The 524,978-nt window shown below is 42.7% G+C and overlaps 3 protein-coding genes and 2 long non-coding RNA genes across 5 annotated transcripts; 3 read left to right on the top strand and 2 right to left on the bottom strand.

The window, feature by feature from the left end:
• The first annotated feature begins 51,332 nt into the window (after positions 1 to 51,332).
• MOGAT2 (monoacylglycerol O-acyltransferase 2) lies at positions 51,333 to 68,751 on the top strand. Its single transcript, XM_030829498.1, has 6 exons — positions 51,333 to 51,423; positions 53,475 to 53,653; positions 64,900 to 65,104; positions 65,434 to 65,608; positions 66,254 to 66,453; positions 68,597 to 68,751. The coding sequence occupies exons 1-6, from the start codon at positions 51,333 to 51,335 to the stop codon at positions 68,749 to 68,751; spliced, it is 1,005 nt and encodes a 334-aa protein (XP_030685358.1).
• A 24,265-nt stretch (positions 68,752 to 93,016) lies between these two features.
• LOC115838547 lies at positions 93,017 to 104,418 on the bottom strand. Its single transcript, XR_004033563.1, has 4 exons — positions 104,267 to 104,418; positions 100,047 to 100,798; positions 97,305 to 97,714; positions 93,017 to 93,205 (listed from the first exon to the last, which is right to left on the bottom strand). It is a non-coding gene; the product is annotated as an uncharacterized LOC115838547 (long non-coding RNA).
• An 86-nt stretch (positions 104,419 to 104,504) lies between these two features.
• DGAT2 (diacylglycerol O-acyltransferase 2) lies at positions 104,505 to 137,012 on the top strand. Its single transcript, XM_030828685.1, has 8 exons — positions 104,505 to 104,884; positions 120,084 to 120,212; positions 125,651 to 125,758; positions 126,128 to 126,198; positions 131,788 to 131,992; positions 132,615 to 132,789; positions 133,690 to 133,892; positions 135,826 to 137,012. Exons 1-8 carry the CDS (start codon positions 104,764 to 104,766, stop codon positions 135,978 to 135,980), a joined length of 1,167 nt encoding a protein of 388 aa, XP_030684545.1. The 5' UTR covers positions 104,505 to 104,763; the 3' UTR covers positions 135,981 to 137,012.
• On the bottom strand, positions 136,354 to 138,879 carry LOC105739515. The gene is made up of 3 exons (XR_001115444.2): positions 138,751 to 138,879; positions 137,148 to 137,353; positions 136,354 to 136,775 (listed from the first exon to the last, which is right to left on the bottom strand). It is a non-coding gene; the product is annotated as an uncharacterized LOC105739515 (long non-coding RNA).
• A 13,024-nt stretch (positions 138,880 to 151,903) lies between these two features.
• On the top strand, positions 151,904 to 485,536 carry UVRAG (UV radiation resistance associated). The gene is made up of 15 exons (XM_030828684.1): positions 151,904 to 152,252; positions 188,257 to 188,374; positions 195,601 to 195,635; positions 215,870 to 216,031; positions 221,226 to 221,300; positions 249,152 to 249,237; positions 304,415 to 304,520; positions 327,448 to 327,574; positions 342,347 to 342,431; positions 345,908 to 345,995; positions 347,164 to 347,224; positions 355,144 to 355,309; positions 406,115 to 406,193; positions 459,266 to 459,357; positions 483,595 to 485,536. Exons 1-15 carry the CDS (start codon positions 152,136 to 152,138, stop codon positions 484,295 to 484,297), a joined length of 2,100 nt encoding a protein of 699 aa, XP_030684544.1. The 5' UTR covers positions 151,904 to 152,135; the 3' UTR covers positions 484,298 to 485,536.
• The last annotated feature ends 39,442 nt before the right edge of the window (positions 485,537 to 524,978 follow it).

Raw genomic sequence — 524,978 nt, 5'->3', positions numbered from 1 at the left:
GGAAGCGACCCCACCCTTTTCTGCAGCTCTCCGTCTCCGCCGCTGCCCGCGAATGATGCTGCAGCCGCTGCCGCCGCCGCCTCTGCCTCTGCTGCAGGGAAGCGGCCCCACCCTTTTATGCCGCTCAGCAGGGAGAAAAAAATCCAGGAACGATGCTGACTGAAAGAGTGCTGCAGAAAAAAACAAAACAAAACAAAACAAAACAAAAACACCTGCTGTCGTCAGCTCGCGCTGCTGGGAGCGTGCCTTCTCTCCCCACCTCCCTCCGCCCTGGCAGCTCCTCCCTTCTCTGCTCCGGGGCAACAGCAGAATCTGGGGCCATAGTGGGTTCAAGTCCCAAACTCGTGAGGACTTTCTGTCCTTGTGCTTGTCGCTTCATCCCCAGGAGTCGGAGGCTCCTCTTTTGTAAAATAGGGCCAATCATTGGGGGAGGGGGTGGGGGCTATTAAATTTTAAAACATGGAGGAAACTCCTAGTGAAATGTCTGTCCCAGAATAGATGCTTTGAAAAGGGGAGCTGCTGGTATTGGTCAAAACCGGCGGGCTGTGTTTGAGCCCAGTTTGGTTGCCTCCTGGTTCAAGCACTTGCCAGTCTTATGCGCAGGCCTTGCTCAGATGTGTGGGAATGGGAGCACCAGGGCTGGTGGTGCCCTGGATGTTCCTTTCCTAGGGAATATTTGCGAAGGTATGTTTTAGACTCCTCCAAGAACCACCCAGTCCCTGTTCAGTTCAGGTGCCACACTGGGGCAGAGGTAGAGAAAAGAAAATTCTGGAAAGTGGCTTAATTATGGAGGTTGGGGGTAGGTAGGAGCTGTGCCCTAGGAAAGGGCAGTGCCTGGCCTGCAGGGGCCTTCTGGCACGTTCTCACTCCTCGCCGTTGCTCTTCTATCTTCAAAGCAGAAGAGATTTTGAATTCCGAAAGACCTGGTCTGGCTCTGCTACTCTCTGTGTCACTTGGGCAAGTTGAGTTACCCTGGGTTTCAGTCTCCTCATCTGTAGAATGGAGGAAATACTAGCTGCCTCAAAAATGGTTTTGTGGGCCGGGCGTCGTGGCTCACACTTGTAATCCCAGCACTTTGGGAAACTGAGGCCAGTGGATCACCTGAGGTCGGGAGTTCAAGACCACCCTGGCCAACATGGTGAAACCCTGTCTCTACTAAAAATACAAAAATTAGCTGGGCGTGGTGGTGCGTGCCTGTAATCCCAGCTACTCAGGAGGCTGAGGCAGGAGAATCGCTTGAACCTAGGAGGTGGAGGTTGCAGTGAGCTGAGATAGTGCCATTGCACTCCAGCCTGGGTGACAAGAGCAAAACTCCATCTCAAAAAGAGAAAAAAAAGTGGTTTTGTGAGGATAGTTAAGGACCCAGGGCAGAAGCTTTGAGTCAAATCTAATCTGCAGAGATTCAAATCCTGGCTTTTGTAGCTCTTAACTGTATGGCAATGGGCAAATCACTGCAATCTCCTGACCTTCAGTTTCATCTATGAATGGGGATTCCAGTACTGAACTTGCCAGGTTGTTCTGAGAATTAAAATGAGATAATGCACTAAAAATGCTTACCACAACATCTGGCATATGGCAATGGCTCAATAAATGGTAGCTATTCGTATCCAAAAGGCCCACCCAGAAGACCCATAAGTGGAGTGTCCTAAGAAGCCACTTGGACACCTTCTCCAGGAGATCTCTCGTTCCTCCAAGTAACTTTTGTTCTGTCTTTGCTATCTCTCCATTTATGTCTCCTGCACTCCTCCACTAGCTACATCCACTGGACTTCAGCTATTTTCCCCTCCAATATAGGCAGAGTTTTCAGTATCAGTTAAGCTGGGAGCATTGGTGTTTTGGGGGGAGAAAGTCATGTATGTGTTTAGATTATAAATGGATTGCACAACACAGATTTTCTTTAACCCTAGAATCAAATAGGATGAGAAGACAGCTCTGATTAGTCAATTATCTGCTGAACTTCCTCCTACTTAGGTCTTTGCCTCTTGGTGATTTGATTTGAGTTCCATAAATAAAATAATGCCTGGTGCTGTTTTCCAGTCGTTAGGAGATATACTTCTATAAACAACATAATCTGGTCGTACATTTCCTCCCCTCACCCCTGCAGAACTCCCTGGGATTTGGCTGATGCATTTCCAATAATGATTTCCAAAGGTTTAAAAAAGGCTAAAAATTGGAGGGAGGATGTCTATTCTGAGAATCACTGATAGTTTATCCTTCTTTCATTTAACAAGTCTAGTCTCTTGATGCCTACTTTGTACCTTGAGGACTATAGGACACATATGGATTATAGCTCTGGAGGAGCCCTCACTTGAAGGAATGTGTTATTGGAGAACTGAGAGACAGACACGTAAGTAAATAATTATCAAAGAGTATGGTCAACATAACAGAGGTTAACACTGGTGCTGAATGAATGACTAGTAAGAGATGAGAAGGAGTTCTCCCAGCATGAGAAGTGTAAGGAAAATTTTATCATGAACATCACCTTCCACATTTATTTACTTGGATTTGAAAAACACATTCAACCTCCCTGGACCATCCAATGACCCTGTGGGACAGACAAGTCTAGTGGTCATCTGTTATGTGGCTTATTTAGCAATCATTCGGGTGGTCACAGCACCTCATCATTTGACTTTTGAGGGCCACTCTTCTACTTTCAGGCCATGTGGTTCAGGTGGGGGTAATCCTGCCCCACCTACCTTCCAGGGGTGACCATGTGACTCACACCTGTTTGCCAGGGGGAGGCATCTTCCTGGTCAAAGTGACTAGTTTAGTGATGGGGGTGTGATCCACGTTAGACCAGTTAAAGAAACCCCAGACTTTAGCTGAAACTATCCTAAAGACCCACTCTCCTTTTTTTTTTCTAGAATTGCTAAAATGGGAGAATATGAAGCTATTGTTAGTGGTCATCTTTGCCATCACTGGTGGGGAGGCTTCCTAAGGTTGAAGCAAACACAGAGAAAATCAGAAGGGGGCACAGGATTCTGATGATATCTACACCCCAGAGCCCATTCTTCTCTTCTTCCCTATAGTAACAAAAGCCCCCAAGTTTTAGTTGAGCACTGGGCCACCCAACCAGAAACCACATTTCCCAACCATCCTTGCAGCAAAGAACAACCATCTGCACTTCCATGTCACTTCCTTAAAAGAAGTTGCTTGTGTTCAACTTTATCTTTCTCCCCATTGGGTAGGATGTGGACATGGTAGAGGTGAGTTATCATTTGGGTAGTTAAGACAGCTCTGAAGGTTTTGGTGTTGTGGTTAAGAACATTCTAGTGCCAAGATTCAACCTTGGGGAAGGAAGGGGAGAGGAACAGCACGGAAGAAACCTGTCTTGGATGATCCCATGGAGCAGAGCAGCCTAGCAGCCTTGGGCTACCTGCTTACTGCTAGACTGCATGTGAGAAAGAAATACAGTTCTCTCTTGTTTGAACCAATGTTTGGAGTTCTGTTAGTATTTTAGTCATTTGAGCATGTAGATCTGGCCATGCCTGAACAAATTTGAGGTATATAAAAACAGTAGAGTACCAAAATACTGGGAAATACTATGATGTTAAGATACGAAGGAATAATCAGAGTTAAAATATTCTAAAGTCCTTATTTGTTTGTGAGGAGAGTAGAAATCTTAACTTATTGTATTAGTCTGCTCTTGGACTGCTATAAAGAACTACCTGAGACTGGGTAATTTATGAAAAAAAGAGGTTTAATTGACTCACAGTTATGCATAGCTGGGGAGGCCTCCGGAAACTTACAATCATGGCAGAAGGCAAAGGAGAAGCAAGGCACCTTCCTCACATGGCCAAAGTAGGAGGAAGAGAGAGGAGGGGTAAGTGCTACACACTTTTAAACAACCAGATCTCATGAGAACTCAGTCACTATCATGAGAACAGCAATGGGAAATCCACCCCCATGATCCAATCACCTTGCACCAGGTCCCTCCCCCAACACTGAGAATTACAATTCAACATGAGATTTGGGTGGGGACACAGAGCCAAGCCATATCACGTATTAACCTAAAACGTTTATGAACCTAAAAATTCACATTTAAAGAAAGAAAGAAAAGGGACTATAGAAAACTTTATTAAGGCCAGAAATAAGTACAGAGAAAACATGGCAAATAGCAAATCCATAATAGGATGTTAGAAATATTTCCAAATATATGAGTGATGGGGTAAATGTAAATGATCAGAACTTTCCTGTTAAAAGACAGATAATCTCAGATTAGAGAAGAACATAAAACAAAACAAAATGTACCTATACATTATTTTCTTATGAATTTTTAATGATGCTTTTTGAGACAGGGTCTCATTCTATTGCCCAGGCTAGAGTGCAGTGGTGCAATCATAGCTCACTGCAGCCTCAACCTCCCCATACTCAGGTGATCCTCCCTCCTTAGCCTCCCAAGTGGCTGGGACTACAGGTGCACACCACCATGCCTGGCTAATTTTTGATTTTTTTTTTTTTTTTTTTGCAGTGATGGGGCTTTGCTCTGTTGCTTAGGCTGGTCTCAAACTCTTGGGCTCAAGTGATCTGCCCACCTTGGCCTCCCAAAGTGTTGGGATTATAGGTGTGAGTCACCACACCTGGCCAGATTATTTCTGAGTGCCATATTTAAAATGCAAAGATGGCCGGGCGCGGTGGCTCATGCCTGTAATCCCAGCATTTTGGGAAGCCGAGGTAGGCGGATCATGAGGTCAGGAGTTCAAGATCAGCCTGGGCAACATGGCAAAGCCATGTCTGTCTTTTAACAGGAAAGTTTTGATCATTTACATTTACCCCATCGCTAATTTATTTGGAAATATTTCTACCATCCATGGTGAAATACCGTATCTACTAAAAATACAAAAATTGGCTGGGCATGGTGGTGCACCTTTGTAATCCCAGCTACTCGGGAGGCAGAGGTTGCAGTGAGCTGAGATTGCGCCACTGTGTTCCAGCCTGGGCATCAGAGCAAAACCCCATCTCAAAAAAAAAAAAATGCAATGACACATAAATATTGAAACAAATGATAGAAAAAGATGTAGTAGACAAGGCAGGAGAATACAGTCTGGAGGCAGGGAACTTAAGGCTGATTCATGCTGACTCCCTAGAACTGAAAAGGAAAACCCCACCTCTCCATGCCCAAGTAACAAAAAGACCAGAGGCTACTACCTTTGCAACCTCCCGCCATCACCTCTTTTCTGCATTGCAGATGAAAAATGAAAGTACCTCTGATTGGTTCCCTCCTGTAGCCAATCAGACTGGCTGCAGGCCACGTCTTCATGAGTAACTTTGTAACTTCACTTCAGCCTCTGATTGGTCACCGTCCACAACCAATCAAACTTTGTGGGCAACTACTTCATTTACATAGGGTGTGACCAATGGAAACATTTAGAGGGTATTTAAACTCCAGAAAATTCTGTAACTGGCTCTCTTGAGCTGCTTTCTCTAGCCCACTCCCACTCTGTGGAGTGTACTTTTATTTCTTTTGTTGCTTTGTTTGTGCATTTCTTCCAATTCCTTCTTCAAAATGCCAAGAACCTGGACACCCTCCACTGGTAACAGTAGATAAATACTAATGAAAATGAAAAGCTGTTGCTGTTTTATTAATAACAGATAAATTTGGTTTTAAAACAAAAAGCACTAGTATGGATAAAGAGGATCTTCATATAAAAATAGAAGAAACAATTCCCCAGAAGTATATAATGTGGTTTTCCTCTAACAATATAGCCTCAAAATATAGAAAGCAAAACTTGTAGAATTTTAAGAAGAAATGCAAAAATCCATAATCATCATCATCATAGAGCTTTTAAAAAATACATATAAGTAACTCACAAATGCAATACATAAAATGTTGTTAGGGATGTAGAAGATTTAAGTAATTAATAAGCTTGATCTAATGGGCCCCTCATTCAACAATTAGTGAATGTGTATTATTCTTAAATTTATATGGAATATGTAAAATTTGACCATAGACCTAGGCCACAAAACAAATATGAACAAGAAGCAAGGACACATACATACCACATTTATGATGCCAGTACAATGATGTTAGAAATCAATAACAAAAAATAATCACAAGCCTACACATATTTAGAAATTAAACTAAGAAAAACAAAAAACATATTTCTGAATTCATTTATAACTTTAAAATATATTATAATAGGTATTAGAAAATATTTAGAACTAAAAGGAAATGAAAACATTGCATACCAAAGTTTGTAGGATGCAGCTAAATACAGTATTAATAAGGAAACTTATAACCTAAATACATAAGTTAGAAACTAAGAAAGACTAAAAATACGCTCATGATTAGACTCAAGAAGTTAAAAATCAGTGGCATGCACTTGTAGTCCCAATAACTCAGGAAGTTGAGGCAGGAGGATCACTTGAGCCCAGGAGTTTGAGGTTGTAGCATGCTGTGATTGCACCTGTGAATAGCCACTGCATTGCAGCCTGGGCAACATAGCAAGACTCCATCTCTAAAAAAAAAAACCATAGTACAGAGCAAACTCATAAGAAAACAAAAGGGGAAAAATAAAGAAAACAGCAAGGTGATTAAATATAAAATAACCATGCATTAGCTACTATTAAGAAATCTAAAAGTTGCTTCTTTGAGATAGACAAATCTCTAACAAGTTCATCCAGAAACAGAGAGAGAGAGAGAGAGAGTATCACACATCAAAAACTTTTGGATTGTAAAGAGGGATGATTGTTGATATGGCAGACTGAAAGAATCATAGATAAATACCAAGAACTACTTTCTTCTGATAAATATGAAAAACTTTGCATGGTAGCCAGCCTCCAAGAAGGCCCACAGTGACCCTAACTTCCCAGTGTTCACAGCCTTGTGTAGTCCTCTGCCCTGAATCAAATCACTTAGAAATATGCATTTAAATTTCCTCCATGTCTTTTCATGGCTTATTAACTCATTTCTTTTTAGAGCTGGATAATATTTCATTATCTGGATGTACCACAGTTTATTCATTCACCTACTGAAGGATATCTTGGTTGCTTCCAAGGGTTGGTAATTATGAATAAAGCCACTAGAAACATCCGTGTGCAGGTTTCTGTAGGGACATAAGCTTTCAACTCCTTTGGGTAAATACCAAGGAGTACAATTGCTAGATGACACAGTTAGAGCATGCTTAGTTTAGTAAGAAACTGCCCAAATGTCTTCCACAGTAGCTGTACCATTTTGTGCTCCTACCAGCAACAAACGAGAGTTCTCATTGTCCCACGTCCTCTCAGGTATTTGGTTTTATCAGTGTTTTGGATTTTTCACATTCTAACAGGTGTATAGTAGTATCTCATTGTTTTAATTGGTAAATCTCGAATAATATACAATGCGAAGCATCTTTTCACATGCTTATTTGCCGTCAGTACATCTTCTTTGGTGAGATGTATGTTCCAGTGTTTTGTCCATTACATTTATTTTTATTTATTTATTTTTTTAAGAGATGGGGTCTTGCTCTGTCACCCAGGCTGGAGTGCATGATCATAGCTCACTGTAGACTCAAGCTTCTGGGCTCAAGTGATTGTCCCACCTCAGCCGCCCAAATAGCTGGGACTACAGGTATGAGCCACCATGCCTGGCTTTTGTCCATTTTTTAATTTGGTTGTTCATTTTCTTACTGTTGAGTTTTAGAAGTTGTTTGTATATTTTGGATGATAGCTTGATATCCTTCATCCTAAATCTTTTGCAAATATTTTCTCAATCTGGTTTGTCTTTTCATTCTCTTCACACTGTCTTTTGAAGAACAGAAGTATTTAGTTTTAACAAAGTCCCATTCATAAATTATTTCATAAAAGGGTCATGCCTTTGGTGTTGGATCTAAAAAGTCATTGCCATGGCTGTTTGTGGTAGCTCATGCCTGTAATCCCACCACTTTGGGAGGCTGAAGCAGGAGGATCACTTGAGCCGAGGAGTTTGAGACTAGCCTGGGCAACATAGCAAGACCCCATCTCTCTAAAAAACACAATTTTTTAAACTTAAAATAAATAAATAGTTATCAGCAAACCCAAGACTATATGTTTTCTCCTATGTTATCTTCTGAGAGTTTTACACCTTTGTATTCTACATTTATGTCTATGAGCCATTTCAAGTTAATTTTTGTGAAGGGTGTAAGGTCTGGGTCAAGATTCATTTTTTTGGCATGTAGATTTCCAGTTTTTCTAGTCCCATTTGTTGAAAAGACTACCTCTGCTCCATTGTATTGCCTTTGCTCCTTTCTCAAACATCAGTTGACTATACAGATGCTTCTTGACTCATGATGGAGTTAAACCCATTGTAAATTGAAAATACTGTATGTCAAAAATGCATTTATTACATCTAACCTACCAAACATCATAGCTTAGCCCAGCGTACCTTAAACGTGCTCAGAACACTTTCATTAGCCTATGGTTGAGCAAAATCATTTTTTTAAAAAAAGCCCATTTCATATAATGAAGTCTTGAGTATCTCTTGTAATTTACTGAATAGTTTATTGAAAGTGAAAAACTGAATGTTTGCACAGCAATCGCCCTTGATCTGTGCTGTCGCTTTCTGTGGTTTCAGTTACCAAGATGTTTTGAGAGAGGGGGAAAAAGAGAGAGACCATATTCATATAACTTTTATTGTAGTGTATTGTTATAATTGTTCTATTTTATTATTAGTTATTGTTGTTTATCTCTTACCGTGCCTAACTTATAAATTAAACTTTATTATAGACCTGTATGTATATGAAGAAACAGAGTATATATAGGGTTTTACTAGCCTTGGTTTCAAGTAACCACCGGAGGTCTTGGAATGTCTTCCCTGCAGATAAAGGGAGACTGCTGTATGCTACTACTGCATGTCACTTTTGCATCATCGCAAAATTTAAAAATCATAGATTGAACCATCATTAGTCAGGGACCCTCTGTATGTATGTGGGTCTATTTCTGGACTCTCTATTCTATTCAATTTATCTATTTCTCTCTTTTTTCACTAATATCACACTCTGTTGATCATTAAGCTTTATAATATGCCTTGAAGCCAAATACTATCAGTTCTCTTGTCATGGGATCCTTTGGGTGCGCTTCGCCAGCTGGAAACCTCTGTGGCCGGAGGCACCTTCTGCCTAAGTATTGCTTGCGCTGCTGGGCTCATTCCGCCCACTTGGCCCTCTCAGCTCGAGCTACCGCCAGGATCCCACACCTGCCAAGGGCGAGCCAGGCGTGGAACAGCAAGGGGTGTGTGGGCAAATGAGTGTGGGTCTGGTCACTGTGCACATCTGACTGTGGCTGTACCAGATGTATAGAATGCAGCTTCTACAGTGGGCACCTGCATCTGGACAAGGGGAGCATGGTGGCACCTAGAAGCTTGGAACTGCAGAGCCCCAAAGAGGGTCTCACAGCCCTGGCTTGGGAAGCCCCTACGTCTGGGTTCCCTGAAGGCTGCAGCTCTTCTCTCCTTCTCGTCACCCACAACGTGGTAAGCTGGGGGGGGGGGGGGGCGTGTTTCAGCCCTGTTTGTGTTACAGCTCTTTCAGTCCCTCCATCTGGTGGGTCCCAAGTTCCTGTCCTGCGTCTGGAAGAATGAGGCATGTGGACAACTGGAGGGTGCGCAAGGCAGAGAGGGGCTTCACTGAGCAACAGAACAGCTCTCAGGAGACCTGCAGTGGGTAGCTCCTCTCTGCAGGCAGGGCTTCCCGACAAGTGTCCAGCTCTCAGCAGAGAAGAGACCAGCAGTGGGTGGCTCCTTTCCACAGGCAGGTCATCCTGACGAATGGAGGAGACCTGAAGCGGGTAGCTTATTCCCATAGCTGGTAGTCCCGAGGTCTTTCACAGTCTGGCTAAGACTGGGGATTTTTATAGGCTCAAAAGGGAAGAAGTGCATACTGATTGGTCCATGGGTGGCCATGGGCGGCCCAGAAAAAGCACCACAAGTTCTCACTCTGGGAGGTGGACTCCTCCCGGAATTGGCAGCCCAGCTCCCAAGCTTCAGGCATCCATGGCTTGAAGGTGGGGTTTCACCGGGGACCCGCCACTTTCTGCCCAGAAGCCTGTCTGCTGCCTCCTGCTGCCATCAACATGCCCTCCATGGTGCCCAGGCTGTTTGTGCAGAGGGGCTCCTGCAGGCTCGCAATAAGCTGCCCTTAGCCCCCTGCCTCCCTCCCATGCTCACTGGCATCCGAAGTCTGGAGGGGGCCAAGGCAGCAGGGGGCTGGCATGTCAGCACTGTCTCAAGCATGCATACACCTGGTCGTGTTGCAATAGCACCTGAGCTCAGCTACAGCTTTGTTCCGCACTGAAGTGGGTGTGCTGGGAGATGGGAGAGGCCAGAAGGTGAGAGAAGGCACTTCCTTTTGTTTTGTTTGCTTTATTTTGTTTTGTTTTGTTTTGAGACAGAGTGTCCCTCTGTCGCCCAGGCTGGAGTGCAGTGGCGCAGTCTCGGCTCACTGCAACCTCCCTCTCCAGGGTTCAAGCGATTCTCCTGCCTCAGCCTCCAGGGTAGCTGGGATTACAGGCGTGCGTCACCATGCCTGGCTAATTTTTTATTTTTGGTAGAGACAGGGTTTCGCCACATTGGCCAGGCTGATCTCGGACTTCTGACCTCAAGTGATCTGTCTGCCTCACCCTTCCAAAGTGCTGGGATTACAGGCATTACAGGCATGAGCCACCACCCCAGGCCTGGAGAAGGCACTTTCCAGCCTGTGGGGGCAAGGGGCTTCCTGGGCCCCTGAGAGTGCGGGGATGCTGAGGTCTGGAGCTGTGGCTAGGCGGCTGCGGCTGCACTTGGGAGTGTGAGTTCCTGCCCCACCAACCTGCCAGCCCCGCGGAGTGCGCAACCCCAGCTGCGTCTCCCCCACTGCAGCTGGTGTCTTCACAGCGGTCGATTCAGACAGGCCACAGCTGCCGTCATTCTGACTTTCTTCTCCTCCTTCAATAGTGTGTTGGCTATCTGGTTCTTTTGCCTCTCCATATAAACTTTAGAATCAGTTTGTCAATATCCACAAAATAACTTGCTGGGATTTTTATAGGGATCGCATTGAAGCTTTGGGGCAACTTTTAATGCACCAATCGATGACTAATATACCTAGGGGAAATAGACTGTTATTCTAGAAAATAATATATATCTTACTAAAACTGATTTAAGAAGGAGTGGAAAACCTGAATAGCTCAATAAATTGAATCAATAGCTAAAAATCTGCCCACAAAAGAAAACAAAATTAGATAAAATACCTGATCCGCTTGACTTTACAGGTGAGTTCCACAAAACTTTCATGGTATGAAAAATCTCTATATTATATAAATTATTCCACAGAACAGAAAAACTTCCCATCTCAGTTTAGGAAGCTGATATAATAGTGGTACCAAAACTAGACAAAGATGATATAAGGAAGAAAATTTATAGGTTAATCGTAGATATAAAAAGCCTAAATGAAATCTCAGCAAACAGAATTCATAATTATACATAAAATAATAATTTATCAACATTCGGTAGTGTATATACAAAGAATAAGCACAGGTTTAATAACAGAAAATCTATAGGTGTAATTCCACAAACTAACAGATTAAAGAGAAACATCATACAATCATCTCAAATAGACATATTTTGAAAAACATGATAAAAGTTGACACTCATTAATTGATTTATAAAAATCTTAGCAAACTAGAACTTCCCTAATATATCAAAGGGTATCTACCAAAAACCTATTGGAAATAGTACGTTTTATGGTGAAAAGCTTGAGGCTTTCCCTGTGTTGTTAGGAATGCAACCAGGGGAGAGTTTGATCCTACTCACAAGACTGGGTCCAGGGAATTTGGATTTTTAGTTACGAAACTATGTGAGAACTAGTGCCAAATACCTCAGTGCTTTTGCTATGGCTGGGGTGACCACAGAAGTAGGCATTATAGCAAAATCGTGAAAAATCTAGGAATCAAAATAATAAATAGAACATAGAATCAGAAAATATTTATTTGGAGTCCTAGAATATCAGAATAACTGAATTATATAGCCCTAGAATCCTAAAATAAATGAATGTTAAAAATCCTAGAATCTAGGAATCAGAATATTTTTCTTAATTTGGGGGGAGTTGATTGTTTTTGCAGACTGCTCTGCACTGCATGTTTGTGTCCCCCTAAAATTCATATGTTGAAACTCTAAACCCCAATGGGATGGTATTAGGAGGTGGGGCTTTGGGGCGGTAATTAGGTGTAGTGTACATGAGTTCACAAGGGTGGAGCCTCTGTGATGGGAATCGTTTCCTTATAAGAAGGGAAAGAGACCAGAGCTTGCTCTGTCCACCATGTGAGGGTATCATGAGAAGACAGCATATGCCCAGACCAGAAAGTGGGTCCTCATCAGACATCAGATCTGCCAGCACCTTGATTTTGGACTTCCCAGACTCCTGAAGTGTAACAAATAAATGTTTGTTGTGTAAGCACTCTATCTATGGTATTCTGGGATAGCAGCCCAAGCTGACTAAGACACAGGCTAACAAATTCCTCCTTCTCTTGAACCAAAATAATAATTATTATAATTTTCATCTTTCCTTGAGACCACCATATGACAGCATTGTAAAGATACATTTGAAAACAACTGTTACTTCTCCTGATCTCTTCTCGAGCTAAATATTCCAAATTTTTTCATTTAGTGTAATATCCATATGTGCTACTAAAGCAAGATACTTCGAGACTGTATATCTCCTGTTACTCATCAAACATTCACCTACTAGTTTTACTAATTATTAGTGGCTCTTGCCTGAAACAATTATTACTACAGTATTTGCCAAATAGGGATTTTTCTAACTCCATCATTCCTTCTACATTTACTACTTGTTATCTTTCTTTGTTTATAGCAGTATGGATTCACAAATTCTTATTTATTTTGATGGGTTTAATCCATTACTCCCATTTTTATTTTCTATTATTTATTTATTTATTTATTTATTTATTTATTTATTTTGAGATGGAGTCTCGCTCTGTCTCCCAGGCTGGAATGCACTGGCACAATCTCGGCTCACTGCAAGCTCCGCCTCCCAGTTTCATGCCATTCTCCTGCCTCAGCCTCCTGAGTAGCTGGGACTACAGGCACCTGCCACTATGCCCGGCTAATTATTTTGTATTTTTAGTAGAGACGGTGTTTCACCGTGTTAGCCAGGATGGTCTCGATCTCCTGACCTCGTGATCCGCCCACCTCCGCCTCCCAAAGTGCCCATTTTTATTTTTTTATTTTTATTTTTTATTTTAAGATCTGGGGTACACGTGCAGGCTGTGCAGGTTTGTTACGTATGTAAACATGTGCCATGGTGGTTTGCTGCACCTATTAACCCATCAGCTAGGTATTAAGCCCAGCATGCATTAGCTCTTTTTCCTAATGCTCTCCCCCACCGCCCTCCCTTGACAGGCCCCAGTGTGTGTTGTTCCCTTCCCTGTTGTCCATGTGTTCTCATTGTTCAGCTCCCATTTATAAGTGAGGACATGTGGTGGTTGGTTTTCTGTAACTGTGTTAGTTTGCTGAGGATAATGGCTTTCAGCTTCATCCATGTCCCTGCAAAGGACATGACCTCTTTCCTTTTTATGGCCGCATAGTATTCTATGGTATATATGTACCACATTTTCTTTATCCAGTATTTGGGTTAATTCCATGTCTTTGCTATTGTGAATAGTGCTTCAATGAACATATGTGTGCATGTATCTTTATAATAGAATGATTTATATTCCTTTGGGTATATACCCAGTAATGGGATTGCTGGATCAAATGGTATTTCCAGTTCTAAACCTTTGAGGAATCCCCACACTTTCTTCCACAATAGTTGAACTAATTTACATTCCCACCAGCAATGTAAAAGCGTTCCTATTCCTCTGCAACTTCGCCAGCATCTGTTGTTTCTTGACTTTTTAATAATGGCTATTCTGACTGGCATGAGATGGCATCTCATTGTGGTTTTGATTTGCATTTCTCTAATGATAGCGATGTTAAGCTTTTTTTCATATGTTTATTGGCCACATGTATGCTTCCTTCGAAAATTGTCTGTTCATGTCCTTTGCCGACTTTCTAATGGGATTGTTTTTTTCTTGTAAGTTTGCTTAAGTTCCTTGTAGATGGCCAGGCGCGGTGGCTCACGCCTGTAATCCCAGCACTTTGGGAGGCCGAGGCGGGCGGATCACGAGGTCAGGAGATCGAGACCATCCTGGCTAACACAGTGAAACCTCGTCTCTACCAAAAATACAAAAAAAAAAAATTAGCCGGGTGAGATGGCGGGCACCTGTAGTCCCAGCTACTCGGGAGGCTGAGGCAGGAGAATGGTGTGAACCCTGGGGGGCAGAGCCTGCAGTGAGCCGAGATCGTGCCACTGCACTCCAGCCTGGGCAACAGAGCAAGACTCCGTCTCAAAAAAAAAAAAAAAAAAAGTTCTTTGTAGATTATGGGTATTAGATCTTTGTCAGATGGATAGATTGCAAAACTTTTCTCCCGTTCTGTGTGTTGTCCATTCACTCTGATGATAGTTTCTTTTGCTGTGCAAAAGCTCTTTAGTTGAATTAGAACCCATTTGTCAATTTTTGCTTTTGTTGCAATTGCTTTTGGCAATTTCATCATAAAATCTTTGCTCATGCCTAGGTCCTAAATAGTCTTGCCTAGATTTTTGTCTAGGGTTTTTATAATTTTAGGTTTTACATTTAAGCCTCTAATCCATCTTGAGTTAATTTTTGTATAAGGTGTAAGGAAGGGGTCCAGTTTCAATTTTCTGCATATGGCCATCCAGTTCTTACAGCACCATTTGTTAAATAGGGAATCCTTTCCCATTGCTTGTTTTGGTCAGGTTTGTCAAAGATCAGATGGTTGAAGATACGCAGTTTTATTTCTGAGTTATCTATTCTGTTCCATTGTTCTGTGTGCCTGTTTTTCTACAAGTACCATGCTTTTTTAGTTACTGTAACCTTGTCGTATAGTTTGAAGTCAGGTAGTGTGATGCCTCCAGCTTTGTTCTTTTTGCTTAGGATTGTCCTGGCTATATGAGCTCTTTTTTAGTTCCTTATGATTTTTTAAATAGATTTTTCCAATTCTGTGAAGAATGTAAATGGTAGTTTAATGGGAATGACATTGAATCTATAAATTGCTTTGGGCAGTATGGTCATTTTTGTGACATTGATTCTTCCTATTCATGAGCATGGAATGATTTTCCATCTGCTTGTGTCCTCTCTGATTTCCTTGAGCAGTGGTTTGTAGCTCTTCTTGAAGAGGTTCTTCACCTCCCTTGTTAGCTGTATTCCTAGGTATTTTATTCTCTTTGTGGCAACTGTGAAAGGGAGTTCATTTATGATTTGGCTCTCAGCTTGTCTGTTATTGGTGTATAGGAATGCTAGTGATTTCTGCACATTGATTTTGTATCTTGAGACTTTATTGAAGTTGGTTATCAGCTTAAGAAGCTTTTGGGCTGAGTCCATGGGGTTTTCTAGATATAGGATCATGTCATCTGCAAACAAAGACAAGTTGACTTCCTCTTTTCCTATTTGAATACCCTTTATTTCTTTCTCTTGCCTGATTGCCCTGGCTAGAACTTCCAATATTATGTTGAATAAGAGTAGCAAGAGAGGACATCCTTGTCTTGTGCCAGTTTTCAAGGGGAATGCTTCCAGCTTTTGCCCATTCAGTATGATATTGGCTGTGGGTTTGTCATAAATGGCTCTTATCATTTTGAGGTATGTTCCTTCAATACCTAGTTTATTGAGACTTTTTAACATGAAGCAGTGTTGAATTTTATCAAAGGCCTTTTCTGTGTCTATTGAGATAAGCATGTAGTTTTTGTCTTTAGTTCTGTTTATGTGATGAATTACATTTATTGATTTGCATATGTTGAACCAACGTTGCATCCAGGGACTTGATCATGATGGATAAGCTTTTTGATGTGCTGCTGGATTTGGTTTGCCAGTATTTTATTGAAGATTTTTGCATCAGTGTTCATCAGGAATATTGGCCTGAAGTTTTCTTCTTCTTTTTTTTTTTTTTTATCTCTGCCAGGTTTTGGTATCAGGATGATACTGGCCTCATAAAATGAGTTAGGGAGGAGTCCCTCCATTTCAATTATTTGAAATTGTTTCAGACGAAATGGTACCAGCTCCTCTTTGTGCCTCTGGTAGAATTCAGCTGTAAATCCATCTGTTCCTGGGTTTTTTGGTTGGTAGGCTATTTATTACTGCCTCAATTTCAAGCTTGTTATTGGTCTGTTCAGGGATTCAACTTCTTCCTGGTTCAGTCTTGGGAGGGTTTATGTGCCCAGGAATTTATCCATTTTTTCTAGATTTTCCAGTTTATTTCCATAGAAGTGTTTATAGTATTCTTTGATGGTTGTTTGTATTTCTGTGGGGTCAGTGGTGTTATCCCCCTTATCATTTCTGATTGTGTTTATTTGAATCTTCTATCTTTTCTTCTTTATTAGTCTAGCTAGCAGTCCATCTATTTTATTAATTTTTTTCAAAAAACCAGCTCCTGGATTCATTGATTTTTTGAACTTTTTTTTTTTTTTTTTTTTTGAACCATGTCGTCTGTACCACTGGTCAGTCATCTGCTCTGAGCTCTCTCCGGTTCAGATTCTTGCTCGCTCTCGAGTGCTGGCTAGGCCGAGGGCTTTTTTTTTGTTTTTTAGTTTCATGTTCATTCTGTCTATGCCTCGGTGAGTGCTGGATTACGTGCCAGGTTTTTGTTTTCTGTTTTTTTTTTCTTTTTTTTTTTTTTTCTGCTCTGGGTTTGTCTGCCATTGGTTTTCTAGTTATTTTAGTTATGATGTTAGGGTGTCAGTTTGAGATCTTTCTGGCTTTTTGATGTGGGCATTTAGTGTTATAAATTTTCCTCTTAACACTGCTTTAGCTGCATCCCAGAGATTCTGGTACATTGTCTCTTTGTTCTCTTTAGTTTCAAGAACTTCTTGATTTCTGCCTTAATTTCATTATTTGCCCAGAAGTCATCCAGGAGCAGGTTGTTCAGTTTCCATGTAGTTGTGTGGTTTTGAGTGGGTTTCTTAATCTTGAGTTGTAATTTGATTGCGCTGTGATCTGAGAGACTGTTTGTTAAAATTTCAGTTTTTTTGCATCTGTTGAGGAGTGTTTTACTTCTAATTATGTGATCAATTTTAGAGTAAGTGCCATGTGGCACTGAGAAAAATGTATATTCTGTTATTTTGGGGTGAAGAGTTGTGTAGATAACTATCAGGTCCACTTGGTCCAGAGCTGAGTTCAAGTCCTGAATATCTTTGTTAATTTTCTGTCTTAATGATCTGTCTAATACTGACAGCAGAGTATTAATGTCTCCCACTATTATTGTGTCGGGGCCCAAGTCTCTTTGAGGTCTTTAAGAACTTGCTTTATGAATCTGGGTGCTCCCGTATTGGGTGCATATACATTTAGGATAGTTAGCTCTTATTGAATTGAACCCTTTACCATTATGTAATGTCCTTGTTTGTCTTTTTTGACCTTTGTTGGCTTAAAGTCTATTTTGTCGGAAACTAGGATTGCAACCCCTGCTTTTTTCTGCTTTCCATTTGCTTGGTAAATTTTTCTCCATCCCTTTATTTTAAGCTTATGTGTGTTTTTGTACTTGAGACGTGTCTCTTGAATACAGCACACTGATGGGTCTTGTCTTTTTATCCAGCTTGCCATTCTGTGTCTTTTAATTGGGGCATTTAGCCCATTTACATTTGAGGTTAATATGGTTATGTGTGAATTTGATCCTGTCATCAAGATGCTGCTTGGTTTATTTTGCAAACTTGTTAATGTAGTTGTTTCATAGTGTCATTGGTCTGTGTGCTTCAGTTTTTGTAGTGGCTGGTAATGGTTTTCCCTTTCCATGTTTAGTGGTCAATGCTTCCTTCAGGAGCTCTTGCAAGGCAGGCCTGGTGATGAAATCTCTCAGCATTTGCTTGTCTGAAAAGGATTTTATATCTCCGTCGCTTATGAAGCTTAGTTTGGCTGGATATGAAATTCTAGGTTGGAAATTCTTTTCTTTAACAATGTTGAATACTGGCCCCCAATCTCTTCTGGCTTATAGGGTTTCCACTGAGAGGTCCACTGTTAGTCTGATGGGCTTCCCTTGGTAGGTGACCTGGCCTTTCTCTTTGGCTGCCCTTAACATTTTTCCTCATTTTGACCTTGGAGAATCTAATGATTGTGTGTCTTGGGGTTAATCTTCTCATGGAGTATCTAACTGGGGCTCTCTGGATTTCCTAAATTTGAATGTTGGCCTGTCTTGCTAGGTTGGGGAAGTTCTTCTGGATGATTTCCTGAAGTGTGTTTTCCAACTTGGTTCCATTCTCCCCATCTCTTTCAGGTACTCCAATCAGTCGTAGGTTTGGTCTTTATACATAGTCTCATAGTTCTTGGAGGTTTTGTTCATTCCTTCTCATTCTTTTTTCTCTAATCTTGTCCACCTGCCTCATTTCAGCAAGATAGTCTTCAAGCTCTGATATTCTTTCTTCCACTTGATTGATTTGGCTGTTGACACTTGTGTTTGCATCATGAAGTTCTTGTGCTGTATTTTTAAGCTCCATCAGGTCATTTGTGTTCCTTTCTAAACTGGTTATTCTAGTTAACAGCTCTTGTACACTTTTGTCATGGTTCTCAGCTTCTTTGCATTGGGTTAGAACATAATCCTTTTGCTCAGTGAAGTTCATTATTACCCACTTTCTGAAACCTGCTTCTGTCAGTTAATCCATCTCAGCTTCAGCCCAGTTCTGTGCCCTTGATGGAGAGGTTTTGCAATCATTTGGAGGAAAAGAGGCATTCTGGCTTTTGGAATTTTCAGCATTTTTGCATTGGTTTTTCCTCATCTTTGTGAATTTACCTACCTTTTCTCTTTGAGGCTGTTTACCTTTGGATGGGGTTTTTGTAGGGCCTTTTTTGTTGATGTTGGTGTTGTTGCTTTCTATTTGTTTTTCTTCTAAGAGTCAGGCCCCTCTTCTGCAGGTCTGCAGCAGTTTGCTGGGGGTCCACTCCAGACCCTGTTTGCATTGGTATCCCCAGTGGAGGCTGCAGAACAGCAAAGATTGCTGCCTGCTCCCTCCTCCGGAAGCTTCGTCCAAGAGAGGTACTGACCTGATGCCAGTCAGAATTCTCCTGTATGTGTCTGGCCACCCCTGTTGGGAGGTCTCACCCAGTCAGGAGGCATGGGATCAGGGTCCTGCTTAAGGAAGCAGTCTGGCTGCCCCTTAGCAGAGCTGGTGCACTGTGCTGGGGGAATCCCCCTCATCAGGATTGCCTGGACTCTTCAGAGCCAGCAGGCAGGAAAGATTAAGTCCACTGAACCTGAGACTGTGGCTGCCTGTCCTCCCAGATGCTCTGTCCCAAGGAGATAAGAGTTCTGTCTGTACACCCCTGGCTAGAATTGCTGGAATCCTTCAGGGAGGCCCTGGCTAGTTAGGGGGATGGATCTGGGTCCCACCTAAAGAAGCAGTCTGGCCATGATCTGCCACAGCAGCTGTGCTGCACTGTGGAGAATACTGCTCAGTCCAAACTGCCCAGTCTCCCTAACACTGGCCAGGGAAAACCACTGACTAGAGCTGCAGTAATGGCAATCGTCCCTACCCCTGGGAACTGGTCGTCTTAGGCAGACTCCAGGCTGTTGTGCTGGCCTGTGAGGATTCCAAGCCAATGGGTCTTAGCTTGTGAGGTTCCATGAGAGTGGGACCCCCTGAGGGAGGCTGCTTGCCTCCCTGGCTTCAGCACCCTTTCCATGGGAGTGGATAGTTCTCCTGCCACCCTGGAGTTCTGGGAGCCCCTAGAGTATGTAAAGATCCTGCAGCTCAGTGCCTGCCCCAGTGGCTGCTGACTGGTGCTGCTGTCGTGGGTATGCCCAGTTTTGTGCTTGGGACCCAAGGCCCTGGTGGTGTTGGCACACGAAGGAATCTTCTGATCCACAGATTGCAAAAATCCGTGGGAAAAGTGTAGAACCCCAGGCAGGTAGCACAGTCCCTCACCACCTCCCTTGGCTGGGGGAGGGAAGTCCCTTTGCTCCGTGCAGCTCCTGGGTGAATCGTCACCCCACCCTGCTTTTCCTTCCTCTCCGTGGGTCGTGCCAACTATCTATCCAGTCCCACTAAGAACATCCGTGTCCCTCAGTTGACAGAAATCACTTGCCTTTTGCGTTTGTCTTGGTGGGAGAAACAGAGCTGTTTCTATTTGACCATCTTGGCCCCTCCCCCCATTTTAAACTTTGATGCCCAAATTGTTCCAGATTTTCCAGTGAGAGATCCTTGGTGACAGCTCTGTAGCTCACTTAAATAAAATGACACAGATACATTTTAGGTTCCATACTAAGCATACTCCATCTTCCTTCCTTCCTTACCACCATATGGAAGATGACATGGATGCATGTTTTTGTTTTTGTTTTTTTACACATATGCGTACCTATAATAAATCTGTATTCTTTGTGTATTTAGCATTATTTTTTTTCCTGAATGGTATCATGCTTTGTGAAACTCTTACAATGTGCCTTTTTCACTTATCAATAGGAATGTCAGATTTATCCATACTGACACATCTAAATCTGGTTAGGCCATTTTAACTGCTCTCTAGTAGCCTGTTGTATGATAAACCACTTAAATACACTCCCCGCCAACACACACACACCCACACACACACATATACATCTGCTGAGGAACAGTTAGGTTGTTCCTACTGTTTAGCTATTACAAATAATACAGCGCGTTTTTTCTTATATATGTCTCCATTGCCCATGTGAAAACAATTCTCTAGGGTTGATAATCCAGAAGTAGAGTTTCTGAGTCATAGGGTATATGCTTCTTTGAATATACGAGGAACAAATTCTCTCCAAAATGGTTGTACCAATTTATACTCCCACTTGCACTATGTGGGAGTTTCTATTTCTCAGTCTCCTCACCAATATCTGTTATAAGCAGACTTTAAAACTTTTGCTGTTCGGAAGGGTGTGAAATGTTGTATCATGGTGTTTAAATTTGAATACTAGCAAGGTTGAACATCTTTTTACAAAAACTTGTTTTACAAAAACTTGTGCTTATTGCCTACTGGAGTTTCTGTTTTGCTGCTCATGTTTTGTTCTGTTTTGCCTTGACCCACTTTTCTATCAGGTTGTTTGACTTTGAAAAGTTATTTTATAAAAGTTTCTAATATAGCCTGCATATTAATCACGCATGGTTTATGTGCATTGCAAATATCATCTCCCAGGCTGCGGCTTATCTTTCATTCTTGTTTATAGTATCTTTTGACATACAGAGCCTTCAAATTTTAATGTAGTCAAACTTATCAATCTATTATTGTGAGTTGCACTTTCTGCATGTTTAAGAAAACTTCCTTGCTCTGATGTCATGAAGATATTACCTTATATTATATTTTTTAAGTTTTTTGTCTTTAGATTTTTAGTCTATCTTTTGTGTGTAATGTGAGGTAGTATAGCAGACTATACTTAGAGCACCCCAGGTTATTCCTGTTCAGGTCAGCAGTGTACTTCTCTTTCTGGACTTCCTTGTAGCCAGAAAAGGTCATGTGACATGGATCTGCCCATTGAGGCATAAGAAAAGGGGAAGACTGCTAGGGATTTCTGCAAATGATATGATTTCTTTCTTTCTTGATATGAGTGCATTTCCATCTACCTTTCTTCTTCCTTCTACTTCTTTTCTGAAAAAATGGACATAGGCTAGAGGTGAATCACCCTTTTGCCACCATGAGGTCACAAGCTTTGATACAGGAATAATAGAAGGTGGTCACAAGAGAATAGAAAATTCCAGGCAGCAGTTTTACATGACTAGCAAAAGAAAACTTGAAATAGCTACAGAAGCTAGGGATTGACAAGACTCTGAAAACCAAAGTTTTGGACCAAGCTGGCTAAGACCAACTGGACACACATGGTGTTGGATTTGACCTAGGTTTCACTTAGGACCTCATTATGCATTCATTAACATACACATCACACCCGCACCAGCGCCATGACAGTTTCAGGAACACCCATATTTGGTGTAAAAATGGGTGGCACTACAATTCTGAGAAATCTTCACCTTTTTTCCAGGAATTTTCATGAATATTCCACCCCCTGGTTAAAGAAACCCCATAAAGGTGGAAACCCCAAACTCCACTGTGTGACTCGCTTGAGTACACCCGCACTCCCCTTTCTTGAGTACGTACTATTTGCTTTGCAATACATCTCTGTACTTTCACTATTTTCCTGCTTGTCCTTGAATTCATTCTCTACGGTGTCAAGAACGTGGACGCTGGCTGGGGCTGCAGTCCCACAGGTGTTTGGGGACCTCTCCCCACCCACCGGGATGAACTTGAAGACAGGAACTGCAAACTAAAGATTGTAAATGGACAGACAGAAAGAATATGAAACATTAATGGCATTGTGGAGATGCTACACCACTCTGCCTCTAGGTTCTTTTTAATCTTCATAGTTTTCTTCTTTTGTTCATTTTTGGGTTTCTTTTTATGAGAGAAAATTAATCCATTTTTCGTTAGGCTGCTTTCATGTGGCTTGTAGCTGAATGTAAATCCTAGTGATAAAGATAAGAATCTATTTTTTTCATGTTTCTTTAAGCATGGTTATTTGAATAGTTTACCCTTTCCTCACTGATTAATAATGCTTCCTCTAGTATATAACAAGTTTTTGTATGTATGTGGATCTGTTTCTAAACTCTATATCCTGTTTTATTGGTCTATTTATTTACCCTGTGCTTAAATTATACTCAAGAGTTATTCTAGTTCTTAATACTTGGTAGGGCAAATCTCTCCTCCTTCTTCTCCTCTTCTTCTCCCTTTTCTTTCTTCCTTTTTTTTTTTTTTTTTTTTCTGACACAGAGTCTTGCTCTGTTACCCAGGCTGGAGTGCAGTGGCCTGATCTCGGCTCACTGCAACCTCGCCTTCCTGGGTTCAAGCGATTCTCCTGTCTCAGCCTCCCTAGTAGCTGTGATTACAGGTGCGCGCCACCATGCCTGGTTAATCTCTGTATTTTTGTAGAGGTAGGGTTTCGCCATGTTGGCCAGGCTAGTTTTGAACTCCTGACCTCAGGTGATCCACCCCCCTCCGCCTCCCAAAGTGCTGGGATTACAGGTATGAGCCACCACCCCTGGCCTCCTTTTTCTTTTAAGTTGCCATTCATTTTTTCACAATTTTTTTTGAGCACCTACTATGTACCAGGCACTGTTCCATACTCTGGGATGTAAAATTTATGCACTGTTCCATGCTCTGGGATGTAAAATATTTCTCTCATAGTGCTTACATTGCATTGGAAGCCTTGTCCTTAAGACTTCCCTGTTAATTTTAGAATCAGCTTGAAAAACTCTGAAAATTTTTATGAAAAAGTTTTATGGAATTGCATTGAACTTATTGAATATTTAAGAAGAATTTTCATTTTATGATTTTTGAGACATTCCACTCATAAAGATGGCAAAGTTCTCTATTCACTTCAAGAGTGATTTTTATTGTAATTGGAAATGGCATATCTTTTTAACATTTTATTTTTAAATAATTTTAGACTTGCAGGTTGCAAAAATAGCACAGAGAAGTCCTGGTACCCATCATCCAGGCTTTCCCAGTGGTGACATCTTAATTGCAGCACATTATCAAGACAAGGAAAGGACCACACAATTAACTAGACTACAGACCTTAATTGGAGTTTACCAGTTTTTGCATGACTCATGTTTTGGGTACATTTTTGCATGTAGTTCTGTGACTTTTTTTTTTTTTCTTTTTGAGTTGGAGTCTCGCTCTGTCGCCCAGGCTAGAGAACAGTGGTGCAATCTCGGCTCACTGCAACCTCTGCCTCCTGGGTTCAAGTGATTCTCCTGCCTCAGCCTCCTGAGTAGCTGGGATTACGAGCACGCCCGGCTAATTTTTGTATTTTTAGTAAAGACAGGGTTTCACCATGTTGGTCAGGCTCGTCTCAAACTCCTGACCTCATGATCTGCCTGCCTCGGCCTCCCAAAGTGCTGGGATTACAGGCGTGAGCCACCGCGCCCGGCCAGTTCTATGACATTTTATTCCATCTGTAGATTTATATCACTACCACCACGATCAAGATACACAACTGTTCATCACTAGAAAGGAATTCCTTCCTGCTACCACTTCATAGTCACACCCTCTGCTGATTACCCCGATTTCCACTGGCAAGAACCGATCTATTCTCTATCTCTAAAATTTTACATTTGAGAATGTTACATAGGTGGAATTATATAGCATGCAACCTTTTGAGGTTGGATTTTTCATTCAGTATAATGTCTTAAGATCCATCCAAGTTTTTGCATGTATCCATAGTTTGTTCCTTTTTGTTGTATGTAGTATTCTGTTGTCTGTATAGACCATGTTTTGTTTAAATATTTACCCATGGAAGGACATTTGGGTTGTTTCCATTTGGGGATATTAAGGCATTATACATCTACAAACATTTATGTACAAGCTTTTTTTGTGAACTCATTTTCAATTCTCTAAGATAAATACTTGAGAGTGTGATTTCCAGATTATAAGGTGTCTGTTTACCTTTTTAAGAAACTGCCAAACTGATTTCCAGACTGGCTGTATTATTTCACATTCCCACTAGCAATGGATGAGATATCCAGTTTATCTACATTCTTATCAGCATTTGACACCGTCAGTACTTTTTATTTTAGCCATTGTAACAGGTGTGCAGTGGCATTATATCATGGGTTATTTTATTTTTATAATTTCAACTTTTATTTCAGATTCAGAGGATACATGTGCAGGTTTGTTACATGGGTATATTGTGTTATGCTGAGGTTTGGGGTATGAATGATCCCATCATCCAGGTAGTGAGCAGAGTACCAACAGGTAGTATTTTAGCCCTTGTTTCCCTGTCTCTCCCCACTCTAGTAGTCCCCAGTGCCTATCGTTCCTATCTTTATGTCCATGTGTATCCAATGTTTAGCTCCCACTAACAAGTGAGAACATCTGGAATTTGGTTTACTGTTCCTGTGTTAATTTGCTTAGGATAATAGTTTATAGTTTGAGGTTTTAGATTTACATCTTTAATCCATCTTGAGTTTATTTTTGTATATGGTGAATGGTAGGGGTCTAGTTTCATTCTTCTGCATATGGCTAGCCAGCTATCTATCCCTCCAGTTGAGTTGTTTAAGTTCCTTATAGAACATACATCTTGCTGCAGGCCGGGCGCGGTGGCTCAAGCCTGTAATCCCAGCACTTTGGGAGGCCGAGGCGGGCGGATCACAAGGTCAGGAGATCGAGACCATTCTGGATAACACGGTGAAACCCCGTCTCTACTAAAAATACAAAAAATTAGCCGGGCGAGGTCGTGGGCGCCTGTAGTCCCAGCTATGCGGGAGGCTGAGGCAGGAGAATGGCGTGAACCCTGGGGGGCGGAGCCTGCAGTGAGCCGAGATGGCGCCACTGAACTCTAGCCTGGGCGACAGAGTGAGACTCCGTCTCAAAAAAAAAAAAAAAAAGAACATACATCTTGCTGCAAAATACATTATTTCTTTTTTTTTTTTTTTTTTTTTTTTTGAGACGGAGCTTGCTCTGGTGCCCAAGCTGGAGTGCAGTGGCGCAATCTCGGCTCACTGTAACCTTGACCTCCCGGGCTCAAGTGATCCTCCTACCTCAGCCTCCCAACTAGTTGGGAACACAGGCATGCACCGCCATGCCTGGCTAATTTTTGTATTTTTTGTAGAGACAGCAGTCTCACTATGTTGCCTAGGCTGGTCTGGAACTCCTGGGCTCAAGCAAGCCCCCCACCTCAGCCTCCCAAAGTGCATGAACCACCATGCCTAGCTTGATTTCATTCTTTTTTATGGCTACATAGTATTCCATGATGTATATGTACCACATTTTCTCTATCCAGTCCACCATTGATGGACACTTAGTTTGATTCCATGTCTTTGCTGTTGTGAATAGTGCTGCAATGAACATGTACATGCATGCTTCTTTTTTGTAGAATGATTTCGTTTCGTTTAGAGATATACACAGTAGTGGGATTACTGGGTCAAATGGGAGTTCCATTTTTAGTTCTTTGAGAAATCTCCAAACTACTTTCCACAGTGGCTGAACTAATTTACATTCCCACCAGCAGTGTATAAGCATTCTTTTTCTCCACAGCCTAGCCAGCATCTGTTATTTTTTGTCTTTTTGATAGTAGCCATTCTGACTGGTCTGAGACGGTATCTTATTGTGGTTTTGATTTGTTTCTCTGATGATTAGTGATGTTGAGCATTTTTTCATATGTTTGTTGTATATCTTGAGAAGTGTCTGTTCATGTCCTTTGCCCACTTTTTGATGGGGTTATTTGTTTTTTGCTTGTCGAGTTGTTTAATTTGCTTATAGATTCTGGATATTAGACCTTTGTCAGATGCATAGTTTGCAAATATTTTCTCCCATTCTGTAGGTTGCCTGTTTACGATGCTGATAATTTTTTTTTTTGCTGTGTGGAAGCTCTATAGTTTAATTAGGTCTTACTCATCAATTTTTTTTTTTGCAATTGCTTTTGAGGGCTTAGTCATAAATTCTTTGCCAAGGCCGATGTCCAAAATGGTATTTCCTAGGTTTTCTTCTAGGATGTTTATAGTTTGAGATCTTAGATTTACATCCTTAATCCATCTTGAATTAATTTTTGTACATGGTGAGAGGCAGGGGTCCAGTTTCACGCTTCTGCATATGGCTAGCCAACTATCCCAGCACCATTTATTGAATAGAAAGTCCTTTCTTCATTGCTTATTTTTGTCAACTTTGTCAAAAATCAGATGATGGTAGGTGTGCAGCTTTGTTTCTGAGTTCTCTATTCTGTTTCATTGGTCTATGTGTCTGTTTTTGTACCAATACCATGCTGTTTTGGTAACTGTAGCCTTATAATATAGTTTAAAGTTGGGTAATGTGATATATTCAGCTTTGTTCTTTTTGCTTAGGATTGCTTTTGCTATTTGGGCTCTTTTTTGGTTCCATATGAATTTTAGAAAAGTTTTTTCTAATTCTGGGAAAAGTGACATTGGTAGTTTGATAGAAATAGCATTGAATCTGCAGATTGCTTTGGAAAGTGCAGCCATTTTAAATTATGTTAATTCTTCCAATTCATGAGCATGGAATATTTTCCATTGCTCTGTCATCTCTGATTTATTTCAGCAATGTTTTGTAGTTCTTCTTGTAGAGATCTTTTACCTCCTTGGTTAGATGTATTTCTAACTATTTTACTTTTTGTGTGATGATTGTATATAGGATTGCATTCTTTATTTGGCTCTCAGCTTGAACACTATTGGTGTATATAAATGCTACTGACTTTCATACATTGATTTTGTATCCTGAAATTTTACTAAAGTCATTTATCAGGTCTAGGAGCCTCTTGGTAGAGTTTTTAGGGTTTTTTAGGTATAGAATCACATCATCAGTGAAGAGAGAATTTGATTTCTTCTTTTCCTATTTGGATGCCCTTTATTTCCTTCTCTTGCCTAATTGTTCTGGCTAGGATTTCCAGTACTATGTTGAACAGGAGTGGTGAGAGTGGGTATGCTTGACTTGTTCTTGTTCTTTAGGGGGAGTGCTTCCAGCTTTTGCCTGTTCAGTGTGATGTTGGCTGTGGGTTTATCATGGATGGCTCTTATTACCTTATTTTGAGATATGTTCCTTCAGTGCCTAGTTTGTTGAGGGTTTTTATCATGAAGGAATGTTGGATTTTATTGAAAGCTTTTGCTGTCCATTGAGATGATCATATGGCTTTTGTTTTTAATTCTGTTTGTCTGATGGATTACATTTGTTGATTTAAGTATTTGAGCCAATCTTGCATCCCATGGACAAAGCCTACTTGATCATGATGAATTAACTTTTTTTTTTTTTTTGAGATGGAGTTTTGCTCTTGTTGCCCAGCCTGGAGTACAATAGTGCAATCTCGGCTCACTGAAACCTCTGCCTCCTGGGTTCCGGTGGTTCTCCTGCCTCAACCTCCTGAATAGCTGGGATTATAGGCACCCTCCACCATGCCTAATTTTTGTATTTTGGCCAGGCTGGTCTCGAACTCCTGACCTCAGGTGATCTGCCTGCCTTGGCCTCCCAAAGTGCGGGGATTACAGGCGTGAGCCACTGTGCCCGGCCTGAATTAACTTTTTGATGTGCTGCTGGATTTGGTTTGCTGGTATTTTGTTGAAGATGTTTGCATCTATGTTTATTAGGGATATTGGCCTGTAGTTTCCTTTTTTCACCATGTCTTTGCCAAGTTTTTGTATCAGGGTGATGCTGGCTTTGTAGAATTAGTTATGGAGGAGTCTTCCTCTTCCTTGATGTTTTGGAATAGTTTCAGTAGAATTAGTACCAGCTCTTTTCTGTAGGTCTGGTAGAATTCAGCTGTGAATCCACCTGAGTCAGGGCTTTTTTGTTGGTGGTGGTGGTAGGTCTTTATCGACTGATTCAATTTTAGGACTTGATATTGGTCTGTTCAGGGTTTCAATTTCTTCCCGATTCAATATTGTGAGGTTGTGTGTTTCCGGGAATTTATTCATCCCTCTATGCGTGCAGAGAGGTGTTCTTAATAGTCTTTGAGGATCTTTTGTATTTCTGTGGGATTGGTTGTAATGTGACCTTTGTTGTTTCTGATTGTGCTTATTTGGATCTTCTCTCTTTTTTCCTTTGTTAACCTAGCTAGTGGTCTATTGATCTTGTGTATCCTTTCACAATATTAAAACTATATTATGGCTTTAACTTGTATTTCCCTAATGTCTAGTGATGTTAATATATTTTCAGTGCTTCTTTTATTTTACTTTTTTTGTTTTTTTTTTAAATTTATTATTTTCATAAAGATGGGGTCTTGCCATGTTGGCCAGGCTGGTCTTGAACTCCTGGTCTCAAGCAATCCTCCTGCCTTAGCCTCCCAAAGCTGTGGGATTACAGGCGTTTGCCACCATGCCCAGCCTCAACACTTCTTTTACATATTTAAAAAATTACATTTATCATTTTAATTGTAATTATAAACAACACGGTTATTAAAATTTTTGCATGGGGCTGGGCACAGTGGCTCAAGCCTGTAATCCCAGCACTTTGGGAGGCTGAGGCGGGCGGATCACGAGGTCAGGAGATCGAGACCATCCTGGCTAACATGGTGAAACCCCGTCTCTACTAAAAATACAAAAAATTAGCCGGGCGTGTTGGCAGGCGCCTGTAGTCCGAGCTACTCAGGAGGCTGAGGCAGGAGAATGGCGTGAACCTGGGAGGCGGAGCTTGCAGGGAGCCGAGATCACGCCACTGCACTCCAGCCTGGGGGACAGAGCAAGACTCCGTCTCAAAAAAAAAAAAAAAAATTTTTGCATGTATTGATCTCCATTCAGCAACTATACTAAACTTCCTAGTTTTAATAGTTCATAGGTTATCTTGAATGTATTGTTCACATAATGACAATTTTGCCTCCTTTCGCATTTTTATACCTCTCATTTCTTTCTCTTATTCAATTGTTCCTCCTGTACCTCTAGAATAATTTTTCTGACTTTAATAGAAGTGTTTCCAATATCTCACCATTAAGCATAATGTTGACTTTTGGCATAAAATATTTAGAAACTGTACATCTACTGTTATTTGACTAATAAAATGTTTTAAAAATCAAGAATTGATGAATTTATCAAATGCCTTTCAGTCTTTTTAGAGATGATCATGCCTTTTCCACTTTAATATTAAATCGTTCTTGCCTTTTTGGTATAATATCAATTTGGTTGTGATGTGTTGTTCTTTCAATGTGCTTCAGAATTCTACTTACTAAAATGTTAAAGATTTTTTGGGTTAATTTCATAAATAAGCTTGGTCTGCCCATTTCTTTTTGCTGCACCTTGTTAGAATGGCCAACAGTATCACAATGGCTTTATATTTATTCATTTATTAGAGACAAGGTCTCGCTCTGCCACCTAACCTGGAGTGTAGTGGCACAATCATGGCTCACTGCAGCCTCGACCTCTTGGACTCAAGCCATCTTCCCACCTCAGCCTTCCAAGTGGCTGGGACTACTGGCATGCACCATCACACCCAGCATTTTTTTTTTTACTTTTTGTAGAGTCAGGGACTCATCATGTTCCCCAGGCTGGTCTCAAACTCTTGGCCTCAAGGAATCCCCCCACCTTGCCTTTCCAAAGTGTTGGGATTACAGGCGTGAGCCACCATGCCTAGCCATGATGACTTCATAAAAAGCACGCGGATGCTTACATTCTCTGTGCTCTGTAACGGTGCAAATGGAATTGCAGTTATCTCTTTACTACTGCCTTGACATAACTCACCTATGAATCATCTGCACCTGGGGCTTTTGGGGAGTAGCTTGTTGCCTACTTGCCAGAGGGATCATGTCATTCCCATTTTAAGACTCTTCAGTAGCTTCCCACTGCTCCTAGAATAAAATCTATACTCCTTCCCAGGGCCTTCAAGGCCCTGCATAACCTTGCACGGGTCTATGAAAAACCTCCTCCCCTGTAGTCTCCCACTGTTCACTGCCCTCCAGTCATACAGCTGCCTTTCTGGTTCTGAAACACATCAGGCACTTCCCAGCCCACGGACCTTTGAACTTGCTGGTTCTTCTGCCTGGAGTGCACTACTTTCAGCTCTTTACTTGACTGGTGTATTCTGTCCTTCAGGTCTTGCTTCATATAAGTTTTCAAACCAGCCCTGCTTAGCCTTCTTATCTGGTATGAGATCTGTTCTCTTTCATCACCCTCTTTCCTTAATGTATCACTCATTATGCTCTATAATTATCTTGTTAATTTTTTACTTGCTTATTGTTTGATATCCCACTTTCCAACCCACTGTTGACTGCAAAATCCTTTGGGGGAATCCCCCAGGATTTTGCCTGTCTTACTTACTCGTTTTTTTATTCCCCAGAACTGTGTTTGGCACATAGCAGATAGCAAAAAAAGAAAAGAAAAAGAAAAACAAACTAAAAACGTTGAGTGAATGAATCAATCAAAGAACCCATGCAGGAGGGCACTGGGAGGAATAACAGTACTGTACCATTGGCAGAAAAGAGGTAAGCAGAAATTAGCTAGGTTGGGGTTCAGGTTTGCACAGGTTTAGTTTCAGATGACAGCAAAGGAGCCAAGTAGAAGCTTCTGATAGACATTTGGAGATATAGGGATGGAGGGAAATGAAGAGGGTTAGGAATGTAGATTTTAGAGCGATCCTTAATCATCAATTAATGTCTTATTCACCCCTCCACTCTTCCATCAATGCATCTGTCTTTTCATCCACCTATGCATGCATTTGTTCACCGATTCATCGTATAAACTTTTGAGTAAATCATGAGCCAAGCCCTGGACATCAGGGATGCAGTGACCAATAGACAGTCTCAGCCGTCAAAGACTGTACATCTGGAAGGAATGGGAGGGGAGCAGTGGACGTAAATTTAAACAGATTGTAGTAAGTAGTGCTATGGGGGAGCCACAAGTGCATCACAGAGATTATAGTTGAAAACATGTATGTGAAAACAGAAGACTTAATCTGGAGGGCATGCCAGAAATTAGGCAGCATTGGACAGGAGAAATTGACAAGTGCTGACAAGCAAACGAAAAAGTAGATCATGATGATAAAAGGAAAAACAAAAGAAATTATCTTTTTTTTTTTTTTTTTGAGACAGAGTCTCGCTCTGTCACCCATGATGGAGTGCAGTGGTGCAATCTCAGCTCACTGCAACCTCTGTCTCCCAGGTTCAAGCGATTCTCCTGCCTCAGCCTCCTGAGTAGCTGGGATTACAGGTGCATGCCACCACGCCCGGCTAATTTTTGTATTTTTATTAGAGATAGGGTTTCACCATGTTGGTCAGGCTGGTCTCAAATGCCTGACCTTGTGATCCGCCTGCCTCGGCCTCCCAAAGTTTACAGATGTGAGCTACCTTGTCCGGCCAGAAATTATCTTACAGTAGGAAAAACCTGGGCTTTAGAGTCAGAGTGACCATGTGGTGAATCTTAGCCCTGTTTCTTACCAGCTCGGTAATTTTGGAGAAATGATTTATTCTCTCTGAGCCTTGGTCATCTTCTCCGGAAAACAGAGATTACAGCACAAACCTCATAGCAACGTTATGGGGCTGGGTCTTGCCTGATGCACAGGAGGTGCTCACAGATGATGGATGGATGGTGGGGATGCTGCTGATGGCGATGGTGGTCATGATGATGATCAGTCAGGATGGTGGTGACTGGGAGGCACTTTAGAGCTCCTGGTCCCTGCTTGTTGAGCAGTATATTCAACCCTGGGATGTCTTGAGATGTGGATGTGAGAACACCACAGTAAGTTTTGGTGGAGAGAAGAGTGGGCCAAGACTGTGCCTCCATCTTTTGCAGGGTGACTGCAGTTTGGATGGAAACTGGATACCAGCCATCCACTTTCTGGAAGAAAAATGCATTACCTGCAATCTATTACACTGATTTGCTAACTCAAAATCTTTCATGATGAGTGCTGAAATTAAGTGATTACATTTTTTTCTATTTAAAAAAATATGCCTTCCCCCTGGACTTAAATAGTAAAATAGTAGGTAGGGTCAAATGCAATGGTCAGGGGAAGTAGTTTTTAGTTAGAATCAATTTTGATTTTGATGCATATGGGGGACTGTGGCTTGGAACTTGGCCAAGAGGATCCGCATTCTGCCTTCTGCACCTCTGCAGAGTGGCGGCACGCTGGAAGTACTAGCAGTAGGAGTGAGGGAGCGGAGCCTATTGGAAATAGATCAACACATCTGTCAGGCAGGTGAAGAGTGATAATGCTACCTGCTTAGGCATCCAGCACTGTTCCTGGCACGCATCAGCTATAAAGCAAACAGACCTCCCAGCCCTTTCTCACATAGGTACCCTATGGGTACCTAACATAGGCATCCCAGGTACCCTGGTGGCAAGGACTCTTGAAAAAGGAAAGGAAGCCAGGACAGGGTTGGTCAGACGCTATGACTGATGAGATTGTGGGCCAAAACTTGCAAGGGAGGAAACTCCTCTTTATCAAGTGCCTACACAGACTGCCAAGCATGGTGCTAGTGGTTTCATATTTGATCCTATCACCCATAAGTTGGTATTACTTACCTCATTTTGCAGATGACGAAACTGGGGCTCAGACCGGGGAAGGGACTTATCCCAAATCATGGAACTCATTCATATTGAACCAGCATGTGAATCGAGGCTTTTCTGACCCCATAGCCTCCATTCATTCCCCAAAGCCCTGAGATGTTGGAGTGCTGGGGAAATGGTGTATTGAAAATAAGACTGAGATATGAGAGAGCCAGTGGCTCTGACTTCTCTCCACTTAGCTCAGAGCCATAAATTCTTGGAGAAGCCAAGCTTCAAGAGAGCTGGGTCTGAACCAGCATCACTAGGGCAGGGAGAGGGGGTGGTGTCAGGGCTGGCAGGAGAGGACACCAGAAGTATACCAGAGGGGGTTTGGGTACTCAGGATTTCCTGGATCCCGCTGGAGACGGATCCCCAGGCTCAAACCTCTTTCCCTCTTTTTCTCATCCCTAGGCCCTCTGTGACACAGCAGGTGTGGCCTGGATACCCATGGATGTGAGGAGCCTGCCACTCTCCCCCCTCCAGCCACCCAGCCCTGGTGCGACTCAGCCCTAAGTTCTTTGGGAGGCCTGGCCTCTTTGCAGAGACCCAGGGACCTTTTATAGCTTCATGGCTTTGGGCCCATAAATTTTTCAAGAACTTACACAAATATTCAAGCCCTGATTTAAAAAAAAATTGATGCCAAAATGTGAGCAGAAAACAACAACATTAAAATTAATACATGTTTAATTAAATGTCTACAGATGTGGTATTATACCAGCTAGCCAAGCATAGCCCAGATCAATTCTTACTTAGGTATAATGAATAAATTCAGGTTAAAAAACAAAATGAATAATTTACTCTTCACAAAATTCAAAATTATAACGAACTTAAAAAAAAAAACTTCTGCTGCAGTAAATAGTATTTAATGCAAGAGCTGTGTTATTATACGTGTCATGACCAGGGTGGACACTGGGCCTGTGAAGGCCTCAGAAGGGCTCCACTGGCCTTCCAGGACAAGGTCCCTCTGGGTCACAGCAGTGGCGGTGGATGAAGGAGGCTGCAGCTGCCCTCTGGGTGGAGCTGGGTCTCTCAATGCAGGAGGCTGGGGCATGGCTGGGGCTGGGGGCATTTGCCATCAGCAGCTGTGGCTGTGGTCTCAGGAACTACTGGAGATGGCAAAGGGCAAGGCAGTCCCTCTGGCTACACACAGGAGACCAAAACCTCATCTGTCCTCTTCTCTGCCTGAGCAAGGAGAACAACGCATTCAGCCATGGGCTCTAGAAACTGCCCCTGGCTGCTGCTGTGTGGAGAAGGGGCTGCATGGAGCGAGCCCAGGGGCAGAAAGATCAGGGAGGTGGCCGTAGCAGGGTCCAGTGAGAGGTGATGGTGGTCTGGCCTGCAGCACAGGTAGTGGAGACACAGAAAAGAAGATGGATTTGAGAGATGTGTCCAAGGCGGAAATAATGGGACTTTGTAAAGAACAGAGAATGTGAGGTGAAGGAGAAGGAAGAGGCTTGAATGATGTCAGAGTCCTGGGTTGGGGTAGGGGCAGGTGGTGGTGCCCTCAGGAGCCAGGGAATGAGGAGGGGCACGTGTTTGGTATATGCTGATGTCAGTTTGGAATGTGGCAGGCCTGAAGGGCTTGTGAGACATCCAGGGGAAATGGTCCAGGAGGCAAAGTGGTGTGTTGGCTTCACAAGGTGGACCCAAGGTGAGGGCACAGATGAGGACACTCCCCAGGTCGGACAGAGCACAGGCCTAATTCACTGGAGGCCCAGAGGGCAGAGCCCTTTCCACCCTGGCCTTCATCTTCTACACCTTCCATTTACATCATCCACAAACCTCCCTGAATGTTCAGTTTGGTGGGGAATGAGGCTTGAATGTGGCACCGGTGGGAAGGGTTCCCCACTTTGAGTACTGTGGGTTTCTACTTTTACCTGGTGGGTGTGGTGGGGTCATAGCAAGCCTCATGAAGAAAGTGGGGTTTGAGGTCAGGAGTTCGAGACCAGCCTGGTCAGGAAGTGAAGTTTGAATTCTTTCTCAAAGGTGGGCCAGTGGTGCATATGGGAGATGACAATGTTAGGCACAGAGAGAAGAACACAGATGATTGGTCATGGCTGTTGAAGAGACTAAGAGAAAAGACAAACTTTAGAACCAAGATATCATGAGCCCCTGTGAGGTGCTGTCTTCACTTCCCATGGCAGGAGTGAGTGGCTTGAAACAATTCACATTGATTCTCTGAAGGTCTGGAGGTCGAAAGTCTGAAACAGTTTCACAGGGCTAAGGTCAAGGTATCAGCAAGCCTGGTTCTTCTGGAGGCTGTAGGGGGAGCCTTTGTTTTCTTGCCTGTTTTAGTCTCTAGGGGCTGCCATATTCCTTGGCTGAGGCCCCTTCTTCCATGTTCAAAGTACATCCGGTTGGTGAGGACCTTCTCCTATGACCTTGACCCTCCGCATCCCTCTTATAAGGACAGTGTGATTACACTGGGCACATCCAGCTCCTGCAGGCTAATCCACGATGATTTCAAACTTCTTCATGTAGTCACACCTGCAAAATCCCTCTTGCCTTACTAAGTATCATTCCCAGGTCCCGGGGATTCAAACATGAACATCTTTGGGGGCTTTATCCAGCTGACCACAGGCACCAGCACAGTCATCATCACTAGGGCATGGAGAGCCACATTCAGCCCAGGACCGTGTCTAACCCAAGGCCCGGGCTTCATTGCCACTCCAGGCTGACTCCCCTTTTTTTTTTTTGAGACGGAGCCTTGCTATGTCGCCCAGGCTGGAGTGCAGTGGCGGGATCTCAGCTCACTGCAACCTCCACCCTCTCTGGTTCAAATGATTCTCCAGCCTCAGCCTCCCAAGTAGCTGGGATTACAAGTGCAAGCCACCACGCCCAGCTAAGTTTTGCATTTTTTAGTAGAGATGGGGTTTCACCATATTGGCCAAGCTGGTCTCCAACTCCTGACCTTGTGATCTGTCTGCCTCCGCCTCCCACAGTGCTGGGATTACAGGCCTGAGCCACCGCGCCCAGCCTCCAGGCTGACTCTCTAGCAACTGGACAGAATGGCCACAGCTCCTGAGCTGAGGGCTTGTCTAGTTTCCCATTAAATTGTATCCCAGTAGTTAGATAAACAAGGCTGGGAATGTCTGGGTTGAACCCAGCTAAATGGGCTCCTTACAGCAGGACTTCTCAGGGCCTTTACGCCATGCTGGATACTGTGACGCTGTAAACTTCATTCACCATGGAACCTTTACGAGATAACAACATTTCAAACAGAACAGAGTTTGAGCAGTGCTGCATAGGCCAGGCTACTGCATGGGGTGTTCAGCCAGAAGAAAAGAAACCTCAGAAGAGCAGGCACTCCCTTCAGCTCTCAGAAGGGCTATAGTGGGAAGAGACAGCCTTAGTTCCAAGTTCCTTTATTCAACAAGCACACCTGGGTGCTGAGGACAGATTGGTGAATTACATACACCTGTTTCCTGCCCTAAAGGAGTTTACCGTCTATTATAATAGATAAGGGCTGTGGAGGAATAGATAGCATACAAAGAGAAGAAATAGGGTGGTGTTTAGAGAAGGTGTCATTTAAACCAAGACCTGGGCTGGGTGCGCTGGCCCACGCCTGTAATCCCAGCACTTTGGGAAACTGAGGTGGGTGGATCACCTGAGGTCAAGAGTTCAAGACCAGCCTGGCCAACATGGTGAAACGCTGTCTCTACTAAAAATACCAAAAAAAAAAAAAAAAAAAATTAGCTGGGTGTGGTGGCATGCACCTGTAGTCCCAGCTACTCAGGAGGCCAAGGCAGGAGAACTGCTTGAACCCGGGAGGAAGAGGTTGCAGTGAGCCGAGATCGTGCCATTGCACTCCAGCCTGAGTGACGGAGTGAGACTCTGTCTCAAAACAAAACAAAACAAAAAACCAAGACCTGAAGGAGGACTCAGCAGCACACAGAGTGAGGGGAAAGGGCACTCCAGGCCAAAGGAACAGCATGAGCAAAGGCCCTCAGGTGGCTGGCAAGGAATGTGGCCTAGCTGCAGAATCAGAAGGATGAAAGGAAGGCAGTGTGGTTAAAACCTAGTGAACATGGATGGAGAAGAGGAGAGGCTTGGTGGGAGAAGCTGCTGGAAATACCAGGTTACACAGGCACTTTAGGCCACAGTGAAGAGTTAAAAGTCAGCATATAGGTGTTAAGCGAGAAACTGCATAATTAAAACACGCAAACACAGACACACAGAACAGTAAGGAGCCCATTGTTTGGAGAATAGACAGGGAGAGGCTAGAGGGCAATCTTGCATCTGCTGTTTCCACAGTGTCCAGGATAGTTCCTGGTAAGCAGCATGTGTTCATTAATGATTTGTTAAATGAATAAATAAGAGAGGTAGGAGGCTGGGTGCAGTGGCTCAGGCCTGTAATCCCAGCACTTTGGGAGGCTGAGGCAGAAGGATCATTTGAGGTCAAGAGTTCGAGACCAGGCTGGCCAACATGGTGAAAACCCGTCTCTACCAAAAAGACAAATAATTAGCCAGGGTGATGGCCCACACCTGTAGTCCCAGCTACTCAGGAGGCTGAGGCAAGAGAATCGCTTGAACCCGCAAGGTGGAGGTTGCAGTGAGCTGAGATGGAGCCAGTGTACTCCAGCCTGGGTGACAGAGCGAGACCCTATTCCCAAAAAAAAAAAGAAAAAGAGGTAGAAACATTAGCATGAAGACCATTGTAGAAGTCCCTGCAGGTGAGGGTGACTTGGAGATGGAAAATGGTTGGGAAGAAGCGGATGCATTCAAGACATATTTTGGAACCAGAAGCAACAGGACCTGTTCATGGGTTGAAGGTGAAGGTGTAGGTAAGGGAGGAATCTAGAATGTTTCCTGGGTTTCTGCCTTGAGTAACTGGCTGGAGGATGATGTCATTTCCTGTGAAGGGGAAGATTGGGAGAGATTAACGGATATAGTCCTGGGTGACCAGGAAGAGAAGCAAGAGTCCACCCCTGAACATGTTGGGTTTGAGGTGCCTCGGAGCTACCCAAGTGAAGATACCCAGTTGGCAGTCTGGAGCCCAGAGGAGGGTGAGGGGTGGAGATCTAAACTTGGGAGGCATCGTGTGCAGATGGGTTTTAAAACCATGTCATGAACAAGATCACCCGGGGAGAGAGGGCAAATAAAGAGAGAAGAAGGCCAGGAACTAGGTGAGTTCAAAACAGTCTTATTAAAACAAACAAACGAAAACAAAAAGCAGATGAAGAAAGGGGTCGTTACTGTGGTGAGCTGGAGCGATTTGTTTAATACCTCTGAGTTTGTTTCCTCCTCCGTCAAATGAGATAATAACTCCTTCTCTTTGGACACACTCTAAAGCATGCCTGACCACGGACGAGGGCTCAACAACTGATGGAGTCCGGGCAAAGCTCAGAATTCTCCATCTTTGCGAGTCCTGGAGAGGGACAGACTTACCTCTCCTCCAGCCAAAGGCAGCAGGACTACAGCCTTTAGCCACCTCGGTGGGTGATCCCCCTTATAGCTCGGGCCCTTGCCATGCTTCTCCCGAGCCTGAGCCGGCCCCACGCTGGGCACCAAGTCCACCTTGTCCGCAGCTTCTCAGAATGACCACCAGAGGGCGCAGCTCTTCACCGCGGGCGCTTGCCTGCCTCCTCCACTCTTCCTCCTCTCCTCCCTCTCATTCCCCTCCTACTGCGCCTCCGCTGGATCCTTCATCCAAACGTCGCTCCCACCTGCCCTGCGCGAGGCTCTGTGTCTCACATTGAGGACATGGGGTCCCAGAGCCTGAGGATTTCATGGGCTGGGCAACAAAGGAGAACAGTTATAATCGTGGAGGGAGAGTATGATGAAGGGGAAAGCAAGCGCTGGGGTAAAGAGGCCCAAATTAAACCTAAATTCTGCCGCCTATTAACTGCGAGACCTTAGATACGCGGCTTCACTTTCCAGAGCCTGGCGGGACTAACCTATGTTGGATGGTTGTTGTGAGAGGTACATGACATGTCAGTTTGTATACGTGCCGGCTAGTGATTCTAACAGCATCCACCTCAGAAGGCTGCTCTGAGAATTAAATGAAATAATACACACAGGTTGCCTATTTAATAGTAGACACTCAAAAATGCTAGCCCTTTAAGAAGTATTAATATAAAGAGCAACTCACAGTAGGCCCTTAATGCTAGTTCTTTCCCCTATAATTCTATCCCCATCCCTAGTCTGTGGATATGGAAACAGGCCCGGAGAGGGTCTGTGCTTCCTCAAGGTCACCTAAGGATTAAGAAGCAGAACCGGGACCTGTCATTCTTCTGCGCCCGGCCTAAAGCCAGTAGCACAGACAGAAATCCCGGGTCCTTATGGACAAACTGTCAAAGAAAAAAAAAGTCCTCTTCATTCTTTGCTAAGGGCAAGAGGCCACCAGGGCAGGCCAGGCCTTGCCAGCAGAGGTGGGCACTCAGCACCCAGTGGCTAATGGGGTCCTCTGTATGGCACCCACCAGCAGCACTTGGCTTTGGTCGCAGGTTCATTTGGCTATTTCTTGTTAGATGAATCAGCCTGTTGGCTGAGAGCTCTGAGGCATTCAAGACCTTTAAAAACTGGGCCTAGTGAGGAGCACCTCTGCCCGGCCGCCCCACCATCTGGGAAGTGAGGAGCGCCTCTGCCCGTTCACCATGCAACCCTCCAGGTTCCCCTGAACCCAGCATGTTCAGGGGTGGACTCTTGCTTCTCTTCCTGGTCACCCAGGACTATATCCCTTAATCTCTCCCAATCTTCCCCTTCACAGGAAATGACTTCTGTGTGATCTTTCTGCCCTCCCCAAGTTTGCATTTTCGACATTAAAGTTTACTTTTAAATTAAAAAATAAAAAATAAAAAGTAAAAACTGGGCCTAATTTAATTCCTAATTTTTAGTTCCATGCTTCTCTTCTCCCACTCCTCCACCACTTTATGTTCCAGATACTTTCATTCATCCATTCATTCATGCATGCATGCATGCATTCATTCATTCAATACATTCTCTAATATATGCCAGACCAGGGGGTCTTGCCAGGTCTACAAATAATCTATAGTTAACATCATGCTTAATGATGAGAAACTGGATCCTTTCCCCTTAAGCTTGGGAACCAGGCGAGGATGTTGTCTCTTACCATCTAGTGCAATAAAACAAACAAATAAAAAGAAATAAACGTTTTACAGATTGGGAAGGAAGAAATAAAACTGTCTTTACTCACAGGTGACATCGCTGTCTATGTAAAAAAATAACCCCAAAGAATCTACAAAAAGTCTCCTGGAACTAGGAAGTTGCCGAGACCAGGCTCAGTGGGGGAGACCCTAACCCTGCGGTGCTAGAGGAATTAAAGACACACACACAGAAATATAGAGGTGTGGAGTGGGAAATCAGGGGTCTCACAGCCTTCAGAGCTGACAGCCTCGAACAGAGATTTATCCATGTATTTATTAACAGCAAGCCAGTGATAAGCATTGTTTCTATAGATTATAGATTAACTAAAAGTATTCCTTAGGGAAACAAAGGGATGGGCCAAAATAAAGGGATGGGTTTGGCTAGTTATCTGCAGCAGGAGCATGCCCTTAAGGCACAGATCGCTCATGCTATTGTTTGTGATTTAAGAACGCCTTTAAGCGGTTTTCCGCCCTGTGTGGGCCAGGTGTTCCTTGCTCTCATTCTGGTAAACCCACAACCTTTGTCACTGCCATCACGAACATGTCACAGTGCTGCAGAGATTTTGTTTATGGCCAGTTTTGGGGCCAGTTTATGGCCAGATTTTGGGGTCCTATTCCCAACAGAAGTAAAATGGCAAGGTCCCAGGACACAAGATCAATATATACAAAAGTTAATTCCTCTTTATTATGTACATTTAATGCAACCCCAACAAAAACACCAATAAACTTTTTTTTCTGTGGAACTAGACAAGTTGATACTGAGCCTCATATGGAAGATGCTGTCTTTAATGCTTTCCTGGCTAATCCTTCATACCTATTTTTCCATATAATGCTTAGTATCAACTTGTTTAGTTCCATTAAAAAGTTTATTAGTGGCCAGACAAGGTGGCTCATGCCTGTAATCCCAGCACTTTGGGAGGCTGAGGCGGGCAGATCATGAGGTCAGGAGTTCGAGACCAGCCTGGCCAATATGGTGAAACCCCCGTCTCTACTAAAAAATATAAAAATTAGCTGGGTGTGGTGCTGCGTGCCTGTATTCCCAGCCACTCAGGAGACTGAGGCAGGAGAATTGCTGGAACCCAGGAGGTGGAGGTTGCGGTGAGCCAAGATCGCGCCACTGCACTCCAGCCTGGGCGACAGAGTGAGACTCCATCTCAAAAGAAAAATTTATTGGTGTTCTTACTGGGATTGCATTAAATTTATAAATTAAATAAGAAGGAACTTATATTTTTATGATGTTGAGACATCCTAAACAGGAACATGTGATGTCTTTTCGTTTATTTTACTTCTACTTGAGCATCTTCCAGGAGTGTTGTAAAGTTCTTATATAGGTTTTGCATATTTCTTATTACATTTATTCCTAAGTAGTTCACCTTCTTTGTTGCTATATAAATAGAGTTTTCTCAGGCCGGGTGCGGTGGCTCACGCTTGTAATCCCAGCACTTTGGGAGGCCGAGGCAGGCGGATCACGAGGTCAGGTGATGGAGACCACGGTGAAACCCCGTCTCTACTAAAAATACAAAAAAAAATTAGCCGGGCGTGGTGGCGGGCGCCTGTAGTCCCAGCTACTCAGAGAGGCTGAGGCAGGAGAATGGCGTGAACCCGGGAGGCGGAGCTTGCAGTGAGCCGAGGTTGCGCCACTGCACTCCAGCCTGGGCAACAGAGTGAGACTCCGTCTCAAAAAAAAAAAAAAAAATAGAGTTTTCTCCTTCATTATATTCTCTAACTAGACATTGCTTGTGTATACTGAGGTTGTTAATTTTTGTATGTTAATTTTATATCCTGCTATTTCACTGAATTTTCCGTTATCTGGGTTAATTTTATCATTCATTCTCTAGGGTTTTCCAGGTATGCAATCATATCATCTGCAAGGGATAAATTTACTCCTTTTCCCCCAAACTCTTATTTCTTATTGACTTCTCTGGCTGCTTTGCCTAATATCTCCAGTACGACGTAGAATAGTAGAGGGCCTCTTTGTTTTTTCCTGTACTTAGCAGAAACACTTCTAGTATTTCCCCATTCAAATTATAGCTTTAACAGGAGTTTGAGACACACCTGGCCAACATGGTGAAACCCCGTCTCTACTAAAAATACAAAAATTAGCCGGGTGTGGTGGCACATGCCTGTAATCCCAGCGACTTGGGGGGCTGAGGCAGGAGAATCCCTTGAATCCAGGAGGCAGAGGTTGCAATGAGCTGAGATCATGCCACTGCACTCCAGCCTGGTGACAGAGCGAGACTCCATCTCAAAAAAAAAAAAAAAAAAATCTAGCTTTAGGAACAAGGTTTGTGTATTTTATTATATTGAGAAAACACCCATTAATTTCACTCTGTGTTGAGTTTTGTCAACAGCTTCTCCAGCATCTATGGAGATACTAATATGATTTTCTCCTTAAATTGATGAATGCTTTGTATTATATTAATGGCTTCCTTAATCCTACCTGTTCATGATGTATGGTAACATGATGTTGGATTCCGTCTTCTAATATTTTCTAATATAAGATTTCTAATATTTTATTTAAATATTTTGCATCAATTCTCATAAATTATTTGATAAATATGTACTCTTCTTTTTTGCTCTGCTTTTTTTAATTGAATATAAATATCAATGTTATACTTGCTATGTAAGAAAGAAATTGGAAATTTTTCTTGAATGTAAGACCATTGAATCAATTTATGGAGCACTGGGGCTATCTAATCTTTCCAGATTTGCTGAAATTCACCTGTAAAACTGTCTGTGCCTGGTGCTTTTTTTGTGGGATAATTCCTTGATAACTTTCTCTGAGTCTATTATGGAAGTTAACCTGTTTAAGTATTTCTCTTTATTTTTTTTTATTTTTATTTTATTTTTTTTGAGACGGAGTCTCGCTCTGTCGCCCAGGCTGGAGTGCAGTGGCGCGATCTCGGCTCACTGCAAGCTCCGCCTCCTGGGTTCACGCCATTCTCCTGCCTCAGCCTCTCCAAGTAGCTGGGACTACAGGCGCCCGCCACCACGCCCGGCTAATTTTTTGTATTTTTAGTAGAGACAGGGTTTCTCCGTGGTCTCGATCTCCTGACCTCGTGATCCGCCCGCCTCGGCCTCCCAAAGTGCTGGGATTACAAGCGTGAGCCACCGCGCCCGGCCAAGTATTTCTCTTTAATTGGTTCAGTTTAGTTTACAACTTGTTTGTATAGAAGTTTACAAAGTAGTTCTAGTTTCTTATGCTTTTTAGAAATTTCTTTTGTTTCAATATTTCATTCAGTCTTTTTTATTTTTTGTACATGTGTGATTTATCTCTTTTTGTGATAACATTAGCTAGTAGTTTGTGTATTTTTTAATGTAATCTATTAATTATATCTTTGTTTTCTCATCTCTATCATTAATTTCTGCTTTTGTATTTATTACTTTCTTCCTTGGGCTTTCTTTTGAGTTTATTTGTTGTTCTTTTTCTAGATTTTATAACCTAGGAATTAAATTCATTCATTCTTAATCTTTCATTTTTATTTATATATGTGTTTCCTTGAAATGAGTTCCATTCAGTGAATTCCAATATTCCAAGAAAAATGTTTTTGAAATTTAAGATGACTATATAATGTATATATAATGTAATAATGTAATGTGTGTATAATGTATATAGAAGAATTTATATGTATTCATGGAACATATATGTATTATATGTGTGTGTGTGTATATATATATATATATAATGTATATGTAATGTATATCAATGTAGCCTGGACACTTACACTAAACCTCCACTCCAGTAACACCCATAGATTGCCTCTCCTAAGACACATGTGACACCTAAAACATAAGAGCACTTTATGATGGATGACTATAATCTTAACACCCTGGTCCCATCTGTCACGGCCTCCTTAATATTATTTAAGTTGCTGATTCTATTCAATCAACAAGTGATAAATACTTTGCTCTTATATATTTGGCTTACCTGTCTGTTTAGTGCCTATTCCAACAGCCTCTCAGCTGCAGTTTGCCTCCACTGCTGAGGGGACACAATACACTTTTCCACGGTACCCATGGGGGACCTCCACAGCTTTGTCACCACACACAATCTTTGTAGACAAGATGTTAATGACAACCGCCTTCTCCAGGGGCACAGATATGACATTGCATTGAGGACGTCCTCCTCCAAAGAAATGCATTTGATACACACATTCAAGACATTTAAGCCCAATATTTCTTTTTTTTTTTTTTTTTTTTTTTTGAGACGGAGTCTTGCTCTGTCGCCCAGGCTGGAGTGCAGTGGCACAATCTCGGCTCACTGCAAGCTCCGCCTCCCGGGTTCACGCCATTCTCCTGCCTCAGCCTCTCCGTGTAGCTGGGACTACAGGCGCCCGCCACCACGCCCGGCTAATTTTTTGTATTTTTAGTAGAGACGGGGTTTCACCGTGGTCTCGATCTCCTGACCTCGTGATCCGCCCGCCTTGGCCTCCCAAAGTGCTGGGATTACAAGCGTGAGCCACCGCGCCCGGCCCCAATATTTCTTTTTTTGTTTGTTTTTTTGTTGTTGTTGTTGAGACGGAGTCTCGCTCTGTCGCCCAGGCTGGAGTGGAGTGGCGCAATCTCGGCTCACTGCAAGCTCCGCCTCCTGGGTTCACGCCATTCTCCTGCCTCAGCCTCTCCGAGTAGCTGGGACTACAGGCACCCGCCACCGTGCCCAGCTAATTTTTTTGTATTTTTAGTAGAGACGGGGCTTCACCGTGGTCTCGATCTCCTGACCTCGTGATCCGCCCGCCTCGGCCTCCCAAAGTGCTGGGATTACAAGCGTGAGCCACCGCGCCCGGCCCCAATATTTCTTTTTTTGTTTGTTTTTTTGTTGTTGTTGTTGAGACGGAGTCTCGCTCTGTCGCCCAGGCTGGAGTGGAGTGGCGCAATCTCGGCTCACTGCAAGCTCCGCCTCCTGGGTTCACGCCATTCTCCTGCCTCAGCCTCTCCGAGTAGCTGGGACTACAGGCACCCGCCACCGTGCCCAGCTAATTTTTTTGTATTTTTAGTAGAGACGGGGCTTCACCGTGGTCTCGATCTCCTGACCTCGTGATCCGCCCGCCTCGGCCTCCCAAAGTGCTGGGATTACAAGCGTGAGCCACCGCGCCCGGCCAGAGCCCAATATTTCTTAATACTTTTGGGCTCTGGTGGCAACATATTTCTCATTGACAAATTTTATTGCTAAATTAAAATCAACAGGTACTCCTGTGTGTGACCTCAAAAAACTCCTTCACTGTAAACCTTTGGCAAGCTCCCGTAATGCCTCCTGGAGTCTCTAGATCACTTATGATGGTCATTAGTTGCTTCAGGGCTTCTGATGCAAGATATTGTCCCTCCTGGCCTCAGGCTATATACCATTAAAACAGCAAATGACTGGCTACCTATGAGCTGTCTTGGACATAGAGGCTCTCACAGACCCTGAACCCGTGACCCTCCATACCCAGTTGTCCATTATGCTTTGAGTCATGGGAACATCACCCCACAAGCTCAGCTTGGCTACCAAGGCCTCCCTAAGACAGGATGGAGCCAACCCTGGGCCCTCTGGGATATTCCACCTGCAGGAGGGGGTGGCCTTCTCATTCTCTCGGTCCCTTGCCAGATGCCAGGGTACCGGAAGAGGTCACCCCTCCCCAGGCCCCTTGGCTACCTGGGAAGCCCTTTGGTGTTAACTGAGTGAACAGGAATGGGAGTTCATGGACTGTGGGAACGGCATTATTAGCCACCACATGTGATGCCGCTTAGTGGAGAGCTGTTGCTTTCCATCCCTTAGCCAGCATGATGAAGGACAGGACCCAAGAAAAAACACACTTGGTCAAACTTCAGGAAGTCATCCCAGCCCTGGCTGTCCTGGCCAAGAAATGGTCTCATCTTCACATTCATTATTAATTATTGGGCCATTACCTAAAAATTGTTCCCATCAAGGTAAAAAACAAATAAACCCGGGAATCTCTTATTTCACAGACATCCAAATTATAAATCAAAATCACAGAACTCCATGTTGCAAGGCCTTGCTAGTTCACTGCTTGTTCCTTTCAGAGTTAGAGACATTACTAATAGTTATGAAGGCACACATTTCACTCCTTAGAATACACTGTGCTGGGCTTCCAGAGGAGGCATCCAATATAACCTTCACGTCCCTGATAGGTCCCAATGGTTGCTTTAATGATGTCCTCAAACAACTTCTTTTCAAATTCCAATACAATAAATAAACTAAAGATCTCGAGTTTACCCCAGGTCTTAACCTGTTCTGTATAAATTTCAATCTCGCCCCCATCCCTCAAGGGTTAGTGGTGAGATTAAAGATGCATATACTCCTGGGACTCATAACCATAGATTGTCCCTTAGACCAGGCAGCTGCCCCTCTGATAGGGGACCCATTTGAACCCAAACTTCCACCCAAAACAAACCCTGTCAGGTGCAGCCGCACACTGTCCTGTTGCTGGTTGGTCTTATCACTACTGCCTTGGCTGCTTTCATTGGTTACAATCAGAGGCCCAAAACCTTCAGCAGACCACTGTTTTAACCAATTATGACAAGTGCTGAGGCCCACATTAACTCGAGTTAGGTCCCCATGAAAAGGACACACCTGTCCCACATCTCAGATGACATTACGTTTGCCCTATAATTCACCACTGAAGGTGACACTGCCTCAGATGACACGCCTGAACCCAAGACCTTGATGTTGGAGATAGCTTTGCCCCTGGTGCCAGAGATGGCTTCACTCCTTGCACTAAACCTGCACTCCAGTGATGCCCATGGGCTGGCTCTGCTAAGACACAAATGGACGGTGGGTATTTTTGCTTTTCTTTCTGTACTGACTGCCTGCTTAGCTCCTGATCTTGGTATTCTCCTTGCTCTCTGCTCAAAGCTACACTGCCACACAGCTCTATACCTCAACAAAACTCTAGCCTGGTGAAAGCCAATCTAGAAGCAATGGCGCAGCAAATAACAGGCATTTTGTAACCTTACCCGGGTTCACAACAACGTTCCTACTCTGCCCTAGGTGAAGGGTTGCTCTGTTCACTTGGCTCAACCCCCACACAGTGGAGTGGATGCCTGTGCGTGGGGTTTCACGTCACAGTGATGCCTCCACATCGTTTGTGTGTTCAATGATGCTCATCAAATGCCTTGTTCCATGCCTGGCCCACATTTCTCCAGTAGCCTTCAATGTCTCCACTATTTAAACAGTACTCATCACCAAACACAAGGCATCACAGGGTCAGCTGTAACAGGAAAACACAGAAGAGGTTGCTGTCTAGTCATAGAAATAGACTGGCACACCCAAATGTCTCAAACCGGGGCCAGAGTTAAGAACTTAGAGGCATCTCTCCAGCCCAGCCCAATGGGCTTTCTGCTTTGCCACTGATTCCTTTAAAGGGACAATTCAGGTATTTGCCTGCAAACTTTAAGTGACTCATGCCCCATTCCCTTATATCTACCACTAGTTGTGGGGTTTCTCTGTCTCTTTCTCTCTCTCTGTCTGACTTTGCATTCATGACCCCAGGATGGAGCACTGCCTTCCTGACTCACAGCACCCTCCCTGTCCAGGATTCATAAGTAATAAGTTAGTGAACATATTTTTTACTGTGGGGTGTATTAAATTTGCACCCTCTATCTGAAGAACCAGAGACTACCCCGATGGCTCCCAGAGTCCAAGTAATGGTCAGGCAGACATAAATTGGACACAGATCTGATAAGAAGCATCAGGGCATCTGCCAATATATTTTCCTTTTCTTTTTAACTTTTTTTACACAACTTTTCTGAATCCAGAGCATCTGCCACTATAAACAAGCTTCCTGTGTGAGGGACTCCCTGGTTGTGGGTTGGACAACTAGGCATTAGGCTGTCCCCCAGGTAAAGGGAGTATCCTGTGGAAAATATACTGTAAAACCCCACCCCGCTCGGGCAGTGTTGCTGGCTGCTCGGTACTGGAACTCTAATTTAGCTGAGGGCTCTTAAAAACAGTGTGATGCTGGCAGAGATAGATAAGAGGACTAACAGGAGAGAATAAAAGCCCAGACACAGACCACACATCCGTAGAACTGTCTCACATGACAGAGGTGGCATAACATATCATGAGGAATGGAGGGAGTGTTCAACAAAGAGACTGAAAAAAAAAGCTTACCCACATGTCAAACGCTAAGATTGGAACCTAACTCATACTATCTAAACATCCAGATGAATTAGGACTTACATATAAAAAACAAAACTTCAAAAATTTTAATGAAATGTATAAGTAAGATAAGATTTCCTAAATCCGACCAAACAATGTGTATTTTATAAAAGACTGGAAAATATGACTATATTGAAAAAATGTTTGTTCATCAAAGGATGTCTTAAAAGACAAGCTAGGGCTGAGCGCGGTGGCTCACGCCTGTAATCCCAGCACTTTGGGAGGCCAAGGAGGGCGAATCACCTGAAGTCAGGAGATCGAGACCAGCCTGGCCAACATGGAGAAACCCCATCTCTACTAAAAATTCAAAAATTAGCTGGGCATAGTGGCGGGTGCCTGTAATGCCAGCCACTTGAGTGGCTGAGACAGGAGAATTGCTTGAACTTGGGAGGTGGAGGCTGCAGTGAGCCAGGATCGCGCCACTTCACTCCAGCCTGGCAACAGAGTGAGACTCTGTCTCAAAAAAAAAAAAAAAAAAAAAAAAAAGACAAGCTAGAAACTGGGAGAAGATTTACAATAGATATGCCACCCCAAAGGGTTAATATCCTGAGTACATAAAGAAGTACAAATGATTATGAAAAGCACAAACAACACTCCATAGAATTGGGCAAAAATGAAGACCAAGCTTTTCACAGAAGAGGAAATGCCCATAAATAAAAAGATGTTCAACATTAGCGTAGGCCGGGCGCGGTGGCTCACGCCTGTAATCTCAGCACTTTGGGAGGCCAAGGCGGGTGGACCACCTGAGGTCAGGAGTTTGAGAGCGGCCTGACCAATATGGTAAAACCCCATCTCTACTAAAAATACAAAAATTAGCCAGGCGTGGTGGCAGGCACCTATAGTCCGAGCTACTTGGGAGGCTGAGGCAGGAGAATTGCTTGAACCCGGGAGGCGGAGGTTACAGTGAGCCAAGATCGCACCAGTGCACTCCAGCCTGGGCAAGAGGGGAAGACTTGGTTTCAAAAAAAAAAAAGAAATTAGTGATAAGGAAATGCAAATCAAGAGTAAAATTTGGTCTCATTTCATACCCTAGCAAGACAAGAAGAAGTCTGACCACACCAAGGGTCAGAGCAGATCTGTGAGGGTGCAGGGGGGGTCTCTCGATTCCTGGGGAGACTATACCTTGATGTATTATTTTGGAAAAGTTTGGCTCTACTCCCAAACTTGAACATTCACGTATTCATAAACCCAGCAGTTTCTCCTGCTGTGTGGAAATTGTGGAGAGGAGAATGAGGATAGAAAGTAAATGGAGAGGCCAATAAGGAAGACAGAGCCAGTCTATAAAAGAGGCTGGCCGTGGAGGTAGACAGCAGCTGTTCAGTTCAAGAGACTGAAATCAACAAAACACTAGAACAAGAAGGTCATAGAAAATGACATCCAAATGGGCAGTAAGCATATTAAAATGTGCTCATATTTATTAGCTGTTAGGAAAATGCTATAACCACAATGAAGGGCCACTACACACCCACCAAAATTCAGAACTCAGAATTCTTATATAAGGCTGTGGGAGTGTAGATTTGTACAACCACTTTGGAAAACTCTATGGCTATCTACCATGAGACCCATCAATTCCATTTCCAGGCACATACCCAACAGAAATATGTATAGATGTGTACCGAAAGTCATGTACAGGAATGCTCATAGCAGCAATATTCATAATAGCCAGAAACGGGTGACAGCCCAATTGCCCGTCAGCAGCCAAATGGACACTTTGTGGCATATTCACACAATGGAATGCTATACAGCAATGAAAACAAAGGCAATATAGGCACATATGATGTCTCAAAAGAGCATACACTAAATGATTCACTTTTCATAAAGTTCAAGAACAGAGATGAGGATGGTTCTAAGCTACAGGGAGGAGACCAGTGACTGGCAAGGCCAGAAGGGGTGCTAGGTAAGTTCTGTTTGTCGATCAGAGTGGTGATAACTTTCACTTTGTGAAAAGACATTTCTCTGTCCACTTAGGATTTGTGCATTTTTCCGTATGTATGGTATATGTCAATTTGAAGTTCACATTTAAAGGGAGGGATTTAGAAGAACTGATAGGACACGGTGACTGGTAGAGGTGGATGGAGAAGAACAGAAGGGATCTAGTGTGACTCAGGTTTCGGCCTGAGCAACTGGGTAAATGGCATTACCCTTTACTGAGATGGGAAAGAGCAGAGGAGGAGTCAGCGGGGCAGGAGGGAAGTGGGGGAGGGAATCAAGCTCAGCTTTAGACATGCTACGATGGAGATGCCTATCAGGTGTCCGAGTGAAGATGTCAAGGAGCCACGTAGAGATTCAAGTTTAGAGCCCCAGGGAGCAGAGCTGCAGATGCAGATTTGGAAGTCTTTGCTGTGTAAATAGAATGCGAGGTGTGACCCTGGATGAGATCTCAGACAGCAGGAACTGGAGAGAAAAGAGAAGTCCCGGGGATGGAGTGGAGGAGGGGGACTCGAACAGCTGGCCTGGTGAAAGACAAGAGGCACAAAGGGAGCAGCCAGAGAGCTAGGAAGAAAACTGGGAGAGCATAGTGTCCAAAGGCCAAGTGGTTTCAAAGAAACGGGAATGATCAACCGTATCTAATGCTGCCAATAGGTCAGGATGAGATCTGAGAATTGATTACTGGATTTAACAACATGGAGGTCACTAGGGAACTTGCCAAGGGCAGTTTTGTGGAAGAGTGATACCTGAAGGGTGGACCACCAATAGTCATCCTATCCATTGACCTTGGGGCCAGGTCATTGAATAGGTGGGAAGGGGGCAAGATTGCATATGCTTGGGGCTTCACCTGCCTAGTTATAGGAAGGACAAGATTTAAGCAATCAGGGAAAGGTAGCCATGCAGATAAGGCGTTGCCTGAGAAGGCTGATAAAGGCTAAACAACCCCTTCTCTTCCTCCTTCCTTAGCCAGGCTCCAGCAAGTAGATTCAAAGGTTTCTTGTAGGATAGAAGTTCCTGCCTCAGCAGGGGCAAGGAGGCCTTGGGGCTGGGCTGGGCTGGGTGTGGCACTCTCCCTGCCAGCTTCTACAACCTGGGGCAGGAACAAAAACCTGTGGGTGCCTCAGACCACAGCAGAGCTCACAGAACCTGCGGGAGCCAGGCTGACCCGCCAGCATGGTAGAGTTCGCGCCCTTGTTTGTGCCGTGGGAGCGCAGGCTGCAGACACTTGCTGTCCTACAGTTTGTCTTCTCCTTCTTGGCACTGGGTAAGTTGGGCTGCACTGTGGGATGGGAGACCACCACTCAGGTGGGACAGAGCAGCCACACCAGGTGCACACAGCACATTGATGGTGGGAAGACATTTATCCTAAAGGGGGCTTTGTTGTGCTCAGAGCCCCTGCCCAGAGAGAACTCCTGGGCCTGCCCAGAGGCTTCTTGGGGGTGGAATGGGGTAGAAGTCACCGTCTGCCGCTCTGGATTGCACTGTGGGCTCTCCTTTGGCACTTGGATGGAGACCAATCTGCAGGCTGCCAGGTGGTGTGGGAAAGCCTTTGGGCGATGATGGCAGAGTTCTGGGCTCTGCAGCCTTCTCAGAGAGGAGGGATTTCCTTCTGTGCACTCAGGGAGGAGGAAACTGTGGCTGGTAGTAGGGTAAGTGAGAGAAACAGGGAAAGAACAGGAGGGCGGGGAGAAGGTGCAGGCTGAGAGTGGACTGTGGAGTGGGCATGCTGGGTACCAGGAAACCCGGAGTCAGACTCAGCTGGGCAACTGACCAGTTGCATGACTTTAGCCAGCCCATGCCTGACCTCTCCAAGCCTCGACTTCACCATATGCAGAATGGAGACAACAATGCTGGCCTTGCAGGGCTATTGTAAAGGAAATGAAGAAATGTGCTGACCTCTGCTCGGCACAGACCTGGCCTGGACCCTGGGCTGGGCTCACACTGGAGGGCATGAGCATGGCCCCTTACCCACCCCACCACTGATTTGTGGCCAGAGAGATCACCCTTGCCCAAAGAACAGCTCTGCCGAAGGCAATATTTTCTAAGAGGGCCTGGATCTGTGGCTTGGGAAGGGAGAATGACTGGGAGTCCGTGGGATTTTTCCTTTCATCTGCTGGCACCAGACAGGGTAGGAACTGCTGCCTCCAGGGCTGAGGTTCAGCCTGTACACAGATACCACTCTCCTGGTTGTTAAAATGTTGACACACTCTGAACACATTGCTCAGTAGCCATGTCTCTCTCTCTCTCTCTCTCTCTGTTTCTCTCTCTCTTTGTTCTTCTCTCTCTTTCTCTGTCACGCACACACTCACACACACACATGCACACGTACTTCCTCAGAAACTCCCCCACAATTCTGTAGCTAAAAAACTCCCCCTTGGCAAAGCAGGCCCTCCAGGACCCTGCCCTAGCATCCCTTCTGGTTGACCTGCATCTCTGTTCTAAGGGTTTTTAGACATTTTACACATCCCTGTATACCCCCTTTGCACAGATGAGCCAAACAATCAAGGATTTGCCTCCGGTAAGGGCTGAGAAACCATGAGTCAGAGGGGAATTCCACACTAGGCCCGGTCTTAGTCCTGATGCACCCCTGATTACCGGGCAGCCAGGGGCTGGCCTCTTCCTCCCTCCCTCCTTTCAACAACAAATGTCACTGGTCACTGAAGACAAAGGAATCAGAGCTCAGCAGGGTTTGGGAACACTGCGTAGTTCAGAGTGTCCACAGACAAGAGGCAGGAGCGGGAGGGAGAGGGCCAGCTCTGGGGCTCCTGGAGGCCAGGCTGAGCTGCTTGGACTGTCCCCGAAGTTATGGGGAAGTCATGAAGGGCTTGAATAACGGGAGGCACCTGGCTGGATTTATCTCTGGGAAAATGGGGCAGAGGATGAACAGAAAGAGAGCAGGAAAGGGTCTCCCTTTGCTCTGAGATCCCAAAAGATGGAAACTAGAACAGTTTATCCAACCAGTTGTCCCCATTGATTGAGCACTTGGTGAGTACAAACAACTCTCCTGGGGAGAAGGGGGACTGGCAGGGGATGGAGTGAATCAGGCAGCCTGGTGCAGTGGGAGAAAGTGAGCTTTGGAATTAGGCCTACCTAGGCTCAACGCGTGCCCCCAGTGACACTGGGCTGGCCGCAGTCCCTCTCGGGGCCTTCGTCTCCTCCTTGAATGCCCTGGAAGCTGCTGTCTTCCTCCTGGGGCCGAGGATTGGACAGGACAGTGCTGCTAGTGCCAGGCCTATGGGCAGAGTTCAGTCTGAGCAATCTCACCTGCCTTCCTCTCAGACCCTTGTCCCTGACAGCTCCTTCTTCCCTCCCTAGCTGAGATCTGCACTGTGGGCTTCATAGTCCTCCTGTTTACAAGATTCTGGCTCCTCGCTGTCCTGTATGCGGCCTGGTGGTACCTGGACCGAGATAAGCCACGGCAGGGGGGCCGGCACATCCAGGCCATCCGGTGTTGGACTATATGGAAGTACATGAAGGACTATTTCCCCATCTCAGTGAGTATTGAGGCTAGTTGGGGTAGGGGAGGGAGTTGGCTGGGGTGTGGTCAGGGCCAGAGTGCCCATATCTCCATGGGAGAATATGGCCCTGCATGCATTGAGGAGGGTACTGGGCTGGGAGGCAGGAGCTAGGGCTTCTGCTACTATGTGACCTGGAGAAGAGTCCAGCTTCTCTCCGATCCTGGTTTCGCATCTGCAGGGATGCGGGGCCAATATGTGGATTGATGAATGTCCAGCGTTTGAAGGAGTTCTGTGGGGTATATGGTGTGAGGCATGCCTATGTATCTTAAAGGCACAAACCCATCAGCAGCCCAGGCTTGGGAGTGAAGGTAATAAACTTACAGGTTCTAAGGACCATCCAGCCTCACACTTAACATTCACCAGAAGAGGAGGCTGACACCCAGAGAAGGAGGAAATGTCACCAAGGTCACACAGCAAGTTCTTTTACAGATTTCCAAGTGTGTACACTGACTGTGGGCAAAGGGACAGGGGAGAGAGCCCTGAATTGTTCTCAGATCCTACCCTGCTCCTAACTGGCATGTGGTATATCTTTGGGCAAAGCTTTGTCCTGTTCTGAGGCTCAGTTTCCCCATGTATCTAGTAAGTAGACTGATTCCTCCTCCTCTGCATGCCTTCAAATCTCTGGCTTTCCGACTCCTGTTACCTTGTGGTCATTGTGGACACCAGGCCCTGGACTTGAAGGTGTGTCCAGAGCAGAGCAGATCCATGGATTTGAGTGAGCAGATCTTTCGGCTCCTTCAACGGAATCCCAGGCAATTTGAAGCCTTGATCTACGCAGCCAGGCAGTGATGGTTTATTAGCCAGATTGGATAGGATGGGGAAGGCAGTGGGGATGCAGAGAAGGGACAGGCAGGGGCAGTTGGCCCTCCTCTGGAAGCAGGAGAGAAGAAAGGGGTAAGATATGGCCCGTGGAGATAGGCAGACTAGATTCTGATCCCAAGTCTGCCCCATACCATACCAGCTGTATGACCGTAGGTAAGTTGGTCTCTCTGAGCCTCAGTTTCCTCATATGTAAAATGGGGATAATGCCACATGCCTCACTGGGTTGTGTAGATTCAGTGAGACAAAGCAAGTAAAGCACTTTGTAGGTTTTCTTTTCTTTTCTTTTCTTTTTTTTTGAGATGGAGTCTCGCTCTGTTACCCAGGCTGGAGTGTAATGGCGCGATCTCAGCTCATTGCAACCTCCGCCTCCCAGGTTCAAGCAATTCTCCTACCTCAGCCTCCTGTGTAGCTGGGACTACAGGTGCCGGCCACCATGCCTGGCTAATTTTTGTATTTTTAGTAGAGACGGGGTTTCACCATGTTGGTCAGGCTGGTCTCGAACGCCCAACCTTAGGTGATCCGCCCACCTCAGCCTCCCAAAGTGCTGGGATTACAGGCGTGAGCCACTGCGCCCGGCTAGCACTTTGTAGGTTTTCGGTAAACAGGTAGCTAGTATTATTTTACCCTGGCAGTGGGACTCTGAGGAAGTGTGGTAGTGACCTTGAGTCTGGGGAGGACTCTGAGAGCCCGAGCCCTGCTGCTCTGACCTCCACACCTACGTAACTTCTCCCACGCTGCCTGGGAACCCTACCTCTTCCTGTCCCATCAGAAACAAGATCTCCATCTTGCAAAGGGGGAGGGGTAGAGGAAACAAGCCCACGAAAGTTAAGCAAATTGTCTGAATTATGGGAACGCAAGGTGGCTGGGGTTCCTGCCTTGCTCCCTTCTGAGAGTCCAGGGGCCCAAGAAGGACTAGCAAAGTCTGAGCCACAACTGGAATGCAGGAGCCTCTAGCACCGCAGTGAGCAGGGCCACCAAGGCAAAGGGCAACGGGGGTGCTGGGCAGACAGCAGGCAGCGGCTGGCAGAGACTGCCGTGCTCACGAAGGGTGGTAGATGTGGTGAGGCAGAACATGGTCTAGCCTGGGGGGCTCAGGATGGGGGCCCTCCCCTGCCCCTCATATGTGTTTCCTGCAGGGCCCCCTCCTGGGTCTTGTCAGCAAAGAAACTTAGGGCTTGCTGAGTTCTGGGAGCAATCATGGACGTGTCAGAGGCGGAGTCCTCATCCCCACCCCAGGACCTCTGCACTTTGAGATTCACCTCCCTTTCATGCCTCTCCTGTCTCCAGCCTGGGCTTCCTCTTCTGTGCCAGGAAGGTCAGAGTTTCCCCGGGAAAGTGTGCTGTGGCCAGCCTGGGGACGTGTGTGTGACATCAGGGACCAAGCCAAAGAAAACCTGAAGCAGGCTCTGGCCTCCAGGAGAGCTTCAGAGGTTCTGGCTCTGGTCTCACTTCTTACTCTTGAGCTGAATCCCAAGCTCACTGGGGGGGAAAACGCAGCCTGAAAAGGCAAACACACAAGCACAGGCCCAGACACTTGCCGCAGGGTGAGTTTTGAGCCACAGCCTGACATTCAGCATGGCTAAAGCAGAAGGCAGGCCTGCAGAGCAGGCTGGGGAGGCCCTCAGGTCAGAGGGTGGAGGCCACTGGAGGCCATTCCGCAGGACTGGGACTGCTCACCTGAAAGTTCTCCCAGGGTGTCTTCAGCCAGCCCAACGGCCTCAAAGGACAGCATCTGGCCCTTTTTGCACCTGGAGCATTTCCAGTCGCAGGTCTGGCAGAAATGCTGAGGCAGCTCTGTGCCTACCCTATCAACATCCGTCCTTCCTGCTCCTTCCCCAGCCAGGTGGCTCGTGAGGAGGATATCTCAACCTTAGTACTGTTGACACTGGTGGGACACAGGCCTCGATTTGCAGAAATTCTATGTGCATCTTTTTGTTTGTTTATTTTGCTTTTGTTTTTTTTCGAGATGGGGTTTCACTTTTGTTGCCCAGTCTGGAATGCAGTGGCGTGATCTCAGCTCACTGCAACCTCCACCTCCCAGGTTCAAGCGATTCTCCTGCCTCAGCCTCCTGAGTAGCTGGGATTACAGGCACCTGCCACCTCTCCCAGCTGATTTGTATTTTTTTTAGTAGAGACGGGATTTCGCCATGTTGGCCAGGCTGGTCTCGAACTCCTGACCGCCTGTCTTGGCCTCCCAAAGTGCTGGGATTACAGGTGTCAGACACTGCACCCGGCTCTGTGCACTGGTTTTTTTTTTTTTTTCCCCCAGGATCCTTGCTCACCGCAGGCCCTTTGCAGCACCATCTGCCAAGGGTGACAATGCCACTGAGTGGCCAGCAGAGGGCGAGATGATGTTCATTTTGACTATGTCCTAAGCTGGGTCTGTGGGGTGGGGCTGTGGCCTGCAGACTCTCTTTCCATAGACCCTCCCACCCTCCCATATGCCTTTACTGCCCAGGCCCTGCAGGGATCATGGGGTGAGCAGACAGTAGGGAGCCCCAGCTCTGCTGAGCTCCCCTAACATTCACAAACCTCCATGCTCCCCTGCCATATACATGTGGCCGTCCAGTGATTTTAAAGTTTTTTTTTTTTTTTTTTTTTTTTTGAGAGAACTGGCATAGAGCACAGCGGTTCCCTTAGCCCCAAGGCTGCCTTGCAGGGACTGGGGGCCTCCCACCCTATTCTGGTTCACTGCACCCCGCAGTCAGGTAGCTCTCCAGGTAGCTTTGTCCACCTGGGCACCATTGACATTTGGGGCTGTATTATTCTATGTTGTGGGGGCTCTCTGTACCCCTGGCATCTACCCACTCAATGCCAGTAGCACTATCCCTCCCTATTGTGACAACCAAAAACATTTATAGACATTACCAAATGGCATCTGCTGGGTGAGGGGGAGGGGCTGGGGGCACACACTTGCCCCAGTGAAGAACCATTGCTCTAAGGCCTGGGCTCTGCCTCCTAAACTCCTCCAGCCTGACTCGTTTCTCCTCCGCCGGCCCTAAGTCCTGACCACACGTATCTCTTTATCTTGGCTCTACTTCTGCCAATGCCCCCTGCAGTCCATCCACCACACTGCAGCTGGAATAATCCTCATAAAATGAGTGAAACACAACAGTGACAGTGACTCCCATGGCTCTTAAAGTCTATTTTTGCTGCAGCCTTCCAGTTCCTGCACCCCACCCACCCCTCACCTGCCTGTCCTCCCTTTGCCATCCGAGTTTTCTAGGCATGAGCCATGTCACTTGCGCTGGCGCTCTTACTTGGAGTGCACCCTCTTACCCCATGAATCCCCTTTTCTTAGGACTCCTACAGGGTGGCAGAGCCTCCTGGTTACACACACAGAGCCAGACTTCTGGGTTCAAACCCTGGCTTTGAGTCTATACTAGCTGTATGACCTAGAACTAGTTAATGAACCTTGTGTCTCAATCTCCTCATCTGTTAAATGAGGGCAATGATATAACACTCCCCTCACATGGTTGACGGAGGGTGAGGCAAGTTGGTGTACACAAGGTGCCTGGGGCCTGGTAGGTACTGGGAGTGTTTACCACCTCTGGCACTCTTTCCAGCTCTCAGGGCCTGGCACTTAATGTATTTCTTCAACTCTAAGATATCCTCAATGGTAAAATATGCCAGTATTTCATGCACCACTAAGAGAAAAAGTTTTCCAATTAGAATTGAAAGGTGCATCTTAATTTCAAAATGTTTAAAGTGGGCAGGGAGAGTGTGCATGTTAGAATTGAGGGGATGTGTCCGTGGGTATCGATGCTTGTCTGTGAAATGAGTGTGTGACTATGGTGGGTCAAGGAACAGCTGATAACTTATCAACAGAGAGGACTGGGGAGGCCAAAGCCCTACCCAGGGCCACAGGGAGTTACAGCCAGGGCCAAGGAGAATATCTAAGCCTTTCCATCCATCTGAGCTGGGTGGGGGGAGACAGGGAAGCACCCTAGTCCCTACACGTGCATACACACACACACACACACACACACACACACACACACACACTCACACAGCTAACTGCCTGAACCTGAAAGGGGATTTTTGAATTTTGATGTGTAACCAAATCCCCTAGGAAATCTATCACAAATCAGATGCCCAAGGCCAGATCAGACCTACTGAATCAGACCCTGCATGCCCAGCATTTTTAACCTGCCAACTAATCTAAGCACATAAATAGGCCATGAACAGGCTCTCCCCACACCAGGCCCTGGAGCAGTGCAAGGCAGGTTGTTGATGCAGGAGCCGCTTTCTCCTGGGAGAAGGGAATCAAGAGAACCCTGGAACTTCCAAGTCTGACTAGCAAGTGAAAGGTCCCAAAGACAGTCCTGAGTGGCAGGATATTTCCCTGGGTCTGGAACAAAGGCTTTCTGGCTCGCTTTGCTCTCTCTCTTTCTCTCTCTGATGCTTTCTGCAGGAGGTGGCAGAACTCAGAGCCATTTGTGTGGCTTAGGGCAGGTCGCCGCAGCTCGGTTTGCTGGACTGTCAAATGGTGCCTATCATACTCCAGCCAGCCTCCCTAGGGCCAGGTTGAACAATAAACAAGCTAACAGCATGGCTGCTTTGTGAACCATAAAGAATCTGGGTTCTTGAGGCTCTTCACTTGGCCCACGGCTGTGAGGGGGCACAAGATCATTTGTGGAGAAATGGGAATGGACAGACACGGTAGAGACACAGCAGCCCCCCGCTGTCCTCCCTCCCACTCAAGGTCCAGATGCCCTCTCCCGGAGAGCCCTATGTGGTGCTGTGATCATTTAGGCAGGGACTGAAGAGCGTCTTGGGGTTAAAAGTAGCGCCCCTGTACCCGCTGCTGAAGAATTGAAAACATTTTCACACCAAGACTTGTACACAAGTGCTCAAGGCCACATTATCTGTAATGGCTCAAGGGTGAAACCACTCAAATGTCCTTGACTGATGAATGGACAACCAAAATGTAGAATATCCATAAAATGGAATAATATACAGTCACAGCAAGGAATGAAGTACGGATACACACCATAACATAGGTAACCTCCAACCATGCTAAATGAAGGAAACCAGACACAAAAGCCACATATTGTGTGATTCCATTTACGTGAAATGTCTGGAACAGGCAAATCCATAGAGACAGAAAGTAAATTCGTGGTTCCAGGGGCTGGGGAGAGGGGGAGTGACTTCTAATGGGTATCAGTTTATTTTGGAGTGTTGAAAATGCTCTGGAATTAGATAGGTAACACACCTTTTTTTTTTTTTAAAGACGGGATCTTGGCCAGGTGCGATGGCTCATACCTGTGATCCCAGCACTTTGGGAGGCCGAAGGGAATGGATCATTTGAGGTCAAGAGCTCCAGACCAGCCTGGCCAACATGGTGAAACCCCATCTCCATTAAAAATATAAAAATTAGCCTGGCAGTAGTGGCATGCACCTGTAATCCCAGGTACTCAGGAGGCTGAGGCAGGAGGATTGCTTGAGCCCGGGAGGTGGAGGTTGCGGTGAGCCAAGATTGTGCCACTGTACTCCCGTCTGGGTGACAGAGTAAGACCCTATCTAAGAAAGAAAGAAAAAAAGAGAAAGAAAGAAAGAAAGAAAGAAAGAAAGAAAGAAAGAAAGAAAGAAAGAAAGAAAGGTGGGATCTCTCTCTACAATCCAGGCTGGAGTGTAGTGGTTCAATCATAGTTCACTGCAGCCTCATTCCTGGGCTCAAGCAATCCTCCTGCCTCAGCCTCCCAAGTAGCTTGGACTACAGACATGCACCACCACAACTTTTAAAAAAATGTTTGTAGAGATGGAGTCTCACTGTGTTGCCAGGCTTCTTGGCCTCCCAAAATGCTGAGATTAGAGGTGTGAGCCACCACACCTATCCCACACCTTTTAAATATACTGAAACCCTGAATTTCATACTTAAAACGGATACATTTTATGGTATATAAATTATATCAACTAAAAGCAATAGCACCCCCAGAGCCTAGTAACCTGGCTGTGCCCTTCTCCAGGCCCCACTGCCTACTGCACACCCAGCTGGCCAGGGCATGCACCCAGGCAGGATTTTCCCCAGACAGCCAGCTATCTTTGCTTAGTCACACTCCCCTCACCTAACAGAACTGAGGGAGGGAGACAGACCACAGCACTCCACGAACCTCCCCTCTTCTTTGTTTACCCGCTTTGAACCCAGTAGCAACCCTGCCAGGGAGGCGTTATCAGTGTCCTGTGGGACAGAAATAATTGAGCCACGGAGGGGACAGGGGCTTGGCAATGGTCATGTGATGAGCCAGCGGCAGAACCTGGGTCTCCTGACTCAAGGTTCTTTTTCCCACTAGTGGAACCCTGGTGACGTGCCAGGATAGGATTGGGGTCAAGGGAGCTTTCCTTCTGAGGCTGCACCAGCCTCATCCACCGGGCTCATTCCTTCCTTCCTTCATGCCATATCCTTTCCAGAGCATCTCTTCTGTTCCAGGCCTGCACTGGGGACACAGATGCATCAGACACATGGTCTGTAATCTTCACAGGGATGTTGTGGTAGATTTGGGTCCAGGGGACAGATGGAAGAGGTTAGCACAGAAAGATACCACACCTCAGTATCCAAGTGCCTGCACTGTGGGAGGGCCTGTGTCTAGGTCACTGAGCCAGTATTAGCACATGCATCTATGTGCATGTATCCAAGTGCATGCTCTGTGGGACCACAATAGATACGTGCACGTAGATGCTCATTCTAATATTGGCTCAGTGACCTAGACACAGGCCCTTCCACTCACCAGGGTATTTCTCTATGCACAAATGCTTTTTTTTTTTTTTTTTTTGAGACAGAATTTTTTGCTCTTGTTGCCCAGGCTGGAGTGCAATGGCGCGATCTCGGCTCACTGCAACCTCCGCCTCCCAGGTTCAAGCGATTCTCCTGTCTCAGCCTCCTGAGTAGCTGGGATTACAGGCGCCCGCCACTACGACCAGCTAATTTTTGGTATTTTTAGTAGAGGTAGGGTTTCACCATGTTGGCCAGGCTGGTCTCCAACTCCTGACCTCAGGTGATCCACCCACCTTAGCCTCCCAAAGTGCTGGAATTACAGCCGCTGCCACTACGCCCAGCTAATTTTTGGTATTTTTAGTAGAGATGGGGTTTCACCATGTTGGCCAGGCTGGTCTCCAACTCCTGACCTCAGGTGATCTGCCCACCTCGGCCTCCCAAAGTGCTGGGATTATAGGCTTGCATCACCGCGCCCGGCCACAAATGCTTTTTTATTAAGGGCATAATCATTCATGCATACATGAATTTGTTTACTTATTTATTTAAAGTAGGTAATACCTTTTGTTCAAAATTCAAAAAAGGTTGGCCAGGCGTGGTGGCTCACGCCTGTAATCCCAGCACTTTGGGAGGCCGAGGTGGGCAGATCACCTGAGGTCAGGAGTTGGAGACCAGCCTGGCCAACATGGTGAAACCCCGTCTCTACTAAAAAAACAAAAATTAACTGGGCATTGTGGCAGGTGCCTGTCATCCCAGCTACTCAGGAGGCTGAGGCAGGAGAATTGCTTAAACCCAGGAGGCAGAGGTTGCAGTGAGCTGAGATCACACCATTGCACTCCAGCCTGGGCGACAGAATGAGACTGTCTCAAAAAAAAAAAAAAAAAAAAATTCAAAAACAGACCAAAGGGTAGGTGTGAAAAGTCCTCATTCCACATCATGTCCTATCTCCCCAGTTCCTGTCCTCAGAGGCAACGATGACTACCTGTGTTTGGTGTATCCATATAAAGCAAATGTATTTTCCCTTCTCTGCACAGTTGCAATACTCTCCATGCATTGTCCCGCCCCTTGCTTTTTCAGTTAACAAGCTGCCATGGCCCTTTTTCCCTATCAGGACAGAAAAAGCTGCTGTACTTCTCTATGGTGACACAATGGTCCATTGTGTGGATGTTTCACAAATTGTCTAAATAGGCCCTGCTGATGGTCATTATAAGTGGATGACAAATTTTTGATATCACCAAAACCTGATGCTTCCGTGAATAACCTTGTTCAGGTGTCATTTTGCACAAGTGTGAGAAATTCTGTAGGCTAAATTCCTCACCAATGGAGTTGCTGGGTTAAAAGATCAGTTATATTTTTCGGTTTTGGTAGATATTGTCAAATTGCCTTTATGGAGGTGCAAAATTACCCTCCCACTAGCAGCGAATGAAAATTTATAAGCAAGTGTTTCCATGCATTGAGCTAGATAGGTTTTTAAAGAAACACCACCAGGCCAGGCATGGTGGCTCATGCCAATACTTTGAGAGGCTAAGGTGGGCAGATCACATGAGGCCAGGAGTTTGAGACCAGCCTGGGCAACATGGGGAAACACCCTATCTCTACTAGAAAATACAAAAATTAGCCAAGTGTGGTGGCATGTACCTGTAATCTAAGCTGTTCGGGAGGCTGAGGCATAAGAATTGTTTGAACCTGGGAGGCGGAGGTTGCAGTGAGCTGAGATCATGCCACTGCACTCCAGCCTGGGCAACAGAGTGAGACTCTGTCAAATAAATAAATAAATAAATAAATAAATAAATAAATAAATTGCAGAGCCCATGTCCAGGTCAAGGACAGGAGAATGTGGAGCTATTCAGCCTGGATGGGGCAGACAGGCTTCAGGCCCTGTAGACATCTCCAGTCTGCTCTGAGAGAGGGCAGCCAGGCCTCTGCTGCTCCCCAAAGGGAGTAACAAGAACCCTCAGGGAGTCACCAGCTGCATCTTGATGACAGGAAGAATTTTTACACTGGCAAAGCTGTGCCAGAGGGGAAAGGCTGGTGGCCTCTGACCTGAGGGAGTACACATTGCAGGGCCTGGGCAGTCCTATCAGGGAGCCTCCCGATGGGATATGTGGGATTGGGTCAGAGACCCTGGGGACCCTTGGACTCTGATGGCCGGGTCTTCCAGACACAAGGCACTGAAAAGGGTGGCCCCCCCAGTTCCTTACAATCACCACCCACAGCGATAGTCTTTGCAGATTTAGCTGCTTGGCACAGCCCGTCCAGTAACTGGCCAGGAGCAGCATTTGTTAACCGAGTTTGCTCCCCTTTCACCTTCACTCCACTTCACCTAGAAGCTGCTAATGACAGCAGCTCTCTCTCACACAATCTACAACGTCCGTTGGACGCTGCTACACTCTCATGCTGCAGGCCTGGCCAGACCTGTTGATGCGATGGCTGGGGAAAGAGAGTGGCTAAGGGGCAATGAAGGCCTGGCGAGGGGAAGCAGAGAGCCACAGGGTGCCATGCATCATGCATACGGATAAACAGGGCCAGAGCTGCCCCCCATGTATGGGCTTTCCACCCAACAGGACTCGCTCCTCAGATGGCCTACAAAGCCTCATTCCCACATCTGAAGTGCCAATTTTTTGCCCCGAGACATCCATCAGGGATTGGTTCCAGGACCCCCGCAGATACCAAAATCCACTGATGCTCATGTCCCTCATATAAAATGATGTAATATTTGCCTGTAACTTATGCACATCCTCCCATATAGAGTAACCCATCTCTAGAATACCTATGACACCTAATACAATGGAAATGGTATGGAATGCTGTTTAGGGAATACTGATAATGGAAAAAAGTCTTTACGTATTCACTACAGGTGCAACAATCAATTTCTTTCTGAATACTTTATATCTGAGGTTGTTTGAATCCGTAGATGTCTCATGGATATGAGGAACATTGATTTTTTTTTTTTTTTTTGAGTCTTACTCTGTTGCCCAGGCTGGAGTGCAATGGTGTGATCTCGGCCCACTGCAACCTCTGCCACCAGGGTTCAAGCAATTCTCCTGCCTCAGCCTCCCTAGTAGCTGGGATTACAGGCACCCACCACCATGCTCAGCTAACTTTTGTATTTTTAGTAGAGATGGGGTTTCACCATGTTGGCCAGGCTGGTCTCAAACTCCTGACCTCAGGTGACTCACCTGCCTTGGCCTCCCAAAGTGCTGGGATTACAGGCGTGAGCCACCGCACCTGGCCGGAACATCGTTTTTCTTAAAATGGGGCTGTTTCAGCATGGCAGTGCCCCCATGTGGCCTTTTGGTGTCTTCATGTTATATCCTGTCCAGGTGGTGTTGGTATGAATAATTCTAGGCACCATCATACCTGAGTTTCTCAGTAGCCCTAGGAGATAGCAGGGACAGGTCCAAATACTCTATTGCCACTTTACAAATGAGGAGCCTGTAGGAGAGGGGAGCAATTTGTCCCAAGCCAGCATCAAGTCTGTGGCACAGCCAGCACCGTGGTATCTCCAGGTGCTGTCACACACCATATCTGAATCTTCGTAAGAACCCAGGGTGGTCAGACATATGGATGAAGACCTGGAGGCTCAGAGGGGGGCTTCCCAAGGTCACACCAGTGAGTGGCAGAGTCAGGGTTGGCACACAGGCCCCACCCTGGCCTGTGTGTGCTCAGCACGTTGCCGTCCCTGCAGCTGGTCAAGACTGCTGAGCTGGACCCCTCTCGGAACTACATTGCGGGCTTCCACCCCCATGGAGTCCTGGCAGTCGGAGCCTTTGCCAACCTGTGCACTGAGAGCACGGGCTTCTCTTCGATCTTCCCCGGTATCCGCCCCCATCTGATGATGCTGACCTTGTGGTTCCGGGCCCCCTTCTTCAGAGATTACATCATGTCCGCAGGTGAGTCTTTCTACCCCTGAGCAGCTCAGGAAGGTAACAAATTTTCAGAAGGGTTGCCAATAGTTCTGTACTTCTTCCAAGAGCGTGTGCAGTAGGAGAAGGAGGCTAGGCCCAAAGAAGCACTTCCTACAGCACCATGCTGGGCGCTGAGTCCATCAGGGGGTTGGGAAGAGGGAGAGGACTCAGGGAGCTCCTGGCTGGAATGGGGGGCAGTGGGGGAAAACCCCAGGCCTCAGTAGGCATTGCTGGTGATCTCTTTATGAGCTACATGTACTTTCATAGCCCCTGCTCCCTCACTCCATACCTGACCCACTTTTCTCTTTCCCCAGGGTTGGTCACATCAGAAAAGGAGAGCGCTGCTCACATTCTGAACAGGAAGGGTGGCGGAAACTTGCTAGGCATCATTGTAGGGGGTGCCCAGGAGGCCCTGGATGCCAGGCCTGGATCCTTCACGCTGTTACTGCGGAACCGAAAGGGCTTCGTCAGGCTCGCCCTGACACACGGGTATCAAGCCTCTGGGAAGAGCACTCTGGGTTCAGTTGGCAATTGGCAAGGATTTTATTTTGGTGGGAAGACAGCAGAGACGAATGCAGATTCTATTTTGGTAGAGGTTTTCAGTCCATTCACAATGAAGATTATATTTTGGTGTCTCATGCCCAAATACCTAGAAAAGTTTCCACAACGGAGACTCAGTGATCTAAGAAACTAGGTGGCAATGAACATATTCCACAAAGCTGGCGCTTGATCTGAGACCTATGGTATCTAGAAGAGTGATATTTGGGGTACATTTCAGAGCTGTTCTCCCTCCTTGGGGTGAAGCATCCTTGAGAAACATAAGCCAGCTGAGGTGGGAGATATTTTTCTAGGAAAAATAATACAGATTTTTATATCTGGGAGGACTCTCTGAAGCATTCTGGTCTACCTCTCATGGTGCACCTGGGAAGTTGTGGCCCTGCAGGGGACCTGCCCAAGGTCAGAGAATGGGGCTGCGAAGATCTGGGAGATATCCCAGGCCTCCACTTCCAGCCCAGGTGGCTGACCTCTGCTCCATTTCTTGGTCACTGAGTTCCTGCAGGAAGCTAAAGGGCCTTTCAGCTTGTGCCTTCTCTGGGGCCTCCCACATGCCCTCTTTCCTCTATTTGTCTCCAGGGCAGCCCTGGTGCCAATCTTCTCCTTCGGGGAGAATGACCTATTTGACCAGATTCCCAACTCTTCTGGCTCCTGGTTGCGCTGTATCCAGAATCGGTTGCAGAAGATCATGGGCATCTCTCTCCCACTCTTTCATGGCCGTGGTGTCTTCCAGTACAGCTTTGGTTTCATACCCTACCGCCGGCCCATCACCACTGTGGGTAAGTCCAGGACCAGGCTGGGAAGGAGGAGGCTATAGGGACAGGGCAGGTTGTGTGCTGCAAGGGGACGTGGAAATGAGCCAGATTTATTCCTGCCCTAATGGGGCTCACATTCTAGACTGGGAAACATACACACACAAGCAGATAGAATAGAAGACAGTCTGGGATAGGAACTATAGCAGAGGTGCCAAGAGCAATAGTTGCGACCAATTGCTGAGCACCTGCTCTGTGCCAGGCACTACACTAGCTGCCCTACATGAAGCAACTCAGCTTATCCTAACAACCTTCAAGGTAGGATTTTTTTTTTTTTTAAGAGTTTCACTCTTCTTGCTCAGCCTGGAGTGCAATGGCACAATCTCAGCTCACTGCAACCTCCGCCTCCTGGGTTCAAGAGATTCTCATGCCTCAGCCTCCTGAGTAGCTGGGACTACAGTCACTCGCCACAACACTCAGCTAATTTTTGTATTTTTAGTAGAGATGGGGTTTCACCATGTTGGCCAGGCTGGTCTCAAACTCCTGACCTCAAGTGATCCGCCTGCCTCAGCCTCCCAAAGTGCTGGAATTACAGGCATGAGCCACCACACCTGGCCATACCTTCAAGACAGGAGTTACTATCCCCATTTCACTGATGGTAAACTGGGGCTCAGAGAAGTTAAGCAACTTCCAAAATATCGCACTGTTTTTGAATAACAAAGTTGAGGTTTTTATTAAGATCATTCTGACTTTTTACAATGCTAGAGAAGGAGGGTTTAATTCTTTTTTTTTTTTTTTTTTGAGACAGAGTCCTGTTGCCCAGATTGGAGTGCAGTGGCATGAGCTCAGCTCACTGCAACCTCCACCTCCCAAGTTCAAGCGATTCCCCTGCCTCAACCTCCAGAGTAGCTGGGATTACAGGGCAGTGCCACCACGCCTGGGTAATTTTTGTATTTTTAGTAGAGACAGGGTTTCACCATGTTGGCCAGGCTGGTCTCGAACTCCTGACCTCAAGTAATCCCCCAGGCTCAGCCTCCCAAAGTACTGGGATTACAGGCATGAGCCACCACGCCTGGCCTCCGACAGACTTTATAGAGAGAAGTCCATTCATCTCATCTCCATCCATCCACTTGCTAATTGAGCAGACTTGGTAAACCCCTACATCATGACCTCCCCTGTGTTGTGTAGCAATATTTTCATGAATTTTAATACTTCTGCTGCTTCCAGAGCTATTGCCAGAAGAGAGGACAGAGGAACTGCCTTCCCAGCCAGGCAGAACCAGAGAAAGGGATGAGTTAGGCCCTTCCTGATTCTTCCCTGGGATGAGAGAAGCCACTGCAGGTCAGCGTGGAGGGGTAGAGGGGAAAGAAGAGCTGCCTGGGCTATGAACTCACGCCATCTTAGAAATATAGCCGCTTCCATTCATGGCATCTTGGACTCCCCAAATCATATAGCCTGAAGGTAAAGGGCACATCCCTGGGGTCTAAAACCTGGCAGTGGTTCTTCCTGGCTATGTGACCTTGAACAAGTCAGGCAACCTCTCTGAGCCTCATTGACTCATCTGTCAAATAGGAATGACAGGTTTTTATACCCATAGGATAAAAGGGAGTATTTCATGTAAAGCACCTAGTGCATTGCCTGACACATTGAAATCCAGCTGTTGGCTGGGCGTGGTGGCTCACACTTGTAATCCCAGCACTTTGGGAGGCCGAGAAGGGCAGATCACAAGGTCAGGAATTCAAGACCAGCCTGTCCAATGTGGTGAAACCCTGTCTCTACTAAAAATACAAACATTAGCTGGGCATGGTGGCGCATGCCTGTAATCCCAGCTACTCGGAAGGCTGAGGCAGGAGAATTGCTTGAACTGGGACGCAGGAGGCGGAGGTTGCAGTGAGCTGAGATTGAGCCACTGCACTCCAGCCTGGGCTACAGAGCAAGACTCTGCCTCAAAAAAAAAAAAAAAAAAAAGAACGAAAGAAATCCAGCCATTGTTATTATATCAGAATCTTGGAGTTGCCCTAATGTCTTAAAATTCATTCATTACTTGAGATTAGGGTTGGAAGGAATGGCAGTAAGAGCACTTTTCTGCAGGGATGAACCATGGGGGTGGGCACCTGCCCCAAGGGCCCCTTGCCTACCCTAGGCCACTGCACACCTCTATGCCTTGCAGTGGGGAAGCCCATCGAGGTACAGAAGACGCTGCATCCCTCGGAGGAGGAGGTGAACCAGCTGCACCAGCGCTATATCAAAGAGCTGTGCAACCTCTTCGAGGCCCACAAACTTAAGTTCAACATCCCTGCTGACCAACACTTGGAGTTCTGCTGAGCCCAAAGGGCAGGGCCAACATTAGGGAGCCCAGCAGGAGGTGCTGTGCTCTGAGAAGACTTCCTGGAGGTGTTTGTTGAACATATCTGCAGAGCCTTCCCAGACTCCTGCAAATCCAACCCATATCAGGCTGTAAGTCAAAGCAGGCAACGCAGAAGAGGAGACCAGACTCTGGCACAGCAATCTGCACTCCTGCTGCAAGACCTTTGCAGCAATCTGCACTCCTGCTGCAAGACCTCTGCAAGCCTCCTGCTCCTTGGCTTCTGTCTGCTCATCAGTGAAATGGGAGAGAGGGCTGGAGGAGAATGGTTTCTGAGGTCTCTGTTCTCTGTTGTAATGTCACTCAAACATTATAAAAGGAAATGCAGGGAAAAAAAAGAGAACAGCAAGGTTTTTATTCCTCTGACCTTGAGTGACAGCACAAAAAAAGCCACCAGCTCCAGTCCCTTCTCCTACAAGACCCGTCATCTTGCACCCTGGATGTCCCAGGTCCTCCCTCTCCATGCTAGAGAGGAGGGGTGGCCAGTAAACCCCTGCACTCACCCTAGGTAGCTTCAAGCTTCTGGGTTCTCTGGGTGATGGAGCGGCAGCCAGAGGCACACAGAAGGTGGGTAGGGAGGACTGTGCTCTGTTACCGACTGGCTGTATGACTGTGGGCAGGCCTCTTTTCTCTCCTTCTGAGCCTCAGTTTTCCCACTGACTCTGAGTCTCAGCTGTGACATTACATAGGCTGAGAGCTGCATAAGGCGCCTCTTACTCACCCTTTGTAACTTCAGCCCCTTACCTTGCCACAAAAAAAAGGGGGCTCCATAAATGTCAGTTCAATAAATGAGAGAATTATATTTTAGCATGCTTCTCTTTCTTTCTACCCCCAAACAAGAGGGCTGGTCAAAGCCTTACCCTTGACCTCCCAGCCTGGCCCTGGGGCCCTATCTCACCTTCCCAGAAGCTGGATGAGACTGAGTCAGAGAAGACCATGCTGATCACTTCTTCCTGATGCATCAACCCTAAGCTTACCACCTCTGGCCCCATTCTGTTGGGAAAGAAGCGGAGGTCAATTTGTTAAGACACAGGGCAGGCCAGCACAGAGAATGGAAACCAGATGTGAGATGTGTGCATGTGTCTGCAGGGGTGTGGGGGGTGTGGAGGGGTAAGATGGGGACAGACACCCTGACCAGAGTTCTAGATTCCTGGATTAGGGCCGTGCATCAGTAGGGAGGGAACAGAGGGTGGGTGGGTTGGACCAGGGTTTGTGACTCTTCCTCACCCTCTAGTGGGGAAACAGACCCTTCCCTGCCAGGAGCAGATCACACCCATAACCACAACACAGGGCACTTAGAGAAGTGTACATTTGGGTTTCAATCCTGGCTCTGGCTCTGCCCCTTTTCAGTGATCCTGGGCAAGCCACATCTCCAAACCTCGATTTTGTCATTTGAGAAATAAATACCATAGTATCCACCTTCAGTGTTGTGAACAGTTCATGAGATAACAAGATATTCCATGTCCTTTGTGACATGATGTGCAGTATGTGTGAATTAGAAGCCAGGTAACAAAGGTACCCAATGTCTCATGAAAGTGCCTCTTATTATCCTATTAGGCAGAGTGGTATAAGGGTCACAAGAGGAGCAGGAAGAAGAAGCAGTGGAGTTTAGAGAAGGGAGGGATGATTTACAGCCGAAGGGAGGACTTGGAGGAGGTGACACTTGGGCAGGACCTTGAAGGAAGGGGGAGATTTGCAAAGGAGATAAATAACGGCCCATAGTAATTACCTACCGCTGTATAACGAACCACTTCAAAACTTAATGGTTGGCCGGGCATTGTGGCTTATATCTGTAATCCCAGCACTTTGGGGGGCCAAGGTGGGTAGATCACTTGAGCCCAAGAGTTTGAGACCAGCCTGGGAAGCACGGTGAAACCCCGTCTCTATAAAAAGAGAAATACATACAAAAATTAGCCCGGCGTAGCCGGGTGCGGTGGCTCATGCCTGTAATCCCAGCACTTTGGGAGGCTGAGGCGGGTGGATCACGAGGTCAGTAGATCGAGACCATCCTGGCTAACATGGTGAAACCCCGTCTCTACTAAAAATACAAAAAATTAGCCAGGCTTGGTGGCAGGCACCTGTAGTCCCAGCTACTCAGGAGGCTGAAGCGGGAGAATGGCGTGAACCTGGGAGGCGGAGCTTGCAGTGAGCCCAGATGGCGCCACTGCACTCCAGGCTGGGCGAGAGCGAGACTCCGTCTCAAAAAAAAAAAAAATTAGCCAGGCATGGTGGCTTGTGCCTGTAGTCCCAGATACTTAGAAGACTAAGGTGAGAGGATTGTTTGAGCCCAAGTGAGGGAGGTTGCAGTGACCTGAGATTGCACCACCGTACTCCAGCCTGGGCAACAGAATGAAACTCTGTCTCAAAAACAGCAACAACAACAACAACAACCACAACTTAATGGTTGAAGAGCGCGAGGATTTATTACTTCTCACAATTCTGTGGATTCTCTGGGTGGTTCCTCTTGGATCTTGCAGCTGCATCCAGCCAAGGGGTCAGCTGAGCCTGGGACAGCTAGGGCTGCTAGAGGGGCTGGGCCTCTCTTTGCACATGGACACTGGGCCCCTCTCTATACTGAGTGGTCTGTTAGCATTCACTGGTGGCTGATTCCAAAAGATGAGAGCCAAAGCTGCACGGACTCGAGTCCTAGGCTGCACACCTCACAAGCATCACTTCTACTGCATTCTGTTGGTCAAAGCAAGTCACAACCCAGCAGATTCATGGAGTAAGGAATAGGATCCCCCTCTGGATGGGAGGAACAGTAATGTCGTATTACAAAAGGGTGTGGACACATGCAGGGATTCTTACTGCCATCTTTGCAAACAATCCACCAAAACTTAAAAACTAAAAGCCTGAAGCACAAGCACTCTCCACCCCAGGCACACACACCCTGGAATTCCCTGTCTGACCATGGTACCACCACTGTGTATCCCGAGGATCCCAGCTCAGCCTTGCATCTCTGCCCTATCTCCCTCTCGCTCTCCCCTGTTGATCCCTCATGCAAAGCCATAGTGAGCTGTCTAAAACACAAAGCTGACCACGCCATTTCCTTCTCGGCATCCTTCCATGACCCTCCATTGCTCCTAGGGTAGGGTTTGGACTAGTCTGAATCCAGAGAATCAGGATCCAGCAGGAACCAGAGGATAATTTGAGGAGGGTTTAAAAAGGAACCATTTTTTGACGTGTGTGCACTGTTTCCACCCTGAGGCCTGGAAGGATGAATGGAAGCAGCAGTTCCTGAACCAGGAAGACTCATGTGTGGGGGCCATTGCTGGTCAAGGGGCACGAGCAGGTCTGGTGACTCTGCCAGGGAGGAGCCAGGAGCAAGCATTCCCACCTCACCTTCCTCCATTCAGTCTGCTGCCAAGTTCCCCACTGCCTGAGCCCAGCTAGAAGCTGGAGGGAAGGAGGGCCTGTGGCTGCAGTCCAGGCATGTAGGCCTCCTGGGAAAGGGAGAAGGGCAAAGACAGGTAGAGTGGATCTGGAGGGGTCAACGGAAGACGGAACATGTCCACCTCCAAGCCCGAGTTTCTCAGCCTGCCATTTGCCACTCTCCAGCATCTGGCCCAGCCTGTCCATCCTCATCTCTCTTCCTCCTTACTCCATGCTCCCATCACTTGGAACCATTTGCATTTCTTTGTGCCAGCTACATTGTCTCACCTCTGAGTTTTTGCCCATGATGTCGGATGCCATGGAATGCCATCTCCTCCCCATTATCTCCCCCTTGTCTAGATAATTCCTACTCATCCTCCAATACTGATTTTATCTGTGCAAAGAAGTCTTCCCCAGTGCCTCTGGTTGAGAGGGGTTTCCTCTGGCTTCTCCAGACTTTCCGTTCCTCCGCCACAGCCCTTAGCACCCTGGGGAGGAGGTATTGCTGTCCAGGCAAATGCTGTGCCAATGCCCCTGCCTCTAGTGCACTCCCTCCAGCCTACCCACAAACAGGACCTGCATCCTGTCTCACAAATAAAACCGAACTCTCGAAATGGTCTCCAATGCCTCGGGATAATGCCTAAACTCCTCCTCAGCCTGGCATTCAAGGCCTTTATCATCTGCCCTCTAGACCCCACCAGCCTCACCTCTGGACCCTTTCCCCTTGCCACCTGTCACTCCCGCCCCCTTCACTGCTCTCTGGATATACTCTGCTCTTGCACTGGCTTATTTATGGGCACACCATTCCCTTCCTTCTGGAACACTCTTTCTTCTTGTTCTGGTCAGCGTCACTCACTTCCAAAGGTCGCCTCCTTTGTCAAACCTCATCCTACACTTCCACCCTCAAACTCTGCCCTTTGCCCTGAATCAGCCCTCTTTTGCACTATCTTCAGGGATGAAAGGGTCATAGTCATTCATACGTGAGTGTACTTCTCTGTCTCCCAGTGGACTGGAAACCCCTTTAGGCCCTTATCCATGGTGCCTTCAACCCCATTCGACCCAGCTCCACCGCCAGCACAGGACCTCAGCATCCCCAGTGAGTGGGAGTTGGTTGAGTAAATGAATTCTCACATGTATGCTTCCTCTCAATCCCACCCACATGAGGCCTGGGGCAGGGATCAGGGGAAGAAGACTCAGGCCTTGCCTCTGAGGTGATTAAATTACTTCTGCATCACTGCATGACAGATCACTCCAAAATTTGGCTGCTTTAAACAACAAACCCTCATCGACTCTCAGTTTCTGGGGGTCAGGTGTCTGGGAATGGCTTAGTGGAGTGGTTCTGGCTCAGGGTTTCTCATGAGGTTGCAGCCAGGCTGGGGCTGGGCCCGGGGCTGTGATCTCTGAAGGCCTGAGTGGGGCTGCAGGACTAGAGGCTTCCAGGCCTACTTGTGTGGCTGTTGGCAGGAGGCTTCTGTTGTTTGCCATGTGGGCCACTCCACAGCGCTGCCAATGACATGGCTTCTCCCAGAGTGAGCGAGCCAAGAGAAAGAGAGAGGCCACACTGCCTTTTATGACCTGGTCTCTGAGTCTCACACTATCAACTCCACCTTACTTTCTTGGTTAGATGTGAGTTGCTAAGTCCAGCCCACACTCCTTACAAGGGTGTGAATACCCAGGGGTGGAGTCCCTGGGCGCCAGCTTGGACACTGGCTGCTACAGTGATGGTGGATGAGCTTCAGAGGCTAGACTGTACCACACTGATGCTGTTTACTTCTGCACAGGGCAGCTTGCCTTGGAGGACAGAGACTGAGCCAGCCATGTAAAGGGGACCCAGATGGGTGGGAGCAACAGTTTGAGCAAAAGGTGCAGGTAGGAATGATGACTGTGACCCCCCCAGCCTGGGCTAGGATGGAGTACAAGGTGGCCATTAGACAGACGGGTGCCAGGATAGGAGATAGGGGGTGGGGGAGAGGCTTGAGGGGCCAGAGGGGAAAGGTATCTCCTCCTTTCACAGCAACCTTGGAGGCTTCATGTTGAAGACATCAGTAGCACAAGATGCAAGGTGTATAGAGCCCTGACTTCAGAGAAAGGCTGCCCAAGAGAGCCACCCAAGCAGGGATATACATGCTGGACTTTGCATGTGCAAAAACATGCCCTTTTACTGGCTCAAGCCACTGAGATAGGAGTGTGTTTGTTATGGTAATTGGCCTCCCCTACTAATGTGCCAGGAGCTATCCACGTAAGGACTCAATTATTAATTTTGCACCTCCTAACAACTCTCAGGGGCCCTCAGAGCCTGCCTCAGAGGCCTCATCCTTATGTGGGGAAGGCAGCCTTCTCCCCTCCATACATGCACAGATAAAGGCAGCAGAGGATGGCAGGATGTGTCAGGCACAGTAGAGAGGGTCAGAGGCCCTCAAGTAATGGGGACAGCTGGAGTCTCCTCTGGAAACCAACCTGCACTTTGACCTGGGGAGAAGTTCTCAGACATTATTTCCCAAGGGGACAAAGGGCCTGCTGAGGCACAGTCCCTCTGATACTGCTTTATGGTGACTTGGTCAGGGGTTGGCCAGCATAGCACAGCCAGCAGCCACGTGGAAGGGACAAGGCTGCAAGTGCAAGTCAGGTCCACTTGCTGAGTCTCAGCTCCCAAGGGGACTGTGTTTTGTGAGGGTTCAGAAGCAGGAAGGAGGGAGGAGGGCATCCAGATGTAAGCTGTTGAGTGAGCAAACACAGAGGGGAGGGAAAATGTGGGGCACACGTTGGTAATAGCTGCAGGTGTGAATCAGGGTGCAAGGGTGAGTTTCAAAGAAAAGGAGGCTAGAGGTAGGTCTCTTTTCAGAAAACTTTTATTGAGTCCTTGCTATGTGCCAAGTGCTGGGGACAGAGTGGCAACCAAGCTGGATTGGGTCCCTGGCTTTCCCTTGTCTACTGACTGGTGGAAGCCAAATGTCCAGTCAAGGAGTCAGGAATTTCTCCCAAAGGTAGGGAGGAGCCCTGGAAAGTCCTTGAGCTGGTGTTGGTTAAGGGGAAGGCCACATGGGCAAAAAATGCCTTAGGTTGAACCGGGCATTTGTCTTAATGACCTCACAGAAGGGCAGAGTCAGCACCCGGAGCCATTTACTGAGGACCTACTATGTGCTAGGATCTGGATGGGATGCTCTACATGTATTATGTCAAACACACCCACAGTGACCTCTTTATAATAGATAAAGTTCATTTGTCAGAAAGGCTAAAGGACTTTCTGGAATCCTGGCCCCAAGATGTGGACTGCCTGCCCAGACAGCTATCACATGCTCCTCACATTCTGCCGGGTTCTGGCCTCAGACCCAGCAGAATGGCACAATGGAAATGGCAGAGGCTGGAGAGCCAGCCTGGCTGCGTGACCCCGTGCAAGTCAGGTCCAGTTGCTGAGTCTCAGTTTCTTCACTTGTAAATGGTCTTTCCACAAATGGGTGTTCAATAAGTGTCAGTTCTTCCTCCCTCTCCCTCTTTATAAGTTCCAGGAAATGGTTTTTGAAAGACCCGCGAGAGTTTGTGTCTATCACAAATGAGGTTAGGGCATTTCTTAGACTCTAGAGTCCCTTCATCCCCTGCTGGAAAACTAGCCTGAGTGTTTCCCTTTTCAACAATTGAACTGGTGCACATCTGGTCACATCTTTAGCGATAGGGTGAAGAGAAAATGATGACAGGCAGCTCGTTTCTAGCAGCCCCTTTTAGCTTTTTTTTTTTTTTTTGAGACAGAGTCTTGCTCTATTGCCCAGGCTGGAGTGCAGTGGCACAATCTCGCTCACTGCAACTTCCACCTCCCGGGTTCAAGCAATTATCTTGCCTCAGCCTCCCAAGTAGCCAAGATTTCAGGCATGTGCCACCATGGCCGGCTAATTTTTTGTATTTTTAGTAGAGACGGGGTTTCACCATATTGGCCAGGCTGGTCTCGAACTTCTGACCTTGTGATCCGCCCACCTCGGCCTCCCAAAGTGCTGGGATTACAGGCTTGAGCCACTGTGCCCGGCATCAGCCCCTTTTAAAAGGGAACTTAAAAGAACAAAAAACAGCGGTGGCTCACGCTTGTAATTCCAGCATTTTGGGAGGCCGAGGCGGGCGGATCACGAGGTCAGGAGATCGAGACCACGGTGAAACTCCGTCTCTACTAAAAATACAAAAAAAAATTAGCCGGGCATGGTGGAGGGCGCCTGTAGTCCCAGCTACTCGGAGAGGCTGAGGCAGGAGAATGGCGTGAACCCAAGAGGCGGAGCTTGCAGTGAGCTGAGACTGTGCCACTGCACTCCAGCCTGGGCGACAGAGCGAGACTCTGTTTCAAAAAAAAAAAGAACAAAAAACAGCCACAAAACTCTGTCCCTATCAATAACATGTCAATGATTAAAGATCAAAAGAGTCCCTCCTCTTTTTTTTTTTTTTTTTTTTGAGACAGAGTTTCACTCTTGTTGCCCAGGCTGGAGTACAACGGCACGACGTTGGCACACTGCAACATCTGCCTCCTGGGTTCAAGCGATTATCCTGCCTCAGCCTCCTGAATAGCTGGGATTACAGGCATGCGCCACCACTCCCAGCTAATTTTGAATTTTTAGTAGAGACGGGGTTTCTCCGCGTTGGTCAGGGTGGTCTCCAACTCCCAACCTCAGGTGATCCACCTGCCTCAGCTTCCCGAAGTGCTGGGATTACAGGCATGAGCCATTGTGCCCAGCTAAAAGAGCCCCTCCTCTAAAAAAAAAAGTAAAATTGTCAAAAGCCTGCATTTGGGGATGCCCTAGGTCAATGCTTCTTGAAATGTCTGTGGTAAACGACCAGATTTTTGGTTTTTGCTTTTTTTCCCAATCCTTCACGGACCTATCCATTTTATAAGACACAATATAAGTTACTAGAAAAATGAGAAAAGAAAACCAAGACATAGTATAACGTTTTATTATTAGTTTCAACAGACATAAAATTACTGTGCCGTATTGCTCTGAAGTTTATGAACAGTTCCACTCCATTTCTGTAATTATTTTGTCAGGAATAACAAGCTGTTCATGGATGTGCATTGGTCTCCAGACCACACTGGAGTAACCGAGCACTGCCCTGGAACTCTTTGTTGTGACTAACTGCTGGCATTGTAAGTTGTTGCAAGTTAAGAAACACAAAACTAACTGGTGAAGTGTAAAGTGCTATACACTAATTGGTTAGGGATGTCATCTTAGCCACTTTCACCCAGATAAGCTGAGAAGGCTCCTAGAAGGGCAGGGCTTGCCTGAAGTCACATAGCTTGTAAGTGGCAGATGCAGAACTGGCCTCCCAGTTGTCTCCCAGTGCTCTTTCCACTCTGCCTTGGGCAGTGGATACGAGGATGTGTCCCCAGGCGCATTTTCAAGGAAGAACTCCATTCCCAGCTGCAGGAAGTGCAGTCTGCCCCTTCTGAGATCACCTCCACTGCAGAGAGCTCCCTTTGCAAGGGCATACAGCCCATGACTGAGCCAGCCAGGGTAGAAAGGCCGGGCCACGTCAGCCCAGATCAATACAGCTCTGATGGGACATTTCAGTTTGATTTCTCCCTCCATCCAAATTTGCTGCCTTCCTTTCCTTCTTGCAGTATTGATTCCAAAGGTTCTCTAATAAACATCCTGTAGGCTACACACGATCTCAGAATCCACTTCCTGGAGACTCCAATCTGTGACATCATGCGTATTTGAAGAGGTAAATCCCAGTATGAGGCTCGGAGAGATTCACTAATTTGTCTTTGTTTTTTTGTTTTTTTTGTTTTTTTTTGAGACAGAGTCTTCACCCAGGCTGGAGTGCAGTGGCACGATCTCTGCTCACTGCAAACTCTGCCTCCCGGGTTCATGCCATTCTCCTGCCTCAGCCTCCAGAGCAGCTGGGACCACAGGCACCCACCACCATGCCCGGCTAATTTTTTGCATTCCTAGTAGAGATGGGGTTTCACCATGTTAGCCAGGATGGTCTCGATCTCCTGACCTCGTGATCCGCCCGCCTCAGCCTCCCAACGTGCTGGGATTACAGGCGTGAGCCACAGCGCCTGGCCAGTCACACCGTTTTTAAGTGGTGGAATGAGTATTTGAATTCCGATCTGACTGCAAAGGCTGTATTTTTGTCTAATAAAGTGTGACCTGACTGCCAGCTTGGGAAACAAAAGAAAGGATCAGAAAAGTTGGATTTAATCTGTAAAATTAAAAATAACTCTTATTTATTCAAAAAGGCAGGCCGGGTGCGGTGGCTCAAGCCTGTAATCCCAGCGCTTTGGGAGGCCGAGGCAGGCGGATCACGAGGTCAGGAGATCGAGACCATCCTGGCTAACACGGTGAAACCCTGTCTCTACTGAAAATACAAAAAATTAGCCGGACGTGTTGGCAGGCGCCTGTAGTCCCAGCTACTCGGGAGGCTGAGGCAGGAGAATGGCGTGAACCCGGGAGGCAGAGTTTGCAGTGAGCCGAGGTCGCGCCACTGCACTCCAGCCTGGGGGACAGAGCAAGACTCCGTCTCAAAAAAAAAAAAAAAAAAAAAAAAAAAAAATAGGCACAGCCATTTTAGAAGACAGTTTGGCAGATTCTCATAAAGGTAGATATAGGCTTACTACACAACTCAGCAACTGTGCTCTTAGGTATTTACCCTACTGATTGGAAAACAAGTCTATATGAAAATGTGCACATGAATGTTTATGGCCACTTTATTCATAATCACCAAAAACTGGAAGCAACCAAGATGTCCTTCAATAGGTGAATGGATTTTTTTAAAACCTGTGGTTCAATCCATACAATGGAATCCTATTCAGAAATACAGACAACTGAGCTGTAAATTCATACAATAGTATGGATGAATCTTAAGTGCATTTTGCTTAGCGAAAGAAGCCAGACCAAAAAGGCTACATACTGTATGATTTCACTCCTATGACATTCTGGAAAAGGATAACATATAGGGACAAAAAACAGATAAGCTGTAGGGATCCTATGGCTGAGGAAGCACTGGGAACTTTCCAGGGTGGTAGAACTAATTCCTATGGTTTTATAGTGCTGTCTACTTGATACTATGCATTTGTCAAAAACCACAAGGTAGGCCAGGAGCGGTGGCTCATGCCTGTAATCCTGCCACTCTGGGAGGCCGAGGCGGGCTGATCACCTGAGGTCAGGAGTTCGAGACCAGCCTGGCCAACATGGTGAAACCCTGTCTCTACTAAAAATACAAAAATTAGCTGGGCTAGGTGGCAGGCACCTATAATCCTAGCTACTCGGGAGGCTGAGGCAGGAGAATCGCTTGAACCCAGGAAGTGGAGGTTGTGGTGAGCCAAGATCATGCCACTGCACTCCAGCCTGGGTGACAAGAGTGAAACTCCATCTCAAAAAAAAAAAAAAAACCCACAACATAAACTTTAATGTACAGAAATTAAACTTTTAGAATCCCCCAAAAAGTTAAGGTATCCCAGGGTAGAATGCAGACTGTGATGATGAAAGAATCTCAATTGTCTTATAAATGTATGAGAAAACTTTACTGAAGGGAGTGAGAGAACAAAGGGCTGACCTAAGTAACTTTGGGAAAGAATATTTTGACTGGAAACTGCAAGACTGATGTAAAAATACGATGTCCATAAACACAGCACCATAGCTGGTAAAGCTGAATTTCTCATGGGAGTGCAGGGTAACAAGTCTGAAACTGCCATACATGTGTTGCAATTGAACACATAAGTAAATAGATGACAGGGGCCAGTTTTCTCACTGTTGGAGAAGGAGGATGACTAGAATGATCCATGTGGTAAGGAATTAGAAGGAGACATCAGTATGAACTCATGTTTAGTTTAATATAGTCACAGCTCGATAGATGCAATTGTAAATAGGTATGTATACATGGGAAATATACGTCTCCTAGCTTTGTCTTCTGAGAGGGACTAGAAACAGTGGCACACCAGTAGCAACTAGCACACTGGGAGCTCAGATCTTGGTTTCTAATACCTTTCTCTAAAAAAAGGATTCCTGGCCGGACACAGTGGCTCATGCCTGTAATCCCAGCACTTTGGGAGGCCGAGGTGGGAGAATCATGAGGTCAGGAGTTCGAGACCAGCCTGGCTAACATGGTGAAACCCTGTCTCTACTAAAAATACAAAAATTAACTGGGCGTGGTGGCAGGCACCTGTAATCCTAGCTACTCAGGAGGCTGAGACGGGAGAATTGCTTGAATCCAGGAGGCGGAAGTTGTAGAGAGCCAAGATCACACCACTGCACTCCAGCCTGCTAGACAAGAGCAAAACTCCATCTCAAAAATAAAATAAAATAAGTAAAAAATAAAAACAAATATAAAAAGAATTCCTGAGACACCTAAAGAAATGCCTGATTCTAGGGCTGGAGTAGGGAAAATGCAAGATGAGCCTGAAAAACCTTATAGTGCCAGAAAGTAAAGAAGTGCTTAAAAAAACAAAATGATGAGGATATCTCAAGAGTACACAGGAGCCAAACTGAACAAGCTCCCAATGTCCACAGCTGCAACAATTCAAACAATAAAATAAACAGCATAGTACTGGGATTATAATCCAAAGTGTAAAATAAATATCCATGAGTACATACTGATATAAATGATTGAATAATAAATAAATGGGAGAGAAGAGACAAATCTCCCTAAGAGAAGAATCCCAAGTAACTTCTGTAGATATTCCCCCTGAGATGAAGCTCAGCCCTCTCCCAGTTGTACTGGGATGTGCTTAGAGACTTGCTTCCAAGGGTAGCATAGAGAAAGAGCTGGGTGTGGAGGGAGGGACAGGGAGTAACTTTATAGTGAAAACACCTAGAAAACACTACCTCTGCCAGGTGATCAAGGTTAATATCAGTGATGAGTCATGTTGATAGTAAGTACCCTTGATGCGTTGTAATGAGAATGGCACATCACTCCTGTGGCCCTTCTTCCCAAACGCCATAACCCCAGTTTAATCAGGAGAAAAACATCAGATAAATCCATATTGAGGAACAGCCCACAGAACACCTGACCTGTACTTCTCAAAACTAAACATAATCAAATACAAGGAAAATCTGAGAAACTGTCACAGACCAGAGGAGGCTAAGAAGATATGATATCTAAATGAAATATGGTATCCTGGATGGGATCCTCGAACAGATAGAAGTCACTGGGAAAAACCAGTAAAATTGGAATAAAATAAGGAGTTTGATAGTAATGTGTCAATCTTGCCTTTTTAGTTGTGACAAACGTGCAATAGTTCTGCAAAATGTTACAGAGGTAACATTTAAGGTGAAGGGTGTATAGGAATTCTCTTTACTATCTGTGCATCTTTTCTGTAAATCTAAAACTATTCTAAAATTAAAATTTTATTTACATTGAGAAAAATTGCTGTGAGATGTCATATTAGGTTTCCGCAGCTGTTATAGCAAATTACCACAAACTTGGTCAGTTAAAACAACAGAAATGTATCCTCTTACAGTTCTGTAGGCAAGAAGTCTGAAATCAGTGGCAATGGTGTCAGTTTGACAAGGTGCCAGCAGGGCCACTTCCCTCCAGAGGCTCTAGGGGAGAATCTGTTTCCTTAACTTGTCCAGCTTCTAGAGCTACTTTCCTTGGTTCATGGGCCCTTCCTCCATCTCCACAGGTAGCAGCATCTTCAAATCTTTCTCTCTGCTTCCATCATCACATCATCTTCTGCCCTCTGTGTCTCACAGAATCTCTCTCTGCTTCCCTCTTATGAACATGTAATGGCATTCAGAGCCTGTCCACATCATCCAGGGTAAGCTCCCATCTCAAGATCCTCAGCATAAGCACATCTGCAGAGCTCCCTCAAACTTTTTTGCCATGTAAGCTAACGTCCACAGGTTCTAGAGACTAGGATGTAGATATCTTTTGGGGGGCCATTTTTCAGCCTACCACAGATGCTAAGCAAGTTCTTCATTCTCTCTGAGACTCAGATTCCTCATCTGGAAGTGATATATGCAAATTTGAAGTAAATTAGGAGGGCTGATCTGCCACTGGACTGGTAAAAGGGGAAGGCAGGAGCCTGAAGAACCCCTTGTCTTAGGCAAATGAGACCTGACACTACTCCTCTCTTCCCCATGTGTTCCTCCCCTCCACACTGGCCATGTCCTCATGGTAGTATAAGCAAAGAAATCTGGGGTTGGGGATCCTAAGACGTGAGTTCAAGTCCCAGTCCTGTCAGCAACTTGTAGCATGTCCTCAGGTAAGTCACTTTCTGTATCTGGAGTATATAGTGATTCTACAAAACACATATATGTTAATTCTGCCCCGGGAAAGGGCTGGAGAGGGACTACTGAGATCCCTCTTGCGCTGAGAGGTCATAATTATGGGATGTTTATGTTCCTGGTGTCTTCCTTTTGACTAAAGGATCTAGGTCCCTCCTAGTAACTAGAGCCCAATGGAAGCAGCAATGCTTAGTAATGGTAGTAATGGCAAAGGTTTAGGCACTGTGGCTTGTGGGAGGGTGAAGAGGGGAGGGAAGAGCCTCCTGTTTCTTACTCGCTTCTGCCAAGGCCTCATTAGTCTAGACTAGGGGTGAGCAAGCTACAGCCTCTGTTTGAATGACCTGTGGGCTAAGAACAGTTTTTACAGATGAATATTTGAAATCAATTTAATTATAGGAAACACTAACTTTGAGCCCCAGTGACCTAAAATGTCATCTTCCAAAAAAGAATTTCATTGTTCTTATTACAAGACCTATGTTACAAAAAATTATACTCAATTATTTACTTTGGGGTACGGTTAAAATTTTGTAGCCCGGTGTGATGTCATGCACCTTAGTCCCAGCTATTCTGGAGACTGAGGGGGGAGGATCGCTTGAGCCCAGGAGCTCTGGCTGTAGTGTGCTATACTAATTGTGTGTTCACACTCAGTTCAGCATCATTATGGTGACTTCCTGGGAGCAAGGGACCACCAGGTTGCCTAAGGTGGGGTAAACCAGCCCAGGTCAGAAATGGAGCAGGTCAAAACTCCTGTGCTGATTAGTAGTGGGATCACACCTGTGAATAGCGACTGCACTCCAGCCTGGGCAACTTCATGAGACCCCATCTCTTAAAAAAAACAAAAACAAAAACAGGCCGGGCATGGTGGCTCATGCCTGTAATCTTAGCACTTTGGGAGGCCTAGGCGGGCAGATTGCCTGAGCTCAGGAGTTAAAGACCAGCCTGGGCAACACAGTGAAATCCCGCCTCTACTAAAATTCAAAAAAAAAATTAGCTGGTGGGTGCCTGTAGTTCCATCTACTTGGGACACTGAGGCAGGAGAATTGCTGGTGGAACCCAGGAGGCAGAGGTTGCAGTGAGCCGAGATCACGCCACTGCACTCCAGCCTGGGCAACAGAGTGAGACTCCATCTCTAAAAACAACAACAACAACAACAACTATCTTGTAGAAACACATTTCATCGCTTGTTATATGAATACCTGCATAATATCCTGGACTTTGCCTTTTGGCCTGCAAGCCTCTATCAGCCCTCAATTAATGAGTTATCTTATCTTCCACCTCAAATCTGTCTTAAGCTATCCACCCTCCACTTTGCAGCCAGAAGGATCTTTCCAATGTAAGTCTGACCATACCATTCCCCTGATTCAAACTTCCAAGGCATACAGCCTGCACAGTCTGGTTTCTGTCTTCCTTCCCAGCCACTCTCTACCCTCCAGCCATGTTGAGCTTCCAGTTTTCTAGGGCACGTTACTTCCGCCAGGACCAGCATTTTACACAAGCTGTTCCCTCTGCCTAAGATGCTGTTTACTACCCAAGTTCAATTCCTCCTTGGTCTTTTAAGTCATTTTAGACATTAACTCCACCAAAAAGCCATCCCTGATCCAACCTCCCTCCAGGCTGTGAGGTGCCTCCTCTGGGCTTCCACAATTCCCTGCTTCCTTCCAGCCTAGCATTGATCACACTTTTGTTTTTTGGTGGTGGTTTTTTTTTTTTTTTAGATGGAGTTTCGCTCTTGTTGCCCAGGCTGGAGTGTAATGGCGCGATCTTGGCTCACCACAACCTCTGCCTCCTGGGTTCAAGGGATTCTCCTGCCTTAGGCTCCTGAGTAGCTGGGATTATAGGCATGTGCCACCATACCCAGCTAATTTTTGTATTTTTAGTAGAGACTGGGTTTCTCCATGTTGGTCAGACTGGTCTCGAACTCCCAACCTCAGGTGATCTGTCTGCCTCTGCCTCCAGAAGTGCTGGGATTACAGGCGTGAGCCACCGCACCTGGCCTTGATCACACTTTTAAAATGTCTATGGCCTACACCAGACTGGGAGCCCTTCAGAGCCAAGGTTGGTCTGATTAAGCACTGATATCCCCACTTCTCAGTGGCAAGGCTCCTGCTAGCTCCTATACTTTGGGGAGGGAGCAGGAGCTGGGTGTCAGGAGGCCCAGCCCATTTCCTTCCCTGGACTGCAGTCCCTCATCTGTATGTTGGAGACTGAGGGCCCCTGGCTGATCCTCTAAGGACTGGGAGTGAAATTTTGGGGGTAGGGACAGAAGCTGAGCTCCAAGACACCCTTATCAGTCTTCTATAGGCAACCCCAGACGGACATGAGACTGGGCTCTGCAACAGGCGTGATCTGGGCCATTCCAGCCAAAGGTCAATCCTCAGTAGCCAGCTGCAACTGGCCTGGCCCTGGACCCTGCTTGCCCATCCCACTACCCTCTCCTCCCCTGAGAGCCAGGAATAAAAAGGATCTTGGCTGGCCACACTTCTGGCATGGGCTCAGGAACACGTGTGCAGACATGTGTGTATATCTATGGCTATGCTTCTGCAAGAACATCTACATGTGTGTATGGGCTTGTGTGAAAGCATGTACACACATGTGCATGAGTCTGTGGGTGCAAGTCTGTGCACTAGTGTGTGTGCTCCACAAGCATAGTCACGCAAGTATGCTCCTGTGCCCCCATGTGTCTGAGTGTGCGTGGCTATGGGTGTGACTCTGTGCATGTTTATCGGCAGGCATTGAGAGGAGAAAGGAGAGTCAGCCCCCTTCAGCCCTGCCAAACGATGACATCTGATTCTTTGGGATTCCCCTGACCCTGTTCCCTGCCCTCACACTCCAATGCTGTCATTTGAGTGACCAGATTCTGGCATCCAGTCTAGAGTTAACCTCACCTCTTCTCTCATCAATCCCATGCTTTGCAGGGAGATCTAGAATCCTGAAATAATCAGGATGAATTTAAGGGTGGTGAAGGGGACACTGGAATGCCCCACCAGATTCCCTTTTATCATTCTGTGTACACCATTCTATTGGCTTTTCTTGCTAACCACCTGCCTATGCAACTCTCCTGGCTTGCCTTGTACTACCGAAGACACTTTTCCCCATGCGTAGAGAGGATGGTAAATGTCTGGGAGTTACATTACCCCATTCTCCCCTCAGGTGACCCTCAGACTAAATGGCGAAAGGCACCTGCCTTGCTTTCCATTGGAACAAACTCTGGAGCAAAAGTCACCTCTTGGAGCTCCCCTGAGAGATCAGGCTGAGGTTGCACTGAACTCCAGTCACAAGCTTGCTTTGCTTTTCCCCTCCCCCTGCTTCCCCAACTCCCTCTTTAGTTTCTCTCGTGGGCATTTCCTTCACAAACCAATAATCTCAGGGTCGGCTTCCAGGGAACCAACCTAAGACAGAGAAGATGAGCCTAGAAGCCATGAAGCCTGACTATCTCCCTGCACCACCAATGTACAAAGAGGACACTGAGGTTCAGAGAGGAGGTGTCTATCTACAGAGGCCCCCTCTTCGCATGCTCTACTTGCCTCCTTCATCTCCATCACCTACCTTACCACCACCTCCCCTGCAGGCCCCAGGTCCTCTCTGCAATGCCCTCAATATCCTTGGGGTTAGAAAAGTTTCTTGAGCCTGCTAAGATCTCCCAATCCTGGGGGCGCCTGTCCCTTGGGGGGGGGGGGGGGGGGGGGGGGGGATGCACTCCAGAAAAAAAAAAAAAAAAAAAAAAAAAAAAAATCTCCCAATCCTGGGGGTGCCCCCTCATCTCTCCTTGGAGAGTGAAGCACTCAGGATTGAAAAGCAAAACAAAAAAAAAAGAGAGAGAGAGAAATAGAGAGAGAGATCTGAAGATGGGGATCAGCAAGGCAAGAATTCCTCTGCCAACGCCCCCTCACTGTCTCCAAGGGGGTACAACTGGGAGGCAAATGGGGTTCGGGTGTTAAGATCTCACTTCTCATTCTCAGATGTGGCTGTGTATGGTAGAAAACGTACTGTTCTGGAAATTGAGAGACCTGGATTCCAACTTCAACTCTCTCCTCACCTGACTGAATAACTTTAAAGAAGTCAACCCTTCAGAGTTGAAACTTCAAGAGTTTCAAGAGTCAAAACATCTGAGTCAAAGCTTGGAAGAACTCCGTTTCCCCGTCTGTGGAACGGCAGCGGTGGAAGACAGAGAAGTGTAGCATTTCAGAGACAAGATTCCAGCCTCAAATTCACTTCCTAGGCACATGGCAATCTCTTCGAATACACAAATCAGTTACTAGCCCCGTCTGTGCCTTAGTTTCTTCATTTGTCAATGGAGATGATCGCAGGACTGACCTCATGGGTTGTTCTGAGGACTAAATGGGATACCGCATGTAGAGCCCTTTGCGGGTCCCCAGCACATAGCGAGCTTTAGATAGCTGGTGGCTATTTTTGCCCTTGTTATGAATCATTCCAGAGTTGTATAACTGGCTTGGTCCTGTGGCCTCACCAACTTGACACAACTCCTAGGCTCTGTAAAAGTCAAAGGACATTGCACAGAGGAGACAATGTCTGGCGGAAGGAGAGTTTAAAGGGCTTCCCTTCTCTCAATCTCACCTGCCCTGCCTCTAATGCCTTTCCTGGCTTCAGAAACAAGAAACAGATTCCCCAGGGGCTCCGGGCACACAAGTGGGCGCCCAGGTGAGCTAATCCGGGTGGGATGAGTGTGCAGCTCTAATCTGACGTGGTCTGCTGAATAGCACAGCCAAATCCTATTTCCTTTCCATTTAGTGAAGTGGATTGAAATAATGCAGGCGTAACCTTTTCCCACTTTCCCTGCCAGCATTCATTCAGAGAGGGTTTTGTTGTTGTTACTGATGTTGCTGTTTTTGTTTTATTGTGATTCTTCAGGTTAGAATATGTATTCATTTTGTAGTATTCCTTTAAAATTTTTGAAATTATGGTGAAATATAAGGAACATAAAATTTACCATTGGAACCATTTTTAAGTGTACAGTTCAATGGTGTTAAGCACATTCACATTGTTGGGTAACCATCACCACCACCCATCTCCAGAAAGCTCTTCATCTTGTAAAAGCAAAACTCCATTAAACAATAACTCCCCACCCCCTCCAACCCCCTTGTCTTTGCTCTTTTTTGTTGTTGATCTGTGCAAGAATTGGGTTTTGTAGTGTGATCTCTTTAATAAATATTCACCAATGGTTTCCTGACCTGGCACTGTACTAGGCCTGGAATGCAGGGGGTACTTGAGCTTATCATCAGCTCTGAAGGTTTAGGATTCAATAAGACTGAAAAAATGGAGGAAATTTTTTTTTCATGTATTAATTCAACAAAATGTTCTTGACCCTATCAGGCCCAGGAAACAGCAATGGAAGATAAACCCTCTCCCCACCCTGGAGGTACTCATGTCCAATGCCAGAGTAAAGGAGCTGGTGTGACCAGTGGCTATCTGGGCTTCCCCTCCCCATGCCTCTCTGCTTAGCCAAATCCTACCCCCACACTAGCAGAGGGAAGCACAAACTGCTATGGAAATGCAGGGGTGCAAACAACCCATTGCACACCCATAGGTGTGCAGGAACTATGGAAGGCTGAGGGTGGAGAAGAGCTGAGAAAGGATTGATCAAAATTAAAAACATGTATGTTTGAAAGGACACTATCGAGAAATGTTAAAGATAACCCACAGAATGGGATAAAATATTTGTAAAGCATATATCTGATAAGGAACTGGTATCTACAATATATTAAGAAATCTTGCAACTCAAAAATAAAAAGACAACCTAATTAAAAAATGGACAAAGGATCTGACTAGACTCTTCTCCAAAGAAGATACATAAATGCCCAATAAACAAACACATGAAAAAAATGCTAAACATTGGCCAGGCACAGTGGCTCATATCTGTAATCCCAGCACTCTGGGAGACCGAGGTAGGAAGATCACATGAAGCCAGGAGTTTGAGACCACCCTGAGCAACAAAGTGAGACCCCCATCCCTACACACACAAAAAAAGAAAAAAAATTAGCCCAGGGATGGTAGCGCATACCTTTAGTCCCAGCTACCCAGGAGGCTGAGGTGGGAGGATCACTTGAGCCCAGGAAGTCAAGGCTGCAGTGAGCCATGATTATCTCACTGTACTCCAGCCTGGGTGACAAAGTGAGACCCTGTCTTTAAAAAAACCAAAAAAATTGCCCAATGTAATTAGTCATCAGAGAAATATGAATCAAAACTACAGTGAGACACCACTTCATACCCACTAGAATGGCTAGAATAAAAAAGTCAGGTAATAACAAGTGTTGTCGAGATTGTGGAGAAATTAGAACCCTCAAACACTACTGGTGGGAATGTAAAATGGTGCAAGCAATTTGAAAAATAGTCTGGAAGTTCTTCAAAAATTTAAGCATGTGGCCGGGCATGGTGGCTTACGCCTGTAATCCTAGCACTTTGGGAGGCCGAGGTGGGTGGATCACGAGGTCAGGAGATCGAGACCATCCTGGCTAACATGGTGAAACCCCATCTCTACTAAAAATACAAAAAAAAAAAATTAGCCGGGCGTGGTGGCAGGTGCCTGTAGTCCCAGCTACTCGGGAGGCTGAGGCCAGAGAATGGCGTGAACCTAGGAGGCAGAGCTTGCAGTGAGCTGAGATCGTGCCACTGCACTCCAGCCTGGACGACAGAGTGAGACTCCATCTCAAAAAGATAAAAAATAAATAAAAATAAAAAATTTAAGCATCAAATTACCATTGGATTTAGCAATTTCACCCCTAGGTTTATCCCCAGAGAAATGAAAACATATTCACACAAAAATTTGTACACACATGTTCATGGCAGCACTATTCATAACAGCCAAAAGGAGGAAACCACCCATATGTCCATCAACTGATGAACAGATAAACAAAAGGTGTTAAGTTGGTGTGAAAGTCATTGAGGTTTTTGCCATTAGCATCCCTACAATGGACTATTATTTGATCGTAAAAAGTAATGAAATACTGGCTGGGCGTGGTGGCTCACGCCTGTAATCCCAGCACTTTGGGAGGCCGAGGTGGGTGGATCATGAGGTCAAGAGATCGAGACCATCCTGGCTAACACAGTGAAACCCCGTCTCTACTAAAAATACAAAAAAATTAGCCGAGCATGGTGGCGGGCACCTGTAGTCCCAGCTACTCGGGAGGCTGAGGCAGGAAAATGGCGTGAACCTGGGAGGCGGAGCTTGCAGTGAGCCAAGTTTGTGCCACTGCACTCCAGCCTGGGCAACAGAGCGAGACTCCGTCTCAAAAAAAAAAAAAAGTAAAAAAGTAATGAAGTACTGATACAGGGTACAATGAGGATGAACCTTGGAAACATGCTAAGAGAGAAATCAGAAAGAAAAGATCACATTTCGCGATTCAGTTTAACCATTTCAAAATGTATAATTCAGTGGCATTAATTACATTTACAATGTTGCACAAATAATACCATCTCGTTCCAGAATTTTTTTTAATCCCCCCAACCATAAACCTCATACCTATTCTCCCTTCTCTCCAGGCCTTGGCAACTACAGAGTTTTTGGTGTGTTTTTGTTTTGCTTTTTTGAAATGAGGAAATGTTCTAAATTTGATTGTGGTGATGGTTGCACAACTCTGTAAACATACTAAAATCCATTGAATTGTGTACTTTAAATTGCTGAATTGTGTGGTATATGCATTAAATCTCAATAAAGCTGTCACAAAAAAAAGAAAGAAAGAAACATTGAAAAGAATCCTCTGACATTCCAGTCTCTCCCCTCAGCACAAGTTAGCAGTGGTCAACCACTAGAAAAATTTGCAAACATAGCAACAACAAAACCCAAACCTAGCTCAACTCTGACTAGATCAGCTCAAAAGCCACACTGTCTAAGAGAAAAAGAGGCATGCCTCTTTTTCTCTTAGAAATATACATGATATTTGAAATTCCATCAAAAAACAGGTGATACTCACACACACAAAAATATCCATTATCAAGAAATAAAACACACAGAAGAACCAGACTGAAAGAAGAGTGAAACCATAAGATGTTGGGGCCGGGCGCGGTGGCTCACGCCTGTAATCCCAGCACTTTGGGAGGCCGAGGCAGGTGGATCACCTGAGGTCAGGAGTTCGAGACCAGCCTGACCAACATGGTGAAACCCCGACGCTACTAAAAATACAAAATTAGCTGGGCATGGTGGCGTGTGCCTGTAATCCCAGCTACTTGGGAGGCTGAGGCAGGAGAATAGCTTGAACCCAGGAGGTGGAGGTTGCACCATTGCACTCCAGCTTGGGCAACAAGAGCAAAACTCTGACTCAAAAAAAAAAAAAAAAAAAAAAGATGTTAGAAGTGTAACACAGAGGTTTTAAAATAACTATGATTAATAAGTGAAAGGATCCATGGAAAAGACAGACAACCTGAATGAACAGATGGGGAATTTTAGCAGAGAGATGAAAACTATATTTTTAAAAAAGTCAAATGAAGTGCTAGAAATAAAAAACAACAAATCAAAGATCAAGTAGTCCTTCGATGTGCTCAGCAACACAGAGATAAAAAAGTGTGTGTATTGGACACAGGGAGGGGAACAACACACACCAGGGCCTGTTAGGGGTTGGGGATGAAGGGAGGGAAGTTAGAGGACAGGTCAGTAGGTGCAGCAAACCACCATGGCACACGTGTACCTATGTAACAAACCTGCACATTCTGCATATGTATCCCATTTTTTGTTTTTATAATAAATTTTAAAAAAAAAAGCAAAATGGAAAGAGTATGTATGAGTTGGGGGGCATGGCAGGAAACAGAGCATCTAAGACCTGTAGAACAATATCAGTCTAAATATGTATGTAATTGCAGTTCTAGAAGGAAAAAGAGAGAAGAAAAAAGAGAGAAAGTTCAAAGAGACAATGGCCGAGAATTTTCCAAATTTAATAAAAGACAACAAATCACAGATCCAAGAATTCCAGAGAGCCCCAAGCAGGATAAATACAAAATATATACCCACCTAGATATAAAAACCACCAAACAACAAAATCGAAAAATAAAGATTTTTAAGACAAAGCTCAAGAGAATTAATTGCCAGCAGACCCACACAACCAGAAATGTTAAGGAAATTATTTAGGTATAATACCAGATGGAAATTCAGATTTACACAAAGAGATAAAGAGTGCTGGGAACTGCAAAAGAAAACAAAGGTCGGGCGTGGTGGCTCACAACTGTAATCCTAGCACTGCCGAGGCGGGCAGACACCCTGAGGTCAGGAGTTTGAGACAAGCCTGGCCAACAGGGCGAAACCCCGTCTATACTAAAAATACAAAAAAATTAGCTGGGTGTGATGGCGCATGCCTGTAATCCCAGCTACTTAGGAGGCTGAGGCAGGAGAACTGCTTGAACCTGGGAGGCAGAGGTTGCAGTGAGCCAAGATTGTGCCACTGCACTCCAGCATGGGCGGACAGAGCGAGACTCCCTCTCAAAAAAAAAAAAAAAAAAAAAGAAGAAAGAAAGAAAAAGAAAAAATAAAAATAATAAAAAAGGATTCGAATCAATAATCTAAACTTAAGAAAAAGGGCAAAATATAGCCAAAGCAAATGGAAGGTATAAAGATAAAAGCAGAAGTAAATGAAATTGAAAACAGATAAACAGATACATATAGAAAATCATTGAAACCAAAGGGTTTTAATGAAACAGATAAAATGGATAAATCTCTAGTCAGATGGGTCAAGAAAAAAGTAAAGACACAAATTACCAATACCAGGAATGAAAAGGAGATATCACTAAAGCTCCTACATATATTATAAGAAAAACCAGTGACTATTATGAACAACTTTATGCTAATATATTTGATATCTTATGAAATGTCCTAATGGAGGCCCTCAGAAACAGCCAAGTCGTTTCTTCCACATCTGTGCCTGGTCTAACTGTGAGGTTTGGGGCAGCCATGAAGGGAAGGGCTACACAGTGTTCAAACTGCCGTGGGGATCAAGCCTTCAGCCCTAAGTGGATGGGGTTAGCCTGGCAGAGGCCACACTGTGCTAACTGACCAGGTTCAAAATCTCAAGTTTATCTCAGGTCTGAGCCTGTTTCTCAACATCAGGTACACAAGAAATGGTGGCCATGGACTTAATTCTGGAGATTGCCCAATGGCAGTGTTGGAAAACCCCCACATTTAGGCTTTTCTGTCCAAGCCACGTTGGACACCATCTGACACAGGGCTCTCTCTCTCCTCTTCACCCCACCACTCCACCCGTTCTTCCATTCAAGCCCAGGTAAATAGAATAAGAACAAGCAAGGGCTTTGATATCAAAATAACCAAGATTCAAGTCCCTGCTCTTCCTCTAACTAGCTACCACTTCTCTAAGCCTCAGTTTACTCATTTATATTTTAATGTTGTGAACTCACAACTCCAAGATTGCTGTAGAGGTTAAATAACAAGATGCATGTATACTGTTATGAACAAGGTCAGGGCTAAATTCCTATCAGTCTCTGGTCTCTTCCCAACTCCAATGCAGATTACTCCCTCCTCTCAATTTGACCTTGAACTTCAGAAGCTCCAGGAAGCCAGGGACTGGGTCTGTTTTCTTCTCACCATTGTATCTCTAATACCTACACAGGTCTTGCAAGGCAAAGAGCATGTATATAATAACTATGTTAAATGAATGAGTGAATGAATAAATGGACGAATGAACGACAACAGTCATTCTAGGTACCATGAGATTTAATACTGGATGCCACAGTGTATTTTCCAAGTTCCCAGAGTGCACATGATTGCAGAGGCAGGAATGGGCAATAAGATGGATAAGATCCAGTCTTTACCCTTGAGGAACCCATAAATGTTTTCTGGTGACTTCCTTGTGCCAGATCTGCTCAGAATCAGCTTTGTCCCTGCCTACCGTCAGGTGGAGAGGGAGGAATGTAGACAGATACATTATTGGAGGTGGCTCACGCCTATAATCCCAGCATTCCAGGAGGCAAAGGTGGGCAGATAACTTGAGGTCAAGAGTTCGAGACCAGCTTGGCCAACATGGTGAAACCCCATTTTTGTACTAAAAATACGAAAAAAAAATTACCAGGTGTCCCAGCTACTCGGGAGGCTGAGGCACGAGAATCACTTGAACCCGGGGGCAGAGGTTGTAGTGAATTGAGATTGCACCACTGCACTCCAGCCTGGGTGACAGAGCAAGACTCCATCTCAAATATATATATTTAAAACAAACTGTTTGCTTCTCCAAAATGTGGCTTCTCCAAGCTGTGAACTTCTAGCAGGGAAGGACTCTACTCCCAAATTTCTAGCCCAAACCCCAGTGTTAAAGTTTTTGTTTGTTTGTTTGCTTGTTTGTTTTTGTGCAGCAAGCAGCAGAAGTGCTAAAGTTTAAGTGAAAGTTTTAAAAAGGGGTATGTGTGGTTCTAAAGAAGGCTTCTTGGAGGAAGATGCATCAAGACAGGACAGATGGACAGGGTGTAAAAAAGGGGGAGCTTGGGGAACGGCTTGAGTTCAAGAGCACAGTGTGGGCAGGGACCCAGAGGTGGAAAAGCACGTTCAGGGGCACAGCAAGTGACCTGATGGGCCTAGGGAGCTGGACCCACATCAGAGCACGGCGGTGGGAGAGGAGTGGAGGCGGTTGGAGAGAGTGGCAGGAACAGAATGATGTGAGGCCTTGAATGCCAAGTTAAGGAGCTGGGGCCTCATCCTAAGAGCTATGGGGAACCACGAGAAACAATGGTTGGGTTCTGTGTTCCAAAGCTTATTCTGGGAATCTGGAGACAGGGGACCAGTGAAGAGGGTAGTACAGCTGTCTGTGCAAGGTGGCATGGCCCAAGGCAGAAGAGAGAGGGAGAGAACTGTTTCCTGGTTGTTGGGCATGGAGGTATCAGTGTGAATGTTTTTATATGTGTCCATGAGCACAAGCAATCTTTCTCAGAGAGTCAGCCTATTAAAAAAAAACCCAACCCTATTCAATTTCATGACCCAGCATACCCAGCAGCCTGGGGGAGGCCAAAGTTACCAAAGAAAGAGGCTGAGAGACATTCAGTCAAAACCTGACTTTATAGTTCTTCCTCATCAACACCATCCTGCAGATTCACATTCTTCTACAGGCTTTCAGGGTGTTTTAATCCCAGTTATCTCAACCAAAATATTTGCTTTTCCGCCTTTCTTTGTGTTTCCTGTATGCCTCATGTCAGCATCCTTGTTCAGGTCACTTATCAAAAAAAAAAAAAAAAAAAATCCATAAGGCCAGGCTGAGGTGGAGCCTGGAGTGACCAGGAAACTTCACTCTAGAATGAACTCCTACCTGAGGCAGCTCCTCCTCCCTAGTAGGGCCAACACTGGCCTGCTGGTCACCTCCCTGCTCAGGTCTCTGCTGATACAATAGACCTAGTCCTAGGCCAGTTTGGGAATCTAGAGAGGCCACTGGAAAGAAAACTGATACATGGATACCACCCCTCCTCGGTGACTCAATCGTAGCTCCTGATAGCGCAGGGTTTTGTTTTTTTGTTTGTTTGTTTGTTTGTTTTTTCTCTTGAGGGCCACAGAGCATCCTTTATAGAATGCAGTTTATACAACTGACCTCAGAATATGGCCAGGATTTTGCAGCTATTATAGAGCATGGTCTCTGGAGCGAGACCATCTCAGCTTAAATCCTGGCTCTGCCACTTCCTTTTTTTTTTTTTTTTTTGAGACGGAATCTCGCTCTGTCGCCCGGGCTGGAGTGCAGTGGCGCGATCTCGGCTCACTGCAAGCTCCGCCTCCCGGGTTCACGCCATTCTCCTGCCTCAGCCTCTCTGAGTAGCTGGGACTACAGGCGCCCGCCACCGCGCCCGGCTAATTTTTTTGTATTTTTTAGTAGAGACGGGGTTTCACCGTGGTCTCGATCTCCTGACCTCGTGATCCGCCCGCCTCGGCCTCCCAAAGTGCTGGGATTACAAGCGTGAGCCACCGCGCCCGGCCTGGCTCTGCCACTTCCTAAACTGTGTGACCTTGGGCAATTTTTTTTTTTTTTTTTGAAACGGAGTCTTGCTCTGTCGCCCAGGCTGGAGTGCAGTGGCGCAATCTCGGCTCACTGCAAGCTCCGCCTCCCGGGTTCACGCCATTCTCCTGCCTCAGCCTCTCTGAGTAGCCGGGACTACAGGCGCCCGCCACCACGCCCGGCTAATTTTTTTGTGTTTTTAGTAGAGACGGGGTTTCACCGTGGTCTTGATCTCCTGACCTCGTGATCCGCCCGCCTCGGCCTCCCAAAGTGCTGGGATTACAAGCGTGAGCCACCACGCCCGGTCCTGGGGCAATTTTTTTTAACCTCTTTGTGTCTCAATTTCTCCATCTGAAAAATGGACTCTTATAGTATCTACTCCAAAGGGTTGTTGTGAGGCTTAACTAAATCCACCCATGTAAGGAACCTAGAATAGTAACTGGCAGACAGTAAATACTCACTGAAGATTAACACCTGTTATATTGCCTGTTATAGTTCATGAAAACTGTTGCTTCTCCTTTTGGAAAAATCAGGATGGCACTAGCCCACCTCCAGTCTCCCAACGCTTCTCCAGCTGAACAGCATTTCCTCGAGATTACAGATTCTGTAATCTGCAGGTTCTCTGAGATGCAGTTGGAGCAATTTAATACAGCAGAGCAGTCCCATGCTCCACTGTAGTCTCACTGCAAAGCAGTTCAGCAGCGGTTCTCAAAATGTGGGCTTCAAACTAGCAGTATCAGCATGTCCTGGGAACTTGTTAGAAATGCATATTCTCAGCCTCACTCCAGAACCTACTGAATCAGAAACTCTGGGGGTGGAACCCAGAAAGCTATATTTTAACCAGCCCTCTGCTGATGTTTGAAAACTGCCACAACATAGTATAGCACAGTGGTTTATTTATGTAGATATGACGCAGTTCATTGCCCACTCCTTCTCCACAAATTGTGTTCCTGATTCCCCCAGAACCCTCTTTTACTGACATCTCTAACTTCCTCCCTGTATTACTGTTGTCCGTGCTCAAAAGTGCTCAATCCTCCCTGGATTGCAGGTTCCCTGAGAGCAGTGTTGGGTCTTACACATCTCTGCACTGGGCAGCCCAGGGCCTGCCACAGGGACCTTTGCTTAGGAAAGATGCTGAGTCAAGCGTGCAACATTTCCAGTTTCCTCTGACTAAGGCTACTATTACTGAGCCTCTGCTCCTTCCAGGACACTTGCTTATACTGCATTTTCCTTTGTGAATTGTGGTCATCTCCTATGCTAAGATGCCTGGTTCTTTGTCATTTCTAGTGTCCTCCAGTTCCACTGCCTTCTCAGGCATTTTACTCTTCTCCCTCCCTTTATGTTTGTTCAAAGCCCTTTGGAGAAGATGTCAGAGCTCCAGGCAAACCTGTCCTCCTAATCCTTATTTTCAATCATAATACTTCTACTGGTAACAACTTGTCAAGTACTATATGCCAGGCCCTGTCCTGGGCATTTTACATTCATTCATTCATTCACTTAGAGACAGGGTGTTGCTCTGTTGCCCAGGCTGCAGTGCAGTGACACGATCATAGCTCACAGTGGCCTCTAACTCCTGCACTCAAGCAATCCTCCCCTCCCCCCACCTCGGCCTCCTACGTAGCTGGGACTACAGACACACGCCACCATGCCTAGGTAATTTTTTTTTTTTGGTAGAGATGGGGTCTGTCTGTGTTGCCCAGGCTGGTCTTCAACTCCTGGGCTCAACTGATCCTCATGCCTCAGCCTCCCAAAGTACTGAGATTACAGGCATGAGCCACTGTGTCCATATGGCACTTTACATTTATTATTTTAGTCTTTACAACAACCCTAGGAGGAAGATACTTATTCCCATTTGGATGGAGCACAGGGTAACTGAGGCTCAAACACAGCAAGCAACATTAACATGTGGCAATGGGGGCTTATTCAGTCTGGGGCCAAGTCAGGGTCTGGGGTGGATGGACCAGGAGAAGTGCCTTGTCTAGACATATGTATTCATATAAAAATGATCCACCAACAAACCTGTCCAGTGCCCCTGCTCAGGAAGATGGGTCTGACCAGGTGCCAGCCCACCAGGGTGCCTTTCCACAGTGTGCGGGGGGCATCTGCCTGAATGCCTGTCTTCAGTGCGTCCCCCAGCCCCGCACTTGCTATTCTGTGCAGCGGGAGTTTCAAACTGTGTTCCACAGAGCCCTGGGGATAGGGTGTGTGGGCTGGGCAACTGAGAGACAAACCCTGAGGAACTGTGGGACCACCCCAGCAGCCTGTCATCCCTGTCACTTCTTGGGCTCTCAAGGTTGTATTTGAAGAAATGGTTTCAGCCGGGCGCGGTAGCTCATGCCTGTAATCCCAGCACTTTGGGAGGCTGAGATGGGCGGATCATGAGGTCAGGAGCTTGAGACCATCTTGGCTAACATGCCGAAACCCTGTCTCTAAAAATACAAAAAAAATTAGCTGGGTGTGGTGGCGGGCGCCTGTAGTCCCATCTACTTGGGAGGCTGAGGCAGGAGAATGGTGTGAACCCAGGAGGTGGAGCTTGTAGTGAGCCAAGATTGTGCCACTGCACTCCAACCTGGGCGACAGATGGAGACTCTGTCTCAAAAAAAAATAAAAAAAGAAATGGTTTCACTGCTTTTAAAAAGCTAGAAACTACTGCTGAATAATAATTGTCATTTTAGGTGTCTGTTTCTTCCCCCAGAATGCCCCTGAGGAGCAAGAACTGTACCCACAGCACCCAGCACAAGGATGGGGGGTCTCAGGAAAGGTCGGCCAGATAGAAGGGCAGATGAGAAATAAATGTACTGAGAGCTGTCTGTGTAATATCCCCTCCCCCACCCTCACCCCACCCCCCAATTCCTGCAGGGAAAAGGCCTTGAAAGAGTTGAGTAAGAAACGAGCGGGCAGAATGATGCAAGGGGAGCTGTCTGTACACATTGCAACAGAACTTTCTAAAACAAGCCTGGGGCTGCTCCCAAGGGTCTCAGCCCTGCTCTATTCCTCTACTGTCATCCAGACCTGTCATACAAGATAGGGCCAAAGGTCATTACCAAGCTCTGCTAAGGCCTGACCTTAGAGCTGGGAGGTCTGTGCTCTTGGGTTCTGGTTTGAAACCTGGAGCCATCTTCAATCACCCCCTTCCTTCCTTTCAGCCCTACATCCATGCTATCAAGTCCTAGAGACTCTAAAGCTTCAGCATCTCTCAAAACCACCCTTGCTTCTCTTTTGCCTTGCCACCCCTTCAGTTCAGGCTGTGTCGTCATTATCTCTCTCCTTCCTCTCACCTGCCTCCCTCCCTTCCATCCAATATCATCCAGGTCCCTCCTGTAGGCCAGGCCCAGTGTTGGGCCCTGGGACACAGAAAGGACTCTGATTCTGCTTGGCCCTCAAGGATCCTCTCCAGAAAGAATCAGCTGTATAAACATTAAGAGTTTCAGATGCTCTGAAAGAGGGAAGCTGGAAGTCAGATGCTAGCACAGAGGTGGGGAGGGTCATTGTAGGGCCACACACTGTCCACCTTCCATTATGCCCAGCCCCACTCCACCTTTCTCCACTCGCACTCCCCTTAGATATTCTGTGTGACATCTGTAGGCTGCCTTACCCTCTGGTCAATTAGAAGTTCTGGCAGGCCAGGTGCGGTGGCACCTATAATCCCAGCACTTTGGGAGGCCGAGGTGGGTAGATCACCTGAGGTCAGGAGTTCAAGACCAACCTGGCCAACATGGGGAAAATCCACCTCTACTAAAATTACAAAAATTAGCCAGACATGATGGTATGTGCCTGTAGTCCCAGCTACTCAGGAGGCTGAGGCAGGAGAATCGCTTGAACCCAGGAGGTGGAGGTTGCAGTGAGCTGCGATCGCGCCACTGCACTCCAGCCTGGGCAACAGAGCAAGACTCTATCTCAAAAAAAAAAAAAAAAATAGTTCTGGCAGAAGACAAGGACCTGGGTTGGAGATAACCCAGGTCCCTGTGGGTTGTCTGTGCCTTTTCAGCAAAGGCCACAGCTTCCATGTGGCAGCCCTCTCCACTCAGCCCCCATTGCACCTGCAGTGTCCTCCTCTTAGTTCTTCAGGCCAGACCCCCTATGAGGTGACTAGTCCTGGGCTACCGCACCATCCCTTGAGTTTTCTCTATAGCCTGCTTACGTCTTTGCAAACAGTCTTTGTATTAAACTGTCCTCAAATTACCCAGTTTGGGTGGGCTGTTTCCCATAGGGACACTGACTAATATAAGGCAGAGGTAGTTAGGAAGGGTGCCATGGAGATGACAGTTAAAGATGTTCTTGCCTGGACAATGATCTTTCTAAAGCATAAAACTCCTGCTAAAAACCTCTATGGCTCCCCATTGCCCTGAGAATAAAGTCCAGACTCTGTAGCCTGCTACCCAAGACTATATACCATCAGGCCCCTGACCACCAAGCAGCAGCAGCATGTGGGGAAGTCACCAGGAAGAGGGACAGTAGGGGGCTTGGACATGGGAGGCAAAGACTTCCAAGAAGAGTGCAGCCATGCCACACAGCTGCTCTGGCTGGCAAATTCCTGTGAGTAAGGAGGCGGGTGAGTTTCTAGGTTAGAGGGCCATGCCAGGCTGCCTCTGCTTGCCAGAACCCTGCCCGCCTACTCTCCAAGTGAGTTGAGCACTGAAAGGAGTTTAACCCCAATGGGCCCTAGCCTTGAGGCATGAGAACTGGTTACATCCCAACCCCATCTGGCAAGCTATTGGATTCCCTGAGCTTTCATTTTGCCAACTGCAAAATTGGACTAACCTCCCAGGGCTTTGGAGGCAATGGATGCGAATTTGCTTTTATCCAGTAGTTCTGCTGTTACAGGTGCTCCCTCTCCCAGCCTTGGGAGGCAGGAAAAGCATACAGGTTTGAGGCCCCGGAAGACTTGGTGTGAATCTCAGCTTTACTACTTACTCCCTGTGTGATCCAGGACAAGTCACTTTACTTCCCTGCACCCCATGTGCAAAGGGGTGGGGGTGATCACCCCTTGTGTGGTGGCTGTGAGGACTGGGCAAGCTCACACAAGCCAGGGCCTAGCACAGAGCAGAGAGCTTGGTACACGTTTGTTTCTGTCTTTCTACCTGTGCCTCTCTTAGGGCAAGTGTCCTCTCTGCCTTATAGGCTGGCCACTTACCCTCCTCATGTGTGCGATGGAGGAGCTAAGACTGGTATCACTGAAGCATATCTCAGAGGTGCATGCGTCAAACCTCTCACAAGCTACAAAGCTGCACGTGTAATCCCCAATGGCAGTACAACACTGGTGATTGAAGTGGGTGGAGGATGAGCCATCCTTGTGGATGCCTCTCTGCTCACACCCCTCCTTTGGTCCATCCCCCAACAGGATGAAGTCCAAGCTTCTTGGTGGGACCACAAAGCCCACCCTGGTCAAGCCCTTCTTGGAGGCATGACTTGGCCAATCTCTGATTTTCCCAATATACCCATGGGTTGAGAGATGATGAAGGAAAGGTAGCCAGCTCCTAGAACACATTCTCACAGCTTTTTTGCTCACACACCTGCAGGAAGGTCAGGGCTGGTCATTATAGGAGTCTAGGAATGTCAAGAAGCATGGGAGGGGGCCAGGAGAAGTCAGAGTCTGGTGTGAGCCCCCCTTGCCCCACCTCACACAGGGGAAAACAGTCCCAGGACACAGGAAGCTGCCATGAAACTTCCTTTCCGGGCTACTCTAAGTTTGGGTCTGGTTTTCATTCCAAATCCAATTTGGACCAAGCTGTTTAAGCAGTACCCATGGGAATGGCGGCTGGAGGCCAAGGGGAAGGAGTGTTCTAGAAGTTGGGATGCCAGGGGCTGCTTGCTCTGTGAGGTGGCACAGAAGTAAGCAATTGTGCCTCTCAGCCCTTGGACTCACCTCTGCGTCCTCTCACAGATGTTCCCACATGGGAAGGGCCCAAGCTGGGGATCAGATTTTATGGCCCTATTCCCCAAGCACCCACCTCCACACCACCAACCCAGCTTATCTTCCCTTTTTTTTTTTTTTTTTTTTTTTTGAGTCTTGCTCTCTCGTCCAGGCTACCAGGCTGGAGTGCAGTGGCACAATCTCGGCTCACTGAAAGCTCCACCTCCCGGGTTCACACCATTCTCCTGCCTCAGCCTCCTGAGTGGCTGGGACTACAGGCACCCGCCACTACGCCTGGCTAATTTTGTATTTTTAGTAGAGAGGGGGTTTCACCGTGTTAGCCAGGATGGTCTCGATCTACTGACCTCCTGATCTGCCCGCGTCGGCCTCCCAAAGTGCTGGGATTACAGGCGTGAGCCACCGCGCCGGGCCCCAGCTTATCTTTCTAACCTACCAATCCAATCAAGGTGCATCTCTGCTCACACCCCTCCTTTGGTCCATCCCCCCACAGGATGAAGTCCAAGCTTCCTGGCAGGACCCACAAGGCCGTTCAGATCTGGGCCCTGTCAACCTCTCCAGCCTCATTTCCTACCCCTCTTCTGCCCGTATCTTTCTTTCAGCCACACCAGGGTGCTCACAGGGTTCCCATCTCCAGGCCTTTGTCCATGCTGTACCCTCTGCCTGACACCTTTCCCCTTTCCCCCTGCCTCACAGAATCAGACTTCTCATCTTAGGTCCGCGGCAATATAACTTGTTCTTGACCTTCCCAATTTACCATTCCCTCCACTTCCTCTATGACTCTACTGTACTTTTTCAGAGGGCAATCCACCCTGGACTAAGCATCTATGCTGAGCGAGGCCCACACTGGGACATAGAGTGATGAGGTTCCTGCCCTTGGGAAACGCCTCGCCCCGTGGAGAGGCAGGCAGACAGTGACAGCACACGGGGAAAGGCCAAACTTGGCATAGCCTTCCATGTTACCCTGTGCCACAGGCTGGCTGTCTTGGGATCATTGGCTTCAGGACACCATCTCTTGATTGGGTCTTCTCGAAGCCAGGGACTAAGTCCGATTACCCTCTGTGTCCTAACCAGGGCCGGGCCCAGAGAAGGTGCATAGCAGAAATGTGCTGAAGTAGATGAACGTGGGATCTGAATGTTTCAAATAGGCCTTGGTAACCCCAAATCTTGCCATTTAAGACAATGATCTCTTACATTACAGCACAGTGATAACACTCTTTCACATGCTGTGATTTCACTTTATCCTCAAATATTCAAGTGAAGTCAGCAAAACAGAAACTGTCACCTCCATTTCATAATGCAGAAACAGAAACCTAGACAAGATAGCGATACTGACTTGCCCAAGGTGAGTGGGTGGGCCATGAGTTCCAGCCCAGGCCTCCTCCACAGGAGACCCTTCTGGAGCAGGCACAAGCCACAGACTGACCTGGGATCTTCCAGGCCAGCAGGAGTCTTGCCTCCAAGAGCACCCTCTCTGAGGAGAGGATGCCAGGATTTACTGGCACCTTCGGTATCCTCCTGGCTTCACTCCTCTTTGCCCAAAAATAAACCACACCTGTTTCTACCTCCCAGCCTTTGCACATACCAGTCCCCATGTCTCCCCCCATCCCCCACATGTGGCATGCCACTAGCCTACCCTCAGTTTCCTAAAAGGCACTAAGATCTTTCCAGCCTCACGGCCTCACCACATGCTGGGAGCTCTGCCTAGAATGCTTTTCTTTCTACTCTTGGCCAATTCGGGCCTTGGGGCCCAGTGACATGGTTGAGAGATTTACCCCTGTGGCCTTGAGAGGGCTGAACAAATGGAAGCGTCTCTAGGTTGCACCAGAGGCATCTATTACCTGCAGCCCTGTGCCTGTAACTTCTGTCATTCTCCTCTCCCCCTGTGAGAACATGTAAAGACCACAAAGGCAGGGAATTCCTCTCCTCTTAGGCGTGACCCCACAGCTAGCTCGCTTCAGCTATGCCTAAGAAATCTGTCTTATCACTGACATGTTTGTTGTCCCCACTCGTTCCCTGAGCCTCCCATCCAACAAGTCGCTCCACCACATGCTGGTGGATCTCGCTTCCTGTGCTCTTCCCTAGATCAGGCCTTCCCTCCATTCCCTCTACCACTGCCGTGCCTTGAGGCTCACCCTCTCTCACACGGATCCCCTCCTCCCCCCGCCGCACAGCCTCCCCACTGCCCTCTTGGCTTACAGCCTCTCCTGTCCATTTCCCATACCATGGCTAAGGACACTTAAAACCCACCTGACCAGTCATTTCCCTACTAAAGCTCTCCCAAGACCCAGCTCCCCCCCAATATCTCAAGAGTGGCACTCCCAAGACTCTCCCAGTTCAAGCACCCGCGCCTCTCACTTCAGCCTCATTTTCCACAGTTGCCTGGGCTCCAGCCACTCCAGGTCCCCCAGCCCTGCCCCAAACATGCTGGCTTTTCTAACACTTTATGCCTATCTTTCTGGTTTGCCCTCACACCCTCCATCTGCAAAATTCCTATTCATTAACGGGCAAACCATTCTGGAATGCTTTCTATGTGCCAGACACTACCTAGGCTCTTTTTGTACCTTATCTCATTTACTTCTCAAAGTACCTCACAAAAATAATAATTATTATTCCCATTTTACAGATATGGAAACTGAGGCTCAAGAGAGGCAGGGCAAGAACTGGACTCCTAGTCTGATTCCAAACCTGCTGTGCACCAACCTCTCTGGGAAGTGCACCAGCGCCCCCACTCCCCCAGTCCAGGGCAGAGTCTTCTCTACTCTGTGGTTCCATAGCCCCCTGGTTTCTCGCTTGTCCTGGCTCGTTGTCACCAGTGACTGTGTGCGGCTGTCTCTGCTGCCCCCCAGCGTGAGCATCCCAAGGGCAGAACCTGGGCTGATCTGGCTGGGTCCTAAAGAGATGGAAAGCCAGAAGCAGTTTGGGTGGTTGAGATACCCAGCCCTAACCGAACTAATCCTGATACCAGTGACCAAAAGCGGGACCTTCGCATCTTTGCTGCCAAAGGACAGCCCCGCCAAAAGAGTAAAGGTCCGACCCCCTGCACGCCCTCTGCCTGCACCGCACGTGCTTGGTTTTCCCCGCCCAGGTACTGGCCGCCGGGCCGTACCAATCTCCGCGGGGGAGCGCCCGGGGTCGGACTGAGGGAGCGAGGGGAATAACCGGGCGCGCCCCTTGGACGGAGGGCTCAGAGCTGCTCTCCTCTCACGCATTCCCCGGATCCGCGCGGAGCAGGCTGCTGGCCAGCCCCGGGCCAGCGCCGAGCAGAGCCTCAGGTGCGGTTCCCCCACAAGCAAGTGGCGCGGGCGGCGGCTTGGAACGGCCCGCCCCGCCCGCCGCGTCGGCGCCTGCCCCGTTGTGAGGTGATAAAGTGCCGCGCTCCGGGACGCCAGCGCCGCGGCTGCCGCTTCTGCTGGGTTCTAAGCTTTTTCTTTCGCGCCGCCACTGGTCGCCGGCGCAGCTTCAGGTGTCCTAGCCGCCCAGCCTCGACGCCGTCCGGGGACCCCTGTGCTCTGCGCGAAGCCCTGGCCCCGGTGGCCGGGGCATGGGCCAGGGGCGCGGGGTGAGGCGGCTTCCCGCGGGGCCGTGACTGGGCGGGCTTCAGCCATGAAGACCCTCATAGCCGCCTACTCCGGGGTCCTGCGCGGGGAGCGTCAGGCCGAGGCTGACCGGAGCCAGCGCTCTCACGGAGGACCTGCGCTGTCGCGCGAGGGATCTGGGAGATGGGGTGAGTGCCACCGCGCAGGGGTTATGGACCTGCGAGAAGATTTTCTGGAAAGGGCCCTGTGGCAGGCTGGTGGGTGCTGATGAGTGCACGTTCATTCTCCACTCTGGCACTCATCAATTTTTGCGACCTCTGTTACATCGCTTTCCATCCCCCGCCCCCGGCTTGTTTCCCTCATCCGTGAGGTGGGAGTGGTACCACCCACCATTCTTAGTTATTAGGGATATTTGAGAACTCCTCCTCAGCCCCCACTGCGGCTGGTGACCCCTGGCAGTTCCCTCCCCTCTCCCTTCACCAGGTAGAGCGAGCTTTGGCAGTGATAGACTGGATGGGGCAGGATGATATGGGTTTTGCACTCTCCTGAGACAGCCACCAGACGGGGAACATGCCCGACTGGAACAGGTGTGTCTGCCCTGACCTCTGTCCCACACCCATCCTCTCGCCCAGGCTCTGGAGCCCACATAGCAGCAACTCTGAGCCTGGCATGCTTAGAAGGCAGCGGAGAGGACCCTGCATGTCCTCCAAGGTAGAACTGAGGTCCTCAGTGAATCGCGCAGAGTTGAAATCAACCCCCGCCCCCCGTCCCCCGCAGCTTTTCCCAAGCGAGGAAGAGCAGCTCTTCCAACCCCCACCTCCCTTACCTAGAGCTGGAGAAACTGAAGTGGGAGGAAGCATGCCTAAGTTTTCCTTAGCTGATGCCTTGACCCCTGGATTCAAGTACAAATCCGGTAGACCCTGGGAAGTCATCACAGCTGTCCTGGTCTGCGTGCGTGTCTTGCATGAAGCTCCTCTTCCACCTTCTAAGTCTGTATTCTGCTTGCTGAGCCTCTCTGACAGGGATTTTTCTTCAGTAACTAACGGTCGCCTACACCGCCCACCTTTGTTATAAAAATAAAGCTTGCTAATTATGGAATTTTTGAAAATATAGACAAATGAAAAAAAAGTCTGGTAAATCGACTATCCAAAGATAGCTTCCTATTAGCATTTTAGTATATCTCTTGATCATTTTCTTTATACACATTGCATAGATACAGTTGAGGACATGCTGTAGATATAGTTATGAATCTTGTTTTCTCCCCCTTAATGTAACATCGAGGTTTCCCTTCTGTTTATCAGAATCACTCGCAATGTCCTAGTGGTTGCAATAACCCACCCTGCAGCTGTACCACACTTTAACTGTGACCGAGGCATTGGCATTGCTTCTTGTGTGATTATCGCTGTGGTTATCTGCCCCTCTTGGTGTGGGTGCTGCTCGTAGCCCTTAAAGAGGAACCCAGCTGCTGCCCTGTCTCGGGGGCGAGCAGCTTGAGCTGCCCCATGCATCCAGCCAGTAGCCTCTGACAGCCCCTTCTCTCACTTGAGTCCTTTTCTGTTCCCTGTGTCCTTTGATGTCCTTAGGGACATCAGTGGATGAAGGGACTTGCCCTTGTTCATGCTGTTAAAAATGTTTTTGCACTGGGCAGTGGGATAGGGATGTTCTCTGTGGTAGCGCTTCCTGGAGACCCCATTCCCTCGGCTCTGCCATCCACAGGCTGGGAGCTGTGTCTTCCAGGAGGCAGTGACCCTGGCTGTCATGTTTTTGACTTAGAGTTTGTTCCTTAGGAGAACTTGTACTCTAGCGAATGGTTTTAACCAAGCCACTTAATATCATGTCAGGAACATTTCCCCATATTGTTATCAGATCTTGAAAACATTTTTTTTTTTTTTTTTAAACTGGGTGCAAGGATTTACATCATGGAACGTAGGAAGGGCTGGTATGAAATGCAAACCAGTCAGTTCAGCTTTCTGGGATCTACTTTGGTGAAAGATTGGGCGGAGTAGGGGAGGGCACTGAAGCACATTTTGTTATCTGGGCATCTCCATTAGACCTGCCTTCTAGATCCTTGGTCCTTGAAGATACTCCGCAGTGGCCTAGTTTGCCTCTGTGGATAAGGTCCCACTGTTGTGAGCTGGTGAACAGCCTGTCAGTGACGGTATTCAAGTAGAGACCATGGATTCTGTGAAGGGAAGTCCTGTGATGGGTGAGAGATTGAAATAGATATCTTGGCATCTGGTTTCTTGGCCAAAAAAAAAGGCCAGCTGTGGGAGTATGGGTAGGTGGGTGCATGCTGGGGGAAGCGGGAGTCTGTGTTGATATTTCCTAATCTTTGGAGGGCTGTCCTGTGCCAGACGTGGAGTTTGCAGAGTTCATCAGGACAGGAGGGATATACATCCTATTCTTTATCCTTGCCTTTGGATTGGGGGCTCTTCGTTCAGAAGAGCCCTCTGACACCTGCCTGTGTCCTCAGGGTCCAGCACAGGACCTAGCATGAGATGTTGGTGGTCCCAGTAAAATTCTGAGCTGATTTGTTGTGTGTGGCTCCAAAGAGTGAGGCCAGGAACAGGAGTGGGATGATGGGTGCAAGTTTTGATGTAGCAGAGGAGTCCTTTCTGACAGCTGTTGAGGACTGCAACAGGCTGGGGTGGGTGAGGATGGAGTTCCACATCACTGTGGATCTGCTTCAAACTAAGTGGCTAGATTGTTGGGGGTAACTGGGAACTAGGGTTGACAATCACCTAACCTAGTCCTAAGTCAGAATGAGAACATTACTCTCATGCTTCCCTCTCCAATTCCATGTGGCTTCCCCCCTCACCTACATCACTTCCCCAGCTGAATAGAGGCCACTCTGGGGCTGCGTCACCAAGGGCTCATCTAGGCTGAGAAAGGAGGGCCAAGAGTAATGTTGTATTAACAGGCTCGGTGACTCAGTGGCCAGTGTTGAAATCCTGCCCCACCTCCACCCTCCTGCCCTACCTCCACCCTCCTGCCCTCAAATTCAACAGCAAGTACTTGAGTTGTAAAAATTAGTGTTGGATCGGGCCCAACCCTCATGTTACAGATGGGATCACTGGGGTCTCCAGAAAGAAGGGACTTTCCCAGGGTTATCAAAGCCAGGCTAGAACCCAGATCCATCTCCCAGTCTGTGGCCTGACTCCTTAAGCCAAGAGAAGGGTTGCAAGGCCGTGAAGGGCTGAGTGCAGGGCTCTGTGCATTGTAGGTGCTCAGTGGTTTGCTGAATGAGTGAAGGTTGTCTCCATGATGCGGGTGGCAGCTCATCCCTTCTCAAACTTTTTGAGGAAGCTCCCCAAGCCTGCCTTAGTGGATTAGAGACACTAAGATCCCCCAGAGCTTTGGCTGCCAGGTGAATGCCAGTTGCCCCCTACCCACACTCAGTCACACTTCAGACTTTCCAAACTCTTCCTCCTGGCCTATGATGTAAGCCCCAGGTGAACAGCCTCCACTGCCATCACAACTTCCTCTCTAGCATGTCACCCACCATGCTGCAGACACATGGTGGTCTTCCTGTTCCTGCAGCGTTACTCCCAATTCAGTCTTACCTCAGGGCCTTTGCATATGCTGCCTTTCTGCCCAGGTCTTTGCATGGCTGGCTTCAGAACAGTCAATCTCCTTTCAGAGGTCTTCCCTGGCCACCCTATCTAGAGAGCCACCCCCAATCACCACATCTTCTTTTATTTTTATAGCCTTTATCACTACCTAAATTTTCATGTGTGCTTATCTGTTTAAGCAATTGTCTCCCCCATAAGAATATCAGTCCCTTGGCCGGCCGCGTGCCATGGCTTTCACCTGTAATCCCAGCACTTTGGGAGGCCGAAGCGGGAGGATCACTTGAGGTCAGGAGTTTGAGACCAGCCTGGCCGACATGGTAAAACCCCCATCTCTACTAATAATAACAAAAATTAGCCAGGTGTGGTGGTGCGTGCCTGTAATCCCAGCTACTTGGGAGGCTGAGGCAGGAGAGTCGCTTGAACCCAGGAGGAGGAGGTTACAGTGAGCCAAGATTGTGCTACTGCACTCCAGCCTGGGTGACAGAGTGAGACTCCATCTCAAAACAAAAAGAACAAACAGAAAAAGAATATCAGTCCCTTGGAAACAGGAACCTTGTCTGTCTTTCTCAGTGCTGTGACATCTAGCACAGTGCCTGGCACTGGTAATAGGTACTTAGTAAGTATCTGTTAAATGAAGGAATCATTAATGGGACTGCCCCATTCCTCTTGGAGGAAGCCCTGCTTTTAACTTCAGTGTGATTCCTCAAGCCTTCCTTGGGCCTCCTCTGTACCTGTAACCACCTGTGCTAGGGACTGGGTGCTGGGGTTGCAGCTGTTCCCTGCCTTGGAGGTACCCAGTCTGGCAAGGAGCTGGCTCCAAGGCTGAGTGGCAAGTGGGCAGAGCCAGACTCAATGGTCACCCTTACTGCTTCCCGGGGCCTATTAGAAGCCAGAGAGCTGGGGTTCCAGGACTGACTTTTTTCTGGGATGTGGCTGAAGGGTTCACTTCCTCTTTGGGGATATCACTCCTTCTATCTGGAAAATAGGGTCAGAATTCTCAGATTCTCAAGGATGGAGGGTTTGGGTTAACCTGAGTGTGAGTGTTTGTGAACTTGTGACAGTCATGTTAGTCCTTGTCATTTGTCCTGTGTTACACATCCAACAGGCCCCCAACACTGTAGAGAGTGGCAGACCCTGCTCTAGGGCATCCAGGAAGGCTTCACTGAGGAAGGGACTTGGGCTGTGGACCCTTCATTTTATTGATTGAGCACCTTCTGTGTGTCAGCTGCAGTCCCTGCGTTTGAGGAAGTGAGACCAGGGGGATGTATACAAGATGACTGTGCAGAGTGATCTGAGCAATGACAGGAAAGACTGCAAAGAGGTGAGACCGGGGAGCTTGATCACCCTGAGGTCAGGGAAGTCTTCCTGGAAGAGGTGACATTCAGTCTGGATCTGTAAAGATGAATAGACATCAGCAAGACAGGCAAGAACATTCAGGTACAGGAAATAGCATAAATAGAGGCACGACATTTGGATGGGAGAGGCAGACTGACTGCAGGGCCTCTGAGTGACCAACTGAGGCTGAGGTCCTGGTGTACTGAGAGCCAGAGACAAGAGAGACAGAGAGGATGCTGGATCCAGGCCTGTGGTGGCTCACCTATGTCTGCAGCAGGAGGAAGACTTGAGAGGTCATGGGAAAGGAGTCTGGTGCAGTTAGTTTATTGGCCTCCAGCACTTTGAGGGCCTCCTGGTATGGAGCTGCTGGCTGATTTGAGGGCCTCATGGGCAGGGCCCAGGGGTAGGAGTCAGGCCTGGGCTCTGTCCAGCTCCTGCTTGGCGACCGAACTGCTCTGCAGCCTCAGCAAGCCACTACCCTTCCTTACCCTCAGTCTCCTCATCTATGAAATGAGCAAAAGTGTCATAAGAACCTGTGCAGATTATGGTGCAGATGCAGAGAGGCTAAACCTGTGAACCTTTTGGGTAAATCAATAGAAATGGGAAACACAAACTCCTTTTCTTATTAGAGCAGAATTAGCCATTCTAAGCCCTGCCTCTGCTTCCCATGTGACCTTGGGCATAACACTGCCTCTTAGGGCCTCAGCCTTCTCATCTGCACGGTGAGGAGGACTGGTTGAGATGACCTCCTTGGCTTCCTTACATCCCTGCTGGAGAAATGTGATTCCATTCTTGTCCCTTAACTGCTGTGGGACTCTTGAGGTCAGCCACCTACTCATTCTTGGCCTCAGCTTCTCCTTGTGAAAATGGTGCACTCATCCACTTGGGGCCAAGGTAAGTGCCCCAGAAGAACCTGTCACCCCATGCTCGCCCATATATTGTGATGGGGACGTATTTTGGAGATTCCTTGGTGACCTACTCACAAGCTAGTAGTGTTGCCATGGCAACCCCTTCCACTGCAGTAGCTACTTTTTGAATGTGCTTGGTCACAGTGGGTGGGGTGGGGGAAGTGGGCCCCTGGGGTCCTCAGCAATCATGTCCAGGGTCCTGGATGTAGCTCCATGTTCAGTATCAGGAACATGGCATTCTGAGAGTCTCACTTCCTTGGCTTTACCTCTTGGAACTTTGTGAAAGTTCTACTTGATGAAAACGGAATACACAAAAACCCAGGTGTATGGAGTAGCCCGAGGATGGGCTTATATTCCCTTTAGGGAGATCTTCTGTGGATAAAAATTCATTAGTGGATTCTAGCAGAGCACAGGTGCCCCAAGTTAGCAGCACTCAGATTTCAACTAATCCACCCCAGCTTCCTAATTTAGTGCTAATGGGGAAACCTAGAGAGGGGAGGAAGAGGCTTAGGACCCTAGCAAGTCTACAGATCCTCAGGATGCCTGGCTCCCTGCAGCAGGCCCTGAGGACTGACAGTCCCTGCAGGGTCCTGATGGCCCACTTCCCACCTGGCACACCTAGCATAGTTGTGTGCTGGCTTTCCAGTAGTTTGCCTTCCCTTTTGGGCCAGATGTCCCAGTGGGCCCTGCTTTAAGGATACCTCATTTGCAAAACAGAACCCTTAAAGGGGATTGTTAATCTTTTCCGTAAAGAACTCACTGGCGTTTTGGGATCAGTTCGATAGCTAGCTAGCTGCCTTAGGGCTCTTAGGCACCAGTGGAGGGAGTGGGCTCTGACTGGCTGGCTTCTCTGCCTTCAGGGTAGAGGCCAGGACTCCTAGACCTAGCATCCCAGTCCTTCATGCCTCCCTGTTTCTCTACTTTTCCAACTAGACTCACAGTCTCTGTGCGCAGTCTGACTAAACTACTTGCAGTTAATGCCTCAAACTTGTCTTCTCTCTGTTTCGGGCCTTTGCAATGCCTTTTGCAGGACTCTACTACCTGGGGTCCTGCCCCTGTACCTTCCTCCTGGAAAGCATCCCTAAGAACACCCTCCTGTGGGGGTTGGGGGCCTCCCCTGGATTCCTAGTCCTGACTGATCCTTTGTATTACTTGTTCGCAGCTTTGTCTCCCAGCCATATCTTGGGTGGGCAGCACAAGAGCAGAACTCAGCCTCTAGCAGATGCCCAAGAAGCAGAGGAGAGGCAGAGTCTAGAAGCTCCCCTCCTGGTGCGGAGCCTGGGGTGTAAAGGGTACTTAGAAAGCACTGGTATGAATGTTAGTGTTTGGGTTCCACCCTTCTCTCTCCCTCCCTCTGGGGCCTTCCACCATTGCCCCGACATTAACAACCCTCCAGCTGGAGAAGACCTTTCCCTCCTGATTCCCCAGAAAGCTCTGCTTGACCCTCTGTCATGGCACAGGTCAGTCAGCTGTGGGTGGACTTTTTTCTCTCTTTGTCTAGGCCCTGTTTATTCATCACAGTCCTCTCAAGCATTCAGTCATTCAGCAAACGTTGATCGAGCACCTTCTCTGCGCCTGACCCTGTGCTGAGCACCAGGGCCCAGATGAATGAGACATGGTCCCTGCAAATGCAACACATACCTTTCCCCATAATGAGAAAGCGCTGAGTACAGGGGTGAGATGGGACAGGCAGGGATGCGGTCAGTCCCACCCGGGTGGAGGAGAAGGAAGACTTTCCAGAGAAAGAGTCAACAGGTTGGTCTCTGGCAGGCCAGTGCTCAGTGCCTGGTGGATGCCTGGTAAGCATGTGCTAAAAGACTGACCAAACTAGACTTGGAAGCAATAGAATTCTACCTGGAGGCACTGCAGTGAAGTCAGACAGTGTGGGGAGACTTCCTGGAGGGAAGGAGTCTCTGGCTGAGCACATGGTGAGGCACCACCAAGTGGAGACAGCTTCCTGTTTGAGGCTTGTGGGAGCCCAGCCCTGGCCTGGGATTCTAATAGCAGTGGGCATGACCCTCCAGAGATGGCAGCTTTGCCATGACTGGCCTCTCATCATCATGTGTGTGGACTCCCGCTGAAAGGTGTCTGCTTGGAGGAGCCTGGAAGAGAGCTCACCTCCAGCCTTGATGAAGTGACATTCTTTGGCACTTGGCCTGACTTCCTAGACCTCCCTGGGGCTGGAAGAGCCTGCCAGCGGTCAATATGTACTGACCCTCACTCTACTACCTCTCCTCATAATATACAACCTGTTGCTGTGCACCCCTTAAAAAACTGTTTGCTCTCTCTGTCTCCGTGCAACTTGTCCTCAGCTCTTTGGGGGTAACTTGGGGGTGACTTTCTCACTCACCTAGACCCAGGGCAGACATTAGGTCCAGATGGGCCCAGGTGTGGCATCCTTGGGGTTGGGGATGTGGGCAGGGTGACCCCCACCCCCACCTCAAGGAGCCCAAGAGGCTGTTCACACCTCTCTTAGCTGGCATCTTTCTGGCTCTCTTACATTGATGCCAGACATTCTGGCCCTTTTCCATAAGTTATTTAGATTCCTTATGACAATCCTGGATTAAAGCTAAGGAGGACACTGAGTCCCAGGGACGGGGAGTGACTTGCAAGGTCTTATTGCAGGTAAGAATCAGAGCCAGGGTTTGAATCCTAAGTCAGCCTGTTGCCTACGCTTCTGTTCCTAGGCAGGGCAGGCATTATTTTACCCATCAAACAGGAGAGGACACTGAGGCTTACTTGGTAATTAATCAGCATTCATAGAGATCTTTACTTTTTATGAAGCTCTTGGCTATACATTATCTCATTTAATTCCCACAACAATCTGGTGAGGTAGGTATTAGCCCTGCTGTATAGATGAGGAAGCTGAAGCTTATATAGGAAGTGACTCATCCAGGCCACTTCCTACGAGTTAGAGGCCAGGTTCTCCTGACTCTCGGCCCCCATTTTTGGCACCGACTTCAGGTTGGCATGTCCCCTGCCAGATGCCAGTATGGAGGTGAGGTGGGTGGAGGACGCAGTGTGGGCTGTCCAGAGGCGTGAGCTGCCCACATTCTCTGTCTACCACTGCTTCCCCATGTGCGCTTAGGGCCTCCTCTCCATAGGCCAGGGATCCTCCTGCCCCTCTCTCTATCTCATTGCCCCAAATTATTTTTCTTCATTGCTCTCATCGCTGCCTGATGTTACATCATACATTAATACATAGGTGTTTTATCTCTCCCTCAGCAGAAGTTAAGCATCCTAACTTAACTTTAGCCAGTCTAACTTGGGCATCCAGGCCTATAGCTGCCTCTGAGGCAGGACATCATCTGCTGCGCTCACTGCTGTTTCCCCAGGGCTAGTATTAGCACTTAGTACCATATATGTGCTCTATGCTTTGGGTCTTAGCTCTGTCCCTACCCACCTCACCTAGGAAGCCACCTTTGACTACTCATTCCAACTTCTTTATTCTCAGCTTCTATTTCAGGCAGTCACTCACCCCCCTTTCTGGGTTCTTGAGTATTTGGGTCTGCCTCATTAGAACTCCCTGCAAGGCTTTGTTCCAGCAGTTTCCCCCAACCACAGTGCCCACTTTCCTCCTGTTTGACCCCTAGATCTTGTCTTCAGGGCCCTGGCAAAGCCTCATGGCCTCCTTGGAGCCTCCTCTGCGCTACCGTCACTCTGCGACCTCTTCTTGTAACACACACCTATGGCCATGAGCCTCTGGAAAAACTCTGCTTGCTCTTACGTATACCCCTTCCCACTCTGGAGACGGGAGGAGGAATGCCAGTAGCCACCACTTAATCACCTAACAAATGCCACATGTGCCTTATACGTTTTAAAATTTAATGTTCCCAAAAATCCTGTGAGGTGGGGATTATCACCGTCATCCTATAGATAAGAAAACCAAAGCTAGAGTTAGGTGACTTGCCCGAGGTCACAGAGCCAGGCAAGGGCAGAGCCGGCCCAGGGCCCTCTTTCTCAGATTTAGGGGGTTGGGGCTCAGACACAACTGCCCACAGGCATGTGAGAGGAAGCCCAGAAAACTTCGGTTTCATCAACCCTGAGGTGTGGCCTTCCTGGTCACTTTGATATCAGATATTGGGCAAAGAGGTGCTCACAGACACCCTTCAACACCCCAGCCCTGGGCTTGGCCCTGGGTCTGAGAGCTGCTTGAAAGCACATGGGTTGTGGGGGTGGAATCCAGTCTCACTAGAACGTCCACATGAGACTTTGAGCATGATATGGGCAGAGGTGGCAGCTCTCCTTTGCCAGGATATGTCCTGAAGTCTGGGTGTGGGCTGGCTTGTTTAGTGGGGCCAGCCCTCAACAGCGTAGCATTGTAGAGATGATGAGAGACTGGGAGCCTGAATACCTTCTTTAAGTCCTGGCTCCCACACCCTGACCTCAAGCAAGTGATTTTGCCTCTTTGGGCTTCACCTCACCTCAGTTTTGTTCTCTGTGAAACAGGATTGCCAGTTCTCCCCTTGCCTACCTTCCCAGAGAGTGCTGTGGGACGGTGAAGCCCCACATAGGCGCGGGAGGAGGGGATTGCTTTCCGGGTGGTAAAAGAGCTGCTCTGGGCCTCTCTGGCAGCTCTACTCCCTCTGCCTTCCCCAAAGGTAGGAGCAAATGAGCTGTGTGTAAAGCAAGTGCTGCCCGGGAGCAGCCATTTGAGTCTTCTATTGGGAATCTTCCCCTACAGAGTGTCTCATCTGCCCCCCATAAAACAGAGACATCTGTAGGTAGCAGGGTTGTGTTCCCTTTATAGGTGGAGAAACTTGTACCTAGGGAGGGCAAAAGAGGCTCATCCCCCATCTCTGGGGTCAGTCCTCAGTGATGGGGCTGGTTTGGCCTCCTGCCAGGCAGCCCAGTCTAACTTGGGCATCCAGGCCTATAGCTGCCTCTGAGGCTGCTCTGGATTTGCTTACGGATTTGCTCAGCTATGCAGCCCCTCTTACCATAGATGAATCAGGTACCAAGTCCTGGCACCCATGAGTCACTGGCAGTGGGATGGCCAAGTAAAGTGACATTGGTGCTGTGGGAGTGTGCAGAGAGAGTGCAGGTGTGGTGAGGGGGGCAGATAGGAGTAGGGACTTGGCTGGATGCTGAGGCTCCCTGGTGGCCCCACCCAAGAGTCAGGAACAGTCAGGCTGGGTGTGAAGGTGGTGGCATGTGGTGGCATCTGATTGCAGCATCGGCATCCCCACCGGCTTCTGATGGACTCCTCCCAGCCACAGCTGGGGCAGAGGAAGTACAGCTAGGTGGCAAGGACTGGCAGTGTTCTGGGGGTGTCCAACTGAACCCTCACTTCCCATCTGCCTGAGCAACGGTACCAGAACTACTGTAAGGTGGTAAGCTCTAGGTCCCAAATACCCTGCCAGGAGTCCTCAGGAGGGTGGGTGCCAGAGATCACAGACTTCACCCTCCTTACTCCCATTTCATAGATGGGGAAACTGAAGCCCTGAGAGGTGAGGAGACTTAGCATGGGAGTTGGTGGCAGAGCTGGGTCTAGAACCCCAAGTCCTGCTGCCACTTTACCTGCTGTAGAAGATGCCTGCTCCTGACCCACCCCTCTGAAGGAAAACAGATCATTCATTTCTCCCCTTCCCCTTCCAGCTCCCCACCACTGCCCCCTGCTTTGTTGTGGGGAGCAGAGGGAAGGAACTTGGGGACACGCAACATCGGAGCAGATGCAGGCCTGGAGGTTGGGCCTGAATTGAGTTCAGCTCTGCCAGCCTCTGGCTGAGTGACCTTGACCCGGTATCACCATCAAAATAACCCTATTTTAATGTCAAACTCACAGGAGTCCAAGTGCCTGTGCAAGGGCATGGAGGGTCCCAAAGCTTTATGGGCCTTTTGTGCATCATACCTTTCACTCAGCCCTGCATGGAGGGAACTCCGGGGGCCTGAAGAGTGGCCAGAGCACCCCCTTGGGGCTGGCCCTGACAGGGCACTGGGGATCCAGATACGGATCAGACCCAGGCCTGGCCTTCGGGCAGTTTCCAGTGTGATGCAGAATCAGCTTGTAATCAGCAGTTAGTACAAGGCCAGAGGCTGTAGGAGCCCTGAGGAAGATGCTCTTTTGTTTCTCCATTGTGCAGGTCTGACTTTATCTTGAAATAGGTTATCTCCGTGGGTGGCAAGATGGCCCCTGGCAATTCTAGGCCTGCATAGACTTTAGTGTTTATCATCCCAGAGAAGGAAAGGCCTTCTCTTTCCAAAGGCTTCCTGGAAGACTGCTGCCTTATCACCATCTCTGGGTTTTGAAGGATGTATTGCTTTATCTCATTATCAGGGAATCATCAGGTGAGCAAAGCAGGGAAGGGCCTCTGCCTAGAATATTTCTTAGGTGGACTGGGGGCTCCCACTGGCCCGGGGTTCAGCATCCATGGCCAGGCCAGCTCCCAGGCCACGGCCTCCATGGTCAGCCAGGTTGGGATTGCCTGAGAGGGCCTGGGCCTGAGAAAGCAGAGGTGCAGTCCTCCCAGCTTCCATCTCCAGGAGCCTCCCAACTCTAGCCCCCACGGAAGCACTTGCCATTTGGTATTTGGGACTTAGAGCTCACCACCTTGCAGCAGTCCCAGTACAGTTGCCCAGGCAGATGGGAAGTGAGGGTTCACATGGTAGACTGCATTTCCCACTTGTTGGCAGAGCGAGCTGTGGGCGGTAGTTGGGGCTGGATAAGGCAGGGTGAGAACCAAACCAGCAGTGTGGGAAAAACCTGAGCCTGCAGACCCGCCTTGCTGCGGGACTTGGGAGACTCCTGCAGGCTCTCAATTTCCAGTCTGTATAATGGGGTGAGGGTTGAACAAGATGGCGTGCGTTTCCTGCGCTATGACTTTACCTAATTTTAAGACACCTAATAAGCTTAGCAGAGAGATTTGGATTAGGCACGATGAAGAATTTTTAGGTCTTCTCAGTTGTTTCAGTTGGGGAAATGTCATCAGTGAAATTTCTATACTCCTCCTCCAAGCTGCATGGTGGCTGGCCCTGGCGCCAAGGTAGGGAGCTAGATAAGCTGACTCCCAGCATGCCTCTTCCCTACGCACCCCTCAAACCGCTGGCTTCAGGGGCCTGTCTGCAACGGGAAGCAGTCAGCCACGAGAAGGCAGGCTTTGCCTTTTTTTCCTGTCGAATAGAAGGTGGTGTCCCCCGGTGCTGTGTCTCACACTTACCTGAGTGTTTGGACTGAAGCATTTATAGTGGTGTTTCTCAGACTTAATCACCTGGGGATCTTGTTAAAATGCAGATTTTTGATTCAGTAGATCCAGTCTGGAGCCCAAGGTCCTGCATTTCTAACCCGCTCCCAGGTGATGCTGATGCTGCTGTTCCCAGACCACACTTTGAGTAGGAAAGTGCTAGAGTACATTTTGCCTTCTGTCTAGCCAGGGCATCCAGCCTGCCTCAGATGGAACAGGAACTCACCTGCCACTTAACCAGCCTCCGGTGGCCATGACTCCTGCTTCACTTCATCCAGCACAGCTCAGGAGGCAGAGCCAGCTGCTGGAAGAGATGACTTGTCCAGCCCCAGCCCTTGGATCAAGGGTTCAAGCCTGTGCTTGGACTTCACTTCCCTCCCTTATATACTCACCCAGGCCTGTCCCCACTTGTAGGTGAAGGTGAAAGGTTATGAGACCCTCAAGGATAAGCATGTGATGAACTCATCTGTCCAGGGCCCACTGCTGGGCAGGTTGACCAGGCCCTGAGCATGACCCTCCGACTGTGTCCTGTGTACAGAGCCTTTGTACTCAGAGCTGCTCTGGGGAAAGGGGAGGTCCTCTAAGCAGGGTCAGGAATGCTGGGTTTCAGTCCTGGCTCTGCTGCCTACTGCCTGGGTAGCCCTGGGCCAGTCAGTGCCTGTCTCTGGTCCCCAGTCTCCCTGGCTGTCCAATTAGGCTATACTGGATGACCCCAGAGGGCCCTCAGGCTCTAGGATGCATTGCTGGGCAAGTCTGGAGGTGGGAAAGTCCTATGAAGGTAGGATTTTTATAAAGGGGGCGAAGGAGCAATTATGAGGCAGACCTCTGGAATGGCTCTATGGCCCAGCCTCTTTATTTGCTTTTGTGAGTTCGCATCCTGCCACCTCCACCCCAGTTATGCCTGTGGTGTTATTAGATGCTACTGAACACCCAATTTGTGCACCAAGGATATGGCAGTGAACCCTGCAAGCTTGCCTGGGGTCACATAGTGAGTAGAACCTAAGTCTGAACCTAGGTTTGACTCTTCTGCTAAACTAAGCCCCTTCCCTCTGATGCATCACACCAGGGAAAGGGGCCATCTTGAGACCTGGCATTTCCTTCCTTCCTCCTAAAAGTCAAAGCAGTTGTTAACTTTCAGCTGATAAGGGTAGGTATCTTTCTAAACTCTGCTGTGGCTTTGTTGCTTTGCAGATTTTGAAGAAAAGCAGAGGCTTGAGTGTAGGCCCCTAAATCCATCTCTCTCCCTGCTCCCAGCTTGTAGGCTCAGTTGAAAGGTCATGAGACCCTCAAGGACAAGATTGTGACTAACTCATCTGTGCTCTGGGCCTTTCACAGAGCAGATGGTACGAGGGAATGTTTGATGAGCACACAGTAGGTGCTTGGTGAAGATGTGCTGAGCAAAGGGCATGTAGTGGGGGCTCAGCAAAGAGGGGTTTGATGTGGCCCACTTCTTCAGTTGCCGGAAGGAATGGGGTATGGGTAAGGAACCTTCACCCATGCTCTTCCCCAGTGCTGTCTCCTGCAGTCACCAGGCTTCCTGTCCCCACTGCCCATCAGCTGCTGGAGTCCAGGGTGTCATCCTAGGGGCACCAAGCCAATTAAGTGGGAACATCTCATCCTAACTTCCAGGCTTGGCACTTGATGGATAGCGAACATAATTACAGCCCTCAGTGTCCTTCAGGCTGCCTGAAGCTCACTGGCCACTGGACCCTTTGGGAAAGCAAAGGCTCCCACCTTACTCCTTTCTGGGCCCCACGCTTTGGGCACTGAGATGAGGCTGAACATGTACATCTCTCTGAAAGTGGTAGTGGTGTGGAGAATCAGTGGTGTTGGGGGTGGGGGCAAGAGGGTTCAGCTCCTTGGAGAAGGGGTATTAGTCTGGGACATACAGAAGGCAGAGCAGGGACTGGGGATGCTCAAAGTACACTTGGAGAAAAAAAAAAAACATTGCAAATTGGATGTTGAACCTCTGTCCTTGGCCTCACAGACAGATAGCAAAATTAAATATTTGTACTAGATCCAGATAAGGGACAGGAGTTTGACTGGGGTAGAGGGGATGGGAGAGAACTGGCAATTATGAGAGACTTCCCAAGGCCTAGCCCCTGGACTAGCCTCTTTAGATACTTCCTGTGGTCTCCAAAATGACCCCCTGAGTGCGATACCATTCCCATTGTGTATCTATAGGAACCAAGGCAAAGGGGAGCATGCAAACAGCCCAGAGTTACAAAGCCATGGGGTGGAGGGCTAGGATCTGAACCCAGGTCTGTCTGATTCTATAGCTGATGCTCTTCTCACATCTAGAAGGGTACCTGTGGGAGGTGAGGTTTGTACTGGGGACCCCATGACTGGAGAGAAGGGTGACAGTGGACTGACATCTTCCCTCTGCTGTAGGCACTGGATCCAGCATCCTCTCCGCCCTCCAGGACCTCTTCTCCGTCACCTGGCTCAATAGGTCCAAGGTGGAAAAGCAGCTACAGGTCATCTCAGTGCTCCAGTGGGTCCTGTCCTTCCTTGTACTGGGTAAGCTGGGCCTTAGAGGGAGGGCGGGTGGGCAGGCAGGGTCCACTTCCCCAAAAGAGGTTAGAGCAGGAGCCCTGCTCTTCAGGGGTAGGGAATAAGAGTAACTCTTACACATGCTGCCCCCCAGCACCTTTCCACATCTATCTTTTGGGTCCCAGATCAAGTGCTGTACCCCTCAGCATGCATGAAGATTCAGCGAGATTCAGTGGGAGGTGGTGTGATAGTTCCCATTTACAGATGGGAAACCTCAAGTCTTAGAGAAGGTAGGTAACTTGCCCAAGGTCACACAGATTTGAATCCCTGTCTACAGGACCCCCAAAGCCTGTGCCTTTCCCACAGTGCCACCCTGCCCACCAACAGACATTTTCCAGCAGGTATGTTACTTTGCCTTAAGGTGGTTTGGTGCCAGGTTTAAGTCCTGAATCTCCTGCAAACAAGCTCTGTGACCTTACACAGGTTATTTCAGCTCTCTGAGTGTTAGTTTCCTCATTTTGAGTGTGAGGAAAGTGCCTGCTTCACATGGCATTTTTGAGGATTGAAGATAAGAAATAAGAGCACATGGCACAGGGCCTGGTCATGATGGGTCCCCATTACATGGGAATCATCAGGAGGTGCCCTCAGACACCACTCCCAGCCCACACCCATCCTCAGCTGAGCACATTCCCCAGGTGCTTCCCGAGGCCTGCTCCCTGCTATCTCTCAGCACAGCCCATATCGGTGCTTTGGTTGCCTTTTCTGCAGGTCTGGCTAGATACCCTCACTCCTTAGGTTGCCATCCAGGCCAGGGGCAGGACAACACAGATGTCTGCGGGGAGGGAAGAGCCTCTTGTTTTTCCCCAGACCCCTGTGCTCTCAGCATAGCAGGTAGCTTCCTCAGCACATCAAGGCAGATGAACCTGCTCCAGAGCATCACAGAGTGTGTTCCAGCGCCTGTGAGCCAGTCCCTCTGGGCGACCCACTCTTCGGGACTGTATAGGCTGGTAGGGGATCATCAGGATTTACCATGTCAGTCCTGAGCAGCTGTCCTTCAGGCAGGTGCATGGGGCGCTCTGAGACTGAGACCATGTTTGCAGGGCCAAGGGCTAGAACTTCACAGGTGAGAAAATGCAAATTCACAAAGGTTCATCAACTACCTGCTACTGTGAAGCTCATTAAATGGCAGAGTTGGGATTTGAGCAGAAACTCAGTGCAATCCCCAGGGAGCCCACATTCCTGGAAGCCCAGAATTAGTGAATTGGGGCTGAAACAGCCAGTCTTCACCTTTAGGCCCAAGAACGGGCTTTGAGTGGGGGGATCCATGAACCCTTAAAATTAGATGCAAGATTATATATGAGTATGTGCACATTTTTCTAGGGAGAAGGGCCATAGCTGTCCCCAAAGTCTTACAGGGACATGTAGCCTCAAGAAGACAAACACTGGTTGGAAGAACTGAGCAAACTAAACAGGCTCCCTCAGGACTCAGACCCCTAACATGGCTTGCATTCGGCCACTTAACTAGAATCCTAGACTAGCGAGCACAGTGTGACCCCTTCTTATTAAAAAAGGAAGTGGAGGCCTGGCGAGGATGGAGCCTTACTTGGGGTCACGTAAGAAGAAAGTACTGGGACCAGGACAAGAACCCAGGGACTCCAGCCTCCCAAACCCCCTGCCTAGTCTGCTACACCAGCTCTCTTTGTTCCCTGTTGCACCCAAAAGCTACCACTATCCCTGTCTTAATGGGTCTGGGCCTGGCTATTAGGGAGCTGAGCAGCTTGTAGAACACCAGCGCCCGCAGCATGTGATGGGGACTGGCCCCAGGCTGTAGGTTAATAATTGATCAGCCCCAACCACAGCCCAGAAACCGGCCCAGCATCTTCTCAACACCCTCGCCTGGCCTCACCTCGCCTTGCATAGGTGGGGGCCTGGCCTGGTTGGACAGGCAGATCTCCTGAGCTACTGCTAATTACTGCCCTCAGTAGCCCCAGCCACTCCTTCCCTCTGCCTCTCAAACCTGCTGGCAGAAGCTCACCTGGCAAGCAAAGACCATGGTGGCCCTGTTGGTCTCTCCCTGGACCAGAGATTTTTCACCACTTTGTGCCATGGAACCCTCTGGCATTTTGATGAGGCCTATGCCCTTTCTCAGTGTTTTAGAGTATTTAATACAAGGTGCGTTGGATTTCAAAGGAAACCACTGATAATAAAATATAAATATCTACACATTAAAAAAGCTGATTGGACATGTAGTAACAGGTGCCTTTTTATTACAGTAAGTAAAAAGACCTAGCAGCAAGTGTAATAATTACTATAGTTCTTAAGTAGTGATGAGAAGAAATGATTTTTTTAAGGTATCGCAACTGCTACAGTTATATGAAAATACCTTTGTTATTTATTTGTGTCATAAAGTACTGCTGATAATTCTGTGATTTATTACATTGGTAAGTGAAGGAAATGCCAAATTTCCATACGAGATAAGTGAAAATTTAGATGTCATTTGTTTCCCCATCCAAGTCCATGGATATTGTGTGTCAGGCTGAGTAATTTCAAACATCATATTTAATTTTTCCCAATACCCTGTAAGGAAATTTAGGCTTAGGAATGGGGCTTGGCCAGCAAGTGACAGGGCCAAGGCTCCAGGTCTGTTTGGTCCCAGAGTCCACGCTCTTCACCAGGCCACACTGCTACCTTCCCTGCCATTGAGCATCCACAGGCTGCCCTGCACCACAGGCCTCATGGCTCCAGAATTTTGTATCACAAGTGTCTTTGTAGGCCACCATGATGTGCAGGAAGGGGGTGATGTGTGAAAGCAGTCCTGAGCCTTCCATGTGTGGGGCAAGCAGGGCCTTCTAAGCTTCTCATGAGCTCAGCAACAGTGGTTTTTACTGCAGCCCCACGACCTAAGAGCATGGAACCAGAGCCTGTTGTTCAGAGGACAAGGATTAGGCTCTGAGAAAGGAAGGTCATTTGGTGGATTTAGTTCATCCTTTTGCTCTTCCTGTGTTTGGTTTCTGGGGCTGGAGAGATTAATCTGACCTGGTTTCTGCTCCCAAGGAGCTCAGGGGCTGAAGGGCTGTCTGTTAGCAGGAGTCCAATGAGGGAGGCAGATGATGAAAGGGATGGTGAGTGGTTTCAGAGAGGGCTGTGGACACATACGGGAGGGAAGGGAGCCCACAGCTGAGAAAGGCCAGGCTAGAATTCAGTCTCTGGATACCCCATCAGACCTCTTCTTCTCCATCCAGGCTGCCTCAGCAGCAGAGTAAGGACAAGTAGGGATACACCCCTTCCCAGAGAGACCAGCCCTGGAAGCAGTGGGGCCTGGAGCTCAGCCCCCTCTGGTCCTTTTACCCCTCAAGAGAGTTAGAGATTTCTGGAAGCTAGGTTTCCAGGATGCTCAGACCATAGCCTAAACCTCATGGTCCCTGTCTGGCCCACCTGGAGCATCCACCTATAGGATGCCACTTGAGGAGCCTGGATGCCTGTGGAGTCTGGGGGGCTAGAGTCATCCCTTTTCAGGCCTAAGAAAGGGAATCAGGCAGACTGCTGAACAGTAAGTATGACTTTGTAGGCAGCCTTTAGACATAGCTATTCACCAAGCTACCGTAAGTTTTTCACAGTTTGCTTTTAACAGGCTCTTGTAGGCTGCACGTGCTTCCCTAGAAACTTGTCTTCCCTTCTGCGATGTCACACTCCTAAGCTGGTCCTGAAAAATTGGACATCTCGTCACTCTGTATTCACTGCCCCTCCCAATAAGAGAGTTGTACCCTGTTTTTAGCTACCCTGGGGAGAGGCTGGCTCAGGAGTCTAGAACAGGGCTTGATTGGGGGGCAACAAGGGGCTACCATTTCCCTCCCTGTAGGCTCATGGAGAGTCTACATCCAGCCTTATCTTCTCCCATGGGAAACCAGAGGAGGCTCAGCATGGTGAGAAGAGAGCATGACATCCAGAGCCAGGCAGCCCACAGCACCTGGGACCACCAGGGAATGGGCACACAGCAAGGGTTGGCCTTCCTTCTTGGGCAGTGGAAAAAGTCCTAGAAGGAGGCCATGCTTCTCCCACCAAACATGAGTACCTGCTGCCCTTGCCCTTGTGTTGAATGCCAAGGACCAAAGAAGATGCCTCTCTGTCCAGTGTGGGAAATTCACAGGCAAGAGATGATATGTAGATAGTATGATATTGGGGAACACTTCTTGAAGAGCTGAGGTCTGAGATAGGCCTTAAAGGTTGGGTAAAAAATGGAAAGAAGCCCTGCTGAGGGCAGCTAGTGGCGAGCCATGAGATAAAGCAGGCATGGCACAAGCTGTCCTTCCTTTCTGTGCTAGGCTAGGTTAGTCTCTCTTATGGCCTACAGGCCCAGAACATGGTGACCAATGGAAGCCAGCCCCCAGGCAAGTCTTCCAAGTGTGCTGTTAGGGTTTTTTTTTTTTTTTTTTTTTTTTACTTTTGAGACAGGGATTCCCTCTGTTTCCCAGGTTGCAGTGTAGTGGCGCAATCATGGCTCACTGCAGCTTCAAACTCCTGGCTTAAGGAGTCTTCCCATCTCAGCCTCCTGAGTAGCTGGGACTACAGGCACATGCCACCTTGCCCAGCTAATTTTTAAAATTTTTTTGTAGAGATGGAGTCTTGCTATGTTGCCCAGGCTGGTCTTGAATTTCTGAGCTCAAGCAGTCCACCACCTCAGCCTCCCAAAGTGCCGGGATTATGGGTGTGAGCCACTGTGCCTGGCTGCTGAAGTTTTTGAAGACAGGGAGGCTGATGGGCTCTGCGCTTTGGCCTGGGACTTCCTGGATTGCCGTTACGTTGGAAGGGAGCCAGCCCTCCTCCTGGGCAAGCATCCCCTCTCCGGTCCCTCCAGTGATGGTCTGGGACTTTGGTGAATTTCTAAAGCCTAATACAGAGAATGGACTGTAGAGTCAGACCTGTGTTTGAATCCTGGCTCTGTCACTGTCCTGCTTGGTGACCTTGGGCAAGTTATCTCCCCCTTGAGCCTCAGTGTTCCTATCTCTAAAATGGGGCAAAGTCACCCTGCCTCACACTTGAGACAGTGGCTCAGCCCAAGTCTTGAGATGCAGAGACACTGGGTAGGTATTCCCTCCCCTTATCCACAGTGTCTGAGCTGGGTGCTGGCATGGGGGTGCACACAGGTAGGGGACAGTAAGAACAGCTTCACAAGAAGCTGAAGCCTATCTCCTTTGGTGCTCCTGTCCAGATAACATGGAGCCCATGGGCCCCTCGATGCCAGGACAGTCCATCAGAGTCTGGGAGATGAGGCTCCTCTTGTCCCAGGAATCTGCTGCTACCTGGGCTGAGCATTCCTGTAGCTATTTCTCAGGGTTTGTGGGCCCCATGCCCATAGTCCTGGGTGTGCCTAGCTTAGTGCCACAGTAAACATTCACTCCATCCACCATGGCCCAGAGGGGAGATGAAGCCCAGTAGGACATGACCTGTGGCCATCTGCCCCCCAGGAGTGGCCTGCAGTGCCATCCTCATGTACATATTCTGCACCGATTGCTGGCTCATCGCTGTGCTCTACTTCACTTGGCTGGTGTTTGACTGGAACACACCCAAGAAAGGTAAGTGCAAGACCTCCCTTGCCCCACCTCTCATTCTAGGGATGCTCTCCCCCCTGCACAAGCTGAAGGGCCTCATCCTGAGTGCTGTCTCTTTTAACACCCACTTTGTGAAAAGCACTGGACTAGTCCTTTTGGGGGGAGGTTAAAAGCCCCTCAAAAGGCACTGTTCTGGTCCTAACAAGAGTTCACACTCAGTCGAGAGTTTGCATAACGTGAGGGAATGAATGTGGAAAAGGGCCCGATGGGAAGGGGGCAAAGATGCTGCATGGGGTGATGGTCACCTGCTTGGGTTTCACACTGGCCCTGTCCTGTCTGCCTTGCCCAAATGTACCCCCACCCCCACCAACTCTGTATTTTATTCCCTGGAAGGTGGCAGGAGGTCACAGTGGGTCCGAAACTGGGCTGTGTGGCGCTACTTTCGAGACTACTTCCCCATCCAGGTAAAGTGCTGTGAGTGTTACCTTGGGAGGGTGGGAATGGTTGGGAAATCTGAACTCAGGCCTTAACCCACCCACAGGGAAGCAAGTTTAGACCAAGTTGGTCTCTGGGTTTCCTTCCTACTGTGTCACTGGCTGTGCTGGGGACCCCACTGCTCTTTTGAGTATCCATCTTCTCTGGGCCAGTCCTGAGGCCCTGACAGGGAAATGGTGGCTCAGTTTGGCTTTCAGTCTCAGCTCTGTCTGGCCCCTGCGTGGTCTGCAAGCTGGGCTGGTGAGGCACAGCCATCTGGCCCTGATGCATGTGGGCGATGCTGGTGAATTGAGGATAACTCTGGCAGGATTCTGAAGGTTTTCCCCACAGGGGAAAGACCTGTCTGGCCAGCTCACTCAACACCCCAGCCCCAGCACACCCTAGCTGCTGAGTACCCCGCAGAAGGTAGGGGTGCTGAAGAGTGGAGGCAGCACGTGAATGTGAAAGTGTTCTGTGCAGGGTGCAGGGTGGTGTATATTTGCTGTTGTGAGTCAGTGACTGAGATCCTGGTGTGCTGCCTGGGGGCAGTGGCTGAGTAACCCTGAATCCTTCACTGCATTCGGTATTTTGGGGGTGGCAGGGCCAGCTCCTTCTGCTCATCCTTAGCCTAAGCCCAGTCTTCCCGGGACCTTCCTGCTCCTCAGGGTCAGCGTTCCTTCTCCTTTTCCTGACCCCATCTCTCTGACTGCAGAAAATTTGAAGCTGTTTTTGTTGGGAGAAAGTTGCGTCATAGGACCCAACCCTCTCATTTTGGAGGTAAAGAAACTGAGCCTCAGAGATGGGCAGGACTTGTCCAGGCTGCATAGTCTAGTATGATGGCAACATTGCAACCACCATCCAGGCTTATTGAATTCGGGGCCCAGGTTCTTTTCCACTGATTTCCTACTGCCTGTTTCTCTGGGAGAAATTCAATCCCTGGATTTCCCCATTGGATTGATTCCAGCTTCCTGGGTCTCCCTCTCCCCCTTTGCTGCTGGAGATCTCGGCTTAAGTTCCTGCCCTGTCACTCCATTTATTAACCTGCCACCATTGTTCCCTGTCCAGTGCAGGGCTCTGCTGGGCATGGGGACACAAGTCAGCCCTGCCCTTGGGGTATCTAATGCGTCCTGATAGACTTTGTCACTTTCTGCCATGGGGCCATGGGCAGACTTTCTCAAGCCTGCTGAGCCTCATCTGCAAAATGGAGCTGTCTGTATGATTAAAAGTGATCAGTTCTGATTGGGTGTGAGTGATGATAGACTGCTCTCTCTGCTTTCTCTCTCACCTCAGGGGCCAGGCTCCAGTGTTCTCTGTTGCCACTGTGGCCTGGTCCTCTGGAAGCCTCCAGGAGGCCAGTAGCCCCATCCACTTAGAATAGGATGACCTGAGGATTGTTGGTCAGACCTGGGACAGGCAGGTGTCCTTTGCTATCCGATCTCCACCCTTCCAAAAGAACCAAACAAACCCCTGTGTCCTTCTCACATCTCTGTTCCAAGAAGTCAGCTGGGAGTTGGAGCCATAGGGCACATACAACCCGGCCCTGTGAGGGCTCCCTGGGGCACTAGGACAAAAGCCAAACTGAGCCTGAGGCAGGCTGGGGTGTTAAGCCTCAACCTGGGGCTTAGGCTGAGCCTGCCTCTGTCCCTCCGGGCCTCAATCTCCCCTTCACTTGGCCTTGATGATCTGACATCAGGTCTGACACTCTACAGGGGTGTGTGTGACCCTCCTGTCCCACCCCCTTTTCCTGGCCTCTTGACAGTAATCATGTAATGAAGATCTGCCACTACCCAGCCGCCCACCTACTCCCTTCCTGGTGGGACTCTGGTCTTTGTCGCCAGAACAGCTCCTCTGGCCCAGAGTGTATCCCTTCTGTTGGCACAGGTGGGGTTCTTGTGTTAGCAACAGCCACCGAGACCACCAGCCACCTGGAAGAGGAGCAGACAGTGCCCCATGTCACCTCTCCCCAAGGTGTAGGCAGAATCCTTGGAGCGGAGACTAGGAAGGACTCTCTCTAAGCTTAGAATCACCTGTCCATCTGCCTCATTTCACTGATAGGCTTACTGAGGCACAGAGAGGAGGGACTATCCCAAGGTCACAAAGCTTAAGTAGTAGCAGGACTAGTGTAGGAACCAGGGCTGTCTGCTTTGGGGCCCATGGTCTTACTCCTGTGTTACTTTCACCATCACTGTGCCGTGCTGTGTAAACTTAAGCAAGCCTTTGCTCTTCTGTGGGTCTGAATTTTTTCCTCTAGGCACTACTGTGGTGGGACAAGCCTATCTGAGCACCTTTCCTCTCCTGGGAGGCAGGGTATAAAGAGTGACTTGATAGGAATGTGTCCCAGACTGACATTAGCCAGCAGGCCTGGCCTCGGCATCGTGTTGGGCTGGGACTTTGCCACGGGAAACAGGCAGCAAGAGGACACAAGAGCAGGCGTGTCAACAGAGCCTTCATTGGCGGTATCTTTCCCCTCCCTCCAGAACGGACATTCTCTCCAGCCCTGGGGGAGGGGAGTGTGACATGAAAACGCATCAGAGCTGGTCAGATGCCTACATTCTTCTGGGTCCTACAGCAAAGGCATTGATTTGCACTGTGTCCCAAGGGACCTCATTCAACCAATTGTCCCTTCAGAGCCTTGGGGAGGGAGGAAATGATTTAAAGAGCCACCTGGGGCCCACTGGGTGACACATCTTCATCCAGCAGCCCAGGGAAAAGTGCAGCGACTGGCCTGCTCCAGAAGTGCAGGATAATTTGCTGTGACCTCCACAGGGGAAGTGTAGCTCCCTTCTCTAGGCCTCAGCTTCCCCCTGTCATCCAAGGAATGGCTTAGACCTTTCAGGGCTCTGCCAGCCCATGCAGTGCTGTGGGTTCCTGGTTATCAGGGCCCAATGGGAAGGTAGGGGGAGCCATAGGAAGGGGACAAAAAGATGCTGCATGGTGTGATGGTCACCTGCCAGGGTAACTATCCCAGTCCTGGCCATCAGCTCAGGAGTAAGTTTCCAAGTTTCCCGCCCGGTATTGGCTGCCCCAGCAATTCCCTCAATGCCTGCCTGCCTTTTTCATCGAAACTAGCACAAGGAGCTTTTTAATTCCAGCTTCACTGAGAGCTAACTTGGTGGGCAGACCTGCTTGTTAGGCAAAACATTGGAACAGCAATCTTACAGAGCTCATGTAAACAAGATTTTGAGATCTGCTCGCTGCCCCGAGCCCCACTAGCCATGGATTAGACTGTTGCTGTTTCCCATTGATTTGGGGAGTAGCTGAGAGTTTGTTTGGTTTTTGAGCAACTTTAATCTGTTTGCCAAGGGCAAAGCGGGAGAAAGAGCATCAGTGCCCCAAGCAGTGGGGATGAGAGTGAGGGAGTCTTGCTCACATTTGCACAGACTGGCAGCGTCAGAGCTGGGAATGGTGCCAGCCACCCTTTTCCATCCCCTCTGTCACCTGAAGATTTGCATTTCAATTTTCCAAGGCCAGCCACCAGCACCCTCTCCCCCAGAGCTGCACACAAGTCCTTCAACTCTGCCAGAAGGCTCCCAAATCTAGAGTCACAGAAAACCTGGGCTCTTGACATTCTGCTGGTGGCCAGTGACTCTGCTTCTAGCTGGCACCAGTGCAGGGAAGGGGCACTTTGCAGCACTCAGGTGGGAGTGTCATTGATGTCACCTCTTTTGAGGCAGGGCAGCCAAAAAGACCAACGTGTTCATTCCTTGTTCTCCAGGAATTGTATTTCTAGAAGTTTGTTTCACAAAAGCAGTCAGGTATGTGGACAAAGATAAGGTATTTATTGAAGCATTACTTCTAAGCGGGAAATTTTGGAAGCTTTTAAAATGTCCGTCAATCAGGGTTTGAGTCGGTGCTGTTACATGCAGGAGAGCTGTGCTGTAGAATACAAATGCAGCCACGAGAAGACATGGAACTGAGGGATTTTGATAAGGACAGATAGCTGTATGTTTGGTAGAAAATGATATAAAAATGCGTATATAACCCATATAACCTCAATTTTGTGGGTTTTGAAAAAGAGCATGTATATTTTTGAGTAGAAAAAGGACTCAATGCATCAGATTGTTTTATCTGGATGGAAATATTATGGATTTTTTTTCTTTTTGCTTTCCTATATTTTTAAAACTCTCTAGAAGTTTCTTTCTTTTCTTTTCCCTCCCCTCTCCTCTCCTCTCCTCTCCCCTCCCCTCCCTTCCCCTCCCTCCCTTCCCCTCCCTTCCCCTCCCCTCCCCTCTCCTCTCCTCTCCTCTCCTCTCCTCTCCTCTCCTCTCCTCTCCCTTCTCTCCTTTCTTCCTTTCCTTCTTTCCTTTCTTCTCACTCTGTCACTCAGGCTTGACTGCAGTGGCGCAATCTTGGTTTACTGCAGCCTCTGCCTCCTGGGCTTCAGCCATCTTTCCACCTCAGCCTCCCTGAGTAGCTGGGACCACAGGTGCATGCCACCATGCCCAGTTAATTTCTGTATTTGTGTAGAGATAAGGGTTTCACCATGTTGCCCAGGCTGGTCTCAAACCCCTGAGCTGAAGCAATCCTCCCACCTTGGCCTCCCAAAGTGTTGGGATAACAGGCATGAGCCACCATGCCTGGCCCTATTATTTTTCTAATCAGAATAAAAGTGATGTTTTTATGAGCAGAATACCCTTACTCATTGTCACTCTCAGCCTCCTCCACCCCCATCACATTCCTTGTAACACAGGGTAGGTGTCACAGGCTCTGCCTCTCATGGCTCAGGGTTTAGGGACACTGCATCACCCATCCCTTCAAGCACCAGCCCCAGGGCAGGGGGTGGGCCCTGAGGAAGCCAATCATCATTTGGAGGATCCCAATGTCCTTAATACCACAGGTCAGGTCCTCAGCTGCTGCAGCCTTACAATAACCTCTACCCCAGGCTGGCTGGCACAGGGCTGTCGCTTGTCCTGTCTTGTCCTTCCTGCCTTAGAACCTGAACTGAGCTGTGGGAAAGTTTCCATTTGGGCCAGCTGCAGTGTCCCTTTTCCAGGCCAGGGGAGTAGGAGGTGGGCTGCCCGTCTCATTCTGTGAGCTGTGGAGGAGCCCACAGAGCACAGGGCCAAGTAAACCCTACCTCCAAGGAGCTCACAGTTTCGAGAGACTGACAGTGGGGGCAGAGCTTGCAGCCAAGGCCCCGGTTGTCAAACTCAGGAACTTGGACTTTACTCACATGAAGCCAGACACCCTCTCCAGTCTGAGAGTGACAAGGGTTGGATTTGACTTTTAGAATAGTCACTCTGGCTGTGGTGAAGAGGATGGGCCCAGAGGGAGGGAAGGCAGGAGGCTGGCAGAATGCAAAGAAGAAGAGCTGCTATGTGCATGGCTGGGGACTGAGAGGAACAAGGGCAAACATTGCCCACCCCTTCCCAGAGACCCACAGTGCAAATGGTGACTGCCCAACACCAGCACTGTGGCCCTGGGGATGAGAGTCTGAGGTCAGGTGTGGAGATTCATTGCAGCCCTCAGGCCCATGGAGGCCCAGGGGAAATAACATATCCAATCCCTCCCTACCCTCTGGGTATGCCCTGGTATCCCTCTCCCAGCCAGTTTCCTCTGACCCAAGGTCATCCTTGCAGCTGGTGAAGACACACAACCTGCTGACCACCAGGAACTATATCTTTGGATACCACCCCCATGGTATCATGGGCCTGGGTGCCTTCTGCAACTTCAGCACAGAGGCCACAGAAGTGAGCAAGAAGTTCCCAGGCATACGGCCTTACCTGGCTACGCTGGCAGGCAACTTCCGAATGCCTGTGTTGAGGGAGTACCTGATGTCTGGAGGTGAGAATCCACCCCCTCTGCTCCTGCTGGGCACTGTTGTCAAGGCCTGAGCCTCTCCATCAGGCAGGGTGACACAGGGAGCCAACACACCATTCCTTGGTGCTGGGCCTGCATTGGGAGATGCAACCTGCTTCAGACATGGTGGGTCAGGGCTGAGGAGGAGAGCTGTCCATATGGTCTTCAGAATTCAACTTGGATAACATCTTCCCTAGAAGGCCTTCTTTGACCCCCTTTTCTGGAGACCCCCAGCCCTTGTGTTGCCTTCTGTACAACCTGATTGTTGTCCATGGCACTCTAATTGTCCACCTGCCTGAGACCTCCCACCAGACTGATGCATTGGGATCCCCAACACCTCGCACCAACTTGGCAGAATTAGGGCCCAGGGAATGTTTGCCAAATGCATGAGTTCCCAAAACTTTGTATCATTAGCTGCATTTTACAGATGAGGAAACTGAGGCTCAGAAAAATGAATAGCTTACACAGAACCAGACAACTCCAAAGGGGCTGGGCTAGGTCTGGGGCCCAAGTCCAGGGTTCTTTATGTTTTATACCTGACTGTGTGCTGGGGATGGGGAGTGGATCCATGGGCAACCCTGACTGTTGCGTCCTTTCCTCCCCTCAGGTATCTGCCCTGTCAGCCGGGACACCATAGACTATTTGCTTTCAAAGAATGGGAGTGGCAATGCTATCATCATCGTGGTGGGGGGTGCGGCTGAGTCTCTGAGCTCCATGCCTGGCAAGAATGCAGTCACCCTGCGGAACCGCAAGGGCTTTGTGAAACTGGCCCTGCGTCATGGGTGAGTGCCTCCCTACACACACACACACACACACACCCCTCCAGTGCCCCTCAGCCCAAGGCAGCAGACTCCTTGGACCCTGAAGACAGGACCCAGACCCCAGGAAGGCATGGAAGGGAATCAGTCATTCTGTTAGGGAGGGGATGTTGGAGCCCAGACTGCACAGTGTGGGCCAAGTTTGCCCATGTGTGTCTGGGTGGGCACAGATGCAACCTGTAGCCTGTGGGCCCTTGCAGATGGGCTGAGAGTCCAGGCTTATATGCAGGACTGGACCACCTGGGGCCAGAATATATCATTTTGCTGGGAGACCAGGAGGTCAGGAAGGAGGGTGGTGTGGAATGTGGCTGGGGGACAGCAGCTGTTTTCTCTGTCCCCTGGGGACCTTACCTCAGGCTTTGGAAGAAGAGGCTGCCCTGCAGGCTCAGCCCTCGGCCAGCCCCTGGGGACACATTCATATTGGACCCCGTCCCTGCCTTCAGGGAGCACCAACGGTGGGGGAGGGTGGAGGGACGGACAGTGACAACACAATGTGCTGAGACTGTGAAACAATGGTGAGTCCAGGGCTAAGAGAGGCCTGGGTTGGTGGGGGGACCGGGAGAACTTCCTGGCAGAGGCAGGCCCTGCAGGAAGAAGTGGAAAACAGGCATTCCAGAGCAGGGCGCTCAGCCTTCCCTTTGCCTGGGGGACCCAGAGCTCTGATATGCTCCCCAGTCATTAGCAATGGGGCAGAAGGCCCATCAGAACCTGGTAGAGAGGGGTCATGTGAACTTGGGACACCCAGGTGATTCTGGTACACCCAGTTGGGGGAGGGGGACACTTGGCCAGTGTCCAGGGCCTCTAGGCTGACATAGACTGAAGCCAGTAAGTAGGGTATGACAGACCCTGGCCTCTCCCTTCCAGAGCCGACCTGGTTCCCATCTACTCCTTTGGAGAGAATGAAGTGTACAAGCAGGTGATCTTTGAGGAGGGCTCCTGGGGCCGATGGGTCCAGAAGAAGTTCCAGAAATACATTGGTTTCGCCCCATGCATCTTCCATGGTCGAGGCCTCTTCTCCTCCAACACCTGGGGGCTGGTGCCCTACTCCAAGCCCATTACCACTGTTGGTAAGCTCCTAGCCTGCAGACCAAGGGCTGTCCTGAACACAGGGTGCCATACAGCTAATCAGCAGTAGAGACGGGATTGCAGTGCAGGCCATCTGGCTCTGATGGCCATGCCCTTAGCCATGAGGACTTTGAAGTGTTGGGTGCTGATACTGGTCAAGAGGGGTAGCAGTAGGAGTCGGGGAATTGAGCCTATGTGATGAACCAAGCTCTGTGATAGGTGAGGAAAGAAAACCTGCAGTCTCTGGGTTTGTAGTACCCACTAGTCTATCAGGGAAGACTATTACAGCAAAGACTAGTGGGGGAATGTGATGAGGATGCACAGGTGCTCTAGGGAGTCATAGCGGACCCCAGGGAGGAGGTAACTCTTGCACTGCTAACTGGTAGGAATTATCTAGCAAAATAGAGGAGGAAGAGATTTTTGTATCAGAAACAATAGCCTACGTGAAGTTCAGAAGCAAGATTGTGTAGTTTTTTTGAAGAACAGAAAGAAAAACATTAATATGACTGCAGCATAGACCTGTCAGAAGAGTGGAAAACACTGGTTGCACTTGGCCCTCGTCTGTGTTGTTTTGGGTGTATTTGGGACTGTTTAGAGGATTCTGAAGAATTACCTATTGTAGGTGTGTGTGTGCATGTTAATGGATCCCACAGGAGCACATGGGCCCTTGGCAGCAGACTCAAAGGGCCAAAGCTCACACAGGGGATCCTTTGCGTTCCTAGGCCAGGTGTCCTGCCTTGTACTTTTAGGTAGAGATAAAGCAACAGGGAGGCAGCAGGAACATTTCCATGCACAGGTGTGGCTGGGGAGGGGCTGGGTCCTGTGGGTAATGTGAAGGAATTTGCTCTTCACTTTGAGAATGGAGAGCTACCAGACAGTGTTTGGGAGGAGAAGTTCAGATTTGCATTTAAAAATGATCCTTGGAGCTGCTGGATGGAAGATGGGTTAGAAAAGTGGAAGCCACGAGACCAGCCCAGAGGCTGTTTTGGTAGCCAGTGGCTTGGGCCAAGGGAGTAGCAGTGGAGATGGAAGAGATGTGCATGATTTGGGAAAATTTCGGAAATAGCATTGGCAGGACATAGGAATGGATTGGGTATGGAGATGCAGCAGGATAAGAAAATAAAGTAACGCACAGATCATAAATGCTGGTCTTCTCTCTCCTCTCCTGCCCTTAACCACACTTTTTATTTTTTTATTTTTTTATTTTTAAGACAGGGTCTCATTCTGTCATCCAGGCTGGAGTGCAGTGGCGCAATCTCGGCTCACTGTAACCTCCGCCTCCCCGTCTCAAGCGATCCTCCCACCTCAGCCTCCTGAGTAGCTGGGACTACAGGCGTACACCACCACACCCAGCCAATTTTTTGTATTTTTTTTTTTTTGGTAGAGACGATTTTCACCATGTTACCCAGGCTGGTCTTGAACTCATGAGCTCAAGCAATCTGCGGGTCTTTGCCTCCCACAGTGCTGGGATTACAGGTGTGAGCCACCACGCCTGGCCTACACTTTTTAAAGCATGTCACATTCCTCACAGAATCCTTAGAAAAGCCCTATGAGGAAGAATCCCCATGTGACAGATGAGGAAACTGAGGCTTAGAGAGGCAGGAATGGCTTGCCCAGAGCAGAGCAAAAGCAAAGATGTTTACTTGATCCCCTGACTCTCATAGACCCTCCTAGAAGAATGCAGTGGGTTCAACCAGTCTTGAACCCATCTGCAGCTTAGCACCTGTGTGGCCTCGGGTGGGTCCCTTCACATGCCCCTGGGCCTCAGTCTTTTCATCTGTAATAGGGGACAACCAGAGATGCAGCACATAAAGCATTTGGCACAGTTCCTACCACATGGCGGGCCCACAGCCCAGCGTCACCGACTTCAGCATCATGGTGGATGCCCAGGGGAAGGGTGTTGACTAACCAGAAGCCTCTTCCTTGTCCCTGCAGTGGGAGAGCCCATCACCATCCCCAAGCTGGAGCACCCAACCCAGCAAGACATCGACCTGTACCACACCATGTACATGGAGGCCCTGGTGAAGCTCTTCGACAAGCACAAGACCAAGTTCGGCCTCCTGGAGACTGAGGTCCTGGAGGTGAACTGAGCCAGCCTTCGGGGCCAACTCCCTGGAGGAACCAGCTGCAAATCGCTTTTTTGCTCTGTAAATTTGGAAGTGTCATGGGTGTCTGTGGGTTATTTAAAAGAAATTATAATAATTTTGCTAAACCATTACAATGTTAGGTCTTTTTTAAGAAGGAAAAAGGCAGTATTTCAAGTTCTTTCACTTCCAGCTTGCCCTGTTCTAGGTGGTGGCTAAATCTGGGCCTAATCTGGGTGGCTCAGCTAACCTCTCTTCTTCCCGTCCTGAAGTGACAGAGGAAACTCAGTCTTGGCTCACTGGGGAAGAAGGATTGCCATTAGTGACTTGGACCAGTTAGGCGATTCACTTTTTGCCCCTAGGGATGAGAGGCGAAAGCCACTTCTCATACAAGCCCCTCTATTGCCACTACCCCACACTCGTCTAGTCCTGAAACTGCAGGACCAGTTTCTCTGCCAAGGGGAGGAGTTGGAGAGCACAGTTGCCCCGTTGTGTGAGGGCAGTAGTAGGCATTTGGAATGCTCCAGTTTGATCTCCCTTCTGCCACCCCCACCTCACCCCTAGTCACTCACATTGGAGCCTGGACTGGCCTCCAGGATGAGGATAGGGGTGACAATGACACCCTGCAGGGGAAAGGACTGCCCACATGCACCATTGCAGGGAGGATGCCGCCACCATGAGCTAGGTGGAGTAACTGGTTTTTCTTGGGTGGCTGACGACATGGATGCAGCACAGACTCAGCCTTGGCCTGGAGCACATGCTTATTGGTGGCCTCAGTTTACCTTCCCCAGATCCCAGATTCTGGATGTGAGGAAAAGGTCCCTCTTCAGAAGGGGCCTGGCCTTCTGAGCAGAAGATTAGTTCCAAAGCAGGTGGCCCCTGAACCCAAGCCTCACTTTTCTGTGCCTTCCTGAGGGGGTTGGGCCGAGGAGGAAACCCAACCCTCTCCTGTGTGTTCTGTTATCTCTTGATGAGATCATTGCACCATGTCAGACTTTTGTATATGCCTAGAAAATAAATGAAAGTGAGAATCCTCTATGAGTTATTGCTGGGGCTGCATCTGCATCTGCTGCTGACACCTGGGGAAGACTGGGGCCCCAGCTGGCTGCCCTGTGAGCCCTCTAGCCCCTTGCACCTTTGGCCCACATGACCCTGCCGTGGTGTGTAAGTTACCTGTCACTGTGTAACAAACTACTTCAGAGGTCAATGGCTTCCAACAGCATCTGTTGTCTCCCAGTTCCAAGTCATGATTTGAGGCTTGGCTTGGTCCTCCGCTCAGGGTTTCTCACAGGGCTGCAGTTGTCTTGGAGCCGGGCTGAGGAAGGATCCACTCCCAAGGCCGTTCCTGCAGTTGTTCGCAGGATTGACTTCCTCACTGGCTGTTGACAGAGGCCACTCTCAGTTCCTTGCCACATGGGCCTTTCCATGGGGTAGCTCACGGCACAACAGCTGACTTAGCAAGAAGAGCCAGTGAGTGGAGTGAAGTGTGTGAGCAAGACGGAAGTCCCAGGCCCTTATAACCTAACCTGGGAAGTGATATCCTGTCACTTTTGCCATATTCTGTTCATTAAATGAACATTGCTCGGTCCAGCTCCCACTGGAGGGGAGGGGATTACACCAGGGGATGGATGCCGGGGGCAGGGGTCATTGGGAGCCACTTCACATGGTGCCTACCACGTGGTAAAGGGCTCCTGTCCAGTTGGAGGGCCCTTGAGTGGCTGAGCTGGAAGGCTCCTTATGGGTCACTCAAGCCGTGTTCCCTGCCCCTGGCCTCAGCTCTACCAAAAAGGCTGCTGTCACCCTAGTGATTACAAGATGCCACCTCTTTTCTAATTCCTTTCTGTTCACTGAGTACTAAGCACCTGGGAACCCTTCCCAGCTGAGACCAAAGGACCTTGTTCTAACTTCCTTACTGCCAGAACTGTCCTGCCTGTCCTTGCTGTTCATCCCCCTCCGGGCCAATTCCTCTGTGCCAGAAACTGTGAGAGAGCTACTTGGGAGCAGAGACAAACACTGGGAACAGCTGAGAATATGCAGGGCGGTCAGAGCTGTGCCAGAAGCCCCAACCTGCCCAGGGGTGCCTCACTGAGGAAAGAATGCCTGAGATGGGCCTTGAAGGGCAGCTGAGAGTCGCCAGGAAAGGAAGGCAGTGAAGGGCAGAGCCGCAGGGGAAGGATAGGGAGGCCTGATTGGAAAAACATTGCTGCTTTGAAAAATGGAGGAGGCAGAGACAGCAGTGGGGCTTGGCTTGGAAGGGTGGGGAGCTGGTGTCTCCAGAGTTTCTATGTGGGCAGGAAGGCAGAGCAGTGAGAGGAGTGCTGGGACGGGACAACAGAGGCTGGCTTCTAGTGCCAGGCAGGCCTCAGGCTAGAGTGCTCAGGTCAGAGGACAGCCATTTCCTTTCGGATGGGGGAAAGGCCTTTTTTCTGATGAGGGTCTCAGCATCACCCCAGCCCCAGCCTGAGGCTGACCCAAGGCTGGACTGCAACCTCAGTCTCTCGCTTCAAGTCAAGCCCTGGCCTTAACTAAGGCTACTCCACCAAGGTAGTCTGTTATTCTCAAGCACTGCTTTTTGTGAAGAGTGAGCACCTTCTGTGCACTGGGGAACTCCACCATCTGCCTAAGGAGAACAGAGACAATAACCGGGTCCCAAATCCCAGAGGGATGCCCTCAGTGGCCTGATCAGAGCTGAGACCACCCTGGTCTTAAGCTGTGCATGGGGCAGGGGGGACTCTGGTAGGTTCTGTGAACATTGCCTTGGGATGGGAGTTGTTACCTTGGGAGAAGGAACTGGAACCGCCTTTGCCCCGAAGACCTTCTGCCCTTGGGTGTAGTGGTGAGGGCAGCCCTTTGAGACTGAAGATGGTCGGTTCCATGATTCTGTCTGTGGTTCCCAGATACAGCCACAAGGGGTCGCTGAAGATGGCTCTCAGGCATAGGCCACACAGCGGCTTAGGCTTGCTTTCCACATTTTCACATCTCTCCAGCTCCTACCCAGGCTAAAAGCTAGGGTGTTTCACAGATAAAGATATCTATTAGGTCAAATTGGCTTATCACGTTGTTCAAATCTCCTCTTTCTTTGTTGGTCTTCTGCTTAGTTGTTCTATCCATTATTCAGAGCACGGTATTGAATTCTCCAACTGTTGTTATTGATTGATGTCTCCCTCCAGTTCTGTCAGTTCTTGCTTCATGTGTTTTGGGACTCTGCCGTTAGCCGCATGCATGTTTATAACATGTTTATATTATGTCTTCCTGATGAATCCACCCTTTATCATTATAAAATGCTTCTCTTTGTAGTAAGAGTTTCTGTCTCAAAGTTTACTGTGTATAACCTATATTGGTACAGCAACCCCAACTCTCTTTTGTTCCTATTTGCATGGAATGTCTTTTCTATCCTTTCCCTTTCAACTTATTTGTGTCTTTGAATATAAAGTGTGTTGTAGACATAATAGTGTTGGATATTTTTTATATCCACATTTCTATTCTTTGCCATATGATTGTTTTAGTCTCTTTACATGTAATATAATTATAAGGTGGGATTTACATCTGTCATTTTGCTATTAGTTTTCTGTGTGTCTTATTTTTTTATTCCTCTCTTTTTCCATTCCTGCCTTGTGTGTTAGACAACTGTTTTGTAATATACTATTTTAATCATCATCTTGTTTCTGTATGTTTTTGAGTTATTTTCTTAGTGGTTGGTTGACACTTTAGTCCAGATTAATACAAATTAAGATTAACATCTTAATTTCCCCATCATTTGGGCAGGGTAGCTTGAGAGAAAAGAGGGGCAGGCCATATGAGAATGGTGTAGTGGGTTGAATAGTGGCCCACACAATATGTCCACATCCTAATCCCTTGAACCTGTGAATGTAGTCTTATTTGGAAAAAAGGGCCTTTGCAGATAAAATTAAGTTAAAGATTTCAAGATGAGGTAATACTGAATATCTAGATGGGACCCAAATTAAATGATAGGTGTTCTTAGAAGAACAGGCCAGGCGCAGTGGCTCATCGTTACAATCCCAACGCTTTGGGAGGCCGAGGCAGGAGAATTGCTCGATCCCAGGAGTTCGAGACCAGCCTGGGCAATGTAGTGAGACCAGCCTAGCCAACATGACAAAACCCCATCTCTACTAAAAATACAAAAATTAGCCAGGTGTGGTGGTGCACACCTGTAGTCCCAGCTACTTGGGAGGCTGAGGCACAAGAATTGTTTGAACCTGGCTGGGCACAGTGGCTTATGCCTGTAATCCCAGCACTTTGGGAGGCTGAGGCGGGCAGATCACCTGAGGTCGAGAGTTCAAGACTAGCCTGACCAACATGGAGAAACCCCGTCTCTACTAAAAAATACAAAATTAGCTGGGGTGGTGGTGCATGCCTGTAATCCCAGCTACTCGGGAGGCTGAGGCAGGAGAGTCGCTTGAACCCAGGAGGTGGAGGTTGCAGTGAGCCGAGATCACGCCATTGCACTCCAGCCTGGGCAACAAGAGCGAAAGTCCATCTCAAAAAAAAAAAAAAAAAAAAAAAAAAAAGAATCATTTGAACCCGGGAGGTGGAGGTTGCAGTGAGTGGAGATTGTGCCACCGCACTCCAGCCTGGGTGACAGAGCAATACTCTGTCTCAAAAACAAAACAAAACAAAACAAAACAAAAAACGGAGGCAGAGATTGGGAGTTGTGTAGGCACAAGGCAAGGAACACCTGGAACCACTAGAATCTGGAAGGGGCATAGAAGGATTCTCTCCTCGAGCCTTCTAAGAGAGCACAGCCCTTGATTTTGGACTTCTGGACTCCAGAACTGTGAGAGAACAAATTTCTGTTTTAAGCCACCCAGTTTGTGTCTTAAACTAATACTTTAATATATATACTTTAATATATTTAATATATATTTAATATATTTACACCACCTGATAGAGAAGTTGGACCAGAGGATGACAACCTCTAGTCTTCTCACAAATCAAATATTTCACTTTTCTTTCCATGAGGTGGACTACAAGTTTGGAAGGCACTTTTCCCTAGTACTTCGGAGAGGGTGGAATATTTTCCCATTTAAAGAGTTATAATGGGATCATGAGGAGGAGAAAAGTGGGGACTTCCCCCACCCCCTGCTTCCACCACAATTTTTACAGCAAACGCATGCTTCATATATATATTTCAAACTTCTTTTTCATATTCCTGTTTCCCTTCCTTGCAAACTCTTTTTCAAAATACTTTTTACCACTTTCCGTTTAGGGAAAGTGATATATATTTTTTTTTTTTTTTTTTTTTTTTGAGACGAGTCTTGCTCTGTCCCCAGGCTGGAGTGCAGTGGCGCAATCTCGGCTCACTGCAAGCTCCGCCTCCCGGGTTCACGCCATTCTCCTGCCTCAGCCTCCTGAGTAGCTGGACTACAGCGCCCGCCAACACGCCCGCTAATTTTTGTATTTTTAGTAGAGACGAGTTTCACCGTGTTAGCCAGGATGGTCTCGATCTCCTGACCTCGTGATCCGCCCGCCTCGGCCTCCCAAAGTGCTGGGATTACAGGCTTGAGCCACCGCGCCCGGCCTGTTTCATATATTTTCATCTAATTTTTTTTAATCATACATACACATAATTTTATTTCTTATGTTTTTTATGTATCATTGAATCACACTAACATACATCTTAAAAAGTTTATTCTCTGAAGTATCAAATGATTTTTGAGATTTATATTTACTTTTGATGAAAACTAATGTCGAAGTATTTTTCTTCTAATTAAACATGAACAGTATATTTTTTCATTCAATGTATATGATATAAAAATATATTCCAAAAAAGTATGACTTTGCTATATAAATTTATCGAAAATATATTTAGTAACACTATTTCATTAGAGGCAGTAAAATGTAGGATTAACAACACTGGAGTTACACTGCTTTAGAATCCCAGCTCAAAACTCAGAACATGTGACCTTGGGCAAGTAACATGACTGCCTTCGCTTTCTAATCTCATAGCACTGTCGTGCCGATACACAAAAACTGCTTGTAGCAATGCCTGGCACAACCCGAGCACTCAATAAATTATTTTTTAAAATCTAAACTTTAGGGAGTTGAGCCTGATCTCTCTCTCTGGCTACAGAACTCCACTGTGGTAGCCCCTCCTGAATAAAGTCTGCCCTACTGTTTTTTTGTTTGTTTGTTTGTTTGTTTGTTTTTTGAGACAGTTTCGCTCTTATTGCCCGGGCTGGAGTGCAATGGTGTGATCTTGGCTCAGCACAACTTCCACCTCCCAGGTTCAAATGATTCTCCTGCCTCAGCCTCCCAAGTAGCTGGGATTACAGGCATGTGCCACCACACCTGGCCAATTGTTTTTTATTTTTAATGGAGACGACGTCTCTCTCTTTTTTTTTTTTTTGAGACAGGGTCCCACTCCGCCGCCCAGGCTGGAGTGCAGTGGTGCAGTCTCGGCTCACTGCAAGCTCCGCCTCCTGTGTTCATACCATTCTCCTGCCTCAGGCTCCCGAGTAGCTGGGACTACAGGCACCCGCCACTGCGCCTGGCTAATTTTTTGTATTTTTAGTAGAGACAGGGTTTCACTGTGGTCTCTATCTCCTGACCTCGTGATCCACCCGCCTTGGCCTCCCAAAGTGCTGGGATTACAGGCGTGAGCCACCACGCCCAGCCCGACGTCTCTCTCTTTCTAGTGGGTCTTGAACTCCTGAGCTCAAGCAATCCTCCTGCCTTGGCCTCCCAAAGTGCTGAAATTACAGGCATGAGCTACCATGCATGGCCAAGAATGTTACCCTATATAACTACACTGAAACCATGAAGACCACGAAATTAACATAAAAACATTACTACGATCTAATCCTCAGGCCCTATTCAAATTTCACCGTTTGTCTTAATAGTGTCCATTCTGGCAAAAGGATCAAGTTCAGAGTCACACGTTATTTCGATCTTCTTTTATCTGAAACAGATACTCAGTCTTTCCTTGACCATCATGACTTTGACAATCTTGAAGATGATGGGCTGGGTACTCTTAGAATGCCATTCGGTTTTGTTTTGCCTATTGTTTCCTTATGATTGGTTCAGATTATTTATCTTTGGCAGAAATATCACAGATGTGATGATGGGCTCTCCTCATCATATCCTATCAGGAAGCAGATAATTTGAATTTGTCATATTACTGATTGATGATGGTCATGTTGATCACTCTTTTTTTTTTTTTTTTTTTTTTTTTTGAGACGGAGTCTTGCTCTGTCGCCCAGGCTGGAGTGCAGTGGCACAATCTCGGCTCACTGCAAGCTCCGCCTCCTGGGTTCACACCATTCCCCTGCCTCAGCATCCAGAGTAGAGTAACTGGGACTACAGGCTCCCGCCACCACGCCTGGCTAATATTTTTGTATTTTTAGTAGAGACAGGGTTTCACTGTGTTAGCCAAGACGGACACGATCTCCTGACCTCGTGATCCACCCGCCTTGGCCTCCCAAAGTGCTGGGATTACAGGCGTGAGCCACCGTGCCTGGCCTCATTGATCACGTTTAAGATGGTGACTTGCCACACTTTTCCACTGTAAAGTTACTCTTTTTTTGGTATTTTGATATTTGAAAGGAGATAGTTACAAATATCTCCTTTCTTATTAAACATTTATTATAAAGACTCATGGATCCTGTTTTATTCAATGGGTTATAAGCCATTCTAACATTTATTCTGATGCTTAAACTGCCCCAGTTTTGGACAGTGAGAAGCCCCTTTGAACTGGCTTCTGTGTCCCTTTGATGTCATTTGTCCCATCATTTTTCTGAGGACTTCCTTACTTTCTGGCACAACTAGATGCCCCAGGATCATCTTTTGCTTTTTTTCTGGCCCAATCCTGAAATCAGCCACTTCTCCAAAGAGTCTTGATTCCTCCTAGTGGAGGACGGTATCTAGAAACCAAGATCTGGCCAGTTTTAATTTACGGATAACAGGGTTCATCCTAGTTCTCTCCCTTCTCATATTTATAACTAACTAGTCCTAAATAGTGTATTCTAATGAATGCAGAAGCTATGATGTGGGTGACAAAGTCCTGCCCTGAGGACCTGGGTTCACACCATCAATTTGCCCTAAGAACCATGTGATGGGTCATTTTAATTTCTGATCCTTTTTTTAGGCATCTGTAAAACTGAGACAATAATATCCACTTCAGCCAGGCTCGGTGGCTGATGCCTGTAATCTCAGAACTTTGGGAGGCTGAGGTGGGTGGAGCACCTGAGGTGAGGAGTTTGAGACCAGCCTGGCCAACGTGGTAAAACCCCATCTCTACAAAAATTACCTGAGCGTGGTGGCTCACACCTGTAGTCCCAGCTTCTTGGGAAGGAGAATTGCTTGAACTTGGGAGGTGGAGGTTGCAGTGAGCCGAGATCGTGCCACTGCACTCCAGCCTGGGTGAAAGAGTGAGACTCTGTCTCAAAAAATAAAACAAATAAATAATACCTACTTCACAGGATCCTGTGGGGATTGACCAGAGTAATGTATGTAAAACACTTAGCAAATGTTAGTTCCCTCTAGGTCCTAGGGAAACCTGTGGACTCATAAAGGGGAATTGATTTGTCTAAAATCATGCAGTGAATAAGCTAAAGGTTCAGACTGGTCTCCAGATGCTTACCCCTGGCATGGAGTCTTTCAGCCACACCACTTTGCATTCAGGGTGTACCTTCTCAGAAACTCTGTGATGCTATGCCTGCCTGGGGAGTGGCTTATCAGTCAAAGAATCAGCCTAACAGGGAAATCAGACATCCCTTGAGTGCCTTTATTACCAGGAACTCAGCACATTTTTGTCCTAACTGTCTTTAAACTCAATGAAGAAATGTCACAACTTATCATCACCATTTTCACTGCTTTGCCCACCCCCGAATCTACTCAACACAGCAGCCAGAGTGACATTTCTGAAGCATAAATAAGAGCATGTAACTCCCCTGCTTAAACCCCTTAATAGTTGTCCATGAGCCTCAAAGAAATCCAAACTCCACTGTGGCCTATAATGCCCGGCAGGACCTAGCCCTGCCAGCGTCTCTAGCCTCATTCTGCGTCATCAGGGCTGGATTAGGACTTCAGAAGCTCTAAGCACCAAAGGATAGTGCTGCTTCTGCTGTATAAAATTACAAATAAGGGCCAGGTGCAGTGAGGCACACCTGTAATCTCAGCATTTGGGAAGGCCAAGGCAGACAGATCACTTGAGCCCAGGAGTTCGAGACCAACCTGGGTAACATAGCAAAAGCCATCTCTACAAACAATACAAAAATTAGCCAGGTGCGTCAGTGCGCTGTAGTCTCAGCTATTTGGGAGGATCGACTGAGCCTGGAAGGAGGTTGAGGCTGCAGTGAATCATGATCACACCACTGTACTCGAGACTGGGTGACAGAGCAAGACCCTGTCTCAAAAATAAATAAATAAATAAATAAATAAAATTACCAATAAGAACAACACTAAACTGTTAAAGAAACTGAAGGCGGTCTTTGGTTTGGTTTTGGTTTTGAAATACCAATTTCTTTCAAAAGTGTTCTCCTCTTCCTCCTCAGCACCGGCTGGCCTTCTCCTCGAATTGCTGCAATGCTCCATATAGTCCTTCACAGGCTGTTCCTCCTGTTCCTTTATCCAAACAGCTTCCCCTACCCTCACTAGCCTCCTTTGTCCAGTTAACTCCTACTCATCTTTCAGACCTCACTGCAAACATCAGTTCCCAAGGAAAGTTTTCTCTGGACAACTCTCAGTAAATCAGCTCCCTGGGTTAGATGTGCTTATTTCGCATATGTGTTACTTACCCTCACTGGCCCGCACATTCACAAGCTCCTGTGTTCACACTGGCACCTTTACAGTCAGTGGCAGTGGGAAAACCACTGGAACTGAGGAAAGAGTGTTGGTCTTGGGGACAAAAGGCCCAACTCTTTGTCTTAGCTTTGCTACAAACTTTGTGTGACCTTAGGCAAGCTCATTTCCCCTCTCTGGGGGCTGTGTCTAGTCGGGAGGAATGGAGGCCCCCACGTGATCCAAACATTCACTTACTCAAGCATTTGTCCATTCATTCATTGACTTCATTCATTCAGCCATTTGCTCAATGATGCTATGGAGCCTGTTTTCTGTGTCAGGATGCTGGGGACTCAAATCAAAAGCAGAGGTTCACAGCAGAGTGGGAAGGACAAATGTAGATGGCTCAGTATATGACTAGGCACACAGTTACACATACTGAAGAGAGGGCAGACAGCTGCTGTAGGAGCCCAGAGGAGGTAGCAGTTTGTTCAGACCTGGGAGGCAAATTTTGAGAAAATGACCTTGCCGAGTTGGGAAAGGAGAAGGGAAAATGCTGTCTAGGCACCTGCCTTTCAGGGTTCTTGGGTTTGTGTGTTTCTTTGGGGAACTGTCTTTTTCTTTCACAAGTCTCACCTGCTTTCTGCAAGCGTCTCACTCTTCTAGTCCTGCCCCTTCAAAGCTACCCCTCCCCCAAGGCTGCCTGAGCCATCTTTCTAAGTGCTTTCTGTTGCCCACGATGAAACTCATGTTTTTCGGCCTGGTAGTCAGGTTCTTCTCACCCGGCCCTAGCTTCCTCTTCCAATCTTTTTGCCTGTTGCTCTCCCATGCAGCCTTTGTTTCAGCCATGTTAGACTCTGCTGCTGCCACATCCTCTGCCCCTGTGCCTTTGCTCATGCTGTTCCTCTTGCGTAGGGTACTCTCCTCTCCTAGGAAGCCTTCCTGGACAACATGTGACAGTTAGCAACTTTCTCTTAGTGCTTCCACTGTACTTTATACATCATCTTGATTATTGTACTTACCACTTTGTACCGAATGAGCTGCGATCTCCTTTCAGTTAGGGATTCTATGTGCATCATTTTTTGAAACGTAGTGCCCAGGCTGGACACCTGGCAAAGGTCTGATGGGTGTTTGACTAGACAAGTAAGTGAATGGAAGAAAGAGGGCTCTGTTGAAAGGAAGGGGATAGATTTAACTCAATACAGTTTGAGACACTGAAAGACCCATCTGCCCTATCTTGCTCTTGTTTACCCAATGCATCAGGCCCATGTGGTGGGAGGAGGAAGTGGAAGCAAATGGATTGGGGTAGGCTTAGCTTTTTGGCCCTGGAAACTGAATGTTTGATTTAAATACCCAAGATGGTACTAATTAGCTGTTAAAACCCTAGCTATTCCCGAGCCAAACAGGTCTAAACACCTATTGTTCATCTACTAAACTCCCAATCATCCTTTATAACTTTGGTGAAGCCTGCTCTGACCTTGCCCACCAGCTCCTGAAGAGTTGGTCACTCTTACCACTGACCTTGGACCCCTTCTATCATTGCATATATATTGCATTTGGCCACCTTATAATCTATGTTCTCTAAACTTGGATATATGTTTCTCTGGGGGATATATAGCACTATGTAAATATTATAATAATTTAATTCTGTGGTTTTAAATATTTTTATGTTGAAACAAACAGCCATATTATGAAATAGGATCCCAATAATAAAAGAGTTTTTAGGGCTGGGCGCGGTGGCTCACGCCTGTAATCCCAGCACCTTGGGAGGCTAAGGCGGGTGGATCATTTGAGGCCAGGAGTTCGAGACCACCCTGACCAACATGGTGAAATCCTGTCTCTACTAAAAATACAAAAAGACTTAGCTGGGCATGGTGGTGCATGCCTGTAGTCTCAGCTACTTGGGAGGCTGAGGCAGGAGAATCACTTGAACCCGGGAGGCAGAGGTAGCAGTGAGCTGAGATCGCACCACTGCACTCCAGCCTGAGTCACAGAGAGAGACTCTGTCTCAACAACAAGAAAAAAAATTTTTAGAATGAAATAGGACATATGAAAATAATGACAACTAGTATTTATTAAAAATGTACTATCTCCCAGACAGTGTGTTAAATGCTTTACATTATCTTGAATACTTTGCAAGCAGCAGGCTTTTGAGTTCTTCCCAATGCCCCTAGGGATGAGAGTTCTAGTTCTCCTAGTGTTTTCGGCATTTGGGAAAAGTGGGAGAAGGGTTGTTTACTTGAGCTCTGCATTTCCAGCACCCAGTAGCTAGCCTGTGCAAAGGTGAACCTCAGTAAAGGCTTGTGGAAAGAATGGATCCTGCTCTCTGCTGGAATGTCCTTTCTTCCCTCTCTCCTGACTTGGTGAACTCTTATTGGCCCTTCAATACCCTGTTTCAATGTCACCTCCACTGTGAAATCTGACTCTCAACTATTTTCTCTGGCTCTCACTGCCTTTGGGCTTCCCTCAGACTCAGCTGTGAGTAACTGGATGATCACTCTTTGTTTGTTTTTGGTATGGGGTCTCAGTCTGTTGCCCAAGCTGGAGTACAGTGGCATGATCGTGACTCACTGCAGCCTCGACCTCCCCAGGCTCAGGTAATCCTCCCACCTCAGCCTCCTCAGTAGCTGGGACTATAGGTGAAAACTACATGCTGGGCTAATTTTTGTATTTTTGTAGAGACAAAGTTTTGCCATGTTGCCCAGGCTCGTCCCAAATTCTTGGGCTCAAGCAATGTGCCCGCCCCAGCCTCCCAAAGTGCTAGGATTATAGCATGAGCCACTGTGCCTGGCCTACTCTTTGTTTACTGGACTCCCATATAAGGGGTTGGGCAGCTCCTCTAGGGATGAATCTCGGTCTGATTTCCCAGCATCTAGCAGAGCTTGATAAGAGAAGCCCTCAGTGTGCATTTATTGAATGAATGAAGTGATAAAGTTAGCTAATATTCAGAACTGATGCCCAAAGGAGAAAGAAGTGATTCTGTGTTCTTTCTCTAGGTCCATTTTCTTAAGTGAGTTATGGCCCCCTAACAGATATGTCCACGTTCTAACCCCTGGAACCTGTTAATATGACCTTATTTGAAAAAAATCATATTTGCAGATGTAATGAAGAATCTCAAGATGAAACCTAAATTATCTGGGTGGGCCCTAAATCTAAAGACAATGTCTTTTTTTTGAGATGGAGTCTCGCTCTGTCACCCAGGCTGCAGTGCAGTGGCGCAATCTCGGCTCACTGCAAGCTCCGCCTCCTGGGTTCACGCCATTCTCCTGCCTCAGTCTCCCAAGTAGCTGGGACTACAGGCACCCACCACTGCGCCCGGCTAACTTTTTGTATTTTCAGTGGAGATGGGGTTTCACTGTGTTAGCCAGGATGGTCTCGATCTCCTGACCTCATGATCCGCCTGCCTCGGCCTCCCAAAATACTGTGATTACAGGTGTGAGCCATCGCACCCGGCCAAATTTTTGTATTTTTAGTAGAGATGGGTTTTCGCCATGTTGGCCAGGCTGATCTCAAACTCCTGAACTCAAGTGACCCATCCACCTCAGCCTCTCAGAGTGCTGGGATTTTAGGCGTGAGTCATTGCGCCAGGGCCTAAAGACAATGTCTTTATAAAAGAAAGAAGAGAAGGCCAGGTGCAGTGGCTTACGTCTGTAATCCCAGCACTTTGGGAGGCCAAGGTGGGCAGATCACCTGAGGTCAGGAGTTTGAGACCAGCCCGACCAACATGGAGAAATCCCATCTCTGTTAAAAATACAAAATTAGCCGGGCGTGGTGGCACATGCCTATAATCCCAGCTACTCGGGAGGCTGAGGCAGGAGAATCACTTAAACCCATGAGGCGGAGGTTGCGGTGAGCCGAGATCATGCCATTGCACTCTAGCCTGGGCAACAAGAGTGAAACTCCATCACACACACACACACACACACACACACACACACACACACACACAGCAAGAAAGAAGACATAGGAATAAGAGAAGCCCATGCAATGACGAAGGCAGAGATTGGAGTTACGCAACCACTAGCTAAGAAACTAGAGCCACCAGTAGCTGGAATACGTAAGGAAGGATTCTCCCCTAGAGCCTTCCAAGAGAGCACAGCCCTCCTGACACCTTGATTTCAGGATCCTAAACTCCTGAACAATGAGAGAATTTCTGTTGTTTTAAGATACCCAGTTTGTGATGTGTTATGGCAGCCTCAGAAAACTAATACAGCTTAGAAACAGAAATGTGTTTTCTGTGAAACTCCCCCAGATCTTGGCACCACATGAGTTCAGTCAGATAATATTTGGGATTTCCCAGTGACTTCTTTCTCAACAAACACCTGATCAAGCGACTCCTTTCTCAACAAACACCTGACCACACACCTCAGGCTCCAGCCATGAGGAGCCACTCAATGTGTCAGAACAGGAGACACTGTGACATCTTTGTGATCCAGCTCTGAGAAAAGATCCAAGGTGTTTTTCAGGCTTCTGAACACCCTGGAAAGATAGTATGCTTACATTTTGTTTAGAACATTTAAAATGCAACTATTATATGCCAGGTCCTGTGTGGGCACTTTACATATGTTGATTTACTTTAATCCCTACAGCAATCCTATTACTATTTTAAAGCTGAGAGAGGGGAAGTGACTTGCCTTGGGATACATAGCTCAAAGGTGGCAGAGCCAAGATTCCAAAGTGCCTGATTCCTATTGTGTCTGACTCTAAAACACTATGTTCTTTCTGCTATGTTCATCCAGGTGGTGGAAAAATTCAGTCTAGGAGTTAAAAAAGGAAAATCAATATCCTGCAGAATGACTCATGCTATTTATTATAGAAGCAATTGCTGGAGATGCTATCATTGTGGATCACGGAAGTCTTCATGGAAGAGGTGGCATTTGAGCTGGGCCTTCACTGCAAAAAAAACATTTCCTGATTCTCTGTCAGGCACTGGGGATCCAGAGATGAATCAGACAAGGTCCTTTTGCTTGAAGAATTCACAGTATTTTTTTTGTGTGTGGGAAGGAGGGTGGCTGCTTATGTGTGTTAAAAGATAATGTGGCCAGGCCCAGTGGCTCATGCCTGTAATCCCAACACTTTGGGAGCCCGAGACTGGAGGATCGCTTGAGCCTGGGAGTTTGAGACTAGTCTGGGAAATATGGCCAGGACCCCATCTTTACAAAAAATTTTAAAATTAGCTGGGCCTGGTGGCATGTGCCTGTATTCCCAGCTACTTAGGAGGCTGAGGTGGGAGGATCACTTGAGCCCAGGAGGTCGAGGCTGCAATGAGCCGTGATTTTGCCACTGCACTCCAGCCCGGGCGAAAGAATGAGGCACTGTTAAAAAAAAAATTAATAGAATAATCCAGACCCACGGTAGGGTCAAAATTCCTAACTCAAGGTCCCAGAGAGGCTCAGAGAAGCCTTTTGGAAGAAGGGACTCCTGCCCCAGCTAAGACTGATTGGATAAGTAGCAAAGGCTTTCTGGGGACAGCACAAGCAGCACACCTGAAGCGGTGAATCGGCGTCCTGGGTGCCTGGCACACCTTGTAGCTCAGCTTACTAGTTAGTGGAATGCGAGAAGGGGCGTGTACTTGTCGGTTGGAGTTGGTCATGAAAGAGCTGGTGGGACTGCCCGACGGTTCTCAGGTCCCAGTGCATCCTGCGTAGTGGCTCTCTGCTGAACCATAAAGCATTCCTTTTCAATCCCTGCACGCTCACGCCGGGAAAAGACTGCACAAGGGGCCTGCCAAGGCAGACAAGCATCGCCACCCAGCTGGCTTCCGAGGGTCCCCGCCCTCCACCGGAGGCCTGTTACCACGGCAACCAGTGAGGGCGGAAGTGGCTCAGAAGACCGATACTCCCTAATCAGGTGACTCTCCCGCCTCCTGCACGTGACACCGGAGCCCAGAAGCGCGCTCTATCTAATCAATACCCCACCCCTCTTTCCCTTTACTGACAATTGACAGCGACCTCGTGCAATGGCCCTTCCGCCTCCGCCAGGAGACTCTGCCCGTTGGTAGTGAATGAACCAATTAGACTGGGAAAAAAAGAAGCAACGCCCCAGGTTTCACTCCGGCTTGACAGACGCAATTGAGGCCATCCTTGAGTCCCTCCGCCCCCAAGTCCAGTAATGCCAGCGATGGACAGACCTTCTACCCAATAGTACGCCCCTTTTCTGCCGTTGGGTCCCGCCCCCTTGAGGGCTAAGCCAATGAGCGCTCCGGGTCTCGGCGGGGTGGAGGGGTTGCACTGCGGTAATATGGCTCTTCCTTAGCCAGCGGCGGCAGCGGCGGCAGCGGCGGCGGCCACTGTCTGGACGGAGTAGTCGTACCTTTCGGGTGGCGGGTTTCTAGGCTGCAGAGGCTTGGCAGGTCGTGGCTAGGAGGCGGCGGCGGATGCCGGAAGAGCGCCCGCCCCGCCGCTTGGCGGCCCCTGGATCGAGATGAGCGCCTCCGCGTCGGTCGGGGGCCAGGTCCCCCAGCCACCCCCGGGCCCGGCCGCCGCGCTGCCTCCCGGTTCTGCCGCGCGGGCCCTGCATGTGGAGCTGCCGTCTCAGCAGGTAAGCCCGCGCGGGTCGCAGCGCTCGGGAGGGACCTGGGCAGGCCCGCGTGGAGAGCTTGGTGGCTCCGGGCTGACCCCGCGAGCCGGGACACCCAGAGCAGGGACCCCGAGGGCTCGCGGGACTGAGGAAGACTGCCAGGAGGTTTGTGCGGGGAGGGGTCCAGTGATGGCCGAACCTCCGGGAGATCCCAGAGTCCTAGGAGAATCCCGTTACAGGAGATGGGCTTGTTAAGGGACAAGCAGCCAGCCAGTTAAAGTCCCTGGGGCCCCGGCCCGAGGCCGCCTCCCCCAACGCAGGGAGCCGGGGATTCCCCCGCGCAGACCCTCTCCCTCGTTCCCCCCGGGAAGGGACGCGGGGAACCCCCTGTGTCCCACGGGCCATGGCGAAAGCACTTTTCCTTTCTTTCGCCACCTGGCCATCCCCGCTTACGGAGAAACCAGTTTGTACTCTTCGTGCAAGAGCCCTGGAGGAGACTTTAGGGTGTCTACCATTTGCTTTAATCTCCCCTGATTATTAAGTATTCGGCCTCTTTAGGGAAATGTATTCAAGACTTGGGGGTTTCCTTCCTAATTCTCCGAGTCCCAGGGAACGCATCTTAATAATTAGGAGGGCTTTTTCCTTCTTCATTCCCTCCAGTGAGCCTCTGTGGAAGGAGGATTTGATGTATATATTCAAGTGTTCCCCCATCCTTTAGGAAGGGCTTTGAGGACTTGTTGGCTCTGCTTTGTAGGGAGATAAGAAGGGGGAAACACTGACTTTGGAGATCTGACAAAACTCTTTGTTTCACTCACGTATCTGTAGAGTACTTCCCTCCTTATATCGGTTGCCTTCCTTCTGTCCCCCAAGGGGAGATTTTGCAGAAATCTTAGCATTAAAGAAACCTAAAGAAAGTACCTTTCACCCTCTCCCTTTATTCCTCCTTCCGAGAAGAGGATCTAGGAGAAACTGTCATTTATTGAGAACTTACCGTGTTGGATTTGTGCAAAGGGCTCAGTGGCCATTAGTTCACTGAATTTTCACAACTCTGTGAGATAGCTGTTTTTATTACCCCCCTTTGGCAGTTGAGGAAACTGAGGCTTGTCCGGAGCCTTCCAGTTAGTAAGTGGTGGGGCTGGCTTGCAGAATCCAGTGTCTGACTCTGCAGCCATGCACGTGCTTGAGACTTGGGCAGCCTTCCTCCACCACCTTTACACAGGACAGAGTGAGTTCTTTCATACACCCCTCCAACTTTCTATCAGCTACCAGTGGGACTTAGGAAGGATTCATAAAGAGGAAGGGAGAGCTTGTGGGGGAGAGAGTGTTTGAAAAGTGAAATGGATTTGAATGCAGTAAAGGAGGCGGGGGCGAAAGGGAAGAGAAGAGTTGGAGATAATAACCACTGTGGTTGCCATTGAATAGGCAGGCAGAAGAGCTTACAGTAGCAACGGCTTTTTGTGTGACTACTACCGAAGAGGATTGAAAAGATACCATGTGCCCTGGTTTTGTGATGCTGTTGGCAGGGAATTTCTGAATAGTAGGAGTTTGAGGGTAGTGGGGGTTTGGATTGTATTGTGAGATACTGGGAGAGGGTAGAAGTCTGGCTAGGGAGACATGTCTCTGGAGTAAGCATTAATGTGAGTTTTTGTATGTGTGGGAGGTAGAGTGTGAGAGTGGATACTGGGAGAGGGAATAGGGGAGCACCGTTAGAAACAGCCTGGAGAAGTCCTAAGGCGTTCAGGGGCCAAGAAGGTTTTGGTTTGGGGGAGCTTCGAGAGTGTGTGGGATTAGGAAGAGAAAGCATCATTTACTTCATGGAGCCTATTCTGTGATAACAGCTCACAGTTTAACACGGGGAAAACTAAAGCAAACAAACTGTTGATGGAATAATTTCAGCCTCGTTTGTTAGTGTTTGTGAAATTTTTGGATTGGTGCCGAGGGATATATAGTGACTTAAGTGTACAGCTGAATGCTATGTGAGTACCGAGTATGCTATTTACAGCTTTCTGGGGGTGTCATCCTTGAATTCTTGGAAGGCAGCCTATATAACAAAGCACTTTTACTTTTGCAGTTGATATCAATTTATATTTTGGGGTCAAAATGCTCAGATTTTTAGTGTATAAATAATACCAATAAAATTTTGTTGAAGTTTTATCTGTATATAGTAAAGTGCACAGATTATTAGTATTCAGTTGATGAATTGTCACCAAGGGAACAGTTATGTAAGTACTACCCAGATTAAGAAATACAAAATTTTGGCTGGGTGCAGTGGCTCACGCCTGTAATCCTAGCACTTTGGGAGGCTGAGGTGGGGGGATCACTTGAGGCCAGAAGTTCGAGACCAGCCTGGCCAACATGCCGAAACCCTGTCTCTACTAAAACTACAAAAAAAAAAAAAAAAAAAAGCCAGATGTGGTGGCTCACATTTGTAATACCAGCTACTTGGGAGGCTGAGGCAAGAGAATTGCTTGAACCTGGGAGGCGCAGGTTGCAGTAAGCCGAGATTGCCCCACTGCACTCCAGCCTGGGTGACAGAGTGAGACTCTTATCTAAAAACAAACAAACAAACAAACAAAACCCCAAAAAACCCCCAAATTATTAACATCCTGGAAGTCCTCCTATGTTCTCTCCCATTTCTGTTTTTCCTTTTTCTCTAAAGGAACCACTTTTCTGATTTCTAATGTAAAAGATCAGTTTTTGCCTGTTCTTGAGCTTTATATAAATGGAGTTGTGCAAAATGCGTTTTTTTTGTGTCTGGTTTCTTTTACTCAGTATTGTTTGTGAGAGTCATGGAGTATCTGTGTATGTCTAATTTTTTTTTTAAGCATTACTTTGTTGTCTTTTTTTTGCTTTTAGGTTTTCAAAGGTTTAGATAAATTGGAATGTCAGTTGTTAACTTTCCTTTAAATAATACTTTCAAAACCATACATTTTAATACATCCCATACTAGTTGGCAAGGTATCAATTTTTTTTTTTTTTTGAGACGGAGTCTAGCTCTGTAGCCCAGGCTGGAGTGCAGTGGCACGATCTTGGCTTATTGCAACCTCTGCCTCCTGGGTTCAAGCGATTCTCCTGCCTCAGCCTCCCAAGTAGCTGGGATTACAAGCACCTGCCACCACGCCCAGCTAATTTTTGTGTTTTTAGTAGAGATGGGGTTTCATTGTGTTGGCCAGGCTGGTCTGGAACCCCTGACCTTGTGATCCTCCCCCCTCAGCCTCCCAAAGTGCTAGAATTACAAGTGTGAGCCACCACGCCTGGCTGGTATCAATATTTCTAAACAAATAAACAAGCCCGGTTGGTTTAGGATTTCTATGATCAAGTTATCTCAAAACATAGATTCAGTGGCTCCCAGCCTTCCTCTAAGATGGGGCTTGTCAGCCTTGGGACGGTTGACATTTTGCAGTGAAGATGGGCTGTTACATGTTTAGCCACATCCCAAGATAGCAGCAGCACCGCACCAGTCCTGACAATCAAAAATGAGTTCAGACATGGCCAAATGTTTCTTAGGGGGCAAAATTACCCCCAGTTGAGAACCACCTTACTAAGGTGTATTTTCATTTTAGGATAGAGAGTATCCTTGTTATTATTGACTCATTTATTCCAATCTTCATTAAGTCCTGTTGATTCTAGAAGTGGCTGTAATGTTTAAAAAGTTAACACTGCAAACACCTGAACTTTTCCATGTATGAGTACTAACTATAGTCCATATCAGCCCCTTGCCTGTGTCAGATGGGACTACTACTTAATTTTGTCTCCTTTTGCTTCTATGTGATCTTACTTTACTGTAATTTGAGCAAGAACTAGTGACACATTTTTTTTTACATTTTTTTTTTGTTTTGTTTTTGATTTTTGAGACAGTTTTACTCTGGTCACCCAGGCTGGAATGCAGTGGTGCGATCTCCTCTCACTGCAACCTGCCCCTCACGGGTTCAATCGATCCTCCCACCTCAGCCTTCCGCGTAGCTGGGTCCACAGGCTGTGCCACCATGCCCAGCTAATTTTTGTATTTTTGGTAGAGATGGGGTTTCACCATGTTGGCAGGCTAGTCTTGAACTCCTGGCCTCAGGTGATCGATCTGCCTGCCTTGGCCTCCCAAAGTGCTGGGACTACAGGTGTGAACCACCACGCCCGGCCCAAAAACAAACTATTTTTTAGAAAGTTTTATTTCTATTTTTGGCCGAGTGCGGTGGCTCATGCCTATAATACCAGCACTTTGGGAGGCCGAGGCAGGCTGATCACTTGAAGTCAGGAGTTTGAGACCAGCCTGGCCAACATGATGAAACCCTGTCTCTACGAAAAATAGAAAAATTAGCCAGGTGTGGGTGGTGGTGGGTGTCTGTAATCCCAGCTATTCGGGAGGCTGAGGCAGGAGAATTGCTTGAACTCGGGAGGCAGAGGTTGCAGTGAGCTGAGATGGCGCCATTGTACTCCAACCTGGGTGACAAGAATGAAACTGTCTAAAAAAAAAAAATTATTTCTATTTTTTTATTTTTACTTTTTTTAGAGACAACATCTTGCTCTGTCGCCCAGCCTGGAGTGCAGTTGGCTCACTGAGGCCTCAACCTCCTGGGATCAAGTGATTCTTTTGCCTCAGCCTCCCTAGTATCTAGGACTACAGGCATGTGCCACCATACCCAGTTAATTTTTTAAAGTTTTTCACAGAGTTGGGGTCTTGCTGTGTTGCCCAGGCTAGTCTCAAACTCGTGGCCTCAAGAAATCCTCCTGCCTTGGCCTCCCAAAGTGTTGGGATTATAGGCATGAGCCACTACGCCCGGCCAGAAAATTTTATATTTATAGAAAAATTGAGAAGATAGTACAGAAAGTTCCCATATACTCTATACCTAGTTTCACTTATTCTTTTTTTTTTTTTTTTGAGACGGAGTCTCACTCTGTCACCCAGGCTAGAGTGGAGTGGTGCAATCTCTGCTCACCGCAACCTCCGCCTTTCAGGTTCAAGCGATTCTCCTGCCTCAGCCTCCTGAGTAGCTGGGATTACGGGCATGCACCACTGTTCCTGGCTAATTTTTGTATTTTTAGTAGAGTTGAGGTTTTGCCATGTTGGCCAGGCTGGTCTTGAACTCCTGACCTCAGGTGATCCGCCTGCCTTGGCCTCCCAAAGTGCTGGGATTACAGGCATGAGCCACCTCACCTGGCCTCACTTCTTAACATCTGCCTTGACATATGGTACATTTGTTAGAATTAATGAACCAATATTTATATATTATTGACTAAAAAAGTCTATAGTTCATTTAGATTTTCTTAGTTCTGAACAACTGTGGCCAGGCCTGGTGAGTCATGCCTGTAACCCCAGCACTTTGGGAGGGTGAGGCAGGAGGATTGCTTGAGCCTGTGAGGTCAAGGCTGCAGTGAGCCCTGATTGCACCACTGCACTCCAGCCTGGAAGACTGTGATTAAATGTGATTAACTATATATACAACATAAAATTTGCTGTTTAAATAATTTTTAAGTATACAATATAGTGGCATTAAAAACATACTTAATGTTATACAACCATCATCACTGTATAGTTCCAGAATGTTTACATCATCCCAAACAGAAAACAACTCCCCATTCTCGCCTCCTACCAGCCCCTGGTAAATTCTGTTCTACTTTCTGTCTCTATGAATTTGACTATTCTGGGTACCTCATATAAGTGGCATTATACAGTATTTGTCCTTTTATGTTTGGCTTATTTCACTTTGCAATGTTTTCAAGGTTCATCCATGTTGTAGGGTATGTTAGAATTTCATTCCTTTTTTAAGGGGGATGGTATTCCGTTGTATGCATATACTGCATTTTGTTTATTCATTCATCTCTTGATGGGTCCTTTGTTTGCTTGTTTGTTTTGAGACAGGGTCTCACTCTGTTGCCCAGGCTAAAGTGCAGTGGCATGATCATGGCTCACTGCAGCCTTGACTTCCTGGGGTCAAGTGATCCTCCCACCTCAGCACCCCCGCAAGTAGCTGAGACCACAATGGCATGTGCCTCCACGCCCAGCTAATTTGAAAATTTTTTGTAGGAATGAGTCTCACTCTGGTCTCAAACTCTTGGGCTCAAGAGATCCTCCTGCCTTGGCCACGCAAAGCGGTGTTGAGATTACAGCATGAGCCACCACGCCCAGCCAACCCTTGGTTTTTACCTGATGTCCTTCTTCCGTGCCAGGATCCTGTCTGGATACCACATTGTATTTAGTTGTCCTGTCTCTTGCCTCCTCTTAGTTGTGGCAGTTCCTCAGACTTTCCTTGTTTTTGGTGGCCTTGACAGTTTTGAGTACTGGTCAGGTGTTTTGTAGGATGCCACTCTTTTGGAATTAGTCTGATGTTTTTTCTTATGATTAGACTAGGGTGGTGGTGTTTTGGGAGCAAGACTTAAGAGGTAAAGTGCCATTTTCATCATATATTACGTACATATTATTAACATGATTTATCACTTTTTTTTTTTTTTGAGACAGAGTTTTGCTTCACTCTTGTTGCCCAGGCTGGAGTGCAATGGCACAATCTCAGCTCACTGCAACCTCTACCTCTCAGGTTCAAGCAATTCTTCTGCCTCAACCTCCTGAGTAGCTGGGATTACAGGCACCCGCCACCATGCCCAGCTAATTTTTCTATTTTTAGTAGAGACAGGGTTTCACCATGTTGGCCAGGCTGGTCTTGAACTCCTGACCTCAGGTGATCCACCCACCTTGGCCTCCCAAAGTGCTGGTATTACAGGCATGAGCCACCATGCCTGGCTGATTTTTCACTGTTGATTCTAACTTGTATCATCACCAGCTGTGGTAGCATATGATAGGAAAGGCAAACTAGCTGTTTTCTCCTATTACACTGTTATACTATCAGCATAACCCTTCTGACATTAGATGTGTGGAGGTTTTCCCCACACACCAAGCGATCCTCCAGTGAACACCAATATGGTGTCCTATGATTCAATTCAATTCTGCCACAATCTCCTTAGAGTTAGTATCATATTCCACAAGTTAAAGGCTCAGACCCATAAAACTGTCCCCTACTTCACATGCCAGTCGTAAGTCTGGGACTCTGGAACTTCTTACCGACTGGCTATAAATTGGGGGTTCCTATGTTCCCCTCCTCAGGCTCAGTCTTTTACTAGAACAGCTCATGGAACTCAAGAAAGCACCTTGCTTGCACTTACTGTTTTTTTTTTTTTTAAAATAAACAGTATTACACAGGATACAGACGAGCAGCCAGATGGAAGATATGCATAGGGAACAGTATGGGGGAAATGGCCCAGAGCTTTCATGCCCTCTCATGGCAGCTCCACCCTCCACATGTTCAGCAACCCAGAAAGTCTCCCAAACCTGTAGTTCTGTGATTTTTATGGAGGCTTCATCATGTAGGCATGATCAATCATTAAGTCAGTCTTCAGCCCCTCTCTCCTTCCTGGAGGATGAGGAGGGGGGCTGAAAGTTCCAAGCTTCTGATCATGGCTTGGTCTTTCTGGTGACCATTTTCCTTCTAGGAGCTCACCAAGAGTTGTCTCATTAGAACAAAGGATGTTCCTCACCTAGGAAACCCTGAGGGACTAGGCGTTGTGTCTGGAACTGGGGTCAAAGACCAAATATTAAAAGTAAAGATTCTCCTAGTACCCCTATGGCACCCAGGGAATGACAGAGGTTTTAAGAGCTCTGCACCAGGAACTGTGTACAAAGACCAAAGTATATATTTATGATTATAAATTGAAGGGCCACAGGTAGTGTTTGTCAGGTTTCTCTGCTTTAAGGTTACTCTTCCTCCCCTTCCCTCTATACTGTAGTCTTTGGAAGGAAGTCACTATGTGTAGTCCACACTTGAGTGAGATTTGTGCTCCCCCTTCTTGAGGGTAGAGTATCTACATAAATTATTTGGAATTTTTCTGTATGGGAGATTAAATCATGGCTCGCTTCAGCCTCTAACTCCTGGACTCAAGTTATGTGCCTCAGCCTCCCAAGTAGCTGGGACCACGGGTGCACACCACCATGCCTGGTTCATTTTTTAATTTTAATTTTTGTAGAGACAGAGTCTTGCTATATTGCCCAGGCTGGTCTCTAACTCCTTGCTTCAAGCAGTCCTCCTGCCTTGGCCTCCCAAAGCATTGACGTTACAGGCATGAGCCACTGTGCTGGGCCGGTAACTTAAAGTCACACAGAATGTCAACAAAGGGACTACAATCTAGGTGTTTCCTGTTTGCCCTAGACACCCATTCTTTGCAGGGTTCTGGTGAAAAGTTTTAAGTACCTCAGAGTTTGGGACCATCAGGCTTTATATTTTATTTCCTACAGCAATTGTGCCTAACACTGTGCTGATGATTTAGTAGGAACTCATGTACAACTTTTTTGTTCATGAGTCTTTCCCTTGAAGAACTTTACAGCCTAAAGAGAACAAGGAAAGATTGGATTCAGTGGTATTGAAACCCATACAAAAAAACATGATAGAAGCAGAAAAGTAGATCTAAAGCTTGATTTTGCTGCACAGGATAAATATTTTCCCTTTGTGTTTTTATGTTTATTTGGATACCCTACTTTTGTTAATCTAATTTAATCATCTTCCTATTATTAAAAAAAATCAGCTTTATTGGCAAGGCCGTTCATCTTATCAGGAACATGTGCCTCACGCAATGCACTACCATGCCGTGTACATTCATTCCTTCTGCAAATATTTACTAAGCCCCTTGTAACTCGAAGAAAAAATGTAATATATAGTTGAGTATCTACAAAGTAAAATTATGGCAATTTTTGTGCTGGTTTGGCTCTTATAAGTAAAATGATATGAGGAAGCCTCAGAAACTTAAGATATCAGCATCTTGAAATCATTATTTTTATGTGACAAAATGCTATTAGGAATTTATGTTTTTTGTTTGTTTCTCTTTTTCGTGTGAAAATGAGTTTTTTTTTTGAAAGGAAAAGCTGTGTTTATTTAGTGTTTACTTTAAAATGTCTCTACAGGATCACAATTCTTTGTGGTAGAAAATTCAGAAGTGAAACTGACTAGAAATAGAGCACAAGCAGAATTGAAACTAATAAGTTGGGCCTGAAGTGAAACGTATGGTAGAATGAAAAAAAATTAGATTTTCATAGTTTCCAAATGTGTGTTTTTGATAAGCTGTGTATTTTTACCTGTCAGACATGTTACTGCTGGGGAGAAAAAGAAGTTTGTCTTTTTTTTTTTTTTTTGAGGCAGAGTCTCACTCTGTCTCCCAGGCTGGAGTGCAGTGGTGCGATCTTGGCTCACTGCAAGCTCCGCCTCCTGGGTTCACGCCATTCTCCTGCCTCAGCCTCCTGAGTAGCTGGGACTACAGGCGCCTGCCACCACGCCTGGCTAATTTTTTGTATTTTTAGTAGAGATGGGGTTTCACAGTGTTAGCCAGGATGGTCTCGATCTCCTGACCTCGTGATCTGCCTGCCTCAGCCTCCCAAAGTGCTGGGATTACAGGCGTGAGCCACCGTGCCTGGCCAGGTTTGTCATTTTTAACATACTGGAATGTGTACAGCTACAAACTAAAGGTGTTTTAGAAAAAGACATCTCTCTTACGAGAGAGGTTGAAACATTTTAGGTTTATGCTTTGTTTTAGGTTTAATGACATAAGTAATGTCTTTTTTTTTTTGATACGGAGTTACCCTATTATCGCCCAGTATGGAGTGCAATGGCACGATCTCAGCTCACTGCAACCTCTGCCTCCCAGATTCAAGTAATTCTCCTGCCTCAGCCTCCCGAGTAGCTGGGATTATAGGTGCCCACCATCCCACCTGGCTAATTTTTGTATTTTTAGTAGAGACGGGTTTCACCACATTGGCCAGGCTGGTCTCGAACTCCTGACCTCAGGTGATCCATCTGCCTCGGCCTCCCAAAGTGCTGGGATTGCAGGCATGAGCCACTGTGGCTGGCCAGTAAAGTCTTATATTGTTAAATTTTTTCAATGCCTTGTACAGTATTTTAGCAGAACGGAAACTTGACATTGGAATTTTACAATTCATAGTATACCTTCTTGATTTAGTACCACATAACCTTGTTTTCCATCTTATTTTAAGATGGAAACATGAATTTTGAATCATGGAATTTTACAGATGCAAAACCTGAAGCCCTGCGAGGTGAAACCATTTGCCTGGCCACAGACTTGTTCTAGCTGTTTATTCTTGCCCTGGAGTATTTAGTAAAGAGTATTAGTTTAACAGATCTGTGTTGTGTCTTGTTCCTGCTTGTGGCAGAGAAATAAACAGAACCTGGGTCTTGTGAACAGTTCCACTGTTCTTGGCTGGGTGTGTTGAGAAGTTGCTTCTTTTTTTTTTTGAGATGAAGTTTTGCTCTTGTCACCCAGGCTGGAGTTCAGTGGTATGATCTCGGCTCACTGCAACCTCCACCTCCTGGGTTCAAGTGATTCTCCTGCCTCAACCTCCTTAGTAGTTGGGATTACAGGCGCCCGCCAGCACGCTCGGCTAATTTTTGTAATTTTAGTAGAGATGGAGTTTCATCATGTTGGCCAGGCTGGTCTCGAACTCCTGATCTTAGGTGATCCACCCACCTTGGCAGGTGTGAGCCACTGTGCCTGGTCAAGAACTTGTTTCTTTTTCTTTCCTTTTCTTTTTTTTTCTTTTAAGATGGAGTCTTGCTCTGTCGCCAGGCTGGAGTGCAGTGGCATGATCTTGGCTCACTGCATCCTCTGTCTCCCGGGTTCAAGTGATTCTCCTGCCTCAGCCTCCAGAGTAGCTGATATTACAGGTGCCCACCACCACACCCACCTAATTTTTTGTATCTTTAGAGTCGGGGTTTTACCATGTTGGCCAGGCTGGTCTCAAACTCCTGACCTCGTGATCCACCCGCCTCTGCCTCCCAAAGTGCTGGGATTACAGGCGTGAGCCTGGCCAAGAACTTGTTTCTTAAACTTCACTCGATCCTTTGGCACATTAGCCTCACAGCTTTGGGGATTTTAGGCTAGAACTGAAATGGAGGAGAGGCTGTATTTTAACGTTCTCTTTAAGGGCAGAGCACTCAGAGTCCACCCTCCCACGTCCCTTTTATGGTGTGAATTAGAGTGAAACTTTGGAATGTCCCTCTGGAGCTTAAGTGATCAGTCTTCCTGTTTTGTCCCTGGGTACTTACCATGCCTTTTTTTTTTAATATTCTACTTAAGAACTTCTGTTCTCTGCCTCTTTAAGTTTCTGAAAGAGTAACCATCTGGTGATTGTGGGTTTTTTGATGGTTTTATTCTGTGTAATATTTGGTGTTGATTGCTGTAGACCCTATGTGGTAGTAGTGTTATTAGGCATTTTACTTATCCTTTCTTTGTGAAAACTCCAGTATAGTGTGCTTATTGATTAAGAGGCTGAGACTGATAATGCTGAAATTGAGCATCAGAACTTAACACTTTGGAGTCTCACTTTGTTGGTCCATTGAAATAGCTGGCGTTTTTTCCTACTGTGGTTTTTATAATGTCCAAAAGATGCAGTCACACATTTTTGAAAATAATGAGGAACACCAGGAAGCTGAAACTAGCAGCAACCTTTGGCTTTTGTCAGTAGACTCCTGGGAAAGTAAAAAGGGAAGACATAAAAGTAAAAGTGAGAATCAGACTTAATAGATCATAAAAGTAAACATGAGAATCAGGCTTATGATCTGTTTTTTTTTTCTCCAGGAAAAACTTTATACTGTAACAGGAGTGTGCCTTTTGTGATTAAGGGTTTAACAGTGAATACAAGTAATTCGTGTGTTCATATTAGCCCATGTTAAAACTAATTCTGGGCGGGACGCAGTGGCTCATGCCTGTAATCCCAGCACTGGGAGGCTGAGGCAGGTGGATCACCTGAGGTTAGGAGTTTGAGACCAGCCTGCCCAACATGGCGAAACCCCATCTCTACTAAAAATACAAAAAATTAGGTGGGTGTGGTGGTGGGCACCTGTAATATCAGCTGCTCGGGAGGCTGAGGCAGGAGAATCACTTGAACCCGGAAGACAGAGGTTGCAGTGAGCCAAGATCATACCACTGCACTCCAGCCTGGGTGACAAGAGCAAAACTCTTGTCTCAAAAACAAACAAACAAAAAACTAATTCTGAGTGCAGGATAGGAAAAACGAGAGATAGCCATTTATTCAATAGATACTTTTAAAGTGCCTTGTTTGAACAGTTAGGCACAGATTTGGAACTGTACGTCTTGTGTCTGCCAACCTACTTACGTCTTTCAGGGGATATGAACTATTTCCTTCCTCAATTCCAATCATTCTTTTGTATGAGAGCTAATCCAGAAAACTAAACTTCTAAACAATACAAAATAAAAATAATCTTGCTTAGAATTTTGAAAAACCTTTTTTTTTTAACATTGTCTCGTTTTAATGAAAATAAGACTGTCCTCAAGAAAATCAGTATTGCTTTCATCCACTAAGATGTTAATATCTAATACATGAAAAGTAGCAATATGAAGAAAGCTTTCTGTTTTTTTATTCTGAAAATAGATTATGAAGCAAGGTTGGCAGGTAGGCTGTGGGGTGCTCATTACAGGTCTAGGATAATTTACAGGACTATACTCATTACAGGATAGAATTGGTACCATTATAGAATTATATATATATATATAGTAGATATTTCAGACTTGTTTTCATGAATTGACTTATTGGAGTTTATTGTACATGGAATGTGTTTAATATAAATATAAAAATAAAGAGTAGCTGCCCAGGTGCTCTGGAGTGATTGGTTGACTGGTGATAGTCATACACTTCTATCAAAAACATCAGTATAAATTGGGTGCCATGCTGTGCACCTGTAATCCTAGCCTACCTGTGAGGCTGAGGTGGGAGGATTGCTTGAGGCCAGGAGTTTGATTCCAGCCTAGGCAATATAGTGAGACCCCCATCTGTAAAAAAAAAAAAAAGACACCAGTCTGATGATGATGATAATGATAAATTAATTTTCGGAGACGAGGATGCCCAGGCTGGAATGCAGTTGTGCAATCATGGTTCACCCGCAATCTTGACCTTCCTGGGCTTAGGTGATCCTCCCGCCTTAGCCTCCTGAGTAGCCGAGACTACAGGCACGCACCACCATGCCTGGCTAATTTATATAAACATATATATGTTTATATATATGTTTTTTTTGTAGAGACAGGGTTTTGCTGCTGGGACTACAGGTGCGCATGGTGCGCGCCACCATGCCTGACTAATTTTTGTAGTTTTTTTGGTAGAGATAGGGTTTTGCCATGTTGCCCAGGCTGGTCTCAAACTCCTGAGCTCAAGCAATCCGCCCACCTTGGCCTCCCAAAGTGTTGGTGTTACAGGAGTGAGCCACTATGCCCAGCCAGTCTGGTTATTAGATGAGGACACTGTAGAGTTGCAGAATTTCTTTTTGGTTTCTTTTCTTGAGTCACTGGGTCTCATTATATTGCCCAAGGTCAGGCTGAAGTGTAGCGGCTATTCACAGGTAATGCACTACAACCTCGAACTCCTGGGTTCAAATGGATCCTTCTGCCTTAGCCTCTGGAGTAGCTGGGACTATAGATGTGTGCGACTGTACCCGGCTAAATTGCAGAATTTCTTAACGCAAATTAGTGCATTTTTTAACATTATACAACTACCCAAACACTACTAAAAAATTAGAAAGCTGCTTCTCATGTATACCCAGACATGAACATTTTAGCAAATGAAAGCAATACCACTTTTCTCAATGACATTCTTCTCTTCATTAAGGTATCCTGTAAAGATCAGTGTAACTGAAAGACTTAACTATGACCCATTTTGTTTGGCTTGTTAAAGTTCATTTGAGTAATTCCTCACTTATTTAATGTTGCACAAATGTGAATGCTTGTAAATGCCAGGGACTGTCTAGGTGCTGGAAGTAAAACAGCAAGCAAGACAGAGACCACTGCCTTCATGGACCTTACTTTCTAGTGCATGAGAGACAAGGTGGTTAGCAAGCTTTTCTGTGAAGGACCAGATAGTGAACATGTTTCTGTCTCAGCAGGCCTCCTAGGGTCTTAGTAGCAAGTACTCAACTGGTTGCTGTAGTACAGAAACAGCCCTATACTATATGTAAACAACTGAGTGTGGCTGTATTCCAGTAAAACTTTAAGGATACTGAAATTATTAATTTTCATGTGCCATGAAATATTTGTCTTCTTTTTATTTTTATTTTTTTGAGACAAAGTCTCACTCTGTTGCCCAGGCTGGAGTGCAGTGGCACAATCTCGGCTCATTGCAGCCTCCACCTCCTGGGTTTAAGCAATTCTTGTGCCTCAGCCTCCCATGTAGCTGGGACTACAGGTGCGTGCCACCACGCTTGGCTAAGTTTTGTATTTTTATTAGAGACGGGGTTTTGCCATGTTTGCCAGGTTGGTCTTCAGCTCCTAACCTCAAGTGATCCGCCTGCCTCATCCTCCCAAAGTGCTGGGATTACAGATGTTAGCCACTGTGCCTGGCCAATTAATTGGTATTAAATTGCTTCTGAGTATCAGATACTGCATTATACTCTAGTGTACTTCTTTCTCCAACTTCAGTTATTCTTGGAATACCAGAATATCTTTGAATATGGTTTTGAGGCTTCTTACAGCAAGTAAGTATTCTTTTTTTTGATACAGTCTCGCTTTTGGCCAGGCTGGAGTGCAGTGGCGTGATTTCCGCTCACTGCAACCTCTGCCTCTCGGGTTCAAGTGATTCGCCTGCCTCAGCCTCCCGAGTAGCTGGGACTACAGGTGCATGCTGCTGTGCCCGGTTAACTTTTTTTGTATTTTTAGTAGAGACTGGGTTTTACCATGTTAGCCAGGATGGTGTCGATCTCCTGACCTTGTGATCCACCCGCCTCAGCCTCCCAAAGTGTTGGGATTACAGGTGTGAGCCACTGCGCCCGGCCGTAAGTATTCTTTAATATGGTGTCATAGGAAGACTTGTTGTAAGGCTGGTTCTGGGTATAACTAAGGTAACTTTGGAAAAAGCGCTTTGTTCTAGTCCTCAGGTTCTTAAGCTTTACAGTGAGAAGACTAGGTTATCTGTAGCTCTGTGCACATTTTTAACCTCTGTGTGCCTCCATTTCCTCAACTGCCAGATGCTTTTGTCTCGAATACTTTCATTCTACAAATACTGTGTTCAACTCTGTTCTACAACATCATTAATTCAACAGTTAATTTTTGAGTTTCTACCATGTATCCCACAGTGGTTAAGAATATGGACACTAGAGCCTGACTGCTTGTGTTCAAATCCTGGTCCAGCTATTTCCTACGTGCCTAAACTAAGTTAGGTAACCTGGAAGTTATTTAATCTCTGTGTGCCTCAGGGAGACTCAGGTAAAATGGGCATAATAATAGCCTACCTTGTAGGGTTGTTGAGAGGATTAAGTGCGTCATAAATTTCCCTAAAAAGGTGCTTGGTTTATAGTAAGTGTTCAAAAAATGTTAGTTGTTGCTACTGTCATTGCTATTCCCATTTGTCAGGCACTGAAGATACAGGATAAGTGTGTCCTTGCCCTGGAGGGACTCAATCTAGTGGGTGGCCGGGAGCGGTGGCTCACACCTGTAATCCCAGCACTTTGGGAGGCTGAGGCGGGCAGATCACGAGGTCAAGAGAGCGAGACCATCCTGGTCAACATGGTGAAACCCAGTCTCTACTAAAAATACAAAAAATTAGCCGGGTGTGGTGGCAGGCACCTGTAATCCCAGCTACTTGGGAGGCTGAGGCAGGAGAATCACTTGAACCCGGGAGGTGGAGATTGCAGTTAGCCAAGATCGTACCATTGCACTACAGTCTGGGCAAAAAGAGTGAAACTCCTTCTCAAAAAAAAAAAAAAAAAAAAAAAAAAAAAAAATCTAGTGGGTAAGACAAATATGTCACTAGGCCATTTTAGTGTAATATAAGAGATGATTCAAAAAAAGTACTGAGATGGGAAAGATGGGAAATGCATGCTAACAGAGGGACCAGCTTGAGCAAAAAGGTAAGAAGGTGTAAAAAGGAATGGCAGATAATTGAGGCCAGAGTTTAAGGAGCTTAGAGGAGGGCAGTGGAAACAAGGAGCTGGAGAGTACAAATGCCTTTTGATTTACGATGGGGTTATGTCCTGATGAACCCACTGTAAATTGAAAATATCGCTAAGTCGAAAGTGCATTTAATACACCTAACCTCTCGAACATCGTAGCTTAGCCTAGCCTCTGTTCTCAGACACTTTCCATTAGCCTATAGTTGGGCAAAATCATCTGACACAAAGCTGATTTTTAAAAACGTATTGAATATCTCATGTAATTTATTGAATGCTGACCTGAAGGTGAAAAACAGGATGGCTGTATGGGCACTCCATGTACGATTTCTACTGAATGCATGTTACTTTCACATCATCATAAAGTAAAAACATCATTAAGTCAAACTGTCCTAAGTCAGGGACTGTCTGTACCTAGGACAGTCTGTGCTGTTCCACTTACAACATTTCTGACAGCAAATATGTTGGGTTTTCCCCCCAACATCAACCAATTCTTTTACACCAGCTGGGTATCCTTGCATTCAGTTCAATTCTGACGCTATTTACCCAGAGTTATGACCTACAAGTTAAGGGTCCAGTCCCACAAGGCTGCTCCCACAGACATCAGTCACAAGTCCCAGTCGCAGGCCTCCTGTACTTCTCAGCTATCAGCTATAAACTGAAGGTTACCATGACCTTCTCCTTATGTTCAGTAATTTGCTAGAATGGCTCACAGAACTCAAGAAAACATTTTATGTATTATTATAGGTTTATGATAAACGATACAACCTGGGAACAGCCAATGGAAGAGATAGATAGGGCAAGGTACGGGGGAAGGGAGGTGGAACTTCCATGCCCTCTCTGGGTGCACCAGCCTCCTAGCACTTCAATGTGTCCACCATTTCAGAAGCTCTCCAAGCTCTGTTTAGGGTTTCAGGGAGGTCCTATTAGGTATCCATGATTGATTATATCATTGGCTGTTGGTGATTAACACAATCTCTGGCCTGTCTCCCCTCCCTGGAGGTCAGGGGGTCGAGCTAAAAGTTCTAACCCTCTAATCATGCCTCAGTGTTTCTGCCCTGAAGCTCTCTGAGGGACTCCCAGCCACCAGTTATCTCATTAGCATGCAAAAGACACTTATCACTCCAGAGATTCCAAGGGTCTTAGAAGCTCTTGTGTCAGGAACTGGAAACTGCCAATTATTACATTATAACAAAAGATGCTTCTGTCCCCCTATACCAAGGGTTTTAGGAGCTGTGTGCTAGAAACCAGGGCTGATGACATACATTTCTTATCATACCAGTGTCACAGAGAAGTTGTACTAATAGTTTGGAGTTAGATTGTAAAGGGCCACGTATGCCATGATTTAGAATTTGGAATTTGGACATTATCCTGTAGGTAGAGGAGAACAGTCTTTATTTTATTTCTTTTTATTTTTGTTTGGAAAGAATTTCAAGCTTATGGAAAAATGGCAAAACTAAAACATTTTATTTTATAAATTTCTGTTTTTCAGAACACCTGTATACCTGTTACTCAGATTTGTCTGTTAACATTTTGTGTTCAAATCCTGGTCCAGCCATTTCCTACGTGCCTAAACTAAGTTAGGCAATCTGGAAGTTATTTATCTCTGTATGCCTCAGGGAGACTCAGGTAAAATGGGCATAATAATAGCCCATTTTGCTTCATTTGCAAGCTTGCTGTCTTTCTCTCTTTCTGAATATGTATAGATAAAGATACATAATTTTATGTGAATCATTTAAAGTTGTTACATACATCATGACCCTTTACCCTTAAATACTTGAGTATGTATTTCCCAGAATAGGGATATTCTCTTTCATATCCACAGCATAGTTATCTGCTGAGACCAGCTTGGTCAGGGAGACCCTAACCCAGAGGCGCTAGAGGAATTAAGGACACACACACAGAAATATAGAGGTGTGGAGTGGGAAATCAGGGGTCTCACAGCCTTCAGAGCTGAGAGCCTCGGAAGAGAGATTTATGCACGTATTTATTAACAGCAAGCCAATTATAAGCATTGTTTCTATAGATTATAGATTAACTAAAAGTATTCCTTATGGGAAACAGAGATGGGCCAAAATAAAGGGATGGATTGGGCTAGTTATCTGCAGCAGGAGCATGTCCTTAAGGCACAGATCGCTCAGCTCATGCTATTGTTTGGGGTTTAAGAACGCCTTTGAGTGGTTTTCTGCCCTGGGTGGGCCAGGTGTTTCTTGCCTTCATTCCAGTAAACCTACAATCTCCCAGTGTGGGCGTCATGGCCATCACGAACATGTCACAGTGCTGCAGAGATTTTGTTTATGGCCAGTTTTGGGGCCAGTTAATGGCCAGATTTTGGAGGGCCTGTTCCCAACAGTTATCGACATCAGTAAATTTGACATTGATACTTTAATCTAAGGTTCATCAGTTGATTCTATAATGTCCTTTATAGAAATTTTCCTCCTCCAGTTCAGGATATAGTCTAGGATAGGTATTACATTTAGCCATTGTGTCTCTAATGTAGAACATTTCCATAGCTCTTCTTTGTCTTATTTTTAAATGTCACTAGCATAATACAGACCCTGCTCCCTTAAAAAAAAAATAGGACATTCCTCATTTTCTGTTTATCTGATGTTTCCTCATGATTAGATTCAGATTATACATTTTCAGTTGGAATATTTCATGGATGATAGTATGTCCTTCATAAGGTATCACTTCTGGATGTTCATTTGTCCCTCATTGGTAATGTTAATTTTGGTCACCTGGTCAAGGTATTATCTGATTTTTCAACTCTAATTCTTTGTGTGTGTGTACATGCATGCCCTTGCAACTAATAGTCTATAGGGAGACACTTTAAGTCCATGCATGGGGCTGGGTGTGGTGGCTCACACCTGCAATCCCAGCACTTTGGGAGGCCGAGGCGGGTGGATCATGAGGTCAGGAGATTGAGACTGTCCTGGCTAACATGGTGAAACCCTGTCTCTACTAAAAATACAAAAAATTAGCCGGGTGTGGTGGCACGTGCCTGTAGTCCCAGTTACTCCAGAGGCTGAAGCAGGAGAATTGCTTGAACCTGGGAGGTGGAGGTTGCAATGAGCCAGGATCATGCCACTGCATTCCAGCCTGGGCAACAGAGTGAGACTCTGTCTCAGAAAAAAAAAACAAAAAACAAACCAACAAAAAAACCAAAAATACTTTTTGTAGCAAAGAGTCTCACTATGTTGCCCAGGCTGTTCTGGAACTCCTGGCCTCAAGATATCTTCCCTCCTCGGCCTCTCAAATTGCTGGGATTATGTGAGCCACCATGCCCGACTTCATTTGTGTTTAATAGGGAAAAAAAGAATATGTGGTTATTGGAGAGCCATAAACTATAACTGATAACACTGGTTGCCCCAGGGGAAAGGAAATGGGTATTTGGGGCACACAATAGTACGGAGACTGTTCACTATATCCTCTTATATACTGTGCCTTTTGAATTGTGAATCATATGAATCCATTATCTACTGTATTTTTAAAAATAACATTAAGGATACTTTTTACTTCTTATTTTTTAAGACTAGTCAAGTGTAGTAATGAGAAGCGGGAAAGAGTAGAGCAAGTTTGATCTGTAACTGACTGTGAACACTAAATTGAGAAAACTCATTATCTTTGGATCAGCTTAAGTTTATATTTCAAAAAAAACAGAGAGATGGCAACCAACCTTTAAACACAGGTATGCGGATGACAATTTCCAGAAGCAATGTGACACAGTGGGAAGAACTCAAGTTAGAGCTTCAGCTCAACTCTAGGTGGTTCTACCACTCATTAGTGAGCAAGCCACTTACTGTTTCTGAGCCTGTTTCCCCTTCCATAAAATGGAGATATTTCCACCTGCCTACTTCTGTGGGTTACTGCAATGATCAAATGAAATAATGGATATAGAAGCTCTCTAAAAAAGTGTAAAGTACTTTATAATATATATTTAAATATAAAGTATTACAAAAATAGAGATGTCAAGAGAGGGATGTGGTTATCAGTGAAAGATGATGAATTTAGGCCATTCTTATTTGAAGTAAAGAGACACAGATTTAGAATTCATCTCTTTAAATAGAGGTAATTATAAGTCACAAAAGTATAACAGATCTCTGAAGGATAAACACTCAACAAATAGGCCGGGCATGGTGGCTCACGTCTGTAATCCCAGCACTTTGGGAGGTGGAGGTGGGCAGATCACAAAGTCAGAAGATCGAGACCGCCCTGGCCAACATGGTGAAACCCTGTCTCTACTTAAAAAAAATATATACAAAAAATTAGCTGGGCGTGGTGGTGTGCGCCTGTAGTCCCAGCTACTTGGGAGGCTGAGGCAGGAGAATCCCTTGAACCCAGGAGGTGGAGGTTGCAGTGAGCCTAGGTCGTGCCACTGTACTCCAGCCTGGAGACAGTGAGACTCTGTCTCAAAAAACAAAACGAAAAAAAACCCACCTTCAACAAATAGAAGTATAATACTGCAGAACCAGAAAGGACCTTGAAGGTCATCTAAGCCTTTGCTACTCTGCATCACTTGTATTGAAAATGCTGAGAATCTCAGGTCCCACCATAGACCTAGTCAATCAGAATTGTACTTCAACAAGATTCCCTAGGTAATTCATACGGACATTTTAAATTTAAGAAGCACTGATCTAGGCCATCTTCCTTATTTTTCAGATAATAAAACTGAGGCCCTAAGTAAAGGGATTTATCCATGTTCACATTGTTAATAAGTAGCAAAATCAAGATTTGGACACAGGCTTGATCTCCTGGGCTGGGTACACCATGTATTCCCTTCCCAGACACCCTGTTTCAAAACCTTTGAGACATCTTTGCCTTTCAAACTTCCCATGTTCCCACCCCCATTTCTAATTGCCCATCTAGATCCATCAATTCTTCACAATTTCTTTGGCATACGGTGCTTCTTTTCCACCCACTTCATTCACTGCCCTAAAGCTACTGTTCATACCACGAAAAACCAGCTTCCCTCTCCTGTGCATGTATCAACTTCCTCTTCTGCAAACAAGAGTGCACTTTCAAATAGTAAGCTCTATATAATTCCTTAAGAAGGTGCAAGTCATTAAAAAGCATTAAACTTTAACATGCTAACTTCAGGCAGAATTTGTATTTGAAACCCACCAAGATTAGCAGCTATAACTGTAATTCTAACTCAAAATCTTCATGTCTTCACTTCCATTATTTCTTTCCTATTACCTCCTTTTCTTTGCCCTAGAACTAACTTTTATGTAGCAAGGTCCTCCCATTCTAATCAAGCTTTACTAAAATATAGTTCATCATCCTTCAGTATCCTCAGGGGATTCACTCCAGGAACAGCTACCACCCTAATCCACCACCACAGATAAAAAAATCTGCTGGCCGGGCGTGGTGGCTCACGCCCGTAATCCCAGCACTTTGGGAGGCTAAGGCGGGTGGATCCCGAGGTCAGGAGATCCGAGACCATCCTGGCTAACAGGGTGGAACCCCGCCCACTAAAAATACAAAAAATTAGCCGGGCGTGCTGGCGGGCGCCTGTAGTCCCAGCTACTCAGGAGGCTGAGGCAGGAGAATGGTGTGAACCCAGGAGGCAGAGCTTGCAGTGAGCCGAGATCGCGCCACTGCACTCCAGCCTGGGCGACAGAGTGAGACTCTGTCTCAAAAAAAAAAAAAAAAAAAAAAAAAAATTTGCAGATGCTCAAGTCCCTGATATAAAATGGCATAGTATGCATATAACCCATGCAACATCTTTCTGTAGACTTTAAATCATCTCTAGATTACTTATAATATCTAATGCAAGGTAAATGCTAGTAATAGTTGTTATGCTGTATTGAGTTTTTTTGTACTTTTTAAAAATTGTTTTGTTTTGGTTTGTTTTTTTTTCAGACTAGTCAAGTGAGGAACTGGGAGTGGAGAAGGAACAAAGAAATCTCTAACTGGTTCTGATCAACTAGTTGTGAACACAACTGCATTTGGACTAGCCTATTGAGATTTTTTTTTTTTCTGAATATTTTCTATCTGTAATTGGTTGAATCCAGAATCCACAGATGCAGAGGGCCCGCTGTAAATTCAAAGTATCATCTTCTGAATTTATAGCTCTTACCATCTACATTCTCATGCCTTTATAATTCTCTTCTATATATTCCATCCTAAGAAACCAAATTATTTCAACATTTCTTGAGTACCTATTAAAAAGTTTTAAAAAATTAGGCAGTCATGGTGGCATTGGCCTATAGTCCTAGCTACTTTGGAGGCTGAAGTAGGAGGGTTGCTTGAGCCTGAGAATTTGAGGCTGCAGTGGGCTGTGATTGTGCCACCACTCTCCAGCCTGGGTGATAGAGTGAGACCTTGTCTCTATATACCACCACCACCCCAATCCAAGAAAAGCCACAAATGCTAAACACACTGACTGTATCAACTGTACTTTAAAAAAAACCCCACAAACTAATAGTAGATCTTGGAAATTATTCCATATCAGTGATCAAAGAGCTGCCATGTTATCTATTCTGTATGGTCACATAGCATTTCACTATAGGATGTATCATAATTTAGTCCCCTATTGATGTACATTTCAGTTATTTCTAGTTTTTTTTTGCTAATAAGCAACACTATTACATACATCATATTGCTGAATCAAAGAATATATGCATTTGTAATTTTTTTAAATTTTAGGGGTTTTTTTGTTTTTGTTTTTGAGACAGTCTCACCCTGCTGCCCAGGCTGGAGTGCAGTGGCTTGATCATCGCTCACTGAAGCCTCAACCTCCTGGGCTCAATCGATCCTCCCACCTCAGCCTCCCAAGTAGCTGGGTCTACAGGCATGCACCACCACACCCAGCTAATTTCTAAGTTTTTCATAGAGACTCTCTCTCTATATATAGAGTCTCCCTATGTTGCCCAGGCTGGTCTTGAACTCCTGGGCTCAAGTGATCTTCCCACATTGGCCTCCCAAAGTGCTGGGATTACAGGTATGAGCCACTGTACCCAGCCTGCCTTTGTAATTTTGATAGCTGTTGTCAGATTGCCATCTGTTATGGATGTCTGTTTGAATATCTGTTTGAATATTTGTCCTCTCCAAAACTCATGTTGAAATTTAGTCCCCAGTATGGCAGTATTGAGAGGTAGGGCCTTTAAGAGGTGATACCATGATACCATACCTCTGCCCTGATGAGTGGATTAATCCATTTATGTATTAACGGGTTAATGGGTTAGTGGGTTAATGGGTTATCATGGGAGCAGAACTGGTGACTTTATAAGAACAGAGGCCTGAGCTAGCACGTTAGTGTTCAGCTCCTTTGCCATGTGATACCCTGCAAGTCCTTACCAGCAAAAAGGCTCTCACCAGAGGCTGCCCCTCAACCTATGTTATCAGATTTTTTGGTCTGTGCCAATTTTAGTGTAGTTTTAACTTGCATTTCTCTTATGAGTGAGATTGATAATCTTTTCATGTTTAAGAGCTATTTGTGTTTATTTTTCTGTGAATTATCTGTTAATGTTCTTTGCCATTTTTTTCTGTTGGGTTGTTGGACTTTTGATTTCTAGGAATTCTTTATGTTTTAGTGAAATTGTCTTTTTTATATTAATTAAAATTTTTTCTTAGGTTTTTTCCTTTGACTTTGCATAAGGTTGTTTTTGCCATGCCTAATTTTAAAGTGTTTTATGTAGTGATTTTTTTCTTTTATAGCTTCTGAATATCATTTTTAGACCTTTGTGTTTACAAAATAATTGTTCATGGTTTCTTTGGATACTTTTTGCTTTATGTACATTAAATATTTTTAAGCCTTCTGGAATTTAATGTAAGGCATAGGATGTGTGTGTGTGTGTGTGTGTGTGTGTGTGTGTGTGTATTTTTGATGGCTACCCTATTGCCCTGACACCTTTATTGATTAGTTCTCTTTTCCCTAGAGGTTATCTTTGACTTCTTTGTCTCTTTTGTCAATTTTCTCTTCATCCCTAACCACATCCATTATCTAGTTAGTTATCCCGGTAAGCTCAGTTTTTCTTTAGGCTCCTATATGTTCTTATATTTTCTTTCTGTTCCTATTGATAATACTTTAAACCATTTTTATTGTGGAAATTTCAATGTCTATTGAAATGTATATTTTATATATCAATATATTCATCAATATATCAGTGTATATTTAAACGCAAGTAGTGTATGTGTGTGTGTTTTTGTGTGTGTGTATATATATACACACACCCACACACACACACACATATATATATATATATAGAGAGAGAGAGAGAGAGAGAAAGAGATTGAGAGAGGAATATAATGATGAACTCCCAGGTACCTATTACCCCACTTCAAAAACTATTAACTCATGGTGGATCTTGTTTAATCTATATGCCTACCTCCTTGTCCTCCTTTCCTCCCTCCAATTATTTTGAAGCAAATTACAGGCGTGCTATTACTCAACATCTGGACCTCTGACAGCTATTTTCTGTCTTCAATTTTTATCTTCTCTAGATCATTCTGTGTAACTCTGTGTGTTTCTTCATTGGTCTTATATTTCTTTTTTTTTAAATTTTGGTCTTATGTTTCTAAATGCTGAAATTTACCTGAAAATTTACCAGAAATTTGCCCTTTTCATGTGTACAAACTCTAGTCCTTTAGTAAGATCATATACTCTGAAATTAGGTAGTAATTCCTAATAATAGTCTGTAAAGGCAATACTAAGATAGAATAGAAGGAAGAGGGAAACAAGGGGTGGGGGAGAGAGACACTTGGAAAGGGTGGTAGCGGATCTACCTGTTTCTTAGAGTAACACTACCTGGCAGAAAAATGAGGGGGAGAGGCAAGTTTTGGGGCCTTTCACCAAGTTTGGGGGTAAATAGGGTAGAAATAATAAATCAGAGCCAAAATGTATAAGAAATGTAGAAAGTTCAGAGTTGTAGTTTGTTTTTTTCCTGTTGAGAAGCCTGTTTTATAATTTAGTGCTTAGTAAATGACTGCATTAAATTCAGACTGATTTGAACTTGGTGGGAGAGCAGAGTTAATTTCAGAATAAAGGCTTTAGTTCCAAGGTTGTGTAATTTGTGCCAGAGAAAACTCGCAATTAGCGACCAGAACTATGAAGTGTTTCATGAGAGATTAGGGTTGTTGGGTTGTTTCTTTAAATGTGTAACTTGGTTGGCACCATTTGCTTATAGCCAGTAGCCCCAGGCACTAGTTTTAAAGCATTCTTGTGTTTTTTCAAAATTTTCACAGGCTTTCAGGTTGGATCAAAGGATTAGGAAAATATAGGTGATTGAGAGTGCTGTAATATAGAGAGCTCCTTTCTGTTTTGTTTTTTTTTTTTAAACTGACTTGAATTTATCAAGCTTAAATTCTTAGTTCAGTAGCTGAGTATCTTTACCTTCTGTGGAAATGTGGAAAACCAGTTTCCCCCCAGGTTTATATTTGTTAACTCTCAAAAAGTTATAACAAAGTAACAGTAATATAAATTTGCCTGAAATAACCTGGGCCTTAATTCTTGCCTGCCATTGAGCCTGGTCTCAGGCTGAGAGGAAATGTCTGACCTGAGAAAGAAATGGAACCAGGAGTTGAGAGTGGGAATGAAAGAAGGTGTACAGAACAAGTTTGACTGCATTTCCAAAGGCAAATACTATTTTAAGAAATTATCTCATAATATCTGCGTTTATCTAAATCAGGGGTCAGCAAACTGTGACTAACAATGGCCGGTTTTTGTAACAACCAATAAGCTAAGAATGATTATTATATTGTTAAAAGATTGTTAACTAAAAAAGAGGAGTATGTAGACAGGGTGTGCACTGAAAAGCATAAAAGATTTACTCCCTGATCTACATTATTCAAAGTATGTAGTAATATTTCTTCATGTAAACATTAAACATTTCTTGCTCTTTTGTTTGTTTTATATCATCATTTTCAATGACCTTTAAAAAAACTGGTAGTATGGTTTTCCATTGCATTTTTACATTGTACCACAATGTAAGAGTGTTACTCAGTTTTTGCTTTTATAGCAATACTGGAATAAACATATTTGCACACAATTTTATGACTTGTGAAATGCTTGGTAAAATTTTATATGCACTTTAAAATTTGATAATTTTTTGCTAAATTGCCCTTGCTCCAAAGCAGACCAGTTTTATGTTTTCCCCACTTTGTTGTCCTTACCCGTGTCAACCCCAGTAGAGACTAAAATTGTTTGACTCTTTAATCAGATAGGTGCCTTTAATTATCTGTTACTCCCTAACAAACAAAACCTGAGTGGCTTAAAATAACATCATCATCATTAATTTTGCTCAGAAATCTGCAGTTTGGTCTGAGCTTGGTAGGAACAACTTGTCTCTGCTTATTATCTTGATGTCATTTCTGGAGGCTCAGAGCCTCAGGACATGGTCACTTACATGTCTGGCTGCCTGCTGGAATCTCAGCTGGGGCTGTGGAGAACACCTATGAAGTCCATGTGACTGGTTGGCTTCCTCACAATATAGTCACTGGGTTCCAAGGAAGAATATCCCAAAAGGACCAGGTGGAAGCCATGTCACCTTTCATGGTTTAGCCTCAGAAGTCACATAGCTTCATTTCTGCCCACATTTTTTTTTTTTTTTTTGAGACGGAGTCTTGCTTTGTCGCCCAGGCTGGAGTGCAGTGGCACGATCTCGGCTCACTGCAAGCTCCGCCTCCCGGGTTCACGCCATTCTCCTGCCTCAGCCTCCCGCGTAGCTGGGACTACAGGTGCCCGCCATCACGCCCGGCTAATTTTTTGTATTTTTAGTAGAGACGGGGTTTCACCATGTTAGCCAGGATGGTCTCGATCTCCTGACCTCGTGATCCGCCCGCCTCGGCCTCCCAAAGTGCTGGGATTACAGGCTTGAGCCACCGCGCCCGGCCTCTGCCCACATTTAAGGGGGAGGAAACATAGACCCCACTTCTTAATGGATGACAGGGGTGGCAGCATTACATTGTAAGAGAGCATGTCAGATGGGATGTATTGGGGCAACCAAGTTTGGAAACTGCGGTCAGTCACAAGGTGGAATATTTATTTTGATGTGCGTATTTTAAAATTATGGGTGTGATTATACATCTTTTCACATGTTCATTGACTAGTTCCATTACTTTTCCTTTTACTGTGACCTGCCTTTTCTTTTTTCTTTTCTTTTTTTTTTTTGAGACGGAGTCTCACCCTGTCACCCAGGCTGGAGTGCAATGGCGCGATCTCGGCTCACTGCAACCTCCCCCTCCTGGGTTCAAACAATTCTCCTGCCTCAGCCTCCCGAGTACTTGGGATTACAGGTACCCGCCACCATTCCCAGCTAATTTTTGTGTTTTTAGTAGAGACGGGGTTTCACCATGTTGCCCAGGCTGGTGTTGAACTCCTGACCTTGTGATCTGCTCGCCTCAGCCTCCCAAAGTGCTGGGATTACAGGCATGAGCCACCGTACCAGAACTGACCTGCCTTTTCATATCCTTTGCCCCTTTTTCATTGGTCTCTAGGTTATTGATTATTGGTTACATTATTGATGTGTAATAACTTTTATAGATTAAGCAAATCAGACTCAAACTCCATTTAGAAGTTACTTCCTTGTGGCCCTGGGAGTTGTGAAAGTTGTGTGTGGGATGGTTTAGTTTGGTGATGGTGGGGATTTATGGAGTAATTATTTTAAGAACCATACTACTTTTGTTTTTTAAGCAAGTGATCCAGCAAGGGAGGGTGAATGGGAGCCATTTCCTTGTCTTTTGGTTATCAGCCTCTCTGAATCACTCTCCAATGCTTGATGCAGAACAAGATTAAGGGCACATCAGTTCTCTTTGGTCATTAATATACCTCAGAAGCCAGAGAATTTTAGATGCATGCAAGAGAAAGGTAAAATATTTCACTACTGAAAATGGCTTTGAGTTCTGTCAGTTCTGGTGTGTGATCTGACCGGTTTTTTTAAGCCTTGCTTTCCCCTGTATTAAGGTTCAAAACTGTATCACCAAATATAGATTGACCCTACAGAAATGATCATTTTCTAAAATATGGGTATGTTTAACAAAGTGAAACATTTCTTTTATCTTGCCACTAAGTTAGAATGTTACTCTTCATCTACTAACCTGCCATGGGATAAATCCTTAATAAACATTACAGTATAAGTTCTTTCCCTAGTTGTAATCTTTGACAGTTTTAAAGGGATGGGCTGATGTTTGCCATCATAGTACTCATTTTAAGTGTAGTTTGATCCAGGCTTAGATTGTGTCAGCAGGATCTGAATCCCACATCTCTTGACTTCTGCTGTCTTCCTTGTTGGTTTCATTCCCTGGTTTCACTGTGATAGAAAGATGGCTGACAGGATCTCTAGCCCTATGTCCTTCTAGGTTCAGGGCCAGTAGGGGCAAAAAAGAACTCATGGCCAGCTCAGTGGCTCATGCCTGTAATCCCAGCACTTTGGGAGGCCGAGGCAGGTGGATCATTTGAGGTCAGGAGTACGAGACCAGCCTGGCCAAAATGGCAAAACCCCATCTATACAAAAGATACAAAAGTTACCTGGGTGTGGTGGCGGGCACCTGTAATCCCAGTAACTCAGGAGGCTGAGGCAGGAGAATCGCTTGAGCCCAGGAGGCAGAGGTTGCAGTGAGCTGAGACTGCGCCACTGCACTCCAGCCTGGGTGACAGAGCAAGACTCCATCTAAAAAAAAAAAAAAAAGAACTCTCAACAGTTTAATTTCTGGGTCTTTCGTTAGCCTTAATTGGATCATATGTTATGATCAGGGGAATATAATGTGCTGATTGATTGGCCTGAGCTGAATTGTATGAACATCCCTGATGCTGCAGGTAGCGTTAACTCTACTGGACTGTGGATCTAGAAGGCCATAAACAAAACAAACAAAAATATAAAAACAAAACAAAAATGTTGTTTGTATTCTACCATTAAGTTTTAAAGCAGATTTCTTTTTCTTTTTCTTTTCTTTTTTTTTTTTTTGAGGCAGAGTCTCACTCTGTCGCCCAGACTGGAGTGCAGTGGCACTATCGCGGCTCACTGCAAGCTCCGCCTCCAGGGTTCACACCATTCTCCTGCCTCAGCCTCCCAGTAGCTGGGACTACAGGTGCCCGCCACCATGCCTGGCTAATTTTTTGTATTTTTAGTAGAGACGGGGTTTCACTGTGTTAGCCAGGATTGTCTCGATCTCCTGACCTCGTGATCTGCCTGCCTCGGCCTCCCAAAGTGCTGGGATTACAGGTGTAAACCACTATGACCAGCCAGATGTTTCAAATTTACTATGCATACCACTTAAGTCTTGCGTTAGAATTTGTATTTGAAAGATTTATAAAAAGTTAAGGAATTTAGGGTCATATTGCTCTTTTGCCCACTGCCAACATTTCAGGTAGTTGAATTGTGCCCTATAACCTGTCTGTCTCCCAAATGAAAGCTGAATAGGTTTTGCTTTTGTATTTTAGTGAATGTTTTTAACCTTTATATAAGGATGTGATAGGTAGTGTTTCAAATATTTTAAAGCCATGTTAATTTAAAAATTAAAATCCCCTATTCAGCTCTGGGGATGGATATTACTAGAGCACAACTCTGGTATAATGCACTGTAGTATAATGCACAAAGAGCATTTTATAACTGTGAAAGTATAAAGTAGAGCATTTGAGGAAGTTTCTGGAGATTGCTTGACCACATGACTATTCACAATAGCAAAGACATAGAATTAACCTAGATGCCCATCAATGGTGGACTGGTTAAAGAAAATGTGATACATATACACCATGGAATACTACACAGCCAGAAAAAAGAATGAGATCGTGGCCTTTGCAGCAACATGGTTGGAGCTGGATTCTATTATCCTAAGTGAATTAATGCAGGAGCAGAAAACCAAAAACTTCATGTTCTCCCTTATAAGTAGGAGCAGAAAACCAAAAACCTTATGTTCTCCTTTATAAGTACACATGGACACAAAGAAGGGAACAGTAGATACTGGGGCCTATTTGAGGGGTGGAGCATGGGAAGAGGGTGAGGATTTAAAAACTAGCTGTTGGGCATTATGCCGATTACCTGGGTGAGAAAATTATCTGTACCCCAAACCCTGAGACGTGCAGTTTACCCATGTAACAAAACCTGTATATGTACCTCTTGAGCCTAAAAGTTGCCAAAAAAAAAAAAAAAATTTAGCAGATCTTAGGAAGTTACGTCACAGACATGAAAGAAAAAGAAAACTGCATAGAATGTTATCTTAAAGAGTAATTCCAAAGGTTGTGTAAATTTTAATTTTTTTGTGTAAATTTAAATTTTAATTACTCAGAATGTTTTTACTTTCCTGAGATATTTGAATCAATTTAGATCATAAAAAAGTTTGGCTTAAATATCTGTAGCTGGACCATTAATTCTAAACAGGCCAGTAATTCTGTTTAGAAAAGATCAAAGCATTGATATTTATGCTCGATGGTGCCTCTAGGATGTGAAGTACCACTAGACCTTGTACTCGAGAGCAGTTGAAGGATGAGCCTCGAGGATTTCCTATAGGCTAAAAGTGTTATTAAGACTTACCGCGTTTCAGTCATTAGGCAAGTTCTTAGATGTGAAGTGCGCTGTGTTCTCCAACCATCTGGTGGGTGGGCATCAGAATCAGGTAAGGGTTTCAGACCACTTAGAACCATTGCAAGGCCTAAGAAAAACCAAGTTTTAAATTTTAATTAAGTCCTACTTATCAGTTTCATCTTTTTTGAATTATGCCTTTGGTGTTATATCTAGAAAGTCATCACAAACCCAAGATCACCAAAATTTTTTCCTATGTTCTAGGAGTTTTATAGTTTTGCATTTTCACTGAGGTCTCTGATTCATTTTAAGTTAATTTTTGTGAAAAGTATAAATCTGTATCTACATTCTTTTTTTTTTTTTTGCATGTGAATGTCCACTTTCAGTACCATTTGTTGAAAAGACTTGGCTGTTGTCTTTGAATTGTCTTTGAGCCTTTATCAAAGAATAGTTGACTGTATTTGTGTAAGTGTATTTCTAGGCTCTCTATTCTGTTTTCATCTGTTTGTCTCTTTTTTTGCCAATACCATCCTGCCTTGATTACTGTAGCTTTATAGTAATGTCAGTTCTCTTTGTTCTTTCATTTTTTTTTTTTTTTTTGAGACGGAATCTTGCTCTGTCGCATAGGCTACAGTGCAGTGACATGATCTCAGCTCACTGCAAACCTCTGCCTCCCTTGTTGAGGCAATTCTCCTGCCTCAGCCTCCTGAGTAGCTGTGATTACAGGTGTGTGCCACCATGCCCGGCTAATTTTTTGTATTTTTAGTAGAGATGGGGTTTCACCATGTTAGCCAGGCTGGTTTCGAACTCCTGACCTCAGGTGATCCACCCACCTCGGCCTCCCAAAGTGCTGGGATTACAGGTATGAGCCACCGTGCCCAGCCTGTTTTTGTTTTCTTGAGATGGAGTCTCACTCATTCTATTGCCCAGGCTGGAGTGCAGTGGCGTGATCTCGGCTCACTGCAACCTCCAACTCTGGGGTTCAAGTGATTCTCCTGCTTTAGCCTCCCAAGTAGCTGAGATTACAGGTGTGTGCCACCACGCCTGGCTAACTTTTGTATCTTCAGTAGAGACGGGGTTTCACCATATTGGCCAGGCTGGTCTTGAACTCTTGACCTCAAATGATCCACCCACCTCGGCCTCCCAAAGTGCTAGTATTACAGGTATGAGCCACTGTGCCCAGCCTGGCTAATTTATATTTATTTTTGCTAGAGATATGGTCTCACTATGTTGTTGCCTAGGCTGATCTTGAACTCCTGGGCTCAAGTGATCCTCTTGCTTTGGCCTCCCAAAGTGCTGGGATTACAGTTATGAGCCACTGTGCCTGGCTCTGGAATGAATGTTATTAAAAAAGAAGGCAAGACCTAGGGCACAAGAGGGTTTACATGTACACTTACTGCCTTTCACCAAGATTGCATCAGTAATTTACCCATAAAGAGTTTATTAGCAGCTGGGCGGGGTGGCTCACGCCTGTAATTCCAGGACTTTTGGGAGGCTGAGGTGGGCAGATCATGAGGTCAGGAGATCGAGACCATCCTGGCCAACATGATGAAACCCTGTCTCTACTAAAATATAAAAAATTAGCTGGGCGTGGTGGTATGCCCCTGTAGTCCCAGCTACCTGGGAGGCTGAGGCTGGGGAAATGCTTGAACCCGGGAGGCGGAGATTGCAGTGAGCCGAGATCGCACCACTGCACTCCAGCCTGGCGACAGAGTGAGACTCTGTCTCAGAAAAAAAAAAAGAAAAAAGGATTTATTAGCATGGGCAACATAGGGAGACTCTGTCTCTTAAAAAAAAAAAAATTTAGCTGAGCGTGGTGGCATATGCCTGTGGTCCCAGCTACTTGGGAGACTGAGGTGGGAGGATTGCTTGAGCCTGGGAGGTTGAGGCTGCAGTAAGCTATGATCTACCACTGTACTCCAGCCTGGGGGACAGAGACCCTGTCTCAAAAAAAAAAAAAAAAAAAGAAAAAGTTTATTTCCTTTGTCCATTCCAGTTGCTGGAAGTATCTTGGATTTTAATTAATTATGGTATAATGAGAATGCTTACCCTAATGCTTTTGAAATAAGTAAAATAAAGGAAAAGGGCAAAAAGTCATACAGCCCACAGTCAGTGCTTTAATTATAGTTGGTCAGTTTATGGAGTTTGTTTTTTGTAAACTTTCTTATAAAATGATCTGAATGTGGTTAGTTCTGTTTATTTGCATTAATGGATTACACTGCTAATCACCCAGATGAAAATCATAGAGTTTAGAATCAGAAGGTATCTTGGAGGTGGTCGTGCTAATTTCCTACAGTTGCTACATAATGCAGAGATCTCTTTGGTAATAATATCCGTGCATCTATTATAGATTCGATCTCCGTCCAAGCCCTGCACACTGCTTTGTAAGGCAGTCAATTCCATGATAATTACATGTGTCATAAAGTTATTCTTTTGAGTTGAAGAATTGGTTATTTCCTTGTGTTCTGTAGTAATAAAGGAGTATAAAGACCAAATTATATCTTTTAGTTATATGTAGTATTTAGACAGAGATACATATCCACGTATGTAGGATGTAAGCCTTGGCTTTCTTTCTGCATTCTTTCCTTCTTTTGAGATATCTCCTGTCATTTATTATTTTCTTTGTTTTATATTTGGTTACTTAGAAATGTAAGGCTAGGCTAGGGGTGGCTCACAACTGTAATCTCAGCACTTTGGGGAGCTGAGGCAGGTCGATCACCTTAGGTCAGGAGTTCGAGACCAGCCTGGCCAACATGGTGAAACCCTGTCTCTACTAAAAATACAAAATTAGCCAAGTGTGGTGGCACATGCCTGTAGTCCCAGTTACTTGGGAGCCTGAGACAGGAGAATCACTTGAACCCAGGATGCGGAGGCTGCAGTGAGCCGACATCACGCCATTACAGTCCAGCCTGGGCAAGACAGAGCGAGACTCCCTCTCAAAAGAAAAAAAAAATGTTGAGATAAAGAAATGAATAATGATGGACGGGCAGGTGGTGGCTCACACCTGTAATCCCAGCACTTTGGGAGGCCAAGGCGGGCAGATCACGAGGTCAGAAGATTGAGACCATCCTGGCTAACACAGTGAAACCCTATCTCTACTAAAAATACAAAAAAATTAGCCGGGTGCCTGTAGTCCCAGCTACTTGGGAGGCTAAGGCAGGAGAATGGCATGAACCCGGGAGGCGGAGCTTGCAGAGAGCCAAGATTGCGCCACTGCACTCCAGCCTGGGCGACAGAGGGAGACTCCGTCTCAAACAAACAAACAAAAAATGATAATGAGTAATAGTTAACCTTGTAGGGTCGTTATGAGAATTAAATGATCACATCTATGAAGCACATATTTAGCACAGTACACGACGACACACGGTAAACATTTAATAAATGGTAACAGTACAGTGTTGTAGTGGTTTCTATCAAGCCTTTTAATGCTAGATTAATAGGGAAGATAACGGTAAACAACTAACTATAATAAAGGCCGAACAAAATAAGTGCTGTAGTAGAGATAGAAGCAAAGTTCTTATTTGTCCTAATAAGGGAGCAACTAATTTTGTTACTGGTAGCGGGTCTTGACTGAAAGTTCTCCAGGTTCTAGGTGTTTTGAACAGAGAATTGGACAAAATTCACAGCAAAGCAAGGAAAGAGTGAAGCAATGAAAGCAGAGATTTATTGAGAATGAAAGTACACTCAACAAGGTGGGAGCAGGCCTGGGCAGCCCCTCAAGAGCCCCCTTACAGAATCTTGTAGGGCCCAGATACCCCTAGAAGTTTCCCATTGGCCACTTGGTGTTCACACCATGCAAATGAAGTGGTGGCCTGCAATCAGTCTGATTGGTTGCAGAAAGCAACCAATCAGAGGCTGAAGTTACAAAGTTACACTCCTATGCAAGCATCTGATTGGTTATGGAAAGCACCCAGTCAGATTGGGGCGTTTGCAAAGGGCGTAGCCTTTGGTCCTTTAGTTAGTTAGGCATGGAAAGTTGAGGTTTTCCTTTAGATTAAGTTCTAGGGTGGCCTTAGGTCCCTGGAGACCCTATTCTCCTGCCTCAATTTCAGTTGGAAAATCAGGAAGGGCAGGAATCTTCTTTCCTAAACTTTGTAATATGCATAGGCTCTCCTTAAAGAGCGGGATGGCATTGAGGTCTACCATCAGCAAATGCATGGAGCTAGGAAAGTATATGGTCTTTTTGATGGACTTTAAGCAGTCATGTGTGACTGAGGGGTTGGGTATGTGGAAGATCTGGTGGGAAGTAATGATGGTATATAGAGAAGTCAGACTGTAGAGGGCTTTGAACACAATGATGGGATGTTTTTGTACATTATCCTAGATATTCCAGATGTTTTCAGGTTTTTGAACAGAGGAGCAGGATTGTAATCTTATAGCAAAATAGATGTGATTATTGTATGCAGATAATTAGTGGTTCCTGTTTTTAAAGTTTTGACTGAAAGGGCTAATGAAAAGTGTGTAGCAGGAGAAAACTGTTGCTGTAATCCAGGGTGTGAAATGGCAGACTGTGGAAAAATGAGTCTTTTAGAGTAAGCCCAGGAAACTTTTTGTAAATACATCTGAGGCTTTTCATACTTAGAGGATTAAACAAATTTATTAGACAATAACCTTCTCTGTCAAAGAATCTTAATCTCTAGATTGGGAGAAAGGATTGGGTTGGTATGTGCATGGGAAAAAGACCTGGGCTCTTTTGGCTGACTGCGCATGTAATTGAAAGTGGACTTACCTCAGGAGAGTGAACTGGCTTTCAGCCTGAGGGAGAGCTTTAAGCACATTTTAAGTGTGAGCACTTGGTTTCTATTTTTAAGTCTCTGAAGATAATGATCTGACATAGGGAACTAGCTTTTGGGGATGAATCTGCTGTGCCCAGACTTAAGCGGGTTGCCAACATTCTCTTTTTGATATATGAGTTGATTTGGCTATCCCTTAAGTTTATTTTGTATTTTTGTTGATTTCTACTATTGCTTATGAAGCTTTTGCATTTCGAAACTTGTGATTTCAAATCTTTAAAGAGTCTGGTTGGAGAAATTGTTAGGAAGGAGGCCTGATTAGGAAATTGAGACTGGTGAAATGAGAATTGAATGGAAGCTCACAACAGTTGCTTTATTGGCTGGATGGAGTGGATGGAGTGACCAGTGAGTCACTGTTTTTATTTTTTGGCTGTGGCCTCATTTTCCTGCTTGTATAGATTATCTGGCATCTAGACTGAACTAGCATCTGGGGTGAGTGTATGTGTTAACTGGTGATTGTCTGTTGGTATGAGATGGATTTTACATGTCTATCAGAATCCCTCTGTGGAGAAAAGCGAATTACTACTTAGTTTATGTTCCAGGGAATACTAATGGTATTATGCGGGTATATAGCACTTACGTAACATTGGTCCTTTTCAAAAATATTTCATGTCTGTTGTCACTTCATTCTCCAACCACCTTGTAAATGAGATGGGGCAGGTATAATTCCTGTTTGACAGAGGGGATGCTGAGGCATAAATAAGAGACTGGGTTATGGTTTCCGGCTCAGTAAGTAAATGACTGAGACAACCTATTACATTTCATTTTTGAACTGCAACTTCCAGAAAATTTTATAGGAGGAAAAAGCTGAATGTCTTCTCTTTTTGTTGTTATTTTTCAGCGGCGTCTTCGACATCTTCGGAACATTGCTGCCCGGAACATTGTTAATAGAAATGGCCATCAGCTCCTTGATACCTACTTTACACTTCACTTGTGTAGTACTGAAAAGATATATAAAGGTAAGGGGATCTGTGGCCTTACTACCCACAGATTGTTATATTTTTATTTTTTTTGTAACACAAGTGATTCTCAGTGCCTCTTGCTGTTGTGGCTTCTTGGAAACCTAAATTGTTATGTTGTCTGAAAATATCTCATGAGCAGTTGGGATGTATAGTAAAGAAAGATGGCAATTGGATACTTCTTGCAGATAACTTAGCCTTACATTGATAAGTTTATCATTCCTTTATGAATGTTAGCTATTAATGGTCTAGCAGCTAGCATTTCAAGTAGATTGAATCCAGTATCCTGTAGTAATTTTACTTTTATAAAAATGTAATAAATTTCTTTTCTTTAATATTATGGTAAAATAGGGACCTAGTTTAGATCTTCTCGTATCTGTAATTCCCTGTATATATGGGATCTTTTTCAGAAGAATGGTATAGTTTTCTCTAATTCAGTTTTATATATTGTACTGTGGATTCTTCTGTAAGTGAAAATTCCAACAGTAGACCAAATATTTGATTAAAAATCACAACCACCTTCAGAATGCATATTAGATGAGAGGCACTGAGAATAATCAGTTGGCTTAGGTGGGATGGTGTAAGAGAGGAAGCATGGTAAAATGATAGGAATGTTGGATTATGATGGAAAATACTTCCGTACTAGTTCTAGCCCAGCTACTCACTAGCTTCGTGACTTTTCATAAAGATCACGGTTTTTGGAACTTCAGTCTCCCCATTTGTAAAGTAGAGATAATGATGTCTTATGAAGTAGGCAAGACAGATTTTTATGAGATCATAAAAATCTCAATAAGATGTGATTAAAGATCTATTTATGCTAACAAAAGGTGACACCATTTTAACAAAAGGTACTGAGACTTATTTGAATCTTGTCCGGTGGCAAAGATGAAAAATTTGAGTGATATTTATTTATTTATTTATTTATTTATTTTCGAGATAGGATCTCACCCTGTCACCCAGGCTTGAGTGCAGTGGCACAGTCATGGCTCACTGCAGCTTTGATCTCATGGACTCAAATGATCCTCCTGCCTCCATCTCCCAAGTAGCTGGGACTATGGGTGTGAGACGCCACTCCAGGCTAACTTTGAAAAAATTTTGTGTAGAAATGGGGTCCTACTATGTTTCTTGGGCTGGTCTCCAACTCCTGGACTCAAGCTATGCTCCTGCCACAGCCTCCCAGAGTGCTGGGATTATAGGTGTGAGCCACTGTCCCTAACCTCTTTTTAGTTTTAATGATTATTTAAAGCAGTGATTGTTTAACAACTTTTTTTTTAAATGTCAATTCCAGTATCTGCTCATTAAAAAATTCAGTCAAGAAATATACAGTGAAGAAACTCCTTCAGAGTAAATAGCCTTAAAATAATTCCCGCCCGCCCCACCCTGAGACGGAGTTTCGCTGTGTCACCCAGCCAGGCTGGAGTGCAATGGCATGATCTCAGCTCACTGCAACCTCCGCCTCCTTGGATTCAAGCGATTCTCCTGCCTCAGCCTCCCAATTAGCTGAGATTGCAGGCACATGCCACCATGCCTGGCTAACTTCTGTATTTTTAGTAGAGACGGGGTTTCACCATGTTGGCCAGGCTGGTCTCGAACTCCTGACCTTGTCATCTGCCTACCTCGGCCACCCAAAGTGCTGGTATTACAGGTGTGAGCCACTGCGCCTGGCAATAATTTTTAAGGATGGGGAAAGGACTCTAAATTCCACTATCCTCGTGTAATTTTATTTCATTCTCACTTTTCAGTCTAACCATTGCATGGATTTATTTATTTATTCATTTATTTTTTGAGACAGAGTCTCGCTCTGTCGCCCAGGCTGGTGTGCAATGGTGCAATCTTGGCTCATTTCAACCTCTGCCTCCTGGGTTCAAGCAATTCTTCTGCCTCAGCCTCCTGAGTAGCTGGGATTATAGGTGCCTGCCACCACACCCAGCTGATATTTGTATTTTTAGTAGACAGGGTTTCGTCATGTTGGCCAGGCTGGTCTTGAACTCCTGACCTCAGGTGATCCCACACCTGCTTCAGCCTCCCAACGTGCTGGAATTACAGGTGTGAGCTACTGTGCCCAGCCCATTCCATATTTTTAAAACAATTGTATTCACCTGAATGATTAATGCTAGCTACTGTAACGAATACCACAACTCTTAGTGGCTTACCATAATACATTTCTTATACTAAATCCAGTGTAGGTGTTCTTTATCAGGTGCTATCTTGGCAGCTGTCCTTTAAGTGATGACTCATGTATGCAGGTTCCTTCTAGTTTGGGCTGCTGGTGTCCTCAATACATGGCCTCTGGCACGGCCAGAGATAGAAGGATTACTTGTGGGAGATTTTTAAATGGAAATGGTCCATATCAGTTTCATTACATTCTATTGGCCATAAATCAGTTACATTGTCCTTTTTATATTTTATTTTATTTATTTATTTTTGAGATGGAGTCTCAGTCTGTTTGCCCAGGCTGGAGTGCAGTGGTGCCATCTCAGTTCACTGCAACCTCCGCCTCCCATGTTCAAGTGATTCTCCTGCCTCAGCCTCCCAAGAAGGTGGCATTACAGGCATGCGCCACCACACCTAGCTAATTTTTGTATTTTTTGTAGAGATGGGGTTTCACCATGTTGGCCAGGCTGGTCTTGAGCTACTGACCTCAAGTGACCTGCCCATCTTAGTCTCCCAAAATGCTGGGATTATAGACGTGAGCCACTGTGCTTGGCCTGAATTGTCCTTTTTAGATGGAAAGGGGACTGGGAAATGTAGGCTTCCTATGTGTCCAGAAAGAAAATGAAACAGTTTGGCTACTATTTGGTTTAAGGGTTTAAGCATTTTTGTAGGCCTTAAAACATTTAGTCTACTGCTCATGAATTGGTTATATCACTAGCAATATATGACAGTGCCGGAGTATTTTAAATTTTTGATGACTTTCTGTATAATCAATCGTGGTTATCTTAACAAAACTTCTGTGTTCTTTTTTTTTTTTTTGAGGCGGAGTCTCGCTCTGTCGCCCAGGCTGGAGTGCAGTGGCGCAGTCCCAGCTCACTGCAGCCTCTACCTCCCAGGTTCAAACGATTCGTCTGCCTTAGCCTCCCGAGTAGCTAGGACTACAGGCGTACGCCACCACGCCCAGCTAATTTTTGTATTTTTAGTAGAGATGGGGATTCACCATGCTGGCCAATATGGTCTTGATCTCTTGACCTCGTGATCCACCCGTCTTGGCTTCCCTAAGTGCTGGGATTACAGGCCTGAGCCACTGCACCCGGCCTTTTTTTTTTTCCCTTCAATTCTGCTCCTTCTGAATTGCAGGTCTTTATTCCAAATGTTTCTCAGAGAAAGTCTCCTTGATCACTGACTAAACCTTTTATAAATTGTGATTATTCTCCTCTGTCTTCTGTGCTTTATTTTTCTCCGTGGTACTTAAGATCACTTGACATACTATGTGTTTAATTATTTGATTACCGTATGTCTCTTCCCACTAGAATGTAAGCTTTATGAAGTCAGAGATTTTCAGGTCACTTTTGCTCATTGCTCTGTCCCCAATATGCAGAACTGCAGAACCATGCTTGACACATACTAGGCCCTCAAATATTTTTGTCTTTTTAATTTAATTTTTTAATAGGTAAAAAAAACATATATGTATATATATATAAATATATAAAGGTTCATATTAAAGCCTCCCTTTCACCAGCCTTCCATCACCCTAGTTTTCTACCCCACCCTGATAACCACTGTTACTCATTTCTTGTTTGTCTTTCCTGAGATTCTTTATGCAAATACAAGTACAAATACAAATGCAACTATTCTTATTCCTTTCTCTCCTCTTTTTTACACAAAGTGTACCGTACTATTTATGTTTCTGTACCTTGCATTTTTCACTTACTATCTTAGGGTTTTCTTCATATTGGTTCATAGACAGCACCCCTGTTTTTTGTTTTTTTTCTGCATAGTTTTGCATTGAATAGATACACCATAATTTATTTACCTGGCTTGTACTGGTGGACACTTAGGTTGTTCCAGTCTTTTGCTATATACACAGTATTGCATTGAATAACTTTATAATACATTGTTTTGTATGAGTGACAGTATATTGATAGGGTAAATTTCATAAAGTGGAATTGCTAGGACAAAGAGAATGTGTACTTGTAGTTTTGGTAGATATTGTGAAATTGTCCTCCGTGGGAGCTGTTTTATGTGTGAGTGCTTTTCTCCCCACAGCTTCACCACCAAGCCTGTGCAAAATTTTGAATTTTTGCCACCTTGTTAGGTAAAAAATAATTTTTCAGTATAGCTTAAGTTTGTATTTCTCCTATTATGAGTCCACATTCATAGTAGGAGATAGTTTTGCATTGAATAGATACACCATATCCATGAGTATTAGGATGAGGCACTTAAGCATTTGTTGAATGAATGGAATGCTGCAGAACAGCCAAAACATGCCACTGGAACCATGCTCTGCAATCTGTGATTGCTTTGCTTCTTTCCGTCTTAGCATGGCTACATAGAGAAATATTTATATTTAATGGTCTTTTTCATGTAGAAGTAGGTCTTGAATGATATCTTTTTGAAAATTTAGGCTGGGTGCGGTGGCTCACGCCTGTAATCCCAGCACTTTGGGAGGCCAAGGCAGGTGGATCATTTGAGGTCAGGAGTTCAAGACGAGCCTGGCCAACATGGCGAAACCTCTTTTCTACTAAAAATACAAAAATTAGCCGGGTGGTGGTGGTGTGCACCTGCAATCCCAGCTACTCAGGAGGTTGGGGCTGGAGAATCACTTGAACCTGGGAGGCAGAGGTTGTGGTGAGCTGAGATCACACCACTGCACTCCAGCCTGGGCGACAGAATGAGACCCTGTCTCAAAAAAAAAAAAAAAAAAAAAGAAAATTTACTTGTATGATTTTGCTCACATTGAATGGAAAAAACTAAACAATTTTATTAATAAAATTTTATTAATTTCATTTGTTTTAAACAATAAAATTGTTTAAAAACATATATCCTAACAAAATTGTTTAAAAACAATTTTATTAATAAAAATTATAAAGTATTTTAAATACATTATTTTATTTCAGCCTCATAACAACCCTATTATTTTCCAGGTGTCATTCTCCTTTGAAAGATGAAAAAATTGTGGGCCATAAAGGTTAATTGACCTATCCAGGGTCACAAAGATTGAGGTAGATTGAGGACTGGAACTATTTTTTTTAACTCTACATTCACTCATTTTTTTATATTGTGCTATATATTTTATTGATAATATTTTAGATGCAATAGAATGCTACACAGTGTAGGTTCAAGTTTGTCATATTAGAAATAACCTCATACTCAGCAATTTCTTTCCAAATTGTATGGCTCCTTTGTTAAACTCTCTTCATTTACATTGGCACGTTCATTTTGAGGGTCTACAGGAGAAGGCGAATTGTTTTGTTTGATTTATTCAGCCAGGTAACAAAGTTTTATTTATTTATTTATTTTGAGATGGAGTTTTGCTCTCGCTCAGGCTGAAGTGCAATGTGCAATCTCAGTTCACTGCAACCTCCACCTTCTGGGTTCAAGCAATTCTACTGCCTCAGCTTCCTCAGTAGCTGGGATTACAGGCACCCACCACCACACCTGGCTAATTTTTGTATTTTTAGTAGAGACAGGATTTCACCATGTTGGCCAGACTGGTCTTGAACTGCTGACTTCAGGTGATCTGCCCGCCTCAGCCTCCCAAAGTGCTGGGATTACAGCCGTGAGCCACCACACCCAGCCCCCAAGTTAACAAAGGTTTGGAAGAAGGAATGGTACCACTCATCTTAGAGCTGGAAATATATATTGCAAAAACTGTTTAATTTAGACACTTTGCAGATTAAGCTAAGGAATTCGCTTTCTCAAAAGAAAAAGGGATTATCTTTATTGTGTTTTTCACTGACCTAACAGTAACATATACTTTAATTCGAACAACACAAAAATATATACAGTATAATGTAAAAATACCCTGTAATAAAAAACAATAGTTTTAAATCCCTTATGCTTTTGTTTTTTGAAAAAAGTATGGTGCGTGTATGTTAGGATATATGTATATGTATACATAAGTACATACATTTCTAAGTTTGTATTGTCAGTTAATGGTTGGAATAATTGGTTAACCATTTGAGGATAAAATGAAAAGAACAATACTTACGGTTTCATAGTGTTGGAGAAACAGACTTTTTCATAAGTGGTATTGTAAATTAGTATAATATTTGTAGGTAACAATTTGGCAATATCTATCAAAGTCAAATTGTTCTTTGAGCATGCAATTTCTTTTCTTTTTTTTCTTTTTTTTTTTAGATGGAGTCTCACTCTGTCACCCGGGCTGGAGTGCAGTAGCGCAATTCTGCCCACTGCAGCCTCTGTCTCCTGGGTTCAAGCAGTTCTCCTACTTCAGCCTTCCAAGTAGCTGGGATTACAAGCATGTGCCACTGTGCCTAATTTTTGTATTTTTAGTAGAGATGGGGTTTCATCATGTTGGCCATAACAGCAGCATGGAGATGACTTGGGCAGGATTAGCAGAGGGAATATTGGAAGGTTTTCGGGAATGTCTGAACTTCTGACACATTTTGATTGCATCCTTGAGTTTTGTAACCTTTTCCAACATACATGAAGGCTTGTAGAGTTATGAAATTTTAATGCTTACTGAGGACCTTCAATTATCTGTTCAATTCTCTAAGCTGTCTTAGAGCAATAATGAGCCCAAGGGAATTAAAGAGACATAGTGTTAGTGACAGAGGTAGAAGTAGGACTTAAGTCACCTGGTTGCTAGTGTTTTAACCAAAACTGTCAGCCAGTTAACCTAGATTAAAACACTAGCAACCAGGTAACCTACATCAGTATTCACTCCACAGTACTGCAATGGGTAATCATTCGAGATGTTTGAGAAAAACAGAGCGGATGGAGTCAGTTGTGAGGGTGGAAGTAGGGAAGGAAGAAGGTTGGAGCTTTTAAGGGCTCAAATTAGAATTGGAGGAAAAAGGAGTCAAATAATCACTAAAGCAAATCTGAAAGGTTTTATCTTTCTTTACTGAATTTTTTTCCCTTTAAAACACTTTCATTGAATTTTTGCTTTTTTTTAACGCACAAAGATATAGAGAGAATAAATCCCTTGAAAATATTTTAAATGTTGTACTGCAACATATGTTAAAAAATTTAGAGGATTAAGAGTTGGTTAATGGGCTTATTTTCTTTCATATCACTTATTGTTCTTTTTTCTTCTTTTCCAGAATTTTATAGAAGTGAAGTGATTAAGAATTCCTTGGTAAGTTTGCTTTCTGATGGGTACATATGACTAAGTATATACACCTGTTTTCAGAAAATGCAGAAATGTAAAATAAGTTGAGGTTCAGCTCTGGTTTTATGATACTTTAATGGATCTGCTCAATTGTTAAATCATCATTGTTTTGTTCATTGCTGTATCTCTAGTGCTTGTGTAGTAGGTGCTTGATAAATATTTACTGAATGAAATGACGAGTTAATGGCTGCAGCACACCAACATGGCACATGTATACATATGTAACAAACCTGCACGTTGTGCACATGTACCCTAAAACTTAAAGTATAATAATAATAAAATAAAAAAAGAAAAAAATTTACCGAATGAACTGATTTTTCTGTTAAGAACTTTAAATGATAAAAACTCAAATTCTATAGTTTTCTCACTTCCATTTCCTATAAATAAGTTTCTGATTATTTCACTCGCCGTATGTCATAATAAATGATATCTTTGTTTAGATGTAGTTCTTAAGAATTTTATGCCTAGGGCTTTTGTATAGGATACTCCTACTTGTTTCTTGGCAGTGGCATTGCTCAGTTGGAAAGTTGTAAGTATCCTACTTTTGATAATGTATACACTGGATATTTGCATAAATGGCTCAATTTATTAGGCTGTGTTGAAAACAAAGAAGACCTTTATGGTAATGAAAATATCTTAGTAATGGTCCAGTACCATCTTGGATTTGGCCCTTGTCTGCTTTTCCACCTCATCTCCTCCTCTTTTCCGCACTCATTGTGTTCCAGGTGTACCTCTTTCAGTGCTTCAAACACACAAAGCTTATCTTGTTCCTTATGTCTAGAACACTTGTTTCCTCAGCTGTTCGCTTGACTGAAGAGGTCTTCAAGGTCTCGGCTATGTTACTTCAGCAAGACTTTCTATGACTATCTCATCTAGAGCAGTTCCCTTTCCCCTAGTCATGCTTTTTCATGACCCTGTTTTATTTTCTTTAAAGCATTCATCACTGTTGGAAACTCTTGCTCGCTTACTTGTTTGTGTTTATGGACTGCCTCCCACTTGCTAGAACATAAGTTCCATGAAAGCAGGGGCCCTGCCAATCTTGGTGCTCTTGTTACCCTGGAGTCTAGAATAGTATAGATGCTCAGTAACTACTTGTTAAATGAATAAATGGTTATCAATGATGTGTTGTATTTACATGTTATCCCATTTTGATCCTTAGAACAACCTGTAAAGTAGATGGGGTGGATCTTAGGAAGCTGGTACCCAGAGAGTTCCAACAACTTTCGCAGAGTCAGAGGACTGCAGGACCAGAACCCCAGTCTAGACCTTCTGTCTTTGTCTCTATTCTTTCCTCTTCATCAAGCTGTCTTTGAAATGTTTCTAAAATATCAATAGATTTGGATTCTAGGCCAGACAGATTGCTTGAGTCCATCTCTGGGGAGGTCCCATCACCAGTAAAGCTCTGGTTCTACGTATATTATATGATATAAAATAAGTGCCTAGCATCGTGCTTGACATATAACAGCTACTGAGTAAATATTAGTTTTTCCTCCTCTCCTTGCTCAGGTGGAAACAGAAATAGTTTGCAGACAGTTAAGAGCTAGGAGTGATTATGGGGAAGATAGAACAGAATTTTGTGTTTATTTATTCTGTTCTCTTTTCCATAGTCAAATGTTGGGGATGGTTTTCAATATCCATTGCTTTTCCCCCAGATTTGTGTTATAATAGACCCTATGTCATAATGGCACTGTAGTGTATTGTTCTGCATTATTAGTATTGGATTTACTAGATATTCACTTGGCTCTCAAATCCATATTTCTAAAGATCTCTGAATGTTAACTCCTATCTTCAACTCCTTTTGGCCTCCATCTTCAATTGCTTTGGAGCTATCTGAGGTCATGATACCTTCATCCTTAGTGCACTTAGGTGGAGTATTGTCTCCAAAGAATACTGTAGAATGGTTTCAAGACAAGGGGGAGGATTGGACTAAAAGACTTGTAGGTCCCTTTCAACTCAGTTTATACTGTAATTGTTTTCCGAATGTACCTCATACAGTGTTTGCTTGCATTGTGATTTCATGAACATTCTGTTTCACAAGGTAGATCAAATCTCCTGGAGGTCACAGACTGTATGTCTTTCTATCCCCTTAGTTCCCAATGTATTTCTATTGGGTAGTTGTTTGACAAATATTAATTTTTTGATGTTCCTTTTAAAGGTATTCTTTGAGATTTTGGCAAGGATTCTTTTTTTTTCTTTTATATCTTAATAAAGGTTCTATTAACTTAAGTAACTCTTTTTTTTTTCTTTTTTTTGAAACAGGGTCTCTCTGTCACCCAGGCTGGAGTGCAGTAGCATGATCTCAGCTCACTGCAACCTCCACCTCGTGAGCTGAGGCAATCCTCTTACCTCAGCCTCCCAAGAAGCTGGGACTACAGGCATGAACCACCATGTCTGACTAATTTTTGTATTTTTTGTAGAGACAGGGTTTCACCATGTTACCCAGGCTGGCCTCGAACTCCTGACCTAAAGCAGTCCGCCTAACTCAGCCTCCCAAAGTGCTGGGATTACAGGCATGAGCCACTGTGCCCGGCCTAATTAACTCTTTCTTTCTGAGGGAGCTCTTTTTCTTAGCTTTTTGCTAATTCATTGTGATTGGTTCAGATTGGTGGGCATTGGGCAGTACAGGAGTTAACAACCCTCAGAGAATATGCCAGAGATGGCACGTTGTTACTGCCCTTCTTGCTGTCTCCGAAGAAGCACTGCCAGGTCAACAGCAGAATTGTTGGTTTCTTTCCTGTTTAGGATTTTGCAGTTTTTAAGCTATTGTGATATTTGCTGATAGTTAGTCGTTTAAATGCTTTTGTATCTATTTGTTACCATTGTGCTTGGCACATAGAAGATGCTCAGCAAATGTTTCTTGAATAAATGAATTCTTCCCTAAGGATATTTATTGACTTCGAAGTTATATCCTGAAACTGCAAATCTTCAATTAGATACTAAAGGATTAGGCAAAGATTTGAATACTTTATTTCTAATTAAGGCTTTGAATAAATTTTCACGCTGGTGAACTAAGTTGGACTTTGATAAGCTTGTAAGTATCTTTTTCACTCATGTAACTTTGAGATACAGAATGTTGTTCCTTGTTTATATTCTGAGCTTGGTTCTTAGACCAGAGTGGCTTGGTTTCATCACTCTGACGTCAAAGGAGACATGGAAAAATGGACTGAAGATTGAAAAGAGGCTGAGTGGGGTGGCTCACGCCTGTAATCCCAGCACTTTGGGAGGCTGAGGCGGGTGGATCATCTGAGGTCGGAAGTTTGAGACCAGCCTGACCAACATGGAGAAACCCCATCTCTACTAAAAATACAAAATTAGCCGGGTGTGGTGGCACATGCCTGTAATCCCAGCTACTCAGGAGGCTGAGGCAGGAGAATCGCTTGAACCTGAGAGGCGGAGGTTGCGGTGAGCTGAGATCATGCCATTGCACTCCAGCCTGGGCAACAAGAGCGAAACTCCATCTCAAAAAAAAAAAAGATAAAAAAGAGTGTTTTCCCTCAAATATTAGATAAACTGTTCTTATGCCCTTATTCTGTGCTTCTTTCTAACTCCTGAATACTCCAGATCACCTGTCCAATAAAACTTTCTGCAATGATGGTAATGTTCTACGTATTGTTCAATACAGTTGCCACTGGCCACGTGTGGCCACTGAGCACTTGAAATGTGGTTCAGTCCTACTGCAGAACTGAATTTTAAATTTTGTTTAATTTTAATTTAAATAGCCACATGAGGCTAGTAGAGATCATATTAGACAGCACAGTTCTAGATGCTTCTGAAAAGCTTTCTTTGTTTTTTTTTTTTTGAGACGTTGTCTTGCTCTTGTCGCCCAGGCTGGAGCACAGTGGCACGATCTCGGCTCATTTCAACCTCCGCCTCCCAGGTTCAAACGATTCTCTTGCTTCAGCCTCCTGCGTAGCTGGGACTACAGGTGCCCGCCAGCATGCCCGGCTAATTTTTGTATTTTTAGTAGAGACAGGGTTTTGCCATGTTGGCCAGGCTGGTCTTGAACTCCTGACCTCCGGTGATCTGCCCACCTCAGCTTCCCAAAGTGCTGGGATTACAGGCGTGAGCCACCACGCCCGGCCAGGGCTTATAATCATTAATAGGAAGAAATTTCACCTTTTTGTTTTTTTAAAAGTAGTTTGGCCCAGGTGCGGTGGCTCATGCCTATAATCTTAGCACTTTGGGAGACCGAGGTGGGCGGATTGCTTGAGCCTAGGATTCAAGACCAGCCTGGGCAACATGGCAAAACCCCATCTCTACCAAAAAACGCAAAAACGCCTGGGAGGCTGAGGCGAGAGGATTGCTTAAGTCTCAGAGGCGGAGGTTTCAGTCAGCCAAGATTGTGCCACTCCAGCTTGGGTGACAGAGTGAGACCCTGTCTCGAAGGAAAAACAAATTACTTCGAGCTGAGTGTGGTGGCTCACACCTATATCCCAGTACTTTAGGAGGCTGAGGCAGGAGGATCACGTAAGCCCAGGAGCTTGAGATCAGCCTGGGCAAGATGATGAGACTCCCATCTCTACAATAAATAAATAAATAAATAAATAAATAAATAAATAAAATAATTAGCTGGGCATGGTGGTGCATATGTATAGTTCCCTGCTAGTTGGGAGGCTGAGGCAGGGGGATCCCTTGAGCCCAGGAATTTGAGATTGTGGTGAACTATGATTGCACCACTGCACTCCAGCCTGGGCGACACAGTGAGAACCCATCTCAAAACAACAACAACAAAAACTAAATAAAAAACTTTGTGCTTTTTTTTAATACCACTAGTCTCATTTATAAATCCATATAATAGCTTTTTGTATGGTTGTCTTAGCTTCTTTGATATGTAATAATAAACTTCAGAAAGCAGGGACCTCATGTGGTTCATGTTTGTAATCTCCATAGTCATTGTATCGTGATTTGCTTTGACTTGGCAAACAAAATATGTGTAGTATGTCATATATATATGTATCCAAATCTAAGTTTCTGGCTGTAAGACTCACTGTTACTTTACATTTACAAAAAATAGTTAAACATTCTAATTAAACTGAACATAAGACCTGGGCAATAGTCTTATGAGTTGTGATTCAATTTTACTAACCTCTTGTTACGTTGGAGTTTCTTCAATCCATTCCAAGATATTTAGCAGTCTTTCCTTTTTTCATTATTTGACTTATGAGAAGGAATCCTGTTAGCAATAAAATATTTACTTCCTTAAGTCCTTTAAAGAGGTTGGATGAAGTCATTTCTCCAGTGACAGATATTTGCTTCTCTAATACCAAATTCATGCCTCATCGCTCTGTTTCTGTGCTTTCTGCCTACACAAAATCTTAATACTTTTTATTGAAATTTGACATTTATAGAAGAGTTTATAGATCATAAGTATACAGCATGATGAATTATCTCAAACTGAATACACCCGTATAACCAGCATCCAGATCAACAAATAGCATATTTTCAGCTCCTGAAAAGCCCTCTCTCCTGCCCTCTCCAGTCACTGTTACTTTCCTACTTTTAACACCATAAGTTAATTTTACCTGCTTTTGTATGAATGAAATAATATAGTATGCACTCTTTTGTGTCCTATTGCCATGTTTCAACTTTATATAGTAAGATTCATTTATTTTTTGGAACATATTTGTGGTTTGTTTGCCCTATAATATTCCATTGTGTGAAATCACAGAATTGACTCATTTTTTCTGTTGATAGGCATTTGGTTAGGTTCTAGTTTTGAGCTAACATGAATAGTGCTGCTATAAACACTGTCCTATATGTCTTTTGGTAAATGTATGGGTGTATTTCTGTTGAGTGTACATCTAGGAGTGGAATTGCTAGGAATATGCATATGGTCAGCTAAAGCTGCCAAATAGTTTTCCACAATTATTGTTTGATTTATACCCTCACTGCCAGCCTGCGAGAGTTCTGTTTACATGGTTGTGAACACTTGATTTTTAAAAAATCTTTTGAATTTAAATTGTTAAATATTACAAAATTTTTTGTTTCAATATAAATCAAGAGAAATATTTTAAATGGCAATTAAACTTAGCAGCACATGTAGTGCTAACACTGTGCCTAACCTAATATCAAACACGGCTACTTTTAAGGGTGTGCATGTAGATACAATGACACTGGATGACTGCCACCTGGTGGTCAAAGATTGTAGGACTTTATTGATTTTACTATTTCTGAAATCAGAATTCATCTTACATTGTGAAAAAATACTCACGTTAGAACTGGCGAGTGGGACTATGTTGGATGGTAATAAATAGAATGGAGTAAACTGAAGCAGAATAAGGGAGTACTTGCCAGGGGAGATTGCAGTTTTTCTGCAGGAGTCACATGGGAGATGTCACTTGAGCAGATGCCTGACAGAAGTGAGGGAACAAGCTATATAGCTATTTCAGGAATACTGTTCCAGGACAAGAAACAGGAAAGTAGAAAGACAGGAGTGTACTTGAGGTGTTCAAGAAATGGCTAAGAAGTTAGTAAGGCTGGAGTACAGTGAGCAGAGGTGGTTTGAGGTGTTGCTAGGCACGTATGACAGAGAGACAGGTGCAAGAGAATTGAGGATCAGGGCAGCAGAGGGAATGGCCTGGAGCAATAGGAGATGACGGTCAAGGGCTAAGGAGCATGAGAATGAGATTTTGGAAGGCATAGCATTACAATTAATGCAAAATGGGGCACATCTGGTGGACCAGGACCTTCACCTTATTCATGATATATTTAGCATAGAACAATTCATGGTGAATGTATAGTTCAGTGTTAATGTCTCTGACTTCAGCTAGCTGTGCCCTCCATATCATCTCTTCTTGTGTTCAGGGAGAGGTTAGATCCTTGATATTATTGAAGGGTCATTGGGTTAATAAGTAAAATTATTGAAGCAATAACAATGGAAGTGACTAAATTCTCTGAAGTTGGTTTTTCATGTTTATAAAAGAGATTAATTATATTGTGAACCCACATCTGCCTTTAACAGTTATAAAGTTAATTTAATCATTGGTTATTTTTCCAAAAATGAGTTTTTAACTTTTATTAGAATATTAAAAATCTCATGGTGGGAGTATACTGATAGCTAATTTGTGTGTGTTTTGAAATGTCTCTCTACATGGATTTTTTAAATGAAGAAGAGGTATCAATTATAAGTACCCACCTGTGATTGAAGTAGCATGTTGGACATGTCATATACATTATTTCTCATCCTGATAATAGCATTCCAAGCTAAGAGATATGCTTGTTTTACAGCTGAGGAACCAGGTTCAGCAGGCTGAGGAACTTGATCTAGGTCACACCGCTAATAACTGGTAAAACCAGTGTTCCAGAGCCCTGCTGTTTTGCAGCCTCCCTTATATCCCACTTCCTTCCACTGATTAAGTCTGCTAGAGGGCTAACAGAGGTCAGTGATAGGCTTTATCATTGAATAAACAATTTCTAGAGCATGCATTTTAGGGAAAGCATGTGGCATAATTTATCAGAACTATAAAGTTCTGTTGAGATTGTGACTGAGCTGTTTTTAAATCTTTGGGAAAAAAACTGGCTAAACAGTACAGATACTTTTTATGAGTTACTGGTCTGAGTAATTCTCAAACCAACTTTATGTTTCAGTTGAATTATGATTGAATGAATTACCATTGAGTGTGTGTGTGTGTGTGTGTGTGTGTGTGTGTGTAGCTTATGTCAGATTATGTTACTGTCTTTTAAACTGCGTCATCTTCAAGGTTTTCCAACTTCTGTCTGGTTAACTACATGATTTGAAGGGAGACGGAGATAATCAATACATGGAATTGTATGTAGTACCAGGGAAGAACAGGATGCCATGAAAACATGTAAAAGTGTTATTTATGTTAGTTTGGAGGGAGAAGTTAGGAAAGGTTTCTAACAATTAATAATTTCTAAATTGAGATAGGAAGTCTGAATAAAAGTGAATGAGACAGGGAAAGAGCGTTTATTGTGTTAATAATAATGATAAAATCAGTATGCTATTCCAGTGAGATGTGTTGCATGGTTTCAGAAAGTTAGAACACATTTTATGAGTTCTTGGTTGTGTTCTTGTAACCATACATTTGTTATCAAGCAACAGTAATAAATAGTGGTTTTATGTCCTCTTGTGGGTGTGTGGTAGACAGTGAACTTTTCAGAGCTTATAAATATCCTGATATTCTACTATTGTACTTTTCAGTGAATATGGTGGTGTAGGTCCCTGGATGATATTAGTACTTGATTAATTTGTTCCATGTAGAAATTGGGCAGGTATGTATAGGTTAAATATAAATAAAAAATCATCTGGGTCTATATAGTAAAAATAGTAGGCTATAAAATCTTTGAATGTGTGGCAGGCTGTATCTGCCTGTATCCGAATGTACCAACTTAGGAATTATTGCTCATTGTCTGGCAACTATTTTGTAATAGTATAAAGGAGAGTCTTTGTAATCAGAAGATTGACAATAGCTCTACTGTATCAGTGTTGTATTGGCTTAGAAAGAACACCCAGGTCATCTATTCAACCACACGAAATAACTTCAAAAAACTTCCCTGTCCTCCAGAGGCATTTGATTTTGAATGAAGTATTTAAGAATATTTGCTACAACAACCCCCAAGAGTATCTATCCCTCTTTCTTGCCATGCATTATGCCCCTTCAGATACATTCACCAAGTGTCATTTTTTCACTTTGAAAGGAGGTATTATTTTCTGCCTTTTCTGATACTTTATCACTCTAATAGTAATAGGAAATTATGCTACTTCATATTTTAGAATATATTTACTCTTATTGAAAGGCGGTCTTACACAAAGGGGAGTAAATGACTACCTTTTAGAGTGGTATAATTTGAAGACCAGGAAGGTTTAGCTTTAGGACATACATCAGGAAGAGATGACTTCATTTGATTTATTTCAGTGGGGCACCTCTTGTTTTTTCCCTTGTTGGATCTTTAAAAAAAATAGTTTCATTACTTTTTATTGAGATATTGTACACATCTAGTAAATGCACAAATAACAGCCTTATGACTTTTCAAAAGGAACTGATCAATGAAACACGATCATCTTTTGCTTTTCTTTGTTTTATTTATTTATTATTTTGATACGGAGTTTCACTCTTGTTGCCCAGGCTGGAGTGCAATGGCGCGATCCCGGCTCACTGCAACCTCTGCCTCCAAGGTATAAGTGAATCTCCTGTCTCAGCCTCCCAAGTAGCTCAGATTACAGGCATGTGCCACCATGCCTGGCTATTTTTTTATATTTAATAGAGCTGGAGTTTCATCATAACATGTCAGTCAGGCTGGTCATGAACCCTAGACCTCAGGTGATTTGCCCACCTCGGCCTCCCAAAGTGCTGGGATTACAGGCACGAGCCACCGCGCCCGGCCTGCATCTGCTCTTTTGCTCAGCATAATATTTGTGAGATTCGTTCATGTTGTATATAGTAGTTCACTAATTCTAATGAACATATCCTTTGCTGAACATATGTGTGCATTTCTCTGAGGTATGTACTTAGAAGTGGAATTAAGTGCTAGGTTGTAGGTTATGTTCAGCTTTAGTAGATATTGCCAAATAATTTTCCCAAGCATTTGTACTAGTTACATTCTTTTTTTTTTTTTTTTTTTTTTTTTTTTTTTTTTTTTTTTTGAGACGGAGTCTCGCTCTTTCACCCAGGCTGGAGTGCACTGGCGCGACCTAGGCTCACTGCAAGCTCCGCACCCCAGGGTTCACGCCATTCTCCTGCCTCAGCCTCCCGCGTAGCTGGGACTACAGGCGCCCGCCACCTTGCCCGGCTAATTTTTTGTATTTTTAGTGGAGACGGGGTTTCACCGTGTTAGCCAGGATGGTCTCGATCTCCTGACCTCGTGATCCGCCCACCTCGGCCTCCCAAAGTGCTGGGATTACAGGCGTGAGCCACCGCGCCCGGCCTGTACTTTCAGGGATCATTTCTATAGTATGTACTAGTTACATTCTTACCAGCAGTGTGAGATTTTTAGTTGCTCTATTCTTGCCCAAACTTGGTATTATCCATCTTTTAAATTTTAGCCATTCTGGTGGGATTATGGAATTATGTTGTGGTTTTAGTTTAGTTTAATATGGTATTATGATATTTATGTTGTGGAGCACTTGTTCTGGAAAATCATGCCAGTTAATGCCAATTAAGAATAAACAAATCCCGAACAAGTATTGGAGTCTTTTTTAAAAAGTTGATGGGATATATTTGATCTAACTTGATAGTTGAGAAGCTCTTTTTCATCTTCTTTTTGACTATTAAAGGATAAGTGCAGTTGGTGGTCTGTTGAATTTCAGTTTAGTAAAATGTTACCATTTGAGTTTTTCATATCCATATTACCTTTTAGTGGATTTCCTTCCTCTCCCCTTTCTTAAATAAGGGAAGATTATTCAACCTTTTCTCAACAAGTCAAGGTTATCATGAGGAACATTAATGATTATATTATATTCGACCTTCAGGGGCTGCCTGGGACATAAGGCTCCATTATTCTTACTTTAGACAGTCCCCACAACATGGCCTTCCTTGTATACAAAAGTGATCTGATGCTGCCATTTTTTTTTTTTTTTTTTTTTTTTTTTTTTTGAGACAGAGTCTCACTCTGTTGCCTAGGCTGGAGTGCAGTAGTGCGATCTCGGCTCACTGCAACCTCTGCCTCCCAGGTTCAAGTGATTCTCCTGCCTCAGCCTCCTGAATAGCTGAGATACAGGTGCGCCCCACCACGCCCGGCTAATTTTTGTATTTTTTAGTAGAGATGGGGTTTCACCATATTGGCCAGGCTGGTCTCGATCTCCTGACCTTGTGATCCGCCTGCCTCAGCCTCCCAAAGTGCTGGGATTACAGGTGTGAGCCACCGCTCCCAGCCTGCTGCCATGATTTTAGAGTCAGTGTCAGATATTGACTTTGTCTTCCTGTTCCAGATATAACCAACCATATGACCTTAGACAAGTGACTTAATAATTCTTAGCATCAGCTTCTCCTGAAAAATTGGGATAGTGCTGTCTGTTTCACAGGACTCTTGAGTTTCGTGAAGATTAAGTAAGAATATATAGTCAAATTAGTAGTATAGTACCTGGCACACTGAACCTTTGGTAATGGTGCTGGATATTGTAGAGGATAAATACACTGGTAGAAATCCCTGCCTTTGAGGAGCTCACATTCTGGAGGGGAAGACAGGCAAAAAAATCAGTGATGGTGATGTGTCATGCCAGGTGCCATAAGAAAGTTAACCACTCACAGGTTCCTATGGGAGCATAGAGGAGCGGCAGCCAGTCCCAAGGACATCAGTGAACACACAGCTTTCATTGTTCCCCCTCTCTTGTAATAATTATACCAGTAGTAAAAATGAGTAAAATGGTTTTTATTCTGTATTTATAAAGCATGATTCATATTAGGTGAGAAAGCGAATCACTTTTTCCAAATGAATCTTAAGCTATGCTTTCTGGTCTTGGCCTTAAATTTAATATTTTTGACCCCAAAGTGATTAGGTCTTCTTGCAGCAAAGTGCCAGGAATAGGGTTTTTTTTTTTTTTTTTAAATTCTGCAAATATTTGAATACTTACTTTGTCTCCAGGTTACTGTATTATCTACTTCGGAAAACAATAGCAAGAAAAGCCCCATCCTCACAGTGGGTGGCAGGCAGAGAAGGCTGACAGTTAAAGAGAACTGGGAAGGCTTCTGAGGAAGAGATGTTTGAACTGAAACCTAGAGGTCAGAGAAACGTTAACCAGGAAAAGAATGGGTGGGGGTAGAGGCAGGGAGGGGCTCCCACCAGAGGCTCTCAGCTTCCTCATTTCAGAACTTGAGGTGGACTAGGCAAATTCAAAGGTCCCTTTTATTGCTTTCATTCCTAGGATATGTAAGCTAGAAGAAGCCCTCATTTTGTCTCTTTCTATGTTGTACGCAGCTTGCTTGTTTGTCCTGTAGTTCATGTTAACTTAAATCCGGTATAGTGCTCAGCATGTAGTAAATGGCTCACAAATGATTGCCATTACTCATATAAGGTAGAGTTGGTGAAGGGTACTCAGTTCCAGGGGAGCAGGCACATCCTCAGGCTGCAGGCTAGAAGGCTTTTCCCCAGCATTCCTAGCTACAGGTTTCTCAGCGTCCTCGGTGGACAGTTGGGTGAACCAGTGAAGGGCCAGTTCCTTCTTAGCTAATCTGTAATGAATGATTCATTCTTGTAGTAGTGGTCTAGGCTTTGCTATTATGTTTAGTCGTTTGTTTTTTCTCAGCCTTTGTCAGCTGTAGAGTCTGGTGATGGAGCAGCAAGAGCAAGTGTGAGACCTGTGGAGTCTCCTCACTTCCTTTCTCTCAGAGAATAGGGCATAGGCAGAGGGCAGAGTTCTTTCTTCCTTTTCTGCCTCTGGCCGTGAGATATAAAATAAGGAAATTGTTGACATTCTCTTTAGCCCGCCTTTGTTCTAAATTCTGTCTTTTGTAATTTGGTAGAAAGAAAAAAAAAAAAACAACACCCACACACAAAATGAACATGAGACAAATTCTAGAGAACTGGATTCAAATTCTGATACTGTTTTTACTAAGTGACCTTAGGCAAGGAGACTCAGCTTCTGTGTTTTATTGATTTTTAATTTTTCACAATTTAACATTCCTGCACAATCTAGATGCATCTTTAAACCAGTTCTTTTTGGTTGTATATACAATTATGATGCATTTTATGATTGGTGATGTCTTGGATTTGATGAAATATGGTATTTTGTCTTAACTATTGGAATTAACAAATTGTCTTATTTACTTCATGTGGGTTTATTGTTAGGATTAACAAGGTTAATTTATTCAGCAGATTAAATATTTGTATGTGCTAGAATAAGCATTCTCTATGCCCTTTTTATCTATTATTAATACTTTATATAGTGACTGTCACTAGTAAGTATTAAAATAGTAGCTATTGCTATAATTAGTTTTTTATTACTATTCTGTTCAAGCTTCATAAAAACCCTGTGAGGTGATGGTTTTATACTGAAAATTCTGAGACACAGGGAATTATGTAATTCAACAACGTGGCTTCATTATAGCACTTTCCTCTCTACCACTCTGCCTGTCAGCTCTCTTCATTTTTCAGAGAAAAGGCTGAAGCTACGTGATTCTTCAAAGCCATTCCACAAGCCAGTGGTTCTGTTTGGGTGACGGTCTGCTGCTGTTCCCAAGCCCATCCACATTTCTAGTGATTACTCGTATGTCTGCATAGCTTAGTGGTCACCCAGTGATTCGTGACTTTATGCTTAGATACCTCAAGCCAGTAACTTCTGCCAGTGGATTGTGAATTTTGTCCAGTTTTACTGTTGCTTTTTGGGGATAAATTTGCTGAGCTACTCATTTTATCATGTCAGACATCCTACCCCTTCTTTAGATTTACTCTTATAGGTACCATTTATTTGCTATTCATTCATTCTTGCAGCAAAAATGTTCTGAGTTCACTTTGCCTAAAGTACATCCTTTAGGATTTTCTTTTTTATTTATTTATTTATTTTTATTTTTATTTTTATTTATTTTTTTTCCACACAAAAACAATAAACATTTTCTAAAAATACATACAAACAAAAAGATGCGTATCAAACATATTAGGAAGGTTACACATGGGAAGTCGGGGAATAGAAATGGGGGGTGGGAGTTAAAATAAGGTAGAGAGGGACTTTATGTGGATCAGTGATAATAACTCAATCCTCTATTTGACAAAGAAGAGGGAGAAGGAAGAGGAAGAAAAAGAAAGTGGGATAAAGGATCAGAAAGGGAGGAAAATAGAAAAAATTAGAGTATGACTCCAGGGTAGACCTGTTTTGTTGTCACTGAGTTGGTTGGTTGGTTTGTCTGTTGTATTTTTCATGTTTCGCCAAGTTGGCCAGACTGGTCTCGAACTCCTAGCCCGAAGTGATCAACCCGCCTCGCCCCCCAGAGTGCCGGGACCACAGGTGTGAGCCACCACGTCCAGCCCCCACATTGCTTCTGGCCTCCATTGTAGACCTCCCAGACGGAGCGGCCGGGCAGAGGCGCTCCTCATTTCTTCCCAGACACGGGGCGGCCGGGCAGAGGCGCTCCTCACTTCCCAGACGGGGCGGCCAGGCAGAGACGCTCCTCACTTCTTCCCAGACGATAGGTGGCCGGGCAGAGGCGCCCCTCACTTCCCAGACAATGGGTGGCCGGGCAGAGGCGCTCCTCACTTCCCAGACGATGGGTGGCCGGGCAGAGGTGCTCCTCACTTCCCAGACGGGGCGGCCGGGCAGAGGGCTCCTCACTTCCCAGACGGGGCGGCCGGGCCGAGGCGCTCCTCACTTCCCAGACGGGGCGGCCGGGCCGAGGCGCTCCTCACTTCCCAGACGGGGCGGCCGGGCAGAGGCGCTCCTCACTTCTTCCCGGACGGGGCGGCCGGGCAGAGGCGCTCCTCACTTCTTCCCGGACGGGGCGGCCGGGCAGAGGCGCTCCTCACTTCCCGACGGGGCGGCCGGGCAGAGGCGCTCCTCACTTCTTCCCGGACGGGGCGGCCGGGCAGAGGCGCTCCTCACTTCTTCCCGGACGGGGCGGCCGGGCAGAGGCGCTCCTCACTTCTTCCCGGACGGGGCGGCCGGGCAGAGGCGCTCCTCACTTCTTCCCGGACGGGGCGGCCGGGCAGAGGCGCTCCTCACTTCTTCCCGGACGGGGCGGCCGGGCAGAGGCGCTCCTCACTTCTTCCCGGACGGGGCGGCCGGCAGAGGCGCTCCTCACTTCCCGACGGGGCGGCCGGCAGAGGCGCTCCTCACCTCCCAGACGATAGGTGGCCGGGCAGAGGCGCTCCTCATTTCACAGATGGGGCGGCCGGGCAGAGGCGCTCCTCACTTCCCAGACGGTGGGTGGCCGGGCAGAGGCGCTCCTCACTTCCCAGACGGTGGGTGGCCGGGCAGAGGCGCTCCTCACTTCCCAGACGGTGGGTGGCCGGGCAGAGGCGCTCCTCACTTCCCAGACGGTGGGTGGCCGGGCAGAGGCGCTCCTCACTTCCCAGACGGGGCGGCCGGGCAGAGGCGCTCCTCACTTCCCAGACGGGGCGGCCGGGCAGAGGCGCTCCTCACTTCCCAGACGGGGCGGCCGGGCAGAGGCGCTCCTCACTTCTTCCCGGACGGGGCGGCCGGGCAGAGGCGCTCCTCACTTCTTCCGGACGGGGGCGGCGGGCGGGGGGGGGGCAGAGGCGCTCCTCACTTCTTCCCGGACGGGGCGGCCGGGCAGAGGCGCTCCTCACTTCTTCCCGGACGGGGCGGCCGGGCAGAGGCGCTCCTCACTTCTTCCCGGACGGGGCGGCCGGGCAGAGGCGCTCCTCACTTCTTCCCGGACGGGGCGGCCGGGCAGAGGCGCTCCTCACTTCTTCCCGGACGGGGCGGCCGGGCAGAGGCGCTCCTCACTTCTTCCCGGACGGGGCGGCCGGGCAGAGGCGCTCCTCACTTCTTCCCGGACGGGGCGGCCGGGCAGAGGCGCTCCTCACTTCTTCCCGGACGGGGCGGCCGGGCAGAGGCGCTCCTCACTTCTTCCCGGGCGGGCGGCCCCCCCCCGGGGCGGCCGGGCAGAGGCGCTCCTCACCTCCCGACGGGGCGGCCGGGCAGAGGCGCTCCTCACTTCTTCCCGGACGGGGCGGCCGGGCAGAGGCGCTCCTCACTTCTTCCCGGACGGGGCGGCCGGGCAGAGGCGCTCCTCACTTCTTCCCGGACGGGGCGGCCGGCAGAGGCGCTTCTCACTTCCCAGACGGGGCGGCCGGGCAGAGGCGCTCCTCACTTCTTCCCGGACGGGGCGGCCGGGCAGAGGCGCTCCTCACTTCTTCCGGACGGGGCGGCCAGGCAGAGGCGCTCCTCACCTCCCAGACGATAGGTGGCCGGGCAGAGGCGCTCCTCATTTCACAGATGGGGCGGCCGGGCAGAGGCGCTCCTCACTTCCCAGACGGTGGGTGGCCGGGCAGAGGCGCTCCTCACTTCCCAGACGGTGCGTGGCCGGGCAGAGGCGCTCCTCACTTCCCAGACGGTGGGTGGCCGGGCAGAGGCGCTCCTCACTTCTTCCCGGACGGGGCGGCCGGGCAGAGGCGCTCCTCACTTCTTCCCGGACGGGGCGGCCGGGCAGAGGCGCTCCTCACTTCTTCCCGGACGGGGCGGCCGGGCAGAGGCGCTCCTCACTTCCCAGACGGGGCGGCCGGGCAGAGGCGCTCCTCACTTCTTCCCGGAGGGCGCCCGACGGGGCGGCCGGGCAGAGGCGCTCCTCACTTCTTCCCGGACGGGGCGGCCGGGCAGAGGCGCTCCTCACTTCTTCCCGGACGGGGCGGCCGGGCAGAGGCGCTCCTCACTTCTTCCCGGACGGGGCGGCCGGGCAGAGGCGCTCCTCACCTCCCAGACGATAGGTGGCCGGGCAGAGGCGCTCCTCATTTCACAGATGAGGTGGCCGGGCAGAGGCGCTCCTTACTTCCCAGACGGGGTGGCCGGGCAGAGGCGCTCCTCACTTCCCAGACGGTGGGTGGCCGGGCAGAGGCGCTCCTCACTTCCCTGACGGGGGTGGCCGGGCAGAGGCGCTCCTCACTTCCCAGACGGTGGGTGGCCGGGCAGAGGCGCTCCTCACTTCCCAGACGGGGCGGCCGGGCAGAGGCGCTCCTCACTTCCCAGACGATGGGTGGCCGGGCAGAGGCGCTCCTCACTTCCAGACGATGGGTGGCCGGGCAGAGGCTCTCCTCACTTCCCAGACGGGGCGGCCGGGCAGAGGTGCTCCTCACTTCCCAGACGGGGTGGCCGGGCAGAGGCGCTCCTCACTTCCCAGACGGTGGGTGGCCGGGCAGAGGCGCTCCTCACTTCCCAGACGGTGGGTGGCCGGGCAGAGGTGCTCCTCACCTCCCAGACGATGGGTGGCCGGGCAGAGGTTCTCCTCACCTCCCAGACGGGGCAGCCGGGCGGAGGCGCTCCTCACTTCTTCCCGGACGGGGCGGCCGGGCAGAGGCGCTCCTCACTTCTTCCCGGACGGGGGGCGGGCGGGGGGGGGGGGGGGGGCAGAGGCGCTCCTCACTTCCCAGACGGGGCGGCCGGGCAGAGGCGCTCCTCACTTCCCGGACGGGGCGGCCGGGCAGAGGCGCTCCTCACTTCTTCCCGGACGGGGCGGCCGGGCAGAGGCGCTCCTCACTTCCCGGACGGGGCGGCCGGGCGGAGGCGCTCCTCACTTCCCAGACGGGGCGGCCGGGCAGAGGTGCTCCTCACTTCCCAGACGGGGCGGCCGGGCAGAGGTACCCCTCACCTCTTCCCAGACGGGGCGGCCGGGCAGAGGCGCTCCTCACTTCTTCCCGGACGGGGCGGCCGGGCAGAGGCGCTCCTCACTTCTTCCCGGACGGGGCGGCCGGGCAGAGGCGCTCCCCACGTCCCAGACGGGGCGGTGGCTGGGCAGGGGCTCGGGAGGCTGAGGCGGGCAGAGCACTCGGCGTCAGGAGCTGGCGAGCAGCGTGGCCAACATGGCGACCGCGCGCCTGCAGCTAAACGAGAAAAAGCAGGCAGCGGTGGCGTGCGGCGGCAGTCCCAGGCAGTCCGCGGCGTGGGCAGCAGCGAGCTGAGTAGATTGCAGCCTGGGCCACAGAGGGAAAGAAAGAAAGAGAAAGAAAGAAAAGAAAGAAAGGAAAGAGAGAGAAAGAAAGAAAGAGAGAGAGAGAGAGAGAAAGAAAGAAAGAAAGAAAGAAAGAAAGAAAGAAAGAGAAAGAAAGAAAGAAAGAAAGAAAAGAAAAGAAGGAGCAGGATTTTCTTTAGTGAGCATATGTTAGTGTCACACTCCCAAGTTTTTTTGTCTGAAAATGTATTCACTATTACTCTGATTTGTGAAGAGTATTTTCATTGGGTGGATTTCTTGGTTGTCAGTTACTTGGTTTTATGTGTTCTGATATGGTTTTATTTATCTTGCTTAGGACCTGTTAGGTATGTAAACCTGTGAATTAGTTTTTTTTTTTTTTTAATCAGTCTAGGAAATTGCTCCTTATCTCTTTAATTCCTCGCCTTCTTCCTTAATCCATTTTCTCTCTCTGGACTGCTTGCTAAATGCATATCAGATCTTTTTACTCTGTCATCCATGTTTTTAACCTTTTTTTTTTTTCATATTGTTCTTTTTATCTCTGCTGCATTCTGTGTAATTTCTTCTTCCAAGGAAGGTTCTCCTCTCACTCGTTATGGCAACCTTCCCTACAGACATTTGTGTGTAGGGATTTGGTGGATTTAGTTTAGTTTCACTCATACTGTTTAGGGGTATAGCCCTTTTGTGGTCCTCAGTTTGGAGAGGGACATTTTTTAGTCATGGGTGGGACCTGGGCCTGGCTCTTGAATTGTGTCCTTGCTTCCTTTAAGAATGCCAAAACTAGCCACGTGCAGTGGCTTACCCCTGTAATCCTAGCACTTTGGGAGGCTGAGGTGGGAGCATTGCCTGAGCCCAGAAGTTAAGAGACCAGTGTGGGCAACATAGTGAGACCCTGTCTCTACCCCAAAAAGGAAAAAACAAAAAGAAAGAATGTGAAAACCAAAGCCCTGGCTTTGTATAGATCCGTCATGGCTTCACGACAAAGACCTCTAGATCTCCACTTATCTCTCTGGGTTCTTTCTTCCTTGGCTTGGAAATTCTTTGATGTTAATGGTGATTATTATTATTATTTAAAAAATATTTTAGCTGACATTTTAGTTGTTTTCAGTGAGAGGATTGTCTCGTCAGTCATTATCAGAAATGGATGGCTCCCTTCCATTCACCCATTCACCCTTGGGCCATATAGTCTTTTATATTTACCCACATGTTTACAATTGCCAGTGCTCTCCATTCTTTCGCCTAGATCCAAGTCTATATCCAGTGTTGTTTGCCTTTAGCCTGAAGAACTTTAAGCATTTCTTGTAGTGTGGGTCAGCATAGCTACTCCCAGACCTTATTGTTGTCTTCACATTTAATTGAAACTCTGCCCCTATTTAGCAGGGCTGCTAAAACAATTATAGTGAGATACAGACTGGAGGTCATTTAAGAGTGGAATTCTGTTGATCTTAGACTGAAATTCTTGCATGGCTAGCATTTAGTTTTTATACAATCCAGTATAAAACTGACTGCATAAATGTGCGTGCTCGGTTATCATCATGCTATTTGTGGTAGTATTTCAGTGTCCTCTCCCACCTCACACTTTGGTCAGGAAAAAAAAAAACTGCCACAAAGCCAAGAACAGTTAGTTACCCTTATCTGAAGACCCTTTGATTTACTGATTTACATAATATGAAAATTGGTAATTTAATATGTTGATTTTGTTTACATTCAGCAGTGAAAGCCCTTATGTTTAATGTAGGGGAAATAAGTGAAAGTAGTTGACGTATTACATTGTAGTTCATTCCTTTGATGTTATGAAAGCTCCTTAACATTTTCACTTTTCAGAGAGGGTTTCAACTCCCTGGACGATTCTCTTAATGAGAAATAATGTTCTTTCAGAGCATAAAGCTGACCTTGTTATTTTCAACTTGAAAACATTTCAATGGCCCCACTGTTGTACAAAGTATTCCCTCCTAGCAAAAGGCATAAAAGATCCTTCAGTTCAGTTCCTTGTGTGTCTGTCCAGCTTTGTGTCCTGCCACTTTTGTATTGTGTGCTCCAGCAGTAGTCCTGAGTGCCCTGACCACACCTTGGCATTTTACACCTCTGAGCCCTTTTCATATCGTGTTCCTCTTTGCCTGAAATTACTTATTTTAATCTGGTGAAAGCCCACTTACCTGTTAAAAGCCAGGTTTCACAGCCTTTGTGATGTCTTCCCCTGTTAATCAGAGTTTCCTCTCTCTTCTGCTGTGTAGCCTTTTTTTTTTTTGCTGTGTAGCCTTATGCATAATTCTGTTATTGAACTTTGCACAAAACAGTGTAATTATTTAAATGGAGGTTTGAATCCAACAGTAAGTTGGAGCCTCTTTGAGGGCATTGTTTATGTGTTGGCTCTTAATAGTCACGTATTAAGTGTCGAATAAATGAATGAATTACCATATGAAACCATGTAAGTGAGTGATAGGAATATACGCTTCTTCTAATGACTATAATAAGTAAGCAGAGAAATTCAAAAGTACCATTATCACCCCTTTTGTGTTAATTGTAATGTCTTCTTGGCTTACTTAAGTTTTCAATTTAATGTATTTATGAGGTCTTTTGGTTTTGAAAAACAAAATGATTTGTCACCTAACTGAAATAATTGTAAACAAATAGAGTTGTCCTAAAGCATGTTTTCATTTTCATGAGCAGAATCCCACGTGGCGAAGTCTCGATTTTGGAATTATGCCAGACCGTCTTGATACATCTGTGTCTTGTTTCGTGGTGAAGATATGGGGTGGAAAGGAGAACATCTACCAGCTGTTGATTGAATGGAAAGTCTGTTTGGATGGGCTGAAATACTTGGGTCAGCAGGTAATTTTTAGACTGTGGTTCCAAGTAGTTGTCATCTCCAAATTAACCTGTCTAACCTTTCTGTTGATTCTTCTGATTCTGCGTTTCCTATTATAAAGAGAGACTTTTATGACCGTTTACTTATATCACTAAGAGAGACCTTGATGATCATTTACATATGTTATTGTTTACTTATGTTACTTACGTTATGTTTGAATCATTGCCTAGTTTAAAAAACACCTTTGTCTGAAGAAATTTATGAAGACGGATTTGTGTGTGTGTTTAGGAAAGAATGTGCTTTCTCATAGCATTTTGCTTTTTCTGTCTTACTGGATGTCCTCACCTAGAATCTGAAAATTAAGTTGAAATAAGGAATATCATGTTAAATACCTCTCTTTTGACCAGTAGTGTTATTCCAGGAATAAGAAGAGCTACTATTTATTGAGCACAGGATGACATGCTGCCTGGATTATATGCTGCCACTGGTTCTCCACCTTTGCTGTATTCGTGACTGACGTAGCTAATAGATTACAGTTCTCTTTTTTTTGAGACGAAGTTTCACTCTTGTTGCCCAGACTGGAGTGCAATGGCGCACGATCTCGGCTCACCACAGCCTCCGCCTCCCAAGTTCAAGCGATTCTCCTGCCTCAGCCTCCCTAGTAGCTGGGATTACAGGCATGCGCCACCATTTTTTAATGTTGGTAAAGTCCACTATGTCAGTTTTTGCTATTGTGTTACATGCTTTTTGTGTCTTATCTTTGCCTAACCCAAGGTCACAAAGACTTTTTCCTTTGTTTTCTTTTGTAAGTTTTCTTCTAGAAGTTTTATAGTTTTAGGTTTTACATTTACATCAATGATCCATTTTGAATTTTCTATATAAAGTGCAAAGTTCATTGTTTTGCAGATGGATGAACAATTGTTCCTGTACTCTTTGTTGCAAAGGCTATTATTTCTCCATTGAATTACCTTGTCATCTTTGTTGAAAATCAATAGTTGAGAATCATTTATGTGGTTCTGTTTCTGGACTGTCTGTTCTGTTTCATTGATCTGTATTTCTGTCTTAATGCCAATACCAAATTGTCTTGATTACTGTAGTTTTAAAATGTGTCTAGAATTCAGTCAATGAGTTCTCCAACTTTGTTATTTTTTCAAAAATTTTCTGGCTATTCTAGGTCTTTGGCCTTTCCATATACACTTTAGAACAGTTTGTCCATTTCTATAAAAATCCTGGGATTTTGATAGATGTTGAATCTAAGAAAATTTGGGAAGAATTAACTTCTTAATAGTATTGAATCTTTCAGTCTGTACATATGATATGTCTCTCCATTTATAAAAATTTTCTTGTAGTTTTCAGCATACAGATCTTGCACATATTTTGTTAGATTTGTACCTATAGATTTTTATGTTAATTTAAATGGTATTTCTTTTTTAATATTTCTGTTTTCAATTTTTTTGCTAGTATATGTAGAAATATATATCTCTGTACTGAGCTTGTATTCTACACCCTTGCTAAACTCAAAAATCAAATCTGGTACTTTTTTTTGGTAGATTTCTTTTGTAGATTTCTTCCATAGGTCATGTATCATCCTAACTTGTGTGTTATGGAAGAAATTCTTGTGCTTAGTTTAAGTGGTTAGAACTTTGTATTAATAACAACAGCAATTGTATACCTCTTCAGTGTTTGGGTATCTTTTTACATAACATACAATGACCTGGAGCTTTTTGAAGATCATGTGAACAAGTATTGTTTTCTTCCTCAGTATTTAAGAAAACAGAAGCTCAGAAAGATTAAGTGATTTGCCAAAGATCACGCAGTGTTTGGTGGATTTAGGCCATTAGTTGTTTCTTTGCTCAGACTGTGTGTATTATTCATTTCACTAATCCTAGCAGCTGTCTTAAAAAGTATGCTGTTTTTCATAAAGATATCAAAATATGAGGTTGTGGTTAAGTTCTAAGTTCTGTAGTTTCCATATTAGGATTCTAACACAATTATTGTTAGGCCATTAACCTATAATTGATAAGTAAAGGATAGTACACATTACGCTTATTAGCATAATTTAACAGTTCGGAAATGTACACAGTAGTGTGCAATATGATATAGCCAGTTTTGTTAAGCATGTTTATTAGTCAGGAACAAAGGGATCTTTCTGAGTTTTATGGTTGCCTGATTCCTAATACATTATTAGATTTTTTAATCAATGTTTTTTACGTCTAATTTCCAAAAATACTTTCTTATCTTATTATCTCATTCCGTTTTTATGACACTCGTGCAAGATAGGGCAGGAAATGTTTTCTGGTGTTTGGCTGATGAAGGAATTAAAGTATACACCATTAACATTGATAAACTACTGTATGTTGTATAGAGTGCGGGATACCAGGGCTGTAAAACAAGTCAGAGTTCCCTTCTCCGAAGAGTTCCTTAACAAACAGTTAAAATTGGAATTAGAACTCAGGTTACTTACTTTTTAACCCCATATCTTTTCAAGTACTAGTACTATATTGTTTCTTATTTTTCAACAAACTATTTTAATGCCCGTCTTCATGAAGTTTACACTTTGAGAACTTTACCTTCATGTTAGATTTGTTTCTCCCCATACTTTCCCATCCCTTTCTTTAAGTGTATATTTTTATTTTCTTCTAATTTTGTTTGTGGACAATTTGGAAAATTTTGAAAAGCACAGAAAAGAGAATAAAAAATTACACATAATTCTTCTGCCCAGCTGTAACCACTGTTAACATTTTGGTGAATATAATTTTAATCTTTTTTTCCCTGCGTATATATGTGTAAAAATGTTTTATGTTTATTAAATTTCAGGATCCTTCTAATCCTGAGACTACTTTCATAATGTTTTCTCTTTTCTAAGATGAAAAACTCCTTGAGATTCATTTACAGTTTTTATTGTAAGTTTATGATTGCAGACTTATCTTTTGGTATTGTATTCAGTTCAGTAAATGAGGTGGATAAACAGGGAGTATGTGATTAATTTTGCTTTGGTGATAGAGGTAGGAGATAATGGAAGTCACGGAAATGTTTACAGGAATCTTCTGCTGCTGGCTTCGACTACTTTCCATCTCTAGGTAGAGAAAGGAGAGATTCTGTTCTGGTAGTCCTTCTTGTCTTTCCCCCACTTGAACTTTCACTTAAAACCTTCAGGGCAGAAGAATTTTTTTTTTTTTTTTTGCCACAACTCTTTCTGATGAAGTAACTAAATCTATTTATATATTTCATAGTTGGACACTATATACTACTTCGAGGTTTTTTTTTTTTTAATCTGAGTTCCTTAATTTTCTTTTGGAGACGGAGTCTCTCGCTCTGTTGCCCAGGCTGGAGTGCAGTGGCGCCATCTCGGTTCACTGCAACCTCCGCCTCCCGGGTTCAAACAATTCTCCTGCCTCACTCAGGCTCTCTAGTAGCTGGAATTACAGATGTGCACTGCCACGCCCAGCTAATTTCTCTTTCTTTCTTTCTTTCTTTCTTTCTTTCTTTCTTTCTTCTTTTCTTTTCTTTTCTTTTCTTTTCTTTCTTTCTTTCTTTTCTTTTCTTTTCTTTTCTTTTCTTTTTTGAGACAAGGTCTTGCTTGGTCGTCCGGGCTGGAGTCCATTGGCGCGCTCTTGGCTCACTGCAACTTCCGCCTCCAGGGTACAAGCGATTCTCCTGCCTCAGCCTCCCGCGTAGCTGGGATTACAGACGCCCGCCACCATGCCCGGCTAAATTTTATGTTTTTGGTAGGGACGGGGTTTCACCATGTTGGCCAGGCTGGTCACAAACTCCTGACCTCAAGTGATCCGCCGCCTTGACCTCCCGAAGTGCTGGGATTACAGGCTTGAGCCACCGTGCCTGGCCCAAGGTTTTTTTTTTTTTTTTTAATAGACTGAGTCTCGCTCTGTCGTCCAGGCTGGAGTGCAGTGGCACGATCTCGGCTCTTTGCAAGCTCTGCCTCCCGGGTTCACGCCATTCTCCTGCCTCAGCCTCCTGAGTAGCTGGGACTACAGGCGCTCGCTGCCACGCCCAGCTAATTTTTTGTATTTTTAGTAGAGACGGGGTTTCACCATGTTAACCAGGATGGTCTCGATCTCCTGACCTCGTGATCCACCCGCCTTGGCCTCCCAAAGTGCTGGGATTATAGGCGTGAGCCACAGCGCTCGGCCCCAAGTTTTGTATTTTTAGTAGAGACGGGGTTTCGCCATGTCGGCCAGGCTGGTCTCGAATTTCTCACCTCAAGTGATCCACCCACCTCGGCCTCCCAAAGTGCTGGGATTACAGGTGTGAGCTACCGGTGCCTGGCCTCAGTTCCTTAATTTTTAAAGTTTTATTCCTTCCACCTTTTAAATGAAGTTTCAGTTGGGATGCACTGACTGAAGCTCACCTCATCTGAAATAGAGTGGTTTGCAGACAATAATAAAAGAGACTGGTTTGCAGACAATAATAAAGACTTTAGGGATTGGATACTATTGCTTTTTAAAAAATTGTTTTTTTGAAAATAGAATATGTTAATCTTTTATGTTTGTTCTAGGGCTTCATTTTTTTTTCTTATTTTTAAAACGAGGTTGTGCTCCCTCACTCATGCTGGAGTGCAGTGGTGTGATCATGGCTCACTGAAGCCTTGACCGCTCAGGCTCCAGCAGTCCTCCCACCACGGCCTCCCGAGTAGCTGGGACCACAGGTGTGCAACATCATGCCCGGCTAATATTTTGTATTGTTACTGTTATTTGTAGAGAAGAGGTCTCGCTGTGTTGCCCAGGCTGGTCTTGAACTCCTGAGCTTAAGCTATCTGCCCATCTCTGCCTCCCAAAGTGCTGGGAATATAGGTGTGAGCTACTGTGCCAGACCTAGGCTTCATATTTAAAAAAATACTTTCAGACTTAATAAATTGTGTTTTCTTTGGGGTCAGAGAGCGTAGAATATGCCTCTGAATACCCTGTTGTTCAGAAATAGCCATTCCATAACAACCTCAAGAAATGTTTGTGAAAGATACGTGAGTGATGGTGCCTGTGATCGCATGTGATAGTTTTGCAAGGCCTTTGACTAAAGCAGGAAATGCTGAATTGATCACCTGATCTTTTGAATAGTGTTTGGTTTTCTGCTAGTGTGTTTAGATGTAGTCAGCCTGTTTCTCAGTATTGAAGTAGATCCTGTTGTAACTGTCATTCTCTGGTTATATTAAAACATGGTTGGAATAAAAATAATGAATACTGTATTTTCCTCCTCTCTTAGATTCATGCCCGAAACCAAAATGAAATAATTTTTGGGCTGAATGATGGCTACTATGGTGCTCCATTTGAACATAAGGTAAGAAGATCCTTGTAATGTTATGAATTTTGTTTAGTGCAGGTGTGCCTTGCAGGTGTACATGGTAGATATAATCCTGAAAAGCTCTGCGTAAATAGAATCATGCTGTAAATTTGTTGCTTAGTGTGGCTTAAGGTGAATGCTTTTTAATGTGAAAACTCATTCTGTAAGGCACATAACCATTCAGTCCATCTTTTCTAAATCCAGATTATATTAATTTTTCTACAGGAAATCTGGAACTAGCTGTTTTCTCTTATTCTACATAATTCTTTGGGGGTTAAGAAAGGATGGTGAATTTTGATTAAATGCAATACAGTTTTATTAAATGTTTCAGATATCTTTTGTAACTTTCAATACATTTAAGAAAATATGAATCAGGTTGTTTTATAGTCGGCATTATCTCTACATCTAAAAGTTATTAGAGAAAGGAAAGGGAAGCGAATTCATATTTACCAAGTACCTGCTATCTATGGTACTGTGCCAGGTGATTCTTGTCCTTTTCCTCACTTAATACTAGCGAAAACCAATGTGGTTTGTTTTGTTCTCTCCATTTTATAGTTAAGGAAAAAGGTTGTTTGAGATGAGCTTCATAACCAATGTGGTTTGTTTTGTCCTCTCCATTTTATAGTTAAGGAAAAAGGTTGTTTGAGATGAGCTTCATAGGTTCACCCATCTAGAAAGTAGCTGAGCTGAAATCTCAGGTTGCCTGCCTCTAAAGCCTATGCTTTTTCTATTCTACTATGGTGTTCTACCCTGCAACCCTGTGCATTATTTGCTCTTAGTGATCATGTCGCTTCATAGCTCTTGGTTGTCTGAAATGCTGTTGCTTAGAGTACTTCATTTATTCAACAACATTTTATTGAGCGCCTGCTGTATGTCAGCCACTGTACTGTACTCCAAGTGCTAAGAACACAGTGGTGAGCAAATGGATAATTTCCTGCTGTTGTGGAGTATATGGAAGAGGCAAACACTGATACAGTAATCTAACGGATAAACATGTAAACACAAATGGTGGTAAATGCTATATAAACATATAATGAGGGCCTAACCTATTCTAAGGGCTCAAGAAAGGTCTTCTTGGGGACTTGACTTTTAAAGCTACACTCCAGATGATGAATAGAAGTGAACTGTGTAAAGGGAGTAGGGAGTAGGGGCTGAATAGAGAGAGTATTTCAGGCAGAGGAGGTTAACATGTTGGAAGGCCATGAAATAGAAGGGAACATGGTGAGTTTTAGGGACTAAAGGAAGGTCAGAGTGATGACGGGGAGTGATACCCGATGGGGCGGGAGAGCTAGGCAGGGGCCACAGCACACAGAACTTGTAAAGGATTTTACCCTAAGAACAGGGGTCTGTGTGAAAGGATTTTTAGCACAGCAGTGATATTATCAGATTTGCGTTTCAATGATTTCATTCTGGCTGCAGTAGAGACTGATTGTAGAAGAGGCAAGAATATTTGTGGGAGATCAGTATGGAGGATCTTACAGTATATCAGATAAGAGATGTTATTCTTTGAAACAGGGCGACAGTAGAATAGAGAGAAGATAGATCTAAGAAAGTTTTAGTAGATAAAATCATTAGGAGTTGCTGATGCTTTGAATTTAAGGCATAAGAAAAAGGAGGTGTCATGGATGACTTTTGGGTTTCTGGCTTAGATGAAGTAACTGGATGGATAAAGGTATCAGGCACTGAGAAAACTAAGAGACACTGGAGGAAAACCAGGTTTGGTGGAGGCAGATTGTGAGTTGCGATTTGATCCTGTGGAGTTTGAGATGCCTTTGAGATATCCATGTGTAGATAGAAGTAGGCATTTGGATCCATGAGTCTGAAGTTCAGAGGAGAGGACTGGGTTAGAAATATTTATGTGGGGCCAATGACAAACAGTCATTGAAGTCATGAGTGGTGATAAGATGGACTAGGAACAGGCAGTACTGTAGGAAGAAAGGGGGCTAGGTACCCAAGCCTGGAAGACCTCCAGCTTTTAAAGGCCACATAGACAAGGGGGCACCAGAAAAGATGACTGAGAAGAAGTGGTCCAAGGAAAAGAGAGCAAAGTTTTGTGTAGAATCTCAAAGTCCAAAGAAAGAAAGGGTTTTGTTGTTGTTGTTATTGTTGTTTATCTTTTTGCTTGTTTTTTTAAGAGGAGAGAGTGATCAAATAGGAGGACCAAAAATTGCCCATTGGATTTAGCAAAATGGAAGTTATTCAAGTGACTTCTTCAAAATTCAGTTCAAACTCTGATAGACATTTTTCTTTCTTTATTTCAAAGCTCTCCTCTTCTAAGTTCCTATATCAACATGCTATGTATACCTTTGACATAGGATATACCACTTTGCAACTAGGCTTGTCTGTCTTCCTTTCTAGCCTGTAAGCTTTTGAAGGACAGATTTCTATAAATAATATCGAATTCCCAGCATCTGCCACAGTTTTTGGGGTATGCAGTTTGCTTAGTAAAAGTGTTTGTGATTTAATGAAATAATTATGGGACTGCTACTGCTGCTGGTTCATAATATCTCATGTACAGAGTTAGCTGTTCTAATACTGTTGCAACATTAAGTTCCTCCTGCAACTGGTATAACTCACCTTTTAAGACAATATCTGGCACATATAATAATAATATTAATAGCCAAAATATATTGAGCATTACTGTATATCAAACACTGTAAGAGCTTCACATCTCTTGTTGTATTTAATCCCCCAAGAACCTTACAGCCAAATCCTCAGAGCTGTTGAGATTTTGAGTAAGCCAATAACTAATACTCCTTTCTTCTTCTCCTGAGTTTGGAGCAAGTTCAGAAATAGGTGATAGTCTGTAATCCCAGTGGATTTTGGGAGGCTGCGCTGGGAGGATCACTCGAGCTCAGGAGTTCGAGACCAGTCTGGGCAACGTAGCAAGACCTTGTCTGTACTAAAATTCAAACAAAAAATTAGCCAGGTGTGGTGACACGTGTCTGTAGTCCCAGCAACTTGAGGGGCTGAGGTAGGAGGATTGCTTGAGATGAGGAAGTTGATGGTGCAGTGAGCCCTGATGGTGCCACCGCACTGGGTAACGGACAAGACCCTGTCTCGGGGCGGGGGGGGAAGGATAGGTGATAGATAAATGGAGATCAGAACATTGGCTTTATTATTAATAAAACTGATGGACAAATGTGGTTTAAATTCTCTGACTAAAAGAGTTTGCTGTGACTAAGAGGGCTTGTTGATTCCTTCTATATACTTCCTCCTGGACTGAACCTCCCCCACAAAATAACAAAACAAATGAAACCAAGGTCTTCCTCTTATAGGAACAAAGCCTGAGCCTCCAAGCCAGAAGCAAAGTTTGTATGCATGGTTAGACAGGTTGTTTCTGATTGGAGATAACCTGGAAAGAATTAAGCCAGTCTCACACAGGTCCATCTCTGAAGCCCAACCATCAGATCAGTCATCTGCTGGTCCTGGAGAGGAGTGAGTGGAGGACACAGAGAAACTGCAGATGCTCCTTTCATGACCTTTTCTCCTGAGAAATGGAGTGGGGCATTTGTCTCCTGTATGGGAACATGGGAATGCAGAGTAATGTTTCCCTCTAACAGGAATAATAGCTAGTATTTAGTGAGCACTTCGTGCTGGCACTATTCTAAACGCTTTACACATTTTACCTTATTTAAACCTCACACTTGCCTTTCATAGAAGAGGAAGCTGGCACAGAGAACTTAAGTAACTTTCCCCAAATTACACAGCTCCCTAAGTAGCAGAGCTGCGATTCAAAAGCAGATGGTCAGTACATGCTTATTGAATATATGATCGTAATAAGTGGTGTGCTTTCCCCTATTGTCCTTCAGTTAGTGAGCTTTGTTAATTGGACAAGTTCAGCAGATCTTGCCCCCTTCACCAGCTTTCAAATGAATACCTGACATGTAGACTGAACCTTAAAAAACCTTTTTTGTCTTTTTTAACAAAGCTGCAAGCAGAGTTTCCAGTCAAGATGACATTGTAAGTGTACACTTTGAGACCTTCCTCAGCACCAAACAAAAAGCAAGGATTGATGAAATCAGAGAAATGTAAAAGAAATATTCCTGGCCGGGTGCCGTGGCTCACACCTGTAATCTCAGCACTTTGGGAGGCCGAGGCAGGTGGATCATAAGGTCAGGCATTCAAGACCAGCCTAGCCAACATGGTGAAACCCCGTCTCTACTAAAAACACAAAAATTAGCCAGGCATAGTGGCGGGCACCTGTAATCCCAGCTACTCTGAAGCTGAGGCAGGAGAATTGCTTGAACCCAGGAGGTGGAGGTTGCAGTGAGCCACCACACACCAGCCTGGGGACCAGAGCAAGACTCCATCTCAAAAAAAAAAAAAAGAAGAAATATTCCTTCCTAAAACAAACAAGAAATCAAGGCAATAAACATCTCCTAAACAGAAATGGAATAGAAACACAAAGAAGTGGGAAGAAGCAGAAGACTTGGGCCTTCTGGCCACCCTCCCCAGAAGTAGGCAGAAAGATGGGCTCCTCAGGGCAAAATGAGCACTAAATGAGCATGAGAAGCTGAGTGGGGCTCTCCCTATTAAAAAAAAGGCCAAGAAAAGACAGCTTAGAGAAACTGCAGAACTTTAAGAATAATCCTAAAAGGGGAAATTTGAAAAGCTACCAGCGAGAAAGGAAATATTACTTACAAATTAGGCTGATGGCAGACTCCTCATTAGCAGCAGTAGATGCCAGAAGAAATATGTCTTCAATGCACTGTTAATTATTAATTGTTTCTAGTAAACTTTTAGTCAAAAGTGAGGGTAATTTGAGACCAGCTGGGGCAACATAATGAAATACTATCTCTACCAAAAAAAAAAAAAAAAAGCCAGGCATGGCACATGCCTGTAGTCCAAGCTACTTGGGAGGCTGAGGTGGAAGGATTGTTTGAGCCAGGAATTTGAGGTTGCAGTGAACTGTGATCGCACCATTGCACTCTAGCCTGTGTGACAGAAAAAAAAAAAAAGAAAAGCGAGGGTGAGAGAGAGCATTTTATTGATTGATTGAGACAGAGTCTCACTCTGTTGCCCAGTCCCACCTCCGAGTAGCAGGGATTATAGGTGTGAACCACTGCACCTGGCATTGATAGTTTTAAATGCATAAATATTGATAGTTTACTATCCACAGACCCTTTACCCATGCTGAATGATGCAAATAGAAAGTGACACCAAAGGGAGCATATAGTATGTAAGAAAACAGCAAGGGGTATACAAATGGTTAAAACATTAGTGAATTTCTGACTGTAAGCTAACAAACAAAAATAAATATCTGATTATGTGTTTTAAGGTGAAACAAACTAGGCCATTGTTATTCAAAATGTAGTCTGGACCACTGCTCGTCTAAGAACTGTCTGTCACAATCTGTGGTGAGCAACGTGGAAAAAGTGAGGGTAAAAGTTTCAAAACTTCTATAGCAATTTTACGTTATTGTGACTCTTCATTGTATTTTACAAAAGTATCAGCTCACAATGGAATGAAGCAAATAAAAAAATCCAGCCAACTGGTGTTTCCCCACAGAGAGTGAAAAGCATTGCCCTAGACAACAATAATGAGAGTGGGTGTTGAAAGGGTTAAGACTCATTGAGGTCACTGATTTGTTTGGGAGGAGGATAGAGATAGTAACCAACTTTAGAATTTGCTAGAAAAAATTGTGGTCAAGTGTACGTGTTAAAAATTTAAGGATACCTAGTAAAGGCTAAAATCAGAGGGCTGAGTGTGGTGGCTCACACGTGTAATCCCAGCACTTTGGTCTCAAACTCCTGATCCCAAGTAATCCGTCCGCCTCAGCCTCCCAAAGTGTGGGGATTACAGTCGTGAGGCACCGTGCCCAGACTGTATAATCCCAGCACTTTGGGAAGCTGAGGTGGGAGGATCACTTGAAGCCAGGAGCTTGAGACCAGCTTGGGCAACAAAGCGAGACTCCCGTCTCTACCAAAAAAAAAAAAAAAAAAAAAAAGATGGAAAGCAGAGATTATAGATTTCTAATTAGCAGAGGAATAAAGGGAATAGAAAATATAGAAAGCGTTGTCAACTTGGTAGGAAACAGAAAAGAAAACAAAAGGTAAAAAGAAACATGTAGTGTGGGGGTAGCATTATGTCCAAATATATTTGTAATCACAATAATTATAAATGGATATCATACAGGTTTGAAGTATTTCGTTTAAAACTTTAAAAATGCTGAAGCAACAAGGCTTTGAGAACAGGATTAAATTTTAAGAATGAGTGTTTTATACAGAAGAGGAAAAGTTACACTTAGGAAGCAATGACAGAGCACATTTTAAAGCAACTTTCAGTAATGCCTAAAATTTTTGTTGACCAGTTCTTTGGCATTCTTCTTTTTTACATTAGCTGTGACCAGAAACAGTTTTATTATTATTGCTGATGATTATGTCGATGTCAATACTCCCTCTGTCTACATTCTCTTAGTATGTCTTCAGCCACTATGGATCTAAAAGCTGAAATTACTTATCTGTTCATAACTTTTTCCTCTTTGTTTATCTGCATCTCCCAAAGGTTTTCTGTTGAATTTTTAGGAATCAAAATCTCTTAACTATAGAATACAATGGCTAAGTAGTTCATTTTCACTTCCAGGAGTGTGTTGGACACTACTTAATACACTGAAAAATTTTTCACTAAAATAAACACTGGATTTTAATCCTTTGTTCAGTAACCTCTTCTGGCATTATTAGGGAGTGATATATTCTTGTTAGTTGTATGTAGCAAAATGGTCTTTATTTGACATACAAATGTGGCACTCTTTTTTTTTTTTTTTTAAAGGAAAAAAAAAATAGAGATCAGGTCTCACTGTGTTGCCCAGGATGGTCTTGAACTGCTGGGCTCAAATGATCCTTCTACCTCGGCCTCCCAGAGTGTTGGGATTACAGGCGTGAGCCACCACGCCTGGCCAGATACTGCAATCTTAAAGTATTTAATAGCAATTCAGACAAAAGAGAAGTTGAATAAGTGATGATGCAAATTTTTATCTTAGTTGTAAAAGTGATTCATGATTTTTTTTCCTGGTAAAAAATGTCAAGCACCCTACTAGAATATTAAACTAGGTACTGTGGGATACAAAAGTATAAGACATGGATTCACAAATTTATTTTCTTTGTTGAGGAGATAAGACAGCATATATTCCAGAAGACATCCAGTTTACAAATGAGTTTAGTTTGAAAAATTGTTTTTGGTGTCATTTGTTTGCGTCTTGCAGATAATGCTGGTGAGTTACAGCAGAACCTTAAATAATTTGAAGAGCACTTCAGGAAGAGGTTTTAATGTTTGGTGACTATTGGGAAGCAAAGAGGAGCTTTGTTATACCTTGAAGTTGGTATGGAGGTTGGTGAATAAGGCTGGGTGACCTGTAGAGATTTCTACATGGGTTTTCTAGGTGGGTTTAACTGCTGTGATGGTGATTAGGGGAGGATGAGAAATAAAAGGCTGTTGAGTCAGTAAGCTGGAAATCTTCCAGATCCCCATTCAGGATTTTGCCTTTAATGTATACAGGCAAGATTATCTTTGCCTGAATTTCATTTTGGTGGCTACTCATCTTTTGTGGGACTGCTGACAGCTACTTTTTATGAATGCACCGTCCTAGTCATTAGGAATATGGATATTGGAGTCAGATTGATGTAAGTTTAATTATAGGCACTCCTGACAACTATTACTCCAGTAAATGGAAACTTCTACTCACTAGGCTCTAAATCCTATGATAAGAAGAATTACATCTCTAATACTTACCGTTGTATTAACACTATATCTCTAGCATAGTGCCTGGTATGTAGTAGGCTCTCAATAAAATTTTGTTAGTGAATGAAGGTGAATGCTTGCTGTGTTTAGGGCTATCACAGCAATAATTGAGAATAAAAATCTTGAGTAGATGATATTTGTTCTACCCTGGGTTACCTCCAGCCTCAACTTTTGGTATTTATTTTTATGTAACTCATATTGGCATAATTACTCCAACTGTTGTGCTATTGATAAGGTGCAAAAGCATTAGACCAGTTGTTATAAGGCTGGAGTGAAATTACTTATAGACAAATCTCTAAAGATTAAAGAGTTATGAAGGTAAGTATATAGATATATAGAGATATAAGTAAGAATTTCATTTTTCTGACTAGAAGCCACAGCAGTAGTATCTTTAGAGTCCAGTAGATGGCAATACTTTCTCATTTTAATGGAAAAAATTAGAGCAGGCATAGAATCCAAGTCAAAAGGAGCAAATCTTGTGGATGAAAGAAACTCAAGATATTGAAATAGCAATTTGGTGATGAATTTCACAAAAATAACCATATAACTTGATCATCTCGAGTATGTAGGCTGAGATTGAAGATTTAGGTATAACAAGTTTCAGGATCTGTTTTGAAAGCCTGAACAAATGAAAACTCCTTATTTTATATTTTTCAATTTGTTCTGGTATTGTGTTCCTTAGCAAATCACTTAACTTCTCTTAGTTTTAGGCTCCTCATCTCAAAAGTAAGAAAATCCTAATTAGCTGGATAACACCGCAGGGAATATTAGTTATCTAGCCCAACACTCTTATTTTGTAGATGGAAAAACTGACGTTCAGGGGGCTCATAATTTATTGAACTTGACATGGCAAGTTAGCTCCATGCTACAGATGATAACTTAGACATAGCTATAATTTATTTTATTTATTATTATTATTATTATTTTTGAGATGGCATCTCATTCTGTCACCCAGGCTGGAGTGCAGTGGCATGATCTCGGCTCACTGCAACCTCTGCCTCCCGGGTTCAATCGGTTACCCTGCTTCAGCCTCCCGAGTAGCTGGGATTATAGGCACCTGCCACCACACGCAACTAATTTTTGTATTTTTAGTAGAGATGGGGTTTCACCATGTTTTCCAGGCTGGTCTCGAACTCCTGACCTCAAGTGACTGCCCACCTCGGCTTCCCAAAGTGCTGGGATTACAGGCATGAGCTACCAGCTGCTATAATTTATCTATCTCTATATATCTATATGCTTACCTCCATAGCTCTTTAATCTTTTTTTTTTTATTTTTGGATGAGTCTCGCTCTGTCACCCAGGCTGGACTGCAGTTGGGCAATCTCGGCTCACTGCAATCTCCGCCTCCTGGGTTCAAGCAATTCTCTGCCTCAGCCTCCCGAGTGGCTGGGATTACGGGGGCCTGCCACACGCCCAGCTCATTTTTTTGTATTTTTAGTAGAGACAGGGTTTTAGCATCTTGGCCAGGCTGGTCTTGAACTCCTGACCTCGTGATCCACCCACCTCAGCCTCCCAAAGTGCTGGGATTACAGGTGTGAGCCACCGCGCCCGGCCCATAGCTCTTTAATCTTTAGAGATTTGTCTATAAGTAATTCGCTCCAGCCTTATAACAACCTTAGAGGAAGGTAGGGCCAATTTATCATTATTTGCTTAAAAGAAATTGAGTCACAGAGGGGCAAAGTGACTTCCTTTCATTCCGTGACTTAGTAATTTCTATACAATGAATTGCCCCTTTCTCTTTGCTCCTGAAGCCCTTTTGACATACCTCTGTTAGTAGTTGTTGAGTTTATTACAGTTTTTTGAATTGTATATCTGTCACTCTTTCTAGAAGGTACAAACTGTATTTTAACTTTGTATCTGTAATACCAGGCTCAGTAGCAGGCATCTATTAGGTATATAGTAAGTACTTATGGAATAAAAATGAATGGCCAAGATATTAGGATGAGTTGTGGCAGAACCTGGATCAGAACACATCTCTCCCTCTTTATAGACATGCACTTTCTTCATTATACTATGTCACCTGTGAAGAGGTGGTGTGATAGAAGATTTTCATCATTTAATTTTCATTTGAGGTTTCTTCCGTCATTTAATTTCACTGTGATTATATACTGTTAGCGATATCTCCTTTAACTTATAGCATCTTAGGTGGGCAAGTAGTAGTATTTTCATTTTCAGGATGAAGATGCTGACACCCAGAGAAGTTAAGAGATTTCCATGTAGTTTGTAGAACTGAGAAATTAAATAGATGGTTATTTCCTCTTGCTAGTTAGCTAATGGATACTAACTTGTTTCCAAAGCATGTCCCACACAGTACGCAAGCAGAACATCATTCAGAAGTAGGGATTAAGTGTCCCAAGTAAAGCCAATATTTTAATAACAGAGAGCTGGATATAGTATATTTCTTCCCAGGTCTTTTAGTACATTATCAAGGAAAAGTTGGAAAAAAACCATTTAAAAAGTCCATTCCTATGCATATTCTGTTTAGTTTTCCTTTCCCTTGCCTTACAAAATAGAAGAAACAAAGACTGGGAAAATCCTCAGGAACTGTTTATAATAGCTGCTTGCTTTATTATAAAGCATCTAGAGATCTGAGCCCAGATTAAATCCAGGGTAAAATTTTATTTCTGAACTATTTGAGCTGGTGTGATTGTGTACTAACAGTATTATACTAGGTAAGTATAGAGCTTTTATTTATTTTATTTTTAAATATTTCTCCCATTTCTCTTCTCAGGAATACAGAGCTTTAAAAAAACTACCATTGCCAGTTTTCATTTACTGAGTGCCTGCTATGAGACACTATATCAGATAGGTTATGTATTTTTATTTAATTTGTGTATAACAGCCCCATGAGGTAGTTCTCCTTTTATGAGTGAAGTACCTTAGAAGAAAACATTAAACTACTGAACCCAAGCAAGATGGCATAGGTGGTGAATAGCAGATCCATGATTCGAGCCCAGGTCTCATTCATTTGAAGGCTTGTTTTCTTAACCACTATGCTGTATGGCATCTCCACATTTCTTCCCACTTCATATAGTGTGACGGCGTACCAAGTCTCTGTCTTCACATTAACCAGCACAAAGCATAACTAGTTGTGCATTGTGGGAATCAAATGAGAGAGAACACATGCAAACACTTTGAACAGTATCAAAGTGCTTTATTCTACAGACTTTGGGCATTTATTATTGTAGAGTGGGCATGCAATGCCCATGAGACCATCAACCCACTGAAGTCCACAAAAGTTCCACACATTAGTCACTGTATTTGGCTTCCCTCTGAGTCTTTTTTCCCCCTTTTCTCTTGGATCGAATTAGCTTTTGACAGATGTTTGGAAAATCATCTTATCCTGTAATTCATATTTATAAACCCTGCTGCTGCAGTGTGGTCCCCATTCTCTCTCTTCATTGAAGCCAGAGAATAATCTGGGAAAATGCCACGTTTCCTGTTATGAATTTGGAGGATCTTGTCTTCTTAGCACAATTTTTGAGCTTTTGAAAACTTTTAATACTGTAAAATTCAAAGCTAAGTATGGTTCTTCATATAGATGTTTTAGATTTTTGAGAAGTAAACAGAAACAGAGCTCGACTTGTTCTCACCAGGGGATTCAGAGAGTTTAAAATTTTGTTTTGTTTAGTATTTTGAAAACATGTTTTCACCATTCTTTTTTAGATTTGTATAGAGGGCATTTTTGAGCCTCCTCACCCCATCCTGTAAGTCAATTTCTGTTTCAACTGTTGTACAAAGCTGGGAATCTTCTCTCACTCTCTTTTTCTCTCTCCACGAATTCTAGTTAACGTGCTGTCACTGTTGCCTTCTCTTCCTTCTCTCTTCTTTCACAGTTATAGTAATTTGGCCATACATCCTTTCTTCCTATTAGGGCGTATGCTCCTTTAGGGCTGAGGTTATGCCTTACTCAGTTTTAAAGTCTCAGACTTTGCTTACTGAATATTTTTCCATGAGTGAATGAAGTCTACTAGGATCACATTGTTCCCATCTCTGTTTTAAGGTAGACTTTTTGCTTAAGGGACGGCTACTTTAGGAGGGTTACTTTCAGTCCTCATGTCATGGAGTAGCATTGAAGGCACTTATTCCACTTCATACTTGGAGTGTGTGCCTGTGATTGTGATTATTTTCTGAGTATATTTGAAGTATGAACAAAAACATCTTCATCTCTGTTGATTTAAATTTAAAATCATTAATGTTAGTTTCAGGATCTGTATATCTTTGCTTCATGACACTGTTCTTATTTCTCAGTGCTTCTCACTGTTTTAAAGGAGAGGAAAAACATCCTCTGTTGTCTCAAACATTGGGCCAAATCTGAAGGGATGTACGCATTCAGCTCAGGTTAATTGTCCAAGAAGAGGTCTCACCTTTCCTCCTTAACTACTCAGCATCTGGGCTTCATCAGGTCTCAGAGCCAGGGTTGTCTAAGGCTTGGTGATGCTTAACAGAGATACGTGCACAGTTTTATTTGGCTTAAACTTGGCTGACACCTAAAAGTGTTACTAATGGCCAAATGAACGTATACACCTAGGAACACAGGCTGTCTATTGATTCATTAGGTAGTTGTAGTCATACAAACAAACACTGTATTTTAAAAAAAGTATACTCATTACATCTGAAAATGTGCTCAAGTAGTAGGATGAGCCATTGTTTTTTTTTTCCCTTGCCCATCAAGATTTCTTATTTTACCTAGGTTAAGTAGAAGAAGACTATTTTCAAAGCTCACTTATGGTTTTATGAATAAATATAGAACACTGGCAAGTCCTGCTGGGGAGAGATTTCCTCCCAGATAAACACCTTCAGTCTAGATTTCCATGTATCTAGACATGTGTCAAATTTGCCTCGATGTTTCAGAAATACATATGCTCTCCATAGCCCAAACTGAGCTCAGTTCCCTTCCCCTCACAACACTTCCTCCTGCTGTGTTTCTTAGTGAAGTGAATGGTACCACAATCCACCTACTTTCTCAAAGTCAGAACATAGAGTTGTCTTGAGTCCCTTCTTCTGTGTTTCAATCACTACTGATGGTGGCTGCTACTTTTTTCCTGGTTGTTGACATTATAGTCAGATTTATTTTTCTAAAATGCTGATCATATTCTTCCTTTATTCAAATCTTGTCAGCAGTGTTTGTCCTCAATAATTAATGACTTAGGAGGTCTTGCTATTCCTTATTTCTAAGCACTCCATCCTTAACACTTTCTTAGGCTAAGATTTGTTCACATCAGTTTTAGCTAAGGCCCCATTTCCATAGGAAGGTTTTTCTGTGATGTACTTCTTAAGTCCAGTGTGGATAGATTCCTTTTATATGCTGCCGTAGCACCTTGTATTACATTTCCCTCGTCACTGACCCTTATCCTATTATGTTCTGATTGCCCATTTGCTTACCTCTCTTACCTGCTACACTGTAAACTGTGCGAGGGCAAGGACAGTGTCTGTTTTTACCTGTTGATCCCTAGTACTTAGCACTGTGTCTGGCATGTAATAATAATCCAGTACATTCTTGCCAAATGAATGAATGAAGCTTCTGTAGCAGCAGATCATTAGAAATTCTGTTGGAATACACCACTTGGTTGTCTTCAGTAGTATAGCTCAGCAGTCCCCATCCTTTTTGGCACCAGGGATCGGTTTTGTGGAAGACAAGTTTTTCCACAGATGGGAGTGGGGACGGTTTCAGGATGAAACTGCTCCACCTCAGATGATCAGGCATTAGTTAGATTTTCATAAGGAATGCGCAACCTAGATCACTTGCATGTATAGCTTACAGTAGGGTTTGAGCTCTCGAGAATCTAATGCCCTCGCTGATCTGACAGGAGGGGGAGCTCAGGTGGTGATGCTTGCCCTGGGGCTTGGGAACCCCTGGTATAGCTTGTTACTCAAAATTGTAGTTCTCTGTCTTAGTGGTTTCTGACATTTCTGCATAGATACCTGCCAAATTATTATACTTTAAATGGAGCTCTTCATTTTTTCTCTCCAAGGTTGCGTTCTCTTCCAGTTTTCCATGTCTTTATTAACTATTTTTTCATTTATCCTGGCCTCAAATTTTATAGTTAAGTGTTGATTTATTTTATTTTATCCATTCTATTCAGTCAGCCACTAGACTCTTCTGAGTTCTTCTTTGAAGTAGTTCTGGTATCTGTGGCAACTTTTCCATCTCCATTGCCATGATCCAAGCTCAGATCAACATTCGCAAAGGGCTGGGTCACTGCAGTAGTTTCCTGGTGGGCCTATGGACTCTTGTCTCTTTGTATCCACTCTGTCTTACTGCTGCCTGATTAATCTTGCAAAAGGACACTTTCGTTTTTTATTCCTTTGCTTAAAGATTGTATGGAATAAATCTTATTGTCTGTTAGATGTGTCCAACTCTCTGGTCTGATTGCTTTCTCTCCATCAGCCCAAATTCAGTCACTTGTATAGTACTTTGGGTTCTGTCTCCGCTTTTTATCTCTCTTCTTCCTTCTCCTCCTCCTCCCCACCTTCCTTCTCCCCCTGCATCTTCCTCCTTCTCCTCCCCACCTTCCTCCTCTTCCTCTCTCTTTTTCCGTTTCTATTGTTTTTTATTACCATTGCCACTGATGGATTTTGAACCCTCATTATGTCTAATATGTATGGATTTTTATAGTAGCCTCCTATCGGGTAGTTGGACAGTCTTCTTCCTCCAATTTATGAGGTTTGTCAATACCAGAGTAACCTTCCTTAAATGTAGCTCTGGTTATAACCCTAAACTGTTAGAAACCTTCCATGAGTTCTTACTGCCCATGGGTTGTCTTTACATTTTAGCATGGTATTCAAGGCTTGCTGTGTTCTGGCCCTCCTTACTTACTTATTCAGCTGTATCTCCCACTACTTCCCTCTCCAGGGATCCAAATAATTTCCACGTCACTGAAGCTAAACGAATTGGACTACTATTTAATTTTCTCTGAATGCAGCTTGTGTTTTCCTGCTGTCATGCTTTGGCTAAAGGTGTTCAGTCTGTGTGAGACTTTCCTTCACTGCCATTCAGCTTTTCAGTACTACTTAATCCATCCCAAATACTGCCACCCCTGCAGTCTTTGATGTTCCTGTTCTACTAGATGGAATCTTTACTGCAGCAGAACTCCTGTAGCTTTTTTTTTTTTTTTTTTTTTTTGAGACGAGTCTTGCTCTGTCGCCCCAGGCTGGAGTGTAGTGGCGCGATCTCGGCTCACTGCAACCTCCGCCTCCCGGGTTCAAGCAATTCTCTGCCTCAGCCTCCTGAGTGGCTGGGATTACAGGTGCCCACCACCAAGCCCGACTTATTTTTTTGTATTTTTAATAGAGACGAGGTTTCACCATCTTGGCCAGGCTGGTCTTGAACTCCTGACCTTGTGATCCACCCGCCACGGTCTCCCAAAGTGCTGAGATTACAGGCGTGAGCCACCGTGCCCAGCCGACTCCTGTAGCTTTTTAAAAAGCCTTTCTTATGGCACTCTTGCATTATTTGATTCACTTGGAACCTTCACTGGGTTGTGTACTCTATGAGGACAGTAGTAATAATTGCCTAACACCATCTGTGTACTCGGTGTTCAGTAAACACTGAAAGGAATAAGTATATGTATAATGCTATTTGCTTCCTAATCAGTTATCCTACTAACTGGGTTATTTCTGTATACATTTTGTAGTTTTAATGAAGTTAAGGACAGTCTTGTGTTGTTGCGGCTAAAAACTCTCAAAATATATAGTAACATGTTTTATAACATGACTCATCCAATGAACTAGTACAGGGATAAGCAAACTGTAGTCCAGCACATGTTTTTGTATAGCTTGCGACTAAGAATGATTTTACATTTTTAAAGAATTTTAAAGAAAAAAATGAGAATATGTGACAGAAATGACATGTGGCCTGCAAAGCCGAAAACATTTACTATGTGGCCCTTTATGGAAAAAGTTTGCTGACCACTCATCTAGAAATACACCTGACTTGCCTGGAATTACTCCTGCTCATTGGATATGTTAAATTATCTATTTCCCTGAGCAGTTTAATAGGCACTCACCCAGACTTGTTACTATTCCGTTCCTTGAAGAATTGTTAGGCCTGACTTCAGAAGAATTTTGAGTGACATGTAAATCTTTTCTGGGCTCTTTGGCACTTGGCAGTATCTCACACAGATAACCAGATACAAATGAGCCGTTTCTTTCCATTATAATCCTTCATCAGAAGTCTGTCGGGATCGAACATCTGGTGAAGTTAGATGTCATTCAGAACAAGGCTCTTAGCATATTTCAAGAATGTTAATTGCTAAGTGATGGCTGAAACAGGAGGGCTTAATAATGTCCTTAAATTGCCTTAAATGTACATGGACTCAGAATTTTTAGAATTGGAAAAGGTCTTAGAGATCATCAAGTATAGCCTGGTTCTTAAGAACATGGGCTGTGGAGCCAGACTGCATGGCTCTTCTCTTTAATCCTCTTTGTGTCTCAGTTTCCACACCTTTAAAGTGGGGATATTAATAGCACTTATTTCACAGGGGTTTGTGAGTATTAAATGTGTTAACATTTAACATATTAACAGTTAGCTAACGTTGACATATAAAATACAATACTGCCTGCCACACTGTAAATGCATGTAAACATTACTTTTTATATTGCTGTTATTTTTTATTACTGTTTTTATTAGTAGTAGTTGCATCTCATTTTATAATTAAAGAAACTGAGGTCTGGGAGAGTTAAATTATTTTCCTTACTTATGCGATAGGCAGAGTAGATTAAAACCCAGGATTCCAGCTTTCAGTTGAATGTTCTTTCCCTGTTGTAAAGTGTGACTTTTAGTTGTATGTCGGTGGGTGTGGATAAATTTTTTATAGTAAGAAAAAGTATTTGGCAGCTTTTTCCATAAAATAAGAAACGCTAAGTAGAACATCATTAATCATTTTTCCTGAGAATCTTAAATCTACTTCTCAAGTCTTCTATTATTTGGATTTTTTTGCTGATTTATAAGACTGTCTCCTTTGTCCTCTTTTTCCTCATCTGCCCTTAAATGTATGGATTATTTCTTAGCATCTGTTTTTTAAAATTGAGGTGAAATTAATGTAACATAAATGAACTGTTTTGAAGTGTGCAATTCAGTGGCTCTGGGTACATTCACAGTGTTGTGTACCACCATCTCTGTCAAGTTGCAAAACATTTTCATAATCCCCAAATTAAACTTTGTACCTATAAAGTGCTCACTTTCTATTTTGCTATCCTCCAAACCCCTGGCAAACACCAGTTTGCTTTCCATCTCTATGGATTTACCTATTTTGGGTATTTCATACAAATTGAATTATATAGTATATGACCTTTTGTTCTGGCTCTTCTTCATTTAGTGTAATGTTTTGGTGTTGCATCTACATGTAGGAAGGAATGTACTTCATTCCTTTTTAGGGCTGAGTAATATTCTGTTGTATGTGTACACACACACAGACACATATACACATTTTGCTTATCTATTCATCTGTTGATAGACATTTGTGTTGTTTCCTTTTTTTTATTTTTTATTTTTTATTTTTTATTATACTTTAGGGTTTTAGGGTACATGTGCACAATGTGCAGGTTTGTTACATATGTATCCATGTGCCATGTTGATTTCCTGCACCCATTAACTCGTCATTTAGCATTAGGTGTATCTCCTAATGCTGTCCCTCCCCCCTCCCCCCACCCCACAACAGTCCCCGGAGTGTGATGATCCCCTTCCTGTGTCCATGAGTTCTCATTGTTCAATTCCCACCTATGAGTGAGAACATGTGGTGTTTGGTTTTTTGTCCTTGCGATAGTTTACTGAGAATGATGTTTTCCAGTTTCATCCATGTCCCTACAAAGGACACGAACTCATCATTTTTTATGGCTGCATAGTATTCCATGGTGTATATGTGCCACATTTTCTTAATCCAGTCTATCGTTGTTGGACATTTGGGTTGGTTCCAACTCTTTGCTATTGTGAATATTGCCGCAATAAACATACGTGTGCATGTGTCTTTATAGCAGCATGATTTATAGTCCTTTGGGTATATACCCAGTAATGGGATGGCTGGGTCAAATGGTATTTCTAGTTCGAGATCCCTGAGGAATCGCCACACTGACTTCCACAATGGTTGAACTAGTTTACAGTCCCACCAACAGTGTAAAAGTGTTCCTATTTCTCCACATCCTCTCCAGCACCTGTTGTTTCCTGACTTTTTAATGATGGCCATTCTAACTGGTGTGAGATGGTATCTCACTGTGGTTTTGATTTGCGTTTCTCTGATGGCCAGTGATGATGAGCATTTCTTCATGTGTTTTTTGGCTGCATAAATGTCTTCTTTTGAGAAGTGTCTGTTCATGTCCTCTGCCCACTTTTTGATGGGGTTGTTTGTTTTTTTCTTGTAAATTTGTTTGAGTTCATTGTAGATTCTGGATATTAGCCCTCTGTCAGATGAGTAGGTTGCAAAAATTTTCTCCCATTCTGTAGGTTGCCTGTTCACTCTGATGATAGTTTCTTTTGCTGTGCAGAAGCTCTTTAGTTTAATGAGATCCCATTTGTCGATTTTGGCTTTTGTTGCCATTGCTTTTGGTGTTTTAGACATGAAGTCCTTGCCCATGCCTATGTCCTGAATGGTATTGCCTAGGTTTTCTTGTAGGATTTTAATGGTTTTAGGTCTAACATATAAGTCTTTAATCCATCTTGAATTAATTTTTGTATAAGGTGTAAGGAAGGGATCCAGTTTCAGCTTTCTACATATGGCTAGCCAGTTTTCCCAGCACCATTTATTAAATAGGGAATCCTTTCCCCATTTCTTGTTTTTGTCAGGTTTGTCAAGGATCAGATAGTTGTAGCTATGCGGCATCATTTCTGAGGGCTCTGTTCTGTTCCATTGATCTATGTCTCTGTTGTGGTACCAGTACCATGCTGTTTTGGTTACTGTAGCCTTGTAGTATAGTTTAAAGTCAGGTAGCGTGATGCCTCCAGCTTTGTTCTTTTGGCTTAGGATTGACTTGGCGATGCGGGCTCTTTTGTGGTTCCATATGAACTTTAAAGTAGTTTTTTCGAATTCTGTGAAGAAAGTCATTGGTAGCTTGATGGGGATGGCATTGAATCTATAAATTACCTTGGGCAGTATGGCCATTTTCACGATATTGATTCTTCCAACCCATGAGCATGGAATGTTCTTCCATTTGTTTGTATCCTCTTTTATTTCATTGAGCAGTGGTTTGTAGTTCTCCTTGAAGAGGTCCTTCACATCCCTTGTAAGTTGGATTCCTAGGTATTTTATTCTCTTGGAAGCAATTGTGAATGGGAGTTCACTCATGATTTGGCTCTCTGTTTGTCTGTGATTGGTGTACAAGAATGCTTGTGATTTTTGTACATTGATTTTGTATCCTGAGACTTTGCTGAAGTTGCTAATCAGCTTAAGGAGATTTTGGGCTGAGACAATGGGGTTTTCTAGATATACAATCATGTCATCTGCAAACAGGGACAATTTGACTTCCTCTTTTCCTAATTGAATACCCTTTATTTCCTTCTCCTGCCTGATTGCTCTGGCCAGAACTTCCGGCAGTATGTTGAATAGGAGTGGTGAGAGAGGGCATCCCTGTCTTGTGCCAGTTTTCAAAGGGAATGCTTCCAGTTTTTGCCCATTCAGTATGATATTGGCTGTGGGTTTGTCATCGATAGCTCTTATTATTTTGAGATACGTCCCATCAATACCTAATTTATTGAGAGCATTTAGCATGAAGGGTTGTTGAATTTTGTCAAAGGCCTTTTCTGCATCTATTGAGATAATCATGTGGTTTTTGTCTTTGGTTCTGTTTATATGCTGGATTACATTTATTGATTTGCGTATGTTGAACCAGCCTTGCATCCCAGGGATGAAGCCCACTTGATCATGGTGGATAAGCTTTTTGATGTGCTGCTGGATTCGGTTTGCCAGTATTTTATTGAGGATTTTTGCATCAATGTTCATCAAGGATATTGGTCTGAAATTCTCTTTTTTGGTTAAGTCTCTGCCAGGTTTTGGTATCAGGACGATGCTGGCTTCGTAAAATGTGTTAGGGAGGATTCCCTCTTTTTCTATCGATTGGAATAGTTTCAGAAGGAATGGTACCAGTTCCTCCTTGTACCTCTGGTAGAATTCAGCTGTGAATCCATCAGGTCCTGGACTCTTTTTGGTTGGTAAGCTATTGATTATTGCCACAATTTCAGAACCTGTTATTGGTCTATTCAGAGATTCAACTTCTTCCTGGTTTAGTCTTGGGAGGGTGTATTTGTCGAGGAATTTATCCATTTCTTCTAGATTTTCTAGTTTATTTGCATAGAGGTGTTTGTAGTATTCTCTGATGGTAGATTGTATTTCTGTGGGATCGGTGGTGATATCCCCTTTTTCGTTTTTTATTGCATCTATTTGATTCTTCTCTCTTTTCTTCTTCATTAGTCTTGCTAGCGGTCCATCAATTTTGTTGATCTTTTCAAAAAACCAGCTTCTGGATTCATTAATTTTTTGAAGGGTTTTTTGTGTCTCTATTTCCTTCAGTTCTGCTCTGATTTTAGTTATTTCTAGCCTTCTGCTAGCTTTTGAATGTGTTTGCTCTTGCTTTTCTAGTTCTTTTAATTGTGATGTTAGGGTGTCAATTTTGGATCTTTCCTGCTTTCTCTTGTGGGCATTTAGTGCTATAAATTTCCCTCTACACACTGCTTTGAATGTGTCCCAGAGATTCTGGTATGTTGTGTCTTTGTTCTCGTTGGTTTCAAAGAACATCTTTATTTCTGCCTTCATTTCATTCTGTACCCAATAGTCATTCAGGAGCAGGTTGTTCAGTTTCCATGTAGTTGAGCGGTTTTGAGTGAGTTTCTTAATCCTGAGTTCTAGTTTGATTGCACTGTGGTCTGAGAGACAGTTTGTTATAATTTCTGTTCTTTTACATTTGCTGAGGAGAGCTTTACTTCCAACTATGTGGTCAATTTTGGAATAGGTGTGGTGTGGTGCTGAAAAAAATGTATATTCTGTTGACTTGGGGTGGAGAGTTCTGTAGATGTCTATTAGGTCCACTTTATGTAGAGCTGAGTTCAATTCCTGAATATCCTTGTTAACTTTCTGTCTCGTTGATCTGTCTAATGCTGACAGTGGGGTGTTAAAATCTCCCATTATTATTGTGTGGGAGTTTAAGTCCCTTTGTAGGTCACTGAGGACTTGCTTTATGAATCTGGGTGCTCCTGTGTTGGGTGCATATATATTTAGGATAGTTAGCTCTTCTTGTTGAATTGATCCCTTTACCATTATGTAATGGCCTTCTTTGTCTCTTTTGATCTTTGTTGGTTTAAAGTCTATTTTATCAGAGACTAGGATTGCAACCCCTGCCTTTTTTTGATTTCCAGTTGCTTGATAGATCTTCCTCCATCCCTTTATTTTGAGTCTATGTGTGTCTCTGCATGTGAGATGGGTTTCCTGAATACAGCACACTGATGGGTCCTGACTCCTTATCCAGTTTGCCAGTCTGTGTCTTTTGGTTGGAGCATTTAGCCCATTTACATTTAACGTTAATATTGTTATGTGTGAATCTGATCCTGTCATTATGATGTTAGTTGGTTATTTTGCTCGTTAGTTGCTATAGTTTCTTCCTAGCCTCGATGGTCTTTACAGTTTGGCATGTTTTTGCAGTGGCTGGTGCCGGTCGTTCCTTTCCATGTTTAGTGCTTCCTTCAGCAGCTCTTTTAGGGCAGGCCTGGTGGTGACAAAATCACTCAGCGTTTGCTTATCTGTAAAGTATTTTATTTCTCCTTCACTTATGAAGCTTAGTTTGGCGGGATAGGAAATTCTGGGTTGAAAATTCTTTTCTTTAAGAATGGTGAATATCGGCCCCCACTCTCTTCTGTCTTGTAGAGTTTCTGCTGAGAGATCAGCTGTTAGTCTGATGGGCTTCCCTTTGTGGGTAACCCGACCTTTCTCTCTGGCTGCCCTTAACATTTTTTCCTTCATTTCAACTTTGGTGAATCTGACAATTATGTGTCTTGGAGTTGCCCTTGTGTTGTTTCCTTTTTTGACTGTTGTGAATAGTGCTGCTGTGAACATTTGTGTACAGCTGTTTGTTTGAGTGCCTGTTTTCAGTCTTTTGGGTATGTACCTAGGAGTGAAAATGCTGGGTCATATTATAATTCTATGATTACCTTTTTGAGGAACTGCTAAACTTTTTTTTTTACAGTGGCTGACCAATACATTCCTAATAGCAATATGTGAGGGTTCTCATTTCTCCACATCCTCACTAACACTTATCTTCTGTTTGTTATGCTATTCGTATGTCTTTATTTGGACAAATGTCTCTTGCAGTTCTTTGCCCATTTTAAAATTGAGTTGTCTTTTTGCTGTTGAATATATGAGTTCTTTATATCATCTGGAAATTAGACCTCTATCAGATACACAGTTTGTGAATATTTTCTCCCATTCTGTTGGGTTGTTTTTCTGCTTACTTGATTGTGTCCTTTGATGCACAAAAGTTTTTGATTTTAATGAAGTATAATTTACTGATTTATTTGTACTTATGCTTTTTATATCATATCTAAGAATAGATTGGTAAATCCAAGGTTATATAGATTTACCCCTGTGTTTTCTTCTAATAGTTTTATAGTTTTTTAGCTTTATAGTGGGTTTTTTGTTTGTTTGTTTTGTTTTTTTGGAGATAGGGTCTCACTCTGTCACCCAGGCTGGAGTGCAGTGGCGTGATCTCAGCTCACTTCAACCTCTGCCTCCTGGGTTCAAGTGATTCTCCTGCCTCCAACCTCCCGAGTAGCTGGGATTACAAGCGCGTGCCATCATGCCCAGCTAATTTTAGTATTTTTAGTAGAGACCAGGTTTTACCATGTTAGCTAGGCTGGTCTCGAACTCCTGACCTCAAGTGACCTGCCCACCTCAGCCTCTCAAAGTGCCGGGATTTACAGGCTCGAGCCACCGTGCTTGGCCAGCCTTATGGTTTTACAGTTAAGTCTTTGATTCATTTTGAGGTAATTTAAAAATATGGTATTAAGGACAGGTCCAACTTCATTCTTTTACAAGTGGCTATCCAGTTTTTTTAGCACCATTTGATGAAAAGACTTATTTCCCCATTGAGTAGTCTGAACCTTTGTTGAAAATCAGTTGATCATAGATGCATTGATTTATTTCTAGATTCTCAGTTCTATTTTGTTGATTTATATGTCTGTCTTTATGCCAGTGCTATCCTGTTTTGACTATTGTTGCTTGGTATTAAGTTGAAATTGGGATGTGCGAATCTTCTAACTTTGTTCTCTTCAGTATAATTTTGGCTATTGGCCCCTTGCAATTCCAGATGAATTTGAGAATTGGCTTTTCCATTTCTGTAAACAAGGCTGCTGGAATTTTGATAGAGATGGCATTGAATATCTAGATTGCTTTGGGTAATTGTTCCTATATTGATAATATTAAGTCTTTAAATCCATGAACATGGGATGCCATTTGATTTATTTTGGTCCAGTTTGGAATACACTTTATTTATTTTTCTTGCCTAATTGTTCTGGCTAGGACTTAGGGTACAAATGTTGAGTAGAAGTGGTGAGAGCAATCACCTTGTCTTTCTTGTTTTTGGTATTGGGGGAAGATTTTGAGTCTTTCACCATTGAGTGTGGTGTTAGCTGTGGGTTTTTTGTAGATGCCCTTTATCAGGTCTGGGAAATTCCTTTCTATTCCTAGTTTGTTGAATTTTTTTTTTAATCATGGAAAGGTGCTGAATTTTGTCAGATGCATTTTCTGCATCAACTGAGATGACTATGTGTGTTGTGGTGTATTACACTGATCCTTCCTTCCTTCTTTCTATACTTTCTCTTTTTGACAGTGTCTTGCTCTGTCACTTAGGCTGGAATGCAGTGGCACAATCACAGCTCACTGTACCCTCAAACTCCTGGGCTCAAGTGATCCTCCCACCTCAGCCTCCTGAGTAGCTGGGACTGCAGGCATGCATTACCATGCCCAGCCAATTTCTTTATTTAAAAAAATTTTTTTAGAAATGGTGTCTCACTATATTGCCCAGGCTGGTCTCTAACTCCTGGGCTCTAGTGATCCTCCTGCCTGTGCCTCCCAAAGTGCTGGTATTACAGGTGCCCAGCCTGATTGATTTTCATGTATCGAAACTCCCTTGCATACCCTGTATGAATTTCAGCTGTTCATGGTGTATAATCTTTAAAAATTTTTTTTGTGGTAAATTACAAATACACAAAATTTACTATCTTAACCATTCTAAGTATACAGTTTAGTGGCATTAGGTACATTCACACTGTTGTGCAACCATTGCCACCATCCATGTATTTCATCTTGCAAAACTTTTCACCTTGCAAAACTGAAACTCTCTATTAAACAATAATTTCTCATTCTCCCCTCTCCCCGGTCCCTGTCAGCTACCGTTCAACTTTCTGTTTCTATGATTTTGACTACTCTAGGTACCTCATGTGAATGAGTGAATGTTTTTCCTTTGATTGGCTTATTTCACTTAATATAATGTCCTCAAGCTTCATCAATGTTTTAGCATGTGTCAGAATTTCCTTCCTTTTTAATGGTGAATAATATTTCCTTGTATGAATATACCATATTTTGTTTATCCATCACCTGTGGACACTTGGGTTGCTTCCACCCCCTGGCTATTGTAAATAATGCTGCTATGAATATGGATATACAAATGGCACTTCCCATTCTTGCTTTCACTTTTTTGGGGTATATACCCAGAAATAGTTGCCATGTTGTGGGCTATAATTCTTTTAATATGCCACTAGGTCACTTTTAGTAGTATTTTGTTGAAGATTTTTATATCTATATTCATAAAGGATATTGGTCTATAGTTTTCTTGTGACATTTTGTCTGGCTTTGGTATCAGGATAGTATTGGTCTCATAGAACAACTTAAGAAGTGTTTCCTTGCTTTTATGTTTTTTGAAGACTTTGAGAAGGATTGGTGTTAAATAATTGGTTGAATTCACCAGTCAAATAATCTGGTTCTGGGCTTTTTTTTTTTTCTGGTGGGAGTTTTGTGATTACAAATTCTATCTACCTCTTTATCTGTTATAGGTCTGTTCAGATTTTCTGTTTCTTCTTGAGTCATTTTTATTTGTATATCATTTTGTCTGCATTATCTGATTTGCTGGAATACAAATAATTGTTCATTGTATTCTTTTATAAACCTTCTTATTTCTGTAAGATTGGTAATAACGTTCCCACTTCTTTCCTGATTTTAGTGATTTGAGTCTTCTTTCCTTTCCCTTTGGTTAGTTTACCTTAAGATTTGTCAATGAGCCAGGTGCAGTGGCTCATGCCTGTAATCCCAGCACTTTGGGAGGCCAAGGTAGGAGGATAGCTTGAGTCCAGAAGTTAAAGAGCAGCCTTGGCAACATAGTAAGACACCCTTCTCTGTGAAAAATAAAAATAGCTGGGCGTGGTGGTGCATGCCTGTAATCCCAGCTAATTGGGAGGCTGAGGTGGAAATATCTCACGAACCCAGGAGTTCAAGGTCAGTCTGGGCAACATGGAGAAACCCCATCTCTACAAAAAAAATGCAAAAATTAACCGGGCATGGTGGTGCATGCCTGTAATTCCAGCTATTCAGGTGGCTGCGGCAGGAGGATGGCTTCAGCCCAGGAGATTGAGGCTGCAGTGAATTGTGATCGCGCCACTATTCTCCAGCCTGGGTACCAGAATCAGAACTTGTTGAAAAAAAAAAAAAAGATTTGTCAGTGTTGATCTTTTTAAAAAACAAGCTTCTCTAGTTTGAATTAATACCAACTTAGTTTTAATGCCGTAAAAAGCTTTACTTCTATATAGCTCTATTCCCCTACCTTTGTGTCATTGTTTTCACAGATTGCATCTTTATAATGGTGTGCCCATCAAGATAGATTTATAAGGATTTTTTCATGTATTCGTCTAGTTGATTGTTTTTTAAATGGTAGACCAACTAGACATTCTTAGGCTACATCCAGTTAATAATATGTCTTTTTAAATCTTTATAATGTATTGCTGGTTCAATTTGCTGATATTTCACTAAGGATTTTTGTGTTTCTGTTCATGAGGGATATTGGTGTATAATTTCCTTTGTGTGTGTGTGTTGTCTCTGTCTAGTTTTGGCATCAGTAATGCTAGTTTTATAAGTTGGAAATTGTTCCCTTCTCTGCTTTCTGAAGGAGTTTGTGTAAAGTGGATATTCTTTCTTTCTTAAATGTTTGATGAAATTCATCAGTGAGACCATTTGGACAGGATTTGTGTGTGTGTGGGAAGATTTTCAATTGCTTATTCACTAAAAGAGTAGATATGGGGCTATTTAGATGTTTCATAGTATGTCTGTTTGGGCACTTTTGTGTTTCTTTTCAAGGAACTTGTCTAATTAAGTTGTCACAGTTATTAGCATAAAGTTGTTAATAATATTCTTCTAATATCCTTTTAATGTCTGTAGTGACATAACTTTTAATGATTCTACTAGCATTATAGCAAACATGTATATGGTGCTTATTAAATACCTTTCATTTTACAGATATTAACTTTTAATTCCCTCAGTTTGTGAGGCAGTTACTATTATCATCTCCATATTACAGATGAAGCAACCAAGTTAAACTAAGAACACTCTGGTTCCTTGCTTAAGATTATATAGCTGTTGTATTGAAGGCTTGAATTGGGCTCCTGGTGGGTCCAGAGTCTTTTTTTCTAAATTACTGTGTACTCTCCCCACCCACTCCCCGCTTTTTTTTTTTTTTTTTTTTTTTGACAGGGTGTTGCTCTGTCACCCAGGCTGGAGTGCAGTGGTGTGACCGCCAGATTGGTTCACCTTGCCCTCTACCTGGACAGAGCCAATTTATCAAGACAGGGAATTGCAACAGGGAAAGACTAATTCATGTAGAGCCAGCTGTGCAGGAGACCAGAGTTTTATCATTACTCAAATCAGTCTCCTCTGCCTTTCTTAAATGACAGAGATACCTATTCTGTTCTTCTTCTGGAATTGTCCTATATTCCTTTTAGAAAGTATTCTTGCTCCTTTGTACCACAGAGTAGAAATATTTGTTTCTGGTGTTCCTAATCAGAACTTGGAATGCCCTTTTCCCCATAAAAACATTACATATGATGGCTAGGCATAGTTGAAATATTATTGTTAATACTCTTTTTGAGTCACATAATATGTTAAAACGACTTCTGGAGCTTCCTTGGGAGGTTCACCACAATTTATAATGTGAAACATTGTTTCCGTGGGAAACTGTGAGAAGAAATGTATTTTATTTTTTTGACCTAACACCAAATTTATCACTTTTTTAAAACAAGAGATATTCCCCAAAAGTGAAGAAATAAGAAACAAATCCAGTGTTCATGCATTTCCAAACTGCAGCCTTGATTCCAGGACACCTCCTTCTCTCAAATCGAGCTGGCTTCCTGGGAATCCAGTGGTGGTACATGGATCGAGGGTTCCTTTGTGCTGCATTTTTTACTGCCTCTCTCCTGAGTTGTGGGGATAGATTCTGCAGACTCTTGCGCTGGCCTAAAGGTGCCCAGCCTTGACTCCACTTCTGTGTCTGTGATCCCATGTGGGCAGGTTTCCTGGGTCCCTGTGCTCTCAGCAGGTTTCTCAGGCGCCTCTCCTTGCTGCTGTGGCCCCAGGTGATGTTCAGCCATCATCTGGAGCTCTCTCGTTGTGGGTGTGATCCTTGTCATCTTCTGTCGCTGTGGAGACATTACCAAAGTGGGTCGAGGATCCGTGTTCATCTCTCTCTGGGGATGACTGGTCAGCACAAGGATGGCAGCATTGGGCGACACGTCCAAATCTGCTCTGCCCCCTCGGGATCTGGGGGCTGTTGTCTTGCTCCATGGCTGGGGCAGCAACTGCTGGGCCGGCACTGTGGTGGGAGGGAAGGCCGCGGGACTCGGGGCTGGGCTGGGCACGCTCCTTCTCCACTTTTGTCAGGTCCCCCTGCCAAAACTTATTTTACATTCCCTCACCTGAAAGGTTAGACTTCTGTTACATGGCAGATATACTTTACTTTTTGGAATCTCTAAAATTTTAGATTTACTCAGTTGTTAATATGTCATATTTTTAAAAAGACAAGCATCATTAATTTGTGCATGTATTTTATTTTGTTTGGTTTTGATTAATTTGTTGATTAATGTCTTTCAGGGTTATTCAAATGCTCAGAAGACTATTCTTCTACAGGTGGATCAGAACTGTGTTCGCAATTCTTATGATGTCTTCTCTTTGCTACGGTAAGAAACTTCTTAGACTGCCCTGAATTCTAAAGAATCTTTCTCATTTTGAGTTTGTGACATTTCAATGTGAGAAAATTCGCGGAAGCTTTAGAGGCTGTTATTCAAGCTTAGCATTTTTCAGTGCAAGCGTCATAAATTTTGTAGCTACAGTGATTTAAATTTATCTATTTTACAAAGTGTTTGGAAAGCCATTTCCTTTCTCTGGACAGTGGGAGAGAATGTTTGGAAGCCAGTGATCTGAAAACAGACATGAGCTGTTTGCTGGTCTTCTGTACCCTACAGAACAGCAATCAAAGTTGCAAAAGTTAGACTTATCAAAGTCTTAACAACTGCAGCATCACTCGGAAAGCCCTTCAACAGCCCCAAATGTGGCTTTGAGTTTTGACCTGTTCTTTGTCTTAAAAGAATTATGTTTGGCAAGCCAAAAAAGCTTTGCATGTATCTAATGCTCAGAGGCTTAAAGGCCTCAGCTCTATATTTTCATAATGTCTGGGCTTAATTTTGAAAGATTTTAAAATCTGGCTTTAATTTTAAATGTGATAGATCATCAAGGATATTTTTCCAGGGAGCAAGCCACCAAAATAAATGCAATTCCAAATAAAGTTAACAGCAACACTCAACCAATGTTCACCCTACTCAGACAGATTGTTCATTGAAATTTGACTTTGACAGGATTTCTAATGTTTATGTGACACGTAATACATTTCAGAACATTAGACATCCTCTATATATGTACTTGAGGAAGAATCCAGAAGGATGCTCAGAGAAGTGGTTATTTTAGAAACATTACAAAATTGGCCTTTCGTTTGTGAAACTTGAATCTTATTACACATGATAATATAGAGTTTGGTCACATGGACTGTGTCCATTAATCTTAAGAAACATGATTTTGACTAAAGTAACCATATACATTTTCTGAGTTTTGGTACTTGCTTGAGAGATGCCTACACCTTGACTGCTTAGGATATGTAGCAGAACACACAGGGTTTAGAAATTAGAAGGTGGAGATAGTAGGATGTGTCAAAACATAAACATGTTTTAATGCCTGTTCAGTTTGAGACACACGAAGTTTTAAGTATTGAAAAGAAGAAAGTCCAGAAATTATTAGTGAGTAAGCCACTAATATTTCTTGATCTCAGTTTTCCTTAGTAAGTAAAATGAGGTGTAGGGTACAATTATTTTAAAGATAAGTTCTAAATGTGAGATTGTGTGACCTTATTAGAGAAAACAGTATAATTAAAAGAAAAAATACTAAGTCAGGAAGAAGAGGATTTGGGATAGTGTAGTATCATAGATGCTGAAAGAGGATAGTTTCCAGGAGTAGCGAACACTGTGCTAATGTAGGAGAGCAGGAACTGAAGAAAGACTGTTGGATCTTGTGAAGCAGTGTGGTATCATGGAGGATGCTGTGATTAATCCTACCCTGCCTTTGTCTTTGATTTATCCTAATTCATTTAACCTCTGATGCTTCTAAAAATTGGAAGCAGTGATGTTACAAATTTGTGTAATTTACAAGCATTTTCACATTTTTTATCTTACTCTCTTAGAAGTCTTTCACACATCAGGGATGATAGATAGCCCTTGTCTTGATTGTAGAAGCTGAGGCCAAGAGGCATTAAATGTTTTATCTATCTGAGGGCACACAGCAAGTAAGAGCCAGACTGGAGGATGCTTTGAAGGTTTTCTGACAAGCATGCTTTTGTAGATCCTTTTAATAGTCTCACCTTCCTAAACTGGTGGTTACAAGGTACACATGGCATAATGACTGCGGACATTCTTTGGAAAACACAATGCCCTACATAAATGCAAAGTCATCAGGCTAATTTAGTAGTTGCTCAGTTATTGAACTTTGATCTTGCAGTGATTTGGCTCTTGGGGAGTTCATATCTAGAGTATTTTTCAGACTCTTCAGATGTGTCAGTAATTTAAACTGCCTTATTAACAGTGGTCTCCTCATGCCTATTGTACAATTCATGCCTAGCTAATAACACAGATATACTTTTCCTAAACCAGATCAAGTGTCTATTTATCAACCAAATTTACTGAACCCAGGGAGTTGTTCTGGAATTGGAAACTTTAAATTGCACTTATAAGTTGATGAGTCAGATGGGACTTTGGTGATAGTTCTCTCAGACATTAGTAAAGAGTACCCATCATCTGCTCTATTAAATGATCCTCTTTTCCCATAGTGTTTGCCATGATATATGTGAAGTGCTTTCTAGGAAACTTAATTGTGTGCCTATTGCATTAAACTTTAGTTCGTGGTTTCCTCTCTAACATTGTCCTTGGCTGGAGTCATTTTAAAAAATATATCTTTTCTTTTCCTGATGCTTTCTTGGTTTATAAAATTGCTGTTACTTGATCTGTAATTTTGTGTGAAAACACACAGTCTAAATTCTTTAATGCCACTTAACTCGAAAATTCGGCGTGCTGTTTAGAGTCATGATTAGAACCCTGGTCTCCTGATTGTTTTTTTGTTTTTTTTTTTTTTTTTGAGACGGAGTTTCGCTCTGTTGCCCAAGCTGTAGTGCAGTGGCCCTACCTTGGCTCACTTCTGCCTTCATCTCCCAGGTTCAAGTGATTCTCCTGCCTCAGCCTCCCGAGTAGCTGGGATTACAGGCCTGCACCACCACACCCAGCTAATTTTTTTTTTTTTTTTTTTTTGAGACGGAGTCTCGTTCTGTCGCCCAGGCTGGAGTGCAGTGGCGTGATCTCGGCTAACTGCAAACTCCGCCTCCCGGATTCATGCCATTCTCCTGCCTCAGCCTCTCCGAGTAGCTGGGACTACAGGCGCCCACCACCACGCCCGGCTAATTTTTTTTTTTGTATTTTTAGTAGAGACGGGGTTTCACCGTGGTCTTGATCTCCTGACCTCGTGATCTGCCCGCCTCGGCCTCCCAAAGTGCTGGGATTACAAGCGTGAGCCACCGCGCCCGGCCTTAATTTTTATATTTTTAGTAGAGACGGGGTTTCACCATGTTGGTCAGGCTGGTCTCGAACTCCTGACCTCAAATGATCCACCTGCCTTGGCCCCCCAAAGTGCTGGGATTACAGGCATGAGCCACTATGCCTGGCCTGGATTCTGTTTTTTGAGAGTATATTCTAGTTAATTAATTTTCACTGTACTGTTGGGCCACTAAGATACATCTGTTCTCTCTCCTTTTTGTGTGGGAGTGTCACAGAAAAATGGAGAGTGTTGACTAAGGCAAGGACTTTGGAGCACCTAAAACCAGATGCTCCTTCATGCTGGGTGTGGTGGCTCATGCCTGTAATCCCAGCACTTTGAGAGGCCAAGGCGGGCAGATTGCCTGAGGTCAGGAGTTTGAGACCAGCCTGGTCAACATGGTGAAACCTTATCTCTACTAAAAATACAAAAATTAACCAGGCATGGTGACACATGCCTGTAGTCCCAGCTGCTCGGGAGGCTGAGGCAGGAGATTAGCTTGAACCCGGGAGGCAGAGGTTGCAGTGAGCCAAGATTGTGCCACTGCACTCCAGCCTGGGTGACGGAGTAAGACTCCACTGCAGAGAGAAAAAAAAAAAAAAGAAAAAAGCTCCTTCAGATGGATAGGTTGTACTGTTTTATAGGAAAACAATGACCTGAGACCGTATTCAGATACTTTGACCCATAGTTAAGAATTTAGGCTAATTTCAGTGTTGCCAAAGATTAGCAGTTCTTCCAAATTTACATTTAACGTGGGATAGTAATTGAATTATTCCTTCTTAACTCTTGGAAATCTCTGGATTAAGGGTTTGTTTTCAGGTAAAAGTAGACATTTAATTAAGAGCCAGTTTACTCATTGTTATATTTGATATTTTAGGGTGTTCACCACAAGGTGTCAATGTTATTCCTTAACTAGCACTTGAAATTTTATTTATTTTACAATTTTGGGTTGAGAAAGTAGGGACTAAAATGGAATATAAAGCAACGTTGTAAATTATAAATAAGCATTCAGTTTTAGGAGTTAAATAAAAAAATCTCTTAGTATGATTCCTTCTAGGTTAAGGAATACAGGCTTAGTAGATAGCTTTCTAATAGGCTTATTAGGTACCTTTCTCCTTTTGGTTCTGTTTTTTAAAAGTCCTTTTGATAGGGAATTATTGAAAGATTATAAAGAGAGGAGGAGTAAATGACATAGTCAGGTTTGCAATTTAGAATTCTACCCATGGTGTCAGTGTGGAGTAGACCTGAGGGATGAGCCTGGAAGCAGTGATTTCTGTCTAATCTTATCTATTCTCTGACTGAGAGATTATTTTTAGTGTTAAAAACTCATTTTTGGGTTGTTTTTTCTTTTATACTTTTTCAAAGAGATAACTCTGTTATAGTAAGAAAAGTAATAATTCTGGTTTTTTTCTAGTATAGTTTTTATTGTTTTTTTCCCCTTCTCCTTTAGAAATATCCTGCTTTTGCCAGTTTAATAAGTGGAAGTATGGTGGAAAAATAAAGGGCTTTGGTCCTTCACCTCAATTCCAGTCCTAAAACTGCCATGTGTAGGTAGACTGGATGCAAGACTTTGAGCAAGTAACGTCAACTTTTTGTATACCTTAGTCTGCTTTTGTAAAATGGGGCTAATATTTGTCTCTTCTATTAGGAATATTGTTAGAATTAAATAAGGTACAATATTTGAAAGATCTTAGGATAGTTACTGGCATATAGTAGACATTTAATAAATGTTAGTTTTCTTCTTCCTCTTTACTTATCCTGTCTTGGAAATAGCTTTCTTCTCTAAGCCAGTATTCCTTTTCCTTGTTGCCACTAGGTTTTCCACTTTTCAGCATAATTTCCCTTTCTCTCCTCACCATTCTAGTGTTTTCCATATCTGCTTTTATAACTGCATGATGGATTCTTCTTGCTCACTGCCCAGAAAAGTCAATGCATTGAGAACAGGTTTTGCAGCAAAGAAAGAGTTTAATTATTACAGGGCCAGCCAAATGGAAGGATGGGAGATAATTCTCAGATCCGCTTCCTCAGAATTCACAGGCTAGAGTGTTTCAAGGATAGTTTGGTAGGCAGGGGTCTAGGAAATGGGGAATCCTGATTAGTTGGGTTGGGGCCAAAATCATAGGGGGTCTAAGCTGTCTTCTTGTGCCAAGTTAGTTCCTGTGTGGGGGTCATAAGACCAATTAAGCCAGTTTCTTGATATGGGCTACCTATTTGATACCAGTTGGTCCATCAGAATTCAGAGTCTGAAAAATACCTCAAGCACCAGCCTTAGATTTTATGATAGTGATATCTATAGGAGCAATTGGGAAGGTTACAAACCTTGTGACCTCTGGGTGCATGACTCCTGAACCATAATTTTACAATGGTGTTTTCAGTCCCTGAGTAATAAGGAAGAGGTTACTTTCGGGAAGGGACTGTTATCATCTTTATTTTAAAGTTAAGCTATAAACTAAATTCCTCCCATAGTTAGCTTGGCCTGTGCCCAGGAATGTACAAAGACAGCTTGTGAGGCTAGAAGCAAGATGGAGTCAGCTACATGTTGATTGATTTCTGTCACTCATAATTTTTGCAAAGGTGGTTTTACTTTCAAAGTTGCTTTTGTTAATTCTAAACAGTCATAATAAAAAATATTTAACATGTGTATGTCTTTTCTCCTTAATGACATTGAAATCTTCTTGAAGGAAAGGATTATTTCTTATGGCTATATTTCTCCTCTCCTTCTGTCTTACCAATACTTCTTGGTTAATTGTTGGAGTTCCTTTGGCTTGTGAGCTTACTAGGACTCTTCTGTATTACTCTTTTTCCTTAGGTACTCTCTCCTGTTACTAAAGCTACAACCAACACATCTACATGTTAATACCTCTTCAATCTATAACTCTAGCTCTACCTCTCTTTTGGATTTCCAGTCTGCATTTTCCAACGACCATGGATATTTGAACTTTTTTGTCCTTGAGGAACACCTCAACCCCAAAGTGTCTGGAGCCACACTCATCGGTTTAATACTCCTCTTCCTTTTCTTTTCCCTGGTTTGTCTCATGGTATTATCACCATCCTAGTCTCCCAAGCTAGTAATCTTAGTCATTTTTGGTTTCTCTAATTTTTCTTCTCTTAGTGATATAGTTGATGATAAACCATATTGATTCTTTGGCGAGACGTCTCATCTGCCGACCCTTCTTTGTTTTTAATCTACATTTTCCTAGACTATTTCCTGATCTCCTAGATAAAGAAATTAAGGCACAAAGCAGTTAAGTAACTTCACTAAGGTCACACAAACTAGTGTTAGAATTTGTATTCAAACCCAGGCAGTCTAGCTCCAGAGGCTATCATATAAACCAGTGTATCTTAAATCCTTACAATCTTTTACACTGCTGCTAGAGTGATCTTTTAAAAGATACAGGCTGGGCGTGGTGGCTCATGCCTGTAATCCCAGCATTTTGGGAGGCCGAGACGGGTGGATCACGAGGTCAGGAGATCGAGACCGTCCTGGCTAACACAGTGAAACTCCGTCTCTACAAAAAATACAAAAAAAAAAAAAAAAAAGCCAGGCATGGCGGCGGGCACCTGTAGTCCCAGCTACTCCGAAGGCAGAGGCAGGAGAATGGCGTGAACCCAGGAGGCAGAGCTTGCAGTGAGCTGAGATAGCGCCACTGCTCTCCGGCCTGGGTGACAGAGCGAGACTCCGTCTCAGGAAAAAAAAAAAAAACCCACATGAATTTTCTTACTTGCTGGACTTAGAAAACTTTGATATATCATGTACAGGATAAAGTTCACACTTCTTAATGTGATATTCAAGGGACATTTAGCAATACATGCCCTTAGGGACCATGGTCTTTATTTCAAAGTCCTCCCACTCCCTACTTGTATAATCAATAACTATCATTTATGGAGTGCTTGCTGTGTTATAATTAGTTCTTCATTGTCTGATTTTCCCTCCACTCATCTCAACACCCCCAAACTGAGAGCACCTTTAGGCAAGAATCCTTGTTTTATTCATCTTTGTATTAGCCCTATGGCAGTGTGTATCATATATATGTTAAGCAGATAAGAAATGCCATTTCTATTGATCAAATTGAACTATTGTTCGGGTTACTAGAGGACTAAAGTTTTGTTTTTCTTAATGGTTTCCATCTGGTAAAATGAGAGTTGCAAAAAATTTCTAGGCTAATATTTAAAAGGTGTTGAAAATGCAATCAGGTCTGTGAGCCTTCAGCTGCTTCTTTCTTTCAGCCCCTGCTCTCCACACAACATCTGGTGAGATTTTCAGGATTTCGTGACTTTCAATCCAACTCTTTCTATAAGTGTTTTGGGAAGACCTTTATTTGGCTCTCTAGATGCAAATTCCCCTCCCCCCACTTTGCTAGAAAGTACTGTCAACTATAAAATTCAAATTTTAACAGGAAAATGCTCACAACCAATAAATTATCAATAGCATAGTGTTTAGAGAAGAGATGGGATGAGAAGTATAACGTATAACTTTGTTTATCATCTTTAAACTATGGATGTGATAACCAACTTTTAGGCTGCAGGAAGAGTTTTTTGTTTTTCCTCCCTGCCTAATGGACTCTAAGTGGTAATTGCAGTTATACAGAATACAGCTAAGAACCCAACTGTAAGCAGACTTTACAAAGTTTATGTACTAAAACTTGTGTACTTTCTTTTCATAGTAGAGACTAGGCTCTTACCCAGTTTCTGTATGCTTATTTTAAGTAAGTTAGGGGAGGAATTAAGAGGATTACCGTTAAAATAGACACACTGACAGCAAGAAGCGAAAGCTGATAGTTTGCTCTGTTTGTGGTATACTCTTTGATTCTGGAATATAGCTGAGTGATAAATCATATTAGCTACTGTCCTCCCTTTGTAGTCACTGTGTTTGGATTCTTAAACAGCCCTGTCTCACTACTTTATGTAAAAAGAGAGAGGGGGAGAAACAGTTCACTGTAAGGAGAGGCCAACTAAAGAAGAAAACATAGCTAGCCAACTCCTGTGTGTGCTTGGCCCAAGCACATCTCTGTATTGCATTTCATAACTCAAGTTACTCAGGAGAATTATGAGTGCACTGTCTTAGTTTTTAATAATGCTGTCTCCATTTAACAGATGAGGAAGCAGTCTTAAAATGGTGAGATGATTTGCCTGGGCCACAGGCTGGTTAAGTGTGGAAGCAGGTCTGAAGAAAGGACTGCCAGGCTCCCGTGCACGTGCTGTTTTCTATTATGCCACTGTTGGTGCCAAATCATCAGTAAAACAGAAAAGTGTAATTATGAGAGCCTTCATAAGAAAGCAGGCACATAGAAGATTTAGGAAGGTTTTCAATCAAAATTTAAAATAAAATAATAATTATTATTTTTTTTTGAGATGAAGTCTTGCTCTGTTGCCCAGACTGGAGTGCAATGGTGCGATTTTGGCTTGTTGCAACCTCCACCTCTCCAGTTCAAGCGATTCTCCTGCTTGAGCCTCCCAAGTAGCTGGGACTACAGGCGTGTGCCACCACACCTGGCTAATTTTTTGTATTTTTAGTAGAGACGGGGTTTCACCATGGTTAGCCAGAATGGTCTCAATCTCCTGACCTCGTGATCTGCCTGCCCCGGCCTCCCAAAGTGCTGGGATTACAGGTGTGAGCCACCACGCCTGGCTAATTTTGGTATTTAATGTAAGTTTTGGTGGAGCAAAATTTGTATTTATGTGTAGCAGCACATTTTATTCTTCTTTATTTATCCATCTCTACATATACTATAAATATATCTATGTATGTATACATACACATAAAGACACACATATATACACACACACACAGTTTTACAAAAATAGGATTTAAGCAAAATACAGGACTAATTATAGGGTGAAGTCTTCTCCTTCCCCTTTCCTTGTACTTTTTGGCTTATCTTCTTCTTTAAGCCCTTCTCCCCCATTCCGCTGCCAGCAAACCACCCAAACACAGAACACATGTCCACATGACCCCTAGTCACCCTTCACCCATGTTAACAATCTGATGTGTATCCATCTGTACTTTTTCCCATAGTCTCCATATATATGTCATAGATATGATTTATAGATACATTTATATATGTTTTCTATATAATTTATGGTTTATGTATATGGTTTGAATTAATTTATAAAATTAAAATTGTTTTATAAAATTGGAGTTGATACACATACTTGGGTTTCTTGTTCAATATTCTATACATACATTCCTCTAATTCACTTTTTAAATGGCTTAATAATAGTCCATGGTGAGGCTGTATCATATTTATTCAGCCACTACCCTATTGATAGGCATTGAATATAATATTTACTCTGGCTCTGGTTTTTAATGCTTGTTTGTTTTGACAGTATGCACATTACTGAAGGAAATATTTATACACATATATAACCTTGTTTTTATGATGATTTTGTTTCCATGGATTACATTCCCAGCAGTGGGATTTCTGAGTCAAAGGGTGTGTATTGTTTCAATTGTCAGAGATAATCCGGTTGTTTTCCCAAAGGGCACAAAATAAATGGCATTACTCCTTACCCTGATTCCGTGCTGGCAATGGCCATCATCAATTTTTATGATTTTTACTAATTTGATGAGTGTAAATGATACCTCAGTATTACTTCAATTTTTGTCAGCCTGGTGCAAGTACTTCGTTTGAGCTACAAGTGAAATTTAACATGTTTTCTTAAGCTTATTAGCTATTTAGGGTATTATTCCGTGAATTTGCCTATTCATTTACTTTACCTATTTTTTAAAAATTGAGTTGCTTGCATTTTTCTCATGAGTTCCTAAGAGTACTTGGTATTTTTTCCCAAATCTGACAATTACATCTTGACTTATGATACCTTATACAAAAAGTTCATATTTGTTGTATTGTGTAATTCTGTTTTTTGTTTTATATTTTCTGGGCACTCTTGAGTTGAAAAGGACTCTCCTATACCTTGCTTCTATAGATATTTTTTGCTAACTTTGAGATTTATATTATTTTACTTTTTATTTTATTTTTTTTGTAGGAATTATTTTTTTATTTTTATTTTTTATTTTTTATTTTTTTATTATTATACTTTAGGTTTTAGGGTACATGTGCACAATGTGCAGGTTTGTTACATATGTATCCATGTGCCATGTTGTTTTGCTGCACCCATTAACCCGTCATTTAGCATTAGGTATATCTCCTAATGCTGTCCCTCCCCCTTCCCCCACCCCACAACAGTCCCCGGAGTGTGATGTTCCCCTTCCTGTGTCCATGAGTTCTCATTGTTCAATTCCCACCTATGAGTGAGAACATGCGATGTCTGGTTTTTTGTCCTTACGATAGTTTACTGAGAATGATGTTTTCCAGTTTCATCCATGTCCCTACAAAGGATATGAACTCATCATTTTTTATGGCTGCATAGTATTCCATGGTTTATATGTGCCACATTTTCTTAATCCAGTCTATCGTTGTTGGACATTTGGGTTGGTTCCAACTCTTTGCTATTGTGAAGAGTGCCGCAATAAACACACGTGTGCATGTGTTTTTATAGCAGCAGGATTTCTAGTCCTTTGGGTATATACCCAGTAATGGGATGGCTGGGTCAAATGGTATTTCTAGTTCTAGATCCCTGAGGAATCGCCACACTGACTTCCACAGTGGTTGAACTAGTTTGCAGTCCCACCAACAGTGTAAAAGTGTTCCTATTTCTCCACATCCTCTCCAGCACCTGTTGTTTCCTGACTTTTTAATGATGGCCATTCTAACTGGTGTGAGATGGTATCTCACTGTGGTTTTGATTTGCATTTCTCTGATGGCCAGTGATGATGAGCATTTTTTCATATGTTTTTTGGCTGCATTTATTTTACTTTTTAAATTAAATATATAATACAAATTGCAATTGATTCTTTTTTTTTCTTTTAATCCACCCATCTGCACACTGATATCTAATATAGATAGTCCATATCTTGTAAGGTAGAAATTATTTCTTCATAGATGAATTCATTGTGCCAGCACCTTTCTTTTCCCACTGAATTTAAATAATACCTTTGTAATATATTAAAAGTGCATATATACTGGGATCTATTTCTGGATTTGCTCTTTTTTTTTGTTTATCGTATCCTTTCGTGTATTTTGTAACTTTCAGATTGATTTAACTACAGAGGACTTTTTTGTGTGGTCTAATATCAAGTAAGGCATGTCCTCTTGCTACTCTTCTTTTTGATACTATTTTTGGCTATTCTCAGAACTTTATTCTTTTAAGTGAACTTTAAGCTTATTTTATCCTACTTTAAAAGGCCAATCTTATTGGAATTTTAATCGAAATTTTTATATCAGTTGAAGTTTTACAATTATTTTGGGAAAGCTGTCATTTTATACTAGTGTACCCATCCAAGAACATGGTGTCTTTTCTTTTGTTTATATTTTATTTTATTCCTTCAACAAGATTGTAGATCTCTTTATATGGTCTTTTGGCTTTCTGTTACATTTATTCTTAAGTATGTTATAGTTTTTACAGTATTTTGTATAAAATAGGTGTTCCATTCCATTCTTGTGTGCTTATTGCTATTATAAGGAAAAGCTATAATTCTAGGAAAATCTTATTTATATTTAGTAATATATCTAATTGTTTTTATTGCTATTGTTGTTTTTTTAAGGAAAGCTCTCCTTTTTGGCATACACATTATCATCAGTAAAAGGATAGGCTTTTCTTCTCTAATGTTTATACTGATTTTCTAGACTTACTGCATTTGCTAAACCTTCTAGAACTTTCAGAATAATGTTGAAAAGTAATAGGCATTGTGACGATCCCAGTTCCTTGTTCTAATTGAAAAAGTTCAGTAGTCTGCTGTTCAGAATATTTTCTGTTAATTTTGAAAAATATTGGCCGGGCATGGTGGCTCATGCCTGTAATCCCAGCACTTTGGAAGGCCTAGGCAGGTGGATCACCTGAGGTCAGGAGTTCAAGACCAGCCTGGCCAACATGGCGAAACCCCGTCTCTACTAAAATACAAAAATTAGCTGGGTGTGATGGTAGGTGCCTGTAATTCCTGAGGCAGGAGAATCACTTGAACCCAGGCAGCGGAGGTTGCGATGAGCCGAGATTGCACCACTGCACCCCAGTCTGGGCAACAAGAGCAAAACTGCATCTTAAAGGAAAAGAACAAAAAAAGAAAAATGAATATATATATATATAATATATATATAAGAAAAAATACTTATATATATATATATGTTTTTCTTTTTTTTTTTTTTTTTTGAGACGGAGTTTTGCTCTTGTTGCCGTGCTGGAGTGCAGTGGCTCGATCTCAACTCACTGCAACCTCCGCCTCAAAAAGGAAAATATTTTAAATAATTCTTTTTATTCACTTAGTGCTTTTATTAGGAATGGTTGCTGAATTTTTTGAAATGCCTTTCCACATTTATTAATATTATTTTTTCTTCCTTTACAATTGTAATAAGGTATGTGGATTTCCCAATGTTGTATTACTGACTAGTTATAGGTTATTCTTTTGATCATTACTTATAAGCAAGATTAGTTTTTAGCAGTTGTTGTGTTGTTGTTATCAGGGGAGGGTATAAATTACCGTCTCTCCCAAGATCATAAAATTGAATTGTGAATGAATTGTGAAGCTTTCCATCTTATTCTATGATCCTAATCTGTAAAATGATGATGATGATGATAGCATCTGTCTCTGGATTGTTGGGAAGATTAAAGGTATTAATGTGAACTGCTTAGTACAGTGCCTGAATTGTATGTGTCAGCTGTCATTATCATCATTACCATCTGAAACAGATTAAATAATTTTGAAAGTTTTTAGTTCTTTGAAGGTTTGTTAGGACTTAGCTAGTAAATCATCCAGTTCAGGTGCATTTTATAAGGGTAAATCTTTCAATCCCTTTAGTGCTCATCGCTCTGTCCATTTTTTCCTGCTTCTCCTTAGTTTATTTTTGGCAATTTGTTCTTTGGTAGGAAACCATCTATTTCCTCTAGATTTCCAACATTATTGCTGAAATAATGAACATAGTTTTATTTTATAGTTCTTTTAATCATTTCAATAATTTACAGCACATTTTCTAATTAAGACCAGAAATTACTCTAATGTTTTAGTTAGAAATGTTGTTACATTATCACCTCTTCTTGCACAGGATGCTCTCTGATGTTGAAATTGTAATAACTTTTTTCATGTAAACTAAAACAAAATATTTCAGATACTTTTGCCTTAAAAGTGTTTCTCAGAATGAGAATGGAGAATGTGGACTATATATGTTTAGGGAATTTATATCTCTAGTTTACAATGTTGTTCCTAGCATATAGCACCAAGCTGGCTCAGAGTGAATGCTCAGCAAATATTTGTTAAATGAATGAATGAAGAAATGGGTGAAATATAATCCTTTTGGATAATAACTGAACCAGGTAGATTTTTTGAGGAGTTTTTAAAATGGTAGATTTTTAATTACCTTTCCAAAGATGATTAGTACTAACCTTGGATATGTTTTGCCAGAGTTATAGTATATTTTATATATAAAATAACTTAATATTTCATTTTGGATACAGTGCATGCTAATGAAAAATTCATGTTGAAAGCATTGTTTTTAAATTAACTGCAGTTTACTAAATGAGTAAACCAGTAGTCAGGACTTACTGATAAATCTCATAGTCTTTAACTAGGACCTCTTATAGGTAATTCATGCTACTAAGTTCATTTTCTCTAGTTTACTGAATGTTTAATAGAGAATGGAAATGTAATGGGTAAGTTAAATGAGCCCTCCCCATAACAGTGTTCAGAACTCTTGGCTTAGAGCAAAAGTCAGCTTTCAAATGTTGAAAAGGTGAATGAAGAATAAAATAGGAAGAATAAAATCCGCGTAAAGAAGTAAAGCATTCTTTGAGGGCAGTTAAGAAGTAAAGCATTCTTTGAGGGCAGTTAAGTATATGTAGTCTTCTGCCCAAGAGATGTTCTCTGTCTCTGCCCCTGTCCTTTAATTTTGGCTTGAATTCACAGGGTTACTGGACTAAGACTGCTTTGTTTGAGATGTCACTGCGAATTAAGGCTTCACTGTCACATCTCTCATAGCTGCCTTGTAACTTCTACATTCCCACTGGTGCCAGGCATGTTCCAAGGCAGCATTCCAAGGTTTAGTGATTTCACCCTGATGTCTCCGCCAATAAAAATAACCAGTTACCATTAAACACCTACCCCACCCATAACTTGATTTTTACATGCCGTTTTATTAAGAAAACTTATCGACAATTTTAGGAGAATTAATACATTAAGTTTGTTAGGATATCAACTGGCCCTTGGAGTAACTTTTGTTCTAAAAGTGGATGTTTCACCTTGGAAGAGAATCTGAGACTCAGCATGTTTATCTATTGAGAGTGGACTTTGTAATAACCTTATTTCTACAGTAGATTCTTTATGACTGGAAATACTCTGTGAAAATGAGAAGCCAGATTATTACCTTAGGGATTTATATCCTAGTAGGACAGATTAACAGATACAGCAAGGAAAGGGTCTTTCATTCGTTGAGAAACTAATAATAATTTCTAAATATGTTGTGTTCTAAGAATAAGTCAGAATCCCTTCCTTTTCTACAAAGGGCCTACACAGGGGGTGGAGAAGGAAAATAAGATTTGAGTATTAAAAATTTTCACTTAAATACATTAATGCTATTAAGTGAAATAGCATTTCAGTTAAATGCTAAAAATTGGCATACATCTTTTTATTGTGTTCACAATAGCCACACTTCTATTACAATTCCGTTTTACTGGTAAGCAGACTGAAGCTTGCAAAAGTTGAGTAGTGTGGTTCCCAGGTGTTCAGCCAGTAAGTCATGCAGAGTCCGAGTCAGGTTAGTGGTAAAGGCCTTTCCATTATATTTCTCCATCTCATGTGGAGGAATTCCCTGTGACATTCTTTTCTCTTGTTGAGACTGCCTTATAGCACCCTTAGTCTTCCCAGTAAAAGTTTTTTTTTTTTTTTTGGATGATTCACCAACATAAAATGAGCCAGGAATTAGAGTCTTGTGGCACCCACACGATGGAGACTTTGCTAATAGACTTTCCTGGAGCCCTCCAGAGTGCACTTAATATACTCCTCACCTCATGTCTCCCCATGGAGGAGGTCTTAATGGTTTACTATTGAGGAGTGTCTCTGACTCTATGACCACATAGGTCTTTTTACTTCCTTTCCCCCAGTATGTCAAGTGTGAAGTGATTGGACCCAATGATTCTTTCTTAGTTGGCATCCCTGACTGTTCTTAGGCTTCTGTTCCTTAAATTCAGACTCTGCAAGAAATAAACTAATGTCATAGAGGAAAATGACTTTTCCACAGTAGCACTGATTTTTCTATTCCTGAGATTCTTTGATTCTAATGACAGAGTTAAATTTGAACATGGGAGGAAAGCTGACTTTAAACAGTTTATGTGGAGAACATCTGGAGATTTAAACTTATGAAAAATTCAGTGTAAGCCAAGAAATTGACTCAGCAGCATTAAAAAAGGAGCTAAGATGATCTTATATTGCATTAATTAAAATATATTGTCCAGATCAAGAGAAGTAATAGTCTTCCTGGACTTTGTATTCATTAGATCATATTTGGAATATTCTGTTTAATTTGGGTCCCAGTTTACTTTGATGGGAAAGAGCCAGGGGAGATGGCCAGGAAGATGAATGATTTTAAAGCAGTCATGTAAAGACTAGTTGGGAATAGAGGATGTTTAGAGAATATAAATATCCTAGAGAAGAGAGGACTTTGGGGATATAGTTGCCATCTTTAAACAGTTATGTAGTTAATTTGGCAAACAATTTTAGGGTAATAAGAGTAAAAGACACATTTATTGGATATGTACTATCTGCCAGTTAAGTTTTTCACATGCTTTATCTCATTTAATCCTTAAAGCAAGAGTATGGATTGCTGCTAGTCATTGTTATTGCTGTTTTACTCATGAGATCCAGAAAGGGGAATTGATTTGCCTAAGGTTGCATTATGGCAAAGGCATTTTTTTTTGAGATGAAGTCTCGCTCTGTTGCCCAGGCTGGAGCACAGTGGCACAATCTCGGGTCACTGCAACCTCCGCCTCCCAGGTTCAAGCAATTCTCCTGCCTCAGCCTCCCGAGTAGCTGGGACTGCAGGTGTGTGCCACTACGCCCATCTAATTTTTATATTTTTAGTAGAGCTGGGGTTTCGTGATGTTGGCCAGGCTGCTGTCTTAACTTCTGACCTGGTGATCCGTCTGCCTCGGCCTCCCAAAGTGCTGGGATTACAGGTGTGAGCCACCGCACCTGGCCAGGGGTGTAATTTGGAAGTGAAAAAGTATATAGGTTGTTGTTATTCCTGAGAGTAGAATATAATGATAGCTACGTTTATTGAGTGTTGTTATGTTCTAGGCTCTTGTTATATACTGAAAAAGAAAGAAAAAGTCCTATCTTTATGGAGCGTACATTTTAATAAGAAATTCAGGAGTAAATAAATTAATTAGTTATAAATTTGTTGCTAGTGGTAAGTGCTATGAAGAAAAATAAAGTAGGAGGAGGAGAATAGAGGTTGGTAGATACTGAGGATGGTAGGATGATCAGGGAAGACCTCACTGAGAAGAAAATATTTGAACAAAGACTTGAAAAAAATTAGACAGCAAGGTTGGATGGGCATTTGGAGAAAGAACATTCCAGAGAGAAGAGATAGCAGGTAGGAATGAGTTTGGTTTGTTGCAAGAATAGCTAGGTGGTCAGTTTGGGCATGGTGAGCAAAGTTGGCAAGGCCAGATCGTGTAGAGTTTTATTTTTTTTCCAAGCATGGTAAGAAGTTGTTGGAGGGCTTTGAGCAAGGGAGTGATGTGATCTGATTTCTAGTTTTTTAAAAAAATGCCTCTGATTAGCCAGGCTTGGTGGCACGTGCCTGTAGTCCCAGCTACTTGGGAGGATGAGGCTGGAGGATCCCTTGAGCCCAGGAATTTGAGGCTGTAGTGAGCTCTCATCGTGCCACTACCCTCTAGTCTGGCCAACAAAGCTGAGACCCCATCTCTAAAGAGAAAAAAAAATGCCTTTGGTGTGGAGAATAGACTGGGCTTCGGGGTCAACCCACCACAGCTGTGATCCAGCAATCAGAAAACTGCTGCTGGTGAAATAGCCATCCCACACTTACGACACCTAAATAAGGAAACTGTTTACTGCAAAACCTCACTCCTGAGAGAGCTTGTCACTGCTTCAGGAAGAATAGCGTATATCCCTTCTACCTTCCAGATTTCGCTCAAGGCATTCCAACATTTAAGAAGAGGATGATAGAACAGAGGAGAAGGACAGCTAATGAGGTTGGGGAAAATCTAGGACAAAGAGGTGTCCCAGAGGTCAAAGTAAATTAAATATTTCTAAGAGAGTGATTAATTGAATCAAATATTGATGGCTGGGGCATGGTGGCTCACGCCTGTAATCCCAGAAATTTGGGAGGCTGAAGGGGGAGGATTGCTTGAGCCTAGGGGTTTGAGACCAGCCTAGGCAACATAGTGAGACCCTGCCTCAGAAAAAAAAAAAGGTTGCTGATTGGTTGAGTAATGTGCGGGTTAAGAATTGAAAGCTGGGCCGGGCGCGGTGGCTCACGCCTGTAATCCCAGCACTTTCGGAGGCCTAGGTGGGCAGATCATGAGGTCAGGAGATCGAGACCATCCTGGCTAACATGGTGAAACCCCGTCTTTACTAAAAATACAAAAAAAATTTGCTGGGCATGGTGGTGGGCGCCCATAGTCCCAACTACTTGGGAGGCTGAGGCAGGAGAATGACGTGAACCCGGGAAGCAGAGCTTGCAGTGAGCTGAGATCGCACCACTGCACTCCAGCCTGGGCGACAGAGCGAGACTCCGTCTCAAAAAAAAAAAAAAAAAAAAAAAGCTGAATTTAGCAACTTGGAGCTCACTGGTGACATATATAAGAGCAGTTTTCATGTGTGGTGGAAGTGGTACAAAGAAGAGTAGAAGTGTTTTCCAACATTTTAAATGATTGAGCAATTATAATTATGTGATTGTGAGAATATGTATAAAAATAGTAACAATAAAGAATTTTACCATATAGTACCCGTATGAATCATAGAGATTGCTATGTGATAAACTTTGCAGTTGAGAATTTTATGATAAATTCGGTGCAGAGTTTAGTGATCTAGTAATCAAGAAAAAGAATGCTTGTTAATTATTTGAAATAAAATGTCATTAGTGACAAATCTTTATTGAGAATCTGTTGTTAGTAGACCTTGTGTTACTCTGTCAGTCATCCCTCTCCATTCTGTCAGTTTGAATGGGGAGCTATGCATAGAATAAACAGTAGCAGAATGAAAATCAGAGAGTTGTTTTATGAGTAGGTGCCCAAAGGAAGGGTGCAGTCGCTGAAACTCCCTGGAAAAGGACTGGGTTACAATAGGGGGATTTAGGCCCAAGGCAACCTCCTATATTACCCCTAAATCTAAATCTTGGCCTCAGCATGCTCAGTCATATTTTTATTTTGGGGTGTATGTTGGTGAGGGAGAGAAATGAAGCCCCTTGTCATCTTCTATTATAAAATTTTACATGGCAATATAATTCTGTGTTTAATTATTCTGTATCCCTCAATAGATTTGTGGTGGACAAGGACTCTAGTTTATCTTGCTCACGGTAACAGCCACTGGTGCTTAGCTTGTTCCCTCTCATGGGGCGGGTGTTAAATTTATAAGGAATAATTCAGAGTTTATCAGGCAGTATAAGGAACAGAAGATAGCACCTGGGTACCAGCATGTGGAAAGGTGGGTAATGCTTGCCTGACATGTTAAATACATTCTTAGAGATGTAGATCACATTCCTCTGCTCTAGGAAGCATTGTTGGATCTCACTTCATTCCTGTACCCATATTGCACATAGAAAGTATTCTGTGCCCTAGATACTTTGCTTTATTAACCTTACATTATCATATAGGTACCTCCTTATCTCCTCAATACTAGTCACAACTTTTTTTGATTGCCTGTCATTTGCAAATATTGTGCTAGGTGTTGTATATATTTTATTATTCTATTTAATTCTTTCAGCAGCCAGGGACATTAGGCAAATGAATAAATTGAGGCTCAGGAAAGTTTAACAACTTGTCTAAGATTGTGCACTGCTTTCTTAACACCTTCCAAAAGCTTGAGGCTGCTTCTGTTCCATGGTGTTTTTTAACAGGATACATACTTCATAGAATTTGTATGCTTAATGGAAGTCTTTTATACTTTTTTAAGATCTTACCACAATTCCATTCTTTTTTGTTGATTATTTGATCAAAGGGCCATGTAATTCTAACACTTCTTGAAACATTGGAGCTGAAAAGTAAGACTGGTGAAATAGCTGACTTTAAATATTGCGTTTTCAAGGCTAAAAATAAGTGTCTAACTTACAGATTCATTGTATGATAAACTAATATTATAGAACTGTTTTTATATAGAGCAGACAGAAAAAGTTTTATAATTGCTCTGAGAAAAAAATATACTTACTCAAAATGTGCTAAGCATTCCAATTTTGATGCTTCAACATGGAGCTGTCCCCTGTAGCCTTGGAGACCATAACTTCACAGTGCTTGTTTTTAAAGTAAGGTTTTCTTTCGAATGTAAGCAGATTTTGATGGTAGAAAGAAGTTGTCATGTGGAATTATTCTGTGGAGCCATTTGAATAGACTTGAAACATTGTTTATGCATAAATAAATTCACCACTCTGAAAAGTATTCTGACAAGGCACGGCATGTGTTGGCATCTGCATGTCAGCCTGTACTGAGTTTTCACTACCCACAAGAGGTGGTGAAAACGATCTCTGGTATAAAGCAAATGGAAAAGGTAAAGTGTTGGAATTTTCTTTTTCTTTCTTTCTTTCTTTCTTTCTTTCTTTCTTTCTTTCTTTCTTTCTTTCTTTCTTTCTTTCTTTCTTTCTTCTTTCTTTCTTTCTTTCTCTCTCTCTCTCTCTCTTTCTTTCTTTTCATTTTTAATTTCTTTTAACCTTTCCTGGGAATTCATCAAAAGTTTCTTTTCAAAATTAATTTTTTGGTGAGATAACAGTTAGCATGACAGAACTATAAATGTTGATTTTCATTTTATGTTTTTTGGGAGTTTGTTTCTCTCTTCTTTTCCTTTTTTCAATGCTGTTTTCCAAATAATTTGTGTGATCATTTTTTTCACTATGACCATCATTCATGTGTTGTTTTCATTCAGCAGATACTTATTGCTCTTCTAGTTATTATACTGTTATGTGCTGGAGATACAAATGTCACGTTATGACACCAGCCTTCCAGGAGATTTTAGTCTAGTGTGTTAGTCATACAACTATGCACACAGACACAGTACAGTATATTAAATGCTCTGATAGTGTCTCATGCTTGCTTGTTGGGAACACAGGGAAAAGAGACCCCAAGGTAGTCATGGGAAACTTCCTGGAGAAAGTGATACCATCTTTCCTTTTGTCCCCCAAACAAACTTACCCCCCAATTGCACCTGGCATATTTTAAAAAATTAAAGTGAAATCTGCATACAATTTTTAAAAAATCAAATTCTAAAATGAAAAGTAAAAGTTCTCGTTCAACCCTCCCAACCTTGACCCAGTCACAGTCCTTAGTAAAAACCACCTTTCACACTTTCTATTTTCCCATATGATGGTTATCATTCAAACATGAAACGATGTACTTTGTTTCTATTGTTTAATACATAGACATTAAATAGTGATTTGGCTTTGGACAATGAAAGATGAGGAATTTACCACATTTATAATACCTGCCACCTTCTGTCTCTCCCTCTACCTCTGTGTTTTTGTTAGCTATCTCATTTTTACATTATCAAGTTTAAAAAAACTTTACATGTTGCTATGTTGTTATAATCAGCTCCCGTGCTTTGTCTATAGGATGACTTTAGAAGTTGAGCCACAGACAGACACCCTTCATAATATTACTATAGGCAGAAGTAGTGAAATGTGCTAACACTGGAAGAATTTCCCAAGAATCTAGGTCCAGTGGTCCAATGGATGGTTTGTCTTTTTTTTTTCTTTTTACCATAAAGACCTGATTTTTTTCTCATTGGATATGTGAATTCCAACCTTCTTTTTGAATGACATTTAGTATGGTGCTTGAAAATTCAAACAGAATAGTGCCTCATTTATTTGGCAATATCAATTTATAACAGCCAAACAGTAATCCAAAGGTTAGTATTAAAAATCTGCTAAGCAAATTGGGAAGGAAGAACTCAAATTGTCTTTGTTTGCAGATTACATGATCTTTATTTATTTATTTATTGATTTATTTTTTGAGATGGAGTCTCACTCTGTCATCAGGCTGGAGTGTAGTGGCACGATCTTGGCGCACTGCAACCTCTGCCTCCCGACTTCAAGCGATCCTCCTGCCTCAGCCTCCCGAATAGCTGGGACTACAGGCGTGCGTCACCATGCCCAGCTAATTTTTTGTATTTTTAGCAGAGACGGGGTTTCACCATGTTGGCAAGGATGGTCTCGATCTCTTGAGCTCATGATCTGCCCGCCTTGGCCTCCCAAAGTGCTGGGATTACAGGTGTGAACCACTGTGCCTGGCCCAGATTATATGATCTTATGTTTGGAAAATCCTCAAGACTCGACCAAAAAACTGTTAGAACTGATAAACACATTCAGTAAAGTTGCAGGATACAAAATAAACATATACCAAAATCAATTTCTATATGCCAACATGAACAATCTGAAAAAGAAATCAAGAAAGTAATCCCATTCACAATAACTACAAATAAAATTAAATATCTAGGAATTAACTAAAGACGTGAAAGCTCTGCAGTGAAAACTACAAAACATTAATACAAGAAATTGAAGCAGACACACAAAAATTGAAAGATATTCCATGTTCATAGATTTAGAAGAATTAATATTGTTGAAATGTCTGTTCTACCCAAAGCAACCTACAAGTTTAATGCAATTTCTATCAAAATATCAATGACATTGTTCACAGAAATAGAAAAAAGAAAACTCCTAAAATTTATATGGAACCACAAAATACCCAGAATAGCCAAAGCTATCCTGAGCAAAAATAACAAAACTTCAGGAATCACATTATCTGACTTTAGATTATACTACAGAGCTGTAGTAAACAAAACAGTATGGTACTGGCCTAAAAGCAGACACATAGACCAGTGGAACAGAGTAAAGAATGCAGAAATAAATCCATACATCTACAGTTAACTCATTTTTGACAAAGGTGTTAAGAACATACATTGGAGAAAGATCAGTCTCATCAATAAATGATGCTGGGAAAACTAGATATCCAAATGCAGAAGAATGAAACTAGACCACTATCTCTTGCCATATAAAAAATTAAATCAAAATGGGTTAAAGACATAAATCTAAGACCTAAAACCATGAAACTATTAAAAGAAAATATTGGGGAACTCTCCAGGACATTGGAGTGGGCAACAATTTTTTGAGCAATACCCGACAAGCACAGGCAACCAAAGCAAAAATGGACAAATGGGATCACATCAAATTAAGAAGCTTCTGCACAGCAAACAATCAATAAAGTGAAGGCACAACTTAGAGAATGGGAGAAAACATTTGCAAACTACCCATCTGACAGGGGATTAATAACCAGAATATATAAGGAGCTCAAACAACTCTATGAGAATAAAATCTAATAATCCGATTTAAAAAGAGCATAAGATCTGAATAGACATTTCTCAAAGGAAGACATATAAATGGCAAACAGGCCTATGAAAAGGTGCTCAACATCACTGATCATCAGAGAAATGCAGATCAAAACTACAATGAGATATTATCTCACCCTAGTTAAACTGGCTTTTATCCAAAAGATAGGCAATAACAAATACTGGTGAGGAGGTGGAGAAAAGGGAACTCTTGTACACTGTTAGTGGAAATGTAAATTAGTACAACCACTATGGAGAATAGTTTGGAGGTTCCTCAAAAAAACTAAAAACCGAGCTATTACATAATGTAGCAGTCCCACTGCTGGGCATATAGCCAAAAGAAAGGAAATCAGTTTATCAAAGAGATACCTGTACTCCCATGTTTATCACAATAGCCAAGATTTGGGAGCAACCTAAGTGTCCATTAGCAGATGAATGGATAAAGAACATGTGACACATATACACAATGGAATACTATTCCGCCATTAAAAAAATGAGATCCTGTCATCTATAACAACATGGCTGGAACTGGAGGTCATAATGTTACATGAAATAAGTCAAGCACAGCAAGACAAACATCACATGTTCTCACTTATTTGTGGGAGCTAAAAATTAAAACAATTGAAGTCATGGAGATAGAGAGCAAGAAGTATGGTTACTAGAGGCTGGGAAGGGTAGTAAAGTAGGGTGTGGTGGGGAGGAAGTGAGGATGGTTAATGGGTATCAAAAAATAGCAGAAAGAAAGAATAATACCTAATACTTGCTAGTACAAACAAGATGACTATAGTAAAAAATAATTTAATTGTACCTTTAAAAATAACTAAAAGAGTGTAATTGGATTGTTTATAACACAAAGAATAAATACTTGAGGTGATGGATACCCTATTTACCCTGTAATTATTATTACTCATTGTATGCCTGTATCAAAATTTATCATGTAATCTGCAAACATATACACTTACTGTGTGCCCACTAAAATTAAGAATAAAAAATTTAAATAAATAATAACTCCATAGTTACAAAAAAATCCACTGAGCAGCAAAAACATCTCATACCTAAAATGTTCTACATTTTATGCCTAGTAAGAATCCATAGGCCTGGTTCAGAAGCCGTTTACTCTTATTTTGTTTGTCATTCTACAAATCATGATCTAGTCTCCAAGTCCGTAACAGATTAAATGTTATAATTTAGTGATGCTATAGTCAGGCACATTGAAAGCCCCAAGAAATGTCATGTGGGAATCTCATAGAGAAGAAAGGCAGTCTGTGCTTATCACCCTGAAAGTGCCTGATCTTGTCTGATCTCAGAGGCTAAGCAGGGTTGGGCCTGGTTAGTACTTAGATGGGAGAGGAAAGGCAGACAAAATATTAAATGCTGACTATACAATTTAAAAGGTATTATGATGTAGGGCTGTATGATACTGGGCATAATGATGCTCTAATGATCATCAAACTTTACAAAAAGAATCATTATTTTCATTGTACAGTGTCAGAAGACAGGGAAGTAAGTAGTCATTGAGGATATATTCCTATCCAAAATGGTTAAATTTTGAAAAATTATTCATACAATTAAAAAAGATAAGCGTATGATACAGTTATCTGGAAAGTTAATTTGTGTGGGAGCTCTTCTTCGAGGTCAGTGGAATTGTATATTTATTATCACATTTGTGACATGAATGGGAATTGCTTTATTAGTTATTAAAAACTCATTCTCAACAAATTAGCTATTGTGTGAATTATTACTGAGAGGCAGCTGTTGACTTCGTTGTGAAATACGTCAGCTAGGAAAAAAAGGCAATCTCTCTCTGTTTCTCTCTGTCTCTGCTATATCAATGGATTGACCATTATTTCCACAGATTAAAAGATTGGGTAGACTGCCACTGGGGATAAGTGAATATGCTTCCTTGTGGAGGAGTCTTGGTTTCGGATACTGCTACCTTAATACTCCCTGCCTTTATTTCTTGAGTATTTTATGTCTTTTTCCTTGGAAATATTTCCAAACTTAAAGAAACATTACAGAAATAGTGTAAAGAGCTTTCCCCCCACTAACCATTTGAAAGTAAATTAGAAAGATGATCCCTCAGTACTCCCAAATAAATCATGGATATTTTCTACAAGTGCGAACATCCATCTAGATAACCATAGTATGTCCATTAAAACCAGGAAATTAACCTTAACATGTTACTGGCATCTCATTCATCCATCTATTCAAGTTTCTTCAGCTGTCTCAGTGTCCCTTATAACTAAAGGATTCCATCTAAGACCACAAATTACATTTACTTGTCACGTATCTTTATTCTTTGTCAATCTGAAGTAATTTCTCAGTCTTTCCTTAAGATTTTTGAAGAGTTTTAGGCCAGTTAATTTGTAATGTTTCTCAATTTTGGTTTGTCTGATGTTTCCTCATGAAGAGATTCAAGTTATGCATCTTTGGAAGGAGTAATGGGGAAGCAATATTGTATTGTTTTTGCATCCTGTCAGAGGGGACACATTTTGATTTGTCCTATTGCTAGTGATATAAACTTTGAAGCCTTAATTAGTGTCTACCATGTTTCTCCTCTGTGAAATTAACCTTTTAGATTTTGCAATCAGTAAGTATTTGTGGGGAGTTACATTTTTAGATGATAAATGTCTCATTTTTAAATCAAATCTCTGTCCACTAGTTTTAGCACACATTGATGTTTCTTGGCTAAATTAATTTTTTAAAATGATAGTTGCCAAATGGGGCCGGGCGCGGTGGCCCACGCTTGTAATCCCAGCACTTTGGGAGGCCGAGGTGGGCGGATCACGAGGTCAGGAGATCGAGACCATCCTGGCTAACATGGTGAAACCCCATCTCTATTAAAAATACAAAAAATTAGCCGGGCATTGTGGCGGGCGCCTGTAGTCCCAGCTACTTGGAGAGGCTGAGGCAGGAGAATGGCGTGAACCCGGGAGGCGGAGCTTGCAGTGAGCCGAGATCGCGCCACTGCACTCCAGCCTGGGCGACAGTGCAAGACACCGTCTCGAAAAAAAAAAAAAAAAAGATAGTTGCCAAATGGAATGGTTAATTCAGTTCTCTCTTCTACATTTATCAGTGTGACATTGCATTTTAAGGAAAAGCTTTCAGCTCTTTCCATTTATTTGTATCAATATGGACATGTGGATTCCTGTTTTATCCAGTGAATTATTATCTGGTAGTATAAGTATTTATTTTGATGCTCAAATCACTCCAGATTTGGCCATGGGAATCCCTTCAATCTGGCTTCTGTGTTCCTAAGACATATTTCCATCACTCTTTGAGTATGTCCTTACTTTCTGGCATAATATATTACAGGCTCATATTCCCTTTGCCCCTGGATTAGAATTAGTCATTTCTCTGAGCAGTTTTGTTTTGTTTTAGTACAGAATAATAATAATTTAAAAAACCACTGTTGATTGACTTAAACATTTCTGTTTTTTAGAGACAAGGTCTTGCTGTGTCTCCCAGGCTGGAGTGCAATGGCCTGATCACAGCTCCTCAAACTCTTTTGCTCAAGGGATTCTCTCATCTCAGCCTCTTGAGTAGCTGGGACTACAGGCTCAGGCCACCATGCCTGGCTAATTTAAAATTTTTTAGAGATGGGGTCTTGCTATGTTGCCCAGGCTGGTCTCAAAGTCCTGGTCTCAGGTGATCTTCTGTTCTCAGCCTCCTGAGTAGCTGACAGGCCACCAAGCTCCAGTTAATTAACTTTTAAAGCAATTTAAATAATAAGAAAAGTGTTTAGGCTGGGCGCAGTGGCTCACGCCTGTAATCCCAGCACTTTGGGAGGCCGAGGCGGGTGGATCCTGAGGTTAGGAGTTTGAGAACAGCCTGGCCAACATGGTGAAACCCTGTCTCTACTAAAAATACAAAAATTAACTGGGCATGGTGGCGGGCGCCTGTAATCCCAGAGGGCTGAGGCAGGAGAATCACTTGAACCTGGGAGGCAGAGGTTGCAGTGAGCCAAGATCACGCCACTGCACTCCAGCCTCAGCGAAAGAGTGAGACTCTGCCAATATAGTTACCATTTCTGGTGCTCTTCATTTCATTTATTTTCATCTGGTATCATTTTCCTTATGTCTGAAGTATTTCCTTTTGCATTTCTCATGGTGCCTTTCTACTGGTAATTGAACTCTTTCAGTATGTCTGAAAACATCTCAATATCATCTTAGTTTTTGGAAGATGCTTTCATTGGGCTTGGAAATCTAGGTTACGGGTTTTTTATGTCTTTTAATTCTTTAAAGATGTTGCTCCACTGTTTTCTAGCTTGTATTGTTTCCAGTGAGAAATCTGTCATTCTAGTATCCTCTCCTTTATGTAGTGTGTCTTTTTTTCCTTGGGCTGCTTCGTCACTGTTGCAAGGCAATGTGATTCTGTGTACCTTGGCATAGTTTTCTTTGTGTTTTTCATACCTGGTATTTGTTGGTATTTTTGGATCTGTGGGTTTGTAATATTCATCACATTTGGATATTTTGCAACCATTAATTATTCAAGTATTATTTTTGTGTCTCCTCCTTCATTATTTTCCCCTTCATGAACTCCATCTAAATGTATATTGGGCCTCGAGAAGTTGTGCTACCACACACTGATGCCTTTTATTTTGTTTTTGTTTTAGTCTTACTTCCTCTGTTTTTCATTTTAAATAGTTTCTACCCAAATGTCCACTGACATTTAGTATATCGTCAGGTTTACTCTTTTCCTTGTAATAACTAATTCGTTCATCCATCCTTTAAAAATATGTGTGTGTATATATATGTATATGTATACACACGCACACACATATATATATTTTTCTCATTTCAGACATCATGATTTCCTTTTTTTTCCAGTCAGCTTTCTCAGATTAAACAGACATTGTGATTTTCCTCTCTGAAAGTTCAATTTGGGCTTTTCAAAAATTTTCGATGTCACTATACGTTCAGTCTATTTTCTGGCTTTTAAACATATAAATTATAGTTGTAATAACTGTTTTAATGGCCCTATCTACTGATTCTATCATCTCTAACAATTTTGGATCAGTTCTGATTGATTTTGCTGCTCATTTTGGATTGTATTTTCCTGCTTCTCTGCATATATGGTCATTTTTAATTGGATGTCAGGCATTGTGAATTTTACCTTATTGTTTGTTGGATATTTTTGTGTTCCTATAAATATTCTGGAAACACAGTTATGTTATTTGGAAAAATTTTCTTCGTTTCAGTTCTTGCTTTTACGTTTCCTCAGCCTGTACTAGAGCAGCATCGAGTCCAGGATTAATTTTACCTACCCCTGAAGCAAACCTCTTCTGAGTACTTTATTGCGTGGTCCATCAGTTATGGGCCATACTCTGGCTGTCAGGAATAGGCCCTGTTCCTGGTCCTGTGAAATCTCTGCTTATTGTTTCTTCTGTCTAATCCTTTTAGGTTGTCCTTTTCCTGGCCTTGGATCATTTCCTCAGATGATTCGCTGATCACTACTCAGCTGAATATTTGAGTGTGACCCTCTGCAGATCTCTGGAGTTCTCTGTGTGCAGTTCTGTCTTCTTTAGTACTGTGCCCTGAGAACTCTCGCACTCATGGCTTCCCTGGACTCCCAAATCTTTCTTCTCCACTCAGGTAGACCACCTTATTCTGTTGGGATCCCCATCCCTACTCCGAAGCCTGGAAGCCGGGGCGATTGTAGACCTCTCCTCATGTGTTTCTCTACTCTCAGATGTTACTACAAGTTGTCTGGTGGCCAGTCTTAAAATCTGTCCTCTCATATGTTTTCCTAGGGTTTTTGTTTTTTTTTTTTTTTAAGTTATTTCAGGTGGGATTAAATGCAGTCTCTGTCACTCTATTTTGGCCAGATGTGGAATAAATTTTGCTGGTTCTTAACATTTTGATGTCCTGAAGATCATTTTAGTATCTTCAGGGTAAAAAATGAATTTTGTCTACACTGTAGTGTAAGGTGTGGACCATACCTTGCTCCCTCTGTATCATTTTCTTTGTCCTCTTTGTTCTTGTTGAAACTTGAACCAATCTTATGGGAAGCTGACTATGGGCCAGGCAGAGTAGAATGGGAGTTAGATTCATATGATCTGATTCCTTCCCATAGAGAACTCAGAGCTTAGAGTTACATAATATCCTCTAAATCATAGCTCTTGAATTGGTAGAACTGAGTTTTGAACCATATCTTTTGGCCTTCCCGTTGAGTGTCTTTTTCACTATAGCAGTGTTCTTGTATAACCCCCATACATATACGTACATAGACTCACACGTGCATACGTACACACACACGTACACACCCTGTCTGTATAACTCAGGAAGCCTCATGAGCATATAGTCTAAAGTTTTCACCCCCTTCAGATTGCTTTTTGCTTATCAGTGATTAAAAGGCTTGGGAGGCATTTGAGAATGTGTGAGGCTGGTAATGAACTGGAGGTCCAGTGGGATGAAAAGGGAGGAAAAAGGAGAGTGTGGTGTTTTATTTTTTGGAACAGACTTCAGTAATTGTAATTACGAGTATGCTGGTAGAAACTTGCCTTTGGAGACACTATGGTAATTTTGATTTATGTCCAGTTAAAACTGCAACAAAACTGCCAATGCAGAAAGAATTCTGTGTGTGCTCATTTTCTTCAGATAGTAGGCCAAATGGAGAAATTCGTTAAGCCAATCCTGAAACACTATACCAAAAACTTAAATGAGCAAATTTAATCACATGTATTGGCAATAGGGGATTCCATGAAAATGTTTCAACTTCTGGCAGCAACTTTTAAACTTTCTAATTTCAGTAATAAGACTATTTGCATAACTCTAAATGTAGCAGGCAAATGGTACAAAGAAGAAAGAAGACAGTGTGGTGTAGAGAAAGAAGGGAACTGGAAATTAAGAAACTTGGCCTTTAGTCCTAGCTTTCTAAACTGACATAGCTTTGAGACGTTGGACAAGTCGTTGAATCTTAACTGTGGTTTCATTTTCATATTTAAAATGAGAGTGTTGAATTAAAAGACTTCTAAAATAACTCCTAGCACTAACATTATCATGGTCCTTTGACTATAAAGGTGACCTTAATTGACATAAGAGTCAGTTTTCTAGTTATTTCTAAAACTAATAACATTTTTAAAAAATGCTTTACTATACCATCACATTTTCTGTTCTACTTAAAAGGTCATTATCCAGTTTGATTGCCTTGTAATTCACAAAAATTTAGCCCAGATTAATTTTAATGATTCCCAAAATACCAAGTCCTCTAGCAAAGGTGGAGATTTGTCATTATAGAGGATATCCAGTGATGGTACCACAAGTTTTGTGGAGAACTCTCCAAGTGCTTTGGACAGTGGCATTCTTGCTGGAATAAATATGTAGGTTGTAAGGGGATAGTAATAATTAGAATCACTGCTAATATTTGAGTACTTACCAAGTGATAAAACTGTAGATGCTTTTGAAGTATTTAATTATCAGAATAAACCTTTGAAAAATGTGTCATTTTTATCCCCATTTTGCAGATGAAGCACGGGAAAGTCAGGTAACTTTCACAAGTTACCTATGAACGTTTGATTAATGGTTAATAAGCAACTGAGCTGGGATTTGAACCATCACTGGCGCCACAGCCTACCTTCCTAACCAGTACACTGTGCTACCTATTATATTTATAAAATTCAAATGTATCAAATTGCCTTATGTATTTCCACAAGTAGACATCATTAATTGTGAAAATTCTGCCTTCAAAAAAAGTCCTTTGACTTTATTACTAAATCGTCTGTCATTCTGAACTGTTTGTTACCATTCTGCAAAAAAAAATGAGGCAGTCGTGCCAAAATGTTTTCAGCAATATCCTTAATAAACATATTGTTGAGTTCAGCTGACATTTTGTAGCAAGATTTTCTCAGTGAAGGAAGTAGTCATTCATTGACTTAGACTTGAGAGCGAACTGCATAAAAATGCCCTTCTAACTTTGCTTTTATGAGCTACCCAAAGCCTGTGTAAACCCAAGAATATGGTTGAAACCAACTGTTTCTGTTCAGATTTTTTTTGTTGCCTGTACTTCTTCATATCTTTATTATTAATTTCCCTGGAAATTAAAGCTTTTCTGAAACTGTAAGATATTTAAAAATCTCAAAATGTATTTTCCTTTCTATAAAGCCTTCTTTAAAGTTACTCATTACTACAGGTTGTGCATCCCTTAGCCAAAATGCTTGGGACTAGAAGTTTCTCAGGTTTTTTTTTTTTTTTTTTTTTTTTTTTTTTTTTTAATATTTGCATTATATTTACTGGTTGAGCATCTGAAATCCCAAATGCTCCAGTGAGCATTTCCTTTGAAGGCAATGTTGATCCACTTGTTTATGCCCAAAAAGTTTAGAATTTTGGAGCATTTTTGAATTTTGGATTTTCAGGCTAGGGATGTTCAACCTGTATCACGATATCTGACATCCCCCCTCCAACCTGATATTGTTTCCTTTGGTGCAAAGTTTCAGAATCAAATTAAGGAAATGTCATGTTTCCACAGATGAGTTCTCTGAAAAACTTCCTCTTACAGTGAAAGTCATAGTCCAGGAGAACTTTAGATGTGGAACTTCAGGGCCAGGTGGAAAGCCATTATGAACTCTTGCATTGGCTCTCTTATGATCATAAGCCTGAAAGTACAGAATCCTGGAAAAGGAGGCCTGTCTCTGCATGCATGTAATTTTTAAAAAGGAGAGAATGATATGAAGAGTGCTAAAGCTTGATCATAAAATATCAGGGCAATGAAAACAAAGGATAATGAATAACGAGTACTAGAATTAAAATGCAAGGCATTTGAAAGAGATGGGGTGCCAGTTATAATTCAGTTTTGAATACTGCATTGCAAAAGAACTATTTTTGAAAATAGTTAAGGGAAAAAATATCTGAATTGTTGAAAAAGTTCCCCCTATTTATTCCTGGTAAACTTCAGTCCCATCTTACTGCTTCATTCTAAGTTCTTGTGGAGTGTGAATATCAGCAATTTTCTTACCTTCAAAGAGGAACTTGAATAATGTCATTGGATCTCTGTGCATTTTTTGATAGTATGATTCTTTGAGTTTCTTGGGATGTGTTGTCATTTTTACCTTGCAGTGAATCTCACTATTGTCCTATCTAATGACTGAATAAAATATACATTTTTTCTTTCTTGTCCCTGAAGTCCATGGTGGAAGCTTTTGCCTCTTGTTTAGACATGGTGATGGTGGCTTTTCTTTCGGATCTCCACAAACAGCAAATTCACAGTGGGAGAGTCTTTCTCTCTGAGATTTGCAAATCCATGTTTTTTCTTCACAGCTCAACACCATGCTTTCTGTTAAGATGTAAACAAGTCTAATAATTCTTTTTCAAATGCCGTTCTGATGAAACCTGAGTAGTTAAAAAATACTATTTAAATTACAATTTAAAAATTATACAATTGTTAAGTATAAAACACTTGCTAAGTGTACAGCTGTTTATCAGACGCAATACAGGAGGGGATACAAAGGAAGAAGACAAGAAGCAAATTGTCTAGTTGAATAAGATTTAGCTTGTGGAAGAACTAGTGTCAAGATAAATGTATTCAAGTGCTGAAGTTCATGGTACATATGCTTACTGAGTAAAGTAGCATGCAAGGTCCTTTGTGTCCTTAGTTTATGAGCCTTAAAACAGTTTTAGAAAAAGGAAAAGCCAACTGGACACAGGGGCGTGCACCTATAGTCCCAGCTACTCGGGAGGCTGAGACAGGAGGCTCACTTGAGCCCAGGAGTTTGAGGTTACAGTGAGCTGTGATCATACCACTGCACTCCAGTCTGGGTGACAGAGCGAGATCCTGTCTCTAAAAAATAAAAAAGGTCCCACCTCCCAATACTATAGCAATTAATTTCAACATGAGTCTGGGAGGGGACAAATATTTATACTATAGCACCTATAAAATCATCATGGCCTACACCCTCTCACCCCTACTTTGGTAGCGTTTTTAGTTTCTTTGTAGTTACTGATCTATTCAGGTTTTCAGCCTCTTATTGAGACAATTTGGTAATTTATAGTTTGCTAGAAAATCATTCACTTTTCCTGTTGTTGTTTTTTTTTAAAATTTATTGGCCTAAAGTTGTATATAATACTCCTTTTAAATTCTAAAAATCTTGTCCATATCCGTAGTTTGTTTTGTTTATTGTTTCTAATTCTGAAGTGCTTTTCTGTGTACTTCCTCAAGTGTGTTTATTGTATAATGAATACATTTTAAATTAAACTTACTAAAATGCACATGGATAGTATTATGAAAAAATCTGGGAATGATTTAGCTTGCTTTTATGCCAAATGTGGTTCTTCTTGCCTGAAATGAGTTAGTTGAGATGTAAACTGGAAATGCGAAGAGTTGATTATTGTTCTATAACTGTTGCTTCATCAGTGTTGTTAGTTTTTGAGGGTATGCATATCCTGGTTAGACTTGATGCACTGATTATCACATGCTTTCACACCACCTACCGTCTCCTCAATAGAACTTTCCCACCCACGATGCTATTTACTTTTCCATGAAAGTAGGTTAATTTTATAAGTATTTATAAGCAGTAGTATTGTCTTATTTGATCCCATTACCATGAGATTGTGTTCTTCCCAACTGTGTGCATGGTCCAAACAGAGGAATGTAGAAGCAGGCCTTTGGGTAGACTCCTGGTCTTTTGGGAAACTATCATATTTAATAAATCCATCAACAAGTATTTGAGTGATTCCCATGTGCCTTAGACTGCTGTAGGTGCTGTAGAGATGCAGAGAATTTATTAGGCATTTAAATTCTACAGCACTGTAGCTCTGATCAACCTTTCCAGCCTGCCTCTCATGATATTGCTCTTGTGCCCTCTGTTTTATAGCATACAACCCACTTGCCGTTTTGAACGTGTAATGCACTCTGCTTCCTTAATGACTTTGAAAAGCTATTCCCAGTACCCTAAACAGCAATTCCCTCTCATACAGCTATCAGAGTCTTAGCTACCCTTCCTTCATATTGGAGCTTAAATCCTGTCTCCTTTAGTGAGCCTTTCCCAAGAACAAGTTATCTCAGACTAATGTATCCATTTTGCAAGGGTACTTAGATTTGTAGACACAGATAACTTCAATAATGTGTTTGATAAGGTATGTCAGGATAGCTTTGGGAGCAAGATGAAGAAGTGTAAGCTAAATGACAGAAAAGATAGGTCAATTGGTAACTACTTGATGACTTGCTATCTAGAGGGAAATTTTTAAACGCATGGCATAGGGCTCGGTTATTGACCTAGTCTTTTTCAACGTGTCCATTCATTTGATTACTTACCTGCCAAATATTTATTCAGTACTGCATGCTGGAAACTATGCAATATGCTGGGTATACAGTGGTGATCAAGGGAGACATGGTTTTTCCTCTTGAGAATACCACAATCTAAGCCTTTGAACAAAGATATAGAAAATTGACTAAGCTAATGCAGTGGTAACGTGGAGCTTATAGAGATGGTGATTATTGCGTGACAGAATTAGTGAATAAGATCTCTGGGGACTGGAAAGATAGAATTATATTCAGCTCATCTTAAATATTAAGATAGAGTTTAATTGTGAAAAGAATATAGTCTTATACTTGAGTCCTAAAACCAACTGTATGAGAAGAGGGAGGCTTGGCATATGGGCAACAGTCTGAGTAAAAAAAGATACAGAACCTTTAGTCAGTAGTCAAGTCAATATTAATAATCAGTGAGATATGACTGCCAGAAAATGTTGGGTTATTAAATTGATAGACATGTAGTATCTACAATGAGAAATGATCAGTCTTTTCTGGTTTACAAACATTAAAAAATGTTCTCAAGGCAGTTTCCCAGGAGTTTTTCTATGCTTGATATACATCTAAAAAAATAAATTATCACTGAATAAATATTGCATAGAATCTGAGAAAAATAGAATCGGAGAAATCTTAAAATAATCATTTTTAATTCACTGGGTGTCTGTTGTGCTCTGGGGGGTTAAGAGAAGGGTGAGATTTGCCCCTCTGTATTTCTGAGGAAGGAAAGGGAGTAATCTTTATTACAGTCTGTTACTGAAGGCCTGTATATACAAAGTACTATGGGGAAGCTCAGGAGCACAGACACTACCAAGGTATAGGCCTAGGTTTTCAAGGAGTGTGGAATCCACTGCTGGAGAAAGCCGGAAAACAAATGATTATAGCATGATATGAAGTCTAGATGGAGCATGCTACCAGTGCTGTTGAGGGAGACCACAACCCTTACCAAATATTGACTATTCCCAGGCTCCTACTTGAGTTCTTCCTCTTCCAAAATGACTTTGTGGGTCTGTTTTGTACCTAGAGGTGCCTGGTATTTTCGCATTGCAGCCTACATACATGACATCTCTTGGTCAGGCCTCCGAATGACTTATTTATTTGCCTTGAGAGTGAAGCTCCTTAGCCTGATGTACCAGGTTTTCATAATCTGACCGCTGCCTGCCTTTTTACCTCATCTCTTGCCATCCTCTCCCATATGACCCTGTGCTCCAGCCTTGCTAAGCTGCTTACAGTTCCTGAAAATGTTAGGGTACCGTTTTTTGTTTTTGTACTTGTTTTTGCTTTTGTCTGGAATATCTCCCTTTTTATCTAGCTAATTCCTACTTTTCCTTCAAATGTTGGCTCACTGTTTACCCCCTCCAAGAAGACTTTTGCTTCCACTTGACCCCACCCCTAGAATAGATGCTCCTTTTTTATGTTGAGCCCTTACCCGATGCATGCCTGTATTGTAGCCTGTATAATGCTATTATGATTGTTTACAAACCAATTTGTCTACAGAGTATTATGAAGATAATGCTCTGATCTCTGTATTTTTATTACCTAACAGAGGGCATGGTGAACATTTAGGCCCTCAATAAGTGTTTATTGCATGAATATGTAAATAATGGTATATTTCTAGAGAGCACAGACTGTCTGCAATGTTTTTTTCTCTTAACACTAGACTCAGTATTAGCAACATAGAAAGTGCTCAATGTGAAGACAGGATGAGTGAATAAATTTAAAGATACGTTAACCATGATCAGATAAGGAATTAGGCTAAAGATTTATAATGTGCAGGTGTTATTTTGACTAATGTGATAATGTGCTCAGTAAATGGAATCATGAAGAGATGGCTTTGAAAGAAGGATAATTGATATTTAGATTGAAAGAATGTATTAGTTTTTGATTGCTGGGTAATAAATTACCACAAATTTAGTGGCTTAAAATAATACCTGTTTTATTGTCTCACGGTTTCTTCTTTAGGCCGGAAATTTGGCAACAGCTGACTTGGTTCGCTGCCTATGGTCTCATGAGACTGAAATCAGTGTCAGCTGTGCTGTGTTCCTTTCTGGAACTCAGGGTCCTTGTTTAAGCTCCCATGGTTTTTGGCAGAGTTCACTTCCTTGTGGTTTATAGGATTCAGCTTCTTGTTCTCTTGCTGATAGTGGTCTGAGGGCCCCTGTCAGCCCCATTGAGGCCACCTGCAGTTTCTTGCCACGTGGCCTACTTTATAGGCCCTCTCGTGCTTCAAATCTCTTCTTTCAGGAAGGGCCAGTCCCTTTTTTTTTTTTTTTTAAATTATTATACTTTAGGTTTTAGGGTACATGTGCACAATGTGCAGGTTTGTTACATATGTATCCATGTGCCATGTTGTTTTGCTGCAGCCACTAACTCGTCATTTAGCATTAGGTATATCTCCTAATGCTGTCCCTCCCCCCTCCCCCCTCCCCCCAACCCACAACAGTCCCCGGAGTGTGATGTTCCCCTTCCTGTGTCCATGAGTTCTCATTGTTCAATTCCCACCTATGAGTGAGAACATGCGGTGTTTGGTTTTTTGTCCTTGCGATAGTTTACTGAGAATGATGTTTTCCAGTTTCATCCATGTCCCTACAAAGGACATGAACTCATCATTTTTTATGGCTGCATAGTATTCCATGGTGTATATGTGCCACATTTTCTTAATCCAGTCTATCATTGTTGGACATTTGGGTTGGTTCCAACTCTTTGCTATTGTGAATAGTGCCACAATAAACATATGTGTGCATGTGTCTTTATAGCAGCATGATTTATAGTCCTTTGGGTATATACCCAGTAATGGGATGGCTGGGTCAAATGGTATTTCTAGTTCTAGATCCCTGAGGAATCGCCACACTGACTTCCACAATGGTTGAACTAGTTTACAGTCCCACCAACAGTGTAAAAGTGTTCCTATTTCTCCACATCCTCTCCAGCACCTGTTGTTTCCTGACTTTTTAATGATGGCCATTCTAACTGGTGTGAGATGGTATCTCACTGTGGTTTTGATTTGCGTTTCTCTGATGGCCAGTGATGATGAGCATTTTTTCATGTGTCTTTTGGCTGCATAAATGTCTTCTTTTGAGAAGTGTCTGTTCATGTCCTTCGCCCACTTTTTGATGGGGTTGTTTGTTTTTTTCTTGTAAATTTGTTTGAGTTCATTGTAGATTCTGGATATTAGCCCTTTGTCAGATGAATAGGTTGCAAAAATTTTCTCCCATTCTGTAGGTTGCCTGTTCACTCTGATGGTAGTTTCTTTTGTTGTGCAGAAGCTCTTTAGTTTAATTAGATCCCATTTGTCAATGTTGGCTTTTGTTGCCATTGCTTTGGTGTTTTAGACATGAAGTCCTTGGCCACGCCTATGTCCTGAATGGTATTGCCTAGGTTTTCTTGTAGGATTTTAATGGTTTTAGGTCTAACATGTAAGTCTTTAATCCATCTTGAATTAATTTTTGTATAAGGTGTAAGGAAGGGATCCAGTTTCCGCTTTCTACATATGGCTAGCCAGTTTTCCCAGCACCATTTATTAAATAGGGAATCCTTTCCCCATTTCTTGTTTTTCTCAGGTTTGTCAAAGATCAGATAGTTACAGATATGCGGCATCATTTCTGAGGGCTCTGTTCTGTTCCATTGATCTATGTCTCTGTTGTGGTACCAGTACCATGCTGTTTTGGTTACTGTAGCCTTGTAGTATAGTTTGAAGTCAGGTAGCGTGATGCCTCCAGCTTTGTTCTTTTGGCTTAGGATTGACTTGGCGATACGGGCTCTTTTTTTGGTTCCATATGAACTTTAAAGTAGTTTTTTCGAATTCTGTGAAGAAAGTCATTGGTAGCTTGATGGGGATGGCATTGAATCTATAAATTACCTTGGGCAGTATGGCCATTTTCGCGACATTGATTCTTCCAACCCATGAGCATGGAATGTTCTTCCATTTGTTTGTATCCTCTTTTATTTCATTGAGCAGTGGTTTGTAGTTCTCCTTGAAGAGGTCCTTCACATCCCTTGTAAGTAGGATTCCTAGGTATTTTATTCTCTTGGAAGCAATTGTGAATGGGAGTTCACTCATGATTTGGCTCTCTGTTTGTCTGTGATTGGTGTACAAGAATGCTTGTGATTTTTGTACATTGATTTTGTATCCTGAGACTTTGCTGAAGTTGCTAATCAGCTTAAGGAGATTTTGGGCTGAGACAATGGGGTTTTCTAGATATACAATCATGTCATCTGCAAACAGGGACAATTTGACTTCCTCTTTTCCTAATTGAATACCCTTTATTTCCTTCTCCTGCCTGATTGCTCTGGCCAGAACTTCCGGCAGTATGTTGAATAGGAGTGGTGAGAGAGGGCATCCCTGTCTTGTGCCAGTTTTCAAAGGGAATGCTTCCAGTTTTTGCCCATTCAGTATGATATTGGCTGTGGGTTTGTCATCGATAGCTCTTATTATTTTGAGATACGTCCCATCAATACCTAATTTATTGAGAGCTTTTAGCATGAAGGGTTGTTGAATTTTGTCAAAGGCCTTTTCTGCATCTATTGAGATAATCATGTGGTTTTTGTCTTTGGTTCTGTTTATATGCTGGATTACATTTATTGATTTGCGTATGTTGAACCAGCCTTGCATCCCAGGGATGAAGCCAGGAAACCCATCTCATGTGCAGAGACACACATAGACTCAAAATAAAGGGTTGGAGGAAGATCTATCAAGCAAATGGAAAACAAAAAAAGGCAGGGGTTGCAATCCTAGTCTCTGATAAAATAGACTTTAAACCAACAAAGATCAAAAGAGACAAAGAAGGCCATTACGTAATGGTAAAGGGATCAATTCAACAAGAAGAGCTAACTATCCTAAATATATATGCACCCAACACAGGAGCACCCAGATTCATAAAGCAAGTCCTGAGTGACCTACAAAGGGACTTAAACTCCCACACAATAATAATGGGAGATTTTAACACCCCACTGTCAACATTAGACAGATCAATGAGACAGAAAGTTAACAGGGATATCCAGGAATTGAACTCAGCTCTGCACAAAGTGGACCTAATAGACATCTACAGAACTCTCCACCCCAAATCAACAGAATATACATTTTTTTCAGCACCACACCATACCTACTCCAAAATTGACCACATAGTTGGAAGTAAAGCTCTCCTCAGCAAATGTAAAAGAACAGAAATTATAACAAACTGTCTGTCAGACCACAGTGCAATCAAACTAGAAATCAGGATTAAGAAACTCACTCAAAACCGCTCAACTATATGGAAACTGAACAACCTGCTCCTGAATGACTATTGGGTACATATTGAAATGAAGGCAGAAATAAAGATGTTCTTTGAAACCAACGAGAACAAAGACACAACATACCAGAATCTCTGGGACACGTTCAAAGCAGTGTGTAGAGGGAAATTTATAGCACTAAATGCCCACAAGAGAAAGCAGGAAAGATCCAAAATTGACACCCTAACATCACGATTAAAAGAACTAGAAAAGCAAGAGCAAACACATTCAAAAGCTAGCAGAAGGCTAGAAATAACTAAAATCAGAGCAGAACTGAAGGAAATAGAGACATAAAAAACCCTTCAAAAAATTAATGAATCCAGGAGCTGGTTTTTTGAAAAGATCAACAAAACTGATAGACTGCTAGCAAGATTAATAAAGAAGAAAAGAGAGAAGAATCAAATAGATGCAATAAAAAATGAAAAAGGGGATATCACCACCGATCCCACAGAAATACAATCTACCATCAGAGAATACTACAAACACCTCTACGCAAATAAACTAGAAAATCTAGAAGAAATGGATAAATTCCTCGACAAATACACCCTCCCAAGACTAAACCAGGAAGAAGTTGAGTCTCTGAATAGACCAATAACAGGCTCTGAAATTGTGGCAATAATCAATAGCTTACCAACCAAAAAGAGTCCAGGACCTGATGGATTCACAGCCGAATTCTACCAGAGGTACAAGGAGGAACTGGTACCATTCCTTCTGAAACTATTCCAATCGATAGAAAAAGAGGGAATCCTCCCTAACACATTTTATGAAGCCAGCATCATCCTGATACCAAAGCCTGGCAGAGACATAACCAAAAAAGAGAATTTCAGACCAATATCCTTGATGAACATTGATGCAAAAATCCTCAATAAAATACTGGCAAACCAAATGCAGCAGCACATCAAAAAGCTTATCCACCATGATCAAGTGGGCCAGTCCCTTTTAAGGGCTTACCTGGTTAGAGCAGACCTACCCTCTGTATTAGTCAGCTTGGACTGCCACAACGAAATACCAGTCTGGGTGGTTTTAGCAACAGACATTTATTTTCTCAGAGATCTGAAGGCTGGAAGTCTGAGATCAAGGTGCCCGCATGGTTCAGTTTCTGGTGAGGCTGTCTCCCTAGCATACAGATGGCCACCTGCCTGTTGTGACGTCACATAGTATTTCCTTCTTGCATGCGTGTGGAGAGGGAGAGATCTTTTTCTCTTCCTGTTCTTTTAAGGCCACCCTATGACCTCATCAACTTTAATTACCTTCTGAAAGTCTTGTTTACAAATATAGTCACATTAGGAGTTAGGACACTTCAACATGAATTTGGGGCGTGGGATGGAGGGATACAGTTCAGCCTATAGCACCCAGCTAATCTCCCTTTTGGTTAACTCAAAGTCAACTGATACGTGACCTTAATTATAGCCCCCCAATTCCTTCACCTTGTAAAGTAACATTTCTGGGAGTAATATCCTATGGTGTTCATAAGTCCTGCTAATAACCAAGAGAAGGGGATTATGCAGAGAATGGGAACTTGGGGTGACATTTGAGAATTCTGCCTACCCCAAAGATAGTGGGATAAAATGCAGCAGCAGATTTAGTTGAGATATGAGTTATATTGTGAATAGAATCGTAGAATAATGGAAGAGAAAAGCACACAGCAACCTGATATATAACGGGAGGAATACTGAGCTTGGACACTTATATTTGGAAGGTTTAACCTAAATAATGTGTCTGTGAAAAAGCACTTTGGAAACTACAATTATTTAACATGTAAAGTGTTACTGATGCCAAGGTTTGTGGGGAGATGATGGCAAGATTAGCTTGGGAACGATGGGTTTGTGGGTGGGAAATAAGGAAGCAGTGGAGACCACGGGCTTTGGAGTTAAACAAACATGGGTTTAAATAGTGATTCTGCCACTTACCAGCTTCAGTTTTCTCACAGGTAGAATGGGAATGATTACATCAATGGATTTTTGTGAGAATTAAATGAAATATCCATTTCAAGTTTTTAGCTTAGTGCCTGGCACATAGCCAGCACTAAATAAATATGTATTCATTCACCAACGAATTATTAAAAAAATTTATTCTATGTGCCAGGTACTGTATTAGGCCTCAGGTTTCTGGTAAATATTAATACTATTGTGCCTGAGCTAGATTTCATTGGACTTTGAATTGCCAGGCTAAAACAACAGAGTTTAAATGTTTATTTAAATCACCCTGGGCTTTTTTCAAGCAAAGAATAACATCTAATCTTAGATTTTTAGAATTTGTGATTATTTGGTGCTAGTACATGGTGGTTTTTTTTCTTTTGTATAAAGAGCTCAAATTTACCTGTAGTCATTCTAATTATTGATACACTAAGACTTAAAAGATCTCCATACCTCTTACGTCATTGTTTTGATTTTTTGAAGGACACTGTTGAAATCTGTGTTTTAGGAGAGCATTCTGATGGCAGTGTTCCAAATGGATTGAAAAGGGCAGAGATTAGAAAGGAAGGCCCTTTATTAATGCTGAACCAGGGTGCTTACAGTGGGAATGATGAAAAGGAAATTTCGCAGATAAGAGCTTTGGGAAAGAAGGGTCAATAGGTTTAGGTGATTGAACACAGGAAGTATGAGTGAGGGAAAAGGCAGCACTAGTATAATGTGATGTCAGTTCTGGAGCATTGCAGTGATTCATGACTATCATGGAGTGGATTTATTTGATAAAATTTATTTGAATAGGTGGATTTATTTGAATAGAATTCTTTAAAAAATGGAAAATGCATTTAGTGTAGAAAAATGTAGATCACGCCTTTTTAGACACCAGAAAAATCCTTTTATCATTGATAGAAGATGTTGTCAACATGACTAGAAGTACATGTATGTTAATTACCCATAGATACATAATGAAAGGAACTGTGTAGGCAACCACACACTAGCTATTAGAGGGCCTAGAGTATCTTAAAGGTTAGTGTCCATCAGAGAAGAAGAAAGATAAAGTGGTGAGGTACTAGATGCATTAGCACGAATCTTTGAAATTGTAAGTTTGTGGATTGTGATATGTCTAGTTGTCTCTAAGGAAATATAATTTTAGATGTATATAAGGCAGGCATTCTGGATGCTGTTGGGGAAGATAAACTACAATTAGTAACCGAGCAAATGAAGAACAGGGATTCTTTGGTACTAAGTACAGAATAGAATTGCGAAGAATAAGAGTTGAAGCTAAGAAACCAATTAGGGGCTATTGGCTAGGTGGCAGTCTATCTGGGGTGAGGTGAACAAATTTGAAATGGCTTTAATTAAGTCCTTGCTGCTAAATATGTAGAAACTGTCTAGGCCTTAGGTTGCTTGATTTTTGTGACAGTGGTCATTCCTCCCTCGAGATGTGCTGTTCCTTTAACTGCTGTCATACCAGCTCTCCCAGCTGTCCTTCCACTTATCCCTGGATATTCTGGTTCAGAATTTTTGCAGGACTTTTTTTCCCCCCTAATTTCTTAAATATTGATGTTCCTCTGGATTCTGTTCTAGGTTCTGTTTACTCTCATTCTCACAGTCTTCAGGGTGATCTCATTCACTTTCATAGTGTTCATAACCATCTGTGTGCTAATGATTGCCACATTTTTATCTCTGGCCAAGATCTGTCTCCTGAGCAACAGATCTTTATATTCAACTCATATTCAACACATCCTCTTGGATGTTACACAGGCATCTCCAACTGAAAATAGAACCTTCTTCTCAAACTGCTCCTCCCATGTTCTACATCGCAGTAAATAGCATCGCCATTTTTCTGGTTCCCCAAGCCATATACCAGCAGTGTAATTTATATACAATAAAATACAGATATCTATCTGTCTGTCTGTCTGTCTATCTATCTATCTATCTATCTATCTATCTATCTATCATCTATCTATCTATCATCTATCTATATACACACACATACATACACACAGTTTGATGAATTTTAATAAATATACACACCTGTATTGCCATCGTTAAATCAAGGTATAGAATATTTTCATTATCCAAAATGTTCCCTCATTTGCCAGCGTTCTGACACCCTCATTCCCATCCCTGGGACACTTTTCTTACTGCCTCATCATTTATTAGCTTTCCCTGTTTTTGAACTTCTTATAAGTGGAGTCATACAGGGCACTCTTTTGGTTTCTGGCTTCTTTTGTTTAACATACAGTTTTTGGAATTTATCCATGTTGTTGTATAGATTAGCAGTGTATTCCTTTTTACTGGTGAAGTGGTATTTCCTTCTATGAATATATTACAGTTTGCTTATTCGTTATTCTGTTGATGGATATTTGGATTGTTTCTAATTTTTGGCTATTATAAATAAAGCTAATAGGAACACCTTACACAAGTTTTTTGTGGTCATGTGCTTTCTCCTATTTATTTATTTATTTGATATTTTAGAGACAGAGACTCATTCTGTCACCAGGCTTGGAGTGCAGTAATACAATCATAGCTCACTGTAACCTCAAGCTCCTGAACTCAAGGGATTCTCCCTTCAGTCTCCCACGTAGCTGGGAATGGGTGCGCACTACCATGCTTGGCTAATTTAATTTTTTTAGCGACGGGGTCTTGCTGTGTTACTGGGGCTGATCTCAAACTCCTGATGTCAAGTGATTTCTCCCATCTCAACTTCTCAAAGTGTTGGGAATACAGGCGTGAGCCACCGCACCCAGCCCACATTATACCTGAGAGTGAAACTGTTGGCTTATACGAGAGGTGTATATTTAACTTATTAGGTATTGCCACACAGGTTTCCAAAGTAGTTACACATTTTTACAGTCCCTCCAGCAGTGTTTGAAAGTTCCAGTTGCTCTACCTCTTGCCATCATTTGGTATTGCCAGTTTTGTAAGTTCTAGCCATTATAATAGGCTTGTAGTAGTGTATCATTTTGATTTTGATTTTTAATTTTATAATGACTAAAGATATGAGCACCATTTCATGTGCTAATATCTCATTCTTATGTCTTATTTTTTGAAGTGTTTGTTCAAATATTTTGCCTATTCTCAATTATTGGGTTGTTTATATATTTTTATGTAGGAATTCTTTATATATTTTGGGTAGAAGTCCTTTGTCAGGTGTACACACACACACACACACACACACACACACACACACACACACACAGACCCCAAGTGTTTTCTCAGTCATGACTTGATTTTTTTTCATTTTCTCAATAATGCCCTTAGGAAATTTTTGCCTAGTCAAAGTTTTGGAATATATTTTCCTATGTGTTATTCCAGAAGCACTGTAGTCTTAGCTTTTACATTTAGGTCCCTAATCCATCTCAAATTAATCTGTGTGTATAAGGTGAGGTACAGGTTAAGGTTCATTTATTTCCTCTATGCGTATTAAGTTATTTCACTGCTGTTTGTTGACACAGTTTTTCTTTTCCTTATCAAAAAATTGAGTATATATGAATGATTCTTTCTATAATCTGAAATGTGTGTGTGTGTGTGTGTATATATATATCTATCTTTTTTTTTTTTTTTTTTGAGACGGAGTTTTGCTCTTGTTGCCTAGGCTGGAGTACAATGGTGCGATCTCAGCTCACCGCAACCTCTGCCTCCCAGGTTCAAGCAATTCTTCTGCCTCAGCCTCCCAAGTAGCTGGGATTACAGGCATGTGCCACCGCGCCTGGCTAATTTTGTATTTTTAGTAGACACAGGGTTTCTCAATGTTAGTCAGGCTGGTCTCGAACTCCCAACCTAAGGTGATCTGCCCACCTCGGCCTCTCAAAGTTCTGGGATTACAGGCGTGAGCCACCGCACCCAGCCCTAAATTATATTTCATTGATCTATTTGTTTAGTTCTATGTAACTACTGCTGCCTTACTTACTGTAGCTTTATGATAGGTCATAAAATCTAGTAGTGTAAGCCCTCCAGCTGTTTCCCGCCCCCCTGCCCCCAACATTTTCTTGGTGTTCTAGGTCTTTTGTATTTGCATATCAATTTTAAAAGCAGTTTGCCAATTTCTATTAAACAAAAATCTTTTGAGTTTTTGATTGGGATTGCTTTGGCTCTAGATCAATTTAGGGAGACTTCACTGCTTAATAATATCATATCTTCCAATCCATGAAATGGTATATGTCTCCATTTATTTAAGTATTCTTTAATATCTCAGCAGTGTTTTATGGTTTTCAGTGTACAGGTCTTTCACATCTTTCTTTAGATTTATTCCTGGTTATTTATCGATATTATATAGAAACACTGATTGATTTTTTTTTTTTTTTTTTTTGAGACGGAGTCTCGCTCTCTCACCCAGGCTGGAGTGCAGTGGCGGAATCTCGGCTCACTGCAAGCTCCGCCTCCCGGGTTCACGCCATTCTCCTGGCTCAGCCTCTCCGAGTAGCTGGGACTACAGGCACCCGCCACCACGCCTGGCTAATTTTTTTTGTATCTTTAGTAGAGACGGGGTTTCACCGTGGTCTCGATCTCCTGACCTCGTGATCCGCCCACCTCGGCCTCCCAAAGTGCTGGGATTACAAGTGTGAGCCACCGCGCCCGGCCAACACTGATTGATTTTTAATGTATTAATTTAAACTCTTGCAATTTGCCGAATTTACTTGTTAGTTCTAGTAGTTGGATTGTAGATTTCTTTGGATTTTTCTACATACAGAATCATAGCATCTTTAAGTAGATTTGCTTCTTCCTTTCCTATACCTATGGCTTTTATTTACTTTTAAAATGCATTATTACAATGGTTTGGACCTTGAGTACATGTGGAATAGAGTGATGAAAGTGGGTATCTTTGCCTTGTTTTTGATTGTAAGTATAGGATTAGCTGTAGATTTTTTTCTATAAACCTTTTATCAGATTGAGGAAGCTCCCCTTTCCTCCTAGTTTGTTGAGGTTTTTTTTTTTTATGTTTAACCAGTAACAGGTATTAAATTTTATCAAATGCTTCTTTTTTGTATCTTTTAAGATAATTATGATCTTTTTTCTTCATTCTGTCATTGATTGATTTTCAGATATTATACCAACCTTGTATAGTATTTGAAAATCAGTCAGTTTAACAGAGTGGTATAACCGACTCAGACAAACTCACTTGATCCAGTTGCTTTATCCTTTTCGCATATTGCTAGAGTTGATTTGCTAACATTTTATTAATGGTTTTTGCATTTATGTTCATGTGTAATAATTGGTCTATAATTTTTTTTCGTATAGTGTTCGTGTCATGTTTTGGTTTTAGGGTCATGTTGACCTCATGAAACAAACTGAAAGCATCCCCTCTTCTTCTTGGAAAGATTTTTGATGCTACTGCCATTTTACTAGTGAAGCTATCTGAGCCTAGAGTTTCCTATGTGAGAAAATTTTTAATTGCAAATATAATTTATTTAACAGATGGTGGTTCTTTAGATTTTCTGTTTCTTTGTTTTGGAAAGTTGTGGATTGTAAACAATTTGACTATTTCATTTAAGTTGAATTTATTGGCAAAGAGTTGCTCATAATTTCTCCTTAATTCCTTTTAACTATCTGAAGGATCTGTAGTGATGTCTTCTCTTTCATTTTTATGCTGGTAATTTGTTTTCAAGCATCATTCTTTATCTCTCTTCTCTCTCACTTTTCACATTTACACCGTCTTTCCTGTCACTATTTTAATTTAGGACAGAGCCATTTGTTACTTGGACTGTTGGAATAACCTCACACTAACCTTCCTGTTTGCAGTCTCTTTTCTCTGTGTGCCATTCACCTATTACAAGAAGAAATATCTTTCTAAAGTGCAAATGTAATTAAATCTTTCCCAGCTTAAAACTTTTTGATGGTTTTCTAATGCCTTCAGAATAAAAATCTAAGCACCTTCATATGAAATACAAAACCATTAATTATAAGGTATTGATTTGTTTCATAGACATCTGTCTTTCCTATATTTCTTCTCCCTTTTTCTCTCTCTCTGCAAGCCATAGGGAACTATACTTCCCTGCCTTTGTAGGTATTCTAATTTGTCATTCTTTGTCTTAAACTTGAATGCAGGGTTTCTGATGTGATATGATCAATATTATCTTCTAACTTCTCCTTCAGTGAGATTATTTTTAATATCTCATTGGCTTCGTCTCAGTTAATCTTTATTAATAATTTACTTGACATAATTTTTTATATTCAATGTATCTATATTCACAGAAATATATAGCCTCAAACCACTTTTTTAGTCCAGTTTCAATTTATCTCAAATCATGTTAAAAAATAGGAATGCTTCTCTTTCCTATCACCAGAATACCTATCAGATAGCTATTTGATCTCTCCTTCCCAACACCAGTGACGATAAGTTTTATTTCAGCTTGAGGATGTTAGTGTTGATATTGACCACTCACCCGTATTACTACATGATATATATTTCTTTCCTTATAGATTCTTTTGATAGTTTGCAAAATCAAGAAACATTACTCTGAAATTGGCTAACCAGTTTGGAGGTAAAGCAGTTGTTTCTTTTTTAGTTAGTCCTTCACCTCTTTATCCCCAGGGGAATCAGGACGTCCCATGTTATTTTTCAAAGTCTAAATACTTCAAACTTTTATTCTCCTGTTGGGTTTGAAAGGGGGGTGTTATTAGCTGTCTTGATGTAGCAGGGGCTCTGAAAGTCTATTTGGATAACACTGAAGATTGGAGGAAATGTGACTCTGTCTGTGTGTTTTAAGCCCCTAAGGTAAGATCAGAAAGCATCTGGGGCAGTGAGAGCCAAATAGTTGAAGTCATATATTAATTATGGTCATGAATCATTTTTATTTTTAAAGTCTTTACCATTTGACAAGGTTGTTTGCATAGTACCAGTGAAGTTTTAGGCAGCACTTTCCTACTTTTAAAGTAACAGGCTATTTTGTTGATTTCTTCTCTGGGTTGATGATGCCTATCATTTTTAGAATTCTGATAACATTTTTAGTAAAAATTGCTGTTTCCTCACTTGAATGAGTGATGTCTATGTGATTTTTATTTTGATACACTATTTTGAAGTAACAAATATAGGAAACTACCACATTGATCTTCCAATTAATCTCCCACTGATGTCAAAAATATCAAATTTTGGAACTGTGCTTTTATGTTCAGACGTTAGACATTAAGCCAGCAAATACATTTTGAGTCCCTCCTTTGTGCCACATTCTGTGCTTAGCATTTGGAATATACCTGAAAAGATGAAATTTATTTTTCCCCCAGAAAGATCTGGTGAAATAGGCAAAGAAATAAATAGTTGCTGTAAAATAGGGTCATATAATATTTTTGTGGTGCCATACACATGAAGTAGCAGATTTCCAGAGGAAGGAGAGCCTCTACCTGTCTGTAATAGTCAGGAAATGCCTTTGAAGAACAGGTTGCTTGAGCTGCCTCTTAATGGATTAGGAATTTATTTATCTGCTAAGGGATGGGAGGAACTTCTAGGCACATAGAACAGCTCACACAGGGGTACAGAAGGAAGAAATGATAGGATATGTTTGGAGAGTTGCCAGTAGTTCAATATTGCTGGAGATGAGGGTGCAAGGTAAAAAATAATCAGGAATGAGACTGGATGTGTCAGCAGGGACTACATCACAAAGGGCCTTACCTTGATGTAAAATTACCTCAGAGCTGTCTTTTAAAAAGAGTATTACTGTCAATGTAGATTAAACACACAAACACACCCAGACCAAGAGGCAACAGGATGGCGTATAATCTCCTTTATTGGATTCCTCAGGAGCCCTGAGGGATTTGTTGAATTACTTGTCCCATGAACAAAATAGGTATATTGAGAGTTGGTCCTTTTTATGTGACCTAAGAAATCATCAATAAATATCAGGCAATTTCTAAAAGTACAGAACATATCCTGAATATTTTCAGGGTTTAGGGTAATAATAATTATGTTGGCAGAGGTAGCGATACCATCAAATGCCTAAGAAAATGAACCTCTCATATATATGATGACTTTCAGGTTAGGATTGATGACCACCTTTTAAAAACCAAGGTAAAATTCACACATAGTGAAATGCACAGATCTTAAGTGTAAAATTTGTGAGTTTTGGTGTACTCCTTACCCTAATCAAGACATCAAAGCCAGGTGCAGTGGCTCACTCTTGTAATCCCAGCACTGTGGGAGGCTGAGGCGGAAGGATGGCTTGAGGCCAGGAGTTTGAGACAAGCCTGGGCATAGCGAGACTCTGTCTCTACAAAAAATTAGTCGGACCCAGTTGCACCCTCCTGTAGTCCAGCTACTCAGAAGGCTGAGGCAGGAAGATCCCTTAAGTCCAGGAATTTGAGGGGGCAGTGAGTTAATGGTCATGCCAGTGCACTCCAAGCTAGGTGACAAAGTGAGGCCACCATCTAGAAAAATAAAGACTTAGAACATTTCCATCACCTCAGATAGTTCCTTTGTTCTCTCTTCTCCCTATGTCAGTCCCCACGACTCTTTTGATTTCTCACCATAGGTTGATTTTACCTGTTCTTGAACTTTGTAAAAAGGGAATCATACAATATGGACTTATCTGTTTCTGGCTTTTTTCACTCAACACATTGTTTTTGAGATCCATTCATATTGTTGTATGTACCAGTGGTGTGTTCCCTTTTATTGCTAAGTAGATTTTCATTATATGAATATACTTCAATCTGTTGATTCTTCTATTTGATAGACATTTGGGTTGTTTTCTATGAACATTCTTATACAAAGCTTCTTGTAGACATATGTTTTTATTTTTCTTGGGTAAATACCTAGGAGTAGAATTACTGGGCCATAGGTTAAATGTATGTTTAACTTAATAACTAATAATTTCTAAAAAAAAAACAGCACTATTATTTTATTAGCCTGGTGCAAAAGTAATTGCAGTTCTTGCCTTTTTTTGAGAAGGAATCTTGCTCTGTCGCCAGGCTGGAGTGCAATGGCATGATCTCAGCTCACTGCAACCTCTGCTTCCTGGGTTCAAGCGATTCCCTTGCCTCAGCCTCCCAAGTAGCTGGGACCACAGGCACATGCCACCATGCCTGGCTACCTTTTTGTATTTTAGCAGAGACGGGGTTTCACCATGTTGGCCAGGATGGTCTCGATCTCCTGATCTCGTGGGTTCTTGCAATTTAAATTGAAATTTAAAATAATTGCAAGAACTGTAGTTACTTTTGCACCAGCCTGTTACATTTTTGCCAGCAATGCATGCAAGTTTCAGCTGTTCCACATCCTTGCCAGCATTTAGTGTTGTCATTTTAATTTTATCTATTCTAACGGGTGTGAAATGGCACCTCATTATGATTTTAATATGCATTTCCCTGATGATTAAGACTTTGAGTGAGTTTTCCTATGCTTATTGGCCATTCTTATATCTTCTTTTGTGAAGTGTTTATTTCACTCTTTTGTCCATTTTTAACTGGCTGTCTTGATTTCTGATTTATAAGAATTCTTTATAGTCAGATAGGTGCTTTGCAAATATTTCCTCCCAGTCTATGGACTGTTTTTTATTTTCCTAATGGCAGCTTTGTTAAGATTAACAGGTATTTCTCATTTTTTAAAGTCTAATGTATTCCTTTTTAATTTTATGATTAATTCTTTTTATGTCTTCTCTAGTGAATATTTGTCTACCCCAAGTTTGCAAGAGATAGTCCTATATTTTTGGCCATAAGTGTTATGATTTCAGCTTTTATATTTACTGTGATCCTCTTTAAATTAATTTTTGTGTGTATGAAGTAGGGGATGAGATTGATTTTTTTTCTGTGCTTATTCAGTGTTCCGTAGCACCTTTGTTTAAAAAACTTTGTTTTCTGCACTGATTTGCCTTGATTCCTTTGTCAAAAATTAATTTGCTGTATATATATGTAGGACTATTATGATACACTTTATTCTGTTCCATTGATCTATTTTTTTTATCTCCATGACCACGCCATATTGTCTTAATTATGTAACTTAATAGAAACTCTTGAAATCTGGCATATTTCAAGATTGGTTTGTCACTTCTAGATTCTTTGCTTTTCTATATAAATTACAGTATCAGCTTATTAATTTCTGTCAAAAAAAAATCCTTTGGGAATGTGATTGGGAGTCTCAAGCTATTTACCCATTTGGGAAAAGCTGACAACTTAACAACATGGAATCTTCCAGTCCATGTATATGTATTTTTTATTTACTAGTTCTTCTTTATTGTAGCAGTGTTTTGTGACTTCAGGGTTGAGTCTTGCACGTCTTTTGTTTATTTCATCCCTAAGTATTTAATTTTTTTGATGCTGTCATTAAAGTAGTATTTAAAAATTTCATATCTCAATTGTTTGGGGCTAATACAGGAATACCTTGGAGATACTGAGGATTTGGTTCCAGGCTACCCCAATAAAGCAAATATCGCAATAAAGCAGTAAAGCAAATATTGCAATAAAGCAAGTCACATGAACTTTTTGGTTTCCCAGTGCGTATAAAAGTTATGTTTACACTATGCTGTAGTCTATTGAGTGTGAAATAGCATTATGTCTAAAAACAATGTACATACCTTAATTAAAACACACTTTGTTGCTAAAAAATGCTAATGATCATCTGGACCTTCAGCAAGCCGCATCTTTTTGCTGGTGGAGGGTCTTGCCTCCATATCAATGGCTGCTGACTGATTAGATTGGTGGTTACTGAAGGTTAGAGTGACTGTGACAATTTCTTAAAACAAGACAACGTGAAGTTTGACATATCAGTTGACTCTTCTTTCATGAATGATTCTCTGTATCATGCGATGCTGTTTGATAGCATTTTACCCAGAGTAGAACTTCTTTCAAAATTGGAGTCAGTCCTTCCCCTCAAACCCTGCCACTGTTTTATCAACTAAGTTTATGATGGTATAATTTTTTGTTGTCATTTCAACAGTGTTTATAGCTTCTTCACCAGTAGTAGATTCTATCTCACAAAACCACTTTTCTTTTTTTTTCTTTTTCTTTTTTTTTTTTTTTTTTTTTTTTGAGACGGAGTCTCGCTCTGTCACCCAGGCTGGAGTGCAGTGGCGCAATCTTGGCTCACTGCAAGCTCCGCCTCCCGGGTTCACGCCATTCTTCTGCCTCAGCCTCTCCGAGTAGCTGGGACTACAGGCGCCCACCACCACGCCCGGCTAATTTTTTTTGTATTTTTAGTAGAGATGGGGTTTCACCGTGGTCCCGATCTCCTGACCTCGTGATCCGCCCACCTCGGCCTCCCAAAGTGCTGAGATTACAAGCGTGAGCCACCGCGCCCGGCCACAAAACCACTTTTCTTGCTTAACTATAAAAAGTAACTCCTCATCCAGTCAAGTTTGATCATGAGATCACAGCAATTCAGTCATATCTTCAGGCTCCACTTATAATTCTAATTCTCTTGCTATTAAAACCATGTCTGCAGTTACTTCCTCCACTGAAGTCTTGAACCCCTCAAAGTCATCCATGAGGGTTGGAATCAGTTTCTTCCAAACTCCTGTTAATGTTGATATTTTTATCTATTCCCATGAATCATGAATGTTCTGAATGGCATTCAGAATGGTGAATCCTTTCCAGAATGTTTTCCATTGATTTTGCCCAGATCCACCAGAAGAATCAATTATCTATGGCAACTCTAGGCTTATGAAATGTATTTCTTAAATAATAAAACTTGGAAGTTGAAATGCCTCCTTCATCCATGGGCTACAGAATGGATAATGTGTTAGCAGACATGAAAACATTAATCTCCTTGTACATGCCCATCAGCACTCTTGGGTGACCAGGTGCATTGCCAATGAACAGTAATATTTTGAAAGAAATCTTTTTTTCTAAGAAGTAGGTCTCAAGAATCCTAAAATATTCATAAACCCATAACAGATGCACTGTCGTCCAGGCTTTGATGTACCATTTATAGAACACAGGCAGAGTAGATTTAGCGTAATTCTTAAGGGCCTCAGGATCTTCAGAGTTGTAAATGAGCATTAGCTTCAACTGAAAATCAGCAGCTGCATTAACCCCTAATAAGAGACTCAGCCTGTCTTTTGAAGCTTTGAAGCCAGGCATTGACTTCTCCTCTCTAGCTATGAAAGTCCTAGGTGGCATCTTATTTCAACAGAAGGCTGTTTCATCTATGTTGAAAATCTGTTGTTTAGTATAACCACCTTCATTGATGATCTTAGCTAGAGCTACTGAGTAACTTATTGCAGCTTCTCCATTAGCACTTCCTGCTTCACCTTGCACGTCTGTCTATGTTCTAGAGGTTGCTTCTTTCCTTAAACCTCATAAACCAATCTCTGCTGTCTTCCAACTTTTCTTCTGCAGCTTCCTTACCTCTCTCAGCCTTCAAAGATTTGAAGAGAGTTAGGTCCTTACTCTGGATTAGGCTTTGGGTTAAGAGAATGTTGTGGCTGGTTTGATCTTGTATCCAGACCAGAAAAACTCTTTCCGCATCAGCAATAAGGCTGTTTTACTTTCTTATCATTCATGTGTTCACTGGAGTAGCTTTTAATTTCCTCCAAGAACTTATCCTTTGCATTCACAACTTGGCTGACTATTTCATGCAAGAGGCCTAGCTTTTGGCTTATCTTGGCTTTTCACATGCCTTCCTCACTAAGCTTTGTCATTTCTAGCTTTTGATTTAAAGTGAGAGATGTGGGACTATTCTTTTCACTTGAACACTTAGAGGCCACTGTAAGGCTTGGCCTAATTTCATTATTGTTGTGTCTCAGGGAACATGGAGGCCCAAGGAGAAGAAGAGAGACTGGGAATGGCCAATCAGTGGAGCAGTCAGAACACAAAACATTTATCGATAAAGTTCACTGTCTTATATGGGTGCAGCTCGTGGTGCTCCAAAATAACTATAATAGCAACACCAAAGATCACTGATCACAGGTCACCATAACAGATATAATAATAATGATAAAGTTTGAGATATTGTGAGAATTACCAAAATGTGACAGAGAGACATGAAGTGAGCACATGCTGTTGGAAAAATGGCTCCAGTAGACTTGATTGACTCAGGGTTGCCACAAACCTTCAATTTTTTTTTTTAATAAAAACAATATCTATGAAGCACAATAAACCAAAGTGCAGTAAAGTGAGGTATGCCTACATACAGAAATATAATTGTTTTTTTGTATATTGACCTTATATCCCATGACCTTGCTGAATTAACTTCTTAATTTTAGTATTTGCTTTGTAGATTTCTGATGATTTTCCACATGACAATTATGTCATCTACAAATAAAGACAGCTTGACCATTTGGTATGGAAATGTATAAGAAATACATGAGCTATATTTAAAGATAAAGAGGCCAGGCGCAGTGGCATGGTGCTGTAATCCTAGTACTTTGAGAGGCCGAGGCGGGCAGATTGCTTGAACACAGGAGTTTGAGACCAGTCTGGGCAACATGGTGAAACCTCGTCTCTGCAAAAAATACAAAAATTAGCCAGGCGTGGTGGTGCATGCCTGTAGTCCCAGCTATTTGGGGGCCTGAGGTGGGAGAATCACTTGAGCCCGGGAGGTCAAGGCTGCAGTGAGCCGTGATTGCACCACTGTACTCCAACCTGGGCGACAGAGTGACACCCTGTCTCAAAATAAAATTAAATTAAAATAAAAATAAAGAGACCAAGAAGCAAAAACACAAAGAAAACCATAATTTAAAAATAAAAATAGCTCTTAATTTTTTCATCGTTCCTTGAAAGAGACCTTACTGAGAATGTAGTTGGCTAGTTTGAACCTGGCCAACTATTTAATTCCTCCTATTACTTTGTCTTTTCTATCATCTTCTGGTTTTTTCTTATATCTTTGAGAGTGCTGTCTGCTTTAATTCAACCTTCTCAACTGGGATTACTGTGAATTCTTTTTTTCTTTATGTATACCCAGAAGTAATTGTCACTTTTGAGAGTGATGATACTCTCTCGGTGACTTTAGCAATCCATTTAATTTCACCGAGCTTCAGTTTCCACATCTATAAAATGATAGGATTTTACTATATTACTTTCTCAGAGCTCTTCCCAACTCCTTTGAGTTCTTCATCTTACCTCACAGTACATCAGAGGCAGGCAGGCAGGTACAAAAAGGGTGTTTTAGAGCTCTACTGTTTAGGATTTATTGTATTCCCTATTATTTCATTGTGAATATGCTAGATAATTAAAAATCAATTGAGTTCATTATTAATTCTATGTATCCTCAAGGTTTGTCATTTATATCTGAGGCTCTTTGTTGAGTTTACTGTTAACTCATTTACATTTTTCTATAATTTATATTTCTAGGCTTCATAGAGCCCAGTGTGCAATTAAACAGACTCAGGTAACTGTTCAGAAAATTGGAAAGGAAATTGAAGAAAAACTAAGACTCACATCTACAAGCAATGAGCTGGTAGGTTTTTATGTATTTACCTGTTTACCCTTCTTGTTTTCTAAAGGAGAGTATCATATTCTTGTAGGGTTAATTTTTAAAAACCCTTTAGATCGTTTTTATCTTCTTAATGTTCCACAGAGAGTTCTATTGGCATTTAAATGCTGGAAATAAACTTTCCCATCTGCTAATAATGTAACGCACAAAGTGTCTGCTTTATTCTGCTAGGTGAAACTTTATATTACATAAAATTACTTAGAAGATAATTAACAGGCAGTTTTATTAATGTGAACTCTAAACATGAACTATATAGTGAATGAAAAATAGCTGCCAGGAGGAAAAAAAATATGGGAGCTAATCTACTTTTGAAAGACGAATTTAAAAAGTATTTGGATTGAGCAAAATAGGCTGGTTTGTGGACAGTGATCTCTTTTGGGAAATACTCTTATTAAGCAGGCATTTCCAAAGAAATAGAAATCCTAACCCAAATGGGCAGATTTAAGATATTAGTATAATTTTGAGTTGTTTTTCCTAGTGGAGTGGAAAAAATGTCTATTTTGTAATGAATATTGTGTTTTTGTAAGCACAATAGTGGGTATGGCTAATAAATTGAGCTTTTTTAAAAAGCCACTTGGGTATGAATAGCTTTTGAGGAACTTTGTGCTGTGGATTGGACTTAAAATTCAGATCTTCAAATTAAGTTCTAGATAAAATTGTTTAAATATTTGTTCATGTGAACTCATTATCACAGATAGGCAGCATCTTCCTATTATCATTTACACCCTTCTCAACTTAGCAGAGGGCCTTTACATCCCAAACGAAAGCTTTTTGTTGCCTTGAAGATTTGCCCGAGATAATCATATAGTAGAAGTATAGAAAAGCAGCAATGCACTTAACGTTACAGAAACTTCTCTCTCATGGAATTTGAAATGAATATATTAGTTCAAACTGTATACAGTTGCTGATTTTACAGCTAGCGCTATACCTGGCAGGTGGCAAACATACAAAATAGGATAGCTGCAACAGGTATAGTAGCAATTCTTATTATTCACTTGACTTTCCTTGTCTATAAAAACATCTTCCATTTCAAAGGTGCTGTTAAACCACCTCTTGTTGTAACTTAGCCCCAGCAAGACTGAATTTCAGACTATAAATATATTGAAGGGGGAGGAAAAATCACTAATTTTAATTCTTTCTGTAGTGTATAAAAATGCTGGATTTTTAGAACCTTTGGGGCAAATTGCTAGGTTTTATTTTTGTTTTCCTCTCCCCAAGGCAAGACTGGGAAATTAATTGTTGCATTAAATGACAGCGTATGCTTTATCTCAGTGTGGAAAAATGTATTTTTAATCCTGTTTTTAAAGAAATATAAGTGGTGACACACAGAGCAAGGTAACAATGTGTGAGTTTAAAGAGGTCAAGTTCAGAGGTTCATTGTGTGTTTTTATGCTGCCTAGTCAACACAGAAGAAAAATCACTGGATTTTTGAACTGAACGTGAACCTAGAAATCATGTGGTTCCCTAATAACCCCATTCAAAACTATAGCCCCCTCAGTACATTCTGTCCCTTTTCCTGCTTTATTCTCTATAATATTCATTACCATTTACCACGATACATATTTTGCATATTTTTCTATCTCTAAGCTCTATAAGGCGAGGGGTTTTTGTCTGTCTCTCTCTCTCTCTCTTTTTTTTACATTGATGTATTTCCAGCATCTAGAAAAGTGTTTGCCACACAGTAGGTGCTCAGTAAGTATTTGTTGAATTTAAGAAGAATCTAGCATAATGTCCTTTTATAACAGGACAGGAAAATGAAGCTTAAAGAAGGGAAACAGCTTTCCCACAATCATTTGACAATAGAGACGGATAATTTGGCTTACTTGTTTCCTTTTAGAGAATAATGTCATCTACATGTTAATTAGACAGTCACTTTGAGGTTTACCTGTAGCATATTAGAACACTTTACTATTTGTCTTTTTGCTCATTTACTTTTCAAATTGGCCCATGGCCATTGTATTCCAACCCATCCATTTCGGATATTTAAGAAATCATTTTCATTTTAACCTAAGTAAAAATGCAGCAAGAAGGCATATTTGATGTTGAAAGAAATTGGATTACCTTCTAAGACCATGTATGATTAACTGTGTTATAAGAAATTGGGTTCATACTTGGTGACTTTCAAAAATTTTTGAAAGTCATCTTCTCACATTACATCAGTGCCTAACGTTTTTTGGCATTTAATTATGTTTCTTATGAAATTTCTGCTGTTGTCATTTTGAGTTTTTACTTATGTTTTATAATTTTTTTGTTTGTTTGTTTCGAGGTGAGATCTCACTATGTTGCCCGGGCTGCTCTTGAACTCCTGGCCTCATGTGGTCCTCTCACCTGAGCCTCCCGAGTAGCTGGGATTATAGGCGTGTACCAGCATGCACAGTCTGTGTTTCAGATTTTGTCAGATTCCTTTCCTGTATCTGTTTAGATAAATGTATGTTTTTTCGCTTCTGGTATTAGGGTGAAATACATTGGTTGACTTTTTAATTTAATTTAATTTTATTTTTTTGAGATGGAGTCTCGCTCTGTCGCCCAGGCTGGAGTGCGGTGGCGCGATCTCGGCTCACTGCAAGCTCCGCCTCCCGGGTTCACGCCATTCTCCTGCCTCAGCCTCCCGAGTAGCTGGGACTACAGGCACCCGCCACCACACCTGGCTAATTTTTTGTATTTTTAGTAGAGACAGGTTACACCATTTTAGCCAGGATGGTCTCGATCTCCTGACCTCGTGATCCGCCCGCCTCGGCCTCCCAAAGTGCTGGGATTACAGGCGTGAGCCACCACACCTGGCCGATTTTTTTAATGTTAAGCCAACTTTGCATTCCTGGGGAAAGCCCTCTTGGTCATGGTGAATTACTTTTTAATGCTCATTACTGGATTTAATTTGTTAAAAAATTTTAAAGAAATTGTGCATATGTATTTATAAAGAATATTGGTCTGTAGTTTGTTTCCTTGTAATCTCTTTGTCTCATTTTGTTGTCAGGGTGATGTTGGCCTCAACTCACTTTTGGAAAGTGTTTTCTCCCTTTTTGTTTTCAGGAAGAATATGTGTAGAATGGGAATTATTTCTTAAATGTTAAGTAGAAGTTGCATTGAAGCTATCTGGGCCTGGAGGTTTTTTGTGGGAAGGTTTTTGAACTGGAAATTCAATTTCTTTAATAATTTACCTTTTGCATTAACTTTTGTAGCTTGTGTCTTTCAAGGATTTGTCCATTTCATTTAGGAGGTCAGTCTTTTTACATTTTAGCTATTCTAGCAGTTATGTAGTATTTTCTCATTTTGTTCTAAATTGTATTTCCATGATGAGCATTTTTCATATCCTATTGGATATGCATGCATCTTTTAATAAGTATCAGTTTAGGGCTGAGCATGGTGGCCCACGACTGTAATCCCAGCAATTTGGGAGGCCAAGGCAGGTGGATCACGAGGTCAGGAGTTCGAGACCAGCCTGGCCAATATGGTGAAACCCCGTTTCTACTAAAAGTACAAAAAATTAGCTGGGTGTGGTTCTATAGTTCATTGTTTTGTATCACATAAGTAAGGGTAATTTTTTCCCCCTGCATGGATATCCAGTTGATTTAGCCTCATTTATTGAATAGTCTTTTCATTCCCCATTTAATTGCCTTGACATGTTTGTTCAAAATCAGTTGATCATGTATATGTGCATCTATTTCTGGATTTTCTATTCTGTTCCATTGATCTATATGTCTGTATTTCCCCAATACCAAACTCACTTACTGTCGTAGATTTGTCGTCTTAAAACTTGACAGGGTAAGTCTTCTAACTTTGTTAAAACTTCAGTGGTTTTTCTGGGTTCTTTATATTTCCAAGTGAATTTGATAATCAGTTTGTCAATTTCTACACACACAAAAAAAAGGCCTGATGGAATTTTGATAAGAAGCTGTAGATAAAATTGTGGAGAATTGCTGTCTTAACAATAGTGGGTCCTTCAATCCATGAACATGGTGTATATCTCTTTTCCTTAGATTTCTCTCTAATTCTCTTTATAATGTTGTAGTTTTCACTGTAGAGATTTTGGACATCTTTTATTTATTTATTTATTTATTTTTTTAAATTTTGAGACGGAGTCTCGCTCTGTCGCCCAGGCTAGAGTGCAGTGGCACGATATCAGCTCACTGCAACCTCCAACTTCCAGGTTCACGCCATTCTCCTGCCTCAGCCTCCCGAGTAGCTGGGACTACAGGCGTCCGCCACCATGCCGGGTTAATTTTTTAAAAATATTTTTAGTAGAGATGGGGTTTCCCCGTGTCAGCCTGGATGGTCTCGATCTCCTGACCTCGTGGTCCGCCCGCCTTGGCCTCCCAAAGTGCTGGGATTACAGGCGTGAGCCACTGCGCCTGGCAGATTTTGGACATCTTTTGTTAGAGTTATTGTTAAGTGTTTTATGGGAGTTTTTTGGCAGTGGAGGCATTATTGCAAGTGGAATTGTTTTTGAATTTTTATTTCTCATTCGTTTGCTGCTTATATGTAATAATACAATTAATTTTAACTTATTAATCTTCTGTCTTGCAATCTTATTATATTAACTTATTCATTATGCTAGTTATTTATTTTTTTGGGGATTTTCTTTGTATACAATCATAACGGGAAAATTTGCACAGTTTTACGCCCTTTATTTGATTTTCATCCAGTACAATGTTGGACAAAAAAATAGTAAGAACAGTAATCCTCACCTTGTTCCTGGTTTTGAGGAGAAACAACTCATCATTTCTCTATTAAATATAGTGCTAGGAATGCCCTTCATTAATTTTAGGAAGTTCCTCTTATTCCTAGTTTCTGAGAGTTTTTATCATGAATAGACATTGAATTTTGTCAAATGGTTTTTCTATATCCATTGAAATGATCATATGATTTTTTCTTTATTCTCTTAATGTGATTAACTTTTTGGTTTATTTTCAAATGTTTAACATTGCATTTCTGGAATAAACCTAAATTGATTATAATATATAATTATTTTTGTATTTTGTTGGATTTATTCTTATAAATTTTTTTCCTTCATATTGTCTTGGATTTGCTTTGGTAATAATTTAAGGAATTTTGCACCTGTATTTATCAGGGATGTTGTGATACAATGTTTTGAATTGCCTTTTCAGATTTTGGTAGTAGGATTATGGTAGCCTGGTAAAATTAGTTGGGCAGTGTTCTTTTTTTCCTATTCCATCTTGCCCAGGAGCAGAAATCTGGACCTTTTAAATATTTTCTAGTTCTCTGCTGATATTTAATATCCTTTTATTCACTATAAGAATATTTCAATTTTTGTCGACATATATGTAAGAGTGGCTTTAAAGTTTTTGTAATTCTAACATCTGGATCATCTTGGGGTTGGCATATGTTGGTTTTCTCCTCCCTAGAGAGTGAGTCACATTTTCCTGACTTCATATATTGGGTAATACTGCATAGTATCCTGGACATTGTGAATGTAATTTGGTGGAATCTCTGGATTTTGTTACTTAGTTCCAAAAAATGTTGATGTTTTTATTTTAGCAGGTAGTTAACTTGGTTAGGCTCAAACTGTCATGCCTGCAATGAACATTGGCTCAGATTACAGTGTAGTTCTTTTACCCTTAGGCAGAAGCTTCTTTCTGTTTGTCTCATGCATGTGTAGTATAGGATTCAGTCAGAGACTTAGGTTGAATTTAAACAGAATTTGGGGTGTCCATTATCTGCCTTCCTCTATTCTGGCACACTTGATTGCCTGACCATTTTTCCCTGGTTCCTCTGGTCAGAAAGGAGGTTGACTTTCTTTTGGAGTTTGCAGCCACCCTCAGGGAAAAGCCACAGAAAAAGGGAATTTCATTTTATTGGTTGTTTATGCCAAGTTCTGACTCACCTCCAAAATATGCCTGCCAATTGATCATTCTCAAGAACCCTCAAGTAGCGATTTTTGTATTTTATCCATAGTCTATGTCTGTTATCCATAGTCTATATCCTCTATGAGAGGACCAGTTTGTTGCATACTTACTCTTTTACACCAGAAGCAGAGCTCCTGTACATTTTATTATTATATATTTTTGCTGTATCCTCCTGGCTAAACCCGGGTTCTAAGCCTGTTACTGTTAAGTCTGTGAAATTAATGGATTGGAAATATGTTCTGTGGAAATCTTTTCCTTTTCTTAGTGGTTGACTAGGTGTAGGTGCAGTAGAAACAACCTGTAAATGACATTTAAAAGCAGATGTGTTAACTTTTGGGACAGCTGCCACAATTTTAAAACCTTTTTTCTGATTGTTAATTATTTTCAATTTTAGGGGGAAAATTACTATAGATGAAGATAAAATATACCCTAAGCTGTCAATTCTCAAAGTTATTGGTCTCAAGACCCCTTTATACTCTTAAAAATCTCAAAGAATTCAGTAATACATTTTTATGAAAAATAAGCATAGTTTTCTGAACAAAAGGTTTAATTAGCATTGCATTGCTTAAATATTTTGTGAATTTAACTGCTGTTAAGCTAATGTCTAGCCTAATAAAAGACACCTGGATTTTCACATCTGCTTCTGCAGTGAATCTGTTGCAATATCATAAGTCTCGCAGACTCTGGTAAACTCCTTCATACACTTATGAGAAAATGAGAGTGGAAAAGAGGCATACAGCTTAGTAATATGCTAATATATTTTATCTTATAAGACTCTGTAAAGATGTCAGGAACCCTCACAATTCCCAGGAACATGGTTGAGGAACTTTTGCCCAAAGGCAAAAAGTTTTAGCTCCAGTATGATCAATGTGAAGACACTTGTTCCATTACTGGTTGAACATCTCAAATCCAAAATCCAAAATCCAAAACACTCCAATGAGCATTTTCCTTGAGCATCATATTGGTGCTCAGAAAGTTTCAGATTTTGTAGCATTTTGGACTTCAGATTTTCGGATTTGGCCTACTCAACCTATAATATGTTATTTATACGTTAGTCATCTTTCTGAAATGAATGTTTAACATTTCCCATTTTTTTGGCAGAGACTCATAAATAGGAATGTGTGTATCTGTGATTTTCAGTTCACATACAGTGTTGTATAAAAACACTAAAATATAATTAAACATAATGTATTGGCAATATATATGTGACATTACACTTGGAGTAAACAGATAAATAGAACACTGAAACTCAGAAGATTATGGAACGTTAAGATCTTTGAGCAGTTCGTCTTTGATGCATTAGAAAGGAAGCAGAACTAGATCCCACATGGGTTTTTTTACTCATCAGAAATTGGAGTCAACAATTCTGGTTTTGAATGACTTGATATATTTCTGTAAATGAGCCAGTTTCTGAACATGGACCATAACACAAACACTATACATATGCCTTCCCATATTAATGTAATATTTAGATTAACTTGTAACCTTAGTTCTTTAAATCTAGAAAACATACCTCAGTATGTACCCTGGAATAGAGCAGGTTATCCTCCTAGCCAGGCATATCCCTGTGTTCTCTGAATATTTGCTTTTCTTTTTCTGTATTTTCTTTCTCTGCCCAGGTAGAATTCAATTTACATATTTTGTGGAAAAATTCAAGTTAAGGAAGTTGAACACCTCACTCTTTGTGGGAAAAGATTGCTTCCTAAAGATTTTACCTATCTTTTTCCTCAGTGATGTAAGAACACCTTAGGCTTCTTGATTATACTATTGCATTGCTAAAGAAAACTCAGATTGTTTCTTCGTTCCTTTTTCTTTCATAATAAACAACCTCATTAACTTTTTTCCAATTATTTTTATGATAAAATACATATAAGATTTATGATCTCATTTCATTTTTAAATGTACAGCCCAGTGGTATTAAATACCTTCAAAATGTCATGCAAGCATCATCGCCATCCATCTCCAGAAGTCTTTTAAACTGAAACTGTACCCATTAAACACTAACTCCTCGCTTCTCTCTATTCCCAGCCCCTGGCAACTACCATTCTACTTTTTGTCTCTGTGACTTCGACTGTACTCTAAGTAACTCATATAAGTGAAATTATGCAGTGTATATACCTTTTTATGGCTGGCTGTTTCACTTAGCGTGATGTCTTCAAGCTTCATCCATGGTGTAGCATATTGCAGAAATTTCCGTCCTGATTAAAGCTGAATAACATTTCATTGTATGTATATGCCATATTTTGCTTATCCATTCATTTATTGATAGACACTTGGGCTGCTTCTGCGTCTTAGAACCTTGTGGACTTTTGGTTTCTGTTTTTACAGTGGGTTGGCAGGGCAAAATGGCTTTTATCTCCAGTAGACCTAAATTCATAGAAAGTAGAGACCATTTCTCATTCATCTAGAAGCATGCAGTAGGGCCTTTATTAATATTTGGTTTGTTCAGGAAAATTGTTTAGGAACATTCTATGAAAGGCATATTTCATAGACCTTTCAAGCTAAATATAATAATGATTAGAAATAACTTTTTCTGCTGTTTTCTCAGCTTGAATGTCTTTAACAGATGATCATACCATCTGTTTAGAATCAGTATGTCAGGGATGAGTAAGAAAGCATCTTGGGTGAGAAATGATTGCTGTAACTACTTCTAACACATTGCCAAAAATCGTTTTCCATGCCCGTTGCTTCAACAAGGCCATACCATGATGCATCTCACTGAGTTCCCAGGCTTCCTCTTTGTTTGTGAGTCAAATTAAGATACTAACCTTTTCCTTTTAAAGTTTTCTATCAGCTTATCCTGGATCCTGGTAACCCATTTATTTAATGGATGAGTTTTGTAGTTATAATTTTAATTGTTTACTTTATACCTTAGGAAGGAGATAAAAATTTACTAGCTATAACCAAATTGCTGTTTGCTTAAGATTTATGTCATAGAAAATCATGAAAAGTATATTAGTGACACTGTTTGATAAAGACTAGGAGAGAAGAGCATACACATTCATAGTGCAGTAATTTTGTGTGTGTGCACACATATGCAGGCACAGACATACTCATTTTGGGGACAGAATTTCAGATTTGTATCTGGAGGTAAATTCAGGCAAGCCTTTTGGAGAAAAAAAGAGGCTGAGTAAAGTTTAAGCAATGGTTTGATGTAATATTTATATGGAAACGTAAGTTAACAAACAACAAGTTTAATTGTATCTCTGGCTTGTAGAATGGGTCAGGAATTTCGTTTTATTAAATGTGTATTCGTAAAATTGATTTTTAATGTGACTTAAAAAATAAACTTTCTTTTTCAAGGTAGGTGAAAGGTAGATTCATAGAAAAATTAAGCAGAAAGGGCCGGGCGCGATGGCTCACGCCTGTAATCCCAGCACTGTGGGAGGCCAAGGCGGGGGGATCACGAGGTCAGGAGATGGAGACCATCCTGGCTAACATGGTGAAACCCTGTCTCTACTAAAAATACAAAAAAATTAGCCGGGCATGGTGGCGGGCGCCTGTAGTCCCAGTTACTGGGGAGGCTGAGGCAGGAGAATGGCATGAACCCAGGAGGTGGAGCTTGCAGTGAGCTGAGATCGCGCCACCGCGCTCCAGCCTGGGCGACAGAGCGAGACTCCATCTGAAAAAAAAAAAAAAAAATTAGGCAGAAAGTACAGAGTTCCCATATAACCCACCCCATCCCCAATTTCTTCTGTTATAACATCTTGTACTAGTGTGGTATGATTGTTATATTGATTAATTAATATTAATGCATTATTATTAACTAAAGTACATAGTTTACATTAGGGTTTACTCTTTATGTTATACAGTTCTATGAGTTTTGACAAATGTATTATGTATCCATCATTACAGCATCAAACAGGATTGTTTCATTGCCCTAAAAATATCCTATCCTCGACGTGTTCATCCTTTTCTCCCTCCCCTGGCAACTGATCTTTTTTACTGTCTCTATAATTTTACATTTTCCATGATTTCATATAGTAGGAATCACACAGTATGTAGCTTTTTCAGACTGACTTCTTTCATTTAGCAATATGCATTTACGATTTCTCTGTCTTTTGATGGGTTGATAGCTCATTTCTTTTTATCACTGAACAGTACTCCATTGTATATATACCACAGTTTTTCTGTTGACCTATTGAAGTATATCTTGGTTGCTTCCATGTTTTGGCAATTATGGATAAAGTTGTTGTAGACATTTGTTTATAGGTTTTTGTGTAAACATAAGTTTTCAATATCCAGGTTAATATATAAGAGTATGCTTGCTAGATTGTATAGTAAGCCTATTTTAGCTTTGTGAGAAACTGCCAGACTGTCTGCCAAAATGGCTGTACCATTTTGCATTCCCACCTTCAATGAATGACAGTTCGTGTTGTTCCATATGTTTGCCAGCATTTGGTGGTGTGAGAATTTTGGATTTTATTCTAATGGGTATGTAGTCGTATCACATTGTTGTTTTAACTTGCAATGCCCTAATGATTTACGATGTTAAGCATCTTTTCATATGCTTGCCATCTATATATCTTCTTTGATGAGATACCTGTTCAGTTCTTTGTTGCATTTTAAAATTGGGTTGTTCATTTCCTTTTCCTTTTTTTTTGGAGACAGAGTCTCGCTCTTTCACTCAGGCTGGAGTGCAGTAGCGCGATCTTGGTTCGCTGAAACCTCTACCTCCCAGGTTCAAGCGATTTTCCTCCCTCAGCCTCCCATGTAGCTGGGATTACAGGTGTACACCATCATGCCTGGCTAGATTTTTTTGTATTTTTGGTAAAGACGGGGTTTTGCCATGTTGGCCAGGCTGGTCTCGAACTCCTGGCCTCAGGTAATCTGCCCGTCTTGGCCTCCCAACGTGCTGGTATTACAGGCGTGAGCCACCGTGCCCAGCCAGGGTTGTTTGTTTTATTAATGTTGAATTTTAAGAGCTCTTTGAGGCCAGGCCCAAGTGGTAGATCACACTTGGGTAACAGGGTGAGACCCTCTCTGTATTTTTTTTTTAATGAGAGTTCTTTGTATATTTTGGATACCAGTTCTTTATCAGATATGTTTTTTTGCATAGCTTTTCTCCCAGTCTGTGGCTTGTCTTTACTCTTAACACAGTATCTTTTGCAGATTTTAAAGATTTCCAAGATACCAATTTCTTTTTTCATGGATCTTGCTTTTGGTGTTACATCTAGAAAGTTATCTCCAAACCCAGAGTCTTCTGTATTTTCTCCTGTGTTATCTTCTAGAAGTATAATTTTTAATTTCATATTTAGATCTGTGATCTGGTTTGAGTTAATTTTTTGTGAAGGGTATAAGACCTGTATCTAGATTGATTACTCCCTCCCTCACTCACTCTGTTTCTTCCTTCTTTCCTTTCTTTTTTTGCATGTGGTGGTCCAGTGGTTTCACCATTTGCTGAAAAGACTATCCTTTCTGCATTAAGTTGCTTTTGTTTCTTTGTCAAATATTCTTTGACAATATTTGTTTGGGTATATTTCTAGGCTCTCTGTTCCATTTGATTGATCTATTTGTTTGTTCTTTTACCCATACTACCCTGTCTTGATTACTGTAGCTTATGGTAATTCTAGACATTGGCTGCTGTCAGTCTTCCAACTTTGTTCTTCTCCTTCAATATTGTATTGTGTATTCTGGGTCTTTTGCCTTTATATAAACTTCAGAATCCATTTTGATATTAACAAAATAATTTGATGGATAATTGGATAATTCGATTCCACTTATTCATTGCTGTTGCACCGAAAGCCATCTAACTTTTTATACATATTAATTCTATATTCTGCAATCTTGCTATAATTGCTTTTTCCAGGAGGGTGTTTTTTTGTTTTGTTTGTCAATTATTTTGGATTTTCTATATAGAGACAATATTATCTGCAGCTAAAGACAGTTTTATTTCTTCTTTCCCAACATGTGTAGCTTTTCTTTCTTTTTCTTGTCTTACTTCATTAGCCAGGACTTCAAGTATAACTATGTTGAATAGGAGCGAAAGGGGACATCCTTGTCTTGTTCTCAAACTTAGGGGATAAGCATCTAGTTTCTTACTATTAAGTATGATGTTAGCTGTAGGTTATTTGGTAGATGTTCTTTACCAGTTAAGGAAGTTCTCCTGTTTTCCTAGTTAGCTGAAAGTTTTTATCATGAATCATTGTTGGATTTTGTCACATGCTTTTTCTGCATCTATCAATATGTATGATCATATCATTTTTTCTTCCTTAGCCTGTTGATGTGATGAATTACATTAATTGCTCTTTGACTGTTGAACCAACCTTGCCTACCTGGGATAAATTACATGTTGCCATGTTGTGTAATTATTCTTATACATTGTTGGATTTGATTTGCTAATATTTTTATAGTGTCTTTGTCTGGTTTTTGTGTCGGGGTGATGCTGGCTTCATAGAATGAGTTAGCAAGTGTTAATCAACTTCTAATTTCTGGAAGAGATTCTGAAGAACTGGTATTGTTTCTTTTTTCTTATACTTTAAGTTCTAGGGTACATGTGCACAATGTGCAGGTTTGTTACATATGTATACATGTGCCATGTTGGTGTGCTGCACCCATTAACTCATCATTTACATTAGGTATATCTCCTTTTTTTTTTCTGTTTTTCTTTTTTTCTTTTTTATTATACTTTAGGGTTTTAGGGTACATGTGCACAATGTGCAGGTTTGTTACATATGTATCCATGTGCCATGTTGATTTCCTGCACCCATTAACTCGTCATTTAGCATTAGGTGTATCTCCTAATGCTGTCCCTCCCCCCTCCCCCCACCCCACAACAGTCCCCGGAGTGTGATGTTCCCCTTCCTGTGTCCATGAGTTCTCATTGTTCAATTCCCACCTATGAGAGAGAACATGTGGTGTTTGGTTTTTTGTCCTTGCGATAGTTTACTGAGAATGATGTTTTCCAGTTTCATCCATGTCCCTACAAAGGACACGAACTCATCATTTTTTATGGCTGCATAGTATTCCATGGTGTATATGTGCCACATTTTCTTAATCCAGTCTATCGTTGTTGGACATTTGGGTTGGTTCCAACTCTTTGCTATTGTGAATAGTGCCGCAATAAACATACGTGTGCATGTGTCTTTATAGCAGCATGATTTCTAGTCCTTTGGGTATATACCCAGTAATGGGATGGCTGGGTCAAATGGTATTTCTAGTTCGAGATCCCTGAGGAATCGCCACACTGACTTCCACAATGGTTGAACTAGTTTACAGTCCCACCAACAGTGTAAAAGTGTTCCTATTTCTCCACATCCTCTCCAGCACCTGTTGTTTCCTGATTTTTTAATGATGGCCATTCTAACTGGTGTGAGATGGTATCTCACTGTGGTTTTGTATATCTCCTAATGCTATCCCTCCCCATCCCCCCACCCTACGACAGGCCCCGGTGTGTGGTGTTCCCCACCCTGTGTCCAAGTGTTCTCATTGTTCAATTCCCACCTATGAGTGGGAACATGCGGTGTTTGGTTTTCTGTCCTTGCGATAGTTTGCTCAGAATGATGGTTTCCAGCTTCATCCATGTCGCTGCAAAGGACATGAACTCATCATTTTTTATGGCTGCATAGTATTCCCTGGTGTATATGTGCCACATTTTCTTAATCCAGTCTATCATTGATGGACATTTGGGTTGGTTCCAAGTCTTTGCTATTGTGAATAGTGCCACAATAAACATACATGTGCATGTGTCTATATAGCAGCATGATTATAATCCTTTGGGTATATATCCAGTAATGGGATTGCTGGATCAAATGGTATTTCTAGTTCTAGATCCTTGAGGAATCACCACACTGTCTTCCACAATGGTTGAACTAGTTTACAGTCCCACCAACAGTGTAAAAGCATTCCTATTTCTACACATCCCTTCCAGCACCTGTTATTTCCTGACTTTTTAATGATTTCCATTCTAACTGGTGTGAGATGGTATCTCATTGTGATTTTAATTTGCATTTCTCTGATGGCCGGTGATGATGGGTATTTTTTCATGTGTCTGTTGGCTGCATAAATGTCTTCTTTTGAGAAGCATCTGTTCATACTCTTCGCCCACTTTTTGATGGGGTTGTTTGATTTTTTCTTGTAAATTTGTTTAAGTTCTTTGTAGATTCTGGATATTAGCCCTTTGTCAGATGGGTAGATTGCAAAAATTTTCTCCCATTCTGTAGGTTGCATGTTCACTCTGATGGTAGTTTCTTTTGCTGTGAGGAAGCTCTTTAGTTTAATTAAATCCCATTTCTCAATTTTGGCTTTTGTTGCTGTTGCTTTTAGTGTTTTAGACATGAAGTCCTTGCCCATGCCTATGTCCTGAATGGTATTGCCTAGGTTTTCTTCTAGGGGTTTTTATGGTTTTACGTCTGACATTTAAGTCTTTAATCCATCTTGAATTAATTTTTGTATAAGGTGTAAGGAAGGGATCCAGTTTCAACTTTCTACATATGGCTAGCCAGTTTTCCCAGCACCATTTATTAAATAGGGAATCCTTTCCCCATTTCTTGTTTTTGTCAGGTTTTTCAAAGATTAGATGGTTGTAGATGTGTGGTACTATTTCTGAGGGCTCTGTTCTGTTCCATTGATCTGTATCTCTGTTTTAGTACCAGTACCATGCTGTTTTGGTTACTGTAGCCTTGTAGTATAGTTAGAAGTATTGTGATGCCTCCAGTTTTGTTCTTTTGGCTTAGGATTGTGTTGACAATGCGGGCTCTTTTTTGGTTCCATATGAACTTTAAAGTAGTTTTTTCCAATTCTGTGAAGAAAGTCATTGGTAGCTTGATGGGGATAGCATTGAATCTATAAATTACCTTGGGCAGTCTGGCCATTTTCACGATATTGATTCTTCCTATCCATGAGTATGGAATGTTCTTCCATTTGTTTGTATCCTCTTTTATTTAATTGAGCAATGGTTTGTGGTTCTCCTTGAAGAGGTCCTTCACACCCCTTATAAGTTGGATTCCTAGGTATTTTATTCTCTTTGAAGCAATTGTGAATGAGAGTTCACTCATGATTTGGCTCTTTGTCTGTTATTGGTATATAGGAATGCTTGTGATTTTTCCACATTGATTTTGTATCCTGAGACTTTGCTGAAGTTGCTTATCAGCTTAAGGAGATTTTGGGCTGAGATGATGGGGTTTTCTAAATATACAATCATGTCATCTGCAAAGAGGGACAATTTGACTTCCTCTTTTCCTAATTGAATACCCTTTATTTCTTTCTCCTGCCTGATTGCCCTGGCCAGAACTTCCAACACTGTTGAATAGGAGTGGTGAGAGAGGGCATCCCTGTCTTGTGGCAGTTTTCAAAGGGAATGCTTCCAGTTTTTGCCCGTTCAGTATGATATTGGCTGTGGGTTTGTCATAAATAGCTCTTATTATTTTGAGATATGTCCCATCAATACTGAAGTTATTGAGAGTTTTTAGCATAAAGGGCTGTTGAATTTTGTTGAAGGCCTTTTCTGCATCTATTGAGATAATCACGTGGTTTTTGTCTTTGGTTCTGTTTATATGATGGATTACGTTTATTGATTTGCATATGTTGAACCAGCCTTGCATCCCAGGGATGAAGCCCACTTGATCATGGTGGATAAGCTTTTTGATGTGCTGCTGGATTCGGTTTGCCAGTGTTTTATTGAGGGTTTTTACATCAATGTTCATCAGGGATATTGGTCTAAAATTCTCTTTTTTTGTTGTGTCTCTGTCAGGCTTTGGTATCAGGATGATGCTGACCTCATAAAATGAGTTAGGGAGGATTCCCTCTTTTTCTATTATTGGAATAGTTTCAGAAGGAATGGTACCAGCTCCTCTTTGTACCTCTGGTAGAATTCGGCTGTGAATCCATCTGGTCCTGGACTTTTTTTGATTGGTAGGCTCTTAATTATTGCCTGAATTTCAGAGCCTGTTGTTGCTCTATTCAGAGATTCAACTTCTTTCTGGTTTAGTCTTGGGAGGGTGTATGTGTCCAGGAATGTATCTATTTCTTCTAGATTTTCTAATTTGCGTAGAGGTATTTATAGTATTCTCTGATAGTAGTTTGTATCTCTGTGGGATCAGTGGTGATATCTCCTTTATCATTTTTTGTTGTGTCTATTTGATTCTTCCCTCTTCTTTATTAGTCTTGCTAGCAGTCTATCAATTTTGTTGATTTTTTTCAAAAAATCAGCTCCTGGATTCATTGATTTTTTTGAAGGGTTTTTTGTGTCTCTGTCTCCTTCAGTTCTGCTGTGATCTTAGTTATTTCTAGCCTTCTGCTAGCTTTTGAATGTGTTTGCTCTTGCTTTTCTAGTTCTTTTAATTGTGATGTTAGGGTGTCAGTTTTAGATCTTTCCTGCTTTCTCTTGTGGGCATTTAGTGCTATAAATTTCCCTCTAAACACTGCTTTAAATGTGTCCCAGAGATTCTGGTATGTTGCGTCTTTGTTCTCATTGGTTTCAAAGAACATCTTTATTTCTGCCTTCATTTCGTTATGTACCCAGTAGTCATTCAGGATCAGGTTGTTCAGTTTCCATGTAGTTGAGCGGTTTTGAGTGAGTTTCTTAGTACTGAGTTCTAGTTTTATTGCACTGTGGTCTGAGAGACTGTTTGTTATAATTTCTGTTCTTTTACATTTGCCAAGGAGTGCTTTACTTCCAACTATGTGGTCAATTTTGGAATAAGTGCGATGTGGTGCTGAGAAGAGTGTATATTCTGTTGATTTGGGGTGGAGAGTTCTGTAGATGTCTTTTAGGTCTGCTTGGTGCAGAGCTGAGTTCAATTCCTGGATATCCTTGTTAACTTTCTGTCTCATGGATCTGTCTAATGTTGACAGTGGGGTGTTAAAGTCTCCCATTATTATTGTGTGGGACTCTAAGTCTCTTTGTATGTCTCTAAGGACTTGCTTTATTAATCTGGGTGCTCCTGTATTGGGTGCATATATATTTAGATAGTTAGCGCTTCTTGCTGAATTGATCCCTTTACCATTATGTAATGGCCTTCTTTGTCTCTTTTGATCTTTGTTGGTTTAAAGTCTGTTTTATCAGAGACTAGGATTGCAACCTGTGCTTTTTTGTGTTTTCCATTTGCTTGGTAGATCTTCTTGCGTCCCTTTATTTTGAGCCTATGTGTGTCTCTGCACGTGAGATGGGTCTCCTGAATACAGCACACTTATGGGTCTTGACTCTATCCAATTTGCCAGTCTGTGTCTTTTAATTGGAGCATTTAGCCCATTTACATTTAAGGTTAATATTGTTATGTGTGGATTTGATCCTGTCATTATGATATTAGCTGGTTATTTTGCTCGTTAGTGGTTGCAGTTTCTTCCTAGCATCGATGATCTTTACAATTTGGCATGTTTTTGCATTGGCTGGTACTGGTTCTTTCCATGTTTAGTGCTTCCTTCAGGAGCTCTTGTAGGGCAGGCCTGGTGGTGACAAAATCTGTCAGCATTTGCTTGTCTGTAAAGGATTTTATTTCTCCTTCACTTAGGAAGCTTAGTTTGGCTGGATATGAAATTCTGGGTTGAAAATTCTTTTTTTTTTTTTTTGAGATGGAGTCTTTCTCTGTCCCCCAGGCTGGAGTGCAGTGGCACAATCTTGACTCACTGCAAGCTCCGCCTCCTGGGTTCACGCCATTCTCCTGCCTCAGCCTCCCGAGTAGCTGGGACTACAGGCGCCCGCCAACACACCCGGCTAATTTTTTGTATTTTTAATAGAGACGGGGTTTCACCATGTTAGCCAGGATGGTCTCGATCTCCTGACCTCGTGATCTGCCCGCCTCGGCCTCCCAAAGTGCTGGGATTACAGGCTTGAGCCACCGCGCCCGGCTGAAAATTCTTTTCTTCAAGAATGTTGAATATTGGCCCCCACTCTCTTGTGGCTTGTATTATTTCTGCCAAGAGATCCGCTGTTATTCTGATGGGCTTCCCTTTGTGGGTAACCCGACCTTTCTCTCTGGCTGCCCTTAACATTTTTTTCCTGCATTTCCACTTTGGTGAGTCTGACAATTATGTGTCTTGGAGTTGCTCTTCTTGAGGAGTATCTTTGTGGCGTTCTCTGTATTTCCTGAATTTGAATGCTGGCCTGCCTTGCTAGGTTGGGGAAGTTCTCCTGGACAATATCCTGCAGAGTGTTTTCCAACTTGGTTCCATTCTCCCCATCACTTTCAGGTACAACAGTCAGACGTAGACTTGGTCTTTTCACATAGTCCCATATTTGTTGGAGGCTTTGTTCATTTCTTTTTACTCTTTTTTCTCTAAACTTCTCTTCTTGCTTCATTTCATTCATTTGATCTTCAATCACTGATACCCTTTCTTCCAGTTGATTGAATCGGCTACTGAAGCTTGTGACTGCATCACATAGTTCTTGTGCCATGGTTTTCAGTTCCATCCAGTCATTTAAGGTCCTCTCTACACTGTTTATTCTAGTTAGACATTCGTCCAATCTTTTTTCAAGGTTTTTAGCTTCTTTGTGACGGGTTCGAACATCCTCCTTTAGCTCGGAGAAGTTTGTTATTACCGATCTTCTGAATCCTTCTTCTCTCAACTTGTCAAAGTCTTTCTCCATCTAGCTTTGTTCAGTTGCTGGCAAGGAGCTGCATTCCTTTGGAGGAGAAGAGGCACTCTGATTTTTAGAATTTTCAGCTTTTCTACTCTGGTTTCTCCCCATCTTTGTGGTTTTATCTACCTTTGGTCTTTGATGATGGTGACGTACAGATGGGGTTTTGGTGTGGATATCCTTTCTGTTTGTTAGTTTTCCCTCTAACAGTCAGGACCCTCAGCTGCAGGTCTGTTGGAGTTTGCTGGAGGTCCACGCCAGGCCCTGTTTGCCTGGGTATCACCAGTGGAGGCTGCAGAACTGCAAATATTGCAGAACGGCAAATGTTGCTGCCTGATCGTTCCTCTGGAAGCTTCGTGTCAGAGGGGCACCTGACCGTATGAGGTTTCAGTCGGCTCCTACTGGGAGGTGCCTCCCAGTTAGACTACTTGGGGGTCAGGGACCCACTTGAGGAGGCAGTCTGTGCGTTCTCAGATCTCAAACTCCGTGCTGGGAGAACCACTACTCTCTTCAAAGCTGTCAGACAGGGATGTTTAAGTCTGCAGAAGTTTCTGCTGCCTTTTGTTCGGCTATGCTCTGCCCCCAGAGATGGAGCCTACAGAGGCAGGCAGGCCTCCTTGAGCTGCGGTGGGCTCCACCCAGTTCGAGCTTCTGGGCTGCTTTGTTTACCTGCTCAAGCCTCAGCAATGGCGGGCACCCCTCCCCCAGCCTGGCTGCTGCCTTGCAGTTCAGTCTCAGACTACTGTGCTAGCAGTGAGCAAGGCTCCATGGGCATAGGACCCTCTGAGCCAGGCGGGGGATATAATCTCCTGGTGTGCCATTTGCTAAGACCATTCGAAAAGCACAGTATTAGGGTGGGCGTGACCTGATTTTCCAGGTGTGATTTTCCAGGTGCCGTCTGTCGTGGCTTCCCTTGTCTAGGAAAGGGAATTCCCCGACCCCTTGTGCTTCCTGATGAGGCGATGCCTTGCCCTGCTTTGGCTCACGGTCCGTGGGCTGCACCCACTGTCCTGCACCCACTGTCCTACAAGCCCCAGTGATATGAACCCGGCACCTCAGTTGGAAATGCAGAAATGATCCATCTTCTGTGTCGCTCACGCTGGGAGCCGTAGACTGGAGCTGTTCCTATTCGGCCATCTTGGAACCTGCCTGCCTCTTTTTTCTGGTATTGTTTCTTATTTAAACATTTAGTAGAATTCACTGTGAAACCAGCTAGACCTTTTTTTCCCCCTGTTTCGGAAGGTTAGTAATTGTTAATTTAATTTCTCTATCTCCCTTTTTTTTTTTTTTTTTTTTTTGAGACAGGGTCTTGCTCTGTTGCCCAGACTGAGTATAGTGGCACGATCATGGCTCACTCTAGCCTTGAACTCCTGAGCTCAAGTGATCCTTTCCCCTCAGCCTCCTGAGTAGCTGGGACTACAGGTGCATGCCACCGCATCCAGCCAATTTTGTTATTTTTTATTTTCATAGACGAGGTTTCACTGTATTGCCTAGGCTGGTCTCAAACTTCTGGGCTCAAGCAATCCTCCCACCTGGGCCTCCTAAAGTGCTGAGATTACGGCCATGTGCCAATGTCCGGCCTAATTTCTTTATTATCTCTTTCTCCTACTCTGAGTTTTGGTAGATTGTCTTTCAAAGAATTGTTTACATTATCTAAGTTACCAAACTTCTGGGCATAGGGTTGTTTATAGTGTTTTTTTATTCTTCTGATGTTTGTGAGATCAATTGTGATAACCCGTCTTTCTTCATATTAGTAATTTTTGACTTTTCTCTTTTTTCCTTGAAGAGTCTGGCTAGAATTTTTTTTTTTTGAGATGGTGTTTCACTCTTGTTGCCCAGGCTGGTGTGCAGTGGTGCGACCTCGACTAACTGCAACCTTCACCTCCCAGGTTCAAGCAATTCTCCTGCCTCAGCCTCTCAAGTAGCTGGGATTACAGGTGCCTGCCACCATGCCCAACTAATTTTGTATTTTTAGTAGAGATGGGGTTTTGTCATGTTGACCAGGCTGGTCTCAAACTCCTGACCTCAGGTGATCTGCCTGCCTCAGTCTCCCAAAGTGCTGGGATTACAGACCCGGCCCTGGCTAGAGTTTTATCAATTTTATTTACCTTTTCAAAGAACCAGTTATTGGTTTCATTGATTTTTCTGTATTGGATTTATTCTTTTTGGATTTAACTGGCTTCTTGAATATGTAGATTTCTTTCTTCTGACTAATTTGGTAAGTTTTTAAATTTTTTTAGACAGTGTCTTGCTCTGTCGCCCAGGCTGGAGTGTAGTGGCATGATCTTGGCTCACTGCAACCTCCACCTCCCGGGTTCAAGCGATTTTTCCACCTCAGCCTCCCGAATAGCTGGGATTACAGGCGCCCACTACCGTGCCCAGCTAATTTTTGTATTTTTAGTAGAGACAGCGTTTCACCATGTTGGCCAGGCTGGTCTCAAACTCCTGACCCCAAGTGATCTGCCCACCTCAGCCTCCCAAAATGCTGGGATTACAGGTGTGAGCCACGGTGCCTACCCCTAATTTGGCAAGTTTTTAGCCATTATTTCTTTTCGTTTTCTTTTTCTTTCTTTTTTTTTTTTTTTTTTTTTTTTTGGTGACAGGGTCTTGCTGTGGTACTCAGGCTGAAGGACAATGGCATCATCATAGCTTACCGCAGCCTCAAACTCCTAGGCTTGAATGATCCTCCTGCCTCAACCACTGAGTCGTTGGGATTACAGGCATGAGCCACCTTGCCTGGCTCCATTATTTTTTCAAATACTTTTTCAGTCCTTCTCTGTTTCTGTTTTCTTTCTAGTACTCTGATGACACAAAAGTTAGCTCTTTTGGTATAGTTACACAGGTGCCTGATGTTTTGTTCATTTTTTTTCAAGGCTATTTTCTCTCTGGTGCCAAAATTGGTAGTTTCAGTATTCTGTTCACAGACTTTTCCCTGCTTCCTCTGTTCTGCCATTGAGCCCATTCACTGAGTTTTTGTTACTTTTTTGTTCTAAAATTTCCATTTGGTTCTTTATATCTTCTGTTTCTTTGCTGAGACTTTCTAGTTTTTTTTTTCCTACTTTTTCATTTGTTTCAAGCATATTCTTAATTGCTATTGAAGCATTTTTATGTTGGCTACTTTTAGGTCTTTATCAGAAAATTGTAACACATCTATCATGTCAGTATTGGCATCTGTTGTTTGTCCTTTTTCATTTTGTTTGACATTTTCCTGGTTCTTGGTGTGGTGAGTGGTTTTTGATTGAAACTTGGACATTTTGGGCATTATGTTTTAAGTCTCTGGATCTTATTTAAGCCCTCTGTTTTAGCTGGCTTCCTCTGAGACCTCTCTGGTAGGGGAAAGAAGAGGTGCCATTTCATTACTGCCAGATGAGTATAGAATTCCAGATCCCCTATGCAGCTTCCATTGGCTAAGTGGCAGGGGAGAAAGCTCCCCTTGCCTTAATTAATACCGGCCAGGAGTGGCTCCCTACTAGGCCTCCACTGGTAAATTCTTAGCTAGGAGGAGTAGGAATGCCTTGTTACTTCTCCCCACATATCTTCCACTGGTATCACAGAAAGGAGGGTGGCCTCATTAGCACTGGGTAGTAGTGCAAGTGACTCTCAACTGGGCCCTCTCTAATACCACTGCACTGGGGATGGTAGAGGGTTATCTCATTACAGACAGGTGGGTGGCAGGATCCCCATGTGGTGTCAGTAGTTACCACATGGGACTCGTTTGGTTACTGCCTAGCAGGGATGAAAACTTCAGGCCTCTGCTTGGCCTTCTTGGAAACAGGCAGGGGGGTTAGAGCACCTTGGTTTGGTTTGGCAAACGTGGAAATCTACTTTTTGTTTCTATGGATTTGCCTATTCTGGACATTTCATATAAATGCAGCCATATAGTGTGTGGCCTTTTAAAACTGGATTCTTTAACTTAGTATAATGTTTTTAAGGTTCATCCATGTTGTAGCATTTGTCAGTACTTAATTTCTTTTTATTACAAAATAATATTTGATTGTATGGATAGGCCACATTTTATTTATCCTTTCATCAGTTGGTGGACATTTGGGTTCTTTATGTCATTCGGCTATTATGAGTAATGCTGCTATGAACATTTGTGTTCAGGTTTTTGTGTGGACATGTGTTCAGTTCTCTTGGTATATACCTAGAAATGGAATTGCTGGGTCTTATGGTTCCTCTGTATTTAACTTTTTGAGAACTTATTTGTTATTAAGTTTTAAAAATCTTATTGTATTGTATTGTGGTATCAGGGAAGGTACCTGAGATATTTTGTGTAGTGTCTGTTGGGTCCCCAGACTTAAGATTTACTTTTACTCTTATTCTTTGCTTATTTCTATATGATTTTCATTAAAAGGATGGTGCTGATAATTAAGTTACACAAGCGTTCCATAAGTTTGATGAGTATTAAAATGTTTTAAGCCATTATTTATTTTTAAACATTGTGAGTATATAATTATTCATAGTCATGACATTTGTATTCATAAATATACCTGTGATTTTATTTATTTAGAAAAAAAAAAGTGAATGCCTGCAGTTAAAAATTTTGGTGCTTCAAAATGAACTGGAACGGCAGAAGAAAGCTTTGGGACGGGAGGTGGCATTACTGCATAAGCAACAAATTGCATTACAAGACAAAGGTGAGTGGAAATACCATACAAACAGCCTAACCTCCACATTCAGTAGTTCTCCTTTCTTCTTCTTCACAAGCTCAAATAGTCATTTTTTGTGTCAATACAGTCACACATCACTTAATGACAGGGATATATTCTGGAAATGCATCCTTTGGTGATTTCCTTGCTGAGCTGCCATCATAGAGTATGCTTACACAAGTCCAGATGATATAAACTACTACGCACCTAGGCTATATGGTATAGCCTCTGGCTCTTAGGCTATAAACTTGTACAGCATGTTACCATACTGAATACTGTAGGCAACTATAACACAATGGTGAGTATTTACGTATCTAAATATATCTAAGCATAGAATAAAAATACTATACTATAATCTGTGGGACCGCCATCTTGTATGTGGTTTGTTGTTGATTAAAACATCATTATGCAGTGCATGATTGTATGGTGATAGAATTTTCTCAAATTTTTAAAATATTTTTGCAAGTATTTTGAAGTTAGTCCATGCAGACAAGTGTACAAATCTGTATTCAAGTGGTCCCGGACTTACAATGGTTTGATTTAATGATGATTTAACTTAAGATTTTTCAATTTTACAATGTGCAAAAGTTATATGCATTTGGTAGAAACCATACTATGAATTTTGAATTTTGATCTTTTTCCAGGCTAGCAATATGTGGTATGATATTTTCTTGCTATGCTAGGCAGTGACAGTGAGCTGCAGCTCTCAGTCAGCCACATGATCATGAGGGTGAACAACTGGTACTCCATAATGTACTCTGTTGCTAGTGTTTTTTGGATATTGTGTTTTATGTTTTCACATCCCATCAAGTCTACAAAATGCTCATCTGTGTATGGTATTCAATGCTGTGTTATAAAATAAGTTTTGTGTTAGATGATTTTGCCCAACTGTAAGCTAATGTAAGTGTTCTGACACCTTAAAAGTAGTCTAGGCTAAGGTTTCATCATCAGTAGGCTAGGTGCATTAAATACATTTTCAACTTATGATATTTTCAACTTACAATGGGTTTATCAGGATGTAACCCCACGGTAAGTTATGGAGAAGTTGTGTCCATAGAGCTTGAATTTTCACAAAGCAAACACACCCATGTGAGCAGAATCTCAATCAAGAAACAGGACCCCAAAACAGGACCCCAAAGCCTCCTCATGCTTCCTTCCATTTACCACATCTCCAGCCAGACTAGCCACCGCCAAGACTCAAACCAGATTGGTTTTGCCTAATTTTGAACTTTATAGAAATAGAATCATATATGTACATGTGGTGGCTCTTTTCAACATTGTGTTTGTAGAGTCGTTCTTACCTTCATGTGGTTGCAGTTTGTTCATGTTTAATGCCAAATAGTATTCCATTATGTGAGTGTGAATTTATTTATCTACTCTTGCTGTTGGTTTCAGTAATTTTCATTTTGGGAACATTAGAGTTAATGCTTCCATGAACCTTCTAGGTTTCTGAGTGAAGAACTTTCGTATGTTTCTTAATAAAGATTTTTAGGTGTTTCAGTTGAGTAGAAACTGAGGAGTAGAATTACAGTCAAGAGAATATACGTATCTTCAGCTTAGTAGATTGTGTCCAACGGTTTTCCAATATGATTGTGCCAGTTTATCTCCCCTCCGTCCAGTGTTGCTCCTTCCTACATCCTTGTCAGGAATTTCTTTTCTTTTCTTTTCTTTTTTTTTTGTGTATTTTGTATTTATCACATTTAGTAATTTGTATTTTTTGTTTTAGCCTTTCTGTTGGATATGTTGTAATATCCTCTTGCAGTTTTAATTTTTATTTTCCTGAAGACTAATGAAGTTAGTCTTTCATATGTTATAAATTTTATAAACATTTCATATGCTTCTTGCTGACTGAGATACACTCTTTTGTGATATACCTGTTTGGATCTTTTGCCCATTAAAAAAAATTTGGTTTGACTGTTTTTTTTTGTAAGATTTCTTTATATATTATGGATATGGGTTCTTTTTTTGTCATATGCTTAAAAATATATTCTCCTGTACAGTGTATTTTGAGTTTATTCATCATTTTTTTAAAACTTTATTCTTTTTTTCCTTTTTTTTGAGATGGGGTCTCACTGTTTTGCCCAGGTTGGAGTGCACTAGTGTCACCTCAGCCCACTGCAACTTTCTGGGTTCAAGCGACTCTCCTGTCTCAGCCTCTACAGTAGCGAGGATTACAGACGTGTACCACCATGCCTGGCTAATTTTTGAATTTTTAGCAGAGACGTGGTTTCACCATGTTGTCCAGCCTGGTCTTGAACTCCTGACTCCCAAGTGATCCGCCTACCTCCCAAAGTGCTAGGATTACAGGCGTGAGCTGCCACGCCTGGCCACTTCTGGAACTTTCTTTGTGTTTGTTCACCCTCTGCATTGTGGCCTGGAAACACTCCCCATGTAGTGATTTGGAGCCGTTATAGGGCTCACGTTTCTTGTTTTCCTTCTCTCCGGAATCATTATACTAGGCTGTCTCTTACCTGTTGTCTGAAAACTGTTGTTACATATAATTTTGTATGACTTTCTAGTTGTTTACAGTGGGAGGAAAATCTGATGTATGTTATTCCATCAGTCAGAAATAGAAGTCTTTTTCCTTTGCTTTTTTTACCTCTATACTCGCTTTTATGAGAACACTCTTTACTCATCTCTCCTTGGTTTAGTTCTTTTGGTTCTTCAAAGACATGCTCAAATACTACCTCTCCTTGAGGCTTTTTTCTCCCTCAAATAAAAGTTTCCTGCTCCTTCTTCTGTGTCCCCATAGTGTTTTGATGTCATCTTATCTTCCCACTTAGTTGGTAAGCCCTTTCAGGGCAGGGACTTTGCATTTTTATGGTATCCTTCTCAGTGCCCTCATTGAGGCCCTCATTGAGTATTACACAGCATGAATCTTTGAGGGGCTTTCATATAGGTAATGTGCCATTAAATGTAGTACATGAATTATTTAACCTTATTTTATTTGTTGCATCCTTTTGTGGTTTCCTGTTTAGTTTTCGGTGTATTTCACATAGTTGACATTGGTGGATAAATGAGACGTAATAGGGAACAGAAAATCTACTGTGGCAAGAATGTATTTGGAATGTGAATAAAGTAAGTCATTTTTAGCAGGTTTTAAAGTTTCGACCTATATGAAATATAGGTTACATTACAAGGAATAATTTTATAAATATGATTTTTCTTCATTTCAGTAATTTTAGAAAATAAGTTTCTAAAGGAACAGGCTTTGATTCAGAATGCCTTGTTTCACGCCTGCTTCATTGTTTACCAGCTGTGTAACCTTGTCCAATAACTTAGTGTTATCTCTACAATGGGGTTAATAATAATACTTAAAACTGTGTCTCACCGAGTTTTAACAGGCTTCCAAGTTCTGCTGATGTTTCTGGTCTGTGAACCACATTTTGTGTAGCAAGAGTATGTATGATAGAGTTATGAAAATGAAATGGTCTTATAAACATAGGAGCAAAACACCATCTGTTTTATTCCTATGTCATACTCTGGTGGGTTTCTGTATCTTTAAGATAAAAGTCTCAGCTCAAGATGACTTACAAAGGCCTCCAATGGCTCACCTCAATCTGAATGCTTCAACCACATAGAACTCTTTTAGTTACTTAAGTATGCTTTGTTCTATCTTACCTGCATTCAGGCCTTTGCCTAAATGTTGTTTTCACCAAGAAACCATCACTGACTCCCTTCTCTTTCAGTGCTTTGGAAGTACTATCAACTTTTACCGTACTCACATTGCCTACTACCTGTGGCATATATTTCTGCATATCTTACCTTTTTTAAGATCATTAACTTTCAAAATGAAAACACTGTAAGGTTTTAAAGGATTTAGGGACTTTTGACCTTTTCTAGTAAGAGTAATAATAGTAGCAATAATGTACCCAGCACAGTGCTTATTACTAAAAATATGTGACATTGTTTAATCACTACAATAACTTTACGAGGTTGAGGCTATTATTATTTACCTTTTATAGCTGAGGAAACTATGTCAGGGTCAGAGAGATTAAGTAACTTACTTAAATTCATGTAGCTAATGAGAGGTGATGTTGAGATTAAAATCTATTGATTCCAAAACTCTCAATCACTTAATAATACTACATTTTTATAACTAGTATGATATATAAAGCCAGGGGATATATATTATTCTAGAATATGGTAAAAAGATAGGGAGATACAGTTCTTTAACTGTTTTTGGTTGTATATTTGCCTATTAGGATAGAAAGAGGTCCCAGGATGTCTATCCTTAGATTATAAGCAAATGAACCTCTAAACAGTGATATCTATACCATTTACAAGACTGAGGTTTAATAGTAATTGCTCATATTTAGAGCATATGAGCTTGTATTTATATTTTATAGAATGCAAGCTGGTATTAATTGCTCTTATATATAGAATATTAGTGCCAGGAAATGTCATATTTTCTATTCTTTACTTAATTTTGTCCTAATAGTCCTATACATTACAGATACTATTTTTATCCTTCTAATAATAAAGATGCTACATATTAGTACCCAGTTTGCAGATAAGGATAATTTGTCCAAAGCCACATAACAAGTTTTGTGCCCAAAGCCACATACATAGCAAGTTATGGCAGAGCCTGTGTTCAGAGTTACTGCTGCCTAACTGTGCTACAAAGGGAGATTATAGAATTTTATAGATATCTCTTCTAGTATTTTAATTCTGACAGCCAAGTCAGTTGCACGTTCTTAAATCTCTGTTTTATCATGGAGAGAAATAATGGTAATCTTCAAGTTAAATACATATTTGTCATGGTGGGTCACAACTGTTGATTTTTAACACTGACTTTGTACTTCAAGTGCCGTTTTCTCACTTTTATATATGTTTTTGAGATGAGAATTACTTTGTATTCACCTGGACTATTAGAATCCTTAGAAGGTTAGGATCTAATGTTGATACTCTGGTTCCTAACATAAGTAGGAGAAAGAGTGCTGCTGTTGGCTTCACTCTTATTCCCATTGCAAATGTTTGTGGGCTATGGTGATTGGCACTGGGGAGTGGGAAAGAGGGGGATGGCTGGATACAGATAACCACGTTTATTTACTAGCATAACCTGGTCTACTTTTTGGGGACCTGTGTTCTTCATAGTGGTTGTGCTAGGTAACCAGATACATAGTTATTCTTCAATATTCTATTCTAAACATATACTATTATATGCTTGTGTTGAACATTATTCTTGTACAGTTACATGAATTTACTATTTAATGAATCTTGAGCCAAGTTAAAATATTTTAGAAGCACCATAGTCACTGGTATTTGCTCAACAAAGGTGAAAAAGGTATTTTTCTCTTGCATTTGCAGCTTTGATTTAGTTTGTTTGCTAGGGAGTAGCGAAATGATTTGCTAATATGAATATTGCTAGTGGGTTCTTACATATTGTGACTGGCACTTGGTGCTTATTTAGGTACTTGGTTCTGAGTCCAAGAGCTCAGTTAGGTTATAAAGTCAGTAATGTATCATATTTAATTGTGACTTTGCTACTGATTCTTCTGAATGACCACAAAGGAATTATTTACCGTCTGCATCTTTTTACACAGCTGTTCAGTAAGGATAGCTGCTAATAATACTGACATAGGAATTAATTTGTGTAAACATTTGGAAGAAACCAGGTGCTTATATTTTTGTCCATGAAAATCCATTGCAGCAGGATGATTTATTGGAAAGTGCCAGAAAGACAATTTTTATCCGCGCTGCTGACTTGCTGAGTGGTCACATAACTCCAAAGGGCCTCATTACTTCACACCCATACATTTTCCCTTCCTATCCCTCAAAGGCAGTGGTTCTCAACTTGTGGTCTACAGCAACTTCCAGCTGGGTCATGAGCTGATCTTTTCAGTATTAATGTTTATTAGTGTATATATTTTCATTTCTGGAAGGTATTAGTAGTTTAACTTAGGATGTTTAATAAAAACCAGATTTCCCCTCAGTAACTCAAGCCAAGTAATCTTCCCATTAATGAATTCTGTGTTACTTTACAGGGTCTTTTGTCCTGACACAACCCCCAAATCTTTGAAAAGCAACACTCTATCGAAATTAGTTTGCTGGAAACTTAGCTCAAAAAATGGTATGAAATGTTGGTTTTACGGAAATGTGTTCAGTAGAATGTAGGTTTCTTATTGTATTAGTCCATTTTTGCATCAGTATAAAGAAATACCTGATGCTGGGTAATTTATATAGAAAAGAAGTTTAATTGGCTTACGGTTCTGCAGGCCGTACAGGAAGCGTGATGCCAACATCTGCTCCAGGTGAGGGCCTCAGGAAGCTTACAGTCATGGTGGAAGGTGAAGCCAGTGCAGGCGTATCACATGGTGAAAGTGGAAGGGAGGGGGGCGGGGAGAATTGCCATACTCTTTTAGACTACCAGGTCTCCTGTGAACTACCAAAGCAAGAACTCGCTATCACCAGGGGGATGGAATTAAGCCATTTGTGAGGGATTCACCCCCATGTTCCAGTTATTCCTCCCCTCCAACATTGAGGATCACATTTCAACACGAGATTTGGAGGAGCACACATCCATACCATATCACTTATAAACAAATGTTGATAAAAACCCAAGAATACTTCAATGGTGCCTGGGAAGTGGTATGAACTTTATAAAAGGAGAGTTCTCCAATCTTTGTGGGAAGAAGCTACTTTTTAATACAATTACTTTCTTGGTAGTAAGGATAACCATACAGTTAAAAAGTGCTTGTACAAAAGTTCTTATATTTGATCCTTAAAGCATCTCTGAAATCTAAGTAGGGCAGATGTTACCCTCTTTGTATATGTGAGGTACTGGGAAGTTAAATGACTTGTAAACACAGACAATTAGGAGCAAAGTTAAGATGTGGACCCAAATTCAGCACAGATTTCAACTCTAAATTCTGTGCTTTTCTCAGTATTCCATACTACCTAAAACGTTGCAAAACATTCATTTGAATCCCACATAAATCACATGAAGTAGATAACTTTTACTGAAATCCTGTAACATGCCAGATATTTTAGTTTTGGTATATTATTAATTCTTAAAATAGTCTTAAGATATCATTTTTACCTCCTTTTCCCAAATGAGGAAAATTAGGGCTCAGAGACATTTCCCTGAGGTCCCAATTAAGTGACAGATCCAAATTCAAACATTGGTTTCTCTTACTCCAAAGCCTGTCTTGTTTCCACTAAATGAAACGTCATTACTGCTTTCTCTAGTATGTGTCCAGGTCAGCTCACAGTTTGCTGTTTTTCTATTTGGCCTGTGAGGTGTTAGCTAGAGAACTTTGTTTTGCTTTGTTCCTTTTTATTATAGTATGACTGAAGTGAATTTTCTCCAAAGATTGCTTTGATTTGGGCCTGCCATTTTCCAAGTTTGTCCTTAGACAGTTCATTCAACCTTTTTAGCTTATTTCCTCTGCAGAAATAAAACAAAACAAAAAATTCTGAATTATACAGTCAAGATTTCTTTCAGCTCTATTAAGATTTTGGTTATCTCAGAAAGGTAGGACTGGTGGGAATGATGGTGATCTGTTCACCTTTTTTAGTGCATCTCTTTATTATTGTTATTATTATAAGTTTAATGCTGATGATATATTTTCCAGCATTTTATAAAAGTTTTTTTTTTTTTAAATCTTTGACCCAAGTATGTCTATGACTGTTGCCTGTTTAATACTGAAAAGCCATTTGGTGGGAATGACCTATTAGAATTCTGTAAATAGCCATACTTTTCTCCTATTTTACTTTGGCAATTAAGAGCAAAAAGAAACATCATTTTGGTGACAGTGAATAGGAGAGGTCAGATATGTCAGATTTCATTGCTCAGATTTGGGGAAATAAATTACCCTTGGTAATTTCAGTGAATAAGAAGTTGTTGCCAAAATAAATATTTTATGTGAAGTTCCCATCAACTGTAATAGTTTCTTATTGTCATTTTGAAAAAAAAAAACAAAAAACCAACAACAAAGAGTAATTAGGGTGACCTACATATGTAGTTTGTTCTGTTTAATTAGCTTCTGCTTGGTTAGTAAATTATTGTGTCCTTTTGGTCTGCATCTCAGATAAAAGAAGAATCACACAGTATATTTAAACTGATACTTTAATTTCTATCAAAAGGTCATAGGTTTCTATTTGAAGTTGTAAATACATTATTAAGTCTTGTATAACAATTTTTTCCTTAGGTCATACAGTTACTTATGAAAAGTTATTTCTCAGTTTTTAAACTCAAAATATATTTATTTGAAATGATGGCAAAATTTAAATTGTATTACAAATATGTATTCTGATTTTTAAAATAACCATCTGACAGAAATTCTTAAATAGGCTTCTTCAAAATTATTAATATCTAACTTTCAAAAAAATGTCTGGACCTGAGGACAGATTCTCCTTAGGATTTATGCTATTAGCAATAAAAGCCAGACAACTTGTGGCAGGGGTATTTTGGGGGAAGAGGTAGGTAAATATGAGTCCTAAGCAAACTTCTCATTTTGTTTCAATTTCCATGTAAGTATAGTAATTTATTCCAGTAATGCCTTATTTGGTTGTAGGAATGGCAAACTGTCATATTTTAATCTCTGTTTCCCATGGGAGGTATAGATGTGTAGAAATATGCCACCTGACACAATTGTATATTGGTTTGTCATAATTTTTTCTCCACTTACTCTCAAAATGCACTGGAAGTAACATTTACAAAAAAAATACATTTACATTTAGGTGGTTGAACATAGAAGTAAAAAGAGAGCATATGACTTGTAAAGGAAGTAGAAGGAGCATTGATTTTTATTTTTCTGCATATATGCCTCTGTCAGTTCATTTATTCATAATTTGTGGAACACTTTCAAAGAACCAGACATTGCGATTAGAGTCAGCATGGCAGGTGTGATAAATATGTAACAGAAGTATATAGAGGGTACTGTAAGAACACAGAATATAAACATATGAAAATCAGAACAACAGGTAAAGGAGGTGACACACTGAGCCTGGAAGAATATATAGTATTTTTCTAATTAGGGGGAGAAGGTGAGACCTTCCAGGTAAAGGGAGCAGTTTATACAGAGGCATGGAAGTACCTTAGGGAATTGTGAGCAATTCCAGTAAAGCTTACTGGGGGCAGGCACAATAATGCAAATGTTAAAAATGAAATTCTCCCCATTTTACAGATGAGGAACATGAAGTTCAGAGAAGTTGAAACTTGTCTAGAGTCTTGAAAGTAGCATGGGTAGGATTTCAACCTAGATCTTTCTGATTCATAAGTCCATGGGCTTTCTAAATACAGTTCACTGCCTTCCATAGGATCTGCTTATTGTTCTTAAGAACTAATACTAGCTCTGACCTCAGCTGTCAAGCCAATTGTGTAGAGGTATGACAGGTATCGTTTGTTTTACATTGCCTGTTAATAAGGAAGCCTATCAGTTCTTTAAGGGGAGAAATAAAAATACTCTCTTAGAACTAAATGCAGAGAATAATTTAGTTTCTTATGTGCAATATATTAAATATCATAATGAAATAAAGTCAGTTGTAATTTTGCAAAAGTTACAGCAAGAAATATCTGTTAACCCTTGAGAAAGACAGCATCATAAATCATAGTATAGAAAAGGCATTTCTGCAGGGAGGGAAGCTAAAGTACTCCAAGTATATTGCTTTTTGGTCATCTGACTTAATGTAGAAAACCCAGAAGAATGACAATTTATTGGTTTTAACTGTAATTTTGACAGGAGCTGGCCATTGGCCAGTCTCAGACCAAACTCTGGTGAGAGAGAACCAAGAGTCTGTGTTTTGTTTTGTTGCTGGAAGCAAGATTCATAGTCTTTAGCTATTATATTTATAGGAGCCAACATTGACATTTTGCTATTAAAATTATATTGCCTGACTCATGTTCTTGCTGAACAGAGAGGCTATCTGATTTAACAGAGTAGAACATTGATATATGCCTGGACAGGGCCAAAGCAGTTCTGGAAGATGGTAAACCAAGCTCCGGCATTTGTGTTCCCTCTCTCCTAATGACCTATTGATGTGACAATAAATATACACATATAAAGAATGAAACTATGGTACTGGTGGAAACAAAAGAGGATGTCATTGGGATAGCAAAGGTTTTGGCACAGTTCTCAAAGATACAAAGTAGATAGGACTGTTTTGATGAATAAACTAAAGTAGAGAAAAACTGTAGCCTAGAACACAAATGGAAACGGCTGCAGGTAGGGTTCCTGATAGAGAGAACCATCAGAGGCTTCAAGCTTGGAACTTGCCAGTATTGAGATCAAGAATTAACTAGAGCAATAATCAGGGTAGTTGAGCCTTTTGGCCCATTCTCCTTCTTGTGTGCATTTGGAGCAGCTTTCTATAACATTTGCTGTAGCTGCTTTCTAAACATAATGGATTCCTGACCTGGTTAGGTCCCATGGTATAAGTGTTTGACATGGTAGAAAGTTGCAGTAGAACCTAAAGCGACTGGACTTTTATAACCAACCCAGAGGAAAACATGAAAGACAACCCTACTCACGAGTGAAATACCTACCCCAAATAAAATCCCAGTGTGAAGCTCCCTTGACAGTTGCAGTAATTCGAAGTAAAAGTATACCTTCTCCCAGCATATATACCCAGAAGGAAAGCCTAATTGTCAACAGGACCAGCTCACTTATACTAATGGCACTAAGGGGTGAGGCCTTTTATGGAAATAAATCTCATAGCTCCAGAGGAAACCTATGCTAATTGTCTATACTAATCAATCTAATCACTTATTCATGGGTTTGAAAGGAGCACTAAGGATCATCAAATATTTGAGGAAAACAGCATGAATGAGACCAAGTTGAATAAACTGAATAGCTGACCCCAAATAAACAGACAATACAAAGAATGGAGAACTTTTAAAAAATCAAATTAAACCTCAGATTTTCCTTCCAGCCTCTGCCTAAGGTGTAGGTGGAAGGAGTTTCACTTCTACCCTAAGAATAAAGAAAAAAAAACACTGGATAATGTACAAAGTCATAACTTTTCTTAAATCCATCAGAAAGCTAGGATCTCAAGGCAACCAAGTAGCTTGAGTATGAGGAAAGACAGACAAACTCCAAGGAGAGGTAGGATGTGAGCACTGATTACTAATGGCAGAGCATGGGAAGAAGTTGGGGGCTGCTGTGTAATAAGGTAAAATAATTGAGCTAAAGCTTTTAACAAATCGTTAATGACCAAGTGTAGACTACTATGTGACTACGGCAGATATAAGGCAGTTTTTACCAGCTTGCAGTTTCTTCTGCATAGACCTCTATTGGATATTCGCAAGAAAGATTGAGGACAGGTTAGGAAATCTTTGTTCTTCTGCAGGTAATGTGTCTTTTTTCTATGGCTGCCTTGGATATTTTCTCTTCATTTCTGGTTTTCAGCAGTTTGAATATAATGGCCTAGGGGTGTGGTGGAGCAAGAAGGAGGGAGGAAGGGAATATGTGTGTTTTCAGGAGGATCACCTGAGGTCAGGAGTTCAAGACCAGCCTGGCCAACATGGTGAAACCCCATTTCTACTAAAAATACAAAAATTAGCCAGACATGGTGGCGGGTGCCTGTAATCCCAGCTACTGGGGAGGCTGAGGCAGGAGAGTCGCTTGAACCCAGGAGGCAGAGTTTGCAGTGAGCAGAGATGGCACCACTGCACTCCAGCACATTTCCTATATACTATGATTTTCACTAAAATACTGATTTTTTTTTTTTTTTGGAGACAGAGTCTCGTTCTGTTGCCCAGGCTGGAGTGCAGTGTCATGATCTTGGCTCACTGCAACCTCCACCTCCCAGGTTCAAGCGATTTCCAGCTAATTTTTGTATTTTTAGTAGAGGTGGGGTTTCACCATGTTAGCCAGGCTGGTCTCGAACTCCTGACCTCACGACATCTGCCAGTCTTGGCCTCCTAAAGTGCTGGGATTACAGGCATGAGCCACCGCACCTGGCCTAAAATAATGATATATGAGGAAGATGACAGTTCATAAAAACTCCTTTATTTATGAACTATATTTTAGTAGTCAAAATACAGGTACTTTTTAACTCTTTTTTAAAATATACTTTCAGTAATGTTATTCTGTAGCATTTTTGGTTGGAAAGGAATTAACCACTCATTTTTTTTAATTTATTTTTTATTATTATACTTTAGGTTTTAGGGTACATGTGCACAATGTGCAGGTTTGTTACATATGTATCCATGTGCCGTGTTGGTTTGCTGCACCCATTAACTCGTCATTTAGCATTAGGTATATCTCCTAATGCTGTCCCTCCCCCCTCCCCCCAACCCACAACAGTCCCCAGATTGTGATGTTCCCCTTCCTGTGTCCATGAGTTCTCATTGTTCAATTCCCACCTATGAGTGAGAACATGCGGTGTTTGGTTTTTTGTCCTTGCGATAGTTTACTGAGAATGATGTTTTCCAGTTTCATCCATGCCCCTACAAAGGACATGAACTCATTATTTTTTATGGCTGCATAGTATTCCATGGTGTATGTGTGCCACATTTTCTTAATCCAGTCTATCGTTGTTGGACATTTGGGTTGGTTCCAACTCTTTGCTATTGTGAATAGTGCCGCAACAAACATACGTGTGCATGTGGCTTTATAGCAGCATGATTTATAGTCCTTTGGGTATATACCCAGTAATGAGATGGCTGGGCTTCATCCCTGGGATGCAAGGCTGGTTCAACATACGCAAATCAATAAATGTAATCCAGCATATAAACAGAACCAAAGACAAAAACCACATGATTATCTCAATAGATGCAGAAAAGGCCTTTGACAAAATTCAACAACACTTCATGCTAAAAACTCTCAATAAATTAGGTAATTGATCGGACGTATCTTGAAATAATAAGAGCTATCGATGACAAACCCACAGCCAATATCATACTGAATGGGCAAAAACTGGAAGCATTCCCTTTGAAAACTGGCACAAGACAGGGATGCCCTCTCTCACCACTCCTATTCAACATAGTGCTGGAAGTTCTGGCCAGGGCAATCAGGCAGGAGAAGGAAATAAAGGGTATTCAATTAGGAAAAGAGGAAGTCAAATTGTCCCTGTTTGCAGATGACATGATTGTATATCTAGAAAATCCCATTGTCTCAGCCCAAAATCTCCTTAAGCTGATTAGCAACTTCAGTAAAGTCTCAGGATACAAAATCAATGTACAAAAATCACAAGCATTCTTGTACACCAATCACAGACAAACAGAGAGCCAAATCATGAGTGAACTCTCATTCACAATTGCTTCCAAGAGAATAAAATACCTAGGAATCCTACTTACAAGGGATGTGAAGGACCTCTTCAAGGAGAACTACAAACCACTGCTCAATGAAATAAAAGAGGATACAAACAAATGGAAGAACATTCCATGCTCATGGGTTGGAAGAATCAATATCGTGAAAATGGCCATACTGCCCAAGGTAATTTATAGATTCAATGCCATCCCCATCAAGCTACCAATGACTTTCTTCACAGAATTGGAAAAAACTACTTTAAAGTTTATATGGAATCAAAAAAGAGCCCGCATTGCCAAGTCAATCCTAAGCCAAAAGAACAAAGCTGGAGGCATCACGCTACCTGACTTCAAACTGTACTACAAGGCTACAGTAACCAAAACAGCATGGTACTGGTACCACAACAGAGACATAGATCAATGGAACAGAACAGAGCCCTCAGAAATACTGCTGCATATCTACAACTATCTGATCTTTGACAAACCTGACAGAAACAAGAAATGGGGAAAGGATTCCCTATTTAATAAATGGTGCTGGGAAAACTGGTTAGCCCTATGTAGAAAGCGGAAACTGGATCCCTTCCTTACACCTTATACAAAAATTAATTCAAGATGGATTAAAGACTTACATGTTAGACCTAAAACCATAAAAACCCTAGAAGAAAACCTAGGCAATACCATTCAGGACATAGGCATGGGCAAGGACTTCATGTCTAAAACACCAAAAGCAATGGCAACAAAAGCCAAAATTGACAAATGGGATCTAATTAAACTAAAGAGCTTCTGCACAGCAAAAGAAACTACCATCAGAGTGAATAGGCAGCCTACAGAATGGGAGAAAATTTTTGCAACCTACTCATCTGACAAAGGGCTAATATCCAGAATCTACAATGAACTCAAACAAATTTACAAGAAAAAAACAACCCCATCAAAAAGTGGGCCAAGGACATGAACAGACACTTCTCAAAAGAAGACCTTTATGCGGCCAAAAAACACATGAAAAAATGCTCATCATCACTGGCCATCAGAGAAATGCAAATCAAAACCACAATGAAATACCATCTCACACCAGTTAGAATGGCCATCATTAAAAAGTCAGGAAACAACAGGTGCTGGGGAGGATGTGGAGAAATAGGAACACTTTTACACTGTTGGTGGGACTGTAAACTAGTTCAACCATTGTGGAAGTCAGTGTGGCGATTCCTCAGGGATCTAGAACTAGAAATACCATTTGACCCAAGCACTCATTTTTTTTAAAGTGAAGTCTGAATTTTGATATCTTATCAGTTGCTGCCCATATTTCTCAGTCATTAATTGAGAAATATTTATAGGCAGAGAGTCTTAGGTGTATACTCTTAGGCTCCTGCCGGAGGCTGGACTTATGTGAAAATTGGACCAATAGGGAAGTTTATTCTAGCTATTTTCCCCAGAAGATCTCTGTACTCAACCCACTTTCCCTAACTCTTTTTATTTCCCTCTCAGTCAGGGATTTGGCTTGGCCTCTTTGGTTGTGATTGAGTAATCCTATGTTACATATGGAATTGTCTCCTTCCTTTTCTTTCTAGGAAGTGCATTTTCAGCTGAGCACCTCAAACTTCAACTCCAGAAGGAATCCCTAAATGAGCTGAGGAAGGAGTGCACTGCAAAAAGGTAAATGCACACTGAGAAGAATTGCTGTGAGTGTGGAGTTTACTGTGAGGATAGATTTGAAAAAGTAGCGTTCTTTAAAGCTGCTAGTATTAATTTATAGTCCATATACCTCAGTACCACATTCGTTTATTCAACACATATTCATTGATTAAGCACTGATTAAGCACCTACTGTGTGTCATGCACCATGCCAGAGGTCAGTTATGAAAGCTCCTAGTATGTAGTTATAATCAGAAACATGAACACTATTTGAGTTTCTTAGGCCACAACATCATGGTTTAATGTTTGAATTTCTTCCTCCTGTCTTCTACATGCGGTTTAGCTTATAGGTTTTTTTTCAATAATTTTTTCAGATTTACTCCTGCTTCTTGTTAGCTCATTTGGATTACTTCAGCAACTAGATTATCTCTCTAACATCAGTCTCTTCATCTTTCCAGATTGTTCTTCATGCTACAATCAGACCTCTCCTCTTAAAATACCATTTTTACCTTATTTTTTATCTTCTTTTTTTAATGTGGAGAAACATTTCTTTCTTTCATTCATTCATTCATTCATTCATTCATTCATAGACAGGGTCTCATTCTGTCACTGAGGCTGGAGTGCAGTGGTGCGGTCATAGCTCACTATGGCCTCAAACTTCTGGCCTCAAGTGATCCTCCACCTCAACATCCCAAAGTGCTGGGATTACAGGTGTGAGCCATCAGGCCTGGCATTTTTATCTTCTTAATATGGTGATCCTTTTGCTTAACTTTCAAATAGCCTGTAATAAATTGGCACCTTGCAACTATAGTTAATTTTAGTCGCTCTCCCAACATTCATTTAACAAATGCCAATAGTTTTTCTCTTCATTTTTTCCAACATATGCTTAATTCATTAGTACCTCTGTTCTTTTGCTCATCTTCACTTGCTTTTCCTGGAAAGTCTGTCCATCTTGCACTTTTCTTCAAAAAACTTTAGCAGTTGGGGATTCAAAAATGCTAGACCGGCCGGGCATGGTGGCTCACACCTGTAATCCCAGCACTTTGGGAGGCTGAGGCGGGCCGATCATGAGGTCAGGAGATGGAGACCATCCTGGCTAACATGGTGAAACCCTGTCTCTACTAAAAATACAAAAAATTAGCCAGGCGTGGTGGCGGACGCCTATAGTCCCAGCTACTTGGGAGGCTGAGGCAGGAGAATGGCGTGAGCCCGGGCAGCGGAGCTTGCAGTGAGCCAAGATTGCGCCACTGCACTCCAGCCTGGGCGACAGAGCGAGACGCCGTCTTAAAAAAAAAAAAAGTGCTAGACCTATAGAAAACCATAGAGATTATCTATTCTAATTCTCTCAATTTGCAGATAGGAAGGCAATGCTCTGGTAAGTTACTGTTTGTCCAACTCACTAGCAAAGCCAGGACTAGATCCCATTGTCTTCAGTGCTGTTTTAGATGAGAAAAAAAACAGTGATTTTCGTACTGTTACACACGACTCAATACAACACTTTTAACATTAGATTCTCCAGCAGACCCTCACTGTATGTCTTAGAATTTAATTCAATTCTCACTCTGTTTTCCTGCAAATAGTATCAGATCCCACAGAATTAAGGACTCATTCCCACAAGACTGCCTCACCACATCAGATGCCAGTTGGCAAGACCCAGGTTGTGACCTGTGCTTCTGATTGACCTGCTTTAAATAGAGGTTCCCATAACCCACTCCTTGGATTTGATTAATTTGCTAGAGCAGCTCACAGAACTCAGAGAACCATTTACTTAACCCTTACTGGTTTATTATAAAGGACATTACAAAAGATACAGATGAACAAGATGGAAGAGATGCTTAGGGCAAGGTATGGGGGAGGGAGCATGGAGCATCCATGCCCCGTCTGTGCACATCAATCTCCAGACACCGCCAGTCTGGAAGCTCATTAAATCTTGTTGTGCAAGAGTTTATATAGGTCTCGATCTCCAGCCCTCTTCTCAGAGTTTGGTGGGTGGGGAAGAAAGTCCAGCCTTCTAATCTCTTGGTCTTTCTAGTGACCTGTTCCATCCTGAGGCTGTCTAGGAGCCCCTGCCTTAAGTCATCTCATTAGCATAAACTGTGGTGTGATCAAAAGGGGCTCATAATGAATAGCAAAAGACACTCTTATCGCTCAGGAAATTCCAAGGTTTTTAGGTGCTCTGTGATAAGAACCGGGGGCAAAGACTATATATATGTCATGTTATACTTTGACCTACAGTTTCTCCTAAATTCCTTTTGTTCTTAAATTCTTGACGCAGTTGATCAGGCAACTTACTTTTCAGGTATTTTATCTATTGATCATGTTTCTTAAGTAGTGCAAGAAAAGAGCTGGTGCCAGCCATGGTGTCTCATGCCTGTGATCCCAGCGCTTTGGAAGGCTGAGACAGGCAGATAGCTTGAGCCTACAAGTTTGAGACCAGCCTGGGCAACATGGTGACACTGTCCCTACAAAAAATACAAAAATTAGCTAGGCATGGTAGAGCGTACCTGTAGTCCCAGCTTCTCAGGAAGCTGAGGTGGAAGGATCACCTGAGCCCAGGAAGGTCGAGGCTGCAATGAGCCAAGATCATGCCACAGTACTCCAGCCTGAGTGACAAAGTGAGACCCCGTCTCAAAAAAAAAAAAAGAGAGAGAGGAAGAAGGATAATTTCATACTATAGCTTTTTATTTGTTGTTTTTACTTTTTTTCTCACAGTCCAACATTTTGGTTTTTGAGGTAATTATAATATGTAATTGTGAGTGAAATATAGAATAATTTTTGAGGAAATGCCATACAGATCTTTCTTGAAATCAAATTGGCCTCATTAAATTGACTGTGAAATCTTGGTCAGATTACTCAGACTCTCCAAATATTGTTTCCTTGTTTATAAATAGATATAACAATATCAACCTACTAGAGTTGTTAGAATAACTAAATAAGGCATTTGTAGATGCCTAGTGAATGATTATTTATACCCTTTATATTTCTTTTTTTTCAAAGACAGGGTCTTGCTCTGGTGCCTAGGCTGGAGTGCAGTGGCATGGTCAGGGCTCACTGCAGCTTCAACTCCCCAGGACCCAGCAGTCCTTCTACATCAGCCTCCCAAGTAGCTGGGACCACAGGCATACGCCACCAAGCCAGGCTAATTTTTTTTAGTTTTGTAGAGACGGGGTCTCCCTATATTGCCCAGGCTGGTTTTGAACTCCTGGGCCTCTCAAAGTGCTGGGATGATGGGAGTGAGCCACCACTCCCAGCCCCCTTTCCATTTCTTAGCATGGTACTGATCACACACAGTAGCACTCAGTATATAGTTAGCTTGATTGATGCTATTTGGAGATAGGTCAAGACTTATGGTAGCTATTATTTATGCTTCTGCTTCTGAGTTTCTGTGGCCTATTACAGACGATATAATCTTTCTTTGCATTAATTGTTTGGAAATAAATGTTACAAAGCATGCAAGCATATATTTTTTAATAAATGTATTTTTTCTTTCCTCATTAGAGAACTCTTTTTGAAGACTAATGCTCAGTTGACAATTCGTTGCAGGCAATTACTCTCTGAGCTTTCCTACATTTACCCTATTGATTTGGTAAGTTTCAAATTTTCTGAAAATATTTTTCTTTTTGAAAAGATGATTTCTGTATGAAATTTCCTCTTAATGAAAAAACTCATTGCTTTAGGCTTAATCGTATGCTCTGTCATGATTCATTCAGAAGCTAATGTCTATTTAAAACATAGATTTAGACTTGTTTGGCCTCAGGTTCTACTATTTCATTTATATCACTTTGGTGGTGGGATGCACTCATCATCTGAAAGACTGCCAAATTATTTTTGGTTTCTTTAGGATCTTTTTACTTAACCACATTATCCATTATCACCACTTCTTTTTTTTTTTTTTGAGATGGAGTCTCGCTCTGTCACCCAGGCTGGAGTGCAGTGATGCGATCTTGGCTCACTGCAAGCTCTGCCTCCCGGGTTCACACCATTCTCCTGCCTCAGCCTCCCGAGTGCTAGGACTACAGGCGCCCGCCACCACAACGCCCGGCTAATTTTTTTGTATTTTTAGTAGAGACAGGGTTTCACCATGTTAGCCAGGGTGATCCACCCGCCTCAGCCTCCCAAAGTGCTGGCATATCAGGTGTGAGCCACCGCACCCCACCCATTATCACCATTTCTGTCATATACATGCACATATATGTGCACTGCTTTAAAAATATGATTGATAATTTTCATGTATTAGTGTTACTTAAGATATTCCTGGGGTAACTGTCAGGCTGTTAGGTTTTTGAGCCTAGTTTCTTAGAATGAATGAAAAAAGGAAAACTTTAATAAAATTGATTAGGGTTATTTTTCAGAGAATTAAATCTGCTAAATTTGATAGTTTTCTTTTTAATGAAAAGTTGTTTAAAAGACTAATTTTCAGAGAAGAAAGCTAATAGGATTTGAGTTTGCTTATAGATTCTTGTTAAACGATTTATATATGTGAATGAAACAAGGATATTTTTATGATGATAATTTTACATGGCTTTTTCCTTAGACATGATGTCTTAAATGTTATTATAGAAAATTTCAAGTATATGTAAATGTAGGGAGAGAGTAGAATGAATCATCATGTACTCATCATTGAGCTTCAACAATTATGATAATACTTGGAGTTTAGAACAGTGTTTTGAGTCAGCACCAACCTGCTGATTTCTTTGAGATTTAACTTAGAGTTTCTTTGCTTTATTTATTAATTTTATTCTTTAAATTCACAGAATGAACATAAGGATTACTTTGTATGCAGTGTCAAGTTGCCTAATTCTGAGGACTTCCAAGGTATTTTATTTTTTATTTTGAAGATTTGTTATATATTAATATATGGAAATAGAATATCTTGAAATGCTGGTTGCCTAGCACTTTATCCAAAAGAATTTTTGGACCTTCTGTCCATTCCCAATTGCAAGTATGTATGTCAGACTCCTTGATAGGAGATAGAATGTTAGGTTTGATCATAGAAAAATAATTACTGAACCTTATATTAGAAATTTAAAAGAAAATAGTTTTTAAATGGGCTTTAAGCAAATTAGGCAGTCAGGTTCTTAATACAAATAATCGCCCTTCCTTTTGGTTTGATTTTTATGAAAAATTTGTGTGTGGTTGGGAGCAGAGGAACAGCAAACAAAATCTGTTCTGTTATTATTTAGAAAGTCATATTACTCCTGACCTGAGAAGTATTTGAAAATTTAATTTTGTGAAGTTTCCATTACCACAGGCTTAATTTGTTATACTATCATTTCTGTTATCTTTTAACTAAGAATAAATAAATAAATTACATTAAAGGTATTACAGAATATGATCCTTAGTAATTTCTATATTTTAAAATCTTTTGTTTTTCCTGCTCACTTTGCAAATATTCCAAAGAATTTATTTTCTTTGGCATATCAGTGATTATTTTTATGTTAGCAAAGTGGATTCTTTTCCCTTAGCCTAAACAATGCTTTGGGGCCTACTAAATATCTTTATAGATTATTCCCAAAGCCAGCATTTTATCTACCTGAGAAGTTACTGAAGAAGAGAGCATTGCTAGTTTTGATCAGGACTTTCATTTTCCTATAAAGAAGCTGTTGTTATTGGTGATCATTTAACATGTAAGAGTGTTTTGTTACCCTGTTGGGCCCTTAACCTGTAAGTACTTCAGACGTGATAAAAGGAGAGTGATAAACCAGGAGGTGGAAAACCTATGGTCAAGTCCTGATTGCCCCTCTATAAACCATGTAATTTGGAACAAGTCATATAACCTTTGAGTTGATTTCCTAATTGATTGAATGAACTATTAATTTATGCTCTACCTGTCTTATATGATTGTTGTGAAAAATAAGTGAGGTATACCAGTAGCTATAAATGTGTAAGATTTTGCCTAATCTTTAATACTTACAAAAGCAAACAAAGGGATCCTGTAAGGAAAATGGTATTCAGTGACTTGCTTGAGGCCACAAAACTGGGTAATAATATAGCTGGGATTTGGCTGGTTTCCATTTCATAGTGCTCCCTCAGATATCTGTAAGACACTCACAAAAATGTGTTTTCATGTTAATTTTAGGCAAAGTTGTGGTATCTTGAAGCCCATGGTGCGTCATTTTCCACATTTGTTCATTTAGTAAACATATTGAGTACTTTTGTCCTGTACCAGTTTCCTGGGATACAGAACATTATTCATTGAAAAAAATGTTCATTGAACACCTAAATGCCAGGCACTGTGCCTTTTGAGGATACAATGATGCAGAAAGTGAACATGTTCTCTCCTTCCATGGAGCTTATTGGGGGACACAGCCAATAAACAAGAAAATAAGTAACTAGCAAGTATTTAATAAAGGAATATGCTATCCCAGAGAATGGAAGAAACTGCTTTAGATAAAGCGGCCAGAGAAGACCTCTCTAAGGAGAAGTATAAAATTGAAGGCTAAAAGGAGCCAGCTATGCTACAGCTGGGGGAAGAGCATTTCTAGGAGAAGGGTCACCAAGTACAAAGGCGATGATGAAGGAGGAATGGGCTTGGCATCTCTCAAAAAACTCAGGGTTGGGGGAATGTGAGAAAAGACTTGTATTTTGGGTAAATCATGTAATCTTTCAGCTTAATTTCTTATAAAATAAGATATCTATATCTGTAATTTCTTGTGATGATTGAATGAAATCACATTTGAAAAAGCTTTTCATATAGGAGGTACTCAATAAATATAATTGGAATTAGTTGCAAAAGAGAGAGGAAGGAAGGACAGTAAAGACCAGACGTGTGCAGCTGGAGCATAGTGAGTGAGGGAAGAGCTACGTTAGAGGAGGTAGGAGAGGGCAGCCAGGGCCTTGAGGTCACTATAAGGAGTTGATATTTTATTCTCAAGGAAGTAGGAAATGCCTGAGGGACTTCAAGAAGCGGGATGGCATGAGCTGAGTGAGGCTTTTAAAAGTCACTCCGGCTGCTAAATACAGAATGATTTGAAGGGGGCAGTCAGGGAAGCAGGAATATCAGGAGTGGTGGTCTGATTACTCTGAGATGTGTCCTGATTCTATTTTGTTTTCTTTGAAATTCCTTGTCTCCTAGTTTTTCATAGCTTTTATAGTTATCTACACTTAGAATGCCCAACAAGCTGAATGCAGTCTCCCTACCCTTTAATAAACTAGTTTGCTTTTTAGTGTAGTTGTTGTAAAACAAAATGTGAGATAAAATGAAATAAATGTTTAATTTTACTCTAAGGTCCTATTCATTCCCCATTACCCTTAGGAATCAGAAATTTTAAGAAGCACATGCAGTAATATTGGACTTTAAAAATCTTATATTGGCTGGGTGCGGTGGCTCACGCCTGTAATTCCAGCACTTTGGGGAGGCTGAAGTGCGCAGATCATTTGAAGTCGAGTTTGAGACCAGCCTGACCAACATGGTGAAACACTGTTTCTACTAAAAATGCAAAAAATTAGCTGGGTGTGGTGGCACACACCTGTAATCTCAGCTACTTGGGAGGCTGAGGCACGAGAATCACTTGAACCCAGAGGCAAAGGTTGCAATGAGCTGAGATCGGACCACTGCACTCCAGCCTGAGCAACAGAGTGAGACTCTGTCTAAAAACAAAAACAAACAAAAAAAACTTATGTTAGTATCCTGCAAGGCACTTCCATTAAATGTATTGAGTGTTCTGTGTATGTCATCCACGGTGCCAGGTGTTGAGGGTGTAAGAGATGGTTAAGACATTGATCCTGCCTCAGTGAGATTATAGTCCAGTTGAGGATATCAGATTTGTAATCAAGAAAGTCAATAAGTATTTATTGAATTCATAGTCTGTGTCAGGCACTTAGAAGTTTATAGCAGATACATGGTACTCAAAAAAGTGAGAATAATCACTTCTATCAGGAGGGGATCAGGAAAAGTTTTATAGAGAAGATGATTTCAGTGTCTTAAGAACTAAAATGATGTTTTCCAGTAGAAAAAAAGAGTAAGAAGACATTTTAGGCTGGGTGAGTAGAAATATAGTAACATAGGCTGGGCATGGTGGCTCATGCCTGTAATCCTAGCACTTTGGGAGACCGAGGTGGGAGGATTGCTTGCGACCAGGAGTTTGAGGCTGTAGTGAGCTATGATTGTGCCACTGCACTCCAGTCTAGGTGACAGAGTGAGAACCCATTTCAAAATAGAAAATAAGAAAGGGAAAGAAATATGATAACATGGAACATAATGATGTTCTCACATTTACCCTAATTCTCACAACTGTGAGAATTAATTCCATCTGTAAGGAAAGGAATTACCCTAAATTTAAAAAAGAAAAAAAAAGAAAAAAAATTGAAGCTCAGAGAGATTAGTTAATTTTTTCGAGGAGTCATATTAACCAGTGATAAACCTAAGATTATTCCTGGTCTGCCTGATTCTAAGATTCATATAATTCTTGCCACAATGCAGTTTTCTTCCTCGCTTTGAATAATAACCTCTTTAAACCTGTGACAACTTTTTAGTATTCTATAGCAGCTGCTTTCTGGGAGAGACTCTAGTGAAGGAACTCCAAGCTGGTTGTTCTGTGATATTCATGAGACTTTGCTGGGATAGACTTTACGCTGCATGGGGTGATACTGTTTGGGAAACTCCACCGTAGTACTCCAACATTATTGTGCTTTTCTAAGTGGGTAAGTTACTGTTGGAGTATGCCAAGGAGACCTGGACACAATGGGAGAAAATTGTCCAGTGGAGGGTGTTCGTCTGAGTTCCACTGACCGAGACATTTAGCTTAAAAAAAAAAAAATGTGTGTGTGTGTGTGTGTGTGTGTGTGTGTCAGTAATCCATAACATGAGAGCCTTTTGTGGTAATGAGACCCAGATTTCCTTCTGTGTCTGTATCCCTTTATGCAGGCGTGATTTCTTGGAAAGGAGAGTCCATATGTCAAACAATGTCTCATTGAGAACATGGAATGATTCCATAGATGCTGTGGCAGTGATTAGAGTCTTAAATATTTTGTCCTGTCTGGATCAGTGGGTGCTTGGTTCCTTAACAAATCAGCTGCCTCAGTGATTGGGAAGGCAGGATGGTAAGAGCTTTTAGATCACTTACTGTACTTGGATGCGTTTGAATATTAATAGTTTGTCCAACATATAAATCACAGGAACATTTGAATTAATTTATAATGTTATGGCCATTGCGTGTTTGTGGAATTTGTTGTCATAAAAATTATACAAAAGCTACAGCCTTGAGTGGTTACCTACATTTTAAAAATAAACCAGGATTATTTATTATGAGGAAACTGTGGGTTTTTATTTTATTTTCAAGCCCCTTAAAACTTTGTTGGAATTAGCATCTTTTTCACATACCTGAGTCTTAAGGTTCATTCGTGTTTCTCCCTGGACCCTCCACTCCTGCTCCAACTTCTCACTAACAAAACTATCGTCTGTGACCTTTCTAACCCCCAGAACACCATAAGGTACACAAACCTCTGCTCTGCCTTAGGTGTTAGGGACGTCATTAATGCTTGGTGGAAAAGCACACCCCAGAGAGCTGGGTTTTGGCTGTGGCAGGTAAAAAAATCTTTCAGATCTTGCAATGCTGGAAACCTTAAACCTTTTGGTTTTTTAGCTAAAGTGATTGGCAACAGAATGTGACATCTGAGGTTGCATGGCCTGCAATAGCCATAATTAACCACATGAGCTCACATTTTCCCACTGGAGATTCAGTGGTCTTGGGGTGATGAAAGTGACTTCCCTACCAGGAGGTGGTTTTCCTTTTGAGGGTATTGGAATACCCTTAGGCCCTGTAATGCTTCACCCATGGTCCTTTTAAAATGCTTTTTAATATAAAGCTTCAATATTGGAAATCTAACACCACAATGTTTAACACTGAGGCTGTGATGGAGCACTATGGCCTGGAATGGGAAACCTAGAATTTTTAATAGGTGGAGTGGGAAGACTTGTGGCAAGAATGGTGAGTGTGAATAACTTGAATCAAAGCTGATTTCCAATATTATTCAATTTTCAGTGTGTGTTATTTCTTTTTGATTTCTGTGTGTAGACTTCTCTTAGAGATGCCTTTTTATCTTTAAATTTAAACAAAGTTGTTTTGTTCATTGATGGGAGATGATGTTAGAAAACCAACTTTTTGTTCTTTTAATAGAGATGTGGATGTAGTCTCAAAATACACAAATATAATTCTTTAACAGTCCTCCTTTCATAATATGGGAAAAATGTAGATGCTTGAATGTTTAGCATTAGATAGATATTTTTGAAACATTCATTGTTTGCATTTGACCTGCTTGAAAGGCTCATTTAAGAGGCCTGCTGCTTTCTGGAAGTTTTCAAATCCTCTTCTGTCAGGTCATGTAGGAAAGGAAAAGCTTTGTATAAAGCACATAGAGGGAAGTTGCAACTTAGCATAGTATTATCTGTCTTTAAGTCCTCCTCCTCTTCCTCTTCCCTTCTCCCTTCAAAAGGTGGTTATTGAAGATCAAGTCCTTTTACTGACAGGAATATTTTAAATTTGATAAGACCTAATCTTTACGGAAAGCACGAGGCAGAATTCAGTCACCTGTGAAGAAACTCACAGTTACAGCTGTGACTCCACACCTATATAGGTATTCTGGAGGATTGTGGACACAATTCTCTCAGTTATTTCATCACTCATAGTTTCTACCTATATGGCTTTGACCAAGCCATTTATACCACCTGGGTCTCATTTCTCTCTTCTCCAAGTTGGTAGCATCAGACCCAGTGATTGCGAAAGTTTCTATTATTGTATGATAATGAATTTATATTGTAACAAATTTATAATGTAAAGTACTTTTAGTCCCTAAGGTAGTCTGATGTCTGGGTTTCAGCAGAAGGAAAGTGTTGTAGTAGTATTCAAGGTACTTGGGTGAGACTGGGGCAAGAGGACACGGTCTCTAAAAATAATTAGGATTCTAGTTAGTTAGAGCATGACTCAGTAGTTGGTTGAAAATGACTGCTGTTTGATTTTTTTCCATGAGTTTGTTTTAGAGAACTGACATTCCTTGAGAAGCCCATTTTCTGTTGAGTACTATGCAAGTCATCGTGGACTCTCAGACTTTTTATGTGCTCTTTGCTCTTACTAGAAAACGGTGAAGAAACTAAGGTGGTACACGTGTGTCATATGCTTGGTACATTTGAGGCTCCCAAGTTAAAAAATTGTTATATGCTGGGCACAGTGGCACACACCTGTAGTCCCAGTTACTTGGGAGGCTGAGGCATGAGGATTGCTGGAGCCCAGGAGTTTGAGGTCAGCCTGGGCAACATAGTGAGACCCCATCTTTTTTTTAAAAAATAGGTGTTATATTAATGTTTAACAATAAAGTTATGAGACAGTACAGTAGACTGGTTAATGGTGGAAGACTGGGTGTCAAGCCAACCTGTTTACTAGCTCTATTACTTTGGAAAGATTCCTTAATCTCTGAGCCTTAGTTTCTTTATCTGTAAAAGGAATGAAATAGCATTTAAAAGGTGTTTAACATTGTTAGTAAATGAATGACTGTCATATATAAAGTACTATAGACAGTTCTGGACAGAAAAAAGTGTATATATAAAAAATATATATAAATAGTTACCTATTTTTATAAGACTACCAAAGAAAAACCAATAGTCTGCTATGGTAGTTAAGGGTAGAGAATTCACTGAGGAATGGATGGCTATAGTGGCACTTCTACCATAAGAAGGTAGTGCTTAGATAATTAAGTAGAAACAGAAAGAAGAATGCGAAAATTTTTATTAGTAATTGAGGTTAAAGCCATCCTTAGAAGTCAGGGAATAGTCAAGACATGGTCATTGTGATCATTTCAGCCCTTCTTCTCTAGCCAGATGGGATATTCCAGATTATGTGTTAAATGTCTTGTGCACTTTTAAAAGCATTTAGGAATACTGTATGCCGAGAAGATCCTGTTTCCTTCCTCTTGGGGGAAGTTTAAAACTTTCTGTTGTATTACTCCCTGTTCTTAGCCCCTGAATCATCATTGATCACTTGATAGATAGTGGCAGAAATCTTGGATAAGTTTAGAAAATGTAATTGTCTGTGGCTTTTTGAAAGCTAGATGCTTATGTCTGATTATAAGATACCTGCATTTTTTCCTAGTAGTTGCTTCCACCTATATTGCATAAATAGGGTGGTATATGAACAGTGTGGTTTTTCACCTTTTGCTTTTGCTGTTTAAAACATTTTCCCCCTTAACCCATGTTAAACTTTGTAGACTTACTATGTAACCATGTCTTTTTCAATATCAAGAACATACCCCATAAGAATGACTATACTATTTCATTTCCCTTTAGAATTAATAATGTTGTAAAATAGTACAACTATATTGCCTAGGAAATTATTAATGCATAAAATCTATAACCACTGTATAGTGTGTTTGTTATGTTTAAACCTCTGAGGCTAATTTTCATATCATGTAATAGACTCGAGTATTAATTCTTCCTGTAAAAATGCTGGGAAAGAAAGCAATGGTTATTTGGACATATCAAGAGTTCTTGCTTTAAGGTATATATCAAATGTTAATCTCATCACATTAATTATTGGGAAATCGTTTAAAATACAGTTAGTAGATGAAGTTTCAAGTCTTGTTAATGGGTTTAAATTTGCATAAAATTTATATAATTTACATAAGTGATTAATATTTTATGTACCACATATTTTTATAAAATATTCTTTGAAAATGATTTATTATCTTGTGGTTATTTATAAGGTAAATAGTTATCTTCTTTTCCTCTGCTTTTGAATTTACAGCAAAAGATGATGGAAGCATTGCTGTTGCCCTTGGTTATACTGCACATCTGGTCTCCATGATTTCCTTTTTCCTACAAGTGCCCCTCAGATATCCTATAATTCATAAGGGGTCTAGATCCACAATCAAAGACAATATCAATGACAAACTGACGGAAAAGGAGAGAGAGTAAGTGTCTTTTTTTTAAAAAATGATTTTTAACATCAAGCCAGTATAAAATGTGGGGTATAATAAAATACATAAAATGTAACCTAAATTATGACAACTTTTATATAACCTTTGTAGAGTGCTCCATTTCATTTAAATCAAATGTAGTTATTATATGAAACTAGTTATTCATATAAATTTTAATGACTCAACCCTTGGGCTTCCAAGAATTGCTAATGGTGGCAAAAATTTACTTAAGTTTCATTTACTTTCTTCTTAACTTTTGTGAGGGTAAGTGTCATATGATCTACAAATATTCACCTAGTACCTCTTGCCTGCCACTCAACAAGTAAAATGTTAAAAGATTTGTCAGAGATCTAACTAGGAAAAGATATAATGGCAGATTGAACATAGCTGAAAAGTGGACTAGTGAATTGGAAGATAGGTAAGTAGAAAATACAAGTGTCTAATATACATGTAATTTCAGGCACAGAGAGGCTGGAAAGATTGTGGGGTAAACACAAAATTTTAAGAGATAATGACTAAGAATTTCCAAATTTAATAAAAGACATGAAATTACGAATTCAGGAAGCACTAACAAAACAGAGTGACAATAAAGAAAATATACCTGGGGAAATTAAACAGCTGAATATCAAAGATAAAGTGAAAATACTAAAAGCAACTAGAGGGTAAGACATGATAGCATGAAAAGATTGATAGTAAGACTGAAAGCTGATTTCTCAATGGAACAATGGAAGCCAGATGGTGGTGCAGTGACATTTTAAAATACTGAAAAAACAACAACTGTCCACTTAGAATTCTATACCCAGTGAAAATATTATTCAAAAGTACAGGCAAAATAAAGATATTTCAGACCATCAAAACTGAGAAAATGTATCCCAGCAGACCTACAGTAAAGGAAATACTAAAGGAAGAATAAAAATAATTTCAAACAGAAACATGGAAATATAGTACAGAACAAAGAATAAGAGAAAGGATAAAGATGTATTTCTAAATTCATTTTGACTGTAAATAAATACTAATGTCTTCTTAAATATAACATGCATATACATAATAATATATGTAGGATTATAATGCATGGTTCTAACACAAAAAGTAAAAAGGGTTGAGTGGTGTTAAAGTGCTCTGAGATCTTAGCATTGTCTGGAAAATGGTAAAGGTACTAATTTGTATCAGACTAATAAATCAAATATGCATATTGTACTTTTCTTTTTTTTTTTGCCTTCAGCACTTTAAATATGTAATACCACTCTCTCCTGTCCTGTTAGTCTTCCACTGTAAAGTCTGCTGCCAGATGAATTGGAGCTCCATTGTATGTTACTTGTTTCTTTGTTTTAAAAAAATTAAATGATAGAGCTTTATTGTGAAAAATCATTTGATTGCTAATGTAATCCAATTATTTGGTTCCATTGTGGTTTTTTTGTTGTTGTTGTTTGTTTTTTTTTTTGAGATGGAGTTTTGCTCTGTTGCCAGGCTGGAGTGCAGTGGTGCAATCTCGGCTCACTGCAACCTCCACCTCCTGGGTTCAAGCAATTCTCCTGCCTCAGCCTCCCGAGTAGCTGGGAATACAGGCACGCAGCAGCATGCCCAGCTAATTTTTGTATTTTTAGTAGAGACGAGGTTTCACCATGTTGGCCGGGATGGTCTCAATCTCTTGACCTCATGATCCACCCGCCTTGGCCTCCCAAAGTACTGGGATTACAGGCCATTGTGTGATTTTATAGCATTCTTTGCCATTGCTTTATTTATATTTATCCTTGTTTCTTTTCTCCTGCTGCTTGAAGGATCTTCTCTTTGTACTTGACCTTTGGGAGTTTGACTGTTAAATGCTTTGAGGTGGTTTTCTTTGAGTTAAATCTGTGTGGTGTTCTGTAACCTTCTTGTACTTGAATATTGATATTTTTTCCTAGGTTTGGGAAGTTCTCTGTTATTATTCCTTTCTACTCCTATCTCTTTCTCGACATCCTCTTTAAGGCCAGTAACTCTTAGGTTTGCCCTTTGAGGCTATTTTCTAGTTCGTAGGCATGCTTCATTCTTTTTTATTCTTTTTTCTTTTGTCTCCACTGACTGAGTATTTTCAAATAGCCTGTCTTCAAGACCACTAATTTTATCTTCTCCTTGAACAATTCTGCTATTAAGAGACTGATGCATTCTTCAGTATTTCAGTTGCATTTTTCACTTCTAGAATATCCACTTGATTCTTTTTAATTATTTCAATCTCTTTGTTAAATGTATCTGATAGAAGTCTGAATTCCTTCTCTGTATTATCTTGAATTTCTTTGTGTTTCCACAAAACGGCTATTTTGAATTCTCTGTCCGAAAGATCACATATCTCTGTTTCTCCAGAATTGGTCCCTGATGCCTTATTTAGTTAATTTGGGTAGGTCATGTTTTCCTTGATGGCCTTGATGCTTGTGGGATGTTTGCCAGCGTCTGGGCATTGAAGAGTTTAGGTATTTACTGTAGTCTCCACAGTGTGGGCTTGTTTATACCTGTCTTTCTTGGGAAGGCTTTCCAGGTTTTTGAAAGGACTTGGATGTTGTGATCTAAGCTGTATCTGTGTTAGGGGGAACCCTAAGCTCAGTAACACTGTGGTTCTTGCAGTCTTGTAGAGGCACCACTTGGTGGTCTTGGATAAGATCCAAAGGAGTTCTCTGTATTACCAGGCAGAGACTCCTGTTTTCTACCGTTACTTTTTCTCAGTCTCTCTCTATGCTCAGCCGCCTGGAGCTGGGAGCAGGAGGACACAATCACCCTTGTGGCTTCCACCACTGGGATTTCCCTGGTTCAGACCTGATGCCAGCATTGGACTGGGTCTTACCCTAGGCCCTGTGTAACCTTTACCTGGCTACCACCTATGTTTGCTGAAGACCCTGTGGCTCTACAATTAGCAGGTGGTGAAGCCAGCCAGGATTGTGTCCTTCCCTTCAGGGCAGCAAGTTTCCCCCAGCCCCTGAGCAGGTCCAGAGATGCTGTTTAGGAGGCAAAGACTGGAGTCCAAAACCTTAGAAATCTATCTGGTGCTCTATTCTATTGCGGCTAAGCTGGTGCTTAAACTGTAAGACAAAGTCCTTCCCACTCTTCCCTCTTCTTATCATAGGCAGAGGATTCTCTTCACATTGCCACCATCACCTAGACCCATGGTGGGTACTGCCAGGCTATCACTGATGTTCACTTAAGGCTCAAGGGCTCTTAGTTAGCTTGTGGTGAATGCTGCCACACCTGGGACTCACACTTCAGGGCAGACGGCTCCCCTCTAGACCAGGACAGGTCCAGAAATGCCATCCAAGAGCCAAGGCCTGGAATCAGGGACCCCAAGAGCCCATTTGGTGCTCTACTCCACTGTGGCCAAGCTGGTACCTGAAAGCAGCACATCTCAGAGTCTCACCCAAGGCCCACGGCTTATTGTCTGTGTATTACTCCTGGTTCTTCAGGGCCCAAGGGCTTTTTGGTCACAGGTGATGAATCTGCCAGAACTTGGTCCTTCCTTTCAAGGCAACACATTCCCTTCTGGCCCAGCGTGTGTCTAGATATGTCATCTGGGAGCTAGGGTCTGGAATGGGGGCCTCTTGATTGCCCAGTGCCCTATCTTCCTTCTCCTATCAAGCAGAAGGAAGGAGTCTTTTTTTTTTTTTTTTTTTTTATTCTTTTTTTTGCTGCAGCTGCGCTGCCTGAGGTTGGTGAAGGGGTGTCACAAGAACTTCCTTAGCCACCCCGGCTAGTGTCCCATGTCCATTGTCTCTAAGGCCAGCACTAGCACTAGGACTTACCTAGGAATTGCAGTCTTCACGGCCTAGACTGTCTTTCAAGATTATTTAGAACCCCAGAGCACCTTTTCCGCGGCAGGAAGGTTTGCCAAAACTCAAGTTCTAACCACTGGGATGGGCGATTCCCCTCTGACTAGGGCTGATCTAAATGCTGCCCCCATGGATGGGCATTGGCTGAGTTTAGTCCAGTTTTGTTTCCCACTGTGACAGAGTGGCACTGAGTTCAATGCAAAGTACCACAATCACTGTGCTCTCCCTCCCTCAAGAGCACAGATGCTCTGTATCTCATGGCCGCTGCCGAAGGAATGGGGAAGGGGCGGCGTCAGCAATTCAAGTCTGTCTTTCCTACCGTCTTCAGTGCCTTTTTCAGCTATATGAAGTTAAAACCAGGTACTGTGATTGCTTACCTGATTTTTGGTTCTTATGTAGGTGCTTTTTTGTGTGTGTAGATGGTTGTTAAATTGGTGTTCCTGCAAGGTTAGCAGGGGAACAATCGGTGAAAGCATCTATTCAGCCATCTTGCTTTACCCTCCTCATGGTGTTTTCTTATAATCCTTTTCATTTCTGTAAGGTTTGTAGTAATGTCCCCACTTTCATTTCTCATTTTACTGCATTTTCTTTCTTCTTTTTCATAGTTAGTCTAGCTAAAGATTTGTCAATTTCTTTTCAAAGAACTGACTTGTGGTTTTGTTGATTCTCTCTAGTGTTTTTTTGCTCTCCATTTTGTGTATCTCTGCTCTTACCTTTATTATTTCCTTCATTCTGCTAGCTTTGTGTTTTATTCTCTTTTTTCTCTAGTTTCTTAAAGATGGTAACTTAGGTTAATGAGATCTTTCTTTTATAATGTCAGTGTTTACACCTATAAAATAGTTTCCACACCCCATACATTTTTGTTTTTATTTTTAATTAACGTCAAAGTATTTTCTAATTTCCCTGTGATTTCTTTATTGACCACTGGTTGTTTATAAGAGCATTGTTTGGTTGGGCATAGTGGCTCATGTCTGTAATCCCAGCACTCTGGGAGGCCAAGACAGGCAGATACTTTGAGGCCAGGAGTTTGAGACCAGCCTAGACAACATGGCGAGACACTGTCTTTACAAAAAACACAAAAATTATCTGAGCATGGTGGTGTGCACCTACAGTCCCAGCTACCCAAGAAGCTGAGGTGGGATAATTGATTAAGCCCAGGAGGTGAAGGCTGCAGTGAGCCGAGATTGTAGCACTGCACTCCAGCCTGGGTGATAGAGCAAGACCCTGTCTCAAAAAAAAAAAAAAAAAAAAAAGGCACATTAATTTTTACATATTTGTGAATTTTCTAGTTTTCATTTCGTTATTGATTTCTCATTTTATTCCATTGTGACAGAGAAGCAGAGATGATAGTTTTATGATTGTAATATTTTTTAAATTATGAAGATTTGTTTTGTGGCCTAATGTATTGTCTATCCTGGAGAACATTCCACATGCACTTGAGAAAAATGTGTATTCTGCTGTCATTAGATGCAGTGTTCTATTTATGTCTGTTAGATCTAGTTGGTTTATGATGTTCTCAAGTCCTCGATTTCCTGATTGATCTTCTGTCTAAATGTTCCATTTATGATTGAGAGTAGAGTATTGAATTCTTCAACTATTACTGTAAAACTGTATATTTCTCCTTTCAATTCTGTCAACATTTGCTTCATATATTTTAGACCTCTGTTGTTTTGTGCACATATTTCTTGTTATGTCTGCCTGATGAATTGACCCTTTCATTGGTATATTTTTGCCTCTTATAACAACTTTTGACCAAAAGACTGTTTTATCTGATATTAGTATAACCACCTCAGCTCTCCTTTGGTTACTCTTTGCGTGAACTATCTTTCCCATCTTTTCACTTTGAACCTTTTGATCTAGAATAAGTCTCTTGAGGATGGCGTATAGTTGGAGCATGGCTTTTATGCATTCCTCCAATCTCTGCCTTTGGATTAGAGTTTTTAATCCACTTACACTTAGTTACTGGTAGGGAAAAACTTACTTATGCCACTTTGCTATTTGTTTTCTGTATGTCTTATGCTTTTTTTGTGTCTCATTTCCTTCATTACTGCCTTCTTTTGTGCTTAGTTGATATTTTTTGAGGTGTACCCTTTTGATTCCTTTCTCATTTCCTTTTCTGTGTATTTTATTGATTTTTTATGGTTATGATGGGAATTTTAATTAACATTCTACATTTATAACATTCTAGTTTGAACTGATACCAATTAGCTTCAGTAGCTTATAAAAACTGTTTCCATACACCTCTCCTCCTCCCTCCCATCTTTATGTTGTTGTTGTCACAAATTTCATCATTATACATTGTGCGCCCATAATACTATATTTATTTACATATGTAATTATCTTTTCTGGATTTTTATTTCTTTATACAGCTTCAAGTTACTATCTATGGTCCTTTAATTTCAGTCGAAGGCCTTAGCCTTTAATTTCTGGTTGCAGTAAGCCTAGCTGTCAGCCAGAGGGAAAAGTGTAGGCCCTTCAGGTTTTTTCTGAACATGCATCTTGTTTTGGGCATGAATGTAGCTTCTAAATTCCCCAGTATACTTGGACACTTTTGAATGACCTAATTTCTCAAAGAAACTCTCTCCAGCTTTTCTTCCCAGGCTTTAGGCAGTCTGTTTTATGTCTGAACTGTAATTTTGTTGCCCCAGGTGGCTCTGGGTTGTTTGTTTGCCTTACTACTTGAACATTGTTAGCTGCTTTTCAGTTCTGAGTGAGTTCAGACTAGGTGAGGAACAAGGGAAAGTGACTTGCATTAGTCCTTCAGGTAGCCGCCAGACAAGTTAGAACAGACACACTTTTTTTTTTTTAGAATAAGAATCTGATCTGTTCACTCAAGATCAGAAAATGAGGTACCATACTGAGAGGGCAGGCTGTTGTCTTCAAGACCTATGCTGAGCTGGAGAGGAGGGTAGGGCCAGGGCAAGTCAAAAAGCTGCAAAACTTTCTTCCTGGTTTTGAGTTTCTTTTTTCTTGATTTAACGTTCAGACAATTGATATAAACCTTTGACTATTTTCCGGGGTTTTGACAAAGTTGATTTTGACAGTTTTTCTTGATTTTCTTTTTTTAGATGTTTCCCTGGAGGGATAGGTCTTTGGCTATATATTTTTTTTTTTTTTTTTGCTGACATCATTTGGTTTAATGATGAAAAACATGGCTTATAAGGGATGAAGGGATGCCTAGATGATTTTAAGCAAAAGAGAATACCGTGACCAGATATATACTTAAGAAAGATCACCTTGTAGTTCTCTGGAGACTGGGCTATTTCCAACCAGCCTTCTCCTAGTGCCATAATGTTTAAATTAAGTGTCTTTCCAGATTTTTATCAAAATTTTTCATGATAATCAGACTTTAGTTATCCAGGAAAATCACTTTGGGAGCCTGCAGGAAGGGTGTTCCTTGAGATGGTAAATATTCTTGCTCCAGATCAGTTGCACACTTTAATTTGTGAAGTAGCAACTTAATATGTGGACAATTTCAAGTAGCATGCCCCAGTGTGAGTAGCAGCAGTGATTTCTTGATTGATTGGTTGATTGATTTTCTCAAGTGATCTGGTAAGGCCAGCTGGTTTTAGGTGATTATGTTATCCCTTTTTTCCTTGGCAGCCAGAGGAACCACAGGAATTGCATTTTGGTGAATGAATTTTATATTCTGCCTCTATCTTCCTCCTTTTGCTGAAACACATATTGTATTTTGTTGATTTTGATATATACATTTTGGGCATTTTAATATTGATAAAAATGAGATGCATCTTATAATTAATAGGCATGTCATATTATAATTGATAGTACTTTTCTTAGTGTTACATAAGTTAATGATGCATTTTACATTGATGCTGTCTTAGATTTTAGGAACTATTAAGTGTTTTACCTGGTTTTATGCATTTTTGTGACGTACTTCAAATCCTTTTAGGAATAACATGGATGTATAAATAAATATATAAATAGAAATATGTTTATTGATTATGCTTATGCCTCAGTTATTCTTAGCCTGGATCACTGAAAGAGCAGATTAGACATGGTTTTTCTTTCTCTTGTTTTCAATTTTTATGTAAACCTTTCCAGGACATTAGATGGAATCAGATCTTCATGGGAGATGGCAAGTAGAAATTGAATGACTCACTGGATAAATTATAATTAATGTAATGGCCCTAGGAATTTTCAGCCTCTCCCCTCTGATTACTTGTCTCATCTGGCTATTGGCACATGAGATGTTAGAGTTCAAAGCTCTATTTAGCCAGTTTTGCTGGAAGAAAAAAAGACCGATTTCTTTTCTTTGTCTGGCCTGTTTGAAACACAGGCCTGGACTGATGCCTTGCCTAAACCATTACTTGTGCACCTGCATACTGTAAAGGGAAACTCTGAAATCTTTGCTGCATTTCACTCTGAGGCTCAGACCACAAAACATGAGGAATGTAACCAGAGTCCAGCTGCAATGTTCCTCCACCCCCCACTTCTTTCACTGAGGACTGAAAAGTATGTTTTAAAGTGATTTTTGGAATGAAATTTATTAGTCAATGTTATTGTGCTACTTAACTGTCTGGTAGATAATAAATTCAGAATGGATTAGTGAAACAAGCCATGAGTTAGGACCTAGCTGATCAGAGCATATGGCTTTTTCAAGGCCTTAAAAGATGTCTAAAGTTTGTTTTATTCTCAGGAGGAGAAACGGGGTGGTATAATTGGCAGGCACTTTTGAAACTTTCTGGCCTGCTCACAACAATACTTTTATAAATCTCTAAAAGATGATCAGCTATTTTTCTGCTGTAGAATTATTGGAACTTAGGGAAATGGTAATGCTGTTTCCTTGATTTTGTGTACTTAACGTTTGTTCCTATGGAGGATCCTGACCTTTACCAAAACCCCAAGAGTTGCCCTTTTTACCTGATTGATTCTGATTTCTTTTCAAGACAGAATTTCTAAAGTATAAAGAAATTGTGATGTGTTCAAAATCAGATAATATTGGGCCAATATCATAGTCATTACATGTGGACCTTATTCTCATTAGAGTGGAATGGTCTAACACCTTTTTTGTGACTAGGTGCATAAGGCGGTCATACATCCTATGTATAAAGAGGTTGGCCAAACAGGTCCCCAAGTCTTATGACCTGTGTTTTTTATTATTCTTGCAGCCACATAGACAGGTCTAGAGGTTTATAGACCTTCCTGTTCTGCATAACTAGGTTGCATTTTGCCAAGAGGGAAGAGACAAAGGAGTCTGCAGAGTAGCAGTGAGCGGGCTGATTCCTTATCTCTGTATTCCCTCAGCCTACCTCTTGGCTGAGCAACACTAACTTGATAAATGAATGAAAATGTCTTTCTGATGGCCTCTTCTTGGAGCAATTAGAATACCTTGAGCTTTATTTGTGTAAGTAATAAGTGTTCTGTAGAAATAGTGACTGGCACCCAAAATTTTGTTGGTAAAAAGCTTATATTAAAAACATAAATGAAAATTCCAGAACTCTAGTTTTCAGACTGCTGTAATTCTGACTCCTCATTTCTATTATTACCTGCTTCAGGCATACTTAAACGCCTGTTGACATCTTATATTAAGAATTACATATTCCTTCCTATAAAAATTCTCCGCTTCTGTTTGTTAATCAAGCTATTTTAGTGCAGAGAGTTCAGAAATGATTGTTGTTTTCACTAGATTAGCATCTGTTTGCTTTCATGGCATCCAATTAAATCTGATGGCCTTCTTCCAGAAGTGGGGAATTTTCATATCATGCTTAGGCTTAAATGCTATGGCTTTCATTTCCAACTCTCTTCTGCGTATCCTGTAAATTAGAACATTTCTTATAACCTTTCATCTTCGTTTTATTATAGGTTGTTGCTCAGATGTTGGCATTTAGAGCACTCAGTAGACCCAGACCCTAAACCTTTAAATTGGATGATAAATACGATGACTTGAGGCAGTGGAAAAGAGTGGACCAAATGCTTTGGTTTTTTATTTTCCTTGCTATTCAACTTTAAAGTATAATTAAGCAAATATTTTTCAGGGTGACTAATACTACTGAAATGAATGAAATTATTAGTTCTTTTGGATTTTCCACTTGATTACAGGAATTTGACCTAACTTGAAAAATCTCTGTTCATGTGAAAACTTTCCCAAATGTCTGTAGTCCAACTCTCTATAAATTACCTAACAGTACACCATGGAACAGAAATAAAGATGAAAAAAAAAAAAGTCCATGCAGAATTGTAGACTTACTGTGTTTTAGAACCAGTCGGAATATTATTACATCATGTGATTGAACCCTTCAATTCACAAATGGAGAAACAGGTTGAAAGATGAAGTGAGGTCATACAAGTTAACTAAGCATTCATTTTGATATGCCCCCCTGAGGAGAGGCAAGCCCAGAAGATGAATTGGTAATTATTAAGTATAGTACTTGTAAAGCAAACATATAGGAGATGGAAGAAGTATTTTTATCAAAATGGGTCTCTACTGGAGCCTGAAATGCTCCCTTTTCATGATTTAGGGAAAGCACTCTTGTAAGAATGCAGAAATGTGAATCTCTGAATATTAAGCAGAGTTACTATGTTACTTTCTCACTGAAAATGTTAATTATTCAAATCACATTTGTTAGTTCATTTGACATTTGTTTTTTCTCTAAAAGGTATGGTGCAAAATGCATCTCTTTTTTTCTCTCTTGCCTCCAATTTAAACTTGACAAAATTTTTGTTTTTTATTTCCAATTATTTTGGGCTTTGGGGTCATGTTGGCTTCTCTGTTATTGCTGAGTGACTGTGGCAATGTTCTCCTCTCTGAGTCTTGGTTCTCCTAGCATAGTACCTATGTCACTATGCCACTAGGTTGTTGTAAGGATTAAATAAGCACAGTGCTTGGCAGACAGAAAATGGTTAACAAAATTTTGCAACTACTATTATGTATACTTTGAGCTTTGCAATAGGTATCCTAGGCATGTAAGTTTTTATTCTATGTGCTAGATAGAAGATGGGCCTAATAAAGGGTAAGGAAAATTAAAAATGTAACCCAGTGGGAAAGTACTATATTTCCTTTTGTAATAGTGTTGTGAGGTACATCATCTTTAAGTCAATGGTCTAAGTGCAGAGGACTAGTGAAGTTCCCCATAATGCAGGGGTAAAAACTGGTGTAGGTCTGAAGGCTTGTCTGTTTACAGGCATACCTCATTTTTTTGCATTTTACATTATTGTGCTTCATAGAGACTGTATTTTTTACAAATTGAAGGTTTGTGGTAACCTTGCATCAAGTAAGTCTGTCAGTGGTATTTTTCCAACAGCATGTGCTCACTTTGTGTCTCTGTGTCACATTTTATTAACTTTCACAATATTTCAAGCTTGTCATTATTATTATATCTGTTATGATGACCTATAATCAGTGATCTTTCATGTTATTGTTGTAATTATTTTGGGACAATACAAACCACACCCATATAAGATGGCAAGCTTAATCAATGTTGTGTGTGTTCTGACTGCTCCACTGACCAGCTCTTCCCCCATCTCTCTCCCTCTCCTAAAACCTCCATAGTCCCTGAGACACAACATTATTGAAACTAGACCAATTAATATAGCCCTATAATGGCTTCTAAGTGTTCAAGTGAAAGGAAGAGTTCCAATATCTCATTTTAAATTAAAAGCTAGGAATTATTGAGCTTAGTGAGGAAAGAATGTGAAAAGCTGAGATGGGCTGAAAGCTAGGCCTCTTGTGTGAAAGAGCCAAGTTGTAAATTCAAAGGAAAAGTCCTTGAAAGAAATTAAAAGTGCTACTCCAGTAAACATACAAATGATAAGAAAGTGAAAAGACTTGCTGCTGATATGGATACAGTTTTAGTGGTCTGGATAAAAAATCAAACCAGCCACAACATTCCCATAAGCCAAAGCCTAATCCAGAGCAAGGACCTAACTTTCTTCAGTTATTTGAAATCTGAGAGAAATGAGGAAGCTGCAGGAGAAAAGTTGGAAGCTACAGAGGTTGGTTAATGAGGTTTAAGGAAAGAAGCCATCCCTAGAACACAGAAGTACAAGATGAAGCAGGAAGTGCTGATAGAGAAGCTGCAGCAAGTTATCCAGAAGATCTAGCTAAGAGCATTGATAAAGGTGGCTACACTAAACAACTGATTTTCAAGGTAGACAAAAATAGCCTTCTGTTGGAAGAAAATGCCATCTAGGACTTTGATAGCTGGAAAGGAGAAGTCAATGCCTGACTGCAAAGATTCAAAGGAAAGGCTGACTCTTTTATTAGGAGCTAATACAGCTGCTAACTTTAAGCTAATGTTCAGTGACCATTCTGAAAATCCTAGGGCCCTTAAGAATGATGCTAACCATACTCTGTGTTCTATAAATGTAACATCAAATCCTATATGACAGGACGTCTGTTTACAACATGGTTTATTGAATATTTTAAGGCCCCTGTTGAGACCTACGGCTCAGAAAAAAAATATTTCTTTCAAAATATTACTGTTCATTGAAAACACACCTGGTTACCCACGAGAGCTAATGGAAGTTGTCTTCATGCCTGCTAACATGGTATCCATTCCACAGCCCATGGATGACTTTTAAGACTTCTTATTTAAGAAACACATTTCATTACATTTCATAAGGCTGTAGCTGCCATACATAGTGATTCCTCTGATGGATCTGGGCAAAGTCCATTGAAAACCTTCTGGACAGTATTCATCATTCTAAATGCCATTCAGAATATTCATGATTCATGGGAGGAGATAAAAACATCAGCATTAACAGAAGCTTGGAAGAAGTTGATTCCAACCCTCATGGATGATTTTGAAGGGTTCAAGACTTCAGTGGAAGAAATAACTATTTCATGATAAAAGTTTAATGATGAGGAGTTGCTTCTTATGGATGCGCAAAGAAAGTGGTTCCTTGAGATGGAACCTAATTCTAGTGAAGATGATGTAAAAAAAGGATTTAGAATGTTACCTAAACTTAGTTGACAAGGAAGTGGCAGGGTTTGAGAGGAAGGATTGACTCCAATTGTAAAAGAAGTTCTACTGTGGGTAAATGCTATTAAACAGCATTGCATGCTACGTGAAAGGCAAAGTCAATTGATGCCAAAAACTTACATTGTCTTATTTTAAGAAATTGTCACAGCCACTCCAACCTTCAGCAACCACCACCCTGATTAGTCAACAGCTATTGCCAAGTAGGCAAGACCCTCCACCAGCAAAAACACTATGACTCTCTGAAGGCTCAGATGATAGTTAGCATTTTTTAGCAATAATATGTTTTTAAACTAAGATATGTACATTGTTTTAAACTATATATTTTGTATTTTCTTTAATTTTTTCCATGAACACATGTTCAAAGATATTTTTAAAATATAATGCTATTTTCATACATACTGGGAAACAAAAAAAATTGTGTGAGTCACTCTTTATTGAGATACTCACTTTATTTATTTATTTTTTTTTTTTGTAGAGACAGAGTCCCGCTATGTTGACCAGGCTGATCTCAAACTCCTGGCCTCAAGTGATACTTCTGCCTCGTCCTCCCAGAATGCTGGGATTATAGGTGTGAGCCACAACACCCGGCCAAGATACTAACTTTTCTGCAGTGGTTTGGAACCAAACCCACAATATATCCAATGTATGTCTGTACTTCAAATAGGCCTAGAGTTTACTGTCTACAGTCTACTAAGTAGTCACGTAAGCATGTGTGCCTTGGAAGATACGGGTTAGTGAATGCTGAAGGCCTTATTCTTTTTTTTTTTTTTTTTGAGACGGAGTCTCGCTCTGTCGCCCAGGCTGGAGTGCAATGGCGCGATCTCGGCTCACTGCAAGCTCCACCTCCTGGGTTCACACCATTCTCCTGCCCCAGCCTCCCGAGTAGCTGGGACTACAGGCGCCCGCCACCACGCCCGGCTAATTTTTTGTATTTTTAGTAGAGACGGGGTTTCACCGTGTTAGCCAGGATGGTCTCGATCTCCTGACCTTGTGATCCGCCTGCCTCGGCCTCACAAAGTGCTGGGATTACAGGCGTGAGCCACCGCGCCTGGCCTGAAGGCCTTATTCTTACAAGGAATGCAGAGCATTTTCAAACTAAATAGTTCTCAGCCTGGCCCACTATTTACTTTTTTAGTCACATCCCCAGATTCCTTCCCAGTTCGTAACCTATGCTTCGGTCAGACTGAACAATTGGTTGTTTTCCAAACACATCACAGTATTTCTTGCCTTGATACTCATTGTCCATGCTATTCTATTTATCTGGAATGCCCTCCCTAGCCATCTCTAGCATCAAAACTGTGCTTGTACATGAAGCCCTCCTTTATTATCTAAAACTTTTCATCGTAGTTTCATAGTTTGGTAAACTGTAATTCTTTTGGATTCCTGTGAACTGTTCTCTCTATATGGTATCAAAGAAATGAAGTTCTTTATATGTACTTTAATTTAATAACAGCCCAACTCAATGATGCAGGTAGTGTATTTGAGTTATTTATCCTTGTCTGAAATATTTTCAGGGTAGAAACTGCATCTTACTTGGTGTCAGACTTCCCTGACTTGCAGAGAGGCTTGTATTTTGTAGACACTCAATAAATATTTCTTGAATTAGGAGAGTAAAAGAAACATTCAGTTTTTGCAAATTCTATCAGGTAATCTGACACTCTGCTCTGTGGCCCATTGTTTTAACTCTGGATGCTCTGGCCAGGACAATCATTATTTCAAAGAGTCCCTTGGGACTGTGGCAAGCTATTAACTTCTATGCTGTTGTAATCCAAGGCACAGGCATCAGCACTGATGGGGTTATGTTCAGGGGTGTGAGCAAAGAACATGTTTTAAAATGAGGACTCCCCATGGAAATTCAGGCAGTAGAGATCAACAAAATAAAAATGCAGAAGGTGGCTGCTGGGTGAGACAGGAAATGAACACCTTGTGAAGATTAGGCATTCCGCTGGAGAAGGGAAGTGTGGAAAACGAGTCAAGAGAAATTGTGCAGCTATTTCATCACTGACACTTGGAGGTATGTTGTTGTGTGTGTTGTTTTTAATGAAGTGTGCTTTCATAGTGCTGATGTTATTATCTGGATGAGGAAGTCTTCTCTAGTATTATTGTCATCTCAGCTTTCTGTAACCAACTAAATTAAAATACAGTAATGTAATGGGACAGTGGGATAAGAAAGAAAACCAGATGACTCTGACTTGTGACCCCAACCTGAACTTACTGCTTTTCTAGTTTTTGGTATACTCAAAACAGAGTCCAGTGTAATGCTTGCAGGGGCTGGGGGGATTGGACAGAGGAATAATATATTTAGTTAATAGTGGGGTATGGCCGGGTGCGGTGGCTAACGCTTGTAATCCCAGCGCTTTGGGAGGCCGAGGCGGGCGGATCACGAGGTCAGGAGATCGAGACCACGATGAAACCCCGTCTCTACTAAAAATACAAAAAATTAGCCAGGCGTGGTGGTGGGCACCTGTAGTCCCAGCTACTCGGAGAGGCTGAGGCAGGAGAATGGCGTGAACCCGGGAGGCGGAGCTTGCAGTGAGCTGAGATTGCGCCACTGCACTCCAGCCTGGGCGACAGAGCGAGACTCCGTCTCAAAAAAAAAAAAAAAATAGTGGGGTACGTCCTGCATTCAATACTGTTACATTATTAGTATATGTGAAATCAGTGTTTCTCAACAGGAGTCCCAACACATCAGTGAGTGCGCCAGTAGTTCATGGACTAACCATTTGCAGTCCATTAATATTTATCATAGGACAGCATAGATGCTTTGTGTTCTGATATGAATTAATCATTGAATTTAATAAATGATGCTTTATTTTATTGGTGTTATATGAAAGTAGCTCTGTTCTTTAATTCTTATATGTTAGAATTTTTTGGTAAGTAAAGAATGGGAGAATGAGGGTAATTATATCAAGCCAGAGAGTTTGCAGTAGGTAATTTGGGGAATATTTTGGTTTTCTGACAAAAACGAATGGAAAGAAAGAGTAAAAATTATTTTTAGGTAGATGTGAAATTATTTTAACTTCCAAAAGCATCTCATTATAATAGTTCTCTAACAGTTTTCTAAGGATAATAACATTTATGTCCTGGGTAATGGTATCATTATAAAACAAATTTATGTCACTCTTTAATACAGATGGTTTTAACTACCATATTTTTATACCTCTCTTTTAGATGATTTACAATTAGTAAGGATGATCACCAAAAGTAATTTCTGAATCAGATTAAATGATCAATTAGTTTTTAATAGTTGCTTTTCTTCTCTAATTCATTGAAAATGAAAAACTGATATAACATTTAATTCATATATAGTTAAATCATAAGAGAGTTCAGTTATAAGAGGGGACATCATAAGAAAGCCAACCATGTTTATTGAACACTAGGACATACTAGTCACTGCACAAGATGCTAGAATTAGGTAAAGTTACCTGGCTCTGAACTGGCATCAGGATGCACAGCAAGTCAGCAGAGAGTCATTCTCCACATAATAAGACCCATGCTAGAGATCAGCACAGGGTTGGGTTGGAGGTAGTCAGCAGAGGCATGCTTGATGAGATGGCCCCTAAGCATCTGAGCTGCTGAATATGGAATAGGATTAGGAGCTGTCCAAGTGACCCAGATGTAATGAAACACGTACACTGGCACAAAGCAGATAATACACCTTTTCATGGACCAAAGCTTCCACTTTCTCACCTTGCCTCATAAGTGAATTCACTTTACATTGCTGAACAGTTAACATTTAGGCATATATAAGAGAAGAGTATGTTTATAATTTAATATTTAGTCTAAGTATGAATTAAACTTACTTTCAAAGATTGTTAGCTTTAAGTGGTTAATATTAAAATACATTCATTCAAAGGATAGAAACCTATCTATAAAGTATTTTTGATCGTGGATTGGTTGTAATAAATATATGACTAATTTGATTTAAACAGAGTTTCTTCCACATGTAACTATCTAACAGAGATAAGCCATGTTGGCTTTTAAATAATAAAACTTATATATTCTAAATTAGGAAAAGAGAAATCATGGCTTTCCTGAAAGAAACTTTGGCATCAAATACACCTTGAACCAGTTTATTCCACCTCTCTAGCCTCAGAAAGCAAAAGTCTCTTTTGGAAAGCAAAAATAATGGCTTCACAGAAAGGTGGAGAAGAATAGAGAGAATTTATATAAAATGACCTTTGCATATAATAGTCACTCAGTAAATATTTGTATACTGATAAATGAACCTAGTAGTCACAATATTAATTTTTCCCTTCTAGTTGAATTTATCTTATATTATTCCAGTAGAAATGAGACTCATAAGTTTTTAAAATTTGAAAAATCCTTGGCTTTGAATTTAGAAAGGATTTCTTAAATCACAGAAACAAGACCATATTATGAGAAATGGTCTATAAGTTTGATTTAAGAAAAAAAAAAAACCTTGCCTATAATTCATAGCTTTTAGATTAACCAAATGTCAGGATCCAGAATATATATTTTTAAAACCTTTATTTATCAACAAGTAAAGGAGCAATCAACCTAATAAAAATATGGACATAATATATGAAGAAGCTGTTACAGAAGAACAAACCCTAGATGTTTAATGACATAAGAAAAATACTCAGCCTCACTAATAATCAGGAAATGCATGTTAAAACCAGAAGGAGATGCCATTTTATATCCATCAAACTGGCAAAAATTAGAATGTCTATTTAGTACCAGATTTAGTGAGCACATAGAGGAAGAGAAACTCTCATCCTTTGCTTGTGAGAGTTTCAGTTCATTTATTTCAGAAAGTAGTTTAACAATACAGTTAAATCTGCAGGAACCCCACTCAACCTAAGAACCTCAATCCTGGTTATATACTAGACTGTTGAGTAGCTCTTACATATATGCATCCTACAAATATTAATTATGTCTGTATTATATAGATATTTAAACATTATCTCTTAATTACCATTATTGTGTTTTGGAATTATTCATAATTATATAGCTAATATTTAATTGTTTTAAGAGCCTCTGTCCTCTTGTACTATCCCTTTCAGAGCCTTTATTTCTGTGCAACATTATTTTCTCTCTATTTCTATTTTTTTGAAACAAGGTCTCACTGTCACTCAGGCTGGAATGCAGTAGTGTAATCATAGCAGCTTTGACCTCCTGGTCTCAAGCGATCCTCCCACCTCAGCCTCCCGAGTACCTGGGATTATAGTCTTATGCCAGCATGCCCAGCTATCTTTTCTGACTGTATTTTTTTGTAGAGATGAGTTCTCCCTGTGTTGCCCGGGCTGGTCCTGAACTCGTGGGCTAAAGTGATTCTCCCGCCTTGGCCTCCCAAAGTGCTGGGATTATAGTAGTGAGCTACCCGCACCTGGCCCATTATTTTATTTAAAGGCCACTTTTTTAAAGACTAGGATACATGTTTCTCTGTACCTAGCTTCTTTCTTTTTATTCACATAAGGTCAGTGTGGGTGGTTACTTTTTCTTATAATTCATGTCATTTTCATACACCAGTTCTGGCTTCTTGATTGGTTTTAATTTTATAGTAGCAGTTTGCCATATTACCTTTTGAGCAAAGATTGGTGTTAATAATGCCTAGAATTTTGAGTGCTATTCATTTATATTATTGGAAACCTTTAAAAGGACTTACAAAAGCATTAATTCTTCCCATGATGCTCATTAGTTACTCCCATTAATATAAATGATGGCTCCCAGGTTCATGATGTGGAGAGTCTAGTGATGAAATACTAGAAGTGTTAACTGTAGTTAGTTATGAGAATTTTCTGTTGTAAATTAATTACACACACCAATAAGCAACAGAAGCTTTTTATTATTTTAATTTGTATAAATATAAGGTTGGTAAGCTAATGAGAAGTGGCAGGTCTCTTGGAGTTTGATTGACACCTATACTTAAACTCTTTTAAATGTGTAGATGACGAATTTATTGAGACAACTTCTGTTGTAAGATGTTCCATACAGCGAATATTTATTTTTCAGTACGTAGTGCAAAATTTTGTCATTTCCAGCTTTAAAAAATTAGTTACTAGGGGAAAGACTTTTTAGAAGCCACCTCCTAATATTGAATTTGCTGAGTCATGTTCTGTGTGAGAGATATAAGAATTTTGTGTTATATTCTGGTTTCTGTATTCGTGGTTTCTGTATAAATCACAAAATGGGAGGTTCATAGTTGCTTAGAAGGAATTTGGTAAATAGCATGTTATTTCACTCAGCAATTTCTATGAGAAAATGATAGATAGTATTCCTTTCTACGATGATGCAGTTTGGTTTAAAGAAATTTCCTTTTCTATTTTTGTATTATTTTAATTGGAAACTGCCCTGTTTTGTAGTATGCAATTTGGAATAGACACTTAACTCAGTTTTGTATTATTAAATACTAATTCAAAATCAAGATTCATGGTCTCAGAATGATAAATATACAAATGAATCTGTTCACCTATTCATGCATTCATTAAATGTTTAATTAGTACATAGTATGTGACAGATATTGTTCTATTGATAGGTCTTTGTGATTTAGTAAAGAACAATAACAACAATTAAAAATGTTGTCTTTAAAAGAAATGGACAGCTTAAAGTAAATTTTGTAAATACCGCTGAATATCTACCATATGAATAGACTTCATGCCATATATTTTTATGAAACAGACTGAGAAAGTGAACATATTATCAGCTTATTATCTAGTTTCAGAGATAACAAAAATCGCCTTGTTTCATGCCTTTTATTTAATAGCATTCCTTTCTTTACCTGACATGCCCTTGTCTCATGAGTAAATACATTGCAAGATTCATTAGGTATCCCTAAGGGTAGAAAGAAGTACAATCTGATTTTAAGCAAAAATAAGGTTGGTTCATAGGTGGCTTGGGACCTGTCTCAAGTGTCAATTTGTCATGAAGAGTAAAGGCTCGATAATTGACTGGAAAGTACTTTTTAAAGTTTCAGGATCAACTTAAAATTTACTTTGCTCAGAATATCTATTTAATGTTTAGTTCTCACTCCTGCAAAAATATACTAAATCAGGATCTAGTTGTTTTACAAGACTGAAGCAAAGGAACAGTAAGTAGTGTTTATCCTCTCAACTAGCCAATGAAATGAAAGGTTAAAATGTTAAATTGGGCTGGGCATGGCGGCTCATGCCTGTAATCTGAACACTTTGGGAGGCCAAGGCAGGAGGATCACTTGAGCCCAGGAGTTTGAGACTTCAACCTAGGCAACATACTGAGACCCCATCCCTACAAAAAATAGAAAAGTTAACCAACTGTGATGGCACCCAGCTACTCAGGAGGCTGAAGTGGGAGGATCACTTGAGCCCAGGAGGTCAAGGCTGCAGTGAGCCATGATCCTGCCACTACCCCACTTCAACTTGTGTAACAGAGTGAGATCCTGTCTCAAAAAGAAGAAAATTAAATTAGAAATACCATGCATGATTCATTGTCATGAGTTTCAACGTGGATGTGCATAAAAGAAGTTATGGACATGGAAAATGATTGAGAGGTGTCAACATATATCTAAGGGGAATTCTAGGAATAAAGATTAGAGGACATGGCAAGAAATAAATACTCAAAACATGGTGGCTGAGTTTAAAAAAAAAAACACAGTATTAAGAACAAAAAAAGGAGACACAGGTGCCACAAAGATTGAAAACTCATAGAACATACTGTGAACAGTTTTTAAAAGGTAGGTGGAATGGTCTTTTTTAGAAAAAATATAAAATAACAAAATTGATCCAAAAAGAAATGGGAAAACTGAATAGGAGCTGCTTCCAGAGTATAGTAGCATAGATATCTTGACTAACACTGAAACTGCTTGAGAAAAACAAATTCTTTAATATATTTATTAGTTCACAAGAAAATAAACAATACTTAGGTCAAAAACTGAGTAAAGGCAAGAACCTAAAGAAATAAGGTGCACACTGAAGCCAGCTTTTTCCTTGAAAACTGAATAAGTGTGAATTTGATAAAACAACCTGAACAGGACAATAGAAGAAAACAAAAGTTAGAGACAAGTATCTTTCATACTAAGTTGCCACTTTTCTATGAAAGACATACCAAACAAAACATATGCAAGCTGAATCTAGCAATTCAGGAATGAGTCAATGGCTCAACATTTAAAAAGCTTTCGACATAACTTACCCATTAACAGATTAAGAAAAATATCATATCATTTCAATAGATACAAAAAAGCATTCAATAAAATTGGATACTTATTTAGAAAGGCAATATAGGTTTTGATTAGGAACATAAATTCTCAGCAGGGCACAGTGGCTCACACCTATAATCCCAGCACTTTGGGAGGTTGAAGCGGGCAGATTGCTTGATCCCAGGAGTTAGAGACCAGCCTGGGCAACATTGCAAGACTTTGTCTTTACAAAAAAAAACAAAAACAAAAATTAGCTGGGCATAGTGGCACACCTGTAAGTCCCAGCTACTCAAGAGGCTGAGGTGGGAGAATCACTTGAGCCTGGGAGGTTGAGACTGCAGTGAGCTGTGTTCACACTACTACATTCCAGCCTGGGTGAGAGAGCAAGACCCAATTCTCAACTTGGGTCTTAAATTCGGGGTCTTAAATTGAGGACTTAAATTCTGGAACCAGATAACGAGAGTTTGAATCCAGACTGTTATTTTGTGTAAATGGTAGGCAGAATTTGAAATGGCACTCAAGATTCCCACTATCCTGGTGTACATGTCCCTATAAATATCTTCCCCTTCAGTGTGGGCAAGACTTGTGAATACATAGTTGGCCCTCTCAATCTGCAGATTCAACCAGCCACGGATAGAAAATATTTAAACAAAAACAAACAAAAAATAACAATACAAAAATTTTAAAAATACAAATTTATTTTTTTATTTTCAAAGTATTTAGGAATTCTTTAATTAGAAAAATAAAGGCAATGGGATTATCTATAAGGTTCTAGAAGTACCCATGAATTAAATCACTTACATCTCCCACTTAAAAAAAACAAAACAAAACCTTAAATCACATTGCTGTTAAGCTTTCATACAGTAAGAAATAAGACCAAGCTATGCTGGGGTACAAAAACCTGAAATTGTGAGCATGAAAATAATTTATTGATTAGACATCTTGCTTATTCAAGCATTAGGTCTACTGGAGATAGAATTAACACAGCTCATGAAAAAGGAAAAAAATTCCATCCAGCACCTGCTTCCTTTCAAATTTCCTGGAGACATGGTTTATGCAAAAAAAAATACAAATTGCAAAAAAATACAAATTTAAAAACAACAGACATAACTATTTACATAGCATTTGCATTGTATTAGGTGTTATAAGTAATTTAGAGATAAAGTATACAGGACTTATGTACATAAGTTACATTTGTAGGTTATATTAAAATACAAGTTTTATATCAGGGGCTTGAGCTTACTTGGATTTTGGCATCCACAAAGGTCCTGGAATCAATCCTCCACAGATACTGAGAGATGAATGTAATAGGATTTTCCTCCCATGATTAAGGTTCCCAATCATTTGACTTTGAGTTAATATAAAGCAAAATTATCTGTGTAGGCTTGGCCTAATCAAGTGAACCCTTGAGAGCCAAGAAGCAGTTAGCAGATGCTCTTCTGCTAGCCCACAAGAAAGCAAACAGATCTCATGGAGGGAGCCATGTGGCTAGGACCTGAGGGTGGCTCCTAAGAACTGGGAGTGAAATATGGCTGACAGCTAGCAAGGAACTAGGTCAGCCCTACCACCACAAGGAACTCAATTCTGCCAGCAACCTGAATGAGCTTGGAAGATGACCCTGAGCTACACATGAGAAGCCTGGCCAACATCTTGATTTTAGACTTCTTAGACCCTGAGCAGAGATATACTGTGCCTAGATTTCTGACCTACAGAAACCATGAGATAGTAAATGAGTGTTTTAAGCTGCTAAGCTTGTTTTATTTTTTAAAGCAGTAATAGAAAACTAATACATTGTGTGACTTTGGTCAAGTTACTTGATCACCCTATGTGCCTTACTGTCATTGTTAAATGGAGAGATAACAGCACCCACTTCATAGGGTGTCTAGATCGATTAAATGAGTGAATACATGTAAAATATATGTGGTACTTGATAAAGTGTCAAATGTTGGCCAATAATAGTAGTAGTGGTTGTTACAAGAACTCATTGTAAAGTAGAAAATGAAAGGAATTTCCTTAAAATGCCGAAAGATGATTATCACAAACCTATAGCAAGCATTAGACTTAATAGTGAAACTTTGTAAGGACTCCACTAAAATCAGAAGGCACATAAGGATGCCAGTTATCTTTACAATAAAATATTGTACTTGTGGCCCTGGCCAATAGAATTATATGAGAAAAAGAAATGAAGTTTACATATTTGAAAAAAGGGAAAAAAAGTTTACAAATTGAAAATGAATACAATACAAGCACCTAGCAATATGGTTAATAAAAAGGGTGAGGCCAGGCGCAGTGGCTCACACCTGTAATCCCAGCACTTTGGGAGGCTAAGTCAGGTGGATCACCTAAGGTTGGGAGTTTGAGACCAGCCTGGCCAGCATGGCGAAACCCTGTCTCTACTAAAAATTAAAAAATTAGCCAGATATGGGGGCGGGCGCCTGTAGTCCCAGCTACTTGAGAGGCTGAGGCAGGAGAATCACTTCAACCCAGGAAGCGGAGGTTGCAGTGAGCCAAGATTGTGCCACTGCACTCCAGCCTGGGCAACGAGAGCAAAAATCCGTCTCAAAATTTAAAAAAATAAATAAAAAGGGTGAAAGATCTTTATCAAAGAAAAATATAAAACATTATAAAAATGATAGTGAAAAACACAAAAGATCTGAATAAATGGATGCACACACATATATACATACCTTGTTTAGCTATGCCTTATGCTTCTCTGATTTGGCATAACACTATTTGTATATATATTTTTAAGTTGTTTTTGAATTTGAAATAATTCATTGCAGTATATTGTAAATCTTTTTTTCCCTGGGCATTATCAAATGTTCTCTGCCTATAGCCAAGCAGAAGAACTTTGACCCATAAAGACTAACTAAAATATGCAAATAACAGCACTAGATCTGCAGCAAAGAAATAGAAGAAGCGGCCAGGCGTGGTGGCTCACGCCTGTAATCCCACCACTTTGAGAGGCTGAGGTGGGTGGATCACGAGGTCGGAAGATCGAGACCATCCTGGCTAACACAGTGAAACCCCGTCTCTACTAAAAATACAAAAAATTAGCCAGGCGTGGTGGTGGGTGCCTGTAGTCCCAGCTACTCGGGAGGCTGAGCCAGGAGAATGGTGTGAACCTGGGAGGTGGAGCTTGCAGTGAGCCGAGATAATACCACTGCACTCCAGCCTGGGTGACAGTGTGATACTCCATCTCAAAAAAAAAAAAACAAGAAAGAAATAGAAGATGCACAACACACTGGATTTTTGGTTTTTTGTTTGTTCGTTTGTTTTGTTTTGTTTTTTTGGGCGGGGGGAATGGAGTTTCGCTCTGTTGCCAGGCTGGAGTGCAATGGCACCATCTCAGCTCACTGCAACCTCCGCCTCCTGGGATCAAGCAATTCTCGTTCCTCAGCCTCCCGAGTAGCTGGGATTACAGGCACACGCAACCAAACCTGGCTAATTTTTGTATTTTTAGTAGAGACGAGGTTTTACTATGTTGGCCAGGATGGTCTCGATCTTCTGACTTTGTGATCCGCCTGCCTTGGCCTCCCAAGGTTCTGGGATTACAGGTGTGAGCCACTGCGCCTGGCCAACACACTGGATTTTAAAATGCAAGTGTTAAGTGGAAATAGAAAACATAGGGTAACAATCAGCAGGCAAGGAGTGTTTGGTTGAAGTTACTTGACAGTAAGAAGAATATCACGCACATTACTGCAACCCTAGAAAGACTGATTAACAATTATATGAAAGTATATCAGAAATGAGTTTGGTGAGTGAAAATTTTAGCACATAAATAGCAAAAAAAAAAAAAAAAAAAAAAATATTCCAATGCAAGAACCTTTAGGGAAGATGGTTAAAAGACAAACCACTCAATTAAAAAATTATCAAAGGGTATTATATCAATCATGTTTCAGTCAGAAAAGCAGAATTAATGTGAATATTATGGTCTGATGGATTTATTATTGAGACAAGATCGTATGCAATTGTGGAAGAAGCTACAGAAATAAGAGTCCAAAAGCAGGGCTTGGAGATCAGAGAAAAGTCACTACCCCAGCCCTTCTGAAGCTCTGGTGCAGGTAGACAACTCAGGCAAAGAAGTAGGAAGTGAGGTATATCCAGCTGTTGATTGGAACCCCAGAGGAGAGCAGGTGGAGACATCTATGGAAGGCTGTTGCCAGTGCATCTGGTAGTGGGAAGGGAGTTGGTATTGGTCAGCAGGGCCAGCAGCTGGGAAGAAGAGCTAGATGCAGAATGGAAGCACAGAGACCAAATGGAATCTGCAAGCAGCCTTGCACCTGTGTCTTACTGTGTCTAACACCATGCCCTGTCACCATGCCAGTGTAGTGGCTGCTGCAGTGGCCACTTATTATCTTTGGAAGACAATGAAGTGAATTCTGTCTTCCAAATCTTACCCAAATTTATCTTTTGTTCATCTGTAACCTGGATCCATATAGGCAGTGGTCTTCTGGGAAATACTTCCAGCTTAGCCAAGTTGACACAGTTAAAAAATTACAGTGGATATAAATAGGCCTTGTATTATATTCTAGTAATACAAATATTAATAGCAATAATAGTAATCACTCAGAAAATTATAGTTGCTCTTGCGATCTTTCAGGTACTGTTCTAAATTTTATACACATACACACATGTGAATTGTCACAAAAGCAGTATGAGATTTATGCTGTTATTATCTACATTATATTCACAAATTGTGTCACAGAGAGTTCAAGAAAAAATACTTCCAAGACTACATGTTCTCTAGGGTTAGCAGTACCAACAATTTGGCAGAATCTAGTAAAATGGTTTCAAGTACGTACTGTTTAGAAGTTTGTCCCCTAGAGAAACTTGCTCAAAGGAGGGGATATAAAGATGTTAAGTACATCATTACTTGTACTGGTGAAAAAATTAGAAACAACCTAAATCCCTTTTAGTAAGGGAGTGGAGAAATAAAATATTGAACATCCATAAGATGGAATACTAATCAGGAGTTCAAAGGAATATTTTAGATACATACATAGACAAAAATAGCTTTCAGAAAACACTGTGGAGTGAAAAAAAGTAAGTTGCAGAATGGTAGGTATGGTTCATTTTTTTCATAGAAACACTTGTATTTTAAAAGTATAAAAAGCGGTAAACACAGATATTAACCAAATTTATAAATGGAGTGGCTTGTGGAGAGAGGATATGACAGGTGCTGTTGGTTACCTGACCATAACCATTCCTGTTTCTCAAGAGGTCCCTATTGTTAGTAATTAACTATCTTCTTGGGTATGCGGAAAGTGGGTTCCAGTCTCAGTGCCAGGGACTGAACCACAATTGGCTTTTTACTAATCATGTGATCCCATTCCACTCAACACTGATGGATTTAGGAGTTGATTCACAATTCTGGCCAGTTCTATGGGGCACTGCTGGGAATAGTTTTATGCACTGAGACAGACACGTGGCTGTGATGCTGGTAATATTCAATTTCTTGGTCTGGGTGCTGGTTTCATAAAAGTATTAATTCTGTGAACATAAGGGAGTTTGCCCTTACCTATCTGTATGTTATACATTAGTAAAAAGTTTATATATTAAAAAAGAGACACAGGAGAAAAGTCTGCCGTTTTCTACTAGATGTCTCTACATATGAGACCTGATTGTGTACCAACCATCCTGTGATCGTGAATGGGCCTTGCCCAATTTTCTAAGGATGGCAGAGTGGAAAGATGGGAAGACCTGGGTCCCAATTAATAAAGTTTCTGAGTTAGCCATTTCTGGAACCAGTCTGTCTCCATTCTTTTTCTTCTTTAAATCAGTGACTTGGTTTTTCTGTCACTTGAGGTTAAAATGATCCTAACTAATGGAGGAAGGAGGAGTCCCAGAATTGGTAAACAAAGAAGGCTCACTTGATCTGTAATGTTTTATTTATTTTAACTAAAAAATAATATCTGTTGTCAAGTCTGGGTAGTGATTATGTAGGTCATTATTCTCTAATTTTAAAATGAAGTGGGTAGTATTATTTAAAATGTTCTTTAATTTTTTTAAAAAAAAAGGAAGAAAAAGTATCAGATGAGTTGTTGCTCATCAGGAACAAAAATGAGGGAGTGATTATTGTAAGTTGAGGGGCAACTGGGAAATAATATTCCTCAGCAAATGAATAAAAAACCAATTTGTTTATATTCATTTAATAAATACTTAGTGGGCTTTTACTGTGTATAAGCTACTGTGACATTCTGTTTGGACCTTATATTTGAAATCATTAGGTTTTCTGTAAAGAGCATCTTAATATATTGGTATGTGTCTTCAATAGGAAGTTGTATGTTCCAGAGGACACCCATATGTCTGGGCTAAAGTTTGTATTTTAAATTAGAGCGTCTCTAGTATTATATTCAAATTTGGCAAAAAACTTATGTAAGTATTTTTGTATGATACAGAAGCATATGTTTCCATCATTTAGCTAAGTAAAATTCATAAAACAAATTATTCTTACTTCTAGTAGAAGTTACATAGAATTCTGACTCCTAAGTTTGTATTATTTCTTGAGATAGTAACCATGCTGAACCCTCAAATTATGACATACATATGTATGTGATTCCAAGATACAATAATTTAAAGAAAGTCTTTGGTTAAAAATACACACTGTGATGTTAAGACCTGAGTTAGAATCCAGCTCTTTGTCACCTTAACCCTGGGCAAGTCACTTCTCTAAGCTTCAATATGGGGAATAGTGTCATTGTGGAGTTTGTATGTAATGGAAACCTCAAATTAACAATGACTTAAATAAAATTTTATTTTCATGCATAAAAATCCAGGGATCAGTAATCCAGGGCTGGAGTGGCAGTTCCGTAAATGCTTCAGGAAATGCAGGCTGCTTCAAGGTCTCTGCTCTGCCATCCCTAGAGTGTGGCCCTCATGGTCCAAGATGGTTGTTGGAATGTCAGTCATTATGCAGCCAACAGGAAGTGGGCATTCCTCCCTCCTCTAAGGGCCTCTGTAGGAGGTTGAGAAATGTCTTTTTTCTAAGTGGCTTTTAAACTTCAGAGGTTCTGTTAACAACAGAAGAAGAGAATGGGCATTGGGGCACAATCAGCAGTCTCTGTCACAGGGTTGTTTTAAGAATTAACCAGTACATCCAGCACTATGTTGAATAGGAGTGGTGAGAGAGGGCATCCCTGTCTTGTGCTAGTTTTCAAAGGGAATGCTTCCAGTTTTTGCCCATTCAGTATGATATTGGCTGTGGGTTTGTCATAGATAGCTCTTATTATTTTGAGATACGTCCCATCAATACCTAATTTATTGAGAGTTTTTAGCATGAAGAGTTGTTGAATTTTGTCAAAGGCTTTTTCTGCATCTATTGAGATAATCATGTGGTTTTTGTCTTTGGTTCTGTTTATATGCTGGATTACGTTTATTGATTTGCATATGTTGAACCAGCCAAATGATGAGTTCATGTCCTTTGTAGGGACATGGATGAAACTGGAAACCATCATTCTCAGTAAACTATCGCAAGGACAAAAAACCAAACACCGCATGTTCTCACTCATAGGTGGGAATTGAACAATGAGAACTCATGGACACAGGAAGGGGAACATCACACTCCGGGGACTGTTGTGGGGTGGGGGGAGTGGGGAGGGACAGCATTAGGAGATATACCTAATGCTAAATGACGAGTTAATGGGTGCAGGAAATCAACATGGCACATGGATACATATGTAACAAACCTGCACATTGTGCACATGTACCCTAAAACCTAAAATATAATAAAAAAATAAAAAAATAAAAAATACATATAAAGCCCAGCACACAGAGCCTGACATGGAAACAAAGGCTGCTATTTTAATCACTAGTAGTAAATGTCAAACTTCTGACTGAACAAATGTGCTTATCTTTTCTCACCAAAATGCCAATGAAATAACAGTACAGGGATTAAAATTTAAAAAGCAGGCCAGGCGCGGTGGCTCACGCCTGTAATCCCAGCACTTTGGGAGGCTGAGGCGGGTGGACTGCCTGAGCTCAGGAGTTCAAGACCAGCTTGGGCAACACAGTGAAACCCCGTCTCTACTAAAATACCAAAAACATTAGCCGGGCATGGCAGCATGTGGCTGTAGTCCCAGCTACTTGGGAGGCTGAGGCAGGAGAATTGCTTGTACCCGGGAGACGGAGGCTGCAGTGAGCCGAGATTGTGGTACTGCACTCCAGCCTAGGCTACGGAGCGAGACTCCATCTCCAAAAAAAAAAAGAAAAAGAAAAAAAATTTTAAAAAGCATAAGTAAGGAACAGGAGAGGCAACCTCCAGAGCAGAGAAACTGTAAGATCAACAAAATTGAACTGAACAGCAGGTGAAAGAGTAGCAACTGACGTAGCAGACTGGAAAAGTGAAAATCTAAGAGCTCGCAAGGGGAAGGTTAAGAAGCAAGCTGATTCATCCTGCAGAAGTCCAGAAAGTCTCAGAATTGGAGGCCAGGAGTCTTTGAAGGTGAGTCGGGTATGTCTGGAAGTCTGTATTAGAAGCCAGTATACCCTGACAACCTCTCTCAGGCAACTACCTCTCACTACACCAGCAGAAAACCTGATGTTTACTCTTGAGAGGTCGAACTAGACTAACCCTGAATTCAGAGACAGCTAGCATAACTGAGGGCAGAGGTGCCAGCTGAAAAAAGGAAGTGATTGTACATACAAGAACGTGGAAAACTGATCCAAGAGAAGATACATACAGCTTCTTAGAGTTGTACATCTCCATATGAAATTTCCAGTCCTCTGCTAATAACCCCAGAGTGAAACCTGCCTTTTGGCCAATCCTGTCAATGCACATCTTTCAATATGTGTGCTCTTTAGTGCCTTGCTTTTAAAAATGATTAACCAAAGAATTACCAGACATTTGAGGAAACTTGAGAAGCCAAAATCATGAAAAAGTGGAGGAAAGAAAGAATATAGGGATAAATAAAAAGCAATAGTTTGTTGGGATTTTTTTTAGGAGACTTTAAATAATATCCTCAAAGAGACAAGGGAAAGTATTATATCCAAGAACAAAAACAAGATGATATAAAGATGAACATTTAGAAAAGATGAAGCTTGGCAAATTAAAATGATGGAAGTTTTTTAAAAAATTCAATAGAAGGCTGGAGGTAAAGTTTTTCTCTTAAAAAAAAAAAAAAGCCGGAGATCAAAGATAAGAAAGAAAAGAAATTAGAGGATTTCCTCAAATATTTGATGATCAAACAATCCAGATAGCAGTGAGTGCAAAAAAGAAACAGAAAAGGGAAGGTAGGAAATTATCCAATAAATAATAATGCAAGAAAATTCTAATAATTAAAATACTTGATTTCAAATGGAAAGAGTCGAGCCCAGTGAGTGCCTAGCACGATAACATTTTAAGAGCCCACACTAAGGCACATCACTGAAATTATGGAATTCTAGAGGTAAAATGAAGATTCTAAAAGCTTGCAGAGAAGAAATACATACAAAGGAATAGGAGTCATAATATCCGACTCCTCAAAGGCAGCACTGAAAGAAAGCAATGGAACAATCCTTCAAACTACTGAGGGAAAATTATTTCTATAACCTATATTTACATCAAGCTATCAGTCAAATAAAAGGTAGAGAAAAGACTTTTCAGGCATGAAAGTCCTATGACCTTTCCTAGGAAACTTCTGGAAGATGTGCTCTATTAATATAAAGGAATAAACCAAGTAAGAAGAAAACATTATTCATGGAAAAGGAGGGACCTCAGGATGAAAGGAAACCATAGATGATCAGCTCCTGCAGTGGCCAATGGAGCAAGAGGACGAAGGCACCAAGAAAGAGTGAAGCTGAAAGAGGATTTAACCATAGCAAGAGGGAATTTTCATTGCTTCCAGGGGTTCTGGGAATAAATTAGTGAGAGGTACATAAATTTAGCAAATGAAAAAACTAGGTGGTTATTAACTCCAGGTAAAACCAAGTTTAAAAGAATTAAAATATGATACATTATATGGCTCAGCTCAAAAAAAATAACATGGTTATAATACTGTAATGTTGCATACTGATTTAACCAAAAATTATGATGTTGACCCTAGTGAATGGATGGGAGGAAGGGGAAGTGTAGGTATTTTGGAAGAGGTGGGGAAGCAGTGTATAAGAGAGCTATATCCTCATCTTCCCCAGTATGTTGTCAGTAGATCATTTTTAAAGCCATAGAGTCGAGAAAAAGGAATAAAAGGATATTAATTAGTGCCTTCCTGCGCAGCCAGAAGCCTGTGATGGTGAAGAGGAAGCAGACCCGCCCCACCAAGAGCTCCTGAGCCCCCTGCCCCCAAAGCAATACAGAGTCAGCTGGCTTTCTCACCAAAAAAAAAAAAAGAAACATAGAGGGAAAATACCAGGGGGAAAAAGCAGCCTAAAGTGATGAGAATAATAAGCTTGGAGGTCTAGGAATGGAGATGAAACTCTAGGGTATTTTAACTAATAAACATGTAAACCAATGTTTTTAATATCAGGCTTGTAGAACAATTTTGTTTTTTCAACCATGTATATGTTTTATTTTGATAAAAAAACATTGATTTTTAAGTGTGCTTTTGGTGGCTTCATTTATACAAGTCTTTGCACAACAATACAATTCAGTGAACATTTATTCAATACCTGCTCTGTTAGATCATTGTACAAGAGACAGACATGTAAACATATGATTGTAAAACAAAGCCTAATGTGATTACCTGCTCCCAAATGATGAATAAATACTGATATCTCATAGAAGCACCTCACTTCTTTCGGGACTAGGGGAAGGCTTCAGAGAGGATAGAACATTTTCACTGGGCCCTGAAGGGTGGGAGCAATCTGCAGAGGAGGTTCAGTGCCAGCTGTGGCCAGTGTTGTCAGATCCCACCATCACTGGAAAAGGAGATGTGTTTAGGAAAGAAGTCTGGTGGAGCTGTGGGAGGCTGTTTTGACTTCTCTGCCTCTCCTAGACATTTATATTAGTCATTTCTTCCTGAGGATTTTCTCCTCCCTGCCCTATCACCCAGACACTCTTAATTTTAGTATTGACTTTACCATGCTGAGTTATATTGTGGTTCTCTCCCCACTGGCACCCTGCCTCTTAAACTTTTGGTCTCATTTAGAGAGGGACAAGGGAAGAGAAAATAAAATATTGGTTTCACCTGGCAAGATGTAGATTCCCGAGTATAAAGATAGGAACTCTTTCCTGACCTCATAGGCTACTAGATATAGCTGTTATCTTTTTTGAGGCACTAAGATTAAACTGTCATTTTCACAGTTTGAACGTAGTTTTTAGAACCCTCAAGAGTAATATAGGACACATCTAATTTTTTCAAAGAAGTATAATTGTTTCACAACTATAAAATATTTTTCTGTGAAGATGCTTTTCAGAAGTAACTGGGCAAGTCATTATGGTGTATGTACATGTGTAACATCCTCCAACTTTAGAATTTTGTGCCCTGGATTTGTTTTCTTTTATATTGTTGGGTCCAAAAGAGGAAAGGCTGGCTTAGAACTAAATAGCAGAACTAAACCATATGTTTTATACCAAATTAGAAACAGGTGAAGGTTGTTAAACTCCAGCAAGCACTTAGAAAAGCTTGAGACACAAGTTTGTATTAAAGGCAGGTGGTTATATGTACAATAAAAAACAGTCACCAGCACACTGGCTTATTGATACATATGTGATTGATCTTTTTGGATAAAAACAAGGAGGAGTTAATAAATCACTGCACATAGCTATAAAGATGTTTGGGCTTGAAAGCCTAGCCTGTAAGAGCAAATGTGGACCCTGAAGGAAATTTATGAAGCCTAGATCCTTTTAGCTTTACTTAACAGCTAACATCTGACTGACCCAGGGGGACCATGGAAATTTATTGCTGGGCCATTCAAATATTTAAGCTGTTGTGTGATGCAGAACAGGTAAAGATTAGACCAATAACAAATATGAGGCTGTAAAATAAAATGAGATTTCGATGACTTGTAAGTACTTGTCAGAGGTCAGCTCCAAATGACTGGTCAGAAATGGTAAAAACTTGTTGATAATTAAAGGGGATTGACTATGACAACCTAGATGTTTGCATTGGTTGCTGTCAGATCAGTGATCCTTGGAGTTTCCGCCTCCTTTGAAGTCCATGCTTAACAAAATGACTTAGGGGCCTCTAAATTGTCTTTTTGTGCTCTGAAATTGGGCAAGATGATGAATTGAGGTAATTCCTTTTGCAATTTTATCATTGAAATATGTCTTTCTCAAATACATTCTGAATATAATGCAATTCCTAGACAGCATATTTGCTTTAGAAAACACTTTAGCTAACTTATGTGTGTAATTTTGAGCATTGACATCCAGAAAGCAGGTAAAGTTTTTAGGCTTTTTATGATAGATGATCTAAAATTAGCCTTTAAAACTTAAGTAGTTTAACAGATTTATGCACACCATTATTGAAAAGTTGATTTAGTGGAATTAAGTGGATGTAAGGAACATGGCTGTGCTGCAGCCAAGCAGGCATAGGGCAGCAGGCATAGGCCGAGGTAAACAGCCTAGATGACTCAGCAGGATTGGGGCGCAAGCGCACAGTATCCTATCTTATATAATCATAGCCATGTAGACACAGCCTAGAGAAGCTCCCCACCTGGCTCTCAGCTGCTATTGTTTGTGTAGTATATAAATGTAACACTAACCCTGTGAAGAGGCTGCTGAATAAAGCCATGTCTCATCTACCTGCTGTCTCTTGAGTGTTATTCCAGCTCCCTGCCCCACGTCCACCCACTCCCCTCAGCCCTCAGCTGCGGCTGGAACCTGACCCTGAGCATGACAGTGGATTTTTCAAAAACTTTCCAAATATTCTACCCACTTGTATTTATTTAAGCCCCAAAAGCAATAATGTATATAATATTGTTAATAGGACTATGGAAGTTACATGAATGAGATCTACAGTTATTGGTATTGACAATCTTTGCCTTTTTGACTTAACTCTAAACATAAAATGTAGATTTGATGGTTTTCAGAGTGCCAGCTTATCAAATCACTTGGTAAATTTGGCAATGATTTGGTATATGAACATCTGATTTGTGGGGAGAAGAAATCCCCTAGTTTTTAATAGAAATCTTGAATGAAATGAAATTTACAAAAATACAGCTTTACAAAATGGGGTTATTACTTGATGGAGAGCATGGAATAGAATAAAAAGCAGAGGCTTAGGAGTCAGACAGGCATGGGTTGGAAGTAGCTCCACCACTTCTACTTCACCCATACATTCACCCCTCCCTCCATTCCACAGATAAATGTGTTCCAGACACAGGGCTCTTGGAACTGGGATACAGCATCAGTAAGACTTCGGCTCATAGTTCACATTCCTTTGGAAGATTCAAGGAATAAACAAGCAACTACAATACAGTGTCAAAGGTACCCTGTTAGGGATTGTACAGGGTTCTGTGAAGACACATGGGGAGCAATAACTAATTCAAACTTGGGGCAGGGGTGAAGTGGATTGGAGACGGGTGGCTGTTGTGGAGTGTTAGGAAACACTGTGTGACATGAGCACTAAATTAATAGTGCTTGCAGGACAATTGCTAGGATTGTATAGATAAAGTATAATAAGTACAATACCTGCTGCATAATACTATTCCATAAATGCAATCCAGCATCAACATCATTGTTATTGCTGTCATTTTATTGGTACTCACTGGCGTTTGCTCTAATGGTAGAGGGCTCTACCTGCTATTAATCTGTGGCAAACACCATTCTGTAATTTAGGATCTTCTCTCAACCAAATAATTTTTCTTTTGAGCAGAACTCAAAGCACTGTCTAAAAATAAGAGTTGGTTGTCTAGGTATATTAAAACCAAGAAAGAAAGAGTAATAAGAACATACCTGAATCTTGAAATCTTCCATATTGATTCCTGTGTTTTGTTTTGTTTTTTAATTCACAGAGCTATATGTTACTTAGACAGTTCTCCTTAAGTATTTACTTAATATATTCATTTGTTTAATCATTCATTTGCAGATATTTGTTGAATACCCACTTTGAATAAGAATCTGAGCTTAACACCCATGTCCTCAAGGAAATTGCGTTTTAATTCAGGAAGTAAGACATTTGTATAAACGGCTAAAATATTGAGTAGAAAGTGCCAGGTGCATAAGAATGCTTTTTGATTTCAGAAGGCAACAAAATGAATAAAATATGCTGTCTCTCTTGAGACACTTACAGATAGGAGTGGAGGAAAAGAAAAGGGAAATCGAGCATACCATTAAGAAAGGTAATAATAATAATTGAATGCCTACTGTATCCTACTAACTGTGCTGGGTCATAGATTTTTTTTAAATGCATTTTGTTATGTAGATTTGAAGTTGAGTCATAGATTTTCTTGTTTAATTTTCACAGCAATCCTAAAAGATTGCTATTATTAAACCTATTTTAGAGTTTTGGAAACAATTTCAGAGTAGCATGTTCTAGTTCACACAAGTAAATAACAAAGTTCTGCCCCTCTGACTTGAAAGCCTTAACTTATTGTACCTAAATAGCCCTTTTGCCTTTCTCCTCTTCTCATTTTCAAAATAGGTATCAGCACAAAAATTAAATAAACAATTTCTATATAAAGGATTGAGTGCCTGTTATCAGCACTGTATAAGGAAGCGATTTATAGGCAATATAGAATTAGGTGTCCTGATACATTTAAGCAAATCAATATTATATGCACACATTGTGAAGTGTTGTTGTCTTTAGATATTTTAAATGGTGAATAGGTTTTCTTCCAAATTTATGTTCCAGATGGAAATATCTTCTGGCATTACCAAGTATTTATGCACCTTGCATGCTTAATTGTGGATTTGGTTTTTTTTTTTCCTTAACATTTGCAGGTTTTTGTGGGAAACAGGTGCTGTTAAATCCAGGCAAATGCAGGATGGCTGTTAATGTTGTGGAATGTGATTTTGATTTGCTTGGCAGAATTTTTATTTTATAAAATTGACTATTAAAAAAAGACATGGTTTCCATCCTTTAATTTTACTCTGTTCACTGAAATTTGCCTGTGGACTGTTTTTCAACAGTTACGAAAAGGGTGTGGAAAAACTGGAAGGTTTCTATAAGGAAATTGATATTGAGTTCTTTAACAATTTCCACAGCCCTGCAACTTACCGAGTAAAAAAAGGGGGGGAGGATTATTTTTAACCTTCTTACTAAAATTACCTGGAATTCGATTTCTCTGAAATTCCATTCTTTTTTTAGTATAGCTCTGTCTAAAATATTGTATATAATATTGGCAAAGAGAATATTCTGATGTAAATCTTCTCATTACATGATTTCTCCTTTAAAAACTTTGGGGTGATATTTTATTTCCTGTTATAGCAAATTTAACCTCTTTTGGTTGGCACATATGTCTCATTATATTTTCTCTCTCTTTTCTTCCCCCAAAGAAGGAGGAAAAAACAATCACTCCTCTTTTTGTTCTTCCATGAGGACTTTTAGGATAGAGATCAGCCCATGGTCTGGCATGGTATGTGTAGAGGGCCCTACCTAATCTGTCACATACCTTCCTATGCAACTTCAAAGTCGTCCCTTGCCATTCCTCCTTCAGTCCAGTTCTATTGGCCTTCTTGCCAATCCTTGAAGCAGCATGTCTCCTCCTTCCACAGGGCCTTTACCCAAGCTGCTTCCTCTAACCAGAACATTTCTTCCTTTAGCACCTACCCATCTCATTTATTAGGCTGATTATATGAGCACTATCTGTCTAATCCACTGGACTCTAACCTCATGTTTGTGTTTGTCCAGCCTTATATCCCTACCACCTAACAACATACCTGGCACATAGTATGAGTTCTTTGAAAATTTGTTGAATGAATAAACAGCATCCACAGTGGTCATTTTCCTTCATCCCCACTGTTATGATGAAAGAGTTGCCCTTGTCTCACCTGCTGTCTAAGGCAGACCCTTCTGTACTCTCACCTGTGTGGTAAGGAAGCTATCCTCTTTCACCTCGGGACATGTTTCCTGCTGTGCCTCACCACATCCCTGCAGCTGCTGAGCTCCCCTCTCTCTATGCCAGGCTTCCCACCAGCTTCATTTCCTTACCTCTAACCACTGCTGAACTCATACCAGTCGGCCTTCATCCCCTGCTACTTCAGTTAAACTTTCATTTACCATATTATCAGCGCTAGCTACCAGTGAACCCACAGAGTCAATCCAGTAGACGTTTTATTTTGAGATTCGCTTGACCTGTCTGCAGCACTTAACTGTTGATATCGTCCTTCTTACATTAGCAGTTTGTCTGAGCTTTTCTGGTGAGATACTTCTTGGTTTTCCTCATATCTTTTAACCAGTCTCTTTCTGGCTCCTTCTCCCCATCCTTCATTCGTATTCTCAAGGCTCTGAAGTGGTTCTCTTGTATACCATTTCTTTAGGCCATCTCATTCATACCTATGGCTTCGGTTTCCATCTAAAATGTTTATAATTCCTTATTTGATATTTTCAGCCCAAATTTTGTCACCTCATTTTATTTATATATAATAAATATACTTTGTTTATATTATAGAGTATCTATATACTATAGAGTATATAGGTATAAATATATAGTATATAAGTGTATTATATTTATATATAATAAATATATAGCCAGGCGCTGTGGCTCACGCCTGTAATCCCAGCACTTTGAGAGGCCAAAGTGGGTGAATCACTGAAGGTCAGGAGTTCAAGACCAGCCTGGCCAACATGGCGAAACCCCATCTCTACTAAAAATACAAAAATTAGCTGGGTATGGTGGTGCACACCTGTAATCCCAGCTACTCGGGAGGCTGAGGCAGGAGAATTGCCCCAACCCAGGAGGCAGAGGTTGCAGTGAGCCAAGATCACACCACTGCACTCCAGCCTGGGCAACAGAGTGAGGCTGTGTCTCAAAACACACACACACACACACACACACACACACACACACACACACACACACACACAAATAAATATGCACCTGCTCCTCCTCCCGTGTTTCCTATCACAATTCACAGATACCGCCATCTGCCTCTTTTCTCAATTGAGAAATGAAAGGGTCATCTTTGACTCCTCCCCTCTTTACCATTTTGTAACAATCAATCCATCACAAAATTCTTTCAGTTCGTCCCACAAATCTGTTCACATATCTTCCTCTCTACTTCTGGAACTGTAACCAAACTGTTATTTCTGGCCTGGATTTTGCAATAACCTCCTATCCAGGTCCTGTTCCCCTTTATTTACCACAGGGTAGACAGTCTGGTCTTTAAAAAACATAAACCCCATCCTATTACACCCATGCTTTAAAAAGTTATTATCCTCCCAGCTGGGCACGGTGGCTCACGCCTGTAATCCCAGAACTTTGGGAGGCTAAGGCAGGTGGATCATGAGGTCAGGAGATCGAGACCAGCCTGGCCAACATGGTGAAACCCTGTCTCTACTAAAATACAAAAAATTAGCCACACATGGTGGCACGCGCCTGTAATCCCAGCTACTCAGGAGGCTGAGGCAGGGGAATCACTTGAACCTGGGAGGCAGAGGTTGCAGTGAGCCGAGATCGCGCCACTGCACTCCAGCCTGGTGACAGAGCAAGACTCCATCTCAAAAAAAAAAAAAAAAAAAATTTATTATCCTCTCATTTTCCTTAAGGATACAGTATAGGTTTGGTTTTCTTGTGGTTTATAAAACCTTGCATAGTCTGGTACCTGCTGACCTTAGCAGCCTAATCTTAATGGCACTTCACCCCTCACACTCTTTTTTTTTTTTACCCTAGCTCCTAGCTGTTTAATTTCACCTGTAATTTTATAAAAAGATGGCAATTCCATTCTGTCAGTTGCTTAGGTCCAAAACTTTGAAGTCATCCTTGACTCCTCTTCCTCTCACACCTCATAGAAGATCTGTCACCAGATCATGTTGGCTCTGTCTTCAAAATGAGAGAATCCAACCACTTCTCACCACCTCCACAGCCACCATTTTGGTTCAAACCGCTGTCTTGCCTAAATTTTTACAGTAGCCTCCCCTTGTTTCTTTTCTTGCTCCCCTGCAGTTTATCCTCACAGAGCAGCCATTAAACCCTCCAGTGCTTCTCCTGTCATTCAGAGTAAAAACTGAAGTCCTTGCTGTGATCTCCAGGACCCTGCATGATGTAAACCGATGCCCTTGCTGACCTCATCTCCTGGTCCTTTTTCCCTCACTCTGCTCCAGGCACTCTGGCCTGCCTTCACTTCCTTGGATGTGACTATACCAGGCATTCCTGTCTCAAGGCCTTTGCACTTTTCATTTCACCTGCCTGGAACACTCTCCCCAGATAGCTTCAAGACTTTCTCACTTCCTTCAGGTTTTTGTTCAAATGTAATCTCAGTGAACCTCTTATTTGTCACGTCTCTGTCACTGAAATGTAAGCTTCATGAAGACAGGAATTTTTTTTGTCATTTTGTTCACTGTGTTAGCTCAGCACCTAGAACAGTACCTACCACAAGGTGATGATGCAGTAACTATTGCCAAACGATTGAATGAAGAAGAGTATTTGCCTTATTTGTCCAGTGCTCATTAGAGTCTTTGGTATAAAGTAAGTAAATCATTTATTGATTGAATCAGTTCTTTTACTCTAATTTCAAATGCTCTTTCATCTTCTGTCTTTCAAATTTCTGACCTTTACTTTCTTCAAAACTAGTTTTAAATTTTCCACCTATAGGAAGCTGCCTATGATTAATCCTGTCACTCAGACTGGAGTGCAGTGGTGTGATCTCAGCTCACTGCAACCTTCATCTCCTGGGCTCAAGTGATCCTCCCACCTCAGCCTCCCAAGTAGCTGGGATTACAGGCATACACCATCACACCTGGCTAATTTTTGTATTTTTAGTAGAGACAGGATTTTGCCATACTACCCAAGCTGGTCTCAAACTCCTGGGCTCAAAGGATCCACCTGCCTTGGTCCCCCAAAGTGCTGAGATTACAGGCATGAGCCACCGTGCCCAGCCTGTTTTTCTCTTATTATTTACCATTAGCTAAACCTTTTGTTTGTTTATTTATGTTGTATCCCAAGATTTTATTATGAAAATTTCTAAACATACAGAAAAGTTGAAAGAATCTTGTAGTGAACAACCATACACCCACCGCCTAGATTCTGTGGTTACTTTTGCTGTACCTGTGTTATTGTATCTTTCCATTTATCCATCTGTTTATCTATTATATCAACCTATTTATTTCCATGAATCTTAAAGTAAGTTTCAGATATCAGTAGACTTCCCCTCAATGCTTCATCATGCATATGATTAACCAGAGCTCAATATTTCTTTATGGTTCTTTTTTCTTTTGAGGTAAAATTTACATATAATGAAATACACAAATCTTTTTTTTTTTTTTTTTTTGAGACGGAGTCTCACTCTGTCACCCAGGCTGGAGTCCAGTGGCAGGATCTCGGCTCACTGCAAGCTCCACCTCCCAGGTTCACGCCATTCCCCTGCCTCAGCCTCCTGAGTAGCTGAGACTACAGGCGCCCACCACCACACCTGGCTAATTTTTTGTATTTTTAATAGAGACGGGGTTTCACTGTTAGCCAGGATGGTCTCGATCTCCTGACCTTGTGATCCGCCCACCTCGGCCCCTCAAAGTGCTGGGATTACAGGCGTGAGCCACTGTGCCCGGCCAGAAATATACAAATCTTAAATGAACTATTCTGAGTTCCATCAAATACACAGGCATCTGTGCAGTCCAGCACATCAAGATACAGATCATTGACTCTCCCCTGAAACTTCCCTCTCTCTTTTTTCTAGTGAATCACTGTCTTTCCAGTCCCCTACTTAACCACTGTTTAACCGTAAGCATGCAGTATGAACTTCTTTTCTTTACATAAGGCTTCTTTCACTTGGCATATTATTGTAGGTTCTTTCATCCTCAACACTTAAGTGGTTTTCAGTTTTTGCCTATTATGAGTAAAGTTGCTGTGAACATTTTTGTACGTGGTATTTTTGTGGGCAAATGTTTTCATATTTCTTGGGTAAATACTCAGGAACAGAATTGCTACATCATAGGATGAGTGTATGTTTAGTTTTATAAGTAACTGCCAGACCTTTTCCTGTGGAGCGTAATGTACATTTTATATTCCCACTCAACAACATATAAGAGTTCTGGTTACTCCACATCTTAAGTCTCTTTTAATCTGAAGGTTCTCTCCTTTATTTTTCCTTGCATTTTTTTCCTTGTTGTATAAGTTAAACTTACTCTGAAGATCCCTGTAAAGTTCCTCACATTCTGAATTTTGCTGATTGTATTAACATGTTTATCTTTCCCCTGTGTTACCTATAAACTGGAGATAAAAACTTAGTTTATCATATTCAATTTTCTTGGCAAGAATACTTCATAGGTGTTACTGATGCTCCCTTTTATATCACATTTGGAAGCACATTATGTCTAGTTATCTCTTTTTTGTGTGTAATGTTAAAATTGATTAGTACCCCTGGCCACTCTTAGTCTAATCTGCCCTCAGTAATCTTTCTGAGGAAGGATTTTAGATTGAGTGACCTGCAGTGGTCTCTCTAAGGGTGATTCTGATCAAAGGCCAGAATGACAAGAAAGTATCAGCTTTGGGAAGATTTAAGGAGCAAACACTTAAAAGACAGAGAATAGCAAGTTCAAAAGTCCCAAAGTAGGAAACAAGCTTGGCATGTTCAGGGAACAGAAAGAAAACCAGCATGACTTGAGCATAGTGAGTGCCAAGGAGAATGACATGAGGTAGCAGTGGCTTTAGCCACATAAGGCCCGATGGGCTACCCTGTGTGGTTTACATTTTATTTCAAGTGCAGTGGAAAATCTTTTGATAGTTCTAAGTAGGAGACTGGGTGCCATGATCAGATTTGATTTTTTTAAGGATCAGTTGGCTATGGGAAAGAGGGGGAAAATGTCCATTGTTAATCATGCTTTTCATAGATTATAACTTTAGCCCGAACCAATGGATATCTGTTACTTTCTGTGTTACTTTAAATTGATTATGATGTTTAAAATGAGATATCACTTATGGGGGAAGGTTAAATGGCCCTTAGTGTAAAGTTATTAACCCAAAGAAAAATGGAAACTTAAAAAATAGATTTGAATACAGTTAAAATATTAAATGATAAATGGAAACGGAAATATTATTTTAAAATGACTTATTTTTTAAAGAGTACATTTTTGGACTGGTTAATAAATGTGACTTTTTAACATGGAAACAGATGCTGAAACATTTTCAGTCCCCAGTGTAACCCCCACAGTCAGCCATTTCCATCTCACATGCCTATGGCCTGCCTTATGCTTTCACAGCATTACCATCAACAGTTAAAACTTCAGTGACACTATACAATGTAGCAGAAAAATGCAAGGTGGTTTTTTTTTCCCTCTTTAGTCTTGGCAGGGTAAAACATTTTTACCTACCAGGTGCTGTACTTTGGCCATAATAATTTAGTATGGGTCTATAGCTTTTGGTCACTTCCGTTACTCGATCATGGAGGAAAAATAGGGGCAGATTGCATGCTGCTGGCATTTTACATTAACATTTTTTTCACAGGTTTTTGTTGTTGTTATTGTCGCCGTGGAGGACTTGAATGAGGCTCCTGTGGTTTTTTTGTTGTTGTTGTTGTTTTGTTAATTGCTTCTTTGAAGTTCATGTGGCCTTAAGACTTATCATAGCCAACCAAGAACTGGTTGCTCCTGACAGTAGGTCATCCCACCAGTTATACAGACTGGTATTCCACAGGAGGAGCCCAGTAGGTATTCATGTTATAATCTATTCCAATTTCTGAACCCCTAAGCATACCAGAGTTAACTCACAATTTACTATAGTTGTTGTAGGGGGGACTTTGGGAAAATAAACATTGAAAAATGTCTTTTAAAATGAGTTTTAGGTCCGGGCATGGTCACTCATGCCTGTAATCTGAACACTTTGGGAGGCCGAAGTGGGAGGATTGCTTAAGCCCAGGAGTTCAAGACCAGCCTGGGCAACATAGTGAGACCTTGTCTCTATCCTCCCATGCAAAAAGTTAGCCAGGTGTGGTGGTGCACACCTGCAGTCCCAGCTACTCAGGAGACCGAGGCAGGAGTATCACTTGTGCCCGGGAGGTCAGAGGCTGCAGTGAGTCATGATCATGCGACTGCACTCCAGCCTGGGAAACACAGCAAGACCCTATCTCAAAAAGAAAAAAAAAAGAATTTTATTGTCTTTGGCAGATACCCTGATTTAATTTTGGTCACTTCTTTAAATGTGATATAGCCGTCAAATAAAGCATGAGGCAGCAAGAACAAGAATTATGCACATGTGAATGTGAATCATGAAGTGTGGGAAAATTAATGCATTACCACCAGAGCATGAGATAAATGAATATGGAAACAACCACCAATCAATCTCTAGGTATTAAATAGGCAACAAGAAGGTCAAAGGGGAATCATCGAGTCCTGGAGTGGTCAAGGGCAATTTAAAAAGGAATGTGACAACTTGAACTAGATCTCATAAAGGATGGAATAGTATTTAGATAGGAAAGCAAGAAAGATGGACACTTTCGAGAAGTAAGTAAAGGCAGAGAAAGAAAAGTGAACTTGATGTGTTTGTGGCACTGTGAGGAAATCTCTTGAGCAAAAGGTGACAGATAAATTGGGCAGACGGGTCAGATCACTTAGGCCTCGAAAGGTAGGCAGAGGAGTTGAAATTTAAAACAGTAACTGATGGAGAAGTGACATGGTAAGAGGTCTGACTTAAAAGAAAATAATAACTTATATTTGTGTCATGCTTTGCAGTTGCAGTGTCCTTTCTCAATCTTGTGGTGTTGTATCCTCACAAGATGCTTATGAAGAGGGCAGTAAAGATGATAGTTTCTCCACTTTACAGCTTAAGAACTTAGCATTAAACTAGTTATGATTTACCCAAGTTCATATAACAACTAAGTATGTAATGGAGCTGAGACTAGAAAAACTGTGGCTTTTCTGTTGTAATTCAGTTTTTAAAAACCTACTGGGCTTCCTAAAATCAAACTGACGGTGATATGGAGAATGAACTGGCATTAAGGATTCTGGCTAGGTAGTAAGCAAATTGATAAGAGCTTGGACCAATGATTCTCAACTGAAGGCAGTTTGAACTCCTTTCCCCACCCACCCAGGCAACATTGGGTGATGTCTAGAGACATTTTTGGTTATCATAGCTGGGAGTCGAGTGCTATTGGCTTTTAGTGAGTAGAGGATAGAGATGCTGACCCTGCTAAACATCCTGTAGTATATAGGACAGCACCCCACAACAAAGAATTATCCAGAGTGGCAGCAGGAATGGAGAATGTTACAGAGGGGAAATGACTTGTCAGCTTGGTGAAGCACTGCATATGTAAAAGGCAAATCAGGTGGGTAAAGCTGACTGCCACTCTAAGTCCAAATAATTGATAGAGAAAAGTTGTAATGGCAAACTAGTCTGGACAGGAGAAAGTATACCAAGTTTGAGGTGAAGTCATTGCCTCAGAATATATTGAGTCCATGTCGTCACATTTTCTATAAATATGAATGGCAGAAGTAATCTTAATATGTATGATTTAAAATTTTGAATTAACTATAGCCATGTCCTCATCCCCAGTTGCCATCAAATAACTAAATCTGGATGTGAGGCTCTGAAGGTGAAGGCAAGAAACTATTAGCAGCTTGATCAAAAAAAAAAAAAAAAAAAAAAAAAAAAAAAAAAAAAAAAAAAAAAAAAAAAAAAGAACATCTAAAGTAGAAGGCAAAAAAATAGAAACAGTTGGAGGTTGGAGAAATAGGAACACTTTTACACTGTTGGTGGGACTGTAAACTAGTTCAACCATTGTGGAAGTCAGTGTGGCGATTCCTCAGGGATCTCGAACTAGAAATACCATTTGACCCAGCCATCCCATTACTGGGTATATACCCAAAGGACTATAAATCATGCTGCTATAAAGACACATGCACACGTATGTTTATTGCGGCACTATTCACAATAGCAAAGACTTGGAACCAACCCAAATGTCCAACAACGATAGACTGGATTAAGAAAATGTGGCACATATACACCATGGAATACTATGCAGCCATAAAAAATGATGAGTTCGTGTCCTTTGTAGGGACATGGATGAAACTGGAAAACATCATTCTCAGTAAACTATCGCAAGGACAAAAAACCAAACACCGCATGTTCTCACTCATAGGTGGGAATTGAACAATGAGAACTCATGGACACAGGAAGGGGAACATCACACTCTGGGGACTGTTGTGGGGTGGGGGAGGGGGGAGGGACAGATAGGAAATGCTGGGTTGGGGAGAAAAAGGATGATAATATAAAAAAAAAAAAAAAAAAAAAAAAAAAAAAAAAAAAAAAAAAAAAAAAAATGTCTGGGTTGGGGAGAGGGTAGTGTTTATAATAGTGTATCTTTTATAAATATTTAAAGTTTGAAAATCAGTTTCTTTTCACAGTTTTTTTCAAGTTGTGTGTGATATATTTTTCATGTGTTACTTCTCTGTAGGTGTGTATATGTATATATATGTGAATTAGTAAAAAAGAAAAATCCTGCTCAGGCTCAGCCTGTACATAGGAATTTCCTTTTTTGGTACTTCACTTAACCAGATTTCAGTCGGTCTACTTTGCAACCTTAGCTGCTACCTATCATGATGACTCTTTGGCGTTAGAATCTCAAATCTTTCTTGGTTCCTGAAGGAAAAAATGAAATTAAGAGGTGACAGCGTGCTGGCAGCCCTCCCAGCCCTCACTCACTCTCGGCGCCTCCTCTGCCTGGGTTCCCACTTTGGCGGCACTTCAGGAGCCCTTCAGCCCACCGCTGCACTGTGGGAGCCCCTTTCTGGGCTGGCCAAGGCTGGAGCCAGCTCCTTCAGTTTGCAGGGAGGTGTGGAGGGAGAGGCGCGAGCAGGAACCGGGGCTGTGCGTGGCGCTTGCAGGCCAGCTGGAGTTCCCAGTGGGCGTGGGCTTGGTGGGCCCCACACTCAGAACCGCCGGCCAGCCCTGCTGGCCCCGGGCAAGAGGGGCTTAGCACCCGGGCCAGCCACTGCCGAGGGTATGCTGGGTCCCCCAGCGGTGCCAGCCCACCGGCGCTGTACTCGATTTCTCGCCGGGCCTTAGCTGCCTCCCCGCGGGGCAGGGCTCGGGACCTGCAGCCCGCTATGCCTGAGCCTCCCCCTCCTCCGTGGGCTCCTATGTGGCCCAAGCCTCCCTGACGAGCGCCACCCCCTGCTCCACGGCACCCAGTCCCATCGACCACCCAAGGGCTGAGGAGTGCGGGCGCGGAGTGCGGGCGCACAGCGCGGGACTGGCAGGCAGCTCCACCTGTGACCCCGGTGCGGGATCCACTGGGTGAAGCCAGCTGGGCTCCTGAGTCTGGTGGGGACTTGGAGAACGTTTATGTCTAGCTAAGGGATTGTAAATACACCAATTGGCACTCTGTATCTAGCTTAAGGTTTGTAAACACACCAATCGGCACCCTGTGTCTAGCTCAGGGTTTGTGAATGCACCAATCGACACTGTATCTAGCTACTCTGGTGGGGACTTGGAGAACCTTTGTGTCGACACTCTGTATCTAGCTAATCTAGTGGGGACATGGAGAACCTTTGTGTCTAGCTCAGGGATTGTAAACGCACCAATCAGCGCCCTGTCAAAACAGACCACTGGGATCTCTGTAAAATGGACCAATCAGCAGGATGTGGGTGGGGCCAGATAAGAGAATAAAAGCAAGCTGCCCTAACCAGCAGTCGCAACAGGCTCGGGTCCCCTTCCACACTGTGGAAGCTTTGTTCTTTCGTTCTTTGCAATAAATTTTGCTGCTGCTCACTCTTTGGGTCCACACTGCCTTTATGAGCTGTAACACTCACCGCGAAGGTCTGCAGCTTCACTCCTGAAGCCAGCGAGACCATGAGCCCACTGGGAGGAACGAACAACTCCAGACGCATGGCCTTAAGAGCTGTAACACTCACCGCGGAGGTCCGCAGCTTCACTCCTGAGCTGGCGAGACCGTGAACCCCACCAGAAGGAAGAAACTCCGAACACATCCGAACATCAGAAGGAACAAACTCCGGACACGCCACCTTTAAGAACCGTTAACACTCACCGCGAAGGTCCGCGGCTTCATTCTTGAGGTCAGTGAGACCAAGAACCCACCAATTCCGGACACAAAATTATATTCAGTATGTCAATTTCACATATGGAGAATTATAAAATCTTGGAGTTGGAGGAGATACTATACCTCATTGAGTCCAGTGGATCATCCAGTAGTTGATTCCTCCGGTATTAGTCTCTAAAGCTACTGTAAGTTACCACAAACTTGATGAGATAAACAGCAGAAATTTGCTCTCACACGGTTCTGGAGGCCGGAAGTCCAAAATCAAAGTGTCATCAGGGCCACACTCCTTTCTTTATCCTTTCCAGCTTCTGGTGGCTCCAGGCATTGCCTGGCTTGTGGCTGCATAACTAAGCTCCGCCTCCGTCTGCACGCAACCTCTTTTCCCTTTGTCTCACCTCTGTTTCCTTATTATGATACTTACTAGATTGAGGGCCCACCTGAATAATAAAAAATGGTCTCAACTCAAGATCCTTAACTATTTTAGACCTTTTCATCAAATAAGGTCACTTAGGTCCCAAGGATTAGAATATGGACATATCTTTTTGGAGGCCGCTGTGTAACCCGCTGTATCCACTGAATACATGTCCATTATTTGTTTGTGTTTGTTGCCCTTCTCTACTTGGCTGCCTCTAGCCAAGATCTTTAGGATTTTGAATAACTTTGTAGTGAAATCAATCTCCTGTAATGCATATACCATTCACTTTGGTTCTCCCTGCTTGAAGCCATGCAGAAAAAAACGAATTCTTTTTCTCTCTGAAAGTCCTTCATTTGTTGTCCGTGAGACTTCTATCCTCCAGGACAAACACCTCTGGTTCCTTCAACAGTTTCTCTCAGTACTGACTCCTGTTCCCCTAATCATCCTGGGTTTGCTTCTCTAAAGCATTCAGAGGCAATAGAGAGAATACTGGGTTTATTATTGAAGACCTAATACTGAAGCCATGTCTCTTCCACTTCCTACTTAGGTGACCAAGCCAAATCAGCTTATTTTAAATAACAATAATACTGACTACTTCATTATTTCACTGCATGCTTTATATAGTCAAATGAGATTGTTATAAACGTTCTCTAGAAACATAACCTTTAAGTAAGGATACAAGTGTTCTTCTGTCTGTTTGTAAAATACTTTCACTCCCAGAACTGAACATAGGTCTCTTGGTACAGTCTAACCTAGTACAAAGTAGTTATCACTATCACGTTCCCCAGCTGAGCTGCTCTGCTTCTGTTACCACAGCCTGGGATCGCATTAGCTTTTTTGGTAGTCATCGCATAATTCCTAACTCATATTGAAATTGTTCTGTACTGAAGAGTTCCAAATATTTTTCACAAATAATCTTTTTTAAAAAAATTCAACAAATATTTATTGTGTTCTGCTAGTAGCAGTGCTTAGGCACTTAACAGAGAGGCAAAGGAAGAAAATAAAACCTGTTTCTGCCCTCTTGGAGCCTACAGTATCATAAGGGAGACACACATTAACGAAGTAATCACACAGTGAGTGTAAATTTACAATCTGAGACAAACTGGAAAAAGAAAGGGTTGCAAACTGACCTAAGCCAGTTTGATAGTTCACAATGATACGAGTATTTACAGTAGATAAAAGTGGGCTCTGATAATTAAGATTGGAGGTCTGCAATTCTCCCCACTAACCTCTTTGCCACCTGGTGTTAGTTACAGTGACAGTAAGGCTCAGATGGAATTCTGTCACACATGTAATCTATTTATTGCTTTCTAATTCCTTGATTTTTCTACTATTTATAGAAAGAGCTACAAGGTATGGTTCAAATAAGGCCATGTGAAGACAGTAGAGTCAGTGAATTTTCAATGTGGAAATTTAATTTAATTTGAAAATAGTATTAGCCATTTTAATTGAATATAATAATAAATTGCATTGAATCTTCATAGGAAATATATAGTTCATCCTCCAGTTATTTAATGTAATACTCCTTTAATGAGTCCTCTTTGTGGTGTTACGGACCTGCTTCTGGTTGTACTTTAATGACCACATTCTTATCTAAAGCTTCTATAGCTTGCTAATGTGTAATTCTCCAATATAAGATTTGTATCTTATGTTCTGATGATAATAGGTTTTACCCTTTAAAATGGGTATTTTTCAAGATTGATAGATCTATAAATACATGTACTTTTGCAAAGTAAGATGAATGCATGATAGTTATAAGCTATTATACTATTCAACTTCAAGTGACCTAAGAATTTGAAAGCAATATAAAGTGTAAATTCTGTCTTAATATTTGATCTGTCTTTGCATTGCCTTATCTGAACCATACCTTGTGGCTTTTTGTATAAATAAGTCCCACTGAAGTCATAATAAAGTCAAATGTTGTGAAATCAATTTTTTAGGAATGTTGAAGGTTGGTTTTCAATGTATGCTGATCTCAATTTACTCTTCTAACATATGAAACAGTTTCTAGATTTATACCTTGAAAACAGAGATAGCTATGGGTTTGGAGAGCTGTTCAGATAGTCCACATCTGAACCTTATAGAATAACAGCTAGACAGCACAGAAGTTTAGGACTGTAGTAGATTTGGGTATTTGCAAATATGTCATTTCTTTGCAGGCTACCCCATCTGAATTTGAATGATTCCCAGACATCTTGCAAAAGCCTGGTGTTGCACTTTGCTTATCCTGAATTTGCTATGCTGTCATTTTTACGCATCTCAATTTGAGGCCAAACCACATGTCCTAGTTTATTTTTTACTGTTTCAATTAAATATAAAGCTCTGTCTTCTTGATGGTTGTGTGAAGCATTTGGTGTTCCTTTAGTAGAGAATAAATACAGTTCATGACCTTGCTCACTCCCCAGTGCCTATAATTTTATAGTGTAACAAATTTACCTTTGGATACTATATAGCCAGCAACTCCTGAGAATTTAATATAAAGCCCTTAAATTCTGTTTCCTTTATTTTATTTTCTCTAGAAAATAATATCCTCTAGGCTTTATGGAATGTATCTTTTCCTCAGGCAATTAAAAGACAATTGAAATTAAGACTAGTAATTGTCACCTGCCATTCATTTCAATAAGATTATTTTATTCTTGAGAATAATTGTGTATCGCAGAAGTAAGGAAGATGAAGTTCTCTTCTTGACCCTAAGTAATAATTGATCTGTTTGTAAAGAAATCTGTATCAGATGCTAAAACTTGCTTGATCTTGAGAATCAGAAAACAATGACTAGACTATAGGTATACTCTAACCTTTTCTTCATTTGCAGATGTAAAGAAGGGGAATAGTGAGGGGAGTTACTCTCTAAAATAACTCATTATCTTTATGAAGATCCAGATCGCATGCCTTTGTTGCTCCAGTGAGGCAGGTTAAAATGGAAAGTCATGTATGAGAGCCTTATGGCATGAGCACATTGCCTTAGAGAAGTTGTATCCAAATAGCCATCCCTGTAAATGTGAATGAATATTTTAATGAATTTTGGCTCATATTGGCACTGTTGATTTCACTGGTCACCTTAAAAGAAACAGAAATCTTATATATTGCTTCTAAGTCTGATTTTTTTTTTCCTTCTTAATCTTCCTCTCCCATTTAGTAGAAGTTGAGATGTCAGGTCCAAGATATTAGAGGGAAAAATTTCTGGGATCTTAATCTTAGCTAAGGTGGCAAGTTTATGATATGTAAATAGGAACCAGTGGCCTCCACTCCTTGGGGTGGGTTGGTCACTTTCTTAAACATTAGTTCCTTGTTCTGTGACCTGTTCACTTTTTCTTTTGAAAGAAAGCAGCTGTTATTCTGACTTAATTAATATTCTGAAGATGTCAGTAGATTGCAATGACTATAAGTAGGTGACTTAGTCCAATTCAGATGTTTATGCTGTATCTAAGAAACTTCAGCCTCTGTTGACAACTTGGAGGTTGTATTTACTCAGCTTTTGAAAATATCTGATCCTTCTTTACCTTTCTTAGGTTTCCACTGTATCCAAAAGGAGGGGAGAAGTTGCAGTTTGATTATGGTGTCTATCTTCTGAACAAAAATATAGCACAGGTAAGTCTCTGTTCTTCACTTCTCTCCTACTTCCCATGCACAGCCTATTTCCTTAGATTGCCAGCCTTTTTTCTTTATAAATATGCACTGCAGTTGACCCTTGTATTTAACCACTTACATTAGTAATACACAGTTCTTTTTTTGACCACAGTCTTTTTCCATGCCCTTAAAATGACTACAGAGAAGCAGTGAATACAAATTGGAATCCTCTTGCTACTTGCTAAACTCAGAATCTCTTTCTGTATTTTTACTTGCTGGTAGACTATACTTCGATGTGTGGGCTTCATCATCTCTTGGCTCTGCAGCTTGACCAATTGTAATTTTCTTTTCTTAGACTATTTCTAGGGACTCAATTTGCACTGTTGTTTATGGAGTAAAAGTTCAGTGCCCTTGCAAGTACTTCATGGTCTCCTCACTTTATTATTCAGGGCCCAAAGGAAAAGACCAAGCACATGGCCCTTCTAGTCTGTCTTGGATGTTTGTGGCACTCTCACCATCACATCAGTTAGTATCCCACTTAAATAATGTCTTTCCGTATGCCATAGTAAGACTATCAGATGCCTAGGTTTGTATTTTCCTGAAAGAAATATGTAGCATTTCTTTAGAACTTCTGGCCCTACTTCAAGATGTAAGCATTCCACAAGTTTTCTAATTATAAAGGAAGACTAACTTCCTTTGTTTTTTATTTTTTTTTTTTTGGTTTTTATTTTTGTTTTTGTTTTTGAGACAGAGTCGCTCTGTCGCCCAGGCTGGAATGCAATGGCGTCATCTTGGCTCACTGCAACCTGTACCTCCCAGGTTCAAGCGATTCTCTTGCCTCAGCCTCCCGAGTAGCTGGGATTACAGGCACATGCCACCACGCCCAGCTAATGTTTTGTATTTTTAGTAGAGACGGGGTTTCACCGTGTTAGGCAGATGGTCTTGATCTCCTGACCTCGTGATCCGCCTGCCTCGGCCTCCCAAAGTGGTGGGATTACAGGCGTGAGCCTTTAAAATGCCTGGCCTATTTATTTTTATAAATAACAAGCGTTTTGTTTTGTTTTCATTGGACATCCTTCCAACTGGAATATCACATGGATGAGTATCCACAATTTGGCTGTTATTTAAATACATTTAGACCTTTTGGTTTTACCAAAGTAATAAGATTTGCAATGCTTTTGTTTTTATCAGCCTGTGTTGCCATTTATCCACATGAACCTAACGACTTGCTAAACATTCCCTTATTCATTTCTGATCAGTCTAGAATTATTCCTCTATGTGGTGTCATCTGCCACTCTTCCCCTTAACCAACCTCAGTTTAATGGTGGAGATTTTTTAATTTGTTTTTTATTAAGATTGTTGTCCTCTTCTGAAATTGGGTCAGATTTCTGGATTGCAATCTTCAGTTTATCATTTGCTTCATCCTTCACACTCATTGTCCTCTCAACCATACTACTTTTACTGTTACTTCCACTCCATCTCCAGGAAAGCAGCCCTCTGACAGTCTCTGGCCCATGACTCACCTTTCCATGTGCCATTCTTCCCACAACTGGTGCTTGCCCACTCTCCATTTTTGGCAGACAAGTATTTCAGTCAAAGAAGCAGGGCTTTAATTCCAAGACTGCCAAGCTCCCACTCTGCTGATCACAGTTCTGTCATACCATGGAAAAGATAGTGCTTAAACAGAACTGGTCAAAAGTGCTCAGACTGAGGCCAGGTGTGGTGGCTCATGCCTGTAATCCCAGCACTTTGGGAGGCTGAGGTGGGTGGACTGCTTGTGGCCAGGAGTTGGAGACCAGCCTGGGCAACATGGCAAAACCCCATCTCTACTAAAAAATACAAAAATTAGCCAGATGTGGTGGCATGCACCTGTAATCCCAGCTACTCGAGAGGCTGAGGCATGAGAACCTCTTGAGCCTGGGAGGCAGAAGTTGCAGTGAGCCAAGATTGTGCCATTGCACTTCCAGCCTGGGTGACAGAGCAAGATTGTGTCTCAAAAAAAAAAAAAAAAAAAAGTGCTCAGACTAAGACTGCACTAAGGAAGAAGTAAATTAGAGGGCTCCTCCAGCGATGTCAGCCATGGTGCAAAGAGCATGTAGATACCACACCATCCAGTTTGAGAGTAAAACTGGCATCATTTAGTAGAACTAAGTTCTGATTTGAGTTCAGGACTTCTCTTCTTGCCCTATTTTCTCTTTCTTGCTCTAGGCACTTAGATCCTAAGGTCAGAAGGCTGTTTGAAGCTTCCTGGTGAAACTTACTCCTGCTGAAATGCCTGTATTTCCTCATATATTCCAGCTTCAAACATACACACGATATGCACATTTGTACAGACATACACACACATGCACAAACACACTTCTTTCTTCTCAAGGGCCCAAAAGGATAGTATACCAAAGGATCATATAAAGTGTTGCTAAGAATACCACAGTTTGCTTTGGGAGCAAGACCAAGATGGAGGCTATGTGCAGGGAAAAACTTAGCAAAGTCAGCCCTCCTCATCAGACTCTCAACTCTAGGGCCTGTTTGATCCCCACTTCCCAAGAGGCCTCTGACTTTATTTTTAACTGAACCAGGGCCACAAGTATGCTGACCTAGTTTTACTCATCTGAGAAATGGATTGCTTGTGGTAATTGTGTATCCTCTCCAGCTTTATATATGCTCTTTGAAAATTGAGAGAACAATCAATAGGTTAACTACTGTGAATCCATAGGGAGCAAGTATCCTCCTCTGTGGATTTTCTTTTTTTAATCACACTAGAGGCAGTTTTAAAAGGAGGGGACAGTAAACTTCTTAAAAACTGGCTTTTTTATATCTCAAAATGTATTCAGGAAGCCCTTTAAGCAGTTAGAAACTTTTAGAACAGTCATGACCTTTCACTTTTTTTGCTTCAGCTCTGTCTGTTCTGTCTCTCGCTGTTTCTCGGGGAAGCTTTCATTTTGTCTTTGACCTTACTGCCATTACTTTTTCACATTTTGATTTGTAACAAATGAAAGAACCATTAATTGTTATGGCTCCTAAGCAAGCATTATAGCAATCAGATATTTCCAGCTTTTGAAGGTTTATTTTTATAGACATGTAGACTAATATATGTTGTCAAAGGGGAGTTTGTCTTCTCAGCCAGTTTCATATGTACCCCATCTCTCAAGATGTGAACAAATCATACTATTAAAATGGCCTCACCTCAGTAATTTATAAGCCACATTAGTGGAGGTGGATGAAAGCATTGGCATGTGTTAAAGTGCCAGAGAAAAAGGAGTGAAGTCATTTAATACTGCACCCATAACTTGGTTGAGGATTTGAATAGTCAATAGGACCTTTCATCACAACCAGAAGTAGTAGTAAAATCACTTTTTTGGTAGAGGAAATGACAGAATTTAGTAATATTTGTTACTTCAGTATTTGGGATCAGTCCAGCCCAAGTTTTGAAAGCACAAGCTTAGAGAGACAGGCCTTCAAGTAGAAATCCTCAAGTGTTGTTTGAAGAGCTGAGAGCACTGGTAAGGCCTGCTTGCCCTCTTCATGTCACTGCTGTCTAAAGGTGTGTGTGTGTGCTGGATTAAGTACTGAGAGTGAGTGAAGCAAAATGCCTTGTTTTCAGCACCATTTATTAATATTTGTCAAGTGCCAGCCTCTTCAGTTAGAAATAGCCTTCCTTCTTGGCTAGCATGTAATGCTATAGGAATGGGCCTGTCAAAATTCAGGTGCAGCATAATTGACGTTGACTTTAAAAACCAGATCCTGCCATAATTTCAGTTAGTTCATAAGTACATTATATTAGAATTCGTGTAGAGAACAGAAATTTGCTTTTAATTCTCAGCATAAAAATTAAATGTAAAACAAAAATTATAATACTTTTATCTTACATTCGTGGGAATCTTATAGTTTGTAAAGTACATGCATATATATTCACATGATCCCTATCATCACCCTGCAAAGTAAAAAGGGCAGATGCTATTAAGCGGATTTGAGGACAGCTTGGCTTTTGACATTTGTCCCTCCAGTGTCATATCACATAATTTGGTAAGTGTGGCAGAGATCCCCTTACTTCTATATACTTCACTGTTCTATATATTTCCATCCTAAAAGTGCACCAAATCAAAGAAGATGACATTCTCAGATAGAAAAGGAAGCAAACGTTTTTTGAGAATGGAGACAAAACTATTTTGCACATCATGATTTTTCCATTAGCAAGCACAATGCCAGAAACACTGTAAGTTCTAAAGAAATTAATAGTGAATGGTGATACAGCACCATCACACAGAAACTAAGATCTAGAAAAGTTAAGTGACTTTAACGAATTTTAAAAATTGTGATACACGAACACAATGCACACACACACAAATAGAATATTATTCAGCCTCTGAAAAGGACACACTGCCATTTGTGACAACACGGATGAACCTGGAGGATATTATGCTAAGTGAAATAAGCCAGACACTGAAAGACAAAGACTGTATGATCTCAATCATATGCAGAATCTTAAATGTAAAAGTTGAATAACTAGAAACAGAGAGTAGGATAGTGATTCAGTGGGAGGGAGAGGAGGAAATAGGAAGAAGCAGGCTGAAGGGTATACAAATTTGCAGTTAGATAGGCTGTATAAGTCTGGGGATATAATATACAGAATGAGGATTATAGTTAGTAATATTGTATTGTGTACTGCAAATTTGTCAAGAGAGTAGATTTCTACAGTTTTTTTCACACACATCCATGAATATGTTAATTTGTTTGACTGCTGTAATCATTTCACTATGTATATGTATATCAAAACATCATGTATACCTTAAAACATCTTGTACCCCTTTAATAGATACAATATAAAATTTTTTTAAAGTTAGGTGACTTGTTTAAAATTCATTAGTTTATTCAACAGTATTTGTTGAGCATGTACTGTGTGCTGTGTACACTGAGTTAGGTTGCAGTGGGTAGAGCAGTGAATAAGATACACAAGATCCCTGATCCCTGCCTTGTTAATATGCTAGACACAAAAGGACAAATATTGTAGCGTTCCATTTATATAAATATCTACAAAAAGCAAACTCATGAAGTCAGAAAGCCACATTAGAGGGCTGGGGGAATAGGAGAGCTATTGCTTAATGATTACAAAGTTTCTGTTGGGGTGATGAAAAAGTTTTGGAAATAGATGGTGACAACCATTGTATAACATTGTGTATGTAATCAATGCCACTGAATTTTACACTTAAACATGGTTTAAATGGCAAATTTGAGTCGTACACTTTACATGGGTGAATTATATGTTATGTGAATCATATCTCAATAAAGCTGTTTTAATAAAAGAAAAAGAAAGATCCCTGCCTTGTTAAGCTTATAACCTGATGGGAAGAGACATACAATAAACAGAGAAAGTCATTTTAGATTGCAGTAAGTGCTGTGATGGAAATTAATTAGGTGATATAATAGAAAATAACTGGAAAAGGACCTACTTTAGATTAAATTGTCAAATAAGCCTTATTGAGGAAGTGACTGTTGAGCTTAGACATGAATGATGACAAGGAACTAGCCATGCAACCAGCTAGGGAACAGAAAGTTCCTGAAGGTCATGGGAATAGCAAAGGCAAAGGCCCTGAGGTAGGAAAGAGCTATGTTGAGGTAACAGATGGAAGGCTGATGTGGCAGGAGTGTAGTAATTGAGGGGCAGAGGTACCCAGGGAGCATAGCATATAAAAATCTCAGAGACCACAGCAGAGTTTCCTAAATTATTCTAAATACAAAGGGAAATCATTGAGTGAAGATTTAAGCAGGAAAGTGGCATGATTTGATTTGTTTTTTCCCAAAGATCATTCTAGCTACTACTTTTTTTTGGCCCCACCCACCCATTTCCACATTCTAGCTACTTTAATGGATTGCAGGGAACTAGAGTTGAAGCAGAGTTACCAGTTAGAAGACTATTTCAGAAGACCAGATTAGGGGTGATGGTGGTTTGGATCAGGATGGTAGGGGTAGAGATGGAGAGAAGTGAACAGATTTGAAATATATTATGGGACATGAACTAGTGGACTCAATGTGGGAGATGAGGAAAAAAAGGAATGTCAAGAATGACTCCTAGGTTTTGTGTATGAGCAACTCCTTGGATGATAATGCCATTTATTGAGATGGGGAAAGATCCAGGAGATGGGAGTGGGGCAACCAAAAGATCTTCTTTGCAAATGTTGAGTTACCTATTAGAAATCCAAGTAGACAACAGGATATATAAGTCTGGAGCTCAGGACTGGAGTAAGTACAGGGTATAGAAATTTGGGACTCATCAGCATAAAGATGGTATTTAAATCCAGGGAACTAGATGATATTACCCAGGGAGAGAACGCAGAGCTGAAAAGAGAGAGAAACAAATACAGACACACACGTACAGTGGGATTTAGCCCTGGGAAATTACATTTAGAAATTGAATAGAGGAGGAAGAACCAGCAAAAACTGAGAGGAATGGACAGTCAGGTAGGGAGAAAATGAAGAGAGAGTAGTAAATTGGAAACTAAGAGGAGTAAATTTCTGAATAGAAGAAGTCATCAGTATGTCCAGTTATGGGTTTGTAACTGGAGATGACTATGGGATTAAGGGAAGTTTCTTTTTGTTTTTGTTTTTTTCAATCTGTTTGTTTTGTGGGAATGTGGAATGGTTTGTTTGCTTTGTTTTTTAAGATGGCAGATGTCAAGGCATGTTTATGCTGATGAGAGTGAGCCTTTGCTCTTGCCACTTATCCCAAACTGCCTTTTTCAAATGCATGAAGGATGGTGGGCTCTGGGTAAGGAAGAGAACAGGGAAAAAGTCCAGCTCATTATTTATCTTATAAAAGGAAGACTTTTGATAGGTATGATGTAAATGTGTAGTTCTTACCACAACTCACACCATACTGTGAATATAGTTTTAATGTGAAGATGAATTGGCCATCTGTACAGGCATTGAATTAGTTTAACTTTTGAATAAAGTGAAGTGAGCTATACTGAAACTAAATAATTTTCTTCCAGATTGTTGGTACTGAGCCTTTAGTAGATTTTCTGAATAGTTTCACATGAGTGTGCCAACTGTACAGAATTTAAGTGACAGATTCCTTTTTCTCCTAGAGCAGCAGTGTAATCAGTCCCTGGTTCCTTGGGGATCCCCAACACCTTCAGTAGGTCTGGGAGGGCGGAATTATTTTCATGATAATACTAAGACATTTTTGCCTGTTTCACTGTGTTGACATTTACATGATGGTGGGTAAAATTGCTGGCCACTTAGAACAAATCAAGGCAGAGGGACTAAACTCAGCTAGCAGTATTCGTCTTCTGTAAGACTGTGTACTCACAGTTTATATATATATATATTTAAAATGGGGTTCAATTAAGAATGTCCTTAATGAAGCAGTAGAAATTATTGATTATATTAAATCATGACCCATGAGTGCACACCTTCTTAGTATTCTGTGTGATGCAAAGAGAATATGCATAAATCACTTCTGCTGCATACTGAAATACAGTGGTTGTTTCAAGGAAACGCATGTGTGCAATCGAGTTGCTAAGTGAACTACATGCTTTTTTAAAAGCCTCATCTTTACTTGAAAGAATGACTGACAAATTATGGTTATTTAGACTTAAGTATTTGGCAAACATTTTCTCAAAACTGAATGAAGTGAGCCTGTCTCTTAAAGGAAATCAACTGATGATAAAATTCAGGATTTTAAATGAAAATTAGAATTCCAGATCGCTTGTGTCTGCCCCCATGAGATTGGCAGCTGCCCAATCCTTAAGGATTTCTTTGATAAGATTGGTAGTGATAATAACACATGTGATTTTTAAATAGTTTATAATGGAATGTGTCAGCATTTAAAATATATATAACTCAATGAGCCAATGTTTTCCAAATGACCATTGTATAATGCTATGAAATCATACGTAGGTAAAGATCCTTTCAAAGTGCCAGAAAGACCAATGGATTTTAATGTAACAGAGTATGAAAACTTTATTGATAGGGTTTCAGATTCTGCATTGCTACTAGTACCTTTAAAAAGCTATTACTTGATGAGGTTGGGAGTAGTATCAATCAAGAATATCCACAACCATCTGAAAAAGCACTTAAAATACTCCTTTCTTTTTCAGCTGCATATCTGTATAAGGCTGGATTTTCTTACTAAACAACACATGGTAACAAAATGAGTGCAGAAGACAATGTGAGACTCCAGCTGGCTTCTATTAAGCTAGACATTGCAAAACAGACTTGCAAAAATGTAAAACAATGTCACTCATCTCACTAAATTTCTTTTTTGGAAAATTTGCTTATTTTTCATTAAAAATATTATTTATATTAACAAGTAATAGATTGCTATTGCTATTTTTGTAAGAATTCGCAAACATGCAAAAGTTTTCTTAATTTCAATTTTTAGTATGATAATTATTGATACATATGACCCACAGAAACGAAAGCCCTTTGGGGTCCTCAGTCATTTTAAGAGTATAAAGGGATCTTGAGACTAAACTTTTGAGAACCACTGTCTTAGAGAATGTGGCCATCCAGATTTTCTATGAAACTCTTCAATTGCTCTAAGACACATGTGTCATTTCCCCAAATGTGGAAACATAATATGAGAGACCTACCAATTTGCATTCCAGGAATGATATGTAGTACAAGTCAGAAGGCTAGCACCTATCAGTGGATTCTTCCTTGTTGCTTTTGTAAGCCAGGCCTCTTCTCTCCTTTTCTGAAAGCTCAATATTTAAGAGTAATACTTTGAGGGTATATTGTACAAATAATAATGATGATTTACATTTGTATAGAATGTAATGGCTTTGGAGTGTGTATTTTTATTTGTATAGCTCATTTCATACTCTATGAAGTATGTTGACCAAGTCTATCTTTAGAGATAAGAAATTGAGCTGCTGCTATGCTGATTTCCTGGGGATGACAAAGCTATTAAATGGCAAGCAATTCAAAACCAAATCCAGTTATATCCTACTAACATTGTTTGTTTTTCTTTTTAATTTGGGCCTTCCTACAATTCTGTGAGTTAGACAGGGTATAGACAATTATCTGTATTTTACAGTTGAGCCCCCTGAGACAGTGAGTTAAGTAGAAGAGCTAAAATTAGAACCTGGGGATTTCATGACTCCCTTCCTTTTACCCTATTACTTCTCTTCTCCTGCAAGTTAAGACTTCATAGAAAGTAAAAGTAGCTTCTCCATCCAAAACAGCTGGGAACCCCTGTTCTGCCAAGGACGTGGTCCTCCTGTAAATCTTTACTCCTTGGGCCCACAGTGCACAGCTATTTAGAAGGGATGAATGCCAGCTTCTACCCAGCAGCTTAAATTCATGTATATTTCCTTAAGATACAGCCAAATGTATGTGACACATGAGAAGAAAATATGCTTTTATTTTCATAATTCTTGGAATCAATAATATAAATTCCAAGGATGTTTTAATAGTCAAAATGCCTTTCCCCAACTACTGCATGCAAAATTTGCCAATAATATGGTGGAAGCTCTTTATAAAAAGTACTAAATTTAAAAAAAAGTTTACTGAGATATATTTCACATACCATACAATTAACCTATTTAAATTGTACAATTCAGGCCAGGCGTGGTGGCTTACACCTGTAATCCCAGCACTTTGGGAGGCCGAGGTGGGCAGATCACTTGAGGTCAGGAGTTCGAGACCAGCCTGCCCAACATGGTGAAACCCTGTCTCCACTAAAAAAATACAAAAATTAGCTGGGCAGGGTTGCAGGCGCCTTTCATCCCAGCTACTCAGGAGGCTGAGGCAGGAGTGAAGGAGTGGCTTGAACCCGGGAGGCGGAGGTTGCATGAGCCATGCTGCTGCATTCCAGCCTAGGCAATAGAACAAGACTGTGTCTCAAAAAAAAAAAAAAAAAAAAGTATATAGTTCAGTGGCTTTTAATATATTCACCAAATTGTGCAACTATCACCACAGTCAATTATAGAACATTTTCATTGCCCCCCAAAGAAACCCTGTACCCATTAGTAGTCATTCCTCATTCCCTCAGGCTCCCCATCCCTGGGCAGCTACCAGTCTACTTTCTGTTTCTATAGATTTGCTGTTCTGGACATTTCTTACAAATGGGATCATAAAATATGTGGTCTTCTGTAACTGGCTTCATTTGCTTTCCATAGGCTCAAGGTTTATCCATTTTGTAGCGTGTATGAGTCATTCCTTTTTGTAGCCAATTTTTTTTGCAGTTGGAAGATGTGTATGTATATATGACATGTTATTTATCCATTTATGAGTTGATAGACTTTTGGTATGTTTCCATTTCTTGGCTGTTATAAGAATGCTGTTATGAACATTTGGGTACAAGTTTTTGTGGGGATATAGTTTTCATTATTTTGGGGTGTATACCTAGGAGTGGAATTGCTGAGCCATGTGGTAGCTACGTTTAAATTTGAGGAATTGCCAGACTGTGTTCTAAAGTGGCAACACCATTTTACATTCCTACTACTAATGTAAAAAGGTTCTGTATTAGTCTGTTCTCATGCTGCTAATAAAGACATAGCCATGACTGGGTAATTTATAAAGGAAAGAGGCTTAATGGACTCACAGATCCACATGACTAGGTAGGCCTCACAATCATGGTAGAAGGCAAAGTAGAAGCAAATGTACTGTGTTACATGGCAGCAAGCAAGAGGGCATGTGCAGGGGAACTCCCCTTTATAAATCTGATCTCACATCAGATCTTGTGAGACTTACTCACTATCACAAGAACAGCACAGGAAAGACCTGCTCCCGTGATTCAGTTACCTCCCACTGCGTCCCTCCCATGACATGTGGAATTATGGGGGCTACAATTCAAGATGAGATTTGGGTGGGGACACAGCCAAATGATAGCAGGTTCCAATTGCTCTGTATCCTCACCAACACTTATTTTTTTTCTTTTTTATTATAGCCATCCTACTAGTTGTAAATGATTTTGACTTGAATTTTTTCTATTGGCTAATGATGTTGAGTGTCATTACTCTTTATGTACTACTTATTGGCCATTTGTATATCTTCTTTGGAGAAATATCTATTCAGACCCTTTGACCATTTTTAAATTAGGTTGTCTTTATTTATTTATTTTTTTAGAGGCAGATGACAAGACCCCATCTTTACAAAAAATAAAAAAATTAGCAGGGTGTGGTGGTGTGCAACTGTGGTTCTAGCCACTTGGGAGGCTGAGGTGGGAAAATCACCTGAGCCCAGGAGGTCAAGGCTGCAGTGAGCTGTGATTGTACCATTGCACTCCAGCCTGGGCGACATGGCAAACCCTGTCTCAAAAAAAAAAAAAAAAAAGATGTCTATTGAAAGAATGAATGAGTCAGTCAGAGATTGTTCTTTCCTCTTTAAGGTTGATAATTAAACAACTTATTTCTGTTTAATGTATATTATATATTGTATATATAAAATATATAATATATGTAAATATTATATATATTTATATATATACACACATCTCTTGTATCTATTTAATGTTTTAATTGAGGTCAAAAAATTATATTTATTTTTACATAGTTTTTTCCAAAAGTTCTATTCTGTGTTTAAAGGGATAACATACTGCATTTTTGTAGTTGCAAATGATTGGTTAAGTGTTCATGTATTAATTTTTCTGAGAACCATCATTAGCTATTAACCAATGTACTAGACATTTTTAATGTCATTGACTATGATTACTATACTCTTTGATTGCTGAAAGTGTAAATTGATAAAACTTTTTATCTCAGTTGGACATTTTTTCCTTTTAAACTGAAACTACAAATACAATGCCAAAAATATCTTTCCAAATAAAAAATAAAACAATTGTAACTTACATTTATATAGCTTATTTTAGGGCACAGGGCCCTTTCACATATATTATTTCTTTTATCCTTTGCAGAAACCCTTAAAGTGTTGGTATTATTATTTTCATTTTACATTTAGATAAACTGAGCCTCTGAAGGGTAAGTCTTTTGCTCATAGTCACACAGCTGTTAGATAAACAAAGAAATTCAGACCCTAATATCTGACTCTAAGTTCAAGAGACCATACTTGCTGCTTTCCTTTTGTCAGACAGGAAGAAATATCTTACATAACAGGCTTCCCTTTTTTTCTGTGGCTAATAGCTCAGTATAAATTGAGCACCTTACTTGGCTTACCATCTTTGATAATATCTATCTCTTCCTTTATCCCAGTTGTTTTAAAAGATTCACTTCAGCCTTTTTACTTGTTCAGTAATAAGATTAGCCTTTTCCAAAGCACCACCATGAGCAACATCTTTTGCTGGGAGGAAAATATTTAAAGAATGTACCTCAACTGAAATGAACTATGCAGTGCTAGCCAGTTCAGAGAGGATGGGATATAAATTCTCACTATACTTTTTATGATTAACCATCATGAAATGAATTATGAGCTATATGAAAAATGAATTTGGTCTGGTCTTAGTTGGCATCAAAGTGACCGGCATAGCTTAGGTGTAAGCTCTTTAAAGAAATGAGCTCCAAAAAAATTGTTTATATTGCCTGATTCAAAACCCAAAGTCTCTAGATTTTAGGGGAAGGTAGCACAGTAGATTTGAATTTCTAAATTTTGGAACTTTTAATGGTACTATGTTTTGCTAATTTATCTTTTTGAAAGAGAGATTACTTTCACCAACATACCCACAGTTATCTGTGGATAGACACATATCATAATTCTATATTTAAAATAATAATTTTGTAGATATTTCTGTAAATTATCAGTTTAAAAATGTATATATTATAAATGCAGACTAGCACTTTACATTTAAATAATTGGATTATTTAGGTAGATGCAATGAAAGGAATGAAATTTTGTCATCCACAGATTTCAAAAAGGTGGATAAAATGATTTAATGGAAAGAACATAACACCAACAATTAGAAATTTCAGGGTTAGGCCAGGCGCGGTGGCTCACGCCTGTAATCCCAGCACTTTGGGAGGCTGAGGTGGGTGGATCACGAGGTCAGGAGATTGAGACCATCCTGGCTAACACAGTGAAACCATGTCTCTACTAAAAATACAAAAAAAAAAAAAAAAAAAAAAAAATTAGCTGGGCGTGGTGGCGGACACCTGTAGTCCCAGCTACTCAGGAGGCTGAGGCAGGAGAATGATGTGAACCCAGGAGGCAGAGCTGGCAGTGAGCCAAGATCACGCCACTGCACTCCAGCCTGGGCTACAGAGCAAGACTCCATCTCAAAAAAAAAAAGAAATTTCAGGGTTGTATTCCATCTCTTTTAACTTGCCAGTACCTTGGGCAGACAGTGTCTTTCTGCTGTGTCTCAGTCTTCTCTTCTGAAGAATCAAAAAGTTGAGTATTATGTGCTCTGAGCCCCATGTCAGCCCCATGTTCTTTAAATCTCTGCTTCTTAACTTTACCACTCTTATAATTTAGTCTGTTCATTGCTTTTTTAAAATCACTTTTAAGTTGTTTGACTCACGACAGCCTGATCAAAAAGATTTTAAGATGCTTGCCAGGTGCAGTGGCTCAAGCCTGTAATTCCAACATTTTGGGAGGCCAAGGCAGGAGGATCACTTGAGCTCAGGAGTCCGAGACCAGCCTGGGCAGCACAACAAGACCTTATCTCTACAAAAAATTAAAAAAATTATCCAGACATAGTGGCATGTGCCTGTAGTCTCAACTACTCAGGAGGCTGAGGCAGGAGGATTGCTTGAGCCTAGGTGTTAAAGGCTTTAGTGAGCTATGATTGTGCCACTGCACTCCAGCCAGGGCGACAGTGAAACCCTGTCTCAAAAAAAAAAAAAAAAAAAAGAAATAGTAAGCTTATATATTGGTGATTCTGTTTTTAGAAAATATTCAGAGATTTATGGAGTACCATACTAGGCTTATGTAAGTCCAATACAATATGGACTTACAAAACTGATGATAATACTATCTTACATTTATGTAGTGCCTTACAGTTTTCAAAGCATTCTCATAAGAAGCTCATATACGTACCCTCACAATTTCTTCTCTGAAGTAGAATTAGTAAGAATTTCTGCCTTTGATTTAGTAGTTCATCTTGGGAACTCTAGCATAAGGAAATAATTCTAACTTCCTGAAAACAGTTAAATATGTTTATCATAACTGAAAATAGTTATCTGGGAATAGGTTAAATAAACGAAGGAGCATTGTCTTCATTCGTTTTCTGCTGCTATAACAGAATATCATAGACTAGGTAATTAATCAAGAAAAGAGATTTGTTTAGCTCATGGTTCGAGAAGCTGGGACGTCTGAGAGCATGGCACCAACATCAAGCAAGCATCAACCCATGGCAGATGTGAGATGGAGAGAGGAAAATTGGGCCGAATTCACCCCTTTATTAGGAGCCCACTCTTGTAGTAATGGCATTAATCCATTCATGAGGGTGGAGCCTTCATGACCTAATCACCTCTTAAAGGTTCCACCCCTTAATACTGTGACGGTGGCAACCAAATTTCAACATGAGTTTTGGAGGGGACATTTAAAACATAGCAAGCATTCATTGTGATTAAAATTTTTATGAAGATTAGGTAGCATAGAAATACCTTTGTTATTAGTGTAGAAAAGAGAGCATGGGGTTGAATGCACACTGTGGTTACAGTTATTAAAATAATTTTAAAGGCACCAAACAAACTACCCTGTATATAGGAGGGAAAAGACTGCTTGGTTGTGTACCAAAAGTGTGTTACATGTTTGTTTTGTGGGACTTCAGATAATCTTTCTACTTACCTTTTTATTTATTTATTTTTATTGAGCACATACTGCTTTTATAATAGAATACATATATAAAAATAATTTTTCCAGATGAAAACTGAATCCTAGTGAAGTTTTTTGACATTCTCAAAATGGCACAAATGGTTAATGGTGAACCTGGGACAAGAAACCAGTTTTCTTCTCTTAATCTATTCATTAGTACGTTCAAATTATAGAATATTCCAGCAGATACAGAAATTTCAGCTTTAAAGAGGCTGGTCAAGCTATGTATTTTTTCTCAATAATGTGTACTTCCTCTTTAAGATTCATTAGCCCATAGTCAAATTGACAAAATCAGTGTTATTTTTTCATACTTTCTAAAGCACAGCTATATTCCCTCTAGCTGAGTGTGTTTCCAGACAGTATATGTGGTTAGGAGAACAAGTACAGACAGACATGGATTCACTTCCTGATCAGTGTTGCCACTTGATAACTGTGGCCTTGTGAGTTTCTAGGCCTGTTTCCCTACTTATATAATGAGATTCACAAATTCTGTTGTAAAACGTAATGCTAACTTTTTCTAAACTGCCCTAAAACATTTCTGTGTCTGTCCCCATTGTGTTCACATTTATAAATAGTGGTTGTATTTCATCGTTTCCAGATTCCCTTGCAAGGCAGCTTAATGCCTTGGAAAGAGCTCTAGATTGTGTTCTAGCTTCAGAGTTGCTTCTAACTCTTTGGTTTTCTAACTCATTGTCCCTCTTATTCACTGTAACATTGAGCCAGTCTCTCTCTTTGTTTTTTGAGACAGTCTCGCTGTGTCACCCAGGCTGGAGTACAATGGCGTGATCTCGACTCACTGCAACCTCCACCTCCTGGGTTCAGGCCATTCTCCTACCTCAGCCTCCTGAGTAGCTGAGATGACGGGCACCTGCCACCACGCCCAACTAGTTTTTATACTTTTAGTAGAGACAGAGTTTCACCATGTTGGCCAGACTGGTTTTGAACTCCTGAGCTCCAATGATCTGCCCTCCTCGGCCTCCCAAAGTGCTGGGATTACAGGTGTGAGCGACCGACCGCACCTGGCCAAGTTAGTCTCTTAATTTTTCTAAGTCTTGGCTCCTTCTAAAATAAGAAACTTGAAGTAAATAATCTTTTCATTTCCTTCTAGCAGTAATGTTCTACAGTTTCTCCCAGTCTTGTTTTGAGCACATGTATGATTAAAAATAATAATAAACTGGTTACTCTTAAAGTAGAGGTGATGGGAGGGTAGATTGATCATTTAAAAAAATAATTTGACATTATGCAGTGAAATTGAAGATTTGTATATGAGAATGTTTATAGCACCACTATTCATAATAGCCAAAGATTAGAAACAATTTAAAATATATCAACAATATGTTCATCATTACTAATGGTATATTTATGTAATCAAATACAATGCAGCCATGAAACCATAGCAATGATAGGGACGAATTTCACCAGCATAATGTTGAGTAAAAGAACCAAAGCAAAAAAAAAAAAAAATCTCCACAATCATCCTCTATTTATGTATAGTTCAAAACCAAGCAAGATTAAACTATATTATTTAGGAATGAAAACTATACAAAAAAACAAGGGTAGTGACTACCTCTGGAAGCGAGAAGGGGTTATAATGAGAAAGGGGCTCGTGGAAGGCTTCTGGGGCACCAGCAGCATTGTATTTCTTGACCGAGTGGTGGTAACACAGGGGTTTGCTTTATAACCCTGATCCTTTAAACAATGTGTATGTGTGTTTCATGCATTTTTCTATATGCATATTATATCTTGCCATTAAAAAATCATAGGTGGCCTGGCACGGTGGCTCACGCCTGTAATCCCAGCACTTTGGGAGGCCGAGGCGGGCAGATCACGAGGTCAGGAGATTGAGACCATCCTGGCTAACATGGTGAAACCCCGTCTCTACTAAAAATACAAAAAATTAGCCAGGCGTGGTGTCAGCTGCCTGTAATCCCAGCTACTCGGGAGGCTGAGGCAGGAGAATGGCATGAACCCGGGAGGCGGAGCTTGCAGTGAGCGGAGATGGCACCACTGCACTCCAGCCTGGGCGACAGAGCGAGACTCCGTCTCAAAAAAAAAAAAAAAAAATCATAGATAACAACTTTATAAAATGTATAACACTATTTCATCAAATTCTTGTCATCTCTTGAAAAATAATTGTCATTACAAAGGATGGCAAGGACTTCGTATTTCAGCATCATACATCAGAAGAAAAAGAATTTTCAGCTAGAGCACTTAAGCATTGTCTTAGCTTTACACATAAGAATATCTGCTTTGGGCTAGGTATAGTGGCTCATGCTTGTAATCCTAGCACTTTGGGAGACCGAGGCAGATGGATCACTTGAGCCCAGGAGTTCAAGACCAGCCTGAGAAACATGATGAAACCTCATCTCTACTAAAAATGCAAAAAAATCGTAGCTGGGTGTGGTGATGCACACCTGTAGTTCCAATTACTTGGGAGGCTGAGGTGGGAGGATTGATTCCCAGGAGGTCAAGGCTACAGTGAGCCGAGATTGCACCACTGCACTCCAGCCTGGGTGACAGAGACCCTGTCTCAAAAAAAGAGTATCTACTTTTGATCGCACAATATATCCTTGTAACAAATCTGCATGTGTACCCCCCGAATCTAAAAGTTTAAACTAAAACAAAAAAGAATATCTGCTTTTATTGATACCACAAAGAGTGTCTTATTCTTTATTCCTAGTCTTCACAATAACCTTTCAGGTTTTTGTTATTACCCTGATTTTACAGGTGAGGAAACAGGTGTAGAATATTTTGGTGGATGAGGAATTTTTTTTAAATAATTGAAACATCTGCATGGAGCATTTTTGGTATTTTTTTTTCTCCTTCATGTTATAAAAAGATAAATTAGAAACAAGATTGGTGACCATTTTAGGGATGTGTACTATTAAAATAAGCCCTAAACAAAAGAATAGACTGAGTTTTGGCTGTTTTTTCTTTCTAATGTACTTGGAAGTATGTAAGATTTCCCAAATGCCTAATAGTAAACGAGCTTTTGGGTATTTGGGCATTTGCTGCTTACAGGTCAAACCCCTGCACTGAGTGTTGAAATAAAGCCTAATTAGAAGAGAAAGTGAGAGAAACAATGTCTGCATTTTTAATACACTAATTGTGGTGGTCACTCTATACAAAGTTTGCTGAACTATGACCGCTAAGCTAACCGGGAAGAGGAAATTACTTTGTATAACCAAGCCAAAAAAATTTTTTTTAGATTTAGTTCATAATGTCACTTACGATTCTTCTGAAAGGCTTGTGAACCTTTGCCTTCTTTTAATAAGCCTTCATAATGACAAGGTCCCCTGAGAATGAAATCATCTGAACGGAATGTGCCTGTGTCTTAAAATCTGATAAACATCACTTCATGGTATTCAGGAGATCAAAAGAGACTTAAAACACGTAAATGTTACTTTCAGGTTATTATAACCAAGGAAGCCTGTGGCCCAGCTATCAAAATAACTTAGCTTCAGCAAGTTCTAAGCAGTGGGCTTAGCCAGGTTGGTTAGTGCTACTTTAGGACTGACCGCACTGTCTTTTGAGTTGACCTATAACTTTCAACGTAGAATGTAACTGCTTCATCTCTGAGGCACATTTATGTGTCCCTTTGCCCCGACACTAATTCATCATTTGCTTTATAGTAATTCCACTCAGACATCATCATTAAGCCCCAGTGGAGGCCACTAAATGATGTGAGTGGATATATTTCCTCATCAGTGACATTAGTTTATATCTCCTTATTAAGATACCCATTAAATTCATACCAGGAGAGATAACATGGACGCTAATGCACTTTACATCTTCCATCAGTGCTTTCTTATTTATTTCTATAAAGGCGGTATTAATATCTGAATTTAAGAGTCCAAGAGAATGTACAGCTTTTATTAATGGTCTGAGATCTTTTATTTTGTTAAGAAATGGAAGATGTGAAAAGCAAAGACATTTATTATCATGTTGTCATTTTTATTCTCTTTCCCTCCCTAGAACATAGCCATTAAAATATACATAGTATCATTTATTTTTAAAGTTGTTAATATATTTTATATACTTTTTCCAAATAAAATGTATGATCCGAGTTTTCCTGTATTTTATCTTTATAAGTTATCTTATTTTTCTCATTTTAATCTGAAACTCAGAATATATATAGTGTTTTGTGGACGTTTTGGATATACCAGCCAAAAAGTATTAATTGAATATACTATACTAGGCTCTGGGTGGTGGTGGAGGGAAACAAAAGAAGTTGCTTTATGTGACAAATAGTTCACATGTGTATAAAATCTAATTGTTCTGGCCAGTCGCAGTGGCTCATGCCTGTAATCCCAGCACTTTGGGAGGCTGAGGAAGGCAGATCACTTGGGGTCAGGAGTTCGAGACCAGCCTGGCCAATGTGAAACCCCATTTCTACTAAAAATGCCCCCAAAAAATTAGCCAGGCGTGGTGGCAGGTGCCTGTAATCCCAGCTACTCAAGAGGCTGAGGCAGGAGAATCGCTTGAACCTGGGAGCCGGAGGTTGCAGTGAGCCGAGATTGCACCATTGCACTCCAGCCTGGGGGAGAGAGTGAGACGCTGTCTCAAAAAAAAAAAAAAAAAAAAAAATCTAATTGTTCTGATGAATCCCCCACCACATTGCCTTAACCAGAATAGTTTGTTCAACAGATATTTCTTCATTTATTATATCCTTTTGAGACATTTGGCAAAGTTACTGTGATTTATCATTTGAGGAATCCATAAATTACTGTGTTCAGGAACAACATCATGGCAATGTGGTACCCTTTTGTTTGGCTCTGGCTTTTTGCTGTTATTGCTTTCTCAGAACTGATAAATTTTTTTTAATAATTAAAGTATAAATTGTGCTGGGATTGTCTGTGTCAGTGCTCATCAAAGTGTGATCCACAGGCCAGCAGGCAGTCTGTAGTCCATAGAGTCTGTTGTCAGTCTGCAGTGAGATAAGGAAATTGTACCAAATGTGAATCAACTGTGTCACCAAACACAGCACTTAGTTCAGATGCAAATTTTTATTTTGTATCAAGACATTCTGGATGAAGGAAGCAGGGCATTTATTTACATTCTCTCACAAGCTTCTTCTTTGTTACATACTGGCACTTTAGCCTTGGAGTTTAGGCAAATATAAAAAGCAGAATATAAATATCCTTTTAAAAATCAGATTTTCTTTTTCACCTTGTAGGGACTTTATTGTATATACATCTGCTTGTCTGCTACAGAGGAAACCACTCTAAGCTGGGCATTGGCAAATCACATTACTTATGTCAGTGGAAGGCACATTTAGCATTTGTCAGCATTAGGTCTTGTGATCAAAGTAAGCAGGTTTGTCATTGTCATATTTCCAGATCTTTTTCCATGTGTGTTTTTCACAACTCGTCTGTCAGCTTGTATTTCTGGAGCTCTTTCTACATGTCAGACACCACATGCCTGCTGACACCCGGTGCCCTCGTTCTACTCTGTTAAAGCCATGAGCCCTGAAGTTGGTGCACCACCAAAATCCACTTTCCCTCCCAGTTCCGTAGTATGCAAAGTTCCATTCCCTCAGTAAGCAGATAGGTGACTAATTGAAGGGAAAACAACATGCTTTAAATAAGTAACACAAGGGTAACTCACCTTCTGCTTACATATTTGTAATTTAAAATTTGGGCCTGTTAATGGAACTATGTAAGACATATTTTTGAACCATGGATACCTTCGCTTAATCATGAACTTAAATCTTTCTTTAGTTTTTTTCATCATGTATTCTAGAAACATTTGTCTTTACACATCTGTAAAGCTGCTCACTCCTGCCCTAAAGTGGGTATTGGATTTTCTCACAACCTTTTACTTTGGTAACCTTCTTGCATGGAATAACCTTGGACAGGGAGACATGAATCCAGGAAACCAATCAGAACTATTCTTTGTATGTTTAAGGATTTAAAGTATTGGCTGTATTTTGTTTTCAATTGTAAGTATCCTTTCATATTTGAAACTAATTAGATAGAGATTTGGTCTGTTTTTTAATGTGTTCCCAGATCTTTGATGGCTTGTTAACATGAGGTAGTAGACTAGGAACATCTAGTTTTGCTTTCATACTTTTAAAAACTAAAGTGCATGTTTCATAAAATTAAAGTGCCTCAAGAGTCAGCTAATATAAAGTAATATTTTACCAAGGTCATAAGTGATTTAATATGAAAGATCATATTTTATCATAAGCATAACAGACTTAACAAAATCTAGACAGACAAATTGCTAGTTTAGAAATGATCTGAACTTATTTTTCCCAAAAAAACAAAGGCCCACAAGACTGTGTATATATGGCAACAGGCATTATTTCATTGATCCCCAAGGCTGTGGATCTAGCAGCAGCTATTATAACATCCTTTGTTTTCATTATTGCAATGCTTAGTTAGTCATCTGAATTCTAGCTATTGCTGTTTATAGCAAGAAATAGCATCCCAGCTGAGGCAGCACAGCTAGTCATACCTTTTTATTGATGTAATTTAACTTATTTTGGTTCCTTTCCTAGTGTCTAACATTTTGTGAAGCCCTAACATAAATTATTGGCTTGTATAACCCACTGCCTCAACTTCACTTGGAGATTTGCTGCCTATGCATTTCCTTAATTTTCAAGTGTGAGAGATTTATTTTTCCTCAGTGAGTCCTAATGTTTCTACTTGCGCACACACATACACGTGCTTGTGAATGTGTGTGTAGGTACATAGGAATGCCAGTGAGAAAGTCAAACATATTCTTAGTTAATTCCTGCATGATATTCTGGAGAAGTATTTACAATTACAGATATGAGTTGCCACATTCTAAAATTGACCTGTGAGCAGTATGGTAGGTAGTGTTTTTAAATTTTGTCCCTACTTTGTTTTCTTTTCCTTAGAGACTCTGACTAATTAGGACTCTGCATGCTTCATGTCCTCAGTGAATACTTATTGACTGCATCACAGACCAATTGATTTACCATACACCAATGTAAATGGCTAAAATACTGCTACAGATGATAATCATAATTACTGTATGTCAGACAAGGCACTTCAGTCCTCATAGCATGAGGACTGTAATATAGATGGAATTCTCCCTGGTTTACAAATGAGAACTTCGAAGCTCAGAAAAATTAAACAAATTGCCCTCATTATACAGCTTTGTAAATGAAGGATCAAGATACTTTATCAAAATATTTTTATGTGTATTATTTCCTTTGATCCTTATAGCATTCCTTAAGGTGGACAGAACAAGTCCTTCTCTATTCCATTTTAGAACTGAGTAAAGAGGTTTAGTAATTTACCCATGGTTACTACAGTGGGCCTGATTGTCAGGACTATCCTCTGAATCCTGATATTACTTGGCATTTGTAAATGTTTAGTTGTTTTGGTTTTTTGTTTTGTTTTGTTTTTGAGACAAGATCTCACTCTGTTGCTCAGACTGGAGCACAGTGGTGCAATCACAGCTCACTGCAGCCTAGACCTCCCTGGGGTCAGGTGATCTTCCCACGTCAGCCTTTCGAGTAGCCAGGACTACAGGCATGTGCCACCACACCTGGTGATTTTTATATGGTTTTTTGAAGCAGGGTTTTGCCATGTTGCCCAGGCTGGTCTCAAACTCCTGGGCTCAAGCGATAGTGATGGGATTACAGGCATGAGCCACCACATCCAGCCCCATTTGTGAAAATTCATAAGCCGGTAATGACATCAGTGATACCATTATAGCGCCCCTATAGTAGTTTTCCATTGGCTGATTTTTGTCACTTAAGTAATTCTTCATTTCCTCTACTAAGGTAGAGTCCTGCCGAAATACTTGGCATTCAGGTAAGCACTTTTATAATGAGAAAAACAACGAGGATGAGGGGTGGGAAGCTTTGCAAATCTGTTATGTCCACCCCTGCTTAAAACCTTGTCATGGTTTTCCATAGGCTACCTTCCCCCAAATCCCATCTTCTCCTATGCCACCCCCAACCCCCACTACCGCCCCCCCGCGCCCCCTCCCCCGCCTTGCAACAAGACTCTTTCGCACGGCAAAGGCTTCACATGATCCTCTCTCACTTTCCAGCCTCAACTCCTGCAACCACTTACCCCAAAACCTCTGCCACTGGCCCTTTATGCCGGGAAAGCTGAACATCACTGAAAGGCCCATCTTCTGCTTTTGCTTTTATATTCCCTTTGCCTGAAATTTCCTTCCCCTTTTGTCCATGTGGTAAACTCCCACTCATTCTCCAGTATCCAACCAGGCCATCTTCTCTTCTGTGAAGCCTTTCTTTACCCTCCTGAAAAGAGTTATCACCCATCTTCTATTCTTCCTGCTCACCTTGTTTTAAAAAACAAGTAATCAATCAAATATGTCAATATTCTTACATTTCTATTGTTATTTTGCACGTTATGTCTCCCCTACTAAATTAATAAGTTCTTTAAGGGCCAGAGACTGAGATTCATTCATCTCTTTATCCAGACACAGTAGCTAGCACATAACATGGACTCATGAAAAGTTTGCACATGCATGATAGACTGAACCAGTGACCTTCCTGCGTGGACTAAAAACTAAGAACTCATTTGTGAAAGGAATAGCCTTCCATTTAAAAGGCAAAGGGAGTTCACATTTGTATCAAATGAAATTACAGTCTTCATTTATAGATATGCCTGGCTTTGCTTGTGTCTAGGAAGATAATGCAGGGCTTTGAGAAGTGGGGTGAGATTAAGGAGAAATTATACAGTAAGCGAACATTTTCCCCAAAATATATGCCCATGGTAATAAGTTGTTATATGTTGAGCGACTTTTTCTCTTCTAGTCAGAGAGCTGACAAATATTTTCAAAGTGTTACAGTGTTTTCTAAGTGCTATTCTTTCACTGACAATTTTATTTAATTATTTTAGATACAGTAGTGGCTCTGGAGCTAACCGAATTACTGCCTTATATGTAATTCAGCTAGTATATTCATATTGACAGTATAGGACAGATGATTACCAGCTCACAAAGAATGCATGACACGATGCCATTTGAAGAATTGAAAATGGAAGGAAGGGGGTATGTCAATTTAGATAACCCTAGAGTTCTGGCCCATTAGCCCTTTGGTTTTAGTTTTATAAAATTATACGTGCTGTTAAAGAGTCAAGTAGATCTTTAAGGCTAATTGTGAGAAACAGTATTTCTCCTTGTTTCCCAGAGGTAGCGACTTTCAACAATCTTAGCAGATTATGTTACTGCTTGCCTCTAAATAATTTAATAATGTTGATGCTTCTTGGATTTTGTTTGAAGAAATCAGGATTATCACTGATTTCTTCTGATTTCTTCAGTAGGAGATGAGACTTTAGTTCCCTTTCACACATTCATATCCCCTTTCTGTTCCCCCATTCTACCTGAGAAATAAAAATAAAATCCTAAGCCTCCCGACCAACTGAACATACCCCGTTTTGGCCAGAAGGACCCTAGAGGAACCCTAAAAACGGAGTTTCCAGCTGTGATGGGATAGGAAGTTGGACCTGCCTTATTCTACCTCCGCCCTCGCTAGCCACCATTCGGTGTTCTTTCCCAAGGGCTAAACGGAAACCAGCCCTTTAGAAAGACTTCCTGCACCTCTGATTTCAACCAGTCTCCTGACTGCACCTCCATTTTTATGTTTCAAATGCAGCAACTGGTCAGCATTTCATCCTGATAAGAGACCACACTGACTGTGGAGTGGTTCTGGCCAGTCTACAGAGGCTGTGCACAGAGGCCTTTCGTGTCCTCGCTTTACCTTTTGATGTACAGGGCCTACTTGTAATACATTTATTTTTTTTATTTTTTTTTTTTCTCTTTCTTCTCTTTTTTTTATTTATTTATTTATTTATTTTTTTATTTTTTTATTATACTTTAGGGTTTTAGGGTACATGTGCACAATGTGCAGGTTTGTTACATATGTATCCATGTGCCATATTGATTTCCTGCACCCATTAACTCATCATTTAGCATTAGGTGTATCTCCTAATGCTGTCCCTCCCCCCTCCCCCCCACCCCACAACAGTCCCCGGAGTGTGATGTTCCCTTTCCTGTGTCCATGAGTTCTCATTGTTCAATTCCCACCTATGAGAGAGAACATGCGGTGTTTGGTTTTTTGTCCTTGCGATAGTTTACTGAGAATGATGTTTTCCAGTTTCATCCATGTCCCTACAAAGGACACGAACTCATCATTTTTTATGGCTGCATAGTATTCCATGGTGTATATGTGCCACATTTTCTTAATCCAGTCTATCGTTGTTGGACATTTGGGTTGGTTCCAACTCTTTGCTATTGTGAATAGTGCCGCAATAAACATACGTGTGCATGTGTCTTTATAGCAGCATGATTTATAGTCCTTTGGGTATATACCCAGTAATGGGATGGCTGGGTCAAATGGTATTTCTAGTTCGAGATCCCTGAGGAATTGCCACACTGACTTCCACAATGGTTGAACTAGTTTACAGTCCCACCAACAGTGTAAAAGTGTTCCTATTTCTCCACATCCTCTCCAGCACCTGTTGTTTCCTGATTTTTTAATGATGGCCGTTCTAACTGGTGTGAGATGGTATCTCACTGTGGTTTTGATTTGCATTTCTCTGATGGCCAGTGATGATGAGCATTTCTTCATGTGTTTTCTGGCTGCATAAATGTCTTCTTTTGAGAAGTGTTTGTTCATGTCCTCTGCCCACTTTTTGATGGGGTTGTTTGTTTTTTTCTTGTAAATTTGTTTGAGTTCATTGTAGATTCTGGATATTAGCCCTTTGTCAGATGAGTAGGTTGCAAAAATTTTCTCCCATTCTGTAGGTTGCCTGTTCATTCTGATGATAGTTTCTTTTGCTGTGCAGAAGCTTTTTAGTTTAATGAGATCCCATTTGTCGATTTTGGCTTTTGTTGCCGTTGCTTTTGGTGTTTTAGACATGAAGTCCTTGCCCACGCCTATGTCCTGAATGGTATTGCCTAGGTTTTCTTGTAGGATTTTAATGGTTTTAGGTCTAACATATAAGTCTTTAATCCATCTTGAATTAATTTTTGTATAAGGTGTAAGGAAGGGATCCAGTTGCAGCTTTCTACATATGGCCAGCCAGTTTTCCCAGCACCATTTATTAAATAGGGAATCCTTTCCCCATTTCTTGTTTTTGTCAGGTTTGTCAAAGATCAGATAGTTGTAGCTATGCGGCATCATTTCTGAGGGCTCTGTTCTGTTCCATTGATCTATGTCTCTGTTGTGGTACCAGTACCATGCTGTTTTGGTTACTGTAGCCTTGTAGTATAGTTTAAAGTCAGGTAGCGTGATGCCTCCAGCTTTGTTCTTTTGGCTTAGGATTGACTTGGCGATGCGGGCTCTTTTTTGGTTCCATATGAACTTTAAAGTAGTTTTTTCGAATTCTGTGAAGAAAGTCATTGGTAGCTTGATGGGGATGGCATTGAATCTATAAATTACCTTGGGCAGTATGGCCATTTTCACGATATTGATTCTTCCAACCCATGAGCATGGAATGTTCTTCCATTTGTTTGTATCCTCTTTTATTTCATTGAGCAGTGGTTTGTAGTTCTCCTTGAAGAGGTCCTTCACATCCCTTGTAAGTTGGATTCCTAGGTATTTTATTCTCTTTGAAGCAATTGTGAATGGGAGTTCACTCATGATTTGGCTCTCTGTTTGTCTGTTATTGGTGTACAAGAATGCTTGTGATTTTTGTACATTAATTTTGTATCCTGAGACTTTGCTGAAGTTGCTAATCAGCTTAAGGAGATTTTGGGCTGAGACAATGGGGTTTTCTAGATATACAATCATGTCATCTGCAAACAGGGACAATTTGACTTCCTCTTTTCCTAATTGAATACCTTTTATTTCCTTCTCCTGCCTGATTGCTCTGGCCAGAACTTCCAGCACTATGTTGAATAGGAGCGGTGAGAGAGGGCATCCCTGTCTTGTGCCAGTTTTCAGAGGGAATGCTTCCAGTTTTTGCCCATTCAGTATGATATTGGCTGTGGGTTTGTCATAGATAGCTCTTATTATTTTGAGATACGTCCCATCAATACCTAATTTATTGAGAGTTTTAGCATGAAGGGTTGTTGAATTTTTCAAAGGCCTTTTCTGCATCTATTGAGATAATCATGTGGTTTTTGTCTTTGGTTCTGTTTATATGCTGGATTACATTTATTGATTTGCGTATTTTGAACCAGCCTTGCATCCCAGGGATGAAGCCCACTTGATCATGGTGGATAAGCTTTTTGATGTGCTGCTGGATTCGGTTTGCCAGTATTTTATTGAGGATTTTTGCATCAATGTTCATCAAGGATATTGGTCTGAAATTCTCTTTTTTGGTTATGTCTCTGCCAGGTTTTGGTATCAGGACGATGCTGGCTTCATAAAATGTGTTAGGGAGGATTCCCTCTTTTTCTATCGATTGGAATAGTTTCAGAAGGAATGGTACCAGTTCCTCCTTGTACCTCTGGTAGAATTCAGCTGTGAATCCATCAGGTCCTGGACTCTTTTTGGTTGGTAAGCTATTGATTATTGCCACAATTTCAGAACCTGTTATTGGTCTATTCAGAGATTCAACTTCTTCCTGGTTTAGTCTTGGGAGGGTGTATTTGTCGAGGAATTTATCCATTTCTTCTAGATTTTCTAGTTTATTTGCATAGAGGTGTTTGTAGTATTCTCTGATGGTAGATTGTATTTCTGTGGGATCGGTGGTGATATCCCCTTTTTCGTTTTTTATTGCATCTATTTGATTCTTCTCTCTTTTCTTCTTTATTAGTCTTGCTAGCGGTCCATCAATTTTGTTGATCTTTTCAAAAAACCAGCTCCTGGATTCATTAATTTTTTGAAGGGTTTTTTGTGTCTCTATTTCCTTCAGTTCTGCTCTGATTTTAGTTATTTCTAGCCTTCTGCTAGCTTTTGAATGTGTTTGCTCTTGCTTTTCTAGTTCTTTTAATTGTGATGTTAGGGAGTCAATTTTGGATCTTTCCTGCTTTCTCTTGTAATACATTTAAATGTTAAGTCTCTACCCCAAAGTGAACATGGTGTGCAGACTGTATACATATTAGCCTACTATGCCTGCTTGTGCTTCCCCTTCATGAATATTCATAACTCTTCCTATAACCTGTTGAATGTATATACTTAGCCAACCCACTCAGCATAAATTCCCATTCCCTTTAACCCTCCCTGGCAGTGCCTATCTCCAGCTTCTGGCCAGAGGCTGTCCTTCCCAGTCTGCAGGCTGCAACCCTTTATGAGAAATAAAGCTCTCCTTTCCAGACGTAGGAACCTTGTCATTCTTCAGTTGACATACCAATGTAGGTTTTCAAATTATTTTGTCTATATAAATACCACTCAGGTAAGCCATGTAGTATACTGTGATTACTTTTTTCCCCTAATGTTTTTTATTTCCTTTGGAGCTTATTTTCTTATTTTTTCTTTGATTAGTATTCAGTGTGCTCATAACTAATTTCATCCTAAACTCTCTGCCAGTTACCTAAATCACCTCTCAAGATATTCAGACATATCAGATATACAATAAACTACATATCGGGTATTCACACAATTTCATCTTTGGGAGAAATCTCTCCTAGAACCTTCTGATCGGCTGCAGTCTGTCATACTGTTTTCTATGCCTTTACCATAATCCTAGGGATTTCCATAATTTCTCTTATGTTGAAACCTCTATTTTCCAGATAAATCCTCACAAAGAATGCATGACATGATGTCTTCCTCTTTCTCAGTTTTCTCCCTTGTTTTGTTGAAGCATATCCTTCTATAGCTTCCTAGGAAAGCATGCATGGAGATAAATTTTTGAGACCTTGTAAATCTGAAAATTATCTTTATTCTTCTCTGACTGAAATGGAATGTTAGGCTGGAAACAATTTTCCTTAAGAATTTTGAAATCATTGTTCTATTATATTTTAGCTTCCAGTGTTACTGAAAAATCTAGAGATATTTGAGTCCCCCTTTTTTGTATGTGAAATATTATTTACTTATTTTGCTTTGCCTTGCTTTTTATTTTTAGAAATTTGTAGGAACTGTATTTGTGCCCAATGTTCTGAAATCTCAGACTGATAAGTCTATTTTTGTCTATTGTGCTCGGCACTCAATGGATCCTTTTAACCCCAAAACTCAAATCATTAAGTTCTGGGAAAATTCCTTGAATTACTTCATTAATGGTTTCCTCCCTTTTATTTTTTTCTTATATCTCTTCCTGGTCTACTATTGTTTAGATATTAGGTTTCCTGGACTGATCCTATAATTTTCTTACCTCTTCTCTCCTGTTTTCTATCTCTTTGTCTTTTCGTTCTACCTCTGGAGAGATTTGCTTACCTTTGTCTTCTTGCCCTTGTGTTTTTCATTTTGGCTTTCATATTTTTAATTTCTAAGAGTTCTTTTTCTCTGAATAGCATCTTATTGTTCTATGTGTATAATATCTTCTCTTTTCCACTTGAGCATGTTAATGATTTTTGAAATTTTTATTGTTGTTTTTGTTTTGGACTTAATATATCATTTGTGTTAGAAGCTTTTCTTAGAAGTTTGGAGATACTCAATGGTATATTTGTTTTTTTTTTTTTATTATACTTTAAGTTCTAGGGTACATGTGCACAACGTGCAGGTTTGTTACATATGTATACAAGTGCCATGTTGGTGTGCTACACCCATTAACTCGTCATTTACATTGGGTATATCTCCTGATGCTTTCCCTTAAGAAAGCATCTCCTGATGCTTTCCCCCCACCCCACAACAGGCCCCAGTGTGTGATGTTCCCCTTCCTGTGTCCAAGTGTTCTCATTGTTCAATTCCCACCTATGAGTGAGAACATGCTGCGGTATTTGGTTTTTTGTTCTTCAGATAGTTTGCTGAGAATGATGATTTCCAGCTTCATCCGTGTCCCTACAAAGGACATGAACTCATCATTTTTTATGGCTGCATAGTATTCCATGGTGTATATGGAATACTATGTACTCTGATGGTAGTTTCTTTTGCTGTGCAGAAGCTCTTTAGTTTAACTGGATCCCATTTGTCAATTTTGGCTTTTGTTGCCATTGCTTTTGGTGTTTTAGACATGAAGTCCTTACCCATGCCTGTGTCCTGAATGGTATTGCCTAGGTTTTCTTCTGGGGTTTTTATGGTTTTAGGTCTAACATGTAAGTCTTTAATCCATCTTGAATTAATTTTTGTATAAGGTGTAAGGAAGGGATCCAGTTTCAGCTTTCTACATATGGCTAGGCAGTTTTCCCAGCACCATTTATTAAATAGGGAATCCTTTCCCCGTTTCTTGTTTTTGTCAGGTCTGTCAAAGATCAGATGGTTGTAGATGTGTGGTATTATTTCTGAGGGCTCTGTTCTGTTCCATTGGTCTATATCTCTGTTTTGTTACCAGTACCATGCTGTTTTGGTTACTGTAGCCTTGTAGTGTAGTTTGAAGTCAGGTAGCGTGATGCCTCCAGCTTTGTTCTTTTGGCTTAGGATTGTCTTGACAATGTGGGCTCTTTTTTTGGTTCCAGATGAACCTTAAAGTAGTTTTTTCCAATTCTGTGAAGAAAGTCATTGGTAGCTTGATGGGGATGGCATTGAATCTATAAATTACCTTGGGCAGTATGGCCATTTTCACAATATTGATTCTTCTTATCCATGAGCATGGAATGTTCTTCCATTTGTTTGTATCCTCTTTTATTTCATTGAGCAGTGGTTTGTAGTTCTCCTTGAAGAGGTCCTTCACCTCCCTTGTAAGTTAGATTCCTAGGTATTTTATTCTCTTTGAAGCAATTGTGAGTGGGAGTTCACTCATGATTTGGCTCTCTGTTTGTCTGTGATTGGTGTATAAGAACGCTTGTGATTTTTGCACATTGATTTTGTATCCTGAGACTTTGCTGAAGTTGCTTATCGGCTTAAAGAGATGTTGGGCTGAGACAATGGGGTTTTCTGGGTATACAATCATGTCATCTGCAAACAGGGACAATTTGACTTCCTCTTTTCCTAATTGAATACCCTTTATTTCTTTCTCCTGCCTGATTGCCCTGGCCAGAACTTCTAACACTATGTTGAATAGGAGTGGTGAGAGAGGGCATCCCTGTCTTGTGCCAGTTTTCAAAGGGAATGCTTCCAGTTTTTGCCCATTCAGTATGATATTGGCTGTGGGTTTGTCATAGATAGCTCTTATTATTTTGAGATACTTCCCATCAATACCTAATTTATTGAGAGTTTTTAGCATGAAGGGCTGTTGAATTTGTCAAAGGCCTTTTCTGCATCTATTGAGATAATCATGTGGTTTTTGTCTTTGGTTCTGTTTATATGCTGGATTACATTTATTGATTTGCATATGTTGAACCAGCCTTGCATCTCAGGGATGAAGCCCACTTGATCATGGTGGATAAGCTTTTTGATGTGCTACTGGATTCGGTTTGCCAGTATTTTATTGAGGATTTTTGCATTGATGTTCATAAGGGATATTGTTTTAAAATTCTTTTTTTGTTGTTGTTGTGTTTCTGCCAGGCTTTGGTATCAGGATGATGTTGGCCTCATAAATGAGTTAGGGAGGAATCCCTCTTTTTCTATTGATTGGAATAGTTTCAGAAGGAATGGTACCAGCTCCTCCTTGTACCTGTGGTAGAATTTGGCTGTGAATCCATCTGGTCCTGAACTCTTTTTGGTTGGTAGGCTATTAATTATTGCCTCAATTTCAGAGCCTGTTATTGGTCTATTCAGGGATTCAATTTCTTCCTGGTTTAGTGTTGGGAGAGTGTGTGTGTCTGGGAATTTATCGATTTCTTCTAGATTTTCTAGTTTATTTGCGTAGAGGTGTTTATAGTATTCTCTGATGGTAGTTTGTATGTCTATGGGATTGGTGGTGATATCCTCTTTATCATTTTTTATTGCGTCTATTTGATTCTTCTCTCTTTTCTTCTTTATTGTATATTTGTTTTTAAGAGGAAAGAACTAGAAAATTAATTGGAAACTTGGAGCGTGTGGACAGGGATTATCAACTGTGGAGTTCACTGGAGTGTAATTTGGCTGGGCTCTTTCTCATTAGGGAACACCTGACATCATTCTATTTAGGTCTTTCCTCTGGAGCTTGTCAAGGATGTTCCAGTCATCCTGCTTTAAAGTACAAGCCGATTGCTTGCTTTCTGGAAGCAGAGTTGGGAAAGAGGACTGAAGGTCTTGGCATTTAGTATGCGTATGTTCACTTAATCACCTTGTTTTCAGTAAAGTGCCTTTGCCCGTAATTGTACCTGACAGTTCCCTCTCCAAGGAATAAAATTCTAGTGTATTTGTCAGGATGGAAAAAGAACTGTTGCCTGGCTCATGGAGTTTGAAAGGAAATCTGGGGATATAATTGTATAACAGATTTTCAACCAGTCTTCCTATCCCCAACTTTACTGCCAATTCCAGAAGTACCTAGGGCCACCAGTTCTTGAGCCTTTGTGGATTCTCAGATTGCCTCTCAACTTTCCCTACTTCTGGCTTAGAATTCAACTTTTTCAATTCTGCTAAATTTGTTACCACTTATCTGTCTGCTTTTTAGCTTGCAAAACATTGTTGCAGTTATATATTTTCCTTTTCTTTGTCTTTGTTAAGCTAATTAAGCCATAAAAAGCCATGTTATTAAATTTACATATGTAAAAAAATTAGTGATATAAATATATGTCTTATATATCATATATTCATATATAAATATATATTTTTTAATCCCTTGGAGCTGGGTATGGTATCTCTTGCCCGTAATCCCAATGCTTTGGGAGGCCAAGGTGAAAAGATCATTTGGGGCCAGGAGTTTGAGACCAGCTTGGGCAACGTAGTGAGACCCTATCTCTATAAAATATTTTTTAAAAATTAGCTGGGCGTGGTGGTGCCCACCTGTAGTTCTGGCTACTTGGGAAGCTGAGGTGGGAAGATTGCTTGAGCCCAGTAGTTTAAGGTTGCAGTGAGCTGTGATTACGCCACCACTGCACTCCATCCTGGGCAACAGGGCAAGACTCTGTCTCAAAAAAAAAAAAAAAAAAAAAAAAAGCCCTTAGAGGGAGATGCCACCTGTGCTTTTACTAAGTAGCTCCTATCAGATCAACTCTCCCATAGATTAAAAACTGTAAACAAAAATATAATAAAACAATTATATGAAGGCAGTAGAGAATGACCAGGGGAGAGTCAAACCTGGAAGCAGAGGGTAGCACTTGCTAAGTGTCATTTGTGTAGCTTGTAGCCTGAGGGCAGGCCCCAGTCAGAACCATGCAAGGCAGCTAAGATTCTTGTAGACATTCATGGTCTCTCTGGCTTGAAAAAGCAGAAAACAAAATAAGGAGACACAAAACAAAGATTCATTGGGGAAACCAAGGCTCCCTTCTATGTTGAAATTTACTTAACATGGCTTTTTTGTGGCTTAATCGGATAGAGAATAAAATTGTAACAGAAGTTATTGATGAGCCTGAAAAAATGTGTGTTAAATATATAATTATTCTAGATAAGTTAAAAACGTAAGAGTATGTCCAAGGGAAGGAGATAGCTATCTTTATATTTGGAAGGCTGTCAGGGAGAAGGAAAAAAATTAAACCTTGCTGAGGGACTAACTTAATACAAATAGATAGAAAGGATAAATTTTTAGCTCACATGAGAAATAACTTTGTTTAACAGATAGAGCTGCCCAACAATGGAATGGAAAGCCTGGGATAAATTAAGTGTCTAAGTCACTGAAGGTGTGTGTGCGTGCTAAAGTGAGGTCACAGTCAAGGATGCTGTAGAAAAGGAGTCTGCTCTGTGGAACCGTAAAACCCGAATGCCTTCTAAGTTATGCTCTACTCCATAGAATTCTGTGCCTACCCAGGCCTCTTGCTGTCATCTGGGTGGAAATCTTGCATCAGATTTTGCCACCAGAGCCTGTTCCACAAGCAAATACCCTGAGGCGGCCCCTTCCTTGAGTCAGCAGTTTCAGCTGGGACCTTAACCCGGGATTTGGAAGTCCTGTTGAATGCAGTAAGACAGGCCTCGCGATAGTTTACTGAGAATGATGTTTTCCAATTTCATCCATGGAAAACATCATTCTCAGTAAACTATCGCAAGGACAAAAAACCAAACACCGCATGTTCTCACTCATAGGTGGGAATTGAACAATGAGAACTCATGGACACAGGAAGGGGAACATCACACTCTGGGGACTGTTGTGGGGTTGGGGGAGGGGGGAGGGACAGCATTAGGAGATATACCTAATGCTAAATGACGAGTTAATGGGTGCAGGAAATCAACATGGCACATGGATACATATGTAACAAACCTGCACATTGTGCACATGTACCCTAAAACCTAAAGTATAATAATAAAAATAAAAATAAAAAAATAATAACTTCCCTAAAAACCTTAGAAATTTATCATCTGAAGACTTGAGGTAAACTTTTGAAAAAAAAAAAAAAAAAAAAAAAAAAGACAGACCTCATCCAAATGAAGACTTTGCTGCTGCTCCAAGGACCTCAAGGGCATCCTCTCCCAAAGTGAGACCTCCAGACATGTTGAGGCAGAATTTGTCAGCCCCTTGCAAACTTCCTGGTAGCCATAGCACTCTTTCCTTCTCCTTCCCTTAACTGAAGTGTGCAACCCCTTCTGTTAGAGGCTTGTTTTCTGGCACTCCCCAAGAGCAAGATGGTGATGGAGGTGGAGAGTAGAATAGGAAGTTTCTGTCTTCAGAACATTGCGTTTCCCTCCTTGTGTAAAACCATCGTCCTTCTTTGAGCCTGTATAACTGCTCAACCCTCTGTCACACCTCGTCACTGTCATCAGGCATGCTCATGACTTCTCTGGGGCACCTGGAATTCAGAACCTTGCTTAAAATTTTCCTCTCTAGGCTGCTGCTGCTCCAGTAACCTGCATTACTCTCTCTCCTCCCTGTCTCCACCAGGCCACACCACATGCTGTTTCTCACGTTCTCTCGTGCTTCTGGGGATTTGCACGTGCAGTTTCCTCTCTCTGGAATACGGTGCCTCCCTGCCCTTTCACTCACTAAAATCCAGCTAGTACACCACAGTCCAGACAGGTTATCACTTCTTTTCTGAACCTTCTAGTCTCTCTGAGACTTAGGTCTTCCTTCTCTGTGTTCCTAGATATTCCTCTAATGTGGTCCTTACTCATTTTTAATGTGGTCTTTACTCATTTTTAATGTACTTATGTTTCTGATTTTTAAATGTCTTTCTGTTGTATTATGAAACTGCCTCTTCCTTATCTTTGTAACCTCATAGAAGGGGTTCAATATCTATTGACTGAATCAATATATGCTTCTAGGTGCTTGTCTTCTTTGGGCCTATACGAGACTGAAGGTGGAACAAAAAGAAATAGTGTTGTTACCATAGCTAGTTTATATAGCTAGTTGAGATTCTATTTGAAATGTATATATTCATTCTGTTAAACATATATATGGATGAACTTAGGTTCAAAATGTAAGTCTGCCCCTTACCGCCTATAGTTTTATATCCTCTACCTGATAACCCTGCCACTATCATTCCATTTTTGTTGTTCTGTCCATTTTCTAACCGTATTACTTTAATCTACTTTCATCCACAGAATTTTGGCATTTCTTTTCTTCAAAATGCTGTGGATCTTATCGTTTGTCTCGGATGGTTTTTTTTTTTTTTTTTTGGTTTTTTGTTTTTTTGGTGAGTCTTATTTCTTCTAGACATGCCTGAATCAGTTGAGATCCAAAATAGCAACATATAGTCTTAACTGAAAGAAGTTAGAAAGAAAAATTAATAATAAATTAAGTAGAAAATTAAGGTATAGCATTAATGGTTTAGTTTAAGAAACAGTGTCCTTAGGAATAGCTACTGAGGGAAAAGGAAGATAACTAACATTTCTAAGATACTTAGAACTCACAGACTGTGTCGGGAGTTTTCCAAAAATTACTTTAATTAATCCACACAATAATTCTGTCAAGCAGGTGGTGTTATATGAGCCAGAGGCTCAGGCGGGAGTAAGAGACTTGCCCAAGGTCATACAGAGAGTAACTCGCAAACCTAGATGCCAACCAAAGACCCTTTCATTTTGTTGTTCCTTCTCCTATACCATTTCGTATATTTTAAAATGACTTTTTATTAGATTGTTTTTCAGTCAAGAATTTTTGGAGTTAGCTAGAAAGTTAATGTGTAAGTGGCAGTTTGAAGATAGAAGACCACATCACTGTTTAATAAGTGTGGCACAGTCCTTGGAAAAGCTGATTGATTTGATGGGGGTATTTTTGTATCATAATGTGCCCAAAGATGAATAGCACAAGGAGTAATATTTAAATACCAAATGGAGCCCTCATTTACCAGATCTCTTGATGGAAATTTTAATACACCTAAAACAAATTTATGCTGATTTTTTTTGTACCCCCAATACAGTTGTCCAAAATTGTTCATGCCTGCATAGGTGATTCACACATTATATAAAATTCATTTTCAAAGCACCTTATGCAGACAAAATTGTATTCCTGCTCTGTTGTTTGAAATTAAATAAAATGGTTCCTTGGCCAGTCCACTACCCCCAGACATGCATCCACACACATTCATCATACATGCTTACGTGCCTCTGAACTTTGCTTAGAGTCTTTCCAAGTCTCCACTCACTGGCCTCCTTTCCCAGTTGTTACTGCCTTCAGCTCATCTTCTTTCAGATAATGGCTTAGGTCCTAACATCTCAAGAAATCTTTTCCAACAAGGATGTATTCATCAAATAAGGAAATGTGGATTTCACCCCTGCAATTTGCAGTTCAGTTCCCCCAAAAAAGTTTATTAACTACCACACACTTGGCATGATTATTAGGTGCTGGGCATTTAACAGTAAGTAAAATAAATTCTCTGTCATTGAAGCATTTACAGTCATCTTGTAGGTCTTGTGTAGGGATCATAGGAGCAAATTATTTTCTTGTTCTGTGCCTCCATTTTTTCATCTGTAATATGAGGAAAATAACAGTACCTGCTTTGTTAGGGTTCTTATGATAATTGAATGAATTAATATTTGTAAAGTACTTAAAACAGGGCCTAATCAATAGAAAATGCTTTATTTACTAAAACAAGACTAAACTTTGGAATAAGAGTTCTAGTTCTAAAAAGATCCTATTTGTATGTTTACTAGGATTATAGTAAATGTATAGGTTAGTTTGTAGAGAAATGTCATCTTTATAGTAACAGGTCTTCCTATTCAAGAATAGGGTATGAGTTTCCACTTACTAATATCTTCTTTTACATCCCTCAATAGAATATTAAAGTTTTCTTCATATAAATCTTGCTATTTTGGTTATGTTTATTTCCAGGTATTTTATCTTTGTTTCTGTTTAAAATAGCACCATGTAATATTCTAATTCATTGTTATTTATATGAAGGAAAATCATTGATTTTTGTTTTTCAATTTTGTATTGAAGTATTTTATTGTTGGTGATGAGTTTTCACTTGGTTTGCATGGATTTTCTAAATGTATAATCATATCTATTAAAAATGATCATTTGCCTGTTATTTTCCAATTTTTATAGCTCTAGACTTTTTTTCTTACCTAATTAGTATTAACTGATTATGGTAGTAGTGAACATCTTTGTCTTATGCTGTGATTTTTGACTTCTGACCATTATACTTGAAATGGATTATTATATGTAATGTTACGCATTCCCAATTTGATAAACAAAATCACAGTATGTTTTTTAATTGTCCAGTCTGCTTTCCATAGCTTAAACATCCAAATTTAGCTCTTACCCTAACAAAAATCTTCCAGAATATTTTAGAGAACTATAATCTATGGAGAACAAAAACTCACACTTCCAAAAGGAGATAAAGTCAGAGATAATTCTTCAGTGTTGCTAACCCTTTCCCCTGAGCACTTAAATTAGCCCCTAGGGAGTGTGTCCTAATATATTTAATGTTCAAAATATCTGCTAACTAAAAACCTCTATACTATTGTTAAGGACTAACCCCATTGTGCCTGACACATAGTAGATACACCAAAATGTTTATTGGAAGTGTTGATGAAATTCCAGAAACTCCCTCCACTGGCTTCCCTCATCTAAATATTACCTGTCCATCAGTGAACTGCTTAGGCCATGTTCTCCCCATGAATCTCTCCTAATATCTTCAGGTAAAAGGTAGATATAATCTTTTCCACTTGAATTAGTTTTCTGTGCTTTATAACAAATTACCACAAATTTTAGCAGTTTAAACAACATTCTTTAAAAGAAAAAACGTTTAGGGGTACATGTGTGGTTTTGTTATATAGGTAAATTCTTGTCACAGGAGTTTGGTGTACACATTATTTCATGACCCAGGTATTAAGCCTAGTACCCAATAGTACTTTTTCTGTTCCTCTCCCTCCTTCCACCTTCCATCATCTGGTAGAACCCAGTATCTGTTGTTCCCCTCTTTGTGTCCATGTAGTCTCATCATTTAGCTCCCACTTGCGAGTGAGAACATATGGCATTTGGTTTTCTCGTCCTGCATTAGTTTGCCAAGGATAATGATCTCCAGCTCCATTCATGTGCCTTCAAAGAACATGATCTCGTTATTTTTTATGGCGGCATAGTATTCCATGGTGTATATGTACCACATTTTCTTTATGCAGTCTTCCACTAATGGACACTTAAGTTGGTTCCATGTTCTTGCAGTTTTAAACAGTGCTGCAGTGAACATACACGTGCATATGTCTTTATGATAAAACGATTTATATTCCTTTGGATGTATACCCGATAATTGGATTTCTGGGTCGAATGGTACTTTTGTTTTTAGCTCTTTGAGAAATCACCACAATGGTTGAACTAATTTACACTCCTGCCAACAGTGTATAAGCTTTCCTTTTTCCCCTCAATTTTGCCAGCATCTATTTTTTTTTATTTTTAATAATAGCCATTCTGACTGATATGAGATGGTATCTCACTGTGGTTTTGATTTGCATTTCTCAGATGATCAGTGATACTGAGTTTTTTTCGTATACTTGTTGGTTGCATGTATACTTTTGAACAGACACTTTTCAAAAGTGTCTGTTCATGTCCTTTGCTCTCTTTTAATGGGGTCGTTTGTTTTTCTCTTGCAAATTTGTTTAAGTTCCTTATCAGATGCATATTTTGCAAATATTTTCTCCCATTCTGTAGGTTGTCTGTTTACTCTGTTGACAGTTTATTTTGCTGTGCAAAAGCTCTTTTAATTTGATCTCATTTGTTAATTTTTGCCTTTGTTGCAGTTGTCTTTGGTGTCTTTGTCATGAAACCTTTGCCAGTTCCTATGTCCAGAATGGTATTGCCTAGGTTATCTTCCAGGGTTTTTATAGTTTTAGGTTTTAAATTTAAGTCTTTAATCCATCTTGAACTGATTTTTATGTATGGCATAAGGAAGGGGGTTCAATTTCAGTCTTCTGCATATGGCTAGTCAGTTATCCCAGCACCTTTTATTGAATTTGTCAGCTTTGTCAAAGAACAGATGGTTGTAGGTGTACAGCCTTACTTTGGGGGTCTGTTCTATTCCATTGGTCTGTGTATCTGTTTTTTGTACCAGTACCATGCTGTTTGGGTTATTGTAACCCTGAAATGTAGTTGTGAAGTTGGACAGCATGGTGTCTCCTGCTTTGTTATTTTTGCTTAGGATTGCCTTGGCTATTTAGCCTCTTTTTTGGTTCCATATGAATTTTAAAGTAGTTTTTTCTAGTTCTATGAGGAATGTCCTTGGTAATTTGATAGGAATAGCATTGAATCTATAAATTGCTTTAGGCAATGTGGCCATTTTAATGATATTGATTTTTTCAATTCATGAGCATGGAATATTTCTCCATTTGCGTCATCTTGATTCCTTTGAGCAGTGTTTTTTAATTCTCCTAGTAGAGATCTTTGACCTCCTTGGTTATCTATATTCCTAGGCATTTTATTCTTTTTGTGGCAATTGTGAATGGGATTATGTTCCTGATTTAGCTCTTGGTTTGGCTGTTGTTGGGAATGCTAGTGATTTTTGTATGCTGATTTTGTATCCTGAAACTTTGCTGAAGTTATCAGCTTAAGGAGCTTTGGGGCCAAGACTGTGAGGTTTAGTAGATATAGAATCTTGTCATCTGCAAACAGGGAGAGTTTGACTTCCTCTCTTTCTGTTAGGATGCCCTTTATTTATTTCTCTTGCCCAATTGCTCTGGCCAGGACTTCCAATACTATGTCAAATAGGAGTGGTGAGAGAGGGGATCCTTGTCTCCTGCTGGTTTTCATGGGAAATGCCTTCAGCTTTTGCCCATTAAGTATGATGTTGACTGTAGGTTTGTCATAGATGGCTCTTATTATTTTGAGGTATGTTCCTTCAATACCTAGTTTGTTGAGAGTTTTTATCGTGAAGGGATGTTGAATTTTATCAAAAGCCTTTTCTGCAACATCCATTTTTATCTCACAGATCTGCAGGTCAGAAGTCTGAGTGGGCTCAGCTGGTTTCTCTGCTCGGGGTCTCACAAGGCCAGAATCAACGTGTTGGCCAGGCTGAGCTCTTATCTGGAGTTTCTTGGCAATAATCCACTTCCAAGCTCATCTAAATTGTTGGCAGAATTCAGTTCCTTGCAGCTGTAGGTCTGAAGTTCCCATTTACTTGCTGGCCTTCAGCCAGAGGCCACTCTTTGCTCCTAGAAGCTATCCACATTTCTTCTTACATGACCCTCCATCTTCAGACCAATAATGTCCCATCATACTTCTCATACTTTGAATCTCTCTCTCTGTCTTCTGCTGCCAGCCAGAGAAACCTCTGCTTGTAAAGAGTTTGTGTGATTAGACTGTCCCACCAAAATAATCTCCCTTTTGCTGTAAACATAAAATTATCAAGGAATTAACACCAGGGGGTGAAGGTCATGGGGCCCATCTTAAAATTCTGCCTACTAGTCCCACCCATCAAACTTTTTCCACACTGTATGAGGAGGTAACCTCCTTCAGGGTAGTATTCATGGCTGAGTCATTTTGTGATACCCAATCACACGTTTCACGTAGTAAATATTTATTACATATCTAATGAATTCATTACTTTTTGTTAAATGAATTGTGAGAGAAAACAATTATTACATTATTTGAAAACAAACTGTGAGGAGCAATGTAGCAGTGTGCACTTGAAAGGTCATTGCTGTTTTGGTTTTTTTTTTTTTTTTTTGAAGCTACATTTATTTATGATCAACCAGAGAGACTAAACAGTGGACTCATGGGTTTGGACTCTATTGCAATTCAAGTGAGGTCAGAGGAATTCCACAGAAAACTTAAAAGGCATGAAGTAGCTATTATAGTAAAATTAATATTTTAGGGGACAATCATTAATGAGAGAAAAGAGCATTCTGGAAAACTGTGTTCCATTTAAGGCACCTCATTACCAGATTCTTTAAGGAAAACTGGAGGGAGTTCTGAGACACAAAGAATGATTAAGAGGCTGTAGGGATTAACTTAGAAACAATGATTTTAAAAGACTAAATATGTATAGCTTAGCTGAACAGTAACTAAACAGAGATGTAACTATTGTCAAATTTCTGAAATCAAGAGAAGTAATGGGTTTCTGTGATTAAAAAAAGACTTGAGGGTCTCCTTTATGATTATTGGAGTAAATGAGGGAAAAGAAAACAAAATCTTTTCTAAACAACTTATATGCAATATTTAGACTGTGTGCCGCAGTGTAAACTATCAGAGTTGAATTCAAATCCCAACTCCTTTATTTTCTACCTGGGGAATTTCAGGCAACTCCTTCCACCTTTTAAAGTTTGTCATATGTAGAGTAGGAATTCCACCACCTACCTTTAGGGTTACTATGAAGATTAAATGAGATGACATAAGTAAACAGTCTAGTTCCATGCCTTGCACAGATTGCAGGTTGAGAAAAAGAATAGCTGCTATTGATATCACCGTTATCATCAACGTTCTTAAGTGGTTACGAGTTCAAAGTGCTATGATTCAGACAAACCTAGAATTCAACCAAAGTGCCTGAGTTCAGGCACATTCAAACTGTATCATTTAATTCTGTCTGTAAGTCACGGTTTCTTTAACCATGATAGTGTTGTAGTGAGGACTCAATGAAATAATATAACATAAAATGCTTAGCATTGATTCCTGGCACATAACTAATCACTAAATAAACACATTAACAGCTGTAGCACTATTTTCATTATCATTAGCACCATCATTATTCCATCATAGAACCTGGACAAAAGCCTAACATATATTTAGATTATTTCCAAATTTCCCCTGTTACAAACAGTGCCATGCATGTATCTCCATTTCTGCCATTATCGTCACCACCACACATATACATGCATACAATTCAGTAATTATTACTTGTTGAATTAAGTAATTTCTTCTAATGATCATGTTGGGTATTTGTGGTCACTATACGTGGCTGGGGAGGTACCAGAATGGGCCTGTATGTTTCTTATGTAATCCAATTTATAGCAACAGATTTAAGTGCATTTTTTCATTTCAGTGAAACTGATTATGTAGATTTATTTGAATTTTTGCAAAGAATCCCTGCACTTATAATAACATTTTCATTTGTGTTTTCCATACATAGGAACTCCCTGTAGCTACCCATTGCTTGTAAGATTGTGTTACTGCAGTAAACAGAATATACTCTAGCTAGATTAGGCAGAAATGGTATCAGTTAGAGGGTTGCTAATTAGAAGGTATTAAGATTAATCAGAGGGTATAAATCAGATGTGTTAAGTGTTCATCAGAGGTACCTCACATTTGCCATTAGATAGATCACAGAAACTGTGGGAGGGCCAGTAGAGATGCAGATGGCAAATAAACATATGAAAAAAGTGCTCCCCTTGGGCAACGTGGCCAAACCCCTGTTTCTACTAAAAATACAAAAATTAGCCAGACGTGGTGGTGCACACCTGTAGTCCCAGCCACTTGGGAGGCTGAAGTGGGAGGATAACTTGAGCCCAGGAGGTCAAGGCTGCAGTGAGCTGTGTTTCTGCCACTGCACTCCAGTCTGGGTGACAAAGCGATACCTTGTCTTAAAAAAATGAAAAGCTCAATATTATTAGTCATTAGGAACATGCAAATTAAAACCACAATGAGGCCAAGTGCTATGGCTTACACCTGTAATCCCAGCACTTTGGAAGACCAAGGCAGGCAGATGGCTTGAGTCCAGGGATTCGAGACCAGCCTGGGCAACATGGCAAAACACTGTCTCTACAAAAAAATACAAAAAATTAGCTGGGCATGGTGGCACATGCCTGTAGTCCCAACTACTCAGGAGGCTGAGAAGAGAGGATCACCTGAGCCTGAGGTCAAGGCTGCAGTGAGCTGTGGTCACACCACTGCACTCCAGCCTGAGTGATAGAATGACACCCTGTCCCAAAAACAAAAAATAAATAAAATAAAACTTCATTGAGACACTACTATACAACTGCTAGAATGGCTAAAGTTTTAAAACCCAGTATCAAGTGCTGATGACAGTACACAGCAACTGAAACACTCATACATTGCTGCTGAGAATGAAAAACTTATATAATCACTTTGGAAAGTAGTTTGCATTTTAAAAATAAAGTTAAAGGTGTATCTGCCATTCAACCCAGCAATTCCTCTCCTAGGTATTGGTCCAAGAGAAATAAAAATATAAGTCTAATTAAAAACCTATGTCCACATACTTATAGCAACTTAATTCTTAATAATAAAAATGAGAAACAACCCAGATGTCCCTCAACTGGCATATAGATAAATCATTTGTGGTACATCCATACAATAGAATACTACTCAGCAGTAAAAAGGACCAGACTACTCACACATATAGCAACCTGGATGAATCTCATATGTGAAAGAAGGCAGACACAACAGGCTAAATACTCTATGATTCCATTTCTACAATGTTCTGGAAAACTGTCTCTGTTCTATTAGACTGTGATCTTGATCTGAGTGTATAGTTCTTTGCACCAAGATTGCATCAAAGTCAATAAGTTGGAGGCAGAAATGCCTTTTTTTTTTTTTTTTTTTTTTTGAGATGGAATCCCGCTCTGTTGCCCAGACTGGAGTGCAGTGGCACAATTTCAGCTCACTGCAACCTCCACCTCTCAGGCTCAAGCAATTCTCTTGCCTTAGCCTCCCAAGTAGCTGGGATTACAGGCCCACACCACCATGCCCGGCTAATTTTTTTGTATTTTTAGTAGAGACAGGGTTTTACCATGTTGGCCAGGCTGGTCTCCAACTTCTGACCTTAGGTGATCCACCTGCCTCGGCCTCCCAAAGTGCTGGGATTACAGGCGTGAGCCACCGTACCCAGCCTCAGAAATGTCAAATTTGATCAGTTTAGAGAGTAAGGTTTAGCTGTGAAGGGAATCAAAGATCCAGATTGGGCCAGAGGTCAATACACGGTATTTTGGGGTAAATCGAGGTACACTGGACTATCAACATGAGGGCAAGGAGCAGAAGTTGGGCCTGCTGGACCTGCTGAACAGCGTGAATATCTACATTAATGGACTTATATAGCCTTTAGCCTCCAGAGAACATAGCCCTTCTTTGATGATCACTGATTAAAACTGATTGCAGTTGCATCCAAGGTCGTGATTTACCTGCTTTTGACAAATTTGCAGTTTTACTTTGATTGTTTATTTGCAATATGCATTACTAATCCTCTTTAGCAACTCACAAGGATTGGAAGTGATAGAGATTGCACTAACAGGTTGACTCCAGAGTTGCGTGAGTTTAATAGTGCTTCTGGTTGCTTTCTGGCCAATGTAAGATTCCAAAGCAAAGGACCATCTTAATTGATATATTTTTAATATGGCAGATTTTATAATGGTAAATTTAACTCAGATATAATCTGTGCCTTGTGAATACAATAAAGCAACATATGATATAAAGAAAAGAGCCTGTAGGGGTAGAACTTGGCAGACTTGGATTCTGGTCCCTGGACTCAACCTGTTCAACCTTAGGCCATTTAACCTCTCACTTTCTTCAGAGGTGCCATTCAGCTCTAGTATTAATTCCATGATTCTGAAAGCAGTTGATAGTGTGACTGGAAGGAGAAATGAAAAAAGCTTTTTCAATTACTAGACTTTAAAGCTTCTAGTTTTGACTTCTAGGCTTCAGTCCTCAGAATAGTACACCCGAGCTGTGTCCAGTGTTTACGTTATAACATATCTATTTTGGAAAAGACTGGCACGTGTTTATAGATGGGATTGGAAAAGTACTTAGGTTGTTCTTGCAACCAGAGGCCTATAATCGAGTTTTTATATTTTTCCTTAGAGGTATATATTGCAATGACTCACTGTAAGAAACAATATTATTGCTCATATTAAATATTCTTTAAGTAGCTTTTCCATGTCTTGAAAGAATTGCATTTTCTTCTAGGAAGGCAGATTTTGTTTTTGACATGGTGGTACTCTTTTTTTTTCAAGCGCATAATCTAGTTCTTTTCATGTCAGTGAAACTTAGTAGTACTTAAAAATGGATTGAAATACTGGTAACTAGTTCCACAGAGATATTTGCCTACATAAGGCAAATCTCTAAAGTTAAATCTTTGATGCATATGTGCATTTTTCTTTTCGTATTTTCAGTTTCTCCAGACCATTTCTCTTTGTAGTCAAATTCATTGTAATCCCATCACGAAAGTGTTGATCTTTTAGTAACCTTTTTTGAAGCATTGTATTAATCCACATTCCCTCACGATAACACACGGTTTGTATCAAACATATCATGCAGCTTAGCTCAGGCCACATATGGAACTAATAAGTCAGGGAATAAGTGGCTTTGTGTGGATGAATACAGTTTGGAAGGGTGGGGACATGTGTGTGTGTTGTCTAAACTGCATTTCTCCTGTGCCAAAACCCAAATGACACAATGATTCCTGAATTCCCAGAGGCTTTCCTGGCCTGGAAAAATTGTGTTTAAAAAATAAAAATAAAATTGAGCACTTTGATATTAAATGAAACCTCTCGGATCAATAGGAGGATGCTTACTGGGTGCAAGAACACAGCATTTATTTCTCAGCAGTAAAATCATACTACATTTTAAATATGATCTCCAGAGCTGCAAGTGATCTTCCCTCATCAATGGAGCAACTTTTATCAAGCTGCATGAACTAGTTAATTCCAACTGCAAGAGCTCTAATATCATAGTTGATCTGTCTTATTTGATGAAACGCAAAGTGGATGTAGAGTGATTTGAGAAGAAAGCAGCATGTGGCTTTGGAAAAACACTATATTTTTATACAAAAAGGGGGTATAGGAGAGGAAAACAGAGAGAACATAGATAGTTAATGGAATTGGCATGGCCGTAGTTGTCTGTTGTGGTCTGAATGTACTTGTTGCTTGGGGTTTTTTTTGCTTATTCCAGTAACTATAAAGCCAGCTCTTCCTGGTTTGTTTTTTTTTTTTTTTTAGCATAGGGATTATCTTTTGCTACCGGACAATACAGTTTGTTAATTTTTCCAGGGAAACCACTGAACATTGTTTCTCCCCACTTCCCATCTAACTTATTATCTAAGTGCAATTTTCATCTTGGTTGCCTACTAGCCATAGAGTTGAACAAAATCTTAATTGCCCCCATGGAGTCCTAAATCAATCAAAGTAAAGCTGAAATTCAAACTAATTGAAACCAAAATTCCACTTAAAGACTGCTTAGACTCTTTTGGTGGTGGCGGTGCAGTAGGAAGTTTTTACAAAAGGTGTTTATTTCAGAGGCTAATTTGAGGCAGTTAGACAGACCCAACGCAATATTTTATTTGCCTGGTTTTCTTGGCATCTGCCTTCCGCAATCAAAAATGAGAGCAGAAGGAGCCATAATGTTTAGGGAAGTGTGGAATTGATAATAGTTGGTGAGGGCAGGTGTTGATGGAACCTGAAGTAAGATTTCTTAGAGACAAGAGTACTTCAGTCTTTTAGCCTGTCCGTAGCTGCCTTTGCAGTTGTTTCCCTCGTTCACTCTCTTGCTTAAAACCCTGGAGTAGGTTCTTACTGCTAACCAGCAAGATAAAGTTGAACTCTTCAGTTAGCACTCTTAGCCCTCAGCAGTTGTAATGACTACCCTGTAAAAGTCAGGCCTCAGGAACTTCTATTCTCTATAAAAATTCTAATTGAACTCTTACAACTATCTTATGAGATAAATATTGTTGGTCCTGTTTTATAGACAAGGCATAGATTGGTTATGTAACTTGCTCAAAGTTACACACATTATATGGTGAGAATAGGCTGTGAGTCCAGGCCTCTCATTCTAAAGACAGAGAGCTGATTCACATTGCCTAGCCTAGTGGACACTCAATAAATATTTGCTGAATGAATGAATAGGATGTATAGAGACTTAGTAAATGTAGTTATTTCTCCCCTTTCACTATCCTTATCCTTTCCTCCTTGACCTGGTTCCTTCTTTTCCTTTCTATTTTTACTAATATCTTATCAGGGAGTTAACTTGTTGAAGATTATTGAACTTTAAAAAGTTTGAAAATCATTTGACTAGCCCAAGCAAGGAAGGAGTTTGCGTGACTATACAGCAGAGCTGGGTCTTTCACCAGGTTCCCTGACCACTCACGTCATGTATCAGTCTTTCCATTTCACTATATAATTATTTTAAAGATATTGACATGTGTGTGTTTATTCCTGCTTCTCTGGAGTGCATGCAGTCAGAAGCTTAATGAAAATTAGCGTTTAAAAAAGTGAACAGTGTACTTAAGATTTTCCTTTGATTTGAAGTAACTCTTTCCTTCTTCCTTTTCTGCCCCCCATTCTTAGTAGTTAAGTGGTAAGCCATTATTGTACACCGGCTTTATGCTCAGCCTAGTGGTAGATACTGTGACGATGATAATGTGGAGATTATATATATATATAGATATAGATATATCTGGTACATGTGTATATATATATGTATTAGTAATGATAACAGGTATTTTATATTGAGCACTTATGATGTACCAGATATTATTTTGGACAGTCTATATACTTTATCTTATTTAAACTTTACAACAGCTCTGCAAGGCAGGCAACATCCCCATTTTACAAGTAAGGAAATGGAATCTCAGAGAAGTGACTTATTCAAAGTCAAACAACTAGTAAGTGACAGTACTGGTATTCAAACCCAGCTTTTCTGCATTTAAGCCTGTTCTACTGTGTCGTGATGCCTCTCATTTCATCCTATCCTGTATTAATTTAACTCGTTAATTAACAAGTATTTATCAAGTACCTATCCAGTCAGTTAAGGCTTTCCAAAAAGAACAAATGGAAAAGTGGCATGGGGAGGAGTTTAGGGTCAAGGGTAAAATGCCCACTTACCTACAGTAATCAGAGAGCTTCCAATGGAAAATGGAACTTCTGTTGGTTCTTTGAGAATAGATAAGACATGAGATATAGGATGCCTAGAGGGAGACATAGAGACAAGAAAGAGCTTTCTGCCAGAGTAGTGAGTACTGTGTAAAAAGCTATCAGAAGAGTTGTTAGCCAATATTGAAAAGCTGGTTTTTTATATATAAAATCCCATATATATATGAGACTTTTATTTGTTTGTTTGCTTGGAGACAGAGTCTCCGTTACCCAGGCTGGAGTGCAGTAGCACAATCTTGGCTGACTGCAACCTCCACCTCCCAGGTTCAAGTGATTCTCATGCCTCAGCCTCCCGAGTAGCTGGGAGGTGCACACCACCACACCTGGCTAATTTTTGTATTTTTAGTAGAGATGGGGTCTCACCATGTTGGCTAGGCTGGTCTCGAACTCCTCACCTCAAGGAGTCTACCTGCCTGAATATGTTTGTTTAAGTCACTTCTCTACTAAAATGCTACTAATAAGGTTAAATAATTTTAAAATTTTAAATTCACAAGGATGAAAAGAATAGACAAGACCAAGAAAATTTAGAAAATTGCAAGTAAACGAATGAGTGATAAACTGACTTGGCAGAAGCCTTTAAGAAGCAACATAATCCAAACCACAGACTCCAGAAGGATGTGGTGGTACCGAGTACCTCATGAAATTTAGGGACAATATATAGATCTAAACATAGGAGGGTAGATTGACAGTCTATAGAAAGAGAAGTAACACTCTCAGTTCACTTTTCCCACTCTGTGTAGCCAATAACTATGTTCCCACATGCCCTAGTGGGAAAATGAAGGTTTACTTGCTGAAAAAGATTGAGCCCAAGAAGCTCTGAACCAAAACTGCTTGATATACTGGGAACAAGAAGGAAGGTGCCTTACCAAAAGGTGATTATGTGAAAGTATAACATACCAACACAGAGTTCCCCAACTGCCTTTTCCAACTTTATTCCCCAAATAAGATCCAGATTATGCCTCAAGACGGAAGACTGGAGGATTCTTTCTGGGGAAAAAACAGGCAGCAATGAAAAGTACTGGGGCTGTAGTACTAACCTTTCCCCGTGGAAAGGCTGGATTTCCATCCACTCATTCTGCAGTGAACCCTCCCCCACAGCCAGTCATCAAGCACTGCCAATGCACCGACTTCTTCACAGCTTTTTAAAGTCTCACAGTCTCACCTGTAAAGATAAACTAACAGCCAAAGATTACTAGACATTAAAGGAAAGCCTCTAATATTTTTTTTAAAAAGTCTAAAATAAAGTGAAAAAAAAATCCAGAGGGTAAAATGAAGAGGGAGGAGGAGACAAAATAATAATAATAGGAGAAAATTATCAGAATTAGGCAATTAAGAGTATTCATATTGAAAGGATGTACTAAGTGCTCGGCCCAGGGAATGAAAACAGACTGAAAATGATGAATGAAAGATGGAAATGAAGGCTTATCACTATGAAATTTCAGAGTACTAAGGTTAAAGAAGAAAGTCCTAAAAGCTTCCAGAGAGAAGAATCAGCTTACATTCAAAGGATCAGGAACCAGAATGTTAACAGGTTTCTCATTCACCACGTGAAAAGCTAAATGGCAGTGAAGAAATCCTTGGAACTACCTAAGAAAAAGTATTTGCAGCCTTGAATTCTATACCTAGGCAAACTATCATTCAAGTATAAGAATGGAATAGTTATATTTTCAAATATTCAACATGTCATAAAAGTTACCTCCCACGCTATCCTTTCCCAGAAAGATATTACAGGATATGCTCCACCAAGATGAGGCAGTAGATCAAGAAAGAAGACAATCTAGGAAATAACAGCTTCAGCACAGGAGAAAAGTAAACAAAATTTCCAGCATGATGGCTAAAGAAGCTTGTAGGAAGATAATGCAGCAGGCCTAGCTAGCAGCCAGTTCAGGTTGAAGCAGAGAGAGGAGGCTTCAGGAAATATATCTCTAAGAGCAAAATGGACTTGATCAATTTTATGGTGTGTTTAGTTAGATTGAGAAGAGTTTTAAAGTTATTTTATTTCTTTTTTCTTTTTTTTTTTTTTTTTTGAGACAGGGTCTCACTCTTATCACCCACGCTGGAGTGCAGTGGCACAATCTCAGCTCACTGCAGCCTCAACCTCCCAGGCTCAAGCGATCCTCCCACCTCAGCCTCCTGAGTAGCTGGGACCACAGGCATGCACCACCATGCCCGGATAATTTTTTGTATTTTTGGTAGAGATAGTGTTTCACCATGTTGCCCAGACTGGTCTGAAACTCCACCCACCTCGGCTTCCCAAAGTGCTGGGATTACGGGAGTGAGCCACCACGCCTGGCCAGTTTTAACATTTTCATCAGAGTTTGGGGAGTATCTAGTGACAAGTACATAGAAAAGCTCAACTGATGGAAAAAATGGCAGTTATCACTTCCAGTGAAACAAAAAAGTACAAGAAAGGAATAATACATTACATGGCTCAGCAGTGAACAGTATTTATGTAGGTATAATGAGGTAAACCGTAAATATTGATTTAATTTAAAATGTGATATTGAATGTATTGAGAAGATGTGGAAGGGAACTCTGTGTGGGAGAGTAGAGTCAAGTTCTCATATTCTTTAAGAAAAAGCCAGTAGATAATGTATGTATGGGAAAGGGGATAAAATGTTTGTGTGAGAGCAAAGTGGTGTAAGAGTGCTAAATTCTCATCTTCCATGGTGGGAGCATAGTAGATGATGTCTCTAACTGGAGGGGAAGGGAGAATAAGAAATCTTAATATAAGCATATTATTCAGAAATATGAGGTAAAGAAGAAACAGCTAAAAGGTGTTCTCAGAGTTTGGGGTAGATAGTAGAGCAGAGAACTGCTTTTTTTTTCATTATAAATCTTATAGTGGTTTACTTGTTAAACCGTACTTATACTTTATTAATAATATGTGTAATGTATGCATTTATTTTTGAGTTCCCTATGTGGAAAATTAAAAGGGTAATATGGTAGAATTTGGAGCTGTTATTAAGCGGTTCTAGCCTTGGCTTTGTCCCTTATCATCCCTGTGACTTTGGACAGGATGCTCTTGTCTTCCTGGGCCTTAGTTTCTTCATTTATAAGAGGAAGAAGGTTGGAAAGATTATCTCCAGGGTCTCTTTAAGCTGTAAAATTCAAAGATTCTATGATTAAAAAAAAAATAGTACTATGCAGCAAATGGAGAGTTAAGACCCAGACAGAGGCTTGAAATTCCCACATTTTTCTTTTTTTTGGTTAGAATCAGACTTGGAGAGAAATTTTCACTGTGGTCTCTGAAAACAGTTCAACACCCATCTTCCATTGTGGAACCTGGGGCAGGCAATTGTCTGTGCACTCACTCGGAGACACATAGCTTAGTGTTATTTCAGTAAGTTTTTTTTTTTTCCCTGATGTTTAATATTTTTCAATATGAATCACAGGTAAAATTTCCATGCCATGTGTAAACGATTTCACTTCTTATTGAAACAATGAATTCAGGAATGTCATGTTGGGATATCAGCCATTTTGCTTTTATCAATGTATGGAAAAATGCATTTATATTAATACAAGAAATGATGTCATTTAATATGGGGTAGATCTTATAATTCAAGGTCAGCAAATCTCAGGAGGTGATTTAGGTCACCAAGCTAGGTTTGAAAAAGGAAAAAACCATTTTCCTTCTGCTTTCTCAAGTGTTGTTACCAGTTTTCGTCTCAGACTTTGGGGTAGATGGTAGAGAGTAGCATGGTTTGTGAAAAAGAGGCCCTGGCTGATAATATCTTTGCCATTGAACCGTGTGGCCCTGGATAATTTACTTCCCCTTTCTGGGGTTCAGTTTTCCCATCTGCAAAAGAAAAGGATTGGCTGAAATAATATTCAAGATACCTTTTAGTTTTAACATTGTATGTTTCTACCTCCTTACTTTATGTGTGTATCCATTCAAACCATTCAGGAGACCCGGTTATGTTTGGAGGTTTTTCTTAAAAAGCCCAGAATCAGTGAGAGTAAACTCTTTCTCTAAGTATCACTCAAGCAGAGAAAAATCAGTTGAATACTAGAATCAAACAAAAGAAAACTGACTGTTTATAGTAGGTGTTTATTTATACCCCGTTGTCTAACTCTGAAGGCCTGCTTTCTGTTCACATGATTTGTGGTTTTATTTTTTAAGAGAGGGATATATTTAAAAGTTTGACTTAGCCACTCTTAAATTTAAGTGCTAAAAGAGTTAAACCTTAAGACTGATGCCCCTTCACATTTGTACACCGACATACATTTTATAAAGTCTATAAACTTTCTTCATGTGTCATATGTCATTTGAAAAACACATTTTTGCAGAGCTGTGTTGTCCACTTACTGTGTGTTTGATGTGTGGATGAGCATGTGTGTGAATATGCATATCCACTTACCTGGGCTCTCCGTTATGGTCAGTTACGGAAGCAAATGGTGATATTCAGAGACACAGTGAAAGGAAATGAAGAACAGACAGATGAAAACCATTAACAAGTTATCCAAAGTACTCCAAAAGACACCTAATTTTAGAAAATTGGCCTCTAGCAGAAATAAATCAAACAAAGGGCAGATCTAGCCCACAAGCCAGCAATTTCCCTATACCACCTCTCCAGCTATGTGCTCTGGTCTGGACAAAGAGGAACATTAGAGACTCAAGAGAAATACAGAGCACAGCCTCTGTCAAAAGTGAGTTGCAATGTATTTGTTTAATAAGCATTGACTAAGTACCAGCACTATGCCAGACACTATTGGAATCAGAGATGAATACAAGATGGTCCTTACCCTTGTTTATACAAAGGGGAGGGCTGAATGGAAGCTGGCAATATCTAAAAAGAAACACTGGTTTTCTGGTATATGTCCCTGGAGTTGGTGCTAGCAAACCCTACCAGGGTCTGGGGGTAGAAGAGAAGGCTAGATACAGGGGTCTTTGAAATATCCTGATTCCACAGTTGGTCACTCTTAGTCTTCTCTAAGTTTAGGGGGCAAGAGAACAGTAAGTAGATGAAGAGGCTACCTTAAATACCATTGTAATTTAAGTGGGTGTGCATATTCATACACGTGCTTATCTATATGTCAAATACCCAGTAAGTGGACAGTACTGTGAGGCTGATAATAGTATCAAACATTTACATTTCCTCTTTTAGAGTTCAAAAAAAAACTTGTTTGGTGGTTCATTTTTCCAAAGCTTATAATCTGCCAAAATATCTTTAATTCTGTTTTTTCACCTTCACAGCTAAGATATCAACATGGACTAGGGACTCCAGACTTGCGGCAAACCCTTCCCAATCTGAAAAACTTCATGGAGCATGGACTAATGGTCAGGTGGTGAGTACCTTTATCTCTGATAACCCGAAACTGTAATGTGGATAATGATCCTGAAAATCTTTTCTGACTTCCACATTGCTCCACACCTGCCTCTGAGTTTTCTTCTGTAATGAGATACCGGAGGAAAATGAAAGGCTCCATCACACTTGGGGAGATCTAAGCTCCCGTCTGGCTAAGGAGGATGTAGCCCCCTTGGAGGGAGGAGGGGCCAAGGGGATATTGCTTGAACTTTGGGAAGGTGGCTGAGCAAGGAGCCCTTGAGGGCATTGCTGAGACAAACTGGAAGACAGCCAGTATGATTCATGGTAAGGGAGACCCAGAGCCCCTTGGACCTTTCCAAAGAACAGGTGAAGGGCCTGATTATGGAATGAGCATCAGGACCATGGCTGTGAGCATTAAAGGAAGAAAGCAGATAAGGAATAGGTCAGGGGGTCAGGACTTAGTTTGAGACCAGTAGGTACATTCTGAAATGTTTCTTGTATGTGGTGTCAGTACCTGTTAAACCGTGAGGGCAAGCTGCTGCTGAAAGTGCTCCGTCAGGATAGACATGGACCTTTTAAAAAGAGAAGGAGAGAGGGGAAGTCTGATACAAAGAAGACATTAGATTCATTCACTTGACTTAAATGGAAAGCTGTTGGCTGTATCCATTTAGTAATTCTTGAAGTTTGAATCCTTGGGTAGTGGGCAGTAACTTACAAAATCACGTGCCTGGAAAGCAGGCCTGTAGAGTTAGACAGCTGGGGGCAGCACTGGCTTCTGATTCCAGGTATTTTTCTCATCATCTGCTGTGTGGATTTGAAATTCTACCTCTCTGAAATTTGATTTGCTCTGCCGATGTGCCTTCAGAAAAGTAAAAAAACTGTGGTTGGTCTTTACTTTGATTTTCAAAACGGCAAGTTCCAGATGTCTGGTCTTAGATAGGACTCCTGTTAAGCACATACACAACTGTTTAAAGAATTCCACTCAAAACATCAAAATAATTGTTAAAGCTTGGTGTTGATATGGACCCGGATGCCTTCAGGAATATGAGAGAGGAATTAAGTTTTAATGTAAAGTAATAATAATAATAAAAGTGAGCTAGCAGGTATTTATTTAGCTTTTCTCTGTGTAAAGCTCTGTGATAGGTGCTTTAGAGAGAAACGAGAAGGCTCAAGCCCTGTCCCCAAGAGATTTGTGGTCCAGTTGGAAACAAGCACAGAATTCATGAAGAGGTTTTCTAACACAATGGTAAATAACCTAAAATAATGAGAAAATTGGCAACCTACAACACTAATTAATCACACTAAATGAATCTTGCTCAGTACAGATAGCAGATTGTCCCTGAACCATTTACTGAAGTGTCTGTCTTTTCTCCACTGATGATAATGGCATCTCTTTTGTAAACCAAGTTCGCTTATCCATAGAGATCCATTTCCAGGCTCCTTATTCTGTTCTGTTGCTTTATTTGGCTAGCCATCGATTAGTATGACATTTTTAATTATTGTAAGATGTAATTTCTAAAAGTGTTGTCGAGATTTGAGGATGAAATAAAAATCAAAATGTCCATTTAACTATTGATAAAGCCACTTGGAAAATGGGCTCTAGATCTGAAATAAAACAGGCTTGCAAAGATATCACTCAAAATTAAACTTATCCTCATAATCACAGTGTAAACTGGAGAGCCACAGGCTTTCCCTACAGAGGCAGGCCCTTTACTACATTGGCAGACAGTGATCAGGTGACTTCTCTGCAGGAGCTCAGATAGGGCTGAGTCAAGAATACCCAGTTGCTATTTTGCCCTCTAAATTCACCAATCAGAAAAGTCCCTCCTCCTCTGAGAGAGTGAGAGGATGGAGAGAACCAAGAGTGTTAACTCCTAAGCCATGTTCCTTCAAAGGAACAGAAAAGGAAAATACCTCCAACTTTCTTGATATCTGTTAGGGAAAAGCTAACCTCCATATCTGTTAGGGAAATATCTGTTAGGAAAGGCTCTTCTTCAAAACTCTTGGCTTTTCTTGACTGAGTCTTTGAGTGATTTCACAGCTTTATGACATTGGGTCTTCCTATGAACATGTTATATCGCTTGCTTTTTTAAAACATACCTCCATGAGATTTATAATTTTCTACATAAAAGTCTATGCATCGTTTATTAGATATACTTAGTCCTATTAGCTTACAGTTTTGGTTGCTGTTGTAAATGTTTTTCTTATAATAGTTAACATTTTCTGGCTGGTGTACAGGAATAGCACTGATTTTTAGTATTTTGAGAGTGTGTTCTGGTTAACATTAGTTACAATAGTTTGTTTCGATTCTCTTGGATTTTTTGTGTATACAATCATATTTTTAGTGAATAATGGTATTGTTTCTAGTTTTATAACTTCATTACTTTTTCTTGTCTTACTATGTTTTATTACAGAACAGGAGCAGTGATAGTGGATATCCTTGTCTTCTGACTTCAAAGGGATAGGTCAGGGGGTCAGGACTTTTTCACCATTAAGTATTATATTTATTGTAGATTTGGGTAGATATCCTGCATTAGCAAAAGGAAGAATTTTTCTATTTTCAGCTTACTAAGAGTTGTTTTTTAATCATGAATGTGTGTATTTTGAATTTTACCATGTTTATTCTGAATCTATTGAGGTAACACTACGTTTTTCTAATGTTAAACCATCTTTGCCTCCTGGTCATGATGTATTATTTTTTCCTACATTGTTGGATTCCTTGGCTAATATTTTAGAATGTCTCCATCTGCAAACTGAAATGAGACTGGCCTACAGTTTTTCTTTCACATAAAATCCATGTCTGATTTTGGTTAGAATTGACCAAACATGATGAGGTTATAAGAGCTTCATAAAATAAATTGAGGATCTTTACCTTCTTTTCTATTCTCCAGAACAGTTTATGTAAGATAGGAGGAAGTATCTCTATCTTAAAGGTATGGTAGAACCTAGAAAAAACTAGTGTTTTTTGTTTGTTGCTGGGAAGAGTGTAGATTTTTAACTACTGATTTAATTTCTGTAATGCTTACAGGTCTGTTTCTGTTCTGTTTTTCCAATTCCTCATTAACTCACTCCAGTCTGATTTTTAGTTCTATGAGTATACTGAAATTCCTTTTATCTAGCTTGGTGCCTACCGAATTCTAAACATAGACCCAAACTCAAAGGTCACTTTTCATCCTTATCCTGTTCAGTGGCACCTGGCCTTGCTGGCCATTCCTGCCTTCCTAAAACACTCTTCCTTATTGTCTTCCACAGAACTGCCCTCTCCTGGCTTTCCTGCTTCTAGCTTCTCCATGGCCCCATCTTAGGCCCTCTTCCGTTTTTCTGTCTCTACTCTCTTCTCTTTTTTTCTCTCCTCCTCCGCCTCCTCTCTACCCTCTTCTTAAGTGTTCTCACCCATTCCCATCGTTTTGAAAGCCATATATGCTTATGACTCCCAAAGTTTTGTTTTCAGTGTAAACCTGTCCTGCACACTCTGGATAGCCAGGGGCCTACTTGACTCTGCCCCTGGGAGTATTACAAGCATCTCAGCCTCAACACAGCTAAAGCCCTCCTTCCACCAGCATAATTCCTGTCAGCTAATGGGACCCTGTCTACCCAGTTGCTCAAACCAGGGCATCATCCTTGATCCCCTTCTTTTCTTCACTCACATCAGAGCTAATCTTATTCATCAGCAAGCCCTGTCATCACTATCTGCAAAATACATATCAATCTGTTCACTTCCCATCTCTGCTATTGCCACTCCAGTCCAAGCCACCACCTTTTCTTACTCAAACAGCTACACCAGTGCAATTTGTCTCCCTGTCTTGTACTGCCTCTGTCCACTCTCCATAGTAGCCAGAATTATCTTTTTAGATGTTGGCTAGATCTTAATCACTCTTCAGCTTCAGTGGCAAGAGTGAAATCCAAGTTTTCTTCCATAGTCTACTTGGCCTCTGCCTCATCTGATACCACCCCCTTTCCACTCTCACATCCTGTCACTGCACTGGCCTCTGTGTAGTCATGTGAATAAGCTCTTTCCTGTCTGAGTGGTTGCACTCACTCTTCCTCTGTGTAGAATGTGCTCTGTCTCTTCCTTCTTTCCTACCACCATCCTCATCTCATCGCCTCATAGAGAGGGAATAGTTTAAGAAAAGCAGGCTTTATGAATACAGCAGCTTTATTGGCAATGAATAGGCACCTTGGCTGGAATGCAAATTCATTTTAAGAATGGGGAGAATCTGGGCCTTGTGGTTCCTTGGCAATCCTTTTTAAGAAAAAGAATACAAAATTACAAATACAAAATTAGAAATGAAAAAGCATTTGGAATGAGAAACAAATCACAACAAATTACTGGAACCTTAGAGATTAGGTCCTTTTCTTCTGAGATGTCTGTAGACAATTTACTCAAATTATTTACATATAAATGCTTCCTCATTGCAACCTGACTGCCCTTCCACTCTTAAAACACTGTAATTTCCAGCAACTCTCGGTTCTAAGGTACGGAGAAATTAATTGACTTTCCAGGCATAATTGACCCATGAACCTGTAGCAATAAAACTAGAATCTAGGTGTCCTGGCACTGATGCAGCAAACCCATTAAGCTCCAAGCTCATACATTTATAAATGTAATGCCCCTCTGTGCCAGCTGTGCCAAGCACATTAACACTGAGTGAACAGGAATGTGCCACTTTATGGTACTGTAATGTAAAATAGGCTATTAAAGTAGATGCAAAGCACTGCAAAATGAATGCTACATATCAGTTCCAAGTAAAGATCACGGCAGGAAGCCAGGCTGGAAGTCACAAAGCTAAACAAAGCCGGAGCAAGCACTTTGAGTCTCAGAGGAAATCTGAGAATTTCCGAGAGCAGCCGTGGAGTGAGGAGTTACCTCTCAAGCCTGTGCTCCTTAGGGCAAAGGGTAAAAAAACTCAGGTTCCTAAGGGAGGCTCTTACATCTTTTGTAAAGCAAAACACTTCCATTTTCTGTGTGGTTGTTACCATTCACAGATTGGTCCCTGGGGAGGCAGATTGCTGTATGTTCTTATGGTGTTGAGGATTTCATACTGGCTGAGGATCAGTGCATTCACTGAATTCCTCCTTATGGTAAGCTTCAAAGTTATGTGACAGCTTGTTTTGTTTTATTTTGTAAAGAAAAGCTGTGATAAAAATCCTTTTAATAAAGTAATTCTTTTTCTTGCACATTACGGAATTCTTAGCTAATATGAGAATGATGGACCTGATTAATCCTAAAATGAACCCCCATTTTTTATGAACACAGTTGCACAGGGCACAGCTCTCAGTGATTTATGCCAGGTCTTTCCAAAAGGAGTGCCCATTTTTTCATCCTAAGATTATAACCTACTTGTAACTGCCAAGCAACACAATTTTGAAAAGCAGAATTTCAGCTTAGAATCTGTGCTCTTGAATACTGTGATTAAAAGTCACCAGAATGTCATTTAAACATCCCAGTTTTCTTTTACTATTGCCTACATAGTGATCTGAGACTCAGATTGACATGCACATGCACCACTGATGTGGGTGCTGAAGAATGTGCATGCAAGCTGCAGCCTAATGGCTGCCTGTAAGACGATAAGTTTAGAACTGAGTTGAAGAGATTATGTGCTGAGGTTGCTGTGAATGGGCTGTGTGATGGGGCCCCACCATCCGGGTCCTCAGGCAGTGCCTCGATTTTATCTCTCCACCACTCTCCCGCCCTTTCTCAACTGACCCCCAGGCATAGCACTCTCATTTGCGACCTCCGTTCTTTACTTAGGCAAGTTCCCACTACCCAGAATAGCCTGCCCCTTCCTCTGCCCTATCCAGATGTTGCTCTCACTTCAAGATCCAGCTCATATCCTACCTCATTCATTCATTCACTCAATACCACAGTGGCGGCTACAGAGATAAGTATGTATTCCCTCAGTAGCTTAGAGTCACTTCTTTGCCGAGTCTTACCCACTAGGCTTTTGAGCAGCTTGGGACTGGGGACCACGTCTTACTCATCTCTGTGGTCCCAGCCTGGCATTTTGGAAGCCAGGGAGGCTAGAGAAGGGAATGAAGAAGCCATCTGAGCTGTTCTACTCATGGAATATGCTCCTTGAGCTTGTGTTCAAGGAGCTTACGGTCTAATTAAGGTGGTGAAATAGGAATAAAACAACATGTACTGAAAAAAGTAAAAAGTATGACATGCTATAAGGGAGAGTTATTTTTAACATTCAGAGGAAACCCTTTAGTTCCTGGTGTGAGGGGTGTAGACAAACCTTCACTAAGGAGATGACATTTCAGTGGAGAGTGGATCTGGAGCAAAAGAAGAATTTGGCCACATGAGGATTGGGGTATAGGACAGAGTAGGTTAAGAAACAGTGGCCCAGTTAGGTAGAAAGACTAGGACTATGAATTTGAATACCAGCACCACCATTTACTCTCTGTGACCTCAAACAGGTTTAAGCTGCCTGCCTCAATCCCTTTACCTATAAAATGAGCGTAATAGTGCCTACCTAATAGTGTGGTCATAAGAATTAAATAGGTAAGTACCTAACATACTGCCTGGCACTTAGTAATACTTAATAAGCAGTAGCTTTTGTAATGAATAAATGAATCGTAGTTACTGTCTATATCTTTTTAGAATCAAATGCATCCTTTGCTATAGGTGTTTTTACTTTGACATCTATAGTCATCTTACAGCTAGGTATAGAATATGGCTCTTGTTCGGCCGGGCACGGTGGCTCACGCCTGTAATCCCAGCACTTTGGGAGGCCAAGGCGGGCGGATCATGAGGTCAGGAGATCAAGACCATCCTGGCTAACACGGTGAAACCCCATCTCTACTAAAAATACAAAAAATTAGCCGGGCGAGGTGGCGGGCGCCTGTAGTCCCAGCTACACGGGAGGCTGAGGCAGGAGAATGGCGTGAACCCCAGGGGGCGGAGCCTGCAGTAAGCCGAGATCGCGCCACTGCACTCCAGCCTGGGTGAAAGAGCGAGACTCCTTCTCAAAAAAAAAAAAAAAAAAAGAATATGGCTCTTGTTCATATTTTGGCTCATGCTCTCTTGTACATTAATGGTACAGAAGATTTACCATCTGTCTACCTCTCACTTTCCCCAAGTCCTTTATAAGACCACTCTGAGGCCTCAGAGATAAGTACCCTAAAATCTGTTTGCGTACAAACTTTTTTTGGTACCTGTCTTCTTAGGTAACTCTCACCCATAGTTAGAAGTTACGAATAATAAAATCTCTTACTTGCAAAACTTTCTATGTTTTTACTTAAGCTTGCAAGAACCTTGTGAGGGTAGCTGGGCAAGAAGAATGACCACTATTTTACAAACCAGAAAACTGAGACTCAGTGTGCCAAGTGCCTTGCCAAGATCACGTGATACTAAGTGATGGAACTGGGACCAGAAACCCAGATTATCTGACTCCTGATCCCATATTCTTTTTACCATATCACAGTGCCCATTATTGGGTAATGGCCATTCTCTTCCTTCTCTGCCCTTCCCCTGCCCTTCTGTCTCTGTGCCACCTCCATTCTAGTGCCTCCTACCTTCCTCAGGGAAACCCACCAGAGTCAAATCCAGAGCGCTGGAAAGATACACTGCAAAATCAGGCAGCAGGCCTGGTGGAAACATTCCTGGTTGTTTATTCTACCTCAGTTACCTCCAAGAGGGAGGAAACTAAAAGTAATAAAACTTTGGGAAGAATTTAAGAACTTTAAGACTGAAATAAACAAAAATGATCACGTTTCAATTTCACTGGTTAAGAAACAGGAACACTGAAGGAAGCACGTGGGTCAGGTGAGTGGCCTAAAGCGTATTTGCCCATAGTATTTGTCCAGGAAGCATTCCATAATTAGTAGAGATGGGGTTTCACCATGTTGGCCAGGCTGGTCTCAAACTCCTGACCTCGTGATCCACCCGCCTCGGCCTCCCAAAGTGCTGGGATTACAGGCATGAGCCACCACGCCCGGCTGAGTATCAGTTCTTTAAATGGAGTTAATACCACCAGTTACTGGGAAACTATTTCCCAAGCATAGTTTTTGTAGGCCAAATGAGATAATGTTCATCAAAGTGGTTTATAAACTAAAATGAACTGTGCAAAGTATTATTAAGTATTGTTTTTGCATTTAACAATTCATTAAGTATCTATTCTGCATATAGCATTGTTCAGGAGACAAAGATTCAAAAGTGTAAGATTTTCCCTGCTGTTGCTTAGTTGACAGTTGTTTAGTTTTTAATCTAAATCATTAGATAAGACAAATATTTTGAAGGACATGACTTACAAGAATATTCCTATACATTTTTCATTCTCGCCGTCATGTGGGACTTACAACGTGAGGCCCATCATTAGTGTGTAGTCTGCTACAATGATGGAGGGCAACGTTGGGCCGACTTATTTTGTTTTAGGGCTAAGCAAGCCATTTTTAAAGAGACAGAATCAATTTCAGTGACCTTAGTAAGGATAGAGCACTGAGAAGTATCCTTGGCTGTTCAACAGCATGCTAGAATATTTCTCCAGAGTACTTTAGTGTTTAACAAACACCAGTGTTTAATGTTGGGAGAAGTAACTAGTGGCTTTATGTGAGGCCATCTCATTTTAGTGGTAAAATCTCCAGATAGTCCTTCTGCTGACCTATTTCTAATATAGTCTTCCATTCCTTTTGGAAAATAGAATCAAGCTATAGCTTTAAATAAAAGTATTAGAAGAAGAAAATACCTAAGAACTTTGACACATTTTAGGAAAATGTTTTTTCAGTAAACTGAGAATAATGAAAATTTAGAATAAATGAGCCAATCTACTTTCCTTAAAATCGAGTAATGATATGGTAGTTCTGCTTTTACACCAAACCACTCACTCTTGAAAATGAGGCAGTATCCAGTATTGAAATCTTTACAAAGCCTCGCTTTTTAGAAACAGATCTACTCTCTTCCTTTCCATCCATCATCCTTATGCTGAATTCAGAACTGAAATCTGGCAGATGACCCTCTAGGGAAGTAAAAAACATGTTGTCTAGCTCACGTTGGTTTTTAAATTTAGATCAAATAACATTGTCTTTGACGTCTCAAGAGTCCTAGTTAAGGTAGCTGTATCAGACAGGCTTGCCTTTGAGGGCATTTCTTGCAGGCCGGCACCCCTAATATGAAAAGTTAAGCCTAGTCAAAAATAAGTGAAAAAGAAAGTTTTATTGGAGTTATTTTCTCTAAGATAGCTGTTTCAGAAGAACCTTGACGAGTCATCTCCTTGCCTCTAGACAGGAACACACAAGGCATATGGGTATCTGTAGTATTTTAAAAGACCTTAGGGGACCAGGCTTCTTCCATAACTCATTCCGGAGTTTAAACACCCTCACTTCAGGAAATTCTTCCCTATATTTAACCTACAGGCCCCCTCCTGCGGTTAACACCCATTTCCACTTTTTTCTGCCTCTAGTCAGGGTGGAGAACAGCTGGCCAACATCCTTTGTGTACTAACCCTCCACTGGCGACAGAAAGGCACTCGGGTATCCCGGCACCGCCTCTCGCCGACTCCAGCAACCAAGTCTGTGAACCAAATTGAGATCTATTTTCCCATTGTTTTTACTTGGGTCTTCTTTATGTCTGTTTACTCCTTTTGATTATAAAATAGTATGTGTTCAATAAATAAAATTTAGAAGTTGTAAAAATATACAGAAGGGAAACAATAGCCCCCATAATTCAGGCACAAAAAATCACTGTTATATTAGTCAGTTTTCCTTGTATTTCTTTTCTAATTCAGATCTTACCATCTGTACCAACACTTGTCAATAGAAATATCATATGAGCCATACATATAAATTTAAGTATTCTGGCAGTCACATTTTTAAAAAGCTAAAAATAAACAGGTAAGCTAATTTTAATATATTTTATTTAATTCAAATAAAATCCAAGTTACATATCCAGAATATCTTGTAGACATGTAATCAACATTTTAAAGATTATTAATAAATCTTTTACATTCTCTTTTTTCATACTAAGCCTTCTAAATCCAGTTTACACTTATAGCACATCTCAAGTCAGACTAACCACATTTCAGGTTCCAGCAACCAGTTCCTAGTGGTCATGGTGGACAGCACAGTCCTTACAGCTTTTTTGTATAACATAATGTCTTAAGTATTTTATCAATGCCCTTTAAAACTTTTTAGCATCATTTTTAATGGCTACATAGTATTTCATCTTTAAGATTTACTATAACAATATATTGAGGCAGTTCTGTTTTTCTCAACACATTGCCAAAAAAATCACCTAAATGTTTCCTTTTGCATACAACTAATTAAATTCATTTATACATAAAACAAGTATATTCACTGAGTATCTGTGTGCTCTGTACTAAGTTATATTGGAAAGCAGAAGAGTGGGTTTCCAGAAATAAAGACTAGATCCCTGCCATATGCTGTTTACAAGACTTGGCTCCACAGTTGGACTGCACACAAATACCGTATTTTATTCTGCCTTAAATGCCTGTCCCTTCATTTCTTGCTATACCATGCCCCCAACACACACATACACTGCCTGGTTAGCTTCCACTTATCCTTCAAGGTGCCAATCAAATACAACCTCCTCTGATGAGTCTTCCCACTGATTACTGATTCCCTTCTTCACTGTAATATACAAAATGTGTATTGTATTCAAAACACCATGGTGTTCTGGTTATTGGTTTACTCTCTGTCTTCTCTACTAGAGTGGGAACTCCTTAATGATAGGAATCTTATTTTATACATCTCTTTATTTCCAGAGACTCAAAAACTGTCAGGCAATGAAATGTGGATTTCAGTAATGTCTGAAATATGTGTTGAAAATGCAAGTGATCACATTAAGCATCAGTTGGATGGTAAAATAAGTACTACCATCATAGTTCAAAGAGATCACTTAGATTGGCATGATTAAAGAAGACAGAATGAAGGAGTTAAAGAAATGAGTTAAAGAATGAATGAGGGCCGGGCACAGTGGCTCATGCCTGTAATCCCAGCACTTTGGGGGGCCGAGGCGGGTGGATCACCTGAGGTCAGGAGTTCGAGACCAGCTGACCAACATGGTGAAAACCCGTCTCTATTAATACAAAAAATTAGCCGGGCGTGGTGGCACTCACCTGTAATCCAAGCTACTTGAATCACTTGAACCCAGGAGGTGGAGGTTGCAGTGAGCCGAGACTGTGCCATTGCACTCCAGCCTGGGCAACAAGAGCAAAACTCCGTCTCCAAAAAAAAAAAAAAAAAAAAAAGAAAAGAAAGAATGAATGAATGAGGCCTGGCGTGGTGGCTCACACCTGTAATCCCAGCACTTTGGGAGGCCAAGGTGGGCGGATCATTTGAGGTCAGGAGTTCAAGACCAGCCTGACCAACATGGTGAAACCCCATCTGTACTAAAAATACAAAAATTAGCCGGACATGGTAGTGTATGCTTGTAATCCCAGCTACCTGGGAGGCTGAGGCACAAGAATCACTTGAACATGGGAGGCAGAGGTTGCAGTGAGCCAAGATTGCACTATTGCACTCAAGCCTGGGCAAAAAGAGCGAGACTCCATCTCAAAAAAAAAAAAAAAAAAAAAAAAAGAGTTAGGACTTGAATTGGGTTTTAGAAGATGGGCATACTTAAATGAATTGAAGTGGGAATTAGTACAAAAGCCACTGAGATAGGCACACTAAAAAAGCAGTGTTTTTCAGTTGGCATTCATTAGCACTGGGGTCCCCAACCCTCGGCCATGTACCGGTAGCAGTCCATGTCCTGTTAGGAACCAGGCCTCACAGCAGGAGGTGAGTAGAGGGCAAGCGAGTGTTACCCCTGAGCTCCGCCTCCTGTCAGATCAGCAGCAACATTAGATTCTCATAGAAGCGCAAACCCTACTGTGAAATGCTCATGCGGGGATCTAGGTTGTGTGCTCCTTGTGAGAAGCTAATGCCTGATGATCTGAGATGGAATAGTTTCATCCTGAAACCAGCCCCCTGCCCGTAGCCCATGGAAAAATTGTCTTCCATGAAACCAGTCCCTGGTGCCAAAAAGGTTGGGGGCCACTGCTTTAGCATATGTTGATAAGTGTTGGTAAATAAGTATCCTTCTGGATCGAATGCACTGTACTAAGTTTCAAGAAGGCTTAGCGATATGGTCTTTACCCATCAAAAGCTGTTAAGTGTCGGCAGCATTAGAAATGAGCACTGGCTGCTTCAGTATGACCTTGGGTGCCAGGCATGGGAAGTGTTTTTTGTTTGTTTGTTTGTTTTGAGACAGTGTCTCACTCTGTTGCTCAGGCTGGAGTGCAGTGGCGCCATCATAGCTCACTGCAACCTCGAACTCCTGGGCTCAAATGATTCTCCCCACCTCTCCCTCCCAAAGTACTGGGACTGCAGGCATGAGCCACCCCGCCCAGCTGTGACCTTTGGGTTAAGCTCGATTTAGATATAATTCCCTGTGTGTTGTTTTGTTCTGTTTTGTTTTGTTTTAGCCTCTGGATCCATCTGAGGAAATTCCCCGTGTTTTAATTTTAAAGAGTTTAAATATCATTTTATATGATGTTTATTCTATAATTCTCTTAATGGATAGCAATGTATAATAATAGTTAATATCATTATAGCTAATGTCAAGTGACTATTACTGCAAACCAGGCACTCTTCCAAAGCACTTTGAACATATTATTCAGTTAACTCATTTAATCCTCACACAGCCCTGTGAATTAGGACCCACTAACCTCTGCCATCTTAGAAATGAGGAAACTGAGGAACTGAGGGGTTAAATAACTTAATGTGACACAGCCATCAAGTGGAAGAGCTAAGATTTGAGCCCAGGCAGAGCAGTTTTAGAAGTCCTGCTTTAACCATTACATGGACAACCTCGCCTATAACTATGTTAAGAATAAAGTATTTTACACAAGGGATCATTTAGCATCTGGTGATTCCAGAAAAGGAATCTTGTTATTACAGCCTTCTCCTGGTTTTCTTCATTCCTCTCTGAATGCTCCTTCTTATCTCATTCGGAGGCTCCTTTTCCTCTACCTCTTCACGAAAAGCTGGAGCTCCTAAAGGCTCAGTCCTAGGCCCTTTTTTCTCTCACTTTATTCTAAGTGGAGATAAGTTATGATATCAGAAATTGCCTCCTGTACATTTTCACAGCACATTCTAAGTGCCCATGCGTTTTTCTACCAGTCTTCCGTCCCAATCATGATAAGCTCTTTGCTTTCTGCAAATGAAACCACTTTTCATTCTTTTACACTAGCCAGGAAGCCAGGCAAAAACCTTGGTTCCTCCTTTTCTTCCTCACCCTTATATCCAACTCTGGCAACTCCTGCCAATTTCTCCTGCTATTTCTATTTGCCTATGTCTGTACATTTCCATTCTGATCCACGCCTCCATTACCTTTCACCTGTACTACTGCACAGCCTGCAGTCTCCCACCATCCACTCTGGGCCCCTCCAGTCTGCTCTCCAACTGCAGCCAGAGTGCACTTTCCAAAGTATAAATGTCTCTCTCTCTCTCTCTCCACCTCTGACACACACACACACTCACTCTTATGCTCTCTCGCTCTCTCTCTCGCTCTCTCTCTCGCTCTCTCTCTCGCTCTCTCTGTCCTTTGCCTGAAAGTTCTAAACATGGCTTGTGGCTTCTGCATGGTCCAGACTTTGTGTTCCTACTGAGTTTTATCATCTACCGTAGAACTCTTCACTCATGGACCTTTTGGATTCTCGAACATTGTTATCTTTCTTGACAAAAGGTCTTAGCAAATGCTGTTCCTGCTACCTGGAAGATAGTCTCCCCACCAACCCATTCTTTACCTGGTAAAGAACTCTACTGGCCCTTCTAATCTTGGCCTTCTCTGTCTGGGTCAGATCTCTGCTACAAGCTCTTTGAGCCCGTGTCCTCTCCTGCATAGCACGGGTCGGAGGTGGTTGTTTGACATTGATGTATGTGATTCTGTGATACTTGTCTGTCCTCTCTCACTAGACAATAAATTCCATGAAAACATGAACCATGGCTTTTTTCCAATTGTTATATCCCCAGAGTCTAGCGCAGCGCCTAGTGTATAGTAGATGCTCAATATGTATTTGAATAAGGGGGTAAATCAATTAATTCGTTTTATACTCTGCCTCCTTTAGGAGTATAGGGGACTACAAAAGATAAGGTTACCAAGATGTCATCTCTAGAGTCCCAGTCTCTTACTAAATAGTAATTAAATGGCAGCTAATTGTAACTCAAGCACTTCTACCCAAGGCCTCCAGCATCTCTGAAAATGGTGGCAGAGCTATCCATTTTTCTTTTAAAATAACAAACAACTAAACGCTTACAGTTTTGTTCATGTGAGAGTTTATTAGAGAGCTGATGGTAGGTCAGTGTTAGTAGTATCTTTCAAAGACTCCATCTCACAGATTGTGTCACTGGCCCTGGGAGTCTAACGCATCCTTTAGCTCCCTTCCAAGTCTATTTTTTAAACTCTGAAAGCATTCTCTGACCAGGGTTTTAATTTCCCTGTCGAGTTCCTTCTGGGGGCTGGGTTCTGTGAGATTGTTGTTCCTCTGGTTTCCCTGGCAAAGGTAGAGGGTTTTTTTAAATTTTTTTCCCTGGTTTTCAGCATAAACAGTTTATTATTCCCAAGTCTCAAGTATTGTCCAGATACTCCGAGGGGTCCCCAGGTATCATTCCTGGCATCTCTTTCTTGTTCTTTCCATGTTCTCGTGTAGGATGTTACTTAAGCCCTATATAAATGACATCAAGATGGGCTATGTCTGTTTCTACAGACCATTTTACAGTCCTCATAATGTTGGTTGCCTGTGATTTTACTACATTAATTTGTATGATGATTTCTTAAAGTGAAAGCTGATGAGTGAAGTGGTTGACTTGACCCCTCCCAGGACCTATCTTTGTTTCCGTGGAGGATCACTGTGTATTCCCTGATCCCATGGAGCTCAGCCTGGAGCCTGAGCTGGCCTCCAGATGGGCTCTCAGCAATAGGCACCCCCTCATCCTCTGTCCACTGGCCCAAGCTGGGCCATGGAGGCCTGATGGCCAAGACCTCACATCACAAAGCCTGGGGAACTGGATTTCTTCAGCTTGCTTATTTTGTCTTGCCTGTGGAACCTTCTCTTTCACCAGTTCATCTTTCCATCACTACTCGGTTTAAATAAAATCCAAAGGCTGCCTTGTTCAGTTATACCTTTTTATACTCTTGTTTTTATTTAGACAGACTTTGGCAGGAAACCTTCCAAGCGAAGCCCGGGGGAAAAGTGACCATTGGCACAGATTTCAGCCTGTGCTTTTGGCCCAGTATTGTTTCTATTTTTATTTTGTTTCGTGTTTTTGTTAACATCCAGGGCAAAGATTAAGTACTTACACTTATCTGGTAATGATGAGAGGCCTTTGGATTGCTTGCCTGTGGCCTGGAGAATGCATGCTTAAAACCATTAACCCCCAGCTACCTCCTGGGAGATAAGATCTAGCTGTTAAATTTGGCTTTCCCTAAAGGAGGTTCTGAGCTCCTACTTGATCTGAGAGAGGGAAAGAAGAAGGATAAACCCCAGCCTCTGCTGAATTTTGAAAAAAGGATAGTAGCTTAATTTATGAAGGTTGTTTTTTTGAAAAAACTAACTTTATGTCATAATTTCTTAGCTGCCAAAAGACGTAATTCTACCTTAGCTTTGCCTTGGCAACCTGCTTTTGGCACTCTGTGCAAGCCTGTCGTTGCTCTGCATTATTTAAGCAGTAATCTTTAAGAAGGTGAGAAACTATTATTGCTTTTTCACACAGTTGACATGATATTGGCGCAGAGTAGTACCTAGAGCTTCAAACATTTCTAGTGGCCGTAAACCAACTTAAACACCTCCATGTAGAGGTCTCACTGCCATGAGGTCATAGATTGCTACAAGGGGGGAGAAAGAAGAAGATCAAATGTTGTTTAAAAGTTTTTTTTTTCTTTTTAAATATTCTTATTCCACTGAGCTGTAGCTGTAGATTTTGGCTGGGAGCCAATCAAGATTTAGTATTTTGACCAGCTGTGATCTAGTAATGTCCCTCAGAAGAAACATTTTGTAGGGAGGGAAAGACACATATTTGAGACTGTGAATTGTACTCTGTCCTCATACTTTATAGTGTGGGACCTGGTTGTAGACAGATAAAACAAGTACAAGTGAATCTGAAAGAGAATTAGGAAAAAAAAATGTTTCAAATTATTAAAGCCTCACCCCAGCTTCAAGAACTCTCTTGATGTGGTAAATCTTTACATGCCTTCTTCATTTCATTTTCCCGTAAGTTTCCACATTTATATCAGTTCGTGGCAGAATTTATTTCTGCTCATAGCTGATGCTTAGAATGCCTAACAGTATAATAAGTCTTAGAAAGTCAAAAGAACAACACAAACTTAATGTAGGCAGGAAGAGAAGAGAAGGAAAATATACCAATCCACTTAACCTGAAAATTATTCTCATTCTCACCCCGTCCTCAAATAGAATTAGAGATCAAATGTAGATGTTTTGGTGACAACAAAAAACTTAAGATCCTAGGGACTGGGAGAGAGAAGGAAATTAACAATTAGGTAGACCGGCTTGGTTAAATCACATCTTTCTACCTAGTGGTTTCATGACCTTGGTCAAGTTACCTAACCTCTGTGCTTCAGTTTCTTCATCTGTAAAATGAGGATGGTGTTTGTAATACTTCATAGAGATGTCATAAGGATTAAATGAGACCATGTATAAAGCTGTTAACAGAGTGCTTAATCCATAGCACTTTATAAATTTTAGTTGCCGTTTTATTATTATTAATAATCTATTGGGTACTTATTCATTGTACTAGGAATTTTACTTGTATATCTCATTTAATCCTTACTGCAGTAACTATTAGTAGCTATAACCATTTTACAGAAGAGGAAACCTAGGTTGGGAGCAGTGAGGTGCATCATCAGTGTCTTGTGTTTCCTAACGATGGAGCTACATGTGGAGCTCTGGAATATTACCTATGGGAGATGTGGAAATGGGAATCACATTTTGGACTGGTGCTTTCTTAACTTGTTTTCTCTTTCCCAATCTCTTTTCTGTAAAAGGAGGCTATAGCTTCAGGCAGTAAAACCAAGAGGAAGAGGAGAGGGAAATGATGGGGCAAGGATGGTGGAGTAGAGGAAACTGGGCTCTACCAGTTCCTGGGTTGGCTTCATGGCAAGGTATTTGCATGCCAAGGTATTTATATAATGGTTATGAAAGTGCTGAATATGGTCTTTCTCATTTTAGTCAGAGAAATAGAGAATTTCTCCCTTTTAAAAAAATTCTCTCTCCCTGAAGCTAAATTCATGCAGAACAAGGATGCATCAGGGGTTTGGGGACAATTGGAATGTACCTCAAAGGATTCTGGGAAGTTCTTATAGTCCCTAAGCAGTAGGTAGATCATGAAAACAGAGGAATTTTGAGCATTTTGACTTTATTCAAAGCTTTCCCCACCTCATGTCCCCAAGAAAAAAAACTAAGATTGTGTTTCACATTGAACAGATTAAATCTGTTGATTGATTTGGGTCTTTTTCTCCAAATCTCTTTTATACTTTTTTTTTCTTTTATACTTTTTTTTCTTTTTTTGAAACGGAGTCTCACTCTGTTGCCCAGGCTGGAGTGCAGTATTGCAATCTCGGTTCACTGCAACCTCCACCTCCTGGGTTCAAGAGATTCTCCTGCTCTCCTGCCTCAGCCTCCCATGCAGCTGGGATTATAGGTACCCACCACTACACCGGGCTAATTTTTGTATTTTTAGTAGAGATGGGGTTTTGCCATGTTGGCCAGGCTGATCTCGAACTCCTGACCTCAGGTGATCCACCCACCTTGGCCTCCCAAAGTGCTGGGATTACAGGCATGAGCCACCATGCCCAGCCTTTTTTTTTTTTTTTTTTGGTGGGTTGGGGGCGGCTTACCTTCATCCAAGCTGGAATGCAGTAGCATGATCATAGCTCACTGCAAGCTCAACCTCCTGGGCTCAAGTGATCCTTCCACCTCAGCCTCCCAAAGTGCTGGGACTACAGACATAAGCCACCACGCCCGGCACTGTACTTCTTTATTTCCTTCTTGCAGCGAGCTCCCTGATGTACAGAAGTGGAGGTGTGGGAAGGTAGGTGGGAGGAGTTTTGTTTGTTCCTGCTTGAAACAGTATGCTGTATAAGAGAAACAGTAAAGGGAAGGAGATCTAGATTCCAGTCCTTCTTCTACCTATTGCCCTGTGTTCCTGTGCAAGACGTGAATGTGTCTGAGTCTCAGTTGCCCCTTCTGTAAAATGAGAATAATACTTGAAATTTGAAGCCCACTGAAACGAATCATAATGACAGCAACCACAATTACAACTACTACTGACACTAGTGTCTATGCCAGGCGTCCTGCCAACGATTTTAAGCACATTATTTTATTTATTACTTACTGTAGTCGATCTATTTTATAAATAGTCATTAAATATGCCCACAGTCATATAACTCAGGGGTGCCCAACCCCCGGGCCACAGCCTTTTACCCGTCTGTGGCCTGTTAAGAACCAGGCCGCACAGCAGGAGGCGATGGGGGTGAGTGAGCATTACCCCCTGAGCTCCGCCTCCCATCAGATCAGCCATGGTATCAGACTCTCATAGGAGCACGAATCCTGTTGTGAATTGTACATGCGAGGGATCTCGGTTGTGTGCTCCTTATGAGAATCTAACTAACGCCTGATGATCTGAGGTGGAAGTTTCATATCCCCCCCTCCAAGTCCATAGGAAAATTGTCTTCCACAAAACAGGTACCTGGTGCCAAAAAGATTGAGGACCACTGATAATAACTAATAAACGAATGTGACCTTAAGTTGTAACTCCATAGAGGTGGGATCATAGTGGCAGAGCTAAGAGTAGAATCCAAGTCTTTGAACAGTCCTTCTTGTCGCCACTGTCTCTAGAGCTGAAGAGATAAGAAAAGATAGTTGATTGCAATAAATAAGGACTCACAGAATGCGAAACAAATTAATCATCTTAATTTAGAGAGCTCAGAGAAAACTTGATCCAAGGAAGGCAAACTGAAACTAGACTATCCTCCTTGACATCTAAACTCCGGGCCACTTGGCTTCTCCCTCATCGTGCCATTGTTTGTGACCCCAAGAAATACTTTTTTACTTATGGCAAAAGGTTTATTAAGTAATTTAACAGTCCCTGGTGTGGTTCAGTTATTCAACAAGCTACACTGTGTTTCACTAAACCATAGCCTAGTAAATTTGCGATTATGATATCTTTGGGTTGTTGTTTTTTAATAAATTCCTTTTAATTGCAGCATTAAACCCCAGATGTCATGTTTCCAGTTTGGAGCTAAGCCCAGCTGGAAGAGACAGCCACTTATGGGAAATGGCTGGTGAGGAGAATGTGTGCAGTGAACTGGTAGACTAGGTCCAGTTACTTGAACCTCAGGCTCTTCACCTGCAATTCTAGTGCCTCCGAACACACGGGGCCCCTTGGTGGGAGCAGAGAATAAAGAAAAGCTACTATGTTTCCTAATATGTCCACTTCTCCCAAAACACACACATTTTTGCTTTTAGTTGTCTAAGGGTAGAGGCTCCCTGTAAGTTTTGCATCACAATATAAATAATGTACTAATTGCATATGGTGAGTAAATTGTCAACAGCCTTTAAAAATTGGTCATATAATTAGTAAATCTATGAGTTTCAACCTCTTCATCTAGATGAAATAGTCATGAAGCCAGACTGTAATCAAAGAATCTTGAAACCTCCTGAATATTCTGTTTTGAACTATTATTTGCCTTTTAAATTCCTACCTTTCTCTCTTTAGGCAAGAGTAGAGATAAAAATACTCTTTTATTTCTTTACCTTATACTAAAATATGAATGAAGGGTCTTTCTCAAAACCTTCCATTAAATATAAAATCAAAATTATTTTATTAAAAATCTATGCATTTTGCTTTTATACGAGATGCTCACAGAAGTTTGTTTTTTAATAGTAAAGGTTCAGAAACATCCTAAATCTACAAAAGTAAGGGAATAATTAAGTAAATTATGATAGTCCATTCAGTGAAGCAGCCATTTAGAATTCTGCTTACCAGGAGGTTTTAATAGCATCCAACAGCAGGATGTAGCATTCTGTATATACCAGAAACAACACAGCTTTAGTGTTTCTTTCTTGTTTCCTTTTTTTTTTTTTTTTTTTTTTTTTTGAGACAGGGTCTTGCTCTATCGCCCAGGCTAAAGTGCAGTGGCGTGATCACAGCTCACTGCAACCCAGGCTCACGCAATCCTCCCACCTCAGCCCACAGTTGCTGGGACTACAGGCGCTCATCACCATACCCAGCTAATTTTTTAATTTTTTGTAGAGACAGGGTCTCCCTGTGTGGCCCAGGCTCGTCCCAAACTCCTGGGTTCAAGCAGTCCTCCCACGTTGGCCTCCCAAAGTGCTGGGATCACACGTGTGAGCCGCCACACCTGGCGCATAGGGTTTCTTTAAAAATTAAACACACATATTTAAAATCAAAGTCTGAAAGGAAAATACCCAAAATTAATAGCAGTTATTTGATGGGTAATAGACTTGTGAGTTTTTATTTTTTTATATAGTTAACATATTTTTAGTTTTCCTGTAAAACTATTGTAATAATTAACAATACATGTGTGTTTAATGTTATCATTTGATACTTCAGCTGTTTGGAGCTTGGCTGTCTTAAAAATCTGGAATGTAGCTGGGATCCTGGAAGTAATAAAAAAATCAATTCTGAACAGCTAAAACTAATGTTACCAAACTCATATAATAAATAAAGCATATTATGCCCAGCACAGCTCCTGGCCTGCCACGCAAATCCTGTTTACTCGTACTTTGCACACAATTTTCAGGACATCTGCTTTATAAGAACACAGCAAACTAAGAAAAGGGTATAGTGGCCACTGCAGGCAGGGGCACTGACTCAACCACCCCCAGCGCCAGAGGGGACTCGAAGAACCCGTGCCAGACTTACCTCCAGACCTGCGTCCTACAGAACAGACGCCACTGAACATCCTGTAGTCCCCTTACTGCGTCATCACTCAGTAATACATGTTCATATCAGTGGCCCAGAGGCATCGAGAAAATGCCTTTTCTTGTTCAACTTTTTTAAGATGGTAAGAAAAGCTGTAATAAAAATTTTTGAAAGGTTTAATCTCATAGAACTAAAAATGGAGGGAAAAAATGTGGTGATAAAAAGGTAAACCTTAGATATGTAGACTTCCTTATTATCTCTCCAAAAAGAACTAATTTCCTTACGATTCTTAAGAGAGAACATTTTGACTGGGACCTGTGGCTCACACCTGTAATCCCAATATTTTGGGAGGCCAAGGCAAAAGGATCACTTGAGCCCAGGAGTTTGAGACCAGTGTGTGCAAAATGATGAGATCCTGTCTCTAAAAAAAAAATTAAAAATAAAAAACATTAGCCAGGCATGGTGGCACACACCTGTAGTCCCAGCTACTTGGGAGACTGAGGTGGGAGGATCCCTTGAGGCCAGGAGTTGAGGCTGCAGTGAGCTGTGATCACACCAGTGTACTCTAGCCTGAGCAACAGAGTGAGACTTTGTCTCTCAAAAAAAATTGTTTTTAATTAAAAAATAAAAAGAGAACCTTTTACTGGTACTTGGATTTTCCAGTTTGAATCTAATACTACCATTACCTGAGTTTTCATACAAATCCAAGGGAACCGGAGAAGAATGTCACAAAATCAGGATGTCAGAAAATACCAAAGTTTCCACCTCTCAAAGCCTTGGAGTCCATCCATGAAAATAGGAATAACATACAATTTTAGAGTTTGTGGGCAAATGAGAAGGCATTTAGCTTGATGTGTGTACCATGTCTTTGGCACTTAGCAAATGTTACTTGAATTTGAATGTCGTGTTCCCATGTGGGACACAATAGATACGATGGGCTCTGGAGTCAGACGGAATCTAGTTCACATGTGGTTCTTCAGCCTTGAACAAAGCACATGACCCACCACCTGCCTATCTTCCTCACAGGACACTCGAGGGCTCTGTGTGGGCAGCGCATCTTCCACAGGGCTCAGAATATTATTGACAGTCGGGAAAATGGTCGTTCCCTTCACATTGTAGTTGGCGAGGTGGGGCAGTGGGGGTTGTCACACCTCATTACTTTTCTGTTGTACAAAGTTGAGAACTTCTAGAGCGTCTCAAAATCAATGAGGGCTACAAACACCCTGTTCCTCTTGTGCAGCAAGCACTGCTGGGTGTGCCCCAGGCCTGTTTCTCAAGCCCTGCCTTTTATCAGCCCACTGGGAGCCCCACAGAGCAGCAGAGCAGGATGCCTGGGGTGGGGGTAGGGGTGGGAGGATGGCGGCACAGGGTCACAGCATGAGGGGTTAAGCACCTGGCTCTAGCCACACACCAACAAATCACCTTCAGTGTTCCAGGCTGTTTCACCTAGTGCTTCCACCCCTCGTGGGCTGGGCTGGCAAATGAAAGCTTGGCTTGTCTGCACAGAATAGACTGTCTGTAGACTGGCTGAGGTGGTGCTGATGTTCTCTTTTGGTTTGAGTACCCAGTCAGCCTGCAAGATCATTTAGAGAGGGACACTGTTAGCAAATGGTAGAGTAAAAACAACAAGATTTGCAGAAATGTGTAGCTTACCCAATTATTGTGAGTTTTGGCAGCATATTAACTATAAACCTAGATCGAGGCCAGCAGATTTTGCTCTGTTTTGTTTTGTTTTTCTTGAGAACTAAAAACTGTAATTTACTAGTCTACTTGCCTAGTTCTATATGCACCCCAGTGACCACCCCTAATTATGAAATGTCTCCTGGCACCAGTACTCACAGCCAGCCAGAGGAGTCTGAGGGACCCAAGGATTAGAAGCCGTGTGGTTGCCCCTTCCCAAGAATAACCCTTGCTTGGGTGTCTGAGACTGCAGGTATAATCCTGCATCAGAAACAGTCTGAGAGGAGAGAGAGCAGGGAGCTGGGGCCAGGGCTTGTGGCTGTAGACACAAGTGGAAGAAACCCCAGATCTCTTTTCTTTTCTAGGGCACTTCTTGCTATTGTAATTTGAAAATGTATTATTTGAATAATGAGGGATGTCTTTCTCCTGCAGGACTGTTAGCTCCATGGAGGAAGGGCCTACTGGTCTTGCATCTGTCTCCCTACCCCAAGGCCAGGCACATATGGGAACTATTTGTTAGGTGTGTGTAGTTTCAAGTTCTGCCTCTACCCCTGCCTAGTGGTTGCCCTTCTGCAAGCCACTTAACCCTCTATGCGTGTTTCCTCATCTGAAGCACACAAGTCAAATGATCTGTGTGTGCCTCCCTCTGCCTCTGGACCCAATCTGTTCATATGGTTGTATTGAAGCTAATCTCATCCACATACAAGAATGTCTAGAGCTAGCATAGTGTATAACATAGCCATCATTTCCAGGATGTAGATACTCTATTTCCATTAACTGATTATTATTTATTATTTCAGACTTTACCCTGCTTTCTCTGTAGGGTTTTTGTAAAGACTAAGTGAAATGATGTATAGGAAATTACTTCAGAAATTATAAAATTTGTATAACTGAACAATGATTGTTATTGCTGGCCGAAAGATACCCTCCTGAGAAGAAACTCAGACCCAAAAGACAGCACTGCAGACCAAGTATTGTAAAACATATGTGTGGCTAGCCCCATCAAAGAATGTGTTTCCCAAGTTAGTTTTTCATTTTAAAAAAAAAAAGAACCCCTCAAAAAATTCTTTTCAATTTTTAAAATGTAACCTTGACACTCTCTCTCTCTCTCTCTCTCTCTCTCTCTCTGCCAGTTCTCTAATGCAAGGTGGTTAGCATTTGGGTGTTGGCAAGGTTGTTGGTCATGAAATCCTTGTCACTGCCTCTCTGAGCATGGGCAAGTCATGTAACTTCTCTGCCAGATGAGGATGCCTACTTTTCAAAGCTAAAATAAGAATTGAATTAAATACTAAAAACAAGAATAAGATTATGGATAGCCCTTCAGAAATATGAAGTTAGTTATGTCCTTCACATGTTTTTCTTGCTAGATCCAGCCTGTCCAGTTACTGCACCTCTTCCCCATAGGACAGGGTTTCTGTTCCCCGCCCTGCCTGGGGCCCTCTTCCTTCCAGCAGTGTGTCTGTATCCTGCTGGAAGGAAGCTCCCAAAGTTGGACCCACATACCTCATGTTGTTTTTTGCATTCAGACACTGCAATAACTATTGTCTAAGATTGATTCTTATCTATTTTTATTAGCTCAGACCTAAGTATGCTGTTTCCTGTCTCTGGATCCAGAAGGCTTACACCGAGTTCTAAAGTCGAAAGTAACTTCTTGTTTTTGTTTCTCTTCTAGCGACAGACATCACACCTCCAGTGCAATCCCTGTTCCTAAGAGACAAAGCTCCATATTTGGGGGTGCAGATGTAGGCTTCTCTGGGGGGATCCCTTCACCAGACAAAGGACATCGAAAACGGGCCAGCTCTGAGAATGAGAGACTTCAGTACAAAACCCCTCCTCCCAGTTACAACTCAGCATTAGCCCAGCCTGTGACAACCGTCCCCTCCGTGGGAGAGACCGAGAGAAAGATAACATCTCTATCCTCCTCCTTGGATACCTCCTTGGACTTCTCCAAAGAAAACAAGAAAAAAGGAGAGGATCTAGTTGGCAGCTTAAACGGAGGCCATGCTAATGTGTGCCCTAGCCAAGAACAAGGAGAAGCCCTCTCTGGGCACCGGGCCACAGTCAATGGCACTCTCCTACCCAGCGAGCAGGCCAGGCCCACCAGTGTCCAGCTTCCAGGCGAGTTCCACCCAGTCTCAGAAGCTGAGCTCTGCTGTACTGTGGAGCAAGCAGAAGAAATCATCGGGCTGGAAGCCACAGGTTTCACCTCAGGCGATCAGCTAGAAGCATTTAACTGCATCCCAGTGGACAGTGCCGTGGCAGTAGAGTGTGACGAACAAGTTCTGGGAGAATTTGAAGAGTTCTCCCGAAGGATCTATGCACTGAATGAAAATGTATCCAGCTTCCGCCGGCCGCGCAGGAGTTCCGATAAGTGAAGTGAGCAGGTCGACAGTAGGACCAGGGTAGAAGCTCTGCCTAAAATGAAGTGAAAGCTGCACTTAACCCTTTGTAATAATGATGACACAAAATGAATATTAATGGAGGATATTCCTCGGAAAAACAGACTTTGGGAATGAAGGAGGGACTCAGGATCATTGTTATCAGTGGGCCAAAGTTAGATTTTGCTTTCAAGATTTGCTTTTTGGGCCTGATGATTTTAAAGCAAAAATCACCCTCTAGTTGAAAGAGCTTACAGCTTGAGTCACCTTTTAGCTATTTGTCTGCTTTTTATTTACCCTTCTATGTTATCCTCAGAGGGAAGATGATAATATATAAATAATATAATGAACTCACCCTTAGTTTCTCATAAGCATTTGCCCTCACCATGGTTTATAAAACTTTGGGAAAATGGAATATTCAGAAATAGGTTTCTACCATGCACTGAAAGATCTGTGGCCATCTGTGAGGTAGATGAAGAAGCAGCATAGTGGTCTCCTTACACCCAGGCCTATCTGTCCCTCTTCCTGCCCCCGGGTACCACAGTCCACCTTTAGACCCTACTGTCGCCCCATCTTCTCCATGGATGGGCCATGCGTCCTGAAAACAAGACATCAGATTCACTGGTTCTGTAACCCAGTAGCTGTGACGTTCCATCTCTTCTAAGCAGCCATGGCCTTCCCCCTCCTCTGCCATACCCTTAATGTGGCCCTCAGATTAGATGAAAAACTTGCTTCTGGTGGATCCCGAGGGACCCTCAAGGACCTCGAGGTTACTGCAGTCAGATGCCGTCTCATCCCCTGTGGGGGCCAAAGTTTTTATGTGGGCAGATGCTGTGGTCAGGAACTAGGCATGCTTTCTGGCAAGGCACTCACCAGATAAAAATCCCTTGATGTAAATCCCATGTTAATTTATTAAATTTCAGTCAGAAGGTCGGCATTTACATGACAGAATGTATGTAGAGAGTCAGGGTGTCTGGTAGGCAAACTGCAAGGCAGTTGAGATAGTTGGATTAAGAGGCTAGACGAGACATAGAATACTATTGGTATGTGTGCAATTTCATGAATATTAAATTATGTTTCGAAGTCCAGTTGTCATTCCTGCATTCAGATTTCATTTGCTGTTGCTTTATACGTTATGTACCCAAGGACATTGCCTCAGGGTTGCAAACTCTTTAAAGGAAAATTTATCCATATATCCATGTATTATATAGAAGAATAAAAATTGAGTTTACTTCACCCGACCTGATTTTTTTTTCCCAGCTTGGAAATTCCTCTTGAACCTACGTCTCCGTATGTCACATCATGACAGGACTAGCCTGAACAAAAGCCATGTCTATCTTAAGCAGAGGCTGTTGACTTCATTCAGTTTACGTATTGTATATAGCAACACAAACACTTGACAGGTGTATACTCCAGTCACCACATTTGTCCTGCATAACAGCTTCACTCACAGGCCTCATTGTCACTTTATATTGTGTCCAAGCATTCCTGGGCTCAAGGTTAATGTATAGCTACATTGTTGTTCTCCATGTAGAGAACTCACAGGATGACTACATCGCAAATAAACCCAACTCTCAGGCAGTCGAAAGCTTTAACTGGATCTGCAGAAGCCCATCTTCCTCCACATGAAGAGGCGGGGCTCCTTCACGTGGAGCGGGAGCTTCTCTGCAGTGTACTGTCTGTCGCTCATTTTAGAGTCAGTGCGGGTGGAGACAGCATCGTGGATATGCACGTGCTGCGGGGCCCTCCAGGGAAGTAAATTTACCAAAAAAAAAAAGGTTCTGAAGGGCAGTGTTAGGATTGCAGAATGGAAGGTCAACCCCATGGGACTTATGATTGCCCCAGATGTGGGATGGACTTAAATGTCACACCAAACTCAAAGTAGGTACACTGGGTTGCAGGGCATCCAGCCTGGCCCTGGCACCACCAAGGAGCAGGACTCCTCATGATTACAGTGTCCATCTCAGGCCCACACAACCATGAGAGCCTGGACTCTGGGGCCCACCCGTCAGTGCCCCCCACCGCTGTGCAGACTCCCTGGTTGATTCTGGGCTTATGGCTTTTCACCGCACCATGGGGAGCCCTGCTCTTGAATGTCATCGGGCTGCTCAGAGCTGATTGCCAGGTGCCTACACATTTGCCTCGGCCCACACAGCCCAGTGGTGATGCCTCAAAACACCACTTAGGTTTGGGTTCGTTTAGTTTGAGTTTGGGGTTGTCATTTGAACTTGTTTGATGTCTGCAGTTTCTGCCATGACCTGGGTAGAACCTATGGGATTACCCGTCTCCTGGAATAACTGTTCGACGTTTTCCAAAGTTGTAGAGTTAGTTTGGCCTCTGTTTAAAGTGGCTGGGGCCAAAATATAAGATGTTATTATCTCCTACTAACCTTTTAAATTAGTTTTGTAAATCGCTAAGAAAATTAAGTTTGCTTGGAAGATATAAGTTGAATTGGAAACTCATTACTATCTATTTCTGAACTGCTAAGAAGCCTTTCAGTTTTCATACAGCCGAGATGCTTTTTAAACAGCGGGCAAATGTTATCAAATGAATATTTGCTTGTGTTTTTTCTCTTCACTTCCCCTTAACCACTTTAGAAATTCCAGAGATTTTTTTCCCCTCAGAATATTAGTTTTGGAAGATTGTGCCCAGCTATATATTTTTTAGCAGTTCTAATGGTGCCCATTTATCCTGACCTAACCAGTTATTTAAATAATTTTTTAAGCCACCACGAATAATAAATGGCATGTGAAACTGATCTGTTGGTAACTGGAAGAAAACTCAGCATCTGTATTTATACAATAAAATTGATTAGTATTTATTTTGAGAGTTAAAAGTGTATATTATTTCCCTACTATGTTTGAGTCCTGTCTTCGTTGTTTTGAATTTCATATTGAAGCTGGGTTAACCACGAAAATCTTGTTCTTAAAGAGTCAGCCAGCATTTGTCGAGCACACTTGCTCTCACACGCTCACACACACTCACTCTCTCTCTGCACATGTGTGTAAGGGACTGGGCTAAGCAAGGTTAATAAAGAGATGAGTAAACATTGACCTCTGCCATGTTCTCTAGTGGGGCTCACAGGTATATTAGCTATTAATGATAATTCAGTGTGCTAAATTCTGCAATGGAGAGATGTATAGCCATTCTATGGAATGCAGACAAAGCTATTAATTGTCACTCAAGGGTCAGGAAAGATTCATGGAAGTAATGCAGATTAAAGATATGTAAGATTTCACATCGTGGGTTGAGGGAACAGCATGGGCACAGGCCCAGAGGCAAGGCCTTGGGTGTGAGCTTGGAAAACAGCAGGGAGTGTGCTGTGCTTGGGGCCTGAATGGATGTGAAGAAGGGCAAAAGGGGAAACTGAGTTACAGGCCAATTGGAAGAACTTAAGGTGCCAAATAAAGAGATTTGGATGAATCCGGTAGGCAGCTGGTAGGTACCCTTTCCAAACTTGAAGCAAAAGAGTAACTTGGTTAGATCTGACTTACGACTTGCAGCTAGTTTCAGGCTGGACTCCAGTGATACTTGCTTGAGTCTATTTAATGATCTTTCCTTTGTGTTTGGAAAAAAAAAATCTGTATCTGAAAAAGAGATGCATCCCTCTGTCCCTAGTATTTTCAGGGAATGATATGGTTTGGATGTTTGTCTCCTCCAAATCTCATGTTGAAATGTGATTCCCCATGTTGGAGGTGGGGCCTGGTGGGATGTGATTGGATCATGGGGGCAGACCCCTCATGAATGGCTTAGCACCATCCGTTTGATGATGAGTGAGTTCTCAGTTCACCCAGGATCTTGTTGCTTAAAAGAGTCTGGTATCTCCCTCGAGACAATCCTGGCTAACGCAGTGAAACCCCGTCTATACTAAAAATGCAAAAAATTAGTCAGGCGTGGTGGCAGGCGCCTGTAGTCCCAGCCATTCAGGAGGCTGAGGCAAGAGAATCGCTTGAACTGGGGAGGTGGAAGTTGCAGTGAGCCGAGATCACACCACTGCATTCCAGCCTGGGCAATAGAGTGAGACTCCATCTCCAAAAAAAAAAAAAAGAGCCTGGGATCTCCCTTTAGTCTCTTGCTATTGCTCTTGCCATGTGACATGCTGGCACCCCATCAACTTCTGCCATGATTGTAAGCTTTCTGAAGTGTGCCCAGAAGCTGAGCAAATGTTGGCACCATGCTTATATAGCCTTTAGAATCGTGAGCCAATTAAACATCTTTCCTGTATAAATCACCCAGCCTCTGGTATTCCTTTATAGCAACACAAAAAATGGACTAATACAGGTACATATTGAACAAATCTGGGTTTTTACTGTGTAGTACAGAGTGCAGCCAGCATCTCTTCTTTAGAAGCTAGATTCTGAATGCTCCATGGCACCTGTTCACTTCTCTGCAACTCTGCTGCTTTGAAGCTATGACCCTGGAAGTCACTGAGCTTTTGGGAACCTCCATTTCTTAATCTGTAAACAAGTAGAAAGGACTCTGCCCTTCCCAATTACGTTTGCAGGGGACCCGCCACATCATAGGTGCTCCATCAATGTTAGTTACCTTGGGTCCCAGAGGAAGCCACTTTGCCGGGATAGAAAGGCTGCCTGGGACTTAGTGGGTTTCCTGTTCTAGCACTTGGAGCACAGCCACTTAACCTCTCTGGATTTGGCTCCCAATCTGTGAAGTAGGGATAATACCCCACCCCTGAGGATTGATAGAATGTTAGAAGAGATAAACATCTTCGTGAAAGCACTGAATGATCTTTACACAGCACCATGCACATCAGGAGGAATTAGTCACTCAACAAGGATTTCTTGCGTTCTGTGTTTCAGGCTTTGGTGGGACTGTTGAAATACAGATACTCATTCTATACACATTGAGAATGTGTACTAGGGCTGAAACTAGTCTTTTGAAAACCTAAGCTCTGCCGGGCCCAGTGGCTTATGCTTGTAATCCGAGCAGTTTGGGAGGCAAAGGCAGGTGGATCCCTTGAGGTCAGGAGTTCGAGACCGGCCTGGCCAACATGGTGAAACCCCGTCTCCACTAAAAATACAAAAATCAGCCAGGCATGGTGGTGCGCACCTGTAATCCCAGCTACTCCAGAGGCTGAAGCAGGAGAATCACTTGAACTTGGGAGGTGGAGGTTGCAGTGAGCCAAGATCACCCTACTGCACTCCAGCCTGGGTGACAGAGCGAGACTCTGTCTCAAAAAAAAGAAAAAGAAAAGAAAATCCAGGCTGTAAACAAATGGGAAGTATTTCAAAGTGCTTTAGTGGTAGACGGCGCCAACGCGGTGTAGAGACATGGCCTCTCAGCCATAATTTCCAGTTTCTAGCCCCTGGCAGACGAGCTGCCTTAGGCCCACCCTCGCTCGTGAATGTTCTCTAACAAGGCTTCTGGCGGCCTCAGTGAATGAGTTGGTGCCCAGAGCTCTTGATTCTGCTTGAAGTAGATAGCTTTTTCTTTTTTTTCCCCCCCTTAGCACATCTAATTACAGTTTTGTAGGTAGACAGCTCAGCCTTGTGGATTTTAAATGAATAAAAAAAGACAAATCTTTAAAACAATTCCATACTTTTTAAAGGCCAGCACTGTCAGGAATCCAGAAAAAGAACGAGCATGAGTCTAGATATGAAAGAGACAGCCAGTTGGTGAAATAGCTATAGCTGTAGCCAAGCCCAGGCACGGAACTACAAGGGGGAGAGTGGCAGGCGCAGGTCATTTTGGCAGTGTGTACAAAACACAGTTGTAAGGCGCATCAGATGAGAAAGTCTCGGAGGGTGAGAGGGGCAGGACTAATGGACAGCCTGAAGCTAAGGAGAGGACAGGAGCACTTGGGAAGGAAGCGGTCTGGGGGGCCTAATTGAGCAGCACCCTGCCTCACAGGAGAGCAAGTCACAGATGTTTCAGCCCCAACGGTGCCGCTCACTGGCTGTGTGACCCCGGCGAGGTGCTTGACTTCTCTGAGCCCACGTGCTGGTCTGTAAAGTGAAGTCAGCCCCTTGTTCCGTATTTCCTTTGATCCTGGACAGAGGCTTCTCTTGCCCTAAGAGCAAATTTGTATTCTTTCTTCAAAACCTGTCTCCAATTGCTTTGGGGCCCAGAGCATGACACGACAGGAGAGGCCTCTCACCTGCCACTCTGCCTGTTTGTGAAGAACTTGGCACAGTTCATGACAGCCTGCTTCTGATCAGGGTGGTTTGTATATAGCAGAACAGCTACCACCCTGCCATCGATTCAAAGTCCATGGCACAAGAGCTTGTAAAATGTGTAATAAAACAGCCAGCTTAAAAAATTCAGCCTCAGCGTGACTTTTACTGTTGCTAAGGATAGACCCCAGTCATCACAAAAAGGATACATTGATTTTAGTTTGATAGGAAAATGCATAAAATAGTTTAAGGAAGTATATTATTCAAAATGGTTAAAATAAGTTGATGCTTTAAGGGACAAACTTGTTCTCTCAAAAGTTTACTTGCAAAAACTTTTTTAAAAAAATTTTAGTTATGCAGAACACCTTATTCCTCAAAGAAACCAGCCTCACTGTGTATTTCCACAGATTACTCACTCTTTGGGTCAAGGGTCAGGCACACTTGATGTTAGGAGACTCCAGGCTTCTTTGTGTGCAGGTGATATGTGACGTTTTGTTCATGCAGCACACGTCTCCAGAGTCTGCTGACCTCAGCACAGGCCCTTTGCTGCCAAAAACCTGCTGGCCACCTGGACTTCTCAGCCCCAACCCGTGCCTAAGCGTTGCCTTCAGTGGCATACAGTAGGTGCTCCTGAGGTGTGCGTGTCCGTATGGGGCGGGGCAGTGTGAATGAGGAAGAGCACAGGCTGAGTTTGGTAAGTCATACCTGTGTCTGTCTCTTGGTCCCCTGGGAGCTCTGTGAAGGCCCAATGTTCCCAGAATCAGCATCGGAAACCTTTAGAAGCAGAGCTGTCCCCGGATCACATAAGACTGTGGAACTGGGTTATTGTAAACGGTAAATCACACTGATTCTCAGTCAACATTCTGAGTGCTAATGAGCCACCACCAGCTGGGAAACCAGAACAGGAGCTGAGGCCCTGGTGCCCTGTCCTGCCCTGCGCACATCTATACGGTGACACCTGCTTTCTCTCCATGGTGATGCAGTGACCCCTCAAACAGGCATAGTGTTTTTCCTGTCTCAACGCTCTCCCCCAAATAATTGCATTTGATCCCCAGGCCAGCCCGCAGAGTGTGTGGGCAAGGTGCTCTCATCACTACTTGACCCAGGAACCCACAGGAAACCCCCAAAGAAGGCTGACCTGCTGAAGATCACACAGATCCCAAGGCCACACTGGGGCCAGACCAGGCCCTGACCTCTCCCCCAGGGCTCTTTCTTCCACACCCCAAGCCCTGTGGAGGCCCCACAGCCTCTACTTCTGTCCCACCCATCTGAACATCCTGCCCTCTACAGAGAGTCCTCCCCACTCCGCAGCCCCAGTTAAGAGGGAGGAGCAAATCCGGGGGACATCTCTGTGCAGGGAGTGGAAAAACTGAGCACCTCACAGCATTGTGCTGTGGGGAGTGGAGCAACTTTAAGGGGGACAAATGTGTATTTATAACTGCCAGAAATGTGATATAACTGTCAAAAGTCCATGAGGTCGGCCGTGTACATTATGACTCACAGGCATAAAAGGGGTGGGGGTAAGAGAGGCAGGAGGGACTTCTTTGAGGACTCCCCTTAGCTGTGTCTGACAGGTAGGTCAAGGGGGTGAAACAGGGCTGGGGCTACCAGCCAGGGTAAGAAGCAAGAACAAAGGTGTTGCTGGGAACCTGTATTACTCGTGCGTTTAATGGTTACTGACTGCACACTGCAGACCAAGCGCCGGACTAGGCTCCAGGGTGAGAAATGCACAAGGCAGACACAGTGCCTGCCCTCACGAAGCTGCCAGGCCTGTGGCTGAGACAGGAAAGTACAGAGGACACGGAGCTGCGGTGGAGTTGGGTGTAAGGCAGGTAGTTGGGGAGGGGAGGACTGAGCCTGTGTCTGAGGGCCGGGGGCAGGGGATATGGCTGGGTGGGGGGAAGGAGAGGGATCTGTGCACAGGGTTAGCAGAAGAGCGGCCAGAACAGAGGCCCAAGGAGCTTCCCCCAAGGCTGAGCATGGAAGACTGTGGGACTAGACACAGGACAGAAACCATGGAGATGGGGAAGGGTCAACAGGGCCAAAGACCCAGGAGCCATGAGAGGTGAGGGCAGGCACAGCCTGAAGCCCTTGGTGACCTCCATGGGAGCTGTTTCAGGGTTGGGGAGCAGCGAGGAAGCAAGGGGCAGTGGGCGTGCACAGTGGGGAAGTAGAGACAGTGAGTGTAGACAATTCTTGCGAGTTTAGCTATAAAGTGGTGGAGAAAAATATGGGTGGGAGTTGGAGGGGACTGTGAGACCGAAGGAAAATTTCCTGTAAATGCGAGTGGGATGGAGCCAGTAGCAGGGAGAAGGCAAAGGTTCAGGAAGAAGACGGGACAATGAAAGAAGCAAGGCCCCAGAGAAAATTTGGGGTGACAGGGGAGAAGGCGAAGCTCCAGGGCATGGTGAGGACAGCAAGGAAGGGTGGCCAGGCAGGAGTGGGCTGAGCTGTCCCTCTGCATGGGTGGGAGGCCCCTGAAGAGGGACAGCCTGGGATGGGGGCCTGACTGGAGTGACTATCCCAGGGTACAGGCCAGGGCAGAAGGGGCACCATGAGGGTGGCTTGGAGCTTCTTGGGCCTTTTGAAGGAGATTCCTGAGGTTTATGGGAAGGGGTGGTTTGCTGCCCTTGAGTTCAACATGCCTGGATTATAATCACCTCCTCCCCGGCGCCCTTCAGCTACTCTTGTGCCCTCTAGCCCACTGTCCACATGGCAAGCATGTGACCTGTCCTAAACACAGCTCTCACCCTATGAAAACTGTTACATAAAAGAAAGCATCATTTACTTACCTTTGCTATATGCATTGTACACATTAGTTAACTGGATAGTTGGTGAAGAGAAGTTTCTCTTATATAAATATTCTGAGTAAAAAGATTCAGAAGGGATCATAGAATTAGGCTGTCACCTCTTTGCAACTCCTAAAGAATGAGCACATCTAAGACAATGCTCATCAATGGCACAGAAAGGCAGGCAACCAGACACCTGATGCCTCCTGATGGGAAAGCACACACCTTTGAAATAGTCTTGGCATAAGTTTGACCCTGAATATAATGAAGCATCTATCCGTGCTGTCCAAAGACAGCAGACACTAGCCACATGGAGTTCTGAAGTCACTGAACAGTGGCTAATCCACATTGAGATGTGCTATGAATACAATCCACACTGAACTGCAGAGACTTTGTACAAAAAAGAATGTAAATTCTTTTATATTAATTTTTATATTGATGGCGTTAGAATGATAATATTTTGAATATACTGAGTTAAGTAAGATATAATTAATTTCATCCATTTCTTTTTGCTTTTTAAAATGTTACTACCTGAAAATCTAAAATTACATATGTGACTTGCACTTGTGGCTCACATGATTTACTGTTGGGTGGTACTGCTCTGGATCTAACTATCAGTTTGTGGGAAATTCAAAGGGCAGATGAGCCTTTAACACCAGGAAAATGCAATCAGAAAAATCCAGACGGTTGGAAACCCTGCAGGACGAACCACCTAGTTTCTCCAATAAATATATTGAAAGAAAAAATACACAGAAGAAGGGAAAACCTATTAACAAGAGACTCAAGAGACATATAAATCAATCCCATTATGAACCGTGCTTGGTTCCTGTAAACTAAACAAACTGAAAAAGAGAAATTAAGGGACAATCAAAATGGAAACACTGACTAAATATGATATGAAGGACTTGTTATTTATTTAGGTGTGATAATAGCATTGTGGTTTTGTTTTTTTTTTTAAGTCCTTGTTGCTTAGATGCATAGAGAAATATTTACAGAAGAGATGCATCTGTCTGGGACTGGGGATAGGGTGTGAATGGGGTGTGGAGGAAACAAGATTGGCTATGGATGATGAGTGACAGGTGACTGGAGTCCGCATGCCTTGTGGCACACACCCTGCCCTCCAGCCAGGTGGATGCACTTGCCATTCCCAGAATGCCCTGCTCCTGCAGGCCTGGGGCCTTTGCCGCCATGATGTCTCTGTCTAGAATGGCTTTCCCCCTAACCCGCAGCAAACCTCTGTCCACCTGCATGCCAGAGCTCAGCTACCCTCTTCTCCTCTTTGAAGTCCTCCCTGACGTCTTCCCCACTCTCCACCCACCCACTCTCCCTCCTTTGTGTTCTCCCACTACCTGTGTGTGCTTCCAGCACAGCCCTTCCTACATGTCCCTACGTGTATATTTCCCTGTCACCTTCAGTAGCCCATGAGCTCCCACAGGGCAGGCGCGGGATTTTAAGGCACAGCTTGTGCTCAGGAAAACTGGATAGATTCGTCTTGGTCTGTTGAGTGCCCATTTTACAGAGGAAGCAGTTGAGACCCGGAGAAGTTAGTCTTGGCTAAGTTCACAGAGCTAAAAAGTGACAGAGCTAGGACTTGAAATCAGGACCTTTGAGTCACGTCTCTGCCTGACATCAGCCCTGCGGGACCCGTTCCCGCCGTTCCTTCCTGCCTCTCACATTGACTGGGCTCCCCCTGTCGGTCGGCGCTAGCTGAACAGCCATGGAGCGGCGCGTTGGGGAAATCACGGGCGACCAGGAGAGATCTCAGGCAAGCCTCGGGTAAGTGAGCTGTAAACTGAGACTTGAACCCAGACACCGCCAATGCCAGGCCGAGCGAAGAGCCTGCGCAGGGGCTTGGAGTAGAGAAGAGCACGGCTCCTGTGAAGGATTCAGAGGCTGGAGCTGGGCGATGGGCCACCGCGCGGAGGAGGCGCGGGCTGCGGTCCCGGATTCCTCAAGGGATCTACAGACGGCGCCCCTCCTACCCAGGGTGTTTTCTGATGACTGTATTTTGTATTTCAGTGTTGATGATTTTTTTTTCACTACCTCACCCACTCCCAAACGCCCAAAATGCCTGGTGATTTTTTTTTTTTTTTTTCAAAGTGCATCCTGACCCCTCTGGCTGCCCCCATGGACTCAGCTTTAGTCCCGGCCCATCCTGCTGGCACAAGGAAGCCACCGCATGTGGTGGGGTGTAATTTACAGCCACAACCCTAATGTGCAGAAATGTCACTTTATTTCCCCGTAACTGTCCTTACCCGAACCTGTTTTGGCCGCTGGCAGCAAAACGCTTATCTGATCACTTCAAGGCAACCCGTTCATCTCTAGTTAAAGATTATCCCCTATGGGGTAAATGCTCAAATTCCCCAAATTTCCTGACCTTACCCCTTCTGGCCCCAGGGACCAGGCTTCAGGCAAGTGTCCCCTGACCTGCCCGTGGTGTGGCTCATCTGGGTGTCAGGGGCCGGCCGCACTGCAGAGGCCCTTCCTTGGTTCTCACCCTGGCACCCTGTCCCCCAGGGCAAGGCCCACTCGGCTCCCTTGGGACTCAGCCACCTAGCCCACTTTCCCTCACTGCTGAGATCAGGCCAACTGCATGGACTTCTCTACTCTGCTGGTTGGCTGTCCTGCACCCTGAGGAACACGGAGGGCTTCTATGAAGGCTTGCCTGGCTCTTCCTGGCAGGCCCTGGGCAGTCAGGTCCCTGTTTCCCATTTAGAACCCAGAAGGGGACAGGGACTGGAGAGAAAGTGCTTCTCTCCGGCTCCACGAATCTTTTAACTTTGGGCTTCCTGCCTTCCAAATAGCCCCCACTGCAGCTGTTCACACCTTCACTTCCTCTTTCAAAGGTAAGAAAGGACTCCTACATTATCACCAGCCTGTATTTTTCTCTCCTCTATGGCTTTTGTTTATTTGTTTGCTTGTTTTGATGGTTGTACATTCAAAGTCCTCCAGGCTCTGTCTGGTCAGAACTCACATATCCTCTCCTTGCTCAACAAAGCCTGGCCTTGCGCGGGGGGGGGGGGGGGGGGGGGGGACTTGACTTTCCAGACAGGCAGCATTTCAATTCCCTTTATTGTTCTGGGCTGTATCCACTCTGCCCTGGAGGCAGTAAATGGGGGAATTGGTGAAGGAGTCAAAGGAATGACTAACACCGAGCTTAACGCCCAGCCTGGCCGGATGCTCTCACTGCCACAGAGCAGGGACAGAGCAGGCGACTGGACACACGAAGCATTCCTGCTGAGTGAAGTCCCAGGAATGTTGGGGCCTGCAGCCCAGACAAAGGAGCCCTAGAGGTTCGGAGGGAGAGAAATAAGTTGTCATTGACGTGTAGTGTGGGCACATTAAAGGCTGAGGAACTGGCAATGTGGCATGTGGCAGAAGTGCCAGGGTCACAGGATAGACAGTGATTTAGTTTCAGCAAAATATCGTCCACCGCGTTAATATTGCTAATATGAATTTAATTGGCTTAGTAGTTTTGTGTGGTTTTAATTTGTAAACTTGTTTTGGTTTTATGGTTGTGGGAGAGCTATAGACCTTAGTTTATATTTAGTTTTTAGTTTGTAAAATGTTCTTGAGAGTGAAAATGGAGGAATGGAACAGTCTATAATAATTCTTCCTTGCAATTCATCATCCGTCCTCCACCCCACCTGGAAAAAACAGGACCCAGGAGGACATGGAAACAGGCTTTACTTCAGGGTTGTGCCATAGCTGCCCACCCCTATGAGAGGAGGTGGGAAGCCCTGGGAGGGCTGGCTTCACCTGTCCCCAACCTGGGTCTTCCTTCTAGATCCTTGGGTGCCCTTTGTGGCTAGGCCCTCTCCTCTAGACTCTCTGCCACCTGAACTATTTCCTCTGATGCCTTTAACCCCTGAGTTTTCCTCCCTCTTTGAGTTCAACCTTTTCTTTTCTTCAGCCCCTGGAGGGTCCAGGCTGTGGAAGGAGCTGTGGCTCCTGTTGGCAGCGCATCCACCAGACAGACTCAGACCATTTGCAGTGCCAAGTGGGGTGCCTCCTGGCCTCATTGTGCCCAAAGTGTTTCTGTCTCTCACTGCACCGCGGCTGCATTCCCAAATGCCCCCTCTAACTTCTGGGTTCAGTGTGTGCCAGGCTCCAGGAAAGAGGGGAAGAAGGAAAAGATCTCATCTTGGCACAGACTTCTTTAGGCGATATTACAAAGAAAAATCAGGTTTCAACCTTAGGGGGTCTCTACAGGAATTTTTAACCTCAAAATAATCCCTACATTATTTATTGTATGGTGTTGTAGGCCTCACTAGGGATTTTTTACTTGATCTTCAATGCAGTGGGAAACTTTGGAAGGGCTATCAGCATGGAGAGTGACATGCTCTAGCATAGGTTTTAGTTTTCTTTTTTCTTTTTTTTTTTTTTGTTTTGAGACAGAGTCCTGCTTCATCGCCCAGGCTGGAGTGCAATGGCACCATCTCAGCTCATTGCAACCTCCGCCTCCCAGGTTCAAGTGATTCTCCCGCCTCAGCCTCCCAGTAGCTGGGATTACAGGGCAGGTGCCACCACGCCCAGCTAATTTTTGTATTTTTAGTAGAGACGGGGTTTCACCATGTTGGCCAGGCTGGTCTCAAACTCCTGACTTCAAGTGATCCACTTACCTTGGCCTCCCAAAGTGTTGGAATTACAGGCGTGAGCCACCGCCCCCGGCCAGCCTAGGTTTTCAAAAGAGTGCAGTGGGAGAAACTTCCTGTAATGGCAGTGGTATGACGTGGCTGCATGAATTGTCCTGCAGATAGCAAGTATGGAATCTAGACAAAGCATTAAAAAAAAAAAAAAAAGTATGTAAAGCCCCTGGAAAGTGTCTTAGAAAGACAGAAGCCGGAAAAAATGTTTACTCTTGAAAAATGGCAATGAGAAGAGGTAAGAATCATGGCAGCACTCTCACACCCCCGAGGCTGGAGCAGGTGGTAGAGAGCAGAGTTCAGAACTGTAAGGGCAGCTGGAGCATCAAAGGGGACATTCTGGAGCGAGATAACTGCAGGAGGCCTCAGGCCCAAAACCTGAGCACCGATTCTGTCCAAATATTCCAATGCTAGAGGGCCTGGTGAAAAAAAACAGGCAGGAACTGGAGATAAGTTACCCTCGAAAGACAGAGCAGCTCTGGACTGGGTAAAATATGTGAGTGTCCTGCTTTTTGAACAGTGAGTGAATTTCCCAACCTGTATACAGTGCAGGCAGCAGAAAGTGAAAACGTCTTACTGCCTTGAGGTATCAGAGGACAGGGTCTAAGCCTGGTAGAACAGCTGGAAATTTAGGGGAAAATACACAGAAACAAGGGAACCATCGAAAAGTGAGCACCAAAATCTGAACGTAAACTTCCCAATCCTTGGATGACTGCCCAGTGATAGCTGCAGGGGACCCCTGGGAGCCACACTGAGAAAAGCCGTGAGTGGGAGCTGTGCGAGCGGAGCAGAGGTTTCTGCTGCTGGGCACTGTGGAGGAGACGGAGCATGCGGCTGAAACAGGCGAATGACCCCCCAGCAGAATAAATAGAGCAATCATCAGAGGAGCACGAAAAAACCCAGTTTCCAAGCTGCACCGAAACAGGAAAATGTGACTCACACTCAGGAAAACAAAAAAGGCGAACAACAGCAACTGACTCAGTGGCATGCATGTTGGCATGTTGGATTTAGCAAAGACTTCGGAAACAGTGGCTTTTTTTTTTTTTTTTTTTTTTTTGAGGTGGAGTCTTACTCTGTCACCCAGGTTGGAGTGCAGTGGTGCGATCTCAGCTCACTGCAACCTCTGCCTCCCAGATTCAAGTGATTCTCTCACCTCAGCCTCCCAAGTAGCTAAGTCTACAGGTGCCCACCATCACACCCAGCTAATTTTTATATTTTTAGTAGAGACGGGGTTTCACCATGTTGGCCAGATTGGTCTTGAACTCCTGACCTCAAGTGATCCACCCACCTTGGCCTCTCAGAGTGCTGGGATTACAGGCATGAGCCACTGCACCTGGCCAAAAAAGTGGTCTTAATGAGGGAAAAGAAAGGGATTCTCAACAGAGAAATATAAATGCACACACACATACTCGATGTATAATTGAAATGGAAAAATTCACTGGCTAGGCTAGACAATAGATTCGAGATGGCAGAAAAAAGACTACCTGACCCTGAAGACAGATTAACAGAAATGATCTGATCAGAAAAAAGATGGAGAGAATGGATTAGAGAAAAATGGCTGACTGCACTGCCCCATGTGGGAGCTCCTGAACTTTGGAGGTGAGATGGGAGCAGGGAAAACCTCAAAGGGCAATGACGTTTGGCCTGGGCTGTGAAGGACGAGTGGGAGTAGGGGTTTTCCAGATGCTGAAAGGGAGGCTGAGTTTGTCCTGCTTGATCCAAGAGTGGACCCCAGACCTGTGGGCAGAGGCCACCCAGAGGCAGATGCTCACTCCACCCAAGGCTCCTTATAGCTCTGGCTGGACAGGGTGCAAGGGACTCCCCGGAGAGGGGGTGAGCACCTCATCCGTGGGGTGTGGAGAGGGAAGCCAGCAGAGGCTGAGCACCTTGGAGCAGGAAGGCTGCAGAGGGTCCAACCAGGCAAACCCCCTCCCTGCGAGACAGGTCCTGGATGTGCAGGCTGGCCAGGTTCCTTTCCTAAGCAGGCTGCGCGTCTGGCGATTTGATCAGCCACGTGCAGCCCAGCTGCAGAGGCCTGGCAGGGTCTGGGGCCCAGCATCTGCTCCTTCAGAGCCCCTGTTCTTCTGGCCCCCGCCCAGCCACCGAGGTGCTACCTGCCAAAATGCGTCCCCAATGTGGGAGGCCTGGGAAGGGGAGGTTTTCAGACTCTGAAATGGGGGGACTTGGGGGAAATATGCCAATGGGGGTTCTGAGAGTACAGGTGAGGCCTGGGGGTGCCTGGGTCTGGGGGAATCCCTGGTTATGGTCACACAATTTAGAGCCAGAGAAAGAGTGTTGCAGAGATTGAGCGAGGCTGGGAGGCCTCTTGGTAGACCAGGGCAGATCGAGTTTTGAGAGGCTGAGGCTTGTACGATGTGGAAGCCCTTGTTGAGAAAAAAAAAGTGCCTGCTATTTCATCTAGAGCAGCCGGACCACAGCAGGATGGGATAAGTTGGTATTCTAACGTGTGGTTCCATCACCTGGGATGTGTAAAACATGCAGCTTAATGCGCACATGTATTTGTTGTTTGTAATGCTGCAACACGTTTGCCAAAAACACGGGAATTCTGAGAAGTTGAATTTTGTATGATTGTCATAAGAAAAGAGAATAAAGGCCGGGCGCGGTGGCTCACACTTGTAATCCCAGCACTTTGGGAGGCCGAGGCGGGCGGATCACGAGGTCAGGAGATCGACACCACGGTGAAACCCCGTCTCTACTAAAAATACAAAAAAATTAGCCGGGCGTGATGGCGGGTGCCTGTAGTCCCAGCTACTCGGAGAGGCTGAGGCAGGAGAATGGCGTGAACCCGGGAGGCGGAGCTTGCAGTGAGCCGAGATTGCGCCACTGCACTCCAGCCTGGGCAACAGAGGGAGACTCCATTTCAAAAAAAAAAGAAAAGAGAATAAAACGAACGGTGCCTTTAGAGTTAAACCTGCAGCTTCACTGAGTGCCCCTGACAGGAGGAAACTTCCACGTGGAGTATGCATCGAAGAGAACCAAATCTTCCACTTGCAACTTTGCATAGTCTGGTGATCAGAAGTGTTTTCCACGTATTAGCATCTGGCTCTGTCCATTTCATTCCTGGCTTCTTCACCACTGTCCACATGCCACCAGTGCCAAGGTCTGCTGGACACGTTGATGTCCCTCATGACCTCGGGCTCTGCCTCACGGTGTCATGGTGCGGGTGGGTGGTGGGAGTGTTCCTGGAAGCCACTGCACACCATGATGGCCAGCAAGAACAGAACAGACATGCAAGTGACTGCAGCCCCATACGTACATCCCCAAACCCAAGCTACAGGATCCTCAACTTCCCTCAGCCAGATCCCCCAAATACAGCTGTTCCAGGGAGGAAGGGCAGTGGAAGTCAGAGAGGAGCGAGACTGAGGTCTTAACCAATTGCAATTAAAACATTCTATTTTTGCAGATTTTACAAAAACATAATTGTGTGGACACACCGCTGGGCCCTGCCCTCTCACCCCCACCCCCAGGCTGGAGGTGATGCAGATGAGTGCGGGGTCTGGAGCTCAAGGTCACCAGTTTCTCAGGGTCTTCTCCAGCCTGGCTCCACCCTGTCTCCTCCTGATCAACATCCTCCCAGACTCCCCGCCGTCCTCAGGATAAAGCTGCGCGTGGTCCCAGTGCCTGCATGCGCCCCACTTGTGCCTGAGGAGCTGGAGAAGATGGGCTTTTTCAGGGAGAACAAAGCTGGGGGGCCAATGGGCAAACTCTGAGGACAGCAGGATGACAGACCTTAGGGGGCACTCACCCCTGGGTGCCTGAGGAAGAGGCTCCGTTGCTCTCCAACGAAGCCTCTGGCACTAACCCGAGAGATGGGGGCCCATGGGTTGGGGCAGTGCCCACATTCCCGATGGCAGCATCTTCCCTGCTGAAGCCAGCTCAGGGAGGGAGTGCTAAGGGCAGGGCCCCATTCTCCGGTGAAATTGCCCTCTGGACCATGGGGGTGTGGGATGGGGTTGGGGAGCGGCGATGAAATGGTGGGGCAGTGGAAAGGACCCCCGACCTGAAATCCACAGACCTGAGTTCAAGGTCCTCTTCTGTCTTTTGTTGGCTGTGTGACCTTGGGCAGGTGACTTAACTGCTCTGAATCTCAGTGTCCTCATCTGTAGATCAGGAAATACTTGTTTCCTCGCAGGGCTTTTGTGAAGAGTCAATGAAACAAGGGTCATGAAGGTACCGGTAGATAGTAGGGTAGCTCCCTGGCCGGCAGAGGACACAGAACTCGTTTGCTGGTCTTGATCCTGAATGACTCCTGGACCTCCTCAGTAGGTAAAGCCATCATGTTGACTATTTATTCGCCTCACAAACTCTTATGAGGGGTAAATGTCACTCAGCCCCTTCTAAAGCACCACAAAATCCCCACTTTCCAGCACCGTCTGCCCACATGCCTCTGCAGTGGGGACCATTCAGTGTGTGGGGAGCACTGGGCAGGGGCCAAGGAGCCAGCAGGGGCTCTGCTCCAGGCCAGGCCTCCAACTCCCCGGCTGAGCGGTCAGGGGCGAGTGGGCCTGAGCCCAGAGCAGCCCCAGAAGCTGAGCCAGCTGGCAAGACCCTGCCCTTACCCTCTGAGTGGCCACACAGCTGTGGTTGGTTTCTTTCCTTGCTGAGCCTCTGTTTTCTAAGAGGTTAGGGGGCTGCTGAGAAGTTCACAGGAAAGGGCCTCGTCTGCCCTCAGAGAAGGGGCCCCGGGTGAGTCTGCCTTGAGAAGGTGCCAGTCAGCATGCCCCCCACAGAGGTCCCGCTCCCTTCAGAATGAGGTGGCCCCATGACCCGGCCCTCCCAGTGTGGCATCACTAGCTCCAGGACCCCCCGAGGTGCTCCACCTCTAGGCCTTAGCACAGGAAGGCCCTCCCCCATCTTCACGTGGCCCTGGAAAGCAGCACCAAGTTCTCCCCTCATGTTTCATTTGTGTTTTGAACAGCATTTTACAATCTGCAAAGTACATTCCCTCTCCTTTCCTCAGAGCCCTGCAGCACCACGCATCCTTTGAGGGGTGAATCACCATCCCGTTTTTCAGATGAAGAAACTGAGGCTGAGAGAAGGGTGGTGGGTGAGCCAAAGATACTTGGGGGGAAGGAGGCATAATCCAAAGCCGGGGCCTTCTCCACACTTCATGGGGCCTGGCAGGGGACCTGGGATGGTTCAGGGAACCCAGAATTTGAGTGGGTGATTTGGAGTGCAGATGAGGTGGGAGTGAGCGAACAGAGCCACACTTCAAACGGGCATTTTCAGACTCCAGAACAAGAGGTATGTTGAGCGGGCATCCGGTCTGGAGCAGCTGAGGCTACAGGTGTTGGAGGTTGCTCCCAGTGTGTGGTAAAGGCCTCCCGTTGCTGCCTGGCACAGAGTCAGGGCCTCAGCACTGCAGGGGGTGGCTGGCAGCAGGTGGGAATGCTGCAGAGGCCAGCAGGGGCTGGGGGATGAGGGGTTCAAATGCCAGGCACAGGACAGAAACAGGGAAGGATTTTAAGTGGGAGAGAGACCTGGGGCCCGGCCTCCATGGCAACGCTCCTGAGGGCACTGACTGGGCAGAGACCCTTAGCTCCTGCAGCAGGCACACAGCAGGCTGGGCCCGGCCTGGACAGGGCCAGGCTGGGAGCTGGACACCTGTGCTTCTGTCCTGGCTGGCTTTCTTTAGTGTCCAGTGTTGCCCCTCCCTGGACCTGGATGCCTCATCTACCAAGGAGATGCGCAGCTTGACATTTCCTGCCCTGTTTGCAGTTAGGGGGCTCCTGGAAGCTCAGAGACAGAGGGCATGGAAGCCTCCGGGGAGACTGCCTGGTGCTGAGCTCAGCTGGACCTTCCTGTCTGAGTCTCCGCATGCACTGCAGGGGCATCAAGCCCTCCTTGTCCTCCCTCCCAGGGTCAAGGGAGCTAGTGCAGATGCCCTTTGTAAACGGAACTGCAAGGCTCCTGAGTACCATTGCTGAGCGGGGAAACAGATATGCTTTTCGCTGGACCTGGTTCCCAGGTGTCCTTGGGTTGCAGGGTTTGTAGGTCCTCTACTCGTTCTTGTTAGTCACTCATCCATCCCTCCAACAGCAGCCAAGCCCCCCCTGGAGCTGCATGACCCAGTACAGATACTGTGAGGCTCAGAGACCCTTAGAGGTGACGGGGGCACCACCTCTCCATGTCCCCATATGAGAACTGAAGTCCACAAAGGGGCAGGAGGGAGCCCTAGGATGACCTGAGACAGCCCCACAGCCTCAACCTGCTCAGGGTGACCTCTGCCCCTGCCCTGGGTCTGCCGGGGTCTCTCAGGCTTGGGGTGAGTCCAGTGGGATGGGGTCCAGGCCACCTTCCAGGCTGGGAGTAACCCGGCTCCTGCCCTATAGCTCCCATTCAGGGCCCAGGGTGGGGCGCCCGGCCAGGGGCAGCGTGGGGAGGGGGGTAGTGTGTGGAGGAGGTGGGGGGTTGTCGGGGGCTAGCGAGGCTCCGCCCCACGGCGCTCCAGCGCGCATGATATTATCTCTGGCCTGGGCTCAGCCTCCAGCAGGATGCGGCTTTCAACACCTTCCTCCCCTCGGACAGGCCGGGGCTTTTTGAGTTTCTCACACATGGATGGAGGGGCTGGGCCTGGGAAGAGGAGGCCCCCAGCTGAGGCGCCTCCACCCTGAGCCCCCGTCATCAGTCACAGCCCCTCGAGTGAGAGAGGGAAGGGCCGTGGTGCGTGAGAGGGAGAGGGTTGCATGCATGGTTCCCCTGAGCGTCTCCCCCACCCCCTCCCCTCTGCTCTGTTGTCCATAATCCTGGGCGCCTGTTCAAGGAATTCTCCACCCGTGTGTTAGTGATTTATTTAGACTCGGCTCATCCCGCCAGCCCGCCCGGCGGGTGACAGGCCCCCACTCCCCACTCCCACCCCAGACCCTGGGACCATTTTCATCTCCAGCACGGCAGGCCTGGCCCTGCTCCAGGCCACTCCAGATGGTAGGGGCTCTGCTTGAGTCTGCAGGCTTTCATGGGACCCTGGAATCTCACTTTTGGGGTCCCAGGTAACCCTTTCATGTTCGTGGACCCTGCTCCTCAGTCCTGTTGAGAGCAGCCTGTCTGTGTTGGTGATTGTTATTGCTGGGATTTGTTATTAACCCCTCTAGCCCCCCTGTCCAGCTGGGAAGGTGACAGGTGACTTTTAAGAGCAAGAGAATCTTCGACTCCATCTCCTCATTGAACAAATGGGTGGCTACAGGCCAAGACAGAGCAAGGCCCTGGGAGGCGGTGGGGAGACCCCAGCCCCATGTCCGGCCTTAAGATTCTTGATTCTCTGTCCCCCACACATGATCTCATCTAAGCCTCAGTCAGACCCTCCCACCAACAAAGGGTACATAGCTCCATCTGACACATGAAGACATGAGGCTGAGAATGGGAGAGGGACCCCTGGTACCCAAACCATCAGGCTAGGAGCAGAGCACAAGCTTGAATCTGCCTCCATCTCCCTGGGCCTCTCCCTGTCTCCCTAGGTGTAGCCTCCGGCTCTCAGGGCTGGGTTCACTGCTCTGTGTGACCGGGACTCTGTCCCAGCTGCAGGGCTCTCCTGCCCAGTGGCAGCTGGGCATGCCTGTGGACACGCATGCTGCACTGTGGGGGCAGGTAGCATACTCCTGTTCCAAGCCTGCAGGCAGCCCCACCTACCCTCCTTCTCCAGGGAGCACCAGGCTCATGAGCACCGCGGGTTGGTGCCCACCCCTGCCTCTTTCCCCTCAGCCCCTCCACCAGGCCTGGTGAGTGTGAGGAGGGGGCTGGATCACCTGGGGTGGGTGGCAACACCTTGTGCCATGGCCTGAGATACTCACTTACCCGCTGCCCTGGCCTGTGGATCCAAAGGGGAGCGGTGAGAAGCCTCCATGTTTCCAGCTCTTCTTATAAGTCCCCATCCCAGATGACCTGCCGGGTCCCCTCTGTCTGCTGGGAAATGCTTTCTGCCCTACAGAGGCTGCTGCGGCCTGGGAGTCTCTGCCTCCACATGGGCCTGTAGAGGCTGCAGAGCAGGCCAATCTGGGGACCTTTGGGGTCAGGTGCATCTGGGTTGAGTCTTGCCTGTGACAGGTTATAACAGATTAGGCTCTGGCTGTCACAGGGCCTGACTCAAACCCAAGCACTACACTTTAGAAGTTCTGTGGCTGTGGGCAAATCCCTTTGCCTCTCTCGGCCTTGATTTCCTCCTGGGTGGAGTGGGGTGATAATGGGACTAAGCTTATGGGGGTGTACTGCAGAGGGCGTGGCCTGGCTGATGGACTGTTGAGAGTGGCCCATCTGTGTTGGTGATTATTATTGCTGGGATTCGTTATTAGCCGCTCTGGGCCATGGGCTCCTCTTCATGGGGTGAGATTCCTGATTTAGGCTTCATGAGGCCCCTTGTCCTGGGAGTGGAAGGGAGCCTGGCTGTGCCTCTCCTTCCCACAGTCCCTCGGGGCTATTCCATGAAGGCTAATCTGTCAAACTACAGGGATAACCAGTCACAAACTGGAAGCCCAGGCGCAGGCACGTGCCTGTTAGATCAGGGGGAGGCCCCTTGGAGGCTGAGCTGTCCACTGGCAACTTCAGCCACCAGCCATCCACCGGAAATCACCCTCTCCCTGCATGATGGCTTGGGGCAGGCAATGCAGGCTTCCCGGAGCAGTACTGGGCTCCCCCAGAGCAGAGGGCACTCTGGACGGAGGTACTGGGGCCCAGCCAGCTCACTTGCGGGGCCAGCACCCACATGCATTGAGCCTCTGTCTCCAGCCTCTGCATGCCAGTGCCTCCCTCACCAAGGCCCCTGGTGGGGGTGCTCCCTGCTCCCCACCTTCTCTAGGGCAGACATGCTGTGGGTGGTGTAGGTCTGGGGAAGGCTGAGGTCTTGTCTGACCCTCCCTGTCTGGGCCAGGTGCTAGGATCCAGAGGAGGATCCCACCCAAACTGTGCCAGGAGGTGCCCTCCATCTGGGGTCAGGGAGAGCAGGGATGGTCCGAGGCGGGCCTGTACCTGGTGAGTGTGAGTCCTCTCAGGTCCCCAGAACCCAATGAAGCACTTGTTAAAGGAACGAGTGACCAACTGAGGCAGTACCCACTGACCCACCGTGTTTTTAAGGCCCCTGCAATTGCAAACTCACCTCCTGGAGCTTCATCCACCTGAGTGGGGAGGCAGGGGGAGTCCCCTCTCTCCTCCTCCAAGCCAGCTTTGCTGTTTCGGGTTAAGGATTGGGAGACAGCAGGAGATGCGTGATGGGAGTGGGGAAGGGTGCCGGTGCTGTTTCCAACACGAGGCTGACCGCTCACAGAGGGCCCGAGGGAGCGAAGGCAGCAGGAGCCAGAGTGGTCCAGGTGATGAGATAAACCTGTTTGCAAAGACAAGTCCCTTTCCCAGGGTCGCAAGGGAAAGAGAGTCCCCCCGCCCCCAGGGACATCTCTGTGCAACCTGAGCCTGTAGCCCCAAAGGGAGGAAACGACACGCACGGGGACACACGCACAGGGGGGACACATGCACAGGGGGACACACGCACAGGGGGACACACGCATGGGGGCACGCACACACAGAGGGGACACACGCACAGGGGGGACACACACATAGCCCCAAAAGGGAGGAAACGACACATGCACAGGGGGGACACATGCACAGGGGGACACACGCACAGGGGGACACAAGCAAAGGGGGACACACGCACGGGAGGACACGCACGGGGGGAGGCACGCAGGGGGAGACGCACACACGGTGGGGACACACACACACAGGGGCACACGCACGGGAGGACACACGCACGGGGGGACGCACGCATGGGGGGACGCACACGAGGGGGGACACACACACGGGGGGGACACACACACGGGAGGACATGCACAGGGGTACACAAGCGGGAGGACACACACACGGGGGAGGCACGCACGGGAGGGATGCATGCACAGGAGGACACACGCACGGGGACACACACGGGAGGACACACACATGGGGGACATGCACGCATGGGAGACACACGCATGGGGGAACACATGCACAGCGGGGACTCACGCACAAGGGGGACACAGGCACGGGGTGGACACGTGCACGGGGGGGACACAGGCATAGGACACACGGCCGGGGAACCCACGCACGGGGGACATACACACTGGGGGGACACATGCACAGAGAGAACACACGCACAGGGAGGACACACACACACGGGGACACACGCACGGGGGGGACACAGGCACAGGAGACACATGCACTGGGGGGACGCATGCACCGGGGGGGACACACACAGGGAGTACACACAGGGAGTACACACGCACGGGGGGACACACACACACAGGAAGGACACACATACAAGGAGGACACAGACAGGGGACACACATGGGACACACGCACAGGGAGGACACACGCATGGGGGGACGCACACACGGGGGGACACACACGGGCGGACACACACACGGGGGGACGCACACAAGGGGGGACGCACGCATGGGGGGCCCCCCCCGGGGGGGACACATGCACGGGCACACACATACAGGGTGATGCACGCACAGGAGGACACATGCACAAGGGGGACCCACACACGGTGGAGACACACACATGGGGACGCATGCACAGGGAGGACACATGGGGGGACACACGCGCAGGGGGACACACTCACAGTGGGGACACACGCATGGGGGGATGCGCATATGGGGGGACGCACGCACGGGGGATGCACGCACGGGGGGACACACACGCAGGGGACGCACGCACAGGGAGGACACACACATGGGGGGACACGCATGGGGTGACACAGGCACGGGTGGACACACACACCAGGGGACACACGCACGGGGGGACACACACACGGGGGGACACACGCACAGGAGGGACACACGCACAGGGGAGACTCACGCAGAGGGGGCCGCACGCACAGGGAGACACAGGCAGGGGGGGACATAGGCACGAGGGGACATAGGCACAGTGGGGACATACACACGGGAGACGCACGCACAGGGAGGACGCACGCACGGGGGGACACATGCACAAGGGGGACGCACGCACAAGGAGGACACGTGCACGGGGGGGGGACGCACGCATGGGGGGACGCGCGCATGGGGGGAGACATGCTCCGGGGGACGCACGCACAGGGAGGACACACGCACCGAGTCATGGGAAGTGGAGCTGCTGCCAGAGCCAGGCCCGGGGAGTGGAGATGGGTTCTCCCTCCACGCTTGCCCGCCCTCTCTCTTCATCCTTCTGCTGCTCTTGTTCATCCATGTATTCAGAGAATGTAGTCAGGGTCCCCGAGGGCTGTCTGGGACCTCTTCATCCTTGCTTTGAGCCCACTAGAGCTCAGAAGCAAAACCAGTATCTCAGAACCTGAACTACAAACTCAAACGTGCAGCTCAGAATGAGGACTGGAGGGCAGGGGAGGCTGGCAGCCACCACCCTTAGAAGGCTTCCGTAACTCTAAAAATCCATGCTCCCTTTCAGTGGGCATACAAATTTCATGCCTTATTTTATTTTATTATTTTATTTTATTTTGAGATGGAGTAGGGCTGGAATGCAGTGGCACCGTCTTGGCTCACTGCAACCTCTGCCTCTCGAGTTCAAGCGATTCTTGTGCCTCAGCCTCCTGAGTAGCTGGGAACACAGGCAGGCACCACCATGCCTGGGTAATTTTTGTATTTTTAGTGGAGATAGGGTTTCTCCATGTTGCCCAGGCTGGTCTCTAACTCCTGAGCTCAGGAAATCCACCCGCCTCAGCCTCTGAAAGTGCTGGGATTGCAGGCATGGGCACCACTCCTGGCCTCATGCCATCATTTAATATTCTCTTGATATTTGAAAATCAAAGCGAATTCGATCCTGTGACAAAATGTGAATGAGAGCAAGGGGACTTGGCTGTGCCCCCATGTTCGGGGGAACATCCTGGCCTCCCCACCTATAGAGAATCACTGCAGGAAGATTGGCAGCAGGATAGAGCCCCCAGACCTGCAGCACACAAGGGCTGCTAGTGTCCCTTACACTCACGCAGGAGGGGACCTGCAGGAGACCAGCCCTGTCCTCCGACAGACAGCTCAGCCAGTTAGGCTCCTCGTGCTGGTCAGTGCCCTTTCAAATGCAAGCTCTCCTCTGGGGGATGGAACCCAGTCCCTCAGTCCTTAGCGTGAGAGGGCAGCTGATGCATGCCTATTGCCAACCACATCTTGACATTTTCTGTGGCTTTTGGGGGTTTTGTTCTGGAGCAAAAAGGGTGACTCAGAGGCCCAGAGAACTCCAAGCTTGTAACCCTAGAGACCAGGGTAAGCATCCTACGAAGATCAGGTGGATCACATCAGTTCCCCAACAGGCAGGGAGGGAGAATCACCTGGAACCCTTGTGTTTTTTAAATTTATTTTTTATAGAGATAGGATCTGGGTCTCACTCTACTGTCCAGGCTGGCCTGGAACTCCAGGGCTCAAGCAATCCTCCCACCTCGTGGGATTACAGGTGTGAGCCATCTTACCTGACCTGGAACCCTTGTTAAAATGCGGACTCCCAGACCCAGCCCACCCTATTGAGTCGAAATCTCTCTATTTTTTGTTTGAGGCAGGTCCTGACAAAGTTGTGTGTATGTGCATGTTGTGCAGGGGTCTTTCAGCCCAGCCCTCACCTCTGCTAGGCACAGCCCCTTGGCTTTGCGGGCACCTCCCATAGGGTCAGCATACACAGAGTCACGGGCAACCCATGGAACTGAAGGAAGATGTCACTGCGCGGCTAACGCAGCCTCACTAGTCAAAACCTGATTCTGCACTTCCTCCTTTCTTTCTTCTTTTTTTTTTTTTTGAGACGGAGTTTTGCTCTTGTTGCCCAGGCTGTAGTGGAATGGTGCGATCTCACTCACTGCAACCTCTGCCTCCCAGGTTCAAGAGATACTCCTGCCTCAGCCTCCCAAGTAGCTGGGATTACAGGCATGTGCTGCCACACCTGGCTAATTTTGCATTTTTAGTAGAGACAGGGTTTCTCCATGTTGGTCAGTCTGGTCTCAAACTCCCGACCTCAGGTGATCTGCCCGCCTCGGCCTCCCAAAGTGCTGCCTCTTCTCTTTTATGAACAGGAAGAACAATAAAGGAAGAGGTGCTGACACCCCAGGACCCCTGAGAGGCTTCGAGGAGCCTGAGGAGGGCGGCTGCCTCCATCACAGTTCTTCGAAGGTTTGCTGACTGCATGAATGAAGGAGATAACAGGGCCAGACTCCCAGGCGTATGGGCCCTGTGAGGTCCAGCTGGCAGCCCTCACCACTGTGACGACGTGACAGGTGGGCGGCCCACTGAGCCAACGCCCATCTGCCACGGGCTGATGCAGTGAGAGCACAGCTGGAGGCCTGGCCGGGGGTCTCCTTCCTTCCGGCCCCCCGGTCAAGTTCACTGTGAAGAGAGGAGGTGAGACGTCCAGTCCGCCCTGGGATCCCCGTGGGAGCCCAGTTATTTACTGGAAATAGTGAGGGATGAATTCTTGGCAGCTTCAGTCCATGCGAAGCAGAGACACGGCTCAGCACCAGTCTGGTTTTGATCAGTTCCAACCGAACAGACAGCTTGTTAAACCTGAGCTGAAGGCCTCTCTTCTGGAACGCCTGCCCTGCCCTCCCCTCCCACCCCAGGGCTGTAAGGCCCCCTTGAAGAGCAGTGGGTCCAGCCCACCCATTTTACAGATGGGGAGACCAGGCTGGAGTGCAATGGCGTGATTTTTGGCTCATTGCAGCCTCCGCCTCCTAGGTTCAAGCGATTCTCCTACCTCAGCCTCCCCAGTAGCTGGGATTACAGGCACCTGCCACCATGCCCAGCTAATTTTTGTATTTTCAATAGAGACGGGGTTTCACCATCTTGGCCAGGCTGGTCTCGAACTCCTGACCTCGTGATCCGCCCACCTTGGCCTCCCAAAGTGGTGGGATTACAGGCGTGAGCCACTGCCCCCGGCCACCCTCAAGGCCCTTTGATCTTCCACCACTTCCAGTAGCTGGAGCCTGGGCTTGCAGGGCCCAGGCAGTGATGGATGTGCCCTCCTGGCATCCTGTTGGGAAACACGTGTCCACTCATGCAGGTCCTGGGGCTTCTGCCTGGCATTCAAGCCCCCAGCCCTGGCTCCCATGGCTCATTTGCCCACACGCAGCCCTTTTGTCCACTCAGTGCCTTTATCTCCCCCAGCCATATTGTCTCTGCCCCCACCATCTCCGCCTGCAGAGCTATCCAGGCCAGAGTCAAGTTTATGAGTTCCTGGTCTAGTTCACACATGGCTTTCACGTTTGGCCCCTCACTTTATCCCCACCACTGCTTGTGAAGCAAGTGCCACTGTGATGGTCCCTATTTTACAGAGGGAGCCACTGAGGCTTGGAGATGCAAAGTCACCGACTGCTGTTGGTGAGCAGGGATTGAAGTTCTGATCTGTATGTTCACTCACTGTAGAGCTTGGCCAAGAGGCTCAAAAAATCCTGAAGTCAAGGCTAGAAGGAGTCTGGGGAGGCATTTAATCCAAACTCAGGAGATCACTAAAACTCAGAATCTTGGAAACTCTGTGCCTGGAAGGACTCTTGCTGGTCACTGAAACCACCCACCCTACTCAGCAGTAGCCTCCAGCCCTTGCTTGGACACTCCCAGGGATGGGAAGCTCACTTCTTCCCACTTGGGTCAGCGTCTGCCCTTGTGGGACTGCTGTGACTGGAGGAACACCTTTCCTCCCACAGAGCCAAGAGCTGTGTGCCTCCCAGGCCAATCAGAGTTTGGAAGCCACCACAGAGGGCCCCTGGGTCCTCTTCCTTCCAGGCAGGCAACAAGGGAGGAATGGGGTGAGGTGGACATCTGGGGCTGGGCTGGAGACGGGGGAGGTTCCCAGCTCAGGCCACAAGGGCAGAGCAGGAAGTTCAACCCCACCTGCCACTGATGTGTGGCCCCCACGAAGTCCCTGCCCCTCTCCGAGTCCTATTTCTCCATCTGGAAATGAGAGAGGGCAGCTGAGGGGCTGACAGGCTCCCAGTTCAGGATGTGGGCATCGTCAAGGGCTGTGGGAATCTCAGGTGACCTTTGACTGCCCTCATCTCTCCAAGGTTGTGGGGGTGCCGCACCAGCAGCTCCTTCCAAGCATTGATTCACAGCTGGAGAGCACCTGGTGGGCAGATGTGGGCTCCCGTCACCCCGATGGATCCTGCTTGTGTGCGGGCATGAGTGTTCGTGTGTGTGCGGGCATGAGTGTTCGTGTGTGTGTGGGCATGAGTGTTCGTGTGTGTGCGGGCATGAGTGTTCGTGTGTCTGTGTGTGTTGTGCACATACATGTAGGAGAGTGCATTGGGAAGTGAGGGCAGCACCCAGTGGGGTCGGGGGAAGGTGCTGGCTCTGCTGACTCACAGTGGGACCCTGGGAAGTCCCTGGCCCATCACGCCCAGCCCCTCACAGGCCCTGAGTAGTGCCCTTCAGAGCAGAGCCTCTGCTGCAGGCTTAGGGCCCTGGGGCTGTGGGGCGCGAATGTGCCTTCTCTGCACCAACCTCCACCTGTGCCAGACACCGAGGTGGCGAGTGAGTCTGCCTCGGGCAGCGAGTGTCTCAGGAGGATGCAGCCATGCAGGTCATTTTCTGAGAGCAAAGAGAGCCTGGTGTCAAGGTTGGGTGGAGGGGGTGAGGCCTCGCTCTACCTTCCAGAGTCTGGTTGGAGGTGGAGGGAGAGGGGTCACTGGCTTCCCCAGAGTCGGCTCCCAGAGTCGGCCCAAGCGATCTCAATGGCCCTGTGAGGTCAAGGATGAATTCCCCATTCCACAGAGGAAGAAACCAGGGGACCGAGCCAAGGTCACCCCCTCAGGGCTGACTTTTTATTTTACTTTATTTTACTTTACTTTATTTTATTTTAATTTTTTTTATTTTTGAGACGGAGTCTCGCTCTGTCGCCCAGGCTGGAGTGCAGTGGCGCCATCTCAGCTCACTGCAAGCTCCGCCTCCCGGCTTCACGCCATTCTCCTGCCTCAGCCTCCCGAGTAGCTGGGGCTACAGGCGCCCGCCAAAACACCCGGCTAATTTTTTGTATTTTTTTAGTAGAGACAGGGTTTCACCATGTTAGCCAGGATGGTCTCAATCTCCTGACCTTGTGATCCGCCCACCTTGGCCTCCCAAAGTGCTGGGATTACAGGCGTGAGCCACCGCGCCCGGCCAGGGCCGACTCCTCAACCAGCAGTTGCCCCACACAGGACTCGGGGGAGGAGTCTGCTGGGCCTGGGTGGCAGGTGGGGGCTGGAGTGCTCTTTGGCCTCCCAAGAATATGGGAGTGAGAGAGGCTCTGGGCAGGACCCTGCTGCCCTGCAAACCAGCATCCACACCTCAGGGCAGGGCTTGGTGTTTTCCAGGCTCAGGCTGGGAGGAGGTCAGGCTGCAGGAGGGAATCTGGGAACGATTTGGTAATTAGGCAAGAGGCCTTGACAAGCAGCCTCCAGGGGGTCCATTCAGGGGGGGCCCTGTGGCCTGTGGTGAGGCTGGCCACTTGCCAGCCCCATCCTCACTGGTCCCCCAAGGCCCCTCCGCTCCTGCTCCCCACCGCCACCGCCCCGCCATTCCCTGTCCTTTCTTCTGGCCCCCAGCAGCTCCTGCCAGCACACCCAGTGCACCAATGGCTCTGACCGAGCACGGAGTGGCTGAGGGCTTCATCCCGCTCCAGCCTCAGTCACCGTGGATGGACTCCACAGCCCTGTGAGCCCGGCCCTTCTACTGGCCAAAGGGAAAATGAGGCCCAGGGAGGGTCTGCACTTTGTCCAAATCCACACAGTGAGGCTGGCTTGGGCCAGCCCTCTCTGCAGCCCCAGAGAGGCCACAGGGCAGCTCTGCAGGTGAGGGGTACCCGGGTTGCAACCTGCTGTGCCCCTTGCTGAGAGGCCAGGGGGCGTGAAGAAACAAGCTACAGAAAAAAGCTGGGGGACCCAGTCAGAACAGGAGAGGGCGTGGGGAACAGGCGAATGTTGGGGGTCAGTCTCATTGTCCTCAGGTCTGGGAGGGAAAGGACTGAGGTGGGTTGTGAGGGGTGGGCAGACATCATCCCACTGTCCCTGAATGCTAGAGCCCTAGAAGGGCTGGATGGAGCAGGGAGCTCTTGGCCTCAGCTTCCTGAGTCCTGACCAGTCGCCTGGCATCCTTCATCCTGGCACCGCCTCACCCCTCCCCTGAGCAGCCCTGGCTCTGAGCTGCCATCCACCCTGGTCTTGAACAGAAAAGAGGTGTGTGGGCTACCCTGACCCCTCCCAGTGCCCAGGGAGGGCCCCTCCTCAGGCGTCCCGCCCTGGCAGTGGGGATGGCAGGCGGGAGGTTCTGCAGGGGCTGGCTGTCAGGGCCTGCACACTTGGGCTGGACCCACTGACACTGTGCTGACCACCAGTGGTGCCAGGTCCTGTGCTGAACCCCCACAGGCATTCTCATATAATCGCCCTAAATGGAGGCACGAGATGTGGCAACCAGTATCCCCGTCTCAGTCTCGACTCAGAGAAGCTTCAAGACAGAGACATACCCAGGAAGTCGTCTGGTAGGTGGCAGGGCCAGATGGTCAGTAGGCCCCTCTGACCCCGAAGCCATGATTCCTCCCTACCCCCAATCCCCACCCCGCACTGCCTCCCATGGTGTGGCGTGACCTGGAAATGAGGTATTGTGTGGGTGGGTGCCCACAGACAAGCCCGGGGCAGGGGATTTGATCCATTCTGAAGAGGAGTCGGCCTGAGCGAAGGGAGTGGCTTCCATGCCCAAGGCAGGTGTGGAAAACAAGGCGTGGGGGGTGGCAGTGGGAGGAGGAAGAGGAGGAGGAGGAGGAGGAGAGGGGCCAGACCTCGAATGCCAGGCTGAGAAGTGAGCTGCACTCGAGACCAGCGGCTCCTCGAGGCCAGGGCGCCGTGTCATGATGCTGCCTGACATAGCTCAGAGCCCCACACAGGACAGGCGCTCCCCAAATCCCTGAGGTTTGTCCAGAGGACAGCCATTTCTCCAGGGGGCACTGTGAAGTCACGAGGCCAAAAGGCCCCCAGCCCTCTTCCCGGTGAAAGCATTTGGTGGTGCCTGTGCTGGCGCCCTACCGGTCGGGGTGGTTGGGTGGGAGGCAGTTGGGGTTGAAGGGGATCTTCCCTCTCAAGCACCCCTGTCTTGTGCCTGCCTCTGCTCCAGTGCCAGCTCCAAAACAATCCCAGATGCTTCTGGCATCACCAGAGCCTTCAGAGTAAGGGAGGGCCTCCTCCCTCCCCCGGAGCTTCTGGCCACAGTATGCCCTCTGTACCCACCCGTAGTCAGACCCAGGTCTCGCCCAGATCTTTGAGCAGCCGATTTGTGTTCTCCCAACCCTTCATCTGGTAGCCAGATCCTCTGGCCTGGGTGGCGGCGGGGGTGGGGAATCCTTCCCTTTCTCCTGAACCCCTTCTTGGCCCGGGGAAAGCACGACTCCCCTGGTGTCTGAGCCCGGCATTTGGAGCCCGGGGCTGGGCAGCCAGCATCCAGAGCCAAGAACCACAGGCTCGCCGGAGTGCAGGGCCTGGGAACCGCTCACCCACGGAGGTGATGTGGAATCCGTCCGTGCCCCCCTCGTTGTGTGTCAGAGTGATTTATGGGCAGATGCTGAAAGAAGAGGCTGAGGAAAATAAGCCTTGCCAGCTGCCAACCTGTCACAGATGGGGAGAGAGGGAAAGGGCCGAGCTGCTTCATGACCTCCAGCAGGCTCCTTCCTTCTCTGGGCCTCTTCTGCCTCTGAAATCGGGATCTGAAAGCCAGCCCCAAATCACAGACTTGCCAGAAGGATCAAGTGAGAAGTTGGCCGTCAAGCTCCTAGCGCAGAGCCTGGCACAAAGCAGGTTGCACCCCTGCTCCCAAACCTGCAGTGGCTCCCACACTCCCTCAGCCTGACCCTCGTCCCTCACTGACATCATCTCCGGCCCCCATGGCTCTGGGGTTTACAAGAGCCGCCATCTGCATTGCAAGGTCTTCCTGGACCACTGAAATAGACTAGAATCCTTCCGACCAGTACTCTCTACCCTGTTAAGGCTGTTTTTATTAAGTTTTTCCTTAATATTGGCCACCACTTGATTAAAAAAAAAACAAAGTCCCAAGTGTTACTTATTTGTTATTATTCTTCTCAAATAGAGTGTCAGTTCAAGGGGGGCAGAGGATTTTATCTCATTTATTTACTGCGGAATCCCTAGAACAGAGCCCAGAACAAAGTAGATGTCCCAGAAACATGTAGATAGGCAAGAAGAAGGGAGAGGCATTGGGAATTCAGAAAGGGAATGTGTGGGTGGCAAAGCCAGGGATTGTCCAGGGGGAGTGGCACCTGGACGGGGGTTTGGTATCTACCAGGTGCAGGGAATGCTCTCTAGTCTGGGCATAGCCAAGCGCCTAAGGACAGGCATGGCCGGAGTGGACACAGGAAAGTGGAGGCTGGGCTGGTGAAGAGGAGACAGAGCAGGCCCAGAGGAGGTACAGGCCAGGTTGGGGCTACACAGCAGACAGCTGCCTATGGCAGGCAGGGCAGAAAACTACAATGTATTCCCCATGTAATTTTTAAAAGATTATGGGTTGCTTGAAAGAAAGGATGCTACAGTGGTCTTAAATAATACTCCTAGAAAGAGTAGGAAGTGGCTCGACAACCACCCAGTAACCTGTGTAATGGCTGTGATTAAGATGAAGTTTAGCTCTGAACTTCCTGGAAACCACAGCAATAGAGGAAATAATGATGCATCAAATACTTTGCATTGTCTGACGGAAGAAGGCATGCCAGCTCTTCAGGAAACCCTTCCCCAGAGCCCCACCTGCCACCCCAATGCTAAATTCTAAGTGTAATTTATCAAGTGGTTTAGCTGGTAGAGAGGGAAGCGGGGAAGGCACTGAAGGAGACTCTGAGAGTCAGGGGCTGTTCTAGAACCATCATTTGTCCATCACACTGTACGCTTTGGCGATAGGTCGTGTGTTACTGTGGATGTATCAGCAAGATGTGGACTTAGAGATGTGAAGTCACTGGCCAAGGCCACCCAGCTAGTAAGGGGAGGTGCTCTGATTCAAATTAAGGACCATCTATCCTGAAGGCTGAGGAAAGTGGTAGCCACGGTGGGGTGCCCAGGGCTGAAGGAGGGGAAGTGAGGGGATGGGGTGATGAACAAGCACCCTTGGGCTGGGCGAAGGGAATCTTAGCAGGAGGCTCCTGGAGCCATCCACTCATCCATCCATCCACCCATTCCTCCATTCGTCCATCCGTCCGTCAGGCCATCCATCCATCCATCCATCCATCCAACTATTCATGTATCCATCCATTCATCCACCCACCCATACATGGAAGCATTAATTTTTCCATGTATCAGTGCATTCATCCACCCACCCATCCATGTTTATCCATGCATTATTCATCCAGTACTTCAGCTGCACATACCTCAAGTGATTTGGAAAAACGGGGTACGAACGCTCCAGCCCAGCAGTTCATCTTCAAGACCAGAAAGAATGACAGAGGTCATGTGGTCAGGCAGGTGACCACTGAAATCCCAGAGGAAATGAGCCCCTTCAAGAATCTCCCTGCCCCTCCTGGCTTGGCCCCTCCCATCTGTGGACCATCTGGATGGCCACACCACAGGTGAGAGGTTGGAGGAGAGTGGGACCTCACAGGGAGCGATCAGGGCCAGGCCTGGCTGTGTGCACAGACCAGGGGCAGCTGGGAAGAGCAGGATGGGCCTGGTCCACTAAGGAGGGGCTCTGGGGAGTCTCCCAGGGAATGTGCAGTTCTTCTGGGCAAGAGCCTGACTCCAGTGGGAGCAGCTCTGAGGGTGGAGTCCCAGGCAGGGGACCCTCAAGCCTGGGTGCAGGAGGGGTTCCTAGAGCCCTCAGATCACACCGGGGGTTGAGGAGTGTTGAACCTCTTTGCAGACAGAGCAGAAAGGAGCAACTGGAACACCGGTAATGTTGGGGAGAACAGGCCCTTTGGCTGGGAGGGCATCTGCTGTCTCCAGCACCCTGGCACAGAGCGGATCACAGTCTGGGGTGCTGGTGGAGAAGACAGATGGCCCTGCTGTCACTTCACGTCTGGTGTCTCATCTGCCCCTCACCCATGAGGTGTGCTTGGCTGTGGCCATGTGAGACAAGAGGAGACAGCGGTGCAGAGGGGTTCAGGAGTGCGCCTGTTTCCCGGGATCCCCACCAGGTCGACCCGGCCCCTGTGAGCACGAGATGCTGGTGGGGAGCTGGCTCCTCTCCTCCCAGCCAGCCCAGTGAGGGGTGACTTGGACCCTCCACAGATTCAGCTGTTTCCCCAGCCTCATTTTCCACCCCATAAAATGGACCATGGGGCTGGGGGTGTAGGGGACACCTGGAGCTAGGCTTGATACTGCAGGCAGTGGGGAGCCACAGAGGGTGTCGGGCAGGAGGGTGGCGAGGCCGGGGCCTGTGCTCCAGCAGTGCCGCTCAGTCTCTAGCCTGCTCCCCAGAGTTTCCAATTCGGTAGGTCTGGGGTGGGGCCTGAAGGACCCAAGCAGGTGCTGGGGTGACCATTCCTGGGGTGGTGGTGGGAGAGGCAAGTGGATAGAATGGGAGCCCTGGAGTGAAGGGCACTGTGACCTTGACCCAGGGGCCCCTGAGCTGCAGTAAGGGGCTGCCTCTGACCCCTCCGGCCACGTGGAGAAACAGAGGCCCACGGGGCAGGAAGGCCCATAGTGAAGCAGGGGTGGGAGGACCCAGAGATGATCTAAACCAGCTGGGCTCAGTTTAGAAGATGCAGCCCCTTGTCTCTGCAGCCAAACTCTCTTGTTCTTTCCATCTCAGCATTTACTGAGGCCTTCCCTGGGCCAGCCCTTGTATGAAACTGAAATAAGCAGGACCACACAGGGTGACTAGAGCTGTCCCAGAGGGAGCCCAGGGTGCCGTGGGTACTAATTTGGGGCCTCCGCCTGGAGAAGTCAGGGAGCACTTGCCACAGAGGGTGGTGAAGGATCGTTGACATTTCCAGGCTGCCCAGGGACAGGCAGGAGGGATGGAGACACACAAGAAGACGGCCACGTGGGGAGTGTGGGCTGCAGGGCGGTGGCTGGGAAGGAGTACAGGGCGCTTGGGTGCAGAGAGGAGCAGGCTAGGAGGGGAGACTCCAGAGCAGGTTGGTGGCCAGACCAGAGGGGCCGTCCATGCCAGCTCGGAGCTAGGCTTGATCCTGCAGGTAATGGGGAGCCACAGAGGGTGCTGGGCAGGAGGGTGGCGAGGCCGGGGCCTGTGCTCCAGCAGTGCCGCTCAGTCTCTAGCCTGCTCCCCAGAGTTTCCAATTCAGTAGGTCTGGGGTGGGACCTGAGGAGTTGCATATGGCGGATCGAGGGGACGCTAAAGCAGGTGGGGAATGATAGCACTTCCCATTCATGGAGATAGGAACCCAGAGGGGCTCAGGACTAGGGGATGAGGAGAGGAGGTTAAATCTGAGGCCCCCAGCAGGAATCAGATCCCTGTGGTGTCAAACTTCCGCCAGGCTTGAGACTGGGGAGGGGTCTGGCTGTAGAGGAAAAGGGGAGGAACCTGGGATACAACTGGTCCTTGCCCCAACCTAGGAGGGGCCCCTTTGCAGGCCTGCAGCCAAGGATGGCTCCCTCCTCCAGGAACCCAAAGGCACCACCACCTCCAGCTGCCATTGCCTAGGGGGACCAGGATTGAGACCAGGACTCTGCAATCAGACCTGGACCTGAGTCTAGTCACCTACTGCTCTCTTTGACCCTGGGCAAGTCCCACCACCCCTCTGAGTCCTGGTTTCCTGTCCAAAATAGCTAAAACAGTACCTGCCTTACCGAGCTGTTATGAGGGTGGGGGATGGGAAAGTCCTGGGTTAACTGTACACCCCTGGACATGCACATGTTGCTATTATTGTTATTATTATTATTGGAAAAGGGAGCCTAGTGGGAAGATATGATGTCTCACTCCCAAGGAATTATAAATGGTGGAATTTCTGGCACCATAACAGGTTTGTGCAAAAAATCATTTGTGATGGGGGCCCTAGGACACTGGGGGGCTCATGGTCCTCTGTGATGTGGCTCCTGGCACAGGGCCTGAGGCAGGGCCACTGGGCCAAGATCTGAGCTTTGCTCCCTTCCACACAGACTAAATATTTGTGTTGCTCCTCCCCCAGTTTGCCAGGACCCAGGCCCCTCTCTGGTAGGGAGAGAGGAAGACTGTGCCTCAGAGGGCAAGGCAGGCGGGGGTGGCGGGATTGATTACAACAGGCCCTGCTCGGCCCAGACCCCACAGTCCCCCAGCCCCTCGGAGGCCCGAGCACAGCCAGGGAATCTGCTTCTGACACACAGCGGGACTGGGGGCAGCCCTGCCCCTCTGGGCCTCAGTTTCCCCATCTGTAGAGTGGGGTTGAGGCCAGGAGAGTTGGAGAAGCTGACTTCCAAGGTCTTTCTGGTTCTCTCTCCAGTGACCGAGGCCTCCCTGAGCCTCCAGCCCTTAGTGAGCAGAGGCAAAGGGGACCTGCAAAATGGGACAATCCCTCTCGAGCTGAGGTGGGAGGACCCAGCAAGGACACGGATGGATGCCCTAGGGAGATGGGAGGCCTTGGAGTGGTGGTGTCGGGCTTACATGGAAGCACCCCCAAATGCCACTAATTCTCCCTCCTGCCCAACATAATACACACTGCAGCCATTTGTAAGCACCTGGTCTGTGACTAGCATCATGGCAGGGGCTATCACAGGAGGCCAGGCCTCCAGCTCCCCAGGGAGTAGGGGTCCCACGGAAACAGCCTGATGGGACCAGCCACGAGGGTAGGCAGAGCTGTGCCTGAAGAGGAGCCCAGGTGCCAAATCCTGGCATCAGGATCTTCATGCTGATCATTTAAAAGACCTTGACTCTGCCATGGGCCGTCCCAAGCCCTTAACCTTACCTGCTTCTCTCAACATCCCAGAGAAGGGAGGACTGGCCTGGTTCCCATTTTAAAGATGAAAAAACAAAGACACTGGTCACCCAGGGATTAAATGGTGGAGCTGGGCCTGGTCTGGCTCCGGAGTCACCCACAGTACCTGTTTCTTCAGTAGTAATGATGCCACGTCCTACTCCCAGGGTATGTGAGCGGCTAGGCCAGCAGGAGCCACGTGTGCCCTGTGCATAGGGCCTCGGAAGTTCTCAGTGAGGGCTGGTTGTGTGCTTGTTATCACAGCAGGGGCTCAGCTGCAGGCCAAGGGCCAGGCTTGCATATTCCCAGGCAGGTGAGTCTGGGGCGGCTGCTGTGAATGTTTCTTAATCAAGGTGCTTTCCAGTAGTGCCCCTTTGCAAGCTCCTTCCAGGAATCCGCCATCCTGCCTCCAGCAGCCAGGCCCTTGCGGGGAGCCAGATCCCCAGGCGGAGGTGTGGGGCTGTGGCCTTTGTAACGCGTGCTGCAACCCTTCCATGGGCCCGGGGCCTGGAGAGCTCTGAGTGAGACCCCCCAGTGCACACTTGCACCAAGGGCAGCCCCCAGCACACAGGAGGTGCTCAGGAAACATGGATGTAGTGAGAGGGCAGGAAGGCCTTCAGCACAGAGCCAGGCATCTCTGCCGGCCTCTGAAGTCGGAACCACTGGGAGCCAGCACCCACCAGGAGCAGCCTTCTTGTCCCAGTTCCCTTGTCTGTAAGTCGGGGTTAGCCTGGGGAAAGATGGGGTCTGGGGGCCCACCACTCGCCAGTGAGCAGCATCCTTCAAGAGGCACACATGTCCCACCTAGAGCCTGGACCTGAACCCCAGCCTCGGGCCTGGGGGAGCCACCAGCCCCTCTGGTACGGGCCCTTGCTGCCCTGGGCTTCTGCTGCGTCTGTGGACCAGGCCTGGGTCGGGTTTTTGGAGGACAGCAGGAACAGATGGTGTCCTCGCAGGCCCTGGTCCACCAGTGTCTGCAGTCCCAGAACCACACGAGGTACGGGTGGGGTGCTGTAAGGGGCTGGGGGACTCGATGGTGGGGCCGGGCCCTCTCAGAGGCCCATAGCCTCCTGGGAGAAGGGCTGCAGGGCTGCAGGGCTTCATCGGGAAGGGCAAAGCCTCCCTCTGCTCGAGCTCCATTCTGGCCTTCAAAGGAGCCCTGTGTGAGGGCGGGGCTGCGCTTCACCCCTGCAGAGCCCTCCCGTGCAGCTCCCCTGGGATCCCACAGAGGTGGGCTTTTCCAGAAGCCCGAAGGCCCCTGCGAGTGTGTCTCCTGAAGAGACCTTGCTGTCCTTGCCCCGACCTTGGCCACACTGTCCGCTGCCTCGGTGTCCCCCTCCAGTTCGGCTGGGCACTGCTCTTCCTCCTTCTGTATCCAGCGGCAGCACCCGGGGGGCCTTCCCTGGGAGGGCCACCCTGACTCCGTCCCCTTGCCCCTGGCCCCGGGCATCCAGCCCACTTTGCTCCCCACTCAATTACAGTTTCTTCCCCAGACTCTTGGGGCTTTGGGGCCCTGAGGGATGGAGCCATTTAGCCTCAGCTCTTATACCCCAGCATCTGCAGAGGCTGGCTCAGTGGAGGTTTGTTGACTGACTGTGCGACTGAATTATTCTTTAATCACAGTGGCTACCAGTGGGTAACTCTTACTATCTATCTGCTGAGTGCTTGATATGCATTACCTAGCTTGAGCCTTACAACAAGACAAAGAGGTGGGTGCTGCCATTCATCCTACTTCACAGATGAGCAAACGGGGACTCAGAAAGCTGAAGTAACTCACGACCAGCAAGGGCAGAGCCAGGAGCCACAGTCAGGCCTGTGCCTGTAACACGTGGTCCTCCCCAGCCCCTCCCACAACAGAGTCATCTCTCCTTGGTGCTCTTGGATCAGAGGGTGCCCGGGTTACCTGTCCCTCACCCCACAGCAGGTGTGTAGTCCAGGAGCTGGGGCTGGCTTACCTGTGTCCCCAGCCTGCAGCACAGGGCAGGGCACGGAGCCCAAGGTCAGGGGAGCTTCGGGGAAGGAATGGCAGGTTGTATAACAGGCACAACCCACCTAGCTCTGGCTGGGCCTGGTCAGCCAGGCAGGGTGCTGGAGGTTTTACACACTTGACCTCTCCCTAGTGTCAGGACAGGCTGTGTTCACCCTCATTTTACAGCCAAGGAAAGGGAATCAGGGGTGCTGTGATGTGTTCAGGGTGACTCAGCTTGGAGGGGGCAGTGCAGGGTTAAAACCCTGTCTGTGTGGCTCTGACAGGCCGTGCTCCTGCCTGCTACCCAGGACAGCCTCCCACAGAGTTCCTGCATTTCATGTGTGTTCTGGAGAGAGAGGGTGGGGTGGGTGGGTGTGGGGGGTGTTGGCATGGGAGGTATGCTGTGTATGTGCAGGAGGTGGTGGGGTCTGTTTTTCTTTGCTCCTAAATGGATTTTACACCATGCCTGGGCTTTGGCCTACACAGGAAGTGTTGATCATCATTCCCAAGAATCTGGATCGGCCCCTGGTGCTGACAGAGTCTCTGTTTGCTGGGAGAGAAGCCCCCAGGGGCCTGCAGGTCCACCCTGCAAGACAGCAGGAGGGAAGGACAGCAACTGCCAGGAGGGAACAGCCTCCAAACCGACCCAGATGTCACCTGGAGCACAAAGCCCCATCACAGGCCTGCAGGAAGACCATCCAGGATGAAGAGCCAGGCCCTAGGAGCTGGCCTTGGATCAGAGGGTGCCCCGGTTACCCATCTCTCACCCGGGGTGTCCAGGGAAAGGCCAGGGCTGAAGAGAGCCAGAGTCTGCCTGCAGCGGCCTCCTGCCTGCTGCTCCCACTCTGCCTTGGGTCAGATGGGACTGGAAGAGAGCACAACTCCCAGGGGAGGGGACGTGGGGAGGCAAGGATGGTGTAGATGCAAGAAAAGAGAAATCTCGCACTTCAGGTGCAGAAAGCCATGGCAGACAGTTCTGGAGTCTTCAAGTACTAGGCATGATGGACTCGTAGTGTCTTGAGTCCGGTGTCCTGAAATCCCAGGGCTGTGGAATGGTTTGGAATGGAGTACCAGAATCTAGGAAAAATGGACTCTGGGAATCTTGAGTGTGAAGGAGGCTCCGAGGTAATGACATCTAACAGGCTATGTCCCCGCAGCCCTCAGGCAGCCTCCTACTCCACCGCCTTCTTGAGGACCGCATGCTTTTGCGGATGCACAGACAGTGGAGACATAAAATAAATACTCTGATTTGAATTGCATCTGTGCCCAGGAGCACTGGAGGCTGGGCCTCTGGCAAGCTCTTGCCTTCACCTGCCAGCCTGAATGGGGGTGTCTGGG

Source organism: Nomascus leucogenys, chromosome 15 (assembly GCF_006542625.1).
Source record: "Nomascus leucogenys isolate Asia chromosome 15, Asia_NLE_v1, whole genome shotgun sequence".
Taxonomy (NCBI): Eukaryota; Metazoa; Chordata; class Mammalia; order Primates; family Hylobatidae; genus Nomascus; species Nomascus leucogenys.
This window is presented reverse-complemented; position numbering and strand designations above follow the sequence as displayed.

What these genes read in the sequence shown, in the direction of transcription:
- MOGAT2 (XM_030829498.1), top strand. Translation starts at nt 51,333, where the DNA reads ATGGTAGAGTTCGCGCCCTTGTTTGTGCCGTGGGAGCGCAGGCTGCAG. An exon ending in AGGCTCGCCCTGACACACGG is followed by an intron (nt 65,609 to 66,253) that starts GTATCAAGCCTC and finishes ATTTGTCTCCAG; the next exon opens with GGCAGCCCTGGTGCCAATCT. An exon ending in CCGGCCCATCACCACTGTGG is followed by an intron (nt 66,454 to 68,596) that starts GTAAGTCCAGGA and finishes TATGCCTTGCAG; the next exon opens with TGGGGAAGCCCATCGAGGTA.
- DGAT2 (XM_030828685.1), top strand. Translation starts at nt 104,764, where the DNA reads ATGAAGACCCTCATAGCCGCCTACTCCGGGGTCCTGCGCGGGGAGCGT. An exon ending in CCTGTCCTTCCTTGTACTGG is followed by an intron (nt 120,213 to 125,650) that starts GTAAGCTGGGCC and finishes TCTGCCCCCCAG; the next exon opens with GAGTGGCCTGCAGTGCCATC. An exon ending in CAAGCCCATTACCACTGTTG is followed by an intron (nt 133,893 to 135,825) that starts GTAAGCTCCTAG and finishes TTGTCCCTGCAG; the next exon opens with TGGGAGAGCCCATCACCATC.
- UVRAG (XM_030828684.1), top strand. Translation starts at nt 152,136, where the DNA reads ATGAGCGCCTCCGCGTCGGTCGGGGGCCAGGTCCCCCAGCCACCCCCG. An exon ending in TACTGAAAAGATATATAAAG is followed by an intron (nt 188,375 to 195,600) that starts GTAAGGGGATCT and finishes CTTCTTTTCCAG; the next exon opens with AATTTTATAGAAGTGAAGTG. An exon ending in AAGGAGTGCACTGCAAAAAG is followed by an intron (nt 342,432 to 345,907) that starts GTAAATGCACAC and finishes TTTCCTCATTAG; the next exon opens with AGAACTCTTTTTGAAGACTA.